Raw genomic sequence first — 576716 nt, 5'->3', positions numbered from 1 at the left:
GTCAATACGGAACATTTCAAGAACTTTGAGCTTTTCATCAAGTGCAGTCGCAAAAACCATCAAGTGCTATGATGAAACTGGCTTTCATGAGGACCGCCACAGGAATGGAAGGCCCAGAGTTTTTTAGAGAATAAGTTCATTAGTTCAATAAGTTCATTAGAGTTACCAGCCTCAGAAATTGCAGCCCAAATAAATAGTTCACAGAGTTCAAGTAACAGACACCCCTCAACAGCAACTGTTCAGAGGAGAGTGTGTGAATCAGGCCTTCATGGTCGAATTGCTGCAAAGAAACAACTACTAAAGGACACCAATAAGAAGAAGAGACTTGCTTGACCCAAGAAACACGAGCAATGGACATTAGACCGGTGGAAATTTGTCCTTTGGTCTTTCGTCTAAATTGGATATTTTTGGTTATTTTGGGACGCTGTGTGGGTGAACGGATGATCTTTCCCATCGTAAAGCACGGAGGTGGTGGTGTGTGGGTGCTTTGCTGGTGACACTGTGATTTATTTAGAATTCAAGACTCACTTAACCAGCATGACTATCACAGCATTCTGCAGCGATGATTCATTTTTCTACAGGACAATGACCCAACACACATCCAGGATGATGACCTGGCCTCCACAATCCCCCGACCTCAACCAAATTGAGATGGTTTGAGATTAATCGGATCGCAGAGTGAAGTGAAGGAAAAGCAGCCAACAAGTGCTTAGCATATGTGGGAAGACTGTTGGAAAAGCATTCCAGGTGAAGCTGGTTGAGAGATTGCCAAGATTGAGCAAAGCTGTCAAGGCAAAGGGTGGTTATTTGAATAATAATATATGCCATTTAGCTGACGCTTTTATCCAAAGCGACTTACAGTCATGTGTGCATACATTCTACGTATGGGTGGTTCCGGGAATCGAACCCACTACCCTGGCGTTACAAGCGCCATGCTCTACCAACTGAGCCACAGAAGAATCTGAAATAACACTTTTTGGTTACTACATGACTCCATATGTGTTATTTCATAGTTTTGATGTTGTCACTATTATTCTACAATGTAGAAAATAGTAAAAGTCAAGAATAACCCTTGAATGAGCAGGTGTTCTCAAATTTTGTAATCTCCCCTTAGTATTGTTTTAAGAAATCCAGAGGTTTTGGAATGGATTTCCTCCTCTTCGTCTGAGGAGGAGTAAGGATTGGACCAAAGCGCAGCATGGTAAGTGTTCATGATGATATTTAATTAAAACTCAGAACAATAAATGACAACATGAATTTACAAAACCGAAACAGTACCGTGTGGCCCAAACCCTCACACGGAAACAAACACCCACAAACCAAAAGTGAAACGCAGGCTACCTAAGTATGCTTCTCAATCAGAGACAACTAACGACACCTGCCTCTGATTGAGAACCATACTAGGCCAAACACAAAAACCTGAACCTATAGGGGAGGGTCTGGGTGGGCGTCTGTCCGCGGTGGCGGCTCTGGCGCGGGACGTGGACCCCACTTCACCATAGTTTTTTCCCGCCTCCTCAACCGCCCCCTTTGCCTCTTATGAGCGGCGACCTCTGACTGGGGACCCTAGCCATGGGTCCCGAATGGACAGGAAATTCCGGCAGCGCCGGACAGGCGGGAGACTCCGGCGGCTCCTGGCAGACTGGCGGCTCCGACGGCTCATGGCAGACTGGCGGCCCCGGCGGCTCCTGGCTGACTGGCTTTTCCGGCGGCTTCTGGCAGACTGGCGGCTCAGGACAGACGGGAGACTGGCGGCTCAGGACAGACGGGAGACTGGCGGCTCAGGACAGACGGGAGACTCTGGCGGCTCAGGACAGACGGGAGACTCTGGCGGCTCAGGACAGATGGGAGACTCTGGCGGCTCAGGACAGACGGGAGACTCTGGCGGCTCAGGACAGACGGGAGACGGAGATACAGCCTGGTGCGGGGGGGGCTGCCACCGGAGGGCTGGTGCGTGGAGGTGGCACCGGATAGACCGGACCGTGCAGGCGCACTGGAGCTCTTGAGCACCAAGCCTGCCCAACCTTACCTGGTTGAATGCTCCCCGTAGCCAGGCCAGTGCGGCGAGGTGGAATAGCCCGCACTGGGCTGTGCTGGCGAACCGGGGACACCATGCGTAAGGCTGGTGCCATGTATGCCGGCCCGAGGAGACGCACTGGAGACCAGATGCGTAGAGCCGGCTTCCTGGCACCTGGCTCGATGCCCACTCTATCCCGGCCATACGAGGAGCTGGAATGTACCGCACTGGGCTATGCACACGCACCGGGGACACCGTGCGCTCCACCGCATAACACGGTGCCTGCCCGGTCCCTCTCGCTCTCCGGTAACCACGGGGAGTTGGCTCAGGTCTCCTACCTGACTTAGCCACACTAGACCGTGCCGTGACCCCCCCCCAAGACATTTTTGGGGCTGCCTCTTGGGCTTCCAGCCGCGCTGCCTCCTCATACCTGCCTGTGCCCATGTTCCCTTGCCGTCCAGAATCTCTTCCCAAGTCCATGAGTCCTGCGATCGCTGCTGCTGCCCGTTACCACATTGCTTGGTCCTTTTGTGGTGGGTGTTTCTGTAACAGATTTCCTCCTCTTCGTCTGAGGAGGAGTAAGGATCAGACCAAAGCGCAGCGTCGTAAGTGTTCATGATGATATTTAATTAAAACTCAGAACACTAAACAATAAATGACAATGTGAATTTACAAAACCGAAACAGTACCGTGTGGCCCAAACACTCACACGGAAACAACCACCCACAAACCAAAAGTGAAACACAGGCTACCTAAGTATGATTCTCAATCAGAGACAACTAACGACACCTGCCTCTGATTGAGAACCATACTAGGCTGAACACATAAACCAACAGAAAAACAGACTGCCCACCCCAAATCACGCCCTGACCATACTAAAACAAAGAATAAAATAATAGAACTATGGTCAGAACGTGACAGGTTTATTCATTGCGTCTTGCAACACAAACCATTTAACGTTTAAGAAGCAAACGGAAAGAAATGGGACGGGACCGACCTGAATTTGTCCAATAGTAACACGTTTTCGTTGCAAAATGGTTTCTGTTTGGAGTAAACGGTTTCTGTTGTGCAATGTTTTGCTCTGGAATTGTACACAATGATTACACCCCTGCACTGACATGCATTAAGTTCTGCCTCACAGTGTTTATATAACAAAACTGAAATCACCATGCCATGAATCCATCTTACATTTAATACATGACGGCCGTCAATTTGAATATTTATGATCATTGTGAAACATTTAATATAATTTCAACTGTATTAAATTATATAAAATCTTTTTTGAGAAATCCATCTTTCAAATGATGCTACTGGATGAAGGTGACGTGGAGAAAATGTAGACAAATGACCTTTGTCAATTCTTGTCCTAATCCATAGCCTTATATAGCAAATAAATGTGTAACTTGTTACCAATTAAAGATTATGGTTGATTTACGACACTTCATACTTTCGTACAAACATTTTATAAATCATGCATACTCACATTTTGAGAACTGATCTTATGCACATATTTAGTATGAAATCGAAGCATTTATGAGGCCCCTGATTCCACGTGGTCTTTTGTTGCTGACCTTTTGGGAAAAGGATCAGGTCTGTATCGGATAAGCCAAATGATTGGAATTGGGTTGGCTAGGTAAACATGCCTATGTTCTATACATATCTAAAATTAAAAGAGTTGTATTTGGTACAAATAATTTCCTATGTTCTAGATCTCTGCTGAATCTGGTAATGAATGATGGGATTGTTTAGTAAATTGAGACTTAACTTCTTGGTGTCACCTTAGACTAAATTGTCACGGTCAAGGCATGTTGATTAAATTGTTGTAAAGATGGGGAGAGGTCTGTCTGTGATGAAAAGATGCGCAGCATTTTTAACATCACGGTCGACCAAACAAGTACCGGTTATACTGGTCAAGGGCTGCAAAGAAGGACCTAGAAAAGCTGCAGCTGGCCCAGAGCAGAGCAGCATGTCTTGCCCTTCAATGTACCCAGAGTGTCAACAGTCTAATGTCAATAGTGTGCATGTCCATCTCTCTTGGCTCAAAGTAGAGAAATTGACTGCATCAAGTCTTGTTTTTGTGAGAAATGTTGTTGAAAATTCCAAATTGGCTGTATAATCAATATACATATCATTCTGACAGACATAAGCCTCGAGGGGTCTCTTCACAGAACGAATTCAAGGCAAGAACCGTATATAGCGTTCTATCTCAGATTATTCAAGCAAACAGCAAAATGAGCATTAAAACACAAAACAACACCGCACAGTACAATGCCTCTCTGACCTGGATAGCTCTTGGACATACAGTGCCTTCAGAAAGTATTTACACCCCTTGAGTTTTTCCACATTTTGTTGCGTTACAGCCTGAATTTAAAATGTATTAAATTGTGATTTTGTGTCACTGGCCTACTCACTATACCCCATAATGTCAAAGTGGAATTATATATATTTTTTGTAACAGTATTTTTATTGGAATTTCACAATTTTCACCCATATTAAGAGATACAACAACAGAGACAAAGCACACAGAACAAAAACAAGAAAAACAGCCCCCACTTACACATATCTGCGTGCATATATATACACATACATACATACACATACATACACACATATACATATACCCATGCATATACACACACATATGCATACATACACGACGCACACACACACATATACACACCCATACATACGTACACCATTTTCCTCTTCCCGCTCGGTGCTTCTCTCACCCCATCACCATTATTGCATCTCTCAATACATACATTTTAAACACACTTACAAACAGAAATTAAACAAAAAAGCTCAGTTTAAACCAAGAGGTTAGGTTCCACACATGGAACGTACAGTGTAGTTCTGAAATACATAGATCCCCGCCATTCTAAGAGAATCCTTGCAGCATAATAGCTGATACCTCAGGTTCTAGGTAATTTAGATAAGGTTCCCATACTTTGTAGGACTGGTCTGTTTTAGAATGCAATGTACATGTCAGATATTCCAGAGGCACCCATTCAAATAGTATCTTATGCCAATCTTTAATAGAAGGAACCTTATCACTAATCCACTGTAAAAGGATGTTTTTCCTCGCTGCGAAGGTAAGGATGTTGTAAAGCCTCCTTTTACAGACAGAAGTAACATGCCTACTAGGGAGACCTAACAGTAAAGAAACTGGGTCCAATTCTAGATCAACCCCTAGGATCTTTTCAATTTCTTGCAGGACACCAGACCAGTATCTTTGTATTTTGGTACATGACCATAAACAATGTGTTCGGGTGCCTGTATCAGTTTTGCATTCAAGACACTGAGGGGAAGAGGAAGTGGGGCTGAAAGCATGTCTGCGATTTGGGGATATATGCGATCTGTGTATTATTCTTAATTGGATTGCTCTAGTACGGTTACATATAGATATTGTTTTTGCATATCTCCAAATGTCCTCCCACATCTCTTCGTCAATAGTAACAGACAATTCTTTCTCCCACACTTGTTTCACCCTCTGTGTGTTGACAGCAGAAAAGGACCTTAAAGTATCATAAAACAGACTTACAGACATTTTCCTTTGTGGGAAAAAAAGCATTCTTTCAATGACAGACACATCAGGGTTACCAATTAAGGTGGTGCTCTCCAGAATATAATGTCTTACTTGTAGGAAGCGGAAAAGGTCCTGCTTTGGGAGTCGATATTTCTCGACCATCTGCTCAAATGACAACAAAATCTTATCAGCAAATAAGTCGTTTAGCCTGCGTATGCCCTTATTAAGCCATAAGTTAAAGCCAGCATCCAGCAATCCTGGACTGAAATCTGGGTTGTTAAGAATTGGGGTAAGAGCAGAGGTTAGTTTGGACCTTCCCAGGAAGCGTTGAACTGACCTCCATACTTTGAGTGTGTTAAGTGTAACGGGATTATTGCAGTGATCTTCTACAGACTTGAAACTTCTGAAAAATAAAAGATCCTGTAAGGGGTATTTTGAAAGAGAAGTCTCAATGTCTAACCAAATTGAGGAGTCATCATTTGTGATCCAGTCAGAAATATAACAAAGGTGGGCACACCATTGATAGAACCTGATATTGGGCAGGTCCAAGCCGCCCATAGAACTTGGCAGCTGCAATATTGCCATCTTAAGTCTTGGCTTGCATTTACTCCATATAAAGGAACTTAGCCATCCATTTACATCCTTTATTACCTTATTGGAGAGTAATACTGGGATCATTTGGATTGGGTAAAGTAGTCTAGGTAAAACGTTCATTTTCAAGAGGGATATTCTACCCAACCAAGAAATCGGGAGAGAGTTCCAGCGCTCCAGATCCTGTCTTATTGTATCAAACAAGGGAACAAAATTGGGTTTGTACATTAGCTGGAATTTAGGAGTTACAAATATACCCAGATACATGAAACCTGAGGGAGACCATTTAAAAGGGAAGGGGGAGAAGTATTAGGTACAGAGTGTAGGCTACCAAGTGGCATAGCCTCTGACTTAGTAAGGTTAATCTTGTAGCCTGAGAATCCGCTGAATAATTCAATAATATTAATAAGAGATGTAATTGAAGTCTCGGGACTAGAGATGAATATCAGGACAGCATCAGCATACAAGCTTATTTTATGGTGAACATCACCAATGAGCAGCCCCTGTATAGCAGGCGTTACCCTGATGGCCTCGGCCAGTGGTTCCATAACGAGTGCAAAGAGGAGGGGGGATAAAGGACAGCCCTGTCTGGTACCTCTGTGTATCGAGAAGCTATTTGACCGTAGCCCATTAGTAAGGACAGCAGCCTGAGGATCATCATATAAAACTTTCACCCATTTTATAAAGTTGTCCCGTAGACCAAAATTATTTAGAGCAAATAATAGGTAAGACCACTCCACACGATCAAATGCTTTCTCAGCATCTAGGGAGAGCACAAGAACATCCACAGCACTTTGTTGGTAGGCTTGAATTATATTAAGAAGCCGCCTGACGTTGTTGCATGACTTACGGCCCCTAATGAAGCCAGTTTGGTCTCCTTTCACAATTAGTGGCAGTGAGTCCTCTAATCTTGTGGCTAGAATTTTAGAAAGCAATTTTCTATCCACATTCAGAAGGGAAATTGGTCTGTACGAGGAACAAGACAAGGAACAAGGACATTTTCCCTTTTTGAGAATAAGTGAAATGTTGGCTTCTCTCAGCGTTTGGAATTATATATTTTTTAATGTTTTCAAATTAATAAAAAATGTCAAGCTGAAATGTCTTGAGTCAAGTATTCAACCCCTTTATTATGAAAAGACTAAATAACTTCAGGAGTACAAATGTGCTTAACAAGTCATTCAAAAATCATGTTAAACACTATTATTGCACACAGAGTGAGTCCATGCAACTTATTGTTGCATGGACTTAAGTTGCATGGACTCACTCTGTGTGCAGTAAGTGTTTAACATGATTTTTGAATGACTACCTCACCCCCACACACAACATTATCTGTAAGGTCCCTCAGTAGAGCAGTGAATTTCAAACACAGATTCAACCAGATTCAGCTGGTCCATATGGACTCCAATGCTTCCCTCGGTTGTGTCAGGTTGGCTGGATGTCCTTTGGGAGAAGGACCATTCTTGATACATACGGGAAACTGTTTGTATCAAGCAGCGTTGCAGTTCTTGACACACTCAAACTGAAGTGCCTGTCACATACCCCGTTCAAAGGCACTTAAATATGATGTGTTTGCCAATTTATCCTCTGAATGGCACACATACACAATCCCTGTCTCAGTTGTCTCAAGGCTTAAAAATCTTTCTTTAACCCATCTCCAAACCTTCATCAACACTGATTGAAGAGGATTTAACAGGTTACATCATTAATAAGGGATCATAGCTTTCACCTGGTCAGTGTATGTCATGGAAAGAGCAGGTGTTCCTAAATGTTTTTGTTGCTCACCAAGATTATATTGAATGTTCCTGAGTGGGCTGGTTACAGTTTTGACTTAAATCATGTTGAGAATCTATGGCAAGACTTGTAAATGGCTGTATAGCAATGATCAACAACCAACTTGACAGAGCTTGAATAATTTTTTAAAGATGAACTTAAATATATAATCCAGGTGACTTACCCAGAAAGACTTCCAGTAGTTGTAATCGCTGCCCAAGGCGATTCTAACATGTATTGACTCAGGGGTGTAAGTACTTATATAAATGAGATATTTCTGTATTTCATTTTCAATACATTTGCGAAAATGTCTAAAAACATGTTTTCACTTTGTCATTTTGGGGTATTGTGTGTAGATCGGTGAGAGAAAGCAATTTAATTTGAATTCAGGCTGTAACAAAATGTGGAATAATTCAAGGGGTATGAATACCTTCTGAAGGTATTGTATGTACTGTATGTGTGCTGATGTGTGGATAACTCAGGAATCTGTGCAGCTGTCAGTGGGACCTTTTCTTGGTTCTACAGTTATTTTAAATGTGTGTAGTTCAGTCCTTGAGCTGTTCTTGTCTATTGATGTTCTGTATTATGTCATGTTTTGTTGTTGACCACAGGAAGGGTAGCTGCTGCTTCAGCAAAGGCTAATGGGGATCCTAATAAAATACTAAATACTATACCATCAGTCAGAGAGAGTTAATTAAACAATCACCTCAAAGCTTCCCTATCATAAATGTTATATAAATTGAAAACCATGTTAGAGGCTCCATATGTAGAAATCACTCTGCTGTGTTGGCCTAATTTCAGTTTGTATCAAAGCGAGCAATGTTGCGTAGAGCAGTGGTTTTCTAACCCCCAGACGTTTCTCAATTTTGTTGTAGCCCTGAATTAGCTCACCTGATTCACCTATTCAAGGGCTTGATGATTAGTTGACAAGTTGAATCAGGTGTGCTTGCTGTGGAATAGTTCAAATACATGGAACAGCTGGGGGGCCCAGAGGAGAGGTTTGAATCTCTCCGGTGTAGCTAATCATTGTACAATCTAAACCATTGTGAAATATATTTTCAGTAACCAATCTTTTTATTTTCAGCTGTTTGAAGCTAGAGTACAAAACCGAAAGTAAAAAGACACAAAAGCTAAACTTAAGGATGGGAAGCATAGACGATACCAGTATTGCAATACTCGTTACTATCGTGGCAAGGTAACAAAACACAAAGCAGATTTAATTTATTTAACAAAACACTAATGTTGAGAATAAACATGATGTCATCCAGTCACATTTATTTTGCAAGCTATAGCATGCAATATTTTACATACAGCAGGTTTTTAAAAGACCAAATAGTTTGGAAATAATATTGCGATAATGGAATTGTCACAGCCCTAGAAATAGTGCACAAAGCATGGATCTACCATTTGTCAGACTTTCTTTCACTGAGGATGACAGATCTATATCTCAAAATTCTACATGAATTTGGTCAGGCCACATACAGTGCTGAGTGAAAGTTTACACCCCCCTTGCAAAGTTTCCATTATGATGCCTTAAAATGAAATCTAAAAATGTATTCAATTGAATTGTTATCCTGTTGATCTACACAACCTGATAAACGAAGTAAAAGGCAAAAAATGAAAAGATTCTACATTTTATTGATTTCGGAAAGCAAGTCTTCACACCCCAGAGTTAACCCTGAATTGAACTGTGAGAATTCTCATGCTGTGATGATTTTTACAACCATAGCGTAAAAATCCTCACACAATTGAATTGTGGGTATCTTTAGGCTGTGATGAAGTGTTTTTGAGGAAGTTTTGCTAACATCGGTTCGGCTGTTTCCATTCATGAAATCTGTAGCCAGAAGTAAATAATGGATTATTGTGGCTTCTGTCACAATGGGCATTCAGCCACAATTTAAGGTAAGAGGAATTTGACCCAAATATAGATTTAGCATTTAAGTCTAACAAATCAAATCAACGTTTTTGTTACGTGCGCCGAATACAACAGGTAAAACCTTACAGTAAAATGCTTACTTACAGGCTCTAACCAATAGTGCAAAAAATGTATTAGGTGAACAACAGGTAAGTTAAAGAAATAAAACAACAGTAAAAAGACAGGCTATATACAGTAGCGAGGCTATAAAAGTAGCGAGGCTACATACAGACACCGGTTAGTCAGGCTAATTGAGGTAGTAATGTACATGTAGATATGGTTAAAGTGACTATGCAAATATGATGAACAGAGAGTAGCAGTAGCGTAAAAGAGGGGGTGGCGGGACAAAATGCAGATAGCCCAGTTAGCCAATGTGTGGGAGCACTGGTTGGTCAGCCCAATTGAGTTAGTATCTACATGAATGTATAGTTAAAATGACTGCATATTTGATAAACAGAGAGTAGCAGCAGTGTGAAAGAGGGGTTGGGGGGGCACACAATGCAAATAGTCCAGGTAGCCATTTGATTAGGAGTCTTATGGCTTGGGGGTGAAAACTGTTGAGAAGCCTTTTTGTCCTAGACTTGGCACTCCGGTACCGCTTGCCATGCGGTAGTAGAGAGAACAGTCTATGACTGGGGTGGCTGGAATCCTTGACAATTTTTAGTGCCTTCCTCTGACACCGCCTAATGTAGAGGTCCTGGATGGCAGGCAGCTTAGCCCCAGTGATGTACTGGGCCGTACGTCATGCCCTCTTCACGACTGTCTTGGTGTGTTTGGACCATTCTAGTTTGTTGTTGATGTGGACACCAAGGAACTTGAAGCTCTCAACCTGCTCCACTAAAGCCCAGTTGATGAGAATGGGGGCGTGCTCGGTCCTCCTTTTCCTGTAGTCCACAATCATCTCCTTCGTCTTGGTTACGTTGAGGGATAGGTTGTTATTCTGGCACCACCCGGCCAGGTCTCTGACCTCCTCCCTATAGGCTGTCTCGTCATTGTCGGTGATCAGGGGTAGCACTGTTGTGTCGTCTGCAAACTTAATGATGGTGTTGGAGTCGTGCCTGGCCATGCATTCATGGGTGAACAGGGAGTACAGGAGGGGACTGAGCACACACTCCTGGGAGCTCCACTGTTGAGGTTCAGCGTGGCAGGTGTGTTGCTACCTACCCTCATCACCTGGGGGCGGCCCGTCAAGAAGTCCAGGATCCAGTTGCAGAGGGAGGTGTTTAGTCCCAGTCCCTTAGCTTAGTGATGGACTTTGAGGGTACTATGGTGTTGAATGCTGAGCTGTAGTCAATGAATAGCATTCTCACATAAGTGTTCCTATTGTCTAGGTGGGAAAGGGCAGTGTTGAGTGCAATAGAGATTGCATCATCTGTGGATCTGTTTAGGCGGAATGCAAATTGGAGTGGGTCTAGGGTTTCTGGGATAATGGTGTTGATGTGAGCCATTACCAACCTTTCAAAGCACTTCATGGCTTCCGACGTGAGTGCTACAGGTCTGTAATCATTTAGGCAGGTTGCCTTTGTGTTCTTGGGCAAACGGACTATGATGGTCTGCTTGAAACATGTTGGTATTACAGATAACAGATGTTGTTATTACAGGAATCACATACCCAGCACCATCACACTGGGGAACAACAGGGACTCTGTCCACTATTACGGCATGCCCAAGCTGTGCAGGAACTCTGGCCAACTGAGCCATCTGGCCGCAGCCTGTACAGCCATAATCTGTAAAATCAGCAAAGGCTTCAGAATGCAAATCAACATGACCCTGCAACCTGTGATGGAGGTAGGGGCACTACTACCGAACCTGCCCCTTTTCTACGCTGAACGGGCCAATGCCACAAACCCCCCACCCCCTCTGCCAGACAACAACAACATGAAGACCCAGACCACCCGACCACCTGTCCCCCTCCACACACTCCTTAACGCCCCTTACCCCTCTCCCATACCCCACAGCCCCTACCTCAGTCTCCTTGAGTACCACAACCTTCTAAATCAAATCAAATGGTATTGGTCACATACACATGGTTAGCAGATGTTAATGTGAGTGTAGCGAAATGCTTGTGCTGCTAGTTCCAACAGTCCAGTAATATCTAACAAGTAATCTAACAATTCCCCAACTACCTAATACACACAAATATAAAAGGGGTGAATGAGAATATGTTCATATACAGTGGGGCAAAAAAGTATTTAGTCAGCCACCAATTGTGCAAGTTCTCCCACTTAAAAGATGAGAGGCCTGTAATTTTCATCATAGGTACACTTCAACTATGTCAGACAAAATGACAAAAAAAATCCAGAAAATCACATTGTAGGATTTTTTAATTAATTTATTTGCAAATTATGGTGCACTATGGGCACAAACCCACTGTCGCTGGACCAGACAGGACTGGCAAAAAGTGCTCTTCACTGACGAGTCGCGGTTTTGTCTCACCAGGGATGATGGTTGGATTCGCCTTTATCATCGAAGGAATGAGCGTGACAACGAGGGCTGTACTCGAGCGGGATCGATTTGGAGGTGGAGGGTCCATCATGGTCTGGGGCGGTGTGTCACAGCATCATCGGACTGAGCTTGTTGTCATTGCAGGCAGTCTCAACCCTGTGGAAGTCATCCTCATTCTTCATGTGGTACCCTTCCTGCAGGCTCATTCTGACATGACGCTCCAGCATGACAATGCCACCAGCCATACTGCTCGTTCTGTGCATGATTTCCTGCAAGATAGGAATGTCAGTGTTCTGCCATGTCCAGCGAAGAGCCCGGATCTCCCATTGAGCACGTCTGGAACCTGTTGGATTGGAACCTGTTGGAACCTGTTGTGCAGTCCATGAGGCGGAGATGCACTGCAGTACTTAATGCAGCTGGTGGCCACACCAGATACTGACTGTTACTTTTGAGTTCTTTCAAACCATTAGTATTGGTGATTCAAATAAATTCCTAAACCAGCCATGACTGAATGAAAATTAATTGGTAGCCAGCTGCATTATCCACAGGTCTCCTGGAGATGCATTATTAGGGTCTTTTGACTTGGTGAGCAGTGTGATTAGGTTAGGTTTAAAATCACATTTTAAGAAGATAATTTGTAGACATAGGAGGGGTTTATGACGACCAGGTAACTGCTAATGACTATCAGGCACAACTACAATATAAAGTGTTTTTTCTCAAAGTTACCGAGATGTCACGTATCCTACTTATATCAGTACACTCGTAACAACCTAATTATTACGAAACATATTAGATCAAATAAACCACACGTAGCAAATAATCCATAAAAAAATGGTTAACCAAAGTCGACACATTGACCTCCATTCAAAACCTCCTCGCTTGTTGAGCAAAGAAAATACTAAAATAACGCCACCTGCTAGAGAAGACAGATTTTGGGCCCTCTCAATTCGCCTCTTCCTCTCGGGAATAAAGCATTTAGTCCCCTCAGTAACAGGAGACAGGTTTCCATTTACCGAAGTTTATTTGACAAAAGCAATGTCACAGCAACAACAACAAAAACATTGCCACATGTGTAATGGAAATGACCGATATAAGGAGAAATTTTCCAAAGATCAAAAACATTGTTATCCGTTCGACAGGGGTGGATCGTTCGGTTGTCTTACTTTCTTTATTGCATCACTATGATGGAAACTGTTTTTCAAATAAATGATTGACAAATAATTTTGAAGGTACGCGGGGCACGTGATGTCATCACATAACTATAAAGTTCCACCCCACATCCACCCCCTCTATGGCCTATTTATTGCCTACCTCCCTACTCTTCTACATTTACACACACTGTACATAGATTTTTCAATTTTTCTTCTCTATTGTGTTATTGACTGTACGTTTGTTTGTGTAACTCTGTGTTGTTGTTTTTGTTGCACTGCTTTGCTTTATCTTGTCCACAAATCTTCATTGTCCTCAACTGGCCTACCTGGTTAAATAAAGGTTAAATAAAAAATGTATAAACATTTAATTTCAAATGTCTACTGCTTGCTAAATTTAAAAAATGACAACTATAAAAAATAATGTAAGGATTGGCCTGACTTTCAAGAATGCCGGAATTGCTTTGCCTTGCTTTTCTGGTTTGCAGAATGCAAGTTTCACCATCCAATTATTTCAGATCTACAGGAGTGCAAATTTCACCATGGCACGGACTGTGGTAATACATTATTAGAATATGGAAAATAATTGTTCAGTTAATTTTGCATTATAAACATGCTGTCTTCCTCGGGCTACCTGAGACATGAAACAGATAGGTGGGAGGGCACACAGGCTACCTGAGACATGAAACAGATAGGTGGGAGGGCACACAGGCTACCTGAGACATGAAACAGATAGGTGGGAGGGCACACAGGCTACCTGAGACATGAAACAGATAGGTGGGAGGGCACACAGGCTACCTGAGACATGAAACAGATAGGTGGGAGGGCACACAGGCTACCTGAGACATGAAACAGATAGGTGGGAGGGCATACAGGCTACCTGAGACATGAAACAGATAGGTGGGAGGGCACACAGGCTACCTGAGACATGAAACAGATAGGTGGGAGGGCACATAGTCTACCTGAGACATGAAACAGATAGGTGGGAGGGCATACAGGCTACCTGAGACATGAAACAGATAGGTGGGAGGGCACACAGACTGTCTCAATTTATTAATGCGCAATTAGCCTCTATGCATAATGGGAACACTTCAACCACCTAATTTTTATTTGACACTGTGGGTTTTTACAAATCAATCCTTTTTTTAGGTCTTGTGAAACAATTACCTCTAGTTGTCTTTATCGAGACAATATAGTTAAATGGAAAGGCAACTGTCACGTCTATTTCCTATGCAAACTTTCTAAATGTCACTGGACAAGTTAATGAAACAGCAGATTTTCTATGTTATATCGGTGGGTCGAGTGCTTTTGCTGGATGATAAATCGTGGCTACCACGGGGAGGCGATGTGGCTAAATCTGTATGTGCATTCTACTATCTCTCTGCTTGCTGCAAAAGAAGAAAACTGGTATCCCAGCACACTCTGCGACACACCATAAATTGTTTTCGTTGGAAAGTGACCTTCTTCGCACCGGGCATCACATACTGAAGGTAAGGCCCTACAAAGATATTTTATTATGTCTGCAAACCAATACCTAGTGCAAAAATATAAATTAAATATGTCAGATAATCTTATTTAAAAAATATATATATATCAGTTTTACCTACGCGTGCCAGCCATGACTACAACCTCTGCATGAGGCCCAACGTTAGCGAGCAAACTGGCTAACATTTAGTTGCAGGAATTTAGCAAGCTAACCTTGCGTGATTGTGTAAATGTAGCTAGCTAGTTTTTTTCTGTTACTTTTGACATAGACATACATACTAACTAGTGTGCTTTGATAACGTAAGTTGACACTTGTAACAGCCATATATCAGGACAACTGGGTAACGTTAGCTAAGGAGGCGGATATGGTTGAAAGTCAATGCGACGTCCTCTGCTTCAACGGTAGTTCTGTTCGGTGGGCATATACCATATTGCTTCCTCGGCTATACAGCTAAAGCTAGCTAACAATCTTTCACCTATGCGTCTCTCACCCCCCATGTACTACAAGCTAGCCAGCTGTAGTGTTACTGCTAAGGTACACTTGTTCCAAGTTAATTTCCTTCCATTGCTGGACCGACCCTGTTTTTTGCCTGGAAAATAAATCTATTTGACAGAATTCTGTTATTTTTCACACAGATGGCAGGGCGTGTATTTTCAAGCTGGTGGGCCAAGATGAGCCCTTACTACACTGGGGCGTACCAGGAGATGTGGGTCGGCCTGGGTGTCATGACATACCTGTACTACAAAGTCTCTTATGGGGGTGAGTTGTCTACTGCTAAATTGAATAAAAGTTTGACACAAAAACTTCGGAAATCGTAGTACTGTACTATGTCTTCATTCATTTGAATAGTTGGTGTCTGTGGGCAATAATGCGTGAAGCATTATCTTTCATTCTTGGTAAGGCACACCAGACTTGAAGAGGATCAACTTTAGTAACTGAACAAGATCTTTACATCAGTGATTGGAGAAACTGTATCATGCAGCAGCAGAACACTACTGCAATTTCAGAATGGGCTTTTTAATGGCGTGTATTAACTTTGTACTAGGCTAGTACACCTGTATTTGGATAATTTATGTGTTTGCTTTTTAACATCTATTGTGTCCTTCTCCCTTTTCTAACTTTAGGAAAGAAAGCAGTTAAAGGAAGTAAGTGCAACATGTTTTCTATTTGGCATTTCATGTTATTCAAGTTTACTGGGATACCTACATGGCAGATTTGCATGTTAAAACAGCTGAGCATGTTCATGGAATCAATAAAAACAAAACGTTTATACTTTATGATCTATTAACCAACGTTTCATGAGATGACATTGCGGCTATCTTACTGCCTATGTTGCTGCAGTAGGTAGTGTAACACCTGACATTAATAAGCTAACTTGAACAGCATCATACGTTTTAAGTATTTTGCAATAGTCTGTATGCATTGACTTTTTTTTTTTTTTTCAGAGCCTGCACATTGATTTCATCACTATGCTGAGCGGTCACCCCCTTTCCCCATGTGAAATAGCACCCCATGTGAAGCAGCTCAATTTACACCATAATGTCTGTCCATATTGTCTGTTTCTATGGAACAATAAAATGGTCTACTGAGATCACTAGAAGGATGATACATTTTTGCCATTGTATTCAGTGATCATTTTAATCTCATCAACGGGTTCAAAAAGATGGGTATATGTTAAGTTTGTCAACACATTTTTCTATTAAACCATTGACTTTATTTTAAGGTATACATATTAGCAATATTTGTAGTTATTTAAGGTCTAAGGTTTATTAGGATTTAAGTTATTTGTTATGCAAATGTAAGTAATGTAGTTCTGGCCAATCCTTAATATCCTCTTTTATCTATAATGAAGGCATATTTATAGTTTAAAGGGCAAGTTAAACTGAAAACACTATGCTGTGTTTACACAGGCAGACAAATAAAATAAAAAATCCCACTAATTGGTTTTCAGATCAGCTCTGATTTGGTCAAAGGACTAATTAGTGGAGACTCATTCTGTGTATGCTGTCTCAATGGACATAGTAACTCTTCCCTATTCTGAAGTGTGACCATATTTTTAATTGTAAACATGGGGCAGACCTATTTTTCAACTGTGGCTGACATTGTAGTTGATTCTAGACCACAGTCACGTGCGACTACCTCTTAATCACCCACTTCTACAGTTGGAAAATGGGACACCCTGGATAAAAATAAGTTTTAAATGCTTATTTGTTAGCGAAGGACACATTCAACCCAACTAATCGAGTGGTATAGATTTTGTTGATCAAGGAAGCTTGTGCAGCATGCCATCTGTCTAACGAGGGGTCATCAACTATATTCAGCCAGGGGCAGATTTTTTTTTTTTGTCTTGAGCGGATGGTCAGGGGCCAGAACATGAGCTGATTTGCTGGTGTCTTCACAGTCATGTCTAACAATTTTTTTGAACGCTTCACTGCGGGACTAAACAAGCAGATACAATGCGGGTAGGTAACCTTCACAATGAGATTATTATGGATAAAAATTAGATTATTTAACAAATGGCAGCTGAACATGTCACCAGAATAAGAACCTCTTATTGGAAAGGAGCATCAAGCTCATAACGTGCACTTACACCACCCTATGAATTTCATCATTTATCTGTAGCCCATTAAACTGCATGCTTTCCCAAGCCTTAGTGGGAGGACCACAGAATGTTTACTTTGTTATGGTGGGTTCCACCATTTCTCGCATAATTATTTTACTGAGATAAATATCCCACCTTGTCTAGTGTATTTTAACTTGTCGACATCTGTAAAGTTTAGCTACCAATTTGATGTTTCCATGGGGCCTGTCATGCTGTGGTGATTTTAGCATGTAAATCTTGTGGTTGATGCATGCCAGCAAAGCCACTAAACAATACATTAATTGTGCTGTAATGGTGACAAACGGTGCTGTTAGGGCCTACACAAAATATGTGGATGTCGATTATGGCAGCCCCCACACCTCTGATTCAGAGAAGTTAAATGCGGAAGACATGTTTCAGTTTAATGCATTCAGTTGTACAACTGACTAGGTATCCCTTTCCCTTTAAAGCTGTCCCAACAGCAGAGCTTACTTTTCAGCACCGTGGAGTGAATCCTTACCACCGCTATCAGCGGAGTGTTGTCTGGCAGCGGAACAGTTCATTCAGTCTCATTTATTGCCTTTTTGAAAACATCTTATATCGCTGACTTGCTTAAACAAATCTGGTTTCTACTGATAATTGAGATGTACAAACTATGGCATACGGGAACGTCGAGCAGATAAGAGGCAATCCGTAATTACGATTAAGACATTAATGAGCGAGCTAGGACGGACGTAGTCGTAGTCAATATAATTATTTGTTCAGCACTTTTGAAATGCACAGCAACAGAATTAAGAACATGGGCTGTTTTTACAGTATTCAGCTGGCACACCAAGTAGGAACTGTAAGATAAAGAGGGCATATAAGCAGACAATGAAAGCGCTTACACTTGTATTTTTATTGAACTAGGCAAGTCAGTTAAGAACAAATTCTTATTTACAATGACGGCCTAACCCGGACGACGCTGGGACAGTTTTGTGCCGCCCTATGGGACTCCTAATCACAGCCGGGGGACAGCACACAATTGGCACAGCGTCGTCAGGGTTTGGCAGGCCGTCATTGTAAATAAGAATTTGTTCATGAGGTGACTAACTCATGAAGCTGGTTGAGAGAATGCCAAGTGTGTGCAAAGCTGTCATCAAGGCAAACGGTGGCTACTTTGAAGAAACTCAAATCTAAAATATATTTTGATTTGTTAAACACTTTTTTGGTTACTATGTGATTCTATATGTGTTATTTCCTAGTTTTGATGTCTTCAGTATTATTCTACAAGTAAAACTAGTACTAGTTTTAGTACTAAAACTATGAGTAGGTGTCCAAACTTTTGACTGGTACTGTACAAATAAACTAAAAATTAATGGCTATGTGTAGGCCTACCTTAAAATAAAGTGTTACCTATATTACAATAATGTTTTTAAATATATGAAATGAAATCACATTTATCTTGAATTGAAAGTGAATTGATGGTTACTGATTCAATTGCATTAATGACTGTTATTTATAGTTATGACAATGAATTATGTAGATTTAGGGGTGTACAGTTAGGGTATGGCTGAAGTGCATAAAGTGTAGGGAGACATGTGGTTTGAGTGTCTATCTGTGGAGACTTGAATTTATACATTGTCTAGAAGAATATATCACTGACATTGCCAAGCTAGTTTTTCCAATCAAGAATATCTTGAGTATGTTCTACGAGTTGGATACCAGCTGTATCCATTACATTCTAGAGGTAATTTTAAAAAATGACAAAGAACTTTTTATTTGATATATTTCAACATATTAACTGAATTGATAGCAGTCCGCCCATAGTAGGCATGGATCAGCAAGTCGCAGCAACCTAAAAATTATGCTTAAATGAGGACATGCTACCTAAAGAAGGCAATAGGCTAGCTAGACTACCGTTTGGCAGTAAAGGCTGCTCTTCGTTATTGATGATGGCGTAGCAGTCAGACGTGTGTTTGTCTTGTAAATAATAATTTTCCTCATTTTTTTGTATATATTTCGTATAGATTTTAATCTCACTTTCCATCCACGGACTGAGTATACTCTCCTGCAACCCGCATCACCCAATGTGGTACGGATCTGCTATTTTTATACTTAAGAACCAGAACCCCCAACAGAAGCTAGCCAGCTAACTAGCTACTAGCTAGTGGTCAGCCACTGCTAGCGGTCTTCAAGCTGCAAGCTCTGGACCATTACACCTGATCATCGCAGCTAGCTAGCTGCAATCTGAGTGGCTACTCCTGGCTAACGCCTCTGCCCCGAAGCAAGCACCAGTTAGCCTTGAGCTAGCCTCGTGCTAGGTACCTCTTTTGCCAATTGGCCTGGACCCTTTATTGCTGACGTGGACCCCGCTGATCCATCTGCTGGCCCCAGCCCGCTAGCTTTCTGAATCGCCATGTCTCCAGCTCGCCTAGCATAGTAGCGACTACCTATTGCTGCTCATTGGACCCAATGATCACTTAGCTACACATGCCTCTCCCTAATGTCAATATGCCTTGGCTACTGCTGTTTAGGTTAGTTATTGTTTTATTTCACTGTAGAGCCCGCAGCCCTGCCCTAAATGCCTTAGATAACTGTTTTGTCCCACAATGCACACATGCAGAGACCTCACCTGGCTTAACTTGGGCCTCCAGAGATGCAACCGCTCTCATCATCACTCAATGCCTAGGTTTACCTCCACTGTACTCACATCCTACCATATACTTGTCTGTACATTATGCCCTGAATCTATTCTACTACGCCCATAAATCTGCTCCTTTTATTCTCTGTTCCCAATGCACTAGACGACCAGTTCTTATAGCTTTTGGCCGGACCATTATCCTACTCTTCCCCTGTTCCTCAGGTGATGTAGAGGTTAACCCAGGCCCTGTAGCCCCCAGCACCACACCTATTCCCCAGGCGTCTCATTTGTTGACTTCTGTAACCTTAAAAGCCTTGTTTTCGTGCATGCTAACATCAGAAGCCTCCTCCCTAAGTTTGTTTTATTCACTGCTTCGGCACACTCCGCCAACCTTGATATCTTAGCTGTGTCTGAATCCTGGCTTAGGAAAGCCACCAAAAATTCAGAAATTTCCATCCCCAACTGCAACATTTTCCGACAAGATAGAACTGCCAAAGGGGGCAGAGTTGCAATCTACTGCAGAGATAGCCTGCAGAGTTCAGTCATACTATCCATGTCTGTGCCCAAACAATTCGAGCTTCTACTTTTAAAAATCCACCATTCCAAAAGTCTCTCGCCGTTGCCGCTTGTTATAGACCCCCCTCAGCCATCAGCTGTGCCCTGAACACCATATGTGAATTGATTGCCCCCCCATCCATCTTCAGAGTTCGTACTGTTAGGTGACCTAAACTGGGGATGTGCTTAACAATTATCAAGGAACCTCCCAGGTACAACCCTAAATCTGTAACCATGGGCACCCTCATAGATGTCATCCTGACCAACTTGCCCTCTAAATACACCTCTGCTGTCTTCAACCAGGATCTCAGCGATCACTGCCTCATTGCCTGCATCCGTAATGGGTCCGCGGTCAAACGACCACCCCTCATCACTGTCAAACGCTACCTTAAACACTTCAGGGAGCAGGCCTTTTTAATCAACCTGGCCCGGGTATCTTGGAAGGATATTGACCTCATCCCTTCTTTAGAGGATGACTGGTTGCTCTTTAAAAGTGCTTTCCTCACCATCTTAAATAAGCATGCCCCATTCAAAAAATGTTGAACTAAGAACAGATATAGCCCTTGGTTCACCCCAGACTTGACTCCCCTTGACCAGCACAAAAACATCCTGTGGCTAAGACTAGCTTTTTCAAACAGAAATTTGCATCCTGTAGCACTAATTCCAAAAAGTATTGGGACACTGTAAAGTCCATGGAGAATAAGAGCACGTGCTCCCAGGTGCCCACTGCACTGAGGCTAGGAAACACTGTCACCGCCGATAAAAAAATAAAAAAGTAATTTTCTACAGCTAGCCATGCTTTCCACCTGGCTACCCCTACCCCTGGCCAACAGCTCTGCACCCCCCGCAGAAACCCAAGCCCCCCCCCCCCGCTTTTCCTTCATCCCAATCCACATAACTGATATTCTGAAAGAGCTGCAAAATCTGGATCTTAACAAATCAGCTGGGCTAGACAATCTGGACCCTGTCTTTCTAAAATTATCCGCCAAAATTGTTGCAACCCCTATTACTAGCCTGTTCAACCTTTCTTTCATATCATCTGAGATCCCCAAAGATTGGAAAGCTGCCGTGGTCATCCCCCTCTTCAAAGGGGGTTACACTCTAGACCCAAGCTGTTATAGACCTATATCCATCCTGCCCTGCCTTTCTGAAATCTTCGAAAGCCAAGCTAACAAACAGATAACCGACCATTTCAAATCCTACCGTACCTTCTCCACTATGCAATCTGGTTTCCGAGCTGGTCATGGGTGCACCTCAGCCACGCTCAAGGTCCTAAACGGTATCATAACCGCCATTGATAAAAGACAGTACTGTGCAGCTGTCTTCATCGACCTGGCCAAGGCTTTTGACTGTCAATCATCACATTCTTATCGGCAGACTCAATAGCCTTGGTTTCTCAAATGACTGCCTCGTCTGGTTCTACTTCTCAGATAGAGGTCAGTGTGTCAAATCGGAGGGCCTGTTCTCCGGGCGTCAGGCAGTCTCTATGGGGGTGCCATAGGGTTCAATTCTCGGGCCGACTCTTTCTCTGTATACATCAATGATGTCGCTCTTGCTGCTGGTGATTCTCTGATCCATCTCTACGCAGACAACACCATTTTGTATACATCTGGCCCTTCTTTGGACACTGTGTTAACAAATCTCCAAATGAGCTTCAATGCCATACATCACTCCTTCCGTGGCCTCCAACTGCTGTTAACTGCTAGTAAAACTAAATGCATGCTCTTCAACTGATTGCTGCCCGCCCGCCCGAGAAGAATCGCTACGGTTCTGACTTAGAATATGTGGACAACTACCAATGCCTAGGTGTCTGGTTAGACTGTAAACTCTCCTTCCAGACTCACATTAAGCATCTCCAATCCAAAACTAAATCTAGAATTGGCTTCCTATTTCGCAACAAAGACTCCTTCACTCATGCTGCCAAACATAACCTTCTAAAACTGACTATCCTACCGATCCTTGACTTCGGCGATGTCATTTACAAAATAGACTCCAACACTCTACTCAGCAAATTGGATGCAGGCTATCACAGTGCCATCCGTTTTGTCACCAAAGCCCCATATACTACTGTTAAGAGAATTATGTTCTCATGTTCATTAACCAATTCAATTAAAATACTCTGTCTGTTATTAAGAATTTGTAATGTTCTTATTAAAATGAAACAGACAGAGACCAGTCTACTTAGTCAGCAGGTTTATTTACGAGAACTCTGCTTATCATTTCCAGTAGTTTGGTCTATATTGTAACGCTTGTCGTCTGGGGAAGGAGAGGAGGTCCAAAGTGCAGCGTGGTAAGTGTTTATATTTTAAACATGTTAATGAACACTGAAAACAAAACAATAAATAACCAACGATCAGTCTTGTAAGGTACAACACTAAACAGAAAATAACCACCCACAAAAAACAATGGAAAACAGGCTACCTAAATATGGTTCTCAATCAGGGACAACGATTGACAGCTGTCTCTGATTGAGAACCATACCAGGCCAAACACAGAAATAGAAAAACATAGACAACCCACCCAACTCACGCCCTGACCATACTAAAACGAAAGACATAACAAAGGAACTAAGGTCAGAACGTGACATACAGTGGGGCAAAAAAGTATTTAGTCAGCCACCAATTTTGCAAGTTCTCCCACTTAAAAAGAGAGAGGCCTGTAATTTGCTTAAAAAGAGAGAGGCCTGTAATTTTCATCATAGGTACACTTCAACTATGACAGACAAAATGAGAAAAAAATCCAGAAAATCACATTGTAGGATTTTTTATTTATTTATTTGCAAATTATGGTGGAAATAAGTATTTGGTCACCTACAAACAAGCAAGATTTCTGGCTCTCACAGACCTGTAACTTCTTCTTTAAGAGGCTCCTCTGTCCTCCACTCGTTACCTGTATTAATGGCAATGGTATTAATATTATACACACAATCCCACATCTATTTTTATTTGAAATATCAATTATACCCCAAAAATCAACCACACAAAAACCAATATACGTATTTACAATGACTGTTCTAGGCCTACATCAGAACTCTTCTTATCAGGATTTTTGTTACAATCTTCGTCAAAAAACAGTCTGAACATCAACACAAGAAGAAACCTAAACTTTAAAAATGGTCTCATGTAACATAGCCTCCTCGTAAGGGTCCATCTACTAGATCTGGAGTCATGTATTCATCATTCCACTGGTCAGAACTCGGAATCGGTCGATGTAGTCATTATGGGGTATTGCACGCCCAATTTTTCAGTTTTTGATTTGTTAAAAAAGTTTGAAATATCCAATAATTCATATCCATGATTGTGTCCCACTTGTTGTTGATTCTTCACAAAAAAATACAGTTTTATATCTTTATGTTTGAAGCCTGAAATGTGGCAAAAGGTCGCAAAGTTCAAGGGGGCCGAATACTTTCGCAAGGCACTGTATATAACAAGACTAACCAAGTGATTGTGCCTTCAGAAAGTATTCACACCCCCTTTTCCACATATTGTTGTCTTATAGCCTGAATTTAAAATAGATACAATTTAGATTTTTTTCGTCACTAGCCTACATACAATACCCCATAATGACAAAAAGTAATTATATTTTTTAAAATGGTTACAAATTAATAAAAACATGTAAAGCTGTCTATCGTTGTCTCTGATTGGGAATCATACTTAGGCAGCCTGTTTTGCCACCTTAGGTTGTGGGATGTTGTTTCTTGTTAGCTCTGTAAAGCCTACAGAACGTGACATTCATTATTCTTTTGTTGTTTTGTTTAGTGTTCAGAGAAAATAAAGAATCATGAACACGTACCAAGCTGCACCTTGGTCTACTTCTTACGACGAATGTTACACCATGATGGGAAAATGCTTAACAAGACGGAAACACGGCCGAGATTCACAAAATACTTCTTAAGAAAAAAAAATTTCAGAGAATTGTTTGTAAGTGCAATTTCTCAACAATTTTCATAGGATTTAATGATTTTCTTACGAACTTCTAAAATATCTTCATAAGATAGTTGTTGCTAGGCAACCATTTTAGCTAGCTATTTAGTTACTAATGGCAATCATGTTAGCATATTTCGTACTGATATTACTGTTCTAAAACCTGTTATTGGGTTTAAAATCAATACTGAAACTTCAGATGAAGTTTGTGTGAATATTATTTTTTTTAAATTGCTTTCATGAGCTTTCTCTCTGACTGTCCTGAGAGGCAAGGGTTTAGCTGTCTTGGAATTAAGAACATTTTCAACAACTTTATTTTCAAGAATCACATTTCTTTTTAACTTTTTGAAATAGCGCAAGAACATTTCCAATAACCTTTTTGAGGTATAGCAATTTTGCTTAACTTCTTATAGTTAAGGACAAAATGCTAGTTAAGAAATGTCTTCTTAAAAAGGTTTTGTGAATCTCAGCCCAGACATCTGTTGTAAATTTCTATTCTGACTCGTAATGTTAATAAGGGGAGAAAAAGACACCCCCTGTTTATCTGAATTAGCTAGGCTACTCACTATACCACTGATAGGCTACATATTTGAGTCACTGCAATTCAAATTGTTTTCCCAATGTATTCTTCCGTTAAATTACATTTTGTTCTTACTATGCATTGCATGTTCGAGGACATTATATACTGTTATAAATGTTTCAGTCTGGCTTTAAAATAAGGTATAATTTGAGCAGTTATACATGTGGGTAAATCATTTAAAGATTATTTGAGAGGTCACTTAGAGCTTAGATATACTTACAGAATAGGCAGTATTGGGTACTCATCACTACATGAGAGAAGATTCAACACTTGGTTAAACATGTTCAGTCAATGAATGGTGCTTATGAAGACCAAAACATTCAACATTGAGAGGATACACCCTCCACTTTTTCACCAACCGAAGGTATTATGGTTACCATTTCACACCAAGAACGTTCACCATACTTGGACTACAGAACGTGACATTCGTTATTCTTTTGTTGTTTTGTTTAGTGTTCAGAGAAAATCAAGAATCATGAACACACAGAGAAGTATTAAGTGTGTTGATATAATCTAGTAAAGGGTAATATGTTGGGAATGATCATTGAATACATTTGGTCAGGACATCAGGGTTTCAAAGGTGGGTTAAGACACATCATGAAAACCAACCTCTTATTTTCCTGGGACAGAGCACCAATGCGCCACACCCAAAAGTGAGAAAATAACTATTGTTTCACTGTGCAACTATTGAAAATAAGGTTGCGTGATGAATCATAAGGGTTGATCGTATAAGCATTTGTATGTGCATTTATAAATGGTTAATAACTGGAGGTAAATATTGGTTGGCTATTTGGCAAACACTGACCATTTATTGCTCTATTTTGACCAATGCGATATAACTGTGTATTAATGGTTTGTAATGCACATACAAATGATGACATAATAATTAATGTAATTACAACCTCTTTATAAACCCTTTACAAATGGAACCTTTTGTAAAGTGTTACACTACTACCTATTGATAATAGTATCTTCAGACCAACGCCCCGACGCTTGTTCTTAACATTAACACACATCGCTTGCAGTCAGTGGCGACCCGTCATTCAGGGCACCAACTGTTTAGCTTTAAAAAAACAATGTTTTGCCTGTTATTTTGGCATTAATTTGTGTCACATATCAGTTTGCAAATAATTAAAAAAATATATTGAGTTCATAAAGCCGCATACCAACATGGTCTCTTTTTTGCTTTCTTGAGCAAGGCAGCTCCAAAATGCATGTGTTTCAGCCTAGCGCAGTGCTTTCTGTGGTGGTGGTGGGGCAGCCAGGGGAAAATACCTAGAGTAGGGGATTGGTAATGTTCTCTAGTTGCGCCGTGATTGGCTCAGTTTTCTGTCACTCATGGGGTCACTACGTCACCGCAATATCTATGGGGAGAGCTCGAAAATTCAAGCTCCTTGGGTGCTGTAATAGAGTTACATTGTAAGTGCCCATCCAAGAAGACTGTAGGTCATTGGCCACAGATAAAATGAGTCAAATCACATTATATCAACCATAGATTTGACTGGACTGATCATCATACTTTCAAAATGTTAGCTAGAAAGCTAGCAGTCATCGTGAATCTACTGGCAAATATTTTTCAATCCATGACATATCAAGATAAATTATGAAGAGAAATTATAGATAGAACCTATTGGTGCTCATCGGCCATTACACATCAAATTGGAAAATGCAAATTCAACAATGAATGGTTTGGAAGGATTCAGGGGCTAACTGCAAGCATTGAAAAGCAGTCACTGCCTGCTATTCATTTGAGACGGTGTGTGGTCCAAGTCTTCGTTTAAGGGCCTCTTTTCCAAGCTTAAAAGGATAAACATTCAACATTGGCCATAATGTCAATCCAGCATGACTTCTGCCATGTTCAAAACAAGTGGAAATTCAGAACTGGGAAATATCAGATTTCAGTGAGTTCAAGACATCTGGGAACTCTGGGGAAAAAGGAGCTCTGACTGGGGAAAATATGTTTTGAACGGTCATCAAACTCGGAATTCCCAGTGGGGAACTTGGAACTCTTTCTAGAGCTCCGACCAGAAGAACACTGACGTCATGATTTGACTGGGTTTTTCAGTGTTCCCAGTTGTCTTGAAAGCACCATAAATCCAAAGAATGCCAGATTTATGACTAAATGTAATGCCAAAATGTGATATATTATAGTGCTTGTATTCTGAGAAAAACGAAACCTTTGTGGTTTCCAGAAAATATGGTGTTGTACAACGTGACATTGGAGGATTTACCTTCATTAGACAACTTTGTTTCAATATTTCTGTAAATCAGTGATATTTATTCCCATAGTAATTCGTTATGGCTCTATAACTAAATCAGCATCTGCATTTTGAAAGAGTATTTTTATCATTCTTTTATTAACGAAAGCATAAAGATGCTGGTGAAGAAATACAGTACATCCAGAGGGAGTAGGCGCTTCGTACCAAACGCCGAGGGACAAGTACTGTGACTTGCTTTGCTCTCCGGAGCAGGATGCCATTGAAAGGAATAATAACTGAGGTGGCGTTAAGTGTTGAAGAGGAGCAATTGAAATGAAAATGCCCAGTGTCTGTGATGTCCACCATTTTGTGCAACGTAGACCTGCTATAGAGCGTGGTGAAACAGAGAAGCCATTGTCTGTTCTACTGAGTTTTCATGCAGAGTCTTTAGCTTTTATCCCTAACCCATTACTGTGTTTTAGGTGTCAAGCTTATGGTCATGTGGCAGCTGTGTGCAGGAGGGAGATTCGTAGATGTGAGAAGTCTGTAGGTGGGATTATGTAGTACAGGTGGAAGAGGTTGTGTATGTTAACTGTATGGGTACCCATGGTGCTGAAGATCATAAGTGTCCGATGAGAGAAGGCAGGTTGTTGGCAGGATCAGAGTAGTATAGAAGTTGTTGTATGCTGAGGCAGTGAAGAGAGTAGTAGAGGCAGATGGGTCCAGGGCGAGGGAGCCTAAGAGAATCCCTGTGAGTAGGCAATTGAGAGTGATATGAATAACATGTACTTCAGTAAGGTTGAATTCTTAGCATTCATAGCCTTGGTTATCAACTGTACTGCAGAAATGGAACGAAAATCACAGAAAATACCTGTGGTGGTGGCAGCTGGAGAGAAGTATGTGGGTGTACGAGATTTACTGCAGAAGAGTTACAAACTGTGTTAAGAGATAGTGTCCCATCCATTTTTTTAATGGATGTAGAGTCAGTTGGTAGGGCAATTTTTCTACCAAGTGTAATGAACTCACACGGCAGAACATTAGGTGGAAACAGAGCTAGATAAGAGGAATAGATGAATAGGGAGCCTGTGAGGTCAACCGATCCTATATCCCAAATCCTTAAGGCTGAATTCCAGCTAAACTTGGTACCGGTGAGATGGCGATGGGATAGCTCACTGAGTCAGGTGCGCAATAGACTGCATGCACAGTAGCATGTTGGTAGTGAACAGAGCTGTTGGGGGTAAGATGGCGGAAAGGGAAAAAAATGAGAAAAGTGGAACATACTGTTTTATATGTAAATATAGAGTGGGGGATTGCACAAGCCTTCTGGAAGATCTGATGAAGGAGAATATAGCAGACAGGAAAAAAAGGAAAAGTGGAACATGTTTTGAGTAAATACGGAAAGATGGATTTACAAATAACTTTTGGAAGAGCTACAGAAGGAAATTGAACGTGATGAGAGTCAGGATTAATTAACTGCCGTGGCAGATGCGGTGAAGACCGCCGAGTTTGATGATGAAAAAGATGATTGTGGTCCAGTGGGAGTGAGCGTTTTGGAGAGAATGGAACCTTGCCTTCTGGCTTATCCATGTTGTGTCAGATTTGGTTGAGAAGAGATTGGGGAATGTTGGGTTGGTGAAAGTGACTTGGAGTGGAATCGTGCAGATTTTTTGAGTTATAGTTACTGCCGTCTAGAGGGAGCTGCATGCACCACGCAAATGGGGTCAAGTACTGTGACTTGCTTTCCTCTCCGGAGCAAGGTGCTGTTGAAAAGAGTGATAACTGGAGTGGTGTTAAGGGGTGGTCAACTGGAGTGGTCAACTGAAGTTGAAGATTCTCGGTGTTTGTGACGCCTGCCTTTTTGGTGCGACACAGACCCATTGGAGAGCGTGGTGAAACAGAGTTTTGATGCAGTCTTTACCAGATAAAGTCAAGTTAGGATCAGTTATCCTGCGAGAGCTTATGTCCCAAATCCATTACGGCGTTTTAGGTGTCAAGCTTATTGCCATGTGTCAGCAGTGTAGGAGTGAGATTTCCAGATGTGAGAAGTGTGCAGGAGGACATGAGACAAAGGAATGTGTAGTATTGCTGGAAAAAGTTTTGTGTGTTAACTGTAGAGGTACCCATGGTGCTGGAGATCAAAGCTGTCCGGTGAGAGAAAAGCAGTCGTGGTCTAAGGCACTGCATCTCAGTGCAAGAGGCGTAACTACAGTCCCTGGTTTGAATCCAGGCTGTATCACATCCGGCCATGATTGGCACAGCGGTGTTTGGGTTTGGCCGGGGTAGGCCGTCATTGTAAATAAGAATTTGTTCTTAACTGACTTGCCTAGGTAAAAGAGGAAGATAGGTAAAAGAAACAGTAAAAGAGGAAGATAGGTCCAGGGTGAAGGATACTAGATGGATCCCTGTGAGTAGGCCGAGGACAATAGAGAGTGGTAGGAATAACATGGGCTTCAGTAAGGTTGGTTTTTTGGAGTTCATGGTTGTCAACTGTACTGGAGGAATGGAACATAAATCACAGAGGATAAATGTTGTGGTGGTGGCAGCTACAGAGAAGTACTTGGGTGTATGAGATTTTATTGCAGGTCTTTTGAACAATATTGTCCCTTCCACCCAGCTACTGGTCTGGTGTGGGATCAAATATGGTGGTGAGAGGAAGCCGAGTGGCCGGCAGTGAGAGATGGATTTTGGCAGACACTCAGCAAATGTTCTCATCAATGGAACATTTGATCTCAATACAGTTTTCTTTTTCCAAAACTACAATTGGTTACGAACGGAGTGGACAAAGTTTTGTAGAGTAACTTTTGCCAAAGTTTCTAAAAATGGTGTTGTTTAGAAGGAGTGCAAGGGCAAATTGAGTTATTGCACACACGCAAATACACACACCAGTGGAGGCTATTGGCGGGCGTGCTCTGTAACTGCTGGAAATGAATAAATGGAACTGTAGTTTCCATATGTTTGAAGTGTTTGGCAGGCCAGATTCCGTATTTATTCCAGAGCTCATCCTCCTTTAGCTCCTCCCACCAGCCTCCACACACACACACACACACACACACACACACACACACACACACACACACACACACACACACACACACACACACACAGAGTTCCCTTATGGAAATATGCAAATACATGCTAAAACGCACAAATAGCTTCTTGATAGCTTGTGCTTGGCTCTGCCCACCTTCTTGCTGTATCTGGCTGCCGGGCACTTCAATCCGGCCCCCGATACATTGAACATTTGTTTTAAAAAAATGTACCCCCAATTTCATGGTATCCAATTGCTGCAACTCCCGTACAGACTCAGGAGAGGTGAAGGTCGAGAGCTGTGTGTCCTCCGAAACACAACCGAGCCAAGCCGCACCACCCGCTTAACCTGGAAGCCAGCCACACCAATATGTCAGAGGAAACACCATACACCTGTGTCAGCATGCATGTGCCCTGCCCGCCAAACCCTCTCCTGACCTAGAGGATGCTAGGCCAATTGTGCACTGCCTCATGGGTCTCCCAATCAAGACCAGCTGTGACACAGCCTGGGATCGAACCCAGGTCTGTAGTGACATCTCAAGCACTGCAATGCAGTCTCTTAGACCGCTGCGCCACTCGGGAGGCCCCCAGAAATTTTAACAAACAATTTGTCCTCCCAAAACTGATTTCCCGTTGAATTTCTAAATCCTGATGTTGCCCCTGAGCCAAAAAGTTTGCCCACTCCTGTGTTAGATGGTTGGGTATTTGTTAATCATTTTTTTCAAGCAAAGTATAAGGAATTGTACTCCAGGCTAGTATGTGGCGATAATGCAACATTTATTGGATACCAACCGCCGTTAATCCTCATCGAAGAAGAGTTTGGCTCTGCCCACCTCCTTGCTTGTTCTGCCCACTAGGATTCAGGCTCGGGTCTATCTTGGGTTAGTTGTAAAGATCTTTGACCGCATCTTATGGTGCTAGTACGTTAGGTTACTTGGTATGAGTAGCTTCATTAGGCCTGAATCACTCGCGATAGGCTCCGACGATCAAGAATGAACAGGAATTGTCTCTGACATCTGTAAGTAACGCTTTTGTTGTTTATTTCAGTAGCTAGCTAACGTTACTAGCTAGCTATCGTTTCATCAGCTGATTAGCTAGCTAGTTAACGTTATCTCGCGACCTAAATTAGACTAGCTATTCACTAACGTTAGCTAGTAAATTATCCACCCGAACAAGCCAAACGTTAATCATGTTTTACGTTCAAAAAATAGGTGCTAACGTTAGCTAAGCGCTACACAACGCTCTTAAAATTGTAGTTAAAACTACGATACAAACAATTGGCAACGAACGTTACGTTAGCTAGCATGGCAGAACTAGCAGCAGCTAGGTAATGTTAGCTAGATAGTTAGGTCTTGCCGATGGCCTAACTTTAGCTAACTGTCTAATTGGCTCGCTAGCGAAGTTCCACACTGACCAAATTATACGGATGGTATGACACTACTAACTAGCTAACGTTAGCTAGCTACCTAGCCTATAAATAGTTAACTACTTACAGTACAATGTTAAAGTAACAATCGAAACATTAACGTGGATAACTCTCTAGTTATATAGTAAGGGAAACCGTAGTGTCAATGTTTGGTATTCATCATCAATATAAGGTTCGCTCCAGGCCCAAGTGTTGATGAGTTGATGTCAGTGTTTACCGTAACGTTAGACTACCTGAGCTCTGACCCACTCGGCCTAACTAGGTAGTTAGGCCAACGTTACTTCTCACTGCCTGCCACATAGTCTGTATGCAGTTAGTTGGCTTGGTATCTAGTTACTGTAACAGTTAATTAGCTCATATCCGTTTTTATATTGCATTGCATAGGACGAGGCCTGGGCTGGCTCTCATCACTGAACTGTTGGCGCTACTGGGCAGAATCTCCAGCCATAACTTTGGATATCGTTAGCAGATAGCTAGAAGACACCGAATTCAACCTTTCCAAGTTCGACATTGTTGATTTGATGCCCCCGTCGTTCTGACAGACAGAGCCGCCAATATGATGCCGGTGAGTGTTGGTGAATGTACATGTTATGCTGGTCGTTCGACACTTCACAAAGGGAACATGGAGGCATTAAAGCTGGGATCCTTAATGGTGAATCTGCCACTAACGATTGGAATATTACATTACGGGACATCATTGCATGCGTTCGATAGAACAGCAGAATATGTATTGCAATGTTTTTTTACTAGACATTTTCATCCGCAAAACAATAACAAAGGTGGTTCTGTTTCCCTTAATGCGGATTCCATCTTTAACTGGTGCCTCAGTCAAACTCTGTGAGAAGTGTATGTTACCAGGAAGATGGTACGTGCTTGAAACAGTGGGTTTTGATAACGTTTGAATGTGCAAAGAGTAGAGCTCAACTTCTTCTACCACTCTGCTAGCAGGGTTCTCACCGCTCACCTTCCCACAATCTCACTATATTTCTCCACGTGCCCTCCTTTCGTTGAAAATGAATGGGGGCAGAACTTCTCCTGCCAAATGTGTTGTTGTTGAAAACCCACTAAGTTCTTGTGTCCCTTCTCCAATATTTGAAGCATTGTTCCAACTAGACCACTGGCTCATGAAACCCCAGCTCTAGTTAGATCCTTGTACGGCTACTTCTTCCATATGGGGTTCTAGTGTAGGATGGATTATAGATAGGTGAACATTTTTCTACCTACCTTGGCAATAGTTCCATATTTCTTGATTTTTGAATTGCACCAATGTCCAGTTGCAGGTGGAACCCCGATAACCAGGGAATATTCAGAAATAATTAAACCACGTTGCTTAGAAGTGACTCGTTCCAGCAATGATATTAGGAAATGCGAATGTATGTCAGCGAAGATGGTGAGAAATCTCTTCACGCGGTGCAAAAAGTAGATTTCATATTTTTGTGAACATTCTCTGGTTTTTGGAGTTCCACCTGCAACTGTAAACAGTTGTTAATAAGACACTGGTGCCTTCAAAATTTAGAATAAATGAAGTATCACCAATTTTTTAAAAGTTGGTTGAACATTGTTTTACCATATTGTCAATGAACTATCAACTCGACCATAAGCTTTTAGCTATGCTGCTTGTTCGAATGCCTTGGCTTGTGAAACCCCAAAGCAACAATTGCAGTTGGAAAGTAATATTATGTCTAATGGCAAGTGCATGTACGCACCAGTCAATTAAATGATCACCTCTGCAAGTGTCTGGGAATACCATTTAAGAATGTGATTACAGTAAAGAAAGTTGGGATAATCCTAGTGATTAATGTGGGAGGGGCAGCGCCCTGACAATATTCCGCCAAGCCTGCTGCCCATTTGGGGATCTAGTGAGATTAGTAGATTTTCAGACAATCCACAGGGGTTTAAGTGCTGTGTGGCACTGTTCACTTTCTTTTAAGAAAGATTACATTAGTGCATGAGGCTGGTTGAGCATTTAGGGTTAAAGGCGCTGCCCTCTGCACTCAAACAATCCCCTCTCTGCATGTGTTCAAATCCGAGCCCCACCGGTCTTCACGAGAGGTCGACCGATTATGATTTTTCAACGCCGATACTGATTATTGGAGAACCAAAAAAAGCCCATACCAATTAATCGGACGATTTAAAAATAATTAAAAAATAACATGTATTTGTAATAATGAAAATTACAACAATACTGAATGAACACTTATTTTGACTTAATAAAATACATCAATAAAATCAATTTAGCCTCGAATAAATAATGAAACATGTTCAATTTGGTTTAAATAATGCAAAAACATAGTGATGGAGAAGAAAGTAAAAGTGCAATATGTGTCATGTAAGAAAGCTAATGTTTAAGTTCCTTGCTCAGAACATGAGAACATATGAAAGCTGGTCGTTTCTTTTAACATGAATCTTCAATATTCCCAGGTAGGAAGTATTAGGTTGTAGTTATTATAGGAATTATAGGACTATTTCTCTATACCATTTATATTTCATTAACCTTTGACTATTGGATGTTCTTATAGGCACTTTAGTATTGCCAGTGTAACAGTATAGCTTCCGTTACCCATGCAGAGCAAGGGGAACAACTACTCCCAAGTCTCAGAGCGAGTGATGTTTGAAGTGCTATTAGTGCGCACCCCGCTAACTAGCTAGCCATTTCACATCGGTTACACCAGCCTAATCTCGGGAGTTGATAGGCTTGAAGTCATAAACAGCTCAATGCTTGAAGCATTGTGAAGAGCTGCTGGCAAAATGCACAAAAGTGCTGTTTGAATGAATGCTTACGAGCCTGCTGCTGCCTACCATCGCTCAGTCAGACTGCTCTATCAAATCCTAGACTTAGTTATAACATAATAACACACAGAAATACGAGCCTTAGGTCATTAACATGGTTGAATCTGGAAACTATCATCTCGAAAAAAAGACGTTTATTCTTTCAATAAAATATGGAACCGTTCTATATTTTATCTAAGGTGTGGCATCAATTTAGTCTAAATATTACTGTTACATTGCACAACCTTCAATGTTATGTCATAATTATGTAAAATTCTGGCAAATTAGGTTGCCCAAACTGTTGCATATACCCTGACTCTGCGTGCAATGACCGCAAGAGAAGTGACACAATTTCACCTGGTTAATATTGCCTGCTAATCTGGATTTCTTTTAGCTCAATATGCAGGTTTAAAAAATATATACTTCTGTGTATTGATTTTAAGAAAGGCATTGATGTTCATGGTTAGGTACACATTGGGGAAACGATACGCACCCCATCAACGCAGGACACACTAGATAAACTAGTAATATCATCAACCATGTGTAGTTAACTAGTTGTTATGATTTATTGATTGTTTTTTATAAGATAAGTTTAATTCTAGCTAGCAACTTATCTTGGCTTACTGCATTCTCGTAACAGGCAGTCTCCTCGTGGAGTGCAATGAGAGACAGGTGGTTAGAGCGTTGGACTAGTTAACTGTAAGGTTGCAAGATTGAATACCCCGAGCTGACAAGGTGAAAATCTGTCGTTCTGCCCCTGAACAAGGCAGTTAACCCAACGCTCCTAGGCCGTCATTGAAAATAAGAATGTGTTCTTAACTGACTTGCCTAGTTAAATAAAGATTAAATAAAGGTGTAAAAAAAATAGGCAAAATCGGTGCCCAAAAATACCAATTTCCGATTGTTATGAAAACTTGAAATCGGCCTTAATTAATCGGCCATTCCGATTAATCGGTCGACTTCTAGTCTTCACACTATGTTCCCTCATATCTGCCCCAGCTCATTTTTCTATCCCTTTTTAAAAAACTTTCTAGTGAGCTCATTGTCACCCTGCACTGGTTTGCAATTGTGACAATTAGCCTAGTTATGCATCATGGCTATTAATTGGAATAGGTGTTAGGCTACCCTTTTTAAGAGTTTTTGAATAGCCTAGCTTTTGTGAAGGCTTCACTGACTGAAAAGGCAATGGATTATACAGTACCAGTCAAACTTTTGGAAACACCTAATCATTCCAGGGTTTTTCTTTATTTAAAAAAAACGATTTTCTACATTGTAGAATAATAGTGAAGACACCAAAACTATGAAATAACAGATATGGAGTCATGTAGTAACCAAAAAAGTGTTAAACAAATCTAAATATATTTCATATTTGAGATTCTTCAAAGTAGCCACCCTTTGCTTTGATGACAGCATTGTACACTCTTGGCATTCTCTCAACCAGCTTAATAAGGTAGTCACCTGGAATGCTTTCCAATTAACAGGTGTGCCTTGTTAAAAGTACATTTGTGGAATTACTTTCCTTAATGAGTTTGAGTTAGTTGCGTTGTGACAAGGTAGGGTTAGCATACAAAAGATGACAAGAACAGCTCAAATTAGCAGAGAAACGACAGTCCATCATTACTTTAAGACATGAAGGTCAGTCAATCCAGAAAATGTCAAGAACTTTTACTTTTTCTTCAAGTGCAGTCGCAAAAACCATCAAGCGCTATGATGAAACTGGCTCTCATGAAGACCGCCACAGGAAAGGAAGACCCAGAGTTACCTCTGCTGCAGAGGATAAGTTCATTAGAGTTAACTGCACCTCAGATTGCAGCCCAAATTAATGCTTCACAGAGTTCAAGTAACAGACATCTCAACATCAGCTGTTCAGTGGAGACTGCATAAATCAGGCCTTCCTGGTCAAATTGCTGCAAAGGACCCACTACTTAAGACAACAATAAAAAGAAGAGACTTGCTTGGGCCAAGAAACTCGAGCAATGGACATTTAACCGGTGTAAATTTGTCTGGTCCGAATGAGATATTTTTGGTTCCAACTGCCGTGTCCTTGTGAACGGATGATCTCTGCATGTTTGGTTCCCACCGGGAAGCATGGAGGAGGAGGTGTGGGGGTGCTTTGCTGGTAACACTGTCTGTGATTTGTTTAGATTTCAAGGCACACTTAACCAGCATGGCTATCACAGAATTCTGCAGCCAAAAGCCATCCCATCTGGTCTGCGCTTAGTGGGACTAACATTTGTTTTTCAAAAGGACAATGACCCAACAATGACCCAACATACCTCCAGGCTGTGTAAGGGCTATTTGACCAAGAAGGTTTGGGATGAGTTGGACCGCAGAGTGAAGGAAAAGCAGTCACCAAGTGCTCAGCATTTGTGGGAACTCCTTCAAGACTGTTGGAAAAGCATTCCAGGTGAAGCTGGTTGAGAGAATACCAAGGGTGTGCAAAGCTGTCAAGGCAACGGGTGGCTACTTTGAAGCATCTCAAATATATTTTGATTTGTTCAACACTTTTGGTTACCTCATGATTCCATATGTGGTATTTCATAGTTGATGTCTTCACTATTATTCTACAATGTAGAAAATTGTACAAATAAAGAAAAACCCTTGAATGAGTAGGTGTCTAAACGCTTGACTCGTACTGTATGTAAAATTAATGCACTACAAAACAAACTCAATGCAAAACCTTTGAACCCAGGCCCACACTGATATAATTGACTGTACTTTAAAAGCTGAGGAAAGAGGTGAGAGTGGAGTAGATAAATATTGGGCAGATGAACTTCTAACCCCTTCTAAAGGTGTGGCTTTGGGTTCAGCATGAGGTTAGGCTCTCATTGGGTAGGCTGCTTTACCCATTCTGTGTTTCATGTACCTCCCCTCTCTCCACTGTCACTAGCACCCGACCCTATAGAGACATTCCATAACTTTGAAGAGAACAGAAAACCTGCTCTGCTCTTCATGTTTTTTTCCCCCAGCCGTAGTAGCATGTTTTGCATCCAATTGGCGACAGATTTTCATGCAAATATTAAGAAATCTGCATATAGAAAACATGAGTATTTTCCCACCAGTGGTGTCTTTCCACCAAACTGACTTGTTGCAGATTAAAATCAGTGCGTGTTGACAGTGCACACAAAATGTACTTTTTCACTGAAGTTTTTATGTACCAAATAAACATTGAAATTTCAATGCGTTTCCATTGCATTTTCAACCCTACCGTTTATTTTTTGTCACAAACTGTTGCGTTAAATAGCAAATATGCCTACTCTGGTCTTTTCACGTGCGCTCTAGCCAAAAGCTTGCAGATGATGTGCGGTGGACTAGTCTACATGATGTGATTATTATGGATAAAAGGGAGAGTATTTTTATTTGTCAAACGCAACTCAAGCATCGATCATCATAAGACCCTCAATATTTATTGGAAAGGAGCATCAAGATCACCGTGCACTTGTGAAGTTCATCATGACTATTTCATCTGTAGCCTAAAACTGCGTTTCCCAAGTTGTAGTGGGATGACAACACACACCAAATAATGACGTGAATCCAAGTTTACTTCAATATGGTGGTTGTTAAATCATTATTTGCGTATTAAGGCGTTTCCAACTCCATTTCTTGCTTAATTCATTTTACAGGCACGAAAGGATCCCACCATGTCGACTAATACATTCTATAACAGCACTTATAATATTGTACCAAAATGTCCTGTTTCCATCACACTTTAAACATTTTTTTTACGATGTGACTTTACTCGCATAACTGTGGATGGAAACGTGGTTTGTTATGGCTGTTCGATTGTGGTATCGCCGTGCTTGGGAGTTGGGACATTCTAAGGTCAACATACTGCTGCCGCAAGTGGGGGTGATATGACAAATGTAGCCTACATTGTATCAAACTTTTGACGTTATCGAAGGTAAGCTAGTTAGCGAAGCACATTTACAAACCCTGTGTTTTGACATGGTTGATATATTTCCATGAACTTCTGAAGAACGTAGGGTGGAAAGAGATTTGGATTTCCCTATCACACAGGAGATTGTGTGACCTACCAATTTTTCCTACACCTGCAAGCTACAGACACACCTTTTAGAGTTGTGTGGGAGAGAGACTCGCATGGCAGGACTATCAGAGGGGTAATGTGACCTAGAATGTTGTCTCGTGCTAGGACTCCAATGATGAATGGTGGAAAATAACTAAACTGTCCATGGGCTACTGGCAATCTGCCAAGACAGTGACATGCATGCATGCATGACAGGACTGTAGGGTGTGAGAGGACCTAGTGCCCTCACTGTACAGCAGGTGGTCAAAGGTCAGGTTTATGGTTTCTCCTGCATTTGCACAAATGCTTTGCGCTGTGTGCAATATTTAGGAAATGGCTTTCAATCTGCATTTCATCTCTCTCATGAGCACTGATGATAAGCTTAATGATTGGATAGGTTTACCCACCCACTGTTGCCATCTAACATTGTAGGCCTATTTAGTCAGACCCTGCATTGTATAATGGCAGCACAGACTCCCAAATGCTCAGGTTATTGAGGAGGAGAAAATGCTGCCAGAGAGAAATCGGCAATCTGCTAACGGGATGGATGAAGGTTTTGCTGGCCAGCACAGCCTTGGCAGTGGATAAATGTTTTAACTCTCTGTGCCTGTCATGCCCCCTGGGGGTAAATTTAGCAGGTCAGACGAATTGCTCCCCGGTGGAACAGCACAGGGAGCTCTCAGGGAGCCTCAGCCTCCCTTCCAGTCCATCACACTGTGCTCGCAAACAAACAAACAATACACCCACACTCAGTCTCACACTTGTACACCTATTGAATGGGGCAGGCTGTCCTGGAGTAATAGACTTGAGTGATTTAGGTGAGAGAAAAGGAGACTGTGGACTTTGTTGGTGTTTATGTATCTATCTGAGATGGGGGGGAGTAGTAGCTTATTTAATTTTGTTGGTGTGTTTCGAACGGCACGATGTGTTCGAGAGGGCTGTCCTGTTTTTGTACTGAACTTCATCTGTGCTTTTTGGAGTTTGGAAGGGAGCATTTCCAACCTAGCCTACGATGTCTGCTGTGTGGATCGAGCCGTCAACAAGTCGAGCAGTCATTTAAAAGAGTAAGACCATTTCGATGAGACAACTCAAAAGGTGAAATCCATAAAAGCCAAGATAATGGATTTCATTGCCCTTGACAATCAACCGTTCTGTCATGGGCGATGTTTGCATTCGCCGACTGGTCGAGCACCGGTACACATGTTGCCCTACCGGAGTTGCACAGTAATAGTGTCACTGCTATTAGCTTCACGACATACCATGGAACGCCATTTGGGTCTTTGCATGTTCAAAAAATATACGTTAAATAAGCTTTTAATTTGACACGTCAAATAACGCACGTGCAAGCGATGCGCCACCACTACTATCAGTAGCACTGTCAAAGCTGCACAATAAAGTCCGCAAACAAATAAACACCGGCCACGAACGATGCGTTTACAATAACGCGTTGGAAATAAAGCATCATTTGTTCGACCGCAATTTCCGGGGTAGCTAGCTTTAACTTGGTACCTAGCTAGCACCAATACAACCAGCCTGAAAACAATGACTAGTAGAAACTGCAGTCATTTTCATTCTTAGCTATGATTTAGGAATCCTTGTGAGTAAGTATTAACTAGGTAGCCACATGTTGTTCGCCTATTGAAATTTAACTTCAGTTCATGAAAATAAAAAGTTAGCCAGCTACTTAACCCTGTTGCCCAAAGCTGAAGTTATAAGCAGCCAGCTAGCTTCATATGGCTAGTGAGACTCCACCAGACCAGGTTATGTGTTGTGAAATTAGGCACAATAGTGGAATGTGAAGTTCGGCTTTAAATAAAAGTATGTCATTGACCGTGATGCAAATAGTAGAATTATCCCACACTACTTTTTTGAAGGCTAACTGCAAATTCCACTGTTGTGGCTAGCTTCACATAGATTGGTCTAACCACCATTAATCAAATATGAACTGTATTATAAATTAGGGTTATTTAGATGACACCTAGCTATATAGTTAGCTATCTAATTATTGCTACTGAAACAGATGTCGTTTTGCTATGTTTTTGGGGAATATATATTTTTTCCCTCCATGATCTAGCTAGGATTTTTGTTATGACCATCACTGTAGGTGTGCGAGACAACTTTACCATCATAGCATACGTGTTGTTGTGACATATGAGTGATTGTGTAATATCGATGTAAAAATGAATGAATGCGTTAAATTTATCTGATGTTGATGAATAACAATATGAGAAACGAGACCAAGTTGAGACTCTGGACAAGGCGGATAAGGTATAATACAAGGCCGTTTTATTATAGCGTAATAATATATGGTAAAGCGTGCTGCACGGCTCCTTTTCGTCTAGTTCTTATGGAACCGTCGGAGAAAAAAGAGGCCTGAAACATGATGGGCAGTCCATTTTATATATTGAAATGACGTAGGTAGATTCTTGTAGTCCTGGCTTCTGGTAGGTTGCTTGTAGGTGATAGACAGTCCCCTCCAGCCTGGTGTCCGTATCCCATTGGCTCTCGACAGAGTTCTTTGTCTTTGGAGTCCTTCCCGAAGGGTGTGTGTTTTAGGAATGTGCTTTAGGAATTTCAGTGTATATGTTCAATGTATATGTTATCTCAGTCAGCCCCCCCCTACGGGTTGTACCAGTGCGATTAGTATCTACAGGAAGGAAGGGGAAGGTTATACCACAGTGTGCAAGCTATAATATCATGGTTAGGCCGCATGCAGACAACAGTGAATGCATTATTACATGTGTTTAATATGTTTATTACACTGACGTGCAATCATATTCAGGTCCTAATCGGTCAGCAAGCTTATTTGACACATCAAATAGTGTTCGTTTATTTTTTGACTCACAAAAAATAAATCCTGGTTGAGAATGAAACGCCAACAAATGAACAACAAAACATCACAGCAATTAAGTGAAATCGGTTTTGATTATGTTTTACTGGTAATGGGGACATACGTAAATGCCAACAAAATAACTTTTTGTTCAGGTGTGTGTAACCTTTTATTTAACTAGGCAAGTCAGTTAAGAACAAATTCTTATTTGCATTGACGGCCTACCCCGGCCAAAGCCGGACGATGCTGGGCCAATTGTGCGCCGCCCTATGGAACTCCCAATCACGGCCGGATGATATACAGCCTGGATTCGAACTAGGGACTGTAGTGACGATTCTTGCACGGAGATGCGGTGCCTTCGACCGCTGTATGTGTGTTAACTATTTAACTGTACTAGAATGCTTAAAAGGCCGCTCAAATTTGTAAAAGAAAAAGACTGTATTGTCTTTTCTTGGCAAGGGAAATAGTGGATATTGGTATCGGCCAAAAATGGCATAGCGGTGCATCACTACAAAAAAAAAGTGGAATAAAGTTTTTAGCATAGTCCATCGTTTGTAAGAAAAGTTGTCCTCTTAAATTTCAAGCGCCGCTATCCTTAGTGATCACATTTACAGGTACTATATGAGACAGTTAAGCAGGATATGAGCCACATCTTATTCTAGCTAAGCTGTGGACATGCACCTTTTGATATCCCGCTCACGAGTATCCCTGTATCAGGGATAAAAATGTAATATTCCTCATTTAAATTCATATGGGTTAAATGGAATAGTAACTGTAGGACTATAACCACTCACCTGTAGCATTATATAATATAAACTCCTGCAGAATTATGCAGTTCTTGCAGTGAAACTATACATCAAATGTAAATGCACATATAACCTGATATCTTTTGACACTGTTATGCAATCAGATAGTATTTCAACCACAAATTATGCACACAAGACAAACTGAAGTCTTATCAGAAATGTGATTTAATCATTTTCTCAGCTTTTAATTTCCTTAAATCCGGTCAAACTGATGACATTTCGACATTTTGCACAGGAACAATCTTTCCAATGTTTTGGAGTTATTGCGTTTACTCCCCTGCCCATTCCTTAAACATTCTCTCTCTGCGATAGCTGAAGTGAAACAGACAACTTTACCGGTGTTAACTAGATTACTAATGCATGCATTAAGTCCATTTAAGACCTTATTCTGCTGAGCACTGCTTTATTTAGTCTTCTTGGCAGTGTTTCCCAACCTTGGTTCCTCGTCCCCCCCAACAGTACACATTTTTATTGTAACTCTGGACAAGCACACCAGATTCAACTCGGCAACTCATCATCACCCCTTCAATGAAGTTGAATGAGTTGTGTTTGTCAAGGGCTACAACAAAACGGTGTACTGTTGGGGGTACTCGAGGACCAGCGTTTGGGGAAACACTGTTCTTGGGCAAAAAGTATATATTTTTTTTACCAACTTTTTATTTAGTTGTCTTTTTATTTTTGAGTGGGTTAGAGGTAAAAAATAAATTTAAAAAATACGTATAAAGATCACCCCGACTCAGTCCCCATCCTCCCTCCCCACCCGCAAACCATGCTTCCCACCTTACTTAACCTAAAGACAGCATACCTCCCACCCTTTCCTATCCCACCCAGCAACTGAGGTTGTTTGTCAGTCCCCGTCCCACCCATCCATCTCCTGAGTCTCCCCTTAGATTCCCCTTAGATTCCCCCCTGCTGTAGGGCAACAAGTTATGACGAGAAGATGTATCTAACTATAGTTGACAACAAAAAAATGCCTACCAAATGTCAGAAATTATAAGCAGACATTTATTTAAATTAGGGGTGCAAGTAGCCTAAGCCAGTAGGCTATATGGTCCAGTACGGAGTATCTGCTAAAATATTATTATTATGTTGGTTTGAACAACGCAGGTAGCCTACTTTTTTAAATTATGCAAAACTGAGCCAGCGCAGATCACAAAAAAACGACAGTAAACGGGTAAGCTGTACACGCCACAGTATCCCGTCTAAGATCAGCATATCCCAGGCATCTTATCTGGGTTTCTCAAACAGGATACAAGTAATTTCGTGTTATTGTAAATGGGATATGTTTATACATCAACTTAAAAACAGAATTTTTGAGTATCTCGAATAAAAACGGATATTGGTGTGCATGTAAACATGGTCAATGTGAAAGAGGGTGATGGCCAGTGGCGTTGCACCGAGCAGAGGTTACAAAAAGCCTAGTGTGTAAAAAAAGCCTAGTGAATAAGAACATATAGTGGTCTACAGAGGGTGCAGCAGGATGGACATGCAGGCAGTGCTGGGAGGTTCCTCCCCCCAGTGTCCTCAATGGGGGAGTTGAGTGACTGCGGCGCTGGCCCAGGCAGACGTTTGTGCCCCACGGCGCCACCGGACCATCAGTGTCAAACAGCCAGTCGACCGGAGAGCAGCCCAGTGCCTTTCCTCGCCTCATCTCGCGTGACTCCCTTAGCCAATAACACACGGGCAGGAATGGCTAATGTACTGTTGTCAGGGGGACTCCGGAGGAGATAGTCAAGCGCCATCTACCGTTTCTCACAAGCACAACCCAATCTTACATATAAATATGTTACATAACATCCTCTTCCTGGATGGGCCTATGGCTGTTATAGGAGCATCAATTAGCTCTTTCAGAGCTGCACTGACTCAAGGTCTGGAATGAAACGAACTTGATGGCAGCCCAGCACTTTCTTTCCCCTGAGTTGACCCTGAAAGGATGAAATGAGTCAGCTAGCTGTTGATTTATTCAAAAGACCTCGTATACCTGTACGCGCTCTGTTTTTCTCTCTCTTTTTGCGTAGTTCATTACATATTCATTTTTCTTTCCTTAATGCACTCTTCTAAATTGTCATGTTTGATATGGAGAAGCTTTTCAAATGTGGCCCTGTCATTACAGCTTTGAATCATGGTGGAGAGATGCCCTCCTGTGAGTGTACATTCATTTTTGGACTTATACATTTATGACACAACCATTGATTCTTGAACATTATAACTTCTCAGATCTCAGACTGCCACTTTTAAAATTAGATTCAGCAACATGACATCATCATAGACATACAGAATATCTTTCCACTTAGTCAGTTCCATGTCATGATAAAGTCCATTATTACTATGCTTCCTTTCTTTTTTTTGTAGAATTTACCCCTTTTTCTCCCCAATTTCATGGTATCCAATTGTTAGTAGCTACTATCTTTTTTTCATCGCTACAACTCCCGTACGGGCTCGGGAGAGACGAAGGTTGAAGTCATGCATCCTCTGATACACAACCCAAACAAGCCGCACTGCTTCTTAATACAGCGCGCATCCAACCCAAAAGCCAGCCGCACCAATGTGTCAGAGGAAACACCGTGCACCTAGCAACCTTGGTTAGCGTGCACTGCGCCTGGCCCGCCACAGGAGTCGCTGGTGCGCGATGAGACAAGGATATCCCTACCGGCCAAACCCTCCCTAACCCGGACGACGCTAGGCCAATTGTGCGTCGCCCCACAGACCTGCCGTTCGCGGCCGGATACGACAGAGCCTGGGCGCGAACCCAGAGTCTCTGGTTGCAGAGCTGGTGCTTCAGTACAGCACCCTTAACCACTGCGCCACCCGGGAGTGACTTTTTTGGCCAATTACGATCTTTTCCTTGCCAAAAAAACTGTACCGATATTTATTTTAAATTTTGGTGGCCTTTTAAGCATTCTAGTCCAGTTAAATAGTTAGACCGCTGCGTCAAGGCACTGCATCTAAGTGCAAGGGGCATCAGTACAGTCCCTGGTTCGAATCCAGGCTGTATCACATCCGGCCGTGATTGGGAGTCCCATAGGGCGAAGCACAATTGGCCCAGCATCGTCCGGGCCGTCATTTTAAATAAGAATTTGTTCTTAATTAACTGACTTGCCTAGTTAAATAAAGGTTACAAACACACCATTGACCAAAAAGTAATTTTGTTGGCATTTACGTATGTCCCCATTACCGGTAAAACATAATCAAAACCTACTTCTTCACTTACTTACTATGCTGTTTTTTTGTTCAGTCGTTTCATTCTCAACCAGAAATTCTATTGTACGCCATTTGGATCTTTGGTGTTTTTAAATGACGCTATTTGATGTGTCAAATAATCTTGTTGACCGATCAGAACATGACTGCACGTCACATAATTTAATTCAGCTACCTCATGGATGCAACCAATGTTCTTCCCCAAAAACATAGCAAAACGACATCTGTTTCAGAAGCTATAGTTAGCTAGCTTACAATATAGCAATATAGGTATCACCTAAATAACCCTAATTTATAATACAGTTAATATTTGATTAATGGTGGTCGGACCGATCTATGTGAAGCTGTTGCTTCACAACACAACCTGGTCCGGTCGAGCCTCACTAGCCAGATGAAGCTAGCTGGCTGCTTATTACTTTAGCTTTAGGCAACAGGGTTAAGTAGCTGGCTAGCTATTTGACATAAACTGAAGTTCAATTTCAATAGGCGAATAACAAGTGGCTACCTAGTTAATACTTCCTCACAAGGATTCCTAAATCATTGCTAAGAATAATGAAAGTTACTTCAGTTTCTACTAGTCATTGTTTTCAGGCTGGTTGTATTGGTGCTAGCTCGGTACCAAGCTTTTGCTAGCTACCCCGGAAGTTGCGGTCGAACAAATGATGCTTTATTACCAACGGGGTATTGTAAACACATCATTCGTGGCCGGTGTTTATTTGTTTGCAGACTTTATTGTGCAGCTTTGACAGTGCTACTGTATCTTTTTTGACACGCAAAGTCCCAAACGGCGTTAAATAGTATGTATGTCGTGAAGCTAATAGCACTGACTCTACTACTGTGTAACTCCGGTAGGGCAACATCTGAAAAATAGTGCACTTGGTAGTGTGTACCGGTGCTCGACCAGTCGAGGTAAGCCATCATCACCCACGACAGAGAACAGTTGATTGTCAAGGGCAATGAATTCCGTTATCTTGGCTTTAATACATTTCGATAATGAGCTGAAATGTTGTTACTCTTTCAAATGACTGCTCGACTTGTTGACCGCTTCGTTCCACACAGCAGACATTGTGGGCTAGGTTAGGAATGCTGTGTTGCTCAATTTTACGTGGCGTCATTACGTCATGTTCCTACGTTATATAGGTATGCACGGTATCTTTGACATCGGTCTTTAACATCTGCGTTAATCTAGACATCGGGCCGACACCGATTTTGGTATTTGTAGCTAATTCTGGCCGATTCCGATATGTTCACTGATATATTGTGCATCCCTACTTCTATTACTTGTTATATTTGACTTGACTCTTTATTGTTATTGTCTGATGTACTGCATTGTGGTAGTGTTGTTGTCTTAGGTCTCGTGTGTTTTGTCCTACATCTGTATTTTTCATCTCAGGCCTTCATTGTAAATAAGAATTTGTTCTTAATTGACTTGCCTAGTAAAATAAAATAAAAATATAATTTTTGTGTGTGTGTATATATTAGTTTTAAAGCACATAAGCAATTAGCTGTACCTTTTATACCTGCTGTAAAATGTATGTGATAAATACAGTTTGATCTAATGGTAACCAAATCTTCCAAGGCTGCCTTTGTTGTCTCTATCAAATGTGGCAGTGGACAAATCGGTTGGAGCCAATAATGACCGGTCTTGGCAGATTTGGCTGCTGTTAACGTACAGTGCCTTCGGAAAGTATTCAGACTCGTTGACTTTTTCCACATTTTTTTTACAGCCTTATTCTAATTTAAAAAACTTTTTAACTCAACAATCTACACACAATACCCATAATGACAAAACGAAAACAGGCTTTTAAAAAACTAATAATTAAAAAAAAAAAAGCTTTTTTGCACAAGTATTCAAACCCTTTTCTATGAGATTTGAAATTGAGCTCGGGTGCATCCTGTTTCCATTGATCATCCTTGATGTTTCTACAACTTGATTGGTTGGAGTCCATCTGCAGTAAATGAAATTGATTGCACCTGATTTGGAAAGGCAAACACCTGTCTATATAAAGGTCCCACAGTTGACAGTGCATGTCAGAGCAAAAACCAAGCCAATGAGGTAGAAGGAATTGTTCGTAGAGCTCTGAGACGACAGGATTATGTCGAGGCACAGATTTGGGGAAGGTTACCAAAAAATGTCTGCAGCATTGAAGGTCCCCAAGAACACAGTGGCCTCCATCATTCTTCAATGGAAGAAGGTTGGAACCACCAAGACTCTTCCTAAGAGCTGGCCGCCTGGCCAAACTGGGCAATCTGGGAGAAGGGCCTTGGTCAGGGAGTTGAACAAGAATCCGATTGTCACTGACAGAGCTCTAAAGTTCCTCTGTGGAGATGGGAGAACCGTGTCCAGAAGGACAGTCATCTCTGCAGCACTCCACCATTCAGGCCTTTATGGTAGAGTGACCAGACGTAAATCCACTCAGCCCGCTTGGATTTTGCCAAAAGGCACCTAAAGACTCTGGCCATGAGAAACGAGATTCTCTGGTCTGATGAAACCAAGATTGAACTCGTTGGCCTGACTGCCAAGTGTCAAGTCTGGAGGAATGGCTCTCTTTACGGTGAATCCCATGCTGTGGGGATGTTTTCGGTGGCAGGGACTGGCAAAGTCGGATACCTAGTCATTTGTACAACTGAATGCAGTCAACTGAAATGTGTCTTCCTCATTTAACCCAACCCCTCTGAATCCAAGAGGTGTGGGGGACTGCCTTAATCGACATCCACGTCTTTGGTGCCCGGGAGCAGTTGGTTAATTGCCTTGCTTAGGGACAGACGACAGATGTTTTAACTTGTCAGCTCGGGGATTCAATCCAGCAACCTTTTGGTTACTGGCACAACGCTCTAATCACTAGGCTACCTGCCACCCTACTAGTCAGTATCAACGCAAAGATGAATGTTAAAGTACAGAGAGATCCTTGATGAATACTTGCTCCAGAGTGCTCAGGACCTCAGATTGGGGGCGAACGACCCTAAGCACACAGCCAAGACCACGCAGGAGTGGCTTCAGGACAAGTCTCTGAATGTCCTTGAGTGGCCCAGCCAGAGCCCAGACTAGAACATTTCTGGAGAGACCTGAAAATAGCTCTGCAGCAACGCTCCCTATCCAACCTGACAGAGCTTGAGTGGATGTGCAGAGAAGAATGGGAGAAACTCCTCAAATACAGGTGTGCCAAGCTTGTAGTGTCATACCCAAGAAGACTTGATGCTGTAATCACTGCCAAAGGTGCTTCAACAAAGTACTGAGTAAAGGATCTGAATACTTATGTAAAAGTGATATTTCAGTTAATTTTTTATAAATAAGCAAGAATTATATATTTTTTTAAATAATAAAGTTTTTGCTTTGTCATTATGGGGTATTGTGTGTGTGATTGATTTATTAGAAGAACAATTTAATCAATTTTAGAATAAGGCTGTAACAAAATGTGGGAAAGTAGTCAAGGGGCCTGAATAATTTCCGTAGGTGCTGTCAATAATGATTTCTGTCGGAGTCTAGTTTTTACAGTGAAGTATAGGTCCTATCCTAAATGAGCAGAACAGTTGTTGCAGTTAACATTTTTTTAAACTTCCGTGTGATAGGTGGGTGATTCCTAATGAAACTCGAATAAAAACACCGTAACTGTTGATCTGTATGTGGGGCAAACTTAATCTTGATGTTATTTGAAACCTTATCGTGTGCTCTTAAATGAGTAATACATTTAATTATGCACAATGTAAATGTAAATCAGTAGACAAGTGGCCACACCACAAAATGTTTGTGAAATCTGGGACGAACCAGTGGAATTGAAGCAGCAGCCACAGAGCATCCTTGCGACTTAATTGTGGCCATTTTGAATGAAAACTTCATACATATTTAACACTAACCCAGTACCTGAAACTAATTTTAAGTTATGTCTGGTTAATCCCTCTTATTTCTAACTTTTCACTCAACAGTCAGTCTTTGTGACATAGGTATATGGAATCCAAGGCCATACCCCATGCACTTTAGGCTTTGTCCCATAGGGGCGCACAATTGGGCATTACCACAGTGCATGGAGGGAGGGATCCTTTTGCCCATTCACATCGCTAACACACATCTTGTGACAAACCCATCCTAAGGACATTGAAGTAAAATATTTGAAAAACTTTAAATTGTATACCTTTTCCTTTTTCTGACATTTTGACCAATATTTGAAATCTGTAATATACAAACATGTATCTGCTTGTACAGAGCATGGTAGTGAAAACATGAAGGTTCAAAGGGAGCAGTCAAACCTACTTTCCAACGTAACCCATCTCTCTTCTACCTCTCCTCCAGTGCTTTGCCATTTTGGATAGCTTGAAAGTCACATCGTACAGTTCTACATCTGGGATTCTTAACCCTCTTTCTTTAGGGGCATGTATTTTCTGCATACTGATGCATGGTCTTTTCCAATCCCATATAAAATATTTAATAATACTATTGTACTGCTTAAAAATGTATGGAATGCATGTCAATAGTATCATTGAAATATACAGTTGAAATCTGAAGTTTACATACATCTTAGCCAAATACATTTAAACTCAGTTTTTCACTATTCCTGACATTTTATCCTTGTAAAGATTCCCTGTCTTATGTCAGTTAGGACCACTTTATTTTAACAATGTGACATGTCAGAATAATAATAAGAGTGATTTATTTCAGCTTTTATTTATTTCATCACATTCCCAGTGGGTCAGAGGTTTACATACACACAATTAGTATTTGGTAGCATTGGTTTTAAATTGTTTAACTCGAGTCAAACGTTTCGGGGAGCCTTCCACAAGCTTCCCACAATAAGTTGGGTGAATTTTTGCCCATTCCTCCTGACAGAGGAACTGAGTCAGGTTTGTAGGCCTTGCTCTCATATGCCTTTCCAGTTTGGCCCAAAGACTTTCTGTAGGATTGAGGGGCTTTGTGATGGCCACTCCAATAACTTGACTTTGTTGTCCTTAAGCCATTTTGCCACAACTTTGGAAGTATGCTTGGGGTCATTGTCCATTTGGAACCCATTTGCGACCAAGCTTTAACTTCCTGACTGTCTTTGGGATGTTGCTCCAATATATCCACATAATTTTCCTTTTTCATGATTCCATCTATTTTATGAAGTGCACCAGTCCCTCCTGCAGCAAAGCACCCCCACAACATGACACTGCCACCCCCGTGCTTCACGGTTGGGATGGTGTTCTTTGGCTTGCAAGCTTCCCCCCTTTTCATCCAAAGATAACGATGGTCATTATGGCCAAACAGTTCTACTTTTGTTTCATCAGATCAGAGGACATTTCTCCAGAGAGTATGATCTTTGTCCCCATGTGCAGTTGCAAACCGTAATCTGTTTTTTATGCCAGTTTTGGATCAGTGGCTTCTTCCTTGCTGAGCAGCCTTTCAGGTTATGTCGATATAGGATTCGTTTTACTGTGGATATAGATACTTTTATACCTGTTTCCTCCAGCATCTTCACAAGGTCCTTTGCTGTTCTGGGATTGATTTGCACTTTTCAAAGAAAATTACGTTCATCTCTAGGAGACAGAACACGTCTCATTCCTGAGTGGTATGATGTCTGCGTGGTACCAATGTGTGTTTACTTGCATACTATTGTTTGTACAGATGAATGTGGTACCTTCATGCGTTTGGAAATTGCTCCCAAGGATGAACCAGAGGTCTACAATTCTTTTCGAGGTCTTGGCTGATTTCTTTTGCTTTTCCTGTGATGTCAAGCAAGAGGCACCTCCATTTGACTCAAATTATGTCAATTAGCCTATCAGAAGCTTCTAAAGCCATGACATCATTTTCTGGAATGTTCCAAGCTGTTTAAAGGCACAGTCAACTTAGTGTATATAAACTTCTGACCCACTTGAATTGTGATACAGTGAATTATAAGTGAAATAATCTGTCTGTAAACCGTTGTTGGAAAAATACTTGTGTCATGCACAAAGTAGATGTCCTACCGACTTGGCAAAACTATAGTTTGTTAACAAGAAATTTGTGGAGTGGTTGAAAAATGAGTTTTAATGACTCCAACCTAAGTGTATGTAAACTTCGGACTTCAACTGTAGTTAAACTTAGAAACAAGCACCATTTTAATTGTATACATATTTCCCCGTAAACTAAGATTTAACAACTTCTGTTTTTTGGTGCCCAGATAATTCATAGCACATTGTTTCTACTTGAAATTAAAAGGGGCAACCATGGCTGATGGATTTAATTGTAGAGACTGGCATAGCATCAGGTTTATGCCAATTAACCTTGAATCCAGAAATATATATATCTTGATCTCTATCAACTAAATATTGCGGTTTACTTTATAAGCACTAAATGGATGAGGAATGATGCAACTAATGTTTAACATTGCATGGTGATACAGTAAGTAGTAGGTGTCTTTTTTATTGGGCAATTCATCATATGTAGAACCTGGCTGGTTGGCAGACGAAAAGAAAATGACCCTTTTTCGAAAGTCTTTTCATTAAAGTGGGAGCTTATTTGGGAGCTAGAACTAACTTCCTTGGTGATTTATTATTTAAGGTTGCGCTTGGATATTTCAAGGGCTATATATCACTTGAAATATTGTGGTAGTGTTTAATCTAAAAATACAATGTTTGGGAGCTTGACCATATAAGCCTAGTGGTGGAAAGGGTTTTTCCTAAATAATGATGCCGGTCACCCTATCTATACAAGTGATAATGGCTATTGTGGGAATGTTGCAAGTTTTTGCTTAAGTCAATTGAGGTGGGCCCAAGGCCACAATTTGAAAAGCACGTCTGTTATATAGCCTATTGAATGTATTCCCCATACAATTTCACGGAATCTATCCTCTAAGGATTTATTTCAGGTTCATTAATCAGATATCCAACTCGCTCACAGAATTGACTTAGGCCTATTTACAATTAAATGTTTCCAACCCTGGAGCTGACATACTCCAGGCTCCAAGTTCTGAAAAATAAATTACTATTTACACATGCACACTAAAGTGACCATTGTCCTAGATTGTGCTGTAACTGTTGAAAAATACAGTACCATAACTGGTTAAATCCATTGTAGCAATAAATGGCTTTCTAAATCTTTCTTTGTTTTGTTTTTCTCATGTTGTTTTGAGGCGTCCACACTCCTCGCTCGGGTTATGAATGTGATTAGAGTGGTCAGAATTGATGACCATGTGAATCCTTCAACCAAGGAGCAGGCATGGCCTGAATCTCCCTCCCTCTCTCTCTCTCCTTCGCTCTCTCGCTCTTTCTCCCTCTCTCTCCACTTCCACTGCCCATTCATTCGCAAATCGCGATACATCTATGCTCTCCAGAGACGGGGGATTGCTTGCTGGAAGCAGTGGTTGAAACAATCCCAGAGAGGGACTTACTTCAGCCGTCACCGACTTGAAGCGATGCCAGGGTTGGATCCTCTTTCTGTCAGTCACAGCAAGGCCCGCCCACACATTGGCAGTGTGTCATCGGTGCTCGACTCACCAGTGTGCCCCAGGGAGCCTTGCTCAGGAGGGGGGCTTGCGGATGCACCCCTCCCTCTCTCGCTCTCTCTCTCTCTTTCTCTCTCTCTCTTTCTGTCTCTGTCTCTTTCTCCCTCTTTTGCTTCCCTTTTCCATCCCTTGGTGCTCACACAACAAGCAAGGCTCACTCCTCCTAAGACTCCTCTGCAGGGCTCCCTTCGCTACTGCGTACCTTGACGCTTGCCTAGCGTTTATTATTCATACCGTTTACTTGAGTGTATTTTGTAGTCTACAGTGGCAGGGCGATAAGACGCGGCGGGGGGGTGCATAATGAAGAAGTTTGTGACCATAGTGCTCCGCGGCCTGGTCAGCCTCTCGAAGGACCGTACCTGGGTGAAGGAGCGCCACCGGCCGGGGAAGAAGGAAGGCCGGAGGAGAAGGACAGCAGTTAAAGGGGGAAGTGCCACGGGCAGAAACGGCAACTATGGGAGGGTGGTTAGTATTCCTCTTCAGGTGAGATTTGTCTTGCTCAAGTTTCAATTCAAGGGTGGTTTACTCTCATTGTCTCACGCCAGTGTTGGTCATTTACGAGGTGAAATTGTCTCAGCTAAATCTTTACAACAGCCTTTGCTGTTTTCAGTTTTGCTTGCCCGTGCCAGGTCCTTGTCGATATGCTTGTTGTTTTCTCTATATTGCCCAGTGAGAAGTCTTTTTGTCATCCATCTAACCTTTGTTTTGCAGCAACGCTATTGGTGACCCATGTCAATGCTGGGGCAGAGGCCATTTGATTGGTCTAACTAGCACTTCCGTGGTTCCTGTGTTTTGGCAGAAGTGTCAGCGGTTTGGCATTTTTTTGGAAGACGGTCATACATTTGCATAAAAATCCCATGGCATGACAGAAATGCTGACCTTTTGTGAATTTCATATTTTGGAATATAATAATAATATGCCATTTAGCGGACACATTTTTCCAAAGCGACTTAGTCATGCGTGCATACATTTTACGTTCGGGTGTCCTCGGGAATCGAACCCACAACCCTGGCGACGCAAGCACCATGCTCTACCAACTGAGCCAGACGGGACGATTATTATTTTATTTTTAAAACTTTTTTTTGTCAAAACAATATTTGTGTGTGAGCATGCTGCGTTGGGGATGAGCCTCCCCTATCTTGGAATGATGTGATTGAGTGGATAGTCGGTAATTCTTGATTGTGTTGACTGCTGAGCCTGAGTGTGCTGCTGGCCATTGCCACCATTTGCCATAGAGCTTGTTTATTACCATATGCACATACTTAGATCTGAAATGTAGGCTACTGGTTGCAGTATACTATAATAAGTCAGATCCTATTCATTTTAGGAAGAACGTTCAATACCAACAGATCATTTGACCAGTTTTTTTCCCCTGGTAGGTTTTGGCAAGAACATTTGTTTCTTGCATTATCCGTCATGGTCCAATAGGCTTTGTTTTAGTGCACTTAAAAGAATTGCTTGGTATTGTGATTATGATTTCATCTGATATATTGATGTTGAGGTGGATCTTAATGGAGGGATTCTGCTGGGAGAGAAGGGGCTTAGAAGCTCTGCGCTCTGAATTTTCTTATGTCCAGTGTTGGCAGTGGTAATCTTTGTTCATCCCTGTTTTCCCGATTTTAATCTCATCAGAAGAGGGCGAACACTGCCTACCACTTTCCTGGCGCCCGCTCCCCTGAATAATGCATTTACTCAGAAAATGATGTTATCCTTTCTTGTTTCATTTTGAAAATAAGAAAGCGGAGGACAAAGATAAGTTCATTGGTATGGGATTGCCTGTTGGCACTAGTTGTGGAAACTGGTCTTGGTTGGTGTGATTGGCGCTCTACATTTGCATCATGTTTGGGTTTGTCTACCCCCCTTCTGTGGAAAAGAAGGCCAATGATTTCTCTCTTACCCCCTGCTGCTCTCTTGGTGGAATCTATTGCTCTATCCCAAATCGACCCATAGCAAGACCCCCTATGGACTTTTGAGATATGAAAGGATTGAATGGATATAATCAATCGGGTAAATGGCTCCACGTTTCCCCCAGATTGGCCATGTGGAATTTTCACCCATATTTCTTTAATTTATAAAGTCTTGTCTGACTGCCCAAAACTGCAGTGGGGTTAGGGGTCAGTGTGGGATTGGATGTAATGTGTGCTACAGTGTTAGCTGCAATCAGAAGGGAATGCCACTCATTCTAATGTCATAGAGATTTTGGTTCATTGTTGCTGAGGCAAGATCAGCCGTGGGAAGTGTGAAGGACTGCCCATTGTGACTGATGCAGGCTATGCTGTGAGGCTAGAATTGGCGGTATCTTGAACATGTTATTAATTATGTTCTCAACCTTGGCTCTATCAGTAATTAGATTTCTCCATCTATGCTTTGAGCGTTGGACTGAATCAAGTGTGTGTATTGAGTTCTGGGGGGACTCTTGTGGCAAACACTGACAGTCTTTGATGGGTAACACTTGATGGCACATTAAAACCTGTGAGTGCTACGTTAAGAAGGAAAGAAGGGAGGGAGGAATAGTGAAGAAAATATGTTTGGGGCCCTGAACATTTTCAGAAATGGATCCATAGAAAAAGTATTTCTGGCAGCTGTTTTTCTGTGTCTTTATGAATGAAAGTTATAATGATCATCACCAGACCATTGAGTTAACCCATGTAGGCTGCTGATTCAGTAGGGGTAGTGTTATCAGATGTCAATGCACCTATGAGGAACTGATGTCAGTCTGTGGTATTCCACAAACCTCTGTGACGTTTACCATAAAGAGCTCCACCAAACCTTTTCACACACATTCCACAGCAGTGTGTGCTGAGGATACACGCAACTCAAGCTACAGCCAGGACACAGGGTTGGTCGTGGCTTGATTGTCCAATGCTCAAAGCAGAGAGCGAGAGAGCTTATTACTGATAGATGGCTCAAAACATAATTGAAAATCCACGTCAATCGCTTTTGGTAGCTATTTATCATTGCTAGCAAACTGAAGGCACTGAAACCATTGAGCAAATGAAGCACGTGTAGTTTGGATTGGCAAAGGGTAGCTACCGTTTAGCCTAAATATTTATGCTAAATTTTGACCCTAGATCTAGATCTGTTTTAGGTGTTGGCGGAGCAAAACCTGTCCCGTGACTTAAATGTACTAATGCTTACTCAATGTAACCAATAGCAGGGGATATAACTGCCTCCCTCCCTCTCTCCCGCTCAGATGATCCTGACAGTGTACCTAAGTGATGGGGAACAGGCACTGACCGAGGTGCCCATCACCCCTGAGACATCGTGCCGCGACGTGGTCGAGTTCTGCAAGGAGCCTGGCGAGAGCGGCTGTCACCTTGCCGAAGTGTGGCGAGGCAACGGTAAGAGAGTGACGGCGTCTCGAATCTCCTCCTCAAGCGCCTTCTTACCCTAGCCTCTAGTGCAGGTATACTTCAATCTTGACCTAGAGTCCAGTTCCACTGCTCATTTTCATTCTTGCTATTTAGTCGGGTACTGGCTGGAGTAACAGCCTGCTCATATGTTGGCTCTTCAGGACTTGAAGTGCACTTCCAACTAGACTAGGTCAGTGTTGAAATGGAGACTTTTTGATCAACCACTTTACCTGAACTACATGTTGACGACTCTTATTACCACACAAATTGTGAAGGAGTTGTGTGCTTTGAGACCCTAACAATGCTCTGTGTGCATCCCAAATAGTTATCTTCCCTGCACTGCTTTTACTAAGGCCCAAAGAGCTCTGTTAGTGGACTAAATAGGGAATAGGGTGTTGTTTGGGATACATGCTTTCTTTACTTAGGCTGCATTCAGACTTGAGCATGAATAAGCATGTAGCACACAGTCAGCTCCAATTGGAAATAAGCTTTGTGAAAGGAAACACTTTTGTGTCTACACATAGTAACAACGAAAGTGTTGTCTTCTGCGTCGGAGAGCTTTTCTGAGCCGTACATACCAGTCAAACTACAGTAACTAGTTATCGTGTGAGAAACAACTGTGAAACTACTGCTGGAGACAAGTGGATATTTGAGTAGTTAGATGTGCACTATAAGGGATAACTACATTTTTGAGGGAATTGTGAATTGTATGTGGCCTATGCCAATTGCAGGAGTAATGACCAGTTTATTTTACTTGTTATTAGGCAAAATGCCTGAATTATGGAAACAAAATAAATTCTAGTTGATTCCAAGCCCATTCATGCAAAGCTTGAAGCTACTGTGCACTTGACCTATACCGGCCTCACTAAATAAGTAGACACCACAAATGGGCATCCACACAGTAATATAAAGCATACATAATATTATTAGATATGTGAAAAGAAGATTTATTTTTGAAAATGATCTAAAAATGTATGTTTGACAAATAATCAAATTCCACATGGTTTTGAAAACGTATTATTGTATGTGTGTGCCATAAAACTATCCGTAGCCTCCACTGTACTGGGTAATCACATACACAAATACTGGTTTGCCACAGATTTCTCCACAAAGGAGAACAGTTTACACACACAGAGGAGTTGTATTGTCAGGAGCTAGCCAAATGGGATTACGCAACAGGGCTAATAAACACGCTGGCTGGATGTCATGTTTATCTCGAGGAGTGGTCCCTCTCAGCAAAACACTGATGACACGGGTGTGTCAGCTAGAACTCTGGTGAGGGAAGCAATCATGGTGTGTGTGTGTGCACACTGACAGCGGGGTGTGGCCACTGTCTGCATTTAATGTCTGAAGAGAAAGTCTGCATCCCGAATGGCACCCTGTCCCCTATATACTACACTGCTTTTGCCATTTGGTACGCAACCATAGACTCATGAAAAGCACAGCCGGAACTATCTAGTCTTCATCAGAGCTCAAGTTTTTGTAGGGGAGGGGGGAGCGGCCACGCTGCCCTTCTTCCTTTCTGCCTGTGTGAGGCGTCTGGCTCAGCTGTAATGGGAACGAATGGGGCCAGCAGTCGGCATGAGTCTGCCTCAAGCGGAGAAGCTCACTTAAGTGCTTTTAAAGCTCCTGCTTTGGTCCAGTCACTCTGTTCAACCAGGAGAACACTGCTTTATACTGGTTATAGTGCCATCACTGCTGTGGTAAAGAATGTTATGGGGTGGGTTAAGATCCCCCCCGCCTCTCACTCTCTCTCTCTCTGAATCGCTCTCTTTCACTCTTTGTTCCTTTCATTCTCGCTGTCCCTCACTAGCCCAGGGACTGTATGTGTCAAGCATCTCAGAGTAGGAATGCTGATTATGGGTAACTTTTGCCTTTCAGATCACAATAAATATTACATGGACAGGGGGGGACCTGATCCGATATCAGCACTCCTACTCTGAGACGCTGGATAAGCAGATTATAGACTAGTCATTCAGACAGCTACGAGCCACCTGATTCTGCCTTTTCCTGTTTTTCAATTCTCTCTCATATTCAGAAGGCTTTATTGCCATGGAAAATTCTACCACACACATTGCATACAAGCAAACATATAGGCATTAAATAAATCAATGATGGCTGAAGTAAACAATTCTCTCTGTCCCTCCCATACCCCTAGAACGAGCAATCCCCTTTGAGCACATGATGTTCGAGCACCTGCAGAAGTGGGGACCCCGAAAACAAGAGGTCAAGTTCTTTCTCCGGCACGAGGACTCACCCACAGAAAGCAGTGATCAAGGTGGGTGCAATAGTAACCCCTTTGCTATCTGTAACTGACACACACACACAGGCAAACAAAGGCAAGCGCGAACACAGTGCCTTCAGAAGATATTCACACCCTTGGACTTGTTCCAAATGTTGTGTTACAGCCTGAATTTAAAATGGATTAAATTGAGATTGTGTCACTAGCCTACTCACAATACCTAATGTCAGTGGACATTTTTACAAAAATAAATACATGAAAAGCTGAAATGCCTTGAGTCAATAAGTATTCAAGCCCTAAATAGACTAAGTTAGTGGAGTATAAATATGCTTAACAAGTCACATAAGTTGCATTGACTCTGTGCAATAGTATTGTTTGAACATGATCTTTGAATGACTGACACATCTCTGTACCCCACACATACAATTATATGTTAGGTCCCTCCATCAGTGAATTTCAAACTCAGATTCAACCAGAAAGACCAGGAAGGTTTTCCAATGCCTCGCAAATAAGGGCAGCTATTGGTAGATGGGTATAAAAAAGCAGACATTGAATATCCTTTTGAGCATGGTATAGTTATTAATTACGCTTTGGATGGTATATCAATACACCCAGTCACTACAAAGATACAGGCATCCTTCCGAACTCAGTTGACAGAGAGGAAGGAAACCGCTCAGCAATGGTGACTTTAAAACAGAGTTTAATAGTTGTGATAGTAGAAAACGGAGGGTGGATCAACAACATTGTATTTATTCCACAACAGTAACCTTATTGACAGTGAAAAGAAGGAAGCCTGTACAGAATAAAAATATTCCAAAATATGCATCATGTTTGCAACAAGGCACTAAAGTTCTCATTCACTCTGACGGATTTCCGTCACATTGATTCTGGAGAGGTTGGGTGGTGGTGAATGGTTTGGAGATGACACGACCTAATACAGAAGCATGTCTATTCTACACAATATATTCCCGAATAAATGTGTTCTCAAATATCACATTTTCTCTGTTATGCAGGGTGCACTGAACTGACATTAATGATTGTTGCTGACACTTCGATGTTTAGATGAAGTGAATTAAATAGTCTATAATGCACACCACTGCGGTGCTCGACTCAAATAGCTGTGTGTAGCCTACTGTAGCTTCAAGCAAAGTATCACTCCGGATGCGACTTTCTGTGCTAAAACTATTTTTTTGCCATATAATGTTAATAAAACAGACAACCCTATAGTAGAATAGTTTACCTATTTACCTAATTGACTGGTTGTGTGTTCTATGTGAGAGAAATATTCCTCTCCAGGCTCTTTCAAGTTGCAAGAGCCATAGTGAGGGAAACGTATTCTGACAAGCAGTCAATGCACAATAAATCTTAATACAAACTCGGAAAACAATTTTGAAAGCAGTTTGGTCTTTTCATATTTATTTGTTATTGTTTTTTGTTTGTTGCTAATAGCACATCCTGATAATATAGACCATGGGCATACAAGTCTTACCCAATAAGGTCCGGACCCTGCTGGTTTTCTGTTCTACCTGGTAATTAATTTCACCTACCTAGTGTCCCAGGTTGAAATCAGTCCCTGGTTAGAGGGGAATGATGAAAAAACGCAGTGGAGCTGATTTTGAGGTCCAGTCGACCAGGGATGTAGACCAGGCTATAAGCATGGTCCAATATGTAAAAATAAGTGTACCATAAGTTTTACCAATATGTTATTTGGCTCATTTCTGGTGGTGGAAATGATATTTTAGATGGTGTCACCATTTTAAAAATGTATTTTGCGTTATAATGTCCTTTAAAAAAAAGCCACCATAAATTTAGTTTCGCAGTCCTTTGAAATAAAAATTCTCCCAGGGTGGACCCAGGCCCCCTAATCAAGGGGACTGGAATTGGCTGAACTCGCAGTTTAATACAAGATGATCCTCTTTCCCTAAAAAGGATGATGGTCATGACCTTCTCATTGGAAAAGGGAGATTAACTTGGCCCCAGACAATCGATCAGAGATCGACTTAAGTTTCAGTCACAGGATTTCTTTGTTACTTTTACCCCTGTGTACTCACTTGTCTTCTCTCATCACTCTTTCTCGGCCTGGGCTCAGTGAGGTGGAATATGATGGTGTCTTCAGTGGAGAGAGTCAACCCTCCACTGGGCGGGAACACAAAGGCACAGAGCCCCCCACACACACACACACACACAGAGAAGTGGCCCCAGTCCATCACATGCCAGCTCTTACTTACTCACACTTATTATTTATCATCTGCATACTTTATAAGACCCATTTCAGCAGAAGAGGGTTCTCTGTTTATTAGTATTTACTCATAAATTAAGAGTTGTCCCTGAGGGGTTCCTGTCTGACAAAACCAGTTAGTAGCAATGGAAAATTGTAAAAACACATACAATGACAGCGACATTGAGACCTCACCGCACACCCAAAACCCATCTACCCGTGTGTGTTTGCAGATATACTGTAGTGCAGGGGTGTCAAACTTATTTTCCCCGTGGGCTGCATTTGTTCTTCACTGAGGTCTGCACTTAATATTGATAATTTCCTCACCGTAAAAATAATAAGTAAAATAGTTCTCTATCCATCGCTTTTAGAATTTTAGGCTTCCTGACTGTCTAGCTTTCGTTTCAATGACTGTTAGCCAGCTGTACAGAGTGAAGAGACTGGAAATGTAGGTCCATTATCATTTCTACAGTTTGTTTGTTTTTACTCATTTCCATGTCTATTGAGATCTACACGAATTAGTATTTTTTTACAACAAAAAATAAATGACACTGGCCCGCCGCCGGTGGTTAAATTATTTTTTTTGTGGCCAGATTGAATGATTAGTTTGACACGTGGTCTAGAGTGTACTCAGTGTTTGTGCTTTCCCCCTGCAGGGAGCCAGCAATCTCAAGAGCAGGCCAACCGTAGAAGTGGAGATAAGCACAATGAGAATGGGGTAAGAACACACTGTATCACACACATCATTTTTTTAAATTTTTATTACCTTTATTTAACTAGGCAAGTCAGTTAAGAACAAATTCTTATTTTCAATGACGGCCTAGTAACAGTGGGTTATCTGCCTGTTCAGGGGCAGAACGACAGATTTGTACCGTGTCAGCTCGGGGGTTTGATGTTCTAATGCTCTAACCACTAGGCTACCCTGCCGCTCCATTATGTACCCAAATGATACACACTCATATTTCGATATGTTTGGGGTTGTGCCATAGTGAGGCTGCTCTGCTCTTTTAATATATATATATTTTTATACTTGCGGTGTATTATTTCAATACCTCAAAAATGGCCTTTGTTAACCCAATAGGGAGAATGTGGAAAAGTCCTTGTCCAATAGAAAATGTCCCTACCCATATCCATTGGCTTTATCCCTAATCAGTCAATCTCCCTCCGAACCTCCCTGGGGCGGCAGGGTAGCCTAGTGGTTAGAGTGTTGGACTAGTAACCGGAAGGTTGCAAGTTCAAACCCCCGAGCTGACAAGGTACAAAATCTGTCGTTCTGCCCCTGAACAGGCAGTTAACCCACTAGGCCGTCATTGAAAATAAGAATTTGTTCTTAACTGACTTGCCTAGTAAAATAAAGGTAAAATAAAAAAATAAAAATAAAAGGACCTTCGAACACAGTGGCACACAATATGTCTCTGATTCGGAGCCACGCCTCGCAGTCATGTGATTTGCTAACAACAAATACTTCAGTTCATTCCCTACCTCTGTTCACTCCCACAGAGGCCAGCTTTGATTCATTGATATGCCAGGATTATATGTGTTATGCTCAATTAACCTGGGGACAAGGTTAGGCCCTCACTGTGCCAGTGATTCACAAAATCAGTGAGTCAATGACATTTTTGGTGCTCCAGTTATTCAAATGACTACTCTAGCCTGGACAAAATATTTCACCCCAGTCATCACAATCAATACATCATAGCATGTTTTTGAGCTCATTCAGTAGTTTTTGCCTGAGTAAAATCATGTTGAAAAATAATATTTAAAGTACTTTTTTATATTCCTAAAACATACAGGTCATTCGGAAAGTATTCAGACCCCTTCCCCTTTTCCACATTTTGTTACTTTACAGTCTTATTCTAAAATGGATTATATAAAATATTGCTCAACAATCTCCACACAATACCCCATATTGACATGGCAAAAACAGGTAAAAAAAAAAAAAGTATTTACATAGAGACCTTATTTACTTAAGTATTCAGTCCTTTTGCTATGAGACTCAACATTTTGGTCAGGTGCATCCTGTTTCCATTGATCATCCTTGAGCTGTTTCTTCAACTTGATTGGAGGCCACCTGTGGTAATTCAATTGTTTAGATATGATTTGGAAAGGCACACACCTGGCCCACAGTTGACATTGCATGTCAGAGCATAAACCAAGCAATGAGGTCAAAGAATTGTCTGTATAGCTCCGAGACGACAGGATTGTGTTGAGGCACAGATCTGGGGAAGGGTACCAAAATATGTCTTCAGCATTGAAGGTCCCCAAGAACACAGTGGCCTCCATTCTTAAATGGAAGAAGTTTGGATCCACCAAGAGTCACCAAGCAATCATGGAGCTGACCAAGAATCCGATGGCCACTCTGACAGAGCTCCAAAGTTCCTCTGTAGAGATGGGAGAAGGGTGGGTTAAATAAAGAAAACAATACCTTTTGTGGATTTATCATTCTTATGCAATTTATATCTATAGGGCTACATTGAGTTTATTTTATTTCGGTATTTAATGCCATCTGGCATTAGTGCCTAAGTCTACACTTTAGGGCCGAGCTGTTTGCTCGCCAAATAGCCTACCCGCCAATCAGCAAATACTTTTGGGAACAGGCAGAAAAAGTGAATATGCAACTCAATGTTAGGAAGGTGTCCATGATGTTTGGTATACTCTATGTATGTCAATCAGCCCCTGAAAAATCCTGCACCCCCTGTAAAATGTTTTTTATTTAAAAAAAATCTGCCATCTCTGACTGTAGCCTACAGCGCACTTTCTATATTATCGGGTTAAAGTTTGGTGAGGGCCTCAAATGATCACTAAAACATGTAGTCGGCACTTGCAGATGGTTTATTAGCAATTGGGTGCGGGTGATCAAACAGCTGACCCGCGCACCACTAGTGTGCATGCATGCATTTGTTAGAGAATGGCTCCATGATAACAGCAGCCTCTGGCATGCCCCCTCACTCCCTAACCATCTGTCCCAGATTCCAGAATGGGGAGAGCTGTGCTTGAGGAAGCGGAACTAATTTAACCTTAAGGGGGGGCGAGAAAAAACCATTGCGGCACAAGATGGAGTTATTTATTTATTTGTTTGTATACTCTTGTGATGACCGCATCGCGACACACCACATTGCCTCATCTGGTCCCTTTGGCATACGTTCTCCTACTATTCATGATCCAGATGTGTTTTTGCGTGTGCACATGCATGTGGATGTTCATGGATGTGCGAGCATGTCGGTGTGTTGTCGGCTGCTCGCCGGCAGAGCGCGTCTCCTTCTCAGGTGGGTGTCCCCTGGGTTGTATTTATTAGTGCAAACCATGGCAAAACGTTTTACAAGTGTTTCTTCAGGTAGTTCAGTTAGGTCCCTCCCTGTTTCAGTCCATTTGCTTCCGTTTGGTCCCTAGTGAAAACAACCCTAGAGGGGGCTGCCAGAACACAATCCACTAAGTCTGACTCTCGCTCAAACTACATGTTTCCTGTAGACCTAGTACAGATCTAGGATCAGTTCCCCCTACCCCCTCAAAGTGTGTGTGTGTGTGAATATCCACACACATTATACAGAATAATATTGTGTGCGCACATTCTCCTACTTTAGGCAGAGAAGGGGGTGTCCTGTCCACAAATGCTTCTATAGCCTATTTGTTTGGCCATATAATCGCATCCCATTGTTGGGCAACTCTTCAAATCTCCATGCACTCAGTAAACCCCATCCATCTTGCCCTCCTGTTCCCCCCCACCCCACTGACCACCCCAAACAAACATTACCCCTGATCCATAGCATGTTGCCCACTAGCCTGTGTGTGTTAACCTTGATTGTATAAGGAAGCGCAGTACTCTCCTGTGTAGTTTGGAGGATTAGGGCAGTATGATGACATAACGGTCCTAAGAGGATCAGTGTTGTGGTTATCCGCGGGGCTCTGGTCGAGCAAGGGGCTTTTCGCCGCTCAGCCCACATGTGGGATGCTCTCTGAAAAAGTGTAACACAAACACGCGTGCACACACAGTTGCTCCCTCTCTCACAAACACACATGCAAGCGCACACTTTCTCACACTCGACACTTACACAAGCACTCCTACACACACACACACACACACACACACACAGACACGGGTGACTCGGCCCAGGGAGAGAGAGGAGCTCTATAATCCCCAGGGGACACATGCCCTTTAGAGAATGGGAGGGTAAGACATGGCTTTCCCTCTCTCTCTCTCCTGTCCTCTATACTCATGGTGGTCCCCTTCTCTTTCTCTCAGCCCCCCTCCCTCTCGCTCTCTCTTCCTTTCTCTCAATTTCACCCAGACATTCTCTCACTCTCCTTTTCGGCGGTCTGTGTGTGTGTGTTTATTTTTCCCGTGGGCCTCATCAGTGAGGCTGTCGCCCGGATGCACTGGAGCGTGGTTCTGCGTGCCAGTGGCTTTCTGTGTGTGTGGGGCACATCCTGCCTGAGTTGAGTCAGTCTCATCACCCTCTACTATCGTCCACTCCATCCCTCCTGTCTGTGAGGCAGAGCCCACACATACACGCACCCGGGATTCACTCACTGAAGCTGGGGAAATACTTGGGAGGTAAGGTGATCTCAACCTTCCATCTGAACCACGCAGCCAACTCGGGACTGTTTGCATTTGTAGTATATTTACAGACACTACAGCTAATCTGCAGAAATAAAGCTGTTGATAGTCTAGTGATAGTTTGTAGATGGAGTACAGACACGTTCTGGTTGAAAGACAACCGACGTAGAGTTGACATGTTACAGACTTTGAGCATCTACAGATGTGTACCGTTTCAACATTGAATAATAGCCCAATATCTCAACGAGAGCTTTTCTAACTGGTTGAACTTGTTCTACCTGTCTCTCAAAGCGAAAGCGAGTCTGCACTCAAAAAAGAGATTAAAAGTATAATGTGGCGATTGATGTGATTTATTCCGTAATTGGAATGCAATAGGAGAACAAACATAGTCGGTAGAAGTGGCACTGTGATGACAAGGAAATTGTCAAAAGTTTGAATCGCACTAGCAGGTCGTTTTGGATTGCTGTGTCAAACTGTTGTGTGGATCTTGGTCGCTCTGTGAAACCTGGTGCTGAATTCCAAATGTGGACAGGGAATCATATATGCGTGTGTGTGTGTGGGACAGAGACGGGGACTTTTGGCAGCTGGCTAGCATATCCCGAAACATCAACCCCCCATCTCTTTTCCCGCCTTGCTAACTCGTTACTAGTCCTTGATTTCAGCTCTTCCCTGCTCCCTTGCCTTGCCCCACTCTCTTCAGGCAACGACGGACAGCACAATGAGCAATGGCACAACAGTGGATGCATCACAATAGTATCTATTTTCTCCTGAAATGTATACTCGTTCACTATTTAGCACAAATCTAAAATCATTGGATTGGTGGTGTGGGCTCGGGGGGAGTTTCCACCATATTTCTTATACCAGTCATTTCCTCTTAAATCAGTTAAGAGAAGTGAACAAGTGCAAACTTTGGGAGGAAGGAGGGATAATCGAGATGTAGCCAGTGTGTTGAGTCTGCTTGGGATTTGAAATGGGCAATTCCACAGTAACGGAATTACGCAGAGACTGATGTTTTACTTAAATGTATGCCAAACAAAAAAACATTGATTTCAAAGTTTAACAGGCTATACGTTCCTATGCACAATGACTACTTTGAATAATTTACACAGTAAATCCATTTTTAAAAATGTATTTACTGGAAAAATTGGACAGATGCAAAGTTCGGTAACAGAATAAAAGGTCAAATGTTCCTCAGTTTAATTCTGTTACCTAACTTTGTATCTGCACAGTACTTCCTGAAATATATGAAAGTAGTCCTTGAGGAATGGTTTGTTAAACTAAACTTTGAAATCAATGGTTTTTGTTTGGTATACATTTTAAAGTGCAATATTTGATTCTCAGCATTAATTCTGTTACCATGGGATTACCCAAATGTAGCTTTCTCTAGTCCGGCTTTTTCAGAAGGATTTCCAGTGGGTGGACCCTCCATTTTAATCTAATAAAGCAATTGGTAACCGTCCAGTGACATTGTGGTCTCTGAGCCATTCCCAATTTTTTACTGGGTAATCCCAGAGTGTTAACGGGACACAGGGACACACACAAACATTTTGTTATGTGTAACTTTGAAGTTAAGTTCTACATTGGTCAGTCCAAAATGTTGTTTAACATTTTTTTTGTCATGGATTTTTTTTAACATTTCCTATTAAATTTATTTATGGTTTCTATGCCTTTAGTTTTCCATGTGGACTAATTTATCAGTGAATTCTGAAAGGAGCATAGTGAACAGACCTGGATTGGTTTTTACCTCTTGTAGTTCACAGCAACACATCAGCCAGAGCTTGTACTTATTATGATGCCTTATATAGATTGTCAAATTCTTTTTCCAGTCCTACCACTTAAGAAAGTGGCAGAATTACATTTTCTTTTGTAGGATCTGTCTTTCCCCTCCTGACGTTCTGGCCCCCCCCTTCTAATCTGTGTAGCCAAACGGAACTCAACATTGTCCTTGGTCACTGTAACCCTTTTTATGATGTCTATTTATTTTTTTCGAAGGACCTGTGGCCTTTTGTATCAAGAGTCTCAGAGTAGGAGCGCGAAGATGTGTTTTGCCAACAAATAAGATTATATGGGCAGAGGTCGACCTGATCCTAGGTCAGCAATCCTATTCTGAAAAGCTTGATACACACGGCCCCAGATTTGGTAAGGGTCTGTGAAGACCAGAACAAAGTAGACAATGACACACAGTTGTCTTGATTTCCACGATTTCCACATTTTCCTTCATATCTGTGCTGTTTGATGTGTGTAAGACAACCATGACATTTAGTCTCCCCTTTTTCAATACACTTTCCATAGGCCCTGGCTAGGGGTTCTTTGCCATTTCAATATTGCTTATGACTCTGAGGCTCTACCGAAGCCAGGCAACACCTTTGGAGGTAGATATGCTCTTTCAATAAAGTTTTCCCTAGTTCAACTATGTGCTTTGAAGAGGATGCATTACTGTCTAAACACAGTTTACATCATCCTTGTGTATGCAGCTTTAGGTGTGTTTGTGTTACCCACCTATGGCCATTGGACTTCAAGAAAGGTATTTGTTTCCACAACACGGCTGGTTTGAAGTCGGGACTCGAGGGATGAGAAGAAGGTTTGACTTGACCTCTGAACCCGATAGAGGCTCTGTTCCACCAGGACACAGTCGGAGAACACAGGAATCATTTTTTCCCCAGAGTTCCGGCCTTTGGGAACATGTGCTTAATCCAATTATCCTTGTCCGTGCCCCTCCCATTGCTCCATTGCCATAACGACCCTGCCGCCGCCCTTCGTGATGTGATAGGAACTGAGAGGCGCCTGTGTAAAGAGACTGATACTGTTGCTATCACAGCTGCGATTCACCCGGCTGATAAATTGAGTCAAGTCGTTTGCGGCGGTCCGTATTGACCCCGGTCAAGATCCGGACCGCGCCGCGGTGCTCCTGTTGAGTATGGCTGCATTAGACTAAAATAAGGAATACTTTTTTTTTCATGAGTGGATGGTTAGGGGGCTGGAACATAATTAGTTGATTGCAAATTGACCCCAAGAGGCCCAAACAGATGTAATATTTGACTGGTACCCCGTGTATATAGCCAAGTTATTGTAACTCATTGTGTATTTATTATTAGACGTTTTACTTATTATTTCCCTATTTTCTTGCTCTCTGTATTGTTGGGAAGGGCCGTAAGTAAGCATTTCACTCTTAGTCTACACTTGTTGTTTGCAAAGCATGTGACAAATAAAATTAGACCCCTTCAAATTTAGTGGATTTGGCTATTTCAAGAATACCCGTTGGTGACAGGTATATCAATTCGAGCAAACAGCCATGCAATCTCCATAGACAAACATTGCCAGTAGAATGGCTTTACTGAAGTGCTCTTTCAATGCGGCACCGTCATAGGATGCCACCTGTCCAACAAGTCAGGTCGTCAAATTTTTGTTCGTCGGGAGCTTCATGAAATGCTTTCCAAGGCCGAGCAGCTGCACACAAGCCTAAGATCACCATGCACAATGCGAATCATTGTAAAGCTTGCCGCCTTTGGACTCTGGAGCAGTGGAAACATTCTCTGAAGTGATGAATCACGGTTCTCCATCTGGCAGTTTGGGGGATGTCAGGAGAACGCTACATGCCCCAATGCATAGTGGCAACTGTAAAGTTTGGTGGAGGAATAATTGTCTGTGGCTGTTTTTCATGATTAAGGCCCCTTAGTTTAATTGAAGGGAAATTTTAACGAGACATCATACAATTACTTTTTAGACGATTCTGTGCTTCCAACTTTGTCAACAGTTTGGGGCAGGCCCTTTCCTGTTTCAACATGACAATGCTCATGTACAAAAAGCAAGATCCATACAGAAATGGTTTGTCGAGATCAGTGTGGAAGACCTTGACCGGCCTGCACAGAGCCTCGACCTCAACCCCATCAAACACCTTTGGGATGAATTGGAACGCAGACTACCAGCCAGGCCTACCTACCTACCCAACATCAGTGCCTGGCCTCATTAATGCTCTTGTGGCTGAATGGTAGCAAGTCCCCGCAGCAATGTTCCAACATCTAGTGGAAAGCCTTCACAAAAGAGTGGAGGCTATTATAGCAGCAAAGGGGGGAGGACCAACTCTATATTAATGCCCATGATTTTGGAATTAAATGTTCGACGAGCAGGTGTCCACATACTTTTCGTAATGTAGTGTATATATCGCTCTAATATGTGTGGAAATACTTTGGAACAGATTTCCAAAATCAAAATAACTTGGAGCTGATTTGCTGGTGTTTTTAGTCTTTAATGTCCAACAATTTAAATATAATCATCCGCAGGCCAAATTTGGCCCACGGGCTGCCAGTTGGGGAACCCCGATCTACAACATGCCATTTAGCAATATATATACTTACAGTAGTTTGTGCATACATTTTCATATGGATGGCGCCAGTGGGAACCAAACTCGCAATCATGGAGTTGCAAGCGCCATTCTCTACTAACTGAGCCACACAGGACCACATCTATTATATAAACTGCATTGAACTGTAAAAAATGTTAAATGAGTAAATAGATTAATGAATGGATAGATAGATGTAAATAAATATAATTAATAAATAGATAGATATACCCACAGGCAACATTTTGCAGTGTCCCAAAACAAACTTCTGTGCAAAAGCTGCCCTGGGCTAATTGTTTGTAGGCTATACTGTGGACACCCACTACTGAAGTAATGACCATCCCAGCACTGGGTGATCTCTGCTTTGATTGTCCTCCCCTCAGTTAGTGTGGGGGGTTTTCTATCTAGATTATGGGTCTGCTGCTGACCGCTGTAGCTCATTTTCTTTTTCTGGCTGAGCCAATGTGCTCTGGCTCTTCGGCTTCATTCCAAATGACACCCTAATCCCTATAGTACACTACTTTTGACTAGATCCCTGGGCTATAGGGGAAAGGGTGCAAATTTGGGATGCCGAATTCCTCTTCAGGGCTGAGGAGATAAACAAATGGATAACACATCCCTTTTTTTCTTCTTTCCCTTCTCTCTCTCTCTCCCATCACTCCTTTTCTCTCCCTCTCTCGTTCTCTACCACTCCCTTCTGCTCTCTCTCCACCTATCCCTTCTTTCTCTCTCTACCACTCCCTTCTCTCTTTCTCACCCTCTTTTTTTTTTTCTTTCCCTCTCTTCCTTTCTCAATCGCTCTCTCTCTCTCCCCCTCTCACTTTCTATGGTCTCTTTTTCCCTCTCACTCTCTGTGTGTAGGTGGGGAACCCCCGCGTGGAGCTCACGCTCTCGGAGCTGCAGGAGATGGCCACACGGCAACAGCAGCAGATCGAGGCCCAGCAACAGATGCTTGTTGCCAAGGTAACCTATTGTGTGTTTGTGTAGACATAATTTTCTTTACTGGAAGAAAAGCCTTATAAGAGGGTCAGAGCTACTGTATTCCAGGGATATTCATATCCCAGTCTGGAGATCCAGAGTGCTGCTGGTTCTTCCTGATAATTAATTGCACCCACCTGGTGTCCCAGGTCTAAATCTGTCCTTGATTAGAGATTTGTCCACTTTGGGGTGGTTTGATGGTAATAAATTGTTCCCCACAAGACCCTGATCAAATAGATATGATACCCATCTTCAGAAAATGTGCTTTCTATGGTTTTTTACACGTTTATGTATCTTGTTCTATGGGAGTTTATGCAATAAAATGTTTGCAGACTGATTTAAGGAATGTTGAGACAAGTTGTAATGTTCACATGCTAATTGAAAATGACTATTAAACAACAATGGAACATTCTATTGGGTGGATCTCATCTTCAACATTTTGCCATCCATAGCTAATGATTTACGTAGACTCATCATTGAAACAACAATGTTACAAATGGTAGAACTACATAGGCTACTTGTTTTAGGGAAATTGGTCATACTGGGAAATGATATAAGTTCAAGAGATTCAAATCTAGTAGTGTATTGGTTTTATAGTTGTCACTTGTAGTCTGTTGCATAGCAATATTTAGCTGGCAGCCATATTGGAAAATGTGTACCTTATGTTATAGAGGACGCTTGTGCCCAAAAGCCTGTTTTAGCATGGGTTGCGCCATTGATGACTTTAACCATTTTGAAGTAGTCAACCGGGTGGGACTACCTATGGGTTAAGGAAGATTCACAAAATTCTCTGCAGGTCATTAGGAGGGATTAGTCAATCATACTTGTGATCGAATATTCCATAACTGTAGGTGGCAGTAAATCGCCAACCTTGACTTTTTCTGGTTCAAATAACACACTCCAGGTGGCAGTATGTACCCTCGTAGAAGAAGGAAATTGACCACTTCAAAATGGTGGTGCCTGTGAAGTCAGACTCTATAATGGGACAGATACAACGTTGTGATCTCTATAAATTTCTATGACCCTATGGTTAAATCAGCAATTGCGAAGCATTATTTTTTAGACTTTTTCTAGCTTTGGTGCACTCATTATGAAGGCATTTTGTGAAAATGGGTTACCTGTACCTCTTTTCTGGACGTGATGCATTCCTAAGGGATTTTCATACAGAGTGCAATGTACGGGGCAGGTTTCACATCAGATTTCCTGATGTTAACACAATTTATAGAATCCAATTGCATATCATTTTAATTAATAGATATCAGTGAATGATCTAGAACATGCGACCTCAGTGCGTTCGGCACTGTAAATCTGAATGAATACCGGTATTTTTAAAAACACACAAAACACTGTGCCGATGCTGCGTTGTATGCCTCTTTAGAAAATCAGCTGAAAAAACCTTTCAGGCTATTCCATTAAAAATAACTAGAACCTGTCCGCATGTAATCAATTCTAATCTTAATTGGCTAATTTCAAACGGTCCTTTTGTGAGGTGCAGCCGGGAAGTAGTTCTGTACAATGGTGAGTGGTGGGATCGATAAACCAGGAGGATTCTCCATCTTTTAAATGTTTACTTCCCAGTAGATTACAACGGCGATAGACCTTAGAGTATGTCGCTACTGCTCAACGAGAATAGCCTATGCAGCTGCCAACACTTCAAACATGTTTTCACATTTACACCGACATCACCTAAGTATTCCTACCACCGGAGCAAGACGGAAACGCAAAAAAAACCAATAACGACTTCGTCTCCCCTCTCCATTCAAGCGGCAGCCCTTCACAGAGGATTCTGACCGGACCAAAGAAATTGCATCAGCGATAGGTATGTCTATATCTACAGATATGTCCCTATTCTCAGTGGTTGAGAAGAATAGGGGGTTTCAGCACCTCGTGAAAGGTGCTTGAGCCATGTTACAAACTTCGTCCTCTGGCACTCATTTAAGCAAACAGGTAGTACACAAAGTTGTCAATGAATTGGCCATCTACTACAGATGGATGGACCTCCAGGGCTTCAGAGAGCTTCTACACAGTGACAGCCCATCACATTACCCCGGAATGGGAAATGAGAAGCACTGTGTTACAGAGAGTTAACACAAGTGCACATATATTTCTCAATGTAAGAAAACATTGTAGCATAGGCCTATAATGTCTGAGTCACATTGATTTCACATGCATATTGCACTTTATTTGAGTGTTATAATAATTTGGTGGGTGCTTATTTGATCTATGTCACACGTACAAGTGTGTATTAATACATGTGGGCATTGAAAATGTGTTTTTTGCATATTCCGCTCTCCCTGAGACCGCCTCGGTGAGTGAGGTCAAGGCCAGGGTCTGCCATTATTAACGGCAACTCTGGAACAATTAGGGTTAAGTGCCTTTCTCAAGGGCACATCAATTAGGCCTGGCTCGCAGTCAGCGTTCCAATTCATCCCAAAGTTGTTCTATAGTTGTTCTGAGGTCGGCTCTGTGCAGGCCATTCAAGTTCTTCCACACCAATCTCGACCAACCATTTCTCTATGGACCTCACTTTATGCACGGGGGCATTGTCATGCTGAAACAGGAAAGGTTCTTCCCCAAACTGTTGCCACGAAGTTGGAGCACAGAATCGTCTAGAATGTCATTGTATGCTGTAGCGTATAATTTCCCCTCACTGGAACTAAGGGGCCCAGCACGAACCATGAAAAACAGCCCAAGACCATTATTCCTTCTCCACCCAACGTTACAGTTGGACCTACGCATTGGGGTAGGTTGCATTCTCCTGGCATCCGCCAAACTCAATTTGTCCATTGAACTGCTAGATGGTGAAGTGTGATTCATCACTCCAGAAAACACGTTTTAACTGCTCCAGAGTCCAAAGGCAGTGAGCTTCAAACCACTCCAGCCGACGCTTGGCATTGCGCATGGTGATCTTCAGCTCGTGTGTGGCTGTTCTGCCATGCAAACTGATATCATGAACAGTTCTTGTGTTGAAGTTGCTTCCAGAGGCAGTTTGGAACTCAGTAGTGAGTGTTGCAATCGAGGACAGATGTGCTACGCACTTCAGCACACTGCGGTACTGCTCTGTGAGCTTGTGAGGCTTACCACTTTGCGGCTGAGCCTCTGTTGCTCCTAGATGTTTCCACTTCACAATAAGAGCACTTACAGTTGACCGGGGCCGCTTTAGCAGGGCAGAAATTTGACGAACTGACTTGTTGGAAAGGTGGCATCCTATGACTGTGCTACGTTGAAAGTCACTGAGCTATTCAGAAGGCCATTCTACTGCCAATGTTTGTGTATGGAGATTGCATGGCGGTGTGCTCGGTTTTATACACCTGTCAGCTACCGGTGTGGCTGAAATAGCTGAATCCACTAATTTGAAGGGGTGTCCTCATAATTTTCTGTATATAGTGTATGACTTGTGATCATACACTGAGTATAGCAAACATTAGAAACTCCTTCCTAATATTGAGTTGTACACCCCTCTTTTGCCCTCGGAACAGCCTCAATTCGTCGCCGCATGGACTCTACAAGGTGTCGGAAGCGTTCCACAGGGATGCTGGCCCATGTTGACTCCAATGCTTCCCACAGTGGTCAAGTTGGCTGGATGTCCTTTGGGTAGTGGACCGTTCTTGATACACATGGGAAACTGTTTAGCGTGAAAAATCCAGCAGCATTGTAGTTCTTGACACGCTCAAATTGGTGCGCCTGGCACCTACTTCCATACCCTGTTCAAAGGCACTTAAATATGTTGTCTTGCCAATTCACACTCTGAGTGGCATGCATACACAATCCATGTCTCCAGGCTTAAAAATCATTCTTTAACCTGACTTCTCCCCATCTACACTGATTGAAGTGGATTTAACTAGTGACATCAATAAGGGAACAGCTTTCACCAGGATTCACCTGGTCAGACTGTCATGGAAAGAGCACTGTATACAGTGCATTCGGAAAGTATTCAAACCCCTTGGCTTTTCCCACATTTTGTTAGGTTATAGCTTTGTTCTAAAATCGATTCAATAGTTTTTTCCCCCCTCAATCTACACACAATACCCCATAATGACAAGGAAAAAATAGGTTTTTAGACATTTTGATAAATGTATTAGTGTTTAAACATACCTTATTTACGTAAGTATTCGGACCCTTTGCTATGACACTCCAAATTGAGCTCAGGTGCATCCTGTTTCCATTGATCATCCTCACGATGTTTCTCCAACTTGATTGGAGTCCACCTGTGGTAAATTCAATTGATTGGACATGATTTGGAAAGGCACACACCTGCCTATATAAGTCCCACAGTTGACAGTGCATGTCAGAGCATAAACCAAGCCATGAGGTGGAATGAATTGTCTGTAGAACGCCAAGACAGGATTTTGTCGATGCACAGGTCTGGGGAAAGGTACCAAAACATTTCTGCAGTATTTCACTGTTCTTGTGCAAGTGACATTTAAAACATTCCTAACTCAGTTGTCAGAGAGAAAGGAAACGGCACAGTGATTTCACAATGAGGCCAATGGTGACTTTAAAACAGTTACAAAGTTGAATGACTGAGGATGGATCAAGAATATTGTAGTTACTCCATAATAGTAACCTTATTGACAGTGAAAATAAGGAATCCTGTTGGCAAAATGGCACTAAAGTAACACTGCAAAAAAATATGGCAACGCAATTCACTTTTTGTCCTGAATACAAAGTGTTATATTTAGGGAAAATTCAATACAACACATTACTGGGTATCACTCTCCATATTTTCAAGCATAGTGGTGGCTTCATCATGTTATGGGTATGCTTTTAATCGTTGAGGACCGGAGTTTTTCAGGATAAAAAAAAGAAACGTATTGGAGCTAAGCACAGGCAAAATCCTAGAGGAAAACCTGGTTTAGTCTGCTTTCCGCCAAACACTGGGAGTTAAATTCACCTTTCAGCAGGACCGTAACTAAAATACAAAGCCAAATCTACACTGGCGTTGCTTTCCAAGAAGAATGTGTGAATGTGAATGTGAATGTTCGAGTTAGATTTAAGTAGATTTAAGTCAAAACTATGGCAAGACTTGAAAATGGTTGTCTAGCAATGATCAGCAACAAAATCGATAGAGCTTTAAGTATTTTGAAAATAGTAATTTGTCAAATGTTGCACAATCCAGGTGTGGAAAGCTCTTAAAGACTTACAGCTCTAATAGCTGTCTAAGGTCCTCCTACAAAGTATTGACTCAGGGATGTGAATTCTTATGTAAATTATATTTTTGTATTTCATTTCCAATAAATTAGCAAACATTTCTAAAAACGTTTTTTTCAATTTGTCATTATGGGTAGTGTGTGTGTGTGTGTAGTGGGGGAGAAATTAATTTAATACATTTTTTTATTCAGGCTGGTACAACATTTTTGAGGGAATAAGTCAAGTGAATACTTTCTAAATGCACTGTCAATCACTTTATTTCCCGCTTCTGTTCCTCAACTGTTATTTTTTGTTTTTCGGTTCTGTTCCCTCAACCATGTCCAACCCATGCTTTGAGGTCCAGACTTGAATTTGATGGTGCCCATTTTCCATCCATAAGAAAACGTCAGGCTTTCAGGGAAGCAAAGGGTCACATGCTTTTGTTATAGCCCAGCATTTAAACTCCTGATTCAACAAATATCAACGTCAATGTAGAATCTCTTCAGTTTTTAGGTATTATTTCAGTGTTTTTGGCAGTAGTCTGTTTTCCTGCAAAATGTTGCACAACACAGAAAAATTACATTCATTTCGAATTTTCAATGGCACTTTTTATGACCGTGGAAATACAATTTTTTTATGCCGATATTTAAATGTCATGACCTCGATAATCACATGTTTAGTTAAGCCTATATCTTGTGAAATGTCATTGGGAAGACGTTAGAAATGTTAGTTGCAACAGTTGTTAAAACTGTTCAGTCATGGGGCTGAGTAGTTGGGTGTCAGTGAGGCCACTGCAGCTCTGGCCATTTTATAGCTTCTATTCACTTAGCCAGTCAAGGGCTGCATCCTAAATGGACCCCTATTCCCTATGTAGGGCAACATGTAGTCTAGCAGTTAGTGTTGGGTATGTGAGAACATTTATTCATTTTTTGCCCTTTTTAGAAAAAGTAGTGCTCTATAAGGAATACGGGGTCATTTGGAACACATCCAAACACTTCTGGATTCAGTAGGGACTAGGGAGCATGCGTTCTGCCATGCCATGCTGCTCGTGTGTGTGTGTGTGTGTGTGTGTGTGTGTGTGTGTGCGCGCATGATTAATGCTGTCCATTGCAGAGACATGGTGCTGAATCCCATTATGTGGAGAGTGAGGCAGGCATGGTTTTGTGTGTGCATTCTTGCGGTTGTCATTTTCTTTTAAGCATTTTATCCATTTGCATTTGTGGTCCAGCCAGCCAAATTCACCCTACCTCCACTGAAGGGCATTCGAGGCATTTCTCTGTTGGTCTTGAGTGGGTCCACATTCGCTATAATTCACCAGCTATTTGGCTAGCTGTAGTGCTCGCGTCGGCGGCTTGCTAGCCAGCGTTATGGAATAGCTTCAAGCTAGCTTAGCCAATGCTATAACATCTGTAAAGAGTCTTTACCTTGTTAGTAGATTTGGCTTCTTATTAGAGGAACGCATTGACGAAGAGATAATATGTAGGCACCCATAATAATAAAAAGGTTTCCCAGGTGCTGCATCTGAAAGGGTAACGTAGAACAAAACTATAAATCCTCACACTGGTATGATGTTCCCAAGGTCTTTAAGACAAGGACAATGTTTCGACTACAAACTAGGTCGTCATCATGATTGACCGATTTGGCCGTGCAGGGAACCTCTGTGTGCCAAATGGCAGAGAAGTGATTTTATTTTAAAAAGTAGGTCTACTTGAAACCCTGCAGTCATTTGGAAACATCGGCCTGTCATCTCCTCTCTTGGAACTTGAATTAGAGCAACACACAGTTGAGAAACTCAGAGAGAGATGAAGTCATCCCTCCTCCTTTTCCTTTCCTCCTTCAGAGTTCAGACCCAGTCGCTAATGTATTTCTTATATGGACAGCAGTTTATATTATTAATGCTGAATAGATGTGCACTTTTAGCTATTAGATGGAAGCTCATCTGTATATCAGGGTCTTGTGAGGACTGTCGTGTGTGTGTGTGCTTTCCTGCCAGCAATGTGTGATCAAAGTGTGCAACACAGGTGTGTGCGTTTGTGACCTGAGGAGTGTATGTATGAAGTGAAACATGGGCTTAAACCACGAATGTCACATGCTGTTACAGATTGCTCTGTTGTCCATGCACACATGCAGATGATGTTCAGACCTTCAAATGTGTTCGCTATGCATCAGATTGAAGATCGTTGACATTTCTAATCACTCTCTCCCTGCTCTCCATCCCTTTCCATCTCCCCCTCTTGCTTCCTTTTCTCCTTCCCTGTCCCCTTTTTTCCTTCCCTGTCCCCTTTTTTCCTTCCCTGTCCCCTTTTTTCCTTCCCTGTCCCTCTTTTTCCTTCCCTGTCCCTCTTTTTCCTTCCCTGTCCCTCTTTTTCCTTCCCTGTCCCTCTTTTCTCCTTCCCTGTCCCTCTTTTCTCCTTCCCTGTCCCTCTTTTCTCCTTCCCTGTCCCTCTTTTCTCCTTCCCTGTCCCTCTTTTCTCCTTCCCTGTCCCTCTTTTCTCCTTCCCTGTCCCTCTTTTCTCCTTCCCTGTCCCTCTTTTTCCTTCCCTGTCCCTTTTTTCCTTCCCTGTCCCTTTTTTCCTTCCCTGTCCCTTTTTTTCCTTCCCTGTCCCTTTTTTTTCCTTCCCTGTCCCTTTTTTTCTCCTTCCCCGTCCTTTTTTTTCTCCTTCCCTGTCCTTTTTTTTCTCCTTCCCTGTCCCTTTTTTTTCTCCTTCCCTCCCCCTTTTTTTTCTCCTTCCCTGCCCCTTTTTTTCTCCTTCCCTGTCCCTTTTTTTTCTCCTTCCCTGTCCCTTTTTTTTCTCCTTCCCTGTCCCTTTTTTTTCTCCTTCCCTGTCCCTTTTTTTTCTCCTTCCCTGTCCCTTTTTTTTCTCCTTCCCTGTCCCTTTTTTTTTTTCTCCTTCCCTGTCCCTTTTTTTTCTCCTTCCCTGTCCCTTTTTTTCTCCTTCCCTGTCCCTTTTTTTTCTCCTTCCCTGTCCCTTTTTTTTCTCCTTCCCTGTCCCTTTTTTTTCTCCTTCCCTGTCCCTTTTTTTTTCTCCTTCCCTGTCCCTTTTTTTTTCTCCTTCCCTGTCCCTTTTTTTTCTCCTTCCCTGTCCCTTTTTTTTCTCCTTCCCTGTCTCTCTCTCATTTTCTTTTCTCTCCCTTGATCTGACTGTAGGAGCAACGTCTGCGCTACCTGAAGCAGCAGGAGCGGCGGCAGCAGCAGTCTGTGTCTGAGAGCGAGAAGCTGCAGAGGCTCAAGGAGCGCGTGGAGAGCCAGGAGGCCAAGCTTAAGAAGATCCGCGCCATGAGGGGCCAGGTGGACTACAGCAAAGTCATCAACGGCAACCTGTGTAAGTTTACACATGTATAAACGCACTCGCCCAACTCAGCCACGTGTACGCTGTGACCTTCCATCTCACCCCAACTCACCTCTACACTGTGTGTCCACGTGTGTGTATGTGCGTCCCATGGTATCCACAATGTATACTATGGACCACAATGAAAATAAGTCATTCAACTTTTTTTTGTCATCCTCAATTATTTTTTTAAAATAAACTGGGTGGTTCGAGCCCTGAATGCTGATTGGCTGACAGACGTGGTATATCAGACCGTATACCACGGGTATGACAAAACATTACATTTGTACTACTCTAATTACATTGGTAACCAGTTTATAATAGCAATAAGGCACCTCAGAGATTTGTGATATATGGCTGATATGCCACGGCTAAGGGCTGTATCCATGCGCTCCTTGTTGCGTTGTGCATAAGAACAGCCCTTAACCGTGGTATATTAGACATATACCACACCTCAGGCCTTATTGCTTAAATATATCAGGTTGTCTTTTGATGGGGTGGTTCCCCAGACACAGTTTAAGTCTAGTCCTGGATTTTAAAGTTCATTGAAAAACGCTGTTAAGTCAAGGATTAGACTTAAAATGTGTGGGAAACCGCCCCTATATGTGTGCTGAACTCTAAGGAACTCAACTAAATCCTAAATCCTCCTCCCTCCACCCCTAAAGCGGCAGAGATTGAGCAGGTGAGTGGGCTGTTCCAGGAAAAGCAGGTGGAGCTGCAGTCAGCTGTGTTGCGGGTGGAGCAGCTGAGTCTGCAGCTAGAGGACCTGCGGCGGGGAAAGCTCAACGGCCTGCAGTCCGCACTGGGAGGACAGGTCACCAGCACTGCAGCCCTGGAGCTGCGCAAACTCTACCAGGAGCTGCAGGTAGAGTTTAATGTTCTGAACTAAAGTGCCATCACAAACCCTCTACTCCAGTGCCCAATGTTTGATCCCGATCAAAATGATCCTGTATTGTGTCAGTTCTGTTCCCCCATTCAATGTTGTTTGCCTTTATTTTACCCAAATGTCAATGGTTCACTGTTCAGCCTTCAACACTATAGTGCCCTCCAAGCGCATCACTAAGCTCGGGACCCTGGGTCTGAACCCCGCCCTATGCAACTTGGTCCTGGACTTCCTGACGGGCCGACCCCAAGTGGTGAAGGGAGGCTGCAATACCACCACTATGCTGATCCTCATCACGGGGGCCCTACAAGGTTGCGTGCTTGCGCCCATTCCTGTTCTCCCTGTTCACCCATGACTGCGTGGCCACGCGACACAAGTGGTAGGCCTGATTACCAACAACGACGACGAGGCCACCTATAAGGAGGCGTTGAGGGCCCAGGTGGAGTGGTGCCAGGAAAATAACCTCTCAAGTGGAGAGGGTGAAAAGCTTCAAATTTCTTGGTGTACACATCACTGACAACCTGAAATGGTCTATCCACACAGACAGTCTGGATAATGCACAACAGTGCCTCTTCAAGCTCAGGGGGCTAAAGAAATGTGGCTTGGCCACTAAAACCCTCACAGATTTCTATCGATGCACCATTGAGAGCATCCTGTCGGGCTGTGTCACCGCCTGGTACGGCAACTGCACCATCCGTAAACGAGGGCTCTCCAAAGGTGGTGCTGTTAGCCCAAAGCATCACCGGGGGCACACTGACTGCCCTCCAGGACATCTACAGCACCCGGAGTCACAGGAAAGACAAGATCATCAAGGACCTCAGCCGCCCGAGCCACTGCCTGTTCACCCTGCTACTATCTAGAATGCGGACTGTTAAATGGTCACCACTCGCCGGCCTCTGCCCTATACATTGTCCTGAACTTCAGTCACTGTTACTAGCCAGCTACTTGCTCATTCTAATATATTTTTTTATTTCTTAATTACCTTTCTTTTGATTTTTGGGATTTGCATGTATTGTTAGGTATTACTGTACTGTGGGAGCTAGGAACATAAGCATTTTGTTACATCCGCAATAACATCTGTAAAATATGTGCACGCGATTTGATTCGTTGTATTGTATGTGCTATGTTAGAGATTTGGTCCAGTGTTATAATTGCATCCAAAAAAAGAGGGACCACATCTGAAGGGGAGCAGAATTTAACGCAACACAGAATAATTTTGATATGGATTAAATGTTTTGAAAAACTGGGCCCAGGGGCCTCAGTGGGGTGGTCCAGAAATCTAACCCGCTGCCTCTGGATCACATGTACTGTTTACTACCGCTGCGAGCATGGCTCTCGCTCCTATCTACTTCTCTCTCTCAATCCTGTCGAATGAACAAAACAATAGCGAAGGAGTAGGACTGCCCCAAAAATAAACCCTGCCTCATACTAAAACGCTACCCTTCGAATCTTTCCCTGTGTCCGAATAATCTCTGTTCTCCAAAAGTTTGCACTCCTTCCTGTGTGTTAAAAGCATTGGATTGGTAGGCAAAACAAATGCAAAGGACTATCCTTAGCTGTTTCTTCTGTGTGAACTGATGCGCTTTTCAGAAAAGTGCAACTTAAAAACTTCACAATGGGGAAACAACTCTGCGGCCTGCTGCTTGTGGACAGCAAACGAGATGGAAATAGATGCTAAATATACTTTTGGATTATTAGGGTTATGTTTGGGCACACATGCGTGTGGGCCTATTTTTACTTCCCATATTCATACCTGTGTGCTAACTCTTTGTCTTCCTATTCTGTGTGTGTGTGTGTGTGTCACCCTCAGATCCGGAACAAGCTGAACCAGGATCAGAACAGCAAGCTGCAGCAGCAAAAGGATCTGCTCAACAAACGCAACATGGAGGTGACCCTCATGGACAAGCGCATCGGCGAGCTGCGGGAGCGCCTCTATAAGAAAAAAGCTGAGGCACGTCAAAAAGAGAACTTACCTGTAAGGCTAGGAACGGACAATGCACAAACACACTGACACTAAGGAAAACACACACACACACGGCAAATATGCATTAATATAGCCTCTTACAATAAAAACCTGGGTTAGGAGTGCACAACATGGACACAAACAATCTCCTACCCACCTGTAATATGTATGGGTAAGCTCACTTCTGTTGGCTCTTTTGGGACATTCAAAAGCTGGTGAAGTGCCAATCTGTTTGCTATCAGCATCATGCCAACTCCCTGTCTATCATTGCCGATGCCTAAGCAGTTGGCAAGAGAGCAGAAACAGATTAGAACCCAGGATAGTGTATTCCCTTGAACAGGACCGAATACAAGAAAAGAATAACAAGACTCAATACACATCAATACACACACTTACGATGGGATCCATTACTTCATATTGATACTAACCCTAATCTCTCCTTCCATCTTCCCTTTCTCTGTGGTCCCCCCTCGCTTTCCCCATCCCTTTTTATCTGTGGTCCCCTCTCGCTCTCCTCCCTCCACAACGCTTTCTCTCCGTGGTCCCCTCTTTCTCCCTAAAGCTAAACAAGACCAACGGGCCTCCCTCTCCCCAGCCGGCCCCAGGGACTCTGGGCCGGGTGGCAGCCGTGGGCCCCTACATTCAGGTCCCTCTGCCGGGTAGACAAGAGGGAGGCTACACTGGACCCCCCGAACCTATGAAACCCCAGACGCTGGGTGTCAACGCCCCAGCCAATCATGCCCGCTCCAAATCAGGTTGGTCTATCTTGCCATCATGGACACTTCACCCGGTATGGTATAGGGTGTAGTTGCCCCTAGATGCTGATCTTGGGTCAGTTTTGCATTATTCCCACTAATGCTTAAGGTTAGGATTGGGGCACTGGAAGCTGATCCTAGATCTGTACTTAAATCAAACTTATCCTCGGAGCACACTGTGTGGTTGGTTTTCTAATAACCTGACATATTACTCACCTGTCTTTGTTGCTCTGTCATGCTTTCTCCTATGACTCAACTTTTATCTAAGAGAAAAGGAGATGATCTCTTTACATTTGTACTCTTTCTGTCTTTGGCTCTACTTCAAGACAGCCATAATGACTTGACAATGGATGTATGGTAGTGGTTGGGACAGACACATGAAGACAGACTAATTACTGAGCTTCCTAGCCATCCGTGAACAACTGTAGTCCTTGTGTTTTCCCCCAGGAACTCAATTGATGAATTCACATCACCAATTGTCCCAGGCATGCATGGTTTAGAACAGGTACTGATTTTAAAATACCAAAAACCAGCAAACACAAGAGTGCTGCATCCCTGGTCCAAGTCATTATCAGACAGTTAGGACTACACATTTGCATGGTAATTTCCCCTGTAAATCTGATACAATATTTCTACCAAATGTCATGGATATCTGTTAAATATTTTCTTTTGTTTTACCATTAAACTGCATCCACAAATCTGATGGGGGAGCATAATTTAACACTACAAAGGACAATTTTCATCTGGCTTAAATATTTAAACTGCCCAGAGCAGGCAGTATCCATCAGGAGGCTGAAGAGCAGCCTCCCAGTCTCAAATCCTCTGGTCCCCCATGATCACCATCTCCAGTGATCCTGAAGCCCATGTCTCTCTCCTTACAGGCTTTACAGTTGATACTCCTTCATTACTTTTTTCTTTCTATCTCTCTCCTCCTCTAACCTTCTTCTCTCCCCTTTTTTACTCTGTGGTGTATCCTGTGTTTCCCTCCCTCTGTTATTTCCTTCTTTCCCTCTCCCGTGCTGTGGTGTCCTGTGATTGTCTTTGTTCCACTGGGGGGGGTGACACCCCTACTCCTATCCCTATCTACCACGTTCGTCCAGGGGCGGACACAGTGCGAAAGCCCCTCGGCCCTTGGAAGGTGTCTGATTTAGACATCGTGGTGGACCCACTGCCCCCTTCCCCTCCAGAGGCGCGCTCGGGTGGCTCGGACGGCATGTCCCGTGAGTGTGGCAGGTTGCGTAGGTGTAGTCCCTAGACACTGATCCTGGATAGGATGCTGGTCCTAGATCTGTACCAAGGGGAAACTTCACCCTGGAGCGGTTGCCTAGTGGGAGGGATGGACGGCCCTTTGAACCTTACCTCTGCAGTAGTGGGCAGGATCTTCAGCATGCGACTTAGACACTGGCCTTTACACATTCGGAAACTCTAGCTCATAATGTCAACGTTTTTTTGTTTGTTTTAAGGCTAATACAACAGATACAAAGTCTGATAATACGATATGCTAATACAACAGAGTTGAAGTCTGAAGTTTACATACAGTTAGGTTGGAGTCATTAACTCGTTGTTTCAACCACTCCACACATTTCTTGTTATCAAACTATAGTTTTGGAAAGTCTGTTAGGACATCTACTTTGTGCACGACACAAGTAATTTTTCCAACAATTGTTTACAGACAGATTATTTCACTTATAATTCACTGTATCACAATTCCAGTGGGTCAGAAGTTTACATACACTATGTTGACTGTGCCTTTAAACAGCTTGGAAAATTCCAGAAAATGATGTCATGGTTTTAGAAGCTTCTGATAGCTTCTGACATAATTTGAGTCAATTGGAGGTGTACCTGTGGATGTATTTCAAGGCCTATCTTCAAACTCAGTGCCTCTTTGCTTGACATCATGGGGAAATCAGCCAAGACAGAAAAAAAGTGGTAGGCCTCCAAGTCTGTTTCATCCTTGGGAGCAATTTCCAAACACCTGACGGTACCACATTCATCTGTACAAACAATAGTACGCAAGTATAAACACCATGGGACCACGCAGCCGTCATACCGCTCAGGAAGGAGACGTGTTCTGTCTCCTAGAGAGGACCGTACTTTGGTGAGAAAAGTGCAAATCAATTCCAGAACAGCAAAGGACCTTGTGAAGATGCTGGAGGAAACCAGTACAAAAGTATCTATATCCACAGAAACGAGTCCTATATTGACATAACCTGAAACCGCTCAGCAATGAAGAACCCACTGCTCCAAAACCGCAATTAAAAAGCCAGACCACGGTTTGCAACTGCACATGGGGACAAAGATTGTACTTTTTGGAGAAATGTCTTCTGGTCTGATGAAACAAAAATAGAACAATTTAGCCATAATGACCATCGTTATGTTTGGAGGAGAAAGGGGGAGGCTTGCAATCAAGCCGAAGAACACCATCCCAACCGTGAAGCACGGGGGTTGCAGCATCATGTTGTGGGGGTGCTTTACTGCAGAAGGGACTGGTGCACTTCACAAAATAGATGGCTACATGAGGCAGGAGAATTGTAGATATATTGAAGCAACAGCTCAAGACATCCATCAGGAAGTTAAAGCTTGGTTGCAAATGGGTCTTCCAAATGGACAATGACCCCAAGCGTACTTCCAAAGTTGTGGCAGAATGGCTTAAGGACATCAAAGTCAAGGTATTGGAGTGGCTATCACAAAGCCCTGACCTCAAACCTGACTCCGTTACACCAGCTCTATCAGGAGGAATGGTCCAAAATTCACCCAACTTATTGTGAGAGGCTACCCAAAACATTTGACTCAAGTTAAACAATTTTAAAGGCAATGGTACCAAATACTAATTGAGTGTATGTAAACTTCTGACCCACTGGGAATGTGATGAAAGTAATAAAAGCTGAAATATATATTTCTCTCTACAATTATTCTGACATTTCACATTCTTAAAATAAAGTGGTGATCCAAACTGACCTAAGACAGGGATTCTTTACTATGATTAAATGTCAGGAATTGTGAAAAACTGAGTTTAAATGTACTTGGCTATGGTGTATGTAAACTTCTGACTTCAACTGTAAAATAAACTAGTCAAAACTTAATAATAATAAAATTATGCAGCTCTCCATGGTGCTGGCTAGCAGGTGTATTTTATTTTTGATGAGGCGGCAAGTCGGATATATTGAGACAACTTATCTTCTACTAAACATAATACTGTTTTTTTATGTATTTGTTGTTAAGTGATCATATTACAGTCACAGCTCACAAACGTGGCGCACACTCAGACACATGGACATCTAGAACCATTCCTATTACAGCAATCAATATTACCCTACAAGGGCTGTTGTCTGTGTAGGCTTTTATCCAACAGTAATACCTGACTCTACCTCGTGCTCCTATTAAGTTAACAACAGAAATAAGATCATGTTTAATTAAGCAATTATGGAATCACTATTAAAATAACTAAAAAGTCATCCTATCACATTAGACACGGGTGTGGATTGTTCAAGAACACCACCATTTGGTGCTAATGCAAACAAAAAAATAACCTTGAAAAAGGTTTGGTGTGGGTGCTTTCAAGATGTTAGACAGCAAAGCACTGCTGATCCTGAGCGTGCGCGCGCGACTAGCTACTCTGAGGAAGTTCACTGCGCTCCTCCGCTCTTGATACCTGGATCAATGGCGTCAAATTTACCTCTAAAGCCAGCTCAGTAAAGTTGTGCTCGGATCTTTGACCTTTCCATAACCCACCTAACCATTCCCCTCACGAGTAGCAGTGATAGAGCATTTAAATAGTTATTAAGCTTTAATCTGTCAATTTTGCACTGCGATAGACCAGTGTCCTTTCCAGGGGGTGTACTTGTACATCAAGCTGCCTCACATTACAGAAACAGGAGATATGAGCCATTCTGCTTAAGGCTTGTGCAAGGCTACTTACTTTACTTACTATCTGTTTAGAGAAATGTTAAACCAGAATAACAAATTTGCCATTTTTATTTTTGACTTCATGAACTAGACTTACTGAGTCTGACTTTAAGTCATGTATGTTTAAAATGGTCACAATTGGACTGGCCGATAAGGATGTGTATATTCAACTATCTTTAGCGCTTCCTAAAATTTATGGTTTAAGAATTTGGATAAATGAATACTGCTGTTCTCCAGCTTTTAGAATTACAAAATGTAATTTGATTACTTTTATAACAACAACAAAGTTTGTTGACTAAATTAGCATTTTCAGCTTCGAAGTTGAGCATATGAAGGACAAGTTCCTACTTAATTGAATGGCACCAGTTGTGTTGAAGGAGCCACATTTGAAAACTTGGTGGAAATTGGGGGATGACAGGAGAGACAAAACGGCTCAACATCATGGTCGTAATTATTAGTGCACACCAAAGCGAAATGTTTTGAGACGGAAAACCAAAACAGGCTTTTCTTATTGGACAAATTTGAATACGACGCAGGGAACTGGTGGGGGAGCCATTGAATCCCACTCTACAGGGGGATTTTCAAATCATGATACAGTGCATTCGGAAAGTATTCAGACCCCTTGACTTTTTCCACATTTTATGCTACAGCCTTATTCTAAAATGAATTTAAATTCATTTTTTTCCCCCATAATGACTAACATAAACAGGTTTTTAGATTTTTTTGCAGATGTATAAAACATGTAAATAGGTTTTCAGACCATTGGCTATGAGACTTGAAATTGAGCTCAGGTGCATCCTGTTACCATTGATCACCCTTGAGATGTTTCTACAACTTGATTGGATTCCATCGTGGTAAATTCAGTTGATTGGACATGATTTGAAAAGGCATATATACCTGTCTATATATGGTCCCAGAGTTTGTAGAGCAAAAACCAAGCCATGAGTGCGAAGGAATTGTCTGTAGAGCTCCGAGACAGGGTTGTGTCGAGGCACAGATCTGGGGAAGGGTACCACAAAAAGTCTGCAGCATTGACGGTCACCAAGAATGCAGTGGCCTCCATTCTTAAATGAAAGGAGTTTGAAACCACCAAGACTCTTCCTAGAGCTGGCCACCCAGCTAAACTGAGCAATCAGACAGAGTTCCAGAGTTCCTCTGTGGAGATGGGAGAACCTTCCAGAAGTACAGCCATCTCTGCAGCTCTCCACCAATCAGGCCTTTACGGTAGAGTGGCCAGACGGAAGACACTCCTCAGCAAAAGGCACGACATCCCGCTTAGAGTTTTCTAAAAGGCACCTAAAAGACTCTGACCATGAGAAACAAGATTCTCTGGTCAGACAAAACCAAGATTGAACTCGTCCTGAATGCCAAGTGTCACGTCTGGAGGAAACCTGGCACCATCCCTACGATGAAGCATGGTGGTGGCAGCATCATGCTGTGGGGATCCTTGATGAAAACCTGCTCAGGACTTCAGACTGGGGCAAAGGTTTACCTTTCAACAGGACAACGACCCTAAGTACACAACCAAGACAACACAGTTGTGACTTCTGAACAAGTCAGAGCCCAGACTTGAACCCAATCAAACATATCTGTAGAGACCTGAAAATAGCCTTGCAGAGAAGAATGGGAGAAACTTTGCAGCTGTGCCAAGCTTGTAGCGTCATACCCAAGAAGACTCGAGGCAGTAATCACTGCCAATGGTGCTTCAACAAAGTACTGAGTAAAGGGTCTGAATACTAATGTAAATTGGATATCACTTTTTTCCCCCCTAAAAACCTGTTTTTGCTTTGTCATGGAGTATTGTGTGTCAATTGAGGGAAACTATTTAATCCATTTTGGATTAAGGCTATAATGTAACAAAGTGTGAAGAAATCCAGGTCTGAATACATTCTGAATGCACTGTATTTCAGAAATGATAAATTGTTCTATATTTTTTTACATTTATTTGTCTCTTTCCCCCTCTCCCGTTTCCCTTTCCTAATCTTTGCTGACAGAATGATAGAGCTACTATACTTGTGGCAAAATTTTCATAGTGCAAAAATGACTAAACGTCATAATCTGGCAGCATGATTTAATTTAAAACTTTTTCATTTAACAATGTATAGGGAGGCAATTATTTGAATAAACTGCATAATACATTAATAGTCACCTCTTTATAACATTGTTGAAGAAAATGTTCTAATTAAATTACGCTGCATCATAATGAGGTTTATGGTATGTTTTAAACTTTGCACAGTAATTTGGCACTATGAAATTGTCACCATTAGTAAGTACACTACATAACCAAAAGTATGTGGACACCTTCTCATCGAACTTCTCATTCCAAAATTATCGGCATTAATATGGAATTGGACCCCTTTGCTGTAATAACAGCCTCCACTCTTCTGGGAAGGCTTTCCACTAGATGCGGGGACTTGCTTCCATTCAGCCACCAGCATTAGTGAGGTTGGGTGCTGATGTTGGGTGATTAGGCCTGGCTCGCAGTCGGTATTCCAATTCATCCCGAAGGTGTTCGATGGGGTTGAGGTCAGGGCTCTGTGCAGGCCAGTCAAGTTCTTCCAAACAGATCTCGACAAACCATTTCTGTATGGACCTCGCTTTGTGCACAGGGGCATTGTCATGTTGAAACAGGAAAGGGCCTGCCACAAACTGTTGCCACAAAGATGAAAGCACAGAATCGCCTATAATGTCATTGTATGCTTTAGCGCTAACATTTCGCTTCATTGGAACTAAGTGGCCTTGCCCGAAACATGGAAAATGGCCCCAGACCATTATTCCTCCTCCAGCACACTGTACAGTTGGAACTATGCATTGGGGCAGGTACTGTTCTGATGGAATTCGCCAAATCTAGATTCGTCCGTAAGTCTGCCAGATGGTGAAGCGTGTTGCCACTGCTCCAGACAGAGAGCTTTACACCACTCCAGCCAAAAAGTGGCATGGTGATCTTAGGCTTGTGTGCGGCTGTTCGGTCATGGAAACCCATTTCATGATGCTCCCGAGGAGCACTTATTGTTGCTTCCAGAGGCAGTTTGGAACTCGATAGTGAGTGTTGCAACTGAGGACTTTTTTTTATGCGCTTCAGCACTCTGCAGTGCTGTTCTGTGAGCTTGTGTGGCCTACCACTTCGCGGCTGAGCCATTGTTGCTCCTAGACGTTTCCACTTCACAATAACAGCACTTACTGTTGATCGGGGCAGCTTTAGCAGAACAGAAATTTGACAAACTGACTTGTTGGAAAGGTGGCATCCTATGGCTGTGCCACATTGAAAGTCACTGAGCTCTTCAGTAAGGCCATTCTACTGCCAATGTTTGTGTATGGGGATTGTATGGCTGTGTGCTTGATTTTATACACGGATGTGGCTGAAATACACAAATCCACTCATTTGAAAGGGTGTCCACATACTTTTGTGTGTGTGTGTATATAGTGTATGTGCATTTGAATCCATGTCAGCAGTGTCAAACCATGCTTACTGTGTGAAACGACAAAGTATTTTGTTCCTTGCCCCACCAACTAGTAACTGGTTTCCATTGAACAGGACCCTAAGTACGTCTCCTTTCACCCAGCAACAGTGTCTGTACTCTGTAGCGTACCAGCTAGCTCTTTTGTTAAACGAACACTCTCAACACTACTGCATTTGCCTGCCCAGTGTAGCAGTATCATCTTTTACACTCACCCCACCATGGCAAACATTCATACCAGTCAGTATACTCCTTCCCAATCCTGGTCCGTGCAAAGTGTGCGTTTGGCTTCTCGGGACAAGGATTGGGAAACACTGGTCTATACAGATGTGCTGTATCCCTATCTAGAGAGTTCTAAAGCAGTCTCTGCTTTAACAACATTCTCACAGGTAACTCTCTTAGACCACACTCAGTGTGCCCCATTCTCCCCTCTCCACCCTTAGCAAATGATGCTGGCTGGCCCACCCTTGGCAAGGGCAATGCCTCTCTCAAGCCCCCCGACTGGCCAGAGTCTGGGCCAGACACACAGGGAAAGATTCCCCCTCCGGGCTCCCCTGCTGCTACCACAGCAGACAAGGTCAGTCATTACTTTGACATTGTTTGTTGTTCGTAAAGCTTTAATAAAAATCATGATTTGACGCACACCCAAAAATATTGGAGGGGTGCTGACTAACAGAATAGTAAGTATCTTAACTAAAAAAGTTTTCTCCTCAAAACAACGCCTCACAGCATGCAACATTTCCCCAAATAACTATAACAGTTCAAATAGTTGGGACAGCGCTTCATCCAAAATTAGTTTGGAGATGTATTTGATGATATTGAATAATTGTTTGCCTCGACCAAGGTGCTGGACTCCAACAAGATGACTATCTCCTCCCCGGTGGCCCCTTCCAAGCCCCAGCCCCCTCCCTACGGCTCCCATCTAACTTCTGCCGGCTCCACCAGTTCTCTGGACCGCCGGCCAGGCCAGCTCCCCAACCCCCCCGGCCCTGTCTGGCCCCGTGTTCCCCCCTCCACCGGCTCCTCCTCCCAGCAGATCCAGCAGCGCATATCGGTGCCCCCCAGCCCAACCTTCCAGCCCAACTCACCTCTCTTCCCACCGGGTCTTCCCGGGATCGGCCTGACCCTGTCCTGGCCATTGCGGTGCGCCCTTTCGTCCCAGACAGAGGCTCCCGGCCCCAGTCGCCACGCAAGGGCCCGGCCACCATGAACTCCAGCTCCATCTACCACATGTACCTCCAGCAGGCGGCGCCCAAGAGCTACCCGCTCAAGCCTGCGCTCAAAGCAGGTACGAGCAGGGGCCATGTGGGAGTGAATGAGTGTTCCTTATCCAATTATCTTTCTTTAGACCAGTGTGCACTTATTCACTTCCCTTCACTGATTTGGTATACAAATGATGGCGGAAACTCACTAGCCTATGCCTCCACCAATCCAATGCTATTAGATTTGTGGGAAATAGGGAACGAGTGCACACTTCAGGAGAAACAAGGTATTATTGGGACGCACCCTTTGATGTTGTACCTGTACTATGCATCTTTTCATCCTAGAGGAACTGATTTGTCAAGGTTGGTTAAGTGAAAGCAATATGGTGAACACCATCCTTTAACTTACCCAATCACTTACAGATCATTGACAGGAAAGAAAGGTGTGTTTTGGAATTATTGGATCAGGTTGGTGTCTGGGTAAAATGAAGGAAGGACATGGGTGCAGGGGCTTAACTCAAAATCAAATGAGACTAAAGTCTGTTTAAATATTTTGCAGTGCTGTGAATATTCTTGCTTTTGATTATTAATGCATTAACTGTTGAGGTTTGAGTATCCAGTAATTCCTTATCGTTAATTTATGAAAGCGAGTCTGCGAGCAAGTACGTTATTTGTATTTTCCAGGGAAGTACATCATTGTTTGTTTTTCCCTCGCGTGTGTGTGTGTGTCCAGTGTACGGGAAGCCCGTTCTCCCCTCCGGCTCCACGCCGCCCTCCCCCCTGCCCTTTATGCTGACAGGGGGGCCCTTCCCCGGTCTCCAGGGGCCGGCCGGTGAGGACACTGGGGACAGAGAGGGCCCTGACATAGACGGGGCCCCGGATACCCCCCCGCCCAATGTGGAGAATATCCCGCGACCCCTCAGCCCCACCAAGCTCACCCCCATGGCCCACTCACCCCTTCGCTACCAAAGCGACGCCGACCTGGAAATACTTCGCAAGAAGCTGGCGAACGCCCCACGGCCCCTCAAGAAGCGAAGCTCCATCACTGAGCCAGAGGGCCCAGCCGGGCCCAACATCCAGAAGCTGCTCTACCAGCGCTTCAATACCCTGGCTGGCGGCATGGAGGGTGGTGGTGCTGGAGCAGGCGGCACGCCATTTTACCAGCCCGCCAACCCACCCGACTACCCCGGTGACTCGTTGGCAGACGCCGACAACGGGAACCCGCCATGTGAGGACTCACTCCCTCCCCCACCACCAGCCGTGGCAGAGGGGTCGTCCTCAGAGCCCCTGCCGCCGCCTGACGCCAATGACAACAAGCTGCTGCCCCCACCACCGGCCCCCGAGGTGATCAGCCCCCCTGCCCCGGAGGCCTCGGAGGATACCAACAACAATAACCTAGGGGGAGTCTCGGTGGCCACCCTGCCTAGCCCTGTGCCTGAGGTCAGCTCTCCAGAGGAGATTGCCACCACCCCCTCACAGCAAGTGGTGAGGCTTTCACAAAACACACACACAGCGACAGTATGCATGTTCATGTAGCAGCGGTGAGTTGGACTCTTGGTTTATTGGTTAAGATGTTGGTTTCCGGAGCATGGGGTTCAGACCCACCTGTGACATACATACGCATGTCTGTCTGTGTTTGCACATACTCTTTCCTAATGGTCTCTTCCCATCCTTCCCCTACAGGAGAAGCGAACTAACCTGAAGAAGCCGAACTCGGAGCGGACGGGTCACGGCCTGAGGGTGAAGTTCAACCCCCTGGCGCTGCTGCTGGATGCCTCACTGGAGGGCGAGTTTGACCTGGTGCAGAGGATTATCTACGAGGTCTGACTCTGTCGCTCGCATACACAATTTGTTTATTTGAGTAATTTAGCAGACGCTCTTATCCAGAGCAACTTACAGTCGTGAGTGTATACATTTTCATACTGGTCCCCCGTGGGGTCTTGGCGTGTCACTCGACTTCTGAACTCTTAGAAATGCTCTTAGAAAATAAATGGAACTCAATCCACTTCTGTGTAGGGATCAAATTGGGACCAGCTCACCCCTGTGTTCTTCCCCAGGTGAAGAACCCCAGCACGGCCAACGACGAGGGCATAACCCCGCTACACAACGCAGTGTGCGCCGGACACCACCACATTGTCAAGTTCCTGCTCGACTTCGGAGTAAACGTCAACGCTGCCGACAGCGACGGCTGGTGAGCAGCCACACACCACCTGCACACAAGGGACCTTAAAGAGGTCGCTCATGCGTCACCGTTTTTCTTCTATACTTAAAGTGCAGTACTTGAAAACTTGACTGCTGACATGGACACTTTTTGAGGATTGTATTAACACAGTGAACAAATGTACATAATACTACAATAGAGTTTGAGTGAACTATCCCTTTAACTTCTCTAGGTTAGGGGGCAGCATTTGGAATTTTGGATGAAAAGCATGCCCAAATTAAACTGCCTTCTTCTCAGGCCCAGAAGATAGGATTTGGATAAAAGAAAGTTTCCAAAACTGTTAAAATAATGTCTGAGAGTATAACAGAACTGATTTTGCAGGCGAAAACTAGAGAAAAATCCATTCAGGAAGTAGGATATATATTTTTTTTCTTTCTATTCAATGCCATTACAGTATCCATCGACTTTGGACTCAAATTGCAGTTCCTATGCCTTCCACTAGATGTCAACAGTCTTTAGAAATGGTTTCAGGTTTGTATTCTGAAAAATGAGGGAGTAAGAGCAGCCTGAATGAGTGGACACTACCGTGTCACAGAGCTTTTTCATGCGTGCGACTGAGTGCCTTTCTTGTTTACCTTTTATATTGATGACTTTATTGTCCGGTTGAAATATTATCAATTATTTAGGCTAAACACAACCTGAGGATTGAATATAAACATAATTTGACATGTTTCTATGAACTTTACGGATACAATTTGGATTTTCTGTCTGCCTGTTGTGACTGCGTTTGAGCCTGTGAATTACGGAAGAAAACGCGCAAACAAAACAGAGGTTTTCGGATATAAAGAGAGACTTTATTGAACAAAGGAACATTTATTGAATAAATGTATGTTTTCTGTGTGCAAACATATGAAGATCATCAAAGGTAAGGGGTTAATTTGATCTCTATTTCTGACCTGTGTAACTCTTCTACTTGGCTGGTTACTGTTTGTAATGATTTGCCTCTCGGGCTATGTTCTCAAATAATTGTACGGTATGCTTTCGCCGTAAAGCATTTTTTAAATATGACACCGTGCTTGGATTCAAAAGAAGTTCATCTTTAAACCTATGTAAAATAGTTGTATCTTTTCTGAATTTTTATAGAGTATTTCTGTGTTTGAATTTGGCGCTCTGCAATCTCAGGTTAAGACAGAATTCCCTTATTTGCGTCTGTTTAGCTTCAGTCACGACTCCAAAAACAAGGCTTCAGTTATGTTGAGATTTTGCTTTTTGTGACATACTTGCTTTCATCGTGTTGTATTTACATAAACAATTCATCCACTCGCCTGCACCAAGGAACCCCCTATTTATTACCAGAGCACAGCTCTTTTCATACATTGTCACTGCAGAATAGATAAACGCATGAATGTCCTCAATGAGACAGCATACAATGTCCTTCATTTTGTAGCATACACAATGTACATACAGACAAAAGCTCCAATTCTGAAGAAGCCTCAGTCACGGTTGTGTTTTTTATTGCCTAGGATTAACTTCCCTAGAGGTGATTGGTCTCCATGGAACTATTGTAACCCCTCCATTTTGTGTGTGTCTCTCTACAGGACACCCCTGCACTGTGCAGCCTCCTGTAACAGCGTTCACCTGTGCAAGTTGCTGGTGGAGTCAGGGGCGGCTATCTTCGCCAGCACCATCAGCGACGTGGAGACTGCGGCAGACAAGTGTGAAGAGATGGAGGAGGGCTACATCCAGTGCTCTCAGTTTCTGTACGGTGAGAATACTAGAGGTTCATTGTTGCAGGGAATTACATTGACCGGGTCTCCCACTGCATCCAAAATGGTACCCTATTCCCTATCTAGTGCACTACTTTTGAGCAGGGCCCATAGGGTGACTAGACGACTAGAATATATTTGTGTATATATATTCTTAAAGGTAGACTCAGCAATAGGATGTAGATGCAGAAAGTAAACAGCATAGTGGGGCAATTTCCACAACTAAGAGTGTTGAAGAGGAGGTTCAACTTCTCTTCTGTTTTGGTACCCTGGCTACCATGCTCTCCAACAGCGTGAAACAAATTAGAATGTCGCTGGATTGGATAGCTTCCTGACCAATTCTGCTATTTTGGGGTTTTTCGCGCTGATCGTAACTTTTTTTTGGAGCTGTTTCTGCCCTTGTTTCCTAAGACCGAAAATAGCATTTAAACATCAGAATAGCCATCACTAACCTCGATTTGGATGAAGAGTTCTACTTCAATGAGTCGGTGGCGCAGGACATAATGCTTACCCCAAACCAGGCTCTAATTACCGAGACTCTGAGAAGAAAGAGACAGCGTAAGTGAGGCGGAAATGCGGGCACCCTGATAAAACTACACTGAACAAAAATATAAACGCAGTACGTAAAGTGTTGGTCCCATGTTTCTTGAGCTGAAATAAAAGATCCCAGAAATGTTCCATACACACAAAGCGCATTTCTCTCAAATTTTGGGCGCAAATTTGTTTACATCTCTGTTAGTGAGCTTTTCTCCTTTGCAAAGATAATCCATGGCATATAAAGAAGCTGATTAAAGAGCATGATCATTACACAGGTGCATCTTGTGCTGGGGACAATAAAAGGCCACTCTAAAATGTGCAATTTTGTTACACAACACAATGCCACAGATGTCTCAAGTTGAGGGAGCGTGCAATTGTCATGCTGACTGCAGGAATGTCCACCAGAACTGTTGCCAGAGAATTGAATGTTAATTTCTCTACCATAAGCCACCACATACATGTATGGTGTCTTGTGGGCTAGTAGATTGCAGATGTCAGTGTTGTGAACAGAGTGCCCCGTGGTGGCAGTGGGGCTATGGTATGGGCAGGCATAAGTTACGGACAATGTAGAAAATTGCATTTTATCGATGGCAATTTGAATGCACAGATGTCATGGCGAGATCCTGAGGCCCATTTTCGTGGCATTCATCTGCCGCCATCACCTCATGTTTCACCATAATATTGCACTGCCCCATGTCGCAAGGATCTGTACACATTTCCTGGAAGCTGAAGATGTCCCAGTTCTTGCATATTCGCCAGAGATGTCACGCATTGAGCATGTTTGGGATGCTCTCGTTCGACATGTACGACATCGTGTTCCAGTTCCCGACAATATCCAGCAACTTCGCACAGTCATAGAAAAGGTGTGGGACAACATTCCACAGGCCACAATCAACAGCCTGATCACCTCTATGCTGTAGAATCCCCTCCCTTTTTTAAATACAGTGGGGGGCTCATCTTTTTAAGCAGGAGAACTTGCACAATTGCTGGCTGACTAAATACTTTTTTGCCCCACTGTATATACCTGTATATATTTTTTTATCTGTGACCAACAGATGCGTATCTGTATTCCCAGTAATGCGAAATCAATACATTAGAGCCCAATGAATTTATTTCAATTGACTGATTTCCCTTTATGAACTTTAACTCAGTAAAATATTTGAAATGGTTGCATATTGTTTTTTTGTTCAGTATATGTCGGCGAGTGAATAAACCACCTCTACCCTCCATTCTATTGGCGAACGTATAATCTCAAGAACAAAGTGGACAAGATCCTTTCGAGACTATCCTATCAATAGGACCTGAAGAGCTGTAATATCCTACGTTTCTTGGAGTTGTGGCTGAACAAGGACACGCCCCCAGGTGGTGAAGATAGGAAACATCTCGACTTCGTTGACCCACTACACTGGGACCCCACAAGGATGCGTGCTCAGCCCCCTCTTGTACTCCATGTTCACCCACGACTGCGTGGCCATGCACGCTTCCAACTCAATCATCAAGTTTGCAGACGACACAACAGTAGTGGGCTTGATTACCAACAACGATGAGACAGCCTACAGGAAGGAGGTGAGGACACTTGAGTGTGGTGTCAGGAAAACAACTGCTCACTCAACATCAGCAAAACAAAGGAGATGATCATGGACTTCAAGATACAGCAGAGGGAGCACCCCCCTATCCACATCGAAGGGACAGCAGTGGAGAACGTACACATCGCAGACAAACTGAAATGGTCCACCCACACAGACAGTGTGGTGAAGAAGGCACAACAGCGCCTCTTCAACCTCAGGAGGCTGAAGAAATTTGGCTTGTCACCCAAAACCCTGACAAATCTTTTTAGATGTACAATCGAGAGCATCCTGTTGGGCTGTATGACAGCCTGGTACGGCAACTGCACTGTCCTCAACCGCAAGGCTCTCCAGAGGGTGGTGCGGTCTGCACAACGCATCACCAGGGGCAAACTACCTGCCCTCCATGGCACCTATAGCACCCGATGTCACAGGAAGGCCAAAAAGATCATTAAGGACATCAACCACCCGAGCCCCTGCCTGTTCACAACGCAACCATCCAGAAGGCAAAGTCAGTACAGGTGCATTAAAGCTGGGACCGAGAGACTGAAAAACAGCTTCTATATCAAGGCCATCAGACTGCTAAAGAGCAATCACCAACTCAGAGAGGCTGCTGCCTAAATTGAGACCAAATCACTGGCCACTTAAATGGATCACTAGTCACTTTATACAATTCCACTCTAATAATGTTTACATATCTTACGTTACTCATATCACATGTATATTCTGTATTTTATACCATCCTATTGCACCTTGCCTATGCTGCTTGGCCATCGCTCATCCATATACTTATATGTACATATTCTCATTCACCCCTTTAGATTTGTGTGTATTAGGTAGTTGGGGAATTGTTAGATTACTTGTTAGATATTACTGCGACGTCGGAACTAGAAGCACAAGCATTTCTCTACACTCGCATTAACATCTGCTAACCCTGTGTATGTGACAAATAAAATTTGATTTGATAATATACATTTAGCTGTTTTTTCTATGTATCGACAGAACAGCAGCTTCGGGTAAACTCGAGGGGGGGAGGTGTGTGTTTTTGTTAACAGTTGGTGCGTGATCTCTAATATAATGAAAGTCTCAAGGTTCTGCTCGCCTGAGTTAGAATACTTCATCATAAACTATAGACGGTACTATTTACCAAGAGTTTTAATCTACGTTTTCCATAGCGGTCTATTTACCACCACAAATCAATGCTGACATGAAAACGACACTCAGCGAGCTGTATAGGGCCATAAGCAAACAAGAAAATGCTTATTCAGAGGCGCTGCTCCTAATGGCCGGTGATTTTAACTGAAATTCATCTCACCTAATTTCTACCAGCATGTCACCTGTGCAACTAGAGACTAAAACACTCTTGATCGCCTTTACTCCACACACAGAAACGCATACAAAGCTCTCTCGCCCACCATTTGGCAAATCTGACTATAACGCTATTCTCTTGATTTCCTGCTTACAAGCAAAGACCAGGGAGGTTTTCCAATGCCTCGCAAAGAATGGCACCTGTTGGTAGATTTTTCTTTTTAAAGCAGACATTGAATATCCCTTTGAGCATGGTGAAGTTATTAATGGCACTTTGGAAGTCACTGACTGGTTATAATAAAGCATGTTTCTGGTTTATTCATCAAACTAGCTTACAGAGCAGTTATAGCTAAGTATCCAGCTAACTTTGTAGCCATGGATTGTGCAACTTCTGTTGTTTAGCTAAGTAGCTAGCTGGTTGATGTTTTCTTTTTGTAACCAGAGCAGATGAAAGCAACATTCACCTCCACAAATGTTGTTTACATTGATTACCATACTGAATGAAACAGTTAAGGGCAGCCATAACTTTTTCACTTAATTTAACAGGGAAATTCACCTTAAGAAGTTTTGCGCAACTTACTTAAAGTTAAAGAAACTATAGGGCAAAATATAAGAGAAAAATTAAAAGGTATTTTATGCAACCGGGCCCAGGACCCTGAACAGCTTCAACCCCCAAGCTATAAGACTGCTAAATAGTTAGTCCGGCAGCTATTTGGTTAACTATTTAACGACCTGCGGGATCGTCTGAGGGGGGCTGCTGAGTATTTCTGGCTGTAATAAAGCCCCTTTATGTGGAAAAACTCATTCTGATTGGCTGGGCCTGGATCCCCAGTAGGAGGGCCTGGCTCCCAAGTGGGTGGGCCTCAGTGGCGATCAGTGCCGTCTCAGATGAGGAAGGACAATTTTGAGCATGGCCTTATGTCTATTACATCATATTGGATGACTGTCATTCATATTCCATTCACCCAGTTAAATGTAACAACGATAGGTTTAGGCTACTACATGATACTCCATTTTTTCCCAAACCCATCATGTGGTTGCTACAACCTAGCCTATGAATGAAAGTTTACAACGTAGTTGCAGAGGTCGAGAGACACATTTGATGTGACAGACTGTGCCACATGGAGAGACAGTGACATTCAATACGGTCTTGCACACTCTTGCCTACATCTAGCTGATATTGGGTGTAATCATTAGCAAACGAGAGTTTCTATTGGACAAATCCCCGTTTTTCCGTTTGCTTCTGTATCAGAAACGTTTTAATAGAATAGCCAGAATGAATACACCCCTGATCACGCATAAACACAGTTCAGTTTCATAGCAGCCACATTGTATTCCTTCTCGCATCTACGTTATGCGCTCTCCTCCTTTCACCTCTTCCCTTCACTAGTAGATTTCAAAACGCAAAACGTCAGCTGTATGTGGGGGGGGGAAAAACTTTCCAAGCCAAACCGCTATACACAGCCTACATCGTTGTCACCATATTAGCTAAAATAACGTCAGTCAGCATAGCTAATAGAACTAATGCCTTAGGAAACCCGCTAAGTTATGCAGTAACGTTAGTATACAGTCAGTAAGCAGTTACACCGGTGGGCAACGTGGCAATAAATTTGTAAAACCAAAAGCTTACCTTAACTTGGAAGAGTTCCAGTGTTGGATAGTCATAGCCAGCTAGCTAACATTACTCAAACAGATGCTGTGTGTTTCAGTAGGCTAAACTAGCAGGCCGTATTTGCTAGCTAACTTAAAGTGAGAAAATATAATCTCTTTCTCTTGCTTCTCCTTTTACGAAGAAATGAAATTGTTCAAAACTGTTCAACTAATGTCTTTCTCTGAGTAAACTACTCACCACATTTTATGCACTACAGTGCTAGCTAGCGGTAGCTTATGCTTTCAGTACTAGATTAATTTTCTGATCCTTTGATTGGGTGGACTACGTGTCAGTTCATGCTGCAAGAGCTCTGATAGGTTTGAGGATGTCCTCTGCAAGTTGTCATAATTGCTGTGTAAGACTATGGAAGTGGGTGAGAACAATGAGCCTCTTACGTTTTGTATTGAAGTCAATGTACTCTGAGGAGGATAGAATGTAGCTGTCCTCCAGAGTGCTGTTAAGGCTACTGTGGACCTTTTGCAAAATAGTGTGTTATAATGAATTATTTGGTGATGTGATTATATTTTGTATAGTTTTATCTAAACATTTTTTTTATGAAATTCACTGAAGATGGTCCTCCCCTAGGCTAAAATGAAGGCAGTTCAACAATTTTAAAAACATTACAATACATTATTTCCTGCACTGTGTTATTTACACACTTGTCACATTTATTGTCTTAGTATGCCTCCATTTTTTTGTTTCCTTAACAGAAAAATGTATCTCTGCATTTTCAGCAGTTCTTACTATTGCCACTAGAGGGCGATCAGCAGATGTGTTTGCCACTTCGCTAACCGGTCTCACCTGTTAGCCACCAATGCGTCTATTAAAAAATGTAAATAAAAGTTTCCTTGGCAGACAATTTTTTTCTCCTCTTTGACTGTTAATTTTTGGCAGATTTGTTGGTGTCTTTTCCCAAAGCTAATAGCTGAGGTCTAGCAGTTTCTTTCTGCCAATAAAAACAGATTGCAATTTTTTCAAGTCATTACGGAATTATTTAATGTAACAAATCAAACATTAAACCTTGTAAACAATTCAGGGTAATTCATGGTAACCTCGTGAACAATTAATTTAGATCTGCCGTTTATTTGAAGCAGTTAATTAGATGACCGTTGCCTGGTTATTAAGAGACAGGCAGTGTTTAACTGAAGTTTTACGGTAAGGATAACTATAGTACCTGTGTGTGTTCTACCAGGTGTCCAGGAAAAGCTGGGCGTGATGAACAAGGGGGCGGTGTATGCGCTGTGGGAGTACGAGGCCCAGAGCCCAGATGAGCTTTCTTTCGGCGAGGGCGACGCCATTACCATCCTGCGGCGGCAAGACGACAGTGAGACCGAGTGGTGGTGGGGCCGCCTGGACCACAGGGAGGGTTATGTACCCCGCAACCTGCTGGGGGTGAGGCCTGTCAAACGCACACATTCTCACACACACCTGTTGGGATGATGCCTGCTCACTGCTTACCCCTGGGCCCATGCGTTGTTCCCAGTTTTCAACTCCATTGTGACTGTGTTTGGCAGTACTGGCCCTCTCTGATGTATAACCAATCTTTGTCTCTCTACCGCTCTCGCTCTCTCTCTACCTTTTCTCTTCCTTGCAGCTCTACCCCAGGATAAAACCTCGTCAGCGCTCCCTGGCTTAGCCCCTCTGCCTCTTCCTTGGGTGAAAAACTGGACTATACAGGCAGGTGTGGCCGAAGACTGGCGGAGTGGGGAGGCCTGGTGCTCCCCTACTGCCACAGTTTCCCCCTCCTCCCTGTAACCCTGGCTATGGGACACCGGACAGTGTTCAACACTGACACACACACACACACACACACACACACACACACAGACCCCAGAAAAGACAGGATCCCTCTGCTACCCCTTTTCGGTCGACCAAACCCCACTCTGCTCTCTCACTATCTCCTTTCAGCTTTATTTAAATCTGTGTGTGTGTGTGTGTGAGAGAGAAAAGCTGGTGCACAAGGCTCAGTGGAGAATCGAGCACTAACCAGTAGTGTTTTTTTTGGACACCGCTCAGTTATACAGCGGACAGGACATTCACCCCTAGTGCTTACCTCTGACGGTTGATGATGTGTGTGTGTGTTTGGAGAGGGTAATGTGTGCGTGTGTTTTGTGGTTTCTGTGTGTGTGTGAATAGTTTAGAGGGCCTTGTGTGTTTGGAAAGTGTGTGGGTTTAAGGACTAGAGAGAGGGTGCTTGTATGTGTACAATAGGTGTGTGTGACATGTGGATGGTGTATGTGTACCAGTGTTAATTTAGTCAATAACTATGACAAAATAATAGTCTAGCTATTTTTCCTGACGAAAACTAATGATGATGGCGAGATGCCATGAAAAAACAATAACTAACAATTTAGTTTTCTTTTTAGTTGACGAAAACGTGACTAATGAACGTGTGACTAATGAACATTCAATTTGACATGAAGCTCCCTTTAGTCTGTTTTGTCCAATCATAAGCATGCATGCCTTTGCAGAATATTGAATGCAATCCTCTCATTGGCTAAATTAACGTCTTTCAGTTGCAGGGTTTGATTGAGCTGATCTGCCCGGCTCTCCCTCACAGCTCCCGGCGGTCACTTCAGTCACTTGTGTATCTTTTGAACTGATGCTCAGGACACTTCAAATCTAACTAACCTAAACTAGAAACAATGTAGGCTATTTTTGCTTTGATCAGATCAGAAACGATTTTCCCATGTGTGCTACTATTCATCTGTGTTGCTGCTCTCGTGGCCCACTAATACGAGTGCAGTTTTTTAAATTGAAAATATTAATGCCATTTGCTTAATATTAGGAGTACAGTAATATTTCTGGCATTGTTGGACTTCTCAGATTCTCCCCCTTCAAGGGAGTCAATGTTATTTATCCCCATCCCAAGTTTATGATGGGAGAAAGAGCTGAATACCTAAATTGTTTCATCTGTAGTCAAGGCTTTATAGCCTGTATGGTAAATCATGGCTGGATTTGGTTACAATCTGCCAGCTATATGAGGTGATAACCTTGTCCAACTAGGCCTACTATCCGAATGTGCACATGATGACTGAAAGGTTATGTATGATGAGGAGTTTAACAGGTCAAGAATTTGTGTTTGCTGTGAAGAGGGGTGACAGTTTGAGGTCTGTACAATGGTGTGCCAGATATTCTGAATGTTATGTACAATCATAACAGGGATTTTGAATTTCCCTCTATCGATATGAAGATATATCAATTCTGTAGGTCGCTTGCTAAGTAGCTTCCAAATAAGCTGGAATTTTAACTGTCCTAACTTTTCCATCATAGCTTCTTTCCCTTCTCAAATGATAGGGATTATTTAGGGATTTGACACTGCCCTTCCGCATGACAAAACAAAAAGGCCTTATTTTTATTTATTTATGGAAAATAACCTATTTCTCAACATATATTCCTGGATTTTAGTCCCAGGTAAAGCACTCTTCGTTAGTAAAGTGTATTGGATTATTGAAATTTCCCAAACAAGATAAAACTTTTTTAATCTTCTCACGGAATGAAGCACTCATCCCCTAATTTTCTTGCGCCGTCAGGGCCATGCTATCATAACATACCCTTTTTAACTATTTACAATTTGTCACATTAAGTGCCCTGCTTTAGTCATAGAAGTTATCAGCAAAAACACACTTTATTTTACAAAAAAGCTTCACTCAACTTGTCAGCTCCTCCAAAGAGATGTGTCCAACCGTTGCCAATATAGATTGAGATTTGAGATAGAAAGTGGCGTATGTGATGAACAGGGATGCAGTGTCCTATGCGTTTGCTTTCGTCGAGTGAAGGAACTCTCCTTCGGGCAAACGTGTGTGTGTGTGTGTGTGTGTGTGTGTGAGAGAGAGATACATCAGGCCTCACTCACCATAGAGCCATGATCAGGGGGGTCCTCACCACTTCACTTCAGGCGCGTGTGAAAGTGTTATAATTGAGCACTTGATCAAACCCACGCTCTTACAAATCCGATGGGTGTGGCCATTCAAGCAGAATGACATTTACATAACACTAAAGTATTCTTTTGTTGTATTACCCCTACTTTCCCTGCCTGACCTTGTTTCCAGTTCTGTGAGATGAGATGAGATTTGTACCTTGCCCGGCAAGGCCGGAAAAAAGCTTTACCCTAATAATCTCTGTAAATACTGAGATGAGTATGTTTGACTGTCTGCTGTATGAAGACTCATTGACTCGTGGGGGTTCTGTAAGCGTTAAGGATGCAGTACTTACACATCCTGTTCTGTAAATGTGCACAATAAAAACAATTCCCCGCATGACAAATGGTGTAGTCAGTTTCCTTTTTTTGTCTTCCCATGGTTTGCTTGCAAATAGCACTTTTGCAAGGGCTGAACTCAATCCACTGCATCCGCCTATGTCGCCCTTCCCATCTGCGGTGGAAAGTGGCAGAGTTACAGCTTTCCAGAAAATATAAAAACATAATGTAAAGTATTAGTCCCATGTGCTGAAATAAAATATCCCATACATTTTCCATATGCACAAAAAGCTTATTTCCCTCGAATTGTGCAGATATTTGTTTACATCCCTGTTGAACATTTCTCCTTCGCCAAGATAATCCATCCACCTAACAGGTGTGGCATATCAAGAATCTGATTAAACGGCACGATCATTACACAGGTGCACCTTGTGCTGGGGACAATAAAAGGTCACTATAATGTGAAGTTTTGTCACACAACAAAATATCAGATGTCTCAAGTTGAGGGAGCGTGCAATTGACATGCTGAATGCAGGAATGTCCACCAGAGCTATTGCCAGAGAATGTAATGATAATTTATCCACCATAAGCTGCCTCCTATGTCATTTTAGAGAATTTGACAATCCGTCCGAACGGCCTCACAACCGCAGACCACGTGCATGGCGTTGTGTGGGTTAGCGGTTTGCTTATGTCAACATTGTGAACAGAGTGCCCCGTGGTGGTGGTAGGGTTATGGTATGGGCAGGCATACAGTACTGACAACAAACACAATAGCATTGCACTGCCCCCATGTTGCAAGGATCTGTACACAATTCCTGGGAGCTAAAGATGTCAGTTCTTCCGTTGGCTGGCATAGTCACTAGACATGTCACCCATTGAGCACGGCCGGAGAGGTTCACAAAAAACAAGTTTAATGAAAACTCTGACAAGGGCATTCCCTTTCAGTCCATATATACTGCTACACAAACAAGTCAAAAGCATGATTTACATTATTCGTTATTAATGTTGGTTCATGCATGTGACTGAATTGATACCTTATGAGGTTTCTTCTCTCAAAGCTGGGACCTTGAAACTGAGATACTCCTTTTGGTTCACAGAGCAATGTTCTGGGCGTACTGCCAATTTGTCTGAGGTGGTCACCGTCACCTGCACGAACCAAGATCGAGAGGAGATGCTGTGTACAATTCAAGGTTCTCTCTTCAGACAATGAAATGTTCCCTCAAACTCTCAAGACTTTCTGTGCTTGCGAGGAGTGTTTGGCTGTGCCAATAACTTACCTTTTTAGAACCCATTCCCTTGTCACTTCCGCAAAGATTTTCCAAACCCATAATCTGTTCTACCCCAGCTACCATAAAGAATAACTGGACCTATTGTAAACAGCATTGGTAGTAATTGCATCGCTTTAGATTATGTCCCTGTTACTCTACTGAACATTTTTCGTTGTAAATTTAGCCCATTTGATGACCACACAGAGGCCAAATTATCCCTATGCGTTCTCCCAACTCTGTCCACTTTCAGGAGTGTTTTGATGTTGCTCACTAGTCAGTAAAAAAAGTCTGCACAGCCACGCTTACCCCGGAATGAGCGGGCACAGAGGGCTCAGGCAACACTGAACAGTCCCTCACCCAATGGTCAAAAGTGCCACATTGACGACAATGTTCGGTATCTTTTTGCTGGTGCAAGTTTTTGCTGTTAGATTTACCTCTGCTTGCTTTTATTTTCCTTACTCCTGAAACTATTACCGGTGCTTGAGGTATGGATAACCGCGACTACACGCACCGCATGGTTAGTGGAATTAGATTCCACTCTCAATGCGACTTGAACTACCTCTGTGTCACACCCTGATCAGTTTCACCTGTCCTCGTTATTGTCTCGAACCCCTCCAGGTGTCGCTTGTTATCCCTGGTGTATAGATCCCTGTATTTCCTGTCTCTCTCTCCCAGTTCGTCTTGTATGTTCCAAGTCAACCAGCGTGTTTTTCCTGTGCGCCTGCCTTTTCTATTCTCTTTTACTAGTCCTCCTGGTTTTGACCCTTGCCTGTTTTCTGGACTCTGTACCCGCCTGCTTGACCATTCTGCCTGCCCTGACCTCGAGCCTGCCTGCCACACTGTACCGCCTGGACTCTGAACTGGTTTTGGACCTTTTGCCTGTCCACGACCATTCTCTTGCCTACCCCTTTTGGATGTAATAAATATCAAAGACTCAAACCATCTGCCTGCATCTGGGTCTTGCCTTGTGCCTTTATACTCTTTCCCTGTGGAGTGTTGGTCCACCACCCCTGCAATAGCCATTTTGACGGTGGGTTTCAACCCTGCCCCCCAAGCGGAGGTAATAATTTCCCTATCTTCATTAAAATGATCTGCTAGTGCCAGATTAGTGCACGATACATCTTCCATCCTATCACGTACTCACCTACCCAGTCCCTTTGATGCTGGGTACATCAACTCATTTTGGTTCTATAGGTTTTGTTTTTCTGTTGATAGAAGGCTGACATCAAAACGCAGGTTTGTATTGAGCTTTTGATTTATTTTTTTGTGTCAACTCACACTAGCATCTGTGGTGGAATTATTGTAATCAAAAATAGAGACTTTTACATTTCTTCAAAACAATCAAACTTTATTATTTAATAACTGCAGTAATGGTGCTGGTCGGTTATCACCCCTGGAGGTGATCACCGAGAACCCAATGAGCAGATTTGAGCCACAGCATTTTATAGCATCCATCCTCCTGGATGTATATGACAAACGACAGATGTATGGAATGAGTCACAAGGTTAAGATTTGTATGAAAGATTCTTATAATTCACAGCAGACAGTATATCATTGCGAGAGATCAGGGTCTGGCCCTGGAGTCCTCTCTCCCTCGTACCATATAAAACAAACATTAAATCATGCTCTGGAATGCGGTATCCCCAAAGACATCGTAAATCTCCTGCCAGTGTTATCTCCCAGGGGAACACTTTCAGTTCATACAAACACAATGGAGTTATAAGAACCCTCTAATCTAAAACAACCATTTGATGCAATAAAAGTATAACAATCTTGCTCTCACACATCTCTGAGTTCTTCATTAGATTGAAATTTTCCATCAGCAGGGAAGTGCTGACCAATCTTATCCAATTTGCAAATGTTTTCCTATATTCGAGCCAAATTGGTGTAATGCTCATGCGCCTCTTTCAGCTCCTCTATTGCTTTGTTAAACTTTTCTTCCTCCAGCCCTCCTTTACAGGGTGGATCAGGGCTGCCAGTCTCCATTTCAATAGTTACTATTCCGACGCTGTCCATGGTCTTTAGATTTCCTCACCTATGGTTCTAATACATGCCAATATTAACTTTTTTTTTAGGTAGTGATACCCACTTCCCGGAGAAAGGTTACTTAATAATTTGGTCACGGGACCTGACACCTTGTATTAGAAACAATACTGAAGCGTCTGCCAATTTACTACTGGAGAATATTGGTGACCTAATGTCTTATACCAGTTTTATGCCTCTAATTCAACACACGTTACCAAAATTATTCACAGTTGTCTTCCTATTTCCACGTAATCTGTCACGGTTCCCCGCCCCAATAGGAAATAAACCAACGTCTCTCCTTATCGCTACTGCTAATACACACATCACTTCCAAACAATGTTCTTGTAAGAACCAACGCTGGAGATGAGATGCAGGTATGGGGAGTCAACATTTAATAAGGCACAGACATTAAACAGGACAGGAACAGCGTCAGCACCCGGTAACATAACGACATACGAACATTAATCCTGAAGCAGGGAACAAAGTTTGGGAACAGACAGATATAGGGGAGGTAATGACACAGGTAATTGAGTCCAGGTGAGTCCCAATAATTGCTGATGAGCATGACGGGGGAAGGCAGGTGTGCGTAATGCTGGGAAGCCTGGCGCTGGGAGGGCGAGCAGGAGCAGGCTTGACAGTTCTAATATCCTTTCAGTTTTCCAACCATGGATGAGGCTCTACTCCAGAACTTCTATCGCCATCCATTTTCCCCACTCACTGACAAGGTTTAATCTGAAAGCACAGATATTCTCGGATATCTTCTATTCTCCACCGGATGCATTTCATTCCTTTGTCCTTCTACATGGACTACTTCTCTACAACCTACCCTACTAGAACACAAGCATTACAATTGATCCATTAACACACACACACACACACTCTATGACCTCATTGCCACCCCCCCTTTACAGGTCTAGCAGGGAACCAACCCACTCGGGTTGTGCCTCCTAGGATTTAACCTCCACAGGGACCAGTCTGATCAGGCTTACTTTCCAGGACTCACCCAATGTTACAATACAATGGGAGTACTGAATAAGCTCAGGCTAGGTCTGTATCCTACAATTTGTATTCAGTCTACGACTCTCTCTATCTTGTTTTTGGTGCCAGCTTCTGTTTCACTGATTCGGACTCTCCAGTTCGACTGTAAATTGTGGTGAATCCTGCCGACAATGCAACTGTTAGGTTCTGGACACAGAGTAAAAACTCATCTCGCTTCATCTGTTGACCTCAGGCTGAATTCCTCGCTCCTCCCTAAATTCACGGCTGTCCAAACTTATCAGTGACTGAAACCAGATTGGTTTCCTATGCCTCTCTCCTTAGAAGGCTTGATATCCAACAATAACATGTTTGACAGAATGTAAACTTGCATTTCCATGAGCCACATTCCTACGCACCCTTCATTGACCCCAGCCTATACCTAACTTATACATGTAAAGTAATCAATAAGACATGGTAACATGAATAAGTATATTTTCAGCTAGAATCCAGTGGGGGAAAGCCCCTAGGAATAGAACCCGCAGTGTTGAATGTGCAAGACCAGTAAGCACCAAAGCAGTTTTTTGAGATTCACAGTCACTTCCTCCAAGAAACTTGCCCAGACTTGGTATATTCTCAGTTATCAATTACGCAGTTCTACAAAACTTAAAACACATTTCTCTACATTATGCTCCAGGTTGCAAAGTCTACCTGACACAATGTCTGTTTAAGTCATGGGTTCAAGTCCCATCCCTGTCAATACTTTTCAATGTGTCTTCATGGAGGAGATCCACCCTACCTTTTAAACTTTTTTTTAGGCTCCAATCGAAATAACTACCTTGCAATTAGACCAAGACACAGCAAACTTTCAAGAACATTGGTTCTACGTAATCCATTTTATTCCAGTGTCAATCCAAAAGTATTTGGATATCTAATCAACATGGTGAAACTTTGTCGGGCACGGTGGCACGTGTCTGTAAGCGTCTGGGAGACGTAGGCTGAAGGGCTGCTTGAGCTCGGTGCTGCAGTGCGCTATGTTGAATAGGGGTCCTTCACACGGCCAACATGATGAGTTCCAGGGAGCAGTAGGTCACCAGGTCGTCTGATGGGTGAACCAACCCAGGCTGGTAAAAGAGCAGGTTAAACACTGTGTTGGAAGGTGTGGGGACAGCCCCTGTGAATAGTACCTGCAGTGTTCCCTGTGCAAGACAGCAGAATGCAGCCTTTAACAGGCCAGTGAGCACTTAAGCATTTATTACCTTTGAAGTTTTTCGAGATTCACTGTCACTGTGGGTGTTACGTCCTCCTCTGCCTTGGAGGCGGGTGTCAAGATTCACAGCATCGTTAGAGATCGTAACCTGTCCATCCAGAAGTTCCTGAGGGAAGAGATGCCTGACATTCTATACTTCACAAAAATATAAACGCGACATACAACAATTTCAACGTTTTTGATTGACCCAGCCAATCATTTTTATTTTTTATTTAACCTTTATTTAACTAGGCAAGTCAGTTAAGACCATTCTTATTTACAATGACAGCCTACCCTGGCCAAACCCGGATGACGCCCAGCCAATTGTGCAAGATTTTGTTTAAATGGGATTTTCTCCATAACGGGCTTTTTTACAGACAGAAATAATCCTCAGCAACCCCCCCAAAAAATAAATGCAACATTCACCAATTTCAAAGATTTTACTGAGTTACAGTTCATAAGGAAATCAGTCAATTGAAATAAATGATTTAAATCTTCATCTATGTTGAACATGAACATTTGCCCAGTGAACTGCAGATGAAGACCCTGTTGAGGACGACAAGCACGCAGATGAGACGGTTTCTGACAGTTTGTGCAGAAATTATTCAGTTGTGCAAACCCACAGTTCCAGCCAAAGTCTGGGTGGCTGGTCTCAGATAATCCCGCAGGTGAAGAAACTGGATGTGGAGGGCCTGGGCTGGCGTGGATACACGTGGTCTGCGGTTGTGAGGCCGGTTGGACATACTGCAAAATTCCCTAAAAAGAAGTTGGAGGTGGCTTATGGTAGAGAAATGAACATTAAATTCTCTGGCAACAGCTCCAGTAGACATTCCTGCAGTCAGCTTGCGAATGACACGCTCCCTCAAAATCTGTGGCATTGTGTTGTGTGACAAAACCTAACATCTTAGAGTGGCCTTTATTTTCCCCAGGACAAGATGCACCTGTGTAATGATCATGCTCTTTAATCAGCTTCTTTATATGCCATGGATTATCTTTGCAAAGGAGAAAAGCTCACTAACAGAGATGTAAACAAATATGCACCCAAAATTGGAGAGAAGTAAGCTTTTGTGTGTATGGAACATTTCTGGGATCTTTTATTTCAGCTCATAAAACATGGTACCAACACTTTATATTTTGTCTTTATATTTTTTTGTTCAGTGTCTGATTCTACAATACATGGCATGTTGCTAAAGGTGTGTAGTTAGTTGGTAATGTTGTCTTCACATTTTAGTAATTGTTTTGATATTCTCCAGTTTTGTACAATATGTTATTTGTACATTTTCCCAATGTCATGTCATCTTATTAGGGGATTGAAATAAAATAGATGCCCTGGCTAAATCAAGGACCTTCAAGCATGTTGGACTCTGGAGGAGGAGTATAGTGAACCACTTGTACTGGGTAGCCTCAATCTCAATCCCAACCTGCCAGTTGGTCAGCACATGCCCGGAGCACACGTCCTGGTAATCCGTCTGGCCCCACAGCCTTGTGTATGTTGACCTGTTTAAAGGTCTTACTCACGTCGGCTATGGAGAGCGTGATCACACAGTCGTCCGGAACAGCTGATGCTCTCATACATGCCTCAATGTTGCTTGCTTCGAAGCGAGCATAGAAGTGATTTAGCTTGTCTGGTAGGCTCGTGTCACTGGGCAGTTCGCAGCTGTGCTTCTCTTTGTAGTCTGTAATAGTTTGCAAGCCCTGCCACATAAGACGAGCGTCGGAGCCAGTGTTGTATGATTGTCTTAGTCCTGTATTGACGCTTTGCATGTTTGATGGTTCGTCGTAGGGCATAGCAGGATTTCTTGTAAGCTTCCGGGTTAGAGTCCCGGAAGATGACAACACCACCCCAACGGGTGTTGCTGTGCAGCTTCAATGTTGCTTCAGCTTATTCTTCTTACGCTTGGTGAGGTAGATTGCTGCAATAACTTGATGACCCTTCACATACCTAACCATTTCCTTGGCTCTCTTGTAGAGTGTATCCATTATTTTCAGTGCCATGATGTCCTTGAGAAGCGGACTCAATGCATGAGCAGCACAGCCAATGGGTGTGATGTGAGGGTAGGACCCCTCCACTTTAGGCCAAGCAGCCTTAATGTTCGCAGCATTGTTTGTCACCAGTGCTGTCACGTGTGCTCCCTCTTCGGCCTCTAGGTCACCAGGCTGCTCGTTATGGTGCACACCTGTCACCATCATTACGCGCATCAGCGAATTATGACAATCACCTGGACTCCATCACCTCCTTGATTACCTTCCCTATATATATCACTGCCTTTGGTTCCTTCCCCAGGCGTCATTGTTTCTGTTTCAGTTTCCTGTCTGTGCGTTGTTCGTGTTTCTTGTTTGTTCATTTGTTTATTAAATGATGCATTGAACTTGCTTCCCGACTCCCAGCGCAAACGTTGCAAGTGCAAATACCTTCTGTGGTCCAACATATGATTTGGCACAGTATTTGCAAATGTACACAGCTTTTCCTTCTACATTAGCTGCAGTGAAATGTCTCCACACATCAGATCGTGCCCGTGGCATTTTCCTGTGAAGATTAGAAAGAAATGTGTAAAAAAACAAATACAATTCCATGTACAGATAAATAGTTATCCGTTAGATTAAACAACTCCTTTGTAAGATAAATGTTTTAAAATTAAACATGTATGGAAACAGGTGAATTAACACTCCTCCATAGCAGGCTCAAGCAAGCTAAAACCCACATGGTAGCAAAAACTAACTAGCAGAAATTGTTAACAAGTTAGAAACTATGTAAACCCACTTTGCTGTAGGCTACTATTTACTAGTTAACAAAAAATCATGCATGTCGTAAAAAATATATTCACCACACCCAGTATTGTAACCAAAAATTACAAGAAAGCATGTAGTCCTTGGCTGAGACAGTGTTGTAGTGTGGGCTCAATATCATCTCATTAGTGTGCAAGAACTTGAGAATCAGCTGGACATGTGATGGAAGAGTGCACTGTGCATGCAGAGAGGGTTGCAATTCCATTGAATTGGGGATAGTTTTACCAATATACAATTGAAGTCGGAAGTTTACATACACCTTAGCCAAATACATTTTACCTCAGTTTTTCACAATCCCTGACATTTAATCCTAATCTTAGGTCAGTTAGGCTCACCACTTTATTTTAAGAATGTGAAATGTCAGAATAATAGTAGAGTGATTTATTTCAGCTTTTATTTCTTGCATCACGTTCCCAGTGGGTCAGAAGTCTACATACACTCAATTCGTTTTTGTTAGAATTGCCTTTAAATTGTTTAACTTGGGTCAAACGGTTTGGGTAGCCTTCCACAAGCTTCCCACAATAAGTTGGGTGAATTATGGCCCATTCCCCCTGACAGAGCTGGTGTAACTGAGTCAGGTTTGTAGGCCTCCTTGCTCGCACACGCTTTTTCAGTTCTACCCACAAATTTTCTATAAGTTGAGGTCAGGGCTTTGTGCCTGGCCACTCCAATACCTTGACTTTGTTGTCCTTAAGCCATTTTGCTACAACTTTGGAAGTATGCTTGGGGTCATTGTCCATTTGGAAGACCAATTTGCAACCAAGTGTCAACTTCCTGACTGATGTCTTGAGATGTTGCTTCAATATATCCACATAATTTTCCATCCTCATAATGCCATGTATTTTGTGCACCAGTTCATCCTGCAACAAAGCACTCCCACAACATGATGCTGCCACCACTGTGCTTCACGGTTGGGATGGTGTTCTTTGGCTTGCAAGCCTCCCCCTTTTCCTCCAAACATAACGACGATCATTATGGCCAAAAAGTTAGTTTTATTTATCAGACCAGAGGACATTTATGTACGATCTTTGTCCCCATGTGCAGTTGCAAACCGTGGTCTGGCTTTTTATGGCGGTTTTGGATCAGTGGCTTCTTCATTGCTGAGCGGCCTTACAGGTTATGTCGATATAGGACTCGCTTTTACTGTGGATATAGATACTTTTGTACCTGTTTCCTCCAGCATCTTCACAGGGTCCTTTGCTGTTCTGTAATTGATTTGCACTTTTCACACCAAATTACCTTCATCTCTAGGAGACAATGCTTCTCCTTCATGAGCTCTATGACAGCTGCGTAGTTCCATGGTGTTTATACTTACGTGCTATTTTTTGTACAGATCAACGTGGTACCTTCAGGTGTTTGGAAATTGCTCCCAAGAAGGAACCAGACTTGTGGAGGTCTACAATTTGTTTTCTGAGGTACACCACAGGTACACCTCCAATTGACTCAAGTGATGTCAATTAGCCTTTCAGAAGCTTCTAAAGCCATGACATTAAACAACTTGGAAAATTCCAGAAAATAAAGGGACAGTCAACTTAGTGTATGTACACTTCTCACCCACTGGAATTGTGATACAGTGAATTATAAGTGAAACCATCTGTCTGTAAGCAATTGTTGGAAAAATACTTACGTCATACACAAAGTAGATGTCCTATCCGACTTGCCAAAACTATAGTTTGTTAACAAGAAATTTGTGGAGTGGTTGAAAAACTAGTTTTAATGACTCCAAACTAAGTGTATGTAAGCTTCCGACTTCAACTGTATGCCACAAGACCTAGAATTGCCTTATGTGTATCCCACAAAAAAAGGTTCACTGTTATAAGCTAACTTTTTCCTTTCTATCCAAATCTATTAATAATATGCATATCTTATATTCTTGGCATGAGTAGCAGGAAGTTGAAATGGGGCACGCTATTTATCCAAAAGTGAAAATTCTGCCCCCTAGATCCAAGAGGTTATAAGCTAATTTATTTACTTAATTTAAGCAAAATTCTCAAACCTCCCAGGCTTAACTTCCCATGGAAGATACCTGGAAAAATTCTGGAAATTTACCAAAAAGTTTCCATCCCTTTGCAACCCTACTACTGACCGATTCAAAGCTTCCTCCAACATCTCACCATACATCTAGTACAGTAGTTATTGAACTCAACCTGCAGGAGGTTTGTTTGTTGTGATTGAGTGGGGAGGAGCAGCTGCAGGCAAGGTTCTGACAGATGGGTGTGTCTTGGTGGTGACACATCCAAGAAACACCCACATCAAACCACACCCCCATGACAATTCAAGTTTGGCTTCAGTCATGGCCACTAGAACTTCTAAATAAGCATCCCAAAAAGCCTGGCAAAAGTTCAGCCCCCCCTTTGAGGACACTAGTATTAGTGGATTGAATACATCTCTTTGTTTAGCTTAACTTTCTAAAAATGTTTCCGTTCCTCTTTAAAATGTATTTCTCACATTTTAAAGGTGGATTTTGAATAATAATAATCACAGTTCATCACAATTTGCACAATTTCAAATGTTTGACACATTTTTTACAAAAAACTATGCTTTTTATTTTTTTTTATTTAACTAGGCAAGTCAGTTAAGAACAAATTCTTATTTTCAATGACGGCCGAGGAACAGTGGGTGAACTGCCTGTTCAGGGGCAGAACCACAGATTTTTACCTTTGACAGCTCAGGATTTGAACTTGCAACCTTCCGGTTATGAGTCCAACGCTCTAACCACTAGGCTACCCTGCCGCCCCAAATCGTTTTATTTTCTTTGAAGAAAATAAAGGCAAAGAAATTGGGAATAGCAGTACAAATAAATTATTGAGATGGACAGGCCATCAGGATTTTCATGCATCTTTCAGATAAAGTTAGCAGCAAACACATTGTTGGTGCACTTGTCATCCTGTACGCACTACTGCGGAATCACATTGGTACATGGTCATTTTTATGCAATTGTCGCAATCCATGCACCGCATTACCGCAATCAGAATCACGAAACATGGAGGAGAGCTTTATTTTGGCTGTTTCTGGGCACCTCGCTATTTTTGCCACAAGTTATGATGTATACCGTGATCTGAATGCAAAAAAAATGCCACTGAAAGGTGTTTCAGCATAAGTTATGATGAAGTCTAGCAAGCCAGGTTGTATTAATTATTTGCTTGCCACTTGTGCTGCCTTAATAATGATAATGAATTGTAAAAAATATATATTTTTAAAGCAGTGCCACCTCTAGCCAAGATTTGGTATTTTATTGCTTCCTCCTCTTAGCAGCATTTTCTTTGCAGTGTTAATGAACATGTGCAGTTTCAAAGGTGAATTCTACACATTTTGCCATGAGGTGGAGGAACACTTTTGCAGATTAAAGCTAATTTCCTGCAAATGTACACATTTTGCCATGTTCATATGATATCTGAGTTAGAGTGACAAAAAAATATATATGGGTACCCCCTGAATGTCAGGGCCTCTGGGCACATGCTTTACATGCCCGCGTGGTAATTTGATGATTACTACAAGGTTTAGATAGCTGGCTAGACTACCTTCATCAACCATTTTTGGAGTGACTGTCATTGGAAACTGCTGATGCCCTACCAATTTTCAAAAGTCCACCTTGTGTAATTCTACTTTTTAAAAAACTGTTAATAGTAAGTTGAGACCCTGGCAGCGGAGGCTGTAGTCTCCATATAGGCAGAGGCACCACTGGTAAAAAGTATAATAGACCTACTAATAATAACAGGCCCACAACTGTATTATGAATAAAATGAGTAATAGCAATGACATACAATACATCAAAAACTTAATTGCACAGCATTATAAACTCCATTAACTTTGATCTTGTGCTTTTCAAGTAAATCTATTGAATATAACATAGTTGAAAGCTACACATTTGCTACACATCTTCCGTGTTATACACTGACTATACCAAACATTAAGAACACCTACTCTTTTCATGTCATGGGGGAGGGTGGACGACGATGAGAACGCAATATTAGGAAGGTGTTCCTAATGTTTGTATACTCAGTGTACATCCGTTTCTGAGACCGCATGGCAAAGCGAGCCACAAATTGGAAAAATCCTAAACATGCGACACACTGCACGCATCGCAGCCTTGTCTGGCAGATGAGTCACAGCGGTGCGGATTGCCTCCCACTGAAATGAATTAACTTCCTCCAGACCGCATACAAAGAAACCACAGTTGGCTTGCTTGCAGTCGGCCTGCCCTGTTCTGGTAATGACAGCAGAGCACTGCTCAACGTTCAACCTGTCTTCCAGCTCACTTTCCATATAGTGTATTCTTTTCTTCTGACCTTCAAGAGACTACAGAAGTGCTTTCTTCGATCTTTTTGTAAGTAATGGCACTTTTTTTTCAATTTTATTGGCCACATGGCAAATTGGGAAAAGTTGTACAACTTTTAGTAATGCTTTGAATAAGTGTGTATAATCGTGGATGTCTGAAATACAGGTGATATTTATGTGTAGGCCTCTCCATCACTTCTAATTACAGCATTAGGTCATCTAGCTTCTGTAAAGTATGCTGCATGTTTTTAGAAATGTTTCCATTTTCTTTGCTGTATTTAAATCGACAATCAGTAGTTGAAACAATAACAAAGCGTCATCCATACCCGTGTTTCTGGTTAAAAAAAAATCTGAGGATAGGGCTGGAGAAATGTAACCACTCTCAAATTCATAGACAGAGCTATGGATATAAGGACTGACCATTCATGAAATCAACATTATAGTTTTAACCATGTTTTGAGGCTATATAGTGTTTGTTTACAAACGTTGGAATGAAAGAAGTGTATATTTTGGGTTCTGATGGGGTATGACAGTTAAACTAAGCTCATTTATACTAAGCTCATTTCATTTATTCAGAAGTCCAAACTTGGATGAAGCAACCGCAATTTTTTTTAATTGAATGTACTATTTAGGCGACTGTGATAAACAAAGTATGCACTGCAAACACAAAGTCTGCAAACGGGGACTACACTGTTCAAGGTGAGATGGGGAAGCATGTGTGTGCTGGGGAGTATTTTGAGCCATGGCAGGCTTACTACATGAGTCCCTCGTGTCATCCAGCATGGAGTTCCGAGTGTCAGTCGGAATGGAATTTATTAGACTGTCAGTGTCTGTGTGTGACTTCGAGCTTCACGTGGAAACTATTTAGGCTTTACCAGATTGTCATTGGAAGTCCTTGCTGCTCTGGACACATGCTTTACTGGGTCGTTCGACCAATGAAGTGCCTTTTGAGTAGTGTAACATAGTGACCTAATTTTAACATTCTGTCATAAAGAGAACATGTGCAACTTAATAAATAAAAAACATTTTCCCATCTTTATAAATAAAAATATTATAGTAAGTGCCTATTAGGCAAGGGATAAACACCGAGGTTCTGTACATTACCTTGGAAATAATGGATGACGCAGCGGGACAAGCGAGTCCCTTTGCGTTGTTCATTTTGAAAGCACACAATTACCGTTAGATAAACACTACCGTTCAGAAGTTTTGGGTGACTTAGAAATGTCCTTGTTTTTGAGAAAAAAAGGTTAATTAAAATAACATCATTGATCAAAAATACAGTAGACATTGTTAATGTTGTAAATGACTATTGCTGGAAAAAGTAGATTTATTTTAATGGAATATATAAATAGGCATACAGAGGCTCATTTGTCAGCAACCATCACTCCTGTGTTCCAATGACACGTTGTATTAGCTAATCTAAGTTTATAATTTTGAAAGGCTAATTGATCATTAGAAAACACTTTTGCAATTATGTTAGCACAGCTGAAAACTGTTGTCCTGATTAAACAAGCAATAAAACTGGCCTTCTTTCGACTAGTTTAATATCTGGAGCATCAGAATTTGTGGGTTCGATTACAGGCTGTAACGGTTTTCTAGGTGTGGTGAAGGAGAGTCGGACCAAAACGCAGCGTGTAGATTGCGATCCATGTTTAATGAACAAAAACGTAACACGAATCTAAAATACAAACACTACAAAACAAAGAACGTAACGAAAACCGAAACAGCCTATACTAGTGAAAACTAACACAGACAGGAACAAGGACACTAAGGACAATCACCCACGACCAACTCAAAGAATATGGCTGCCTAAATATGGTTCCCAATCAGAGACAACGATAAACACCTGCCTCTGATTGAGAACCACTCCAGACAGCCATAGACTTTGCTAGATCACCCCACTAGCTACAATCCCAATATATACACACAAAACCCCAAGACAAAACACACCACAATACAAAAACCCCATGCCACACCCTGGCCTGACCCAATACATAAAGATAAACACAAAATACTTCGACCAGGGAGTGACAGAAACCCCCCTAAGGTGCAGACTCCCGAACGCACCTCAAAACAATAGGGAGGGTCCGGGTGGGCGTCTGTCCATGGTGGCGGCTCCGGCGCGGGACGTGGACCCCACTTAGTCAATGTCTTAGTCCCCTCTCCTCGCGTCCCTGGATAGTCCACCCTCGCCGCCGACCATGGCCTAGTAGTCCTCACCCAGAACCCCCACTGGACTGAGGAGCAGATCAGGACTGAAGGACAGCTCGGGACTGAGACAGCTCGGGAGTGAGAGAAAGCTCGGGAGTGAGAGAAAGCTCGGGAGTGAGAGAAAGCTCAGGAGTGAGAGGAAGCTCAGGAGTGAGAGGAAGCTCAGGAGTGAGAGGAAGCTCAGGAGTGAGAGGACGCTCAGGAGTGAGAGGACGCTCAGGAGTGAGAGGAAGCTCAGGCAGGTAGATAGATCTACCAGATCCTGGTTGGCTGGTGGTCTCAGCAGATCCTGGCGGATCTGGCGGATCCTGGCCGACTGGCAGTTCTGGCAGATCTGGAAGAATCTGGTTGACTGGCAGATCTGGAAGAGTCTGGTTGACTGGCAGATCTGGAAGATTCTGGTTGACTGGCAGATCTGGAAGATTCTGGTTAACTGGCAGATCTGGAAGAGTCTGGTTGACTGTCAGATCTGGAAGAGTCTGGTTGACTGTCAGATCTGGAAGAGTCTGGTTGACTGTCAGATCTGGAAGAGTCTGGTTGACTGTCAGATCTGGAAGAGTCTGGTTGACTGTCAGATCTGGAAGAGTCTGGTTGACTGTCAGATCTGGAAGAGTCTGGTTGACTGGCAGATCTGGAAGAGTCTGGTTGACTGGCAGATCTGGAAGAGTCTGGTTGACTGGCAGATCTGGAAGAGTCTGGCTGACTGGCAGATCTGGAAGATTCTGGCTGACTGGCAGATCTGGAAGATTCTGGTTGACTGGCAGATCTGGAAGAATCTGGCTGACTGGCAGATCTGGAAGAATTTGGCTGACTGGCAGATCTGGAAGAGTCTGGCTGACTGGTGGATCCTGGCAGACTGAAAGATCTGGCTGCTCCATGCTGACTGGCGGCTCTGACTGCTCCATGCTGACTGACGGCTCTGGCTGCTCCATGTAGGCTGACAGCTCTGGCGGCTTCTTACAGACTAGCAGCTCTGGCGGCTCCGTGCAGACTGGCAGCTCCTTGCAGACTGGCAGCTCCTTGCAGACTGGCAGCTCCTTGCACACTGACAGCTCTGGCTGCTTCATGCAGACTGACAGCTCTGGCTGCTTGATGCAGACTGACAGCTCTGACTGCCTCATGCAGACTGACAGCTCTGACTGCTCCATGCAGGCTGGCAGCTCTGGCTGCTCCATGCAGGCTGGCAGCACCTTGCAGACTGACAGCTCTGGCTGCTCCATGTAGGCTGACAGCTCTGGCGGCTTCTTACAGACTAGCAGCTCTGGCGGCTCCGTGCAGACTGGCAGCTCCTTGCAGACTGGCAGCTCCTTGCAGACTGGCAGCTCCTTGCAGAATGACAGCTCTGGCTGCTCCATGCAGACTGACAGCTCTGGCTGCTCCATGTAGACTGGCAGCTCTGGCTGCTCTATGCAGACTGACAGCTCTGGCTGCGCTGACCAGGCGGGAGACTCCAGCAGCGCTGTAGAGGAGGAAGGCTCTGGCTGCGCTGAACAGGCGGGAGACTCCGACAGCGCTGGAGAGGCGAGGCGCACTGTAGGCCTGATGCGTGGTGCTGGCACTGGTGGTACTGAACCGAGGACACGCACAGGAAGCCTGGTGCGGGGAGCTGCTACCGGAGGGCTGGGGTGTTGAGGTGGTACTGGATAGACCGGACCGTGCAGGCGCACTGGAGATCTTGAGCACCAAGCCTGCCCAACCTTACCTGGTTGAATACTCTCGGTCGCCCTGCCAGTGCGGCGAGGTGGAATAGCCCGCACTGGGCTATGCAGGCGAACCGGAGACACCGAGCGCAAGGCTGGTGCCATGTAAGCCGGCCCAATGAGACACACTGGGGACCAGATGCGTAGAGCCGGCTTCATGGCATTTGGCTCGATGCTCAATCTAGCCCGGCCGATACGCGGAGCTGGAATATACCGCACCGGGCTATGCACCCGCACTGGGGACACCGTGCACACCACTGCATAACACGGTGCCTGCCCGGTCTCTCTCGCCCCCCGGTAACCACAGGAAGTTAGCGTAGGTCTCCTACCTAGCGTAGCCCTACTTCCTGTGAGCCACCCCCAAGAAATATTTGGGGCTGACTCTCGGGCTTCCATCCGCTACGCCGTGCTGCCTCCTCATACCTGCGCCTCTCAGCTTTCGGCGCCTCCAGTTCTTCCTTGGGGCGGCGATATTCTCTAGGCTGAGCCCAGGGTCCTTTACCGTCCAGTTCGTCCTCCCATGTCCATTTCTCCAGGTGGTGCAGCCTCGCCCACTGCAGCTGCTGCTGCTCCTGCTGCTGCTGCCTCTGTTGCCTCTAACTGTGGCTCCTGCCTGTTGACACGCTGCTTGGTCCGTTTGTGGTGGGTGATTCTGTAACGGTTTTCTAGGTGTGGTGAAGGAGAGTTGGACCAAAACGCAGCGTGTAGATTGCGATCCATGTTTAATGAACAAAAACGTAACACGAATCTAAAATACAAACACTACAAAACAAAGAACGTAACGAAAACTGAAACAGCCTATACTAGTGAAAACTAACACAGACAGGAACAAGGACACTAAGGACAATCACCCACGACCAACTCAAAGAATATGGCTGCCTAAATATGGTTCCCAATCAGAGACAAAGATAAACACCTGCCTCTGATTGAGAACCTGGTAACTTCCGGCGCCGACAGAGATGGCCGCCTCGCTTCGCGTTCCTAGGAAACTATGCAGTTTTTTGTTTTTTTTACGTGTTAATTCTTACATTAGTACCCCAGGTCATCTTAGGTTTCATTACATATAGTCGAGAAGAATTACTGAATATAAGATCAGCGTCTACTCACCATCAGTACGACCAATAATATGTTTTCCGCGACGCGGATCCTGTGTTCTGCCTTACAAACAGGTCAACGGAATTGATTCCATGCAGCGACCCCAAAAAACTACTTCGTAAAAGAGGGAAACGTAGCGGTCTTCTGGTCAGACTCCGGACACGGGCACATCGTGCACCACTCCCTAGCATTCTTCTTGCCAATGTCCAGTCTCTTGACAACAAGGTTGATGAAATCCGAGCAAGGGTAGCATTCCAGAGGGACATCAGAGACTGTAACGTTCTCTGCTTCACGGAAACATGGCTCACTGGAGAGACGCTATCCGGGGCGGTGTAGCCAACAGGTTTCTCCACGCATCGCGCCGACAGAAACAAACATCTTTCTGGTAAGAAGAGTGGCGGGGGCGTATGCCTCATGACTAACGAGACATGGTGTGATGAAAGAAACATACAGGAACTCAAATCCTTCTGTTCACCTGATTTAGAATTCCTCACAATCAAATGTAGACCGCATTATCTACCGAGAGAATTCTCTTCGATTATAATCACAGCCGTCTATATCCCCCCCAAGCAGACACATCGATGGCTCTGAACGAACTTTATTTAACTCTTTGCAAACTGGAAACCATTTATCCGGAGGCTGCATTCATTGTAGCTGGGGATTTTAACAAAGCTAATCTGAAAACAAGACTCCCTAAATTTTATCAGCATATCGATTGCGCAACCAGGGGTGGTAAAACCTTGGATCATTGTTACTCTAACTTCCGCGACGCATATAAGGCCCTGCCCCGCCCCCCTTTCGGAAAAGCTGACCACGACTCCATTTTGTTGATCCCTGCCTACAGACAGAAACTTAAACAAGAGGCTCCCACGCAGAGGTCTGTCCAACGCTGGTCCGACCAAGCTGACTCCACACTCCAAGACTGCTTCCATCACGTGGACTGGGACATGTTTTGTATTGCGTCAGATAAAAATATTGACGAATACGCTGATTCGGTGTGCGAGTTCATTAGAACGTGCGTTGAAGATGTCGTTCCCATAGCAACGATAAAAACATTCCCTAACCAGAAACCGTGGATTGATGGCAGCATTCGCATGAAACTGAAAGCGCGAACCACTGCTTTTAATCAGGGCAAGGTGTCTGGTAACATGACCGAATACAAACAGTGCAGCTATTCCCTCCGCAAGGCTATTAAACAAGCTAAGCGTCAGTACAGAGACAAAGTATAATCTCAATTCAACGGCTCAGACACAAGAGGCATGTGGCAGGGTCTACAGTCAATCACGGACTACAAGAAGAAACCCAGCCCAGTCACGGACCAGGATGTCTTGCTCCCAGGCAGACTAAATAACTTTTTTTGCCCGCTTTGAGGACAATACAGTGCCACTGACACGGCCTGCAACGAAAACATGCGGTCTCTCCTTCACTGCAGCCGAGGTGAGTAAGACATTTAAACGTGTTAACCCTCGCAAGGCTGCAGGCCCAGACGGCATCCCCAGCCGCGCCCTCAGAGCATGCGCAGACCAGCTGGCCGGTGTGTTTACGGACATATTCAATCAATCCCTATACCAGTCTGGTGTTCCCACATGCTTCAAGAGGGCCACCATTGTTCCTGTTCCCAAGAAAGCTAAGGTAACTGAGCTAAACGACTACCGCCCGTAGCACTCACTTCCGTCATCATGAAGTGCTTTGAGAGACTAGTCAAGGACCATATCACCTCCACCCTACCTGACACCCCAGACCCACTCCAATTTGCTTACCGCCCAAATAGGTCCACAGACGATGCAATCTCAACCACACTGCACACTGCCCTAACCCACCTGGACAAGAGGAATACCTATGTGAGAATGCTGTTCATCGACTACAGCTCGGCATTCAACACCATAGTACCCTCCAAGCTCGTCATCAAGCTCGAGACCCTGGGTCTCGACCCCGCCCTGTGCAACTGGGTACTGGACTTCCTGACGGGCCGCCCCCAGGTGGTGAGGGTAGGCAACAACATCTCCCCGCTGATCCTCAACACGGGGGCCCCCAAGGGTGCGTTCTGAGCCCTCTCCTGTACTCCCTGTTCACCCACGACTGCGTGGCCACGCACGCCTCCAACTCAATCATCAAGTTTGCGGATGACACAACAGTGGTAGGCGTGATTACCAACAACGACGAGACGGCCTACAGGGAGGAGGTGAGGGCCCTCGGAGTGTGGTGTCAGGAAAATAACCTCACATTCAACGTCAACAAAACTAAGGAGATGATTGTGGACTTCAGGAAACAGCAGAGGGAACACCCCCCTATCCACATCGATGGAACAGTAGTGGAGAGGGTAGCAAGTTTTAAGTTCCTCGGCATACACATCACAGACAAACTGAATTGGCCCACTCACACTGACAGCATCGTGAAGAAGGCGCAGGAGCGCCTCTTCAACCTCAGGAGGCTGAAGAAATTCGGCTTGTCACCAAAAGCACTCACAAACTTCTACAGATGCACAATCGAGAGCATCCTGGCGGGCTGTATCACCGCCTGGTACGGCAACTGCTTCGCCCTCAACCGTAAGGCTCTCCAGAGGGTAGTGAGGTCTGCACAACGCATCACCGGGGGCAAACTACCTGCCCTCCAGGACACCTACACCACCCGATGTTACAGGAAGGCCATAAAGATCATCAAGGACATCAACCACCCGAGCCACTGCCTGTTCACCCCGCTATCATCCAGAAGGCGAGGTCAGTACAGGTGCATCAAAGCTGGGACCGAGAGACTGAAAAACAGCTTCTATCTCAAGGCCATCAGACTGTTAAACAGCCACCACTAACATTGAGTGGCTGCTGCCAACACACTGACATTGACACTGACCCAACTCCAGCCACTTTAATAATGGGAATTGATGGGAAATGATGTAAATATATCACTAGCCACTTTAAACAATGCTACCTTATATAATGTTACTTACCCTACATTATTCATCTCATATGCATACGTATATACTGTACTCTATATCATCGACTGCATCCTTATGTAATACATGTTTCACTAGCCACTTTAACTATGCCACTTTGTTTACTTTGTCTACATACTCATCTCATATGTATATACTGTACTCGATACCATCTACTGTATGCTGTCCTGTACCATCACTCATTCATATATCCTTATGTACATATTCTTTATCCCCTTACACTGTGTATAAGACAGTAGTTTTGGAATTGTTAGTTAGATTACTTGTTGGTTATCACTGCATTGTCGGAACTAGAAGCACAAGCATTTCGCTACACTCGCATTAACATCTGCTAACCATGTGTATGTGACAAATAAAATTTGGTTTGATTTGATTTGAACCACTCCAGACAGCCATAGACTTTGCTAGATCACCCCACTAGCTACAATCCCAATATATACACACCAAAACCCCAAGACAAAACACACCACAATACAAAAACCCCATGCCACACCCTGGCATGACCCAATGCATAAAGATAAACACAAAATACTTCGACCAGGGCGTGACACAGGCTCAAAATGTCCAGAAACAAAGAACTGTCTTCTGAAACTCGTCCGTCTATTCTTGTTCTAAGAAATGAAGGCTATTCCATGCGAGAAATTGCCAAGAAACTGAAGATCTTTTACAATGCTGTGTACTACTCCCTTCACAGAACAGCGCAAAATGTCTCTAACCTGAATAGAAAGAGGAGTGGGAGGCCCCGGTGCACAACTAAGCAAGAGAGTAAGTACATCAGAGTGTCAAGTTTGAGAAACAGACGCCTCACATGTCCTCAACTGGCAGTTTCATTAAATAGTACCCGCAAGACACCAGTCTCAACATCAACAGTGGAGAGGCGACTCCGGGATGCTGGCCTTCTAGGTATAGTTGCAAAGAAAAAGCCATATGTCAAAAAAATAAAAGATTAAGATTGGCAAAAGAACACCGATACTGGACATAGGACCTCTCCCTTGAAGGCCAGCATCCCGGAGTCGTCTCTTCAATGTTGACGTTGAGACTGGTGTTTTGCGCTGTTCTTCAGCCACAAAACAACCGAAAATGTCTAAAAAGAGTAAAGCCAGCTCACCTGCTTTTACACTATGATTTGACTATTAATGTTCAATATTTATTTTGAAAAAAATATGGAAACAGGAAACAAAGGGCTGTGAGACAGAGGTTTAATCAAAAATCAAATCCAACTTTGTCACGTACTGAAAACAATAAGTGTAGACCTTAAAGTGAAATGTTTACTTACAAGCCCTTAACTAACAGTGCAGTTCAAGAATAGTTAAGAAAATATTTACCAAATAAACGAAAGTAAAAAAGAATAAAAAGTAACACAATAACATGACAATAACTAGGCTATATACAGGGGGTACCAGTACTGAGTTCGTGTCCGGGAGTACAAGTTGAGATCATTTGTACTTGTAGGTAGGGGTGAAGTGACTATGCATAGATAATAAACAACAAGTAGCAGCAGTGTACAAAACAAATGGGGGGGGTCAATGTAATAGTCCGGTGGCCATTTGATTAATTGTTCCGCAGTCTTATGGCTTGGGGGTAGAAGCTGTTAAGGAGCCTTTTGGTCCTAGACTTGACGCTCCAGTATTGCTTGCCTTGCGGTAGCAGAGAAAACAGTGTATGACTTGGGTGACTGGAGTCTCTGACAATTTTATGGGCTTTCCTCTGACACCATCTATTATATAGCTGTAGAACCTTTTGAGGATCTGGGAAACCATGCCAATTCTTTTCAGTCTCCTGAGGGTAAAAAGGTTTTGTCGTGCCCTCTTCATGACTGTCTTGGTGTGTAAGGACCATGATAGATCGTTGGTGATGTGGACACCAAGAAACTTGACTCTCAACCCGCTCCACTACAGCCCCGTCGATGTTAATGGGGGCCTGTTTGACCCGCCTTTTCCTGAAGTCCACGATCAGCTCCTTTGTCTTGCTCACATTGAGGGAGAGGTTGTTGTCCTGGCACCACACTGCCAGGTCTCTGACCTCCTCCCTATAGGCTGTCTCATCATTGTCGGTGATCAGGCCTACCACTGTTGTGTCGTCAGCAAACTTAATGATGGTGTTGGAGTTGTGTTTGGCCACACAGTTGTGGGTGAACAGGGGGTACAGGATGGGACTAAGTATACACCCCTGAGGGGCCCCTGTGTTGAGGATCAGCTTGGCTGACGTGTTGTTGCCTACCCTTGCAACCTGGGGGCAGTCCAACAGGAAGTCCAGGATCCAGTTGAAGACGGAGGTGTTTAGTCCTAGGGCCCTTAGCTTTGTGATGAGCTTTGTGGGCACTATGGTGTTGAACGCTGAGCTGTAGTCAAAGAACAGCATTCTAATATGTGTTCCTTTTGTCCAGGTGGGAAAGGGCAGTGTAGAGTGCGATTGAGATTGCGTCATCTGTGGATCTGTTGGGGCGGAATGCAAATTGGAGTGGGTCTAGGTTATCTGGGAGGATGCTGTTAATGTGAGCCATGACAAGCCTTTCAAAGCACTTCATGGCTATTGACGTGAGTGCTACGGGGCGGTAATTACTTAGGCAGGTTACCTTCGCTTCCTTGGGCACAGGGACTATGGTAGTCTGCTTGAAACATATAGGTATTACAGACTCAGTCAGGGAGAGGTTAAAAATATCAGTGAAGACACCAGGTGGTCCACGCATGCTTTGAGTACACGTCCTGGTAATCCATCTGGCCCCGCGGCTTTGTGAATGTTGACCTGTTTAAAGGTCTAGCTCACATCGGCTACCAAGAGCGTTATCTCAGTAATCCAGAACAGCTGGTGCTCTCGTGCATGCTTCAGTGTTGCTTGACTCGAAGCGAGCATGAAAGGCATTTAGCTCATCTGGTAGGCTCACGTGATTGGGCAGCTCGCGTCTGGGTTTCCCTTTGTATTCCTTAATCGTTTTCAAACCCTGCCACATCCGACGAGCATCAGAGCCTGTGTAGTAGGATTCAATCTTAATCCTGTATTGGCACTTTGATGTTTGATGGTTCGTCTGAGGGCATAGCAGGATTTCTTATAGGCGTCTGGATTAGTGTCCAACTCCTTGAAACCAGCAGCTCTATCCTTTAAGCTCGATGCTGATGTTGCCTGTAATCCATGGCTTCTGGTTGGGATATGTACATATGGTCACTGTGGGGACGATGTTGTCGATGCACTTATTGATGAAGCCGATGACTGAGATGGTATACTCCTCAATGATATTGGATGAATCCCAGAACATATTCCAGCCTGTGCTAGCAAAACAGTCCAGTAGCGTAGCATCCACGTCATCTGACCACTTCCTTATTGAGCGAGTCATTGGTACTTTCTGCTTTAGTTTTTGCTTGTAAGCAGGAATCAGGAGGATAGAATAATGGTCAGATTTATCAAATGTAGGGTGGGGGAGAGCTTTGTATGCATCTCTGTGTGTGGAGTATAGTTGGTGGTCCAGAATTGTTTTCCCTCTGGTTGCACATTTTTGTAACAGTGATTTAAGTTTTCCCCCTTTAAAGTCCCTGGCCACTAGGACCGCCGCTTCTGGGTGAGCATTTTCTTGTTTGCTTATGGCTTTATAGAGTTGGTTGACTGTGGTCTTAGTGCCTTCATCGTTCTTTGGTGGTAAATAGACGGCTACGAATAATATAGATGAGAGCTCTCTTGGTAAGCAGTGTGGTCTACAGCTTATCATAAGGTATTCTACCTCAGGCGAGCAATACTTCGAGACTTCTTTAATATTAGACATTGCGCACAAGCTGTTATTGACAAAAAGGCACACACCCCCACCCCTCGTCTTACCAGACTTCTCTGTTCTTACCAGACTTCTCAGTAGCTTCTCTGTTCTGCCGTGTGCCGGTGCATTGAAAATCCCTCCAGCTCTATATTATCCGTGTCTTCGTTCAGCCACGACTTGGTGAAACATAAGATGTTACAGATCTTAATGTCCCGTTGAGATGAGATGAGAGTGCAGGACGCCTTCCAGAACCGGGACGAGAACTGAGGACTGTGATCAAAGCCATGTCCACCGGAAGTCCATGGATTCGGAAGATGTGCTGCACCATGAGCTGAGCTGTCTCCTTGGCTGAGGGTAGCTTGGGAAGGGGAATGAAATGGGCGGCTTTGGAAAACCTATCCACTACCGTAAGGATAGTGGTGTTGCCATCTGAGGGAGGGAGACCAGTGACGAAGTCCAGGGATATATGAGACCAGGGGCAGTGAGGAACAGGGAGTGGTTGAATGAGGCCAGCCTGAGCTTGCCGCGAAGTCTAATTCGGTGACGAACGGGGAGACTTCAGGAACCATGGTGGGCCACAAAAAAACGTTGTCGTGCAAATGCCAGGGTCTGACTGGAGCCAGGATGGCAGGCAAGTCTTGAGGAATGAGCACATTCCAGGACCTGGAAGTCCGGGAAAAACATCCAGTTAGCCCCTGCTGAAGGACCTGTCGGACGTGGACGAAGTGTTCTTGAGCTGACCGGGAAAAAATGAGGATGTCGTCAAGGTAGACAAACACGAACCAGTTCAACATATCACGTAGCACATCGTTGACCAGGGCCTGGAACACTGCAAGAGCATTGTTCAGTCCGAATGGCATAACAAGGTACTCATCGTGCCCGCTAGCCGTGTTAAAAGCTGTCTTATCATTCGTCTCCTTCCTCTATCCGAACCAGATGGTAGGCGTTCCAAAGGTCCAACTTCGAGATCGTCGCTCCCTGGAGAGGCTTGAAAGGAGATGAGTGGTAGAGGGTAGCGTTTTTTAACTGTGATGTCATTAAGGCCCCGGTAGTTGATACACTGGGAGACTGATGGACGAACATTCCCTGCAGCAAGAGAGTCCTCAATGTACCTGTCCATGGTCTTGGTCTCCAGACCCGATAGGGATTAAAGACGCCCCCGAGGAGATGTTGTTCCCGGGATATGGTCGATAGCGCGGTCGTAGTGTCGATGCGGGGGGAGAGATGTAGTGCGGGCCTAATTGAAAACCCCCTGGAGTTCCTGGCACTCCGCGGGAGAGATCCGAGACTTCTCCTAAGCCTGCAGGAAGACGTCCCGGGGCAGGCTGCGCGGACTTCTGAAAATGCGCGTGGCAGAACGGGCTCCAACCCATGATAGAACTAGTAGCCCAGTCGATCAGAGGATTGTGCCTCTAGAGCCATGGAAACCCCAAAACCACAGGTGTATGAAGGGATTCAATGAGCAGGAACTGCATAGACTCACTGTGATTACCTGACACTCTCAGGTTAATGGGAAAAGTAGTGTGGCTGACTCTGCCAATAGAGTGCGCTCTGATGTCCATCGGAATGGAGAAGAGTTGTGTGGGGATTCCCAGCTCCGACACCAGGGTAGCATCCATAAAGCTCTCGTTGGCCCCAGAGTCAATCAGTACCCGGAGAGATTTGGACTGGTCACCCCACGACAGGATAGAATGGAGATGGGGTACGAGAAATGGAAGACGAACTGGCAACAGACAAACACAGGGGATAATGGGGAAAGTAGGAGAAACCCCGTGGGTGGTTGAGACGAGCACAATACAGGTGAAACAGATCAGGGTGTGACAGGATACAGGAAGGGAGGTGTCAAAATGCTGAATTAAGTCTAATTTTCCATGTTGTCACTTCATTTAATATAACAGACTTTTAAAATGGAATGTTTGTGCATAATGTCTACTTAAAATATAAAAGAGATACAAAAGGCACTCTTTTCGTTAGACAACCCTACTGTGTGCACCACATGGACAGACAGTAACCATTTGTTTACATTACAAAGCATGTTTCGGTGGATATATTCTGTTTGTCTTAAAGCGTGTGCGCGAGACTAGTATGTAGAATGAAATCTTTCCCCAAGACCCACCCAGCATTGTACTGTCGAGTGCAATAGGAGGAAAAGTCAAGAGAAAACAAAATCAGTGTCACACAAAAGTTTCACCACTTGCTAATTTCTCAGTTAAATACAAAAAAATAATTAGGCCTTATTTTACTCCACAAATCCCCTCTCAATTCCCCACAGTGCTATTATTACTATTTTGTTATTACTTTATTTTGATACTTTTTTCTCTCTAAGCTGTCTTTCCCAAACTTGTATGGATACCAACACCATCTTTGCCTGTTTTGCATGGTCAGTTTTAAAACCAAATATTCCAAGCATTCAGAAGATTTTTTGTTGTTGCTAAAGCCCATTGAATCTTTGTAACGAATGATCCCATCCAACAGATTTGTTTCTGCATGCCCGCGTTGCGTGTGTGTGTGTGTGTGTGTGTGTGTGTGTGTGTGTGTGTGTGTGTGTGTGTGTGTGTGTGTGTGTGTGTGTGTGTGTGTGTGTGTGTGTGTGTGTGTGTGTGTGTGTGTGTGTGTGTGTGTGCGGTTATGGTGACTCATACAGTCATTATATTCCAGCTTGCCTAATCCACCACACCTATCAGGTCTGAGAGAGAGAACAGGATTTAATCTTGTCCCTGGAGCAGTCTGGTCTTGCTGTGATATGTTAGCTGCTCAACCCAGTAGGTGAAATAAACAGTGTTCCTGAATCCTGACCTTTACCTATTATGATTGTGTGTGTTGAAACATTGATGCAGGGTTGCAGCAATCAGTAGGGTCACATACAATAAAAACAACTTTAAAATACTGGAGGTGCATTTGTTCTAGTTTCACTGGGATAAAGGGTGGACAAAGATGGCACTTTTCTGAATATTCAATTGGTTCCATTTAATGGGGCAAGCTAAATCGAGCAGACCATGTGTATTGTAAAAGTATTTGACATTTGCATTTGCCCCACTCAGTGCACCGGACAGGATAAAGAACACAGTAGGTGCAGTGCAGGCATACAACTCCTCACTGGGTAAATGGAATTGTGCCAGGTGGTGATACATGTTCAGTGACCACCAATATAAATATCATGTATGTTTTATGGGCATATTAAATCACGCAAACCCAAGGTGTGTGTGCACTGTTCATAAAATGATGTGTAAAATTAAACCACTGGGGTAAAATGATCATATTACACTACCAATAATAATAGCACACTCCCCCATCATCTAAGCCAGTGGCTCATTGACGAGGGACAGTGCGTTTGAAAGAGGCGCTTTGCCTGTGCCATCCGACTAGGCACACACTGGTTGAATCAACATTGTTTCCACGTCATCTCAATTAAATTATGTTGAACCAACGTGGACTAGACGTTGAATTGATGTCATGCTGCATGTTTTTATATTACTGGCTGTGCTGTTTGTTTTTTTAATGAGCAGAATATTGGATGACTGTCCTTCATATTCCATTCACCCAGCTCAATGTAACATTGATAGGTTCAGGCTACTACATTTTCCCTATACCCATCATGAGGTTGCTACAACCTAGCCTATGAATGAAAGTTTACAATAAAGATGCACATGTTGAGAGAAATCTGAGTAATCAAGTTGACAGACATTGTGCAGAGCGGTTTTGAATGTGTCAAACGTCCTGCAGCTAGCTGATCTAGGGTGTAATCATTAGTCCAACGGTTGCAAACTAGAGATTCTATTGGACAAATTCAGGTATGTCTATCCCTGTTTTGTTCCGTTTAAGAAAAGTTTTTCAACAGAATTGGTTTGAATGAATACAGTCCCTGATCACATGCAAACACATTCATTCATAGCAGCCATAAACAAACAGCATGAGCCCTTTGATAATTCAATAACACTTTCTCGCATCTACGCGCTCTCCTCCTCTCAGCTTTTCCCTTTGCTTGTGGACTTCAGTGCCCAACACATCATCTGTCTGTGACCAGGAGAAAAAACGTTCATATCATAACCGTTAACCACTACACACAGCCTAAGTCATTGTCACATTAGCTAACGTCATGTCAACATTGCTACTAGAACTAACGCGTTAGTAAGCCCGCTACAATCGTGCAGTACAGTTTAAAGTTAGCAAGCAGTTTAGCAGTTAAACTGGCGGGCCCCGTGGCCTTGACTTGGGAGAGTTCCAGTGTTGGATAGCGAGCAGGCTAGGTAACATAGGTGTTTGAGTAGGTTCAACTAGCTAGCTGCATTTGCTAGCTAAGTAAGTGGAAGTGAAAAAAAATACTAAATATAGCTAGCTCTCTCTCTCTTTCTTTGCCTTCATTTATGAAGAAATTAATTTGTTCAAAACTTTTCAACCATTGTCTTCCTCTCTCTTTGAGTCAACTACTCACCACATTTTATGCACTGCAGTGCTGGCTAGCTGTAGCTTTCAGTACTAGATTCAGTCTGTAGAAGTGGGTGAGAACCAAGAGCCTCCTAGGGTTTGTATTGAAGTCGATGTGCCCAGAGGAGGACGGAAACCATGGTGCTACATACCATTCAGAGCGTGGTTGAGGCTACTGTAGGCCTTCATTGAAGTGTGTTTTAATAAATGATTGGTGACATGAATATATTTAGTGTAGTTTATCTAAAAAGGATAACTGTTTTAAATGTTTCACTATTTTTATTTTCACTGAGGAGGTGGGCCCTCCTCTTCCTCTGAGGAGCCTCCACTGTTTGATATATTATTGCTTAGCAAGGGCCTGTGAGATTTACAGAGAGGCTACAGAGGCGCGTGGGCTGCAGTGCTAAATACTCAAAGGGCTGCCACTCGGACATCTGGTCCACTAGTCCGGATTCTGTCACCTGGCAGTATGTTTTTGACTTGGTAGGAGGACATGACTGGTACAAGGAAATGACTGGTATAAGAAATGTGGTGGAAACTCAATAGCCCATGCTTCCACCAAGCCAATGTTTATAGATTTTTGGGAAGTAGGGAACTAGTGCATTGGGATGCACCCCTGGTTGTCACGTTGCCATGACCTAATAAAATAAATAAATCAGCATAAACGACAGACCTCTATCTGCCATTGATTAAAGGTACCCTCGGCCTGCATGCAGAGTGGAGCAGGAGCTCGGCTGGAGATCAACCATATTATGTTCTATTTCTGGGCGCCACCACAGATTCCTGGCACATCGCTGTTTGTGGGTGTGTGCCCTGACATGCTTCACAGGATCAGACCATTGGGCAGAGACAGTTTTTCCACTTCTGATGTTAGCTTGACAAATCAATGTTTGTGTGTGTGTGTGTGTCTGTTTGTGTGCGTGTTCAAAGCACATGAATAGGACAGCTGCATGCAAGGCTACCTGATTCCAGTCACATTGACAGGCAGGCAGCTGACCATACAACTTTTTCTCATCACCATAGTGACACAAGAACACACTGGCACCACACACCACAAGGGCACACATTCCAACATGCCAATATGTCACTTCATGTGGGTAACTCTGTATGTCACCTACTCGCTCGGATCTGTGATTGAGCAGTGAGCACCGGTTGTGGGTGTAGTAGTTGTATGCTTTATGCTTGTAGCGCATGTCATTGTCTAAACTGACGTTGATTATGGCAACATGACTGAAACGTGTCTTATTTTATTTCATAACCCTCACTTTTTTATTTGTGCATATGTCATTTAATATTACTCCCCATTTCTCACTGTTTGTTTCTGAGGGTCTTTTATCACTTTTCTCCTTTAGGATGCATACATCCCTCTTTGCACACAGTGGATTTTCTGTATAATAATAATTCAACATTTTAGAAAAGTTTTAGAAACTCCAACTGGTAAAAGTTTTACATGGTGCAAGATTTTTTCAAATGTATGTCATTTTCATAAGAACAAATGTATGAATTTCACACATGTATTAAGTTAACTATGTGCTTTTGCCCAGTGGTTTGTAGGCATGGACTGTTTGAAAAGTTGCTTACATGTTTGCATAATCAGTATGTACATGTACTCAACACTTCTTACACAAGTATTTGGATTGCTGCACACACACACTCTTATTGTTGGATCCTCTGGTATAGAATGCACCAAGCCTTTGTGGAGAATTGTGTCCGGTCTTTAAACAGTTGCTCAAACCCTATGTTGTGCCCCATATTCTGGGCATTTCACATTTACATACATTCTACTACAGTAATCCAATCCAGATTTACTATGAGCTCTAATACTCCTCAAACTCTATAAGGAGGTTCCTTCCAACGTGCTGGGGGATGGGGGGTAAAACTAGGGTAATACACTTGTCTGTTCCACCTTCAGGGCCAGTCCCAATTTACCCCCTAGTCCCTATACCCCCTAGGCAATTGTGTGTGTGTGTGTGTGTGTGTGTGTGTGTGTGTGTGTGTGTGTGTGTGTGTGTGTGTGTGTGTGTGTGTGTGTGTGTGTGTGTGTGTGTGTGTATATATATATGAGTGTATACCTACACCCATACCCACTGTATATCTCATTGGATAGGCATAATCAATGAATCAATCAAAAAATATATAAAATGCACAATGGCAGGAACCTAGGAAGAAACCAAGAGAGGAACCATGTTCAGAGGGGTGGCCAGTGGTCTTCTGGCTGAGCCGGGTGGAGATTATAAAAATACATGTTCAAATGTTCATAGATGACCAGGAGAGGGGGGACAGAGAGAGAGAAGATAAGAGGGAGCATACCTAAGATCAAACAGGACACCAGATTAAGACAGGAGAATTACACCAGATAGGACATACTGAACCTATGTACCCCCCCTTGACTATTGTAGCATAGATACTAAGGACTGAGACAGTGGGGAGGGGGGGTCAGGGGACACTATGGCCCCGTTCAAAGTTACCCCTGGACAGGGACAACCAGGCAGGATATAACCCCACCCACTTTGCCAAAGCACGGCCCCCACACCACCAAAGGGATATCAACAAACCACTACCCTGAGACAAGGCTGAGTATAGCCCATGAAGGTCTCCCCCACCACATGAGCCCAAGGGGTTGCAAAACCAGACAGGAAGATCACGTCAGTGACTCAATCCACTGAATTCAAGTATAGCAAAAAAAAGCCTGGCATGAAATGACGTGATGCACCCTTCTAGGGACCGCATGGGAGAGTGCGAGTAAGCCAGTGACTCAGCCCTCGTAATAGGGTCAGAGGCAGAGAATCCTACTGGAGAAAGGGGAGCCTGCCAGACAGAGACAGCAAGGGTGGTTTGTCACTCCAGTGCCTTGCCGTTGACCTTCGCAACCGAGGGCCAGACTACACTCAATCATAGTACCTATTGAACAGATTAGTCGTCTGTAAAGACTTAAAGGTTGAGACCAAGTATGCCTCTCTCACATGGATCGGCATTCCATAAGAATGGAGCTCGTAAGGAGAAAGCCCTGCCTCGTCCTTTTTTCTTAGAAATTCTAGGAACAATAAGGATGCCTGCGTCTTGTGACCATAGTTTACGTGTAGGTATGTACACCAGGACCAAATTGGAGAGATAAGTAGGAGAAAGTTAAAGTAATGCTTTATAGGTTAGCAGTAAAACCTTGAATTCAATCCTACCCTTAATAGGAAGCCAAGTGTAGCGATGTTATCACTGGAGCAATATGATCAAATGTTTGGATCTCGTCAAGATTCTAGCAGCCATATTTTGCACTGGTTTTATTTCACCTTATCCATGTAGTCACAGAGTAGAGCATTGAAGTAGTCTAATCTTTTAAAAATATTTTTAGGGGGTATATCAGCTTTAATATTGCAGATAGATTGTAAACTAATGTAAATACCTTTACATAAGTATGCAATCAGACACTATGCAATCAGGTGCATCCTGTTTCCATTGATCATCCTTGAGGTATTTCTACAACTTGATTGGAGTCCATCTGTGGTAAATTCAATTGATTGGACATGATTTGGAAAGGCGCACACCCGTCTACATAAGGTCCCACAGTTGACAGTGCAATCTAAGGTAATGGTCGTGAGTGATGTCCAGAGCAAGGTGGTTGGTGGTGAGATGTGGAACAGGAGCCAGAGACAGAGACAGAGACAGAGCGGTAAACTGCAAGGAGAGGACAAAAATGGTATAAGGCAGGAAACCGAGCAAAGCAGAGCAACAGGATCTTGAGAATAGACAAAAGGCTAGAGTGATAACTGACTGAGCAGAGATTACGATCTGGCAGGGATTAGTATATGTAGAGGTCTTGATTTATGGGATGATTTGCAGCTGGTAGGGTTTAGCTCTGACTCCAGCACACTTGTGTCCAACCACACAATCACACCAAGGGAGAAAGAGAGTGTTTTCAGGGGGAGAACTGAAGGTTAGGAAGACACCGGATGAACACCAGAGGGCGTAGTTGGCGCAGATGTGACACACAGATCTGGGGAAGGGTACCAAAAAATGTCTGCAGCATTGAAGGTCCCCAAGAACACAGTGGCCTTCATCATTCTTAAATGGAAGATGTTTGGAACCACCAAGACTCTTCCTAGAGCTGGCCGCCTGGCCGCCTTTCTATGCATATCTAACTTCATCTGCATTTATCTGAGTAGGTACTCCCAGCCATGTGGACAATTGAAAACAGGTTAGCAAAATTTGTCACCAGAGTGGTTTAGAGCATATTACTATTTGCCTGTGAATAACCAGACCTTCATACAAACTTGCTATGCTGAATTCTTGACGCACAACCAAGGTGGTGCCCATATCCTAGCAGCACGCTCACGAGCCACTCAGGCAGAGAATGACACGTAGAAGAGGGCAAGGAATGAGATGGGAGTACACATCCAGGCTTAATAATGTAATGAAACAAGCAGGGAGCAGTTTTCGAACCCTCAACATTCTAGCCTGAAGTCCAGCACGCTATCGACTGTGCCCAAATGTATTATTTGGGGTTGGGGCCGATTGTGGCTCAAAACACTTAATCAATTGGAATCTTAAACAAGTGGAAAGGGGAAAAAGTATTTTTAGTTTTTCACAGGCGTAGCAGGCTGTGAATTCTGCTAACGTTTCTAGGATGGGCTATTAGCTGAACAATAGACTATTCAACCTTTACGAAAGAATTGTCTAATAGCAGAACTAGTTGTGAACCCCCCCCACCCCAACTTACAACAAATCATTTGAATCTATCTTTCCACATCTACCTACACACGTATCTACCTACACATGGTTAATGTTCTGGGAAATATATGTGTGTGTATGTATGTGTGTGTGTGTGTGTATATATATATATATATATATATATATATATATATTTGTGTACAGAGCGCGGTATGGGGGTCATGTTTCGGAGGTCGTATGACTCCACAATTGCCTCTCCAGAGCCTGTTAGGGAGTTGAGACAAGATGGTAATTGAAAAAGAAGCATCTGAAATATTTTTGTATATGTTTGTCAAAAGAGAGATCAGGGTCCAGAGTAACGCTGAGTTCCTTCACAGTTTTATTTGAGACGATTGTACAACCAACGAGATTCATGTCAGATCCGACTGCAGAAATCTTTTGTTTCTTGGGACCTAGAACTAGCATCTCTGTTTTGTGCGAGTTTAAACGTTTTTAAAAATGTCCGCCATCCACTTTCTTATGTCTGAAACACAAGCTTCCAGGGTGGGCAATTTTTGGGTCTTCACCATGTTTCATTGTTACATTTGCATAAGCAAACTTAACACATCAAATAGCAAATGACCACCTTGGAGCTTTAAATTACATTTACGTTTCAATATGGTCATCTGTTATTAGATGCAATCAGTTTTCAAGATTCGTTGTGGTCGTTTCTATTGCTGAATTTTTGCACAAATCGGCTCCCATATGAGGTCCAGCATCAGGGTGAGAATTACAGGGGCGCCAGAAGGGCTCAGTTCCCCTGTATGAGACGTTAACTCCCCTCAGAAAAAAAGGGCAAATTCAGCCAGAGAGGTTAGGGAAGTTCCCCTTACCTCTGGTGTTCACACATCTGAAAGGACTGGAAAGGTGTAAGCAATAGATGGCACCACCTAGTCCTCCAATTGGCAAAGTGGAGCTTTGTGGACCGTGTACATGGAGCGGGAGGTCCTACAAGCAGGGTTTAGGAGCTGAAATGGAATACGATTATTTTTTTTACCAGAACACATTTCTGAATGACCAGATCCATGATTCATGGTTAATGATATCAGTGCATGTCACTGTAGCTTATATAGGCTGTTGCTCTTTCTTTTGGACAAACATTTATAGCCAGGTACGTGTTTTCAGTGTTGAACCCATGTGTATATGTTTTTTTGTGTACTTAAGCTATGTTAGTATGTACCTGTATGTTGGTGAATGTTTTGTAATCTTTCTTCTCAGACGTGGATTGTTGTTCAGCTTGCTGCAACTCATATTGTATTACATTTCTTTATTTGACCTGCTTGTTGCTACTGTATATTCACAGTGGTGACACCATGTCTATTTAAATGTTCTAGTGGTATACAGTATGCGTACACAGTACTCTCCTCGGAGCCCACTAGGTTGATGTGTGTGTGATTAATGAAAGTGTGTTATATACAGAAAATATATTTCAGATTCTTTATTGTCCTGTGTGCCTTGCTATCTCCACAGAGCACCAGCATGCTGCCAGGACTCACCGGGTGATCGGTTCCCCTTTCAGGAGATATGGCGTCAGGGCTAAACCCAGAGGAAGCCCCTCTGGACGATGGAGCCATCCCCTTGGATATTGATAACGTCCACATGCTACTGCAAGGTCAGTCCACAGACAGAAGGGGTAACATAGACACGTCACAGGGGCAATAAAGATTAAGCATTTCGTTCAGAATGTTTTCTCACCACCAAATATGGTAGTGAGAGGAAGTCCAGTCGCGGGTAGTGGGAGAGGATGGAACTTGGTGAAATTGGGCCGACATTCTTCGAATTTTCTCATCGATGAAACATCTGATCTCAATACATTTTTCTGTTCCCCAAACTAGAATATGTTATGAAGAATTGCGTTGTTTAGGAGTGCAAGTTCGAATTGAGATGTTCCCTAATGGAAATATACAAATGCAGTTGAAGTCAGAAGTTTCCATACACCTTAGCCAAATACATTTAAACTCAGTTTTACACAATTCCTGACATTTAATCTCAGTAAAAATTCCCTGTCTTAGGTCAGTTAGGATAACCACTTTATTTTAAAAATGTACAATGTTAGAATAATAGTAGAGAGAAGGATTTATTTCAGCTATTATTTATTTCATCACATTCCCAGTGGGTCAGAAGTTTACATACACTCAATTAGTATTTGGTAGCATTGCCTTTAAATTGTTTAACTTGGGTCAAAAAGTTTCAGGTAGCCTTCCACAAGCTTCCCACAATAAGTTGGGTGAATTCTGTCCCCTTCCTCCTGGCAGAGCTGGTGTAACTAAGCCAGGTTTGTAGGCCTCCTTGCTCCCACATGCTTTTTCATTTCTGCCCACACATTTTCTATAGGATTGACGCCAGGGCTTTGTGATGACCACTCCAATACCTTGACTTTGTTGGCCATTTTGCCACAACTTTGGAAGTATGCTTGGGGCCGTTGTCCATTTGGAATACCAATTGCAACCAAGCTTTAACTTCCTGACTGATGTCTTGAGATGTTGCTTCAATATATCCACATAATATCCACATAATCTATTTTGTGAAGTGCACCAGTCCCTGCTGCAGCAGAGCACCCCCACAACATGATGCTGCCACCCCCGTGCTTCACGGTTGGGATGGTGTTCTTCGGCTTGCAAGCCTCCCCCTTTTTCCTCCAAACATAACATGGTCATTATGGCCAACAGTTACATTTTTGTTTCATCAGACCAGAGGACATTTCTCCAAAAAGTATGTTCTTTGTCTCCATGTGCTATTGCAAACTGTAGTCTGGCTTTTATATGGCGGTTTTGAAAGATTGGCTTCTTCCTTGCTGAGCGGCCTTTCAGGTTATGTCGATATAGGACTCGTTTTACTGTAGATATAGATACTTTTGTACCTGTTTCCTCCAGCATCTTCACAAGGTCATTTGCTGTTGTTCTGGGATTGATTTGCACTTTTCGCACCAAAGTACATTCATCTCCAGGAGACGGAACGCTGCGTGGTCCAATGGTGTTTATACTTGAATACTATTGTTTGTACAGATGAACATAGTACCTTCAGGCGTTTGGAAATTGATGAACCAGGTCTTGTCTGATTTCTTTTGATTTTCCCATGATGTTAAGCAAAGAGGAATTTAATTTGAATGTAGGCCTTGAAATACATCCACAGGTACACCTCCAATTGACTCAAATTATGTCAATTAACCTATTAGCAACTTCTAAAGCCATGACATCATTTTTTGGGATTTTGAATTTTCCAAGCTATTTTCCAGATATTGAGAAAAGGACAGTTTTGAGGGTTGTGGGTGCCTCAGAACCATGGTTCTGAGCCCCCGAAAGTGACCATCCCTTCGGCGACCGATTTGGTGGGTTTTCAGCCCCGGGGAGGTCCTGGCTTTTGATCCCAGTCCCCCAAGGCATCGTCAACTTATTGTATGCAAACCTCTGACCCACTGGAATTGTGATACAGTGAATTATAAGTGAAATAATCTGTCTGTAAACAATTGTTGGAGAAATTACTTGTGTCATGCACGAAGTAGATGTCCTAACCGACTTGCCAAAACTATAGTTTGTTAACAAGTAATTTGTGGAGTGGTTGAAAAATGAGTTTTAATGACTCCAACCTAAGTGTATGTAAACTTCCGACATCAACTGTACATGCTAAATACAATGCACCAATAAGATCTCGCTTGTTTGGGTTTGCCCACCTCCTTTCTTGTTCTGCCCACCTCCTTGCTTGTTCTGCCCACCTCCTTTCTTGTTCTGCCCACCTCCTTGCTTGTTCTGCCCACCTCCTTGCTTTCTCTGCCCAATATGCTTTATTTCTCCTACAGTTAACAGCACAGATGAACTATCTTTGTTTAGTTATACATAGTAATGTGAGACTCAAATTAGTGAAATGATATTTAGTGCACTGCACTAAAATATGAACGCAATATGTACAGTGTTGGTTCCATGTTTCATGAGCTGAAATAAAACACAAATTTGTTTACATCCCTGTTGGAGAGCATTTCCCTAAGTCAAGATAATCCTCTCACCTGACAGCTGTACCATGTACAAAAAGCTAATTAAAAAGCACGATCATTACACAGGTGCACCTTGTGTTCGGGGCAATAAAACACAAATCTAAAATGTGCAGTTTTGTCATACAACACAATGCCACAGATGCCATAGTTTCAAGTTTTGAGGTAGCGTGGAATTCGCATGCTGACTGCAGGAATGTCCCCGGAGATGTTGCCAGAGACTTTAATGAAAATCTCTCTACCATAAGCCACCTCCAACTTTTTACACAGTTTGGCAGTACATCCAACCAGCCTCACAACTATAGACCACGTGTAACCACACCAGCCCAGGACCTCCACATCCGTCTTTTTCACCTGCGGGATCATCTGAGATCAGCCACAGCTGACGGATGGAACAGCTGATGGAACTGTGGGTCTGCACAACTGAAGCATTTCTGCACAAACTGTCAGAAACCGTCTCAGGGAAGCTCATCTGCGTGCTCGTCGTCCTCACCAGGGTCTTGACCTGACTGCAGTTCGGTGTTGTAATCGACTTGACTGGGAAAATGCTCCCCTTCCCTGGCCACTGGCACGTTGAAAAAGTGAGCTCTTCATGGATGAATCCCGGTTTCAACCGTACCGGGCAGATGGCAGACAGCATGTATGGCATTGGGGGGCGAGCAGTTTGCTGATGTCAAGGTGTTGAACAGTGTGCCCCATGGTGGAGTTATGGTATGGGCAGGCATAAGCTATGTACAACAAACACAATTGCACTTTAACGATGGTAATTTGAGCAAACAGAGATCCTAAGACCCATTGTCGTGCCATTCATCTGCAGCCATCACCTCATATTTCAGCACCATGTCGCAAGGATCTGTACACAATTCCTGAAAGTTGAAATTGACCCAGTTATTCCATGGTCTGTATACTCACCAGACATGTCACCCATTGAGCATGTTTGGGATGCTCTGGATTGATGTGTACGACAGCATTTTCCAGTTCCCACAAATATCCAGCAAATTTGCAGCCATTGAAGAGGAGTGAGACAACATCCCACAGGCCACAATAAATAGCCTGACACTGACTGGTTTTCTTATCTACGCTCCTACTTTAAAAAAAGATATCTGTGACCAACAGATGCATATCTCTATTCCCAATCATGTGAAATCCAGAGTATGGCCTAATGAGTTTATTTCAATTGACTAATGTCCTTATATGAACTGTAACAGTAAAATCTTTGAAATTGTTGCATCTGCATTCAGAAATATTCAGACCCCCTTCACTTTTTACACATTTTGTTATGTGTTATCTGTTATTATAAAATTGTTCACCCCCCCTCATCAATCTACACACAATACCCCATAAGGACAAAGCAAAAACAGTTTTTTAGAAATGTTTGCAAATGTATTAAAAATAAAAAATGAAATAATTTTAACCCTTTACTCAGTACTTTGTTGAAGAGCCTTTGGCAGTGATTACAGTCTCGATTCTTCTTCGGCATGAAGCTTGGCACGCCTGCATTTGGGGAGTTTCTCTCATTCTTCTCTGCAGATCCCCTCAAGCTCTGTCAGGTTGGATGGGGAATGTTGCTGCACAGCTATTTTCAGGTCTCTCCAGAGATGTTTGATTAGGTTCAGGGTTCAGTCTGAGGTCCTGAGTACTCTGGATTAGGTTTTCATCAAGCATCTCTCTGTACTTTGATCCGTTCATCTTTCCCTCGATCCTGACTAGTCTCCCATGAGGCTGCTACCACCATGCTTCACCGTAGGGATGGTGCCAGGTTTCCTCCAGATGTGATGCTTGGCATTGAGTCCAAAGAGTTCAATCTTGTTTCTCATGGTCTAAGAGTCCTTTCGGTGCCTTTTGGCAAACTCCAAGCAGGCTGACATGTACCTTTTACTGAGGAGGGGAATCTGTCTGGCCACTCTACCATAAATGACTGATTGGTGGAGTGCTTCAGAGATTTCTATCCTTCTGGAAAGTTCTCTCATCTCTACAGATGAATGCTGGAGCTCTGTCAGTGACTATCGGGTCCTTGGCTAAGACCCTTCTCCCCGGATTGCTCAGTTTGGCTGGGCGGCCAGCACTAGGAAGAATCTTGGTGGTTCCAAACTTCTTCCATTTAAGAATGATGGAGGCCACTGTGTTCTTGGTACCCTTCCCCAGATCTGTCCTTCGACACAATCCTGTTTCGGAGTTCTACGGACAATTTCTTCAACCTCTTGGCTTGGTTTTTGCTCTGACATGCACTGTCAACTGTGGGACCTTTTATATAGACAGGTGTGTGTGCCTTTCCAAATCATGTCCATCAATAATTGAATTTACCACAGGTAAACTTCAATCAGGTTGTAGAAATATCTCAAGAATGATCAATGGAAACAAGAGCACGTGAGCTCATTTTTTAATCTCATATCAAAGGGATATGAATACTGAATACTTACGTAAATACGTTCTAATTTCACATTTTTAATAAATTTGCAAAAATGTCTAAACCTGTTTTTGCTTTGTCATTATGTAGACTTTGTGTGTAGATTGATGAGGACATGTTTTCATTTTAATACATTTTTGAATAAGGCTGTAACATAAAATGTGGAAAAAGTTAAGGGGTCTAAATACTTTCTGAATGCAATGTATATTTTTGTTCATTGTAAATGTGCATAATTTGCTTGGGATTGGATTAACTTCTTATTTTGTATAGATTGACCTACATCAGGGAAGGCCCTCGAATCAACCCCCCCCCCCCCCCCTCCCCAAAAAAAACCTCAGTCAGGGACTCAACCTACTGTTGCGAGATAGAATAGTAGAATACACAAGGTGCAATTTCGAAATTTGGTTGTGCATCAGCAGTTCTCTCTGGTTATGTCAGTCACTGATAGTCAGTCAATTAGCCCATGTCAGCTAACATTTTTTAGATTGCTAAGTTAGTTTAGCGACCAGCTATCTAAACTTGTTATCCTGGTATGGATGTGGGTACGCAGACCCGATAGCAACTGCGGCCCCTCATGATGATTTCAGTTTTTGTTGTGGCCTTCACCCCCATCAAAGTTGCCCTTACCTGACAAACATGATTTAATTCCCCCTTGGCACTTGTGTAAATCTGAGAGGATTGGATAATATGGAGAATATTACACCTCAGTGAGAAAAGTGGAGCTACTACCATATTACTAATACCTATCCAATTAGTTCAGTGCCTAGGGATGATGGGTTGGCTCAGTTGAACTCTTCTGTGTGGTCTGGACTCGGCCAAAGCAGACACTACTCCCTGGCACATGGTTGCCAGGCTATGAGGTATTTGCTATGACCACAAGGTGGTCGGTGTGTGGGGATAGTCATTCTGAGTCACAGTTGTGTCTAAGATAATCTTTGTGTCTAAGGTGATGCCACTTAATATTCATTTCATTTTTTTTATACAGGTAAGTCAATTAACAACAAATTCTTATTTCAAATGATGACCTGTCAAACAGCAATAAACACATCAATAAACAACAATTACATAATACAACAATGACACAATGCATATCTATATACACAATACATGAAAAGCAAAACACATTCTTCAGTAAAATGGCCCTCTAACATCCGACTGAATTTCCCTATCGGCACCAAATCCACCAACTTGAAGGACTTTTGGAGATCATTCCACATGATGCAACACTTCATTCTGCATATTGAATTTCAATATCTCAGGGCTTCCGTGAAGATGTATACCTTGTGAATACACCCCAGGTTCAGGCACTGCAAATTAGGCCCTTTCCCGATCTGGGTAGAAGTTGCCCTTAAGGACCTACACAGAGCTAGGATCAGATTACACTCCTCCAGGGGGTAAAAACGTGAAAATGACCGTAGGTCAGTATCTAGCAGCAACTTCAACTGATTTAACATCAAACCTGTAAAACAGGCAAAACACTGGAGTATCTGCCATAACCGGCTTTATACAAACAAGCAAGAGTGCCATTGTAATACTTCGCTTTCTTAGACAAACACTCTGACTGAGAAATAACTTGTCTCTTTACAAGCTATATTTACAGATCTGCACTATGAGTTATACACTCTTGAGTTTCCCATGCAATGTTGTGCCAGGGTCAAACAACTGAACGTTTGCTAATAATGGTTGGATGGCTCGAAAGGTTAATGGCTGTTGTTGACGCAATTAAAGCTCAAAGTGTTGAGTTGCTGGGTCTGAAAAATGTCTGGTTGTTAATGGAGTGGAACTGAAGTTAAAGGTTAGACTCGGTCTCATTGCCATGAGCAGCACAGCAGGTATTGAGATGAGCGAGATGGAAGACTTCACTCTGACACGGGCACACACATTATCTGCGCATGTGCACAGGTTCGCTTCACCATGTTCACAGTGTGGTAGCCAGGGCACCATAGCAGCTGAAAAGTTGTACCCACTATGCTATTTACATACTGCATCTACATCATATCGCGGAGTCTAGGATGAGTGAGGAAACTAATAAATTAAAGAGAAATTGCAGAAAGGCAGAGCGGAAGTGGGAAAAGTCAAAGGTCCATAATGATATTCTGAGAGAGCAACTTGACATATACAGTACCAGTCAAAGGTTTGGACATACCTACTCATTCAAGGGGTTTTCTTAATTTTTTTTACATTGTAGAAAAATAGTGAAGACATCAACACTATTAAATAACACATATGGAATCATGTAGTTAACAAAAACAGTGTTAAACAAATCAAATAATATTTGAGATTCTTCAAAGTAGCCACCTTCTGCCTTGATGACAGCTTTGCACGCTCTTGGCATTCTTTCAACCAGCTTCATGAGGTAGTCACCTGGAATGCATTTCAATTAACAGGTGTGCCTCACAAAAAGTAAAACATTTTATGCATTTGAGTCAAGCAGTTGCGTTGTGACAAGGTAGGGGTGGTATACCAAAAAACATCAAGCGCTATGATGAAACTAGCTCTCATGAGGATCGCCACAGGAAAGGAAGATCCAGAGTTACCTCTGCTGCAGATGGTAAGTTCATTACAGTTACCAGCCTCGGAAATTGCAGCACAAATAAATGCTTCACAGAGTTCAAGTAACAGACACATCTCAACATCAATTGTTCAGAGGAGACTGAGTGAATCAGGCCTCCATGGTCGAATTGCTGCAAAGAAACCACTACTAAAGGACACCAATAAGAACAAGAGACTTGCTTGGGCCAAGAAACACGAGAAATTGACATTAGACCTGTGGAAATCTGTCCTTTGGTCTGATGAGTGCAAATTTCAGATTTTTGGTTCCAACAGCTGTGTCTATGTGAGACGCAAAGTAGGTGAACAGATTATCTCTGTTTGTGTGGTTCCCACTGGGAAGCATGGAAGAGGAGGAGTGTGGGTGTGCTTTGCTGGTGACACTGTCTGCGATTTATTTAGAATTCAAGACACACTTGACCAGTATGGGTACCACAACATTTTGCAGCGATCCAATGTGGTTTGCGCTTAGTGGGACTATCATTTGTTTTTCTATAGGACAATGACCCAAAACACACCTCCAGGCTGTGTAAGGGCTGTTTGACAAAGAAGGAGAGTGATGGAATATGTTGCATCAGAAAACCTGGCATCCACAATCACCCAACCTCAACCCAATTGAGATGATTTGGGATTAGTTGGACTGCAGACTGATGGAAAAGCATCTAACAAGTGCTCAGCATATGTGGGAACTCCTGAAGCTGATTGAGAGAATGCCAAGAGTGTGCAAGCTGTCATCACGGCAAAGGGTGACTACTTTGAAGAATATAAAATCTAAAATGTATTTAGATTTGTTTAACACTTTTTTGGTTACTACATCAAATAAAATGTTATGTGTTACATGCACCAAATACAACAGGTTACAGTTAAATGCTTACAAGCCCTAACCAATAATGCAGTTTAAAAGTTTCAAAAAATAAAGAGCATGATTCCGTATGAGTTATTTCATAGTTTTGATGTGTTCTATTATTTTACAATGTAGAAAATAGTAAAAATAAAGAAAATCCCTTGAAATAGGTGTGTCTAAACTTTCACTGGTACTGCATAACAAGGCAATTTGAAATGCCAGACGGTGTACCGATCGTCGTAGGTGGAAGAAGGAGAGGACCAAGGTGCAGCATGGTAAGTGTTCATGTTGTAAATTTAATCAAAACTGAACTCGAAACAAAATAACAACGAGGAATAACGAGACCGAAACAGTTCTGTCAGGTGATACAGAAAACAACTACCCACAACTCAAGGGCGAAACAAGGCTGCCTAAGTATGGTTCTCAATCAGAGACAATGATTGCCAGCTGCCTCTGATTGGGAACCATACCAGGCCAAACACATAGAAATACAAACATAGAACAAAACAGAATACCCACCCACATCATATCCTGACCAAACTAAAAATAGAAACATACAAAGCAATCTACAGTCAGGGCGTGACAGACAGGCTCATTTGTCTAACTTGATCAGTATAACTTGACAGCACTCTTCTCGGCCATTGGTGGCCTGATAAATCCTACCCCCGCAAATGTATGTGAACTTTCCTCCACATCTAAATGGGATGAGTTTGCGACATATTTCAGAGATAAAAGAACACACGTTAGGCTGGGTATCAGTCAAGTAAGACCTGATGAGAAGTTTGATATGTGTCCTAGCCTACCACGCAAAGGCACTATGGATCTACTATGGATTTTCCCTGGTTGATACAGACGTGCTCAGGAAAGTGATATCACAACTTAAGCATTCTACCTGCCTTCTTGAACATATTCCCTCCACCTTCTACAAAACAGTTTTTAATTGCATTTCTGAAGAATTGCGAGCTATTGTTAATCACTCCCTGTTCACAGGCACTTTCCCCACTGCACTAAGAAAACTGCTATGGTGAAACCCTTTCTGAAGAAAAGTGTTCTAGATTCTTCAGCTCTTAGATATTTTCAGCCAATCTCCAACCTTCCATTCTTAAGCAAAATGTACATTTCTGTGTCACCAGAGGATTTTAGCTCTACGGATAAATTATTAGACCGTATTAGTGATTTAAATACTTGGATGGCTCACAACTTCCTCCAGCGAAATCAAGACAAGACCGAGGTACTTATTGTTGGAGCCAAACCACAGAGAGAGAATCTGGCCGCACATTTTAATTCACGGGCAATAAAGGTGTTATTTTAGATTCTGAACTTAATTTCAAATTGCACGTTAGGAATGTGACCAAAATAGCTTTTACCACCTGAGGAACATTGCCAAGGTGCGGCCGTTTCTCTCTCAGACTGCTACAGAGAGGCTTGACTACTGTAATGCTCTCCTGTCTGGTCTACCCAAGAAAGCCATTGGCAAAACATACTGGTTTGAAGTTTTCTGCACTGACTGCCTGTGAGTTTAAGAATTCATTTTAAGATTCTTCTATTGGTTTTTAAATCAATCCGTGATTGTACACCCCAATACATGTCAGACATGCTTTTCATTTATATACCCAGTGGGTCCTCAGGTCCCCTGGTACTGGCCTTTTAACTATCCCAAAGCCTAGGACCAAGAGGTATGGAGAGGCAGCCTTTAGTTACTTTGCTCCCTGACTCTGGAATAGCCTGCTAGAGAACCTGAGGGGTGCCGAAACTGTGGATATATTTAGTATTTCAGTTTTTATTCTTATTATTTTGTTTTTTATCCTCATATGTTTGTTGTGTAGTAATATTAGTTTTTCCCGTGAAGCACATTGCATTGCATTCCAAGTCTGAAATGTGCTGTATAAATGAATCTTGATTTGATTTGTGTGTCTGCGTCTGCGTGAGAGAGCGAGAGAAAGCTGTCTTGGAGCCTGTCCTGTCATGTAGCACTAAGTGGTGCAGTCTTTTGGCCCTGTCAACCCTTTTTGCCGATGTGGGTGTGGGTGTGCGTGTGGGTGGTGTGTGTGTCTTTACATTTTTTTGGATCCTGTCCCGTCATGTATCATGAACACCTTGGCCAGATCCCAGACCCAAAGCTGTCTCTAGCTATCCTTAATTAGCACAGGAAGAAACCTTGCTCCACTGTAAGGAATGGTCTGAAGATAACCTGTCGGCAACCACAGAGAAAGAGAGGGAGGGAGAGAGAGAGAGAGGGAGAGAGAGCAGGAGTGAGAGAGAGAGAGAGAGAGATATTTTGAGTTGTAAGTGGAGTTTCGTGTCTGGTCATCATACTCTGATACTCAAGGAGCGAGGCAGAGAAGAGAGAGACAGACAGACCGAGTGCAGTTTTGTATCTGGTCATGATCCACTGGGTGGCTTAAGAATGGAGGGTCAACAATCTGAAATGGAGATAGAGGTCCCTGAATACTCTGACTTTGGTAAGTGTAGCCTGAATGGTCGCATACCAATTTGGGTAGCAGTTGTCTAAAGAGCTTTCATGTGTGTTTTTCAGTCTATTTCTGTGAAAGTTATATGGATATTGCATGCATCATATGCATTGGAGAATTTCTGACTGATTCATTCATGTTCATAGTGATTTCACTGATGTACGCATCACACTCGAAGTGTGAACAAGACATACTGTAACACAGTAAATTTATGCTATTTATTAATATATTTCTGCAATATTGACCCTTTTCTTCTATGTTGGAACAAATAACTAATTTCAAATGATTCTTGACTCTTGGGCCAATGTATTCTCTAGCCACCAATTGTACCACCCATTGTATGTATCCCAAATGGCACCCTATTCCCTACATACCGCACTACTTTTGACCAGAGTCTTATGGGTCTTGTAAAAAGTACTGCACTATAAATAGGGTGCCATTTGTGATGCAGGTTATGTAATGTAGCACCTTTCTTTTCCCAATAGTGGAGCAAGAACAGATTCAGAAGAGAACCTTCACCAACTGGATCAATGCTCAACTATCTAAGGTGAGTCTAAAGATGGAAAGTCCAATGTGTGTGTGTGTGTGTGTGTGTGTGTGTGTGTGTGTGTGTCTGTGCATGCGTGCTTGTGTCAGGCAACATCAGTCTAAACTGTATAGCAACATTACATCACATGCAATTGAAGTCTGAACTTTACATACACCTTAGCCAAATACATTTAAACTTAGTTTTTCACAATTCCTGACATTTAATCCTTGTAAAAAAAATCCCTGTTTTAGGTCAGTTAGGATCACCACTTTATTTTAAGAATGTGAAATGTCAGAATAATAGCAGAGAGAATTATTTATTTCAGCTATTTCTTTCATCACATTCCCAGTGGGTCCGAAGTGTACATTCACTCAATTAGTATTTGGTAGCATTGCCTTTGAATTGTTTAACTTGAGTCAAATGTTTCGGGTGGCCTTCCACAATAAGTTGGTTGACTTTTGGCCCATTCCTCCTGACAGAGCTGGTATAACTCAGTCAGGTTTGTAGGCATTTATACAGAGACTTGATTACACACAGGTGGATTGTATTTATCATCATTAGTCATTTAGGTCAACATTGGATCATTCAGAGATCCTCACTGAACTTCTGTTCTGAGTTTGCTGCACTGAAAGTAAAGGGGCTGAATAATTTTGCACGCCCAATTGTTCAGTTTTTGATTTGTTAAAAACGTTTGAAATATCCAATAAATGTCGTTCCACTTCATGATTGTGTCCCACTTGTTGTTGATTCTTCACAAAAAAATACAGTTTTCTATCTTTATGTTTGAAGCCTGAAATGTGGCAAAAGGTCGCAAAGTTCAAGGGGGCCAAATACTTTCGCAAGGCACTGTATATATATATAACTTCTCCCCAGAGGCGCAACTCCTTAAAATATATATATATATATTTTGAACGAGTCGCGCCTCTGGGGAGAAGTTGTTAAATCTCTCACTGCACGGAGCTCTGTGACTTGCCTTCACTGTTGTGACGGGCTCATTAGGACATTAGCACTACTAGACAAATGCTGACTCATTGCACAGTGAAGTGAAGGGGGAGGTTGTACGACAGGGGGCTAAAGTATTAATAGAGCCTGGGCAGTGGAGCAGGCTAGCAGGTTGTAAGGTGAGCCGACCCCGCTTCCCACCGCCCCTCCCACATTCACGTTGCTCAGCACCAGATTCCAACTACTTCAGTCTCTCATTATAAAAGTGATAACCTGTGGTCTATTATATCTTATTACCTCTGTAACAAGACCTATATACTCAAGGCATCTTCACTGATTTAAACTTTTCTGTAGCTTGTATAGAATTATAAACGGGGTGGTTCTAGCCCTGAATGCTGATTGGCTGAAAGTCATGGTATCAGACTGTATACCACTAGTATGACAAAATATTTAGTTTTACTGCTCTAAATACGTTGGTAACCAGTTTCTAATACAACCCCCCCCTTCACTTCACTGTGCAATAAATATCATTTGCTCCAATATGATATCATGTAGGTTCATTGATGTGTTTATAAAAAGTTTGAATAGCATGAAGAGGTAGTGGGTTTTCAGCATCTCTTGTAATATTTCGAATCAGCCAATCTGAGCCTAGCTAACAATGATCATGAAGTTGTCTATCCACCCAAGTCATCATATGAGTTACAGTACCTCATGGATTATAATAGAGATGTTGTTCTTTGTGTTGTCCCAGAGGAGCCCTCCCACAACAGTGCTGGACCTGTTCTCTGACCTTAGAGATGGCGCTCGCCTCCTTGACCTGCTCGAGGTGATGAGCGGCCAGCGCATGGTGAGTGACCCCCCATGAAAGGGTTAAGTTTAGGTTTAGGATAGGGGTCAGGCTTAGGGTTAAGGTTGGGGTTAGTGGTAGGGATGTAACGATTCACCAATACCCATCGGTGCTCGTTTCAAATGTTTAAGATACAAGTGCATCTCTCTGCGGGACCCCAAACCGATCCAAATGTAGCATGCATCAATCAGAAAATAGATTCAAACATTATAAATGGCTGGTTCAGTAACATTCTTTGCTAAAATTACTTTCTTTCTACCCTCCGAAAATACCTTTCTTCTTTTGTGACAACTGTGTCCTCTTCTTCAGTGTCGAACTAAGCGTGTAATTATGTTGACACTCATTGATTGACATGTTATTTTGCAGATCAAACAACCCTAGGCAATATCAGTAGCCTAGTAAAATTGCTTGCGCTGACCAATGAGAGGTAGGCCTATTCCTGATCTGGCACATCTACACGTCACCTTCAGCATTCAAATGTTTGTTAAATGGCTTGTGCAATATGAGGCTTTATTAGTGAGTGACAACCAATGTAATTTGCTAGGTAATTCTTTCTTCACATTTTCAAACAGTACATTTTTTTTCACAACAATACATTTGGGTGAGGTTATTTTCTCGCATGAGTAGCCTTGTTTCACTACCATTTAACCAACGTTCAGTGAAATAACAACACATGTCAAATACAGGTAGCCTAGTCAAATGATTAACATCCAATCATATTAACCGTTTTTCTCGCGCAGGAAACCTTCACTCTTGCGCAGACATTTAGAAACGAAACATGACAATTTGAAAAATGAGCCACGGGAGTTTTTTGAGCGAGAATAAAGACGTCTTTTGAATATTAAGACGTATAAAACCATCAGATGCCATTAATAAGAAAGGTCTAGAACCGTCTTTATATGGTGAGCTACCGAGTGGCGAGGACAGGCAAACCCCATACTATTGTGGAGGACTTAATTCTTCCTGCTGCCGTGGATATGGCTGGGACAATGCTGGGGGAAAAGGCCCAAAAAATACACAGACAATGCCTTCATCAAACAACGCTGTTTCACGACGCATCAGTGACATGGCAGGAGATGTTTTGAAACAATTACTGCTTCACATACAAGCTAGTGATTTATATGCGTTACAGCGGATGAGTCAACAGACCTGGTGGGCCTGGCACAGCTCCTGGTATATGTCCGTTACGTTTATGGGGGGTCAATGGAAACCAGGACAACATGAGAGGATATTTTTAAATTATTGGACAGCTTTGTGACATCAAATGGACTTTGGCGGTCAAGATGTGTTGGTATCTGTACTGATAGCGCAAAAGCCATGACAGGGAGACATAGTGGAGTGGTAGGCGTGTGCAAGCAGTTGCTCCCGATGCCACTTGGGTACACTGCAGCATCCACGGAGAGGCTCTTGCTGTCAAGGGAATGTCTGACAGCTTGAAAGACGTTTTGGACACTACAGTGAAAATAGTAACTTTCTTAAAGCAAGGCTCCTGAACTCTCGTGTAATTTCTGCATTATGCAACAATATGGGCAGCGACCATATCGCATCAAATCCTTTCAAACTGAAATGTATCATTCCTGTATCGTGTCGGAGCCCATGGAACTAGATATATATCAAATCATCTTGAAAGGGAAAGAAGCACATTCCTAGTTAGTGGATAGTTAGTTGAAATGACAGTTGAACATCTACAAACCATTGACAGTATTTGGACTATCCAAAATACAGTGATAGCAAATTTGTATTATTTTATTTATACATTTTATAAATGTAACCTTGAAATAAGGGATCCCTTTTTTTGAGGGAGACCTGGCAGCTTACAGTACAATTCATGAAGTCATCTTACATGGTAAAGTGGACAAGAAGGTAGCCCTTACACCACAAGGGACATCTAGTAACAGTCCTGAGAGGCTGTAGCACTACTGACTTTCACTGGCCCTGTATGGCTCAGTTGGTAGAGCATAGCAATTGCAACACCATGATTGTGGGTTTGATTCCCACTGGGGCCAGCCATAGGGAAATGTATTCACTCATGACTAAGTTGCTTTGGATGAAAGTGTCTGCTAAATTGAATATATTATTGTCTGAGTTCCAGGCTGGCTATGTTGCAGTCGCCTGCCAGATCTCACCCTTACTAAAAAAGGCAGTTTTAAAAGTGCACTAACTGCAGTCGACTGTGGTATTTTGGACGCAGTAATTTCAGAATAACTGCAGTGTACTGTAGTTGAACTGCAGTTATACTGCACTCTAATAACAGCAGTTACACTGCAAAATTACAGCAGTAAAATGTCATTTTGGACTTAGTATCTGAAACATACTGCAGTTATACTGCACTTACCCTTCCGGGATAGGTGATATCAGCTAACCATATCATATAATATAACAATCGGTGCCTGACTGTGTAGTAGATGAACTGGTATGCAATCATTTGTTGATCCACGTTGCACGACTGCAATGTATTCGGCCTGGAGCGCAACCGATCTTTCCCTCTAATTCGGGACTGATTCACTCAGGGTCGCGGCTACAGGTTGTTTTGGGATTCAGGGAACATGTTGATTTTTTGTTTCCCCCACAGAAACGGGAGAAGGGCCACGGGTTTTTCCAGCACAGGGGTAACATTCAGACGGCCTTGGACTTCCTCAAGAAGAAATCGGTAAGAGCGGATGTATGAGTGTGAGAAGAATCTGATTAGGCAGAACAATTATGCCAAATGAATGATACATTTTATAAATACAATAATACATTAGATGTTTTTTTACCCCAATTTCTTGGTATCCAATTGTTAGTAGCTACTATCTTGTCTCATCGCTACAACTCCCGTACGGGCTCGGGAGAGACGAAGGTTGAAAGTCATGCGTCCTCCGATACACAACACAACCAAGCCGCGCTGCTTCTTAACACAGCGCGCATCCAACCCGTAAGCCAGCTGCACCAATGTGTCGGAGGAAACACCGTGCACCTGGCAACCTTGGTTAGCGTGCACTGCGCCCGGCCCGCCACAGGAGTCGCTAACGGCCAACGGTCGCCCCACGGACCTCCCGGTCACGGCCGGTTACGGCAGAGCCCGGGCACGAACCCAGAGTCTCTGGTGGCACAGCTGGCGCTGCAGTACAGAGCCCTTAACCACTGCGCCACCCGGGAGGCCCCATTTTATATTTTCTTCGTTTTTTGATCGGAGAAAGCATAAAAGCAATCGTAACAAGAAACAATCATTCATATTTAAGCAAAATAATGTAAGTGCCTTTCGTGAATTAACACTTGCACTTGACTCTTTTCCCGCTTACTAGCTCTGACTTTGCTCTGATAAATGACTCAAATGTACATGTAAAATGGTGTGTCAGGGGTTGGCTTGTTCTAATAACATACCTCTGTTAACCCAAACCCAGGTTAAACTGGTGAACATCAACATCCCAGACATCATCGACGGACGCCCCTCCATCATCCTGGGCCTTATATGGACCATCATCCTCCACTGTCACGTGGGTGTCTGCACAGTTTAGCCCATGACACACTCTTTTCACACTTATCAGGCTGAAGCCAAACAGAGATGTAGAAAAAACATGCATTCATCATATTCAGTTTCTGTCTGTCAAAAACTCATGTCAACTTTTTTTGGACTAGTTGCATACACACAAAAGCGGACAGACAATAATCTCTGTTGTCCATTATCTGTCAACGGATGACCCCCTTTGAAAAACTATTTGCTCAATTTGCAATTTGTAATTTGTTGGACAGCGCACAGGTCAGCTTGATTTGGCTCAGCTCAGTATTGTGAAAAGGCCTTTGTTGAAGAATTCTCACATTCAAAGATAACCAATATAATGTTGCACACGAGCAATGTTTTGCACTGTGCATTCAATAGTTAGTTTAAATGTGGATGCAATGATATTATACATCTTATTGCTCAACATAATATGACAGTGGACTGAGTACTGTACATTGACATGGCTATTCATGCTATATTGTCTAGCATTTCAACTATATATAATAATATAATAATAATATATGCCATTTAGCAGACGCTTTTATCCAAAGCGACTTACAGTCATATCGTTTATAGATGACTTAAGAAATGTCCAGAGACTAGTGATTGTACTGTGTGGTGATCAGCACAAAAGCTTCATTCACATGAAAAAAGTGAACATTTAGTTTGGCATTTTTATAAATATTTCAAAAATTAAACATCCTGTAACATCCTGTAACGTGAGTTCCCGCAAAACCCTTATTTTCTGACCATGTTGTTTTTGATATCAGGGATATAATGGCTAGATAATACGGTATTACATTACAGAACACACCCTTTGTCATTGATGTGTTCTGTCTCTTTAACCACACCTATGGCTTCAATGGCCTCAAAGTACAAGAGACGCTCCATTCATGTAGTGTAGATGAACCCTGGGAAATAGACTTTGCATTGAATTTCTGCTCAGGAACAATGCTGAATATAACAGCTTACAGGAGTGTTCTCAGTCAGTTTGGTTCTATAGAGAAGGACAGAAGAGGGAGGATTTTTTGTTTAGAGACTCCAGGGAGGTAGTGTGGGATGGCTATATGTCATTTTGAAATTGAAATGCGACAGTACATTCAAGGTGGTCTGATTAGTAGGGCCAGATGAATGACCCTGGTTTATAAAATGTGTTTATAAAGCCCTTTTTTACATCCGGCACAAGTGTGTTCACATTAACCTGACCTAGATCCCAAAGAGCAAGGAGAAGCAGAAGCACAGTGGCCTGGAATAAAAACCTAGAAAAAAAATAAACACTGTTAGAGATTGGCTATAAAAATACAATGTAAACTACTTTATTTTGAGGAAAAGTACTCTCTTCCAATGCAAATCAGTGTTCCGCAATATTCAGTCTCTATCTTCTTTGTGTCCCAGATTGAGGAGCTGGCCAGCACACTGTCTTTCAGCTCACGCCACTCTTCCCTGGACTCCCTGGCCAGTCTGGACTCTCGCTCCAGTAGCCCTGCCCTGGGAAGCCCAACCCCGGGTAGTCCTGCCCCTCGCGGGCGAGCTTCGCCCCTCCACACCCGCTTCCGCGTCTCGGCAAAGAAGGCCCTGCTGATGTGGGTTCGAGACCAGTGCCAAAGGTGGGTTCCACTTGCATGCATTTGTACAACAGACACTGACATAAACAGACACACACAAACACCACCATGCATGATTTATTTGTTTTTTTTCTCTTTATTTATTTATTTATTATTGCCTCCCTCTCTCTCTCTCTCTCTCTCTCTCTCTCTCTCTCTCTCTCTCTCTCTAATCCTACTTCTGTTCTGCCAGAGCTGACTGCTCCCTCAGTGTCAAGGACTTTAAATGCAGCTGGCGCAGTGGGATGGCATTCCTGGGCATCCTGTGTTCTCTGAGACCAGACCTGGTGGACTTAACTCAGGCCCAGTCTAGAAGCAACCAGCAGAACTTGGAGGAGGCCTTCCGTCTGGCTGAGCAGGAGCTACACATCCCCCGTCTGCTGGAGCCCCAGGGTGAGGACCAGTCCATATGAAATAAAACAAGAAAACTTGGTATAGTGCCGGAGTCTGGTTGAACTGTAATACTACTGATACCGGACGATGCATACCCCCTGGCGACGGGGGTTCGAGTCTCAAATCAACCAACCCTGTCGGTGCCCTTCTTCTCTGTGCCCGGTATAGATATTTTTTTCCCGATCTCGGAAGTCCTTTAAAAAAATGTTTTAAAGGAGAGGAGATAGTCGGTCTTCATAAGGTGATACCATGATGTTGACAAAGGAACAAGACAATATACTGTACGTTACATGCTATACATTACATAAACATTACTCTGTGAGTTTCATTGAATGTGGCTCTGTCTCTTTTAATTTTAGATGTTGACGTAAAAAACCCGGACGAAAAGTCCATCATGACCTACGTGGCCCAATTCCTGCAGTATTCCAATGACCTCCCCACACCACCCGACGATGATGACCTGCAGGTCAGTGGTCACGTTCCCATTTTCCCACTCTGTGCAACCCACTTGCAGTATACTGTAGGCTAGGGGTATGCAAATATGAGCCTGAAGGTCCGGAGTGGTGCTGTTTTTCTGTTTTACCTGATGATTAATTGCACTCACCTGGTGTCCCAGGTCGAAATCAGTCCTTGATTAGAGGGAAATAATGAAAATCAGCCAGTTGAACTGCCTTCGAGGTCCAGTTTTGAATGTGCCTGCTGTAAGCAATATCCTATTATATGCTTCAGTCATAGTGCATTGTGCTTTTCACCTATGTTATGTTTAGTTGTTAAATTAGCATAGCTGAAGCAGAGGATGTTAGACTATTGAGATGTACCCATTCTCCTGCTTTCCTGTCAATCTATCTTCCTTTGGTTCATAATTGTCTGTCTGTCTGTCTGTTTGTATGTCCATCTGTCCTTCCTTCCGTCCGTCTGTTCCAATGACTGTATACAGTATAGTGGTCGACCGACTATGATTTTTCAATACCGATACCAATTATTGGAGGACCAAAAATCCGATCCAATTTTTTACAGTTCTTTGTAATAATGATAATTACAACAATACTGAATGAACACTTATTTTAACTTAATGTAATACATCAATCAAATACATTTGGCCTCAAATAAATAATGAAACAATTTGGTTTAAATAATGAAAAAACAAAGTATTGGAGAAGAAAGTAAAAATGCAATAAGTGCCATGTAAGAAAGCTAACGTTTAAGTTCCTTGCTCAGAACATGAGAACATATGAAAGCTGGTGGTTCCTTTTAACATGAGTCTTTAATATTCCCAGGTAAGAAGTTTTAGGTTGTAGTTATTATAGGAATTATAGGACTATTTCTCTCTATACGATTTGTATTTCATTAATCTTTTACTATTGGATGTTCTTATAGGCACTTTAGTATTGCCAGTGTAACAGTATAGCTTCCGTCCCTCTCCTCGCTCCAACCTGGGCTCGAACCAGGAACACATCGACAACAGCCACCCTCGAAGCAGCGTTACCCATGCAGAGCAAGGGGAACAACCACTCCAAGTCTCAGAGCGCACAAAAGCACTTTTGTGCTGCAAAATGCACAAAAGTGCTGTTTGAATGAATGCTTACGAGCCTGCTGGTGCCTACCATCGCTCAGTCAGACTGCTCTATCAAATCCTAGACTTAATTATAACATAATAACACACAGAAATACGAGCTTTAGGTCATTAATATGGTCGAATCCGGAAACTATCATCTCGAAAACAAAACGTTTATTCTTTCAGTGAAATACGGAACCGTTCCGTATTGTATCAAAGGTGTGGCATCCATTAGTCTAAATATTCCTGTTACATTGCACAACCTTCAATGTTATGTCATAATTATGTAAAATTCTGGCAAATTAGTTCGCAACGAGCCATGCTGCCCAAACTGTTGCATATACCCTGACTCTGTGTGCAATGAACGCAAGACAAGTGACACAATTTCACCTGGTTAATATTGCCTGCTAACCTGGATTTCTTTTAGCTAAATATGCAGGTTTAAAAATATATACTTCTGTGTATTGATTTTAAGAAAGGCATTGATGTTTATGGTTAGATACAGTCGTGCAACTATTGTGCTTTTTTCACAAATGCACTTTTGTTAAATCATCCCCCGTTTGGCGAAGTTGGATGCCTTTGTTAGGAAGAAATAATCTTCACACTTGCAACGAGCCAGGCGGCCCAAACTGCTGCATATACACTGACTCTGTTGCAAGAGAAGTGACACATTTTCCTGAGTTAAAAGAAATTAATGTTAGCAGGCAATATTAACTAAATATGCAGGTTTAAAAATATATACTTGTGTATTGATTTTAAGAAAGGCATTGATGTTTATGGTTAGGTACACGTTGGAGCAACGACAGTCCTTTTTCGCGAATGCGCACTGCATCGATTATATGCAACGCAGGACACGCTAGATAAACTAGTAATATCATCAACCATGTGTAGTTAACTAGTGATTGATTGATTGTTTTTTTTAAGTTAAGTTTAATGCTAGTTAGCAACTTACCTTGGCTACTTACTGCATTTGTGTAACAAGCAGGCTCCTCGTGTAGTGCAATGTAAAGCAGGTGGTTAGAGCGTTGGACTAGTTAACCATAAGGTTGCAAGATTGAATCCCCGAGCTGACAAGGTAAAAATCTGTCGTTCTGCCCCTGAACAAGGCCGTTAACCCACCGTTCCTAGGCCGTCATTGAAAATAAGAATGTGTTCTTAACTGACTTGCCTAGTTAAATAAAATCTACGATGACTCTACATGGATGGACCTTCATCATAGATTTAGGATCAAGGATATCCCTACCGGCCAAACTCTCCCTAACCCGGACGATGCTAAGCCAATTGTGCGTCGCCCCATGGACCTCCCGGTCGTGGCCGGTTGGGTCTCTGGTGGCACAGCTTGCACTGCGATGTAGTGCCTTGGACCACTGCGCCACCCAGGAGGCCACAGCAGCCTATTTTCAAGTTGGCCACCATTCATTTTAATGTGGAGGAACTAAATAGATTTTTCAAAAGGAGGCGAGAGAGGGCAGAGAAGAGATACTCAAGTGACGGTGCTGGCTAGCTCAGTGCTGCCCCCTCTCATTGGGTAACTCAAGTTGAAGGTCGACCAGGCTACTAAAGCTGCCATTACCAACTATATTATTAACTATTTTTTCTGTAGGTTGATTTTTAAATTAATGAGTTCAAGGACATACATCTGGTGTATTGGGGGCAATTATTGGTGCCATGATTGTCGTCCAATTTTTATTTATTTCCATGAATATTGCCAACAAAGATTTTTTTCGGTCACTACAATGGGGTATCCTGTTTTCTAAAAACAATGCCTGCAGTACCACAGTCGGCCTTCAACTTCCGTGGCTTCAATGAGAGGGGGCTGTCGTTCTCCCCTGGTCCATCCCTTCCGTCTGTCCATCCCTTCTGCCCATCCATCTATCCATCCATCCATCCAGATTCCTGCACTGTAATGTTTCTCTCATTTCTTCTTCCTCCTCCTCCTTTTCATTTTCCTCCTCTTCTTCTCTCCTCTTGTTGGCGGGGTGGTGCAGCTGTTCACCCAGGCCCAGCCCCCCTGCCTTTCTCCTATCAATCTGCCCTCTCACTTCACCCCTGCCATCGCTGTCTCTCCCCTGCACCAGGTACACTGTGCATGCACTTATTTGGCAGCACAAAAACTACCTAAACATTATTATAGCAGGTTTGATAGGATTTACCCCTTATGTTGGAATTCAAACTTCCACCTATCACATTGCAATGATGTCAATGGGAGACTAAGTAAAAATTAGTGAAAGAGTGAATTGTGCATGAATGAGTGGTTGATATTGCCTTCTTTTGTAACGTTATGATCCCAGGCCTCACCCAATCGAAGGGCCCGGGAGGTGACCTGCTGGCTACAACGGGCCTATCAGGAGCTGCTGGAGGTGTGGGCCTCCACGGAGAAAAAAGCCTATGCAGAGCGGTATCAGGTTAGACCTTTTTCACACTATCATGCTGTCCCAAACTTTAAGCGATAGTTCACTCAATTAGTCTTTTGTCGATTAATCCACTGTTATTGCAGTCCCAATTTTTTAGCAGTCAAGTTTTCAAGATGGAGCACTTTCACTACAAAATGCATCATCCCAGTTTATGCTCTTCTGAAAGTGCTCCATCTTGAAAACTTGACTGAAATGTCAGGCCAGCTCAGCTCACTTTTATTAACCTGAGCTGTGCTGAAACTGCTGAAATAGACAACGTGAAAGCCAGCACAGTACGGTTCACGTCTGTATGACCATTGTGTGGCCAACCAAATGTTGAATCCGAGTCCTTCACGTGACTGCATTAGCCAACTGAGCTAAAGCCGATCTGCTAGACTCTGTCTCATATATTGTACATAATATGTTTTCCTATGGGATGTCTATGTGGACTCCAGGCATTCCAGGCATTTGCGGTCTCCTTCAGTGAGCAGCGACGGCCAGTGATGCCCCTGTTGGGAGCCATGCGACGCTGCCCGGAGCCCAGCGAGGAGCAACGTGCCCTAAGAGCAGCCTGGGACTGCCTGGAAGAGAAGGTGAGAGAAATTCAGGAAGTAAACTGAAATTCCAAGTCAATATAATTAAAAAGGGCAACAATTTTCAAGGATTTCTCAATAAATTGAAAAGGAGAAGCTATTTATTGTAAAATTGCCTCACCACAGTCACCAGTGGGAGTGTGTAGAAGTTGCCCCTGTAATACCATTAGATATTCTATTTATATTTTGTGCCTTCAGAAAGTATTCACACCCGTTACAGCCTGAATTTTAAATGGATTAAATTGAGATTTAGTGTCACTGTGTCACACAATACCCCATAATGTCAAAGTGGAATTATGTTTTTATAAATTTGTACAAATTAATAAAAAATGAACATTTAATGAGTCAATAAGTATTCAACCCCTTTGTTATGGTAAACATGTACTTAACAAGTCACATAACAAGTTGGTTGCATGGACTCATTCTGTGTGCAATAATAGTGTTTAACATGATTTTTAAATGACTACCTTATCTCTGTACCCCACACATACAATTATCTATAAGGTCCCTCAGTCGAACAGTGAATTTAAAACACAGATTCAACCACAAAGATCAGAGAGGTTTTCCAATGCCTCGCAAAAAGAACTGTACCTATTGATAGATGGGTAAACATTTAAAGAGCAGACCTTGAATATCCCTTTGAGCATGTTGAAGTTCTTAATTACACTTTGGATGGTGTTTCAATACACCTAGTCACTACAAATATACAGTACAGGTGTCCTTCCTAACTCAGTTGCCGGAGAGGAAAGAAACCGCTCAGGGATTTCACTATGAGGTCAATTATGAATTTAAAACAGTTACAGAGTTTAATGGCTGTGATAGGAGAAAACTTAGGATGGATCAACAACATTGTAGTTACTCACAATACTAATCTAAATGACAGAATGAAAAGAAGAAAACCTGTACAGAAGATAAACATTCCAAAACATCCTATTTGCAATAAGTAACTAAAGTAAAACTGCAAAAAAATGTGGCAAAAATAAGAACTTAATGTCCTGAATACATGGCGTTATATTTGTGGTCAAATCCAACACAACACATTACTGAGTACCACTCTTCATACTTTCAAGCATGGTGGCGGCTCCATCATGTTATGGATATGCTTGTCATCGGCAAGGACTAAGGAGTTTTTTAGGATAAAAGAAACAGAATAGAGCCAAGCAAAATCCTAGAGGAAAACCTGGTTCAGTCTGCTTTCCAACAGATACTGGGAGACAAATGTACCTTCCAGCAGGTCAATAACCTAAAACACAAGGCAAAATATACACTTGACTTGCTTACCAAGATGACAAAAAAGCTGTCAAGCAATGATAAACAACCAATTTGACTGAGCAATAATTGAAGAAGAATAATGTGCAAATATTGTACAATTCAGGTGTGCAAAGCTCTTAGAGACATACCCAGAAAGACTCACAGCTGTAATCGCTGCCAAAGATGATTCTAACTCTATTCCGAGGTCTGAATACTTGAGATATTGTAAATTCTATATTTCTGTATTTCATTTTCAATACATTTGCTACCATTTCTAAAAACATGTTTTCACATTGTCATTATGGGGTATATTGTGTTTAGATGGTTGAGACATTTTTCAATTTAATACATTTTGAATTCAGGCTGTAACACAACATAATGTGGAATAAGTCAAGAGGTATGAATACTTTCTGCAGGCACTGCATATTTTTTTGTACACATGCTCTTCTAATTCCTGTGTGTGTTTGTTTGTGTTTGTGTTTGTGTATTTGTGCTCTCCTATAGCTGCGACAGTGTAAGGCTGAGCTGGATACGTATCTCCCTGCGCCAATGGACTTTGTCGGGGCATGGCTTCACCGTATGGAGGCAGTACTATCTGAAGAGGGAGGAAATGCTCAGGACCACGCCTGTGCTGCCAAAGAAGCTCGAGCCAAACAGGAAAAACTCAAGGTCTCTTTCCTTTTCCTTCTCTCTCATAGAGATATCATAGAGATAGATAGAGGTCTTTCTACAAAGCTTGTTTCAGCATGGGCAGCGCAATTGGAGGCTTTCACCATTTTAATGTAGCCAACTGGGTGGGACTTCCTATGGGTTAAGGGAGTGATCCCAGAATTATATCCAGGTCAGGAGGAGGGATCAGCCAATAAATGATACTCCTGATCGAACATTTCAGCACAGTAGGGGGCAGTAAATCATCAAATGTAGCTTTGTCTGTTCAGACTTTTCACACTCCAGCACAATGGTATGCAGCTTTTCTGGTAGTTTACAAACTGCCAAGAAATTATAGAAGTTGGAGAAGAAAGAATTGACTACTTTCAAATTGAGATAGGGTAGCCCTCAATGGCACTTCCCACGCTGTCACAGAAGTGATAATGGCAAAGATGGGCTCTCTTTGCTCTATCTCTTCAAAACTGTCTAAAGACTGTTGTTCCCGGTAAATTAAACTATACTTGTTTGAAATTGACTACATTGACTACATTGAAGATCAGTGCAGCATCTAAGACGCTTGATACATACAGCCCCTGCATGTAAATTTGTATAATTTTATGATCATAAATTCTCCCCCAGAATTCAATGGTTGAGTTGAGCAGCCACCTCAACATCCTTCACACGTTCTGCAACCAGGCTGAGACCGGTGCTGTACTCGTGCCTGTGGAGAAGTTAGACGAAATCAAGAGACGGTGGGTATAGCGGGCACAACTTCCCTTGGAACAGAGATCACTTCCTGTCTGAAACAACCTGATTGGCCCAGATGGAAAAGTTGTATTATAGCCAATAAAAATACTAAGTCAGTTGGTATGATGATGAAAATATTGCTAGTTTTGGGACCTGTAAAATAGCAGATAGACTTCCATCAAAACTAGATGCATATTTTTTTTATAGAATACGACACCTTTTTAGTGAGCTGACAGTAGTTTGTAATCAAACATAGTGAATACAGAGTGCAAAAGCAGGGCTGATTGAAGTTATTTACAATGAAGGGCAGTGTGGCCTGAGTGGTCTAGAGTAGGAGTTTCCAACCATGGGGGGGTTGGGACCTTCCTTGATTTGATGTTTTTTTACAGAAACATGCCTGAGGAAGACACGACTCTGATGCACATGGGAATATACAGTGTCTTCGGAAAGTATTCCGACCACTTGACTTTTTCCCACATTTTGTTACGTTACAGCTTAATCTAAACTGGATTAAAACAAAAGCAAATCCTCCGCAATCTACACACAAAAGCCCATAATGACAAAGCGAAAACAGGTTTTTAGAAATGTTTTATTTATATAAGTATTCAGACCCTTTCCTATGAGACTCGAAGTTGAGCACAGGTGCATCCTGTTTCCATTGATCATCCTTCAGATGTTTCTACAACTTGATTGGAGTTCATCTGTGGTAAATTCAATTGATTGGACATAATTTGGAGATGTCCGAGCAAAAGAGGTCGAAGGGATTGTCCGTAGAGCTCCGAGACAGGATTGTGTCGAGCCACAGATCTGAGGAAGGGTACCAAAACATGTTTGCAGCATTGAAGGTGCCCAAGAACACAGTGGCCTCCATCATTCTTAAATGGAAGAAGATTGGAACCACCTAGAATCTTCTGGAGCTGGCCGCCCGGTCAAACTGAGCAGTCGGGGGAGAAAGGCCTTTGTCAGGGAAGTGACCAAGAACCCAAATGGTCACTCTGACAGAGCTCTAGAGTTCCTCTGTGGAGATGGGAGAACCTTTCAGAAGGACAACCATCTCTGCAGCACTCTACCAATCAGACCTTTATGGTAGAGTAGCCAGACGGAAGCCACTCCTCAGTAAAAGGCACATGACAGCCCACTTGGGGTTTGCCAAAAGCCTAAAGACTTTCAGACCATGAGAAACAAGATTCCCTGGTCTGATGAAACCAAGGATGAACTCTTTGGCAATTGAATGGCAATTGTCATGTCTGGAGGTAACCTGGCACCATCCCTATGGTGAAGCATGGTGGTGGCAGCATCATGCTGTGGGGATGTTTTTCAGCAGCAGGGATTGGGAGACTAGTCAGGATTGAGGCAAAGATGAACGAAGCAAAGTACAGAGAGATCCTTGATGAAAACCTGCTCCAGAGCGCTCTACCTCAGACTGGGGCAAAGGTTCACCTTCCAACAGGACAATGACCCTAAGCACACAGTCAAGACAACGCAGTAATGTCTTTTAATGGCCCAGCCTGAACCCGATCGAACATCTCTGGAGAAACCTTAAAATAGCTGTGTAGCAACGCTCCCCATCCAACCTGACAGAGCTCAAGAGAATCTGTAGAGAAGAATAGTGGTGTGCCAAGCTTGTAGCGTCATACCTAAGAAGACTCAAGGCTGTAATCCCTGCCAAAGGTGCTTCAACATAGTACTGAGTAAGGTACTTGTGTAAATGTGATATATATTTTTTTTTAGCAAACATTTCTAAAAACTTGTTTTTGCTTTGTCATTATGGAGTATTATGTTTAGATTGATGAGGGAAATCAACTATTTAATACGTTTTAGAATAAGGCTGTACCCTAACAAAATGTGGAAACAGTCAAGGAGTCTGAATACTTTCCGAAAGCACTGTAATTTGGTTTGGCTCTATGACATTCAGAAGCTGAGCTATAATCTTCTAAAGTCAAGAAGTCAAAGAAATGGGACTAATACAATATGTGACTCTGTCGCTATCAATTGATCTATTCACTTTCTGTAAAAGAGATTAGCATTAATCATTTATATGAGCTGGCACAGCCAGAAGAGGACTGGCCACCCCACATAGCCTGGTTCCTCTCTAGGTTTCTTCCTAGGTTTTGGCCTTTCTAGGGAGTTTTTCCTATCCACCGTGCTTCTACACCTGCATTGCTTGCTGTTTGGGGTTTTAGGCTGGGTTTCTGTACAGCACTTTGAGATATCAGCTGATGTACGAAGGGCTATATAAATCAATTTGATTTGATTTGATTAAATAGCCTACCTGAAAGATGTCGAGTCTTGTTTAACCATGCAGAATTGCAGGGGGTGGCGTGATATTTTTGACGTGAAAAAGGGGACCTTGGGGGAAAGAAAGTTGGGAATGCCTGGCCCAGAGGTTAGTTCTGCCTCAGCAAACACATGTACTGTAGGTGTAGGTACTGGGTACAAGTCTCTCCCACTGCCTGTTTAACACACACTCTCCTGCCGTCTTTTCTGTCCCCTCTGCTGACTGTCCTATTAATGAACTGTCCTATTAATGAACTGTCCTATTAATGAAAACATCAAATACAAAATGAGTGGGTGGAAAAAAATAGGCAGTTCACTAAATTATCTGGCATTTCCATTACATTTCCCAAACCTGCAATGTATGTTGTACTAAACTCACAGGTAATGAACTGTATCACTCTGCACCATGTCAATCCTGACACCTGGGTCGTGGGCACACAACAGAAACATTTAAAATGTTTTGCAACAAAAATGAGCATTTCCTGTTGGATAAGTCCAGGTTGTCCCTCCATGTTTCTGTCTTTTCCCTTATGTTTGTTATGCTTTCTTACCACAGTTTCACCAACGCCCGTGTCACGGCTAAGTACCACGGGATCAAACTGGAATACCGGGAGCACCGGCACACCGTCCTGGATCTATTGGCTCGAATTGGTGCCAAGTTACGCTCCTGGAAAGGGCCCTACAGCTCTCAGGATGCAGTGCGTCTGCTCCTACAGGACTGGCATGTGAGTTGGCTGGGCCTCTGTCCAAAAATGTGCTCAATACTCTGCCCCTGGCTGTGCATCATGGCACTGCAGTGATGGGTAGTGGATTCACTGTTTGTGATCGATGTGCATGTATCGATGTGCATGTTTGAGATCAGTGATTCTGATCTACAAGTCACTACTCATTATGTGATCAAGATTAGCAATTGTCTTACATCAGATCCCAGTGTGGTCCCACTCGGCGAACTCTCTAGATAAACATCCAGTTTCAGTTTAAATTAGACTTGTACATTTAAAAAAAAACTTTAATCAAAGTTAACCAGTTAATACATTTGTCTAACTATCCACATTGATACAACGCAATTATTTTGATGAAGTTGAAACAACAAGGAAGCACATTTTTACTCGTAAGGCTTTTTACTCAATGGTTTTGTATGAATCATATTATTTTATCTCAGGACACAGTGGATCGCCAATGCCTAGTTTCTCATCTGGTGGATGCCCTCCAAAAATTGAAACAGACAGCCAGCACTTACACAAGCAAGGCAGCTCTGGGTAAGGTGTGTGTGTGTGCGTGTGCTCTTCTATAGCTGCGACAGTGTAAGGCTGAGCTGGATACGTGTGCGAAAGAAAATACTGTTATTTGTGTACTCACTGTATATGTGTGTGAGTGACTGTGTGAGAATAAACATGTCTGTACGAGAGAAATAGCCTTATGAGTTTTCAATGTGTACGATGGAATTCATCCTGAATACATTTCGTAACGGTTTGTACTGAACAGCACGTTTCCCCTAAACAGTGCTCACCATTCTTCAAGACTCATCGAAGTGGGTTTTCTCCTGTAGGGTGTGTGTAGCGGGCTGTGACCTATCGAAATCGCAAAACTCATGCAGCACACTGTACACAATCTCACTTTGGACCACCATAATCACAACATTCTTCAAATGGTTGTTCAGAGCAGCATTGTTGCTATTGAATTAAACGATGCACATCGTTGTGTCCCGCTGAGCGAGGCCCACAGTAGGATTCTAGCCTCCAATGACACCACCCTGATAAACCTTGACCCTAAACCTTTTGTATTCCACTCCCCAGGTGAGGATGCCCAGCTTGTCAGTAGGCAGGTGAAGGAGGCAGAGAGTGACACGGCCACGAGCACAGAGGAAGTGGCGTTAGTGAAAGGCACCATGGGACGTGTGTTGAGTACCTGGGAGGCCTACAGCAAGAATCTCCCCCCCCTACAGACGTGGCTGGCTCAGGAGTCCTCTGGGACAGAGGTACAGGTCCCACTCTAGTTGGCCCCCATACCCTACATCAGGGGAAAGAAACTCAGGTCCCTGAAGAGCTGCAGTGTGCGCAAGCTTTTGTTTTAGCCCAGCTCTAACACACCAGAGTCATCTTCAGTTGGGATCACTAGGAAACAAAGGTCCCTTATTGGGCAAGTTTTAGGGGAGACCAGGAACCAAAGTAACAGTTTTGGGCCTTTGCTTCGTATAAAAATAATATGAGGTAGATTCATAATATTTTATACAAACATACATATCTTAGCTACCATTACACACTGTAACAAAGTTTGTAGGACATTCCAGCTGTTTACAATTCAACCCGAAAGTGGTGGAAGTGAAATGTTGCTCTTATATGTTTCACAAGGTTAATTGTTACAGGCTGCGGGGTTATTGTTACACTGTCTTCAATGGTAAAAATTAGGGGTAATTGAAACATTTTCTGATTTGAAACTGATATTTGGATGGAAATACACTGAATTGACAAACAAGTTTTATTTGATCTTTCAGGCATTGACCAAAAACTGAATAGCCAAAATTAATACATTTGACATAAGCTACTTTTAGCATGAATACATATTATTTGGACATCTTTACATGGTGTCATCTTAGTTGTTGTCACGTTGGTATAAAGGGATTGGGAGACAGGCACAGGAATGCGTATTAAGGGTTTTTTATTTCCCAAATTACAGCGTGCCGTGTAAAGGCACAGAGACGAAGACCAAACAAACACGTATACAAAACACAGGGTTGAAACCCAAACAAAAGAGCAAGGAGTACTTCGAATGAATAACACAAGCGCATAATGATACCACACGGGACGAGACCCATAATAATCTGCGCAATACACGCAGCACGAAAGCCAAAACAACACAGCACAGGTACTCACACGACCAACGGACATTGTAACAATAATCGACCGGACAAAGGACACACTTATACAATTACTAATCAATGGGAATAGGGACCAGGTGTGCGTAATGACAGATCCGGAGGGATCCGTGACAGCTGTACTGCCAAACTTCATGTAAAGAAGTGACATTTTATATCATTTTGTGAATGTGTCTAAATACCATAAAAGGGCATTGAATTTTAGGACTGTGGTTAATTGTAACAAATGTTACAAATGTTACAAATGTTACAATTAACCCCCATTACAAATCTGAGCCTAATCTGAGTCTTGTGAGAAAATACAACAATAATTATTGTCATCGATTATATCAATCAAAAAATGACATATGATTAGATACATGGAGACTGCTCCACAAGTCAATAATTAAGAGAGACCGCAAGAATATTTAGAATTAATAAAACAATACAACAAAATAATTTATGGATTTCAGTAAAACTTCCTGGGCATGTAAATCCACTAACCAAACATTAGCACATTGAATAACAGCTTTCTAAGTGATTTCTAATTTGAGTTATGGAGTTGTTACTTTGTCTCCCCTACCTCTTCATTTAAAAATAGTTTTCCTCTTTCTCGTCTACATGACACAGGACCGATTCAACTAATCATGGGGCTGATGATTAGTTGATGAGTTGAATCAGATGTGTTAGTACTGGGATAGCAAATACAACATATTAATCTTGTGTGAAATGTTCTGTTGGAAAGCTTGACCCTACAGTCTCTCCAACCCTTTAGGGGACATCCCAGCAGGTGTCCCAGTGGAGCACCCTGCAGGCCTACCTGAACGAGGTGGGTAACTTCCTCATCGAGGTCACAGACCCATCTACCAGCAAAGCCCTGGTAGCTGAACTTAGTAAGCTGAACATGCAGTGGGCCGCCTACATGAAGAGGACTATGTTTGTGAGTGCAATTGTCCCCTATACAAACCTTTCTGATCTTTTCACCATCCATTTGCTGGTTGTTATTTGTGTATGTTAGTGGAAGTTGTTCAGCGTAACCTTGCTTGAGACCGGGGTTGTGTTACATTAAAGGTTTTAGAAGATTTTGCAACGGAACACGAAAATAAGCATTTCCTATTGGTCAAGTCCAGGGTAGTCCCTCCCTGTTTCAGTTTTCTTTCTTCAGGCCTAATGAATATGACCCTGAGGACTAGCTCCCAGAAATAATGGCCAGGCTTTACCACAGCGACCTAAAGATGTGTGTGGTCTGAATCCTCTTGTGTTAACTAGGGGGTATCGAACCAGCCCAGTGCTGGTCCTCTGAGCATCCAGGCAGTACAGGCTCTGGCCCAAGAGGCAGGCTGGGTGCTGAGGGAGCGCCTAGAGGTGGAGTCTGTCCCACTGAAAGCCTACAAGAAGAGGGTGCAGGTACAGTACTCTCCTGGGTGAAATTTCCCCTAGATACAGATCTAGGATCAGCTTCCCTTCCCCCAATCCTAACCGTAACCATTAGTGGGGAAAATGCTGACCCAAGATCAGCATCAAAGGGCAAGTTCACCCTACACTGGTATGCAACATTTTACATTTTAGTCATTTAGCAGACACGCTTATCCGTAGTGTCTTACAGTTAGCATATTCATCTTAAGATAGCTAGGTGGGACATCCACATATCACAGGCATACAAAGTACATTTTTCCTCAATAAAGTAGAGTCAGTGTCAGTGGACTCAGTGCTAGAAGGGAAGGGGGGGGGGCGTCAAGTGCTGATTCCTTTTTATATATTTTTTTAATTGGGGGTGGGCGGTGAGGAGGAGGGTCGGTAAGAAATTAATTGAAGGTTAATTGGGAGGTTGAAGTCGGCAAGTACGAAGAGCAGTGAGCCATCATCAGGATAAGAGATTATCAAGGTGTCAAGCTGATTGAGGAACTCTCCAAGGGTCCCTGGTGGGCGATAGATGACAAAAATGTTAAGCTTGAGTGGACAAGTGACAGTGACAGCATGGAATTCAAAGGAGGAGGTGGACAGGTGAGAGAGGGAGAAAAGAGAAAATCTCCACTTGAAATGATAGACCTATGCCACCACCGCGACGACGAGATGCTCTCGGACTATGAGAGAAAACGTAGTCAGATGAAGAAAGAGCAGCTGGAGTAGCAGTGTTCTCTGGGGTGATACATGTCTCAGTCAGGGCCAAAAAGTTAAGGGACTAAGAACTCTACGTTCTTGACCGCAGATCGGCAGTTCCAAACGCTGCGAGAAACCCAGAATTCCACATGAGTTATGTGTGCAGTGTACACTAAATTAGAAGTGTTCCAGCCAAGGGGCGGGGAGTGTCTGTAAAGCCTACAGGGAGAGGTGCAAACAGGTATAGAAAACACACACATAAACTCAGCAAAAAAAGAAACGTCCCCTTTTCAGGACCTTGTCTTTCAAAGATAATTCGTAAAAATCCAAAAAACGTCACATATCCTCATTGTAAAGGGTTTAAACACTGTTTCCCATGCTTGTTCAATGAACCATAAACAATTAATGAATATGCACCTGTGGAATGGTCGTTAAGACACTAACAGCTTACAGACACTAAAGAGGCCTTTCTACTGACTCTGAAAAACACCAAAAGAAAGATGCCCAGGGTCCCTGCTCATCTGCATGAATGTGCCTTAGGCATGCTGCAAGGAGGCATGAGGACTGCAGATAAATTGAGGCATGAGAACTGCAATATATTGCAATGTCCGTACTGTGGGACGTCTAAGACGGCGCTACAGGGAGACAGGAAGGACAGCTGATCGTCCTCGCAGTGGCAAACCACGTGTAACAACACCTGCACAGGATCGGTACATCCGAACATCACACCTGCGGGACAGGTACAGGATGGCAACAACAACTTCCCGAGTTACACCAGGAACCCACAATACCTCCATCGGTGCTCAGACTGTCCGCAATAGGCTGAGAGAGGCTGGACTGAGGGCTTGTAGGCCTGTTGTAAAGCAGGTTCTCACCAGACATCACCGGCAACAACGTCGCCTATGGGCACAAACCAACCGTCGCTGGACCAGACAGGACTGGCAAAAAGTTATCTTCACTGATGAGTCGCAGTTTTGTCTCAACAGGGGTGATGGTCGGATCCACGTTTATCGTAGAAGGAATGAGCGTGACACCGAGGCCTGTACTCTGGAGCAGGATTGATTTGGAGGTGGAGGGTCCGGCATGGTCTGGGGCGGTGTGTCACAGCATCATCGGACTGAGCTTGTTGTCATTGTAGGCAATCTCAACGCTGTCTGTGCGTTACAGGGAATACCTCCTCCTCTCTCATGTGGTACCCTTCCTGCAGGCTCACCCTGACATGACCTTCCAGCATGACAATGCCACCAGCCATACTGCTCGTTCTGTGCGTGATTTCCTGCAAGACAGGAATGTCAGTGTTCTGCCATGGCCAGCGAAGAGCCCGGATCTCAATCCCATTGAGCACGTTTGGGACCTGTTCGATCGGAGGGTGAGGGCTAGGGCCATTCCCCCCAGAAATGTCCGGGAACTTGCAGGTGCCTTGGTGGAAGAGTGGGGTAACATCTCATAGCAAGACTGGTAAATCTCATGCAGTCCATGAGGAAGAGATGCACTGCAGTACTTAATGCAGCTTGTGGCCACACCAGATACCGACTGTTACTTTTTCAGTTTTTGATTTGTTAAAAAAGTTTGAAATATCCAATAAATGTCGTTCCACTTCATGATTGTGTCCAACTTGTTGTTGATTCTTCACAAAAAAATACAGTTTCATATCTTTATGTTTGAAGCCTGAAATGTGGCAAAAGGTCGCAAAGTTCAAGGGGGCCGAATACTTTCGCAAGGCACTGTAACTATTAGCCTTTCTTGTATTGTCAATCAAAGCATATATCCTGCCTAGTGGTCTGCTCTGTTGGGTCTGGCGCATTATATATATTTTTTTAAGATTCAGCTTCAGATAACCATCTTAAAATCTCTTTAGAAATGTGGAGGTGTTTTTGGTGTGACATTCACTTTATATGCCTACAAGCAATGCGTTCATATTTGGTTCTGTTATGTAAAATGCAAAAGAATCATTATGTGATCTTGCGAGACATTTATTCAGTTTTGATCTAACTTTACGAAACGACCAGCACTGTGAGAAGTGATACTCCTCTATGTGTAATGACGATAATAATAAATGATGACTGGACTATTATGTGTATGCAACAGATATTGATGAGTGTTATTTTAAGTGATTGGAACGCTCTTCGTGGTGCTGAAAGGACAGCGCCAGGATTGCGCAATGATGTTAAAGAAGTTCAACCAACTTGTGGTGCTGAAGGATAGCTGAAGGATACCTCTGCCATTCAGCCAGTTCAGAAACAAAAATAATTTTCTGTGTAGTCCAATAGGCCTACGAATACATGGTATAGCTATTTGTAGGCTATAGCCTAATGTTTAACATAAAGCTTAACATCCTTATCATTTATCGCCCTCCAGGTCCCCTCGGAGAGTTCATCAATGAGCTTGATGTCTTGATAAGCTCCTTTCCTGAGGACGGCTCACCTCTCACAGTTCTGGGCGACTTTAACCTCCCCACGTCTACCTTTGACTCATTCCTCTCTGCCTCCTTCTTTCCACTCCTTTCCTCTTTTGACCTCACCCTCTCACCTTCCCCCCCTACTCACAAGGCAGGCAATACGCTCGACCTCATCTTTACTAGATGCTGTTCTTCCACTAACCTCATTGCAACTCCCCTCCAAGTCTCCGACCACTACCTTGTATCCTTTTCCCTCTCGCTCTCATCCAACACTTCCCACACTGCCCCTACTCGGATGGTATCGCGCCGTCCCAACCTTCGCTCTCTCTCCCCCGCTACTCTCTCCTCTTCCATCCTATCATCTCTTCCCTCTGCTCAAACCTTCTCCAACCTATCTCCTGATTCTGCCTCCTCAACCCTCCTCTCCTCCCTTTCTGCATCCTTTGACTCTCTATGTCCCCTATCTTCCAGGCCGGCTCGGTCCTCCCCTCCCGCTCCGTGGCTCGACGACTCATTGCGAGCTCACAGAACAGGGCTCCGGGCAGCCGAGCGGAAATGGAGGAAAACTCGCCTCCCTGCGGACCTGGCATCCTTTCGCTCCCTCCTCTCTACATTTTCCTCCTCTGTCTCTGCTGCTAAAGCCACTTTCTACCACTCTAAATTCCAAGCATCTGCCTCTAACCCTAGGAAGCTCTTTGCCACCTTCTCCTCCCTCCTGAATCCTCCTCCCCCTCCCCCCTCCTCCCTCTCTGCAGATGACTTCGTCAACCATTTTGAAAAGAAGGTCGACGACATCCGATCCTCGTTTGCTAAGTCAAACGACACCGCTGGTTCTGCTCACACTGCCCTACCCGGTGCTCTGACCTCTTTCTCCCCTCTCTCTCCAGATGAAATCTCGCGTCTTGTGACGGCCGGCCGCCCAACAACCTGCCCGCTCGACCCTATCCCCTCCTCTCTTCTCCAGACCATTTCCGGAGACCTTCTCCCTTACCTCACCTCGCTCATCAACTCATCCCTGACCGCTGGCTACGTCCCTTCCGTCTTCAAGAGAGCGAGAGTTGCACCCTTCTGAAAAAACCTACACTCGATCCCTCCGATGTCAACAACTACAGACCAGTATCCCTTCTTTCTTTTCTCTCCAAAACTCTTGAACGTGCCGTCCTTGGCCAGCTCTCCCGCTATCTCTCTCAGAATGACCTTCTTGATCCAAATCAGTCAGGTTTCAAGACTAGTCATTCAACTGAGACTGCTCTTCTCTGTATCACGGAGGCGCTCCGCACTGCTAAAGCTAATTCTCTCTCCTCTGCTCTCATCCTTCTAGACCTATCGGCTGCCTTCGATACTGTGAACCATCAGATCCTCCTCTCCACCCTCTCCGAGTTGGGCATCTCCGGCGCGGCCCACGCTTGGATTGCGTCCTACCTGACAGGTCGCTCCTACCAGGTGGCGTGGCGAGAATCTGTCTCCTCACCACGCGCTCTCACCACTGGTGTCCCCCAGGGCTCTGTTCTAGGCCCTCTCCTATTCTCGCTATACACCAAGTCACTTGGCTCTGTCATAACCTCACATGGTCTCTCCTATCATTGCTATGCAGACGACACACAATTAATCTTCTCCTTTCCTCCTTCTGATGACCAGGTGGTGAATCGCATCTCTGCATGTCTGGCAGACATATCAGTGTGGATGACGGATCACCACCTCAAGCTGAACCTCGGCAAGACGGAGCTGCTCTTCCTCCCGGGGAAGGACTGCCCGTTCCATGATCTCGCCATCACGGTTGACAACTCCATTGTGCCTCCTCCCAGAGCGCTAAGAACCTTGGCGTGATCCTGGACAACACCCTGTCGTTCTCAACTAACATCAAGGCGGTAGCCCGTTCCTGTAGGTTCATGCTCTACAACATCCGCAGAGTACGACCCTGCCTCACACAGGAAGCGGCGCAGGTCCTAATCCAGGCACTTGTCATCTCCCGTCTGGATTACTGCAACTCGCTGTTGGCTGGGCTCCCTGCCTGTGCCATTAAACCCCTACAACTCATCCAGAACGCCGCAGCCCGTCTGGTGTTCAACCTTCCCAAGTTCTCTCACGTCACCCCGCTCCTCCGCTCTCTCCACTGGCTTCCAGTTGAAGCTCGCATCCGCTACAAGACCATGGTGCTTGCCTACGGAGCTGTGAGGGGAACGGCACCTCAGTACCTCCAGGCTCTGATCAGTCCCTACACCCAAACAAGGGCACTGCGTTCATCCACCTCTGGCCTGCTCGCCTCCCTACCACTGAGGAAGTACAGTTCCCGCTCAGCCCAGTCAAAACTGTTCGCTGCTCTGGCTCCCCAATGGTGGAACACACTCCCTCACGACGCCAGGACAGCAGAGTCAATCACCACCTTCCGGAGACACCTGAAACCCCACCTCTTTAAGGAATACCTAGGATAGGATAAAGTAATCCCCCCTTAAAAGATTTAGATGCACTATTGTAAAGTGGCTGTTCCACTGGATGTCATAAGGTGAATGCACCAATTTGTAAGTCGCTCTGGATAAGAGCGTCTGCTAAATGACTTAAATGTAAATGTAAATGTAATGTAAATACACATACTGTTTGTGAGGAGAGCTTTAGTTGAGACTAGGCATTTGATTGTATTGTGTAGCTTAGCTTACTATGCTGTATCATATATACACTTTGATTTGATTAGCGTGAACAAATGGTTACAATGTAGGCCTACCCTATTAAAGAACAAAATAAAACAGAACTATCAATTCATATAATTGATTTGCGTAGATTAAACATGCTATCAAATCAATTGACCAAGTACACTCTTAGAAAAAAACAGTGCTATCTAGAACCTAAAACCTTTTTTTTTAGCTTTAAAGAACCCTTTTGGGTTCCATGTAAAAGCCTTTCCACAGAGGGTTCTAAATGGAACCCAAAATAGTTCTACCTGGAACCAAAAAGGGTTCCACCTGGAACCTAAAAGGGTTTTCTTATGGGGACAACCGAAGCACCCTTTTGGAAGCCTTGTGTGTCTCAACCAATAACCAATATCGGCTAAATATCCCAAGCAGGGCTACAGCAACTTCCAGAGAGGGTCAGGCTCCTTGGGCTTTGAGGTGACCACTCTGGTTTGGGTATCCACTGTGCAGTGCAAGAGGGGGTCAGTGGAGTTTTCTGAACATCAAGGCAGACACACAGTGAATTTGGATCCTCAATCTCATTGGTGTGATGATAAGGTTCATGTGGCTCAACAGCAGATTTTATTTTCAAAGTTCTGATTGGCCATAGTGGTGAAGCCTCTGACGGGCGTCCGCAGTGCACACACGTAGCCTATAGTTCTTCATCACTCTCTCCACCACCAGAGAAAAGACAGGGATGAAACCACCATTTACCTACCTGTAGGCTGCTATATATATTTATTTGGTTTGTCATTCTGATGTTTTACATGGAATTCTAGAGGTATTTAAATTATAATTTATCAGAACACATTTTCCAGAAATACCAGCTTCATGTATTCTCAAATTGAAAAAAGGTTAGGGGGCGCCACTCCCCTGCTCTCCGGCAGCACTACAACCCTAGTTTACACATGGTGCAAAGCACTGTCTTTCATGCCCTTATTTTCTTTCCTATTTTTGTCCCCGCAGCTTTTGAGTAAGAAGATAATGGAGGTGGATTTGGATTCTCTCAGCCCATCCCCAGACTTCCCTGTGGACAAAGTGGAAAAACTCAAACATACACTCCCGGAGGTAGCCCCAATCCCAGTGCCTTTCTGCTGGCCTTTCAAACACAGAGACAGTGCTGTGGATGTGACCGATTTTAGACTAGCGGTTTTAAGATGTTTTTCTAGTGCGCTGGCAGCTGTTATGACAAGAATGTGACTATAAGAAGATTATACAAGAAACAGCATTATGTTTTGATACAAGTGGGTATAATTTGTGAAATAGGCTTACATTCAAATTGAAGTCAGTCAATTCAGGAATCAAACTAATTACAGTCTAATAATTGAAAAAATGGAACCTATTTTCAATTACTTTTCAATAAACTGAAAATGAAAAAACTATTTACATCAAAACAGATTTTAGATTTTAACATTTTAAATTGACTGACTTCAATTCAGATTGAGACCAACTCTAACCCCAACCCTAATCTGCACGTGTGTGTGTTTGTGTGTGTGTATGTGCAGGTTTGGCAGGCGCTGGCCAGAGCGGAAAGGACATGCAGTGATCTACAGAGGGCCACGTCCATGTTAGAGGGCCGTTTGGCCGAGCTGAGTCACTGGGGGACCGAAGCCCTGGAGGTTCACCAGCACCTGGAAGAGAGGAAACCTGGAAGAGAGGCCAAAGTGAGCACCCATAATATCCTCTCTACTATGATCGTTAGCATACACTACTCGGTGCCGTTACACTTCTTGTTTTTACATGTCGCTGCTTAAGTGGACATGTATCACTATTTACAGTATCAATGTCTTTTTGCTGTCTTCTAGTACTGGCAGATCATGTATTCTAGTACTGGCAGATCATGTATTCTAGTACTGGCAGATCATTATTCTAGTACTGGCAGATCATTAATTCTAGTACTGGCAGATCATTATTCTAGTACTGGCAGATCATGTATTCTAGTACTGGCAGATCATGTATTCTAGTACAGGCAGATCATGTATTCTAGTACGGGCAGATCATGTATTCTAGTACGGGCAGATCATGTATTCTAGTAGTGGCAGACCATGTATTCTAGTACTGGCAGATCATGTATTCTAGTACTGGCAGATCATGTACTAGAGTAGTGGCAGATCATGTATTCTAGTACTGGCAGATCATGCATTCTAGTACTGGCAGATCAAGTATTCTAGTACTGGCAGATCAAGTATTCTAGTACTGGCAGATCATGTATTCTAGTACTGGCAGATCATGTATTCTGGTACTGGCAGATCATGTATTCCAGTAGTGACAGATCATATAGGCTACAGGTATTAACTTTACCCCTACCAGCAAACTAAAAACATTCCTAGGACATTAGCTACCATTCCCATTACGTTCTAATAAGACTTTGATTTAACATTTGTGATGGAACATTTTATGTTTGTGCGTTTCTAATTACACATTTCTGTGTTCATGCAAGTGACTGATTGAACGAATTCTCACTATCAGTATCTGCAATTTGGCAGGACGCCCAGAACCTTGTTTTAGGAACATTATCTCAGTTTCAAGGTCTCAGCTTGGAGAGAAGAAGCCTTGTGAGGTATTGGTCTGTTACATGCACGAACCAGTATTGGTCAGTCACATGCATGAACCAAACGTTGATGATTAATGAATTATGATGAATAATGAATAACCTAAATCATGCAAATATTACTTGTCTGTGTAAGTATATAAGATAACTGTAACGTCGTTCTTCGTTTGTCGAAAGAGAGTCGCACCGAAATGCAGCGTGGTTGTTACTCATGATCTTTAATGAAGGAAAACGGAACGATACATGAAATAACTATTACAAAATACAAAACAACAAACGGAACGTGAACTCTAATTACAGCATATCTGGTGAAACTACACAGAGACAGGAACAATCACCCACGAAATACACAGAGAAACCCCGGCTACCTAAATACGGTTCCCAATCAGAGACAACGAGAATCACCTGACTCTGATTGAGAACCGCCTCAGGCAGCCAAGCCTATACAACACCCCTACTCAGCGACAATCCCAAATACTACAAACCCCAATACGAAAATACAATATAACATAAACCCATGTCACACCCTGGCCTGACCAAATAATATAACGAAAACACAAAAAACTAAGACCAAGGCGTGACAATAACTAAAGGGACTGCCCAGTTAGAGCTCCTGACAGATGTTCACTATGGTGCATCAAGTTTGTTGGAACCTCTCCAGTTAACTGTTAATAAACAATGATTGATTTAGATTGAGTGTCTCTGCTGGTATTTTCCACAACATGTGTAGAATTTCCACGACACATTACTTCAAAACATTCCAGAAACGTAATAATAATGTTTTTGCAACTTTGTTTGTTTCTCTCATTCCGCACAGGCACTGATCTCTCGTGGCCTGCAGCTTGAGGGCCAAGTGGTGACAGAGGGGCAGGACCTGCAAGTCCTGGTGAAGAAAGCACAGACGAACTCCCCTATTCAGCACCTCAATGCAGCTGCTTTGGAAGACAGAGTCACAGAAGCGGTTGCTCAGGCTCAGGTACTTACAGGAATGGACAATGGATTCACACAGCAGCCATGATTATCTGACATTTCAGGCTAGCTGGGAAGGAAACGGAAGTGCTCCATTTCAGATTATGGAAAACAGTGTGGGTCGTCATGTTCGACCATTAAACTAGCAGATTATCAATAAATCCAGTTGGTGGCTGTTACATTCCCAAAGACCCAACCCTTAGTTTATGAACATGTTAAGACCTGACTGTAGGCAGATATAGAAATTGAGGAGTGCTCTTTGAAGTTTGTATGTCTCAGTTTCAGAGGTGTTTGCTTTGGGTGTCTTTCCTTTTCCAGGAAATGGTGGAGATGCTTAGCTCCCTGGGGTCAAGGCGAGCTCGGGTCCCGGCGGGGGATGAGCCACCACCCAAGCTGGTAGTCCGCTGGTACTCACTGCCAGAGACCCAGAGGGGTTCATTTGCAGCGGCCACAGCCAAGAGCAAGAGTGACGCCAAGCTTGCAACTCAGACACCCCCACATCGGCGGCACACAGAGCCCCATAGCCCACTGCAAGGGGACTGTCTACCCCAGGACATCAGCCAGCAGACAGCCATCATCAAGGCCCTACCACAAAGTCAATCTCACACTCAGGCCCCAACACAGCCTCAAGTTGAAGCATACGCCAAACCCAGTGAAACTCAACCTTTGAAGCAAAGTCACGAAGAGCAAGAGCAGCAGCCTGTGGGTCAATCTTTGTGCCACATCCCCAAATTCAAAGTTAAAGGCCAGCTGAGGACCCAGAACCCTCCTCATCAGTGTAGCGACCAAGCCTCTCCACACCCACCGTTCATGGTCCATAGCGAGATCTACTCGAAAGCCAAGGCGATGGCTAGGAGCAGGCTGGAGAAGGCCAAGTTTCGCTTGCAAGAGAACATCCAGGAAGCCATCGTACTCTTCAGTGACCGAGAGATGTCTGACTGGCAAGCCAAGAGAAAAGAGGTATGAAATCAAAGAGTTTTTTTCCTTGTCAAAGGTTGCCATTTCCATCTCCATTATTATCATGTGTGTAACTTTGTAATATGTCTGAATAAAGTGTATCTTTATTTAATACCTGTCAAATTTTGTGCAATATAGTAAAAGTTTCCTTTGTCAGAAGTTGTCGTTTGTAATCTCAGAGTTTGGCAATGGTGCAACACCTCATATTTATGGAATTCAATGTCTGTTTGGAGTGTTGATCAATGGTCGATGTTGGTCAATGGTCAGTATGTGGTCGTGTTGTTCATGATCAACATGTCCGAGTGGTGATGATTTTTGTCTGCATGATCTCTCGTCCTCCAGAGGGCGCTGGGTGCTTTGAGGCCCGCCATTCTGGAGGAGTTCCTGGGGGCCGCTGAAGGTTTGGGGGCCCTCTGCTCTGGGGCCCAGCTCCAAGCCGTGAAGCTACTGTCTCTTTCAGTCAGGAGCCAGTGGGAGGTAAGAATGGGAAATTGAGCTGGTTCAAAGAAGACATCACATTTACATAAAATGTAATATTTTCGTCATTTATAAGATCTTATCCAGAGTAACTTACAGGAAGGGCCACTATAAAAAATGTTTGTTCACTGTTTTCTGCCTTTGATAAATACAAAATTCAAAAGGCACTCGCACATCTGAGCAATCTTATTTGCAGGTGCATGGCAACAATAAAATGTATTTATTTTTTAAGGAGTGGGGCAGACCCACCCCTTACATATTTGATTGTTTATTGGATAGGACAGGAAGAGGTATAGACAAAAAAATAGGAGAGTTGTGGCTGAAAGAGCAATGGGCTGGATTCAAACCCATGCTGGTAGCAGTACATTTATTCTAGAGGCAGCAGCCTAGACAGCTAGACCACCCCAAGCTACAATAAATAACCTTTTAATAAAACATAATGGTTTAGGGTTGGCAGAAAAGTGATGATTGAACTCATACCTAACAGGGCTTTGAGCTCCATTGGGAAATGTATAGGTTATGTGCAGATCTGTGGTTACATTTTTTTTTGTCAACCTATCACAATCCAATTGCAGGGAGCTGTATGGTGTCCATATTAGGATTGCGCACACCAGCTGTAGTTGTGTCAGTCACTAGGAGTCCTAATATGAACACTGTACCAATGCATTGCATGAGCAGCTTATCATTCTATGCTCATTTAATTTGATTTAATGCCTCGTCTGACTAACAGTGGTTTTGTGTCTTGTGACGCCCAGGCTGTGCATTCAGAGATGACTGCCTTTTTGCCACTCTTGTGGTCTGAGATCAACGGGGTGCGGTCCCTTAACCCCACTGTTATGAGATGTGACATATACACTACTAACACTGAGCGAGATGCCACTGACCCTGAACCTGTGTACAGACAACAGGTACCACGAAATCTTTTGAATCGATATTTCACAGCATTGTTGCACGGTAACATGATAGCATGAAATGAGGCCTAATTTCCATTAGTGGTGGCTGGGGGAATAAATGGAATGATATCAAAATGATATGCTTTCTATGTGTTTGATACCACTCCGTTCACGCCATTCAAGCCATTATTATGAGCTGTCCTCGACTCACCAGCCACCTGTGATTGCCATGCAATGGAGGCTTTGAAGCAGAAGGGTCGGGAGGAGACGTGTTTTTTTACAGGTTGATCCTGATTGTACATCAGTCTCATTTAGTCTAAAGGGGTTCTCATTCTCCTAACCACTTGACTTCACTGTACTCCAAACATGGCTCTGAAACTTGGTCTACATCAGGGATGGGAAACTTTGATGGGGGTGGGGGCCACAAAAAATCTGAACTCATCATGAGGGGCCGCAGTTGCTTGTGGGTCTGTGTACCCACATATGCGTACCTGTGTACCAGGATTCATTCTATTCTATTTTATTTATATTGTTCTAGGCATGTCTACCCTCAGAGGGCAGTGCGACGCTGAGGGGTGCCGAGTGCCTGGAGGCCCTCAGGGAACTCTGTGAGACCCTGGCCCCGGAAAGTTCCCCCATCACAGCTGCAGTCCAGCGAAGGGAGTCAGGGGGAGGGCAAGGGAGCATACTGCCGCAACTGCAGCACGGTGCCACAGTGCCCCCGCAGGACAGGTGAAACATAGCGCTACAGTTACAAAGTTTCAATGGTGCTCTGCAGCAATAAACTGGCCATTGGGAAGTTTTGGCAAATGCCAGATGGGCTGGTCCATCTTTAGCCCAGTGGTCTAGTATAAATTTAGGGTTTTGTGCTAAATGATCATCATTTGGCTAGTAATTGGGGTCTCAAGGGAAAAAAATGGGCCGGTGTACTAGAAATGCCCGGGCCAATTTCTGGTCTGCCCATGATGATCTATGCAACAATTATAATTGCAAATAACCCGTAGTGTCTTTAATATCTTAGTAGTAATACAATTATTAAATTCGATTAGATGATTGTTTGATGCTATAAAGTTAAATTATTGATGGGCTAGTTAAACATCAGCCACTTGTTTTGTCTGTAAAACCTCAAAATATTAATTATCTGTACTTGTATTTATATTTCCTGAGGCCAGCCAATTTGATTAGCTAAGTAATTGTCCTGGGTTTACCCCCTGTTGTTGTTCTTGTGTTACTTTAGTAGGGGGTGCGAGCCTGGAGATCACTCCCTGCTGAGCGAGACTGGCCAGCAGGCTGGCCCACAAAAGCAAAGCCAGGAGCTCCCACAAAAGCAAGCTGGACACCGCTCTCAGGCTCTGGAAGACCAGAACCAAACCCAACTAAGACAGGACCGCCCACTGCAAGTCCAGGGTCTGCCACTGCAGACCCCGGGACACCCACTCCCAGTCCAAGATCGCCCATTGCATGTCCAGGGCCGCCTACTGCAAGTCCAAGGGGGTCGTTTAATGCATGTCCAGAAAAGCCACCAACAAGGGCCAAATCACACTCAGGTACTGGAAGTGGTAGGATGGTAGGATGTTAGTCTCGGGTATCCTGAATCTGGTGTTTCACTCTTACTAATGGCTGGGAAAGTATATTCTCAGAGAGTGGGCTTGGGCTCAATGAAGGGTGTGGATAGCTGTGTATATATATATTCTCAGATGGCTCTGGTTAAATCTGAACGGCAATTGACATTTCAAGGACTAGGCCAACTAGCTAGCTAGTTAGTTAGCAGAAAGGAAAACCGACATTATGGCTTCATTCAAAATATTTATGCTGTATAAGAGGATACATTAGTTAGTGGTAAATGAGTTAATAGACCAATAAGAAAGAGTTCCACACCTCTCTGCCTATAATGGCTAGATTTCCCTTCCCCACTCAGACCACTCCCAGACAGTCCTTGCAAAATTCTTGCTTGAGAAATTGCTCTTTGCTAAGAAGTAATATTTGTACTTTTTTAAAAACAATTTTTATTGAAAACAATCACAGTAAGGTACTTAATTGTTACCCAGAAATGATTTGATATTAATATATAAACGGATGCATTGGACCTTTTAAACTGGCCTTTGTGAAGAGCCACGGTGTTGTGGTAACTGGCACGTGTCATCATTTACAACTCCCCACCGGAGACTGGGGTTTAGCCCCTGCATTTACCCTTCCCATTGTTTCTTCTCATCTCAGTTACTTGCCGTCTGAATAAAGTGTTAAAACATCTTCAGAAAAACTGCCATTTGCCCTTTTCCTAAGAACCTCATACTAGAGGCCGAGTCTTGGTTGGCTGCTCCAGGCACCTCTTATGACAGCGGCAGCTGTAGGAGTTAATCCCCAGTAATTGGATTAAGCCGTGCTAGAGGGTGTAGGGTGAAGTTGCCTCTAGATACTGATCCTGTGTCAGTACCTAGGGGGAAACTTCATGCCGGAGTGTGCTAGAGCCACTGTTTGACTTTACTGCCTCCCCTGACCCCGCTGTTACAGTGTGCTTGTTTGCCTGTCTCCTAGGTGATTGTCAGGGGCGATAGTGTGGAGACCGAGCAGCAGGCACCTGAACGGACAGTCATCCCGGCCGCCGACACCACCCCCCCACAGGAAGAGGGGTTGTCGACGCAGGAAGTGGTGGAGAGGTAAGGGATCTATCTCTACTATATGTTGGCTAGTGTAAACATAAGTTAAAAAAAGACAGTCAAGACGCATGCTGATAATTCTCTTCAATTAAATCCTCTTTTCAACTTGTTCAAGGCGAGCTCAAATCGTTGCATTAGCCTACACAGTTTGTAAGACTGGATAGGATGAGCTGAGAAAAACAAATGGTTGGATCATGTGTTGATGCTGAGATATGGATAGAGAAACAGATTGGAATGACTGTAAAATGTTTAGTTAAATATACACTTTCATATACAAATATAGAATGGTATAAGAAAGCTGTTAACTGTAGCCAACCAGTAGCCAGGGCCAATCGACCACATTACCAAACCAATCGACCACATTACCAAACCAATCGACCACATTACCAAACCAATCGACCACATTACCAAACCCTTTCAACCAACGCTCCATTATAGGTTTGTTTAATGCAGGAGAAAGTCGCTAATCTGTCTGATGCTTTATTCTCACCTCTGGTTTTCAGGGACAGTATCCCTGGTTGTTTTGAAAGATGCTCCTAGATCAAATGTGTTGTTGTTAAATGACTGCACTGAATCAATTGAACAACTTTTTATATTTGACATATTTTTGCTGGTTGTTTTTAATTCCAGTCTTAATTTGTTTGTACTGCATCAACAAATGACACATTTGTTTACATTTATATAAAAAAATAATAATAACCAAGTTGAACCTTGGCTATTTAGGTACAGAGCTTCCCGTTCAGCCTTCCATTCACAGCTCCAGAGAAACAGACAGAGTCTGGAGAGAGAGTTTCAGCCTGAGCCAGTCACCACCTCTGCCCTGCACAGCCACATCAAGGAGCTACAGGTAAGGTTCAGCCGTATAATGGTTTATTTCACACAAAAATAAATACCTGTGCCACAATGATGCACTTTGGCAGTTTACTATGCAGAAGCATTGAATAGCTTTGCAACTTACACAATATATTTTTTAAATACATGAAATAGACAAAGAACTACTGGAAGGGACAAAGCCCAGGCTCACACCGATTGGACTGGAACACTCATGGGTGACACGGATCATTTCTGTGGTCTCAGCTGCCTCCCTGTCAGATTTGTGTTTAGTAGGACACGCTGTTTGAAAATTAGAATATCTTATTGTGCAAGTTCAGGTAGTACCTCCCCATTTCAGTCCGTTTCAAAACGTGTGTGTGTGTGTGTGTGTGTGTACATAAAAAAAAAGAAATGTGTGCATGTGTTTAAAAAAAAATATGTGTGTGTGTGTCGACAGGCTCTTAAGCAGGAGACTGAGGTGCTGTGGTTTGAGTTTGAGCTGCAGTCCTCCCAGGTGTCCCAGCAGCAGAGTGCAGAGGGAGGTGGACTGGAGGGGGACAGTGAAAGGGCCAAGCTCCTTCAGCAGTGGAGAGGCCAGCAGATCTGCCTGCAGACCAGGTCTAGTCACACTTTCAAGTTAATTTGATTTATTTGAAAAAGTACATTTGGGGTGTCAGGGAAATTGCAAGATCATGTTATAATGCTTGTATTGCATTATAATGGTTGTTTCATTCGACATAATAGAGTATTCTGTTAACTATTGACGGTTCCAGTTTGGAGTAGGAGTGCCAGACACTGGTTTATACAATGAAAACTGTTGACACAACAGTTGCTGTCTGCTATGTATTATAGATATCTTTCATACAAATCTTAACCTTGTACCATTCTATGCATCTGGTGTTTGTCATGTAGGTTGAAAGGGGTGTATCTTGGCTATAAAATATCTTTGTACTTTTGTTTTATCACTCTCAACGGTTCATTAGAAATGGTGAATCGTTGAAAGTCATTGCCATTGCAAAGCTCTTATTATTAAAGATGTAGTTTAAGTATAACTCTAACTGGTGTGATAAGTTTGTATCTCCTCATTTGATAGTAAAGTAACTAACCACCACAGGGGAGACGTATGACAGAAGATACTAACGAGACTAGGGAAGTCTCCACACGGGAATTCTCAGCCAAGGCATGGGGTGAAAATGTCCACTTCCCTTTTAGATTTTCTAAAGATGCGAACACATGTAGGGGCCAATTGTGTCAACATTTTGGGGGGTTCAGAGAACCCATTGTTACCACATCCTTTCCTTTTAAGTACTTGGTAGTTATTCCTGCGTTTGTGTGTGCATACATGTGTGTGAAATGAAATGGTTTGTGTTTCTCTCAGAATGGCTTCTCTGGAAACCACCGTGGAGCTGATGGAATCAGCAGACTCTCAGATATCACTGATCTCAGACCAGCTTGACCGCATCACCAGGCAGCCCATAGCTATCTCAGCCTATGGGATGACTGATCCCTGGACTGTGGCTGACTTTAAGGTATACTGTACACGTCAGTGTTGACTCATCAGTTGACTTGACTCACAACAGTTGATGAGTTGTATGTATTTTGTTCAACACACACACACACACACACACACACACACACACACACACACACACACACACACACACACACACACACACACACACACACACACACACACACACACACACACACACACACACACACACACACACACACACACACACTAAGCTCATGAGCCGTTAATAAGTAATATTCTTCAATAATCAATGGGTAATTTAATCAAGTTCAAAGACTGTGTCTTTAAGTGTCTACTGTTTTCCTGTCCCCAGGAAATGGACCAGCGGCTCCACGCGGAGCTGAAGTGCGTGTCGGGGCAGACCTCCGGGGGGGAGGCCCTAGACCCCTCTATGCCCCCACCCCAGTGGCACCGCCTCCACCAGCTCAGACAGACACTAAAGAGGGTACGCTCTGCCGCCGGGGCCCTTGATTGCTTTCTAGCCCAGATACGAGAGGCCGACGCTGGCATACAGGCTGCGCTGGTTCCCTTGGACCACTGGCAACATGGAGATGGTGCGACCCGGGCCCGAGGCAGGCATTCCGGGCTGCTGTCTATCCGGCAGAGTATGAGGAAGTATGGAGAAGAAGCCGGGAGCGTGGATGGTCTACTGGAGGCAGCCGGAATGGAGTTGACGATGGAAGGAGCTGCTGTGACTTGTCGTGACACAGTGGCAGCGTTGTCACGGCGATTGGATGAGGCAGACCTCGTGTTGGGCAGAAGCGGAATTGGGAGGGGACAGAAGCAGAAGGAGGAGGAGCTAAGCCTTAAAGGGAGGGGGAAAGGGGCAGGGCCTGACATGCAGAGGAGGGGATTGGAACAAAAGGAGGAGGATGCGTTCCAAAGAAAGAGGGGGCAGGAACAGGGGGTAGGGCCTAAGGCCCAAAGAAGGAGGGAAGACGAGGAATTGTCGGGCCTTAGGAGGAAGGGCCAGGTGGAAGGGAAAGAGGGGGAGGAGAAGAGGAGTTCAGGCCAGAGGAGGATGGCCCTACTGGTGGTCCTGAGGGAGATTCAGAGGGCAGTGGAGCAGCAGGGACTGAAGGAGCCAACACTCCCTGCAGTGCAGCACAGGTGAGTGACAAACATGCACACAAACACACACACTTTTTCTGTAGCACTTGTGGATGAGCAAACACACTCTTTCTCCCTGTCCTCCTATTCCTCAGGATGCGTGCATTGGCAGACCTGGAGGGGCGTCTGGCTGCGCTGCGCTCTGAGCTGCAGAGTCTAGAGGTTGCAGACCGTGGTGCTGCGCAAACGACCTCCAACCCCGAGAGGGGCGGAGCCACACAGGAGCTGGAGACATTGTGGGAGGAGACCCATAGAGCCATTACAGAGAGGTAAGACAGAAAGAAGAGAGGAAGACTTGAAATAAAGGAGTGGAGGAGTGAAAAGATAGGAGGGTGGTATCCAACAGAACCATTACTGGGAGGTAAGAGAGGAAGAGGAGAGGTGAAGGAGAGGTGGAGTGACAGGGTCAATGGGGAGGAGGATACTGCCCAAAATAATAGGAGACACCATAGAGGCGAGGTAGATGCACTCCAAAAAAATAAGGTACAGGAACAGGGGGAAGTGCTTAAGGCCCAAAGAAAGAGGGAAGAGGAGCAGACCAACAGAGGCATTACTGAGGTAAGAAGACAGATGAGGGAGAGGAGCAAAAAATAAGAGACAAATGGAGGAGAGGAGGGAAAGATGGAGTGAGGTTAAAATGGAGGTAAAGAGGACGTGCGGTTAAAATGGAGGTAAAGAGGGCGTGAGGTTAAAATGGAGGTAAAGAGGGCGTGAGGTTAAAATGGAGGTAAAGAGGGCGTGAGGTTAAAATGGAGGTAAAGAGGGAGTGAGGTTAAAATGGAGGTAAAGAGGGAGTGAGGTTAAAATGGAGGTAAAGAGGGAGTGAGGTTAAAATGGAGGTAAAGAGGGCGTGAGGTTAAAATTAAGGTAAAGAGGGAGTGAGGTTAAAATGGAGGTAAAGAGGGAGTGAGGTTAAAATGAAGGAAAAGAGGGAGGTAGGTTAAGATGGAGGGAGTGAGGTTAAAATGGAGATAAAGAGGGAGTGAGGTTAAAATGGAGGTAAAGAGGGAGTGAGGTTAAAATGGAGGTAAAGAGGGCGTGAGGTTAAAATGGAGGTAAAGAGGGTGTGAGGTTAAAATGGAGATAAAGAGGGAGTGAGGTTAAAATGGAGGTAAAGAGGGAGTGAGGTTAAAATGGAGGTAAAGAGGGCGTGAGGTTAAAATGGAGGTAAAGAGGGCGTGAGGTTAAAATGGAGGTAAAGATGGAGTGGGTTTAAAATGGAGGTAAAGAGTAGACAGACAAGTATCGAAGGGATGGGAAAGGGAACTTTTCAGAAAACAGTCAACACCTGATAAGGACACTTCAAATAAGAACTAACTGTATGTGTGAACATGCTGTGTGTTTGACCGAGTGTGTGACTGTGCTGTGTGTGACTGTGCTGTTTGTGATCAAGCTGTGTGTGTGCATTGCACAGGCTGGATCGTTGTGGAGGTCTAACAGAATTACTGAAGAGGTTCCAAATGGTACACAGTCGTCTAAGCAGCACCTTACAGAGGGCCGAGCGCACCATCAGTGAACAGGCCTCGTACATGGGCAAAGACAACCTACAGAGACTCCTCACTAAGGTAGAGAGCTTCAACTTATAGTAATGACAACAAAAACAATAACTGCAACAAGAACAACAGCCACGAGCACAAGAACTATGCACCAGATAACACAACCACAAGAACTATGCACCAGATAACACAACCACAAGAACTATGCACCAGATAACACAACCACAAGAACTATGCACCAGATAACACAACCACAACAACTATGCACCAGATAACACAACCACAAGAACTATGCAACAGATAACACAACCACAAGAACTATGCACCAGATAACACAACCACAACAACTATGCACCAGATAACACAACCACAAGAACTATGCAACAGATAACACAACCACAAGAACTATGCAACAGATAACACAACCACAAGAACTATGCACCAGATAACACAACCACAAGAACTATGCACCAGATAACACAACCACAAGAACAATGCAACAGATAACACAACCACAAGAACTATGCACCAGATAACACAACCACAAGAACTATGCACCAGATAACACAACCACAAGAACAATGCAACAGATAACACAACCACAAGAACTATGCACCAGATAACACAACCACAAGAACTATGCACCAGATAACACAACCACAAGAACAATGCAACAGATAACACAACCACAAGAACTATGCACCAGATAACACAACCACAAGAACTATGCACCAGATAACACAACCACAAGAACAATGCAACAGATAACACAACCACAAGAACAATGCAACAGATAACACAACCACAAGAACTATGCACCAGATAACACAACCACAAGAACTATGCACCAGATAACACAACCACAAGAACTATGCAACAGATAACACAACCACAAGAACTATGCACCAGATAACACAACCACAAGAACTATGCACCAGATAACACAACCACAACAACTATGCACCAGATAACACAACCACAAGAACAATGCAACAGATAACACAACCACAAGAACTATGCAACAGATAACACAACCACAAGAACTATGCAACAGATAACACAACCACAAGAACTATGCAACAGATAACACAACCACAACAACTATGCAACAGATAACACAACCATAATTATCTATTTTTTCCCACCACACGATTGCAGCATAAGATCCTAATAACATTTTCGCTCAAATGTGCTTTGTTGTGTATTTATTTTTCATACTTTTCTTTTTCTGTGTGCCTTTTGTTTGTATGTATGTGTGTGTGGGTGTCTGTTTGTGTGTGCATGTGCATTGCGTGTGTGTATTTGCGTGTGTGTGTGTATGCGTGCATACGTGCGTACATGTGCGTGTGTATATACCAGGTCCACAGCACCAAGGCAGAGTTGAGTGGTCTCGGGGAGGGAGTGGAGGAGATGCGAGGCATCTGCAAGCAGCTGCAGTCTCAGCTGCGCCAAATCCTTGACTGCCCTGAAACTCCATTTGAGGGCGAGGCTGACACCCTGATGGACCGCTGGCTAGATGTGAGTTCTCACCCCATTCCCAGAGACCAAGTACAAGTCGTTACACTACAGGGGGCCCTATATTTCCTCAGCAGAAAGACACGTTTTCAATTTGCGTCAAATTTCTCACGTGACTTTGGCTCTCCTATTTTGTCATTTTAGGGTAGTGTAATAACAGTGTTTACCCAAGTGAACTAGTACTAACCCGTCGGGTCAAAATGTTTGCTCTGGTCTACCGAACGCAAGCCAAGTCTCGTAGGGTAGGTACTCAGATAAATGTGTGCCCTGAATGGATTATTGCCTAGAACGTCAAACCTAACAGCTGTGATTTTCCCAGGTGACAGAGAGGACGGACTCTCACCTGGACAACCTACGCATGGGGCTGGATCTGTGGGATGGGCTGCTACAGCTGGGCGGAGAGGTGGAGAGCTGGACCAGCCACAAAATGGCCCACTTGGTGCAGTCACACCCCTTCCACAGCGAACAAGAAGTCACAGCCATGCAGGTAACATAACGCCCTCTGGAAACTCAAGTCCTTTCACTTTGAAAGGGGAATTGTGATGGTCTGTCTGTCTGCCTGTGGATTCCAGTTAAAGATTCCAAGAGTACCATGTATTTCCGAATCTCAATTCAGACTTTTTTCTCTGTCGTTTTGTTTCATTGGGATTTCAACTAATTCCCTGAATATATTGAAATTGAAATGGATTGTGTCCCAACCTTGATCATGGACCCATGTTGTGTTCTTACTGTAGGAGGAGATCCGGGTCCAGGAGGAGAGTGTGGGGCGCTTCCACAGGAGAGCTTCAGAGATCCAGGTCTTGTTGCAGAGCAAGGAGCCCCCACTGGAGCTTCAGGTGAGTGGGCCTGAGAGGTGGGCCTGGTGGGAGTGGGACTTGAGTGGATCTGGAAATATGGAGTGATATTAGTTATATTAAATTCAATTTTTGGATACAAATGCTAAATTCTTTCCTTCAAATTCAATTTCTCTTGGCACTAACTCCATATTGGATAAACAGGTTTGTGTGGGCCAGGGTAGGTCTTGGGGATCCAAAGGACCTGGAAAAGCCTTAATGGGCATTGGTGGGTCTGGGATAGCCTGTGTGAGTGGTATAACCTGGGTGGGTCTTGGTTAACCTCTGTTGTTCTGGGATAACCTGAATGGGCCTGGGGTAGCCTGTATACTCCTAGGACAGCTTGAATGGGCCTGGGATATGCTGTGTGGGTCTGAGATTGCCGTAGTTAGTCTGAATAAGTCTATATGGCACTGGGTTGGTTTGAACAGGTCTTTGCGCTTCTTCTTATGAAGTTCTTTATCACTACTTTAGAGAGGGTCCTCGTAATACTCTCTCAGAGACACAATTTAGAGACGTTTATTTTGTTCAATTTTCAAAATGATGCTCAGCAGTGACCGACTCTTCCACTTCCTCTTTCTCACCCAGGTGATCGAGACCCAGATGAGGAAGAAGATGGAGCAGGTGAAGGAGCTCTTCTCCGACCTCGAGGATGTCTACAGGCACCTGGTGGTGGCCAAGGGACAAGTGGCAGCCAAGATGGCCGAGTGTCACTCCTCTCTTCAGGGCATCCAGGACTCACTGGACACGCTCAGTGCTGCCGACGGCCCAAAGCTCCTCACACAGATTCAGGTGAGTGCCAATACTTTCCCATATGGTATCTCTTATGTTTGACCCATATCCCCATTTCAGAGGGTACCCATGGTTTCTTTGGTTTATGTGAGGGATGATTAAGAACTATGCTTTTCAGAGTCATTGATTGATTGAGTCATTGATTGTTTTACTATAAAGACACAAAAATGTATTATAATGATCAGCAGATTTCCTTGAACCTTTTATATTTTCTTATTAGTGTCTAAATCTACCCAGTGTTAAAAAAAACACTGCCTTCCATAATATTATTCTCCTCCTGCCACTAGTCTTGGTACTCATTGCTCAAACAACTGCTTTCATGTGCAGGAGCTGTCTGCACAGCTTCAGACACAGGAAAAGCAGGCGGAGGGCCTCCTGGAGGAGCTGCACCTCATGACCTCCGTGGCCAGCCCACAGAGCTTGCAGAGCCTAGCTGCGGATGGTGTCCGGCTGCACGAGCTTGTCTGCGCAGCCCGTCAGCACATTAGTGAAATGAGGGTGCAGGCCCAGAAGGATATCAAGGCCTTGCACAGGTACTGGCTGTCACAAGCATACCTATTGATAGTTACAAGTGTATCTATTCAGATATTAGTCCGTCTTGGGTGTATAATGTGTGACATACTATCAGATTCCATGTTCCCCCAAATGTACTCCAAAATCCAGCATCTGTGATTTTTAGAGTGGTTTTGGTTGCACTTTATTTTATGGTACGCAAATAACGTATTAGTTAGGATTTACTTGCAGTAGTGTTTTTCTAACGTGTGTGTGTGTTTGTGTGGTAGTCTGCAGGAGGAGTTTGCCCGTCTGCAAGAGTGGTTGCAAGCCGCAGTGCTGAAGGTGGACAAAGGGGAGGAGCTTAGCCGCGTGCAGGAAGAAGTAGTCGAACACAGGTCACATAATCTAAAATTGCATTAACTACAATGATGACATTTGCAATAATGATCAAAGCAATAATTATGATGGCAAGATGATGGTCATAAAGGTCATAATGATGGTAGTGTTGGTTTTAACTCATCTGTCTCTCCTCCCCCAAATTTAGTAAGCACACAGAGGCCCTCAGTGGACACATAGCCACCTTGCATGGGAGCACCCTAAAGCATTCCCCACTACTAAAAGAGAGTGAGCAACTTCTAGAGCGCTGCTGCAGTCTCCACACCCATCTGCTTTCCTCCAAGGAGAACCAGAGCTCTCTGACCAGCCACACCCAGGCCTTCCAGACTCTGGCCCAGGACACCCAAGCCTGGGTTAGAGTCTTGCAACAGCAGGCTGACTCTCTGGCCACTGGAGCCCCATGCATCCACAGCCAGGCTGAGCAAAGACTACAAGCTGCAGAGGCAAGAACCTGTCTTTGGGCTTACTCCAAACTCCGCCTGCAGATTATTTGGTGGTGGTGCAGATATCCTCTAATAGCGCACAAAAAAAAAGGAAATGACCTGAAATGAAAGTCACATATTGTACCTTTAAACATGAAACCTTTGTCTCTTGCTGCCTCTGTTGTGTCTGGCAGACTGTGTTGAGTGCCAAGGCAGAGGGAGAGTCTCGTATGGAGAAGCTGAAGGAAGCAGGCCACAGGCTGGCCCACAGACCGGGCCTGGGAGAGAGTCTGAAACTGGACGTCATGCAGACCGTCAGTTACACAGAGGTGCACTGGGGAGCCGTTCTGCAGTCTGCAGACCAACACCGCAGGTAGGTGACTGAATGAGACCCAAGACACTAATCACTTTTCATGATTTTTTTATGTTTCTGTCAGAAAGGCATGACCTCTGTGTAATTGGTTGATAGTAGGAGAATATTGATGGAATGATTGTGAATAGTTCAAGATGTACTCCTCGGTCTCCGTTTCTATCAACAGTGTAAACTGTAAACTTAGAGTGAGTCTTGGCAAATGTAACTGCCACTGAGTCATTTAAAGTTGAATTGTACATGCAGTTTTGCTCTCTCTCTATATCTATCTCTCGCGCTCTCTCTCTCTATCGCTCTTTCTTTCTCACTCTCTTAATAAGCAAAAACACACTCCAGATCCATGCCACAAATCGTCATATTGTATTCCACAATAGCACTGTAAAATGACTACAATATAGACTCAAGTATGATGCTGAATGTGTTTATTGTTCAACAATAGAAGATAAGACGGGGGGGGGTGGGGTGAGGAGGATGCTATGCGTCAGAGTCTTTGTCCTCAGGGGCTGTTGTCCTTTTCACTTTCTCTTCTTCTGTTTTGTCGGTCTCTGACTCTGCTGGGGGATTCAGTGTTGCCCTCATCATTCCACTTCTGTTCCTTGTGAGTGAGGGACCCTGTTGGCCCAGGGCATGGCTAGAACAGCTAATCTTAGCACTATCCTCAAGAGTAGGACTTAGTCTGCCAGGGGTTGGAAGGAAATTTGGCATATAAGAAGGTACAGCCTCACCTGAATATAGAATCATTAGAGTGGGGTTGTTAAGCCGTTGGCTCTTAGAACTCTGGCTACAGCAGTGGTCATCCTCTTCACCATAATCACTTTGGTGTCTTGACACAGTGCTACAAGGCTTAGGTGTCTGAGAGTGGGAAAAAATTGTACTGGTGCGGCGGGCCACAGTGCTCCTTCTCAGAGACATTTCTATCTTGTCATTGATCTCCTCCTGATGGCTTGATTTTCTGGAACGCTTTCTACCATGAGCAACCGTAGGCTTGTGGTCATAAGAGGTCTGGGTGGTTGACTTGACAAGCTTGCTGTGAATTTGGACATTTCTGAAAAAAACTTGCTTTGACTTAGTTGTGTTTGCATGTTGAGGACCTGGTGCCTGGTGCCTGGGTGATCTTGCATTCCCAGAGGTGCCAGCCAATGGACTTGCTAGTTGGGGGCTCTGAGTTCTGCCATTACAGCAGAAGCCCTCTTCCTTGTTATCAGAGTCATAATCTGCATCTTCAGCTTCTAACTCTAAAATCTCGGGCAGGTTTCTACTTCCTCCAGATGTGTCAGGTAGGTCTGCCGGGTTGACTGTATATAGACTCCTGTCTCTATCTTCATTCTCATGGTGCTCAATAGCTCTTGGTATAGTGTATGGGTATGGGGTCAATCTCTTCACCCTTTGCATTGGCCCATGACTCTGAATGGAGATATGGGAATCTTCTTCTGCCAGCTCAGGTTGTTCACTTGCCATAAACTCTGGACTCCATGTGGTGCCAAGAGATTCTGCTTCATCAAACTCTTCATCGTGCGAAGGGCTGGATGGTGTGAGTCTTAAATCGTTATATGGTTTTACATCACAGAAGAACATAGGTGGTGGAGGAGAGGAAGAAAAGTCAAAAGAAGGGGGTGGGGAGTGGAGGGGTCGCTCTGAGACAGTGTTGTCACTTGTTTTTTCGAACTCAAGAGAGGACCCAATTCCTTGCAAGGGCTCATTGGCTGGATCAATTCCTTGACTTCTGTCAGATGATAATTCATTCCTCTGCAGGGAATCAGGAGTGGGTTCGGTAGAGTGCTCAGGGAACACCTCCAACACTGTAGATGGCCCGGTCTGTAGCAAGGATTCCGTAGATGGTTCTGAATCACACTTTAAACTATGATACATTTCAGTTATTTCCTGTAGCTCAAGACCTATCTCAATCTGTTGTTGGGTTTCAAAAAGCTCAGTATCTTGCTTAGAATCAGAAGTCACTTCAAACCCTTTCATGGGCTCAGAAGAACTCCCAGTCTTTTGCCTGAGTGTGGATAGCAGCTTAAACTCTCCCAGAGTTAGTTTTTGTGGCTCGGTGGACACGTCAAGCTTTTCTGGGACGTTAGATGTTTGAGGCTCAATAGGAATCTCAGTCCCATGCCTGAACTCAAGAGATCGCTGAATCCTTTCCTCATGCTCAGTTTCTTGCCTGGGTTTAGGGGACAATTTGGTGCCTTGGTGGGGCTGGGAAGACACCTCAATCTGCTGTTGGGGCTCAGCAGAGCCCATAAACACTTGGCCGGAGGGAACAATTCCTTGCATGCACTTTTGAGATTGCGCAACCTTTTTTCTTGGTGGCAGAGGCATCTTGAACACTCCTTGAATCTCTTTGGCTGGCTCAAGCCATTGGGGCTCATTGGAAACTTGCAGAGAGTCAGTTGTCAATTCATATCCTTGCTTGTGCTTAGAAGACAGCTCAGTGTTTTGATTGAGTTCAGGAGGCAGCGTAAACTCTTCCTCAGTCTCTGTGGAGGATTTAGTCATTTGTTGACATTCATTGGACATTTCAAATATTTGGCAGCAGTTAGGAGAACACTCAATCCAATCATATGGCTCAGGGGAGCTCTCAGTCCCTTGGTTGAGTCTAGTGGACACCTCAGTTTGGTGTTTGGGTTCAATGGACATATTCCATATTTGCCCAGAGTTTGCAAAGGAATCAATTCTTTGCATGGACTCATGAGACAGCTCACTCCCTTGAATGTACCCTGAAAACCTCCTAACCAGTCGTTTTGGTGGCAGGGGAACCTTGAACACCCCATGAGACTCAGTGGTTGATTCAGTCATTTTCATGGGTTCATTGGACACCTCAAATACCTGCAAGGAGTCAGGGGTCAGTTCTACTTCTTGGTTGAGCTCAGGACACTTTTCATTAATTAGCTTTAGTCCAGGAAGCAGCGTAGACTTTTCCTCTGTTGACTGTTTGGTTTGTTGGGATTCGTCTGTCATTGCATTTATTTGCCAGGAATTTGGAGATTGTTCCGTCCATTCTTGAGATTCAATAGAAAGCTTAGTCCCAAAAGATGTCTCAATGCCTTGCTCATGTTCAGATGACTCAGTTTCTTGCCTGTATTTTGGGGACAACTTGTTCCCTTGGTGGGGTTTCGAAGAAAATGGGTTGATCGTGTGTGTGGATTCAGAGGACAGTTCAAACCCTTGCATGCATCCATATGACTGCTCAGTCCTCTGCCTGGGTTTGGTATGTCGCTTGAACACTTCTTGAAGGTCTTTGGCTGTCTCAATCTCTTGGTTGAGCTCATTGGACGCTGTAAACACTTGCCAGGAGTCTGTATTCAATTCAGCTTCTTGGCACAACTCATTCTTCAGCATGGATTCAGGAGGTAGCCTGAACACTATTTGAGGATCTGTGGATGATCCAGTTGGTTGCTGGAATTCACTGGACATGTCAAATACGGTCATGAAGTTAGAGGACCACTTGGTACATTCCTGAGGTCCAATTGGGAGTTCAGTCTCTTGTCCTGGCTCGATGCAATGCTCGTGCTCAGGAGATAAGTAAATCCCTTGCCTGTGATCGTGGGTCAACTGGGATTTAGAAGAAACCTCAATGTTTTGTTTGGGCCCAGAAAATGCTTCAAACATTTGCACATCATTTGTAGGAAGATCAATACCTTCGATGGGCTCATGAGACAGTTGGATCAGTTGCATGCACCCAGAAGACCACTTAGCCCTTTGTCTTGGTGGCAGAGGTACCTTAAACACTCCCTGAGTCTCCATTGATGGTTTGTTTTGTTGCTTGGAGTCGGTAGAGATCGCAAACCCTTGCCAGGAGTCAGGGTTTAATTCAACCCCTAGCCTCTGCTCAGTACACACCTCATTCCTTTTCATAGGTTCAGAAGGAAGCTTAAACTCTCCTTGTGTGTCTGTGGACAATTCAGTCAGTTGTTGGGGCTGAGATACTTCAGATACTTTAAATATTTGCCAGGAGGTTGGTGACACCTCAGTCCCTTGATTGTACTCAGAAAATGGTTCAATGTCTTGCCATGGACCAAAGGATGATTCCGTCTCTGGCCAGGGCTCAGTAGGAGCCTTTGACACTGTGCCAGGTTCTGGGGAAGGCATAGTTATTTGCTGGAGATCATTCTGCTGTGTTTCAGTAGAAGATATTCTAGATTCAAGTGGTGCTTCAACAGCTGGGCTTTGCTCAGGAGATAAGTCAATCATAGGTTCAGATGACATTTCAATTATTTGGTGGGTTTTAAAATAAAACTCAATCTGTTGTTCGGGCTCAGTTGACATGGATTCATGAGGCAGCTCAATGTCTTGAAGGCACTGCTCAACTGTTTGTTTTGGTGGCAGAGGCAACTGGAGCACTTTCTGAGGCTCTTTGCTTTGCTCAGTCCATTGCAGGGGCTCCTCAAACACTTGACAGGAGTCTGAATTAAACTCTACCTCTTGTTTGTGATCAGGAGACTGCTCAATCATTTGTGATGGTTCACAAGCCGACGCAATCTCTCGCCAGAGGTAAGATGGCCCTTTTAGGGTCTCATGCTCCCGGGACAATTCAATTTGTGGTTCTGGCTCAGGGGAAACGTCAAATGTTTGCCCAGAGTTTGGAGACAACTCAATATTTTTCTTAAACTCTGGAACTTTCTTGATCTCTTGCCATTTTTCAGAAGAGGATTTAATTTTGCCCCCATGTTCTGGAGATGTCTCAATCCTTTCTCCTAAAGGAGAACAGCAATAGTTGTTGCACTGCTCACACTCAAGGAACACTGGAAATGGAGAGAGACGGAGTTCCGAGAACTGCTCCCCCTCATCACTTTCTTGAGGGGATCCTGCTGAGGGAGATGGGCTGAGCTCCTCAAGGCAGTCCATGTACACTGAAGCAGGAGATAAACTGTCCTCTTCTTCATGACCCTCGAAGACCTCTGCAAGGGAGGATACATTGTTGTCATATTCTGGGGATGGAGGAGGAGAAGGACTGTCTTCCCTCCTTGGGTGCTCCAAATACCATGGATCATTAGTGGGCTGGTTATCGTGGTAGGTCAGCCCAGTAGATTCGGCCGCAAGCCCTGGAAGTGTTCTCATCACAGGGGCATCATTCGTTGGCTGCCCCTGTGGTGTTAGGTCAATTGATGCACTGCACCCTGGCGTGATTGATAAAGGTCCAGTAGAATGATTGCAGCAGGGACCATGTTTTCTATTACACTGATCACAGAATGGAGCTGAACCAAGGTTCTGTGATGTAACTTCTTGAAGCCATGTTAGATCAGGCCTGCATCCTGCAAACATAAAACAGAATGAACTATCGTTAGGATACGTTTATTTTGCCCTAGCTAGTTTTTGCTTTAAAAAATGCACAATGTTGTGAATGCATGCAATATTTTACAAAAAAAGTAGTATGTTCATACAAGGACAGTCAACCTGATGTAAAATGATACTGGTTTATAGTGAAAGATTTGAAAAGCTTTGATAACATGGCGGCAAATGTGGACAAAATGCTTTTGAAAGACAAAATAATATTATCAACTGATGGATTAGATTGCATGTTGCAGAAGAAAGTTACTGATATGTTACAACCATTACTTATTTTTCACATTATACTTTTTAAAATTAGGCATAGATTTAATGCTGGCATGGTAACAGTCTCCACTCACTGTTTATGACATCTTTCCATGAAAACTACGAATGAGATCATAATTAATGGCCTAGAAAAACTGTATCTACCATTTACAAATTGTGTTGAATACGTGAACGTTACAAAGCAAAGCAAAAAATGTAAAGGCAAAGCAAAAAAACAACAAGACCTATACAAAGAGATCAACGCTTTAAAAAAATAAAAACCATACTCTTCTTGCTTTTAGTTTAACACAATAGTTTACGTGAATCACAGAATGGTCTGGGGTACTACTCCAACTACTGATACTACACTGTAAAAGCCTACTACTGCTACTACACTGTAAAAGCCTACTACTGCTACTACACTGTAAAAGCCTACTACTACCACTACACTGTAAAAGCCTACTACTACCACTACACTGTAAAAGCCTACTACTACTACTACACTGTAAAAGCCTACTACTACACTGTAAAAGCCTACTACTACTACTACACTGTAAAAGCCTACTACTGCTACTACTACACTGTAAAAGCCTACTACTACTACTACTACACTGTAAAAGCCTACTACTACTACTACTACACTGTAAAAGCCTACTACTACTACTACACTGTAAAAGCCTACTACTGCTACTACACTGTAAAAGGCTACTACTACTACTACACTGTAAAAGCCTACTGCTACTACTACACTGTAAAAGCCTACTACTACTACTACTACACTGTATAAGCCTACTGCTACTACTACACTGTAAAAGCCTACTACTGCTACTACACTGTAAAAGCCTACTACTACTACACTGTAAAAGCCTACTACTACACTGTAAAAGCCTACTACTGCTACTACTACTAGTACTAGGCCAACACTACTGCTACTATTACTACTACTAATACTACTAACTAACTACCACACTACTGCTGCTGCTACTACTAATTATTACTAGCCTATTACTGCTGGGCCACCACTAATACCTGGCATACTCCACCTCGCAGGTAGTCACTTCCACTTTTCTAGATTCAAATCCAGTCATAGTTTAATTTAAAGTTAACAAAATACTACCCAATTGAAAATAGGGAAATAACCTTACCTGGGCAATCCACCTTATGCAAATGAATGACAGGAATCATTCTTGTGAAGAATTCTCAGGAGTTGAGTACATCCATTTTGTTTTCGTTTGACTTTTCTTTTCTTTTGAGTCTCACCAAGCAGGCAAGCTTTTTTGATCTTTGACAAAAGTTCTAAAAACCTACCGGTGACATCACAATATTACTCTGTGACATCATCCTTACTGCAGAGTGCTGCCTTTCCAAGCAATCTGACCTGAAATAAATTACAGAATTACACAGTAAATAATGATCAAAAACAACACAAACCTTTTTTTGCTCATCATTGAAGTTTAGAATGTTGTGGAATATTGTGTGGCATTATGTAACACTAGATGGCAGTGTCATTTCATCCATTGGATGCTTTCTCATTTCAAAACAATATACAATAGTCACAGAATAAAGATATGTAACCTGATGCAGGACAAAACATTTGATTTCCATTAGATCTCCCAAACGTGGGTGATTCCAACAAAGTTCTGAGTAAAAATTATCACCCCTGTTTTTAAGCTTCCGATTTACATTTGATATTTTCTCCACTATAATTTCTCCACAGATATAGCACACATTCCAATGAGGTTACACACATCTAGTACTTCGAAGGCTCTCGGAAAACTGTTCCTTTTTCACAGTTTTTATAACAAAGAATTGACAATGATGCAGTACGCATCTTTGCCTAAAAATAACTGAAACTCTACGTACAATTTTGTTGACAATTGTGTTTCCACAATAATGTTATCGTCAAAGTTAGATACCAACTCTGGCCTTATGGTTTCTGCCCTGAGATTGGAAGGTTGGGGGTTTGATCCCCTGTCTAATCATACCAAAGAATGGAATCTGATGCCTCTCTGCTTGGCTCTCAACATTAAGGACATAGATTGGGGAGATTAATGTATTATTATTAGCTACTGCACATGCAGCAGCTACTCTTCCTGGGGTCCACATACAGAACAGAACAGTTATAGACAAGAAGGTTACACTACATTTTAAAAATTAGGTTTATATAGGAAAGACAAAAATACTATGTACATACTAATTTGCACCAATTTGTAAGTCGCTCTGGATAAGAGCGTCTGCTAAATGACTTAAATGTAAAATGTAAATGTACTAATATATATATATACAGTGCCTTGCGAAAGTATTCGGGCCCCCTTGAACTTTGCGACCTTTTGCCACATTTCAGGCTTCAAACATAAACATATAAAACTGTATTTTTTTGTGAAGAATCAACAACAAGTGGGACACAATCATGAAGTGGAACAACATTTATTGGATATTTCAAACTTTTTTAACAAATCAAAAACTGAAAAATTGGGCGTGCAAAATTATTCAGCCCCCTTAAGTTAATACTTTGAAGCGCCACCTTTTGCTGTGATTACAGCTGTAAGTCGCTATGGGTATGTCTCTATCAGTTTTGCACATTGAGAGACTGACATTTTTTCCCATTCCTCCTTGCAAAACAGCTCGCGCTCAGTGAGGTTGGATGGAGAGCATTTGTGAACAGCAGTTTTCAGTTCTTTCCACAGATTCTCGATTGGATTCAGGTCTGGACTTTGACTTGGCCATTCTAACACCTGGATATGTTTATTTTTGAACCATTCCATTGTAGATTTTGCTTTATGTTTTGGATCATTGTCTTGTTGGAAGACAAATCTCCGTCCCAGTCTCAGGTCTTTTGAAGACTCCATCAGGTTTTCTTCCAGAATGGTCCTGTATTTGGCTCCATCCATCTTCCCATCAATTTTAACCATCTTCCCTGTCCCTGCTGAAGAAAAGCAGGCCCAAACCATGATGCTGCCACCACAATGTTTGACAGTGGGGATGATGTGTTCAGGGTGATGAGCTGTGTTGCTTTTACGCCAAACATAACGTTTTGCATTGTTGCCAAAAAATTCAATTTTGGTTTCATCTGACCAGAGCACCTTCTTCCACATGTTTGGTGTGTCTCCCAGGTGGCTTGTGGCAAACTTTAAACAACACTTTTTATGGATATCTTTAAGAAATTGCTTTCTTCTTGCCACTCTTCCATAAAGGCCAGATTTGTGCAATATACGACTGATTGTTGTCCTATGGACAGAGTCTCCCACCTCAGCTGTAGATCTCTGCAGTTCATCCAGAGTGATCATGGGCCCCTTGGCTGCATCTCTGATCAGTCTTCTCCTTGTATGAGCTGAAAGTTTAGAGGGACGGCCAGGTCTTGGTAGATTTGCAGTGGTCCGATACTCCTTCGGCTTTAAACTTCTTCACAACAGTATCTCGGACCTGCCTGGTGTGTTCCTTGTTCTTCATGATGCTCTCTGCGCTTTTAACGGACCTCTGAGACTATCACAGTGCAGGTGCATTTATACGGAGACTTGATTACACACAAGTGGATTGTATTTATCATCATTAGTCATTTAGGTCAACATTGGATCATTCAGAGATCCTCACTGAACTTCTGGAGAGAGTTTGCTGCACTGAAAGTAAAGGGGCTGAATAATTTTGCACACCCAATTTTTCAGTTTTTGATTTGTTAAAAAAGTTTGAAATATCCAATAAATGTCGTTCCACTTCATGATTGTGTCCCACTTGTTGTTGATTCTTCACAAAAAAATACAGTTTTATATCTTTAGGTTTGAAGCCTGAAATGTGGCAAAAGGTCGCAAAGTTCAAGGGGGCCGAATACTTTCGCAAGGCACTGTATGTATGTATGTGTGTGATATATATATATATATATATATATATATATATATATATATATATATATATATATTCATATTGTTATATACAGTACAGTTAAATTAGATATTTGGAAAGAAGAGAGGCGCTGTGATACAATATGTTTATCTGTTTTTAAAGCTAAACATGCCTTTTGGAAGTAAGGTCCTGTTACAGACTAGCTTCCTGTCCAGGGGGTATAATTCTACATCAAGCTGCCTCATGCTCCTGCACCTATGGGCTGTTCTGGCTCGGACAACGCTTAATTGTCCAAGTTTGTTTACTTAGTACAAATTTAGATAAAGATACAAAGCAGTGCAACAAGGTGGAATAAAGTAAGTATGTTGTAGGTACCATAGTTCCTAACTAGACAAATTTCCTATTGACATCGATGCAATATAGGTTTTTATTTTTTACCCTGTCTAATCCCTGCCTTTTCTCCCCAATTTCGGGGTTATCCAATTGTTAGTATTTATGTCATCGCTACAACTCCCGCTCGGGAGAGACGAAGGTTGAAAGCCATGCGTCCTCCAAAACACAACCCAACCAAGCCACACTACTTCTTAACACAGCGTGCATCCAACCCGGAAGCCAGCCGCACCAATGTGTCAGAGGAAACACCATGCACCTGGCGACGTGGTTAGCGTGCACTGAGCCCGGCCCACCACAGGAGTCGTTAGTGCACGATGAGACAAGTATATCCCTACCGGCCAAACCCTCCCTAACCCGGACGACGCGAGGCCAATTGTACGTCGCCCCACGGACATCCCTGTCACGGCCGGCTGCGACAGAGCCTGGGCGCGAACCCAGAGTCTCTGGTGGCCTAGACCACTGAGCCACCCGGGGGCCCGATGCAATATTTTTTTACGCCCAGCACTCTCAAGACTCGGCCCATTGTTAAAAAAGCATCTGCACTCAAGCACAATAATCAACATAGAGATGAAGTTCATACACACAGTCTACTTGATTTGGATTTGTTAGTGTCCATGAAAGGCATCTCTTTAACTCTAATTGTCTCTATCTTTTTTCACTCTCAGTCTGCTGCATGGTGAGCCTGAGCTCTCCTCCTCTCTTCTGGTCCAGAGGCAGCAGGCCTGGTCCAGAGTGAACCAGCTCCAGCACCAGACTACCCAGCTCTCCCTGTTCTTTCCCTGGCCCGGCCTGGCCCAACACAGGCAGGCTGCCCAACAGGCCCGGGCACTACTGGACCAGGCCACAGCCTTGGGGCCGGCCTTCTCTGCCTTGGGGGCCCAGAGAAAGGAGCTAGCCCAGCGCACCAAGGAACCCAATTGGGAGGACCCTTCCTGGGCTACACTAGAGGATTGCCAACCCGCCTTGGTCAAAAAGCTCCATGTGAGTAGGCTATGTTTAAAATAAAAAAAATAAAAAAAGGAGATTTCTGAAGTCAGTTGGATTGGTTGGATTAAAAATATGTTTTTCTGTTGATTCATGTAAGGGAGTTACAGTGCACAGTTGAAGTAAATGTCTAATTCAATTACAAAAACTGTATATATTTTATTGCTCGTTTGAATTTTCAGGGTATGTGTGTGAGTCTTGAGGGAGGCGTCCGTAACGAGGATCGCTGTGGCCAGCTGATGCAGGAGTGCCGGCACACCTTGAACTCACTGCAGGAACGGATGCTGGGTATTGAGTCCCAGCCCAGAGACTCTAGTTTCCTGGAGACTGATACAGGGGCTGTGGAGGTGAGATGTATTAGTGTGATCACACTACACTACATACACACATATGCATACAACGCACGGACACACACAGCCTTATGTAAACTCATCCTTTCAGAAATACGTTTTCATTGCATTTTCCACTGTAAGAGCACTGCTGTTTGGTGAGATGTTTTGAAGAAACAACAGATCTGCCTGTCCCAGTAGGCTTTGCAGGAGGCCGTGGGCCACATGGAGAAAGACTTTGTGGAGCTCGAGACCCTTAAGGACATCCTGCTTGCCAGCTGCACCGCCAAGGGTCAGGCCACTCTGTCTCAAGAGGTCAAAGATCTCCAGGACCAGAAGGAGGAGTTAGAGAGGGGCGTCAGCTGGCTGGCTCAACTACAGGCTGAGGAGCAGGTAGCCCGACGAGACCAGCGAATCAGGGAGGAGGTTGACAACCTTCAGAGGGCCCTACAAGGCTCGGCTGACCGTTTGGGGGACGACCCAGAAACGACTGAAGGATTCACTGATATTAGGCAGCTCCAGCAGCGCTGGCACGTCCTACAGGTATATCCTCCGGGATTAAGTTTCCCATAGGTACAGATCTAGGTTCATCTTCCCCAATCCTAATCTTAACCTTTAGTGGGAAATTGTTTGTCACTGACCCAGGATCAGCTTCTAGGGGCAGTTTCACCCTACTTTTAGCGCTCTCATGGTAGAAACATTGATAGAAAAATAAGGAATGGGCAAAGCCATCTATAGATTGTTTGAATCGTTTCCTATGAGTGGCGTATAACTATACTGAACATCTATTTAAATCATTCATTAGGCCCTATGGATTTCACATGACTGGGCAGGGGTGCAGCCATGGGTGAGCCTTGGAGGTATAGACCCACCCACTTGGCATCCAGGCCCACCCACTGGAGAGTCAGGCCCAGCCAATCAGAATGAGTTTTTTCGCACAGAAGGGCCTTATTACAGACATAAATAATCCTCAGCACCTGCAGGTGAAGAAGCCAGATGTGGATGTCCTGGGCTGGTGTGGTTACAAGTGGTTTATGGTCATGAGGCCGGTTGGACATACTCCCAAATTCTCTAAAACAACATTGGAGGCAGCTTATGGTGGAGAAATGAACATTTAATTATCAGGCAACAGCTCTGGCGGACATTCCTGTAGTCAACAGGCCAATTGCACACTCAAAACTTGAGACATCTGTGTCATTGTGTTGTGTGACAAAACGGTTCATTTTAAAATGGCCTTTTATTGTCCCCAGCACAAAGTGCACTTGTGTAATGATCATGCCATTTAATCAGCTTCTTGATATGTCACACCTATCAGGTGGATGGGTTATCTTGGCAATGTAGAAATGCTCACAAACAAATTTGTGCACCACATTTGAGAGAAATAAGCTTTCTGTGCGTATGGAACATTTCAGGCATTTTTTATTTCAACTCATGTTGCGTTTATATTTTTGTTCAGTGTACTTATAACTACATCTGATAAATATAGGCTTAAAATTGACATGGTATAAGCTGGATAACTTAATTGTGCAGCATTTTGGAATACCCCACTGTTCTCCCGTCCATCACATACTTAGACAAACACACTAACTATCTCATGACTTGTTCAGGACTGTGACCAAAGCCTGAGGAAGCTTGCGGCACAGCTTCATCACCTGGAGAAAGCAGTAGGGTCAGAGGACACATATGGAGAATTTCAAAACAATGTGACTTTGGCTGTGGATTCAGTGGCCAAAGACTTAGACAGGTACCTATTAATATCTGTTCTGTAGCATTTTTTGAAAAATATGTTTTGGTACATGTGAGTTAATGTATTCTCTCTCTTTCTAAACCATTCTCCTTTTCTCTCTCCACTCTTTCATTCCTCTCACTCTTATTCACCCCGCTCCCCCTCTCTCTCTCCCCCCCCTCTCCCTTCCTTCTTTCTCCCTCTCTCAATCTATTCTCTCTGTCTTCGTAGCCTGTGTTTCTCTCTACATGAACGAATGCAGCTTTTTTCAGGCGGCACAGCACTTAGAATGTCTGGGGCGATCTGTGAACTGCAGCAGTGGAACCAGGCAGCACAGTCAAATCCCCGGAAGTCTGTACAGGTACTGTAGTACCTCTCTCCACCCACATCCATCCACCATCCCATTTTATTTGTGTCGAACCTTTTACAAATATATTTGTCACAATTAAAGTACTTACCAGGAACCTGGACCTAAATCCTAAAAGAGTTTTGCAGGGACATTAAATATTTGTATATTGTTTTCAACTTCTGCGAACAAGACAAACTTTCGGCGAATCAGAAAGTCACTGCTGTTGTTACTGAACCAACCACATTGAGAGTAAAAAGCAATGTCTGTATGACATATGTTGTTGTCTCAATCATTAAAACGATTTAGGAATGAAAGTTTAAGATGTTATGCTGTACTCCCATCCATTTAAAATGTTCTGAAATTGCTGTTTTTTAAAAACCTTTTCCCACAAATGCATTTGGCATGTTGAACACAGCACAGAGTTTACTGAGGTTGTTCAGAAATCACTAGTTGTTTTTTTAGATGTTTTTCCACTAACATAATTGTCATGTTGAACACAGAGGCCCGACTACCATGTAATATTAGCAAAGGGCACTTAAAGCACACTTATACTCCATATGCCGGCCATCACAACAACACAGGTAGGAACCCCTGAGTGAGTTTTCTCCAATAGAGTTTCCACTTTGCTCTAATATCAGGGCCATTAGTGATTCTAGATGAGGCATCTCAGAGGGGTTATTTTTTAAATGCCAAAGCACAGCCATCAGTCTCTGATTCAGAAGAGTTTGGTTAAATGCATTCAGTTGTGCGACTGACTAGGAATCCCCCTTTCCCTAACATTAAGGGCATTTTCATCATAATCAACTTGGGTAGACTAGCAGTTTTCAAAGGTTTGAATTTGGTGTCCAAAGCCATTTCTGATCAGGCATAGATGTTAGTGCGACACATAGGCTTAGAGGACACTTTGAAGATGTATTAGTATATAGCCCCAAAATTGTATTTTTGCAATTATTTCATTACGAGTTTCAGTTAGATCCATGGTGACATTGTAATGCAGCAAAAGATTTTGAAACCAATGAGCACCCATTGCGGGGGAATTCCTCGTTCAGTCAAAACCAGTAATTAGTCTGCTTTCGTCACGCAGGAAGCAGCACCATACCAGTGTCTACATATGTGAAAATGGCACATTTCTATGATTTGTAGTAAAAATAATAATAAATAAATAAAAGTTTGATGTCATCAAGAGTAGAAAATATTTTTAAAACAGGGATTTTGAAACACTGAGATTCGCGGTGACTCAGGGAGCAGAAAAATGCCCCACTGTGACTAAACTTTTTGCATATTTTGAAAAACAAAATCAGTTCTTTGTTTTAATTCTACTCAATGATGTTATCGAGTAGGCCATATTTAGGACCTTTCTTCTTATCTTTTTAACTACATCATGTAGAAATGGGCCATTTTCAAATATGTATACACTGGTAGGTGCTAGAGATAATGAATGAGGATGAAAAGTTGTGGAATTTGGTGATGGCAGAGGGTAAGAGGAATAGAGAGGTCCAACTCGGTGGAAAATCTGTCTCCCCAGCAGGGTTAGTTTTTTTTCTCGCTTTTCACCAACCACGCAAGGAATTTTTGTATGGAGGTCAATGAGATGTGTCAAATTTTGTCAACAAAAACATTTATGGCATGTTTTCTATTTAATTGATATTATAGAAGTTTCGTAATGCTTATGTTGTTACGAGTGTACTGATATAAGTAGGACTCATGAAATCCTGGCAACTTTAAGAAAAAAATACTTTACATCAGTGTTGTCTCAAGATGGCTATGCATATTCATGGTTGAGCCTAGTAGCATAGCATCTCTCTCTATTGAATACAGGCAGTTGACGTCAACAACCCTCATCAAATATTCAAAAAAGGATTATAATAATGAGATGTATCCACCAATCCCAAGAAAGTATAGACTGGAGCTAGACAGCCTGCCGTGCCACTTTGTGGATAACAACTCCCATTGTTAGGGCGGACATCTTGTCAGTATATCCATAATCTTTGGTGATGGGCATGCCAATTATTTTCAGTGAGTTGGTTCCGTTCAGCTAAAAGAGCTGTTCATTTGGCACCTAAACAGGACTTAGTTCAGTAGCGCTTAAATATGTACCAAAAATCATGAACAAAAATTGCAAATCTATAATGTTAAGCTTACAAAGTTGCCTGACAGTATGTCAGATCGTGATTAGTTTAAGTACATTTTTACCTTAAAGTTAATGGTCTGAAAAGAAAAGAAATTAATGCACTGCAAAAATGTGTGGACCAGAAAAAGTCTCTCTCCTCACGTTCTATTGTTCCTGCAGTGAGGATTTACAAATAAAATACATCTTCAGATTTTTTTAAATGAATTTATCTGCAGATGTTCGTTGTCTGGAGCTCAAAAAGCAGTAGTAATAGTATGCAAATCAGGGAGCCAAATTAAAAACTCTCTCAGATGTGATTCGGTTCTCGCCATTCACCAAAGAGCAGTTCAAAAAGAGCTGTTTGTTCGAGAATGACCCATCACTAGTGTAATTTCCCTTAAACCCGTGCCTGTTTGAGTCGACTTCAGATCTAATTGATCACTCATTAAGATTTGTAGATCAGTCAAACTGCAGTGTAGCTGATCTGAAACAGGCACGTTGAGACACCAAACTTAGTTTGACATGTTTTTGTGGATGTTTCTGCATGTAGTGAAGTTATCAGGGAAATGTTAACAGATGGGAAATCAAATGCTAAATAATGCTAGTTACTGCCTGTAGCAAATGTAAACAGTGTAACATGAGTTGCTTTCAGTTTGGATCTAGTATCTAGGTTTGTGGCAGTATTAGACTATAAATAATGTAGTGCAGTGCCTCCACCTAATAAGTAATGTACCCACAGTGAAACTACACAAATATACATCTCTTGAACTATGATAAAGAATAATTACAACAAGTCAAGTTATGAGTTATTATTAAATGACCAACATTATCAACTCATTTCAATGGCATCTATGCACACTCACTGTGTACCTAAGAGCACTCATATAAACAGTGGAAATCCAGGTCACCTGCGCGTGGCCAATGAGAAGTGTGCGAGTGCAACAGTCCATTCACACTCTCACATTCAAACACGTAGATAAAAACACAGTACTCCTCGACGAAACTGGACCGGTCCAAATGTTGCTAATTACAGTGCCAATAGAAAGTATTTACACTCCTGACTTTTTCCAAATTTGTATGTGTTACAGTCTGAATTTAATATGGATTCAATTGGAGTACTACACACAATAATACACCGGAGATGCTTAGCATGACCTCATTGAATGTTCCCGAGTTCCTAGTTACAGTTTCAATTTAAATTGGCTTGAAAAACTATGGCAAGACTTGAAAATGTCTGTCTAGCAAGGAACAACCACCAACTAGACAGTGCTTAAAGAATTTCAAAAATAATAAATGTGCAAAGGTGTGCAAAGCTCTTAGACCTAAAAAGACTCACAGCTGTAAAAGGTTCACAGCTGTAATCACCACCACAGGTGCCTCAACAAAGTATTGACTCAGGGGTGTGAATACTTATGTAAATGAGATATTTCTGTATTTAATTTTCACTACATTTCTAAAAGCATGTTTTCACTTTGTCATTATGGGGTATTGTGTGCAGGTGGGTGAATTTAAAAAATATTTAATCCATTTTGAATTCAGGCTTTATCACAACAAAATGTGGAATAAGTCAAGTGGTATGAATCGTTTCTGAAAGTAATGTATATACAGATCATCTCTCTCAGATCACATCAAGTGGCTACTCGCATCACCCAGAGTTCAGTCTCTCACAGCATCTAACGGTCGAGCCTCCAAGCAGGGGGAAAGAAAATTCTTCTTCTGATGACAGTTGAACCAGAACAAATCCAACGCAGTCCTAATGGTGGTCGGGGATGAGGGACTAACAGTTGATCAAATTGGTTTACTCAGACCGTTAAACTAACTTTTAAAAACAATAAAACAATTAAATAGCCATCTTGCTAGCTCACGTAGTGTTTGCAGTGTTGCCCTCTCCTCACATGTCGGGCTGTTCTCTAACAACTGTCCGTCTCCAAAATATGTCCAACATGCAACGCAATAACTACATCAGTCCGTGCTAGAAAAGCTAAAAGCAACTAGGGGGTTACATGCAGTTTTGCTAACATCAGGGAAATGTTAACAAATGGGAAATCAAGGGACAATGCTAAATCATGCTAGTTACTTCCTGTAGCAAAAGTCAATAGAGTAATGTGGATGCTCTCTATGCATAGACAACTCAAGGTAAGATGAATTTGACCCAAACATCAAGATTAGATTGATTAACCCTATAATCCCTCACAGGCTACACTAAACAATGGGAAGCAACTCCAAGGGACGCTACGTGAGGCGCTGTCACAGCTAGACTTCCTATTGGACTGTGTCGGAAGGGAGCGCGTGGAGCAGTTCGAGAGAAGGGCTGGACAGGCCCTTAGCAACAGTGCAGCTCTCCTCACAGCCCTAGCCCAATCCCAGGTGAGCTATCTAATCAATGTATAATCAAACAACAAAACTCAAAAAAGTAAGTAGATTGAACGAATACACAATTATCGAATACAGAAATCTTACTTTTGCAATATGAGTTGGCTTGTTGAAAGGCGTTTTAGGCCTAGTTTCAGAATGTATGAAACCCTATGATGATAGAAAATATGACTATCAGTAGGTGAAACTGGAGCATTTCAACCAGGTGTAAAAGTTAACTTATATTTTGATTGGAACATCCCTTTAACGTTAATATGATCCCTTTATGGAATCTTATATGTATCTTCAAACCATTTCTAATGAATGTATGCATCTTTAGGTGTCCCTAGTGAGCACAGAGGTGGATGGAGACAATAAGATACCAAGCAACACACCTGGCAAAGCGCCATCTTGCAGCGAGGCATCCCTTTTGTCACAACCTGTAGAGGAAGTGACTCCAGGAGGGATCAAACCTCTTCAGGCTAATATTGACTCAACAAAAGATCCGGAAAAAGAGCAGGCTGAAAGCAGAGTGATGAGCGACACTGAACAAAGAGCAGAGGACAAAGAATACGGCAGAGACTCATTGAAGGACTGGAGCATCCAGCCAGCAGAGAGAATGGTCACAGGCATGGAGGATGGGGAGAGTCAAATACATTCTCCCATGGGAGAAACCTTAACCCAAACTCCCATCACCAGCGTTGATATCTCCGCCACTGTGGTGGTGCCAGAGACCCCGGGCACTAGCCAATGTGGGGCTACTGTAACAGAGATAACACCTCACCATATAGAACCAATGGATCAAGAGGGAACCTCATCTCCGACTCCGCACAAAGTGTTCACCATCGTCCTGGACACAGACCTCGAACGACAACAACTTGATGGCATGTCTATGGCCAACGCTCTCCAAAGCAGACCAGGTTACGATGGCAACAATGATATTGTACATACAGACTCGCCTCAACATGGCGACAGTGAGATTCCGGCTACTGAGTCACATGACTATGCAAACACTGCGGTTGTATGCTCTGGATCGGTCGGAGGAGGTCAAGAGTCTTCAGTACCAGATAAAGGCGCTCAACTCACTTACACTTTTGCTGTTGTCAAACAGAGTGACCAGGCCAAACAAGATTTGACTGAGCCTCCCCAAAAAGTGGCCACCATTTTCCTGAACACAGCTGTTGCACCTGCTGGGAAAGTTCTTGTTCAGGAAGCTGAGACTCTACATCGTGAAGTCACTTCCTTGAACAAAGCTGAATTGGGCATTAAAAGCAGTGTGGGGCGAGGGACAGATCCACAGACGGACCCTGCAACACATCTCATGCTGCATCCAGAAAGAAAGCAGCTAGAGACGCATGCAAGACCCACAGACAAATCACAGTCAGATAACAAAACACAACGCACAGAGTCTAGAGACTGCACTGAGACAAAGAAAGTGTTTACAATTGTTTTGGACATGGAGCAACCTCCGTCTCAGTCCAAGGACATTCAAACCAGGGAACCTCCTTGTGGTAATGGCTCAGATACATTTAGCTCTGGTGACTTTCCTTCAAAACTGACTGATAGTTCTGTCACTGGGAACACCAAGAATACAGATGGCGGGCGGCGCGTCAAGTCAAAGCACAGGGGGCGGAGGAGGGCTGATTTTAGGAACTCAGCGTCCAAGGGCCCCAAAGTGAAGAGTTCCAAGGGCCCCTCTGCTTCAAAGAACACGGAATCAGAGTGGGAGCAATCGCAGGGCCCAAAAACAAAAGGTCTGAAATCAAAAGGCCCCGAATCAGGGCTCACAGAGTCTAAGTCCGCTGAATTGGCGCACACCGAATCCGAGTCACAGAGACACACTGATAACTCTGAGAAGACTGAACCAGGAAGTGTTGATGATGACGTAGACACAGACACTAAAGATGCCAGACAGACAGAAATGACAGCCAGCCAAATAGCTGTAAACACAGGAGCCTCAGACATCACCTGTACTGCAGACAGCAAAGATAACAGACAGACTGTGAGCAAAGACACTGGAAACATAGACACTGACATGCTACAGGTGAATGATCTCACACAGACAGATGTAAGTCAGACAGATGCCACAAGAGACAATACACAGTTGTCATGCGCACCTTCACCAGCATATGTAGCCACAGAGATGGAGCCCAGAGAGGGGACAGAAAGGACAGCTCCACAGGAACAGGTAAGGGAAATGTCTCTCACCCACATATGTTCTCCTCAGGGACAAGTTTTTTTAAAGCATTTGGAGTAGTAAGAGTATGACAGCCCAGAGGTTACACGTTAAATTTGATGAAATTTAAGCCTGTAGATTCAGGTGGAGAGGGGGTTGTACACTCAAGTCAAACACGGGTACATGTAGTTAATGGCTGTCTTTCCCTGAGGGGATTTGACCTTTCAAGGCTCTTTGTTTCGCCCAAGATCCAACAATGATAAGTGATGTTATTACGAGTGAATTGGAATGGTCAGGCCAGGAGTAGCCTGTTCGTGTGGCATTTAAAGGTCACACCTTGGCTCAAATTAAAATTGGAGGAATTTGACTCATCATACAGTGGCCCCTCCACTTCCAGAGTAGGAATTTACTCCCCTACTGCCTGATGACTGAGGCTTTACTGAGGGCTATATGAAGGGAGAGTAATCAGGGTATGGCCTTCCAGAGGACACCGTCTCCGACCATGCCCCCCAATTTACATCCCAGGTATGGAGAGCCTACATGGAGAAGTTGGGGGTCACGGTCAGCCTCACTTCCGGGTACCGGTCTCAGTCTAAAGGGCCAGTAGAGAGGACCAACCAGGAGCTGGGGAGGTTCCTAAGGAGTCACTGCCAGGACCGGCATGGGGAGTGGGCCCGGGTTCCTTCTATGGATGGGATATGCCCAGAATTCACGTTGCATAGATGGATTTTATAGTGCGATTGATATCTGGGTGTCCAGTGGCGAGGGATGTGTGTACCCAGGTAAACAGATGATTCCTCGCCTCCGTGGGGACGTAGATGCACTCAGGAGGGCAGGTAGCAGGTTCCCTCTCCAGAGCCTGGCAGATGTCCACATCTATGTTCCAAAACACAGGGTCAACAATATGGGAGGACGGAATGATGGGCAGGAGGGCACTCACAGGACTCTCAACCGACAGGAACCACAGGTTAAGGGAAAGCATGTCTTCCGACACCCGGGTGCCCAAGTGGTGATTTTCATCATTGACCAGGAGATGGTGAGGTCATGACTTTCGAGCCACAGAAAGCCGAGAATGACTTTGTGTACAGGAGCAGCGATGAGGAAGGGAAAGCTTTCTTGGTGCATGGGTCCGACGGTGAGGGTGAGGGGTGCGTGATAGTGCTGGATTCTAATGGTTGTTGATCCAGGGCTTGGACCAGAATAGGAGAGGAGAACGGGGACGCAGTGATGTTCAGGGAGGAGACAAGGACCTAGTCAATAAAATGCCCTACGTCACTAGAGCTGTAGAAACAACACCTGAGAGACAGCCAGCCAGTGAAATGGAACACAGGAAAGCTTTGGCAGAAAACAATGAAGGAATACTCACGCCTACCCTGGGAGCCAGATGATCATGAGCCCCAGAGGACTTCGGGTTGAGAAGCACCGGACACCGTTGGAGCTGGTGCCTCTCCTGGCCACAATAGGGACACAGCCCCAGCTACCTCTGGCGATGTTGCTCTGCTGTGGGGAGGTGTTTGACCCCTATTTCCATGGGTTCAGGCTCTGCCTCAAGACGGCCAAAAGAGTAGAGCAAGGTGCGAGGGGCGCTCCGGCGTTCCCAAAGAAGGTTGTCCAGACGGGTGGCCATGAGCGCAACCAGGGAAAGGTTGTCGTCTCGCCACGCCAAATCCATCTGAACCTCCTCTCGCATTCTTCTTTGTTGGAGGCTGCCATGGTCCGAAAGGTGAGGGCGTATTCCGCAGCTGTCTGGGCACCCTGCCACAGTTGGAGAAGTCACTCACCTCCCTCTCTGCCCTCTGGTGGATGGTTGAAGACTGCCCTGAACAGAGCCATGAACCCCTCCTCTCCTCTCTCCCAGAAGGCCGTAGCCCACTCGGTGGTGGAGGCTCCCATCTGAGGGGCGAAATAGAGGGAGCACTGGAGTAGGAAGCCACTGCATTTGGATCGAGTTCCGTCATATTTGTCAGGGAGGGACAGTTGGGCATCGCTGACCTGGGCGGACTGCTGGGTAGGCTAGGGGACTGGCTTTCTGGGATGGCTAGTGGTAGGAGGCCCTCCGCTAGTTGGAGGTGAATCCTCTCGGGTGGTGTCGAGACGGTGGAGGACTTGGAGGACCTTATCCATAGCCGCACCCAGTTGCGTCAGCTGATCGTGGCATTTGGGAATTAGGTGTCCTTGTTCGTCGACTGTCTGGGAGATGTCCTTATTTTCTACTGCGGCAGTATTCTGTGACTTATACGCAGGAAGTCAGGTGCAGAAGGCAAGTTTAATAATAATCATCATCATCATCATCATGGTAATACAAAACATGAGACGCGTGCTGAACATACCCAAAACCAATACTGCCTTATGACTAAGGCTTACTAAGGGCTTTATGAAGGGAGAGTAATCAGGGTGGTGATGAAGTCCAGGTGTGCTTAATGGTGGGGAGCAGTTGTGCGCAGTGATGGTTGCCAGGTGCGCACAACATGGGTTGCCAGGACCAATGGTTAGTAGACCTGCGATGTCTAGAGCCAGAGTGGGGGAGCAGGAATAGATGTGACAATACAGCTTTTCATGCTTTTATTTTACATGTAGCATAACAGAAAATCGAATTAAGTAGTTTTCTACCTAAAATGTTTGTGTTGTAAATATGCTTTCATTACAGAAGCTGAATTTCGAGCTTCTGACAATTTTAAGTAAATCTAGACTTTATGTTGATCCATCTACCTCAATGCTTGTTCGAAGTCCACAAAGATTAAAATAAATGTATAATCAGGGACCCGCAATGCTGCCATTAGTCCGCTGTTAAAGCTGCTATCCTTAATTTGAAAAACAACACAACAACAACACCGGCACTTGGTTTGCTAGCTATAATGCAGAAGGATGGGCCTTTAGAAATGTAACCACTCTCAAAATCATAGATGGAGCTATAGATGCAAGGACCGATCCTCCATGAAATAGTTTTAAACATATTTTAAGGCTTTACATTGTTTGTTTGCAAAGATATTACTTTCAAGCAGTGCAGTAAAAAAAACTCCTTATAGTTAGAGCGTTGAACTAAGCTCATGAGGCATTTCTAAGTGATATTACTTGTGAAAATAAATGGTATATGTCATTAATCTAAATGATCAGAAATGGCTGCAAATATCACAGATTGGGGCTTTAATGTGTATCCAAGTCAAGAGCCCTGCTGACTCAGAGTGTAGGGCAGTATAGTGGTGATACATCATTGGTTGCTTTACCTGGAGCCCTGGGCTTGTGTTTATAAAGAGTGCTGAGCTAACACCAGGTCCCTCCTGTGGACATAATCATATTTATTTTGATCTAAAAGGCTAAAGTGGGTCCTAGATAAGTACTCCTAAACAGAGGAATATGGCCCCTGCACTCCTAATCTGAGGAATATGGTCCCTGCACTCCTACTCTGTCACTTTATGAATACGCTACCCTGGGTGGGATAACCTTAGTACCTATAACCTGCAATATAAAGCACATCCTCCCCTATATTACTGCTTAATAGTGTTCCTGCTCTACTGTTGTTTTGAAATGTTGAGAGAGAGAGATTTTATGCAAGTATCAGCTTGCGCTGTCACCTGTCGGTTTGACCACTCCCTTTAAGCATAGCCTAGCACTTCACTTTGTGAGGAATAAGTTATTTACACCACTCAGTGATGACTTCACCTCACGCTAGCCCTGTAGCTCTCGATATATCAACCACACTCCTACTCCCTGACTAGTTCCTGCTGTATCATGTTTCCCCCGTGCTAAGCCCAATGACACTGATCTAACAGGATTAGCTGGAGTCTACACCAAATATTTTTCACCAATTGTGTTGTCAGATACGCGATTCCTTCAAGAAAGGAAGTAAAGAGAGACGCGGTGTTAAACTATTGGAACAGAGCCCTGGTTTCCCTCGGGGCAAGGCCTAGCTCCTTACTCAGTCACATTCCTGCTCTAATAGATGCGCTGACTCGGTGGGGCAGAGAGGAACAGAGTTGTTGTCAGAAATACCCGACAGGAGAGCAGGAGAATCCACCGTCCCATTGCCGTCATGTTCCCACAGATGCAGGGGGGGAGTGAAGTCAAGAGGAGGACCTCGGTTCAGACTGGGGGGCTGCTATCCGATGCCATGGCGAAGGAGGAGAGAGTTGGGGGAGCAGTGTGCCCGGAGGTCCCGTGCCACAGGTCCACTATGCAAGGCATCCTCTCTAAGGTCCAAGGGTTGGTGGAGAGGAAGGACATCATCACGGTGAGTGTTCGAGAGTTTCATTGCACGGCCGACCATGAGATTCGAACTTGTGTTCATAACAATAATACTCACCCGACCACAATCAGTAATTCTCAACAGCAATACTCAGCCAAGCCAACAGTGTGTGAACTGAGACAGTAGGCTATTAGAGCTTAGGGAAGGTAAGGTGGCGTCAACATGGGATATGGTTTACTGTGCATTGCAGGAATTTGTTTCCAAGGAACCCAACTTGTTTTTCAAGAGGATAATGACATTCAAAATAGGAACCTGAGAAAACCTCTTTAAGAATACAAGCAATAAAAACATCTACAATTTAGTTAGTATCTTATGTGCGTATCAATATGAGACATAAAAATAGCTAAAATGATATTTCAACATTTTCTCAACCACAGATAAAATAAGTTGTGGCTCTATCCACACAATAATTGCAGTTCAGTCAACTGCATGGATCAGTGAACAGATAAACAAACATGTGGCATGGGCCTTGATGATGCTGTATTCCCAAGGCTTTTGGGGTGAAGTTTCCTAATCCTAATCTTAACCATTAGTGGAAAAAATGCTAAACTGACCCAAGATCAGCGTCTAGGGGAAACTTCATACTACTCCATTCCCAAGATGCTTGTGGCAGGAAGCTTTACAGGAAGGAGCCAATGATATTTCCTGTGCAGCCATGGTGATTTCTCAGTAACGGAACATCTCGCTTTAGAATCAGCAAACGATTATGTCCCCCCAGCACCACACCCGTCCCATACCAGACCTGGGTCAAATATGTGTGTCAAATACTTGGAGCTTGGTATTTTCACTTTTGGGATTATTCCATTGTTTCCATTGTACCAGGTAAACTGAATTGAGTATAGCTCAAGTATTTGACATCCAACCCAGGTCTGGTTGTACACACCAGGGTTGTGTTCATTAGGACATGCAGCAAAAAATGCCTTCAAAAGTTTTGCAGTGGAAAATGTGCATTTCTTATTAAACAAATCAAGATTGTCCTTCCCTGTTTCAGTCTGTTTTCTTCTGTTTGGTCCATGAACATGAACCCATTACTGTATTTACTCTGTGCTGTTGTGTTGAAGGGAGGCCAGTGGATGGATGCGGCTTGGTACCTGCAGCCTTCGCCCAGAAAGCCAGAGATCCAAATAGGGCGCACTGTCCTCAGGGTTCTAGGATGCCGCTACCAGCCAGCCCAGCTCAACCTTGCCAACATGGCCCGGCAACTGGCGGAGGCCGAGGTGGGAGACTGTTCTTTTTTAATGAACAATTTTCCCTTTCAAAAACGTAGACATTTGAAAATACACATTTACAAGTGTCAGATTGGCCATCATATATACAAACAGAGGACAAAACTGTCATTTAATGGGCTTCACACCCCGAACTGATATCACTGTGTTAAATGCTTTTACAGAAGGAAAGCTTTATTTGGGATTCCACTGAAGACATTTCCTTTATAATGATACTTCAACAATCCTCTCATTTATTTAACCTTTACAGTTCTTTCATATCAATGTCAACGAGAATGTATAATGAGACAAGGAGAGGAAGCTAATTCTAACTTTGATTTGCTATGTCTAACTTTTCAAGTACATTATCACCCTTCTTGGCTTTTGTGTAAGTGTAGAGTGTTTGATAAATACACATGCTATGTGCCGAGTCCATGGTCTAGTGGAACCCCCCTCAGCTACACACACATGCTCTCCTTACTGAAGATCAGGGTTCAATCCCCACTCTAACCATTCATACCGTTTCTTACACCTGCCTGTCTTCCCTCTGTGATTTCAATACTGTAAAAAATTGCTTCTTTTTTTAACAGATTGTATTTTTTATGGGTCCCAGCCCCCTGGATACCAGACTGAGTGTGTCCCCGTGATCCCCTTTTTTTCAGGACTGCAGACGCTACGTGCTTGAGCAGGTGGCTGCGATAAACCATGTGGTCAGTGACCCAGAGGACGCAACAAATCTGGAGGGGCGATGGAGTGCAGCCCTGTTGGATGCCTCGGCCACAGTTCAGGTCAAAGAGGCTCAGCTCCACCTGGTCACACAGTACCACAGGCAGACTCAGGCCATCCGGAGCATTCTGGAGAGATGGACAAGCGATATGGATGAGCTACAATTGTGAGTCCATGCACTTGCATTGTCCGGGCTACTATTCTTGTGCATAATATTGTATTTATGCATCTTTAGGCCTCTGTGTTCCTTTAAAGTGTACAGTTGATTTAGAATATCATTGATCAGAAGTTTTGTATTTGACCAAGATATGCACTAACACTTATTCACTCTTTGTCTATTCCTGGGGATCTAACAGGGACACCCGAAGCAGTGCGCTTCAGGCTGAAAAACTACATACTCTGTTATGTAACATTGAACAGCAGAAGGGCATGATGGGGGAGCTGCTCGAGGTGTGTTTCCAGGTGTCTGCCCACCTGAGTGAAGTCGAGGGGTCAGGGGCACTCCTCGCTCAGCTAGGGGATCTGCAGGAGGAGTGGAGGCTTTTGGAGGGGACCGGGAATAGAGGCCTGAGGTATGCCTCAATTGGTTCTTCTCAGTCCTCTATCCTTCTACAAAAGGCTGAGCAGCTGCATTGCAAGCTTGAGACTCTTCAGAAGTCCATCACCCTCTTACAGTCCTCTCAATTGCAGCATGACACTCACAAAGCTTTAGAGCTGACCTTTATTACTGCTGACTTGAAAGCCTTCAACCAGCAGTACCTACACCTGCTTGGGCTATCAGAGGATTTTACCCAATTTTCTCTTGGGCAGAAGGAGAAGGAGGATGTGGAGTGTACTCTTCAGAGCTTGAGCTCCTTACTTACCTCCACTCAGAGGTTGCTCTCTGCTCAGTCATACTCTATAGCAAAACCCTCCTTGGCTAAAATCATTAAGCAAATGCAGGACTTGATTATCTGGGCCAAGCAGGCGGAAAACCACATCTCAGCAGGTGAAAATGTAGCCCTCTTCCCTGAAGAGGCTCGTCTCCAAATTGCCAGCATGAGGAAGCTTCAATCTGAGATTTTGGCAAGGCGTTCCAGGGTGCACTACAAAGTTGAGGACCTGAAAGAACTGATGTCGGATGAGGGGGAAATTGACAAAGTGCTGTCATCAATGAAGACCTTGAAGGACCTCTACGAAACAGTCTCAGATAACTCTGCTCGTATTCTGAAGGAAATGGAGGCTGTTTTGGAGGAAAGAGAGAAGATGCTGGTCCAGATCTCAAAAGTGAACACCTGGCTAGCAGTGGCACACCATGAGAGAGAGGTCACCACAGATGTAGAGAATGTGTCCAAAGACACCATCCCAGATCTGGAAAGCAAGCTGCAGTTTCACATGGGTGCCATCAAGGAAGCAGAAAGACAGCTGGCTGTCACGGATGCCCTTTTGGAGATCTGCATGGAGGTCTCTTCGGGGTTGAGTCCAGCAGAGAGCCACTTTCTTGTCAACAGGCTTACAGGCCTCCGGACCGAGGTGGACAGAATGGTGGCCCACGAGAAAGCAGCTCAATGGGAGTTGGAGGAACTGCTTCACACCCGGACTTCTTCGGCCGAGGAACTGGCGGCTGTCCAGGTGAGCGTGCAACAGATATGGGCCGACCTGGAGAGGCAGAGGTTCCCAGTGACAAAGGACTCCCTATCTGCCATAGAGCCCTTGACGCACATGCTCCTGGAGCACCAATGTCAGATCCAGGAACTCCAGTACTGCCAAGAGGACCAGAAAAGTGCCCTCTTGCGTACCATTGGCGAACTGCAGGAGAAGGTGAAAACTCTCCACCACCACGCCCTGGAACACGAGAAGTACCTGACCTACCGGCAGCGCATGGAAGACTCCAGGGAGGTGGCAAAGGAGCGTGCTCAGTGCTCCAAAGACAAGAGAGTCAGCGTGGGGGAAAGGTTCAGTCTTTGCCAGGCTCTTCTGGTGGAACTTCCGCTGGTGAAGACCCAGTGCCAGGATGCTTCCGACCAGCTTGAGGCCATCGCCCAAGACCTGCACCTATCGGATAGAATGTTGCTCCTGTCGGAGAGGCAGAGGATCCGGCGAACTGTTGAAAACCTAGCCTCCTGGGAGCTTGCCATCACTGACGATGTCAAAAACCTAGAGGGAAAGCTTCTGGAGGGTCTCAAATTCTGCACTGAGCTTCCTGCCATGATGGACCTTCTTCAACAGGTCAGGCAGGAGCTGACGGAATTTGACCCGGTGAAGCCAGATGTGAGGGCCGTCAACATAGCGCTGCGGAGGTGCTGGGTAATCTGGAGGAACGTAGAGTCTGTCATGCGGGTGTTGGAAGCTTTGAGGCAGAGAGAGCAAGTGGAGATGAGCCAGTGTGGGGAGCTGCACACCCTGAGGAATGACATTGTGCAGAAGTGCCACGCATATATGGTAAGTTCAGTGGGCTCATTACATTACAATTGTTATAAATTCGCAATTTCAGCTACGGTGTGTATTACATTTCATAAAATATGCATGAAATTTGAGTTGGTTGACGTGATAAACACTATCAAACGGATTGTTTGCATCCTAGATGCTTATTGGACAAGCAGCGTTCCAAGCCTGCTAACAGTTCCATCTGAATTATCACTGCACCTCCATAAGAATATCATCATGTTCATGTTGCTGTTCAAATCATTGCTTGAATTCATCTCAACTCATACATTATTTCCCCTTGCTTCTAGAGTACTATTTCGTTTCTAACAGTGGGGTTTAATATAAGCCTTGCTGTCTGCCTGTCCGGCCATGGAAACAATGTTTCACTTTTGAAATGCTATCTCCCCTGTACCATAGAGAGTGAACGGTGCCCAGACGAGACAATAAACTGAATTGGTGTATTACAACAATTTATCCCTCAAACATTTTCCTTAACTTCTATTGGAACTGACTTTAATGTTGTTTGTGTAATAAGATTCAACCACACAGGTTGTATTGTATTGTGGTAGACTTCAAATGAAATTCTTGCCTGAATTCATAATAATCTTGTATATGTCCTGTAGGAGAATTTGTCCCATGCTCGGGAAGCCCTGAAGGATTACCACTGGGCTGCCCAAGGAGTGGTAACCTTCCTCCTCGAAGCCGAGGCCATGTTCCTGGCACCTCCAGGCGGATTTGTGGACTGCACAGAGGAGCAATGGCACACCCAAGAGCCCCAAGCCTCCCTGTGGGAGAGCCTCCAGGCGCAAATCAGCCATCTCCTGGAGCTGGCACCCCAGCAGGCCTGTCTCTCTTTCCCCCAGAGCGAACAGCTCCACATCCAGGTCCTGAGCCACCTTTTGGTGGAGAGGGCCACACTCGAGGCCCAGGTTGAGCTCAGGACAGAGGCCTTGCAGAGGTAGGCCAAAGGTTACACACTCATTCACCAAAGGTTACACATGGCTTTTGGTCCTTACTGTTTTGGTCACATTCTAAAAACACATTAACACTAAATGTTATCGTACAAAGAAGCTTGATGAACATTAGATGCTGAACATTGGTCACCAAATCGGCATACATTGTCAACCTTTCTTAAGCCATTACATTTTGGGGGGAATGTGAGATGCTGTGTGCCACTGATGTATTTATTTATTTACCAGGTTAGTCTCATTGAGATGAATAATCTATTTTACAAGAGAGACCTGGCCAAAATAGCAGCACCCAAAGTTGCAGACACATTTACAACAAAAAACACAAAGCATTACAGTTTAGAAAACATCAACTTACACATTGAACAGCGCTGGGACCACTTATATCAGGGGTAATCAACTAAATTAGGCAGGTTGCTGAGCGGGTTTCTGAGCGGATGGCAACAGAATAGTTAGAATTCGTACACTGCACGTTGACCAGAGTTTAGCACTCCGAGAACCATGTCTCTAGTCTCTGCTGGAATGGAATGTTGGTGTAATTGAGACAAATAGGTTCAGCAGTCTAATAAATATAATTTTAGTGACTTGTTACTTTTCCCTCTGTTCCCCCTTGTTTGATGAGAACTAAATGAATGCCTGGATGAGAATGCAGCTCATGTCTATGAATTTTATGTTGCATTGAATCAAATAAGATTAGAGAGTTACAGATCCGGGAACTTTGTATGTAAATTAGCTTCGAACACTGGCATATTTACATTGATGTAAAACAGACATGTTGATTTATGTGCATGTAAAAGAGTACAGTAGAATCAAACCAAATCCGAATTGTCCACCCAGAGTACAAATGACCCTTTAGCTTCACAATTGCTTAAAAAACATGAAAATGTAAACAACATTATAACCAGGCAATTTTCAGTTACCGTGTTTGTTTTGTATCTATTCCATAGGTGTGCAGACAGACAAAGCCGCCACAAGAAGTGTCATGAGGACGTATGGCATATCCTGAAGAAAAACGAATCAAGGCTCTCCGATTGTGCCACCCAGGAAGTGACATCCTACGCCAACTGTGCTGACCAACAGGATAGAGCCAAGGTGTGTTAAGTGCTGTGCATCGGTGGTTCTTCTCAGAGTTTGTTCCTACGAGGGGGAATTTTTCCTTGCCTCTGTTCTCCTGCTTACGTTTCGGGTGTACAGTCCAGGTTACTGTAAAGCACTTGTTTTTTTTTTAAAAGCATGCTATTCAAGCTTCATTTAGACAGTTTAGATATCAAGGGGATACTGAGGTGGAGACTGGGAAAAAGGTAGAGGGGAGGATTTAACCCCAGTATCTGGCAGTGAGCTACATGTGTGTTGCCACTACACCACTGCTCTGCCACACCACAGCTTTGCTGCACTACAAAGCACTTTGTGACACATGTTGTAAAAGAAAGGGATATATTCTGTATACAATACATTTGATTGATTCATCTCTTCATGTGAAGACCCTGTCGGAGGAGGTGCTGTCTATAGCTGGCAAGCTGGAGGAGCTGAGGGTGGTGTGCCCACTGTGGGGGTGCTGTGTGGGCTCCGAGGGGGCACAGGGTGCCCTCTGGAGGCGCTGGGCGGCACTGCGGTGCGGCATCAGCCTCCTCCGGTCACGCTTGGAGCAGAGAGGGGCGGAGTGGAGGGACATCACCAAGAGCGTGAGTCATGTGACTGAACTATCTTCAGTGAACTGCTCCTTTAATGGTCATAATGTAATATAGTATATGGTATATTACATAAAAATACATACATTTTTGGGCGATGCCATCACCTTTCTTTGCTGCACTACATGATTCACCCGGATGACCACTCCATTAAATAGAAGCCTTTTAGTAGACCTGGCGCATGAGTAGCATATGTAGTATACAAGTATACACACGTGTATTATAAAGGTGATCATTCTTACCATCATAACAGCACATGGCTCAAAACTGTTTTTTGTATAAGCAAATGATATATTCATAATACATTGTTGATCCACAAAGTGTAGGGCTTTGGAAATACCTTGTTTGTTTTTGTACGGAAGTATGTGTAGTAGTATTGTACACCCATGTGTAAATATACAGTGTCTTCGGAAATTTTTCAGACCCCTTGACTTTTTCCACATTTTGTTATGTTACAGCCTTTTTCGAAAATGTATTAAATAAATAAAAATCATTAGCAATCTACACACAATACCCCATAATGACAAAGCAAAACAGGTTTTTAGAAATGTTTGCAAATTGATTCAAAATGAAAAACAGAAATACCTTATTAACATAAGAATTCAGACCCTTTTCTATGAGAATTGAGCTTAGGTGCATCCTGTTTCCATTGATCATCCTTGAGATATTTCTACAACTGGATTGGAGTCTATCTGTGGTAAATTCAATTGATTGTACCTGATTTGTAAAGTCACACACCTGTCTATATAAGGTCCTTCAGTTGACAATGCATGTCAGAGCAAAAACCAAGCCATGAAGTCGAAGGAATTATCCGTAGAGTGCAGAGACAGGATTGTGTCGAGGCACAGATCTGGGGAAGGGTACCAAAACATTTCTACAGCATTGAAGGTTCCAATGAACACAGTGGCCTCCATCATTCTTAAATGGAATAAGTTTGGAAAAGCCAAGACTCTTCCTAGAGCTGGCTGCCCGGCCAAACTGAGTAGTCGGGGGAGAAGGGCCTTGTTCAGGGAGGTGACCAAGAACCTGATGGTCACTCTGACAGAGCTCTAGAATTCCTCTATGGAGATGGGAGAACCTTCCAGAAGGACCACCATCTCTGCAGCACTCCACCAATCAGGCCTTTATGGCAGAGTGGCCAGACAGCCCACTTGGAGTGTCCTTGACAGCCCACTTGGAGTTTTCCAAAAGGCTGCGAAAGACTCTCAGACCATGAGAAACAAGATTCTCTGGTCTGATGAAACCAAGATTTAACTCTTTGGCCTGAATGCCAAATGTCATGTCTGGAGGAAACCTGGCACCATCCCTACAGTGAATCATGGTGGTGGCAGCATCATGCTGTGAGGTTTTTCAGCTGCAGGGACTGGGAGACTAGTCAGGATCGAGGCAAAGATGAACGGAGCAAAGTACGCTCAGGTTCTCCGACTGGGGCAAAGGTTCAACTTCCAACAGGACAACGACCCTAAGCACACATCCAAGACAACGCAGGAGTAGTTTCGGGACAAGCCTCTGAATGTCCTTGAGGGGCCCAGCCAGAGCCCGGACTTGAACCCGATCTAACATCTCTGGAGAGACCTGAAAATAACTCTGCAGCGACGCTCCCCATCCAACTTGACAGAATTTGAGAGGATCTACAGAGAAGAATGGGAGAAACTCCCCAAATAAGGTGTGCCAATCTTGTAGCGTCATACTCAAGAAGAATCAAGGCTGTAATTGCTGCCAAATGTGCTTCAACAAAGTACTGAGTAAAGGGCCTGAATATTTATGTAAATGTGATATTTTATTTTTTATTTTTAATGCAATTTTATAAAAATTCTAAATAACTGTTTTTTCTTTGTCTTTATGGAGTCTTGTATGTAGGTTGAAGTAACAATTTTAGAATACGGCTGTAATGTAACAAAATGTGGAAAAATTCAAGGGGTCTGAATATTTTCCGAAGGCACTGTATGTGTTTGTGGTTGTGTGTCCTTTGGGTGTCACAGATGGCTCGATGCAGCAGTGCTCTGGACAAGCTGCAGGGTGAGCTGTCGGACCCCACTGCAGTATGCTCCGGTCAGGGGGCCCCGATGGTTCTGTTAGAGCAGATGGAGCAGCACCAGGCTGGAATAGAGCGGGAGCAGCGAATCCTGGCCTCCCTGGAGCTCCGGCTCTCCCAGATCCTGGGTGTGTCCAGCCCCCAGGAGGCAGCTAGCCCTGTCCCAGTCTGCCAACGGTTGAGGGACATGCAGGAGCGCTTTAGGAGGTAAGGATGATACAGTACAATCTTTGAAAGACAAATACTCTGAAATTAGGTGCCCTTTCCATTTCCCTCACTTTCTCTCTATCGCTCTCTTTCTCTCTCTTGTCTTCCCAAACTCACCCACACAGTTCACATGGCACACATCCTTGCATACACGCACACACACCTCAGGAACAAAAAATCACAATGCAGAAAAAGCTTAATTTTTTTTACTTTTTACATAAACATTACATGTCAGCACAAGAACCCTGGAGCCTTTGTCAAAGGTGTGCAAACAATCACATTGACACTGCTTATTAACACTGTTTATTGACAAATGTTGACAGTAGATGTACTGTTACACACCATGAGTGGCAATATGATTCTTGGAAACATTTAAGCACATACACGTAGTTTGATATTAATATTTAAACCAGTTGAGCTGACAGCCATTTTATACTGGTTTGCTATGGCTGTTGTCATCAATCTAGCAAGAGGGCAATATTTTATTAATTTAGTAGTGTGTGTGTGTTGTCCCCCCCATCCCCCATAGAAAGCTATGACCTTTAGCTTTCACCTAGAATTGTTTATTTATGTCTGAGATAAAGGCACTTTTCAACCCAAATGATCAAGTACACAATACAAGTATATTAAAACATATTCAAATATGAAGATATGATCACCTTTTTATACTTTATAATATGCCTATATATAGTTCTACCCATAATATTTCACCTTCTTTTACTTTACCAAACATATTGGTGATAGTCAAAATCTGTTAAATTTGTGAATGTCTAAATCAACATTTGGGCCATTTAAACAGTGTGTGAAGGGCTATGTAAAGGGAAGGGCTATGTAAAGGGCTAGATTTTTTTGATCTGTGAATACGGGTCTGTCTCTGACGTAAAGAAAAAAGTTTGACTGCCCACACAAAATTACTTCTTTGCCTATTTTATGTTTAAGGAAGAGTGTTGGTCGCATTCTTTATCCTGGAGATGTAAAGTTATTTACTATTTAGATTCGCCTGCTCGAGACAAATTCAGCAATTGCTTTGCCATGTCTGCGCTGTGAAGCAGTCGAGCTGGATAAATGTTTTTCGTAGGACCTCCCCTTTGACGTGACGTCACAGTGAAGTGAGACAAATTGATGTGATGATGCAGCCGACCACCAGAGAGAGGGAAATACAAGTTTATTCGACAAAGGACCTTTACGTGGTCCTAGGAAGGTCTGGATTTCTGTCTTCTGACTTATAAAACGGTGGGAAATCAATACATTCAGTCATAAATGTATTTTTAATTAATTATAATGCCCGATTTCGGGGGGACTGTCGGGTTATTAAAGGTATGCTGAGCTTAATGACATCATCTTACACAGTGTGGCGACTTCCTGCTGAAATCTACAACGACAAAATTCAAAATCTACCAAAACTCATCCGTGGGCATGCTGAAAGGAATGTTGTCTGTGAAGCTAAAATGGTTGTATATACTGACAAGATATTGGAGTCTCCACTCTAACAATGTGAATCAGTGTCCGTAAAGGCGAAAGGCAGGCTGGAGGTGGCGGGAGCAAGCGGAAACATTCTAGTCAATTAGATGGCAGATTTGCATGTGAATAACAGGCACACCTCTGATGTAACATTGGTTTTCTTTAGGTTGGAGGGATATCAAGCGTGTACATTCATAACAACCTAAGCATTACGAAAAACGTATATTCAATCAAATAGGTCTCATATAGCAAATTAGCAATACATTTTTATGTTGACCAAAATCTACGCTCTCCCATTGCCCTCCGTCGTGACGTTGCTATCATTAATGTGTTTGATTATTTTATCAAATCAATTAACTACGTTTATTTATTACGATGATTAAATTAATCATGTAACAATTAACTCATTAGTAATCTTGGGGCACCACGGGAAAAGTTATTTAACGAGTCACTATCTCCCGACTAAACTCTAAAGATATGAATTTGTCTTACATCAGTCAATTCATTAATTCTTATTAACCTCATCAGTCTCATTCTGAATGTTGCATAGTCCATTAAATCTGCACGAACCGTAGTCTACATGATGACTCAGCGATACACAAATTGGCTTAATTATTTATTTACTAACTAACTAAATAATCACACAGAATTACATAAACGCACACACAGGATAGGTTACTACATAATGCAATGAAAAGTCCCTAGTGGACTAACCCGATATGACGCTTGGTACACAATGAATAGGGGTGGGGAAAGAAAGAGCGCGAGAAGAAGAGACAAAGGAATTCAACTATCGTACATACAGTTGAATAATACGCTCATCGTAAATATCGATATTTAGCACCCTAACAACCGCTCATTTGGATTTAGAAATGCAACACATATTTACGCTTGTATGTCTTTGTCGTCTCGCTCTGTTGAAAACGCCCGATCAGTCTGTGGAGTCAGTCGACAGACAGTCTCTGATAGTGTAAGTCTCTGGTTATCCACCAGAGTTTACCATGTCCTTTGTAGTTGGTGTAGGTTGGTCTATGAGTGTCTGTTAGAATGGATCTTCCAGAGGTGTACAACGCCGTGTTCAGCGGTCCTTGACCTTCACTCTGTTTATTTGGAATAGATACCCTAGAGATACCTACAGTTGAAGTCGGAAGTTTACATACACTTAGGTTGTGGTCCTTAACTTGTTTTTCAACTACTCCACAAATTTCTTGTTAACAAATTATAGTTTTGGCAAGTCGGTTAGAACATCTACTTTGTGCATGACACAAGTAATATTTTCAACAATTGTTTACAGTTGGATTATTTAACTTATAATTCACTGTATCACAATTCCAGTGGGTCAGAAATTAACATACACTAAGTTGACTGTGCTTTTAAACAGCTTGTAAAATTCCATAAAATGTCATCATGGCTTTAGAAGCTTCTGATAGGATAATTGACATCATCTGAGTCAATTGGAGGTGTACCTATGGATGTATTTCAAGGCCTTCCTTCAAACTCAGTGTCTCTTTGCTTGACATCATGGGAAAATTCAAAGAAATCAGCCAAGTCCTCAGAAAATAAATTGTAGACCTCCACAAGTCTGGTTCATCCCTAAGTAAGGAGACGCGTTCTGTCTCCTGCGAAAAGTACAAATCAATCCCAGAACAACAGCAAACGACCAAAGCGAGTCCTATATCGACATAACCTGAAAGGCTGCTCAGCAAGGAAGAAGCCACTGCTTCAAAACCGCAATAAAAAAAACAGATTTCAGTTTGCAACTGCACATGGGGACAAAGATCATACTTTTTAGAGAAATGTCCTCTGGTCTGATGAAACCAAAAAACCTTTTTGGCTTTAATGACCATCGTTATGTTTGGAGGAAAAAGGGGGAGGCTTGCAACCCGAAGAACACCATCCCAACCATGAAGCATGGGGGTGGCAGCATCATGTTGTGGGGGTGCTTTGCTGCAGGAGGGACTGCTGCACTTCACAAAATAGATGCCATCATTAGCGAGGAAAATTATTTTGCCATATCCAGTTCACGCTGTACTTCGGCTGGTCTTTAGTTTTCTCTTGGGAGGGCGGTTCCATCATGTTGCCACAAGGTCTGTGCTCATGTGGCGTGGTTACTGACTGGGTAAAACTTCACATGAAAAACTATTCTCTCATTTAGAAGGGTAAAATCATACTTCATCTTCTCACAAATAGTTTCATATTTAATCATATAAATTCTACAACATTTAGATGTCAATCTGATAACTGGGACGTATACATTTGTAGAGTTACCGTTATTTGGTTATTCCGACCTTAATGGTATCGCAAACAACGACTCATTTGACGTGATTATTGTTTCAAGCCCCACCAACCGTTTCCCACATTATTTGTGTTTGGAATATTGTGTCATTATCCACTTTTGGATGTTATATTTATGGCGGGAGGAATCTCCTTCTACTAAAAAGGTTATTTCCCCTCCATCCTGCAGAGCCCAAACGCAGAGTTTCTGCAAAGTATTTACGACTGTCATACGACTGGCCAACTCCATCCCAACTCCATTCCTCTCCCCTGCTGCGGGAGAGAGAGGGCGCTGTAGAGCTGACTCAATGTAACCTGATCTTTTGGATCCTCACAGGAGAGTCATAACCTCCTATACAAAATAAACCCCATTTCCATTTTCACACTGACAGAAATAGAATGCCCAACCCACATTGTGTAAAGTCTAGAAAGTTTCCCTACGACAGTGTATGATGATGTCATATTGCTGAGCCTACCTTTAACATTGTGAGGGTGACATTGTGCCCACACAGCCTGAGAGAGCAGAGCATGCTGGTCCGGAGCGCGGCGCTTTCAGAGGAGCAGGAGCGGGAGCGCTTGCAAGAGCAGATCGGAGAGGTGGAGCAGCGAATGGCTACCCTGCTCTCCATTCTGGTGTCCCACCCCAGCACACGCCAACTCAAGGTGAGCTACTGGGGGATTCAATTTTTAAAAATGTTATTTATTTAACAAGGCAAGTCAGTTAAGAACAAGTTCTTATTTTCAATGACGGCCTAGGAACAGTGGGTTAACTGCCTTTTCAGGGGCAGAACGACAGATTTGTACCTTGTCAGCTCTGGGATTTGAACTTGCAATCTTCCAACGCTCTAACCACTAGGCTACCCTGCCGCCCCATAAATACACTGTATTCTTTATTTAGAGGCTCGAGAGAGAGTAATTTATTGTATGGGCCAGAAGAAACTATAAAACGTGGTTATGTTTTCTTGTAACAGCTACTACAAATCTCAGCTAACTTTAGCCATTGTTAGCAATAAGTTGAAAGCCTTGGTATCTTTCAACGACGGCTGTGACAGAACTACCCACCACAAAAGGACCAAGCAGCGTGGCCAGGAGTATGAGACAACCTGGGAGGAGGTAGAGAGGTGGTCGAGTGACCCAGGGAGAGTGCCAGAGCCCGCCTGGGATTCAATTGAGCAGTGCGAGGAGGGATACTGGTGAATGGAGTTGGTGACACGTATACGGCTAGCGAGGAAGCCCGAGAGGCAGCCCCACAAATTTTGGGGTGGGGGGGGGGGCACACGGGGAGTTTGGCTGAGTCAGGTTGGAGACCTGAGCCAACTCCCCATGCTTACCGTGGCGAGCGCCGTACTGGTCAGGCACCGTGTTATGCGGTGGAGCGCACAGTGTCTCCAGTGTGCGTTCACAGCCCGATGCGCTACATCCCAGTGATGATCCATGGCAAGAAGCCTCCAGTGGTGATCCATGGCACGAAGCCTCCAGTGAGGAGTCATGGCACGAAGCATTCAACGACTGTCTCCAGTCCGGCACCTCCAGCGATGGTCTCCAGTCCGGAGCCACAAGCGACTGACTCCAGTCCGGAGCCCCCAGCGACGGACACTAGTCCGGAGCCCCCAGTCCGGGGCCCGCAACGAGGGTCCCCCAGTCCGGGGCCGGCGGCGAGGGTCCCCACACCAGAGGCGCCACCAATGCGGGGTGAGCCAAAGGTGGAGCGGGGTCTACGTCTCGTACCAGAGCCGCCACCTTGGTCTCTTTCCAATGACGGCCGTGACGATATTCCCATAGAGGGGTATAATAGTTTGTAGGCTAAACCACTCGGACACTAAAGACGATTTTGTGAGAAGACCAATTTTTGGGATGTCTCATAGATGTGGTGGATTGAAACACATCCAATGCAAAGAAACATATATCTCTAGCTTAAACTCACAGATTGTTATGGGCATTCTTTTATTACGCTAATTAGATTTCCGTGGGGGTGTGGACATCGACCTTAAGGCACATTTACATTGTTCTCTCTCTCTTTCCCTTTCTCTCCCCTCTCTGTCTCTCTCTCTCTCTACAGGAGGTCAGAGTGGAGTTGGGTTCCCTGAGGGCCAGGTTACAGTCTATCATGGAGTGTGTTGGGACAAAGTATGCCACTGTTACACCTCCGGAGGTGGAGAGACAGCTGCAGGAAGTCACTGGCTCTCTGCAGGACATGGAGGAGAAGGTAATGGGGATAAAGGGTGGTGGTGGTGGCTCCAGGGTGAAGTTACTGATAGGTACAGATCTAGGATCAGCGTCCCTTCCCCCAATCCTAACCTTAACTGTTAGTGGAGAAAATGCAACACTGATGTAAGATCAGCATCTAGGGGCAACTTCAACCTTGGTAGACCTTGGTAGAGCAGTTTTGGGGTCAATTCCATCTCAGTTCAGTCAATTGTGGAAGGGAATTGAAACTCAGCGAATTAATCAAAAAGTTGGGCAAGTTTCATGGATATGGGATTGAGCCCAACACAATCCCAACACTGGTTTCTGAGTAAAAACCTGGCTAGTTGGGACTTTAAGGGTGATTTGTGTGTTTGTGTGCGCGCACGTGTGTGCATATGCTTGTGTGTATTTACCAGGTTGGCCAAGCCCTGGAGAAGAGCAGCCCACTCAATAGGCTGAGTAGCAGAATGGGGGAGATCCGTGTCGGGCTAGAAGAGGTCCAGACATTGCTGCAGCGGAAGAGCTCCTCTGTGTCCGAGGCTGAACATGTGCTAAAGGTGTGTGATTGTGTGTGTGTGTGTCTCCGTGTTTGTATGCATACGTGTGTTCTTCCCCTGAAACAATCAAACTAGTGTGTGTGTGTCCTTCCCTTACCCCAGTCAATCGTGCAAGATTGTTCCTAACCTGGCTCTAGGCCGAGTCATTGAAAAGCATTTTGTGACAACTGTTGTAAAAACAAAAGGACTTATAAGTACATGGGATTGATTGTTACTTGATTGATATCATGACAACATTATATTTTTGTCCAGTTCGTATGGGACCAGCTGGACCAGTGGCACGGCCGGCTGGCCCTCCTGGAGGGCGAGGTGCAGGAGGCAGCCGAGGAGGAGCCGGAGCAGGCCCAACTCCTCATGGACCAGATCACCCAGCCACTTCAGCTCTACCAGGACACGGCCCAGAAGGCTGAGCAGCGCACTGCCTTCCTCCGCAAGGTGAGAGAGGAGTAGCTCAACCTTACCCTCTGATCGGCTTGGTAGGCCTTTCACCATGTTCACCATGTGGTTGTATCTTATAATTACAGCATTCCTCAACTGGTTCTTCCAAAACAGCACAATTTCAGTTGACTGTTTTTTTCCTCCATTTATTTCGGTTCCTATGCCCAATGCCAGGGGTTCCATAATTACATATTGCCGTGGGATGATTTTTCCTTGAGCGGATGGTCGTGGGCCAGAACATAGTTATAAATAATTTGTACACTGCAAATTGACCGCAAGAATCCCAAACAGTTATATAATATTTGACAAAAACAGGATCGTTTATAACCTTGATTACATTGGGATACGATCACATTTGCCTCTCTATTCATTCAAGCGAACACTTGGGAGCAGATTTCCTAAATTAAATTAATCACAGAGCTAATTTCCTGGTGATTTTAGTCTTATGTCCATGAATGAAAATTAGTACCAGTCAAAATTTTGGACAGCTACTCATTCCAGGGTTTTTCTTTATTTTTACTATTTTATATATTGTACAATAATAGTGAAGACATCAACCCTATGAAATAACACATGGAATCATGTAGTAACCAAAAAAGAGTTAAACAAATCAAAATATATTTTATATTTGAGATTCTTCAAAGTAGCCACCATTTGCCTTGATGACAGCTTTGCACACTCTTGGCATTCTCTCAACCAGCTTCATGAGGTAGTCACCTGGAATGCATTTCAATTAACAGGTGTACCTTGTTAAAAGTTAATTTGTGGAATTTCACTGTCCCATCCCCTGTCAGATCCCTGCCTGCCTCCAGGAGTATAACGATATAATCCACCGTGCTGGCTGCTGGCTAGAAGAATCCCAGTCCTGGCTAGACGCTCCCGGCACCTACACCACAGCCAGGAGCCTCCAGAGCCAGACCAACACACTGCAGGCCAGTCCACTGCACACACACAGACATGTACATACACGCAATCCCCTGGATTGTAGAACACTGCTGGTAGTTCTGAATTGATATACAGTGCATTCGTAAAACAAAATGTGGAAAAAAATCAAGGGGGCTGAATACTTTCCCTACCTGCTGTGTAGTAGATCTGTCCGTGTTCGAGTGTGTTTCTATGTTTGTTTTTTAGTCATATGTACGGGATACACATGGCATACTGTCCAACTAAATGCTTACCTACTTTTTAAACAATGCAACAACAATAAGAAATAATATAATATAAGTATACGAACATAAAGTAAATGGTAGAAGTAGAATAGAATACATAAGTATTATACAGGCAGGCACAATTTATAGTCCAATATTTACACTTATTTTGGGGAAGAGGGGATTGGGGGCAAAACTTTAAATTGTGCAGTATTTTGCAATCATTACAAGAGTCTGGTAGCAGCATTTGGTGTGTGTGTGTGTGTGTGTGTGTGTGTGTGTGTGTGTGTGTGTGTGTGTGTGTGTGTGTGTGTGTGTGTGTGTGTGTGTGTGTGTGTGTGTGTGTTAATTCCAGTTTAAGTGTTCAGGAGTCTTATGGCTTGTAGATAGTGTATGTGTGCTCATGTAGGTATGTAAGTCTGTGTTTCTAGGTATGTGTTTGTATGTACATGTATGTGTGCATCCGGGTGTGCACTCATGTGTCCATGTTCTGTAACCCCACATCACAGATGGTGCTGGATGACTCTGAGCGTATCCGGGCCACTCTGGTGGGCTTTGGACCTGTGTTGGTGGAGATCTCTGCTGTGTGTCACACCACTGCTATGGAGGATAAGCTAGTCCAGACCGAACGCCAAGTCACCGCCATGCAGCATAACATCATGGGGCCATTGGACCAGCTGCTGCACGTCACTCCGGTAAGACCCTCCATTGCAGTGGTTCTCAATAGGGGGTACTAGTAGCTCCAGGGACAAATTTCCCCTAGGTACAGATATAGGATCAGACTCCACTGCTAATGGTTAAGGTTAGGATTGGGGCAAGGGAGTCTTAGTGAGTGTAACAGTGAGTGTGATGCTTCAAACTGGGTGTTTGTGGAAAGAGAGTAAGGTTGTCTATCAACAGCCTCAAAAGAGGAGTTTCACTCTCCCTCAGAATGCATTGTGTCTCCTCCCCGTATTACAGTTAATAAGAACTGCTGTGGCTAATGCTAGTGAGTTTCAATGGAACATTCCACTGCGTGTCTAGGCTAAATTTGATCGAGCACACTTGGTCTTGGGCTGACCCAGAAAAACAACTCACACACAAACTTTTGATGCTAATAAATTAATTTCTATTGATCATTTTGTATTTATTTTATTTAACCTTTATTTATAACATTTATTTAACTAGGCAAATCAGTTAAGAACAAAATCTTATTTACAACGACGGCTTACTAAAAGGCAAAAGGCCTCCTACCGGGAGGGAGGCTGGAATTTAAAATAAATAAATTGGGGGACAAAACACACATCACGACAGACGATACACCACATGAAGAGAGACCGAAGACAACATAGCATGGAAGCAACATGGCAGCAACACAAAATGTGGTACAAACATTATTCTGACACAGACGACAGCACAAAGGGCAAAAATTGAAAATTAAAAAAGCCAAAAGAAATTAATAAATAGTACAGAAAATATTTACTAAAGTATGAAAATAAAGGAAAGAAGACCGCCTCTCTCTTCATGGCATGTCTTTTCCTTTGGTTTGTCTAGAAGAATTTAGGATACATTTTTCATCCCCTTTCTCTTTTGTCTTCTTTTTGTTTTAAAGCAACAGTTCATCCTAATGTCATACTTGTTTAATGTTCTTCTTGCCCTAGAAGTAGTTTATGCCAGGAGTAACTGCAATGTACTGAGTGTAATTTGCAGCCACCCCTGGCCTATAGATTACTTCCTTTGTAGAAACATTTTCAAGGAAGAAATCATGTTGGACTAACCCTTTAAAAGTAAATTCAATTCCATTAAATGCAATACAGTGGTAAAGTATACAAATGCTTTGGGAAGATTTATAAGAACATAGTCCTAAGTTGCATTCGGAAAGTTTTCAGACCCATTCCCTTTTTCCACATTGTATTTAAAAATAGATGAAATAAAAACATTTCCTCATTCCATCTAAACACAATACCCCATAATGACAAAGTAAAAACAGGTTATTAGACATTTTTGCAACTTTATTAAAAATAAACTGATACCTTATTTACATAGGTATTCAGACCCTTTGCTACGAGTCTCGAAATTAAGCTCAGGTGCATCCTGTTTCCATTGATCGTCCTTGAGATGTTTCTATAACTTGATTGGAGTCCACCTGTGGTAAATTCAATTGATTGGACATGATTTGGAAAGGCACACCTGTCTATATAAGCTCCCACAGTTGACAGTGCACGTCAGAACAAAAACCAAGACATGAATTCAAAGGAATTGTCCGTAGAGCTTCGACAGGATTGTGGCTTGGCACAGATCTGGGCAAGGGTACCTAAACATTTTAATACATTTGCAAACATTTCAAAAATCTTGTTTTAGGTTTGTCATAATGGAGTATTGTGTGTAGATAGATTTTATTTAAAGTTAGCCATTTTAGTACAAGGCTGTAACGTAAAAAAATTTGGAAAAACTCAAGGGGTCTGAATACTTTCTGAATGCGCTGTATGGTTGGCTGCACGAGGGGGAACTTTGAGCAGAGCAAAGTGATTGGGGTTACAGTAGCCAAAAACGTTGAACACCACTGTGCTGTTCTATCCCTTCAATAGAAGTTACTATGTGAAGTGAAAATGTCTGACACCTGTTAATGGTATTGGTGGACAATGATATCGTCTCGAGGGCCACATCGGGGCAGCAGGGTAGCCTAGTGGTTAGAGCGTTAGACTAGTAATCGAAAGGTTGCAATTTCAAATCCCCGAGCTGACAAGGTACAAATCTGTAGTTCTGCCCCTGAACAGGCAGTTAACCCACTGTTCCTAGGCCGTCATTGAAAATAAGAATTTGTTCTTAACTGACTTGCCTTGTTAAATAAAGGTAAAAAATGAAAATAAGAAAAAAATCAGGATATCAGAATTCACCATAGGACCGCACAGATTTTTTAGTTAGTCAAAAGCAATTTTTAGGGCCCGAAAAAGGGCAGCTATTTCAAAAGGTATTGGTCCATTACAATTTCGACATCATTTCTATCTCATTTTAGACGTCCAAGAGTGGCCTGGAGTACGTACGATACCCTTATAATGTCCTAGTATCATCCCATAGCGATCCTACGTTATTACCAGAAGCTTTCAGACTGGTATGTCAGGGGGTTTGGAATAACAAAAGACAGCAAAAGACAATGGACGATAAAGCAGTATTCTATCATTTCTATTCCATTTATGAAACTGACTTGTGGTGCTTTTCATTTTTGAGTTTGGTTTTTGCTTTCGAGCTTTTGCTTTTCTCTGGTACATTCACAGCATTGTTGCTATTTTCAGGAAGTGGATGCCATTGAAGCAGAGGTGAAGACGATGGAGAAAAATGTGACCAAGATCAGAGCTATTTTATCCTCCACTGACACATTGGACATCTCACTTGAAGAACACCTCCACAACCGACAGGTGGGACAAGAGTGTGTTAAGTGTGTATAAGAGGATGTGTACATAGCCATTCATGTAAGTTTGTCATTATATGATTTAGAAATGTTTTTGTTTCACACGAGCACACATCTTGTGTATGTGCTTACTGTATTGGCCTCTCCCTTCTTGTTCTGTCTAGGTAATCCTGGCCAACATCCAGTCTATGCAGAGGACAGTGGGGGAGATCGAGGGCTGTAAGGCTGAACTTGGACTACCTCAGGGGGCAGAAGAGACACTGAGTGCCTTCCCCAGAGCTGTGCTACTCCTACAGCCCCTCCAAGAGTTGGAACAGCTGACACAGGAGCAGAGTAGAGCGTTGGAGGTAGGAAATGTTCTCACAACGTCTCCACAACATCTCCACGTTTCAACAACATTACTAGACCGTGTCTCCAATGTCCACACAACGTTACGGCAATGTAACAAATGTGCCCCCAATGTTGCCAATATTGTCCCCAAAGCCAGGCCCCTCTCCATTCAAGAAGGGTTCAGTAAAGTTCAATGATAAAAAATAGAAAATGGGTAACATTCATTTTGGTTCAATGAAGTTCCACACACAAGTGTTCCGTGCCTTAGCTCCTCCACCATAAAGGAACATTTGAAAATATTTGCCTGCACTTAGCCTCTGCCCAAGCTTTCAAAAACATTATCTTTTGTCATGATTTTGGTTGCCCAATAGGGGGCGATAGCATCGTATGATCTTCAGTTTAGAATGCAATTTGATTAATCAGCTGTGTTTGCTAGGGATCAGGCCCTCGGGGACTGGACTTGCCCACCCCTCGTATATCACAATGTTTGATGTGTACATAATCACAATAGGACAACGGTTGACATCGCCCAACCCTAATTGATGCTTTGAAATTAGCTAAATGTGATCGATCCCCAATAAAAGACAGATGATGCCAGTCACAAAGCTCACATCCTTATCACCTATGACTGCCAAGTACTTTTGAACTATGTATCGACAGCTACTGACTTTGACCTTGATTTCGGCTCCTACTTCAACTGCGACTCAGCTGTTCCCTTGTCAACACCGGACCCTACTCCATTGTTCGAGCTATCGAACAAGAAAAGTCGCGGGAGGAGGACTGAACTCCTTGTTACATTCTTAGAAAAAAGTTTTCCAAAAGGGGTTTTCGGCTGTCCCCATAGGAGAAGCCTATTTTGTTCCAGGTAGAACCATTTTGGGGTCAAGGTAGAACTCTTTTGGGTTCCATGTAGAACCCTCTGTGTAAAAGGTTTTACATGGAACTCAAAAGGGTTTTTCAAAGGGTTCTCCTATGGGGACAGCCAAAGAACCCTTTTAAGTTCAAAATAGCATCTTTATTTCTAAGAGTACAGACTCAGATGCAGAGAAAATTATCTGGCACTTCCTTCCGTTTTATTGGCAAATCTCCAGTCACTGGAGAACAAGATGGATGAGCTCTGTTCGAGAGTTTCCTACCAACTGGGCGATATGGTAATGAAACTCAAATGTTTCTCCGTGCTTCGTCGTAACCGGACAGCGGACTCAGGCAAAACTAAAGAGGGAGGGATGTGCCTCTTTGTAAACAACAACTGGTGCGCTGCTTCAAGTTTGAAGGAATTCTCAACCTTTTGCTCACCAGACCTAGAAAACCTCATGGTAAATTGCAGACCTTTTTAGCTACCATGAGTTTTCATATATAATCATCACTGCTGTCTACATCCCACCACAAAACGAGAATGGCTCAAAGCAGACACTCAGCAAGCTGCACAGGGCCATTAACAAACAAGAAAATGCACACCCAGAAGCAGCTTTTATATTGGGCAGAGACTTTAATGCGGGAAAACTGAAATGCTTTTAACCCCACTTTTGCCAACACGTCTCCTTTTACCAACACAAGAGGCGCTAACACTCTGGACCACTTACTCTATCCACAGAAACGCATACAAGGCCCTCCCTTCGGCAAATTACTCCATCCTTCTGCTTCCTGTTTACAAGCAAAAACTCAAACAGGAAGTACCAGGGATGCGCTCAGTACCGAAGTGGTCCGACGAAGCGGACGTTAAGCTAGAAGAATGCTTCGCTAGCACAGACTGGAATATGTTCAGGGAATCATCCAATATCATGAAGGAGTTTACCATCAATGACTTCTTCCCCACAGTGACCCAACATATGTACCCTAACAAAAAGCCATGGAGCTACCAATTTCAAGGAACGGGAAACGGACATGAATCCTTACAAGAAAGACCGCTACGACCTCAGATGAGCCATCAAACATGGAAAACGTCAATATAGGACTAAGATACAATCCTACGACATCCACTCCACACTCGTCGGATGTGGCAAAGTTTGCAGGCTATTACGGATTACAAAGAGAAAGCCAGCCGTGAGTTGCCCAGTGACGCAAACCTCCCAGACAACCTCTCAGACTATGCTCACTTCAAACACTGAGCCAGGCATGAGAGCCCCTGCTGTCTCGGATGACCGTGTGATGTTGCTCTCTGTGGCCGATGTGAGTACGACTTTTTAAATAGGTCAACACTTGCAAGGCCCCTGGGCCAGATGGAATTCCAGAGCACGTTCTCAGGGGGCATGCGCGAACCAGCTGGCAAGCGTCTTCACTAGGGTTGCAAAGGGTCGGAAAGTTTCTAGTAAATTTCCGTAAATATCCTGTAAATGGAAGTTAAGCCCAGGAATTTTGCTTAAATTCATCAAAATGTTAGCTTGTAATAGTGAACCTTTTTTGTGGGATACACATGGCAATTTTAGGTCTTGTGGCATATCTTGGTTAAACTATCCCCAGTTCAATGGAATTTCAACCCTCTGCATGCACAGTGCATTCTTCCATCACGTGTGCAGTGCACTCTTCCATAACATGTACAGCTGATTCTCAAGATCTTGCACACTATTGAGATGCTATTGAGCCCACACTACTACACTGTCCGAGCCAAGGACTACATGCTTTCTGGTTACAACACTGGGTGTTGTGAATATATTTTAAATTACATACTTTATTTTTTGTTAACTAGTAAATAATAGCCGACAGCAAAGTGTGTTTAAATAATTTATAACTTGTTAACAATTTCTGGTAGTTAGTTTTTGCTACCAATTGGGTTTTAGTTTGCTAGAGCTTGCTAACTGAGGAGTGTTAATTCACCTGTTTCCATACATGTTTCATTTTAAAAAATTTCTCTTACAAAGGAGTTGTTTAATCTAACGGATAACTATTTATCTGTACATGGAAATGTATGTGTTGTTTTTCATCATTTCTTTTCAAATCTTTACAGGAAAATGCCACGGGCACGATCTGATGTGTGGAGACATTTCACTGCAGCTAATGTAGAAGGAAAAGCTATGTACATTTGAAAATACTGTGCCAAATCATATGTGAAGAATGCAACAAAGATGCAGAATCATCTTGCCAAGTGTATAAAGTTCCCTCAGCGCTCACAACAAACAACCTCTGACAAAAGTCCCTCTACTTCTATTCGATGTAAAAATGATGAATCAGACACCTTATCAATAGCAACAGCTCATGATCCTCCTAGAATCAGAAGGTTTTTTAAATCAATGGAGGAACGTAGTCAGAGCAATGCTGATGAATGTCTTGTTCGTGTTTTCTATGCAACTGGTTCACCTCAGATGCTCACCGGCCATGTGTATTGGAAGAGATTTCTGAATGTTCTTCGCCCAGCATAAACCCCTCCTACCAGACATGCTTTATCTACTCATTTGCTGGATGCGGAGTTCAACAGAGTTCAAGTGAAGGTCAAGCAAATCATAGAGAAAGCAGACTGTATTGCAATCATCTCTGATGGGTGGTCAAATGTTCATGGGCAAGGAATAATTAAATTCATATTATCCACCCCTCAACCAGTATTCTACAAGAGCACAGACACAAGGGACAACAGACACACCGGTCTCTACATTGCAGATGAGCTGAAGGCAGTATTTGCACTGGTGACAGACAATGCTGCGAACATGAAAGCTGTTTGGTCTAAAGTGGAGGAGCTCTACCCTCACATCACACCCATTGGCCGTGCTTCTCATGCATTGAATCTGCTCCTCAAGGACATCATTGCACTGGAAACAATGGATACACTTTACAAGAGCGCCAATGAAATTGTTAGGTATGTGAAGGCTCATCAAGTATATCAGCAATCTACCTCACCAAGCAAAGTGAGAAGAATAAGAGCACCACATCGAAACTGCCCAGTAACACCCATTGGGGTGATGTTGTCATTATGCTTGACAGTCTCCTGGAGGGGAAGGAGTTTCTCCAAGAAATGGCCATATCACAGTCTGCCGATATGGACAGCCCCATCAAGAGGATTTTCCTGGATGATGTATTTTGTGAGAGAGTGGTAAGCAACCTGAAACTTCTGAAACCTAGAGCAGTAGCCATTGTACGGATTGAGGGAGACAATGCCATCCTGTCTGATCTTCAGACTCTGCTTGCAGATGTAAGATAACAAATCCATACTGCCCTGCCCACTTCACTGTTGCTCCAAACAGAGGAAACTGCAGTTCTGAAATATATCAAAAAGTGTGGAGACCTCTGCCTGTAGTCCATACACACCGCAGTGTACATGGTGGACCCCAAGTATGCTGGCAAGAGCATCCTGTCTGGTGCAGAGATCAACCAGGCCTGTGGTGTCATCACTACCATGTCTCGCCACCTTGGCCTGGATGAGGGCAAGGTTATTGGCAGTCTGGCGAAGTACACTTCCAAGCAAGGGCTTAGGGATGGAGATGCAATATGGCAGTCGTGCCAACATATCTCATCAGCCACCTGGTGAATGGAACTTTGTGGATGTAGGCTCTTTCCCCTGTTGCCTACATCATTCTCCAAATCCCACCAACATCAGCCACCTCAGAGCGCAACTGGTTATTGTTTGGGACCACACACACCAAAGCACTCAACAGGCTGACCAATACAGGGGTTGAAAAACTGGTGGCCATCTGGGCAAATTTGAGGCATTTTGAGCCTGACAACGAGCCATCCTCAACAAGGTTGGAAAGTGACAGTGAAGATGAGGCCTCAGTCTGATGTTCAAGAGGTGGACATTGAGGATGTCCAGGGAGAAGACATGGAAGTCTGAGTGGAAGAGAACCAAAGCTTTAGTTTCTAGACTATCATTTTACAGATGTATGTTGAAAACATTTTTGGGAGATGCGATGGACTTAAATGGTATTAATATTAATTTGCATATATTTACGTTAATTCCCATATTTTCCCATGGAAAGTTTCCACTATTAAATTGAACCTGTTTTGCACTGACTCCCTTACAGTGACTCTATGCACACTCACTGGACTATACTCACACACTCACAACTACTTACACTCCAACACACACACACCATATACGCTAACAAAACACACATGCATATTGACGCCACACACACAGACACTCTTCACATGTGCTGCTGCTATTCTGGTTATTATCTATCCTGATAGCCTAGTCACTTTTACCCCTACCTACATATTACCTCAACTACCTCGTACCCCTTCACATTGACTCAGTACTGTTTCCGTTTTCTATTTTTATTTTACTTTTGAACTCGGCATTATTGGAAAAGGGCTTGTAAGTAAGCATTACACAGTGAAGTCAACACCTGTTGTATTCGGCGCATGTGACAAATGCCATTTGATTTTCTGATCGAACTTTATCCATGTACCAGCAACAGTCATTTTTCAAACTTTGGTCATCCTACTTTGATTTGGTTTCATCCAAATACCATCTAATTTGATGAAAAGCATGATTTCGACCTTTAACCTCTCTAATCACCTCCTCTGTATCCACAGGGCAACATGCGTGAAGTGAGGGAGGCTGAGGGGGTCATCCCATCATGCAATGTGTGTGTGACAACAGAACCCAGTGCCCTTATCTTAATAAGTTCACATCAACGGAATACGGGTCCACCGCGAATCACCGGACATCAGGTACAAGCTTGCATGATCAACCAACATTTGTATTTTACGTACACAATGTTACCCTAGTGCACTATGTAGGGAATACTATGCCATTTCGGACTCACCCTGACATTAGAAGTGACATGAGTTTGAATAACAATTTGCGGGCACTCTTAACACAGTGTTTCTCATGGTCTTGGAGAGCTACAGGGCGTGCAGTCTTTTTATCCAGTCCAGCATTTCAACATACCTAAATGAAGTAATCAACTAACTATGAAGTATGTGGTGTTTCAGTGCTGAGTTGGAACAAAGGACCCGACTTGATGACCACTTCTCTAACATGTAACTAACAGCCAATGTTAACCCTTTCCTAACCCTGTTGTGAAGGAGGATGCCTCAGAAGCATGCCTCTCTGAGGAAGAGGAGGAATACGAGGATGAAGATCATCACTCATCATCCTCTGACACACTCACATGCAGTTTTCCTGAGGTAAAGATAAAATAAAACAAAAACCTAAAACACAAGATATATCTTTGGCCCATTCTAGTTTGTTGGCTACAGCCACAAATTATTATTTTAATCCCACCTCTGCTCCAATTTAATTGACTCCTCATTTATTTGCCAGCTCCATTTTGGGACTTGATCAAAATATTACAGCAAAGAGTGGGGTTAGGGCTAACATTTAAAGTTAGTGGTCGTAATGTGGTTGTTGCACATAGAGTGGGATTGTTCTATGTGTCCAGAAAACAGGAAGTACACTACTACAATACAATTTCTGACTTATTCCTTTCATCATGTCACTATTGTACGGTGTTCATAGCAACACATGTCCTTCGAAGTTACGTCAAGAGTCTCCTGCAGAGGTCACCTACAGTTCCCTCTTTTCTTTGAATGCTATTCCGTGTGGGCATGCAACCGTATTTACCCTTTCCCTTTCCTCTTTAACTGTGTCACAGTTTCGTTTCATGATCAGTCTTACTTTGCAGTATTTCATGTTTTTTGAAGTTATTGAATGTTTTCCTCTGATGTCATTGTAATGATAGTTTAAAACACTTCAGCGAGCAGGCCTTACTAATCAACCGGACCCAGGTATCCTGGAAATATATTGACCTCATTCCATCAGTAGAGGATGCCTGGTTATTCTTTAAAAGTGCTTTCCTCACCATCTTAAATAAGCATGCCCCATTCAAAAATTTAGAACCAGAACAGATATAGCCCTTGGTTCACTCCAGACCTGATTGCCCTGTGGCGTACTGCATTAGCACTGAATAGCCTCCGCGATATGCAACATTTCAGGGAAGTTAGGAACCAGCTTTTTCAAACAGATATTTGCATCCTGTAGCACAAACTCCAAGAAGTTCTCGGGAACTGTAAAGTCCATTGAGAATAAGAGCACCTCCTCCCAGCTGCACTGAGGCTAGGAAACACTGTCACCACTGATAAATCTACGATTAGCTAGAATTTCAATAAGCATTTTTCTGCGGCTGGCCTTTTTATTTTACCCTTATTTAACTAGGCAAATCAGTTAAGAATTCTTTTTTTCAATGACAGCCTAGGAACAGTGTGTTAACTGCCTGTTCAGGGGCAGAATGACAGATTTGTACCTTGTCAGCTCGGGGGTTTGAACTTCCAACGTTCCGGTTACTAGTCCAACGCTTTAACCACTAGGCTACCCTGCCGCCCCTTGCTTTCCACCTTGCTACCACCCCGGGCCAACTCTGCACCCCACACAGCACCTTGCCCAAGCCTCCCCCATTTTCCTTCACCCAAATCCAGATAGCTGATGTCCTGAAAGAGCTGCAAAATCTGGACCAATCTGGACAAATCAGCTGGGCTAGACAATTTGGACCCTCTCTTTCTAAAAATTAGCCGCCGCAATTGTTGCAACCCCTATTACTAGCCTGTTCAACCTCTCTTTCCTATCATCTGAGATCCCCAAAGATTGGAACGCTGCCACGGTCATCCCCCTCTTCAAAGGGGGAGACACTCTAGACCCAAACTGTTACAGACCTAAATCTATCCTACCCTGCCTTTCTAAGGTCTTCGAAAGCCAAGTTAACAAACAGATCAGCGACCATTTAGAATCCCACCGTACATTCTCCGCTATGCAATCTGGTTTCCGAGCTGGTCATGGGTGTACCTCAGCCACGCTCAAGGTCCTAAACGGTATCATAATCGCCATCAACAAAAGACAGTTCTGTGCAGACGTATTCATCAACCTGGCCAAGGCTTTCGACTCCGTCAATCACCGCATTCCTATCGGCAGACTCAACAGCCTTGGTTTCTCAAATGACTGCCTCGCCTGGTTCACCAACTACTTCTCTGATAGAGTTCAGTGTGTCAAATCAGAGGGCCTGCTGTCCGGACCTCTGGCAGTCTCTATGGGGGTGCCACAGGGTTCAATTCTCGGGCCGACTCTTTTCTCTGTATACATCAATGATGTCGCTCTTGCGGCTGGTGATTCTCTGATCCACCTCTACGCTGACGACACCATTCTGTATACGTCTGGTCCTTCTTTGGACACCGTGTTAACTTCTTGATGCACCCATCTCCTTAGCTGGATCGTCAACCATCGCTGAATTGCAGAGCGCCAAATTCTAATTAAATTACTAAAAATATTTAATTTTCCTGAAGTCACAAATGCAATATAGCAAAACACAGCTTAACTTGTTGTTAATCCACCTGGTGTGTCAGATTTCAATAAAGCTTTTTGGCGAAAGCATATATTTATGTAAGCACATCTCTCTCAGTAGACAAAATATTACAAACAGCTAGCAGCCAAGTAGATTGGTCACGAAAGTCAGAAAAGCAATAAATTAAATCGCTTACTTTTGATCTTTGGATGTTTGCACTCACGAGACTCCCAGTTACACAAATCTTCCTTTTGTTCCATAAAGATTATTTTTATATCCAAAATACCTCCATTTGGTTGGCACGTTATGTTCAGAAATCCACAGGCGTGAGCAGTCACGACATCGCAGACGAAAATTCCAAATAGTATCCGTAATGTTCGTAGAAACATTTCAAACATTTTTTATAATCAATCCTCAGGTTGTTTTTACAATATGTAATTGATAATATATCAACCGGGAATGTAGCTTCTTCAATAGGAGAGAAAGAGAAAATGGCTGCTCCAAGCTGTTAAGCATACAAAACGCTGCTGGCACCCAGCCATACAATGACGCTTTGTGATCTTTCTCACTCATTTTTCAAAATAAAAGCCTGAAACTGTCTAAAGACTGTTCACACCATGGGGAAGCCATAGGAAAAGGAATCTGGTTGATATCCCTTTAAATGGAGCTTTCAAAATAGAGGCCACTTACTGGTTTGATTTTCCTCAGGTTTTTGCCTGCAATATCAGTTCTGTTATACTCACAGACAATATTTTGACAGTTTTGGAAACTTTAGAGTTTTCTATCCTAATCTGACAATTATATGCATATTCTAGATTCAGGGCCTGAGAAATAGGCAGTTTCATTTGGGTACGTTTTTCATCCAAACATCAAAATACTGCCCCCTACACTCAAGAGGTTAACTAACCTCCAGACGAGCTTCAATGCCATACAACTCTCCTTCCGTGGCCTCCAACTGCTCTTAAATGAAAACAAAACTAAATGCATGCTCTTCAACTGATCTCTGCCCACCCGCCTAGCATCACTACTCTGGACGGTTCTGACTTAAAATATGTGGACAACTACAAATACCTAGGTGTCTGGTTAGACTGTAAAAACTCCTTCCAGACTCATATTAAGCATCTTCAATCCTAAATTAAATCTAGAATCAGCTTCCTATTTCGCAACAAGCATCCTTCACTCATGCTGCCAAACATACCCTCGTAAAACTGACTATCCTACTGATCCTTGACTTTGGCGATGTCATTTACAAAATAGCCTCTAACACTCTACTCAGAAAATTGGATGCAGTCTATCACAGTGCCATCCGTTTCATCACCAAAGCCCCATATTTTACCCACCACTGCAACCTGTATGCTCTTGTTGGCTGGCCCTCACTTCATATTTGTCGCCAAACCCACTGGCTCCAGGTCATCTAAGTCCTTATAGCCCCGCCTTAACTCCGCTCACTGGTCACCATAGCAGCACCCAACCGTAGCATGGGCTCCAGCAGGTATATCTCACTGGTCACCCCCAAAGCCAATTCCTGCTTTGGCCGCCTTTCCTTCCAGTTCTCTGCTACCAATGACTGGAACGAATTGCAAAAATCACTGAAGCTGGAGACTCATATCTCCTTCACTAGCTTTAAGCATCAGCTATCAGAGCAGCTTACAGATAATTGCACCAGTACATAGCCCATCTGTAAATAGCCCATCCAACTACCCCATCCCCATATTGTTATTTATTTATATATATTATTTTTTTTCTCCTTTGCACCCCAGTATCTCCACTTGCACATTCATCTTCTGCACTTCTATCACTCCAAGGTTTATTTGCGAAATTTTAATTATTTCGCCACTACGGCCTATTTATTACCTTACCTCCCTAATCTTACTTCATTTGCACACACTGTATATATACTTTTCTATTGTGTTAACTGGCTTACCTTGTTAAATAAAGATTAAATAAAAGTATATCATTTTTAAAATGTGGGACTTATAACAGGGTTTAAGTTTAACATGTTATACTTTTACTGATTGTCCTACCTCGACATCCCTTGGACACTGTCAGAGGCAGCTGCCATTCAAGAGCCCTGTCTGCCACACACACCCATAACACGTGTGTGTGTACTGTGTGTGTGTACATGTACTGTGTGTGTTAGGACCCAGACGAGACTCTTAGCCACCAGGAGCTGGCAGAATCAGTGGCTACAACCACACACTGGCTCCAGGATAGTGACGCTATGTCTGAAGCCCACATCGGCGCTTTCACTAAGGTAAGCAGACGTTTATAGGAAGTCCTCTACATGTGGTCGTTTTTCCTTATTAGCAGTCACTAAAGGTTTAACAGTTGCTCTCGCTCTCGCTCTGGTCTGGTCTGGTCTGGTCTGGTCTGGTCTGGTCTGGTCTGTCTGTCTGTCTGTCTGTCTGTCTGTCTGTCTGTCTGTCTGTCTGTCTGTCTGTCTGTCTGTCTGTCTGTCGAGTTCAGACAGACAGAGGGTAACACTTTATAATAATGTTAATTTGAAAGCCATTAATATATAATTACAAGGCATGTGTTAATGATGTACTGCACATGAATGTAAATCATTATAATTATACTGAACAAAAATATAAACGCAACATGTAAAGTGTTGGTCCCATGTTTCATGAGCTGAAATAAAAGATCCCAGAAATGTTCCATAAGCACAAAAACATATTTCTCTCAAATTCTGTGGACACATCTGTATACTTCCCTGTTAGTGGGCATTTATCCTCCGTCAAAATAATTCATCCACTTGACAGGTGTGGCATATCAAGAAGCTGATTAAACAGCATGATCATTACACAGGTGCACATTGTGCTGGGGACAATAAAAGGCCACTCTGGGGCATTGTGTCACACAACACAATGCCTCAGATGTCTCAAGTTTTCAGGCATGCTGACATGCAATTGGCCTGCTGACTGCAAGAATGTCCACCAGAACTTTTGCTAGTGAATGTAATGTTAATTTATCCTCCATAAGCCATCTCCAAAGTCGTTTTAGAGAATTTGGCATTACGTCAAACCGCAGACCACGTGTAACCACGCCAGCCCAGGACCTCCATATCCGGCTTCCTCACCTGCTGGATCATCTGAGACCAGACACCCGGACAGCTGATGAAACTGAGGAGTATTTTTGTCTGTAATAAAGCCCCTTTGTGCGGACAAACTCATTCTGATTGGCTGGGCCTGGCTCCCCAGTGGTTGGGCCAATGCCCTCCATGGCTGCGCTCCTACCGAGGTCTTGTGAAATCCATAGATGAGGACTAATAACTTATTTTCAATTGACTGATTTCCTTATATTAACTGTAACTCGGTAAAATATTTGAAATTGTTGAATGTTGCATTTAAATTTGTGTTCAGTATACTTTATTAGACATAGTAAACTATTCATAAACATGCCTATAAAGAAGTTGTAAATTATCTGCCAATGACATTTTATTTGTCACATGCGTCAAATACAATACAGTAAAATGCTTACTTTACAAGCCCTTATCCAACAATGCAGTTTTAAGAAAAATAAGTGTTAAAATAAACAAAGTAAAAATGCAAGTAGTCCGGGTAGTCATTTGATTAGCTGTTCAGGAGTCTTATGGCTTGATGGTAGAAGTTGTTAAGAAGCCTTTTGGACCTAGACTTGGTGCTCCGGTACCGCTTGCCGTGTTGTAGCAGAGAGAAGTCTATGACTCGGGTGGCTGGAGTCTTTGGCAATTTTTAGGGCCATCCTCTGACACTGCCTGGTATAGAGGTCCAGGATGGCAGGAAGCTTGGCTCCAGTGATGTACGGAGCCGTACGCACTACCCTCTGTAGTGCCTTGTGTTCGGAGGCCGAGCTGTTGCCATACCAAGCAGTGATGCAAACAGTCAGGATGCTCTGGATGGTGCAGCTGTAGAACTGTTTGAGGATCTGAAGACCCATGCCGAATCTTCGTTTGGATCATGATAGTTCATTGGTGATGTGGACATCAAGGAACTTGAAGCCTGTTCCACTACAGCCCTGTAGATGGGAATGTGATCGGCCCTCCTTTTCCTATAGTCCACAATCATCTCCTTTGTCTTGATCACATTGAGGGAGAGGTTGTTATCCTGGCACCACACTGCCAGGTCTCTGTTACTGTAATTTAATTATGCCAATGTGCTTTCATCAATTGAAAGCCCTTAATCTATTTTATGAGAATTTGTAAGATTTCTTGTTTGCATAAAATAGACGCAGACCAGTCTTTCAATAATAGGTCATGGAATTTATTCTCGGAGCACGCTCCCACTTAATCACGTGCAGCAGTTTATATACAGATCATGACATCATTTCATTTCTTTAACAGAATCCCCTCTCGACCGGGACAAAGTAAGGTGAAAAGTTAATTCTAACTTACTAACACACTCCCAGATAACTTTTGACCCCTCAACATTATCGATCACCACTGAACTGACAGTTTTAATGAACAGAACCTAGGAATGCACTCACTGCCTTATCTACAAACCCCAGAGCTAAGTTTCTGTAGGGTCAACCATAAGCTAACGACCTTATCTGTTTTCACAGTCCACAACCCATTCGTTCCATTCCTAGTTGGAATGGTGTTAATTAACGTTTTAGTGCTCCTTGTCCGTGTCACACAATCCCTTCTTATGAACTCATATTGTTAATCACTTATAAAACAGAGTATAAGTTGACTTAGTTACAATTCTATTTAAAATGGGGATAATGTTTATTCATTTATCCATAATAAATCCAACAGTCTCTGACCTCCTCCCTATAGGCTGTCTCATTGTTGTCGGTGATCAGGCCTACCACTGTTGTGTAGTCGGGAAAGACTTGCTGATGGTGTTGGAGTCGTGCTTTGCCATGCAGTCATGGGTGAACAGGGAGTGCAGGAGGGACTAAGCACATACCCCTGATGGGCCCCCATGTTGAGGATCAGCGTGGCAGATGTGTTGTTACCTACCCTTAGGCCACCCCCAGGTTTTATCAGGAAGTCCAGGATCCAGTTGCAGAGGGAGGTGTTAGTCCCAGGGTCCTTAGCTTAGTGATGAGCTTTGAGGGCACTATGGTGTTGAACGCTGAGCTTTAGTCAATGAATAGCATTCTCACATAGGTGTTCCTTTTGTCCAGGTGGGAAAGGGCAGTGTGGAGTGCACAAAGGTTGAGTCCTCTGTGGATCTGTTTGGGAGGTATGCAAATTGGAGTGGGTCTAGGGTTTCTGGGATAATGGTGTTGATGTGAGCCATGATCAGCCTTTCAAAGCTCTTCATGGCTACAGACGTGAGCGCTATGGGTCGTTTAGGCAGGTTGCGTTGGTGTTCTTGGGCACAGGGACTAGGGTGGTCTGCTTGAAACATGTTGGTATTACGGACTTAGTCAGGGACAGGTTGAAAATGTCAGTGAAGACACTTGCCAGTTGGTCAGTTGACGCTCGGAGTATATGTCCTGGTAATTCGTCTGGCCCTGCAGCCTTGTGAATGTTGACCTGTTAAAGGTCTTGCTCACATCGGCTACCGAGAGTGTTATCTCACAGTCATCCAGAACAGCTGGTGATCTCATGCATGCTTCAGTGTTGCTTGCCTCGACGCGAGCATAGAAGTCATTTATCTCGTCTGGTTGGCTCGTGTCATTGGGCAGCTCGCGGCTGTGCTTCCCTTTTTAGTCTGTAATAGTTTGCAAGCCCTTCCACATCCGATGAGCATTAGAGCTGGTGTCGTAGGATGCAATCTTAGTCCTGTATTGACACTTTGCCTGTTTGATGCTTCATCGGAGGGCATAGCAGCATTTCTTATAAGCGTCCGGGTTAGAGTCCCGCTCCTTGAAAGCGGCAGTTCTACCCTTTAGCTCAGTACCGTGTTGCCTGTAATCCATGGCTTCTGGTTGAGGTATGTACGTACAGTCACTGTGGGGACGACGTCATCGATACACTTATTGATGAAGCCAATGACTGTGGATGATTCCTCAATGCCATTGGAAGAATCCTGGAACATATTCTAGTCTTCCCTGCATGACTCATATTATTAACAAAGGGGCATTTCACGCATAAATGAAAGTTTGTCAAATGTTTTCTGATCTCAAAAGTGTACTAATGTCAAGATGAAACCATGTCCCACAACATTTGTTGTGTAGATACCAATCTGGAAAAGTCTGTCAAACTTTGATTTGAAAGTGCAATGTCCCTTTAACAACCCATTTTATAAATTATTAGTAAACACATTTGCAGTACAGAATCTAAAGTGGCCACTATATCTTCACAATAGGTATATAAATAATGTATAGTTTTATAAACAATGTGTTGCTCTTTTTTTTGTCCAGGTGGCAAAGGGCAGTGTGGAGTGGGAAGTCAACTAAATAAAATAAACATTTGTAATGATTTGATCTTAGCAAATCACATTTCTGGAAGGTGTGGCTCCGAATCAGAGGTACACAAGACAGTGGTGTTTGCAGGGAAGTTCAGAGGGAGGTGATTTATTATAAATAAGGCCAGGGCTATGGGTTGGTACTTTTTCTATTGGACAAGGACTTTTCCCCTATCTCTCTATTAGGTTAATGAATGCCACTTTTGACGCATTGATCCACCAGACCCTATTGAACATTGGGCGAAATTTTTCAGTATCTAATCTAAAGTGTGACACTTTTCACCAAGTCTTAAATTGGTCAGATACCGTTTAATTACATAACACACATGAGGTTGGAGAAAAGTTACCAATTTATTGACATACAGCTAGCTTGCATATTACAAATTAGCAAAAAGCTACAGTGTGGCTAACTAATGTTGTAAGTTATTGAGGTCGCTGGCAGATTCAAAGGTAGCGGTGAAGTGAAAAATTAAGACAGAAAATTATGCACCGGTGTCATTGTACATTACTGTGATGGAATACCCTCCCATTTGACTGTTCTGTGACTCACTGAAAAGGAATTATCAACCTCACCGAGAGTTAACACGCACAGGAAACTTCATTGCCAAGCAGAGTATGGAAATGATCTGCAAGTACAGAGAAAGACAAATACTGAATTAACTATACATGGAACAACATGAATATGAACGGTGCAAAGTAGTGAATAGGGTAATGACCACAATAGCTCAAGGGGAGAGAATGCTAAGTATAACAAAGGACCATATCGAAAAGGAAACATAAACATTTTACATGAACATGCAGCATAAATAACTCAGTAATAACATTACAGGGAATAATAATAGCAACTACGACTAACAGTAATAGTAAACACACACACACATCTCAGCCATAACAACAACAACCATTACTCACTTTTACCCATGCATTCCATGAACACACTGCCGTAAATTCACCTCTAGCGACCCTGAAGGCAATGGCCATCGGGACATAGGGATGCGTCGGGCCTGATTTTGCCAGTGCTGGACCAGCTACATCCTCCTAGCCAATCAGAGAGTGCCATTGTTACTGTTCAGAGAGTGCGGTCATGGTTGCTATGGTTATTATGTTTAGGTTGACACTATATGCTACAATGTATTGCTATGCTACAATGCAAGGGTGTACATGAAAATAAGAATTTGTTCTTAACTGACTTGCCTAGTTAAATAAAGGTAAAATAAACAAAATAAAAAATATCGTAGAAAAAGGGCATTAAAATAGAAAACATGGTGCGGACGTCTGCTTTCATCTGAGCGTACCGATCAGATGCGGATGTGGATCAGCTAATGACGGATAGCTAGCCCGCAGCTAGGCAGCTAGCTTCAGTACCATCTAGCGAGTCAACAATGCAAATCTTGTACAGGTGTGATCTATTGGACATTCTGATTGTATGTCAAGAAAATATTAACTTTTCTTAAACCCCCTGTCTGCTGTGTACTTATTTATGTTTTAAACTTATCTGAGCCATAGCCTGGAATCACAACTAATATTCCCCATTACTATCCAATCAGCATCCTCTCAAAAATAATAATAATAATAATAATATATGCCATTTAGCAGACGCTTTTATCCAAAGCGACTTACAGTCATGTGTGCATACATTCTACGTATGGGTGGTCCCGGGAATCGAACCCACTACCCTGGCGTTACAAGCACCATGCTCTACCAACTGAGCTACAGATGATGGGTGGGTAAAAATCCACAGGGCCAAACGCCGCATTTTGGATTAGGTCATCTTCTGATTGGTTGAAGGTGATCTAATCGCTCACAAATTAGTTTTAATAATGCCCCTCGTGACATTGTCAGATAGAGTTTTTTAATGATGGGATGGCCAGGCTGATATTATGAAGGGGAAATTCATGAAAAGATTTATAATCATTTCAACCTTCTTGAATAATTTTGGATAAATGGCTGCAACTTTAGATTGGGTACGGCAAACAAGTTGACTAATAATTTGTACATTATGTGGTTCTTAAAACCTCTTATGGATAGGGGAGACGCTCGAGTCTCAACTGGCCAATTGCTGGGGGAATTGCAGAGCGCCAGATTCAAATAAAATGCTATAAAATTCATTAAATCACACATGTAAGATACTCAATTAAAGCTACACTCGTTGTGAATCCAGCCAACATGTCAGATTTTAAAAATGCATTTCGGTGAAAGCATAAGAAGCTATTATCTGATAGCCTGCACCATCTGCACCAGCAGTAAACAAAGGAGCTAGCATAGCAGGCGCTACACAAAACGCTGAAATAAAATATAAAATATGCATGACCTTCTTTTGTTTGCATTCCAATATGTCCCATAAACATCACAATTGGTCCTTTTGTTCGATTAATTCCATCCATATATATCGAAAATGTCCGTTTATAAAGCGCGTTTGATCCAGAAAAAAACAGCTTACAAAATCGCAACGTCACTAAAAAATATTTCAAAAGTTGCCTATAAACTTTGCCAAAATATTTCAAACTACTTTTGTAATACAACGTTAGGTATTTTTAAACGTTAATAATCGATCAAATTGTAGACGGGGCAATCTGTATTGAATACAGGAAAGAAAAGAAACCAGCACTGCTTTTGACGTCTTGAGCAACTCACAAAAGTGTCCTCAGTTCCGAGCTGGCCTACTTCTTCATAGCATAAAGGAATAATCTCAACCATATTCCAAAGACTGGTGACATCCAGTGGAAGCGGTAGGAACTGAAAATGGGTTCCTATTAAATATCCAATGGCAAAGACAATATAGGGAACAGTGAGGGGGGAAAAATCTGTTAGTCCTCTGGGTTTTGCCTGCTACATAAGTTCTGTTATACTCACAGACATGATTCAAACAGTTTTAGAAACTTCAGAGTGTTTTCTATCCAAATCTATGTATAATATGCATATCTTATATTCTTGGCATGAGTAGCAGGAAGTTGAAATTGGGCACGCTATTTATCCAAAAGTGAAAATTCTGCCCCCTATCTTTAAGAGGTTTTAAGACAATAACATATCGATCATGAATAAAGGCAGAAGTAATAAGTGATAGTTTATGACTTCATAGTATGTAAATTGCTCACTGACATAAACATACTGTGGTTTTTTATACATTTTATAATCATGGTTTAGAAATCATTTACAGATCATTAACAAATTCATTATCCATGATGTATTAATGAGCATTGTTAAACAGTGTTAACCGTTTACAAATACCTTAATTACTAGTGGTAAATGAAGTCGTAATAATGATTTACAAGTGTTCAGCAAATCATTAATACATGCCTTAATAATGATCTATTAATGGATTATAAAGTGTAAAGTGTAAAGATTTAAAGTGTTGCCAGATCATTGAGTAAAGAAGTAATTGCATGTCAGATTCCATACCACTCTATTGTGGTTGGGTTTGATTCATTCCAACCATCTTCGTTCAGGAGTTGGACACCCCGGAGTCTTGTGTAGACCCAGAAGACACTAATTCTGGTTTAATATCTGAGAAGATCCAACCAACACCTGAAAAAACAGACCGAGCACCTGCAGACACCCTGTCATTACCGGCTCAGAGGAAACCCATCTCCAAGACCACTATATCAGAAAACAAGCCGACAGAATCAGTCAGTAAAGACATTAACAAGGAGACTTTGTCAGTAACCGAGAAGTCTGAATTAGTAACCAAGGCAACTGTCTCATTACCTGAAACTAGTTCAGTGACCATGGAGACTGGACCAGCATCTGTAAAAAGTGTCTTGGCAACCAAAGAAACTGGAGAAGTACCTTTGAAGATTGGATCAGTAACCAAAGAGATACAATCAGTACCTGAGACTACTTCTATAACAAAGATGACTGGGTCAGTAGCCAAGGTGACTGGGTCAGTAACCAAGATGACTGGGTCAGTAACCAAGATGACTGGGTCAGTAACCAAGGAAATTGGGACAGTTGCCAATGGTCAGTTGCCAAATACACCCAGCGACCCCCAGGAAGACCTGGTAAGAGTACCATACCCGTGCACCACATATGTACACACACACACTCACACACACAATTACCTGCCCGCACGTTTTACGTTTATTTTTCATAGGATGGGAGATGGGACCTCCTTCACACTCGACTGTCTGAGAAACTCAACATCTTGAGGAATATTCAGGAGGAGGATCTACATGCGGTCAGTTCACACTGTCACACCTCCCTGATTCAAGTACTCATCAGACCTGGGTCAAAATTTAGCAGAGGTACAGGATTTTAAGGGCGGCTGTCCTTAAGCCATTATATTGTGTTGATGGTGCTCTCCATGTGGTTGTGTAGGCTACAGGGTCAAGGGCAGAGGGGACCGGCGGTGGCTTTGGTGGTCTGAGAGAGATAGAGGTGTGTGCTGCAAGCCTTAGACAACTCAGGCACAGAGCAAGTGGCCTTTCCTCTGCCAATTCAAAGGAAGGCGGCTATCCCATGTTGGATAGAGAGCTCTACACAGCTCTGTGTGGAGTGGAGCATTCTCTGGAAACACTCACTGGCCTGTTGCCCAGTCCCTCTATTACCACAGTGGAGGACAGTCAACTAAGATTGCTACAGATGGAGGTACAGTACCTACAAACTGCTGATTTACATTTATAGATCTCTGGAAATAGGTAGCATATATTGCACACTGGCGGTGACATTTTTGTGGTGCAAAAAAGCACCGATCTGTGATTGAACTTTTTTTCAACAATGTGAGAAATAAGGAGGTGATTATTCATATTATTACGTTGATGTATAAATAGTTGCCGCCTAATAACACACATTGTTGAACAAGTAAACTTTGCCAGATGAAAAATTGTGCCAGGTTTAATCTGTGCTCTTTTGCAGTATGGAAATGTCACCCTGGGGTTTTTTAATCACTCACTATCAAATTAGCTAAACTGCAATAACAATATTTTCCGATGACAAAATCTCTGAACCTGTGCAAATGAACTGTGCGTGTGTGCGTGTGTGTGTGTGTGTGTGTGTGTGTGTGTGTGTGTGTGTGTGTGTGTGTGTGTGTGTGTGTGTGTGTGTGTGTGTGTGTGTGTGTGTGTGTGTGTGTGTGTGTGTGTGTGTGTATGCGTACCTGTGTGTGTGTGTGTGCGTGCGTGCATGTGTGCATACCTGTGTGTCTATGTGCCTCACAGTGCCTCTCAGTGGAGCTGCCAGCCTTGAGTGAGGAGCTGAACCATTTAAGGTCAGGCATCAACCCAGACCAGTTGTCTGAAGCACCAGAGACCACAGCCCAGTGTGTGACCTGTCTTCAGGGTTGTTTTCAAACAGCCCAGTCAGCCCTCACCTCCTCACTGAGCCGGCTACACACAGAACTGGGCCACTATCAGGTCAGTGGCTCCACACAAACCACCTCACAACAACTTCATAATAACACACAACCAACCCACAACCACTTTACAATCACCTAAGGTTTGGGATACGGTTCGAACAGAAAAAACTTGAGAGTTAAGTATAGGAATCCATTCGGAGTGGTTAAGGTACGGGTTAAGGTCTGGGTTAAAACAGAACAATTAAAAATGAGTGCCTAGCAATGGGATTGAACCTGCGATGCACCGAGCCGTAGTTCATGGTTTAAGCCCTTCTTCAATCCCCATCCACAACACCCTAGCAAGCCATGAGACTGCTAGATTGTAATAGGCACTTGTGTTGCCCCTTGTGGACAGTATTAAAATTGCATGCATACATCCTGGACAAATGTCTAATACCGCAGTGGAACTGGTGTGACCTGGCTGCCCTACAAGCACATTATTATCGAGACTTACAGGAGCAATTAGGATTAAGTGCTTTGCTCAAGGGCACATAGAAAGATTTTTCAGCTAGTCGGCTCAGGGATTCAAACCAGCTACCTTTCAGTTACTGTCCCAACTCTAACCGCTGGTTTACCTGCCACCCAGCACTTCTTAATCCCCTCACAAACCATCTCACAACCACAGCCATTAGCTAGAACAGATATCCTTGTGTTCTTTACGATATGCAACGGGCTCTCATGCCTTACTGCTTAACCAGGACTTGTCAATGTCTGTCTCTTTTCACTGTGCGCTGCATGCAGGCAGGGACGGAGCAACAGGAGAGCCACGTGTGCGTGTATGATGATTTTGAACGTGGACAGAGTGACCCATTCACACACATCAAGGATGTCCCCATGCTGGAGGTACAACATTTAGTTTGTTAATCATAGGGCTAGTGAATGTTTGTGTGTGTGTGTGTGTGTGTGTGTGTGTGTGTGTGTGTGTGTGTGTGTGTGTGTGTGTGTGTGTGTGTGTGTGTGTGTGTGTGTGTGTGTGTGTGTGTGTGTGTGTGTGTGTGTGTGTGTGTGCCCCTTTTGTCAGTATATTCCCACGTAATCCCGTTTTTTACTCTAGATGTCTACTGTAGGTCAGTAACGATGGTGTGTCTCTGCAGTATGTCGTTGGTCGGTGTCCCGAGGATGCAGTGGAGCTGCAGAGGGTGTCCCAGGCCCTGCTGCAGGGTTTGGCCAGTCTGGTGGAGCTAGGCAGAGAGCGTCTGGCAGGCAGTCAGGACCACCCACCGCACAGCCGCACCCAGCTGCAGACTCTGCTCAGCAGGCACAAGGTAAGCATATGCTGGGGAAAAGAGAGTGTTATGTCAAGTCATTTTATGCACATTCGACTTGGCATGGGAGCTGATGGAAAGGAAGAACAACTGTAGAGGACAGTGTCTTCCCACTCGGAAAGCAGTTGAATCCAAGTTTAAATGAACGTTTGGGATCATCTCCATGTAAACCTCTGACCAATTGCCATGTGATTTTGTCAATTTAGAAACTGGGTTTCAATTGATTATTTTGTGTCTGTCTGTGTGTGTCTGTCTGTGTGTGTCTGTGTTTGGCGCTGGCTGAACAGAAATTGTACCAGGTTATGGAATCCCAGCTGGCATTGGTTCAGCGGCTGTTCCAGTGTGAGCCACAGGGGGGGCTGGTTGGTCAGGAGGATGAACAGGTCCGGCTGGAGCAACAGGTCACCACTCTGCAGCAACATGCTCTGGAGCAGGGAGCCACCATGCACAGAAGGCTGCAGGTACACGCACACACATGAAAGACCCACATAAGTAAACACATACACACATACACTCACACTGTGTATGCGTGTGTGTGTGTAGGTCTGGACACAGTGGGAGGAGGGCTGTGTTCAGCTGGGCCGGCAGCTGGAGGAGTTGGAAGCCCTCATCCCCTGCGAGGATCTGGTGAAGGAAGAAGAGGGGCTACTACAGGAAAGACTGGACACCTGTCAGGTATCCAAACCTCCCTCCCTCTCCTCCTCCTCTTCTCTCTACTACTCTTCCTTCCTTCCTTCCTTCCTTATCTTGCTCTCTTTGTGTCTGTCTCTCTGCTCTCTTTGTGTCTGTCTCTCTGCTCTCTTTGTGTCTGTCTCTGCTATCTTTGTCTGGCTCTCTGCTCTCTTTGTGTCTGACTCTCTGCATGCTCTTTTCTGTCTTCTTTTTCTCATTGCATTGACCATCTCAGTATTTCTTGACGTCCCTATCATCTCCTCATCCCTCTCTCGTTCACTGTCCCATATCTCCTTCTGTCCACCCCCTTTCTTCTCCTCACATACCCAATTGAACAACATTTGCCCACTAAGAATTAGTTTGCACTACGTAACCAGTGTAGCCCTTATTCTTAATTTGTATCATTGGAAGATACTGTATATCATGAGCATAAGTCTTAAGCAACAGGTGTCTTATGTCCACATGAACGATGCATCCTTCGTGTACTGGGATGAAACCACCTGTTGTCTAATTCCAGTAACCAACAACAATGTAGGACGTGCCACAGACTGACTCCCAAATGGCACCCTATTCCCCTCATAGGACTCTTGTCAAAAGCAGTCCACTATGTAGGGAATAGGGGGCCATTCGGGACACAGCCATACAGAGAGAGCTGGATGTAAACCAGGCCCTTCAGTGAATGACGGATTCATGGGCACCTGGCACAAGAAAGATGGAGAGAAAGAGAGATGGAAAGATAGAAGGAGAGAGAGAGGTGGACAGAGAGTAATGGGTGAAAAAAAGGAGAGTTATTTGTTGTGGCATCGCTTCATTCCAAAATCAAATTACTTGGAGGAATACGGATGGCCATTATCGTAGAGTAGAACACGGTGTTCCATTTCGGATTCCCTCCCCATAACTAGCTGACTTCCCCCCTCCCTTTTACAATTACAGAATCCTATTTCTCATCTCTCGGACGGACCGTCTTGAGTGGAATGTGTGTGTGTGCGCACATGTGTGTGTGTAGGGGTAGAGTACACATGCTTCTTTTCATCAAATCTCCTTAATAGATTTATGCCTTCCCCTATCTGGCCATAATAACTGAATGAGATGCTGTTTACGATCAAAATGGTCCCCTATTCCCTGTATAGTGCATTACTTTTAAACAAGCCCATAGGGCTCAAGTCAAAAGTAGTGTACTATGTAGGGAATAGGAGGCCATTTGGGACTCATAGACACTGGTGTGGGGGTGGGCATGGGTTCAGGTGAGGATTCGGGTGGTGCATTTCTCTATGCATTTCTTTTGCTCCTTTTGCCTTGTTGCCTATCGCACTTTTTTGTTGCATTTTCCCCTTTTCACGTTTCTCTCCCCATTATCCCTCTCATTATTTCTCTCTTTCTGTAACCCTTGCAAACATCCCCTTCCTCCACCTCCTCCCTCTTGTCTCCTCTCACTTTCATTCTCTGTTCCTGTCTTCCCCTCCTCTCCCTTTTCCTTCCCCTCCTCTCCCTTTTCTGTTCCCGCTTCATTCTCTTTTCCTCACCCCACATCCCACAATAATTATTTGATTCCTACATTTCTTTTCATCCCCCTTCTGGCCCTACCTCTTCTTTTTTCTCTCTTATTCAAAACACATTCCCTTCTCAATTTTTATTCTTTCACATTTCAACCTATCCCTATTCACCCCCTTCTCTCTCTCTCTCTCCTTCCCCTTTTTCCCCCCATTAGCGAGTGCTGGCCCTGTTGGAGGAGTGCAGGCCTGCCCTGGGCTCGGTCCTGAACCAGGGGAAGGCTCTGCAGGCCTGGGGATGCAGTACCGGGGTCGGTGGCACAGGAGGCGTACTGGAGCTGCGCTGGCGGGCTGTCCGCAGCAAGGCAGAGCAGGAGAGCCAACGCAGCCGCGACATAAGGGACAACTGGACCAGGTGGGCGCACACAGACAGGGTTTTCAGAAAATGGACAGGGACATACACACAACATAGCTGTGGGAACATGTACAGTGCCTTCAGAAAGTATTCACACCCCTTGACTTTTTCCAAATGTTGTTGTGTTACAGCCTGAATTAAAAATGGATTCGATTGAGATGTTGGGTCATTAGCTGACACACAATATACCATAATGTCAAAGTGAAATTGTTTTTAGAAATGTTTACAAATTAATAAAAAATTAAAAGCTGAAAAGTCTTCAGTTAAAATGTACTTAACAATTATAAGTTGCATGGACTCTGTGTGCAATAATAGTGTTTAACATGACTGTATATGCCTACCCCATCTCTGTACCCAACACATACAGTCGTGGCCAAAAGTTTTGAGAATGACACAAATATTAATTTTCAAAATGTTTACTCCTTCATTGTCTTTAGATATTATTTGTCAGATGTTACTATGGAATACTGAAGTATAATTACAAGCATTTCATAAGTGTCAAAGGCTTTTATTGACAATTACATGAAGTTGATGCAAAGAGTCAATATTTGCAGTGTTGACCCTTCTTTTTCAAGACCTCTGCAATCCGCCCTGCTGTCAATTAACTTCTGGGCCACATCCTGACTGATGGCAGCCCATTGTTGCATAATCAATGCTTGGAGTTCGTCAGAATTTGTGGGTTTTTGTTTGTCCATTCGCCTCCTGAGGATTGACCACAAGTTCTCAATGGGGTTAAGGTCTGGGGAATTTCCTGGCCATGGACCCAAAATATTTATGTTTTGTTCCCCGAGCCACTTAGTTATCACTTTTGCCTTATGGCAAGGTGCTCCATCATGCTGGAAAAGGCATTGTTCGTCACCAAACTGTTCCTGAATGGTTGGGAGAAGTTGCTCTCAGAGGATGTGTTGGTACCATTCTTTATTCATGGCTGTGTTCTTAGGCAAAATTGTGAGTGAGCCCACACCCTTGGCTGAGAAGCAACCCCACACATGAATGGTCTCAGGATGCTTTACTGTTGGCATGACACAGGACTGATGGTAGCGCTCACCTTGTCTTCTCCGGACAAGCTTTTTTTCCGGATGCCCCAAACAATCGGAAAGGGGATTCATCAGAGAAAATGACTTTACCCCCAGTCCTTAGCAGTCCAATCCCTGTACCTTTTGCAGAATATCAGTCTGTCCCTGATGTTTTTCCTGGAGAGAAGTGGCTTCTTTGCTGCCCTTCTTGACACCAGGCCATCCTCCAAAAGTCTTCGCCTCACAGTGCGTGCAGATGCAGAAAGAACAATGATTCCAAGCACCACCCTCCTTATGAAGCTTCCAGTCTGTTATTCGAACTGAATCAGCATGACAGAGTGATCTCAAGTCTTATCCTTGTCAACACTCACACCTGTGTTAACAAGAGAATCACTGACATGATGTCAGCTGGTTCTCTTGTGGCAAGGCTGATATGCAGTGGAAATGTTTTTTTATGCGATTCAGTTCATTTGCATGGCAAAGAGGGACTTTGCACTTAATTTCAATTCTTCTGTTCATTTTTCATAACATTCTGGAGTATATGCAAATTGCCATCATACAAACTGAAGCAGCAGACTTTGTGAAAATTAGTATTTGTGTCATTCTCAAAACTTTTGGCCACGACTGTACACTTTTCTGTAAGGTCCCTCAGTCGAGCATTGAATTTCAAGCACATATTCAACCACAAGGACCAGGGAGTTTTTCCTATGGTTCGCAAAGAATTGGTAGATGGGTAAAAAAAAGCAGACATTGAATATCACTTTGAGCATGGTACAGTTATTAATTACACATTGAGAGGTGTATCAATACACCCACTCACTACAAATATACAGGTGTCCTTCCTAAATCAGTTGCCAGAGAGGAAGGAAACCGCTCAGGGATTTCACAATGAGGCCAATGGTGAGTTGAATGGCTGTGATAGGAGAAAACTGAGGATGGATAAACAATATTGTAGATACTCCACAATATTAACCTTTTATGACAGAGAGTAAAGAAGGAAACCTGTACAGAAGAAAAATATTCCAAAACAATCCTAGAGGATAAACTGTTTCAGTCTGCTTTCCAACAGACACTGGGAAACAAATTCACCTGTCAGTCGGACAATAACCAATGCCAAATATACACTGCAGTTTATTACCAAGGTGACATTGAATGTTCCTGAGTGGCTTAGTTACAGTTTTGACTTAAATAATCTTGAAAATCTTTGGCAAGACTTGAGAATGACTGTTTAGCAATGATCAACAGCCAACTTGACAGATTTTTTAAAAGCTTCATGGGAAAATATTGTACAATCCAGGTGTATTTGGTATTTTATTAGCTGTTGCAAAAGCAGCAACTACTCTTCCTGGGGTCCACACAACATGAAACATAATACAGAACATCAATAGAACAGCTCAAGGACAGAACTACATACTTAAAAAAAAAAGGCACACGTAGCCTAGATATCAATGCATACACACAACTATCAAGGTCAAATAGGAGAGAGGCTTTGTGCCGTGAGGTGTTACTTTATTTAATTTTTTTAAACCAGGTTTATTTGAGAAATATGAGATGGAAGGAAGTTCCATGCAATAAGGGCTCTATATACTGTACACTTTCTTGAATTTGTTCTGGATTTGGGGACTGTGAAAAGACACCCGGTGGCATGTCTGGTGGCATGTCTGGTGGCATGTCTGGTGGCATGTCTGGTGGCATGTCTGGTGGCATGTCTGGTGGCATGTCTGGTGGCATGTCTGGTGGCATGTCTGGTGGGATACGTGTGTGTGTCAGAGCAGTGTGTAAGTTGACTATGCAAACAATTTGGGATTTTCAACACATTAATGTTTCTTATGTAAAGAAGAAGTGATGCAGTCAGTCTCTCCTAAACTCTTAGCCAAGAGAGATTGGCATGCATATTATTTATATCTACCCTCTACAGGTTGTAGTGTAGTAGAACCAATTAAGAGCAAAACGTGCCGCTCTGTCCTGGGCCAGTTGCAGCTTAACTAGGTCTTTCCTTGCAGCACTCGTCCACACGACTGGACAATAATCAAGATTAGACTAAACTAGAGCCTGCAGAACTTGTTTTTTGGAGTGTGGTGTCAAAAAAGCAGAGCATCTCTTTATTACGACCAAACGTCTCCCCATTTTTACAACCATTGAATCTATATGTTTTGACCATGACACTTTACAATAAGGTAACGCCAAGTAATTTAGTCTCCTCAACTTGTTCAACAGCCACACCATTCATTACCAGATTCAGCTGAGGTCTAGAACTTAAGGAATGATTAGTACCAAATACAATGCTCTTAGTTCCACAGATGGTTAGGACCAGTTTATTACTTGCCACCCATTCCAAAACAGACTGCAACTCTTTAAGGGTTTCAGTGACTTCATTAGCTGTGGTTGTTAATGTGTATATGGTTGAATCATCAGCATACATGGACACACACGCTTTGTTTAATGCCAGTGGCAGGTCATTGATAAAAATAGAAAAGAGTAGAGGGCCTAGACAGCTGCCCTACGGTACACCACATTTGACATATTTGACATTAGAGAAGCTTCCATTAAATAAAACCCTTTGAGTTCTATTAGATAGATGGCTCTGAATCCACAATATGGAAGAAGTTGAAAAGCCATAACACATACGTTTTTTTCAACAACAGGTTATGGTAAATAATATCAAAGGCTGCACTGCACAGTACAGCTCCCACTATCTTATTGTCAATTTCTTTCAACCAATCATCAGTCATTTGTGTCAGTATAGTACATGTTGAGTGCCCTTCTCTGTAAGCATGCTAAAAGTCTGTTGTTAATTTGTTTACAGAGAAATAGCATTGTATTTGGTCAAACATAATTGTTTCCAACAGTTTGCTACGAGCTGGCAGCAAGCTTATAGGTCTGCTGTTAGAACCAGTAAAGGCCGCTTTACCACTCTTGGTTAGCGTAATTACTTTGGCTTCCCTCCAGACCTGAGGTAAAGAATATAGAGTCAGCTACCATCCTCAGTAGCTTTCCATCTAAGTTGTCAATTCCAATTGTCATTATTGATCGATAACAATAATTTTTCCACCTCTCCCACACTAACTTTACAAAATTCAAACTTGCAATGCTTTTCTTTCACTATTAATTTTTTTTATGCATGAATACATTTGCTCACTGTTCATTGTTGGCATTTCTTGCCTAAGTTTGCCCACTTTGCCAATGAAATAATCATTAAAATAATTGGCAACATAAAATGGTTTTGTGATAAATAAGCCATCTGAGTCGATGAAAGATGGAGTTGAATTTGTCTTTCTGCCCATAATTTAATTTAAAGTACTCAAGTTTTTTTCTATCATTCTTTATATCATTGACCTTGGCTTCATAATACAGTTTAATCTTTTTTTGTTGAGTTTAGTCACATAATTTTTTTGCAGTAAGTAAGCCAGTCAGATGTGTAGCCAACACTTATTAGCCACTCCTTTTGCCCCATCTCTTTCAACAATACAGTTTTTCATTTCCTCATCAAGCCATGAATCCTCAACAATTCTAACAGTCAGCTTCTTAACAGGTGCATGTTTATCAATAATTGGAAGAAGCAATTTCATAAATGCATTAAGTGCAGCGTCTGGATGCTCCTCATTAATCACATCAGATCAACTAATATTTCTAACATCATCCACATAAGAGTCACAGCAAAATATTTTGTATGATCTCTTATACACTATTTTAGGACCAGCTGTCGGAACTTTGGCTTTCCTGGATATTGACGCTATATTGTGATCACTGCATTCAATGGGTACGGATACAGCTTTAGAGCAAAGTTCTACAGTATTAGTAGAAATCTGATCGATACATGTGGATGATCTTGTTCCTGTAGTGTTTGTAAACACCCTGGTAGGTTGATTAATTACCTGAACCAGATTACAGGCAGTGGTTACAGTAAGAAGCTTCCTCTTGAGCGGACAGCTTGATGAAAACCAATCAATATTCAGGTCCCCAAGAAAGTAGAACTCTCTGTTTACATCACATACACGATCAAGCATTTCACACATATTATTTAGCTACTGACTGTTAGCACTTGGTGGTCTATAGCAACACCCCAAAAGAAAAGGCTTTAGATGTGTCAAGTGAACCTGCAACCACAACACTTCAATAACACTTGACATAAGATCTTCTCTAAGCATTACAGGGATATGGCTCTGAATATGTATATACAGCAACCCCTCCCAAATAAGCATTTCTGTATCGTATATAGATGTTATATACTTGTATTGCTACTGCTGTATCATCAAATGAATTATCTAAGTGAGTCTCAGAAATGGCAAATATATGAGTGTTATCTGATGTTAGCAAGTTATTGATTTCATTAACCTTATTTCGAAGGCTGCATATATTAATATGGGCTATTTTCAGCCCTTTTCTGGGTAGCTTATCAGAGATTGACATAATACTGAAAAGAGCAAACAAAGCAAGAAAAAAATATATACATTCAGCAGTCCATTAATAAATTGGGGTGTGTGTGTGATGCGGTGTGCAAACCTCTTGTAGACTTCCCCAGAAAGACGCACAGCTGTAAGTGCTGCCAAAGGTGATTCTAACATGTATTGACTCGGGGTTGAATACTTATCTAATGAAGATATATTAGTGATTTATTTTCCATTCATTAAAACAAAAGGAGTATTTTGTGTGGATATTTGACAAAAAAATGACAATTATATCCATTTGAATCCCACTTTGTAACACAACAAATGGGGAGAAAGTCAAGGGTGTGTGATTACTTTCTGAAGGCACTATAAATGTGGACTGCTTTGCATAAGGACACATCGAACGATGTTTGAACCCTGTTTTCTCTCTTGTAGGTTCCACAACGTCTCTGTTTCGCTCACTGGATGGATAGGCAGTGTTAAAGAACGCCTGAAGACATGGAGAAGTCTGCCCGACGCCACACCTCAAAACGAGGAGCTCACCCGTACTTACCTCATCCAGCTACTGGTAAAATTCTTAGGGGAAAAAACTTTAGATGACATGATTTGTAGCTCAATGTAGTAAATAATCGGAATTCATGTTACATGACTGACAGTGTCACCCAGACCCTACCGGAAATGTATGGATACACAGAAAAACAACTTTTATTGTATAACACGTTTAATTGTAACATGTTAAAAATGCAGTCCATCTGTATTTTCTTTCACAACACCTGAAAGCTAGTTTGGAGTGAGTTTTTGGTTCCTAAATACATTACAAATGTGTTGGAAACATCAAGTCAGTTCACATGCCATGGGAAATGTTAGAATTGCAAACTGAATGTGTGAATTTTGTTTGAAATTTCCGGTATGGGAGCTGTTCGATTTGACGTTTGGTTCTTTGATAGGAGTTTTCAGTGGAGCTGGAAACCAGGTCCGCTGAAAAGGCCTCTGCGCTCAGGGCGGGCACATTGCTACTGCAGCTGAAGGAGGCTGATGCACCGGGGCTGCGCAGACAGCTAGCGCAGCTGGAGCAAACTTGGACCGAAGTCACGTCTGCACTTCCCATAGCCCAGGAGAGACTGCACCAGGTGGGGATATGATTGGTTGGTTGATTGGTTGGTTGATTGTTTGGTTGTGCTCTTGATGAGCATCTGAGTAGAAGAATCAGGTGTCTTGTAGTAGAACCAGGCAGTAGTGTAGTAGAACCAGGTTGTAATGTAGTAGAACCAGCTTGTAATGTAGTAGAACCAGCTTGTAGTGTAGTAGAACCAAGTTGTAGTATAGTAGAACCAGGTTGTAGTGTAGTAGAACCAGGCTGTAGTGTAGTAGAACCAGGCTGTAGTGTAGTAGAACCAGGTTGTAGTGTAGTAGAACCAGGTTGTAGTGTAGTAGAACCAGGTTGTAGTGTAGTAGAACCAGGTTGTAGTGTAGTAGAACCAGGTTGTAGTGTAGTAGAACCAGGTTGTAGTGTAGTAGAACCAGGTTGTAGTGTAGTAGAACCAGGTTGTAGTGTAGTAGAACCAGGTTGTAGTGTAGTAGAACCAGGTTGTAGTGTAGTAGAACCGTGTTGTAGTGTAGTAGAACCAGGCTGTAGTATAAGCAGCTGAGTAGTAGAACCAGGCTATAGTGTCGTAGAACCAGGCTATAGTGTAGTAGAACCAGGTTGTATTGTACTAGAACCAGGCTGTAGTAGAAGCAGCTGAGAAGTAGAACCAGGCTGTAGTGTAGTAGAACCAGGCTGTAGTGTAGTAGAACCAGGCTGTAGTGTAGTAGAACCAGGCTGTAGTGCCCCCTCAACATTGCGATGCAGTGCCTTAGACTCCTGTGCCACTTGGGAGGCCCAAGATAACTTCAACATATTTTGGGGGGGTAAAATTTTTCCCAATATTTTTTTTTCACACATTAAAAAAAAATATCTTCCCACGTACCCCATGGGGACTGCCGACGTACCCGTACCCCTGGTTGGGAAACAATGCTCTACGTAACCAGCGCGGAAAGGAAAGAGCTGGGAAACCAAGTGTGATGGAAAAGAGAGGAGTGAAAAGGAAAGGAGACTAAGCCTCGCTGGGCTATTGAGACACACCCATTATCTTTCAAATAATCTCCTAACAACACACACAGATGGGATGAACAAAGAGAAGAGGCAAAGACTAGTTTTTCCATTTGGCCCCTCGTCTATCACCACTGAATCCGAGCAGGTTCTCAGAACAAACGGCCGATCGTTGTGCCAAACTGAACAGTGAGGGTGCATCTAAAATGGCACCCTGTTCCCTATTTAGTGCACTACTTTTGAGCTGGTAGTGCACTATATAAGGAATATGGTGTCATTTGGGATTCACACTGTGAACTCTTTCATGTACAATATGACCTGTTGTGGGTTCACTGACTTGATGAAGATAGGGGAGAGGAGGAGATGAAAGAAGAAGCTTATCTTCAGACAACGGGGGTTGGACGTCATTGGCACTGACTCCCACAGTGCATGCAAATAAGAATATGTTCTTGACTGACTTGCCTGGTTAAATAAAGGTTAAAAAAAAAATAATAATAAAAAATATCACCGGAGCATCAAAACCCATTACCTATACTCGCACACAAACACACACAGAACATGCACAGAGACAGACACGCAGTCACGCGCACACACAGACATGCACACACACTGGCATTGCCCCCTCTCCTCCCCCTTGCAGCTGTGGTCTCAGTGAAGGCCAGTTCACTGAAGGCCAGTTCACAGCGCTGCATACGACTCTCTTTCTTTCTTCCTTTTTAACTCTCCTTTTTCCCCCCTGTGTTTTGTCAAATGAAGGATATAAGTCAGCTACTGGGAAACTCCTCGATAAGAGCAGAAAGGGATAGTTTGTCTGTGGTCAAATTCACAGCTTTAGGATATTCTAAAACGGCATACGAATATGGTATATTTACACTGGTATGCCTTTCTAAAGCAATGCTCTACATTATATTGTTGACTATACAGTGCATTCAGAAAGTATTCATACCCCTTGACTTATACCACTTTTTGCTGTGTTACAGCCTGAATTCAAAATGGATCAAATAGATTTTTTTCTCACTCATCAACATACCACATAATGACAAATTGAAAATTAAATACAGAAATATCGAGTATTCACACCCATGAGTCAATACATGTTAGAATCACCTTTGGCAGCAATTACAGTCTTTCTGGGTAAGTCTCTAAGAGCTTTGCACACGTGGATTGTACAATATTTGCACCAAATAATTCTTCAAGCTCTGTTAAGTTGGTTGTTGATCATTGCTAGACAGCCATTTTTAAGTCTTGCCAAAGATGTTCAAGCTGATTTAAGTAAAAACTGTAACTAGGTCACTCAGGAACATTCAATGTCGTCTTCGTAAGCAACTCCAGTATATATTTGGCCTTGTGTTTTAGCTTATTGTCGTGCTGAAAGGTGAATTTGTCTCCCAGTGTCTGTTGGAAAGCACACTGAACCATGTTTTCCGATAGTATTTTGCCTGTGGTTAGCTCTATTCCATTTATTAATATTATTATTATTTTAAACTCCCTAGTCCTTGCCAATGACAAGCATACCCATGACATGATGCAGCCAGCACTATGCTTAATTTGTTGTGTTAGATTTTCTCCAAACATAATGCTTTGTATTCAGGTCATAAAGTTAATTTCTTTGCCACATTTTTTGCAGTTTTACTTTAGTACCTTATTGCAAACAGGATGTATGTTTTGGAATATGTTTTACTCTGTACAGGCTTCCTTTTTTTCCACTCACTGTCATTTATGTTAGTATTATGGAGTAACTATAATGTTGTTGATCCATCCTCAGTTTTCTCCTATCACAGCCATTCAACTCTGCAACTGTTTTAAAGTCACCATTGGCCTTATGGTGAAATCCTTGAGCGGGTTCATTCCTCTCCGACAACTGAGTTAGGAAGGACGCCTATATCTTTGTAGTGACTGGGTATATTAATACACCATCCAAAGTGTAATTGATAACTTCACCATACTCAAAGGGATATTCAAACCTTCCTGGTCTTTGTGGTTGAATCTGTGTTTGAAATCCACTGCTCAGCCTAGGTACCTTACAGATAATTGTATGTGTGGGGTACAGAGATGTAGTAGTCATTCAAAAATCATGTAAACACTATTAATGCACACAGAGGGAGTCCATGCAACTTATTCTATGACTTGTAAGTACATTTTTACTCCTGAACTTATTTAGGTTTGCCATAACAAAGGGGCTGAATACTTATTGACTCAAGACATTTCAGCTTTTCATTGTTTATTCATTTGTAAAAAAATCCACTTTGACAGTATTTTGTCTTGTGTGAAAGCCAGTGACACAACATCTTAATTTAATCCAGGCTGTAACACAACAAAATGTGGAAAAAATAAAGGGGTGTGAAAACATTCTGAAGATACTGTACTGTATATACAGTATATGCCATTACATATGCCATTATATACACACACATACACTATAGAGTTCCTTCATCACTTTTGAATGCTGGAGTTTTGATGTCCCTTTTCTGTCCTTCTGTGTTCCTCAGCTCCTGCTGGAGAAGTGGCCACCATGCCAGGTATTGTCAGGCCTGGAGGCGTGGGTGAAGGACAAAGAAGCCAGGCTGGAAGATCAGGGACAGGCCACCATCAAGGCCTGCCATGACGCAGATCAGCTCAGACACATAATCCAATACTACCAGGTACATTAACACACACCCACGAACACACACACACACACACAAATGTATTGAGAATCACAGGACTAGTTCCACATTATTATATATTTTTTTACATGATTGTCATTGCACAATAGAGTAATATGGATAAATAAATGCTGTTATTTACAAAGTTATCATAGTAAACATGCCTACTATAGTACATACCGCAGTATACTATGGTAAACTATAGTACGTACTATAGTACACTATGGTAAAATGTTTTATGGGACAGTCTATTGCAATGTAGTACACAATTCTATAGTAAGTGCAATTACGGTTTTTCTCAATCGCATACAAGCGTTTTTTAAGGAACAATGTTGTCGATTTTCAGAGAGTCCACAAGACACAGAACTGTGGCCTTTTGCAAAACACTAAATGTTTTTTTCAATATGTAGTTCCCTTCTCAAAACATAAATACATTTATCAAAACTATTATACCATCAAAATTGCAAATACATTAATCAAAGAACATGACTGCCTGCAAAACGAAACCATACATATCTCTTGAGTCTCAGCAGATCAGACAAAGTTAGTCTGTGTTTAAAAAATCCCAATCGATCGATATATTTTCTTTGCAGTCACTAAATCAGTGTTCCCCAATTTGAGGCCCTCTTGGGATTTTATTTGGCCCCCCCAAGTTTTCTGAGCAAAAAAAATCATAAATCATATTTGTTTATTATTTAAAAGAATTGGGGGGACATAAAATACTATAAACACACATGCAAACCAGCTCCAAGTGATTTTAATTTTGGAAATTGTTTTAATCAAATATAGTTATTGCGGTCAATTTGCAGTCTACACATAATTTGTAATTATGTTCCGGTCCACTGACCATCAGCTCAAGAAAAAATTGGCCCTCGTCTGAATGTAGTTGAAAATCCCTAAATTATGACGATCAAAATTGGAAGTACAACTATCCAGAAGTGCAGAATTATGGATAATTACTCTTCTTGCATATTTCACCAAACCATTTCATACACATCAAATCAAATATTATTTGTGATTTAAAAAAAGCACATTGTGTGTAGGATTCATTCATCTGTATCACACAATCAAATCAAATTTTATTTGTCACATACACATGGTTAGCAGATGTTAATGTGAGTGTAGCGAAATGCTTGTGCTTCTAGTTCCAACAATTCAGTAATAACCAACAAGTAATCTAGCTAACAATTCCAAAACTACTACCTTATAGACACAAGTGTAAGGGGATATAGAATATGTACATAAAGATATATGAATGAGTGATGGTACAGAGCAGCATAGGCAAGATACAGTAGATGGTATTGAGTGCAGTATATACATATGAGATGAGTATGTAAACAAAAAAGTGGCATAGTTAAAGTGGCTAGTGATACATGTATTACATAAAGATGCAGTAGATGATATAGAGTACAGTATATACATATACATATGTGATGAATAATGTAGGGTATGTAAACATTATATTAGGTAGCATTGTTTAAAGTGGCTAGTGATATATTTTACATTTCCCATCAATTCCCATTATTAAAGTGGCTGGAGTTGAGTCAGTGTGTTGGTAGCAGCCACTCAATGTTAGTGGTGACTGTTTAACAGTCTGATGGTCTTGAGATAGAAACTGTTTTTCAGTCTCTCGGTCCCAGCTTTGATGCACCTGTACTGACCTCGCCTTCTGGATGATAGCGGGGTGAACAGGCAGTGGCTCGGGTGGTTGTTGTCCTTGATCTTTATGGCCTTCCTGTAACATCGGGTGGTGTAGGTGTCCTGGAGGGCAGGTAGTTTGCCCCCGGTGATGCGTTGTGCAGACCTCACTACCCTCTGGAGAGCCTTACGGTTGTGGGCGGAGCAGTTGCCGTACCAGGCGGTGATACAGCCCGACAGGATGCTCTCGATTGTGCATCTGTAGAAGTTTGTGAGTGCTTTAGGTGACAAGCCAAATTTCTTCAGCCTCCTGAGGTTGAAGAGGCGCTGCTGCGCCTTCTTCACGATGCTGTCTGTGTGGGTGGACCAATTCCGTTTGTGAACGCCGAGGAACTTAAAACTTACTACCCTCTCCAGTACTGTTCCATCGATGTGGATAGGGGGGTGTTCCCTCTGCTGTTTCTTGAAGTCCACAATCATCTCCTTAGTTTTTTTTTTATGTTGAGTGTGAGGTTATTTTCCTGACACCACACTCCGAGGGACCTCACCTCCTCCCTGTAGGCCGTCTCGTCGTTGTTGGTAATGAAGCCTACCACTGTTGTGTCGTCCACAAACTTGATGATTGAGTTGGAGGCGTGCGTGGCCACGCAGTCGTGGGTGAACAGGGAGTACAGGAGAGGGCTCAGAACGCACCGTTGTGTTGAGGATCAGCGGGGTGGAAATGTTGTTGCCTACCCTCACCACCTGGGGGCGGCCCGTCAGGAAGTCCAGTACCCAGTTGCACAGGGCGTGGTCAAGACCCAGGGTCTCGAGCTTGATGACGAGCTTGGAGGGCACTATGGTGTTAAATGCCGAGCTGTAGTAGATGAACAGCATTCTCACATAGGCATTCCTCTTGTCGAGATGGGTTAGGGCAGTGTGCAGTGTGGTTGAGATTGCATTGTCTGTGGACCTATTTGGGCAGTAAGCAAATTGGAGTGGGTCTGGGGTGTCAGGTAGGGTGGAGGTGATATGGTCCTTGACTAGTCTCTCAAAGCACTTCATGATGACGGAAGTGAGTGCTACGGGGCGGTAGTCATTTAGCTCAGTTACCTTCGTTTTCTTGGGAACAGGAACAATGGTGGCCCTCTTGAAGCATGTGGGAACAACAGACTGGGATAGGGATTGATTGAATATGTCCGTAAACACACCAGCCAGCTGGTCTGCGCATGCTCTGAGGGCATGGCTGGGGATGCCGTCTGGGCCTGCAGCCTTGCGAGGGTTGACACGTTTAAATGTTTTCATCACGTCGGCTGCAGTGAAGGAGAGTCTGCATGTTTTAGTTGCGGGCCGTGTCAGTGGCACTGTATTGTCCTCAAAGTGGGCAAAAAAGTTATTTAGTCTGCCTGGGAGCAAGACATCCTGGTCCGTGACGGTGCTGGTTCTCTTTTTGTAATCCGTGATTGACTGTAGACCCTGCCACATACCTCTTGTGTCTGAGCCGTTGAATTGAGATTCTACTTTCTCTTTACTGACGCTTAGCTTGTTTGATTGCCTTGCGGAGGAAATAGTTACACTGTTTGTATTCGGTCATGTTTCCGGTCACCTTGCCCTGATTAAAAGCAGTGGTTCGCGCTTTCAGTTTCACGCGAATGCTGCCATCAATCCACGGTTTCTGGTTTGGGAATGTTTTAATCGTTGCTATGGGAACGACATCTTCAACGCACGTTCTAATGAACTCGCACACCGAATCAGCGTATTCGTCAATGTTGTTGTCTGACGCAATACGAAACATATCCCAGTCCACGTGATGGAAGCAGTCTTGGAGTGTGGAATCAGATTGGTCGGACCAGCGTTGAACAGTTGAAAATCCCACAATCCAATTCCATGTATATACAAAGGTTGGTTTGCTCATAGTTTTGTAGACTTTCCATTTTTGCACAGAAACCCAATCCACAATAGAATAAGGAAAGGTGAATACAATGGAGGAACACAAATTAATTTCTTGGCCTTAATTCACACAAAAACAAGTCTCTGTAATGGAAGGTCACAATGTTGGAGATGATGACTTAAGAGTCAGTGATTGTATGATTTAGAAACAGTGAACACAATTGCACACATTTATTTTCTGATGAAAATAATGTGTTATATTCTGTGAAAAAAACACTTAAGTGTATTTTGTTTTCAATGATGACATTTGTATTTAATGTTTTGCAAAAGGTGGTCGAAGATATGCAAGTCAGATACTAAGATGAAGAAAATTATCATAAGTTCTGTGAATGTACAGTATTTGAGCATTTGATAATTTCTGTTCTGCTATAGATACGTTTCAACACAGACGCAACAATTGCTTGTTTGCGATTGAGAAAAACGAATGACCGAAAGGTACTAAAGTGTGTAGTGTATTACAAAATTCTATGGTAAATGCTACACGATTGAGGGATACTGCAGTGCGTATTATAGTATTCTACAGTATACTACAGTTCACTACAGACTGTATAAATCTATAGTACAAGTGCTATAGTATTCTATAGTAAACTGTAGTATTTTTTTATGTGGGGTAGTAGAGTAGAGTAGTATAGATTCCTGTGTGTTAACGCCAGTGTGTGTTGAATCATTTAATTCCTCAGGGGTGCCAGGCAGGCAATGCCAGCGGGCAACTCACCCTGGATTTCCTGTGCCAGTCCGAACCGCAGTCAGTGGCAGCATCGGATAACTCTGTCAGCTGCTCTGAGGAGCGCACACTCTTTGCCGAGCGAATGGGTGCCCTCAACTTAAGCTGGCTCCTCCTAGAAGGGAAGCTGGGCAGTCAAGTGAGTATGACAGCGAGCCAAATAAAGCCAGGCTCAATATTGTGACAGCCAATCAAATGAAGGCTTTTTACCATCTACACAAGATTAAAAAAAACAAGGATTCAGTACTTTACTAAATAAAGGTGGAAAGCTGCCAACTGCAAATTCCAAGAGCAAAAATATACAGTGCCTATGGAAAGTATTCAGACCCCTTGACTTTTTCCACATTTTGTTACCTTACAACCTTATTCTGAAATTGAGTAAATCGTTTTTTTCCCTCATCAATCGACACACAATACCCCATAATGACAAAACCAAAACAGTTTTTTTAATTTTTATAAATATGACATTTACATAAGTATTCAGACCCTTTACTTAGTACTTTGTTGAATCACCTTTGGCAGTGATTACAGCATTGAGTCTTCTTGGGTATAACGCCACAAGCTTGCCACACCTGTGTTTGGGTAGTTTCTCCCATTTTTCTCTGCAGATCCTCTCAAACTCTTTCAGGTTGTATGGCGAGCGTTGCTACACAGCTATTTTCAGGTCTCTCCAGAGATGTTCGATTGGGTTCAAGTCCAGGCTCTGGTTGGGCCCCTCAAGGACATTCAGAGACTTGTCCCGAAACCACTCCTGCATTGTCTTGGCTTAGGGTCGTTATCTTGTTGGAAGGTGAACCTTCACCACAGTCTGAGGTCCTGAGCGCTCTGAAGTAAGTTTTCATCAAGGATCTCTCCATACTTCTGCTCTGTTCATCTTTGCCTCGATCCTGACTAGTCTCCCAGTCCCTGCCGCTGAAAAACCCCACAGCATGATGATTCCACCACCATGCTTCACTGTAGGGATGGTGCCAGGTTTCCTCCAGACGTGATGCTTGGCAATCAGGCCAAAAACTCCAAGCCGCCTGTCATGTGCCTTTTACTGAAGAGTGGCCTCCATCTGGCCAGAATACCATAAAGGCCTGATTGGTGCAGTGCTGCAGAGATGGTTGTCCTTCTGGAAGGTTCTCCCATCTCCACAGAGGAACTCTCGAGCTCATCAGAGTGACCATTGGGTTGTTGGTCACCTAACCAAGGCCCTTCTCCCCCGATTGTTCAGTTTGGCCAGGCGGCCAGCTCTAGGAAGAGTCTTGGTGTTTCCATACTTCTTCCATTTAAGAATGATGGAGGCCACTGTGTTTTTGGAAACAGTCAATCCTGCAGAAATGTTTTCGTACCATTCCGCAGATCTGTGCCTTGACACAATCATGTCTTTGAGCTCTACGGACTATACCTTTGACCTCATGGCTTGGTTTTTGCTCTGACATGCACTGTCAGCTGTGGGACCTTATATAGGGAGGCTCTGTAAAGACAGGTGTGTGCCTTTACAAATCATGTCCATCAATTGAATTTACCACGGGTGGACTTTAATCAAGTTGTAGATACATATCTAGGATGATCAATGGAAACAGAATGCACCCGAGCACAACTTCACGTTTCATAGCAGGGTCTGAACTTATGTAAATAAGGTATTTCTGTTTTAAAAAATAGATACATTTGAAAAATTAGACATTTTAGAATAAGGCTTTAACTTAACAACATGTGGGAAAAAATCAAGGGGTCTGAATACTTTCCGAAGGCACTGTATATTAAAAAAATGTTGGCCAGGAGTGTCAATTGAAGCAGTTTGCTTTTCTTAGAGTGGCATGTGTCTGGATCGTCGAGAGAAACAAAGGTCCAACGTTGACCACGTAACTCAACCCCTGACAGGGCTGGTATCAATACCATTTCAATTCAGTCGATTCAGGAAGTGACCTGACATTTCCAATTAAAATTTTCCATCATGAGTTTACCGAATTGAAATGGAATTGTCCCCAACCCTCGTGTCTGTATCATACCTATGGTTTGCAGGTGCACCAGGCTGAGGAGCTGTTCCGCATCTGCGCAGAAAGAGAGAAGCGACTGCGACGGGTGCTCAGCTGGGCTGCGGGGCTGAGAGAGAGGCTGAGGGAGTGGCAGAGACCTGTCAGTCAGACGCAGACGTACAAGGCCCTGCAGGAGTGGGAGGTATGGAGAGTTTTAACAAGCCAGAACATGGGACATGGATACTCCACTGCATGCACTGTATGTAGATGGGGACTTTATTGAGTAAATAGTGTGTGTGTGCGTGCGTGCGTGTTTGCGTGCGTGCGCACGGGTGTGTGTGCGCATGCCTGAGTGTGTTCATTTCTTTATAGAACAGTTGACAAAAGGTGACTTCCTCTCTCTGTTCAGGCTGTGGAGGAGAAACTGAAAGACGTGTGTGTGGAGGTCGAGGATCTGGTCCGCGACACCTGGTCTGCAGACACAGTCACCCAGGTCTGCACAGACTTAAACCAACAGGTGACTAACACACACATCGACACAGGCCACAAGTTTACTAGTTAACTATGTTTTTTTGTTAGTCAAATATGGTTTTGTTTGTTAATTAACTATGGTTTAATTTGTTAAACTGAGACTCCGCGATATGACGTTGCCACTTGCAGCACCACAGATACAGTGCCTACCATTACTATTTAGTGCCCTTGGATTTTTTCACATTTTGTTGGTTTACAAAGTGGGGTTGAAATGGATTTCTTTTGAGATCAGAAAATTATATACATTTCAGTAGTATTGCACTCTAAACATGATTTTTGAATGACTGCCCCATCTCTTTATCCCCCACACCCAATTATCTGTATGGTTTATCTGTATGGTCCTTCAGACGAATAGTATATTTCAAGTACAGATTCAACTACAACGACCAGGGAGCTTTTCCAATGCCTCGCAAGAAGGGCACTGATTGGTAGATAAAAACGCAGACACTGAATATCCCTTTGAGCATTAGTTATTATTTAGGCTTTGAATGGTGTATCAATACACTCTATCACTACAAATATACATGCGTCCTTCCTAGCTGAGTTTCCGAAGAGGAAGTAACCGCTCAGGGATTTCACAATAAGGCCAATGGTGATTTTAAAACTGTTACCGAGTTTAATGGCTGTGATAGGAGAAAACGAGGATGGATCAGCAACATTGTAGTTACTTTACAATACTAATCCAAATGACAGAGTGAAAAGGAGGAAATCTGTACATAATAAAAATATTCAAAAAATGCATCCTGTTTGCAACAAGACACTAAAGTAATACTGCAAAAAATGTGGCAAAGGAATACACTTTCCTGAATACAAAGCCATGTTTGGGGCAAATCCAACACAACAGATCACTGAGTACCACTCTCCATATGTTCAATCATGGTGGTGGCTGCATCATGGATATGCTTGTCATCGACAAGGACTGGGGAGTTTTTCAGGATAAAAAGAAACGGAATAGAGCTAAGTACATTCAAAATCCTAGAGGAAAACCTGGTTCAGTCTGCTTTTCACCGGAGACTAATTAACCTTTCAGCAAGACAATAACCTTAAACATAAGGCCAAATCGACACTGGAGTTGCTTACCAAGAAAACAGTAAATGTTCTGAGTAGCCAAGTTACAGTTTTGACTTAAACCATCTTGAAAACCTATGGTGAGACTTGAAAATGGCTCTGGCAATGATCAACAACTAAATTGACAGAGCTTGAAGAATTTTGAAAATAATAATGGGCAAATATTGCACAAGCCAGCTGTGCAAAGCTCTTAGAGACTTACCCAATAAGACTCGCAGCTGGGGGGCGCTAGAGAGTGTGCTATGGAGTAGACGTGCTTTGCTAGAGCTCTGCTCCATTTTGAAACAAATTAGTATTTATCTTAACCTCTCACGAACTATAACGTCAAACAAATATGACAAAGGGAAAAGGCACCAGAAAAGGGAGCGCTAAACCAAGATCATTTGAATGAGATAGACAACGAACCAATGTCAACGTCGCCAACCCACGAGGAGTTCGCTGAAGAGGCTAGCTTCCAAGAGTTCCCCACAGAGCCTACGCAAAGTGACATACTGGCTGCCATAAACTCTCTAAGCAAGAAGGTGGACACAAGGTTGGCTGATATCTCAAAGAGTATTGGAACTTCGGCCGAAACTGTGAAGGCAACTCAGAGAAGGGTGCATGAGGTTGAGCAGACGACAGTCGATCACGAGGCCAGGCTACAGGACATAGAGAAACAGTGCACAACGTTCAAAAATGACAAAACCCTGAAAGCCCGACTGGAAATGCTTGAATCGCATTCAAGACGCCAGAACATCCGAATATGTGGCATCCAGGAGGACACTGAGAAAGGGAAACCCACTGAATTTGTCTCGGAGCTGATACCGGCCCTGCTGGGGAGTGAACACTTCAAAACGGCCATCCTGATTGACCGCGCACACAGATCTCAGGCAAAAGTTCCCCCTTAACTTCAACGGAGCCAGGGTGTCTTTCTACCCAGATCTTACCTTGGAGGTGAGGAACAAACGGAAAGAGTATGATGAGGTACGTAACAAATGCAGGGCGGCCAACATCCGATATGGATTCCTCTTCCCAGCCCGGTTTAAGGTGACAGTCGAAGGATCAACACGTACGTTTGACAACCCAAAAGAGGCCGATCTGTTCTTGACAAGCAGGCTCCCTGGCTGAGGATACAGAACGGCTGTGTCAGCCGGCTAAATGACCAAATACAGGCCAGGAATGTGTTTGGATTTCCGGCCTATGTCTTTTCGATTAGAAGATCAGAATTTGGGACTTATGATTGGTGAGATGTTGTGGCTAATATAGCATTGTTTGGTACATCATGTTTTAGCGCCACTCACCTCCTAACGTGAGAGTTAAGTGTTATTTAATATTAGCGTATATGTGGAGCATCTATAGACGACGAGTTAGTTCAAGCTGTATGTCTAGACACCCTAAGGTCTGTGTGTTAGCCAAGGAGTGCTTCGTTTGGGGAAGTGACTCAGTAAAGGGACGGGAGGGGGGATGGGGTATGTGTTTTATGTTCACGCGTATTATTAGTACAGGTGGTGTGACAAGCTCCCGCACGGCGGGACGTTTTTCTTCTGAGTTTTGTATGACAGCAACAATTTTCTCTAAAATAAGAAATGCCACATAGTGCACAGAGTAGACCAGGTGGAATAAAGATTGTCAGCTGGAACTGTAATGGCTTTGGGCATGTGGTGAAACGAGCTAAGGTTTTTTCTCATCTTAAATCACTGGGTGCTGACATAGTGTTTCTTCAAGACACTCATATTAAACGCTCCGCTCAGGCCAAGCTACGAGTCGGCTGGATCGGTCAGATATACCAGTCTAACTTTGATGCAAAAGCGAGAGGGGTAGCATTCCTGATAAGGAAAAACATTCCGTTTGTTTACTCATCCTCGATTTCAGATCCTAATGGTCGGTGTGGCTGGTACACTGAATTCGAAACCAGTTACCTTGGTCAATTTATATGGACCCAACTTCGATGATCCATTTATTTTTTCAAAGGGTATTTAAGGACATACCAAATATCTCGGATACAAGTGTTATTGTTGGAGGGGACTTTAACTCTACGTTAGATCCTATTTTAAATAAACAACTATCAAGGTCACTTCAACAATCAAATGCCAGTGTCTGTCTAAATACATTGATGACAAACCTTAACATTGTCGATATTTGGAGACTGACGCACCCAACAGACAGGGATTACTCTTTCTTTTCATCAGTTCATAAATCATATTCCAGAATTGACTATTTTTTGTTGGACTCCAAACTAATTTCAGCAGCTGAGTCGGTTACCTATCACCCTATTCTAATTACGGACCACTCTCCTCTGTCCATGGTGCTGAAACTCGACAATATGTCGACAGGTCGGCGACCGTGGCACTTAGACGCGTACCTGCTGAAAGATGGGGCTTTTTGTCAGTATTTGAAGGAGCAGATTGCCTTTTTCCTCGGAACTAACGACACGGGGGATGTTGACGACTCCACCCTTTGGGAATCTCTAAAGGCTGTGATTACAGGGTACAGTATTTATTATACATCAGAGAGGAGGAAATGCGCCAATACTAGGCTGAGAGAAATTGAAAGAGAGTTAGGGGAACAGGAGAACGTTTTTAGGACGAATTCCTCGTATACAGTCCTTGAGAAGATCACAAAGTTAAAATATGAATACAATACCATCCTTTCGAAACGGGTGGACTCTTTACTTGCTAGAACGCAACAAAGTTATTTTGAACTGGGTGACAAACCACATAAATTATTAGCAAGACGGCTAAGGCATGTACAGGCATCGAGAGCTATTCACAAAATAAAAGACAAGAAGGGTAAAATAGTAACAGATCCGCAGGATATTAATAAATACTTTGCTCAGTTTTACTCAGAGCTATACCAATCAAAATGCGATGCTACTGATCTACAAACTATGGAACGCTTTCTCGCTGAATGTGAACTTCCTAAACTAGACAGGGGGGCAGTTTCTGCACTCGATGCAGGGATAACTTTGGAGGAAATGAACACAGTGATAGCACAATTTCCAAACAGCAAGGCCCCTGGGCCCGATGGATGTGTAATAGACTGGCATAGTACTTCTTATAGAATTCTATCTCCACTTATGTTGCGAATGTTTAAACAATCCAAAGAAAATGCCAAACTCCTGCAAACACTGTATGAGGCTACAATAGCACTGATCTTGAAAAAAGATAGAGATTTCATGGAGATGTCGTCTTATCGCCCCGTGCCGTTACTCCCCATAGAAAACAAGGTGTTGACAAAGATATTGGCAAACCGATTGAAAACATGCATTTCCGACATCATACACCCTGACCAGACAGGTTTTATCCCGGGCCGACATATATACTACAATTTGAGACGCCTTTTCAACGTAATGTATCATGATCATAAGGTTGAGGCAGTGATAATAGCTCAATGCAGAGAAGGTTGAGGCAGTGGTAATAGCTGATGCAGAGAAGGTTGAGGCAGTGGTAATAGCTCTTGATGCAGAGAAGGTTGAGGCAGTGGTAATAGCTCAATGCAGAGAAGGTTGAGGCAGTGGTAATAGCTGATGCAGAGAAGGTTGAGGCAGTGGTAATAGCTCTTGATGCAGAGAAGGTTGAGGCAGTGGTAATAGCTGAAGCAGAGAAGGTTGAGGCAGTGATAATAGCTCAATGCAGAGAAGGTTGAGGCAGTGGTAATAGCTGATGCAGAGAAGGTTGAGGCAGTGGTAATAGCTCTTGATGCAGAGAAGGTTGAGGCAGTGGTAATAGCTGATGCAGAGAAGGTTGAGGCAGTGATAATAGCTCAATGCAGAGAAGGTTGAGGCAGTGGTAATAGCTGATGCAGAGAAGGTTGAGGCAGTGATAATAGCTCTTGATGCAGAGAAGGTTGAGGCAGTGGTAATAGCTGATGCAGAGAAGGTTGAGGCAGTGGTAATAGCTGATGCAGAGAAGGTTGAGGCAGTGGTAATAGCTCTTGATGCAGAGAAGGCGTTTGATCGGATTGAGTGGAAGTATATGATGTCGGTTCTGGAGCACTTCGGGTTCGGAAAGGAATTTATTCATTGGAAAATAATTATTTATGCATACCCAAATGGCGTCCGTGGCAACCAATCAAGAAATGTCGCAGTCATTCCGCTTGTTCAAGGGGTGCCGACAGGGGTGCCCTATTTCGCCTGCTCTCTTCGCTATAGCCATGGAACCCCTTGCTACTCTCATTCGGACATGTGCCGATATAGCTTCTGTTAAAATAAAGGACACACAGCACAACATTTCCCTATATGCAGACGATGTTCTTTTGTTTTTGTCCAAGCCTAAAACTTCTATTCCTCCCTTACTTAACTTGATAAACACATTTGGCTCCTTCTCTGGCTACAAGATAAACTGGCAAAAAAGTGAGCTGATGCCAATATCACGGCCTGTGGATATGCAATTTCTGCAATCTACCCTGTTTAGAACCGTGATGGACAAGTTCACAAGCCTTGGCATTGTAGTGACAAGAGACCTTGATCAGCTATTGAAAGCGAATTGGGACATGAAAATATATCAGCTTAAACTAAATTCCAATGTCTACCCAATTTCATACCACAAAGCTATTTTAAGAAACTGGATTCAATGGTAACTCCATTTTTATGGGATAACAAGGCAGCCAGAATTTTAAAGAAGCATTTATGCAAGTACAAAATAGAGGGGGGCTTTGGCCTTCCTCACTTTAAACTGTATTATTGGGCTGCTAATCTGAACATTGCGTATTTCTGGAGGGAAAGTTTACCTACGATGAGACAGAAGGATATGCCTGCATGGCTTTTGACTGAGCAGGCCTCCTGTCAACGTTCCTCACTCCCTGCACTTGTTAATAGCCCATCATATGTAAAAAAAAATCCACTTTTGACTCTAACCCAGTCATTTGTCATACGCTTAGGATCTGGAAACAGATGAGGTATTTTCTTAACATACCCACTGTATACATTGACAGCCCGACTTGCCTGAATCATGCTTTCCACCCCGCATTGGATGATGTGGTGTTTTCACAGTGGAGGGAGAAGTGGCTCACAACAATTGGTCAGTTAGCTTCATTTCAACAATTACAGGGAAAGTTCAACATGCCAACAACACATTTTTTCAGATACCTCCAAATCAGGAATTTCGTAAGGACACATATCCCACAGTGTGGCATGAAGCCAAATAGTCCTACAATAGATAGCTTGATCCTTGTCAAACCCCATTCAAAAGGGTCGGTCTCTAGACTGTATGATGTGCTACAGGCCCACATAGAGGTATCCACAGACACCATTAAAAGGGCTTGGGAACAAGAACTTGGGTCAGAAATCTCAGATGAGGACTGGGTAGAAGCTCTCAGGAATATAAACCACAGTTCAGTGAATGCCAGACACAAACTTGTACAGTTTAAGGTGATACACAGGTTACACTACTCAAAAGTAAAACTGCATAAAATATTCCCGGACACCTCACCACTGTGTGAGAGGTGCAAGCAGGATGAGGGGACATTGACCCACTTATTCTGGACATGTCCTAAGTTACATGTTTACTGGGCTCTCATTTTTGATTACTTATCTAGAGCCTTTGATAGAGTTCTAGCCCCAGACCCATTGACCGCTCTGTTTGGTACAGTTGATGGGAATAACCACGAAGGGAAAGCTGTCTCTCTTTGTACTCTATTAGCCAAAAGGCTCATATTGCAATTTTGGAAACTGGAGACTGTACCCACCTTTGAAATGTGGTTACGGGATTTAGGGAATGTAATACATATGGAAAAGATTCGATAGAATACCTCCAATAGAAGTCCAATGTTTTACAAAATATGTCAGCCGATAAATGGTCTAGTCCCGCTTCATAACTGGGTTGACGATCTGCTGCTACTCTGTGCTGTACTCCACTCAATATTTATTTTTGGCTTAACTACACTGCTTGTAATGACTATATGATGTCTTCTTATACATGTACCACCTAATAGGATTTTATTTTATTTTGTGTATGTGTGAGTTAAGTTTTGTTTTGTCCTCTAAATTGGCCATCCCATTCAACAGTACAATGAATGTCATTGTTAGTATTGCTGTCTTTTTTATTAGATTTTTTTATTGTAAAATAATAAACATATTATTTTTTAAAAAGACTCGCAGCTGTAATTGCTGCCAAAAGTGTTTCTAACATGTATTGACTCAAAGGGGGGTGAATACTTATCTGATCATGATAAAAAATAAAAAAAACTGTTTCTCCATTTGAATCCCCACTTTGTAACACAATAAAATGTGAAGAAATCCAAGAGGGGTGAATACTAATGATAGGCCCTGTATTCAGCATGATGAGCATGATGCAATTCTTTGCTCTCACACAGTCAGACAGACTATCTCCGCATCTGCACCGGTACATTTCACGCTGCTGCAAAGTGATAGCTATGGGGTCAAAACAGAGGAGAAGTTTAGCCTCATACTTCAATGCTCTTAGTTGTTGTGGAAATCGACTCAATATTGCTGTTTACTTCATGCATGATTATATCTTTACTCATGGTTTTATTTGTTATATGTGCCCATATAAAAAAACTAGGGGAAAAAAATAAAATGGTGTTTTCATGCTGGGTTGAAAGAGAAGCCTGCAAACACTTGAGTCCTCCAGGACCCCATTGCTGCCGCATTTCCACTGCTCTGGCATGTGTCATACAATATGATATATAAGGGTTTTACACACTACTGAGCTAAACTGAGTCGAGCAAAACCAAGCTGTACTCAGCAGACCTTGCTACACATCTACCATAGTTTCTGGAACCATACAGAACAAGTCATTGTGAAAATTAAATATCCAAGCCAACACAGCTTGTTTTGGGTCAGCAAGTGTGAAAAGGGCATTATCAGTATTTTCTCCCAACCCTACAGGTTGGGAGCCTGAGGCCTGTTCTCCAGCGGGTTCTGGTTCAGTGGGGCCAGTTTGAGAAGGAGCTGGGTGATGTTTCATTCTACACCACTAAGCTGCGCTGTGGTCTGGAACACAGCAGTGGTCCCTTCCTCTCCTACCACCAGGTCAAAAGGCATGTGGAGCAGCTACAGGTGAGTGTGATGAAGTTGTCAACCATATAAGAAGAGACATATCAAGGGGTGGTTCCCATAGAAATGCCTGAGCACGCTATCTTAGCATGTCATGACCGCCAAGCTAGCTATGTTATCCACATATAGTGCACACAGTGCGGTACAGGACTCCTTTGAAAGGAAGTCATTTTTGACAAATATGGAAATGTGTCATTCTGTCACTTTCCCAGCTATTTGTTGAAGACATATTCAGCTACTTAAGAAACTGACTCAAAGCTAGCTAATGTATTGCGATTCAGAGAAAACCTACCAGCAAGGGACAAGTTTGTCATTGGCAACCAGCTAGTTAAAATCCTGCCCTCGTCTGCTAAACAGCCGATACAAGAAGTGCTCGTCAGTTCCGACTCTCTGTTTTGAAACCTCTCTGTCTCAAACATTAACCACTGATACAGTGCCCCGATTTTTTACAATCCACTGTAATGGTAGATGAATATGAATTAAAAGATGATTGAAAGAGATACCACAACTCTAACCTTGAGCTACTGTAGACAACCCAAAATTGTGGGTATAGGACATGTGACATAAACACATTGTGTGCCAGATGTATTGGAAAGCCTATATCTTCCTAACATGTAAAGCTACCAAACCTAAATCTCCCATATACAGCGTGCCTCAATACTGTAGGAGATTTTGTCATTAAATGCTCTTTGGTTTGATGAGTTGGAAAGGGAGTGTTTGTTTACACTATGACGTTTCTCTGTCCATAGTGCCTCCAGGAGGAGGCTGGGATGGTGGCGGAGATGTGGACTGCTCTGGACCAGTCGTACGCAGGCTTGTCGGACACGATCAGCCCTGGAGCGGCCCAACTCCTTATTGAGAGACTTGAGGAGGAGAGAACACAGTCAGTACCACCGCTAACTGGACCTTTAAAGGGGCAATCAGCAGTTGAAACAATAACAAAGCGTCATCCCTGCTCCTGTTCCAGTAAAAAGCTTAGGGATAAGGCTGGAGAAATGTGACCAGACTCAAATTCATAGACAGAGCTATAGATGCAAGGACTGACCATCCATAATATCAAAATTATAGTTTTAACCATGTTTTGTTTACATTTATTTTGTTTACAAACATTGGAATAAAACAAACTTAGATTTGGGGATCTGATGGGGTAAAACAGTTTAACTAAGCTCATAAGGCATTTACAAGTTATATTCGTCAATAATCAATACATTCAAAAATGGATGTAGAAAATGCAGATTGTCCTTTTAAGGTGGACTTGGCAATTTGACATAATCAAACAGCAGGGTCGTGTTTAGTAAGCACGAAATGGAAGAAAAGATATTTAACAATGTATATATGTATATAACAATAAGAAACACTTGCTTTTGTTTTCCATTGAGAAATCAAACATGGGTTTCAAACACTTAACTTGATTCAAGTACTTTATCCGTGCATGTTTGAGCTTGCCCAGCTTTAACTAAAAACAGAAAAACCCCCAAACTGCAAACCTCGCCCATCTGGCACTCCAAGCAGACTCAAACAACGCTCCAAGTACTTGACTCGATTTTTCAAGTATTTCCAACCAAAGTCTGACAGAAAACTGCCAAGACTACCACTTTAATAGGGAAATTAATGTTTTTTTTGTTGAACTGTGGTAAACACAGGCTTAGGATATCTTATACATATTGTTCTATGAGATCATCTGCATCAGCTAACAACACTTTTTGTGAATTTTGAAACATTTTTGTAATCAAAACAAATAAGTATTTTGTTCGAGCTGGTAAGCCGAAAGCTAACTAGCTTTTTGGTGGACTCGTGTAGAGTAGACTAGTTTGTGTGGTCGGCATAAACTAGTGACTTGAAACATTTTGCGACTAATGTTGTAGTTTCATTTCTCTCACAGTTAGCAACTGACTTATTTTAAGCACATGAAGGCTTCATAATTCATAAAGCATGTCATATTGCTTTGTAAATGGCTAGTGAAAAACTCTAAAACAAGATGCCTCAGTTTATTTAAAAAAAATATTGGCGGGCAGCCCACTTTGTTGTTGTTTGAAACGCAGATTGCCCCTTTATTATGTTTAAAACACTGTCGCCCCCCGTCAGGTGGAAGGCGCTAGTGCAGGAGGTGGATGAGGAGCTGCTGAGAACTGGGGATCTGCTGTCGTTCTGGGGGGAGTACAACCGTCTGTACGAACAATGCTCCGTCCGCCTGCAACACCACCAGGAACAGTGGGGGGCGCTGCTCAGCTTTCTGTCAACACCATGCCACTCCACACAGGACCTGGTCGATGCCATCAAGGTGAGTGCCACTGTCACTCGGGTTGGGGTTAATTCTAATTTAAGTTTACTGAGTGTACAGTGTATTAGAAACACCTGCTCTTTCCATGACATAGACTGACCAGGTGAATCCAGGTGAAAGCTATGATCCCTTATTGATCCACTTCAGTCAGTGTAGATGAAGGGGAGGAGACAGTTTAAAGAAGGATTTTTAAGCCTTGAGGCAATTGAGACATGGATTATGCATGTGTGCCATTCAGAGGGTGAGTGATCAAGACAAAATATTTAAGTACCTTTGAGCGGGGTATGGTAGTAGGTGCCAGGCTCACCGGTTTGAGTGTGTCAAGAACTGTAACGCTGCTAGGTTTTTCACGCTCAACAGTTTCGTGTGTGAATCAAGAATGGTCCACCACCCAAATGATATCCAGCCAACTTGACACAATTGTAGAAAGCACTGGAGTCAACATGGGCCAGCATCCCTGTGGAACGCTTTTGACACCTTGTAGAGTCCATGCCACAACAAATTGAGGCTGTTCTGAGGGCAAAAGCGGGTGCAACTCAATATTAGGGAGGTGTCCGTAATGTTTTGTACACTCAGTGTGTATATAGCTTCTTATTTTCAGTTTATTGAGTTGAGTTTTATTTTATTACACATGGCAGCTGAATTGAGTATACATCAAGAAAAAAAACAAGTAAATGTCTATAAGTGTGTGCGCTAATCTAGAAAGTTCAGAAGTCCGATGTTATTCAGTTCAAACACTTTGGATGGTGAGTGGAGTAGAGAAAATATTTATGGTCAGGAGGAGGCAGCATCTCAGTCACAGCCAGGGAGTCAGAAACAGACAGGTCCATAGCCTCATCATCGCCGACCCCAACGTCCACTCCGTGCCTTGGGTTTCGTAGATCATTTTCTATTCCTCCAGCACTACCATTTGTGCAGCACCCACTTGGGTGATGCCACTGCTGCCACACATTTGGTAACAGTCAGAGTAGTTGACAATCTTCACTACTGCAAGCCCTTTCCAGTAATGTAGTCCTCTCCCGTCTCGAGTCACTTGCTTTTGCGATGTTGAGGCATTCAAGCAACAACAGTCCCATTCAAAGCTAATGTTAGCTAGCCAAGCCAAACTGCCAACAGTCTTCAAACTCATTCAGATACATACATTCGAAATAAAAAATGGGTCAAAACACGACTCAGTAACCGATCAGAAACAAAAAGCAGATCAAAAATGAATAAAAAACACTTATAAACAAAAACATTATTATAGAGGTTGCCTTATGGCCAGTGTTGGGGTTGTTACTCAAAACAAATAAAAAATATGACCTATTACTCGTTACTACTTTCAACAATAATACTCTATTTATTACTCCCTGTGAACAGTTATTAGTATTTACCGCATCCTCACTAAATGTAAACAATGTCACCAACACAAGTAAATATTATTATGTTTTAAGTAGGCTATGTGCATTAGGCCTGCAGATATCAAATCCCAGGGCATTGAGGGCAAGGATATGAACACTATCTAAGCCTACCTGGACTATGGCATCAGGCAGGCCAGCTGTCATCCGAGAGAGACAGTCCTTCAGTGCCACTGTCTTGGACATCAACATTTCCCAGGTTAGTAGTAGAGTGTCGTAGAAACAGTTATCCTCTCCTTGCAAGATGTCCAATGACACAGTCAGTGGCTTCATGACTGCAATATTCCCTCAGGAATGTATACTCAGTGACATCCCAACTATGAAATAACACATATAGAATCATGTAGTAACCAAAAAATTGTTGAACAAATCAAAATATATTTTACATGTTATATTCTTCAAAGTTGTCACCCTTTGCCTTGATAGCTTTGTGCACTCTTGGCATTCTCTCAACCAGCGTCACCTGGAATGCTTTGTCAACAGTCTTGAAGAAGTTCCCACATATGCTGAGCACTTGTTGGCTGCTTTTCCTTCACTCTGCGGTCCAACTCATCCCAAACCATCTCAATTGAGTTGAGGTTGGGTGATTGTGGACGCCAGGTCATCTGATGCAGCACTCCATCACTCTCCTTGTTAGCCAAATAGCCCTTACACAGCCTGGAGGTGTGTTGAAAAACAAATGAGAGTGATGGAGTGCGCAAACCAGATGGGATGGCGTATTGCTGCAGAATGCTGTGGTAGCCATGCTGGTTACGTGTGCCTTGAATTCTAAATAAATCACTGACAGTGTCACCAGCGTAGTACCATCACACCTCCTCCTCCAGACTTCATGGTGGGAACCACACATGGTGAGATCATCTGTTCATCTACACTCTGTCTCACAAAGACACGACGGTTGGAACCAAAAATCTCAAATGTGGACTCATTAGACCAAAGGATAGATTTCCACTGGTCTAATGTCCATTGCTCGTTTTTCTTGGCCCAAGCAAGTCTCTTCTTGTTATTGGTGTCCTTTAGTAGTGTTTTCTATGCAGCAATTCGACCATGAAGACTTAGTCCATGCAGTCTCCTCTGAACAGTTTATGTTGAGATGTGTCTATTACTTGAACTCTGTGAAGCATTTATTTGGACTGCAATTTCTGAGGCTGGTAACTCTAATGAACTTATCCTCTGCAGCAGAGGTAACACTGGGTCTTCCTTTCCTGTGGCAGTCCTCATGAGAGCCAGTTTCATCATAGCGCTTGATGTTTTCTGTAACTGCACTTCAAGAAACTTTCAACGTTTTTGAAATTTTCCAGATTGATTGACCTTCATGTCTTGAAGTAATGATGGACTGTCATTTCTGTCTGATTATTTCAGCTGTTCTTGCCATAATATGGACTTGGCCTTTTATCAAATAGGGCTATCTTCTGTATACCACCCCTACCTTGTCACAACACAACTAATTGGCTCAAATGCATTAAGACAGAAAGAAATTCCACAAATTAACTGTTAGTAAGGCACACCTGTAAATTGAAATGCATTCCAGGTGACTACCTCATGAAGCTGGTTGAGAGAATGCCAAGAGTGTGGAAAGCTGTCATCAAGGCAAAGGGTGGCTACTTTGAAGAATCTCAAATAAAAAATATATTTTGACTTGTTTAACACTTTCTTGGTTACTACATGCTTCCATATGTGTTATTTCATAGTTTTGATGTCTTCACTATTATTCTGTAGAAAATAGTCAAAATTAAGAAAAACCCTTACATGAGTAGGTGTGTCCAAACCTTTGACTGGTACTGTATATTTAGAATTATTAAGTTGCCATTTCAGTTTACTTCCTGAATTGACTGACTTCAATTCAAATTGGACCCCTACAGTGTCACAATTACCATATAATTACATGTAGAACACTACAACTGCAACTGAATCCTAGCAACCGATGTCTTATGTCAGATAGCTCAACAATTCCCTGGAGGTCGGTGGGTTCCCCAGATAGCGTATGATAGCAAAATGTGTATAATTGCAAGACATTTACTTCAAAGCTGCAAAATGTTCTCTCATCTTCATGCAAAAATGTGAATAAAAGCATGACATTTTAGCTATAAAACAGCAAATGGCAAAAAGTGTTGCAGGAAATTAGCTTTACAACTGCAGAAAAATTCTTAGCCTCATGACAAAATGCGTAGAATAGCATTAGAAAACGGCATGTTTTTCTATTTGCACCATGGATACGTGTTGAAATGCAGGAAGTTAGCTGATTTTCCTGCAAAAAAAATTATGAGAAACGAATTAATGACTGTTACTGTCACTCATGCTTTCACATTACTGTCTCCTTCCCTATGCGCTTGTGTAGGCTGGATCTAATCTATATACAAATAAAGTGCCTTCAGAAAGTATTCACACCCCGTGACTTTTTCCAAATGTTGTTGTGTTACTTCTTAGGGCTAAGAGTCCCGCTAGCGGGACAACTTCCAGTGAAACTGGAGGGTGCTCAATTCAAATAAATAATCTTAAAGAATATCGATTTTAAACATTTAGGTACTGTCGCGGTAGGGGATTTTGCTATAGGACTGTTAAGGTACCCCCGTTGAGAGTGATACATGTCGTCTCACTGAAGTTCTTATGTCACCCGGCTAACAGGTGACTCACAGGTCCGCCGGACTGAGCTGGTTATGTATCCTGCCCTTTATTCAGAGATTAGCCTTGTGTGATGCCGTTAGGCTTGTTTCAGGATCTTAGATAATATCAATCAGACTTAGAGTACCTTGTGTTTTACTTTCACTTTCCCTTTGTATGCTCTTATATCTAGACTCACGCAATCTATAACTTGGTTACGATTTACAGTCTATGTCCGTCGACTAATACTACTTGAATATTAATATAGAGGATATCTGTTACAATAAAATGATTATTCTGTCCAAACCGTTATATTGTCTTTAGTGTAGAAACTAGTCTTGTTCCCCTAGAACGGGAGTGTCAGAGGTGTTCTCTCCCCTAGGGTTTTGGGGCTAGTTTATACTTTTTATTCCATGTTTGCAATTCACACAGTAGTACACGTTATTACAGTTTCTTTTTGGTCCTTAATCTATTACATCAACAATCATCAAAACACTTGAACTCTTAATGCCTCATACATGTATTACAACAAGCGGTTCATTACCTTAGCTGACCTGGTTGGTTCCCAAAGAGTATGTTCTTCAACTCACAATTTCTCTAGAGGTTTTATCCAATCACTCAGTTGTACTATGATTCGCTGAATCTTGTTAAAAGGCTGTGTCGAGATCAAGACCCTTCGTAACACCACTGATGCTGTGTATCTACTCCAGTTACGGAGTGGATTTATTAAGCAATGGGAGTGGACAGGGTAGTTGTCTCTGTTCGTCTCTTTACAAAATCCAGAAATCACAAGTTACAATTGTTCTAGAGTATGAGAGTCAGATATTACCTTTTGGGGTGATGATAGGTTGAAATATCACGAGCTGCCTGTCAGTGATAAGTCAAGTAGATCTATCATGCCCTCTTAATGAAGGCATTCTTCTTATATACTATTTTCGGGACCCTGTCAGCCTTAGCGCTGACTCACATTCTAATCTTGCGGCGAGCTATTCCTGTAAAGGGTCAGTGTGATATGTCAGTGTGATAGGATCAGTGTGATATGTCACTGTGAATATATTTCTAATGACAGTGCCTATGTATCCTCTAAGTATCGTCTTGCATCAAATTAACCCAGTCACATTCTACTGTTGGTTTAGCTTTCTCTTGTTTTGTCGATGACTCGCCTTCTTCCTCATCTGGGGGCGGTACTTGAACGTGAGGTATCTCATCGAACCAGTTATTTGGCTCCTACTTAAGAGGCGGAACCAGTGGTGAAGGTGTGGGCGGATCCAGTAAAGGAGGTGTCATCAGAGCCCTTTTTTGTGCTACCGCATCAGTACATATAAGTGTCTTATATCGGCTGAAATATTAAATTCTTGTTCATTTAACTGTCTGATTTACAGCAGCTATTACAGCGAAAACATGCCATGCGATTGTTTGAGGACAGCGCCCCACATCAAAACATTTTTCCACCGGCACAGGTTTCATACATTCACAAATAACGATTAAATATTCCACTTACTTTTTGAATATCTTCCTCTGATTTGTCATTCAAAGTGTCCCAGCTATAGCATGTAGTGTCAGGGCCTGAGCTACAGGCCGTTTACTTTTGGCACGTCATTCAGACAGGAAGACAAGAAAAAAAGGAGCCCTAAGAAGTTTAAACATTTATGAAAAAATGTTGGTCACTGGCCTACACACAATACCCCTCAAAGTAGAATCATTATTATTATTATTATTTTTTTTTCAAATTAAAAGCTTAAATGTTTTTTGTCAGTAAGAATTCAAACCCTTTGTTACGCTTAACAACTCACATAATAAGTTTCATGGACTCTGTGTGCAGTAGTGTTTAACATGATTTTTGAATGACTGCCTCATCTCTGTAACCCACATATACAATTATCTGTAAGGTCCCTTAGTCGAGCAGTGAATTTCAAACACAGATTCGTTATGGACTGGGGAGTTGGACCAGGACATTAATTCACCTTTCAGCAAGAAAATAAACCTAAAACACAAGGCCAAATCTACACTGGAGTGGCCGAGTTTCAGATTTGAAAATTACCTAAAAAATTATTGTCTAGCAATGATCAACAACTAATTTGACAGAGCTTGAATAATAAAAACTAAAAAAGAATAATGGACAAATATTGCACAATCCAAGTGTGGAAAGAGAGACCCAGAAAGACTTACAGCTGTAATCACTGCCGAAGGTGCTTCTACAAAGTATTGACTTATGTAATTGTTATTTATTTCATTTTCAATAAATGTGCAAAAAATTCTAAAAACATGTTTTCACTTTGACATTATGGGGCATTGTGTGTAGATGGGTGAGAAAAACAAAAATATAAACGCAAGATGAAAAGTGTTGGTCCCATGTTTCATGAGCTGACATAAAACATCCCAGATATGTTCCATACGCACAGAAAGTTTATTTCTCTCAAATGTTGTGCACAAATTGCTTTGCATCCCTGTTAGTGAGCATTTCTCCTTTGCTTAGATAATCCATCCACCTGGCAGGTGTGATGCCAACGTTGTGAACGTCCCAATGCCATTGTGGCGTTGGGGTTATGGTATGGGCAGGCATAAGCTATGGACAACCAACAGAATTGCATTTTATTGATGGCAATTTCATGATGAGATCCTGAGGTCCATTGTGATTCCCACTGTTTTAAGGTATCTGTGACCAACAGATGCATATCTGTATTCCCAGTCATGTGAAATCCATAGATTATGACCTAATGAATTTATTTCAATTGCCTGATTTCATCATTTGAACTGTAACTCAGTAATATCAATGAAATTGTTTCATGTTGCGTTTTATTTTACTTCTGTATATTTAATACAAATTGTATTCAGGCTTTAACACAACAAAATGTGGAATAATTCAAGGGTACGAATACTTTCTGAAGGCACTTTAGCAGACATTTGTATCTATAGCAATTTACAGTAGTTTATGCATACATTTTCATATGGGTAGCCCCAGCGGGAAACAAGCCCAAGATTTTGAGAGGCACGCAGGATCTGAGAGGAATAGTTTTCTAATTTTACAATCAGGAAAAATGAATGTGTCAAGGGTAGTCCTGGGTAGTCAAGGTGTAATTTTGGACTTGTGAACACCTACACCTTATTTTAACACACTCCTGTTCACACCTATCCAATCCTCTCAGATCTCCACAAGTGGCTACTGGTTATGGGCTAGTTTTGGATTGGGCATAATATGTGGTAGCAGGGTTTCATTACCATTCTAACCCCAGAAATACCAACTCTCCCCTTTGCTCTTCCCTCTGCATTGCCCTATAATAAAAAATAAAAAGTTGGGTCTACACTGTAGACTCCTCTTGTCTTGTCTCCTCTTTAAAGAAGGCAGGGAGCATTCTGTCCCGGAAGTGGGGATGCGGTGCTGTGAATGGGCTCTCAAAATTGGGCTATTCCGTGTACGGTGCACAGATTATAGGGTCTTACAGAGGCATGTATAGGTAAAAAAATTGCCTAAAATAACCACTTTCATCATGACCTTCTAAAAAAAAAATGGTCTGTGATACAAATGTAAAAAGCATTTCAAACATCCTTCCTCCCAATGAAGTTACTATGTCAGAATTGCCAAAACAATCGGAGATACCAAAAATATTTTCGACCTACGCTGGTGTGGAATTATCCAATAGCAACAATGGGCCGTGCTGTGCCTTGCGTGTGTGAGTGCATGTATGTGTGTTCTCCTCTACCACATACCTGATCCTGCAGACCAAGGAAAATAATATTCAATATTATTATTTTGTAATCAGTGAGCAACCTATCTTCCACTCGCTCCATTAGAGCACAACCCATTCGTCATCCGTGCCTACTTGAAAAACCACTCATATACTTTTAATTAAAATACTCAGCTGTTTTGCTGTGTGAATTCAAGACAAGGAGGATGTTTCCCTCTGAATTTGAGACCCAATAAACACAAGAATATGCAGAGAAAAACAAAGCAAATACTGTAGTAGCGTTGTCCCTAAGCTGATCCTAGAACTGTACCTAAGGGCGACCTCTACCCGTATCATGTATGTCTTACCCAAGCCAGTGATTTTCTATTGGGGACCCCACAGGGGTGCATTTTTTTTCAAGCAATAACAAACATGAACCAACTAATCAAGGGCTTGGTGATTAAGTTCACTAGTGGCAGGTTAGTCATGCAAGTGGTAGAACAAAAATCTGCAGCTTTAGTGAATTGGCAATGTCTCACACATTTATGACAGTAGCATCTCACTTGTGTGTGTGTGTGTGTGTGTGTGTGTGTGTGTGTGTGTGTGTGTGTGTGTGTGTGTGTGTGTGTGTGTGTGTGTGTGTGTGTGTGTGTGTGTGTGTGTGTGTGTGTGTGTGTGTGTGTGAATTTTCCAGCATCAGCAGGTTGGCTTTGAGGATGTTCAAGGCAGTCTGGGCGAAGTCCTGGAAGCCTCCAAGCCTCTGATTGGACAGGCGGAGCCACTTGTCGCCGCCATCGTTCAATCAAAGTCCATGTTGTTGTCACGTGACCTGGTGCTGCTGGGCCAGGCGTTGTCAGGGAAACGTGCACGGCTTCAGGTGAGAGGTGAAAGCTAGGGTAGGGTAGCCTAGTGGTTAGAGCGTTGGACTAGTAACCGGAAGGTTGCAAGTTCAAACCCCCAAGCTGACAAGGTACAAATCTGTCGCTCTGCACCTGAACAGGCAGTTAACCCACTGTTCCTAGGCCGTCATTGAAAATAAGAATTTGTTCTTAACTGACTTGCCTAGTTAAATAAAGGTAAAATAAATAAAAAATAAATGTATAATATATATAAAATAGAACAAACAGATTTTATTGTAAATATTGTGGAAAAACGTTAACATCAACATTGATGGATTTATACAACAAAATTAATGTATAGACATTTTATGAATGTATGTTCCAAAAATATATTGTATGCTGAACAAAATTGGGAAATGTAATTATTTCATACTTATACAATTTCTCAGAGAAAACGATTTAGTTTAAACAAGTAATAATAATAAAATAAAACAAGATAGGTGTCAAAGTTATTGGCTCCCCTGTTTTCAATATTTTGTGTACCCTCTCCTTGCGAGGATAACGGCACTCAGCCTTTTTCTATAATTCTTTATGAGATTGGAGAACACATTGGGAGGGATATTATACCATTCCTCCAAACAGAATCTTTGCAGATCTTTGATATCCTTCAATCGGCGCTTATTGACAACCCTCTTCAATACAAACCAAAGGGGTTCAAGTATGGACACTGCAAAATGTTGCTTTTGTGTTCAATGAACCATTTCTTTGAGATTGTAATGTGTGCTTGGAGTCATTGTCTTGTTGGAAGATTCACTTGTGCCAAGTTTCAGACTCCTGGTGGAGGCAACTAGGTTTTTGGCTAAAATGTCCTGGTACTTGTTAAGGTCAACAGCATCATGAACTCTACCAAGGCCCCAGGACCAGTCAAAGCAAAACAGCCCCATAACATCAAAAATCCACCACCATATTTTACAGTAGAAATTAGGTTATTTTCTGCATATGTATACTTCTTTCGACGCCAAACCCACCAGCTCTATTTAAGTCTCATCTGACCATACCACTCATTTCCAATTCAAGTACCAATGCCATTTAGCAAACTCCAGGCTTTTTTTATGGCAGCCATTCCAAATAGCCTATTGGCATGAAGGTGGCTTCCAATAGTAGATTTGGAGGCTGAGGGACCCCAAAATGCTGTAATTCTCCAACTATGGCCCTTGGATTTTTCTTTCCCTCCCAAACGATCTTCCTCACTATTTGTGGGGACAAGATATACAGCGTGCATTTCAGAAAATATTTAACTTTTTCCACATTTTGTTACATTACAGCCTTATTCTAAAATGGATTAAAAAAAATTCCCCCCCATCTATCGACACACATTACCCCATAATGACAAAGCAAAAACAGGTTTTTAGATTTTTTGAAAACGTATTCAAAATAAAAAACGGAAATATCACATTTACATAAGTATCATACCCTTTACTCAGTACTTTGTTGAAGCACCTTTGGCAATGATTACAGCCTCAAGTCTTCTTGGATATGACTCTACAAGCTTGACACACCTGTATTTGGGGAGTTTATCCCATTCTTCTCTGCACATCCTCCCTAGCTCTGTCAGGTTGGATGGGGAGCATCTCTGCAAAGCTATTTTCAGGTCTCTCCAGAGATGTTCGATCGGGTCTACGGTCCTGAGCACTCTGGTGCAGGTTTTCATCAAGGATCTCTCTGTACTTTGCGCCTTTAATCTTTCCCTTAATCCTGACTAGTCTTTCAGTCCCTGCCACTGAAAATCATCCCCACAGCATGATGGTGCCACCAGCATGCTTCACTGTAGTGATGGTGCCAGGTTTCCTCCAGATGAGGCACTGGTTTCATTAGAATAGAGAATCTTGTTTCTCATGGTCTGAGAGTCCTGTTGGTGCCTTTTGGCACACTCCAAGCGGGCTGTCATGTGCCTTTTACTGAGGGGTGGATTTCGTCTGGCCACTCTACCATAAATTACCTGATTGGTGGAGTGCTGCAGAGATGGTTGTCCTTCTGGAAGGTTCTCCCATCTCCACAGAGGAACTCGGGAGCTCTGTATGAGTGACCATCGGGTTCTTAATCACCTCCCTGACCAAGGCCCTTCACCCACCATTGATCAGTTTGGCTGGGTGGCCAGCTCTAGAAAGTGTCTTGGTGGTTCCAAACTTCTTCCATTTAAGAATGATGGAGGCCACTGTGTTCTTGGGGACTTTCAATGCTGCAGAAATGTTTTGTGACCCTTCCTCAGATCTGTTCCTCGACACAATCCTGTCTCAGAGCTCTACGGAATAATTCCTTCGACCTCATGGCTTGATTTTTGCTCTGATATGCACTGTCAACTGAGGGACATTATATAGACAGGTGCCTGTCTTTACAAATCATGTCCAATCAATTGAATTTACCACAGGTGGACTCCAATCATCTCAAGGATGATCAATGGAAACAGGATGGACCTGAGCTCAATTTTGAGTCTTATAGTAAAGGGTCTGAATACTTATGTAAAAAATAAGGTATGTTTTTTAATACATGTGTAAAATATCTTAACGCCTGCTCTCACATTGTCATTATGGGGTATTGTGTGTAGATGAAACAAATAAACAATTTTAGAATAAGGCTGTAACGTGACAAAATGTGTAAAAAGTCAAGGGGTCTGAATACTTTCCGAATGCACTGTACATGCAAATTTACCAGTGGTTTTAAACGTGGCAATTGTTGCTCTAACTGTGGTAAGTGGTATATTTGTTTTTTCTGTTGTTTTTTTATACCCATTGCCTGATTTTTTTTTGAAAGTCAACTATCATTTGTCTCTTTTCATTGGTGAGTTATTTTCCTTTCCCCATGCTGATGGATGAGAAAGGGATTTTACATGCGTGTTACCACAATTTTATACCCCAGTGAAACAGGAAGCCATGGAAGCCACAATACAGTTCCTTAAAATGAGATTAATTTAAATATAGTAGAATGTTAATGCAGATGTAATTTAGTTTGATTTTATTTATAATAATCTTTAAGTTAGGGTTAGCCAATTTTTTGTTGTTGCATACAATATAGCTCAGTGTTTGTTTCTTTTATCGTATTTTTTGCTCATCAAGGGTGGCAATTATTTTGGACTTCACTGTATGTGTTTGTGTGTTTGCTTACAGGAGGATTTGGATCAGCGCCACACAATTAGCACTAGTATGGATTCACTGGAGCTGCAGACCGAGGCTTTGCGTCACATGCTCACTTCTGACGTCTGCAGCATGGACAGTGTGAAGGTGAGTCAGACAACACACGCATGGACACACACACACACACATACTCTTATTTATTCATTGCTCCTTCAGACTGCTCTGATGGCGCTGAGCCATCTGCATCCTGCCCTGGATGACCTCACTGAGGCAAGCCTTTCTGTGACCCTGGATGGCCTGGAAGCAGATAGACTGAAGTCCCTGACCAGGAAGTGGGCGCAGGCCCTCTACTGCGCCTCCCATATGAACAGGTAAGTGGGCCAATTGTTTACAGATATACAGTAGGATCAGCCTCCTCTCCCCCAATCCTTACCTTAACCATTAGCGAGGAAAGTGCAAAACTGACCCAATATCAGCTGGGGGGTACAATTAACATTAATTCCCAAGAATAAACGTAAGGGATTTTACTGAATAATTGGACATGTATTGTGTGTGATTTGGTCTGTTTGTGTGTTTGTGTACTTACACGTGTGTGTGTGCTCAACAGAAAATTGCAAGCTGAGGCCCAGCACTCCCAGAGCCTTCAACAGAAGTGGGACAGCTGGGAGGGCTTCCAGGAGAAGATGGAGGAGGACTTGGCCCCAGACGTTTCTGGAAACTACTCCGGCCTCCGTGAGCAACTGGCAATCCATCAGGTTCATTACCCTTTAAAAAATATATATATATTCTCCCATTGTTCTAATCTTCAGATAATCTTCTCAATCATTATGGCTGGCATTGTATCACCACCCATCTCTTAGAGGTCCTGAATAAGATAGATATATTTCAGATTGTATTGAACAGACAGCGAGAGAGGATGAAAGTGGGGAAAGATAGTGAAAGGATGTGTCGAAGGCCAGTAGGCCAGATTCAAACGCATGGCGGCACTGTAGACATACATGTCTGCTAGAGGCTGCAGCATTACCGATAGACCAGCCAGGAGACTAAGATATATTTTTTATAAAAATTAAACAATATAAAGAAAATCAAATGAAAATGAACTACTATATTTTAGGTTATGGCAAACTATGGGCATATAGGGCATCTGCAATATCACACAGACCACTGTGTATTTCAGGCTAAGCTGCATATTGGAATTGATTCCACGTAAACCTTGGAAATATCCACTTTAAAAAAACAACAGTAGGCCTTCCGAGTGGCGCAGCGGTCAAAGGCACTGCATCAATACAGACCCGGGTTTGATCCCGGGCTGTGTCACAAACGGCCGTGACCGGGAGTCCCATACGCCAGCGCACAATTTACCCAGTGTCGTCCGGGGGGTTAAGGGAGCATTTGGCCCGGGGGGGCTTTACTTGGCTCATCGGGCTCTAGTGTCTCCTTGTGCCTGCAGGCTGACTTTGGTCATCAGTTGAATGTGTTTTCTCCGACACATTGGTGCTGGCGGGTGTTGAGGAGCGCGGTTTGGAGGGTCGTCTATCGTCCTCTCCTGATCCCGTTGGGGAGTTGCCGCCATGAGACAAGATCGTAATTGGATATGATGAAATTGGGGAGAAAAAGGGGTAACAAAAAAAAACAACAGTACGGTTGTTCATGGCAACGCTCAATAGTCTTGATTTAACTCTAGCATATTATTCACACATTCATGTTGATTTCAATATAAGTCCATTAGGACTGATAAGTCCATTATCAGTCCTAAGCCACTGCTCTGATATTTAATGTATTCTATGCTCAGAAGAGGACTGGCCACTCCTCTGAACCTGGTTGCTTTCTAGGTTTCTTCCTTGGTTTGTGCCTTCTAGGTTGTTTTTCCTGGCCACTGTGCTTCTGCTTCTGCATTGCTTGGTTTGGGGTTCAGGCCAGGTAAAAGTAAAGCACTTTGTGACAGCCGATGATGTAAAAAGGGCTGTATTCAATGAATTTGGTTAATTGATATTCCTTGTTATTAAACAGAGACTCCGGATTGAAGTATTGGCTGGGCACCAACTCTTGAGAGGGATGATGGTCATCTCAATGAGGTCAATTGAAGACACGCCAGAGGAGAAAAGGTAAAGGAGTGCAGTAGGCTTCATTTCTAGCAGGGTTGGGGTCAATTTGAATTGAAGTCAATCAATAGAAAAAACATTATATGAATGAAATTGCTTCTCCTTCTTAGTTTATTGAAAGGTCATTGAAGATATATACTTTTTTCAATTATTGAATTGGAATCTAAGTTTATTTCCTGAATTAACCTTGAATTGAACCTGACCTTGATTTTCAGAATGCATAATTCAAAGCTAATAACTCAAAGTAGTATCATTAAACAAAACTGAAATATGTGTGAATTGAAAGATAAATAACTCTCAATTGAAGATAATATATTTGATGTCTTACAAAAAAAAACTAAATATTGCATCTCAGTGCGCTAATTATGGCAACTTAAACCTGGAATCCTTAATTGTGAAACTGCCATGTCCGTTTGGGATATTACAACAACAAAGGAGTCTCAGACATCATTGCACGCACAGTAGAACAGCAGAATATACACCATTTTATTTTACCACGCTGCTCGACACACCTCACCCATTTCGTCCACAAAACAAAGACGATAACAAAGGTGCGTGGGCGGGCATGTGGTGCTGTTTCCACTAATGTGGATTCCATCTTTAAGGTTATATTATAAGAGTGTGGGTGGGTGTTTTCCATCTTCATTTTAACACTATAAATTTCAACAGGGCCAACTATGTGGTTACGCTGGGTTTATCATTCCATCACACACTGGACTTACTGTGGGCGTTCTGGCCTCCAGTGGTTAGGAAATCAAAGCTTGCAGTCTTCTATTTCTTCTGAGGATCTGCCATCGCGTAAAGTAATAAAAAATGTGGGTTTCCTGCCGCGTTCTTTCTAGCTTGGGTAATGGCGTCCCAGCTGTGACCATAAAACACACACTCACACACACACACAAATAGGCATACATGTGAACACATGCACGTGCACACACACAAACGCATGCACGCATGTGCATACAAAACACACACACACACACACACTCACACACACACACACACACACACACACACACACACACACACACACACACACACACACACACACACACACACACACACACACACACACTGGGGAGCTGTACTATTCTCTGGAACAGCAAGATGGCTGACACTAAGGACCGCCACATAATTTGGTCGTTGTGCATCTAGCGTGGAAACTTCCAAGCTTTATTAAAAAAAACTCTCTGGTTACGTCCCAATAATCTCTCTTTTCTCCCGAAGGAAATGACTGATATATGGAAACTCCCTCTAGCTCATTTTGAATTTGTGTAGGGAGGTGAATGAGTGCACACTTCAGGAGGAAGGGGAGATTATTGGTCACAACAACTGCTCCAAGCCTCATCTCCTCCAACTTCATCTTCGTATCAGCCTAAGAGTTACAGTTTGCGTCCCACATGGCACCCTATTCCCTATAGAGTGCACTACTTTTGACTAGTCATACGGATGTGCCATTTGGGGCACATCCATAGAGGCCTGCTAGTTAGACAGTGCTTTATCAGTAGAAATGGGAGGAGATTGATTTAAGTGGATGTTTGCCAAGAACTGCAGATTAAATTAGCAGGCTAAATCTGGAACATTTACTGAAATGTTGTTGATCTATATGCATTCATCCCTGTCAAATAAGTTGAATGAAATAAAAAATAATGAAGTTGGATCACCGAACCTATGTTTTGTTATTATCGTAGGTGAATTAAACGCGTTTCTATGGGGACCAGGTTCAGGTCATATTTTATATTTTTATTTATTTTGTTCAAAATAGTAGAATATAAAAACTTTGTTTAAATTTTCCAAAAACAATCTATGCATTCACCTGCAAGTAGGGATTCTAAAAAGCTGTCTAAATCATTATTCCTGTAATAGTTTACCGTGTATCCCGGAAAGTTATAGAAAATGTGTGTGATACCTATCTGTGTATATTACTAGTTGGTAGCCCCACTAGTTGGTTTATTGGAGTAGGCTATATTTCTCAAATTCCCCCTAAGCTGTCGGCCAAGTGTGGAGTAATGAGAGACCCTGAATACCCAGGCTGTTCAATAGCATGAACACAATGGGGACAATTAAAACCTTTTACTGCAGTGGGCTAAATCAGGGTCACACAGAGTGTTTCTTGCTAGTCTTAAACAAATTTACTTTGATATAGAAGTATTCAACTCACACATGGATATGACCTTTAAAAAAAAGACACCTGTACCATGTCAGATATAGAGTTGAAATGTATTCAATTTTGAGTTTGCATCCCAATATAACATTTTATATACAGTATATCAAAGAAGCCTGAACTATAACAAAATCGTTTGACTGGGAAACACATTCTCAAATTTGTTTTATTTTTATATACAGTTGAAGTCAGACGTTTACATACACCTTAGCCAAATACAATTCCTGACATTTAATCCAGTAAAAATTCCCTGTTTTAGTTCAGTTAGGATCACCACTCTATTTTAAGAATGTGAAATGTCAGAATAATAGTAGAGACAATAATTTATTTCAGCTTTTATTTCTTTCATCACATTCCCAGTGGGTCAGAAGTTAACATACACTCAATTAGTATTTTGTAGCATTGCCTTTAAATTGTTTAACTTGGTTCAAACATTTTGGGTAGCCTTCAATAAGCTTTCCACTAAGTTGGGTGGATTTTGGCCCATTACTCCTAACAGAGCTGGTGTAACTGAGTCAGGTTTGTAAGCCTCCTTGCTCGCACATGCCTTTTCAGTTTTGCCCACACATTTTCAATAGGATTGAGGTCAGGGCTTTGTGATGGCCACTCCAATACCTTCACTTTGTTGTCTTTAAGCCATTTTGCCACAACTTTGGAAGTACACTTGGGGTCATTGTCCATTTGGAAGACTCATTTGTGACCAAGCTTTAACTTCCTGACTGATGTCCTGAGATGTTGCATCAATATATCCATGTACTTTTCCTACCTCATGATGCCATCTATTTTGTGAAGTGCACCAGTTCCTGCTGCAGCAAAGCACCCCCACAACATCTTGCTGCCACCCCCGTGCTTCACATTTGGGATGGTGGTCTTCAGCTTGCAAACCTACCCATTTTTCCTCCAAACATAACAATAGTTATTATGGCCAAACAGTTCTATTGTTGTTTCATCAAACCAGAGGACATTTCTCCAAAAAATGTGATCTTTGTCCCCATGTGCATTTGCAAACCGTAATCTATCTTTTTTATGGCGGTTTTGAAGCAGTGGCTTCTTCCTTGCTGAGCGGCATTTCAGGTTATGTCGATATAGGACTCGTTTTTCTGTGGATATAGATACTTTTGTACCTGTTTCCTCCAGCATCTTCACAAGGTCCTTTGCTGTTGTTCTGGGATTGATTTGCACTTTTCGCACCAAAGTACTTTCATCTCTAGGAGACAACGCATCTCCTTCCTGAGCGGTATGACGGCTGCGTGGTCCCATGGTGTTTATACTTGCGTACTATTGTTTGTACAGATGAACGTGGTACCTTCAGGCGTTTGGAAATTGCTCCCAAGGATGAATCAGACTTGCAGAGGTCTACAATTTTTTTCCTGAGTTCTTGGCTGATTTCTTTGGATTTTCCCATGATGTCAAGCAAAGGGGCACTGAGTTTGAAGGTGGGCCTTGAAATACATCCACAGGTACACCTCCGATTGACTCAAATGATGTCAATTAATCAGAAGCTTCTAAAGCCAAGACATAATTTTCTGGAATATTCCAAGTTGTTTAAAGGCACACTCAACTTAGTGTATGTAAACTTCTGACCCACAGGATTGTGATGCGGTGAATTATAAGTGAAATGTTCTGTCTGTAAACAATTGTTTGGAAAAATTACTTGTGTCATACACAAAGTAGATGTCCTAACAGACTTGCGAAAACTAGTTTGTTCAGAAAGATTTGTGGAGTGGTTGAAAAATGAGTTTTAATGACTCCAACATACAGTGCCTTGCAAAAGTATTCGGCCCCCTTGAACTTTGCGACCTTTTGCCACATTTCAGGCTTCAAACATAAAGATATAAAACTGTATTTTTTGTGAACGACATTTATTGAATAATTCAAAAAATGTTACCAAATCAAAAACTGAAAAATTGGGCGTGCAAAATTATTCAGCCCCCTTAAGTTAATACTTTGTAGCGCCACCTTTTGCTGCGATTACAGCTGTAAGTCGCTTGGGGTATGTCTCTATCAGTTTTGCACATCGAGAGACTGAAATGTTTTCCCATTCCTCCTTGCAAAACAGCTCGAGCTCAGTGAGGTTGGATGGAGAGCGTTTGTGAACAGCAGTTTTCAGTTCTTTCCACAGATTCTCGATTGGATTCAGGTCTGCATTTTGACTTGGCCATTCTAACACCTGGATATGTTTATTTTTGAATCATTCCATTGTAGATTTTGCTTTATGTTTTGGATCATTGTCTTGTTGGAAGACAAATCTCCGTCCCAGTCTCAGGTCTTTTGCAGACTCCATCAGGTTTTCTTCCAGAATGGTCCTGTATTTGGCTCCATCCATCTTCCCATCAATTTTAACCATCTTCCCTGTCCCTGCTGAAGAAAAGCAGGCCCAAACCATGATGCTGCCACCACCATGTTTGACAGTGGGGATGGTGTGTTCAGGGTGATGGCTGTGTTGCTTTTACGCCAAACATAACGTTTTGCATTGTTGCCAAAAAGTTAAATTTTGGTTTCATCTGACCAGAGCACCTTCTTCCACATGTTTGGTATGTCTCCCCGGTGGCTTGTGGCAAACTTTAAACAACACTTTTTATGGATGTCTTTAAGAAATGGCTTTCTTCTTGCCACTCTTCCATAAACGCCAGATTTGTGCAATATAAGACTGATTGTTGTCCTATGGACAGAGTCTCCCACCTCAGCTGTAGATCTCTGCAGTTCATCCAGAGTGATCATGGGCCTCTTGGCTGCATCTCTGATCAGTCTTCTCCTTGTATGAGCTGAACGTTTAGAGGGACGGCCAGGTCTTGGTAGATTTGCAGTGGTCTGATACTCCTTCCATTTCAATATTATCACTTGCACAGTGCTCCTTGGGATGTTTAAAGCTTGGAAAATATTTTTGTATCCAAATCCGGCTTTAAACTTCTTCACAACAGTATCTCGGACCTGCCTGGTGTGTTCCTTGTTCTTCATGATGCTCTCTGCGCTTTTAACGGACCTCTGAGACTATCACAGTGCAGGTGCATTTATACGGAGACTTGATTACACACAGGTGGATTGTATTTATCATCATTAGTCATTTAGGTCAACATTGGATCATTCAGAGATCCTCACTGAACTTCTGGAGAGAGTTTGCTGCACTGAAAGTAAAGGGGCTGAATAATTTTGCACGCCCAATCTTTCAGTTTTTTTTTCAGTTTGAAATATCCAATAAATGTTGTTCCACTTCATGATTGTGTCCCACTTGTTGTTGATTCTTCACAAGAAAATACAGTTTTATATCTTTATGTTTGAAGCCTGAAATGTGGCAAAAGGTCGCAAAGTTCAAGGGGGCCGAATACTTTCGCAAGGCACTGTAAGTGTATGTGAACTTGCGACTTCAACTGTATATATGAACTTATGATAAATATTATTAACAATCCACACGAGATAACTAGAGGCCGATTTGGTCATTTGACTGCAAGACTTCTATTCATTAATTTGATATGGCTGTCAGCTGCGATGGGCTATATTTTCAACTCATTATGCACAATGTATTGGCAGCCTGATTGGTTGTTATCTATTAACCATAACCAATACAATTTTACATTGGGCTCTACACTTAACAGCCTAAATGGAACAGAAGAATGGGACAGAGAAACAATACAGAGGAACGTGAGCCGATATGCGTCGGAACAGTAGGTCTCCAATTTTGGCGTTCATATAGGTCCTAGCCTAATAGCCATGCCTTCATGAAAAATATCCAACTGTTAGTTAGCTAACTAACTAGTTGCTGGGAGGATGAGACGTCATTGGACGAGTGGGCAAGTGACTGAGTTTTTTCCCCCATAATCACTTTCCTTGCTCGCTATGCTGAACTTGAATGACTATCCACAGTTAGCACATCTCTTAGTTATCAATCAAATGTATCTGGCATCCATCAAATTGGCGGGTAGGCAGGCAAGTTCCCTTTGTTGTCAAAACGTGGATTGGAACAAGCATGAATTGGCAGGCAAACTGCTGCAGGGTGAGCAAGCTACTGTACTACTCCCCATCATTTTTCAGTTCAATTTTGACGGCCAACTACAAGCTGAAAAAGTTTGAGAGGGTTTATCTACTGTTCCCTCGTTAGATTTGAGCTCGTCTCTCTCTGGCTAACATTACTTGTTGATCTTGTTGTTGTGCATCGGCAACTGAGGATGTCTGATCAATAGGTTCCCAAATGTAAGAGGACTCCCGTGGTACAGTGGGGCACAAAGGTATTTAGTCAGCCACCAATTGTGCAAGTTCTCCCACTTAAAAAGATGAGAGGCCTGTAATTTTCATCATAGGTACACTTCAACTATGACAGACAAAATGAGGGGTAAAAAATCCAGAAAAACACATTGTATAATTTTTTAATGAATTTATTTGCAAATTATGGTGGAAAATAAGTATTTGGTCACCTACAAACAAGCACGATTTCTGGCTCTCACAGACCTGTAACTTCTTCTTTAAGAGGCTCCTTTGTCCTCCACTCGTTACCTGTATTAATGGCACCTGTTTGAACTTGTTATCAGTATAAAAGACACCTGTCCACAACCTCAAACAGTCATACTCCAAACTCCACTATGGCCACGGCCAAAGAGCTATCAAAGGACACCAGAAACAAAATTGTAGACCTGCACCAGGCTGGGAAGACTGAATCTACAATAGGTAAGCAGCTTGGTTTGAAGAAATCAACTGTAGGAGCAATTATTAGGAAATGGAAGACATACAAGACCACTGATAATCTCCCTCGATCTGGGGCTCCACGCAAGATCTCACCCCGTGGGGTCAAAATGATCACAAGAACGGTGAGCAAAAATCCCAGAACCACACGGAGGGACCTAGTGAATGACCTGCAGAGAGCTGGGACCAAAGTAACAAAGCCTACCATCAGTAACACACTACGCCGCCAGGGGCTCAAATCCTGCAGTGCCAGACGTGTCCCCCTGCTTAAGCCAGTACATGTCCAGGCCCGTCTGAATTTTGCTAGAGAGTATTTGGATGATCCAGAAGAAGATTGGGAGAATGTCATATGGTCAGATGAAACCAAAATATAACTTTTTGGTAAAAACTCAACTCGTCGTGTTTGGAGGACAAAGAATGCTGAGTTGCATCCAAAGAACACCAAACCTACTGTGAAGCATGGGGGTGGAAACATCATGCTTTGGGGCTGTTTTTCTGCAAAGGGACCAGGACAACTGATCAGTGTAAAGGAACTCTATATTGTTATAACATTTTCATAAATGCCTTACTCTACGTCACCCTACACATTCTATAAAGGTACTTGAAAATGACCATAACTAAGTGCTCTCGTCTCAGGAAATGTACTAAAAAAAAAATCATATTCTTCCTGGGGGTGTACATGAACAGATTTGAATAATATTTAATGTTGGTAAAACACTGCAATATACAATTGTTGCTGTATCGGCACCGCATCGATAGCCTGCCACCTTGCCCTGCTAATATACTTCTTAATGGAAAGGCATTCAGTCTGATATAATTTTAGTGCATTTCCATCCAGACATGATGGGGGGGGACTGTTCGCGAGAACACAAAGGTAGGCCTATAGAGAGTGAGAGAGAGAGATTGTAAAATAAATATGTAGACTTGTGTATGCCTAATTGGGAATTACTGGCTCAGTACGGCAGGATTATACTTTCTGGCCCTGTGGTGTTTTAGAATACGGCACAGTATGCACCTCCTATCAAATGATTTCACCAGTATTTCACCAGCTCACTGATAGAGAAAAGTGTTCCCTTCAGTTCCTTTCCTCTTTCCAGAACTGCCACTTTCATATTTTAGTGGGTTAGTTTCAGTTTGTTGAGAACCTTCCTACCAAACCGATGTGCCCTTTGGTAGTCCACGTTTGCCACCTCTTCCTCCATCATTTTTCCAGGTAGTCTTCTTTTTCCTCCTCTTCCACCCCCATGATGACAATGTTTCTGCATTTTAAGTCTTGTATTGCCGCCTTCATTTATTTATTGTCATCCTGGAGTGTATTTGTTGTAGTTTGGAGGGTCGCTACTGTGGCTCGAAGGGTTACATTTTCTGCCCTTACCTCCGGGATTCATTTCTTGTGGAACTCCATAGATCATCTTAGGGCCTACATTTCTGCCAATACCCCAGAGATCAAATTGAGCTTCTTCAGTTGCTCATTCATGGTGGCCAACAGAGCACTGTTGTCCCTGGAGAATGAAGTGGGGTATTCTCCCTCGGTTTCTCCGCCCATAGTGTTAGAATGTTTGGACTGCAGCTTCTCTTCAGTTTTGCTGGATGACAGTACTGATCTTGTTTTGTTTTGCTTGTTGACTAAGCATATGATGAGATAGATCAATATACCCTCCAGTTGGATCGTTTTTTATGGATAAATGCATAAATTACCAATTTTAAACAATAAAAATGGGGCACTTTGGGGTAATGTATTTCAGTGATGTGCTCGCTAGTTATCCTTATATGGTGTAAATGACCGGAAAATACTGTTGCCATCAACCATGGTTGATTATCTCTTCTCTCCTCACCTCTGCCCTCATTTTCTCTCTTTTCCTCCCCCTTTCCTCTCCTTCCCCTCTCCTCTTCTCTCCTCTGCCCTCCTATCTTATTCTTTCATCCCCCTTCCTTCTCTCCCCCTCTACTCTCCTCTACTCCCCTCCAAGCAGGCCTGACCTCACCCTAAAGCTCGCCCAGATGAGAGAGCGATGGCAGCGGATTGTTAGTGTGGCACAGCAGCGAAGTAGCCTGGTGCAGGAACGGCTGGGCCAGTGGCGGTTCTACACCCGGGGTGTGAGGAGGCTAGGGGGGCTGCTGAGAGATGTGGAGACCTTACTTCCTTCTGCTGCTCAGGCCCTCTGCACTCTGCAGCAGCTACCATGTTCCCTGGAGGACTTGGGGGTGAGAACATCATTTAAATATAATTCAATAAATGATCTGTGATGAATGGTCATTCCATTTTAATGGAGACCGTGCTAATTCAGAGCTATCAGGGCAATATTTGCTGTTTCTAAACATGTATGTGATTTTGGAGTACCGCAGTGCACAACACATTTTAGGTGCTGTTTATTTTCATTCCACAACTTGATACACTAAAAGAGAGGTTTTTGATATATGCTGTTGAACATAGTGTTAAATCATTTTTAGATTTTTTTGTTGTTGTATTGAGTCACTATCAGTACAATCAATTACTGAACCATTTCACCTCCCACCCTTCCCGCCCCCCATCCCCAACAAACCTCTGGCGGCTCCAAATCATCCCCAAACTTGGTCTAAACACAATACTGGGATGAAGAACAACAACATACAAATCGAATAATATGAAACAATAAAATAAAAAGTAACACCTTCTACTAATAAATAGGCTAACAGATGCTAACCCATCATAGGTGAAACTATACAGTAACTCACCGCTTTGTCTCCCCTCTGTTAAATAGGCTAACAGATGCTAACCCATCATAGGTGAAACTATACAGTAACTCAGACCGCTTTGTCTCCCCTCTGTTAAATAGGCTAACAGATGCTAACCCATCATAGGTGAAACTATACAGTAACTCAGAACGCTTTGTCTCCCCTCTGTTAAATAGGCTAACAGATGCTAACCCATCATAGGTGAAACTATACAGTAACTCAGAACGCTTTGTCTCCCTCTGTTAAATAGGCTAACAGATGCTAACCCATCATAGGTGAAACTATACAGTAACTCAGACCGCTTTGTCTCCCCTCTGTTAAATAGGCTAACAGATGCTAACCCATCATAGGTGAAACTATACAGTAACTCAGACCGCTTTATCTCCCTCTGTTAAATAGGCTAACAGATGCTAACCCATCATAGGTGAAACTATACAGTAACTCAGAACGCTTTGTCTCCCCTCTGTTAAATAGGCTAACAGATGCTAACCCATCATAGGTGAAACTATACAGTAACTCAGAACGCTTTGTCTCCCTCTGTTAAATAGGCTAACAGATGCTAACCCATCATAGGTGAAACTATACAGTAACTCAGACCGCTTTATCTCCCTCTGTTAAATAGGCTAACAGATGCTAACCCATCATAGGTGAAACTATACAGTAACTCAGAACGCTTTGTCTCCCTCTGTTAAATAGGCTAACAGATGCTAACCCATCATAGGTGAAACTATACAGTAACTCAGAACGCTTTGTCTCCCCTCTGTTAAATAGGCTAACAGATGCTAACCCATCATAGGTGAAACTATACAGTAACTCAGACCGCTTTGTCTCCCCTCTGTTAAATAGGCTAACAGATGCTAACCCATCATAGGTGAAACTATACAGTAACTCAGAACGCTTTGTCTCCCCTCTGTTAAATAGGCTAACAGATGCTAACCCATCATAGGTGAAACTATACAGTAACTCAGACCGCTTTATCTCCCCTCTGTTAAATAGGCTAACAGATGCTAACCCATCATAGGTGAAACTATACAGTAACTCAGAACGCTTTGTCTCCCCTCTGTTAAATAGGCTAACAGATGCTAACCCATCATAGGTGAAACTATACAGTAACTCAGAACGCTTTGTCTCCCTCTGTTAAATAGGCTAACAGATGCTAACCCATCATAGGTGAAACTATACAGTAACTCAGACCGCTTTGTCTCCCTCTGTTAAATAGGCTAACAGATGCTAACCCATCATAGGTGAAACTATACAGTAACTCAGACCGCTTTGTCTCCCCTCTGTTAAATAGGCTAACAGATGCTAACCCATCATAGGTGAAACTATACAGTAACTCAGACCGCTTTATCTCCCCTCTGTTAAATAGGCTAACAGATGCTAACCCATCATAGGTGAAACTATACAGTAACTCAGAACGCTTTGTCTCCCCTCTGTTAAATAGGCTAACAGATGCTAACCCATCATAGGTGAAACTATACAGTAACTCAGACCGCTTTGTCTCCCCTCTTCAGCGTGCTGAAGAGACTCTCGCCCAACACAACGGCTTCTACAGACACACCCTAGAGACAGGCAGGCTGCTATCCTCCATGGCAGAGCTACAGACACAGGCCCAGCTACAGACAGAGTTACAGACCTTGCAGGAGTCCTGGGACCACGCCAGGGAGCTACTGGGAGAAAGGAGAATCCTGCTGGAAACTGTTGTTCAGGTATATCAGTCAATCTATTAACCAATCAATCTCTTGGAAGCACTTGAACGTGAGCGCTAATTTTACATTGTAGTCACTTTTTACTTTTTTGACATTTTGCAGTGCAATCAGTGCATTTTACGAAGCAAATGAGCTAAACAAATATCATCGTCATAAACTTCAAAATCAGTGCAAGAAGAAAATATAAAATAGACTGTTAAAGAGGATACACAGAACTTTTGCCTCTGAGCTTGCTATTGACCCAAAAGTGTTCCACTAACTGGACAGAAATATTGTTCAGAAATTATCCTTACTATTGGACAGAAAGGAGCACACCTCCCTACACATTAACATTTGGGTCGACCAATAATAGATTATTTTGAAACAAAAAGACAGAATGCAAAAAGAATGCAAAAAAGAGCAGACCTTTTTTTCTTTCACGATAGACAGGGATTCCAATTTATCTGATAGGGAAAATTATGATTAAGGCGGAGGATCTCTAAAATGATATGTAATTATGACACATCTCTTATTCTCTCTCTCACATCTCTCCTCTCCTCTCCTCTCTCTCTCTCTCTCTCTCTCTCTCTCTCTCTCTCTCTCTCTCTCTCTCTCTCTCTCTCTCTCTCTCTCTCTCTCTCTCTCTCTCTCTCTCTCTCTCTCTCTCTCTCTCTCTCTCTCTCTCTCTCTCTCTCTCTCTCTCTCTCTCTCTCTCTCTCTCTCTCTCTCTCTCTCTCTCTCTCTCTCTCTCTCTCTCTCTCTCTCCACCCGCTCTCTCTTTTTACCCCATGTTCTTTAGTACAAGCACCAAAACCCCCTTCTTTATGAGTCGGGCTGGGGGTTGGCTGTCTGTGTGTTTTGAATGTCTGATAGCTGCAGTTGACCCACATACCATGTACTGTATCTGTGCACTGCCCAGTGAAAGCCCCCTAACAGCCAAGGCCATCAAAGAGCAACCCTAATCTAAACATAATCCATGCAGGGGCCAGCTGCCAGCTACGGTTAAGGCCACACAGCGACGCAATAACACGGATGAAATTGTATATAATGCATTCACAATTGTCTGTGTATTTCCATCAAAACTCAACTTCAACTCAAATATTTTTCGGCAGCAAGTTGCCTACTTGAAAAAATGGTTTATGTCTGGCCATCTTCTCCGTTGTCCATCATCCATCATCCATCAACGGATAACTGAATCCTACTGGCACAATAGATCATTTTCGGACGCAAAATCTCTAACTGACTGCCACCTAACACTACCCACTACCACCATCATCAAATCAAAGTAAATTTTACAGTTGCCAGCTAACCCTAAGAAACACAGAATATTGGGCACGGTATGGTCCATCACTACTGCTACCACCATCTGGGTTGGCCTCAATTCCATCCATTTCAATTCAGTCATTTCAGGAAGTAAACTGACATTTCCAATTCTAATTTTACAAAACATTTGATAGAGAGAAAATTAGGGCTGATTTTCCAGACACAGATTAAGCCTAGTTCTGGACTAAGAAGAGGAGATTCTCATTGAAAGCACTTTTCAGTCCAGTTCTAGGCCTAACCTGTGTCTAGGAAACCAGCCCTTAAAGTTGTCACTATGGTTTAGGATGACATTTCCCCGTGTTGATTATGTAAAGTCAGTTTTGCAGTTTTCACTGTAAAGTCTGTTGCTAGGATTTGGGAGATGGCAAGCTGATCCTAGATTTGAACCTGAAGTCAATTTAGGAGCGGTTCCTTTACCTCTGTCTTAAAGGATGGATGAAACCACACCCCTCAGGCTGCTGAATCTGATTGGTTGTTGCTGTGACACAGAGGCAAGTTGTGAGCCTCGAAAGGTGCTAGCTTTGAGTTTTTGCTATCCGGACATGCTAGAAAGGGTACAAGTATCGCACCTCATAACCACAAACACGATTTCAACCACCATAAACACAAACTTTTACCCTAACCATAATCCCATCCCTTTGAAAACCCCATGCAAACCAAATTATACCCTTCTAAGTGGCCATCTAGTGACTACTCACACTTGTTGCTGTCTGTTGGAACCATTATGACCTCATCTGTGAGTGTTGTTTACGACCCCCTGGGGGGTCAGGTTAGTTGTGTGAACCCCTTCCATAGGATCTGCGTGAAAGCAGAAGCCACGGAGGCCAAGTTAAGTGTTGTGTCCAAAATGACATCCAATTCCCTATATAGTACACTACAATGCCTTCAGAAAGTATTCACACACCTAGACTTTTTTCCACATTAAATTGAGATGTTGTGTTACTGGCTTACAAACAATAGCCCATAATGTCAAAGTGGAATTATGTTTTTAGAAATATATATATGTTTTTAAATGAAAAGCTGAAATGCCTTCAGTCAATAAGTATTCAACCCCTTTGTTATTGCAAGCCTAACAACTTGCTTTACAAGTCACATAATAAGCTGCATGTACTCACTCTGTGTCCAATAATAAAGTTTTACAATGCCTTGCAAAGAAGGGCACCTTTATAGGGGATGGTTGTTTAGCAACAGAACCGACTCATGCGCAACTATGTAGCGACATGGTTGGCAACATGTAAGCCATATTTCGTCTCCAATGTTTATTGAAACATAAATATATTTGCACAATGAGCACTTCTCTCAAATACATCGTTACAGTTGTTGGATAGTTATCTAGGTAATTTTAGCCACATTAACATTGACATGAAATCAGTGAAAACACCTACAAACAAGACATGGTATCAAGAACAAGATTAAATAAGCTAAAACGAGCCACTTACAATCCCCTACATGTCAGTTTCCTGTCATTCTTGTTAGCAGTCTGACCATCCAGAATCACAACAACATGTTGACTTCTGCCCCATGGAAGCATGCACATCATTTTTGAGACGTTGTCAGCTAACCCATCTATTGAAGATGGTGAAGTTATGAATTACACTTTGGATTGGTTATCAATACACCCAATCACTACAAAGATACAGGGGTCCTTCCTAACCCCATTGCCAGAGAGGAAGGAACCCGCTCAGGGATTTCCCCATGAGGCCAATGGTGACTTTAAAGCAGTTCGAGTTTTGGCTGTGACAATGTTTTTGATCCAACTGAGGAGATTTTTTTTGTACTTTTACCCCTTTTTTTCTCACCAATATCATAATATCCAATTGGTAGTTACAGTCTTGTCTCATCGCTGCAACTCCCATACGGACTCTGGAGAGGCGAAGGTCGAGAGCCATGTGTCACCGAAAACACAACCCTGCCAAACCGCACTGCTTCTTGACACACTGCTTGATTAACCCGGAAGCCAGCCGCACCAATGTGTCGGAGGAAACACCGTACAACTGACGTTCCAAGTCAGCTTGCAGGTGTCCTGCCCGCCACAAGGGGTTGCTAGAGCGCGGTAGGACAAGGAAATCCCGGGCCGGCCAAACCATCCCCTAACCCGGACGAACCTGGGACAATTGTGCGCCGCCTCATGGGACTCCCGGTCACGGACTGCTGTGACATTTTCATTTTCCACAAATTAGCAAACATTTCTAAAAACATGTTTACACTTTGCATGTGTAATTGATTTCAGGCTGTAACACAACAAAATATGGAATAAGTCAAGGGGTATGAATACTTTTTGACGGCATTATACTTTTTACCAGAGCCCTATGGGTCCTGGTCAAAAGTAGTGCACTAAATAGGTATTCAGAAGGCCAAGTCAAAGAGTTTATTTCAGCCCCGGTGAATGGGAAATCCCCAAGCTATATAGGCAAATCCCAGATACAGACACAGGAGGCAGATTTAGGAGGCCAAGTCAAAGAGTTTATGTCAGCCCCGGTGAATGGGAAATCCCCAAGCTATCAAGGCGAGACCCAGATGCAGACACAGGAGGCAGATGGTTGGAGTCTTACAATGTTTATTAATCCAAAAAGGGGTAGGCAAGAGTGGCCGTGTACATGCAAAAGGTCAAAACCAGATCAGAGTCCAATAGGTACAGGGGTCAGAACCGAGAAGACTATAAAAATGAATAGAAAAGGAGTACAGGAAAAACACGCTGGTTGACTTGACTAAGCATACAAGATGAACTGACACAGAGAGACAGGAAACACAGGGATAAATACACTGGGGAAAATAAGCGACACCTGGAGGGGGGGAGACAATCACAGGAACAGGTGAAACCGACCAGGCCGTGACACGAGCACAATAGTGGAATCAGGCTAAGACAATGTCTGAAATAGAGATAGGTAATTGTCATTATAGAAAGAGAAATCTCCCACTCAAATGTGTGACTGAATATTTGATTAGAGTTGGGGTAACATTTGTGTCTTAGTGGTATATTCAGAAAATGCATTTGAAACTTTTGATTGTGGATGTGGAGAGGTGTGACCTGTCTATTTCTGGGAACCCTTTTTGCCCATAGAATAATATAATTTACCTAAGTCACGCTATTCAATTTGTTTTTTGCTGAACTGGACTGTACACTAATACTGTCAATGAGATTGTTGAATTTACCTTCTCTATATCTTGTAGAATTGGGGCCACTTTCAAGTCAGACTAGTCGACAGCGCACACAAACTGGACGAGCTCAGGGACAGGCTGAAGCAACCGCTGCCAGAGAGGCTGGAGGAGCTACAGGGTGAAGAGAAGCTCACAGAGGTGACTACCTTCTGGATCTGGATCTGGATCTGTGTGTGTGTGTGTGTGTGTGTGTGTGTGTGTGTGTGTGTGTGTGTGTGTGTGTGTGTGTGTGTGTGTGTGTGTGTGTGTGTGTGTGTGTGTGTGTGCCGTGTGTGCCGTGCGTGCGTGTTGCGTGGAGACACACATGCCAGTGAGCGTACATACGTGCAAGTGTGTGTCTGTGTGTGCTTACGTGCAACTGCGTGCGTGTGTGTGCATCCCACTTTGTGATATTGAGCTGTGTATATTAGTATCTCTCTGTGTGGGTGGATTTTAACCTCTCTGTGCTGTTAGCTTAGAAGGTAACACTTGAGGTAAGTCATTAGGTGAGTAACACTAGCTAGGTTTCCAACCAATTCGCGACCAATTTTTATGCAAATAATCTAAAATCAGCATAAAGAAAATATGCATATTTACCCACCAGAGGTGTGTTTACACCAAACGGACTTGGTGCGATCAGGGTGTGATGAGGTAGTGCACACAAACAAAATGTATTTTTCATGTAACTTTCATAGAGTGATAGTTTTGTCACCAAAACTGTTGCGTTAAATAGCAAATGTATGTGCCTACTTTGGTCATGACATGTGTGCTCTAGCCAACAACAGATACTGTGCGGGTAGGCTATACATGATGAGATTAGCCTATTATGTACAAGAGCGATAATATATTTATTTGTCATCGATCATCATTTTTCCATAATAAGACCCTCAATATTTATTTGAAAGGAGCATCAAGCTCATCACCTTGCGCTTTCACCACCCTGTGAAGTTCATCATAATTTATGTCATCTGTAGCCTAATAAACTGCATGGTTTCTAAGTTGTCGTGGTTGGACCACACACCATATCATCGGGTGACTCATAAAGGCGTTTCCACCGACATTTCTTGCATAATACATTTTATCGATACAAAAAGATCCCACTGATCGCAAATGATCTGTCGACATTCATAAAATTGTATTCTGTTTACATCACAGCTGTCATAATTTTTTTATACGGTATGACTTTACTCGTATAAAAACTGTGAATGGAAATGTGCTTACTGACATAGAAATTGCCAAGACATTGATAATGATCAAATCAAACATCTAGATATAATGTAATACTGTTTTATTTCAATTCTGCGGAATAGCAGCACCTCAGACCTGACATAAAAGGATAGTTCACTCAAAAATATATTTCATATTTTGCTCATTCGTCCACTGTTAATACAATCTACAAAAATGTGCATGTCTGCAGTCAAATTTTCAAGGTAGAGTACTTTCAGAACAGAGTTTTTCTCATCATATGAAACCTGCACAACGTTTTGGGATTATATTAACAGTGCACTAATGAATAAAACACTAAAATGTAGTTTTTGAGTGAACTAACCCGTCTCTTGCGACAAGCAATCCCGGATCCGGGATCGTAATCTTAGCCTCAAACGAATTAGCATAACGCAGCGGACATAAATACCCCTAGAAACTTTTCCTATTCATGAAAATCGCAAATGAAATGAAATAAATATATTCAAACATAAGCTTAGCCTTTTGTTAACAACACTGTCATCTCAGATTTTCAAAATATGCGTTACAGCCAACGCTAGACAAGCATTTGTGTAAGTTTATCATGGCATAATGCTATGCTAGGCTCTTACCAGCAGGCAACATTTTCACGAAAATAAGAAAAGCAACCAAATTAAATAATTTACCTTTGAAGAACTTCGGATGCTTTCACTCAGGAGACTCCCAGTTAGATAGCAAATGTTCATTTTTTTCAAAAAGTATTATTTTTGTAGGAGAAATAGCTCCCATTTGTTCATCATGCTTAGCTGAGAAATCGACCGGAAAATGCTACCTATACAACACCAAACTTTTTTAAAAATTAACTCTATCATATCGACAGAAACACGGCAAAAGTTGTTTTGGATCCATCCTCAAGGTGTTTTTAACATATATATTCGATAATATATCCGTCGAGGCAATTGGTTTCTCAGTATTTTATGCAAGATTTTCTGCGGGAGACACCATGTGACCACTTGCTATATATGGTCCCTTACGGCTATTCTTCAATGGAAATGCGTAAAAAGACGTCACAATGCTGTAGACACTGTAAGGCTCTCCAGAGGGTAGTGAGGTCTGCACAACACATCACCGGGAGCAAACTACCTGCCCTCCAGGACACCTACACCACCCGATGTCACAGGAAGGCCATAAAGATCATCAAGGACAACAACCACCCGAGCCACTGCCTGTTCACCCCGCTATCATCCAGAAGGCGAGGTCAGTACAGGTGCATCAAAGCTGGGACCGAGAGACTGAAAAACAGCTTCTATCTCAAGGCCATCCGACTGTTAAACAGCCACCACTAACATTGAGTGGCTGCTGCCAACACACTGACTCAACTCCAGCCACTTTAATAATGGGAATTGATGGGAAATTATGTCAAATATATCACTAGCCACTTTAAACAATGCTACCTAATATAATGTTTACATACCCTACATTATTCATCTCATATGTATATGTATATACTGTACTCTATATCATCTACTGCATCTTTATGTAATACATGTATCACTAGCCACTTTAACTATGCCACTGTTTACATACTCATCTCATATGTATATACTGCACTCAATACCATCTACTGTATCTTTCCTATGCCACTCTGTACCATCACTCACTCATATATCTTTATGTACATATTCTTATCCCCTTACACTTGTGTCTATAAGGTAGTAGTTTTGGAATTGTTAGCTAGATTACTTGTTGGTTATTACTGCATTGTCGGAACTAGAAGCACAAGCATTTCGCAACACTCGCATTAACATCTGCTAACCATATGTATGTGACAAATAAAATTTTATTTGATTTGACACCTTGGGGAATACGTGGAAAACATAAGCTCATTCGTAGCTCATTCACAGCCATATAAGGAGTCATTGGCATGAGGCGGTTTTAAAAAATGCGGCACTTCCTGGTTGGATTTTTATCTGGGTTTCGCCTGTAACATCAGTTCTGTGGCACTCACAGACAATATCTTTGCAGTTTTGGAAACGTCAGTGTTTTCTTTCCAAAGCTGTCAATTATATGCATAGTCAAGCATCTTTTCGTGACAAAATATCTTGTTTAAAACGGGAACGTTTTTCATCCAAAAAATGTAATAGCGCCCCCTAATGCATAATTGGTTTTAATCTCATTTTGTGGGCGGCTGTTAATCAAGGTCTCATTGGAGAGGTACTTCTATTGTGAAGAATGAGGATAACAGTGGCAAAGATAGTCAAATCAAGTGCAATCAGGTTTATTTAAAGTGCATTGTCCATGGGTCTCAACACACTTTACATAATAAGGCAAGGGAAAAAAAGAAAGAAAAAACGATGTAGGAAAAAAAGGGTAAATAAGTGTTTAGTCACATCCCAAATGGCACACTATACCCTATAATGTATTACTTTTGACCAGGGTCCATAAGGCTCTGGTCAAAAGTACTGCATTATATAAGGAGATGGGCCCCATTTGGGACACGCACTAAGATACGAGGAGAGACATGGTATTTTTTTCTTGTCTCTAATACACCTTCTTCGGCTTTCTTAGCACACACATTTGCTTGTTTGGGTTTGTAATTTCATCACTGCAGCTATGGAAAATCATTGCTGTGTTGGGTATCACTCTTGTCATGCCAGTAAAAGTTGTTTGAGTTTGAATTTGACTGGGGGGAAGTGAATTGATTGAGGGTTTTTTTTCCAGGCACTCACAGAGGGGCCAGAGTTACCAGGGTTTTGGGGGCTCCCATTATCCTGCCACCCACTGAGTCCCACTATTATGAGTTTCCTACACTCCTCCCTGTTTCCCCCTTTCCCCCCTCTCCCTTCCCCCCTTCACTTCCCTCTTCTCCCCTCCCAGTTATCCCCTTGCTCCCCTCCCCCCTTCCATAATCCTTGAGAGAAAGAGAGAGAGACACACATACAGAGACAGAGAGAGAGAAACACACACGTACCCGACTAGTATGCACTTAATACAGCACCGGGGTGCCTGACCGGTCAGTGGTGTGTGTGTTGTGTACGTGTGTGTGTTATGCAGGAGAACGAGGCCTCTCTGGAGTTGTGGGCTGGTGGAGTGAAGGAGTTGTCCACCATGAAGACGGATCTGTCCCAGTACATCTTGGCCGGGGATGCTACCCTACTACAAGGACAGGTGGAGCAGCTGCACTGCCAGTGGGAGGAACTCTGTCTAAAGGTGAGAGCGGCATGGATGGAGAGAGGGAGAGAGATGTAGGGAAAGAGAAGTAAGATGTCGGTCTGGAGTGTGTGTGTTAGAGAGAGAGGAAGACTGATTTTATTTGAGAGAGTGAAAGTGGATGAGAGGGAGGGAAGGTAGAGATATAAAATAGAGTAGTCACTAGCTATGTTCTGGCCACACAAAAGGCTCCTCCACTACTGGGGCTTTGACCGGTGAATGTGTGTCCAGCGAGTGGAGACACACACAAAACACACTCATTCATGGCAGTGCAACAAGAGAATAGGAGCAGCATGGAATGGAGGGAAAAACTGACAAGTGGCTGAATGGGATGCCACTACTGGCCAGCAAAAATACATTTGATACTTGCATTTCCCCAAAATATTATTTGAAAATGTAGTGTTTCTATTTCTGCTTAAGATTTAAGAGTTTGACATTAGATAGTGTTGAACATTTGACATTTCCAGTGTGCCTTTTAATATCTCCTCAATAGTTATTTGCACATACTGTGTTTCAGGGGTTGAGGTTCTGAATCCCTCTGTAAGAGACATTAGTATTTGTGCTCTCATGTGGTATAATATTTTACTAATGATGTACAGTACATCTTTGTCAGTGAGAGAAAGATTTACAGTTTTTTTGTGGGGGGGCAGGATTTAGTTTGATTGTTTTGAGACCTGATTGGGTCCTGATACAAGCACATGGGCGTTTTGAACGCTGTGGTCAAACGGTCATTCATAGTTCTGTTGGGGTTTGTAACTGAATTTGTCTATTACTGACTGTAAGACGAAATGATCGCAGCACGTGAGTGATTTGAATGCCTCTGTTGGAGTTTGTAACTGAATTTGTTACTGTTACTAACTAAGTTAAATTCCCATGCAGACTAGTTTTAATAATGGTGAATGGAGGTGTTTAGCTCTTTAGCTGAGCAGAGGTCAGTATTCCAAGCTACAGTTACATCTCCCTTTAAATTAAAAACAAACAGAGCAATTTTGTATAAATGCCTGTTAGTCATCAGAAAAAAAACTAACTTGTTGTTGCACGTTCGTCCTTGTTGTTGGAGCAACCTGTTAGGGAAATTGTTGAAACTGGTGCACTTGTGGGGACACAGAGCTGGCAGCAACCATTAGTTGTCCTTAAAAGATAGTGTTGCATTGCTATTATAAATAGGCTCAAGTGGTAATTCATTCATTTGACATATTTAGACATTTGTTTCCTTACCTTGAAAGCAGTCTATGGGCAAGGAGTGACTTCAATCCACACTTTGGTTTTGTTTTACAATCCACGACAGTAAGCATTTTGAGATCAATTTCCGTGTCTCCACTTTAGCATGTATTACATACATGCTTGTATGCTTCATAGAACCACAATGGAGCCCTTATATGACAGTGTCCCCACAACACATGGCTCCGTCCCCAGAAGGCTAACAGGTTGCAGGTGGAGCCAGTCACTGGAATGGCTGAGGGACAGATGGCCAGCCAGGGCTGTGGCCTGCCTGTGTTTCAGGAGACAGCCCCTGTCCCCTATTGTTGTGGTGGCAACGCAATTCCTCACAGGGTATGACAGGTCACAATAGAAATCGCTCCTAATGGAATATTAAGAATTTTAAGCCTCAATGGTAAGTTAAGTGAGAGAAAGAGCCACGCTTGTGAAAAACAAAACAATGAACAGACAATGAAATATTGGCAACCCAATGAACCAATATCTGCCAGTTAAGCTCTTTGACCTCAAACAATCAGCATCCCCTCCTTTGTGGAGTAATGGGAATATAATTATCACATTAAGCTCACATTAGGAAAATGGACCATATTAATTTTAGGTTTAAAAAAAGCTTGACTGTCTTGAGGCCTCACTCAATTTACTTGATTATGGGGAGTCCACCAGGGTTCTTGCATTTGCATTGCCTTATAGTGAACTGGTACACACAACGGTTGGGATCAATTCCATTTCAACTCAGTCAATTCACAAAGTACACTGAAATTCATTTTCCTTGTTGCTTTTCAATGTACAATGAAATGTGTCAGAGGTCCACACTTCTGGAACAAGCCAACTTTATATAACTGGGTCAAACTTGCATTCGGCTGCTTTAATGGGAATAAGACTATGTACTGTAGGATATTTATACCATGCCTTTCCACTTGTGATATCTTCTGGTAGAACTAGATTATTCACGGAATGGAATAGACAGCAGGGAGGTTTTATCACAAGTACTTTTGGGCCTGTACAATTTTGCATTAGTAGCCAAAAGCACTCTTGAAGTAGCCCCCTTACTGATAGGCATCGATAGCATGGGAGCTGGAGAATACAACTGAAAACCTTGCTCGCATAGTGATACAAAACCAATCCAGTTGGATTGGCATTTTCAAAGTCCTTTGGCACGTCAGGGTATTATTTATGGGCTACTTTCAACAAACCTGCATTGTATGCTGTTATCTTTTCAATTTAGACTCAACCTCACTCACAGTTTAACGGAGATGCAGGTATTCAGCTTAATAATAATGAACATGGAGTGATACAAAACAAGAGAAGCACCTGGACATGAAAACATAACCAATACTGCCTGATGAGTGAGGGTACAGAGTGCTAAATAAAGGGGAAGTAATCAAGGTGGTGAAAAAGGCTCTGCGTTCATGATGATGGGGTGCAGGTGTCCGTAATGATGGGTTGCTAGGACCGGTGGTTAGAAAACCGGGGGCGTCACGCACCAGAGTGGGAGTAGGTGTGACAGTACCCCCTGACACACTTCTCCAGCCGCTGGACGTCGCCGGGCCAGGAGGGTGGCTCCGAGGGCTCTGAGTGGGCCAGTCCGGATGGAGAAGGTGGAAATCTCGATGATGTTGGGATCTAGAATGTCGTCCACCGGGACCCAACACCGCTCCTCTGGACCGTACCCCTCCCAGTCCACCAAGTACTGGAGCTGACCCCCACAACGTTGGGAGTCAGGAGGGGTGTCGTGGGGGGTGGCATCCACCAAGGGACCAGAAATCACCGGCCTGAGGGAAACATGAAAAGAGGGTGAGATCCGGTAGTTAGGGGAGCTGTAATCTATATGTCACCTCGTTAATCCTCCAGAGGACCTTGAATGGCCCCACAAACCGGGGGCTCAGACTTCTTACAGGGCAGGCAGAGTGAGAGGTTCCTGGTGGAGAGCCAGATGGAACACAGGACCCTAACTGTGGTGGCGATCCACATGCTCCTTCTGACCGTGCGCTGGAGCCTCACGAGGGCATCATTCCAAAACTTTTCTGCGTGCCTGAACCACTCATCCACTGCAGGAGCTTCGGTCTGGCTCGGGGTCCATGGCGCCAGGGCTGGCTGATATCCCAGAACACACTGTAAGGGAGTCAGCCCAATGGAGGAGTGATGCAATGGAGGAATTCTCAAACCTGTTAGACTGAGGCCAGTACCCGGAAGTGAGGCTTACTTTGACCCCCAGCTTCTCCAAAAAGGCTTTCCATACCCATGACGTGAATTGGGGGCCACAGTCGGAGACGATGTCCTCAGGAAGGCCATCGTGCCCTGAAGACCTGCTGGAATAGTGCCTCAGCGGGGTATGAAGACCAGAGGGATAAAAATGGCAGGATTTAGAGAATCTGTCCACAACAACCGTAATAGTGGTGAAACCATTAGACAGAGGGAGATCAGTAACAAAATCTATGGATAGATGGGACCAAGGCCGCTGAGGAATGGGAAGGGGAAGGAGTTTCCCTGCTGGAGTGTGCCGGGAGATTGTAGGGGCACATATGGAGCATGAATTGACCTAACGGTTGACGTCCTGTGCTGACGTAGGTCACCAGTACTTTGCGAAGATGGATGAAATAGTGTGGGTAATACCTTCATGTCCAGCGGCGAAGGATGTGTATTCCCAGGTCAAGAACTGACCCCACACCTCCGTGAGGACGTAGATGCACTCAGGAGGGCAGGTAGCAGGCGCGGGTTCCCACTCCAGAGCATGGCGGCTGTCTACATTTACATCACAAAACACGGGGCCAATGACATGGGAGGATGGAATGGTGGCGTGGAGGGCATTCACAGGACTCTCACCCGACGTGGAACCACAAGGTATGGGTAAGCAGGTCTTCTGATATCCGGGTGCCCATGCAGTGATTTTAATCCTCGACCAGGAGATGGTGGGGTAATACTGTTGGAGCCACGGGAGGCTGAGGATGATTTTGTGTACAGGAGCTGTGGTGATGAGGAAGGGAAGGCTTTCCCGGTGCAAGGGTCCCACAGTGAGGGCGAGTGGTGCTGTGATGTGTGTGATAGTGCTGGATCCCAATGGTAGTTTATCCAAGGCTTGGACTGGAAAAGGAGAGGAGAGCAGATACAAGGTAATGTTCAGGGAGGAGACAAGGGCCTGGTCAATAAATTTCCTTGAGGCACCGGTGTTCACTAGAGCCGTAGGGACAGCCCACCCGTGAAATGGAAACCAGGAAGTGCTTGGCGGAAAATGCTGAAGAAATACTCACACCTACCCCGGGAGACAAATTATCACCGGGCCGGCCCTCTGCCCCAGTGGACTTTGGGTTGGGACGCCCCGGACACTCCAGGAGCTGGTGCCCGAAGAAGGTTGTACAGGCTGATGGCCATTGATGTGTGCGTCCAAGGAAAGGTTATCATCCCGGCATGCCAACTCCGTCTGGACCTCCTTGCGCAGTCCTCTTTGGAATAGGGTGCCACAGTCCGGAAGATGAGTGTGTACTCCGCAGCGGTCTGGGCACCAACCCCCGGGCAGCAGGGAAATTACCGTGGCAACCTTGGACCTCTCGTTGGGCGAAATAGAGGGAGAACTGTAGGAAGTCACAGCATTTGGATGGAGTCCAGTCATATTTGTCCGGGAGGAACAGTTGGACATCGCTGACCAGGGTGGACAGCTGTGTAGGATGGGGGACTGGCTCGCTGGGACGATTCTTGGTAGAAGGCCCTTCGCTAGTTGGAGGTGAACCCTCTCGGGTGGTGTCGAGGCAGTGGAGGACGCGGAGGACCTCGTCTATAGCCGCACCCAGTTGCGCCAGCTGATTGTGGAGTTGGAGTAGATGTCCCTGTTCGTCGATCATCTGGTAGATGTCTTCCTCTTCTGTTGCTTCTATATTTTGAAGCAGTATTCTGTAACAGAGATGCAGGGAGTCAGGAAGCAGGTGCAGTTGTTGAGTTTAATAATAACGAACATGGAGCATTACTCCCGTGTAGGATGAAATAAAGGGGAAGTATCAAAGTGGTGATGAAGTCCAGGTGTGCATGATGATGGGGTGCAGGTGTGCATAATGATGGTTTCCAAGACCGGTTGTTAGTAAACCGACGACATGAGTAGCAGGAGCAGGAGTAGTTAGTTGACAGTGCCTGTTTTTGTGTTAAATGTGGCCAACTTCTCAGGTTTTTCTGTTATGGCCTGGGTGTTGAAGGAACTTGACAAAATATAGCATTTTGGACCTGAGATCTGTTTTTTGTTGATCAGAATAACATTACTGAGGGTATTATTTAACTTAACTTTCAGTTAATGCTGTTAAAGTGGCTAAAATGATTCATTAAAATTGAGGTGGCCATATAGTTCCAGACTGGAGGGGCTAGCTTGAGTGTCAGTCTGTTTGTGCTATCATGTCAACTCCCTCAATGTCATGCCATGTTTGCAAATGATTAGGCGAAAGCACAAACAGATCTGGGACCAGGCTAGGAAAGACCCCCATCACAATGTTTTTTTCCGTATCTGATTGTCAATCCCTTCCCCTGTTAGTCTATCAAGCAAAATCCAGTCCTCGAGGATCGCACTTAACATAGGTTTCTGTTGCTCCCTTGAACTCAATTGCAAAGTGCAGAATCCAGCAGGCACTGGGAATTGAGTTTGACACCCTGTCAAGAAACCTAATACATGAATGCATGGTACATTCCAGTGTTTCACATGGGGCAACATATACTCACCCTCCCCCTCCTCTTCTCAGGTATCCCTACGCAGGCAGGAGATCGCCGACCGGCTCAGTGCCTGGACCATCTTCAACGACAAGAACAAGGAGCTGTGCGACTGGCTGACCCAGATGGAGAACAAGGTGTCGCACAGCGGAGACCTCAGCCTCGAGGAGATGGTGGAGAAACTGAAGAAGGTAGGAGGAAACTGGGGTATGGTGCACATTTTTGGAAACAACCTCAGGTGTGGTGAAACTGAATGAGGTAAGAGGTAACTGGGGTACAGTGCACATTTTAGGACATATCCTCCGATGTAAACCGCATATAAAATTGTCACTTACAATTGGCGACAGTGGCAAACATTTTTGGGACAACGTAAAAAACAAATGCCAACATTGCCAATTTAGTTTTGTGTAATTGCTTTTGACAATGTAAAAAGGCACATAGAGGGTGTTTTTGCTCCACTACAATCCTGGTCACAACCCATTCTTTCAAGAAAAAAATAACTGTCTTCTCAAACTGAAACAAAGCATGTTTGGAATGGATACACAGTTTACCTTACCTTGCAGACCATGCTGGGTCCATAGAATTATACACAGATGTAGGATCTTAATTCGATGACCCTGTTGCTGAAGAACTTTCCTGTAATGCAGGAAATGTAAAACTTGTAGTGCATTTGAGGTCTAAAAAGTCTTCTGAAGTTCGTAATTTCCACTTTGAAATTTCAGACTTGATTTTCCCTTCTGAAAAATGTATCAACCTCTACAAAATGTTAAATTAAAGGACCATTCCGCCAATTTATAAACAGTTATCATGCTTAGTATATATGTACTATTGTAAGATTTGATACACATTTTGATGTTTTATCATTTTTGTTAGTCATACTGCACGATTCATTGTTTTTGTCATTTTGAAGCTTCTGTATTGCGCTCGTCTACAGCATACTACAATTCCCAGGGTGCATTTAATCTCCCATGATGCAATTCTAAGCATGCAGTTACTGTAGCTTAGCCAGCTGGCTATATCATGCCCAGACGAAGCTTAGTCTAAATATGTAGAGAGGTTGATAGCTAAGCCCAAAACCGAGGCATGCTCAAATATGTGGTAAAACAGATAGGGTTGGCTTAGATTGTTGATAACATGTTAACTACAGTATATTTCATTCCCAATGTATATTGAAAACATAAAGTTGCACAATGATCACTTGTATCTCAAATACGTCATTAACGTTGTTGATTAGCTAACAAATTTTAGACATGTTATCATAGACATCAGTCAAAACACCTCAAAACAAGACACGTTAAGAACAAGATCAAACAAGTTGAAACGAGCCACTTACGATTTACCATGTGGCAGTTTCTTGTCATTGTTGCTATCTGGCCATCCAGAACAAAAACAACACACAGCCATCTGCCCCTTTTGAAGCGTGCACATCATTTTCGTGACGTTGTCAGCTAACCCTTTTATTGCTTATGGCACAGGTTATGAGTGCATTTCATATTCATTTTGGGTTGGAAATATATTTTAATGCTTGCATGAATGTCATGCGAGTAAAATGCATGTTGGATGTTGGATAAAACATTTTTATGACGGGCCTGATGTAAACAGAAAATTGATGGACTCTTCTCCCACTCTGTCACGGATGCCATGGTTGCCCTTAGTTTGAAGATGTAATCCAGAGACCGGTGTTTATACAACAGCCTTCTGTGTGTTATCTTGCCGACTCCCTCTGCATATTTGCAATAAAACAGCAGAATTTTCTCCATCTCCTTAGCCATCGTACTCTAATTCCACTGAGCATTCCACTGATTTCTAAAACTTGGTAGTACAGAAAGAGCAACACTTTTGTAGTTCCACTACGTGATATCTTTTTTTAAAGTCTCGTTAGAGAAGACTACCTACACATACTGACCAGCTCATGTTATAGACAGAAGCGTGCTACAGTACATGGCAGACCAATCCATTATCTCCTGGCTTTTTCCGTGGCTAAACAAACTATGTTCATAATTTAACAAGTTTATTCATATTTACAGATGGCATACACGTTTGTTATTAAGACACATGAAAGTTCACATTTTCCAGAATGCATTTCTGACCAAAATGTTTACTTTCAATTGCCTCTCCTGTGAAGTAGTGACGCGACACAAGCCTAGTTTCCTGAAATGAGTCACATATAGCAGGGAGTTTCAATATAATCGTAAAACTACAGACGGGTTATATAGATTGCTGAAAATGACTATCCAACATTTATTGTATTAGTCATCTCAGTGAACATATTTGAAAACATGACAGAGGTGCAATTTCTTGTTTTGCTCATCAATAGACAGTCAACAGACATGAAATCATAAAATTACTCTAAAACTGTGTAGGACATCACTAAATACTTCATAATAACAACTCAAATGTTAAGTGGGGGAGTTGTCCTTTTATTATAATCCACATTAACAGTTGCTATTGCTGCAGGATTATTTTCCCACTGTAGCAAATGGGCTCAAATTAAGATCCTACATCTGTCTGGCTGTGTCTTTAGTGGCTATTGATCTGAATAGTCTTGATTGGTATGGTAAGCAGTGCAGTGAAAATCTCTGTAGATTCAGACCCAATTCTGGTTAGATAGATTAACCTTTTAATCCCTGGTGGTTGCATAACCACTAGAGCCCCAGCTCACACACACAGTGTAGCCCAGACGATAGAGGTAATGTGGGTGTTCATCTGAGGGAGTCTGCCAGGTGTCCTCAGGCCAGTTGACTGGACTGGGGAAATTAGTCCCTGTGGACCTCCCTCATCTTGGTACAATCCACTCCTCTTATGAGAATCACACCCAGTCACTCTCCCACTTTTTTTAACCTGTATTTTGCATTTTTGTGATATTATATATCACATGCTTGGTTCCATAATTAGAGCGGTAATCCTACAAAGTGTACCATTTCTGACAGAAACGTGAACAGACAAAGTAAACAGGTTTACATACCATATTTTACTGTATGTAAGGCAGAATGGGTACATGAGGATTTGGCCAACCCCTTTCGTCCTGTACAGTAAAACAATGTCCCTTTCTATTGAATTTAGCCTAGATAACGCCTCATTTTCTTTCTCATCGACGGTAGTCATTTAGTACACAGGGTGTGTTCATGTTTTTGATGTGGTGTGAGAAAAAAAAAATCAATTCTACGCTTGAAATAGAAAGTGATCTTTGTTTAGCAGCCCTTTCTCTTGTGGGCACCCCTTGATCAAAGCTTAAAGCAGAAGTTCATGATTTTAGAACTTGATGTTAGCCAAATAAAATTCTAATAATAATAATTTATTAGGATCTCAATGGTTAGCCACTATAAACTACAGCTAATTTTAGCCACCTCTAGCTAACAATCAATGGAAGCGATAGGGGCAGTCTTTTTTTTATGGCCTAATCACCTTTAAGTAACATCACACATATGGAGTTGATTTCAGCTGATTTAAGTTTGGCCATCACATTAAAAAAACTTGCACTATGGCCACAATTGTTTGAAAGCCCCCCAAAAATGATTTGGAGATACCTGAGTGAGTGGGTAGCCGAAAGAGCGGGGGGTGGGCTGTGAGAAGAAGTTGTTAGCTAGGTCATTGACCCCCCATTCTATCTGTTGTAAATACATATTTGAAATGCACTTGATGTAGCTGAAAGTACATGATTTGAAATATATAGTTGACCCAGGTTTGGTAGTCTGCTCCCTCTCCTTGAAAGCAAAAGACAGATGTCGGTGATCTGAAAAGAAAAGTATTTTTCTTCAACTTCTTCTTCTTCATAGGACTGTATGGAGGAGATCAACCTGTTCAGTGAGAACAAAAGCCACCTCAAGAAGCTGGGGGAGCAGCTGATGCTTGCCAGCGACCAGGCCAAGCAGGCCCAGCTCCACGGCACCCTGAAGGACGCCAGGGACCGTTGGCAGCACCTCTTCCACCACATAGAGGCCAGGTGAGGCTAGCATATTTAAAAACTGGGCTCACTTTTTTAAAAATGTATTTCTAATGACAGAGACCATATGAAATGAAGGGGAGACAGAGGGAAGAGCCGGGATTCATACCCACACAGGCTACTGCTACTAGCAGCAGATAACCTAAGCGGTTAGAGTGTTGGTCCCGGAATGGAAAGGTCTCTAGTTTGAATAACTCACTAACTCAAAAAAGTTATGGAACACTGTAAAGTCCATGGAGAATAAGAACACCTCCTCCCAGCTGCCCACTGCACTGAAGATAGGAAACACTGTCACCACTGATAAATCCACCATAATTGAGAATTTCAATAAGCATTTTTCTACGGCTGGCCATGCTTTCCACCTGGCTACTCCTACCCCGGTCAACAGCACTGCACCCCCAACAGCAACTCGCCCAAGCCTTCCCCATTTCTCCTTCTCCCAAATCCATTCAGCTGATGTTCTGAAAGAGCTGAAAAAATCTGGACCCCTACAAATCAGCCGGGCTAGACAATCTGGACCCTTTCTTTCTAAAATTATCTGCCGAAATTGTTGCCACCCCTATTACTAGCCTGTTCAACCTCTCTTTCGTGTCATCTGAGATTCCCAAAGATTGTAAAGCAGCTGCGGTCATCCCCCTCTTCAAAAGGGGGGGACACTCTTGACCCAAACTGCTACAGACCTATATCTATCCTACCATGCCTTTCTAAGGTCTTCGAAAGCCAAGTCAACAAACAGATTACCGACCATTTCGAATCTCACCATACCTTCTCTGCTATGCAATCTGGTTTCAGAGCTGGTCATGGGTGAAACCTCAGCCACGCTCAAGGTCCTAAACGACATCTTAACCGCCATCGATAAGAAACATTACTGTGCAGCCGTATTCATTGATCTGGCCAAGGCTTTCGACACTGTCAATCACCACATCCTCATCGGCAGACTCGACAGCCTTGGTTTCTCAAATGATTGCCTCGCCTGGTTCACCAACTACTTCTCTGATAGAGTTCAGTGTGTCAAATCGGAGGGCCTGCTGTCCGGACCACTGGCAGTCTCTATGGGGGTGCCACAGGGTTCAATTCTTGGACCGACTCTCTTCTCTGTATACATCAATGAGGTCCCTCTTGCTGCTGGTGAGTCTCTGATCCACCTCTACGCAGACGACACCATTCTGTATACTTCCGGCCCTTCTTTGGACACTGTGTTAACAACCCTCCAGGCAAGCTTCAATGCCGTACAACTCTCCTTCTGTGGCCTCCAATTGCTCTTAAATACAAGTAAAACTAAATGCATTGCTCTTCAACCGATCGCTACCTGCACCTACCCGCCTGTCCAACATCACTACTCTGGACGGCTCTGACTTAGAATATGTGGACAACTACAAATACTTAGGTGTCTGGTTAGACTGTAAACTGTCCTTCCAGACCCATATCAAACATCTCCAATCCAAAGTTAAATCTAGAATTGGCTTCCTATTTCGCAACAAAGCATCCTTCACTCATGCTGCCAAACATACCCTTGTAAAACTGACCATCCTACCAATCCTCGACTTTGGAGATGTCATTTACAAAATAGCCTCCAATACCCTACTCAACAAATTGGATGCAGTCTATCACAGTGCAATCCGTTTTGTCCCCAAAGCCCCATATACTACCCACCATTGCGACCTGTACGGTCTCGTTGGCTGGCCCTCGCTTCATACTCGTCGCCAAACCCACTGGCTCCATGCTCCTGCTAGGTAAAGTCCCCCCTTATCTCAGCTCGCTGGTCACCATAGCATCTCCCACCTGTAGCACACGCTCCAGCAGGTATATCTCTCTAGTCACCCCCAAAACCAATTCTTTCTTTGGCCGCCTCTCCTTCCAGTTCTCTGCTGCCAATGACTGGAACGAACTACAAAAATCTCTGAAACTGGAAACACTTATCTCCCTCACTAGCTTTAAGCACCAACTGTCAGAGCATCTTACAGATTACTGCACCTGTACATAGCCCACCTATAATTTAGCCCAAACAACTACCTCTTTCCCAACTGTATTTAATTAATTTATTTACTTTGCTCCTTTGCACCCCATTATTTTTATTTCTACTTTGCACATTCTTCCATTGCAAAACTACCATTCCAGTGTTTTACTTGCTATATTGTATTTACTTTGCCACCATGGCCTTTTTTGCCTTTACCTCCCTTCTCACCTCATTTGCTCACATTGTATATAGACTTGTTTATACTGTATTATTGACTGTATATTGACTGTGTAACTCTGTGTCGTTGTATCTGTCGAACTGCTTTGCTTTATCTTGGCCAGGTCGCAATTGTAAATGAGAACTTGTTCTCAACTTGCCTACCTGGTTAAATAAAGGTGAAATAAATAAATCAAAAATCCCCTAGCCAACAAGGTGAAAGATCTGTCTATGTGCCCTTGAGCAACGATCCAGGTTTGCCGTTGATAATGACTCACCCTGGCTGTGATCCCACTCTCAGGGAGAGTTGGTATATGCAAGAAACATATTTAGGACAAATGTAAGCACCCACCAAATGATTGCTTCTATAACTAGGCCTACTACTACTGCTTCTACTACAATACTACCACTACTAGCACTACTACTACTTCTACGACTACCACAATCGTAAGGGTTACAGAAGCTGCAACAAGACAACAAGCGACTTCATATCCTTCCTTGTCTCAGTTTGGTGGCTGAACCTTTCTTTTATTCAATCTCCCGTCTGTCTGCCAGGTCAGGTGCCACCGTGGCCAAATGTTGACAGTTGCTTTGTGCTCTTCAGGAGACCAATTTCTTTTAAACAAAATTGTATTTGTCACGTACACAGTTTACAGCATTTATGAATGGTGCAGTGAAATACTTGCGTGCTAGCTCCCTCAATATTGCAGTACAATATTCAATATCAATAATAAAAGGCCAAATGCAAAATAAAAAAGATCAAGTAATTAGAAGAAGGTAGTATGCAAAGTAGTAACTGATATGTAAGATTAGGAATGTGCTATGTCAAGTATGATTGTATTTACAAACATAAATTGAATAGTGACTAGGTCGCGCAGTTAAATAAATAGTATAAATAGAGCAACAGTATTGACAGTATGTGTGGTTGTGTCTGTGTGCGCGCTTGTGTGTAAGGTTTTCATGTATGGAGATTCAGTGTTGCAAATAGTTTCTAGCAGCAGATAGAGACTATTTACATGTTAAAGACTAAGCCTGTTGGTCTGAGACCCGATGCTCCGATACCACAGCGCTCAGCTTGTCTGGGTGACAGACACCACAGACACAAAGGATGGCACATTGTTCATAGTGAGTGCTGCGAGTGTTGTTCACAGTGGCAACATCGTTTAGCACTACGGCTAGTCAGCTTTTATGCTAACCGGATAACAGATGCTGACGGGGTCCAGGCTATCATTAGCGCCAGTAGGCTATAGTGCTGTTTCCTATTGTTTAGCCCCCACCACGTCACTGCTAATGCAGGGTGACAGAACCCCCCATCCCCTTCTCCTCCCACTCCAACTTGCTTGGGTCCCCTCCACTCTTGGGCTGACCAAGGGGGACTCGGAAGGCAGACGTAAGGCCATATGGTACAGTCCTAGACTTTTGAGGGGGGCCATACACACTAAATCCCCTCTGATTCCAAGACTGTCCATCTGTCTGTGGATACGCACGGTGGCTGGCTATGTAGACAGTAGATGATAATGACTATAATAAAAGTGATTGTACAGCAGCTGCAAAGCTGAAGGAACATTGGTGAACTACAGGGTACAGTGTGAGTTACTTTAAAGTTTGTGCCGTAGTGGGTCCTTGACTATTCTTTGGGGGTGGGCCATCACCACTCCTGACACCTATATGGGAAACAAAGGCTGAGTGTTGCTAGGTTGAAACAGGTATGACACGTGCCCAGGGGCACTGACCTTCAGGGGTCCACCATTTGATTTTGTTAGTCACTTACTCAGATATCCTATTAACATGCCATAAATCAATGCAAAATGAGTAGAATTGCAGGAAATTTGCTGTAAAACTGCAAAACAAATTGTTCTGTAACGCGGACTTATTTCTTTATCTTATGTAAATACAATATTTTTCCGCTAACAGATCCCTCTGTAAGTATTAAATTATAGTTTTTAATAATATATGCCATTTAGCTGACGCTTTTATCCAAAGCGACTTACAGTCATGTGTGCATACATTCTACGTATGGGTGGTCCCGGGAATTGAACCCACTGCCCTGGCGTTACAAGCGCCATGCTCTACCAACTGAGCCACAGAAGGACCACAATCCGGGTGCTGAGTTCATGTGAGTTAATGTGTAGCGGCTAATTTATTGTTAATAGGCTATGTGTTTGTAGATTGACTGAGGTGAATTAAGCTAAAGCTGGGGTCATTTTTGCTTGTTTTTGCTGTTCTCCAAACACAATTTTAGAGTTTTTAAATTGTATAGAAATGCAGCAAATGAGCTTCAACTTTCTTAAAATGTCTTGACCTCCAGACCTCAATAAAACTCAGACCCTCGCTACGGCCCTGAGAGCATTGTTTGCTAAACTAAAGGTTAAGCTTAGAGTAGCATGACATTGTTCTTGCTACTAGTCTATGGACAGGTTTGCGTGTTGTTGTGTTTTTACTTTAATGATTAGGGTTTGGGGAGGGTGAGGTGATCGTACATCTGTTCTTAATACATCTTGTACCCAGACCATTATAAGTTCAGGAAGTCACTCCTACACTCTCTAAAAGTCTCAGGCGAGACGTGTGTTGGGACCATTGTTACTATATAACTGTAACCTCTATAGAGCCTTGTCTCCAAGCGACTTGACCCCCCGTAGCACGGTCACTTTGTTTGCCTTGCTTTTTTCTCCCTTTCCCTTAATGTTCTCTCTCTCTCCATACCTCTTCACACATTCTTTGTCCTTCTGTCCATCCTTCTCTTCCTATTCACTGGCTCAGCATGGAAGCTTGCCCTGGGGCTCAGTGTCTTTTGTGTGGCCCAGTGTCACTACTCTTTGTTGGGCTGTCAGATTTTGCGAGAGGTGTGGGAGGGAATGTGGGTCTCATGGTTAGTTTAGTTTGGTTTGGTATAGTTTGGTTTACTTTAGTTTTTGTTAGGTTTTGTTTGGGCTCAGTTTGGTTTACTTTAGTGCTTGGTTAAGTTTAATTTGGTTTAGTTTTGTTTCATGTATACTGTATATTAACAGTTTAATGCTGAATTGCAATACAATACATACAAGCAATACAATACATATAAGTTGCACTGCTGCGAGCTGCACATTCTTCTGGTCACCTCAATCAAAACCTCCTATTTTTTGGTCAGATATAACCTATTAAACAGTATAATGCATTATCCTCATGATTCCTGTAATAAAAGTGTCTGCCCTGATGCTGTGCCTGCCTGTTTCACAGAGGCCAGCTGCTGTAATGAGTGAGCCTCTCATGCCCCCCCCCCCTCGTGTGCCCCTCGTGTGCCCCTCGTGATTGTATAACATTTCAAAATGCAATGCAGGACAAAAAATACTTTGGAAGCAACTAGTTGTCCATATCAAAGAGAGGAGAGTCTCAGCTTTCTATAGGTATAATTTTATTTCTCAACGATCATTATTGCGCTCAAGGCACACTGTTTTACAAACAACATATCTGATGTCTTTGAAATACGAAGGGTACGAAATTGTGCATCAGCCATCGTAAGTGCACTGATAGCAACGTTTTGTTAGGACATTACATTTACTATTATATTAATACATTAGCAGAATATATTATATTTAGTTAGCTATCTAGCTAATGTGTTTTGAGGTGGTTCCTCAGGTGGTGAATTAGGTCTATATTTAAGTGATAATGCCTGAGAAGCCGGTGTTTAGAGGATATATTGGCATGGGCCGGTAAACCGTGCCAATATATCCTCCAAACACCGGCTTCATACAATGGGTTACCAACATATTCGAATAATGATTGACATATTTTCATTCAAAATGTTATTTTTAATAATTTATTCATACTATTTCATTCTTCCACAAGATCTAGTCCCGACACAAATCTAGGGTTGCTACCCAAGCCTGCTGATCATTCGTTCTATCGGTTTGGTTCCCAGAGACGCGACCCAGTCGTTCAGTCTTTTGTTCGTTCTAAATGTTCCATTGCCATACTGGCTGGCAACATTCTTATCTCTTGCTTGCTTGCTAGCCAACTACGTCAAACTTACAGTCATGTCAAACAGTGCAGCCAGAATAACAGATCAAAGTGATCTAAGGCACTGCATCGCAGTGCAAGCTGTGCCACCAGAGATTCAGGGTTCGAGCCCAGGCTCTGTCGCAGCCGGCCGTGACCGGGAGGCCCATGGGGTGGCGCACAATTGGCCCAGTGTTGTCCGGGTTGGGGAGGGTTTGGCCTGTAGGGATATCCTTGTCTCATCGCGGACTACCTGTGTCGAGCCGGGCGCAGTGCACACTGACCAGGTCGCCAGGTGTACGGTGTTTCCTCTGACACATTGGTGTGGCTGGCATCCGGGTTGGATGTGCATTGTGTCAAGAAGCAGTACAGCTTGGTTGGGTTGTGTTTTGGAGGATGCATGGCTCTCGACCTTCGCCTCTCCCGAGTCCGTACGGGAGTTCCAGCGATGAGACAAGACTGTATCTACTACCAATTGGATACCATGAAATTGGGGAGAAAAAAGGGGTAAAATATATATATATTTTTTTAAACAATGAGCTAATGATACGAGATTTTGCCTGGCATAGATAATGTGCTCTTTTGTTATGTCCCTGTTGTACAGAGGAGCTATTAGCACAGCTAACACAATCACTTCAAACTGAAGCTGGAAAGATGGCAAACTAGCTGTACTTTGTTTCGTTGTACCTGTTTTCTGATAGTTTTTTGTATATATCCATAAAAATGATGCTGATTCATGATTTTGACTGGCTGAGAAAAGCTGCCTGCCTGTCTGTCTCATCCCGTCTCCCAACACGTTCATTACTATGGGACAGCTGGAGATAAAATTTGAACAATAAACAAAGTTGCAAATGCCAGAAAGACAGAGAGTAAGGTTTATACAAATCTCCGCTGTTGAAAACAAATGTTAGTCTAAAAGAAATTTGAGGTAATGTCTAAATACTTTTTATAGTGGAGCTCAAGTTCATAAATTGCCTGGCTGGGCTGATGAGTGGATTGTGCAGTCAGATGGAACAGAGTAAATAGGCATTTTAACTTCATAGATTTAGCCGGTGGTAACTTGTGGAATTGACATCGGCTGGAATGCGGTTTTAACCAATCAGCATTCAGGATTAGACCCACCCGTTGTATAAATAATATTAGTGCACATAAAGATGAAGGCATTTATCTCTGTTGAACAAAGAAATCTGAAAATTCTGGTGCCCTATTTTACCAGTAAAATGGAACAAAAGTAGCCTAATTGTCAACACAAAATTAAGTTGCATATCAAAATATTTTGAATCATGCATTCCTGCTTGGACATGTTAGATGTAACAACGTATTTATTGAATACCATCTCAGTAGTGTATTACACCTCTTAATAAAGCATTGTGAATGTCTTTCTAAAATGATGACTAAAATGTATTCTATTGTGTGACGCTGCAACAAAAACAATTGGGGGTTGCCACCAAATCATTGCCTGGTGCCACCAGGGTGAAAATGTTTGTCTGGAGCCCTAATTTAGTGTATATGTAGCATTTAGAAGTATTATCTGCTATATATGGAATGAGAAAGCCACATTATATACTTTTTTCGTTAGCTAATTTATGAGATACTGAATATGGACTTTCTCTTAAAGCAAAGATATGTGGCACACATGATGCACGTACACACAAACACTTAAACGCACAGACAGACAGACAGACAGACAGACAGACAGACAGACAGACAGACTCATTTTCACTATTAACGAAAACTCTCCCTCAAGTAGAAGACAGTACTGAGTGCTACCAGGGGGTTAGCAGAAGGATCCAACCTGCACACACTTAGGCTTATTTTTCTATAAAGAGCAGCTTTTTGTAATCAAATGTAGTCATGGCAACATTTTCTGTGTTCTGTGTTGCCATGGTGACCAGGGGACACCTGGGGGAAAAAGTGGGTGGTGCAGGGTAATAGTCGCCTGGGTACCAGTCTCTTTAGCTAATCCACTCCCTGTACTTCATATCATGTGCCAAAGAGACTGGCCTTTCTGCTGTCTTCAATTATGAACATTCTATCATTAATGATCTTGATGAGAATGGAGGATTTGATCCTGATTCGCTCACCCTCACAGCTATCCTCCAATCACATTTATTATGCAAATATTGGAACTATCATTTTTTTCTCCACAGATCTCTTGGCATCCCTTTGATAAGTAACTGTTTGTCTGTCCAGACAAAACCAGTCTGTCAAAAGTTGTTAGCTCAGGTCCAAACTAACTAGCTACATACTGCAATTCCAACCACACAAAGTCTTAGTTTTGATTTTAAGCCTCAAAACAACTTGCCGAGCTAACAGCGGAATGTTTCCAATTCTGTTTTCGAGGCTCAAAATGTTTTCATGGAAAATATTTGTTATTTCCAACAACCATTGAGCAACTCTGCCTTAAATCCAGCGCATATTGAACATTGAGATTGAAGAGACTGGCCTTTCGACAATGACAAGGAGTGGAAAGGAGTGGAATGTAAAGAGACTGGTACTCAGACTATGGTAGTAGTGGCTATAGGAGTTTATAGTATACAATGCTATTAAAAAATAAATCATTTAAGAACAAGTTAACTACTGACTTTCAGCATGGATATAAGGAAGGACAGTCAACTTGTACTGCACTGACTTAAATGACTGATGATTGGCTAAAATAAATGTATAATAAGATGATAGTTGGAGCTGTATTGTTAGTTTTCAGTGCAGCCTTTGATGTTATTGATCATAATTTGTTATTGAAAAAACCTGCTTGTTATGACTTTGAATCACCTGTCATCACATGGTTGGAGAGTTACATATCAAATAGAACTCAGAGGCTATTCTTCAATGGAAGCTTCTCTAACATCAGATATGTACACAGCAGTATCCCACAGGGCAGTTGCCTTTTTTTCACACTTAACAGTTTCCTGTGTGCATTAAGAATGGTCCATCACCCAAAGGCATTATGTGCCAATATAGAATTCAACCAATATCAGATTGATGATCTAAGGAAAGAGAACACGGTGCTGAAAGGTACTGTTGGACTCTTTAAATAATGGCGCCGGAGAGGATTGCTCCTGTTTTATTGGCTCTTAACCTCTCTGGGATATGGTCCCACCTGGCCAACATCCAGTGAAAATGCAGAGCGCCAAATTCAAATAAATTACTATAAAAATTAAACTTTCATGAAATCACACATGCAATACACCAAATTAAAGCTACAGTTGTTGTGAATCCAGCCAATGTGTCAGATTTCAAAAAGGCTTTACGGCGAAAGCAAACGATGCTATTATCTGAGGACAGCACCCCATCAAACAAACACAGACGATCATTTTTCAACCCTCCATGCGTGACACAAACGTGGAAATAAAGATATACAGTGCCTTGCAAAAGTATTCGCCCCCTTGAACTTTGCGACCTTTTGCCACATTTCAGGCTTCAAACATAAAGATATAAAACTGTCCCCTTAAGCCCCCTTAAGTTAATACTTTGTAGCGCCACCTTTTGCTGCGATTACAGCTGTAAGTCGCTTGGGGTATGTCTCTATCAGTTTTGCACATCTAGAGACTGAAAATTTTTTCCCATTCCTCCTTGCAAAACAGCTCGAGCTCAGTGAGGTTGGATGGAGAGCATTTGTGAACAGCATTTTTCAGTTCATTCCACAGATTCTCGATTGGATTCAGGTCTGGACTTTGACTTGGCCATTCTAACACCTGGATATGTTTATTTTTGAACCATTGTAGATTTTGCTTTATGTTTTGGATCATTGTCTTGTTGGAAGACAAATCTCCGTCCCAGTCTCAGGTCTTTTGTGGGGATGGTGTGTTCAGGGTGATGAGCTGTGTTGCTTTTACGCCAAACATAACGTTTTACATTGTTGCCAAAAAAAATCAATTTTGGTTTCATCTGACCAGGGCACCTTCTTCCACATGTTTGGTGTGTCTCCCAGGTGGCTTGTGGCAAACTTTAAACTACACTTTTTATGGATATCTTTAAGAAATGGCTTTCTTCTTGTCACTCTTCCATAAAGGCCAGATTTGTGCAATATACGACTGATTGTTGTCCTATGGACAGAGTGTCCCACCACAGCTGTAGATCTCTGCAGTTCATCCAGAGTGATCATGGGCCTCTTGGCTGCATCTCTGATCAGTCTTCTCCTTGTATGAGCTGAAAGTTTAGAGGGACGGCCAGGTCTTGGTAGATTTGCAGTGGTCTGATACTCCTTCCATTTCAATATTATCGCTTGCACAGTGCTCCTTGGGATGTTTAAAGCTTGGGAAATCTTTTTGTATCCAAATCCGGCTTTAAGCTTCTTCACAACAGTATCTCGGACCTGCCTGGTGTGTTCCTTGTTCTTCATGATGCTCTCTGCGCTTTTAACGGACCTCTGAGACTATCACAGTGCAGGTGCATTTATACGGAGACTTGATTACACACAGGTGGATTGTATTTATCATCATTAGTCATTTAGGTCAACATTGGATCATTCAGAGATCCTCACTGAACTTCTGGAGAGAGTTTGCTGCACTGAAAGTAAAGGGGCTGAATAATTTTGCACGGCCAATTTTTCAGTTTTTGATTTGTTAAACAAGTATCCATTAAACGTTGTTCCACTTCATGATTGTGTCCCACTTGTTATTGATTCTTCACAAAAAATACAGTTTTATATCTTTATGTTTGAAGCCTGAAATGTGGCAAAAGGTCGCAAAGTTCAAGGGGGCCGAATACTTTCGCAAGGCACTGTAACTTATGCCTTACCTTTGACGAGCTTCTTCTGTTGGCACTCTAATGTGTCCCATAAACATCACAAATGGTCCTTTTGTTCGATGAATTCCGTCGATATTTATCCAAAATGTAAATTTATTAGGCGCGTTTGATCCAGAAAAACACTGGTTCCAACTCGCGCAACATGACTACAAAATATCTCATAAGTTACCTGTAAGCTTTGTTCAAACATTTCAAACTACTTTCCGATTACAACTTTATGTATTTCTTTTAACGTAAATAATCGATAAAATTTAAGACAGGATAAACAGCGTTCAAAACCGGAGGAAAACAATGTGGAGCGTGCTTTTTGGTCACGCGCCTCTATCAAACAGTATACTTCTCTCGACCCTCGTTCTGAACAGTGCTACTTCTTCATTTCTTAAAGGAAAAACCTCTATGTATATTTATAAACAATAGCTGGTGCACGATATCTAAGCATCTCGAGGTTTTGCTCACCTGAGGTAGAGTATCTCATGATAAGCTGTAGTTTACGCTATCTACCTAAGAAGTTTTCATCTGTATTTTGCGTTGCTGTCTACATACCACCACAGACCGATGCTGGCACTAAGACCGCACTGAATGAGCTGTATACCACCATAAGCAAACAGGAAAATGCTCATACAGAGGTGGTGCTCCTAGTGGCCGGGGACTTTAATGCAGGGAAACTTAAATCAGTTTTACCTCATTTCTATCAACATGTTAAATGTGCAAGCAGAGGGGAAAAAACTGTAGACCGCCTTTACTCCACACACAGAGACGCGTACAAAGCTCCCCTTCGCCTTTCATTTGGCAAATCTAACCATAATTCTATCCTCCTGATTCCCGCTTACAAGCAAAAATTAAAGCAGGAAGCACCAGTGACTCGGTCAATAAAAAAGTGGTCAGATGAAGCAGATGCTAAACTACAGGACTGTTTTGCTAGCACAGACTGGAATATGTTCCGGGATTCTTCCGATGGCATTGAGGAGTACACCACATCAGTCACTGACCTCATCAATAAGTGCATCAATGACGTCGTTCCCACAGTGACTTGTATGTACATAGCCCAACCAGAAGCCATGGATTACAGGCAATATCCACTAAAGGGTAGAGCTGCCGATTTCAAGAAGTGGGACTCTAATCCCACTATACCCTCTGACAAACCATCAAACAGAAAAAACGTCAATACAGGACTAAGATCAAATTGTACTATACCAGCTCCGATGCTCGTCGGATGTGGCAGGGCTTGCAAACTATTACAGACTACAAAGGGAAGCACATCCGAAAGCTGCCCAGTGACACAAGCCTACCAGACGACCTAAATAACTTCTATGCTCGCTTCGAGGCAAGTAACACTGAAACATGCATGAGGGCATCAGCTGTTCTGGACAACTGTATGATCATGCTCTCCACAGCCGATGTGAGTAAGACCTTTAAACAGGACAACATTAACAAGGCTGCAGGGCCAGACGGTTATCAGGATGTGTACTCCGAGCATGCGCTGACCAACTGGCAAGTGTCTTCACTGACATTCCCAACCTCTCCCAGTCTGAGTCTGTAATACCAACATGTTTCAAGAAGACCACCATAGTCCCTGTGCCCAAGAACACTAAGGCCTAAGTGACTACCGAACATTAGCAATCACGTCTGTAGCCATGAAGTGCTTTGAAAGGCGGGTCATGGCTCACATCAACACCATTATCCCGGAAACCCTAGACCCACTCCAATTTGCATACCGCCCCAACAGATCCACAGATGATTCCTTTCACACCTGGACAAAATAAACACCTATGTGAGAATGCTATTCGTTGACTTCAGCTCAGCGTTCAGCACCATAGTGCCCTCAAAGCTCATCACTAAGCTAAGGACCCTGGGACTTAACACCTCCCTCTGCATTTGGATTCTGGACTTCCTGATGGGCCACCCCAGGTGGTAAGTGTAGGTAACAACACATCTGCCACGTTGATCCTCAACACGGGGGCCCCTCAGGGGTGCGTGCTCAGTCCCCTCCTATACTTCCTGTTCACTCCTGACTGCACGGCCAGGCACGACTCCAACACCATCAATACGTTTGCCGATGACACAACAGTGGTAGGCCTGATCATTCCAGGTGAAGCTGGTTGAGAGAATGCAAAGCGTGTGCAAAGCTGTCATCAAGGAAAATGGTGTCAACTTTGAAGATTCTCAAATATATATATTTTGATTTGTTCAACACTTTTTTGGTTACATGATTCCATATGTGTTATTTAATAGTTTTGATGTCTTGACTATTATTCTACAATGTAGAAATTAGTACAAAATAAAGAAAAACCCTTGAATGAGTAGGTGTTCTAAAACTTTTGACCGGTAGTGTATACCAATGACCTTCCTTATGCCTTATCTGAAAACCAAGCTACTTTAGATTATACTACAATTTATACAGCAAGACTATAGGTTAAACAGGTACAGCAAGCTCTACATGTAGATCTGGGAAATATTTGCCTGAACAAACTTGTTTTGAAAACCAAGGTTATGTTGGTCTGTTCCAACAGGAAAAGGCATGGGATACAATTAAGTATGGGGGGAGTACAAATTGAGAAAGATTCTTAAGCAAACAACCCAAGCATTAATTGGGAGTCAGGTGAACTACTGTTCTGTGGACTGGGGAAATGCAACAGCAAGTGAAATTAGAGGCTGCAGATTGCACTGACAAAGCAGCAAGGATTGTTTTAAGGTGGCAATATGGTTATTCTGTTGTAGTCATGGTCAATGCTCATGGTTGGTCATCAATCAACAAGATAATTGAAAAAAACATGCTTATTTTATTTCACAATCTACACCATTTAAAACAGCCAAACATTCAGTAAATACTATAAATAGATTGTCCACCATCTACAGTGGGGAGAACAAGTATTTGATACTCTGCCGATTTTACAGGTTTTCCTACTTACAAAGCATGTAGAGGTCTGTAATTGTTATCATAGGTACACTTCAACTGTGAGAGACGGAATCTAAAACAAAAATCCAGAAAATCACATTGTATGATTTGTAAGTAATTAATTTGCATTTTATTGCATGACATAAGTATTTCATACATCAGAAAAGCAGAACTTAATATTTGGTACAGAAACCTTTGTTTGTAATTACAGAGATCATACGTTTCCTGTAGTTCTTGACCAGGTTTGAACACACTGCAGCAGGAATTTTGGCCCACTCCTCCATACAGACCTTCTCCAGATCCTTCAGGTTTCGGGGCTGTCGCTGGGCAATACGGACTTTCAGCTCCCTCCAAAGATTTTCTATTGGGTCCAGGTCTGGAGACTGGCTATGCCACTCCAGGACCTTGAGATGCTTCTTACGGAGCCACTCCTTAGTTGCCCTGGCTGTGTGTTTCAGGTCGTTGTCATTCTGGAAGACTCAGCCACGACCCATCTTCAATGCTCTTACTGAGGGAAGGAGGTTGTTGGACAAGATCTTGCGATACATGGCCCCATCAATCCTCCTCTCAATACGGTGCAGTCCTCCTGTCCCCTTTGCAGAAAAGCATCCCCAAAGAATGTTTCCACCTCCATGCTTCACGGTTGGGATGGTGTTCTTGGGGTTGGACTCATCCTTCTTCTTCCTTGGAGTCTGTTTGATTGAGTGTGTGGACAGGTGTCTTTTATACAGGTAACGAGTTCAGAGGTGCAGTTAATACAGGTAATGAGTGGAGAACAGGAGGGCTTCTTAAAGAAAAACTAACAGGTCTGTGAGAGCCGGAACTCTTACTGGTTGGTAGGTGATCAAATACTTATGTCATGCAATAAAATGCAAATGAATTACTAAAAAATCATACAATGTGATTTTCTGGATTTCTTCTTTTAGATTCCGTCTCTCACAGTTGAAGTGTACCTATGATAAAAATTACAGACCTCTCTCTACATGCTTTGTAAGTAGGGAAAACCTGCAAAATCGGCAGTGTATCAAATACTTGTTCTCCCCACTGTAAGTGTTAACCAGACACAAAAGAGAAACGAGCAAAATAACATTTTTATTTAGAGCAATAAAGAAATATAATAATTTATCAGGGCAAACCAGAAACCTTTCAATATTTAATTTCAAACAATACTTTAGAACCATTTAAATATAATAAATTGAAAGTGTCATGTGTACTCCCTCTCCGGCCTCTAGGTCTTCAGGCTGCTGATTATCCCGCACAGCTGTCACCATTGTCAAGCTCATCAGTGGACTCCATCACCTCCTTGATTGGCTTCTCTATATCTGTCACTCCCCTTATTTCATCAGGTGTTATTGTTCCTGTTTCATGTTGGTGCTCTGTTTGTGGTTCTTGTTTTGTTTATTTATTAACACTCACTCCCTGTACTTGCTTCCCTGACTCTCAGCGCACTCGTTACAGGAAGGTTGTGCGTGACTATGGTAGATGAAGGAATCAATCTATCTTTTCAGACTGTTCGGGTATTTATCTGGTCAATATGTCAGTGTATTATGCCTGTTTGTAACAGTGTGTTATATATGAAAATGTGATCGTATTATAAATTGTATTTTAATGTTTAAGGACTCTTGGACTATTAGTCCAAATGAAGACTTAAAGAGATCCTAATAAAATCATGTATTTGTATGTTTTATGTGGATCCCGGGATGAGTAGCTGTTGCATGTGCAGCAGCTAGTGAGGGTCCTAATAAACTTAACTAAACTGTGGGCACTTGTGAAGAATAAACACTTCATGAACTTGAATAAACACTTCAACTTGGTAGTTGAATGGTTCCAAAAGTACAAACCCTGTCCACCTGCCACTCCAGAAAGACTCAATCAAACAATCGAAAGTAGACATGTTGGGTGAAGTTAATTATCAGATATGTAGTATTGCTCTGACTCTCTTCCCTGTGTGTGTATGGGTGGGCGGGCATGTGTGTGTGTGCAGGGTGAGGAAGCTGAAGGAGACCCTGGGTATGGTGCAGCAGCTGGACAAGAACATGAGCAACCTGCGATCATGGCTGTCCCGCATCGAGACCCAGCTGGCCAGGCCCGTCACCTACAACGTGTGTCACCATGAGGAGATCCAGAGACGGCTTGCCCAACAGCAGGTGGGTGGTAGTAGGGTGAAGTTGCCCCTAGACACTGATCTTGGGTCAGTTTAGCATGTGGGTGCCAGGGTCCTCTTTATTAGGCACCAAATGAACAGGGAGGGAGTACCTGTTTAACGCTTTCAAATGTTTTCCATTGAACACAACCCAGGTTGTCATAGCGAATATTATGAAGTGATTTACCTGTATAAATACAGATTCAAAAAGGTGTTTTTGTGTAATATGCACATCACAAATGTCTCACCGGTGCTGGGCCAAAAACATTCTATTACTCAGATATAGATTGTAATGACCATATCTGTAATATCTGTATTGATTTCATTTTATTTGAGTTATTTGAATAGATGGCGATAGATACAAACATATTACCCCATTGAACAAACAACCATCCAATGCATAGCCTTGTCAATAGCCGTGTCCAACGTTGTCCATCTGTCTGTCCACATTACGCTAAGTTTGTCCTTGTTTCCATCCACAGGAGCTGCAGAGGGACATCGAGCAGCACACGGAGGGCGTGGCGTCCGTCTTGAGGCTGTGCGACATCCTGCTGCACGACCAGGATGCGTGTGGTGACGGCGAGAATGACTCCATCCAGCAGACCACCTGCAGCCTAGACCAGCGCTGGAAGGCCATCTGTGCCATGTCCCTGGAGAGGAGGCTCAGGTAGGACACACACACACACTCACTCACATGTGTGTATACACACACACAATCAATCAATCCCCACAAAATATATAATGTATTTATAATGTATTACCAAACAGGTGGCTTATACAAAGTGTTACTAAAAGTGATGAATGAAGTTTGTGGGTTCATTTGGATGGTGATGTTTCGCAGTCCAGAGTGAAGTTTCATCTGGGATAAGATCACCCCTCCCTTATCCTAACCTTAAAGGAAATATCCACCCAAAACCACTAATTCCTATCATTTAAAGTGTTAAATAACACTAATATGTGAGAACAATATATGTTGTTAACAAATGTTTAATTTTGTCGTTATAATAAGGTTGGTAGCAACATGCGAAACTTGTTGTGGAAATCTCACCATGTTCAACCTGCAGATCGATGTGTCTCGCAGCGGCACCATGCAATGCACCCTGGACTGAAGAGGCAGACAAATAGGAGAAATGTGGTGGACCCTAAATTATACATTTCTCAAAGTAGGAATGTCGCTAAAATAAAATAAATTGCTAATTCGAAAGAAGACAACCTGGTATGGCATCAGCTAGTATTTAAATCTGACATGTATGATAGATGTTTTTGAGATCTTAAAGTCATATTCCTTTTAACTTCCAGTGTAGTGAGAGCGGTTTAATCGCAGTGCTAGTCATACCTGACAAATGTCCGCCTGCTCGAACGGCAATAGCTCCGATACACATGAAAACATAAAATCACTCAGAGAATTGATAGAACATCGCTCAGAGATGCACGCAAACAATAGAACATTCAACATGGGTGAATCTTTCCTTTGCCTATTAGTGGGAGGATTGCGAAACATGACCCAAGATTAGCGTCTCAGGGCAACTTTATCCTACACTGATGTTTCCCTATGATAGGATCGAGGAGACCTGGAGGCTGTGGTGTAAGTTCCTGGATGACTACTCGTGCTTTGAGGACTGGCTGAAGTTGGCCGAACGCACGGCAGCCAACCCCAACTCTGACAACGTTCCGTACACAGTCGCCAAAGAGGAGCTCAAGAAGTTTGAGGTCAGTTTTGGGGGTCAGGACCCTATAGGAACTGACAGTGAAGTTCACTTCTGCCTCCCAAATGGCACCCTATTCCCTACATACAGCATTTTCATACAGCATTTTACCCAATGCTCTGATGAAAAGTAGTGCAAATTGCAGGGAATAGGTTGCCATTGCAGACACAGACACTGTCTGAGATTTTCATTGTATTCTATTAACTAACCAATGGCTCGGTTACTGGATGGTTGGTTTAATCATATCCTTTCCCCAATATTCATCAATCAATGTTTTTCACAACCCTCTCTCCCTCCTCCTTCCCTCCATCCTTCCTTTTATCTTCCCTCATAATCCTCCTCCCTCGCTTCCTTTCATCCTCCCTCCCTCACTCTCGGAATACCCTCTACACCTCCCCTATCCACCATACATCCCCTCCCTCCCCACCCTACGCAGGGCTTCCAGAGGCAGGTGCAGGAGCGTGTGACCCAGCTGGAGCTGGTCAACAACCAGTACCGCAGGCTGGCCCGGGAGAACCGCACAGACGGCGCCAGCCGCATCAAGGTTATGGTCCATGAGGGCAACTGCCGCTGGGATACACTGCACAGGAGGACGGCGGCCATCTTACGCAGGCTAAAGGTGATAAGGAAGGAATGCTTTTTTAAAAAAAATAATAATAAAAAATATGCACACTGCGCGTGTCAGTGTTACTTTAGTTAGCTTACACATCGGCCTTACTGTCTATCAGAGCTTAAGAAATCATTGGTGTATTGCTTTTCCTATTTTTAAGGGACTTATAAAAAAAATGAAATTCCAAGACGGCCAATTTTATTTTATTTTTTACATCATTTCCACCCCCCATGTGAATCTTGAATTTTATCTGCTCCTTGACTCTAGGTGTGCACACTATCAAGCACTATTTTCTTACAGACAAAAACTCACGGTCTCTTTTCCTCTTCCCCACTGCAGCATTTTACGGGCCAGAGAGAGGAGTTTGAGGGGACCAGGGAGAGCCTGCTGGTGTGGCTGACTGAGATGGACCTGCAGCTCACCAACGTGGAGCACTTTTCTGAGACAGACACGCAGCACAAGATGAAGCAGCTCAACGTAAGGGGAATGGGTGGGATTAGGGGAAGGTGGGGCAGACAGAGGAATTACACACACACGCACAAGCTCAGGAACGCATATTCACTAGTGGACACACACACACATGGAGGAATGTGCATTCACACAGTTACTGTCTTGCACATGTGAACTCAGATTCCCACAGTAACTCACTCAGATGCAGGAGAGCACACATGTCACACACACATCCCATGGCCAGCTTTAACACAGTCACTCATGCACACAGTCAACCAAACACTCTCACATTCGCCTCTCCTTTCTAGCTCCGGGGTGAAGTTTCCCAGCCATGGGTACAGATTTAGGATCAGTTTCCCCTCCCCCAATCCCAACCACAACTATTAGTGGGGAATATGCCAAACTGACCTTCTCCCCTCCAGTCCTTCCAGAGGGAGATCACCCTCAACACGGAGCGCATCGACGGGCTGATTGTGTTCGGCGAGGGCCTGATCCAGAGGAGCTCTCCGCTGGACGCCGCTCTCATCGAGGACGAGCTAGAGGAGCTACACTCCTACTGTCAGGAGGTGTTTGGCAGGGTGGTCCGCTTCCACCAGCGCCTCACGCAGCCACCGGTTAGTATGTGTGGACACAGATGTACAGGCACGCACACGCAAAAGAGAAACACACCTCAACAAAGAGAGAGAGAGAGAGAGAGACACACACACACAGAAGAGTTGTACTCCTATTGCCAGGAAGTGTATGGCAAGGTGATCTGCTTCCACTAGCTCCTGACACAATCTCCTCTCTTCCTCTCCAGGTGTTGAAGGAGGAACCGGAGCTCTTCAGTGGGGACAAGCCCCTGGTGGGGAGCTGTGAGCTGATTGGCCGTTCCTGGCTGGGGCGGAGCCAGAGTCAGGGGAGTGCCCCTGCCACACCCACCCACCTGTTGGCCCCTCCCCTGGAGTGTTCGGGCCGGGAGACACCTGTGAGCGTGTGCGACTCCATCCCTCTGGAATGGGACCACACGGGAGACGTAGGAGGATCTTCGTCCCACGAGGAGGAGGAGGTTGAGAAGAAAGACGGGACCTACTACAGTACTCTGTCAGGTAAAATACAGTGTTCATGTTTCCTCTCTGGTGACAACTAAGTGTGTATGTGTGTGTGTCTTACAATCAGAAATGAGTATTCAACAATGCTGTGGTATTTATGAATACAGTATATTCATGTACACACACAGCCACAGTGACAGTCACACACACACACAGACACACACAGACACACTCACACTCAACTTGGCCCTCTTCTACTCTTCTCCAGAGGTGGAGGTTACAGAGAGTCCAGAGGACTTTGTGAAAGCCACGGCTCTCTCACTGGGAGCTGATCCCTCTGGTAGGCACCACTATGGTCTTCCTCTTCCATGCCGATGCCATTGGGTGGCTATATACAAGCGGGTTCTGCTAGGCTTGGGGCATGCCTCACGCAACCCCACAGTAACCTCACGCAAAACTGCTAAAGTACACTATCTTATAGGAGTCCTCACAATAAAGTGTGATCACCGCTCACAAAAGAGCTAAAGCTCACTAACAATTTCACTAGGCTACATCTCAGCTCAGTGTAATTTTTTAAAATGTATATTTTCTGATTTCATTTAACATATACATAGAGGATGACAGGGAGTTGTGTCAAAGAGCAGTAGGCCAAATTCAAATGTATGCGGACAAGTGTGCCAGAGGCTGCAGCATTACAGCTATACCAGCCACGCCACAGCGTTGTTGTTTTTTTCTCGATTTGAAGGTTGGGGGTTCAATCCCTGACCGAAGACTCAAAAAATGGAACCCGATGTGTCTCTGCAGGACACTCAGCATTAAGGCCAGGCACCACATGCTGAAATGAAATGTTTTCATCTACCTGTCTATTTTTGGGGTATTTGGTCCATTAACATTAGTCTTTTTAAAGAGTAAACATAAACGTTTAAAAAAACTTGATGAAAATGTATATTTTCTTTAGTTTATCATATTACCATCAAAATGTTTCTGAATTTGAACAACTTTAAAATGAACATACATCAATCATGTCAAAGCTCACTACATAGGATTACACATCATTTCAATGTCCATTTCATAGAAAATGTTACAAACTGGACTACATTTAGTAACTTACTTTGAAGAGATGGTGATTGGGTCTAAATAGGCTTTTGGCATTTGGTAGTGTACTTGTCTTTAACTGCCATTTCCCAAAAGTCAGACTCTTCCCACACACCAACTAATTTTCTCAGCGTCAGAAGGATCTGCTTGACCATATCAAAATTGTGTGTGGTTATCCTTAGATATATTCTCGGGACTTGCCCAGAGGGAATTGTTGATATGCCGTAAATGTTTTATTCGAGTTAACATTTTATTTGGAAAAATGTCTTTAGTGTTTTACAGATAGAAAGATTGAAGTATTTATCCAAGTCCGGTCCTGGAGTGTCTTAACAAAATGAAACAAAAATATTTAGGCTGACTTAATCCAGTGTCTAGAAAAAACAATATTTGCATTGTATGCAAATATGCACTATTTAATAATAAATCACCTCATTTGCATATTATAGTAATATGTTTCAGAAAATAGTAATTCAAAAAAATATTTTATTCAACTGATAAAAGTTGTGATATGATTAAAATAATTAGCGTGTGGTGCCTGGCCTTAAGGAGAACAGATTGGGGGTAAGGCCCTGTGACAGACAAGCGTCCTGTCCAGGGGATGTATTTGAAGTAGAGAGGTGATTCAGCAACACCTGGAGGACAATGGCATTAAATAAAAAAACATTTTTATTTCTACATGTAGAAGCAATGTGTTATGGCTTTTGGCCTTCGTCAGGGTTTTTACACAAGTAAAACAGAATGAGTCTTTTTATACATTTCAAGGGAACAATCACAGTTAGTATACCAATCAAAACATGTGAATCAGGGGATGTACATCAAACTACCTCATGCTAAGGAAACAGAAGATAGGTTCCTGCCCCATGGGTCATTCTGGCTCAGGCAAGGCTACTTGCCTTTACTTACACCTCAGTTAGAGACTTGTCTGCATAGTAAATAGGCTTTTAGCGTAAAATCCACTTAGGGTTGCCAGATACAGTGAAACCACTCCCATCTGTGTTGCCAGATCCAACTACACTAATTCACCCCACTGCTGTGCCATAACCTCCCTTTGCTACTGTCTACTACCTAAATACTGCATGGGAATAAAGATGCACACACATGGATTCTTTCACTGCTTGATTTATACTTGTATGGCATTATTATTTGGGTGGCAGAAAATCTCCTTTATAACCAGAGCAAGCCCACTGGGCAAAAACTGGTTGAATCATTTTTTAAATGTCATTTCAACAACAAACAATCAATGTGATAACGTTGAATCAACATGGGAAACTGATTGGATTTTCAATAAAAATAAATAAATATAATGACGTGACATTTTTTGTTGATTTCACATAGAATTCACATTCATTGACAACTCATGTAAATCAAAACTAGTTGTTGAAATTACGTCTATGCCCATTGGAAGTAGAATGGTCTGCAGGGAAAATGTGGTTATTATTGTGTTTTCAATGTAAACTCAGGCTCTAACGGGGTGTGTGTCTGTCTGTCTGCATGTGCGTGTACATGCATGTCTGTGTGTGTTTGTGTGTGTGGTCCTCTCAGTTCCACTCAGATCCATGGCCATACCCGAATCTCCAAGTTGGCGCTCACCAGGCGACCCGGACAGGGAGTCCCTCCACCTGGACTCTCCTGACGGCCTGGACCCCTCACCAACACACACTAGCACTCCCTTCAAACAAGGCTACGTAAGTCGCTCCGGGCTGAAATGTATCCTAGGATCAGCTTCCCCTCCCCAATCTTAACCATGCCCAATAGTAGGGAAAATGCTAATCCATTTAGGGGCAACTTCCCCTTACTCCTACATAAATCTGCTCTGCTGCCCCCCTCTGGCTACACCTAGTGTTTGTGTGTGTGATTAGATTAAATTATATATTTTTATTTAGTCACCAGCACAGGGTCAGAGATGTATTTGCAGTATACAGTGAAATGATTAAGCACCGAGTGAATGAATGAAACAATAAAACATGTCATATTAATAATACACAGTTTAGAACTGCGACAATTATAAATATAAATGTCTATTGTGGTGTGGGAAATTTTCTGTTGAGAGGGGGAGGCAGTGTGCACCCAATGATGGGTTGGGCTGAGCGTACCACCCTCTGTCGTGCCTTGCGGTCAGCGGCGGTGGAGTCACCAAGCTGTGATGCAGCCCGACGGTATGCTCTCGATGGTGCTCCTGTCGAACAAGGGCCCTCGGGAACAGACCTTTCTTCAGCCTCCCGAGGTTGAAGAGTCACTGTCATGCCTTCTTCACCATGGCTTGACCATTTCAGCTCATCGGAGATGTGTAACACAGAGAAACTGGAAGTTATTGACCATCTCCACTGCGGCCCCGTTGATGAGGATGGGGGCGTGCCGAGCCTGGTTCCTCCTGAAGTCCACAATCAGCTCCTTTGCTTTGCTGACATTGAGGGAGAGGTTGTTTACCTGGCACCACACTGTCAGAGTGCCTACCTCCTCTATGTATGCCGTCTCGTCCTTGTGTGCATGCATGCGCATTGGTGTGTGTTACAGTGTGTGTCTGCGTTACAGGTGCGTCTGATGTCAGAGTGCAGTGGTAGCATCAAAAGTGTCAAAAGGGTCTCCCTGATCCTGGATGATGAGGAGCAGCCCGAGGAACAGGGCCTCACTGGCCTGACGACCGCTGACAAACAATCAGGTACCGCACTCACATTGGGGGAGGAAACATGTGAACATTCTTACCTGCCGTCATGCATTATTTGCGATACACAAATAAATGTATGTCACAAATGTGTGTGTGTGTGTGCCTGTGGGCGTATTTGTGTTCTCAGGGGTGATCGAGCGCTGGGAGCTGCTGCAGGCTCAGGCCAGGAGCAACCTGCTGTCTGGCCTGCGGGAGCCTTGCCAGTTGACCTCTGACCTGCGTGACATCACTTCCTGGCTGGGGTGGGTAACGCCAGAGCTGGAGAGAGTGCAGGTTCCTGAGACCCCCACCAGCATCCAAGACATGGAGGCTAGGGTCAAACAACTCAAGGTAAGGCTTCAGAATATTATACTGTACTACAGTGTCCATTTCAGGACAGCTGAGACTAAGGCTTTTTAAATATGGAAACCATACATTGCTCCATTCAAGGTAAGGAAATGAACTACATACAGTGCTCATCTTTTCCATTAATTTTGGTTTGAGGCATAATAGGGTAATAGCTGGATCTACACAACAGATAGCTGACCTGGGACGTGGACTTATCTCTAGAGAGCCACTTTTGAGGTTTAAAAACATTGGACAAATGTACATTTTGAAGTCAACTATCCCTTTAATCGTCTCTTTAAAGGGGCAATCTGCTTTGTTGTTGTTTAAGTCAGATTGCCCCTCTACCTGTCCCTTTAAAGGCCCAGTATGTAGCTTTGTGCGTGGCCAGACCAAATGTGAGTTATAGATTTGTAATTCTTATTGAAAGCAAGTCTGATAGATCCATACCATGTGCTCTATTTCTATGCTTCCCCTTCTTAAGTTTAGATTTTGCTTCTTTTACTTTCAGCTTCAAAGCTGAAAATACTATATTTTTGGTAACTGAAAAGATTTTTCTCAGCGGTTTAGATGGTACAATAATTATCGACACTATACATTTCTCGCTATCTCTCACTCTCGCTCTCTCTCACTCCAGGAGATGCAGAAGGTATTTGCTCACTACAAGGCCGTCATGCTGTCGCTTAACCTGGGCGGTCACGAGTTGGGGGGGTGTGACGGTCCGGAGGCCCGGGAGCTAGGGGAGGGCCTGGCTAGTATGAACCAGGGCTGGATGCTGGCCTGCGCTGGCCTGGAGGAGTGGCAGGACAGTCTGCGTACCACTGTCATGCGCTGTCAGGTCAGTTACTGTACAGTTATAGGACAGTGGGTAAAACGGTTTGAAATGACATATTGTCAACCAGTTTTGCCTAGAAAATACGTAATTCAATCGGTTTTGCACACTGGGAGTAAATTGTTTCTCAACTTTGGTTCCTGGGGTATAGCTCCTCAAGGTTGCACATATTTGTTATTGCCCAGCAAAAGCACACCTGATTCAACAACCCTTGCCCTTCATCAGGCGTGCTTTTGCTGGGCCAGAAGAAAAATGTCCAACCTGTCCAGATGGTAAAAACTGGTAGCAATTAAGTCATTCTGATGTCTTCTGTGATGTCATGGTCTGGTTGTATGCTGATCGGAAAATTGTTATTTTTAGCGACCAGAAAAATAGATCCTTAACTGGTTGTAAGGTCATCTGACGTCTCTTGAGTGTCTGCAGAAAATACAATTATTATTATTATGACGTCCAATGCGGCGACCTACCGTCCTATCCATGGGGTGTACTTGTAGTTCAAGCTGCCTCACAATACAGAATCAATAGATGGGTTCATGCCCCTATGGACGGTTTTGGTTTGGACAGGATTAGTTGTCCAATGCTTACTTAATATGCACCGACCTGAGGTCCCTGACCTTTGCCCTTTCTCCTCTAACCCACGGCAGGAGTTCCACGAGACGCTGCACTCCCTGCTGCTGTGGCTGGCCCATGCCGAGAGCAGGCGCTACGCCGTCGACATCCACCACCCGGACACGCCGCCAGGCATGCTGTTGGAGCACCGCAACACACTCACTGTGAGAGAGGGGAGTGGGAGGAGACATAGGGGAAGGGGGAGAGGGAGGGAGAATGCTGGAGGAGGGAGAATGGGGAGGGTGGATAAGGGGGGAGGAGGGAGAGGGAAGAGAAAGGGGTGTTTGGGGTGGTAGAGGCGATGGGAGTGGGCAGGGTTGTGGTTTAGGAGAGAAAAGGGGTGATGATGTTTTGGGTGGTTAGAGTAAGGGAACTTGAGGGGAAAATTATGGAGATAGAGGGATAAAAATGGAGGGAGTACACATGACTTGACAGAGAGAAGGGGGAAACGGAAAGTTCTGACGGATAGTGCAATATACACTGAGTAAGCTGAGCAGATGGGTGGCAGGTAGCCTAGTGGTTAGAGCGTTAGACCAGTAACAGAAAGGTTTCTGGTTTGAATCCCAGAGCCGATAAGGCTCTGTTGCTGTGCCCTTGAGCAAGGCACTTAACCCTAATTACTCTTGTAAGTTGCTCTGGATAAGAGTGTCTGCTAAATGACTAAACAATAAATTAAAAAATGAATCCAGGTCAAAGCTATGATCCCTTATTAATGTCACTTGTTAAATCCACTTCAATCAGTGTAGATGGAGGAGGGGAGGAGACGGGTTAAAGAAGGATTTTTAAGCCTTGAGACATGGATTGGGTATGTGTCCCATTCAGACGGTGAATGGGCAGGACAAAACATTTCAGGGCCTTTGAATGGGATATGGTAGTAGGTGCCAGGCGATTTGTGTCAGGAATTGCAATGCTACTGGGTTATTCACGCTCAACAGTTTCCCATGTGTTTCAAGAATGGTCCACCACCCAAAAGAAATCCAGCCAACATGACACAACTGTGGGAAGCATTGGAGTCAACATGGGCTAGCATCCCCGTGGAACGCTTTCAACACCTTGTAGAATCCATTCCCATGAATTGAGGCTGTTCTGAGTTGGGGGGTTGCAACTCAATATTAATGTTTAGTATACTCATTGTAAATGTTGCACACTCCCTTATCAATGGTTTGGCCAATTAGTATTTACATTGATAATTTTCCACGGGATCGGAAGCTCCCCTTTGACTGATGTCTGTGTCCTTTTTTCCAGGGCCTGCAGAATGAGTTGCGGGCGAGACAGAGCCAGGTGGGCTCGCTCCAGGGGCTGTGGGGCCAGCTGCAGCCAGCGGAGGAAGAGGGGGGGGAGGAGAGCGTAGAGGCTCGGGAGAAGCTCCACGTGACAGCCAACAAACTGTGGACGCTGCTCCGCCAGGTGGCCCACGACCTCAGCGTCGTGCAGGAGCGCCTGGTAAGGAGACCCCACACCAAGTGATTTGAATTTAACATTTTAAAAAATTGCTTCTCCTTTTTCGTTTATTGAGATAATTTAAAATAAAAGTAATTTTTTTCAATGATTGAATTTGACTTTGAGTTTACTTCCTCAATTGACTAACTTCAATCGAATTGAATTTAAACCTGCTCCACAAACTTTGCTAGGGTTTGTGGTTGATTCCATTCCAATATAGACAGCTCAGGAAGTAAACTAAAACCTTTGTTGGTTTACATTCCTGATTTGAATGACTTGAAATTGAATTGACCCCAACACTGCACTCCACGGTTTATGGATTATGCAATCCCAATCACCAGGGACCTCCACAAGGTGGTGCACATTTTTTATCTCGCCCAACAATCACCAAGCCATTGATTCGTTGGACCGGGTGTATTAGTTCTTGGCTCGAACAAAACTATGCCCCTTCTGGAGGTGCCCCAGGAATGGATTCAGAAATGACACATTGACAATGTTCTAGAAATGCACAAAGAACATTGTTTACCAGACAGAATTAGAAACACATTTAGAAGAAACATAAGAAAACAGACTGAAACGGGGAGTCTATGTGGACTTAAAGATACAGCAAGAAACGCAAGTTTTCGGGTTTACACTGCAAAGATGTCTGTAAAACAAATTTGACACAACCCACATTCCTGAGTCGTGTTCATTAGGGCACGCAATGGAAATGGATTTAAGACATTTTGCAATGGAACACCAACATGAGCGTTTCCTAATAGACAAATACAGGTAGTCCCTTCTTGTTTCAGTCTGTTTTCTTACATTTGGTGCCTAATGAACACGACCGTGTTGCTGGCACCATGCTCCATCCAAATGAGCCCATTGAAACCCTGATTAAAGCAGTTAAGCTGTCAAAACATTGGTATTTATTAACTGTATTGCATCAGAACCAGGAGTGTGAGACTTTTATTTAATTTTCTAACCATTCAAATGAACAACCTGACGTGTTTACTGCCCTTGCTGCAGGACTGTGGGACTCTATCTGCAGGTCTGGCTGCAAGTGAGGGCAGAGGGCAGGCGGAGGGCAGTCAGTCCCCGTCTAATGCCAGTCAAGAGGAGAGCACCGATACCACACCAACCTCAGCTGGCAGAAGGTACGGACCAGATAGTTTACATTTCTTCAGTTCAAAAATGCTGTATTACAATGGGTAATAACGCAGTGCAAATAGAATATACAGTATATAACAGAAAATATAAAACATAGAAATGATTATTGTCAATGTTGAGATGATTATAGACACTTGGGCTGGAATCCAATTGAAAGTGCACTGCAGTGCTGCACTACCGACAATGTGCCTTTAAAAAGCTCTTTCCCCCCCATGTTCAGAGATCCCATTCATGAATGTCAGCTCAAGTGTTAATTGCCTTTAAAAGGCGCTTTCTCTGTAATGTAGTGGGCAGCGCGCCTTTGAATGAATTCCTGCTTTGATGTAATGATAAAAGGTTAGTGGTCTCTCACGACTTTTTACGTGGAGGCTGAAGACACTGATCTTTGGTGAGATTTTCATTTCCCCCACTAATAGTTAGGATTGGGTGAGGGGAAACTAATCCTAGATACGTACCTGGGGAAAACTTCATCCCGAAACAGTTGTTATGGTCTATTCCTGTATGTTTTAACTGATGATTTGCCTTAGTACTGTTCTTTGTCCCTTGTCTTGGACCACCAGGGGGGAGAAGAGGGACCCAACCCCACCTCGGTCCTTCTTCTACCGCGTGCTGCGAGCCGCCTTTCCCCTACACCTCCTCCTCCTCCTGGTCCTAGTGCTGGCCTGCCTGGTGCCCCTGGCTGAGAACGACCACAGCTGCACACTGTCCAACAACTTTGCCCGCTCCTTCTACCCCATGTTGCGCTACACCAATGGCCCACCACCCACCTGATACAAACACACACACTGACATGCGTGGCCTGCTTCCAAAGCTAACCCATCGATACTCTCTGCTTAAGAGCTGGAGAGAGGACATTGTTACGGTCCCAAAATTGTATTTTAAATATCTATATTTATAGATTTGAATTTATAATTAATTTATTCCCTTAAAAGCCATACCGATGTTCAATTTCTATCAAACAATTGATGTCATCCACCCATTTGGAACTCTTGCCGCTAACGTCACTAGCAAGTACTTTATTTCAAAGGTGACTTGTTTTTGTGAGGTTGTATTCTGCTTGTAAAGATTTCTATCATAATGATTTGCCCTTCAAGCCATGTATTGAAGTAGCAGTCTGTTGTAGGACCTATCCAGTCCACAACAACTTTATATTGATGTTCTTTCAGAATAATGTCACATGCACTCATTCAAAAATGCCTTCTGTAAGCGTCTACTATTCAAATGGTCACATTTTGCGATTCTTTGACTTGGCTGTGCGAGTGAAATGTTTAGTTGGTCGCACTGGTGTGAGCTGCACATTCTACCTGGTCGCCTCAATCAAAACGTGCGATTTTTTGGAGGTGGATAAATCCAATGAATTTGTTAAAGAGTAAAGTGCATTATCCTCATGATTCCTGTAATAAATGTGTCTGCCCTGCCGCTGTGCCTGCCTGTTTCGCTGGGACCGGCTGCAATAATGAGTCTCTCACATTCTTCTCCCCCCTCGTGATTGTATAACATTTAAAAAAACAACACTTTGGAAGTAACTAGTCTCAGCTTTCTGTAGGTATCATTTTTTTCCTCAACGATCATTATTGAGCTCAAAGCACACTGTTTCATAATTATCTGATATGGCTTTGAAATACAGAGAGTGTGAAATGTTGCATCAGCCATTGCAAGTGCAGTAAACCTCATTGCAGTTTTTTTTAGGACATTACATTTACTGTTATAGATTAATACATGGCTACTAGCAGTCGGTGTTATGTTTGGCGTTAGCGATCTAGCTAATGTGTTTTGGAGTTTCCACTTCCTCCGGTAGTGAAATAGCACCAATTAAACTAGGCCTATATATAATATTAGTGCACATAACGATAAAGCCAAATTCATCTCTATTTCACACAAAAAAAAAACAATTCGGGAAAATCTCAAGCCCTATTTTGACAGTAAAATACAACAAAAAAAATTGCCTAATTGTCAACCCACTGGATTAGGTTACATACCAAAATATTTTTAATCATGCAATCCTGCTTGGACATGTTAGAAGTAATAACTTGTTTATTGAAAACAATTTCAGTAGTCCCTTACACTTAATGATTGTGAATGACATAAGAGGATGACTGAAATGTATTTTATTGTGTGACCCTGCTAATTGTATTGGAGGGGGCGTTATCACCAGATCATGGGCTGGTGTCACCAGCTGAAGAAGTTAGTGGCACCAGTGAAACACCTAGGAAACATTTTAGTCTGGAGACCTGGGTCAGTGTGTATGAAGTATGTGCACTGTATTATTTCCAAATAATATAATTTTGATGTTCTTCACCTCTGAACCTGCACAAGCATTCGTAGCAGTTAAATCATATCAGAAAGTGTATATTGAGGTAGCCAACATGAATGGGTGCCATTTTGACACCAGATTGTTTAATTTTATTTTATGGAAGACATGTTGTTCAACTGTACGTTTTTGTTATTGTCCTCTCCTATACTGCAGTCCCTGGAAATATGGAGCCACTTTTCCACACATCGATACTGTGTAACCAATCAAGAGCACATCTGTCAAACTGAATATTTTGTAAGGGGGAGAATTTGAAGAGCGGAAGAGTATATCTTTCACGATAATGAGACATTGGCACACTAGGGTAGATACCAGTAGTAACCATGACACTGTTATAAATTGGTGCAGAAATAAATAATAGCAGTTTCCATTTCAATTTCTAAAAGTAGAAATCTACTCTTTAAATTAGAAAATAATGAATTCAGTAATCATTGTTGCAAAAAAGACATTTCCATGGCTGCATAATGTACAGTTGAGTAGGACACTTAAGCCCTAAAGATGGTGGTGTGCTAAATGATTTAGGCTCTCAAACAATGAACTGTATATGTATGCCCATTTTCTCTGGCAATAAACATTGTTTGTCTTACTGAACAAAAACTCCAAGGGCGTATTCTGTGGAGACTGTTGAAGATGGTAATTGTCTAGCTTGATGCTAAGGATGCACACACACCATCTCTGAATTTGTTTCCTAGATCACTTTAGAACAATACACAAAAACTACTGATCCCCTGGTGCTACATACTAAATATAAATAACAGTATAGAATGGAGACTGTTAAAAGGAATACACTACACAAAAAAACTATATTTTTGTATTTTGTTAATTTGTTACATGCAAAATACTGACACGCACAATCTAACAAAATGTTTAATATAGTTTGAGTGTTTTTGAGTGTACTATTCCTTGAGCGCAAGGACACTGTTCTTGAGAAAGGACGCCACTGGCACAAAAAGTTCATAATTTAATTTTTATTCTTCAAAGAAACATACTCCTGTGCGACAAAATCCACATAAAAATTCACATTGGGAAACCTTGACATTTAAAGCACTCACGTTACAGTTGAAAAAGCATGTGTATCCTTATCCTGCTGGCAGTGTACAGCATTCTCAAAGATCGTTCAAAGCAGAATGCACAGCTGGGCTACAAATGGCTCAGTCATCGGGAAAGTGAAAGGACTTGTGCACAGCTGACTAGTTGAATTAAAAAGAGTTAACTCAAAAACATTTCTTGCCTTGAGAGGAGTCTCCTGTTGGTGTTGACAAAATCAATGGTGTTTGTCTTATAGTATTAAACAGCTGATGTGAGCTATGGCCCTAGACTCAGATCAGATCTGCATTAACCCACGATAAACGACAACTGTATAGCATATTGCTTTTGTTTGGTCTGGGGTAACTGCGTTGGAGCTGTCAAATCGGTGAGCACCCACTCTTGTGGTCATTGTCACGAAACCAAACCCATCCTTAAATCCCACCCGTGTTAGAAGTTCAGAATGAGAACGTGTAGGCTATTTAGAAATGACACCGCGCAAACAAAAGAAATGATATAAAATGCAGTTGTCGGTTATCACGGGTTAACTCTGAACTGATTGAATCTAGGCCTTAGTTAACCATTTTTCTAAATGACAGACGAAATGGACCCAGAGATAGCAATTAGCATCCGCATACTATTTTAGATCTCATGTTAAAGAGTAGAACCTCGAGTTACGGACTGACCGATCAAACGGGAAATATGGAACCGGGAAATGTATTATTAATTGCAAAGAAAACGTAAATGTTGCTCATGCGCCTGAGTCTGTAGATTACAGAAACGTAAATGTTTTTTTACTAAATGGTTAGAAAATGCATATTAATAAGTAAATCATATTGTTTACAAAGGTTTGATGCGTTAAATCCATTTCAAAGTAAAGAATACGTCAGCATTCTGAACAACCTCCATTCCCGAAGAGTTCATATCTCATGAGGTCCTATACTGTACTTTGTTATTGACGCTAGAAATCCCCCCAAAATGAGAGATTACAAATTAAAAGTGTGGGATGCAGCTATGGCTGTCTGGTCATCAAAAGTAAATAATATGCTTCCTCGACCTGAGTAAATATAGCCTAGGTAGGTAATATAGCGCTACTGACAGGGAATTGGCTAAATTAGCACAGGAAATAAAGCTAGCACTCTGCTTTTCTATTACTACAAGCTTGGCAAAAGCAGACTGCGACATAGTTTATTATTAAGGCTTTGAAAAGGCTTTAATTCCCCACAAAAACTATGTGAGAACTAGGCGTTCGTCTGAAGCCGAAAATATATCATTAGGCCATATGTGTTTTTGGATATAGGCCTAATTTAAATGTGCATTATTGCAAAATGAAATAAACACAATTTTAAGCTACATATTCATTTGACAGAGGTAATGAACTGTCCATTGATCAGCACAGCAATATATAAAACAGGACCATGTTTGCAAAACAAGTGGTTCTGAGCTTAAGTCAATATTATGCAGATAAACTAACGTTAACAGAAATCAGGAATGCAGACAGGCTCTATATACACTGAGTATACCAAACATTAGGAACACATTCCTAATATTCAGTTGTTTTGATTGTGATCCTATTGTGTGTATCTTTAGGACCTCACATTAGTTGAATGTATCATTGGCATTCTAAGGCCTGGATTCAATCCAATGCATGTTGTAGAGTGTTTACCGTGAACATAAATGTAGGAATATTGCCTTTAAAAGCTGCATTGTCGACAGAGCTAACATGACTCGGGTTGAATCCTGGCCTAAATATTGTGAGGTGTGAGGACAACACAAAGCTGATGAATGGATGGAAAGGCCCAGTTAGCAGGTGGGTTATGTTATAGGCAACACCTTACTTGAACCAGTCATAGTCGCCGCTACATAATACTGTTATCACAAAGACATAACAGATATAATAAACAGTCAGGACAGCTGATGTGTGCGTTTAAGACAAGCTGGTCGCTATGTAGAAGGCACAATCTAAACACTTTCTTGGTCGCCAGTAGCAACTACACAAAGTACAACAGGTCTAAAACAAAACACACAAATAAATGTATTTTCTACTTCGGGTTCGCACGCCTAAGACCCTCCCTCCAAAACTGTCAAGATGACACCGTTTTTTAAAACCGGGAATTGAACTTGTACTGGGCCTTATTGGGCCAGTCATAAATAAAGTGGTACATAAACATAACAGCGTTGCACTGTGCTCTTTGAAAGGCGTGAGTCTTATTACAATATTACAATTATTGTATCTCTTCATTTCACCATGCTTTTTTCCCGGGAGGAATAAACACAGAAACAACATTGTGGTCAGAATTCGTTCACATTGCCCAAGTATGAAGGGCTGAATTTTAGCTAGAGACATGCGGATGTAAAACTGACATTCAAGTAAGTCCCAAATGAATTTGTATGAATGTTTGAGTCACACTCCCATTACTGAAGATGGGATTGAACCAATAGGCACTTTTTGCGAAGGAATTAAAAAAATCTTCCGTCTTAATTTGCATCTTTATTTGAGGAGACAAAATAGTGTCATTTAGATTTTATTGTTGATTCAAACAGGACTTTGTCCCACTGTGTATGATGATATTATTATTGTGGAGTCCACCTTTAAGGGAATGTGTTCTAGAGTGGAATGACAGTAGAGTGACCCTTCACCTCCACCTTTTCAGCTGGAAATATATTTGTTTATTAGGACATGTGCCTAATTTGCGTACTGTATGCAAAGTTTGAAGCTATACAGATGGTGGAACAAAAACCTAAGGGTAAAGCAAAGGAATAAGATCTTGAGGTGAAGTATATACTTTTAAAATGTGTTTTTCTTTCTTCCATGACTTTGATTGTCACTCAAAGTTATATTTATTTATATTGATGCTTTATTTATACAGATTATCCCATTGACAGTAAACAAATAAACAACACGTCACACACCAGATAGGTGCAGTGAATAGGAGTTGTTTTACAGGGTCAGCCATTGTAGTATGGAGCCCCTGGAGCAAATTAGGGTTAAGGGCACATCGACAGATTTTGCACGTTGTCGGCTCAGGTTATTGGCTCAACGCTGTAACGACTAGGCTACCTGTCGCCCTCAGACAGTACAAAAGAAGAGGGGAGAGTCCATGATGACTGTTGAAAGTGCCTTTTCTTGGGCTTTTCTGTGTCCCAGTAGGTTACTCCTAACTGCCTTCCTCTCATCTCCTTCCTTTCCTTCATTGCCACTCATCCACTGATGTTTAATTTCAGACTTTCTCATAGATTCTACTTTCAAACTAGTATGGCTGATACCGAACTTGAAGTCTCCTGACTTCAGAGTCTGGAAAGGCTGTTTTGATGTTGTCAGCACGATGCGTTGTTAATGAAGGGCTGTGCTTTTTCTGGTTGGTTCTCACTCAAAACACAGGAGCGCCACTCCCTTCCATTACAACTGTTGGATTTTCAAATCCAAACGATGAGAGGTCTCAAGCCCCTGGGGGGGAAAAAAAACATTTCATAAAACTAAATTGATGAGTCTGCTCAATTTCTGAGCAAATGTTGCATTAACAAACTGCCTCCTTTCCAGACCAGTCAGTCACAACTTGTCCTCGCTGGGTGGTCACGTGGGTCGCCCCAGCTAGGCTACATTCAAACCTGATCATAAACCAAAAGGCAGCTTTAGCAGGGACATTAAATATTGTTATATTTTTTATGTTTGCGACCTCCGAGAAAACAGTCAAGAACAGTGCTAATGCCTGAAAGGAGATTTCATTGGACAGCATTGGGATGCAGCCCCTCCCAGGCACGATCTGAAAAACCCTTATACTCGTTCCAGTTCCTCTGTTTCAGAGTGGTGTTAAAAGCCGTTCCAAGAAGTAGCCGTCCACAAGGGTCCCAGTCACATTCTCTCCATTGTCCTTTTTGCTGCTAGAGATCCCTTTTCACCACTAATAAAGTGACAAAGAGGAAAGGACAGAAAAAGGGAGGGGATAATAGCAGGTTGGCGTCAGAAAATAAGAGTTCTTTGTCTTTTTGAGATCTCTGAAATTAAGGATCTATTTTATTTGAACCCATCCCTTCGACAGAGAGACAGAGAGACAGACAGAGAGACAGAGAGAGAGACAGAGACCACGGTGCGGCACCCTTGAAGTTGTTTGAGGGGTTTAAGTGCCTTGCTCAAGGGCAAAACGGCAGGAGAAGGAATGACATGAGACAGGAGAGTGCATACCTGTCTTTCTACCGGGGTCCCTGCAGTCCAATTGCTCCTGCTGTTGAGGCTCGCTTCTGCTGCTGGGGGTCCAAGTCTGGCCGGGGCAGCTGCTGAGGTGGTGGGCTGCGGGGGGCTCACCTCTGGACAGGGGCCCGCTGAGTTGGCTTGATGGGGCAGCCGTGGGCTGTGCATGATGTGGGCATCCAGCATCTCCAGCAGCAGGTCGTACAGGGGCACCACGTTCTTCATCTTCATGCAGTGCAGGTGGTCCATGCCCTTGTTACTGCACAATGAGCAAAGACAGAGGTCATGTACACTCACTGCTTTTCGTGATTTTTTAAATATATATTTTTTTATTTATTTCACCTTTATTTAACCAGGTAGGCAAGTTGAGAACAAGTTCTCATTTACAATTGCGACCTGGCCAAGATAAAGCAAAGCAGTTCGACAGATACAACGACACAGAGTTACACATGGAGTAAAACAAACATACAGTCAATAATACAGTATAAACATTGATCGCAAGATATTAGCTCCTTGTCCCTTAGCCTCTTAATAATTGCATAATGGTAAACCTAGACACATGCATTTTATAGTATTCTGAGTGGTGACCTTGGTTAGATTCATTTTATGAGCCTATAGCATTCAAAGGATAATGGAGTCAGATGATATATCATATTAGGGTCGTAGACCCCTACACTCTGTCATCCTCAGACAAAGTCAATTTTCACTTATCTACATAGTTCCGACACCACCAAAACACCCGTGATGTGGATGTCAGCTAAAGCGGATCTGATTGAGTAGAGCCCATGGTCTTCATCAGATTACCTTGTAAACACCATGTTGGTTGAAAAGCTTTTTCTGTATAACGCAAGCTTAATTAAAAGATCACTCGTGGTAGCAGCAAACAGTCGTGACGGTAGTGACAATGTGGTGGCTCAATCTTGACGGCGGTGACCGTATTGAAAATTTGACTATACCGTAGTGGCAAAATGATAACTGGCCATATTGTGGCTACTGTACCTGACGTGGCGGATGTGTGACAGCAGCATCAGCAGGTGGGCGAGGCGCGCAGACTGCTGCTGAAAGCTGAGGCCTGTCTTTGCGATGGCCCACACCAGTGCGTCTGTTACGGCATCCAGCAAGCGCAGGAGTTTCGAGCGACTCTGCAGCTCTTCGCTCCCCTCCGAGGAGCTCAGGCACATGTCTGCGACCACAAAACGCACACAGTTGAGAAAATAAAGAAAAAACGTAATTGTAGTTGTCGCAATGACTCAAAACCACATTAGCCCTCTACGCTAAAGCCAAGCCTTTATCTCTGGGAGCTAGCACAAATATTCAGGTCTCAGGAAAGGTGACTTATTGTGTAAGCACATTTCACCAAACCACCTTTGCTACACTTCATAAATAATTTCCAACATGTAGCATTATTAAATGCGATTACTTTGGTTACAGTTAAGTGAAACAAAATGTTATTTTTTGTGATCCACTGACCTTGAAACAGGTTCTGACTGTTAGGTCTTTAAGTGTTAAACAGTAACTATGATGGGAGTAGAGAGAGACAGTGTTCTCATTAGGCCTTGTCAGAGTGAGTTATTCCTCTGGTTGTCCTTGCCAACCCTCCCGAGACTCCCAAACAGATAGGATTACACTGGATAAATGGTCCAACAGACTTGTGGTTAATCTTGATATGCATGATATAAATAAATCAAATAGGAAGTAAAAAATACTTATAAAGATGCAGTACCGACAGACAAAAGTACAGACAGAAGGCCAGACAAACAGATGCATAACACACAAACATGCACAAACACAAACGCACACATTAACACCCACGTACTGGAGTTGAGGAGGATCATGGCCTTGAGGCAGACGTACTCCTCCCTCTGCAGCTTGAGCTCTCTGAACCTGGAGGTGGCAGCTAGCAGCATGTCAAAGATATCCACGAAACCCTGCACACAGCTCCCCTCTTCCCTGAAAACACAGACACACAGTCACACCGCATTTGAATACTTCTTTTGGATCCACTGTGAAAATATTTTAGAAATCATACAAATGCTTAATCCAGGAGTAGAGAGAGGGTGGTCACCTGTTCAGGCTGAGGTCGGGGGAAAAAATGAGCCTACCAGGGTGGTCCACAGACCTCCACATGAGCCCTAGCATCAGCACCTCCAACCAGCAGCACTCCAACAGGTGCACCTGGTCGAACAGGCACAGGTCCACAAATCCTGTAAAGACATAGCAGGGCCCGTATTCATAAAGCATCTCAGAGCGCTGATCTAGGGTCAGACTCAATCCATAGTGCTGAAGAGCTGCGCTACAGCACGTTTCAAATTTAAAGGCAATGTTCCCGCATACTGCTCACGGTAGACGCGGTTTTGTTGTTCGCAATGTAATAATGACACTTGGGGATACTTAAAAAAGTCATATTTATGAACAGCAAAAAGTGAGTAGATTATGGCCCCGTACACACTCAGGTAGAACTGATATACAACACATCTGACACAATGATTGTGACACCATTTATGTTTGTGATACATTGGAGTGTTTGTCAGAACAAAAATGTTTACACTACCATTGTGCACAACCTATTACTTCAATGCAGAATATCTCTCCACTGTATCACAACCGTTGTGTCCAATGCGTTGTACATCAGCTGCACAACTTAAGTGTGTACACGGCCATTTACATATTACCTTTTACTTTACTTCAACCCGAGCAGACAATGGGGTTCCACGGAATAAAGCAGGGGCAATGCTTCTCTAGCACAGAAAACTAGACATCCCAAACTACCCTATACTTTTTGCAGTGTCCCTTAGGAGTGTAGACTATAGTACATCGATGCTTGTTGCACAGTATTTGTATTTATTATTGATCCTCAATTAGCTGCTGCCAATGTTTGTGTTGCTTCACAGTCCCTGCTGTTCCATAAGGTGTATTTTTATCTGTTTTATTTATTATTATTATTTTAAAATCAACCAGGAGAGATTGACATGCAAAATTCATGTTTGCTCTCTGAGCCCCCCGAACCACATATACCCCAGGAGACATGGGTACAAATCCCGTTTCAGACCTTCCGTTGTCTTCTAAATCGGTCTTCCTTTTTACATTCTGACTACCTGAATATCACTGTTGAGAATAAGAGACAACAGTTGTTGAAAACAGGAAATTAGAACATTATTACACTGTTATGCCGGAAAATGTTAAGAAAAATGTATTCAATTGATTCAGGTTACTCAACAGTAGACTGTACTTAATGCTCTGTCACTCTGTTATTGTCACACCCATTGACAGAGGATACACATATAGGCTTTACATGGACACAGGAACACAAGACTTTTCGGCCTCCTGTTCATTGTGTCAATGTTTTATACAGTTTTTCTGCTGTACTCAACTTGTGCACAAAGAATGGAATAGAATTGAACATATGATGCTAAGAAAGTATTGTTTTTTAATTGTGGATAAAAAAACAGACAATAAATCAATCAACACCAACCTGGGATCTTCTTGGCCCAGCTGATCATGTGGACCAGCTCCTTGTCGGCCAGGTTGGTGAGTGACATCATGACGTTGGCCTCCGTCAGGGGCCTCCTCATGTCCTTCTGGAGGAAGATCTCCGGTGGCTCTGCCTCCATGATCCGGCCAATCAGCTGCTCCGGGGTTAATACTGTGGGGCAGAGTTCCTTGATTGGCTCGCCCCCCTCAGCGAGGACCCGCTTGGGCCCGCTAGCAGTGCCCCGGGTGAAGAAGCGACCCACGCGCCTCGGTTGATGACCCCGGTAGCTGCTGCGGTCGCGACGCATGCCTGAGGGAAAAAGGAGGTGTTGAAAAACAAATTATAGTCCCACTAAGCGCAAATCAGATGGGATGGTGTATCACTGCAGAATGCTGGTTAAGTGTGCCTTGAATTCTAAATAAAATCACTGACAATCTCACCAGCAAAGCAACCCACACCATCACACCTCCTCCTCCATGCAGAGATCATCCGTTCATCTACTCTGCATTTCACAAAGACATGGCGGTTGGAACCAAAAATCTCAAATTTGGACAGACCAAAGGAAACATTTCCACCGGTCTAATGTCCATTGCTCGTGTCTCTTCTTATTATTTGTGTACTTTAGTAGTGGTTTCTTTGCAGCAATTTTTTTGTGACGGCACTTGAAGAAACTTTCAAAGTTCTTGAACTGTTCTGGATTGACTGACCTTCGTGTCTTAAATTAATGACGGACTGTCATTTCTCTTTGCTTATTTGAGCTGCTCTTGCCATAATTTGGAATAGGGCTATATTTTGTATACCACCTCTTAAGAAGGAAAGAAATTCCCCAAATTAACAAGACACAACTGTTAATGGAAATCCATTCCATACTTCGTGAAGCTGGTTGAGATAATTCCAAGAGTTTGCAAAGCTGTCATCAAGGCAAAGGTTTGCCTACTTTGAAGAATCTCAAATATAAAATATATTTAGATTTGTTTAACACTTTTTTGGTTACTACATGATTCCGTATGTTTTATTTCATAGTGTTGATGTCTTCACGATTATTCTACATTGTAGAAAATAGTAAAAATGAAGAAAAACCCTGGAATGAATCGATCGGTGTGTCCAAACTTTTGACAAGTACTGTAGGTATTCAGACCCTTTGCTATGAGACCCGAAATTGGGCTCAGGTGAATTCTCTTTCCATTGATCATCCTTGAGATGTTTCTACACCTTAATTGGAGTCCACCTGTGGTAAATGCAATTTATTGGACATGATTTGGAAAGGCACACACCTGTCTAAATTAGGTCACACAGTAGACAGTGCATGCCAGCGCAAAAACCAAGCCATGTGGTCGAAGGAATTGTCCGTAGAGCTTCAAGATAGGATTGTGTCGAGGCACAGATCTGGATAAGGGTACTAAAACATTTCTGCAGCATTGAAGGTCCCCAAGAACACAGTGACCTCCATCATTCTTAAATGGAAGAAGTTTGGAACCACCAAGACCCTTCTAGAGCTGGCCGCCCGGTAAAACTGCGAAATCGGGGGAGAATGGCCTTGGTCAGGGAGGTGACCAAGAACCCGATGGACACTTTGATGGCGCTCCAGAGTTCATCTGTGGAGATGGGAGAACCTTCCAGAAGGACAATCATCTCTGCAGCACTCCACCAATCAGGCCTTTATGTTAGGGTGGCCAGACAGAGGCCACTCCTCAATAAAAGGCACATGACAGCCCCATGACAGAGTTTGCCAAAAGGCACCTAAAGGACCCCCAGATGAGCAACAAGATGATCTGGTCTGATGAAACCAAGATTGAACTCTTTGGCCTGAATGCCAAATGTCAAGTTTGAAGGAAACCTGGCACCATCCCTATGGTGAAGCATGGTGGTGGCAGCATCATGCTGTGGGGATGTTTTTCAGCAGCAGGGACTGGGAGACTAGTCAGGATCGATGAAAAGATGAACAGAGTAAAGTAGAGGGATCCTTAATGAAAACCTGCTCCAAAGTGCTCAGGACCTCAGACTGGGGCGAAGGTTCAACCTTCCAACAGGACAATGACCCTTAGCACACAGCCAAGACAACGCAGGAGTGACTTCGGGACAAGTCTCTGAATGTTCTTGAGTGGCCCAGCCAGAGCCCCGACTTGGACGCGATCGAACATCTCTGGAGAGACCTGAAAATAGCTGTGCAGTGACGGTCCCCATCGAACCTGACAGAGCTTGAAAGGATCTGCAGAGAAGAATGGTAGGAATTCCCCAAATACTGGTGTGCCAAGCTTGTAGTGTCCTACCCAAGAAGACTTGAGGCTGTAATCACTGCCAAAGGTGCTTCAACAAAGTACTGAGTAAAGGGTCTGAATACATATGTGAATGTGATATTTCCGTATTTTTTCTCTCGATAAATTTGCAAACATTTCTAAAAACCTGTTTTTGCTTTGTCATTATGGGGTATTGTGTGTGTGTATATAAAACGATTTAATCCATTTCAGAATAAGGCTTTACCGTAACAAAATGTGGAAAAAGTCAAGCGTTCTGAACACTTTCCGAATGCACTGTACTGCAGGATTTTGTTCCAACTAGGCACCACACGTGACCAACTGAGCCAATTGATCAGTTCAGGGATAAATTCGCCGAACTGATCAATAAATTCAACACACCTGGTGTTCCAGGTCAATTAAATCAAAAACATGACGTGCCTGCAGCACTCCAGGGCGAGGATTGCCTATGCCTATTTTAGAGAGTCTGTTGATAAATTCAAATGAAAGGTACACTAAATTTAAAGGGATGGCTTTAGATACATGTATGGAAAACCCTAGTGAATGAAAACTCCATGAGAACATCTATTGGCCAGCCAGTGGGAGTGTTTTCAGCTCTATTTCTGTATTTTATTTATTTATACATTTGTAAAACCCTTATGGGGCATTGAGTGTAGATTGACGAGGGGGAAAAAAACGACTTAATCAATTTTAGAATAATGCTGTAACAGAACATAAATGTGGAAAAAGTCAAGGGGTCTGAATACTTTCCGAATGCACTCTATATCTCACAGATAGAAAGATAGGGAATATCACCACAACGATTAATGGGCAAGTGTCTCTGACAACAATAGCGGCTGTCTTTTTCCAGTTTACGATTCTACGTGTTGAATCGTCACAAAGAGCCACAGTTCGCCGGCACCCAGCAGGTGGTCACTATGACACACCACTGCGACGGCAAGCGAAAGGACGGCCACCCTATGCTTTCTAGACTTCAGTCGTCTTGCATGAAGTAGCCTTGTACTTTGCTATCTAGGTTTGGATTTCAAATCAAAATGTTCATCTTGACGAGGAAATGTGTGATCAACAAACAATGAAATGACAACCGTACCAACCTGTGTCTCTATAGCAACTGAACCGTAATTTATCTTGGTACAAACAGATCATTACATTGAAGGGAGCAAAACATCCTAGACATCCACCTGATGCACAAGGCTCACAGAGTAGAGAAAGCAAATAGCAACTATATTTCTTGTCCACTTGCAAACGTGTGTGAATGTGTGGGTCCCCGGGCGAGCATGTGTGTGAGTATGTAACTATATCGTAGATTCAGTTTTTTTGTGAGAGCAAAGTCTAGCCAGTGGGGAATATTCACATATCAAAAATGAACTATTTCTAAGGCACTGGACACAAACATTGGCCACACACTGGACTATATAGAAGCTGTATGTATTTAACGTCTCAGAGTAGGAGTACTGATCAGGATCATTTTTGTCGTAGGTCATAATAAATATGATTATATGTTAGGGCGGGGGGGGCTTGATCTGAGATGCTTTGTGAATAACACCACTGGCAAGATTAGGGTGAGGATGTGAGGATTAGGGTGTGAAGGAGGTAGAAGACAAGGAGGATAAAGGGAGGGAGGGGTAGTAAGGAAAGCGAGAGAGACACGTACCACACTTTGTCATGCCCACTTCGTAGCACTTGCGGAGGCGGCACGCCTGGCAGCTCTTGCGGCGGTTCTTATCGATAGTGCACTGGTTGGTCGCCGGGCAGATGTAGTCATTGTGACCTGAGAGAGAGAGAGAGAGAGAGAGAGAGAGAGAGAGAGAGAGAGAGGGGGTTTACAAAGGGTAGATAGGGAGAGAAGAGATAAAAGGAATATAAACATTTGTTTAGTTTTATTCCATGTGTACATTGGCAGCTAAATACAAGAAAACAAATGTAAAAGGTCAGAGTGAGAGAGAGAGAGGAAAAGTTCCTCTACTTCAGGGATGGGCAACTTAAAACAATCTGAACTCATGAGGGAAGGCAGTTGCTCGTGGGTCTGTGTACCCACATGTGCAACATCCCCCCTCCCCCCACCACCACATTGGGAACAAAACATTTTTACAGACCCCTCTTGACAGTGGAGAGAAAGAATGTACGTTTAGAGTTCATTTCGTGCAATTCTACATATTTTGCCATGGGGTGGAGAGAAATGAGAGAGGACTTTGGCAGAGCATTTCCTGGCTTGTCTCCTTTTAATCCCTTTAAGATGTGAGATTCACACACAAACACACATGCACACGCGCACACACACACACACACACACATTTTCAACCACTCCACAAATGTCTTCTTAACAAACTATAGTTTTGGCAAGTCGGTTAGGACATCTACTTTGTGCATGACACAAGTAATTGTTTACAGACAGATTATTTCACTTATGACTCACTGCATCACAATTCCAGTGGGTCAGAAGTTTACAATACACTAAGTTGACTGTACCTTTAAACAGCTTGGAAAATTCCAGAAAATTATTTCATGGCTTTAGAAGCTTCTGATAAATGATGTCAATTAGCCTGAGTCAATTGGAGGTCTACCTGTGGATTAATTTCAAGGCCTACCTTCAAACTCAGTGCCTCTTTGCTTGACATCATGGGAAAATCAAAAGAAATGAGCCAAGACCTCACAAAAAAAAAATGGTAGACCTTCGCAAGTCTGGTTCATCCTTGGGAGCAATTTCCAAACGCATGAAGGTACCACGTTCATCTGTACAAACAATAGTATGCAAGTATAAACACCATGGGACCACGCAGCCGTCATACCGTTCAGGAAGTAGACGCGTTCTGTCTCCAAGAGATGAACGTACTTTGGTGTGAAAAGTGCAAATCAATCCCAGCACAACAGCAAAGGACCTTGTGAAGATTCTGGAAGAAACAGGTACAAAAGTATCTATATCCACAGAAAAACGAGTCCTATATCGACATAACCTAAAATTCCGCTCAGCAAGGAAGAACCCACTGCTCCAAAACCACCATAAAAAAGCCAGACCACGGTTTGCAACTGCACATGGGGACAAAGATCGTATTTTTTTGGAGAAATGTCCTCTGGTCTGATTAAACAAAAATAGAACTGTTTGGCCATAATGACCATCATTATGTTTGGAGGAAAAAGTGGGAGGCTTGCAAGACGAAGACCACCATCCTAACCATGAAGCACGGGGGTGGCAGCATCATATTGTGGGGGTGCTTTGCCTCAGGAGGAACTGAGGCATTTCACAAAATAGATGGCTTCATGAGGAAGGAAAATGATGTGGATATATTAGAGCAACATCTCAAGACATCAGTCAGGAGGTTAAAGCTTGGTTGCAAATGGGTCTTCCAAATGGACAATAACCCCAAGCATACTTCCAAAGTTGTGACAAAATGGCTTAAGGACAACAAAGTTAAGATATTGGAGTGGCCATCACAAAGCCCTGACCTCAATCCTATAGAAAATTTGTGTGCAGAACTGAAAAAGAGTGTGCGAGAAAGGAGGCCTACAAACCTGACTCAGTTACACCAGCTCTGTCAGGAGGAATGGGCCAAAATTCACCCAACTTATTGTGGGAAGCTTGTGGTAGGCTACCTGAAACATTTGACCGAAGTTAAACAATTTAAAGGCAATGCTACTAAAACCTAATTGAGTGGATGTAAACTTCTGACCCCCTGAGAATGTGATGAAAGAAATAAAAGCTGAAATAAATCATTCTCTACTATTATTCTGACATTTCACATTCTTAAAATAAAGTGGTGATCCTAACTGAACTAAGACAGGGAATTTTTACTCGGATGAAATGTCAGGAATTGTGAAAAACTGAGTTTAAATGTATTTAGCTAAGGTGTAAGTAAACTTCCAACTTCAACTGTATGTAGATTGTCCCAGTTGAGAACTTTTGACTGACAAAAACTGACAATTGATGAACAATTTCATCCGTGGTCATGCATCTCAATGTGGCCGTATCCTTACCCTTTTGTTCTATCCTCAATATTTAATTTCTTTTTCAGCATATAGTGGTGCTAAATGCTTAGGCCGGGATTCAATCCGATCACGTTTTGTCGTTAACGTGCCATTTAATGGTCATTTCCAACATGCAGCGTTTACAGTGAATGTGGTTTCTGGGAACGCAGAAACATTGTCTTTAAAATACATATCGTTGACAAAGCACGATTGGATTGAATCCTGGCCTTGGTAAATCTGGCCCAAAGATAGCAGAAGAAAGACACCCAATAGGATTGACAACACAAGCTATCTGTGAGGACTGTCACTGATGACCTTATATGATTAGTGGTAAATAAGTTGTAAAAGCAGAAGGTGTTTCTGATGTGAAATTATCTATTGAAGAACCTCACTATTTCCCTCTTTCCCCCTCTTCATCTCGAGTAGGTGTGGGCAATGTTACCCTATGAGGACCACTGTGGGTGCAGGTTTTTGTTCCAGCCAACCAGTCATATGTCCAACTCTACTCATTACTCACACACTTTGACTAGTTGAATCAGGTATGTTGACACTTCACTAAAGCTGCAGAGTTGTGTTTGTGTGTGTCCTATTCATGAATTTATTTAAACTGCTGAAAACACTCCCACTTGCTGGCCTATAGATTTTCTTATAGAGTTCTCATTCAATATAGTTTTCCATACATTTATTGAAAACCATCCCTTTAAATACCTTTCATTTGAATTTATCGACAGACCAGCTCTCCAGGACAGGCAACCCTCGTCCTGGAGTGCAGGCACTTAATGTTTTTGATTTAATCGACCTGGAAGACCAGGTGTGTTGAATTTATCCCTGAACTGATCAATTAAATCAGTTGGTCACGTGTGGTGCCTAGTTGGATCAAAATCCTGCGGTACAATTCCTACGGAACTCCAGGAACAGGGTTGCATAAACATGCACTAGAATATATGAAGAGAGCGGTTCAAAATATTTCAGCGGTTGTGTCACACTTCAGAATCTAAATCCAGAAGTGGAAAGAAAGCCATCGAAATATACAAATACTTGTTTGTTATTTGGGAAAAAATACTCTGATCTTGTGTATTATTTAGGATTAGGAAAGTTCTGCATTTTTGGGGGGAGAGCCTTTCGGCACAAAATATATTGGTGAATCAATAATACAGTGGTTTGATTAATCTTGAAAGTTGCCATATTCAGTTGTTCCATCCCTGAAACAATAGGTTTCATATGACTGGTGTCACATGTCTCCAGCGATCATGAAGGTAAAATAGATCTAAAACAATTGTCATTGATATTCACAATCCCCTTGTCCAAACGACGTACTCATTTACATTGGGGCAAAAAAGTATTTAGTTAGCCACCAATTGTGCAAGTTCTCCCACTTAAAAAGATGAGAGAGGCCTGTAATTTGCATCATAGGTACACTTCAACTATGACAGACAAAATTAGAAAAAAAATCCAGAAAAACACATTGTAGAATTTTTTATGAATTTATTTGCAAATTATGGTGGAAAATAAGTATTTGGTCACCTACAAACAAGCAAGATTTCTGGCTCTCACAGACCTGTAACTTCTTCTTTAAGAGGCTCCTCTGTCCTCCACTCGTTACCTGTATTAATGGCACCTGTTTGAAGTTGTTATCAGTATAAAAGACACCTGTCCACAACCTCAAACAGTCACACTCCAAACTCCACTATGACCAAGACCAAAGAGCTGTCAAAGGACACCAGAAACAAAATTGTAGACCTGCACCAGGCTGGGAAGACTAAATCTGCAATAGGTAAGCAGCTTGGTTTGAAGAAATTAACTGTGGGAGCAATTATTAGGAAATGGAAGGCATACAAGACCACTGATAATCTCCCTCGATCTGGGGCTCCACGCAAGATCCCACCCCGTGGGGTCAAAATGATCACAAGAACAGTCAGCAAAAATTCCAGAACCACACGGGGGGACCTAGTGAATGACTTGCAGAGAGCTGAGACCAAAGTAACAAAGCCTACCATCAGCAAGGGCATTGAAGATGAAATGTGGCTGGGTCTTTCAGCATGATCCCAAACACATCGCCCGGGCAACGAAGGAGTGGCTTCGTAAGAAGCATTTCAAGATCGTGGAGTGGCCTAGCCAGTCTCCAGATCTCAACTCCATAGAAAATCTTTGGCGGGAGTTGAAAGTCTGTGTTGCCCAGCAACAGCACCAAAACATCACTGCTCTAGAGGAGATCTGCATGGAGGAATGGGCCAAAATACCAGCAACAGTGTGTGAAAACCTTGTGAAGACTTACAGAAAACGTTTGACCTCTGTCATTGCCAACAAAGGGTATATAACAAAGTATTGAGATAAACTTTTGTTATTGACCAAATACTTATTACTTATTTTCCACCATAATTTGCAAATAAATTCATAAAAAATCCTATAATGTGATTTTCTGGATTTTTTTCTCATTTTGTCTGTCATAGTTGAAGTGTACCTATGATGAAAATTACAGGCCTCTCTCATCTTTTTAAGTTGGAGAACTTGCACAATTGGTGGCTGACTAAATACTTTTTTGCCCCACTGTACCTAGCTCTTATCAATTTGTAAATTACATTGCATGGAGAATGGGGTTATTTCTATCTAAAAAAAAAATTCGGTTGATGTTGTTCCGGACAGGTTGCTCAAGCTTATTCATCGTAAGGTGGTGGAATTATGAGGGAATTAAATCAAGGTCAGAACACAGACTATGTGTAGACACACCTCCTCCACACCTTCATGTCTTTGATCTCCACCCCAAACGGATAACGTGTGACGAGCATGCTATTCTCCTGCTTAAATTCAAGGTCAGAAAACGGGTTGAGAGAAAAGTGCATAAAAATAGAATTGTGTTCCATTTACGCATGTTTAACTCGATACAGAATTCCACCCTGCAATACCTTCAGAAAGTATTCATACCCCTTGACTTATTCCACATTTTGTTGTTACAACCCAAATTCAAAATTGATTGAATTACAATTTCTCACCCATCTGCACACAATACCTCATAATGACAAAGTGAAAACATGTTTTTACATTTTGTAGCAATTTCTTTGTAAACGAAATACAGAAGTATTTCATTTACATAAGTATTCACACCCAAGTCAATACTTGCGATTACTGCTTTGAGTCAACTTGGGTATGTCTGTATCAGCTTTGTACATCTGGAGTTAGGGATTTTCACCCCTTCTTCCTTGCAGATTTTCTCAAGCTCTGTTGAGCGGCGATGAAAAGTCATAGTCAAGTCTTTCCACAGATTTTCAATGGGATTCACGTCTGGGCTTTGGCTCGGCCACTCAAGGACTTTTACATTCTTGTTCAGAAGCCATTCCAGCTTGCTTTGGCTGTATGCTTGGGGTCATTGTTCTCTTGGAAAGTAAATCTTTGCCCCCAGTCTGAGGTCATTTGCACTCTGAAGCAGGTTTAAGGTTTTCACTTTATTTGGCTCCATTCATTTCCCCCTTTATCCTTACCATATTTTGCCTTGTGATCTCAAGAGTCTTTCACATGTCATTTTGCAAACTCCAGGCGTGCTGTCATGTGTCTTTTTCTCAGGAGTGGCTTCCATCTGGCCACTCCCATAAAGCCCAGACTAGTGAAGTGCTGTAGAGAATATTGTCCTTCTGGCAGGTTGTCTCATCTCAGCTAAGGAACTCTGTAGTTCTGTCAGAGTGGTCATTGGGCTCTTGGTTACCACCCTGACCAAGGTCGTTCTTTCCTGGTTGCTCAGTTTGTTTGGACAGCCAGCATTAGGCAGAGTCTGGGTCGTTCCATATTTTTTGGAGGCAACTGTGCTCTTAAACTTTCAACACTTGAGAAATAGTTTTATACCCTTCCCCAGATCTATGCTTCATCACAATTAAATCTTGGAGATCTACAGACAGTTCTTTGGACTTCATGGTGTAGTTTCTGCTCTGACATGCACTGTCAACTGTAGGACCTTGTATAGACAGGTGTGTTTCTTTCTAAATCATGTCCAAGCAATCACAGGTGGACTCCAATCAAGCTGTAGTGACATCTCAAGGATGATCAAAGGAAATTGGATGCCCCTGAGCTCAATTTGGAGTATCATAGCAAAGAGGTATGAATACTTACTTACTTAATGTAGATATTTCTGTATCTAATTTTTAATACATTTGCAACAAATTCTAAAAACATGTTTTTACTTTGTCATTATGAGATTTGGAATTCAGGTTGTAACACAACAAAATGAGGGGTCAAGGGATATGAATACTTTGAAGGCACTGTATGTGCATGATCTGGAACACTGAGCCCTTACTACCTTGGATGCTCCTCTTGAAGAAAGCCTTGCAGCCCTCGCAGGACCACACCCCATAGTGGTAGCCCGACGCGTAGTCGTGACACACGGCACAGAAGTGCAGTTCAGCCTTCCCTTCCAGCGAGATGACCGTCTCCTCACCCTCCTGCGAGCGCTTCCTCAGAGGCTTGCTGTCCGTCACACAGAGAGAATACAGACAGCAAAGACAACATGACTGATGATGTTTTGAAAACCATACAAAACAAGGGTAAAACTTTATAATGACATTCATGAATAAACCTTTCAAAGTTCCCCCCTCCCTTCTGACCTTACTGACTCACCATCACAGATCTAACAGGACTGGATAGGTGAAAGCAATATGAAGAAAACACTGTAAATATAATCAAATTCTTGTTCTGTGGCGGAAACCAGATAGAGAAATGACTCACACCTATCTAGTCCCTTCGCAAAGAATAGGCTCTGAATTTTCTAATGAAATGCAGCAGTTGGAGGTCTGCAATGTGTGGGGGCTTTTGCCCAATTTATAAGTAGAATCAGGTTTGTTAGTGCTTGGCTAGGGCAAAAGCCTGCAAGGAGTGAAGAAACTCAGTTTCCTTCCTACCTGCTCTCAGATAGGGCGTGGGGCTCCGCCCAGGACACTCGGGTTGGCTGGCCTTGCTGTGGGCGAGATTGGGGCCGATGGTGCAGAGACAATGGAGGCCCCATGTGAGCTTGGGGGGGCCAGAAGAGGGAGGGACTGAGGGACTGGTGGGTGGATGGGCAGTCAGAGAGCGCGGGCCCAGCGTAGCTCAGCAGAGTGGGGCTGTAGAAGGACAAGGGGTTGAAGTCGTGCCCGATGTCAGTGTATGGCGAGGGGATGCAGATGGGGTGGGCCTCCATGGGCAGCGCCGGGGACGGGGCGCTGAAGATGGGCGAGAGGATGCGGCCACCGCGGCCAACATGGCTGGGATCCACTTCCTGCAGCTTCAGAAGGGTCGCAGAGTCACGCTCTGGGAGTGGAGACGCAGCCATTGGCGACTGCGGGAGCTCTGAAGGCACGCCAGGGAGTCTTCTATATTGTGACATCAATGAGACACACCACTCCCAGTAGGAGGATGACAGTGTCCCTTGAAGCTGATTTAAGGTCAGTTGTGAATTTTTCCTTCATTAATGATTGAGATTATAATTGGGGGAGGAAAAGCTGATCCTAGACATGTGCTTATGGTCCCAACTGTAGGAGATCTCAAAGCAGGCTTTAGCAGAGGTCTATGAGAATTTTAGCAAGACTCGACTATAGGAAGTCTACAAGAGGATCTGGCTGTAATGCATCATCAGCATGGAACACGGTTTCAGGGGTTGTGTCACCAGACATGGACGTGGCTTTTTCCCAGAATCGATAAGTGGAGTAGCAATCCATCCGTGTATGGATCTCTGACATCAAAAAATGACACAATGGCAGGGTCTCCGATATCAGGGGATTCCAACTGAAGGGAAAGAGAGAAAAGGATTGTGTCAAACAGAGCACTTCACTAAAACATCATACATTAAACTCAAACAAATTATTAAGAGCCAAGAACATTCTATGCACAAAACCGAAGATGTTCCATAACTTTTTTTTTGTATTTTTAAAAAAGGGGACTGCACTATCCAATCTCCTTTAATTTTTTAAAATTCATTTTATGACAGGACAGTTTTTCTGCCTACTGAATACGACCCAGGTTTTCAACACTACTCAGATAACCTCCACAGCTCCACTCACTATAGCACTCTTTGTAAATGAGACCTTATTCAAGTACTGACAGTGGCTACAGACATAGTTAACATCTCATCAAACCATGAAGAATATTGTCGAGTATTGAAAAATGAAAACGATCAAAGGTCAAAGACTAAACACCTCCCTCTACAACTGGATCCTGGACTTCCTGACAGGCCGCCCACCAGGTGGTAAGAGTAGGTAACAACACATCCGCCACGCTGATCTTCAACACGGGGGCCCCTCAGGGGTGCGTGCTCAGTCCCCTCCTGTACTCCCTCTTCACTCATGTCTGCATGGCAAGGCACGACTCCAACACCATCATCAAGTTTGCTGATGACACAACAGTGGTAGGCCTGATCACCGACAACAATGAGACAGCCTACCAGGTGATGTCAGAGGAAGGCCCTCAACATGGTCAAAGACTCCAGCCACCCTAGTCATAAACTGTTATCTCTGCTACTGCACGGCAAGAGGTACCAGAGCGCGTCCAAAACGGCAGGTTGACAATGTCAATGAAAACACTTCCAGTTGGTCAGTGCATGCTCTGAGTACATATCCAGCAGCATACCACCCTGCATACCACTGCTGGCTTGCTTCTGAAGCTAAGCAGGGTTGGTCCTAGTCAGTTCCTGGATGGGAGACCAGATGTTGCTGGAAATGGTGTTGGAGGGCCAGTAGGAGGCACTCTTTCATCTGGTCTAAAAAAATATCCCAATGCCCCAGGGCAGTGATTGGGGACACTGCCTTGTGTAGGGTGCCGTCTTTCCGATGGGAATTTAAACAGGTGTCCTGACTCTCTGAGGTCATTAAAGATCCCATGGCACTTATTATAAGAGTAGGGGTGTTAACCCTGGTGTCCTGGCTAAATTCCCAATCTGGCCCTCAAACCATCACGGTCACTGAATAATCTCCAGTTTACAATTGGCTCATTCATCCCCCTCCTCTCACCTGTATGTCTGGCCTTGTGAATGTTGACCTGTTTAAAGGTCTTTCTCACATCGGCTACGGACAGCGTGACCACACAGTCTTCCAAAACAGCTGGTGCTCTCATGCATACTTTAGTGTGTGTGTGTGTGTGTCTCGAAGCTGTCTTGGAGCCTGTTGGTCAGACACTCGATGCTCCAATACCACTTGCCAGATGATAACAGAGTGGCTCAGGTGACTGGATCATTGACGATCTTCCGGGCCTTCCTCAGAGACCGTCTGGTGTAAATGCCCGCACACACCCTCTGTAGAGCCTTGCGGTTGACGGCGGTGCAATTGCCATACCAGGCGGTGATATAGCTGGTCAAGATGCTCTCGATGGTGCAGCTATTAAACTTCTTGAGGATCTGAGGGCCCATGCCAAATTTCTTCAGTCGTCTGAGGTTGAAGAGGCACTGATGCGCCTACAGTGTCGGTGTGATTTGACTATGTCAGACCCTCTGTGACGTGCACGCCGAGGAGCTTTTGACCCTCTCCACTGCAGCCTCGTAGATGCAGATGGGGGCGTGTTCACCCCTGTTTCCTGTAGTCCGCGATGGTTTTGCTGATGTTGAGGGAGAGGTTGTTTTCCTAAAAATGTGCACTTTCCCTTTAATACCCTTGACACCATTCACACAAAGTTAGCTCAAGGCTCGAGCAAAGATGTGAGAGATGAGAGGCATGGGAGACTAACTGAACTCCTAATTTTTGAAAATCAGCAATATTTTGCGTAATGTTATCACAAACAATGTACTCGGGTAGAGAATAGATGTTGGCTTCAGCTGTAAGCTAGCAAGGAAAGTTTGCCTACAAAGCTGGAAGCTACTGATATCTTCCAGCCTTGCAGTGTTCTAGCCTGTACTGGACATTGTTTTGGGAACAGTAATTAACAGTTTCAACATTTATACATGGTGTTTTGCATTATTCAAGTGTGATAACTTCTGCGCTGCATAAGTGGTAATGCAGCCCAGACACCCATGAGGAATTACTGAACTCACTGGAAGGCTAGCAATAAGTAAGTGGAGCAGGCACGGTGCTCTCGCGCTGTACGGGGACATCAGCTGTGCTAATAGACAGACTTGATCCTCTCTCAATCAGTAGACGACGTGAGATACTTGACAGAATAAATTATATTACAGAGACATTTCTCATGTTCTAGTATCGAAAATGTACTGTTTCGGTATACCATGCAACCCTAAGCTGATATGGTCCTTAACCCGCCTCTCAAATCACCTAATGATGACAGAGTGCTACAGGGCAATATACATTTATGCAGGTTACCTTTGGTTGCTTGGGTACAGGGACAATGGTGGACATCTTGAAGCAAGAGGGGATTACAGACTGGTTAAATATGTCCTAAGAAACACACCAGCCAGCTGGTCTGCGCATATCGGATACCATCTGGAGAGTATTCACACGGGTGAAAGTCTTACCCACGCTGGCCACACCGATCTCATAGTCCTCTTGAGCAGCGGGGGCCCTCGTAGGAGGATCGGGGTTAATTCGACAGGAGAATTAAAAAAAACATTTAGCTCCTCTCTGAGAGAGGCATCGTTGTTCGCCACACAGCTGGTTTTCCCTTTATAATCCATGATCATTTGTAGCCCTTGTCACATGAGTTTGGCGTCAGAGCCTTTACGGAACCAACAGAGCGCACACGCATACACAAAAACATAGACAGGGTTGGGGACTAATTACAACAAAAAACAACAACAAAAAACTTACATTACCACCAAAAATATTGTTGATCAGATTACAGATACTTTTGAACAAATTTATGATTACTTCTCGGATTACTTTTCAATTCAGAAATTATTTGACACCTTTCTGATCTCAATGACATTCAAATCAGCATAGGAAAAAGGCGCAAGTTTATGTTTTTCAGCCCGAGAAAGTCACGAGACCACTATGATGACACATCAAATGTGCTTGATGGATTGTGGGGAAAAAAGCAGGAATGGACCTTTTTTAGGCTATAGTCCAATCTGTCTTCCAATGGTGCGACTGCTGTCGGCATCCAAAGATTATCCAACTTGATTAAACGCTTGGAGATAAGAATGACAGCAGTATAGCCTACGGGCGATACGGATCACTTATTATTAATATCTACATACAGCATTGTTATGAATCACACTGCTCCACTGTAATTTAGCTATTTACAGATGTTAGTTGTTGTGCATGGCTGATCACAAATGTAGGCTATATGTGTATTTTAACCCAATAATGGTTGAATATAAGAACTATAAACTGCCTATAAAGAATTGTTTTTGATAGGTAAAGATATAGCATAATCGTATTATTGTCTGTAGTAGAAAGAGGTGGGTTAGAAAAAGCCTACATAACCATCCCTTAAAGTCAAATGCAACATCCATGTATGGCCAACTATGTTAATCTCCAACATTGATTTATCCTGCAATAGATCGGTAATATTTATTTTGTCATCTTCTAATGCCTCTTACTGAGTTTGGGTAATCCAAAAGTTACATTACTGATTACAAACTGTTAATTGTGCAATTGATAAATACTGGGTCTTCTCCGTGTATTGATTGATTGTGACACTGCAGGACGTCTGACTTGGTGCAGGTCTCACATTACGACAGTCCAGTGCTCTGAGTGCAGTTTTTATGGGAAGCCAGCCAAAATAAACGTACCTTAACCCCAATGGGTAGACATATATAGAAACAAAAAACAGACAGACACATGCAGGGTCATCTCTAGCTACTAAGCGTGGCTGGTAGGGGGCCCACTTTTTTAGTAGGAAAATCTGGTGGGTGAACCAGATAATTACTGATCTTACTGACTAGGTGGGTTCAAGCCCGGGTCTCATGCACACTGCAAAATTGTATTAGCCTGCTGAGATAACGGCTAGGCATTTGTTTATGGAGCTAATGTAAGTGTTCAGGTCTCAGTTAAGAATTACTACTACCACCTTACAATGGCAAACCAGGCAAGCACAGCTAGATTATGTAGTTGAAATATACTATACCCAGGGCTGGTGCCATCCCCTAGTGCCATTGCGGCCTTGAGCAAGACATTTAACCCCTAAACTGCTGTAAGGGTGATTGATGCTGTAAGGCTGACCCTGTGCTGCTACCAGCCTTTTGTGTAAATAGTGTGTCAGAAATGTATGCACTGTGACAGAAGACATACCCACATTGGTGTGTACACACAGACACACACATGTTTCAGACGAGCTCAGGTAGCAGGCGTCTGTCACCTTTTATGACCCATGTGTTGCTGGGAAACACAGTTCCAAGGAGAGGTTAATCATTCTTAAATGTAAATCATTGTTTAGTGTTTCCCCTTAGCAAAGGCTATATGGCACACTTTCACTGCTACTTCAACAGGCTAGGAATATGCACACATCCCAATGCCCAAAATGTAAACATAGCTGAAACCATCCCATCACGTTTTGGACGCATGACAGGCTGACTACACCACTCGCGTCGCGTGTGCGTGAATTTTGCAAAATACATTTTGAAATCTATATTATTAAATTGAACCCACACTGCTCGTGCGCGCCAACGAGCGTCTGCATTGCCATGGGCTAAAATATAAGTCAGTTCTATTTCTGATGCAGTTCGCGCTGCAAGTCCTGCCTCTCCCATCTCCTCATTGGTTTATAGAAGCAGGTACACACGTGCCATCTCTTCATTGGTTATACCCACGTGGGTGACTGAAAGACGAACGAGGTCGGTGTTGCACCTAATTTATGAAAGTTGCCAATCGCAATATAAAGTCAAGAAAAGAAAAAGCCTAGGAGGAAGAGAGATGACTAGAAATGATTCGGTTGCCCGTTTTATGTGTGGATTAATTGTCAGAGTAGAGGACCTTGTCCATTTCAGGTAAAATAACAACTCAATGTTTATATCCCAGGACAAATTAGCTAGCAACAGCAAGCTAGCTAAATTGAACAAATCAGCTAGCAAGTGCAAGCTAGCTAGCTAAATTGCCATAAAGGTTTAATGCTTTTCGACCTGTCCCCAAATTAATGTAATTGGTTCAGAGTTTGTTTTGATATTTTAACCTGCGTGTCGTGATCGCGATTGGTGTGGTGGGACAAAATACATTTATGCACGATGGCGCACGTGCGCAGCCGGTTTGGGTTCCATGTGAGGCAGTTATGACAGCTAGCAAAATAGGACAGGAGCAGTAGAGCAGAAATGTAAACCAATTTAATAACTCTATTAGCTGGTTAGCTAGCTACTTTAATTATCTGTGGTGTAAAACAAATCACTTACTGACAACAAGCGCTCCTAGGGCTTTATTTTAACTAACCTAATGCAATGGTAAATCTTAGTGTTGGAGGTAGCGCTATACTGTAGGTCCAGGGGTTTGTCAGAAATATATCCCACTCTACCCAGTGTGAAGCCTTCCACGGTAAATCCATGTCCTCTACAAATGTAACAAGAGATTAGCGACAAGGAGGAGCCATGAGGTCGTGTTGGTTCGTTTATACACCGATTCATGCTGCCGCTACCACTGTTGCTGTGCAGTCGGACTCGCAAGTCACCAATTCCCGCCAAACAGTGTATGCTCGCTGCCCTCTGTCTCAGGGTGTTCAACAGCGATTTCTCATTTAGTCTTGTCCGTCCCAGCTTGAGTACAGACGAGCCAGTGTATTGTCTAGCTGTGCTATTTCAACACTGAGAACTCTGTCTAGAATAATACATCGGTCTTGAATAAATCCACATGTAGTCTAGAACTGGGAAGATAAATCGGAAATTTTCAACATCGACCATATGATCACTTGTCGCAGGCATTTTTCTGATAGCGTTCATTACGATAAGTAGACTATTCTAGAGAAATGTGAAGTTTGAAATGAAATACGTTGGGTGATTAGGTGATATATGGGTGATTTGTTAATGGGACAATTGATGGCAACAACCATCAAACTAGTAGCAGTAGTTTAAAGGATACATTCTTTTTTAAAGTATCATTCTATTTATCGTTATCGCATCAATTCAGGACATTTTTCGCCATATGGATTTTTGGCCCTATCGCCCAGCTCTAATGTAGTCCAAGACTTATTCTTGTTTTTTGGAAATTATCAGATTGCAGTGAACAATATATTTTGAGCACAGTTCGGCACCAGTTCTGCATTTTAAATGTAAATTTTGATCTAGATTTCTCTGGTCTAGATTATCAAAATCATACACTTGAACTTGGCCCTTGCAAAACACAGGCAATAGAGGACAAACATATAGCAAAATCATACAGTCATACAAATATTCATTTTTTTAAAATGTTATAAATCCAAGTTGATTGAAGTTTGGGATATTAATGGCCTTGGTGTTTTTTGTTGCCAATTTTAAGTATTTTTTATACATAAAGCACAATTACTAGAGCATTCTGCATCCTTAATTATTATTTCAGGGCGAAAGCACATGAAGGGGGACTTTTGGTGTTTCGTTTGAAGCAGTGACCTTGCCTTGAAAGCAGCCTCCCCACTACTCAGTCCTGAAAACAGCTGGCAATGAAGCGTGAGAGAGCAACTCCCACCTACTAAGCCTACTGAGTATGGATAAGATACAGGGCCAACACCATCTATAGAAGACCAACCAACACATTTACTTTCCCTATTTGGAGAGCTTTGCTGCACATTAGCCCAATCTAAAGTGCTCGGCAGAAGATTCCTAATGGACAGACTTGTGCACACTGGCTATTCAACCCCAAAAAACGGCACCTCATCCCACATGCCTGATGTTATAACACCCACACTAATCCAACATCACCTTATACCATCATGCCACTACTTGGCCAATTCAGAGATACAAGAAACCCCAGCCTCGTGCCCCTACACATTACAGCACAACTACAAAACCCAAATGTTTGTGTTGGCTTTCTCAGCAAATGCCTAGGCTTTAGCTCAGCAGGCTAGCACAGACCCAGCAACTCCGAGCCAAATTGAACCCGGGAATAGATAGGATATATAGATAAAAACATCAAATGTCATAGCAGAGCTGGCAAAAAGCACATGTGCCTTCACACCGGAGATCAGGGTTCAATCTCCCCTTTAAGAATCAACTATATGTTTGCATTTGTTGCACATCCATACACCAAATTACTTTCATCTAACCGTACCCAAAAATGAAAGAGGTGAGCCAATAGCCAGCTAGACGGTTACTTGCCTGAGCATTTTCTACATTGAATCCATGCTTCTGAGGCTCTCATCTGCCTCACTGAGCTTACGTGTGTAAAACTACTGGGGAGGGGTGCAAGGACCCTTATCCCTGAGATACTTAGAGGAAGTCGAAAAGTGTACAGTACTTAATTTCACTCAGCAAAATGACTTAAGAGGTACTTTGGACTACTGCCCTGAATATCCCTAAGCCCACTAACTCCAATCCCAAACCATATTCACCTCCCAGTTTAAGTATCCACACTCCACTAGCTGAAAGCACACAGCTTCTAGAGAAAATCTGCTCAAACCAGTCATGCACAGGCGTTGCCGTTTGAAGATTTGTACAGCGCGTTTCTCAATTACAACCAAAACCTCATCCTTGTTGTACTGTACCAGGCATTCGCTGACCCAAAAAGACTGAAAAGTAATGGTTGGAGATTTGACCTTGGGGTTTTTTTTTTTTTTACAAAAACAGGACACCCCCACATATAGGTGTCACACCCTGACCATAGTTTGCTTTGTATGTTTCTATGTTTTGGTTGGTCAGGGTGTGAGCTGAGCGGGCATTCTATGTTACATGTCTAGTTTGTCTAGTTCTATGTTTGGCCTGATATGGTTCTCAATCAGAGGCAGGTGTTCGTCATTGTCTCTGATTGGGAACCATATTTAGGTAGCCTGTTTGGTGTTGGGTTTTGTGGATGATTGTCCTTGTTACCGTCTCTGTGTTACTTTGCACCAGTATTAGGCTGTTTCGGTTTTCGTGGTACGTTTTTGTATTTGATTCGTGTTTACTTTGTTTCATTAAACATGGATCGCAATAGCCACGCCGCATTTTGGTCTGACTCTCCTTCACCTAAAGACAACCGTTACAATAGGCCAACATGCTTCCTAGAGCAAAGGCATTTGTCTAATTTACAACTACATGGCATAAGGCCAATAAATCCTATGAATTTTGACTGTGTTCCAAGATCCCCAAATAGGCTTGGCTGATTCTCAATGACATGTCAAAGATGAGAAGGAAAGAACAGAACATGACAAACGATAAATGGGAGAAACAAAAAGGTTGTTGAGAATATTGATGACAGAGAGGGAGACGCCATCATCCATGTATATGGGTAAGAGTCTAGCTAGCTACATTTTCAATTATTATACATTTCAAATTTTGTCAGAAAGCTAACATTGCACCTAGTTGGTTAGCTACCTGCAGAGACTAATGTGAAGAACAACTTGACCTGCACCTAAGTCAAATTAGGATATAACGTTAGGCCAACGAGACAGTGTCCAAGTTCTAAAATTGCCCTGCTTTTATTTCATCACACTCGCAACTATAAGCTATTTTCTGCAAATAGCTCGCCATTAACTTGTAAATAATGATCTTGACAAAAGTTAAGATGCTGTCAGCTATGATATGGTCATTATTTGACCTGGCTAGCCAGCTAACAAACTAGAAACAAAAAAAAAACATTGTTTAGAAAGTTTACTTTAGTTACCTGGTTTGCTAGATTGACATATACTAAATGTATTTTAAACAGATGGGTTTGATGATAAAATACAACACTTATGATATTTTGGACCACCAGGCTGCTGATTTGATGTTGGATGACAATAGAATGATGTCACTGCGACAACTGTCTACAGACATGTCGATAGACGTAGTATAAACCAGCCTTTAGTGTCAATCTTTGGTTGTTTAGTACACTACCGTACTCACTCTGTTTAGCACATGGCTTCACAGGACTCCCGAGTGGCACAGCGGTCTATGGCACAGCAGCTCAGTGCTAGAGGCGTCACTACAGACCCTGGTTCAATTCCAGTGTCACATCCAGCCATGACTAGGAATCCAATTGGCCCAGCATCGTCCGGGTTAGGGTTTGGCCAGGGTAGGCCGTCATTGTAAATAAGAATGTGTTCTTAACTGACTTGCCTAGTTAAATAAAAAAATAAACATATGACTCCTCAAAGAGATGGGTGGGACTAACTAAGGCTTAAGAGGATGTGAATGATGCTGAATGGGTGTAGACAAAGAGCTCTCTAGTAGGTTTACCAAAACATTCATGGGCCATTTTCTCAAAAGTGGGGTTACAAGTTTATTAACTTTCAAAGCAGAATTACTTTCCCATTGTTCCTCAACTGTAGTGTATGATATACAATTTTCTAGCTCTGAGACTCTATTTTATCCAATGTAAAAAAGACCAAATCGAGCCGGTCGGTCACAGAACTTGAAAGCAACTCCTGTAGCGAATGGTTTAAAAGGGAGACCCCCCCCCCCCATAATTGGGCCTATTCATCTTATCATTTATCTTTATCTTATATTTTCACTGAAATATATATTACACAATAATCATGTAATAAAAAATGTAATAAAAATATGCAAACCTTTGTCAAACGCACACATTGGCTTGTTCAGGCTTCCATTTCTTTGGAACCAATTGCTTTTTGAAAAAATATATAGATGGTGGGGCGAATGATAAGGTAACCTAGGCAAGTCAGTTAAGAACAAATTCTTATTTACAATGACTGCCTACACCGGTCAAACCCGGATGACACTAGGCCAATTGTGCGCCGCCCTATGGGACTCCCAATCACGGCCGGTTGTGATTCAGCCTGGATGAAACTCCAGAGCCTGTACTGTATGACAAAGGGATTAATCAGTTGTAAAATGACTGTTCTCTCTGCAAAGGACAGGCAAGCGGTACCAGAGCACCAAGTATAGTCCCAAAAGACTTCTAAACAGCTTCTACCCCCAAGCCATAAGACTCCTGAACACCTAATCAAATGGCTACCCAGACTATTTGCATCGTCCCCCCCTTTTACACCACTGCTACTCTCTGTTGTTATCACCTATGTATAGTCACTTTAATAACTCTACCGACATGTATATATTATCTAAACTAACCGGTGCCCTGCACATTGACTCTGTACCCCCTGTATATAGTCTCGCTATTGTTATTTTACTGCTGCTCTTTAATTACTTGTTACTTTTATTTCTTATTCTTATCCATATTTTTTTTTAACTGCATTGTTGGTTAGGGGCTGTATACCTGTTGTATTCAGAGCATGTGACTAAATACAATTTTATTGGGATTTGAAATGGGCTATAATGGGACTTGCATCTTTCTAATCAGATCATATGGTTTGAAAAAAATCCTGGAAAAACTTCTGACCCTAAACTGAAAAATTAAGCTTCTTAAACGGTTCTTCCTCAGCTCTTAAAATCCGACTTCAGTCTCCTTCCACCTCATTTAACACCTGATTTACTTAACAAAAAAAGTCATCTCAATAGGGGGTCCAGGTATCCTCATGACATGGCACAAGTGGGGTTGGGCTCTTTTGTTCTCTATTGTTCCTAAAGCAAGGGGGAGGCCGATGTCATCAAAGTCACCATCAGACCAACTCCTTGAATGCGCTACTCCTTGAAGTTTGCAGTTGTGGGGGCATTTCGTGTGTGTACTTGTATATTGCTTCTCAACAGGAAAAGTACAAAATAAAATAAATTCCCTGGAGGACATCTTTCAGGTTCCTTGGAGAACTCTTGCCTGATAAAGAAACTGAGTTAAGTGGAGGGGTTATTGACGTGGCATATGCAGTTCTTCAGAATTCTACAAAGGTTCTTGAAATATATGGAAGCCTGTTTAATTGTCCCTTTTATATGACATAAATTGGCCAGTGGTAACTAGTGTTAATTTTTTGTGTAACATTTCTATTGTTGATTCGAGAGTTAAATTAACACAAAAAAACTTGTGTTAATAACCAGAGTTTAACCAAAACCATATCCATCAGTCATATTTCCCAGCATACTCTTTTGCAGGATGATTTATAGAAAAAACAAATCGATATCTGTTTTTGCATGTACATTGATTGATTAATTAATTAAAGGTACACTACGGGATTTTGGCAATAAAGCCTCTTTATCTACTTCCTCAGAGTCAGATGAACTCATGGATAAAAATGTTATGTCTCTGCATCCAGTACGAAGGAAGTTAGAGGAAGTTTTGAGAGCCAATGCTAACTAGCATTAGCGCAATGACTGGAAATCTATCTAGCATGTTAGCTGTTACCATAGACTTTCAGTCATTACGCTAATGTTAGTTAGTTACTAACTAGCGTTAGTGCAATTGCTTTCTTCATACTGCACACAGACACATAAAAATGGTATCCACAAGTTCATCAGAATTTGAGGAAGTAGAAGTAGAGCTTCATTGACAAAAATGCAAAATGTTGGATATCCCCACTCTGGCTGGATACTAATATTTATGTACACACCACTTAGCCAGCCAGCATAATGTGACTTTTAATGACACACATTCACTTAGGATCTCGCTAGGTGAAGGTCACAGAACTGAAAATTCATGAATGCAACAACCATGTCTTTCACTAGCAAACACAGTCATGGGTCGTACTGGTAGCTCTAAAATTCACTCGAAAGGCACTCTTGGAAATGTGCAAATAAGGTTCAACAGCACGTGTCAAACTCATTCCACCAAGGCCGGGTGCCTGCTGGTTTTCGTTCCTCCCTTGTACTCAATTGATGAATTAAGGTCACTAATTAAAGAACTCCCCTCACCTCATTGTCTCGGTCTTAATTGAAAGGGAAAAAAACTGCAGACACTAGGCCCTCCATGGAATGAGTTTGACACCCCTGCCCTACAGTGTTAAAATAACACCCAGAAAACGAGACCTACCAAATTTTTAAGGACCACCTGAGTCGCGCAAATAACAATAAAAGGGTTTTCGTAGAATCTTTCATGATGGTTAATTGAAACTCTTGATTTTTGTATGATTCGTCAAAGACCCATCCCATTTAAGGTTCCTCAGAAAACCTCATGGTTCACCTACGGTAGGGTTTCCCAACTGGCGGCCTGCGGTCCAAGTTTGGTCCGCGGGTGATTTTATTTGGCCCACCAAGCTTTGTGAATCCTCACAAAAAAATAGATATACTGTATGTTTTTTTTTTACTTGGTGGGCTGAAAAAACACCAGCAAATCAGCTAGAAGTGATTTTTATTTTGGAAATCTGTTCCAAAGTATCCCCACGCATAATAGAGTGTATAATATACTGAGTATACAAAACATTAAGAATATCTGCTCTTTCCATCACATAGACTGACCAGGTGAAAGATATGATCCCTTATTGATGTAACTTGTGAAATCCTCTTCAATCAGTGTAGATTAAGGGGAGGAGACAGGATAAAGAGGGATTTTTAAGATTTGAGACAATTGAGACATGGATTGTGTATGTGTGCCATTCAGAGGGTGAATGGGCAAGACAATATATTTAAGTGCCTTTTGAACAGGTATGGTAGTAGATGCTAGGCATACCGGTTTGTGTCAAGACCTGCAACACTGTTGGCTTTTTCACACATTGGAATCAGTCAACATGGGCCAGCATCCCTGTTGAACGCTTTCAACACCTTGTAGAGTCCATGCCCCGACAAGCTGTTCTGAAGGGGTGGAGGTATACTCAGTGTATGTGAGCGTATACAAAATGTAAGCAAGGTTGGAAATGATGTTATAGTCAAATATTATCTGTTTGGGTTTTCTTTTTGCAGTCAATTTGCAATCTACAAATAATGTTTTATTATGTTCCGGCCCTCTGACCATCCGCTCAAGAAAAAAAACAAATTTGTCCCGCGTCTGAATTTGGTTGATGATCCTGTCCAATGGTATTGCTCTGAAGAACCTTATTTGGTTCCAACTGGAACATGTTTTTTTTTAAAGAGTGGAATGATGAAAACCCTGTCAAACTGCAGTAACATTGTACTTGTTCATATGAATTCTAGTTTAAAACTAGACTAACAGACAGAGACAAAAACTGCAATTGGACAATATAACTAACATGGCTGAGCTTGCTTTATTTAGGGTTGCATCTGTAGAAGAATAAACTCCTCTCCATGGTGAAGGAAGTTTCTGATGAACTTCACCAACGCCGTGGATCCGAGACAAGGCTTTGTTGAATCTAGCTTCGACTACATTGATTCGGTCAATAGTTGAAATAATGGGTCAATATTTTTAAAAAAATGTACATTTTGAAACACCCACCGTGTACCTATGTTTGTCCTCTGTAGTTGCGTGCCTTTTTTTGCTGAAATCCATACTTTTGAGTTGCCATTTTTGAGCAACAGCAATGAGAAAACAGTCAACGGTTGTCTTTTATTAACGTTTAATAGAAAAAGTATGAATTTCAGCAAATAAAGAAAGGCACGCAAATACAAAGGACAAACATAGGTAAAAGATGGGCATTTCATAATACTTCAAATATATATATATATATATATCTCGACCTTGGGCGAATCAATGTAGTCAGAGCTAGATTCCACAAAACCTGGTCTCGACTCCAATGCTGTTGTTGAAGTTCATCATAAACTTCCTTCATCATGCAGTGAAATTTAGTCCGCAGATGCATCTGTAATTAAAAAGTTACACACGCAGTCTATCCATGTCATTACTATTGTGTTAGATGCATCTGTAATTAAAAAGTTACTCACACAGTTTATCCATGTCATTACTATTATGTTGATTGATTTTCCAGTTAATAATTTTGGATTGAAAATGTCTAGGTGGCTTAAGCCAGCCGAAGTTCGAATATAAACCAAATTTGAGCACATTACATTTTCTCCAGACAAAAATAAATAGGCTATAAACGCATAATGTTACTGGTTCGTTTACCTTGGCAGAGTAGTCTCTATTCAGCTGCGATTGTTATCAGTAAACCAGTTGCTGAGACCTGCCATGTTTCAGGTCTTTTTTTATGGCATACACCATGTCAGATTGGTAATGTTTTGATGTAGCTGCTGCAACGTTTCTGTTAATTGTTTTTGCTTGTGTCTGTAGGAAGTGATGTGTTATCATGTTTGCTAAATAAATACTGTTGGAAAGTGAAGAGCGAGTTTTGCATTCTTTAGTGCGTAGTGCCTAGCCGCGCAACCTCTGATTTCCGCGAATCTGATTGCGCGACAGGCACAGAACCTGCAACACTCCGATGTGAAGCATAGATTAATTGTGCACAAGGTGACAAATTGTGTAAATTATTGTAGAAAATATTACTTTGTAGCTCTTAACGCTTTTGCAACAATATTTTTTATTAAACCAAATCAAAAAGTGGTGGGGTGCTGCCCCACTTGAGTGAAAAGTGCTGTGGAAAATGCTAGTTAACCACACGTTTGCCGGTGGCTCGAAATTGACAAAATAGAATAACACATATGCACATACAATTTCAGAAGATGGACAGAAAAATGAATACCCATTGCATTAATAAATTAATTATGTACACAACAACATGATAGCATTGTGGTATATTGAAATAAAATAAACATGACGCTCAAAAGTAACAAGTCCATCTATAATTTGAACCCGTTATTAAGGATTCAGTAGATAACGTTAGACCTCAAATAGCAGTGTAGCATCTTACAATTTTACAAGTTAAACCAACCTAATTTTCGTGTTGTCACCTACCTCTCGTGCAGATTTTACCGCACAGACTGTCAGAAAAGTTCCAATGGTCAGTTAGAAAAACCAAATTCATCAGGAACATTGACATGCAGTTTCTGTCCTTCGTTCAGCAACCAACTGTCTCGGCCTTTTCGTCAAGCGCACACGACATGAAAGCAGAGGAGATTGAACAGAGTGTGTCCGAAAATACTCAGATATAACTGATATAGCTTGTACGGAATACATATTAGGAACTCCGTCATTCCTCCTCCTCCTCCTCAACGCGCACCCCTCCCCTAGCCAAATATCAACCCTGCACTAGTCAAGTGTGATGTATTGTTGTCTCTATCTTCTTGCCATTTGTGCTGTTTGTTATGCCATGTTGTGTAGCTACCATGTTGTCTTGTTGTGTTACTACCATGCTGTGTTGTCATGTATTGCCGCCATTATATGGTGTCTTACAGTAGGTCTCTCTTTATGTAGTGTTGTGTTGTCTCACTTGTGATGCGTTTTGTCCTATATTTTTATTGAATGTATTTTTTATCCCAGCCCCTGTCCCTGCAGGAGGCTTTTTGCCTTTTGGTAGGCTGTCATTGTAAGCACGAATTTGTACTTAACTGACTTGCCTAGTTAAATAAACATTAAATTAAATAAAACGTGTAACCCCTCCTTTTGTTCTTCTGCAGTAGGGTTTTATGGTGGACTACATCCCACTACTGGATTCAAAGTGAAAAGAAAACCATACTTGATTGGGATAAATAACTTACACCTCACAACTAAAATAGTCAACAACAAAGAACACTAAACAAAGCAAAACATACTCCCACTTCTTCTGTCCTTCAAAGTTCCATATCTCCCCACTCAGGCTCTGGGGCCTGAGATGGTAGTGTGGCTCGTGACAGCCTTTCATGTAGCTCTGCCGCGTCCACAACGATGTCCATCTTTCCAGACTTTTTCCACTTTGGCAGATCAACATAGCTAAAGAGTAAAAGTCCACCTTCTTAACCTGTAGAATATCTGGGTCCGTCTGAAGAGAGGCAACATGTGCCTCATGACGTGAATGCCTATTCTCCACCATAGGCTCTCAGGACCATTCGCTCCCTCAACCCTCTTGACAGCTGCCGCATATGAGATGTTCTGTTTGGCCCGGACTTTAGCCAACTCATTTTCCTTCACCCCTCATAGGGCATATTAAAGATGAAGCAACATGGTTCCCACCACAATTGCAACATTTCACACAATCAAAATTCAAACCACAGTCAACGTAATCTTCTCCACAACTTTCACACCTTGGCTTCTTTCTTCTACAGACACTTTCCATGTGTCCAAAGGCACTTCAGCGATCACACTGCTGCAATCTTGGGACAAACGGTCTTACACAGTAATTCATATACCCCAACTTCATCTGGGTAGGGATGGACTCAAAAAACAGAAGAACAGATACTCTTCACTTTCTCTTCAATAACTACACTATTCATTAGACGTGCATCATTCACTCCAGGGATATTTTTCATTTTCATCACATTGACTTCCCACAAAATGCCAGATATCACCTGTTGCGCACACCTCTATGAAGAGGGAACGCGACACCCTGCTACAACTAAACTCTCCGTGAAGTGAAAAAGGTATGGACTGTAGGTGCGAGTAAGTAAATCTCAAAGCACCCCCTCTCCTATCTTACCTGCCTAACCAATACTTACCTAATTTAGCACCACCTGGTGCCCTAACCAAAATACAGGGGGTGGTCCGCCCAGGTCTTACCTAGTGTGCCTAGACAGCGAATATGCTACGGGTATATGTATGCCCGCGGGCCTCTTGCCTAAGCACTCCCTAGGTGCCTTCCCCTTCCCCCCTGGGAACAAATGAAACAGAATATTAAACAATTTCACAAACAAAGGACATCAAATAAGCTCTATCTGAGCAACAAACTCACAAAATATACCAACTCTTAGCAATGAACTCCCAGCAAAATCTCTAGCAAAAACTCTAGCAAAAACTCTTTCCTACAAAATTCTCTAGCAAATCTACCTCCAGCAAAATCTCTCTAGCAAATCTACTTCCAGCAAATCTACTTCCAGCAAAAATTCTCTAGCAAATCTACCTCCAGCAAAATCTCTCTAGCAAATCTACTTCCAGCAAAAAAAAAATCTCTCTCCTGAACAGAACACTGGCATTTATATATCTTCAGATGGAATGGGTAATTGGAGACAGCTGTCTTGACGAGGGGGCGGGGTCAGCTCTCCAATTAGCCATGGAGTCGACCAATCAGCTGCTTGATGGATTTCAGGAAGCCATTTCCTGAAATAAACACATGCACAAACACAAACTACAACACATAAACTGGGGAACGTAACATCACTCCATTGAGGGGTGCCCTGCTCCAGAGAGCCACGCACGACATGGCAACCTTCTAGAATCAGGTGCGAAGCAACACCTGCTCTTTCTGTTCCTCAGAAGTACACAAAATCGTAAAAAGTAAATTTCTCGTAATCCTCACTGCATTTACTTTACCCATCACTCTTTCCAACAGTCTGGATATTTCAAATGGATTCTTCAGATTTGGCAACTCAAACCACTCCTCCTCAAAAAACTCCTACAAGATAAGAGGGGACATTCACAGAACTATGTGTTATGTTTCCCAATACTACTTTGCTCCATTTCTTTGGACCGTAGTCCAATCTTCCTCGCTTTCACCACCGTTATTTCTAAGATCCACGCCTGCTCCTGCTTCCTCCATCTTCCCTCAATTGTCACCCCTCCTCCTCAACCCCCCACCCCTCCCCTAGACATGTATTAGCACTAGTCAAGCATCATCCCTTCTCCTCATCCCTCACCCCTGCATTGGTCAGTTATCACCCCGGCTCTAGCCAAGACTCAGTTCATCATTTTATCCCTTACCCTTGGACTCTTTTATTCACAATTGGGCAAAATACATTCTTAGAGCAGATTATTTAATTTCTCTGTGGATCCCAAAAAAACAGTGGGAAAGGCATTGGGAAAACCTATTCATGCATCTAAGAACATAAGTAAAAAATAAAAAAAAACACACAAAAAACATTGTATAGCCTCCCGAGTGGTCGCAGCGGTCTAAGACACTGCATTGCAGTTCTAGAGGCATCACTACAGATCCAGATTCGATCCTGGTTTATGTCGCAGCCAGCCGTGACCGGGAGACCCATGAGGTGCTGCACAATTGGCCCCGCATCGTCTGGGTTAGGGGAGGGTTTGACCTGCAGGGATGTCCTTGTCCCATCGCGCTCTAGTGACTCCTGTGGTGTCGCCAGTTTGACGGTGTTTCCTCCAACTCATTGGTGTGGCTGGCTTCCGGGTTAACCAAGCAGTGTGTTAATAAGCAGTGCAGCTTGTCAGGGTCACATGGCTCTCAACCTTCGCCTCTCCCGAGTCCATACCGGAGTTGCAGCGATGGGACAAGACTGTAACTACCAAAAAGATTTCATAGGTAAAATGGGTGAAAAATTGAGAAATAAATAAAAACATTGTATTATCTAGCTAGCTATCTACCTACAGTAGACCACTGTGTATACGCTGCTAGCTAGCTAGATAACTTTACTCTACAGATAAGTGAATTAAATATAATCAGCTAGCTAACTTCCAGTTAGCTAGCTATCTTGACGTATTTATTAAAACACAAGCTCCAAATTCAATGTTTCAGCAAATCATTTGTTTATTTTTTTTTATACCTACATGGGTCCTGAAATTTTTAATCAAATGGCTAAATTACACGTTTTATGATCATCTTAAAATAATTCCATATGTTAGTTTAGTAGATGTTGCTATTTAAGGACTTATACCAACAGGAGTTAAGGTCTTAATGTCCCCTAGAACAGTGGTTCCCAACCAGGGGGTACTTTAGAAGAATCATGAGATCATAGGCTGACTGGTAAAATGCACATGAGGCGGTACTCAAGGCAGAGCAAAATTCAGTTGCTGGTACAGTAACCGAATAAGTTTGAGAACCACTGCCCTAGAACATAGTGTATGAATGGTTAAACAATAAGCACACAATACAGAAGATGTTTAAGAAAATATATTGACAATTTTATTACAAAAGTGCCAGACTGTTGTAAAAGTGTTACACAACTTTAGACATACTATGCTGAGTTAAGTAATGTATTTCTACCGAAAATGCTAACATTAGCGTTTATTGGCAGTGACTTATCTACCGAAACCAAACTGTTTAACAACACAGGGTGAGACCCAGATGCAGACACAGGAGGCAGATAGTTATAGTCTCTGATATTTATTAGAATACAAGGGGCAGGCAATAGTCAGGTCGAGAACAGGCAGAAGTCCATTAACCAGGTCAGAGTCCAAGAGGTACAGGGGGCAGGCAGGCTAGAGGTCAGGGCAGGCTGAATGGTCAGGAAGGCGTGCTCAGTGTCAGGGCAGGCAGAACCGGTCAGAACCGGGAGGGCTAGAAAACAGAGACTAGGAAAAACAGGAGCACAGAAAAACACGTTGACAAGACAAATTGGCAACCGACAAACAGAGAGCACAGTTTTAAATACACTGGGGATAATGGGGAAGAGGGGCGACACCTGGAGCTGGGTGGAGACAAGCACAAAGAGGTGAAACAGATCATGGTGTGACAACTGTGGATTGCAGTCACTCCTTAGAGCAGTCCATAGACTGCTTAAGACGTAAGGAAACAAATTAATAATTTATTTCCAAAATATCCCACCATTTTTCACATGTTTTTTCATAAAATATGATTGCTTATGGGTACCTGTATATGTTTGTCAAATATTACTGTTCTCAGATGTATTAATAGATTTTAGATGTGTATGAACATTTGTTTTTTTGCCAAACACTATATTTGTTGTTTAGCTGGAATAGAATGTTTGTGTTTGTATCCTGTATATTTGACTGTGTGCAGTGTTTGATATTATTGCTTTAAACATCCTCTGTTTTGTTCTCATTCATTTACCATTTTGAGACCTTAAAAAGCATCACATACTGCTGAAATGTCAACGAATGGTATGTCCATCTTTCTGTGAGAAATTACACTGGTCACTCAAAACATTTACTGTATAAAGTATTTACAAAGTATAAATAGCCTTCACTTTAGATGAGGCCATGCAAAAATACTTTACTAATGATTGGTAAATGGTTTATAAGGACCTATATTAAACATCTTCATTATTACATACTTTAAAAGTTGTTTATAAATGTGTGAACTAGCTTACTTACATTAATAAATGTGGGAGTACTGATTAAAACAATTATAAATTAACGATTTATTTATTCCTTATAAATTCTTTATTAAGTGGAGTTATTATTAATGCTACCTCATTTTTCGATAACACTTTATTTGAATAGTCCATTTGTAGATGTTCTAGTACAGACTATCTACTAACCATAACATTAACCCTAACCGTAGCAAGCAGTTTCACCCTCCCGACCACCACTTTCAGAACCACTGGGACTCATTGCAGGACATCATTAGCAGGACGTAATTGAGGGCCATGTAAGGACATTTTTAAGATGTTCTGAAGACTTGTTTTACCAGTCGTCAGGATGTCAAGTGATGGTCCCAGTTGTCCCAAACCATTATAAGTAAAGTAATGACATGGTATGGGATTTTTTTGAGGTAAGTGGTAGGCTGTTCAGTTAAAATAGTGTCAAAAACTTTTTTTATGTACTTTTGCACTTTTCAATATGACCCCAACTTGTATTTGAACTTACAACTTCTGAATTTTGAGTACACTGATCTTTCCGCAACATCAGTCTTTGAGGCATTATCAGAAGTCCCCTACACATTCAATACTTATAATACATCTCTGCACTTAGCAAAAGAGTGCCATCTGCATTGCTATTTTAATGATCAGTTCATTGGACTGTTCTCTCATTATTGATTTCATTAACTTTTTTTCTGTATAGTTGTCTAATGTTGGTGGGGCTAGACTGTAAACTCTCCTTCCAGACTCATATTAAGCATCTCCAATCCAAAATTAAATCTAGAATCGGCTTCCTACTTCGCAACAAAGCCTCCTTCACTCACGCTGCCAAACATAACCTCGTAAACCTGACTATCCTGCCGATCCTCGACTTCGGTGATGTCATTTACAAAATAGCCTCCAACACTCTACTCAGCAAATTGGAAGCAGCCTATCACCGTGCCATCCGTTTTGTCACCAAAGCCCCATATACTACCCACCATTGCGACCTGTATGCTCTCGTTGGCTGGTCCTCGCTACATATTCGGCGCCAAATCCACTGGCCCAAAGTCTTTGCCCCGTAGCACGCGCTCCAGGAGGTATATTTCACTGGTCATCCCCAAAGCCAACACCTCCTTTGGCTGCCTTTCCTTTCAGTTCTCTGCTGCAAATGACTGGAATGAATTGCAAAAATCACTGAAGTTGGAGACTTATATCTCCCTAACTTCAAGCATCAGAGCAGCTTACCGATCGCTGCAGCTGTACACAGTCCATCTGTAAATAGCCCATCCAACCAACTACCTACCTCATCCTCATATTTGTTTTTTTCCCCATATTTTGCTTTTTTGCACACCAGTATTTCAACTTGCACATCCTCATCTGCACATCTATCACTACAGTGTTAATTGCTAAAATGTAATTACTTTGCCACTATGGACAATTTATTGCCTTACCTCCTTTCTTCAATTGCACACACTTTAATAAAGATTTTATATTGTGTTATTGACTGTACGTTTGTTTATCCCATGTGTAACTCTGTGTTGTTGTTTTTGTCACACTGCTTTGCTTTATCCTGGCCAGGTTGCAGTTGTAAATGAGAAGTTATTCTCAACTGGCCTACCTGGTTAAATAAAGGTGTAAAAAAATAAATATATATATATTATTCTGTTTAAATGTTACTCCTGAATAACTACAACAAATATATTTTAAACTATAAAAAATAAAGAGAGTCGCATACTCCATATATAAACTACGTTTCGGCAATGTCATGAATACTTGAACCAGGTTATGTTGACAAACAGTGCAATTAGTGCAACCAATGACAATACTGAGGGGTGTGTCATACTGATTAAGTTAATTAAAATGACTTTTGTGAAACTGTTAAAAAACAATAGTTTATGGAATATGAAATATTAGGTTATTGTTTTCATATGCAAACATAATTTAATATTGTACATACTATTAGCATCAACATACATTATTGTTTAATTCAATTTCACATATTTAATTGTTTCCTATTTCATTTATATTTGTTACATGTCATATTTTGGTTAAACTTTAATGCAAAATAAGCATCAATCAACAGGGGGAATATATTAGGTGTACGCTATGTAGAAAGAATATATCAATTTATAAGACTTTTTCATAAAAGTTCATTGTTCATAAGGGCCTGAGATCAAAGTCAATATTCAATGTTTTCCAATAGGATATCCAGTAAGCCTCACGTTGTAGTAGTTGGATCTCGATGTTACCTCCTCTCCTTAGTAGAGTAACATGCTCAATGCCTGTGTATTTGAGGGAGGACATTGGATGGTTAGCTTCAACAAAGTGAGCTGCTACTGGATAGTCAATGTTCTTACACCTGATTTAGTTGCAGTGTTCAGCTAAGCGTTTTTTTAGTTGTCTTTTAATTTGTCCTACGTAGGCTTTTCCACATGAACAGGTGATAGATTACTTCCTTGGTCTTGCATGAGATGATACCCCTAACAGGGATTTTTCGACCAGCATGTTGGTGTCTGAAAAATGATGTTTTTAAAGTGCTATTGCACTGTGCGCTTGATCCACATTTGTAGTTCCCATTTGGAATGGGTGTCAAGAGTGTCTGAGAGACCCAGGGGGGTCATGTCAGATCTCACCAAGCTATCCTCCAATATTGCGACCACGCTTATAGACTACCAGTGGGGGTTCCTTGAAGAGGTGTGTGATTTTTTTGTCTGATTGCAGAATATGCCAGTTCTTTTTCAGGATTGCTTTCATTTTCTCCAAACACTTGGTGGACTGAGTGCAAAAGACAGTTGCGTTGTTTTTCTTCTTTGGTTGAGTTTTTAGTAATTTCTCTCTTGGTTTTTGAGATATTTTCATAATTGCAGCATCAAGAGTTGTCCTTGTAGCCTCTCATTTTTAATTGATCTGTAATTTTTCTTAGCATTGCTGTCAAAATCTTTGTTTTGTTTAACCCTGCATACCTGGCTATATGTTAGACCATTCATGAGTGGAAGGGGATGCATACTATCCACACATAGCAAGGTATTGTGGTCTGTTGGCTTTGTGCATAAGTCTCTGTGTAATGCATCATTTTCTTTTGATGACCCGTAAGTCCAGGTAGTTATTTTTCTCTCATCAGCTTTTGTTACTTCTCGGTTAGACTACTGCAATGCTCTACTTTCCGGCTACTCGGATAAAGCACTAAATAAACTTCAGTTGGTGCTAAATACGGCTGCTAGAATCCTGACTTGATCATATTGCTCCAGTGCTAGCCTCCCTACACTGGTTTCCTGTTAAGGCAAGGGCAGATTTCAAGGTTGTACTGCTAACCTACAAAGCATTACATGGGCTTGCTCCTACCTATCTTTCTGATTTGGTCCTGCCGTACATACCTACACGTACGCTACAGTCACAAGACGCAGGCCTCCTAATTGTCCCTAGAATTTCTAAGCAAACAGCTGGAGGCAGGGCTTTCTCCTATAGAGCTCCATTTTTATTGAATCGTCTGCCTACCCATTTGAGAGACGCAGCCTCGGTCTCAACCTTTAAGTCTTTACTGAAGACTCATCTCTTCAGTGGGTCATATGATTAAGTGTAGTCTGGCCCAGGAGTGTGAAGGTGAATGGAAAGGCTCTGGAGCAACAAACCGCCCTTGCTGTCTCTGCCTGGCCGGTTCCCCTCTCTCCACTGGGATTCTCTGCCTCTAACCCTATTACAGGGGCTGAGTGACTGGCTTACTGGTGCTCTTTCATGCCATCCCTAGGAGGGGTGCGTCACTTGAGTGGCTTGAGTCACTGATGTGATCTTCCTGTCTGAGTTGGCGCCCCCCTTGGGTTGTGCCGTGGCGGAGATCTTTGTGGGCTATACTCGGCCTTGTCTCAGGATGGTAAGTTGGTGGTTGAAGATATCCCTTTAGTGGTGTGGGGGCTGTGCTTTGGCAAAGTGGGTGGGGTTATATCCTTCCTGTTTGGCCCTGTCCAGGGGTATCATTGGATGGGGACACAGTGTCTCCTGACCCCTCCTGTGTCAGCCTCCAGTATTTATGCTGCAGTAGTTTATGTGTCGGGGGCTAGGGTCAGTTTGTTATATCTGGAGTACTTCTCCTGTCTTATCCGGTGTCCTGTGTGAATTTAAGTATGCTCTCTCTAATTCTCTCTTTCTTTCTTTCTCTCTCAGAGGACCTGAGCCCTAGGACAATGCCTCAGTACTACCTGGCATGAAGACTCCTTGCTGTCCCCAGTCCACCTGGCCGTGCTACTGCTCTAGTATCAACTGTTCTCCCTGCGGCTATGGAATCCTGACCTGTTCACCGGACGTACTACCTGTCCCAGACCTGCTGTTTTAAACTCTCTAGAGACAGCAGGAGCGGTAGAGATACTCTTAATGATCGGCTATGAAAAGCCAACTGACATTTACTCCTGAGGTGCTGACTTGCTGCACCCTCGACAACTACTGTGATTATTATTATTTGACCATGCTGGTCATTTATGAACATTTGAACAACTTGGCCATGTTCTGTTATAATCTCCACCCGTCACAGCCAGAAGTGGACAGGCCACCCCTCATAGCCTGGTTCCTCTCTAGGTTTCTTCCTAGGTTTTGGCCTTTCTAGGGAGTTTTTTCTAGCCACCGTGCTTCTACATCTGCATTGCTTGCCGTTTGGGGTTTTAGGCTGGGTTTCTGTACAGCACTTTGAGATATCAGCTGATGTACGAAGGGCTATATAAATACATTCGATTTGAATTAATGTCACAGTTATGAAAACTTAGGACACTAAAGAGGCCTTTCTACTGACTCTGAAAAACACCAAAAGAAAGATGGCCAGGGTCCCTGCTCATCTGCGTGAATGTGCCTTAGGCATGCTGCAAGGAGGCATGCGGACGGCAACACATTGCAATGCCTGTACTGTGAGATGCCTAAGACACCGCTACAGGGAGACAGGACGGACAGCTGATTGTCCTTGCAGTGGCAGACCATGTGTAACAACACCTGCACAGGATCGATACATCCGAACATCACACCTGCGGGACAGGTACAGGATGGTAACAACAACTGCCCGAGTTACAGCAGGAATGCACACTCTCTCCATCAGTGCTCAGACTGTCCGCAATAGGCTGAGAGAGGCTGGACTGAGGGCCTGTTGTAAGCCTGTTGTAAGGCCTGTTGTAAGGCAGGTCCTCACCAGACATCACCGGCAACAACGTCGCCTATGGACACAAACACACCGTTGCTGGACCAAACAGGACTGGCAAAAAGTACTCTTCACTGACGAATCGTGGTTTTGTCTCACCAGGGGTGATGGTCGGGTTCGCGTTTATTGTCAAAGGAATTAGCGTTACACTGAGGCATGTACTCTGGAGCGTGATCGATTTGGAGGTGGAGGGTCCGTCATGGTCTGGGGCGGTGTGTCACAGCATCATCGGACTGAGCTTGTTGTCATTGCAGTCAATCTCAACGCGTTACAGACATCCTCCTCCCTCATGTGGTACCCTTCCTGCAGGCTCATCCTGACATGACCCTCCAGCATGACAATGCCACCAGCCATACTGCTCATTCTGTGTGTGATTTCCTGCAAGACAGGAATGTCAGTGTTTTGCCATGATCAGCGAAGAGCCCGGATCTCAATCCCATTGAGCACGTCTGGGACATGTTGGATCGGAGGGTGAGGGCTAGGGCCATTTCCCCCAGAAATGTCCGGGAACTTGCAGGTGCCTTGGTGGAAGAGTGGGGTAACATCTCACAGCAAGAACTGACAAATCTGGTGCAGTCCATGAGGAGGAGATGCAATGCAGTACTTAATGCAGCTGGTGGCCACACCAGATACTGACTGTTACTTTTGATTTTGACCCCCCCTTTGTTCATGGACACATTCCATTTCTGTTAGTCACATGTCTGTGGAACTTGTTCAGTTTATGTCTCAGTTGTTGAATCTTATGTTCTTACAAATATTTACACATGTTAAGTTTGCTGAAAATACTCGCTGTTGACAGTGAGAGGACGTTTATTTTTTTGCTGAGTTTATGCATCTCTTCCATAGGAGGGTTTTAGAAAGTAGGAGGTGTGTCTCTGTTTTGTAAAGGAGTGCTTCCTCAAATTGTCCCACATACAGGTTTGCATAGTTGGGGGAAAAGACCATGGCTACACCCCGAATTCGAAGGAAAAAGTCTGACTCAAAGATTAAGTAGTTATTGGATATTACCAGTTCAGTAAGTTGTAAGATGCAATCATTGGATGGAGCAAGGGTAGAGTCTCTCCACAACAAGTGGCCAGCATGGTGCCCTCTGGTATCCTTCCTAAGCCCTTTATCAATGTGACTGGTGTCTTTGACATAAGATGGGAGATTCTCAACCATCGGTTTAATGTGGTAATCCAAAAACTTAAAAATGTTGGATATCAGAGTCAATTGCTGCTACAATGGGTCTACCTAGAGGAGGAGACACTTGTTTGAGTTACAGTTCAACTAAGGAAATTAGTACATTGAAAATAATTAATCAGGCCCTAATCTATGCATTTCACATGACTGTTGGTCACAGATACCTTAAAAAAAGGTAGGGCCGAGGATCAGAAAACCAGTCAGTATCTGTTGTGACCATCATTTGCCTTGTGCATTGTGAAGTTCTCCTTCGCATACTGTAGAGTTGATCAGGCTGTTGATTGTGGCCTGTGAAATGTTGCAGGTCCCACACTTCCAGGCCACAAACTGTTATGTGATGCTCCTGGTTCCTACCTTTGACTCCTTACTAGAAGATCATCATAGCCAGTATGACCGCAATGCATCCTTACGGCCCTGCTACAGAGGTTAAACTCTCAATGGCTGACGCGCGCATTCATTCCATCTTGTGAATTGAAATAATGCGAAATTAAGTTGATTTGGTTGGTTTCTGTTGTAGCAGGTAGAATGTCACATTGATACAATGCTGATAGAACACATGTAGTGTAGATGATTAGGATGGGTTAGGGTGCTTTTCATCTACGGCTGACTTTGTTTCCTCCATCCAACAGGTCAAAGCTATCCTTGGCATTAGTTTGACTGACACACTGTTACTTCAATAGCCTACAGTACAATGCAATGTCATATTCCCATATACACCTCACTGTATCCGGTGCATATGCCAAATAAATGTGGATTTTGATTTCATAACATCATTTTGATGGAATATGAGTAGATTATCGTGAGACCGTATGCAACGTTTATGAATTCAACCATATCTTTTTCAATGTTATGCAGGATTGTGAATCACCATAAAAGCTCTGTTGACTACAGTTAAATGGGGGGTGGAAAGACATTACTACCAAATAAGTCAGTGTCACAGCAAGTGTCCTTTACATACATATGATGTGGTGTTGTGCTGTAACTAGTTCAGCATGTGTCCGGCTAATGTACCATCCTATTACTTAGTCTACCAATGTCATGCAGATGAGCCATTGTTTATTTGACTGACCACATTGGATATTCATTCAGTCAATCAAGTTGGGCAGTTCACAGTACGAATCAATGCTACAGTACAAACCAAACATACTATCATGTCAACAATCTGCATATCTAGCTTTACCTAGCTAGTTAAAATAAATGCATTGGGCATGTTGTAGGGTTTATGCAGTGTAGCTAAATGATGCTATCCTTAGATTCATTTGAGTACAAAACAGTCTGAATACAGATGATGTTCGCTAGCTAGCAAAGTAGCCGTGCTAGCTTGCTTGAACATTGACCACACTAAGGCAGGGCTCTCCAACTCTGTTCCTGGAGAGCTATTGTCCTGTAGGTTTTGTTCCAACCCTAATCTAGGGAACCCGATTCAAATAATTAGCTGGTTGATAAACTGAATCAGGTTAGTTACAAGTGGGGTTGGATTGAAAACCTACAGGAGGGTAGCTCTTCAGAAACAGGATAGGCGCTAACGTAACTAGCAGGCTAAAAACGCAACCCAATACCTACCTACAAGTCCATGAGAACGATGACCATTTTGGATTAACTCTACCACCTTTCAAAATTAATTCCAATGTTTATCCGGTTTATGGATTGGTCATGAGCAGTCTTTTGGGGTTGAGTTGATTCAGATTCAAGAATGATTATTGCTTCTGTTTTCCCTGCTACAAGGACAGTTTATTGGTAAACAAGTTAGCTAGCTTGTTGGCTTCATCTGCTCTGTGTTTGTTTCTGGCAGCTGTAACATTAGCTTGCAAGTTACTTTCACTTCCTCTCCAGCTCCTGGACCATGGCAGCAGGGTAATTCGAGTAGGCAGGATTTAACGCAAAAGACACACCTTTCCCAGAAGGCCAGCCCAAGGTGGCTCAGGATTTAATCCCCTTGTTTTTTTTCCGAATTGAAAACATTACACAAGACGTGGGGCGGCATAGGGTCACCCACGATCTGTCGATTCCTGCTTTAAGCTTGAGGACAGTGTGGGTGGGTGTGTGTGTTTGCCAGTACTCCTACATTAGTTGTGCACAACTACTTGTGTGTGTGTGTGTGTGTGTGTGTGCGCGCACGCGCACGCGCGTGTGTTTTTGCTCCGCAATGGCTCTGTAAATATAGCCCGGCAGGTTATGCACTCTGGGGGCCAACAGCATTAGTGTACAAAATGACACACACTGTCATCTCACTGGAGGAGATGACACACACTACACTCTCCCCTCTTCTTTGTGCCCAGATCCTTTGACTCCATCCTCCAATTCACCCCCCACCCCGCTCTGTTGGGGGGTGAATTGGAGTCGATTATTCTAACTCTCTGCACAATGGTTAATGTGGTGTATCATAATAACAATATTCATTGAGCTTTGTTGATGCGGCTTTATTGTTGTACAGTGAGAGGACCATATCTGTCTGGGCTTGGTGGAAATGATGTATCACCCAATTATGTGTGGATTATTACCGAGAGGCACTAAATCATCGAGTTTGTGAGGGAGATAGATATAGGATAGAGAAAGACTATGATGCTTGACAAATTGGAACTATTTGCAGCTGTGACAATGTAAATCGTGAGCAATAGATTGTGTGTTCAGAGATCTTACAGGACATTTCCTCTGTGCAACCCGGAGGTGGAACCAAGTCACCATTATTCGAGTCATAAGCAAGTATCATGTCACAAGATCCAAGTCTCAATTTGAGTCCCAAGTAGACAGGGTCGAATCTTGAGTCGAGTTCAAGTCGTGCATTCTAAGAGCAAGTCAAGTCAAATCTAAAGTGAAGTTAAAAAAAATACATCTATACATACAATGACTTGTTTAAATATTTGTCTATTTATTGAGGCTTACCAGACAGCAGTTTTCATTATTTTGTCTACAGCACATTTTGATTATGAAATTGTAAAAGGGACCTTTAGTAGAACTCGCTCAGAGTGTAGATGTATTTACAGGTCTTGGTGCTCCAAAGGTAAAAGCAACATATTATACAGAAAATACACGGCCCAAAATAGCTTATGTATCAGGCTTTAACCTTTCTTATCTGAATGGGCAGAGGGCAAGACGGCAAAGCCTCCCCTCGAGAAACCAAATCGAATCTGTCTAACAGGAGCTCAAACAGGTACAGTATGTATACTGGTGAACACTTGGCACCTTCCAGGACCATGCAATTACCCAATTGGAAATTACAAACAATAAATTGGTTCTACAATGTTCGAAGCAATTTCCACACCCATTGTTATATTGGTCTTAAACAGATATAATGATTATTGATTTTATTTCCTCACCATTCATACATGGAACAATCATTTTGTTTTATTCAACAAAAGTGTGGCGCGCTGGCCATGTAGCCGATATGCGCACTGAGGCATGTGTGCTCCTATTATGCACAACCAGAATGACAGAGACATAGGACACATGCTGTGTTGAAACCAACTGGGAATTGGGAACTCGGGAAAACTCAGACTTCCGAGCGTTCAAGACAACTAGGAACTCTGAAACAAAAACGAGCTCCGACTGGGAAAAATCTTTTGAATGGTCATCCAACCTTGGAATTCCAAGTCGGGATATTGGGCATCTTTTTAGAGCTCCAACTTTCTGACATGAAGATCACTGAAATTATGATTTGGCCTAGTTTTTCCCCCAAGTTCCCAGTTGTCTTGAAAGCACAAACAGACAAACGGAAATCCAACATAACCCAGGAAATATGAACAAGGGAAACTATTAAAAAAAACAGAACTTCTACAAATGTTCATGTGCACAATACATATCTTGTCCACTCAGAGTGTAAGAAATGGTAGACTAAATGAAAATGTTCTAAGGGTTGCAATCAACTGTATGGGGAGGAAATTATGAAACTCTAGCAATTATTGTAGGATTAGATGCAATATATATACCACATATGCATTTAAATGTGTGAAAGCAACAGCAAACATATCAACAAGAAAACAAATCGCTCTCCACTGGCAGGAGTTTTGAGAGCGCAAGTGGAGAACTGTGACTATGTCCACAGTAATAAATGCAAGCTTCATAAGTATATTATATATTTCAAGCAATTTTGACATACCAAAAGACCTGTACGTTTATGCTAGTAGACTTAATTGTTTCTTGATGCCCCGTTGCTGGTGAGCTTGCACAGTAAATAGTTAATCTTCTTGATTACCAAACTATTTTTGGAGCTGCATATTTACTTATTATGGCAATCCTCTCTCCCTACAATTTAATGTTTTCTGCACCTGCTCCTATAGATGTACAGCAAATCAGCAATCTGTTTGCTAGCTCACCTGACCTGTGTTGACTGACAGTTTGCTGTTCCAATCAGAGGGCCAAGTGTGCGTTTTACTATCCAATCTGTTGCACGTATTTTTGCAAGGGCGATGCTGCGGCTACTGTCTCTGGCTTCGTGGAGAGTAATCCACAAAGACTCTTTGCCACAAAATGTGTGACAAAACGTTACAAAACGTGACCAGCAATGAGGCTCCAAGTCCAAGTCAAGTCTCAAGTTATTTTATTTTCTATCAAGTCAAGTCTCAAGTCATCAAATTTATGACTCGAGTCAGACTCAAGTCCAAGACATGTGACTCGAGTCTACAACTCTTAACACAACTCAATCTTGCAACTGAGCAGAAGGCAGCCCTTTGTACGAGCTACTTCATTGTGTGCCTGGCTGCGATAATCATTTCAAAATTACGGCTCCTCGCTTCTTTCTTCTTGTCCAATTTCGGTAATTGCTCAAAACCAGGAACGACAGCTCCATCCAGGTGCATCTAAAGCTACTGTCCTATTACAGCGATAATGTACAGTGGTAAATTCGTTACACTCTGCCTAGGCTCATAGAGAGGGACACTGCAGGCAACCAAGGTACATGGTCTAATGCGCTGGGAAGACTTGATTGAGCTTTCACTTACAGTATAGGCCCATCTTCTCTAGAGAAGCCATTGCCCAGATTTGATTTGTGAAGTTTGAAAGGCAATTTGTGCTCACCTTTTACCTGTTCCTGATCATGTCAGACTTGTTCTCGAAATTTTGCCTTTGGAGGATGATGGAAACAAAATGTCTGACGCTGTGGGTGGATGACGATGATTGACTGGTAAATCAAATTACATAATGTGTTCTTTCCCCCTTTGTTTTTTGTGTGAGGGAACAGGGACTGGCGGAAAGTCATGCATAGGAGTTATATGAAATAAGGAGGGGTGAGTGCTGTCCAGGTCAAAGGAGGAATGGTTCACCAATGTACAAAAGTACAGTATATGAGCTTTTTTCATTTACCTATAGGCTGTTGTTGATCGATCAAGAGTTTTTAAGTGCATATTCAGGTTAGTACTTTCAGATTGATAATCCTAAATTCCCTATTCGATCTTCGCTTGCCCCTTGATCTGAGTTGGAAAACTATTTACAATGGATTTTAAATCATGTTAATTTAGGTGCGATGAAATATGATTATATAATTTATTGAATAAGTCTTTGTTATAAGTAAATCGTAATAAATTCATTGTTACTCCTGGGAAACCAGGTGTGTGCACTTTCTGGGCAATATATAGTAGCAACCAACACCTAGCATCCTAATAAAGAGGTTCAGATCTCTTGGCGTAACGGCTAAGATGTTGGGTTACCAGGGCCCTGGTTCAAGAAACTGTTGGGGCTACCCCTGCATTTGCTGCAATTTATATTGTTTGCTGCCTCAGCTATGTTCATCAAACTAATTCCTCCCACCTTTTAATTCACAAGGAAAGTTGTCAACACAATTCTACATCTTGGGAACCCCCCACACGTGCCAGGTCAACACAATAGCAAAAACAACTTCCCTCTCTCACTTCTACAAAGTTATCCCACATGATGCTTGCCCTTCTCGTGCCCCAGAGGTCAGCTTGAACTATTGACCTTGACTTGACCTTGCCACCCTGGGGTCACACAGTTTTGATTCCTTGTTCTGTGCTTCTCCGCTCTACCCATACCAGGGCACAGGGTGTTGTGCCATTCATGGGGGCTGCGTTTGGGGGCTGAATTCTGAGATGGGGGCATCTCTGGTGTTCCTCTTCTTGATGGGTCCATCTCTCCCCGGGACCTAGGACTTCTCCTTTCTTTCTGCCAGCTGTTTCCGCTTTGAGGACACTTGTGATAGCGAGAGGGGGGAGAAAAGGGAGTCAGAGAGAGAAAGTGTTTATGGTTATGGAGACGTGTACTAAGGACACGTGTGTGTGTGTGTGTGTGTGTGTGTGTGTGTGTGTGTGTGTGTGTGTGTGTGTGTGTGTGTGTGTGTGTGTGTGTGTGTGTGTGTGTGTGTGTGTGTGTGTGTGTGTGTGTGTGTGTGTGTGTGTGCATGCGTGCGTGCGTGTGAGACAGAGACAGAGATACATTTATCGGAAAAGGGAGACAGAGAAAGAGAAATATGGTGGTTATTATAGGAATGGGTACTTAGAACAGAGAGAGTTGGATTTATGAAGGGGCTTATGAGTTAGAAATATGCTAAATGACATAAAGTCAGGTCCAAAATTATTGCCACCCTTGATAAAGATGAGCAAAATAGATAAATACTGAGCTATGCTCAATTGAATTTTAAAAAATATATATATATGTTATTCTAACACAATTGCTCAGAGAAATACATTTTGTAAACTCAAAAAGATAAGGGTCAAAGTTATTGACTCCCCTGTTTTCAATAGAACCCCCCTTTGGCCAACCACACCAGAGGAAGGTTTGGTGTCGTAATTAAGAAGCAGATGCAGAAAAGTCAAATATAATGGTGGATCTTTGATTTTATGGGTCTGTTTGCTTCCACTGGTCCTGGGGCCTTTAAGGTCAACGGGATCATGAACTCTACCAAGAACCATGACATTTTAGCTAAAAACCTTGTTGCCTATTTCAGGAGCCTGAAACGTGGCTGCAAGTAGATTTTCCAGCAAGACAATAACCCTAAGCACAAATCAAAATCCACAAATAAATGGTTAATTGACCACAAAATAAACATTTGGCAATGACCAACTCAGTCTCCAGAACCCATTTAAAACCTGTGGTTTGAATTGAAGAGGCGATGGATATCAAGGATCTGGAAAAATTCTGTACGGGGGAATGGTCCAAGATCTTTCCCAATGTGTTCTCCAATCTCATAAAACATTTTAGAAAATGGCTCAGTGTCATTATCCTTCCAAGGAGAGGAGTATTGAAAAAAAGGGTGGCAATAATTTTGACCCCTATCTTTTTTGGATTTGTTTTATTACTTTATCTGAGCAGTTATATTAGTATAAAATAATATGATTTTCTCATTTTTTTTAGCATACACATTTGCTCACCTTAATCAAGGGTGCCAATAATTTTAGCCTGGACTATATATATACTGAACAAAAATATATACGCAACATGCAACAATTTCAAAGATTTGACTGTATATATACAGTCAAAAGTTTGGACACGCCTACTCATTCAAGGGTTTTTCTTTACTTTTACTTTAGTGAAGACATCAAAACTATGAAATAACACATATGGAATCATGTCTTAACCAAAAAAGTGCTAAACAAATCTCCATCACTGTCCTTCTTGGTCAAATAGCCCTTACACAGTCTGGAGGTGTGTTGGGTCATTGTCCTGTTGAAAAACAAATGACAGTCCCACTAAGCACAAACTAGATGGGATGTCATATTGCTGCAGAATACTGTGAAAGCCATGCTGGTTAAGTGTGCCTAAAATTCTAAATAAATCACTGACTGTCACCAACAAAGCACCCCCACACCATAACACCTCCTCTTCCATGCTTTACAGTGGGAACCACACATGCGGAGATCATCGGTTCACCTACTCTGCATCTCACAAAGACACGGCTGTTGGAACCAAAAATCTCACATTTGGACATCAGACCAAAGGACAGATTTCCACGGGTCTAATGTCCATTGCTCATGTTTTTTGGCACAAGCAAGTCTCTTCTTCTGATTGGTGTCCTTTAGTAGTGGTTTCTTTGCAGAAATTTGACCATGAAGGCCTGATTCAGAGTCTCCTCTGAACAGTTGATTTTGAGATGTGTCTGTTACTAACTCTGTGAATCATTTATTTGGGCTGTAATCTGAGGTGCAGTTAAGTGTAATGAACTTATCTTCTGCAGCAGAGGTAACTCTGGGTCTTCCTTTCCTGTGGCGGTCCTCATGAGAGCCAGTTTCATCATCACCCTTGATGGTTTTTGCGACTGCACTTGAAGAGACTTTGAAAGTACTTGAAATGTTCCGCATTGACTGAACTTCATATCTTAAAGTAATGATGGATTGTCATTTTCTTTGCATATGTGAAATGTTTTTGCCATAATATGGACTTCGTGTTTTACCAAATAGGGCTTCTGTATACCACCCCTACCTTGTCACAACACAACTGATTGGCTCACGTGTTTTAAGATGGAAAGAAACTTAACTGTTAACTGAACTGAACTGAACTGAAACTGAACTGAAAATGAACAGTTAACAAAGCACACCTGTTAAAATAAATGCATTCCAGGTGACTACCTCATGAAGCTGGTTGAGAGAATGCCAAGAGTGTGCAAAGCTGTCATCAAGGCAAAGGGTGGCTACTTTGAGTCTCAAATATAAAATATATTTTAATTTGTTTAACACTTTTCCTACATAATTCCATATGTGTTATTTCATAGTTTTGATGTTTTCACTATTATTCTACAATGTAGAAAATAGTAAAACATGAAGAAAAACCCTTGTATGAGTAGGTGTGTCCAAACTTTTGACTGATACTGCATAAATACAATTAAAAAGATCAGAATTGAACCTCTCCTATCACAAAAAGGTTCCTGTTTGAACCTTTATACAAGGGTTCCTCAAATAACATTTTCAGAGGGGATCCTCAAGGAACCTTTTTGATCTGAAAAGGTTCCCCCACAGTGGCAATCTTTTGAACCCCAAAAGGTTATTTGAGGCTGTTAATCAAGGAAAATGAGAATAAGGTAAAGATGAAGTGGGGATGAGAGTGAGTAAGGGAAAAAAGAAAAAGGAAAGAAGACGTATGAAATAGAGTTTGTGGAGGAGAGAATAAGAGGAGAAATTAGAGCAGGAGAATGACAGACGGAGAGGGAGAGTAGGAACAAGGAAATGGGAGTTGAAGAGGTACAGAGGAAAAAGTGAGATAAAGATTAAGGAGAGTATGGAAGGAGAGTAAGGGAGAAAAATAATTGAGAGAGTGAGAAATAAAATGGAAGGAGATTTGAAGAGGACGAGAACGGGAGAGAGAGAAGTAGTCTGGTGATATATGGCGAGCTCTGGTCCCTGGGAGATTTCTGTTTTTTTTTTTTTTGTATAGTTGGAAGAGGTTATTTATCGCTAGTGCGCTGTGCACTGCATTCTCTGCCGGTACACGATGTGACGTGGGAGTAGCTTTCCTTCTGAAAAGCAATTAAAAACATCCCCAAAAGAACAAGCACAAAAAACCAAGCCCGCTGCAACCCCACCAACCGCCAGCCTGTATCCATCAGTCACTTTTGAATTGATGAAAAAATACATGTTTTCTTTTTCCTATTTTTCCTCTTTCTCTCCACCAATGTGGGTCATGGTTGTTTTTTTCATCAGCAGGTTTTTGGCGAGATTCTCTGAGAATTGACACCGTTATGTGCATTCAATTCTCAGTACCTGCTAATAACTTCACCTATTTTCTCGAAGAGCAATATCCTTGTTGGTTTGTCTCTGGTGATCTATTTTCATCGTTATCTGATTATGTCATTATTTATCAATCTAGAGACCGGAATGAAGAGGGAGAGGTTGAAGTGTCCCCCGAGTTGAAGCCTCATAGAAAAGCAGAAAGCACATTAAGGTCCACGTCTCACATGTCGCTCTTCTCAAATATATATAAAATGTATCAGCTTTGTTACGGTAAACACTGCACATGTCAGCTCAGTCTGAAATTACCTTTAAATGTCAACCGCACTCGAACGCAATCTTCTTCGCTACGGATTGATTCAAGCCTTAGTCTTTGCAGCTCCCTTCAACCAAAGTTTCTCTCTGCACTCAACGATCCAGTGATAAAACAAATGTGTGTGTGTGTGTGTGTGTGTGTGTGTGTGTGTGTGTGTGTGTGTGTGTGTGTGTGTGTGTGTGTGTGTGTGTGTGTGTGTGTGTGTGTGTGTGTGTGTGTGTGTGTGTGTGTGTGTGTGTGTGTGTGTGTGTGTGTGTGTGTGTGTGTGTGTGTGCGCGCATGTGTGCTTGTACATCTTGTCCAGATGGTTAAATAGAACCTCTAACTCCAAGCCAAATAGTTATTGTCCAAAGCTACAACATAAACCACCTCCATTAAAAAATTCAAGAACTTAAAATCTGAATTTAGTTGTCTGTAAATTCAGTCGTGATAAAAACCATGATACCTTAACTTCTTATTGTACAGTACAGTACAGGGTCAACAATAAGCTCACATGGTTTCACAGGTTCACACAAACAAGGTAAGCCTTGGAAACTCTTGTACAATTACAGGATTCCTAAAACAGTAGTAGTGGGACGATAAGGTTCCACACAATTTTTTGGGAAAGGACATCTTAACTAAAAAAACGAAAGTATCACTTTTCTTCCCGGGTTCTGATAAAAACCATTTAATGGGGTGACATGGTCTGGGGTTTTAGGGGGTTTGGGATATTTGGTATTGAGTTGGGGTTGGGAGTTGAGCTGTTAGACAGTTAATTGTATCATCTTCTCTCTTGTTTTATTACGTTTGACAGATAGAGTGCTTATAAAATGGCTGCCAGACAAGAGGTTTTGGCTTGGCTACCATCCCTTTGATGTGCTGTGTCCCATCTGTTGCCCGTCCTCCTTACGTGCTCCTCACTGCAGTAAGAGCATGGGATTCGCACATCATCCTGATACAAAATGAGAAATGCATTTTATAATCCTCCACTGGTTAGCCAGTTGACCCTTAAGGAAAACCACATGAATTTTACATGTGATCATACGTGATCTTATGTGAAGTTAATTTGATAACATGTGACATGTAAAGCAACATGTGATAACATGAAACTTTCACATGATTCCACATGTTGTACTATAAGAGGAGTAAAGCCTAGATAAAACCAGTATCTTAAGCATAGGCCAGACTACTCCTTTACTTTGGACATGAACAAAGTTGACTTCGACTTTACAGGCAGCTTAATTTCAGCAACATGACTTTTCACAATGATCTGCTCATGTGCAATACATGTCTATCGAACACATTAAAACACCATATGGAAGATCTGTATGTGACTTCAAGGTCTTTGCACAGACCAATGAAATGCATTTTTGTTTTATTCACTCAATGTGCTGGCTTGGGTCTAGAGATTCTACCAAACAAGTCTCAGTAATATTTTATGCAGTGCTTTTTCTTACACAACTCCATGGAGTATCTGATATTTTTACTGCCCATTGTCTGACACAGTCTGAAAACCCATCTCTTCAAACAGCACCTTGGCTTCCCTTTAACACTGACTCCCACCTTCATTTCCATTGCTGATAAAAACATATGTTAGAGTCAAGGTTGATGTTTTGGAGGATTAACACTGCCATCTACTGGTATACTGTAGGTAAGTTTCAATAGCTCATGAGGGTAGAATTTCAATTGATTTTGCTGGACTCCTATCGCCTCTCTCCTCCATCCTCTCTGTCTCCTTTTGAAAAATGTCAAAGGTAATCGAGGAGAGGCAGCAAGGAGAGGGAACGTGGAAACCAATGCGCTTGTATGAATTTACTCTACTTCACTCGCACGTTATCAGGCAAATGGTGTTTACAAGGGGAATACCAAAATACATGTGTAAAGTGATAAAAATAAATGTTGCTAGTTGTGCAAGACATTGTATAGATAAAAGGACAAGTAGCCTATAATTGTTTTGTGTGTGCATGCTTTTCTGCTTCGAGAAAACAACAGCTTTGACACTCTCCTCAACCACTGACAACTGGAGAGGAGGATGGAAGAGTCGAGGGGAGGACAGACATTTTGCCCAATTGAAAATCTCCCAAGATGTTCCTAATAGTCCAATTCTCCTCCCTGTGTGTGTGCACTCGTCTACTCTCCCTCAGTTATTTAAAAGTTTAGATTGGTTTAAGAAATATGGTAGATATGTAATTGTACTCAGTCTACACCCTTCCAGTGCTTTGAAATCCCCGAAGGTGAGTAACTCAAAATCTTAAAATAATAACATCTGATATACAACCAAAACAAACAGCAAAAGCATAGTGTGTCACAAGCTTGATGTAATCTTTGGGTGCCAGGAATATGGGACCAAATATTAAACTTTTGACTATTTTAATACACATAACTGAATTTGAATAAACGGTCATGTGGAATTTGATTGCCTGACATGACTTGAGACCGCTGGTTTGCCGTAATACGGTCACCGTAATAGCCCAAGTTACACGTGGCCTGCGGTTATGAGGCCAGTTGGACGTACTGCCAAATTCTCTGAAACGGCATTGGAAGCAGCTTATGGTAGAGAAATGAACATTCAATTCTCTGGCAACAGATCTGGTGGACATTTCTGCTGTCAGCATGCCAATTGCCTGCTCCCTCAAAACTTGAGACATCTGTGGAATTGAGTTGTATGACAAAACGGCACATTTTAGAGTGGCCTTATATTGTCCCCATGCACAAGGTGCACCTGTGTAATGATCATGCTGTTTAATCAGCTTCTTCATATGCCACACCTGTCAGGTGGATGGATCATCTTGGCAAGGAGAAACACTCGCTAATAGGGATGTAAACAAATTTGTGCACAGCATTTGAGAGAAATAAACTTTTTGTAAATAAAGAACATTTATGGGATCTTTTATTTCAGCTCATGAAACCAACACTTGTTGGTTAAATGTTAAATGTTTGATCAGTGTACATAAATAAATAAATAAAATGAGGCTGTAATGTAACAAAATGTGGAAAAATTCAAGAGGTCTGAATACTTTCTGAACGCACTGTATTTTTAAATATACAAACATATACCGTTGAAGTAGGAAGTTAACATACACCTTAGCTAAATACATTTAAACTCAGTTTTTCACAATTGCTGATTTAATCCTAGTAACAATTCCCTGTCTTATGTCACACCCTGACCATAATTTGCTTTGTATGTTTCCATGTTTTGGTTGGTCAGGGTGTGATCTGAGTGGGCATTCTATGTTGGATGTCTTGTTTGTCTATTTCTATGTCTGGCCTGATATGGTTCTCAATCAGAGGCAGGTGTTAGTCATTTTCTCTGATTAGGAACCATATTTAGGTAGCCTGGGTTTCACTGTGTGTTTGTGGGTGATTGTTCCTGTCTCTGTGTTTGCACCAGATAGGACTGTTTAGGTTTTCACTTTTCTTGTTTTGTTTAGTCTGTTCATGTATAGTTGTCTTTATTAAAAACATGAATAACCACCACCCTGCATTTTGGTCCGCCTCTCTTTCACCAGAAGAAAACCGTTACATCTTAGGTCAGTTAGGATCACCACTTTATTTTCCAAGCTGTTTAAAGGTACAGTCAACTTAGTGTATGTAAACTTCTGACCAAATGGAATTGTGACACAGTGAATTATGTGAAGTGTGAAGTGAAATAATCTGTCTGTAAACAATTGTTGGAAAAATTACACAAAGTAGATGTCTGAACCGACTTTCCAAAACTAAAGGTTATTTAGTAGTTGAAAAACTAGTTTTAATGACTCCAACCTAAGTTTATGTATAGGTCCAACTTTAACTGTATACAATTGTGATATTTTAGATGTTTTTTTAATTTTCAGAAATTTGCAAAAATTGCTAAACCTGTTTTTGCTTTGTCATTACGGGGTATTGTGTGTAGATTGATGAGGGAAAAAACAATTTAATACAGTCTAGGCTGTAACGTAACAACTGCTCTTAAATGCAAGTAAAACTACATGCATGCTCTTCAACCGATCGCTGCCCACACCTGCCCGCCCGCCCGTCCAGCATCACTACTCTGGACGGTTCTGACTTAGAATATGTGGACAACTACAAATACCTAGGTGTCTGGTTAGACTAAACTCTCCTTCCAGACTCACATTAAGCATCTCCAATCCAAAATTAAATCTAGAATCGGCTTCCTATTTCGCAACAAAGCATTCTTCACTCATGCTGCCAAACATACCCTCGTCAAACTGACCATCCTACCGATCCTCAACTTCAGCTCAATGTAATTTACAAAATAGCTCCCAACACTCTACTCAACAAATTGGATGCAGTCTATGACAGTGCCATCCGTTTTGTCACCAAAGCCCCATATACTATCCACCACTGCGACCTGTACGCTCTCGTTGGCTGGCCCTCGCTTCATACTCGTCGCCAAACCCAATGGCTTCAGGTCATCTACAAGTCTCTGATAGGTAAGGCCCTGTCTTATCTCAGCTCACTGGTCACCATAGCAGCACCCACCCGTAGCACGCGCTCCAGCAGGTATATCTCTCCAGTCACCCCCAAAGCCAATTCCGCCTTTCTTTCCAGTTCTCTGCTGCCAATGACTGGAATGAATTGCAAAAATCACTGAAGCTGGAGACTCATATCTCCCTCACAAGCTTTAAGCACAAGCTGTCTGAGCAGCTCACAGGTCACTGCACCTGTACATAGCCCATCTGTAAATAGCCCAGCCAACTACCTCATCCCCATACTGTATTTGTTTATTTATCTTGCTCCTTTGCACCCCAGTATCTCTACTTGCACATTCATCTTCTGCACATCAATCACTCTAGTGTCTAATTTGTATATTGTAATTACTTCGCCACCATGGCCTATTTATTGCCTTACCTCCCTTTTCTTACCTCATTTGCACACACTGTATATAGATTTTCTTCAACTGTATTATTGACTGTATGTTTTGTTTATTCCATGTTTAACTCTCTTTTGATGTATGTGTCGAACAGCTTTGCTTTATTCTTGGCCAGGTCACAGTTGTAAATGAGAACTTGTTCTCAACTTGCCTACCGGGCTAAATAAAGGTGGGAAAAAAAGGTTTTTATAAAAATATCTTGATGCCATACTTTCCTGGCTTGCTGGCCATATACCGACGGATAAGAGGCAACTCCGGGATGCTGGCATTCTAGGCAGAGTTTCAAAGAAAAAGCCATATCTCAGACTGGCCAATAAAATGAAAAGATGAAGATGGGCAAAATTACACAGACACTGGACAGAGGTACTCTGCCTAGAAGGCCAGCATCCCGGAGTCGCCTCTTCACTGTTGACGCTGAAACTAGTGTGTTGCGGGTACTATTTAATGAAGCTGCCAGTTGAGGACTTGTGAGGCGTCTGTTTCTCAAACTAGACACTCTAATGTACTTGTCCTCTTGCTCAGTTGTGCACCGGGGCCTCCCAATCCTCTTTCTATTCTGGTTAGAGTCAGTTTGGGTAGTTCTGTGAAGGAAGTAGTACACAGTGTTGTACAAGATGTTCAGTTTCTTGGCAATTTCTAGCATGGAATATCCTTCATTTCTCAGAACAAGAATAGACTGACGAGATTCAGAAGAAAGTGCTTGTTTCTGGCCATTTTGAGACAGTGATCGAAACCATAAATTGCTTCTTTAATTAGGACAACAGTTTTCAGCTGTGCTAACATAATTTCAAAGGGGTTTTCTAATGATCAACTTGGATTAGCTAACACAACGTGCCATTGGAACACAGGAGGGATGGTTGCTGATAATGGGCCTCTGTACGCATATGTAGATATTCCATAAAAAATCTGCCATTTCCAGCTACAATAGTAATTTACAACATTAACAATGTGTACACTGTATTTTTGATCAATTTGATGTTATTTTAATGGAAAAAAAAAAATAGATTTTCTTTCAAAAACAAGGACATTTCTAAGTAACCCCAAACCTCTGAACAGTAGTGTACGTCTCATGTCTGAGCCATTGAACTGGGACTCAACTTTGTCCATGTACCGACGTTTAGCCTGCTTGATTGGTATGAGGAAGGAATAGCTATTCTGTTTGTATTCTTCCATATTCCCAGTCTTCTTGCCCTGGTTAAATGCAGTGGTTTGGTCTGCTAATGTGAAGTGCAAAAATGTATGAAAACCGTAGACAATGTAAGTAATTTACAATCTTTAGAAACTATGAGAATAAATATGTTCAGAACTTTTGTGAAACATCACAGCACGTTGAAAAATATATGGCAAATAGAAATCAAAACTGGATGGTGTTCAGAGATAGATGGGAAGGGTTGAGTGGAGCTGAAGGGTGGAACTAAAAATAACAAGATAACTCATGTAAAATATTCTTTGTCCGTAAAATGTATGTAGGTTCAGAACTTTTGTGAAACAACACAGTTGAAAAAATATATGGCAAATATAAATCTTTAATGCTTCAGCAATAAAGATGGAATAGAGCCCTAATACTTTCTTTATATGTATACTAAATAGTTAAAGTTAAAGTCAGAGAGAGCAAGAGAGATAGTGAGAGAGATGGGGTAAGTGGGTGGTGTGTTGGGGGGGTCTGAACAACAGGATCTGAACAAGTACATCCAGTCCTCCAACATAACCTGGCTGTAGGATCACCTATGAATGGGGGGGGGGGTAAGTTAATGCTAAGAACATGAATACACATTTGCCTATTCCTGTGTGCATGCGCGCGTGAGTGTGTGCATGTGGTAGACTGGACTTACTCAGCAGAGTCCTCCAGCCGTTTAACGACCTTGACGGTACTCTGCCTCTGCATGGGTGCTCTCCAAGCGTTGGTCGGTGTCTTCTGTCCTGCTCTGCTCCATCTACTGGCTTTAGTGTAGCTGCGTGAGGCCTCCTCCAGGCCTCTCCTAAATCTGCTGAAGAACAGATCCACCTGCTGGCGGCCTAGAAACTGCAGCAGCATCTCCCACAGCGCCTTAGAAAGCTCACCGGCCGCAAGCTTGACCACATTCCCGCGGAATTATCTCAGCTGCTCTTCGGAGGATGCTCTTCTACTTCTCTGGGTCCCCTGGGCCCGTCTGTGATCCGTGAGGAGACGGCAGAGGTCCTTGATGAAGTCATCAGCGGTGGCCATGAGTACGTTGGGAGCGTTGCACTGGAATGCCTCTTCATACTCCTGCTTCATGATCGCAGTGATGCCCTTTCCTTCTCCCTCCTGCAGCTGTTCAACCACCTTGTGACCCACTGACCCCATCAGCTCCAGCAGCATCTTTGGCTGTTTCCTCCCTGTAATCTGGCTCTCCAGAGCCCGTGTAACCAGCTCCATGAATCTGTCTATCAGGTAGGCATTGTACTCTGGTAGAACACTGTAACAGCTGGTGACTCTGTTATCCTCAATTGGCTCATAGTGTCTCACCATGTCTCATGAGATTGCTCAGGGGCTCACTTTAAATAATCCTCTCCATGATGCAGAGTGAGTTTTCCTGGATTGACTTGATCACAAAGTCACAGATCTCCTTCAAGTCTATCTGCTCTTCATTTTTCAGTCCATATTCACCAATTAGTTCGGAGACATCGTCAACTGTGCATCTCAGGGAAACCTCCAGATTCTTTTTCATCATAGATTTCAGGAAGCTTGCAGTGTTCTGCAACTTCTCAAACCACCCAACCTTTCTCTCCTTTGGGAGCTGGAGTAATTTTCTGACTTCATTCTGGACCGCCTCGAAAACCACAAAGTTGTTGATGAAAGATGCAGTCTTGTCTCTCATCCAGGTATTCCAGTTCAACTCTCCCGTCTTCATGACCCTGATTCCAGTCATGATGTCGCGGAGGCCCTGCTTCCCCAGGACTCCCAGGCTGTTCTCGCTGACTCCTAACCCCAGTAAAGCAACTATGCCCATATCCACATCACCAAGGATCAGGCCACCAATGAGCTCCACCACACCCAGGGATATCACCACCAGACCCTTCCAGCAGAAGCACACCATGTCCCTTGTGCTGAACACCCTCTCCAGGCCCATCTGATGGAGCTGGAACATCTCTCTTTGGTCCACTGGGCTGGGGTTCTTCATCAGAGAGAAGACAGTGTACAGCTCCATCTTCTTGCTGTTCGCTCTGATCACCGCCTCAATGTTCTGTCGGAAGAATAACAACATCTGCAACTTGGCTGTGATCTGCTTTTGCAAAGAGTTGACTGCCCCTCTAGTGCACCTGGTGGTTCCTACCTTCTCTTGTTTCTGCTCTTCCTTAGCCTCCTCCTCAGCCCCCTTCTCCCTGTTTTCTGTTTGCCTGTCCACACCAGGTAACTCCAACCCCACACTGATATCTGGCTGTGACTCCTCGCTTCCTCTATCAGACAGCAGGAATAAGATGGTCTTTTATTTATTTTTTATTTCACCTTTATTTAACCAGGTAGGCTAATTGAGAAGGATAGTCAGTTGGTAGGATAGTCAGTTTTACTAGGGTAAGGGCAAGTTTGGCGGCGTGAGTGAAGGAGGCTTTGTTGCGAAATAGAAAGCTGACTCTAGATTTAATTTTAGATTGGAGATGTTTGATATGAGTCTGGAAGGAGAGTTTACAGTCTAGCCAGACACCTAGGTACTTATAAATGTCCACATATTCTAGGTCGGAACCATCCAGGGTGGTGATGCTAGTCGGGCGTGCGGGTGCAGGCAGCGAACGGTTGAAAAGCATGCATTTGGTTTTACTAGCGTTTAAGAGCAGTTGGAGGCCACGGAAGGAGTGTTGTATGGCATTGAAGCTAGTTTGGAGGTTAGATAGCACAGTGTCCAAGTAAGGGCCAGAAGTATACAGAATGGTGTCGTCTGCGTAGAGGTGGATCAGGGAATCGCCCACAGCAAGAGCAACATCATTGATATATACAGAGAAAAAAGTAGGCCTGAGAATAGAACCCTGTGGCACCCCCATAGAGACTGCCAGAGGACCGGACAACATGCCCTCCGATTTAACACACTGAACTCAAAAGTAGTTGGTGAACCAGGCAAGGCAGTCATTAGAAAAACCGAGGCTACTGAGTCTGCCGATAAGAATATGGTGATTGACAGAGTCGAAAGACTTGGCCAGGTCGATGAAGACGGCTGCACAGTACTGTGTTTTATCGATGGCGGTTATGATATCGTTTAGTACCTTGAGCGTGGCTGAGGTGCACCCATGACCGGCTTGGAAACCAGATTGCACAGCGGAGAAGGTACGGTGGGATTCGAGATGGTCAGTGATCTGTTTGTTGGCTTTCGAAGACCTTAGATAGGCAGGGCAGGATGGATATAGGTCTGTAACAGTTTGGGTCCAGGGGGTCTCCCCCTTTGAAGACGGGGATGACCGCGGAAGCTTTCCAATCCTTGGGGGATCTCAGACGATATGAAAGAGAGGTTGAACAGGCTGGTAATAGGGGTTGCGACAAAGGCGGCGGATAGTTTCAAAAATAGAGGGTCCAGATTGTCAAGCCCAGCTGATTTGTATGGGTCCAGGTTTTGCAGCTCTTCAGAACATCTGCTATCTGGATTTGGGTAAAGGAGAAGCTGGGGAGGCTTGGGCGAGTAGCTGCGGGGGGAGGGTTACCTAGCCTCAGTGCAGTGGGAAGCTGGGAGGAGGTGCTCTTGTTCTTCATGGACTTTACAGTGTCCCAGAACTTTTTGGAGTTAGAGCTACAGGATGCAAATTTCTGCTTGAAAAAGCTGGCCTTCGCTTTCCTGACTAACTGCGTGTATTAGTTCCTGACTTCCCTGAACAGTTGCATATCGCGGGGACTATTCGATGCTATTGCAGTCCGCGACAGGATGTTTTTGTGCTGGTCGAGGGCAGTCAGGTCTGGAGTGAACCAAGGGCTATATCTGTTCTTAGTTCTGCATTTTTTGAACGGAGCATGCTTATCTAAGATGGTGAGGAGGTTTCTTTTAAAGAATGACCAGGCATCCTCAACTGACGGGATGAGGTCAATATCCTTCCAGGATACCTGGGCCAGGTCGATTAGAAAGGCCTGCTCGCAGAAGTGTTTTAGGGAGCGTTTGACAGTGATGAGGGGTGGTTTAGGTCACCTAACAGAACAAACTCTGAAGCTAGATGGGGGGCGATCAATTCACAAATGGTGTCCAGGGCACAGCTGGGAGCTGAGGGGGGTCGGTAGCAGGTGGCAACAGTGAGAGATTTATTTCTGGAGAGATTAATTTTTTTAATTAGAAGTTCGAACTGTTTGTGTATGGACCTGGAAAGTTTGACATTACTTTGCAGGCTATCTCTGCAGTAGACTGTAACTCCTCCCCCTTTGGCAGTTCTATCTTGACGGAAAATGTTATAGTTGGGTATGGAAATCTCAGAATTTTTGGTGGCCTTCCTAAGCCAGGATTCAGACACGGCAAGGACATCAGGGTTGGCAGAGTGTGCTAAAGCAGTGAGTAAAACAAACTTAGGGAGGAGGCTTCTGATGTTGACATGCATGAACCCAAGGCTTTTTCGATCAGAGAAGTCAACAAATGAGGATGCCTGGGGACATGCAGGGCCTAGGGACATGCAGGGCCTAGGTATACCTCCACATCACCCGCGGAACAGAGGAGGAGTAGGATGAGGGTGCGGCTAAAGGCTATCAACTGGTCGCCTAGAGCGTTGGGGACAAAGAATAAAAGGAGCAGATTTCTGGGCGTGGTAGAATATATTCAGGGCATAATGCGCAGACAGGGGTATGGTGGGGTGCGGGTACAGCGGAGGTAAGCCCAGGCACTGGGTGATGATAAGAGAGGTTGTATCTCTGGACATGCTGGTTGTAATGGGTGAGGTCACTGCATGTGTGGGAGATGGGACAAAGGTGGTATCAGAGGTATGAAGAGTGGAACTAGGGGCTCCATTGTAAACTAAAATAATGATAACTAATCTGAACAACAGTATACAAGGCATATTGACATTTGAGAGAGACATACAGCGAGGCATTAAGTAATCGCAGGTGTTGATTGGGAGAGCTAGCTAAAACAACAGGTGAGACAACAATAGCTAATCAGCTAACACAACAACAGCAGGTAAAATGGCGATGACTAGGCAGAGAGGGTCGGATTAACTACACACAGAGCGGCTGGGGCCGACAGATAAAAAATAAATAAACAGAATGGAGTACCGTGATTAATGGACAGTCCAGCCGGTATCAGCTATGTAGCCAAGTGATCATAGTGTCCCGGTGCAGCAGTAGATGGAACAGGGAAGCCGCCACTACGCTAGCACGCGGGCGACACAGCGTTTAAAGTTAGTAACACGGGGCTAGTAGGAGCGTCTGCTCCGACGGAGGCCGGTTGAAGGCACAGCGCATGGGGTATGTGTCGACAGAGAATCCAAGCCAGACGGCGAAAGAGGTATTGTAGAATTTAGTTTGCTAGCCGGAAGATGCGCCTGGCTCACGGCTAACTGGTGCTAGCTTCGTGGAAGTGGAGTTAGCCACTATAGCCAATCGGTAGCAGCGGTAATCCGGTGCCAAGGTCCAGAGTTTACAGCAAGGATCCGGTGGAGTATTGGGCTCTAGCCGTGTATGAGTGGGGTTCGGGTGAACAGCTGAGTAGGAGGGGAGGTGGGCCTCAGGGATAGCTTCGGTACTGGGTGCCACGGTGAGTGCTAATTAGCTGGTTTGCTTCTGGAGGTTCTTGAATGTGTTCTAAAATGAAAAATAATAGCGATTCCGTATCACATTAGGTGAGGCAGGTTACCGGAAGGTATAATCGAATTAAAAATCGAAAGGAGATTGAAAATCAAATTGAAATATATACAAAAAAATACGAAAAATACAAAAGTACACGGGAGGACGAACAAAACGCGTCTTCACTGCTACACCATCTTGGAAGGTCTGAGACCGGCTGATGAAAAGATCCACTGACTTACAGGCCTTATTCAAGTCCTCTATGACACCTTCAGTTTGCCCAAGTTGATTGTCTGTTTTATGTTTAACATAAGCACGGTAGTAGTAAGCAATGGCTGCCCAGTCACTGTCTAACTCAATTGCTTTGGTGTAGAGCTCCATACTATGTTTGTAGTCCTTCTTGAAGAGCATTTTGTTTCCAATTTTGATGTAGTGATATATATTGGAGCATTGAGTGTTTCTTTTTTTTAGTTGCCCATAGGTTTTCTTCATGTCGGTCCTCAATTTCTCCTTCAGTTGTTCTGTTTTTTTTTTTTATCTCTTCAGACATCCGCAGGTACCAGAGGCCCCAGTACTCATTCAATATGGCCACTTCCACCTTCTGCTCTGCTTTATCTTTGGTTTTATTGTAAACTTCCTCTTGTATAATACTGCAGTATTCTGAGAAAAGCTCCTCTGTCTGTAAGATTCTAGGGATGTCATTCTTCAGAACCCGTGACACTCTCTTCGCTGACACGTGGTCCCGCGTCCGCCTGGCATCCAGCAGCTGTAGAGGGCCAGGGTTCGGAGATGTCTGCAGACGGTCGTACACTCACCTGGGGAGGTGGGTGGAGCAGGCCAGCAGTTGAGCGGACTCAGGCCTTCCCTGACGGCTCAACACTGCTCAACACGGTCATTGCTAGGAAGGAAGGTCAAAACCACAAACAAGCCCCTGGCACTCAGCACCTTCTTAGACACCCGCAGGTCTGTGTCACGCCCTGCCAGGTTGGTGGCTACTATGACATCACCGGGTTGGAGTTCTTGCCCTGTGATGTTGGTGTTGTCCTCGCTGTCATCTGTGTAGATCTTCAGGCCCCTGATTTCACTGGGTCGTTGCTGTTTCCTCTTGTCCAGAGCTGTATGGATGTTCTGGGCCTGTTAAATTGTCTCACAGATGACTAACGCAGCCCTGTATCGAGTCCTTTACATCACCTGCAATACCACAACACATATCTTTTCTGTCCACTGATCCTCATCACCCAACATTTCACCCTCCTCTTCAAACAGCTTGGAGTTCAAGAATGTGGGATCTTGACTGTTGAGAGGCCATCATAGAGCTCATTCAGTGAATTAATCTCACACTGGTTCCCGAGAGTTCCGGTGATTCCAAAGATCTTGCCCCGGTACTTCTTGAAAAAGAAAACATTGGACAGGAAATTGGTGATGACTGTCATGCTGCTCAGCTTGGTCCAGTGTTTCATTTCAAGGAACTGCTGCAAACCATCTCCCCATTTCTTGTTGCAAGATCTTACAAAAAGCCAGGGATGTGTGTTCTGGTATCTATGCATCTGTTTCCTGTAGCGTTAGGTTCTGTAGATTCTTTGGTCAACAATTCACTGAATGGAAATTTCCCCTTCACTTTCTCCATAGCATCCTTCATTACATCCTGGAGGATGGCCTTTTTTGGTGATACAATTGTTCCTCCGTGACTTGTATTAGATTCAGCGTTTTGGGATGGAGTGGTAAAGTGAAGATTACTCCTCACTGCCTGCTCCACAGTCTGACACAACATGTCAACATCATCATACAGAGCGCTGCAATGTCCCTTGTTAAGGAGTAGGAAGGACAGCTTATCCACATCGCTTCTTTCACAGAGTTTCAGTTGGCCATTACTGTCTTGTGTGTAATATGACAATGTGCCAGACATGAAGTCCGTAGCCACAGAGAAGAACTTAATCAATGACTCTTGTGTAAAATCCTCACATTTATCAGCCATGCTATCTGGTGAGTCACAGAAGCCAGGGTAAAGAACTGTCTCTGTCTCTGCCTTCTTTAATCGCTCCTGGAGCAGGGCATCGTCGAGGTCAGTGTTGTCATACAATACTTTGTAGAAACGCAGAGAAGGACCTTGGATGGTTGGGCGGTCTGAGTTAGTGATGCATCTGTACTTGCAGACTATGCTCCATATGGTGGCCAGGATTATGTTGAGGTGTTCCATGCCTGGCATGTCACCGGAAAGATAGCTGGTCTGCATGCCATAGTCTAACAGCAGAGAATCCACCTCATCCACAAGAAGACAGAGGGTAGTGCGAACAACCCAGTGTCCCACTGGGGCCAAGCTTCCTGCCATCCAGGACCTTTATACCAGGCGGTGTCAGAGGAAGGCTAAAAATTATCAAAGACTCCAGCTACCCGAGTCATAGACTCTTCTCTCTGCTACCACATGGTACCGGGGTACCAAGTCTAGGTCCAAGAGGCTTCTAAACAGTTTCTACCCCATAAGCCATAAGACTCCTGAATACCTAATCAAATGGCTACCAAGACTATTTGCATTGCCCCCCTCTTTTACACCACTGCTACTCTCTGTTGTTATCATCCATGCATAGTCACTTTAATAACTCTACCTACATGTACATATTACCTCAACTAACCGGTGCCCACGCGCATTGACTCTGTACCAGTACCCCCCTGTACTTAGTCACGCTATTGTTATTTTACTGCTGCTGTTTAAATACTTGTTACTTTTCTTTCTTATTCTTTTATTTTTTTAACTGCATTTTTGGTTAGGGGTTCATAAGTAAGCATTTCACTGTAAGTGAATAAAATGTGATTTGATTTGATTGATTTTGGATCAGACCTTCATGGTCAAAATGCTGGAAAGAAACCACTACTAAAGGACATCAATAAGAAGAAGTGACTTGTTTGGGCCAAAAGACACGGGCCATGGACATTAGACCAGTCGAAATCTGTCCTTTGGTCTATTGAGTCCAAATTGGAGGTTTTTGGTTCAAACCGCTGTGTCTTTATGAGATTCGGAGTAGGTGAACGGATGATTTCCGCATGTGTGGTTCCCACCGTGAAGCATGGAGGAGGAAGTGTAATGGTGTGGGGGGGGCTTTGTTGGTGACACTGTCAGTGTTTTGTTTAGAATTCAAGGCACATGGCTTCTGGTTTAGCATGTGAATGGAGAAGAAGCTCGTGGATGAGGCTCCTACGCATTAGTTCATTTTTGCCAAATTTGTACTTTGCATTCGACTTTCTTACATATCATATTTGATTGGTAAGTTCCTAAGTTACCTTTTCGATTCAGATGTCACATGACCTGAGGAGCAGGAGACCTGTAACTAACGTTTCAACAGCGATGGAAAATGTGAATGGTAATGGCGCCAACTCCAGTCCAACCATTACAGAACCTCATGATATCACACTCCCCACAGATCTTCAGAACCTCAGTACGGTTCTGGTCTCGTAAATTACAACTACTATTGCCACTCAGCTCAAAACTGCCATCGATGCTTCTCTGCCTTCCTGGATGGTGTCCGAGCCGCTGCGGATGAACAAGGCCGCCGACTTGACGGCTTTGAACATGACCTGTGTGACTACAGTGACCGCATAGTAGCCCTTGAGAAAACGGTCGCCCGTCTGAGCTCCGGAAACCAAAAGCTGATTGACAAGACCGGTAGACCAATGACCTGGAATCCCGTTCTCGCCGGGGACTCAGTAAAGTTCATGTCAGAATTTTTCATGGAGGTGCTGGGTCTGGCCATGGTTCGATCACCACCAAAGCTGGATAGAGCCCAACGCATTGGCCCCTCCCCAGCGGGCAGAGACGACAACTTCAAGCCTAGAGTGTTTATCGTCCGTTTTCACTACTACCATGACAAGGAGCGCATCCTCCAGAGGCAGGGCAGATACCAGCTACACTTCTGCGGAAGCAAGGTGTTCATCTTTCCTGACCTCAGATCGAATGTCGCCAAGAAAAGAGCTAAATTCCTCGATGTGAAACGCAACCTTCACGAGAAGAAAGTTAAATTCTCACTCCGCTTCCCCGCTCATCGCCACATTGAACATGCCGGGGGAAGCTACAGTTCGACTCCCACTAGGACGCCCAGCGTTGGTTCGTCACTTCTGAGCAGTATCTTGGATCTATGACCTACTCTTTTGCCAGGTAGCATGTATAGCCTAGCCTAGGTATGTTTTGACTTTTACGGCAGGGCCTTTTTCCCCCCTGTTGCCATTCCTTTTCTACCCGGCAGAAACAACGTTATTGAACTCTGATAAAAAATGACTAATACTGTCTTGTGTGGTTGTTATTTAAGCTACAAGGTTATTTTTATTTTGCTAGGCTTTTGCAGAGCTTTCCTTTTTTGTTTTTTTCATCAAGATACTTACTGAAGGACTTTTCACCACTTTATTACACTCTATTGATCATTCGTACATCTACAGACACTCGGCCCCTTTTCTTTTTTGTAACAGGGAAACATACTGAGAGACAATTATTTGGCCATCCTTAAGACACATTGTACGTGTTGCATTGATTGAAGACTCCCTGAGTCAGGACAGTTACGTTTTACTGTTATGGGGTTTTCTGTCTTTGTTTTGGTTATCTGTAGACATACTTTACTGTTTTGTGAATGCCTTTTCAAATGTATTTTATTACTCGTGTAATGAAGCCTCTCCGTGTTAGGATAGGAAGGTTTTCTGTTAATATGCACCGAAGCTGCTCAAACTTCAACCTGCTGTCTCCATTCGCTGGGGAGGGAGACTTTGGGTTTGGGTGGGAGGGGAGGGTGAGTAACCTTTTTTGGTCCTATTTTTTTTATTTTTTTTGTTAGCTTTTTTTAATCATTTTTCTCTGTTATCTTTGCAAACGCTTGGTCTGTTTCCGCACCTTTTTCCTTTCAATATTTTAGGTAGCTAACAACGCTAATAATAGTAATATTGCAATAGGTAGGCCTAATCCTATAAAGTTTTTATCTTGGAATACTCAGGCAATGAACAATCCTGTCAAGGGGTCTAGGATCTTCTCCCATTTGAAAAAGCTAAAAGCAGATGTGGTATTTTTACAAGAGACCCATTTATGCATTAAAGATCACTCAAGGCTACAAAACTCCAGGTTTAGCCAGGTTTTCCATTCAGACTTCAGACTAACTCCAAAGCGAGACTAACTACAAAGCCAGAGGGGTTCCAATTTGAGTTAGTAAATGAATACATTTCTTTTGTACTGATGTTATTTCAGACAGTAATGGGAGATATTTCATCATAACTGGCACCATTTGGCACACACCTGTAGTATTGGTCAGTTTATATAAACCCAATTTTGATGATGTTGAATTTGCCAATGGGTTGCTGGGGAAAATCCCTTCTCTGAACATCCATCTTTTGATGTTTGGCAGGGATCTGAATTGTGTTATTAGCCCAGCTTTAGACCGCTCCAACCTCAGAACTATGTCTCCCTCTGCTATGTCATGACGTTGGCCTGGGGGTAGGTTTATGACAGTCATAGATACCTCTTCCCCCCTTTTTCCTCTCTCTACCCTACTGATGTGAAATTTGAAAACCCCTTGGTTAACATAGAGATTCTGGGAACATCAGAAGGTAAGGGGGAAATTAACTATATTCTGGTAATCCGACCAATTGAACATATGTGGTGGTACTGCAGCATAAATACTGGAGGCTGAGACGGGAGGGGTCAGGAGACACTGTGGCCCTGTCCGACAATACCCTCGGACAGGGCCAGCCAGGCAGGATATAACCCCACCCACTTTGCCAAAGCCCACAAAGATCTCCCCCATGGCACGAACCCGAGGGGGGCGCCAAACCTGGACAGGAAGATCACGTCAGTGACTCAATCCACTTAAGTGATGCACCCCTCCTAGGGACGGCATGGAAGAGCACCAGTAAGCCAGTGACTCAGCCCCCATAATAGGGTTAGAGGCAGAGAATCCCGGTGGAGAAAGGGGAATCGGCCCTGTCAGAGACTGCAAGGGTGGTTCGTTGCTCCAGTGCCTTTCCGTTCACCTTCACATTCCTGGGCCAGACTACACTCAATCATCGGACCTACTGAAGAGATGAGTCTTCAATAAAGACTTAAAGGTTGAGACCGAGTTTGCGTCTCTCACATGGGTAGGCAGACCATTCCATAAAAATGAAGCTCTATAGGAGAAAGCCCTGCCTCCAGCTGTTTGCTTAGAAATTCTAGGGACAATAAGGAGGCCTGCATCTTGTGACCGTAGCGTGTGTGTATGGCAGGACCAAATGGGAGAGATAGGTAGGAGCGAGCCCATGTAATGCTTTGTAGGTTAGCAGTAAAACCTTGAAATCAGCCCTAGCCTTAACAGGAAGCCAGTGTAGAGAGGCTAGCACTGGAGTAATATGATCACATTTTTTGGTTCTAGTCAAGATTATAGCAGCCGTGTTTAGCACTGACTGAGATTTATTTAATGCTTTATCCCGTTAGCCGGAAAGTAGAGTATTGCAGTGGTCTAATCTAGAAGTGACAAAAGTATGGATTAACTTTTTTGCATCATTTTTGGACAGAAAATTTCAGATTTTTGCAATGTTACAAAGATAGAAAAAAAGCTGTCCTTGAAATAGTCTTGATATGTTTGTCATAAGAGAGATCATGGTCCAGAGTAACGCCAAGGTCCTTCACTGTTTTATTTGAGACAACCATCAATATCAAACAGAATATCTCTTTGTTTCTTGGAACCTAGAACTAGCATCTCTGTTTTGTCCGATTTTAAAAGTAAAACATTTGCTGCCATCCACTTCCTTATGTCTGAAACACATGATTCCATGGAGGGCAATTTTGGGGCTTCACCATGTTTTCATTGAAATGTACAGCTGTGTATCATCCACATAGCAGTGAAAGTTAACATTATGTGTCCGAATGACATCACCAAGAGGTAAAATATATAGTGAAAACAATAATGGTCCTAAAAACAGAACCTTGAGGAACACTGAAACGTACAGTTGATTTGTCAGAGGACAAAACATCCACAGAGACAAACTAATATCTTTCTGACAGATAAGATCTAAACGAAGCCAGAACTTGTCCGTATAGACCAATTTGGGTTTCCAATCTCTCCAAAAGAATGTGGTGATTGTCACGTTCTGACCTTTATTTCCTTTGTTTTGTATTCATTATTTAGTATGGTCAGGGTGTGAGTTGGGGTGGGCAGTCTATGTTTGATTTTCTATGATTTGGGGATTTCTATGTTTCGGCCTAGTATGGTTCTCAATCAGAGGCAGGTGTCATTAGTTGTCTCTGATTGAGAATCATACTTAGGTAGCCTGGGTTGCACTGTTTGTTTGTGGGTGATTGTCTATGTTAGTGGCTTGTGTCAGCACAGGTCTCATTTAGCTTCACGATTGTTTTGTATTCAGTGCTTTCTTTTATTAAATACTCATCATGAACACATATCACGCCGCATTTTGGTCCTCCGATCCTTCTCGCCTCTCCTCTTCAGACGAAGAAGAGGATGACCGTGACAGTGATCGACGGTGTCAAAAGCAGCACTAAGGTCTAGGAGCACGAGGACAGATGCAGAGCCTTCGTCTGACGCCATTAAAAGGTAATTTACCACCTTCACGAGTGTGGTCTCAGTGCTATGATGGGGTCTAAAACCAGACTGAAGCATTTTGTGTATATAGTGTGTGTCTTCAGGAACAGCTTTTTTTTAATTGAGAGGAATGGGAGATTTGATGTAGGCTGTTTTTTTTATATTTTCTGGGTCAAGGTTTGGCTTTTTCAAGAGGCTTAATTACTGTCATTTTTAGTGAGTTTGGTACACATCTGGTGGATAGGGAGCCATTTATGTTCAACATAGGAGGGCTAAGCACAGGAAGCAGCTTTTTTAGTAGTTTAGTTGGAATAGGGTCCAGTATGAAGCTTGAAGGTTTAGAGGCCATTGCTATTTTCATGAATGTGTCAAGAGACACAGGATTAAAAAAATCTGGTCCTGGCACTGTTGTGCAGACTCGGGACAACTGAGCTTTGGAGAAATACTCAGATTTAAAGAGGAGTCTGTAATTTGCTTTCTAATGATCTTTTTGTCAAAGTTCATGAATTCATCACTGCTGAAGTGAAAGCCATCCTTTCTTGGGGAATGCTGCTTTTTAATTAGCATTGCGACAGTATCAAAAATACATTTTGGATTGTTCTTACCCTATTGGAAAAATAGGGTGATCGAGCAGCAGAGAGGGCTCTTCGCTACTGCACGGTACTGTCTTTCCATGCTCGTCGGAATACTTACAGTTTGGTGTAGCATCATTTCCATTTAAATTTTCTGAAAGCTTGCTTCAGGGCTCGGGTATTTTCTATATACCAGGGAGCTAGTTTCTTATGACAAATGTGTTTTGTTTTTAGGTGTGCGACTGCTTCTATGGTATAACGCAAGGTTACATTTAGTTTTTGTATTCTGATGTCCTTCGGTAGGTGGAGGGAGTCTTGAAGGGCATCTAGGAATCTTTGGTTTGTCAGAACTTATAGCACGGCTTTTGATGATCCTTGGTTGGGGTCTGAGCAGATAAATCTGTTGCGATTGCAAATGTAATAAAATGGTGTTAGTCCAGGATTATGAGTAAAACATTAAAATCCACAATATTTATTCCACGGGACAAAACTAGGTCCAGCGTATGACTGTGGCAGTGAGTAGGTCCGGAGACATGTTGGACAAAACCCGTTGAGTCGATGATGGCTCCAAAAGCCCTTTGGAGTGGGTCTGTGGACTTTTCCATGTAAATATTAAAGTCACCAACAATTAGAATATTATCTGCTATGACTAGAAGGTCCGAAAGGAAGTCAGGAAACTCCATGAGGAACTCTGTATATAGCTCAGGAGTCTTGTTAACAGTAGTTATAAAAAGTAATTGAGTTGACTAGAAGCTCAAAAGACAAACACAGTAATTTGTTTTTGTAAATGGAAATTTGCTATCTCTGCCTTTGCGGGATGCGCGGGGGATATGGTCACTAGTGTAACCAGGAGGAGAGGCCTCATTTAACAAAGTAAATGCATCAGGCTTAAGCCATGTTTCAGTCAGGCCAATCACATCAAGATTATGATCAGTGAGTGATTAGTTAATTAACTATAACTGCCTTGGAAGTGAGGGATCTAACATTAAGTAGCCCTATTTTGAGATGTGAGATCACAATCTCTTTCAATAATGACAGGAATGGAGGAAGTCTTTATTCCAGTGAGATTGCTAAGGCGAACACCGCCATGTTTAGTTTTTCCCAACCTAGATTGAGGCACAGACACGGTCTCAATGGGGATAGCTGAGCTGACGACACTGACTGTGGTAGTGCCAGACTCTAGTAAGCTGTCAGGCTGGCTAACAGGGTGCAGGCCAGGCAGCAGGCTATCTCATAGTGGTGCTAGAGTTAGAGACCTGTTTACATTCATAGATAAGATGAGAGCATCCCTCCAGCTAGGGTGGACTCCGTCACTCCTCAGCAGGCCTGGCTTGGTCCTGTTTGTGAGTCCCAGAAAGAGGGCCAATTATCTACAAATTCTATATTTTGGGAGGGGCAGTTTTCAACCAGCGATTGAGTTGTGAGACTCTGCTGTAGAGCTCATCACTCTCCCTAACTGGGAGGGGGCCAGAGACAATTACTCGACGCGACTCATCTTTCTAGCTGATTTACACGCTGAAGCTATGTTTCTCTTAGTGACCTCTGTTTGTTTTATCCTTAACCAGCACCATCTTCAGATTAGCCTTAATGACTGTAGTCCTGCCCCCTGCTAAACAGGGTATGATCACTGGATGATTATTTCCAGACACCGTGACAGGCGGAGGAGAGACCAGAGAAGGCTTAGCCTCTGACTCCGACTCGTTGCTTAATGGGGAGAACCGGTTGAATGAGCGACATCAAGTGAGCATTCCCACATTTCCTTCCAGAAGCCATAAGAAAATTGTCCTGCTGTGGGATTGTGCCAGGGGATTTATACTACTATCTGTATTATTGGTGGCACAGACGCTGTTTCATCCTTTCCTACACTTAAAGTACCCTTGCCCAAAAGATTGCGTCTGAAGCATGGCTATCCTCACCGTAAGGCTGCCGTTCTCCTGTATATTATGAGTACAGCGACTGCAATTAGAAGGCATAATGTTAATGTTACTACTTAGCTTCAGTTGGTGAATGTCATGTAGAAGCATGTCCAGTTAAAGCGTCCGGGGTAAAAAAGTTGATAAATAAAAATAAAACTGTAAAATTGTCAGTATGATTACATTTTTGGGTGAACTGGAGACTCCCACAGTTGAGGCTGTAAATGACCATGATTCCCCTCTCTGCCTTGAAGAAGTGATTCAGTCTATCAAGTGAATGCAGAGCAGCAAGGCTCCAGGGCCTGATGGGTTTTCAACTGAGTGATGAGAAGCACTTATTCCCTGTTTCCCTAATAGATCATGCTTTCTCTCACTGGACAAGGTAAGATATTAAAGTCCTTCCAAGACTTGTATGTAAATGGCATATTCTATTTTTTTCCCAACCTGGCCTCTAAATACTCTTTGCCTCCATCTCACTTTTTTCAACTACCTTCAAACTAAGCATTGTGTCCTCCCAATTTTTGGGTTCCCTGCTTCAACCCCTTGCCAACCCTGTGATGGCATATTGACTCTATTACCTTGCCAGAAAGCAGTAATTTCTCAGATCTATCTGAGAAACAAAACTAAAACTGCTCGGGAACGGGAAATGGGTGTTGAATTTACACAGGAGTGGTGGGATGAGGCGATTAATAGAGTACGCGCCACTACATCTTGTGCTCGTCTTGGTCTCATACAATTGAAGGTTTTACGTAAAGTGCATTTTTCCAAATCCAGTCTAAAATATATCCAAATGTAAATGATCGAGTGTGATAGATGTCATGTCTCATGTGACGTTAGTCACACGTTCATTCAAAGCTCTAAACTATAAAATTACGGGGACTCTATTTTTTTTATTTGTTATCTGAGGTGCTTGAAATGAACCTGCAGCCATGTCCCCCTGATAGTGGTTTTTGGTATTCCAGAAGACTTGTTCTCCCTGGACCCCAAACATGCCGATATTGTTGCTTTTACATCCTTATTAGCTCGATGTAGAAGTCTGCTCCGCCCCCCTATACTTCTAAATGGCTCAACCATGTAATGTTCTTCCTAAAGCTGGAGAAAATTAAGTATTCTCCTAGGAGTTCCAATAATACATTTTTTAGAAAAAAAACATTTATATCATACTTCAATGGCTTGCAGAGACTCCCCTCTGAGATGCTTTAAGGTTTCCCAGTAGGTATTCCCAGTAGTCATTACATAATAGATAGTCATCAATATAATGCTATCCAGTCCAAGGAAATGTATTTTCTGATCATTTATTTCTGTTTTTGTATTTTTAATATGTATTGAGATGTTTGTGTATGTGTGTTTCTCTGTATTCTTTTTGGATTTGTTGTGATATCTCTGTAGAATTGTTTTCTAGGGTGGAATTGAGGGGGTGGTTGGGAGGGAATTGGGGTGGGTGGACTGAGGTAGCCCAGAGAAGTAGGAAAGGGTCTGGGGGGGTTGGGTGGATGTGTTGTGTGGAGGGAGGGATATGGTAAAAATCGTTGTACTTTACATTGATGTACATTTTTGTAAAACTTTAATAAAATATATACAATAGAATTCAAGGCACACTTAACCAGCATTGCTACCACATTCTGCAGCGATGCGCCATCCCATCTGGTTCGCACTTAGTTTGACAATAATTTGTTTTTCAACAGGACAATGACCCAACACACCGCCAGGCTGTGTAAGGGCTATTTGACCAAGAAGGAGAGTGATGGAGTGCTGCATCAGATGACCTGGCCTCCACAATCACCTGACCTCAACCAAATTGAGATGGTTTGGGATGAGTTGGACCACAGAGTGACGGAAAAGCAGCCAACAAATGCTCAGCATATGTGAACTCCTTCAAGACTGTTGGAAAAGCTGTCACCAAGGCAAAGGGTTGCTACTTTGAAGAATATAAAATATATTTGGACTTGTTTAACACTTTTGTTACTACGTGATTCCATATGTTATTTAATATTTTGGATCTCTTCACTTCTCTTCTGCAATGTAGAAAATAGTAAAAATAAAGAAATCCTTGAATGAGTAGGTGTGTCAACATTTGCCTGGTACTGTCTATATACATTTCTTTATTTTGCTACAGCAAGATAAACCCACATGGGCTGGGCATCCTGAAGATGCACAACACTGTAGTAATTAAGTCAATCAATCTGTAATAAATGATTTGCAGTGGGTTTTTCATCGTATTTTGAATAACTTGTAGAAAATCATCTTTCCGACACTCATGAAGTATTATAACTATACCGTGTCACTTTACTTGAACTAAGAAAATAAAACATTATGATACTGTCAAGAAGCATTATTATCATTCTGTCACTTTAATTGGACTATGGAAATCCACTTTACAACACTGTGAAGAAGCATTATGACATTCAAAATCATATAAGACAGGTATGCCTGTCATGTACATGCCCTTATGTCAGTCATCAGTCTAAAAGAGTGTCTTGTCCTGCTCCTCAAATCTGCTCCGGCATTCATCCCAGTCACCAGCAACAGAGCGTTGAGTTGGGTACATGTCTGACATTTCCCATCAGCTAAAAACAAGTGGAAGCGGCTCCAGTGGACACGCAATCACCAACACTGGCCAATTGAGGAGTGGAAAAACATTGCATGGTCCGACGAATCCCGATTACTTTTGCAGACAGTCAGGATTTGGCGTAAGCAGCTTGAGTCCATATAGGTCCCTTGATACCGATAGAGCAATGTTTTTAATGCTGCAAAGAATTCAGGCTGTTCTGGAGGCAAATGGGTGTCAGACCCGGTACTGGATGGGTGTACTTAATAAACTGGTCACTGAGTATTTTGTCAACTGGTCTAAATATGTGTCATGACAGTGTTATGACATATTTTGACAGTTATGCCTGCGTCATAACAGGTTATGATGCTTGGCCTCAAATAAAGTGTTACCAGAATAGCCTGTTTCTTATTGGTTGTATGTTCCATGCTTGTTGAATTGTATTGTGCATAGTAGCTGTGTGAAGCTCCTTGGCCAAGGGTATACCAGTTAATTCCCACTGGGCACAGACATCAATCAGTTCAACATATAGTTTTGATTTACACTTGGTTGAGTTTTCAACTAACGTGAAATCAACAAAGTGTCACTCATTGTATTTAAGTAAAACATTGGGTGAAAAAAATACGAAATGCCCTGACATTGTGTTCCCTTTTTGGCCAGCAGGTGACAGTGTTTGACAACAAATGCAAACAAAGAGACTGACTGAGACAAACTGACCGTGTCAGAAAGCTTGAGCTGTAAATTGTCACTGACCAAAGAAAAAACACCTGACCCTGGATCAGCATTTTAAGACACCTTGAAGTATCCCCCCCAAAAATGTATAAATTGTTTGAAACATTTTATTTGGCCTTACTGCTATTGGCCCATACAAATGCACTGAGTAACAGATTCACTACATGGAAGAACAGTCCCTAAAAACAAAGTTTGTTCTGAAGTGACTGTCCCATATCTGAGAGATAAAAAAGATCAGGAATCATTTGTACTCTTTTAAAATCTTTTTTTTGCACTAAATGGTCTCCATATACGGTACCAGTCAAATGTTTGGACACACCGACTCATTCAAGGGTTTTTCTTTATTTTGACTATTTTCTACATTGTAGAATAATAGTGAAGACATCAAAACTATGAAATAACACACATGGAATCATGTAACTTAACACTAAAAAAGTTTAACAAATCAAAATATATTTTATATTTGAGATTATTCAAAGTAGCCACCCTTTGCCTTGATGGCAGCTTTGCACACTCTTGGCATTCTCTCAACCAGCTTCATGAGGTAGTCACCTGGAATGCATTTCAATTAACAGGAATTTCTGTCCTTTTTAATGTTTTGAGCCAATCAGTTGTGTTGTGACAAGGTAGGGTTGGTATACAGAAGACAGCCATGTTTGGTAAAATACCAAGTTCATATTATGACAAGAACAGCTCAAATAAGCAAAGAAAAATGACAGTCCATCTTTACTTTAAGACATGAAGGTCAGTCAATCCGGAATATTTCAAGAACTTTGAAAGTTTCTTCAAGTTCAGTTACAGAAAACATCAAGCACTATGATGAAACTGGCTCCTATGAGGACAGCCAAAGGAAGACCCAGAGTTACCTCTGCTGCAGAGGATAAGTTCATTAGAGTTACCAGCCTCAGAAATTGCAGCCCAAATAAATGCTTCACAGAGTTCAAGTAACAGACACATCTCAACATGGACTACAGGAAAAGGAGGACCGAGCACGCCACCCATTCTCATCGACGGGGCTGTAGTGGAGCAGGTTGAGAGCTTCAAGTTCCAAGTTCTTCAAGTTCCAATCACCAACAAACTACCATGATCCAAACACACTAAGACAGTCGTGAAGAGGGCACAACAAATATTTTACATGGGTCCTCAGATCCTCAAAAGGATCTACAGCTGCACTATCGAGAGCATTCTGACTGGTAGCATCACTGCCTGGTATGGCAACTGCACTACAGAGGGTAATGCGTACAAGCTTCCTGCCATCCAGGGCCTCTATACCAGGCGGTCAGAGGAAGGCCCTAAAAATTGCCAAAGACTCCAGTCACGCTGGTCATAGACTGTTCTCTCTGCTACCGCACGGCAAACGGTACCGGTGCGCCAAGTCTAGGTCCAAAAGGCTTCTTAATAGCTTCTAGCACCGAGCCATAAGGCTCCTGAACAGCTTATCAAAGGGCTACCCAGACCCCTCTTTTACTCTGCTGCTACTCTCTGTGTGTTATCAATGCACAATCACTTTAACTCTGCCTACAATGATGGCTTAGGAACAGTGGGTTAACTGCCTTGATCAGGGGCAGAACGACAGATTTTTACCTTGTCAGCTAAGGGATTCGATCTAACAACCTTTCAGTTATTTGGCCAACACTCTAACCACAAGGCCACCTGCCGCCCTGTATAACCGGTGCCCCCTGTATATAGCCTCGCTATTGTTATTTTACTGCTGCTGTTTAATTATTTGTAACTTTATAAAAAATCTTCTATATTTTACTTAACACTTATTTTTCTTAAAATGTCTTAAAGCATTGTTGGTTAAGGGCTTGTAAGTAAGCATTTCACTGTAAGGTCTACCTACACCTGTTGTATTCGGACAAATAAAATGTGATTTGACCTTGTTCGTGCTTAGTGGGTCTATCATTTGTTTTTCAACAGGACAATGACCCAACACACCTCCAGGCTGTGTAAGGGCTATTTGACCAAGCAGGAGAGTGATGGAGTGCTGCATCAGATGACCTGGCCACCACAATCACCCGACCATAACCCAATTGAGATGTTTTGGGATGAGTTGGACCACAGAGTGAAGGAAAAGCAGCCGACAAGTGCTCAACATACGTGGAAACTTCTTCAAGACTTTTGGAAAAGCATTCCAGGTGAAGCGAAGACATCAAATCTATGAAGAATGCTTTTTTAGATTTTAGACCAACAGTCTTGACAGCTTTAAAGGAGTTCCCACATATGCTGAACGCTTGTTGGCTGTTGTATGTGAATTAGAGGTAGTAGCAGTCTGACCAAAAGTCAGGTGCCTTTTTATCAGATTTCCCCTGTGAATCTTGAATCGCAATCTGCCCACAAGGGCATCCATTTTAGTGCAGAATCAATTGATACGATAAAACTGCCTTACAACCTAACCAGGGTCTATGTTTATCAAGTGTATCAGAATAGGAGGGCTGATTTCGGATCAGGTCCCCCCTGTCTACAATAATCTCATTCATTATGATCCTAGATCAGCACTCCTACTCTTGAGACGATTGATAAATAAGGACCCTGACCTTTCCCAAGGTTTTAAGCTCGCCTGCCCAAAAATCTGTCTTCATCACTACTTTTTTGTTGTTGTTGTCCAGGGCCCACAGGGCCTTTTGGGTTGATTGACATCAACAGTGCCTGGGGGTCACCAGCAGTTAAATGGCCAGAGACTAAGACGCGGACAGGGACGGGGAGGATGGAGCAAACTCCCACACTGGAGTGTCCCAGGGGTCACACCGTACTTTCCACCCTGTCATCCTTAAACGGGTCCCTAGAAAGCACTTCGAACTCAGGAGGGAAATAGCCTGATGGCAGAACATCAGGATGGTCACTATATTGCAGGGCTCCAGCTTACTCAGAAATTCCTAAATGACCCCTTTCCCATCCCTCTAGACTTTCTATGTGAATTTAAAAAGATCAGAAAGGAACAAGAGATCCGGAACAAGGTATTACCCTGTCCTTTGTGTGTGTGTGTGTGTGTGTGTGTGTGTGTGTGTGTGTGTGTGTGTGTGTGTGTGTGTGTGTGTGTGTGTGTGTGTGTGTGTGTGTGTGTGTGAGTGTGCAAGCATACACTATGAGGGGCTTAAAACTGAGGGACACATTACAAGACATTATTCACTATTCATTTCATATTGGACAAACCATAATCAGAAACACAGCCAAAACAAGGTGTAAATGCATCCAACAAGTCACAAGCTTGATGTAGTGATTGTGTGCAAGGAATATGGGACCAAATACTAAACTTTAGACTACTTTAATACACTATAAGTGATATATAAAGTGCTTTTGATTTCTAAACAATAAATCAGATATGTGAAAATAATAAAATATGACATTCTGTACTTTCACCTCATATGAAACATTTGATCGGAAATCCAAAATACTGGAGTATAGAGCCAGATTGAAAAACAATGTGCATCACTGTCCAAATACAGTGAGTTACAAAAGTATTGAGACATTGACAAATGTTTTGTTGTTTTGGATCTGTACTTCAGCACTTTGAAAGAATACAATGACTATGAGGTTCAAGTGCAGAGTGCCAGCTTTAGTTTGAGGGTATTTTCATCCATATCAGGTGAACCATTTAGAAATTACATACTCCCCCCATTTTTAGGGACCAAAAGTATTGGGGCAAATTCACTTATATATGTATTAAAGTCGGAAGTGTATTATTTTGTCCCATATTCCTAGCACACAATGATTACATCAATCTTGTGACTCTACAAACTTGTAGGATGCATTCGCTGTTGGTTTTGGTTGCGTTTCAGATTATTTTGTGCCCAATAGAAATGAATGGTAAATGTGACCCACCACCTTGATTCAGTCTTAATTAAGTAGCGACATTTGAAATGGTGTTTTTTACATTTGATAAAAGTAGAGACTCAGAGTTGGAAAATTCTATATCATACACTGCAGTTGAGGAACAATGGGAAAGTAATTGTGCTTTGAAAGTTGATAAACTTGTAACCCCACTTTTGATAAAATGGCCCTTGATTGTTTTGGTACACCTACTGGAGATGGAAACTCTGTCAAATCCTTTTGTGACAACAACACTGTGGATCGCCGTTTCTTCACCATCACTGTCATGAGAAGACTCTACAATGTCTGGTTCAATGAAAATGTTTTTACCTAAATCAGGCATTTCCTCATTAAGTCAGAGAAAGTCAGCATGGCACAATCATCCTACAGAAAGTAGTCCATCACAACTTTTTCCCACTGTTCTTTGTCCCTAGTGCCTCTTAAATTCAAGGCAGCAATGTTGAGAGCAGTAGCAACACTTTTGCCGTTTTCTATGATATCTTTCAAAAAAGCCACATTAGCAAGAATTATCTACACATACTGAGCAGCTCATGTTATAGACAGAAGCCTGCTACATGGCAGACCAATCCAAACTCTTCTCTCGGCATGTCCGGGAAGGTTCCTGACTTTTTCCTTGGCTAAGCCAACTAGGCTCGTAATTTAACAATTGTATTCATATTTACAGATGGCATAGAGGTTTGTTATTAAGGCACGTGGAAGTTCTCATGTTCTAGAAGGCATTTCTTCCCCAAAACACATTTTAATAAAAAAACATTTTTATTTTATTTCAAATGCCTCTCCTGTGAAGTAGTGACGTGCAACATATGCCTAGCTTCTTGAAACGGGTCACAAATAATAATAGTCATTGGTTCCAAGAAAATGGGGAGACTATGTACAAAAAATACAGTTCACCCTATATGGATAGAAATACCCTCAAATTGATCCCAGATAGACATGGTCCAAGAACTGGCTTGTGAGGGGTAGTTACTAGATGGTATCATATCCTTGCTTTTTCCAGTGTGATGTAGGTGACCTCAGACAAAGAATGAACTCTATGATGTCATTGACATACCTCAGCACATTCATGTACTACTGCAACAACACACCGCAAACACAAAACAAGTGGATCCATACCCACTAACACTTTCCACTGACTAAAAATACCTCGATATCTTGCATGAAAACTCCCCAATGAGAGATGCCGGCTGGGGCAGAACAATCAAATCAAATGACAGTGTTACTGACAAGGCCTTGGGACTTCTGGCACAGAGTGATGGAAGTCTGTTATGCTTGTGGGTGGTGCTATGGAGTTATTGAGTGTTTTATTCCCTGTGGGGCCCCTAAGAAAGCAACGGATTACTGTAAATAAAGCAAATGTTTCGGGTAACTCCCTTGCAAGCTGTGTTTGCATGTGTGTGTGAGATAGAAAGTTTGTATTTGTGTATGCTCGTGCTTATTGTGTGTGTATGTATGTGTGCACTGACAGGGGTTTTCTCAAAGTTATTTTTCCTGTGCCACCCGCCCACTAGAGGATCAATGTTATTGTGCCCCCTGGTCCTGATGAATTAGTCCATTGTACTGGGGCTACAATGCGTCCCTTCCTCCGGGTCCACTTTACAGCAACTGCCGCTTTATTTATACAGCGCCTACTTTATCTTGGTCCTACTGTACTCGCAGTGTTGTACAAGTTGGGCCCTGCCAATACTGTCAGATACAGTAGAAAATGAAAAGAGGGGTAGGCCAGGCAGTTCTCTCAAAGGAGAGGGAAGCCAGGGGAAGTGGAGTCTACAATGGAAAGGTATTAAAAAAGGCAGGCCGCTTTGGCAGTTTTTCCTTGTGACAGTCACAGAAACTGTCACTTGGCCAAAAATGTCCGACGTCCAAGCTTCCTCCATTACTAACCCTCTAATCTCAAATCAACACCTAGTCCCTGAGCCCCAAGGTAGTTCTGAGAGGATTGGATACCTGAAGTAAGATAGAGCTACCCCAAATCCACACACACACACACACACACACGCACGCACGCACGCACGCACGCACGCACGCACGCACGCACACACATCATAGGTTCAATAGGTTCATTTACTCTTTAGTAGAGCCTACCAGTCAGCTACACTCTGTATGACCTTCTGCTTGTATGTTGTTTTAGTTCGCTATAACGGTAGCATTGGCCTGGGAACGAAGCAGGGCTAGTTCTTGTACTCCAACACACCTGTGTGCAGTGGTGAAAAAGTACTCAATTGTCATATTTGATGGAAAATGACTCAAGTAAAAGTAACCCAGTAGAATACTACTTGAGTAAAAGTCTAAATCTCTAAAATGTCTTAAACGTTAGTCACCTTTTTAGGGGACTTTGAGCAGTTCTGGACCTGTTCCGACCAACCTTTTTGTGTACAGAGCACTCTGTGAACAGCGCAATTGTTGTGCAGTCTGCAACAGCTCTGGTTGTCCCGCTTCACATTCCGTTCTCTGCTCTCATATGAGATGTTGCATAGGGAGCGACAAAGCATTGAACTCCCCTGTCTGTGAACCTCGCAGCTCCGCTTACAATATGGCGTATAGAACGCCATTGCAGCAAACTCAGTCTCATCTCTCTGTGACGTTCACAAAAATACAAAATAATTTCTTAGAATTGAAATAACACCATTTTCTCTTGGTCAGAGGGACGACATCAACTTGTGCTTAAAGCTGAAGTTCTATGTCATCAGTTATATGAAATGGTGCCCATGTTACAAAGTGTGATCATATTTATTTTACGGTTATAATAAAGGTGAAATATTATATTAAGTCATTGTAGTAAGCCATTTATAATTTGCTTCTTACTATATTTAGAAAGCATTTCAATCATTTCAAGCCTAACATGCAAAAGTCACTTGCCATGTTGTGTGCGTGAGCTTTGCAAAATAAATGTACACATACATGTTATTCAGTCTTTTCATCCACACCGCTCACGCGAGTGAACAAGCATCTGCGTAGCCAAGTGCTAAAATAGCACTTGGTTCAAGAAGATACAAATCCACGTGGATTCTTGAAAGACAAATAAGGAGAGATTAATTAAAGTTAACTAACTAAAAACTAACTAGGTTTCCCTTTTTCTGTGGATTCATCGTCAGAGTAGAGAAACACACAATTCTACAAAGAACCAGCTGAAAAGAGGACCATCTCCCAGGACAAACTAGCTACCCACTGGGCAAGAACTGGTTAAATCAACATTGTTTTCACGTCATTTCAACAAAACAAAAAATATCAATGTGATGATGTTGAATCTATGTGGAAAACTGATTGGATTTGTAAAAAGTCACCAACATAAGGGAAGTTTGTCTTTTTTCCACCCAACTTTTAACATAAATCCAATGACATGGTGACATTTTTGTTGATTTTACGTTGAATTCACGTTAGTTGACAACTCAACCAAATGTAAATCAAAACTAGAGGTTGAACTGAGGTCTGTTCCCAGTGGATAGCAGCAGCAAGCTAAACGTTCATGAATCTTTTGTGTGTTTCAACCTGCCCCCAAATTAATGTTGTTGGTTCACAGTTGGTTTTGATATTTCAACCTGCGTGTCATGAACACGTCTGGTGTGGATGGACAAAATCAACATGAGCACGAATGCGAGCAAATGGCATACTTGAGTAAAGGTAGAAAGTAAATGCTAAGCATTAAATTCCTTATATAAAGCAAACCCAATGGGGCGATTTTATTGTTACGGACAGACAGGGGAAAACTTCAACACTTAGACATAATTTAGAAATGCAGTAATCTTGTTTAGTCAGTCCACCAGATCAGAGGAAAATGAAATACTATTTTATTTGTCACATGCGCTGAATACAGGTGGTGACTTTACAGTGAAATGCTCACTTACGAGCCCTTTCACAACAACGCAGATGTCACGCCCTGACCATAGAGAGCCATTGTTTCTCTATGGTGTAGTAGGTCAAGGCGTGACTAGGGGGTATTCTAGTTTATTGTTTCTATGTTGTGTTCTAGTTTATTTTTTCTATGTTGGTGTTTTGTATGATTCCCAATTAGAGGCAGCTGGTAATTGTTGTCTCTAATTGGGGATCATATTTAAGTAGCTAATTTTCCCACCTGTGTTTGTGGGATATCTTTTCTGTGTTTGTGCATGTGCACCACTTAGTCACGTTTAGTTGTTCGTTTATTGTTTTGCTTAAGATTCACTTCGTCCAGTTCTTACAACAACCGTGAGTTAAAAAGTAAGAAATATTTGCCAAAAATAAAAAAGGAAATAGTAACAATAAATGAACAATAACGAGACTATATACAAGGAGTACCGGTACAGAATCAATATGCAGGGGTACGAGGTAGTTGCAGTAATTGAGGTAATATGTGTGAGTATGTGTGTGTGTGTGGCATCAATATGCATGTATGTGTGTTTTGTGTGTGTGTGTGTGTGTGTGTGTGTGTGTGTGTGTGTGTGTGTGTGTGTGTGTGTGTGTGTGTGTGTGTGTGTGTGTGTGTGTGTGTGTGTGTGTGTGTGTGTGTGTGTGTGTGTGTGTGCACATGTAGTGTATGTGTGTGTTTGAGTGTCAGTGTAGTATGTCTGAGTGTGTGGGTGAGCATAGAGCCAGTGCAAGAGAGTCATTGCAAATATAAAGGGGATCAATAATAATAGTCAGGGTAGCCATTTGATTAACTGTTCAGCAGTCTTATGGCTTGGGGGTAGAAACTGTTCAGCAGTCTTTTGTTTCCAGACTTGTTGGCTGGAGTCTTTGACCATTTTTAAAGCCTTCCTCTGACACCGCCTGGTATAGAGATCCTGAATGGCAGGAAGCTCGGCCCCAGTGATGTACACTACCCTTTATAGCGCCTTATGGTCAGATGCCAAGCAGTTGCCATACCAAGCGGTGATGCAGCCAGTCAAGATGCTCGCAATGGGGCCTCCAGAGTGGCGCAGCAGTCTAAGGCACTGTATCGCAGTGCTGGAGGCGTTACTACAGACCCATGTTCATTCCCGGAGTTGTGCCACAACCGGCCATGGCCGGGAGTCCCATAGGACAGCCAGTGTCGTTAGGGGAGGGTTTGGCCAGGGGGGCTTTACTTGGCTCATCGCGCTCTAGAGACTCCTTTTGATGGGCTGGGTGCCTGCAGGCTGACCCCGGTCGCCAGTTGAACCTTGTTTCCTCTGACACTTTGGTGAGTCTGGCTTCCGGGTTAAGCTGGAGGGTGTTAATAACTTCTTAAGGATGTCGCAGAATACACTTCCCATGCAGGAACATCACTCAGCGGAATTTCAGAGCGCCACCTATAGTTTTTGATAAAACTCAAACTTTCATTAAACTTTCATTAAAATACACATTCAAGGTAGTGAATTAAAGCTACACTCGTTGTGAATCTATCCACCAAGTCAGATTTGTAAAATGCTTTTCGGCGAAAGCATGAGAAGCTATTATCTGATAGCATGTACCCACAAAATACTGCAACGTCACCGAACACGACAGATTTTGCGTTAGCCGGCGCTACCCAAAACGCAGAAATAAAATATAAAACATTCATTACCTTTGACGAGCTTCTTTCTTGGCACTCCTAGATGTCCCATAAACATTTATTTGGGTCTTTTTTTCGATTAAATCGGTCCATTTATAGCCTAGATATCGACCTATGAAGACTGTGTAATCAAGGAAAAAACTGCGTTTGATAACACAACGTCATTTTTAAAAATGTAACTTTCACAAAACACTTCGAAATACTTTTGTAATGCAACTTTAGGTATTAGTAAACGTTAATAATCTATCAAAATGATCACGGGGCGATGTTTATTCTTTAGCTCCACGTCTTGAAATCATGTCCGGATATTTCTCAACCAAAACATCCTGTCGGAGACCAGAAGAAATCGGCTTCCTTGTGTCCGTTTGACCAAGAAACAAATCCGAGACAAATGACAAGACTGTTGACATCGTGTGGAAGCTGTAGGTATTGTAACCTCGGCCCCATTTAATGTGGGTCACTTTTAACAATTGTTTGAAGTTGCGCATGGATATATTTTCCCATTTTCAGTGATCAGATTTTCCTGCACTTTTCGATGAAACGTACGTTCTGTTATAGTCACAGCCGTGATTTAACCAGTTTTAGAAACGTCTGAGTGTTTTCTATCCACACATACTAATCATATGCATATACTATATTCCTGGCATGAATAGCAGGGCGCTGAAATGTTGCGCGATTTTTAACAAAAAAAAAAATAAAAAAGAACATTCACAGCTTCCTTAAGAGGTTTTAAGGAGCGAGTTAGGCGGGTAATGTTTCGGAGGACTTACCTTTGCCTCCCCATAGCCCGTTGCGGAGTTGCAGCGATGAGACAAGATCAAAATTGGGGAGAAAATACAAAATAATAATGCTCTCAATGGAGCAGCTGTAGAACATTTTCAGGATCTCAGGGCCAAATCTTTTCAGCCTCCTAAGGGGAAAAAGGCATTGTTGTGCCCTCTTCATGAATGTGTTGGTGTGTTTGGACTATGATAGGTCCTTAGTGATGTGGACACCGAGGAACTTGAAGCTCTCGACCCGCTAAACTACAGCCCCGTCGATGTGAATGGGGGTGTGCTCGGCCCTGCGTTTCCTGTTGTCCTAGTACCCCTCTGTCAGTTTTCTGACCTGCTCCCTATAGGCTGTCTCATCACCATCGGTGATCAGGCCTACCAACATCGTGTCGGCAGCAAACTTAATGATGGTGTTGGAGACAAGCGCAGTTGTGGGTGAACATGTAGTACAGGAGGGGACGAAGATCTTAGTGCAAGCATCAGTTTTTGGTGGTAAGTAGAGAGCTATGAAAAATATACTAAATAATATGGTCTACAGTTTATCATGTGGTATTCTAACTCAGGTGAGCAGAACCTCGAGGGATAACAACATGTTATATTGATAGATCTGTGAATTAGACCATAATTCTGTTCTACCTAAGCATTCAAAATGTAAGAAATACTTTTTGGCATCAGGGAAAAATGAACGGCAGTAAAAAGTACATATTTTATTAAAAGTATAAAAGTTAGTAACGTAGTAAAGTACAGATACCCCAACTTTAAAGTATTTTTATTGAAGAACTTTACACCACTGTGTGTGTTTGTGTTAATGTGTGTGTGTGTGCATGTGTTACAGTGCCTGCGCCTACAGGAGTCAGTGGGAGGTCAAAGAGCCAGTCCATGCCTGCCCAGCATTCTTAAGCTAATCAACCCACAGCACATGATACAACCACAACCAGAATAAAGAAAGGCATTTTTTTGTGTTTCCTAGGTGTTACAGGCATACACATGCACGCACGCACGCACGCACGCACGCACGCACGCACACGCACGCACACGCACACACACACACACACACACACACACACACACACACACACACACACACACACACACACACACACACACACACACACACACACACAAACAGACACTTACTGTAACCACAGGGCCTGTTAATGATCTCCCCCAAGCCATCTGTAAAATATCCCATCGTACAAATTCATAAACTGGTAAGGGGTTCTTGAAACCACAACTCAAGTAAAGATGCTGACTTTCAGGAAAAGATTCACACAAACCAATACAGATGAAATACACGAATAATGAATAAAAGACCAGGGTGAATGAAGGCTGTAGATTTTTTACAGTGTGAAAAGATGTCTAAACAACAACAGCTTTTTAAAACTGCTTTACAACCCTTTTGGTCAAGTTGATCTGTGAAGTAAGCAACAAGTATAGCCTTGTCCGAGCCAGAACGGCCCATGGGGCAGGAGCCTATATCCTGTTTCTGTAGCGTGAGGCAGCTTGATATACATGTACACCCCCTGGACAGGAAGCTAGTCGGTCACTTATCCCCAATCAATCTCCTTAATGCTAAGTATCAAGCAGAGAGGCATGACTGTCAATCTGTGTAATCCTTTTCCCAAAAGAAACATAAGACCCAACATGTCATTTTCAGATCATATATCCTGTGCAAGGGCTATGTTTCTTGATCTTTGGGTCTTGCTGTCGCACAATACAGACGACCATGTGAATTGGTGCTGAGGTTGTGCTGTGTCATTGTTGCTGGACTGAGTATAATCACATTCTACTCCTGGCAGAGGACCTCATGGAATGGAAATGGCAGTGAACAGAATCAAAAAGTTTTCTGGTCTAATTTGCAGTAAATGCCAGGAACGTTCCACAGATATGCTGGCCCATGTTGATTCCCACAGTTGTGTTAAGTCTGGATGTCCTTTGGGTGGTGGACCATTCTGAATACGTTTCTTTGTTGTCATATAAACATATATACATATACCCCTCTTAAAGGGATAGTTGACCCAAATTACAAAATGACTTACAGCATATGATTCCTAATCCTTCATTATCCATAGACTACTTTCAGGGCAAGGAAACAAATAAGTCATACAAAAGTGAATGATTCATTATCTCTTTAATTTATTTCGTAACAAGTGTGATTCTGGTTTATACTTGTGAGAAGTGTTAGCGCAAAGTGCTGGCACTGTTTGTTCACAGGGTCATATTTGCCGTTACTCAAGCAGATGCACACACACAGTGCCAGTCTGATGTGAGGGTCAAAGTTCAGGGTCAACTGGCCCAACATTTTGTGACCTCCCAGCCAATAAACTGACCACAATTGGATCTGATAACTGCTAACTGCTTACGTTTTCATAAAAAAAGTATGTTGAGTGTACAAAACATATTCTCATGACATAGACTGACAAGGTGAATCCAGGTGAAAGCTATGATCCCTTATAGGTGTCACTAGTTAAATCCACATCAGTCAGTGTAGATGAAGGAGAGGAAACAGGTTAAAGAAGGGTTTTTAAGCCTTGAGTCAATTTGAGAAATTGATTGTGTGTGCTGAATGCATTCAGTTGTACAACTGACTATCCCGCTTTCCCTTTCCTTTCCCATTCAAATGGTGATTTAAGTGCCTATGGTAGTAGGTGCCAGGCGCACCAGTTTGAGTCTAGAACTGCAACAATGCTGGGTTTTTCAAGCTCAACAGTTTCCCGTGTGTTTCAAGAATGGTCCGCCACCCGAAGGACTCCCAGCCAACTTGGTATAACTGTGGGAAGCATTGGAGTCAACATGGGCAAGCATCCCTGTGGAACACAACTCAATATTAGGAAGGTGTTCTTAATGTTTTGTATACTCAGTGTATATAGCCCAAAATATAAGCTTGTTTTACTTCATGGTTTGTAAACGATGTAATTGTAAACAAATATTGTATAGCTTCAAAACACGGTTACAAATATCATTTTGATCTCATTTCAGTGGTTACAATACATTTTCTCCAGGCCCATCCCTCAGCCGTTTACGAAAAAAGTGTTTGTGTGTCGGCTTTGTTGTTGTTTTGAATCCCAGGAATTGTTAACACCTGCGGTTGATGGACGCCGCTGTCCTGGCGGCCGTCGTCAGAGGGTCCGCTGATGTCATTACTGCTGTAAAATACAGCACCTCGAACCACCGGTAAACACATTTGTGCCTGACACATTCAAACATGGCTTCCAATGCTCATCTATCAAACAGAGATGTGGGACATTAGGTTTTTATTGCCCAATGTCCTTCTTGACAATGTTAGACTTTTAGAACAATGGCAATGTATTGTCTTGATTCAATAAGCAAAAGGTGCAGTGTCTTCTTCATGGCAGCAACAATCTGCCTTTCAGCAATACTTGATATTTGTTGATGCCTACTTATTGGAAACCAAAATAATCACTGAGTTCATAGTAGATTGTTATTAGGTTTTCAGTATTCAACAATGTACTGTACCACATTGAGCGTGGAGGCCAGTATCTGCCTTGAAAACATGAAAAACCAGCTCATATTTTCAATCAAAACAAATAGTATTTTCATCAAGAATATCAAATAAACAATTGCATCACAACCAAGCATTACTAAATATAATGCATCAATTTAGTTCTGCCTTCTTCGGCTTAGTCAAAGAGCAATGCTTTCTGAAGATATGTTTCATAGTGTGGTATTATTTATTAGCTAAAGCCTGGGTTTTAACTCTGTAGACTATTACTAATTGCCGATGGCGTGAGAGAAAACAGTGGTCCTATGTGTGTGTGTGCAGTAGCTTGATGTGTCAGTGTGAACACGTGCATTAGTGTGTGTGTGTTTGTATGTGTGAGAGAGAGAGAGCGAGAGAGCGAGTTAGCGAGCAAGAGCGAGAGAGAGATTACAGTTTTTTTGTATCGCCTTGGTGCAATTTTCACAAGTATTTGGTACATTTCACAACGCTTAGTACAAAACTCAAAGCAGATCATCAAAAGGCAGTTGTTTCAAAACTCTAAGCACATTTTCAATTGACTAAGTATAATACACAAAATCATAGTCACTTTTTTCACCAAAAGTGTTTGTTCTAGACACACATTGCAATACTTCATATAAAGTAATTGCTTTTCACAATGTAATGCTCACATTACTTTTGATATGATTATCTTTTCATTTAAAAAATACATTTTATTAAAATATACATTACTTAATCAGACTGCTCATAATTGATAGTCACTGAAACGTTTGGTAAACCTATGGATTTTAAATGGGTTTGTCTTCTACAGATTTTGAGAACTACATGACAATGTACAGTTGAAGTCGGAAGTTTACATACACTTTCGGTTGTTAAGAACTTGTTAAAATGAAAACTCATTTTTCAACCACTCCACAAATGTGTTGTTAACAAACTATAGTTTTGGCAAGTCGGTTAGGACATCTACTTTGTGCATGACACAAGTCATTTTTCCAACAATTGTTTACAGACAGATTATTCACTTATAATTACAGTTTTTTCCAACTGCTTACACACGTTTTCAAAACTCCCCTTTTTTCAAAACTCTACACACAATTCCCAAAACTGCACACACAAAATGCAAAATGCCTCACATCTTCAAAATGTAACACTGCATTCAAAATGCCATAAACACATGTCAGAATGAAGCATTTGTATCAAATGGCAAACACTGCTTACATAATAGTACATTTTTGGATATACCATGTAAACACTGTTGTTCTAAATCTAAAGCTCTTTGGTCTTTCATAGGCTTATATCTACATTTCAATACAATGTTCTACAGTGAAAGTAATCTACTGAGAGGGGTAACAAGTACACTGTAAACTCCAATGCAATGTAGAAACAGAAAATATTTATTAGGCCAAACATTAGTTGTATACAGTAGCATACAACAAAACCATAAACATATGTAAACCAAAAGTATATTCTTTAGAATACAGTAAAGAACAAAACTGTGTGTGTGGGATTGGTAGGGGCAGTCACCAGTGCTAAACTATGCTTCATCTCTTCTCCGGCCTGGGTCTGGCCACAATACTTCGTCCACATCACAAGATACGTTTTCTCTTGCTAAACATCGAGGGAAGTATCTCCTAGCATGTCGTATCCAACCTTGGACAGAGGCAACCTCTATGTCCCCACATGCATCCTCCATTGCCTGGAGAAGCGGCATGTGGGCATAGGGTTGGTGATCATACACTTTCCAGCACCAGGCTGAGAAGAATTCCTCTATGGGATTTAGAAAAGGTGAATATGGGGGTAGGTACAAAACTAAATTGTGGATGGGTGGCAAACCAAATTTGGACCAGAACAGCCGGTGAAAACTAACATTGTTCCATAAAACCACAAACCAAGCAGGCTCCTGATCAAGGACAAGCATTGTGTAAATTGCATCCAGAAAAGTGAGCATATGGCCAGTGTTGTACAGACCCAGTGTGGCATTGTGATGGAGGACCCCGTTTTGAATGATGGTAGCACACATAGTTATATTACCCCCATTGGTAATTGCCCTCTGTCCTATTACATTTCTTCTGTGGCGCCTGGTTTTGGCGAGGTTGAAGCCAACCTCATCCACATTGTTACAGTTCTCTTCTGGTGAAAGAGAGGAGGACCAAAACGCAGCGTGGTTATCTTTAATGAAAGATGAACAATATACAAAACCGTGAAAAACCGAAACAGCCCTATCTGGTGCAACAAACACAGAGACAGGAACCATCACCCACAAAACACTCAAAGAATATGGCTGCCTAAATATGGTTCCCAATCAGACACAACGATAAACACCTGCCTCTGATTGAGAACCACTCTAGGCAACCATAGACTTACCTAGACTACTCTACTAAACACAACCCCATTAATCTACAAAAACCCCTAGACAAGACAAACACATAATCACCCATGTCACACCCTGGCCTGACCAAAATAATAAAGAAAACACAAAATACTAAGACCAGGGTGTGACACACATAAATAAATTAATGGCGAATTACATGGGCATCCAGCTCCAATACTCTCTGTAACTGACAAAAGGATATACAGATGAGTAAATATGGTATGTCTGAAGTACTGGAAGTAGTGTGGCATACATACATCCACAAAGTCATGTCGCATATTCTTGACTCTGTCAGAGTTTCTCTCAAATGGCACCTTATAAAGTTGTTTCATCGTCACTCGGTTGGAGGATGCGTTGTATGGTCGACAGGCTTGTATGGTCGACAGGCTTACAGCATTGATGTTGTTAAATATGGTGTCATTATTCAATATATGCTCTCTTATCTCTCGAAACCTAATTGCATTGTTGGGCAAAACCATATTTATAATTGCAGTCTCTTGTACATCTGTAACCAAGCGTCCTCGTCCTCCATGATGTCTTTGCCTTTCCACTCTGTACAGAATTCAAACACAGTATGTGTTCAGCATAGGAACTGTAAACAATGTACAAAAAAATGTAGTACAGCATGATAACCAACCTCATTCATTCAATGCAGTGCAGTAAATGGATGTCTTAGAGATACAAATGTTTATGCAATACTATGCAGTCATAAATATTTTACAGTACATTACTGTAATACTAAAAGAGTCATTAGATAGTTGCATACCTGTTCTCATTTCTGAAGGTTCGAATTATGGACGCCACTGTAAATCGACTCAAGTTGGGCAGTCCAGCCTCTCTCATGGTCAAACCATGGTTGATCACATGATCAACAAGTGTTGCTCTAATCTCATCAGATATGGCTCTCCTTCCTTCTCTTCTTTGCCCTTGTCCTCTTCTTCCTCTTCCTCTCCTTCCTACTCCTCTTGCTCTCTGTCCATTGTTGGCATCCATTGTTCAAAACAGGTAATCTGACCTATTTATAGGCCTATACTACAGTAAAGCAATGATTGGTTAGTGATCAGTTAAGCTATTAGTGTTTGCACATGTGAGGAGTGTGTGACCTGGTGAATAAGTGTAGCATTTTGCATGTTTGGAAAGGGAAAGCAAGTCACTTCCTGTTAAATTTTAGTGTTTTCGGTAGAGAATTGTGTGTAGTGTTTTGAAAAAAGTGTTTTATGCAATTGACAACTGAGTCAAATGCTGAGAAATAGCTTATGGTTTTGGATATTTGGTGTGTAGTTTTGCACTTTGAGTGAGAGGTTTCAAAAATCATGCGACATGAAAAGATTTTGTGTGTAAGCAGTTGGAAAAAACTGTAATACACTAAGTTGACTGTGACTCTAAACAGCGTGGATAATTCCAGAATATGATGTCATGGCTTTAGAAGCTTCTGATAGGCTAATTGACATAATTTGAGTCATTGGAGGTGTACCTGTGGATGTATTTCAAGGCCTACCTTCAAACTCAGTGCCTCTTTGCTTGACATCATGGGAAAATCAAAATAAATCTGCCAAGACATCAGAAAATAAATTGTAGACCTCCACAAGTCTGGTTCATCCTTGGGAGCAATTTCCAAACGCCTGATGGTACTGTGTTCATCTGTACAAACAGTAGTATGCAAGTATAAACACATTGGACGACGCAGCCGTCATACCGCTCAGGAGGGAGACGTGTTCTCTCTCCTAGAGATGAACGTACTTGGTGCTAAAAGTGCAAATCAATCTCAGAACAGCAAAGGAACTTGTGAAGATTCTGGAGGAATCAGGTACAAAAGTATCTTTATCCACAGTAAAACGGATCCTATATTGACATAACCTGAAAGGCTGCTCAGCAAGGAAGAAGCCACTGCTCCAAAACCGCCACAAAAAACCCAGACAACGGTTTACAATTGCACATGGGGACAAAGATAGTACTTTTTGGAGAAATGTCCTCTGGTCTGATGAACTGTTTGGCCATAATGACCATCATTATGGTTGGAGGATAAAGGGGGAGGCTTGCAAGCCAAAGAACACCATCCCAACCGTGAAGCACGGGGGTAGCAGTATCATGTTGTGGGGGTGCTTTGATGCAGGAGGGACTGGTGCACTTCACAAAATAGATGGCATCATGAGGTAGGAAAATGATGTGGATATATTGAAGCAACATCTCCAGACATCAGTTCAGGAAGTTAAAGCTTGGTCGCAAATGGGTCTTCCAAATGGACAATGACCCCAAGCATACTCCAAAGTTGTGGCAAAATGGCTCAAGGACAACAAAGTCAAGGTATTGGAGTGGCCATCACAAAGCCCTGACCTCAATCCCATAGAAAATGTGTGGGCAGCACTGAAAATGCGAGGTCTACAAACCTGACTCAGTTACACCAGCTCTGTCAGGAGGAATGGGTCAAAATTCACTCAACTTATTGTGGGAAGCTTGTGGAAGGCTACCCGAAACGTTTGACCGAAGTTAAACAATTTAAAGGTAATGCTACCTAATACTAATTGAGTGTATGTAAACTTCTGACCCACTGGGAATGTGATGAAATAAATAAAAGCTGAAATAAATCATTCTCTCTACTATTATCCTGACATTTAACATTCTTAAAATAAAGTGGTGATCCTAACTGACCTAAGACAGTGAAAAACGGAGTTTAAAAGTATTTGGCTAAGGTGTATGTAAACTTCCGACTTCAACTGTATGTTTGTAAAGTATAAACATATAAAGTATGATATATACTGTAATGTACTATTATGATTTTACTTCACAGTAAGTAAAAAGAAAAGTACTATAAAAAATGCATCCCCTACACAGTAAACATGCATCCAGTTGCTGGGGTCATTTTGATGGGCCAATGCAGTGCTGTAATACCACAGGTGTTACATTATTGTTAAGTTGCAACAATGAGTCCACACATTTTCATATGTGACCCAGTGGGAATAGAACCCACAACTCTGGTGTTTCAAGTGCCATGATTTTACTAACTAAGCCACGCACGACCACAACAATACATGTTTACAATACAGGTGAAAAGTGTATTACCTAATGTAAAAATTGACAGTACTTTAGCATATTACAATAAATGGGGAATTTTGAAACACTTATTTTGCATTTATTTGCCGTTGGATTCATCTAGATTCTAAAATAAATAAATTGTGTATCATTATGTTGTGTTTTAGTGTTTAAATCATTGTTCTCGTGGTATTTCACAGTAAATGTATATTTTGGATCAATGGTTGTGTGGTGAAAGATTTCTCCAAACAAAATGAATGCTCAATAAAGTGTTTTGAATACAATACTTTCTGCGTTACAAGTGTTACCAGTTTGTAATTTGGTACAAAGACTTTTGATAACACACCATATGATTGTGAAAATAACACAAAAGCGATTGAAAAAAAAGTGTAACATAGATGTTAGTCACCACTACGACACATGAAATCACTCTCACCCTATGTTTTGGGAACATGCAAGTAATGTCACTGGGATTACAGAGTCTCACGCAGTTCTGTGGAAACACACAGGCCTAGGACTTGCACTGTCGTGACACCAAGCCAGCCTGGAGCAAGAGGGAGAAGAGGTGGAGTTGGTAGCACAATGTGGGGGCAGGCGACTCTGTTTTAGTAAGAGAGAGTCTATTTTTGAATTGGGTTCCCATTAGAAATAATCACACTTGAATCACGCATTCATAGCCTCTTCACTTTAGCAGCAAAAGGATTTAATTGCGCCTGCTGTTTGCAGTCCCCATATTGTGTGTGTGTGTGTGCATCAGAGGAGGCTGATGGGCAGAGATATAGGAGGACGTGCTCATTGTAATGGCTGGAATGGATAGAAGGGTATCCAACGCATGGCATCAAACATGTGATTTTCATGTGTTTGATACCGTTCCATTTATTACACTCATTCTAGCCGCACACCAGCCTCCTACTGTGTGTGTGTGTGTGTGTGTGTGTGTGTGTGTGTGTGTGTGTGTGTGTGTGTGTGTGTGTGTGTGTGTGTGTGTGTGTGTGTGTGTGTGTGTGTGTGTGTGTGTGTGTGTGTGTGTGTGTGTGTGTGTGGTAGCAGCTTCACATTCAGTGTGCATGTCGGTGTGTGTGATGAGTGATGAGGACTGCAATTACTCAAGAGGATTGGGCTGTAATGTTTGATTTGTTCCAATTGAAAGGTGCGTCCCATAGGCCAGACGCATCTGCTTCAGCCATGACAAAATATATAATTGCACAAATAATTGTTTAATTGTATAATTTCTCAAGGCCAGTAAAAGGATTGAGAATGTGGTTGCCATTTATTTCTCGACGACATGAAAATGCAAAAAATGTGTTGGCAGACGGGAATAGTCTAACTCCTTCACACAATAAGTACTGTATAATAAGAATACAAAAATCGTACATTTTAGTCTACACACCCCAAATGAGCGACAAACCAAGAAACAGGGATATAATAGCCCACAATATTTTCAAACACTATAATTGGCTTATGGATGTATGGATGTCTCATCAGAACAGCTAAGGGTAGTCTTCCAAAGGATCTGGTTTCCTTCAAATATCATCCAATTTCATGAAAAACATGATTTTGGCTGTTCATGACCTTTAAACGCACTGGAAACAAATGATCCATCCTCTTCTTCTCTTTCTCCCCCCCTCTCTCCCTCTTACTGAAGAAGTGCGAAGGCCCACCAGCTGCTCATGGTTCTATTTTCTTTTCCTCTTTTTAGTGTCAGCTCATATACTGTTGAGAGGGTAGACAAAAAAGAGGAGGCTGTGAGTGTGTGTGTGTGTGTGTGTGTGTGTGTGTGTGTGTGTGTGTGTGTGTGTGTGTGTGTGTGTGTGTGTGTGTGTGTGTGTGTGTGTGTGTGTGTGTGTGTGTGTGTGTGTGTGTGTGTGTGTGTGTGTGTGTGTGTGCATGCCATGGATGATATACTTAAGCAATAAGGCACGAGGGGGTGTGGTATATGGCCAATATACCACGGCTAAAGGCTGTTCTTATCCACGACGCAATGCGGAGTGCCTGTCCAGCCCTTAGCCGTGTATTGGCGATAGACCACAAACCCCAGAGGTGCCTTATTGCTATTATGCAATGGTTATCACTGTAATTAGAGCAGTACAAATAAATGTTTTGCCATACCCGTGGTATACGGTATGATATACCACGACTGTCAGCCAATCATCAGGGCTCGAACCACCCAGTTTATAATTTACTGTAGATGGGGCAATACAGTGACTTCTACCCAATCCCCAATGTAATAAGCATGAACTCTCGTTCTCCCTATATCTCACATGGGCCTATATGCACACCCACACACACACACACACACACTGAACAGGCAACCTTAGCTGGGTATGTTATTAACGTACTTCTGTGGTGACAAGACAAAGCACTAATTATTATTCTACAGCTAGGGTTAAAGACCCCAGCTGCAGCTAGGCCCCTATGTCATTACACCTCAACCCACACACACACACACACACACACACACACACACACACACACACACACACACACACACACACACACACACACACACACACACACACACACACACACACACACACACACACACACACACACACACACACACACACACACACACTTCCTCAGTCCCAACACTAGCCAAATCAGCTTGCAGTTTCAAAACAAAGAATTTTAGGAGCTCCAAGTGCCTATTCACCCAGTGGATCTCAGAGATACACTAGGGGCTGGGTTTTGGGTGGTGTGTGTGCATGCATGCGTTCGTGCGTGTGGCTGTGTGGCCTCTTGAATTGGAGTTGTAGGGGACATTCATCCATAGAGCCATCTCGTTTGCTCAGTTGGTTACGCGTGTCTCACTTAACTTTCCCATCCGTCACCTTTTCCGCACCACCCCAACCCACCCCCAAGCCACGCCCCCACTGTGCACCCAGTTCAGAGATTGAGTTACGTGACATTGCAGAGAGAGCTTTCAATTTGACTTTTCAAGCAGGCATGCGTTCCCATAACGATGAGGGGCGACATGGGTTCCGATTACGATGAACAGACACGCATGTACACACACACACAGTCACGGATACGCACTCACACACAGGCACATAGAGATACATAGTCACGCATGTGCACTCATATACACACACCCACACACAAATGAAGACCTCCAACCCTAGAGAGGCGGAATGTGTGTGGTACTACCTAACATTCCTTAACCAGCTCAGGGTAAAGACAATAGGACTGGGGTGGGTTAGGGGGTGGGGACAGATAAAATAGCCATTCTCTCTCCGCAGGGGGGACTGGACGTGGGCAGCTGTCCTCCAGTAAATTGATAGAGACATCAAGGATCATTCATCCCGTCAGCCTTAGGGCTTAGTCATCCCCACAAGCCTCTGTAGGGTCCTTGCTCCTCCCACCCAGAACCCGGGGGGGGCAAAAGGGTTGTGGGTGTGGCGGCCATTCTCCAGCATAATAAAGACGACAAAACAAGAATTCCGAACTTTCCGGCTAACACATCCTGGCTTAGGCTATAGGGAGAACAATAGTAGCCTTGACTAAAAATAAAAATGAAATAACAGTGGAGGTTTTCCATTACAAAGGCCTCTGGTGGAAAGTGGGGAGTGGGGATGGTGGCTGGCTCTTTGGGGGCCTCTATCCATGAAACACGAGTTACACACACGGATCGGGTTCCCTTTATTTTAAGCCCTACCTGGAAACGGACAAGAAGAGAGAGGGAAAGGCATGTTTGAAGTGCGAGGTGGCGGCAGACTGCTTGGTACAACCACACAATCTATTCTGCCACTGACCACTTCCGCTCAAAATAAACTGGGAATATTCACCATGGTTCCTCTACAGTGCCATCAATCATAAAATATATTACATAATTTTTTGTATCCTATATCACGTAGAGGCATCTAGTCAGGTGTCATTTTGGGATTTGGACAATGGTGGACCTGTCCTCAAACATTCCTTGCCTTTAAGTGATCACATTTGCACACACAAAAATAGTCAGATATGATTTCAGTCCAGTCTTTCTTCAAATACCTTACACACCACAGAAGGTGAACATGGGGATTCGATGATATGTTATCGCAACTGATGACACACAGTGCTATTTGGGATTCTGGAGCATCTCCTGTACCGGTGGTGGCGACTGGCGACCAAGTGTCCAGACTATAGGTTGAAGCGATTCGGACTGTCCAGCCCCACACCCCGAGCCTCTTAACAAGAGGTGCAGCAGGCACCTCTACTAAGTGCATTCCCAGGGGCCCTGGCTCTCTCATCCAGGGCCCAGCTCAAATCCCCCTGCTTGACCCCTTACTGATAAACTACGCTACCAACTACACTTGGCCCTTTATAACGAGAGACAGAACAAAGGGAGAAAAACAGGATAGAAGAAAAAGGAATAGGGTGTGAGTTTATGGGATGTGGGCAGGCTCCATGTCTGGCATGCTGGCTAAGCCTGTTGGGACCTGGCTTGTGTCAGGCGGCCGCAGGCCCTAATTTGGGGTGATGGAAAGGGCCCTGAAAAGGGTCTCAAACCAGGATGCTCGCTTGAGGGATTAGCACATTGAGGGGTGTCCCAGGGTCGAACCAGCAAGAAGATAAGGCGTTGGGCCCCTGTGGGGACTGTCCAAATGGGGCCCTTTTAAGATCAGTGCATTGCATGGTAAACGAGTCCACTCTAACCATGCTATAAAATGTTGCAGAACCACTAGTCACTACTACTAAATATGCCTTCCAGTAGCAGTAAAGTATGCTCCGCACAGAATTGCATCCTTCCTTGCATCCTTCCTTGAAGTAAGCACTGTAAGTAAGTAATTGGATAGGTGAAAGCAAGTTTACCACCCTGTTACTTTCAGGAGTTATTCACTTTGCTCTGTTCCAGCACTATACTTAAGCAATAAGGCACCAGGGGGTGTGGTACAGTGCCTTGCAAAAGTCCCCCTTGGTGTTTTTTCTATTTTGTTGCATTACAACCTGTAATTTAAATGGATTTTTATTTGGATTTCATGCAATGCAACATACACAAAATAGTCCAAATTGGTGAAGTGAAATGAAAAATTTATATTTCATGTTTCAAAAAATTATACAAAATAAAAACGGAAAATTGGTGCGTCCATATGTATTCACCCCCTTTGCTATGAAGCCCCTAAATAAGATCTGGTGCAACCAATTACCTTCAGAAGTCACATAATTAGTTAAATAAAGTCCACCCATGTGCAATCTAAGTGTCACATGATCTGTCACATGTTCTCAGTATATATACATCTGTTCTGAAAGGCCCCAGAGTCTGCAACACCACTAAGCAAGTGGCACCAAGCAAGTGGCACCAAGCAAGTGGCACCAAGGAGCTCTCCAAATAGGTCAGGGATAAAGTTGTGGAGAAGTACAGATCAGGGTTGGGTTATAAAAAAATATCCGAAACTTTGAACATCCCACGGAGCACCATTAAATCCACTATTAAAAAGTGGAAAGAATATGGCACCACAACAAACCTGACAAGAGAGGGCCGCCCACCAAAACTCACAGACCAGGCAAGGAGGGCATTAATCAGAGAGGCAACAAAGAGTAAACATGATAAATAAAAACAGTCAAAAAAAATGTTTTGTCATACCTGTGGTATACGGTCTGATATACCATTCTCACCTTCTGACCTTCGCAGCTAACGTCCCCTGAATGCTAGCTGTCTAGAGCACAACGGACTGTGGCTTACGAGGCCCATCGAATACATTCCGAAGCCTCTAGCTAGCAGTCAGCTATCATTTGCTAGTGGTCATCAGCTACCTTTATCCAGGACAACTCTCGCCAGTCTGTACAGCGTGACTCAAACCAGAGCTAGTCTATCTTATTCTTCTCCATATCTCCGGGTTCCTACCGCAAGCTCTGAACCTATTTCTTTAATTAAAAAAAAAACATTTTTATTATGTTAAAACAAAAAAATCCACCTGGTATTATAGCAGCTAACAACCCCTGAACGCACAGCCGCTAATCTGCGGCCTGCTAGCTATCTAAAGCCCATTAGACTGCTGGCTTAAGAGGCCCTTCGGACATATTTCTTCAGCCACTATACATATTTTGCCAATTGGCCTGGTTTACCACACGGAGCCCTACTGATCCGTCCGCTGATGTAACTGCACGAGGGGGCCACAACAGACTTTCCTCTGTCGCGTCATCCCTCTATGGCCTTTCTGTTAGCCTGCTAGCCCCGTGCCGCTAGCTGCCTGAAGCCACGCACTGGACTTGTATGATCACCTGGCTACGCATGCCTTTCCCTAACGTCACCATGCCGTGTCGATTGCTGTTCTGGTTTGTAACTATTGTTTTATTTTACTGTAGAGCCTCTGGCACTGCTCAACATGCCTCGGCTAACAATTTAGTTCCACCTCCCACACACGCAGTGACATCACCTGGTTTAAATGCTATTTCGAGAGACAATATCTCTTTCATTATCACTATATGCACAGGTTTACACCCACTGTAATCACATCCTACTATATCTTTGTCTGTACATTATGCCTTGAATATATTCTACCGTGCCCAGAAATCTGCTCCTCCAGAGAGTCTGTTCTGAACGTACTAGGCGTCCAGTTCTGTTAGCCTTTAGCCGTACCTTTATCCTACTCCTCCTCTGTTCCTCTGCTGATGTAGAGGTTAATACAGGCCCTGCAGTGTCTACCTCCACTCCCATCCCCCAGGCTCTGTCATTTGTTGACTTCTGCAACCGTAAAAGCCTTGGTTTCATGCATGTTAACATTTGAAGCCTCCTCCCTAAGTTTGTTTTATTCACTGCCCTAGCACACTCCACCAATCCAGATGTCCTAGCCGTGTCTGAATCCTGGCTTAGGAAGACCACCAAAAACCTTGACATTTCCATTCCTAACTATAACATTTTCCGACAAGATAGAACTGCCAAAGGGGGCGGTGTTGCAATTTACTGCAAAGATAACCTGCAGAGTTCTGTCTTACTATCCAGGTCTGGACCCAAACAATTTGAGCTTCTACTTCTAAAAATTAACCTTTCCAGAAACAAGTCTCTCACCGTTGCCGCTTGCTATAGACCACCCTCTGCCCCCAGCTGTGCTCTCGACACCATATGTGGTTTGATTGCCCCCCCATCTGTCTTCTGAACTCGAGCTGCTAGGTGACTTAAACTGGGGCATGCTTAACACCCCGGCCATCCTACAATCTAAGCTTGATGCCCTCAATCTCACACAATTTATCAATGCACCTACCAGATGTAGGCACCCTCATAGATATCATCCTAACTAACTCACCCTCCAAATACACCCCTGATCTCAGCGATCACTGCCTCATTGCCTGCATCCGTACTGGGTCTGCGAGCAAATGACCACCCCTCATCACTGTCAAATGCTCCCTAAAACACTTCTGCGAGCAGGCCTTTCTAATCGACCTGTCTGCCCTTGACCAGCACAAAAACATCCTGTGGCGTTCTGCTTTAGCTTCGAATAGCCCCCGTGATATGCAACTATTCAGGGAAATTAGGAACCAATATACACAGGCAGTTAGGAAAGCTAAGGCTAGCTTTTTTATACAGAAATTTGCATCCTGCAGTACAAACTCAAAACAGTTCTGGGACACTGTAAAGCCCATGGAGAATAAGAGCACCTCCTCCCAGCTACCCACTGCTCTGAGGCTAGGAAACACTGTTACAACCGCCAAATCGACTATAATTGAGAATTTCACTAAGAATTTCTCTACGACTGGCCATGCTTTCCACCTGGCTACCCTTACCCCAGTCAACTGCCTGGCACCCTCCACAGCAACCCGCCCAAGCCCCCACAATTTCTCCTTCACCCATATCCAGATAGCCGATGTTCTGAAAGAGCTGAAAAATCTGGACCCCTAAAAATCAGCCGGGCTAGACAATCTGGACCCTCTATTTCTAAAATGATCTGCCGAAATTGTTGCAACCCCTATTACTAGCCTGTTCAACCTCTCTTTCGTATCGTCTGAGATTCCCAAAGATTGGAAAGCTGCCGCGGTCATCCCCCTCTTCAAAGGGGGAGACACTCTCGACCCAAACTGCTACAGACCTATATCTATCCTACCCTGCATCTCTAAGGTCTTCGGAAGCCAAGTTAACAAACAGATTAATGATCATTTTGAATCACATCAAACCTTCTTCGCTATGCAATCTAGTTTCCGAGCTGGTCATGGGTGCACCTCAGCCACGCTCAAGGTCCTTAATGATATCATAACCACCATTGACAAGAGACATTACTGTGCAGCTGTATTCATTGACCTGCCAAGGCTTTCGACTCTGTCAATCACCACATTCTTATTGGCAGACTCAACAGCCTTGGTTTCCCAAATGATTGCCTCGCCTGGTTCACCAACTACTTCTCTGATAGAGCTCAGTGTGTCAAATCGGAGGGCCTGTTGTCCGGACATCTGGCAGTCTCTATGGGGGTGCCACAAGGTTCAATTCTTGGGCTGACTCTATTCTCTGTATACATCAATGATGTCGCTCTTGCTGCTGGTGACGACACCATTCTGTATACTTCTGGCCCTTCTTTGGAACGAGCTTCAATGCCATACAACTCTCCTTCCGTGGCCTCCAACTGCTCTTAAACGCAAATAAAACTAAATGCATGCTATTCAACCGATCATTGCCCGCACCCACCCGCCCATCCAGCATCACTACTCTGGACGGCTCTGACTTAGAATACATGGATAACTACAAATACCTAGGTGTCTGGCTAGACTTTAAACTCTCCTTCCAGACTCACATTAAGCATCTCCAATCAAAAATTAAATCTAGAATCGGCTTCCTTTTTCGCAAACAAAGCTTCCTTCACTCATGCTGCCAAACATACTCTCGTAAAACTGACCATCCTACCGATCCTTGATTTTGGCAATGTCATCTATAAAATAGCCTCCAACACTCTACTCAAACTGGATGTAGTCTATCACAGTGCCATCCGTTTGGCCACCAAAGCCCCATACACTACTCACCACTGCGACCTGTACTCTCTCGTTGGCTGGCCCTCGCTTCATACTCGTCGCCAAACCCACTGGCTACAAGTTATCTACAAGTCTCTGCTAGGTAAAGCCCCGCCCTATCTCAGCTTGCTGGTCACCATAGCAGCACCCACTCGTAGCACGCGCTCCAGCATGTATATCTCACTGGTCACCCCCAAAGCCAATTCCTCCTTTGGTCGCCTTTCCTTACAGTTCTCTGCTGCCACTGACTGGAACGAACTGCAAAAATCACTGAAGCTGGAGATTCCCATCTCCCTCACTAGCTTTAAGAACCAGCTGTCAGAGCAGCTCACAGATCACTGCACCTGTTCATAGCCCATCTGTATACAGCCCATCTATCTACCTCATCCCCATACTGTATTTATTTATTTTGCAACTTTTGCACCACAGTATCTCTACTTGCACATCCATCTTTTGCACATCTACCATTCCAGTGTTTAATTGCCATATTGTCATTACTTCGCCACCATGGCCTATTTATTGCCTTAACTCCCTTATTTAACCTAATTTGCACTCACTCTATATAGACCTCATTTTCTTTTTTTTTACTGTATTATTTACTGTATGTTTTGTTCATTCCATGTGTAACTCTGTGTTGTTGTATGTGTTGAACTGCTATGCTTTATCTTGACCAGGTCGCAGTTGCAAATGAGAACTTGTTCTCAACTAGCTTACCTGGTTAAATAAAGGTGAAATATTTTTTTAATTTTTTAAATCAGCATTCAGGGCTCAAACCACCCAGTTTATAAATCTCAACCCCTCACACCCACCAATGAGTGCCAAGCTCAGGGTCACTCCAGGTATCACGAGTATGTCTGGGTGCGTCAATCAACTGCTACCCTGAAATAGCAAACATCTCGACACACGGAGACACATACCATAAAACTATAACATAGAACACACACCCTCTCACATGCTCCTAATATCAACGCTTAAACACATTTACACTGCACATGAAGTAGACTGCTTCTCTCTATGCTCTTTGCTCATTCAGTCCTGTCAATAAAGGCTATACTGCACTGACTGTCACTCTGGAGAAATGTTTTGTCTAAAATGATTAAATTGTACATGTAAATAAATATGGAATTAGGTTTTGTAAATAAATGTACATAAACATTCTGCACATATTCTTTATAACAGAAAAATTATAGTGTAAGACAGGCATATTAACAAGTCAATGCATATCTTTTTGTATGTTTCGATTGTGAAACTATGTAACATCCTCAAAATTATTGCGCAAGGCATATTCAAAGGCCAATTCAGGGGACTGCGTCAGACAGTGAATAACTCTCTCCTCCTAACATCTTCTGAAGATCTGAAAAAAGATACTTGATTGCCCCATATTCCTTTTCAGAGAACTGCCACGTTGTCACACCCCTGGAGCAGAACAGGAGGAGACGGCATCTACGATATCCGGGGCGGCAGGTGGGGTAGCCTAGTAGTTAGAGTATTGGGCCAGTAACCGAAAGGTTGCTGGATTGAATCCCAGAGCTGATAAGGTTAAAATATGTTGTTCTGTCCCTGAACAAGGCAGTTAACTGTTCCCCAGTAGGCTGTCATTGTAAATAAGAATTTGTTCTTAACTGAATTGCCTAGTGAAATAAGGATTAAATAAAAAAATATCCACCAGATTCTTCCTGCAGGACTTGGGACTCAAACTGGCAAACCTCTCAGATTGCTTGCCACTTCTACCCTCCATCCTTATGTGAATACTCCTTGAACTTGAAGGGTCCTCTTTTCACACTACGTTGGCCCAGTGCGGCTCCAGGACAATGCTATCCTTTTGGGCCAGCGGTCCCCTCCCATCCCGCTTATCAGCCTTCCCAGCTGGGCCCTATATGCCAATATCAAATGGCCCGGGCCGAGGAGAAAGGCATGCGTACCCTTTCAGTCGGAACATTGTTTGGTCTGCCTGTGTTTGTTTAGATGTAAATCAGCCAGCAAAAGTGTTACATCCTGTCCCCATATGGAGGGTGGGAGTCCCGGGCTCCGCCAGAGGAGGAGGAAACCGGCCTAGCCGAGATTGGGACCAAACAGAATGTTCAGACAGGTGACATCATCCATCCACGTCCCAAGGTTGGGTTGGCCACCTCTCCTGCCTCGTTACTCAACACGTTCGGAACGGCTCACCTTAACACTGTTGTGATTACGCTGATTAGTGTTATTGTTAGCACGAACACCGAGCTGGCCACGCTATATGGTGTCAGCCCTGGAAAAACGGTGGGAAAGGCCAAATTGAGGCTAAATTAAGATCATGTATGATAGAGAGTTTTTAGAATAATTTGTTATTGTCCAAATGTCATTAAAACTGTATTACCTGAACACTTGTGGCTTGAGTTGAGATAAGGGAACGCAACTCAGACTTTTGCGTATGTCACTCATTGTGGAAGACATTATCATTAATACTGCCCGTTTACTACGCAATATCCATGGTGGAAAAAGTACCCTATTGTCATTCTTGAGTAAAAGTAAAATAAAGTAAAATGACTCAAGAAAAAGTGAAAGTCACCCAGTAAAATGCTACTTGAGTAAAAGTCAAAGTATTTGGTTTTAAATATGCTTAAGTAGTGAAGTAAAAGTAAACGTTGTCAAAAATATAAATAGTACAGTACAGATACCACAAAAAACAACTTAAGTAGTACTTTAAAGTAATATTTACTTAAGTACTTTACACCACTGCGCAATACTACAACCTTGCCATCTCTGAGTAAACCAACACTGTATCTTACTACAGTAAGCTAGATCAGTTAGTGCAGGAATCATCAACTAGATTGCGTGGATGTCGGGAGGCCAGAACATAATTACAAATCATTTGTAGACTGCAAATAGACCACAAGAAGCCCAAACAGATATAACATTTGACTAAGACAGATATAACATTTGACTAAGACAATAATTTCAAATCTTGCTTACATTTGCATACCACCACGTGTATCTCTATTATGCGTGGGAATACTTGGGAACAGAGGGAGGGGACCACCTGTGGGTTAAATTCAGCCGGCGGGCTGCCAGTTGGGGAACACTGAGTTAGTCCATAAAGATAGATCTCTCTTGCCATATTCAACCCAAGCCAGTAGACATGTTTTTGAAACATCACTGTTTTCTCTCGGCATGTTTGGTTTCATGTGCGAACCCTTTACGATTGTGGGAATTAGCCTATATGGACAGGGCTATATTGGAAATGTCTCTTACAGAAGAAATATGAAATGCATAAGCATGGTATCAATTGCAAGTGAAAAGTTTGGAGATTGAAATAGTGAGGAGAGGGAACATAGACATAATGCGCTTGTAATTAATGAGACTTCCTTCTCCACTCGAGTGTAATCAGGTATATTACGTTTACAGGTGTGGTACCCAACATAAATGTGCAAACTGATCAAATGAATTAAGTTAGTTGTGCAAGACATTTTATAGATTAAACCAATATGATACTTATAATTTTAAATGTGTGCATGCTTTTCTCCTTTGACAAAACAAAAGCTAATTCAAATGGGGTGTGGCAGATTTCAAAATTCTTCCACAAAGGACTCAGGTAGGATACACATTACTAGCCTCGGTGAAAGGTGGCTATCAAGTAGGGGAGGACACTGTTCCATTCGTCTACTAACGAATTGAAATCTCCTCGACCACTTATCGGTTTCCGGGTCACGGAGGAGAGAAGACAGAGGAGAGAGGACGGAGGACAGACTTTTGCCCAAATGAGAAAAGGCCGGAGTCTGCCCTACCCCTGCTTCAGGGGGGGAGGGGATATCCGATTTCTCACAATGCTCTAGGGATCAGGGGGCAATTACATACTCTCTGTATGTGACCTTGACCTGAGAAAAAAACTGTCTCTTAACAGCAGTGTCTTCACCGAGCAATTTAGCTTGACGCTCTACTTCTGAATCTTAAATCTGAAAATATGTCAATCTCAATCAAACACCCAAGAGATTTAGACCATTGACGCAGATGATGTCAATAACAGTGATAGTTTACATCACGGTATAACTTACAATGTTTGACTTCCCATTGTAGGGAAGTAATACTTCCCAAAAAATAATACTTTTCCTGATGGTATTTCAAAATATTTTAGGTTGGATAAGTACAAGAAGACAACAGACAAACTAAGTGCCCTTCAGCATACCATGCATTTGAGCCAATCACATTCTCATTTTTAGCTTTAATTTTCCCAAAGATAAACTGGGACATTTACTGCCTATTTCTGTCGCTCCCTCTGAGAGGTGGTCCACAGAGTACCTAAGCACGCAGTGACAGTCAAATTAATTTAGGCACCTATTAGAGTGCATCGCAATGCTGCAAAGCTTCAAATGCCGAGACTGAGCACACAAAAAAATGTAGTTTAACAATGAGAGATGGTTTTCACCTTTGACCTTGGTGTAGATTGAAGGACATACTGAACCTCACGATCTACAGAAGTCATTCACTGTTCTGAAGAAAAAGACCAACAGAGAGACAGAGGGAAAGAGAGAGACAGAGAGAGAAAGAGTAAGAGTAATAGAAAGATAGTGAAAGTCAGTAAGCTTCTTCAGCTGGTTTGAATATATTATAAGCTGAGGCGCATGGCCAGATAAGAAGCTGGAGGTCACCATTAAACACCCAACTTACCCCCAAAGTCAGATAAAACACACAACTTAATGGCTTCCTTCCTCTCAAATCGATTTAAACCAGATGTTTTGCCTTTGACCTGGACATCACAGAAATATGTTATTTGAACGGTAACACAAGCATCAGATCTGTTATTTTATTCTATTTTGAGAGAGAGTGAGAGAGAGAGCTGAAACGAGAGAGCACAGTTGATGCTATTGGGTCTTGAAGTGAAGAGAACAAGTGTGGCGATAAAATGTAAAGATATTCCCCTATTTTAATTAACAGCATTTGGGATAACATCTTCATCTATCGCAGGGCAGGGACGGTTTCATGCAGCAGTAATCTCTTTAGTGGCCTCAGACAGTATTGTTGTTATCGTTCTAAATTTTTAAAATCAGAGATATCTCAGACTGCCCGGCTGCAAATTACATGCTCGGATCAGCTGGAAATGGAGAGACTTTATTTTGGTTGCATGATTCAAAAGTGCTGCAGGATAGTGTGACTCATGTAGGATAGGCCTACTAGTGTGCCTGTGTGGTGCTGTAAATATCAGAATGTTTTTTTTTTTTTTCAGTCAGGCAGAGGCATGAGGCACATTCTGATCTAGCCTACACTTTACAATAAGGTATACTATAGGATTTATAAAGGGGTAGTAAATGAAGCGACACCAGATTGTACAATATTCGGAAAGTATTCAGACCCCTTGACTTTTTCCACATTTTCATAAATTACAGCCTTATTCTAACATTAAATTAAATATGTTTTTCCCCTCATCAATCTACAAAGCAAACACAGGTTTTTTGAATTTTTTTGAAAATGTAAAATAAAAAAAACAATAAAAAAGATGACATTTACATAAGTATTCAGACCCTTTACTCAGTACTGTGTTGAAGCACCTTTGGCAGCGATTACAGCATCAAGTCTTCTTGGGTATGATGCTACAAGCTTGGCACACTTGTATTTGGGGATTTTCTCCCATTGTTCTCTGCAGATCCTCTCAAGCTCTGTCAGGTTGGATGGGGAGCGTTGCCACGCAGCTATTTTCAGCTCTCTCCAGAGATGTTCGATCGGGTTCGAGTCCGGGCTCCTGCTGGGCCACTCAAGGACATTGAGAGGCTTGTCTCAAAGCCACTCCTGCGTGGTCTTGACTGTGTGCTTAGGGTCGTAGTCCTGTTGGAAGGTAAATCTTCGCCCCCAGTCTGAGGTCCTGAGTAATCTGGAGCAGGTTTTCATCAAGGATCTCTCTGCACTTTGCTCCATTCATCTTTCCCTCAATCCTGACTAGTCTCCCAGTCCCTGCAGCTGAAAAACATCCCGACAGTATGGTGCTGCCACCACCACCAAGCTTCACCGTAGGGCATGACACTTGGCATTCAGGTAAAAGAGTTCGATCTAGGTTGCTTCAGAGCAGCGAATCTTGTTTCTCATGATCTGAGAGTCTTTAGGTGCCTTTTGGCAAACACCAAGCGGGCTATCATGTGCCTTTTACTGAGGAGTGACTTCCGTCTAGCCACTCTACCATAAAGGCCTGATTGGTGTAGTGCTGACAAGATGGTTGTCCTTCTGGAAGGTTCTCCCATCTCCACAGAGGAACTATAGCTCGGTCAGAGTGACCATCGGGTTCTTGGTCACCTCCCTGATCAAGGCCCTTCACACCCGGTTGCTCAGTTTGGCCGAGCGGCCAGCTCTAGGAAGAGTCTTTGTGATTCCAAACTTCTTCCATTTAAGAATGATGAAGGCTACTGTGTTCTTGGGGACCTTCAATGATGCATAAATGTTTTGTTACCCTTCTTCAGATCTGTGACTCGACACAATCCTTGCTCTGACATACAATGTCAACTGTGGGACCTTATATAGACAGGTGTGTGCCTTTCCAAATCATGTCCAATCAATTGAATTTACCACAAGTAGACTCCAATCAAGTTGTAGAAATATCTCAAGGATGATCAATGGACAGGATGCACCGAGGTCAATTTCGAATCTCATAGCAAAGTATCTGAATACTTATGTAAATAACATATTTCTGTTTTTATTTTTTTTATATATAAAATAAAAACTCTACACACCTGTTTTAATTTTGTCACTATGGGGTATTGTGTGTAGATTGCTGAGGATTATTTGAATTGTTTCATCCATTTTAGAATAAGGCTGTAATGTAACAAAATGTGGAAAAAGTCAAAGGGTCTGAATACTTTCCGAAGGCACAGTACCAGTCAAAAGTTTGGACACACCGACTCATTCAAGGATTTTTCTTTATTTTTTTACAATTTTCTACATTGTAAAACCATAGTGAATATGTCAAAACTATGAAATTACACATATGGAATCAAGAAGTAACCAAAAAAGTATTTTATAATTGAGATTCTTACAAGTAGCCACCCTTTGCCTTGATGATAGCTTTGAACACTCTTGGTATTCTCTCAACCAGCTTCATGAAGTAGTCACTTGGAATGCATTTCAATTAACAGGTGTGCCTTGTTAAAAGTTCATTTGTGGAATTTCTTTCCTTCATGTGTTTCAGCCAATCAGTTGTGTTGTGACAAGGTGGAGTGGTTTACAGAAGATAGCCCTATAGACCAAGTCCATATTATGGCAGGAATAGCTCAAATAAGCAAAGAGAAAAGACAGTCCATCATTACTTACGACATGAAGTTCAGTCAAACTGGAAAATGTCAAGTGCAGTCGTTAAAACCACCAAGAGGACCGCCACAGGAAAATAAGACCCATAGTTACCTCTGCTGCAGAGAATAAGTTAATTAGAGTTACCAGCCTCATAAATTGCAGCACAAATAAATGCTTCACAGAGTTCAAGTAACAGACACATCTCAATATCATCTGTTCAGAGGAGAATGCGTGAATCAGGCCTTCCTGGTCAAATTGCTGCAAAGAAACCACTACAAAGGACACAAATATGAAGAAGAGACTTGCTTGGGCCAAGAAACACGAGCAATGGACATCAGACCAGTGAAAATCTGTCTTTTGGTCTGATGAGTCCAAATTTGGTTTGCGCTTATTGGGACAATCATTTGTTTTTCAACAGGACAATAACTCAACACACCTCCAGGCTGTGTAAGGGCTATTTGACAAAGAAGGAGAGTAATATAGTGATGCATCAGAAGACCTGGCCTCCACAATCACCCGCCCTCAACCCAATTGTGATGGTTTGGGATGAGTTGGACTGCAGAGTTAAGGAAAAACATCAAACAAGTGCTCAGCATATATGAGAACTCCTTCAAGACTGTTGGAAAAGCATTCCAGGTGAAGCTGGTTGAGAGAATGCCAAGAGTATGCAAAGCTGTCATCAAGGCATTGGGTGGCTATTTGAAGAATCTAAAACCTAAAATGTTGATTTGTTTAACACTTGTTTTGGTTACAACATGAATCCATATGTGTTATTTAATAGTTGTGATGCCTTCACTATTATTCTACAATGTAGAAAATAGTCAAAATAAAGAAAAGCCCTTGCTACAGTAGACTACTAAATAACATTTCCAGTGACATATTGACACACTGAAGAAAACGGCTATAGGCTACTCACGGTGATGGCAAAACAGTGCTGAATTTCAATACAAATAGGGAGTTGTTGAGAACAAAAAATAGTTCTACAGACAGATTAATCTTCTCTTTTCAGCATTAGGCATTTGACTTCCAAACTGTGCGTTTTTCCCACAATTTCATTTTGACATTTCCAAAAGGCAAACCGACAGCAGCAACCAACATTATAAATATAATCCATAGATAACAGTTCCCATTCAAGTCAGGACTGTCATCCATTGATAGTGTACCAATGAGTTTATCTGTCAATTGCTAGGGTAAGAGGTTACAAAACCTTTCTATGTATTATATCCCTATGGCCACAATGCAACAAGCTCTGGCCATATTTAGCACAAATTCTGCCCAAAGTGAGGCCTTCCCAACTGTAGTCATACCAGTAACTGCCAACATAAAGGAAATACTTGAGTAAACAAGGGATACAAAGTATATGTTATGGTGGGGGTGCATTTTCCTGGCATGGTTTAGGTCCACTTGAATAATCTATTCCAAGACGTATTGGACCTGTTCCGACAGCTCGTGGGGGCGAAACACCCTTTTAAATCAAAATAAATCTAATTGTATTTGTCACATGTGCCCGAATACAACAGGTGTAGTAGACCTTACAGTGAAATGCTAATTTACAAGCCCTTATAACCAACAATGCAGTTTCAAGAAAAATAAGTGTTTAGTCAAAAATAGATAAATCTTAAATAAAAACACTTTATGTTGGTGCTGACTTAATTTTGACAGTTACCTGTATGCGCTTGTGATAAAACTCAATCCACAGAACTTGTTTATACACTTTTATCCTCTGTGGCTAAACTATTGCCTCTGGTGTATTTTGAACATTGAGAGCAGATTCATAAAGTCGGGTGAAAAAAAAAATGCCTCTTGGGCCACTACGGGCTTGGGCCTAGCCCCTGACTCACACAATTGACCACACACAAATGTTTTATTAATCAGTTACCCAATTAAGGCAAGGCCCTCCAATTACCCATGTGAGCCCCTTACCTCCCATCTGAAGATTAGCAGAGCTGCAGCAGCAGGCTGTCTACACTCTTCCTGTGGTTGACGGGTGCAGTGAAAAAAGAAACAATATATACTACATATATAATATATACTGTATATATAGTTCCCTAAAATATACTCTTTTGTACTGTCTGTTGGGCCCCCCACGGGCCTGGGCCCAGGGGCTTCAGCCCTGGTAAGCCCCTCCATTAAGTCACTAACTTAATTCTGTTTGGATGGGACTTTGTGCATCAGTCTGATTTGTTTCTATCACTTGTTAGGCTACTTTAGCAATTGAATAAAAAATCCCCTGGGCAAAACGTCTCTATGGTGAAACAAAGCCTCCTGCACTTTAGTCCATGACAAAGAACATAACCATTGATAGCTGCCACAGCCAAGAGGTTATCAAGCAGCGGTAGCCTGGTGTGCTACCCGTGACTTAAATTGAACAGCTTTCGATGTTCTCTACAAATTCCTATGAGATGATTTCAGACATAAAGCGGAGGTGGAGGTGAGTCAAGTGAAATTAATCTATAATCCTTCGGTCACGGCGGGAAAGTTACTGTATAGCTGCACGCCTTGAGGACACTTGCACTTGCCAGGCGCGCGCGGCAAACATCCTGCATGCAAAGTGCGCGAAGAACTTCTGTCGGCGGGAAAGGGACACCAGCCAACAATAGGTAGAGGCACCACTGTGCTAGTGAGTTTAATTTCTATTATACTCTATGAAGCACTGCATATCGTTTTAATCCCACTCACTTGTCATTCAGTTGTCATGAAAATTATTATCTTTATTTTTATTACTTCGGTTTATGCAATATTCATCATCATCCATTGAGTTTTCATTAACCTGTTTTAATTTTGTGACTTAAAAAAAAAGAAAAAGTATTTTATTTTTTATTTTGTCCTTACAAGGCATCCGTAGGCATTTGTCTTGTTCTCCACTACGACCTGCGGTTTGTGCTTTCTGTTGTGGTGAGAAACACCGGTGGGCAGCTAGCAGTCTGAACTATGGAGCAGATCAATGATATCCAGGTCGTTCCGTGCACCAGCTCCAATTATCTAAAACCATTCAGGGTGCACTATAGCCAGGTGAGTCCAAATAGCCCACTCGCGTTATATCATCCAGCATGAATTGCGGACACCATGTATTTTTATTGCTAGTTGCCCAACCCCCATTCATTTTGCAATTGCCTTATTGTGCAGCATCAACGTCGTAACCTTCATAAAAAGATGGCACACCATATTTAAATGACCATACTTATCGACTTAACGTATTTATTAACTCTGCATCACCACTGCCACCAAATATTTACTAAAATCAATTGCATGAAATGTAAATATTCAAGCAAGTATAGTAGTTCGCTAACATATCAGTTGCTGTCTCATGTCGAGCACATGCTTTACATTAGGCTAGTTAGCTAGCTGGCTAACTTGCTGGAAATTGACAACCTGACCACTATAATATCGGAATTTCCCCTGTTGTTGATGGTTGTTATAGGTTGAGTGGCACAGTAGCGCTGGTGCAAGTTGGGCAAGACCTTGAGATGTGTCAAACGGAGAGCTGGCTAGCCTGGCTCGTCAACTAGCTAGCTTGTTGTGGGACTGAGGTCGGATGTTGATGCAGCATTTGGGTGCTATGCTGAACATGCAAACCTATTCGACTTCCAGTGATTGATTTGGATATAACCAGGAAACCCACAAGTCCACTTTTATGAATCGAACCCACCAGTATTTTATGGCCCACAAATTTTGTTAAAATGTTGATCTCCCTAAATATTAAATCTAAAGGGCAGCTACCTAATGTAGCTACTGTAGTTAGCTAAATTCCCTCAGGTATTAAAATGAATGTGTGGGTATATTGATTCCACTAGTACCTGCTCTATTTGGGTAGCTAGCTACATCGTTTGGAAGATGGATTGGCTACACTTAAACGACCATGTGATGTTCAAGATGACTATCTTTGTGGTTGAGTGTGTGTTTATTGATTGGGCTATAGTAATGGTCACACGCAATTATGCATATTTAGTTACTTATAATAACCCTATTGGAACCAGATTTTGCATGGTTGCCGTTCTTTACACTAGGCAGTTTCCACTCTGAATTGAAAGCTATACTCAGGTCAATGATATGTAGGCTTACAGTGTCTGGCCTCTAGCCTCTACTTTGACCTTTCTAAGAATGCTACATTTTTCTGCTGTGATTTCTTTAGCAGTGATTCCCTTTGGGGTGGGCAATGTTTCATCACATTCACTCAACCTTTTCTGAGATCAGAATCACCTTCATTTGCCAAGTACATTTACACATACCCTGAATTTTCTCTTGTGAGAGTGTGCTGCTTGCATGCAATAGACAAAAGGTTTTGTAAAAAAAGAAACGTCCTCTCACTGTCAACTGTGTTTATTTTCAGCAAACTTGTGTAAATATTTGTATGAACATAAGATTCAACAACTGAGACATAAACTGAACAAGTTCCACAGACATGTGACTAACAGAAATTGAATAGAGTCCCTGAACAATGGGGGGTCAACATCAAAACTAACAGTTAGTATCTGGTGTGGCCACCAGCTGCATTAAGTACTGCAGTGCATCTCCTCATGGACTGCACTAGATTTGCCAGTTCTTGCTGTGAGATGTTACCCCACTCTTCCACCAAGGCACCTGCGAGTTCCCATACTTTTCTGGGGGGAATGGCCCTCACCCTCCGATCCAACAGGTCCCAGACGTGCTCAATGGGATTGAGATCCGAGCTCTTCGCTGGCCATGGCAGGACACTGACATTCCTGTCTTGCAGAAAATCACGCACAGAACGAGCAGTATGGCTGGTGGTATTGTCATGTTGGAGGGTCATGTCAGGATGAGCCTGCAGGAAGGGTACCACATGAGGGAGGAGGATGTCTTCCCAGTAACGCACAGCATTGAGATTGCCTGCAATGACAACAAGCTCAGTCCGATGATGCTGTGACACACCGCCCCAGACCATGACGGACCCTCCGCCTCCAAATCGATCCCGCTCCAGAGTACAGGCCTCGGTGTAACGCTCATTCCTTTGACGATAAATGCAAATCCGACCATCACCCCTGGTGAGACAAAACCTCGACTCGTCTGTGAAGAGCACTTTTTGCCAGTCCTGTTTGGTCCAGCGACGGTGGGTTTGTGCCCATAGGCGACGTTGTTGCCGGTGATGTCTGGTGAGGACCTACATTACAACAGGTCTACAAGCCCTCAGTCCAGCCTCTCTCAGCCTATTGCGGACAGTCTGAGCACTGATTGAGGGATTGTGCATTCCTCGTGTAACTCAGGCAGTTGTTGTTGTCATCCTGTATCTGTCCCACAGGTGTGATGTTCGATGTACCGATCCTGTGCAGGTGTTGTTACACGTGGTCTGCCACTGCGAGTACGATCATTACGATCAGCTGTCCATCCTTACGATCAGCTGTCCATCCTGTCTCCCTGTAGTGCTGTCTTGGGCATCTCACTGTACGGACATTGCAATTTATTGCCCTGGCCACATCTACAGTCCTCATACCTCCTTGCAGCATGCCTGAGGCACATTCATGCAGATGAGCAGGGACCCTGGGCATCTTTCTTTTGGTGTTTTTCAGAGTCAGTAGAAAGGCCTCTTTTGTGTCCTAAGTTTTCATAACTATGACCTTAATTGCCTACCGTCTGTGTCTTAACGACCATTCCACAGGCACATTGTTCATTAATTTTTTATGGTTCATTGAACAAGCATGGGAAACAGTGTTTAAACCCTTTACAATGAAGACTGTGAAATTATTTGAATTTTTACAAATTCTCTTTGAAAGACAGGGTCCTGAAAATGGGATGTTTCTTTTTTGCTGAGTTTACAAACAAAATACAGACATCATACTGAATTACAATATCTGAAGAGTATATGCTGATTAAAGTAGGAATATAGGGGGAACACTGAATATTGTGCAGATTAGTATTTGAGGTCATTGACAATAAATTTCACATGCTGTTGTGCAAATGGAATAGACAACAGGGGGAAATTATAGGCAATTAGCAAGACACCCCCAATAAAGGAGTGGTTCTGCAGGTGATAACCACAGACCACTTCTCAGTTCCTATGCTTCCTGGTTGATGTTTTGGTCACTTTTGAATGCTGGCGGTGCTTTCACTCTAGTGGTCGCATGAGACTGAGTCTACAACCCACACAAGTGGCTCAGGTAGTGCAGCTCGTCCAGGATGGTTCATCAATGCGAGCTGTGGCAAGAAGGTTTGCTGTGTCTGTCAGCGTAGTGTCCAGAGCATGGAGGCGCTACCAGGAGACAGGCCAGTACATCAGGAGACGTGGAGGAGGCCGTAGGAGGGCAACAACCCAGCAGCAGGACCGCTACCTCCGCCTTTGTGCAAGGAGTAGCAGGAGGAGCACTGCCAGAGCCCTGCAAAATGACCTCCAGCAGGCCACAAATGTGCATGTCTGCTCAAACGGTCAGAAACAGACTCCATGAGGGTAGTATGAGGGCCCGACTTCCCACAGGTGGGGGTTGTGTTAACAGCCCAACACCGTGCAGGACGTTTGGCATTTGCCAGAGAACACCAAGATTGGCAAATTCGCCACTGGCGCCCTGTGCTCTTCACAGATGAAAGCAGGTTCACACTGAGCACGTGACAGAGTCTGGAGACGCCGTGGAGAACGTTCTGCTGCCTGCAACATCCTCCAGCATGACCGGTTTGGCGGTGGGTCAGTCATGGTGTGGGGTGGCATTTCTTTGGGGGGCCGCACAGCCCTCCATGTGCTCGCCAGAGGTAGCCTGACTGCCATTAGGAGATCCCTCAGGAGACCATCCGCCACCTCATCAGGAGCATGCCCAGGCGTTGTAGGGAGGTCATACAGGCACGTGGAGGCCACACACACTACTGAGCCTCATTTTGACTTGTTTTAAGGACATTACATCAAAGTTGGATCAGCCTGTAGTGTGTTTTCCACTTTAATTTTGAGTGTGACTCCAAATCCAGAGCTCCATGGGTTGATAAATTTGATTTCCATTGATATTTTTTGCGTGATTTTGTTGTCAAGCACATTCAACTATGTAAAGAAAAAAGTATTTAATACGAATATTTCATTCATTCAGATCTAGGATGTGTTATTTAGTGTTCCCTTTATTTTTTTTGAGCAGTGTATTACTGGGCTGATGGTGCCTACATCTGATGGTCAGTCTCAGCGAAGGGAGAGAGCACTGTCCCGCTCCCTTTCCTCTGCTGACACTGAACAAAAAGGGAAACAGTCTTCCAGCTGATTTTGAAACTGAAGTCGCACTGCATTATTCTTGCCTCATAAACAAATTCATGGTGTTACTCCTATGAACAAAGGAAGTTAAATATTTCTCGATATTAAAAAAGACCCAAGCTGCTAATAATAACGCAAGCCTATTGATACGCTTTCCTGCTCATTCATTACAGCTGCAGGATTGATTGTAGAGCGAGTGGAATTAGGAAAAACACATTTTTAATTGCATATAAAATGGTTGAATAAGGTATTGACCGTGCCGAATAAGAACTTATACACAAACTCATAAAAACAGCAGCTCTTTGCTGTGTTTGTTGACAGTCTCTCTCTAGTCATGGTTTTGAAATCTCGCAGTATCAACTTTGCTGTAGGTTTCTTTTATACCTGCTAAATTACTGCAGACACATTAATCTGAGCCATCCGATTATCCAGTGGTAGGCCTATAGTGCACTTGGTTTGCTCTCCGAGAAGGCAGAGTTTCTACCTTTTGTGGCGGCAGGTAGCCTAGTAGTTAGGTTGCTAGATCAAATCCCCGAGGTGACAAGGTAAAAATCTGTTGTTCTGCCACTGAGCAAGGCAGTTATCTGTGGATGGAATTTATGTTTAAATTAATGATTAGAATATTCCACCCTGAAACTATATGATTGTATGTAATTGATGAGAATCATCAATGAAATACATTAGAAGCATCAAATTATTGTTAATGATGTGTGTAGTTTTAGTCAGAATTAGGGTAAAACAATATAACAATATGTCTCTAAAGTGTCTTAAACACAGACTGTCTGAGCAAGATTCGGTGCCGACCTTGGCTGGGGGCCACTGAGAGATTTGGGAAAGGACAGGGAGTGCTTCTCACGGTCCCTAATCTTTGTCGGCTGGGTAGGACAGTGTGTGCGTAGGATACCTAATGTTTGTGTGTGAAAGTATATGTGTAAGAAGCCAGTATAAAATGAATGGTTTTGTACAACAGACCAGCGCTCTCGTGAATAAACCTTTTTGACTATTTTAGCTGGGCCTCTGTCTGTTTTATTCGACCAGTATCTTACAAATTCTGGTTTGCAGACTGAGTAATGATAATTAAATTGGGTTATGAACCTTGAGAACATAATTCTCGTAACATTAAACCACTGTTCCTAGGCCGTCATTGTAAATAAGAATTTGTTCTTAACTGACTTGCCTAGTTAAATAAATAAATAAAAACTTCAGACACCTGAAAGGGTTCAAAATGGGAAACTATCACGATCGACCGGTTGATGACCACTGCTATAGAACGATATTTATAGACGGCTTACTACAATATGTTCAAACTCCCATGATTCTATTCAGCAAAACCACTCCCACTAGCTATTGAGCCTTTTCCAAATAGCCTATATTTCCATATTGAATTACTTGTAAACATCATACTACTTTTTTTGTTCCAAATACCTCTAGTGTTGGGTGGTTACATGGACAGTCGCTGAGGCTTTATATTTCTGTTATCGGGGAACACTTTATTTCAGATGCAGCAGGTTTAGCTACTTAGCTAGCAAGCATTGCTAAAGTTGTACCAAAGATACAGGCTGAGAGACCAGGATTCTGTAATGATTTGCCTGTAAATTTCATAATAAATGTTGTTCTTATAACAGGACTACATGTTGTTTGGACTGTAACACAGTCAATAAGATGGAACTCGGCTGTTATTGTTACAAGCACTATTATTTTGGATGTAGCAGACGGGCTAGTTAGCATACTAACTAAATACAGTAACTCTGTTATGGTTACCGTAGCTAGTTAGCATCTAAATTCATTGTTTTTGTATATTGCAGTTGATTGGTGATAATGACATGAATACATATTCAGCATGACATTTTTTGCAAGCATTATAATATATTTACTAGGGCTGACCCCATTTAGTTGACTGGTCAATTATTTGGGCTATTGTTTGGGCTTTTGGTCGACCCAAGATTTCTTTAGTTGATCAGTCGCATTTAAAATATATATGTTTTTATGGTGCACAAGACACCTGTCTGATTTCCCCCTGTCTCAGTGGACGAATCCATTGCGGATAGCACAGTCCACTCAGACGTGAAACTGAAATTTGTATATGGTTATATTATGTAATACAATGGTGCAACACGAATACATCTAGTGTTATTTTATAACATGTGCTTTCTCCCGGGTTGGATACGGTCAAAGTCCGCAGTTCTGAAACCTGATCTAAAGTGCGCCATAGAATTGGCACCTTCCCCTATTTTTATTATTTAAAAAAAAATACAATTGTGTGTGATTTTGACCTCTTTTTCTCCCCAATTTCGTGGTATCAATTGTTAGTAACTACTATCTTGTCTCACGGGCTCGGGTGAGATGAAGGTTGAAAGTCATGCGTCCTCCGATACACAACCCAACCAAGCCCCACTGCTTCTTAACACAGTGCGCATCCAACCCGGAAGCCAGCCGCACCAATGTGTCGGAGGAAACACCGTGCACCTGGCAACCTTGGTTAGCGTGCACTGCGCCAGGCCCGCCACAGGAGTCGCTGCTGCGAGATGAGACAAGGACATCCCTACCGGCCAAGCCCTCCCTAACCTGGACGACGCTTGGCCAATTGTACGTCGCCCCGTGGACCTCCCGATCGCGACCGGTTACGACAGAGCCTGGGCGCGAACCCAGAGTCTGATGGCACAGCTGGCGCTGCAGTAGCCTTTCCCTATGTTGTTATGTGAATAATAGCAAAGTTAACCAGCATATTGGTATTGAGAACGATGCGGCGTTTCAACTCAGTTTTTCACATTTCCTGACATTTAATCAGAGGAAAAAAAACCTGTTTTTAGGTCAGTTAGAATCACCACTTTATTTTAAGAATTTGAGTTGTCGGGAGCACGAGATGCCTCTTGCGAGCCTGCCGACATGCTGGCTACTCTCCTCCGGGAAATTCAGGATGGTAACAAAGGTCTTACTATGAAAATTGATAAATCGGCTGAATTCCATTCTTCCATTGACGACCTGAAATCCTCCATGGATGATCTCCTTTTGAGAACGACTGAGGCAGAGTTGCGCATTAGCACAGTTGAAGATACCATCGCTCGACATGACCAGGTCTTGATACAACTGCAAAAGGACAATGCCTACCTCAAAAACAAGGTAGATCAGATGGAGAACCAGAGTAGACGTAGTAATATCCGTGTGGTGAGATTGAAAGAGGACAGTGCGGGCCGTGACCCGGTCCGTTTCTTCACTCAATGGATCCCGGAGGTCCTAGGCATAATCAACTTCATCAAGCCGCTGGAAATCGAACGCGCCCACAGAACATCTGCGCCGAAACCCCGGCCAGATGAGTCCCCACGGGCCGTCCTGATCAGGTTCCTCCGTTTCCAAGACCGAGAGAAGATACTGCAACTCGCAAAAGAGCCAAAGGGGACATCACCATCGATGGAAAGAGGGTCAGCCTTTTCCCGGATATGAGCGCGTATCTCGCCAGACGTCGCAAGCAGTTCAGACCTGCCGCCAAAGCACTGAAGGAGAAGAACATCACAGGCTATCTCATCCACCCTGCGCGGATGAAAGTTCAGTACAAAGGCCGAAGCCATCTCTTCAACACACCGGGAGAAGTGCACACTTTTCTCAAAGAACTGAACGTCTGAGCCAGGACGGTCTCTCTGTGGGATAAAATGCAGTTTGTTTGTTTTCTCTTATCCGGACTGAACTGCTGATATCTTCCGGTCACTATAATTGATTTGTACATTTTCAACTAACCATATCTTTCCGGGGTGAGTTCTATTACATTTACAGGAGAGTATATTTTGGTTGAGTCCATATCCACTGGGCGAAGCAAAGAAGTGGGCTGAGGCCCACTGCTTTCCCCCTCATTTATGTTAATCTTTCGGAAAAGAGACTCAAGCAGCCCTTACCGTGGGCAGTAAATATTCAGCCATAAATATCTATTCACAACGTTTGTTTTTAACTTAGAGAGCTCGCAGGTTTTAGTTTACGCCAAGGTTTAGCTAGTAAAAGCAAGATGGAAAGCGAGCAGCAACGTATCTCTACAAGTGTATTCATGTTTGTTTGTTGTTTTAGTCTGACAATCGGGGTGGGTGGGATTTCTTTTTTTCTATGTTTGTTTCCTTCCTAAAGAGACACACAGGTCACTTATGTGTTTAAACATTTCCTAATTATCTACATATGATAGATTTCTATTCAGTTAAATATTTTTTCAACCCAACCTATGCTTAGTCCACTAAAATATGTCACATTCAATGTAAAAGGTCTTGGACCCTATTGAATATTCATGCTCCTAACTGCTCTTCGATGACCATATGTTTATTCAGAATGTCTTCCTTCAGGTTGCTCAAGCACCACCAGGATGGCTACTGGTTGGAGATTTTAATTTTTGTTTAGATACAGTTCTTGATAGGTCCTCTGATAAACCTTCACTTCTTACCAAAGCCGGCAAGCTCACCATGTCATTCATGAAAGATCTAAATTTACTAGAGATCTGGAGACAGTTGCACCCACAGGATAGGGACTACTCTTTTTATTCACACCCACACAAGACACACACACGCATAGGTAACTTTTTACTTTCGACACAACTGTTTCATAGAGTGTTAGATGTCGAGTATCTCCCCAGATTGCTTAGTGACCATTCTCCTCTGGTATTGTCAATCTCCATTCCTACCAAGGTAAATGTAGCATATAGATGGAGACTAAATTCTACACTCCTAAAGCAACCTGAATTTTGTGCATTCATCAAAGAGCAGATCGATATTTTTACTTTGACAAACAAACCCTCCGCTCCTGACAGTTTCATTCTTTGGGACACATTGAAGGCCTATCTGAGGGGACAGACAATTTCCTATACTAAATAAAGGGCTGAAGAGAGAACACGGTGCGGAACTGAGTGCCCTTGAATCTGAAATCTCTGAGCTTGAGAGAAACTACCAAAGAGGCCCGACTAAGATCTATACAGGCTTTTGGTAAATAAAAAACTTAAATACAATATTCTGAACACATATCAAGCTGAGAGGGCCATCACTAAATCAAAACAGCGTTATTACGAGCTTGGAGAGAAAGCTCAAAGTATTGGCATGGCAATTGAAAGTAAGAGGACAATTCATGCTTTAGAAACTCTTACTAATGAGATCTTTTGACCCTACTAAAATTAATAATACTTTAAAGAAATACTATGAAGACCTCTACACTTCCCAATCAAGCGATGATCTATCAGAGATCGACTACTTTCTCTCCTGTCTCAACCTCCCATGCCTGTCAGGGGAAGACAGCGAGCGCCTGAGTGAACACTTCTCAGTTCCTGAATTGTTGGAGGCCATTAAATCCTTACCTTTTAATAAATCTCCTGGGGAGGATGGCTTCCCTCCAGAGTTCTATAAAGAATTTAGGGAGCTGTTGGTCCCCTACCTTTATGGAGGTACTTAAAAAAGCCAGGGAAGACAACTGCTTTCCAGAGTCTTTCTCTCAAGCAGTGATTACTGTAATCCACAAGAAAGGGAAAACACAGCTAAATTGTGCCTCGTATAGACCAATCTCTCTCCTTAACACAGATCGTAAACTGGTCACCAAGATGCTATCTAAGAGACTGGAGTCATGTCTTCCCCTGTTGGTCAACCCAGATCAGACTGGCTTCATAATTAATAGATTGTCCTCCAATAATCTCAGAAGGTTCTTTGATATAATTCACCTTGCTAACAAAAACAAAATACCTAGTGTCGCAGTCTCCCTCGACGCTGAAAAGGCCTTTTGATAGGGTTGAATGGCCATACCTCTTTTGCATCTTGGAATAGTTCATTTTAGGTACCGTGTTTGTAAATTTGATAAAATCACTCTACAAATCTCCTAAAGCTAGGATTACTACCAATGGGATTACTTCCTCCTCTTTCCCTCTTTATAGGGGGAACAGACAAGGTTGTCCAATTAGCCCCCACCTCTTTGCCCTCGCCATCGACCCGTTGGCTGAGACTATTGCCCTGACATGCATGGCTTTGAGGTGGGCCCCCATACCCATAAATTATCACCCTTTGTGGACGACCTTATCTTATTTCTAACAAACCCAGAACACTCCCCCTCTCACTTGCAGATCCTACTACAGTGTTATAGTTCTTTCTCTGGATATAAGGTCAATTTTGATAAAAGCTAAATCTTACCGTTGTCTGTCTTTGACCATCATACCATCAAGCACAGGTTTCCTTTTAGATGGTCGCCTATGCGCTTCACATATTTGGGTATAATGGTGGATGGTAATCTGAACAACCTCTATAAACTCAATCTGGTCAGTTTGTTTCAAAAGGTGGAGGGTGACCTTTGTAAATGGATGGACTTACCTCTCACTCTACTGGGTAGAATCAATGTAATTAAAATTAATGTCCTGCCCAGATTTCTATATCTGTTTCAATCTCTCCCTATCCCTGTTCCCGCAGCATTTTTTTTCCTCTCTCGACAAGTTGACCAGACGGTTTATCTGGCACGGCAAAACCCCTAGGGTTGGCCTAGATAAACTGACCCTTGATTACAGTCAAGGGGGCTTAAACCTCCCCAATTCTAGAATGTACTACTGGGCTGCACAGTCTAGGTTTCTGGCTCAGAGGTTTGACAATGGTCCATCTCCCTCATGGTTGAACATTGAAAAGCTTTAGGTAAATGATGACACTGGGGCAGAATTGTTTTACAAATGGGACAGAAAATCTATAAAAACCATCACCGACAACCCTTTAATCATACATTCTGTCCTGGCATGGTGCAAACTGCATGAGCTGTTCAGACTAGGGGGATTCCTTTCCCCTAAAACCCCTTTATGGAACAATCGATTGAGTCCTATGTTTTTCCAGAATACTTACTTTAGACCATGGTCTGATAAGGGGATCACTCTTCTGGAACATTGTTACGAGGAGGGAGTTCTTACGTCTTTTGATCAGCTGAAATAGAAATACCACTTGCCTAACTGGGACTTCTTTAGCTACCTACAACTACGAAACTTTATTAGGGTGACTCTCAAGGGACAATGGAACCTACCTAAGATATCACCTTTTGAACTCTGCCACGCAGACCAACCAACCACTGTTCAAGACCATTTCCCGTGTATACGATGCTCTTATGTCAGGACTAACACTGCCTGGGCTAGATAAACTCAGACTTGGATGGGAAAAAGATCTGGGTATTGATCTTGATGAGGATCTATGGCGTGACCTATGCAGGGATGGTGTTACATCCACATTGAACTCCAGATAGACTGATCCAGTTTAATTTCCTCCATCAGCTCTATATCACCCCATCTAAATTGCACAAGTTCAACCCAGATATCTCCTCCCTATGTTTTAGATGTGGCTCAGATGAAGAAACATTCCTCCATTCCACTTGGCAGTGTTGAAAACTGCATGGTTTCTGGCAGGTGGTATGCGATACCATATCCTCAATTCACAGGGTTGCATTCACTTTAGACCCGGAGGTCTGTCTACTGGGTAACTATACTAACACCAACCTTAGGCAAAGCCATACTATAAAGCTAACAGAAATATTGCTAGCGATTGCCAAGAAATGTATTGCCTTGAAATGGAAATTGGATTCCTCCCTGCCATTTGCAATGTGGTTATCAGAAGTTATCGTTGTCTAATATCTTTTCACTTTTGTTTTGAATGTTCTTAATATGCAAAAATAAAATGTATAAAAAAAATAGAATGTGAAATGTCAGAATAATAGAGTGCTTTTATTTATTTCATCACATTCCCAGTGAGTCAGAAGTTTACATACTAATTGAGTGTATTTGGTAACATTGCATTTGAATGGTTTAACTTGGGTCAAATGATTCGGGTAGCCTTCCACAAACTTCACACTATAAGTTTGGTGAATTGTGGCCCATTCCTCCTGACAGCGCTGATGTAACTGAGTCAGGGTTGTAGGCCTCCTTGCTCGCTCAAGCTTTTTCAGTTCTGCCCACAACTGTTCTATGAGATTGAGGTCAGGGCTTTGTGATGGTCATTCCAATACCTCGACTTTGTTCTTAAGCCATTTTGCCACAACTTTGGAAGTATGCTTGGGGTCATTGTCCATTTGGAAGACCCATTTGCAACCAAGCATTAACTTCCTGACTGATGTCTTGAGATGTTGCTTCAATATATCCACATCATTTTCCTACCTCATCATGTCATCTATTTTGTGAAGTGCACCAGTCCCTCCTGCAGCAAAGCACCCCCACAACATGATGCTGCCACCCCCTTGCTTCATGGTTGGGATAGTGTTCTTCGGCTTGCAAGCCTCCCCCTTTTCCCTCCAAACATGATGATGGTCATTATGTCTAAACAGTTCTATTTTTCTTTCATCAGTCATTTCTCAAAAAGTATGATTCCCCCATGCAGTTGCAAACCGTAGTCTGTCTGTTTTTATGGTGGTTTTGGAGCAGTGGCTTCTTCATTGCTGAGCGGCCTTTCAGGTTAGGACTCGTTTTAGGACTCGTTTTACTGTGAATATAGATGCTTCTGTACCTGTTCCCTCCAGGATCTTCAAAAGGTCCTTTGCTGCTGTTCTGGGATTGATTTGCACTTTTCGCACAAAAGTATGTTCATCTCTAGGAGACAGAAAGCATCTCCTTCCTGAGCGGTATGATGGCTATGTGGTCCCATGGTGTTTATACTTGCGTACTGTTGTTTGTACAGATGAATGTGGTACCTTCAGGCATTTTGAAATTGCTCCCAAGGATGAGCCAGACTTGTGGAGGTCTACAATTTATTTTCTGAGGTTTTGGCAGATCTTTTGATTTTCCCATGATGTCAAGCAAAGAGGCACTGGGTTTGAAGGTAGGCTTTGAAAGACATCCACAGGTAGACCTTCAATTTACTCAAATTACGTCAATTAGCTTATCAGAAACTTTTAAATCTGACATAATTTTCTGGAATTTCAGGCTGTTTAAAGGCACAGTCAACATAGTGTATGTAAACTTCTGACCCACTGGAATTGTGATACAGTGAAATAATCAGTCTGTAAACAATTGTTGGAAATATTACTTGTGTCATGATTAGAGGTCGACCGATTTTATGATTTTTCAACACCGATACCGATTTATTGGAATACCAACAAAAAAAAGCCACTACCGATTAATCGGCCGATTTAAAAAAAAAAAAAAAAAAAGTGTTTTTTACATTTTAAATTTATTTGTAATAATGACACTTACAACAATACTGAATGAACACTTATTTTAACTTAATATAATACACAGTGCTTTTCCTTGTTCTTCACATGGGCTTTAGACTTTGGTCATCACACGTATTGTTACGAGTCCAATCAATAGTATGTTGACAATTTGCAAAAGAGCTTATCGCCTGATAGTCCTTTCGGTATCGCTCTGCTCTGAATTTATGGGTTCGTCAAATTTTGTCGCTTTTTTGAGAACGTTGCTGTCTCAGAAGGCCTCTTCAACATGTTTCTCAGTGATGGCCAAGTTGTGAGGTGACGTAAGGGTCACACACGACCGACCTCTCCTCTCAAAAAACCCCAGTCGAAAACGGAATGATTTCCCTAGGCCTATTCGTCTGTAATTTTACAATTTCTAAAATCATTTAGGTTACTGCAAGAATTATGCCTACTTTAGATTTTTTTTTACAATTCTGCAATATTAGATGTTCTACAGTTGACTCTATTTTGTTAGCAAATTCCGCAGTTCCGTCCGCGTACTCCGCATCGTGGAAATCCATAGGGCCCAATGTACAGTACCAGTCAAAAGTGTGGACACACCTACTCATTAAAGGGTTTTTCTTTATTCTTACTATTTTCTACATTGTAGAATAATAGTGAAGATATCAACACTATGAAATAATACATATGGAATTGTGTAGTACCCAAAAAAGTTAAAACAAATCAAAATAGATTTTAGATTCTTCAAAGTAACCACCCGTTGCCTTGATAACCGCTTTGCACACTCTTTGCATTCTCTCAACCAGCTTCATGAGTTAGTCACCTGGAATGCATTTTCAACAATCTTGAAGGAGTTCTCACATATGCTGAGCACTTGTTGGCTGTCACGCCGCTGTCCCACTCGTCCCAAACCATCTCAATTGGGTTGAGGTCGGGTAATTGTGGAGGCCAGGTCATCCGATGCGGCACTCCATCACTCTCCTTCTTGATCAAATAGCCCTTACACAGCCTGGATGTATGTTTTTGGTCATTGTCCTGTTGGAAAACAATTGATAGTCCCACTAAGTGCAAACCAGTTGGGATGGTGTAATGCTGTGGTAGCCATGCTGGTTAAGTGTGCCTTGAATTCTAAATAAATCACCAACAGTGTCAACAGCAAAGCACCATCACACCACCTCCTCCATACTTCACGGTGGGAACCACACATGCGGAGATCATCCCTTCACCTACTCTGCATTTCACAAAGACACAGCGGTTGGAACCAAAAATCAAACATTTGTACTCATCAGACCAAAGGACAGATTTCTACCAGTCTAATGTCCATTGCTAGTGTTTCTTGGTCAAAGCAAGTCTTAGTGTCCTTTTAGTAGTGGTTTCTTTGCAGCAATTCAACCATGAAGGCCTGGTTCACGCAGTCTCTTCTGAAAAGTTGATGTTGAGATGTGTCTGTTACTTGAACGCTGAAGCATTTTTTTGGGGGGCTGCAATCTGAGGTGCAGTTAATTGCCGATTTCTGATGCTGGAAACTTTAATAAACTTATCCTCTGCAGCAGAGGTATCTCTGGGCCTTTCTTTCCTGTGTCAGTCCCCATTTAGAGCCAGTTTCATCATAGTGCTTGATGGTTTTTGCAACTGCACTTGAAGAAACTTTAGTAGTTCTTGAACTGTTCCGGATTGACTGACCTTCATTTCATGAGGTAAAGATGGACTGTCGTTTCTCTTTTTTTTTGCTGTTCTTGCCATAATGTGGACTTAGCCCTATTTGGTAAAAGAACAACTTCTATATACAACCCCTACCATGTCACAACACAACTGGTTGGCTGAAATGCATTAAGAAGGAAAGAAATTCCACAAATTAACTGTTAACAAGGCACACCTGTTAATTGAAATGCATTCCAGATGACTACCTTATGAAGCTGGTTTAGAGAATGCCAAGAGTGTGCAAAGCTGTCAAGGCAAAGGGTGGCTACTTTGGAGAATCAAATATACATTAATTTGGATTTAACACGTTTTTGGCAACATAATGTTGACGGTAAAATCTCCCTCAGTTTTTTGTGACCACATTTTCCAAAAAACTCAATTTAAGATTCAAAGATGTCTGCAGAAAGAACTAGGTGTCAGCTAGGATACATTTAATGTCAAATATTACACCTAGAGTTTGAAGAAAATCTATTTTGGTTATTGAACTACAGTAAATTAAGTGGATTAACACCAGGTAATAGAATGACATCATGGGTTCCTGATCTCTACTATACAGAAATGCATAATTATTGTCATTCTCTTCATGGTGATGCATGGTGATCCTTACTAGGTACGCAAAGGTAGAAAAATGCATGTTTGATTATTATTCTACACACTGGCTATTATTCTAATGAGCTCCGCCCCCAAACAATACCACATTTTGTTGAACCGGACCAAATCTGTACCAATCATGGACTTCTATGTTTCACAAATTTGGACAGTATAGTCTTGTAAAGTACAGTATTTTCAGTACAATACATTCAACGCTGTACTCTAGTCTGCTGTTCTAAACTCTACAGTGTTGTACGGACATATCTCTACTTTTCTATACTGTGCTCCACTGTCATGTCCTAACTTGTGAAAGAGACGCATGATTGGTAAACATTTAGACTGACCAAATTTCAACTAGGCCTACTTTTCAACATCCATGGACGTCCCGTGTTGGTCGACGGTGAGGGGGCTGGCTACAGTAAATGGAAAAGGGGGGCTCATGGGAGAGAACGTTTGCCACCACACAGCCGAAAGCAAATGAGCTGAACATAACAGTATTCCAGTGGAAGGGAGGACAGCAGCTGGTGACCCAAACCAATTTATCAGTGAAAACACAAGACCTATAACTGATTGGTAGGTCTAACTTGTTACTTCTGTGAACAACATTTAGAAAATATAGTGTCTTAAAGATATGTGGGTTTTTGGTAACAATGACGACACTAGGCTATATTTCTTCAACGTACGCAAAGCTAAATATGAATATTCATATTAGTTGGCAGGGATCTTTACTTGAAGTGTTTCTAATTCCTTAACTTTTTCTGCAAGATGTTTTGTAAGACCCCTTTTCCATCCATTTGACCAGAAATCAAAGGCTTTGTTTGTTGCTCATTTTTAGCATGTAAAATGGTTGAAACAGTTCTATACACTCAGTGGCCAGTTTTAGGTACACCAATCTAGTTCCCGGGTCGGTACCTCCAGAACAGCCTGAATTCTTCAGGGCGTGGATTTTACAAGGTGTGGCGTTCAAACATTGCTGAATTGGTATCCAAGAACCTAACGTGTGCCAGGAAAACATTCCACAAACCATTACTCCGCCGCCGCCAGCATGTACTTTTGACATCAGGCAGGATGGGGCCATGAACTTATGCTGCTTACGCCAAATCCTGACTGCCATTAGCATGACGCAACAGGAACCGGGATTTGTTGGAGCAGGCAATGTTTTTCCACTCCTTAATTGTCCAGTGTTGGTGATCGCGTGCCCACTGGCGCTGCTTCTTCTTGTTTTTAGCTGATATGAGTGGAACCTGTTATGGTCATCTGCTGCAATAGCCCATCTGTGACAAGGACAAGTTGTGTGTTCTGAGATGCCGTTCTGCACATCACTGTTGGGCTGCTGCTGACTGGATGTTTTTTGTTTGTCGCACCATTCTCGGTGCGTGAAAAGCACAGGAGGCCGGCCATTTCTGAGATGCTGGAACCGGTGTAACTGGCACAGACGATCATAACACCCTCAAAGTCACTTAGGTCACTCGCTTTGCCCACTCGTTTTGCCCAATGTTCAATCGAATAGTAAATGAATGCCTTGATGCCTGTCTGCCTGCTTTATATAGAAAACCACTGCCATGTGATTCACTTTCTGTAGGAGTGAACCATTTTTGTGAACTGGCCACAAATTTCCTAAAGATTAATTTAACACCAAATTTGATGTGCTCCTATAAACTTCATGTTAGTGATCATGGGGATTTTTACATGGAAATGAGCCTTGGCTACAACTGCAAAGTTTGTTTTACATTGAATTTAACTACACATGGTTGATATTACTAGGTTAACTAGCTTGTGCCGCATAGCATATAATCAATGCGGTGCCTGTTAATTTATCATCGAATCACAGCCTACTTCAACCAAACGGGTGATTGTTCAATGGCACATTCGTGAAAAATGTACCTAACCATAAACATCAATGACTTTTCTTAATCTATACACAAGTATATATTTTTAAACCTGCATATTTAGTTAAAATAAATTCATGTTAGCAGGCAATATTAACTAGGGAAATTGTGTCACTTCTCTTGCGTTCAGTGCAAGTAGAGTCTGGGTATATGCAACAGTTTGGACCGCCTGGCTCGTTGCGAACTGTGAGCTAATTTGCCAGAATGTTACTTAAGACATAACATCGAAGGTTGTGCAATGTAACAGCAATATTTAGACTTAAGGTTGCCACCTGTTCTATAAAATACGGAACGGTTCTGTATTTCACTGAAAGATTGAAACGTTTTTTCGAAATGATAGTTTCTGGATTTGACCATATTGACGACCAAAGGCTCGTATTTCTGTGTTTATTATAATTGAGTTAGATTTGATAGAGCAGTCTGACTGAGCGGTGGTAGGCAGCAGCAGACTCATAGCATTCATTCAAACAGCACTTTGCTGCGTTTTGCCAGCAGCTCTTAGCAATGCTTGACACAGCACTGTTTATGACTTCAAGCCTATCAACTCCCGAGATTAGGCTGGCAATACTAAAGTGCCTATAAGAACATCCAATAGTCAAATAGTCGCTGCGTCATAATTCCTATAATAACTACAACCTAAAACTTCTTAACTGGGAATTGTCACGAACCGGCTCAAAACCCGTAACAAAAGGGAGACAACATGGAGATAAGGAGTAATAAAATATATATTTATTAAATAAGTAACTAAGTATAATATACAATGGTGTCTGTAATCAGTAGTGTAAGTGAGTGTTTTGCATGAATGTGATAATGCAGGGTGTTGAAAGGTTCCAAAACAAACAACCAAAAAACCACCAAGAAAAACAACCAAATCTATAAAGGTGTCTGCATGGAGAGAGTCTCCTCCATGAATGGGGAAGTGGTGTATTTATCCTGGGAGACACCGGGCCCAGGTGTTTCCCATGTAGCTGACGACCCTCCCAACTCCGCCCACCAGCATCCTAATAAGGAAATAACAGAGAGAATACGGCAGAGAGTGGGAGGGTCGTCACAGAATATTGAACCACCAGCTTTCATATGTTCTAATCAAAACGTTAGGTTTTTTTACATGGCACATATTGCACTTTTACTTAATTCTCCAACACGGTTTTGCATTATTTAAACCAAATTGAACATGTTTCATTATTTATTTGAGACTAAATAGATTTATGTACTATTTTAAAATAACTGTTCATTGTGCAGTTATTATTGTTGCAATTGTCATTATTACAAATGTGTGTGTGAAATCGGTATCGGCTTTTTTTGGTCCTCCAATAATTGGTATCGGTGTTGGAAAATCATATTCGGTCGACCTCTAATTACAATTACACCACGAGTCGTTAATAATGAAACATACACCCCCGCCCTTCTTCCCGGAGACATGTTTATTCCTGTTGGTACGATGAATTGAGAATCCAGATGGCTGGACCGACTCCGACAGTATATTCCGAGTGAGCCATATTTCCGTGAAACAGTATGTAACAATCCCTGATGTCTCTGTAAAGAAACCATTGCCCTGATCTCGTCAACTTTGTTATTCAGGGACTGAACATTTAGCAAGTAATATATTTGGAAGCGGTGGGTGGTGTGCGCGCCACCTAAGTATGACCAGAAGACCGCTCCGAATCCCTCTTCTCCGCCGGTGTTGTTTTGGGTCTGCCTCTGGAATCAGTTCAATTGCCCTGGGTGGTGCGAACAAAGCATCCACTTCGGGAATGTCGTATTCCTGGTCGTAATGCTGTTATGTTGGCAGATTATGCAATAGTCATGTAAACACCTTAGTCTGCTTATCTTAATCATGTAAGATTAAAGTAAGCATACACTGATTTAAAACCCCAGCTGAGCAAGCTTCCCTCTTTAGTGTGAGTGATGTGATAGTTCGGAAACAACTGAATCTATGACTCTTAGAAATAGTTTTCACATACAAACTGTATATGTCCAAATAAATATGCTTCCCAAAAATAACATGGTTGCTGTGGCATAACATTTATTTTGATTCCTGATTTTCTGCAATTATCAGTGCCATCAGGTAGCCTGATTTTCAGATGTGTGCATGTATACAGGATTATTAGGCCTGAAGTGTTATATTAATCTTACTATTCACAATAATCGCATTAGTGTGTGCATGTAACCATACTCATTGTCCTGTTGGAATGTAAAATCAGTCGTTTGCACTCTGAAGGAGGTTCTCATCAAGGATTTGCCTGCATTTGGCTCCATTAATTTCCCCCTCTATCTATACCAGTCTCCCCCTCTATCTATACCAGTCTCCCAGTCCCTGCCACTGAAAAGCATCCCCATAGCATAATGTTGCCACCACCATTCTTTATGGTAGGGATGGTGTTAACCAGGCACAGCTCACCACCACCTGTCTGTCTCCAGACAAAAGTGCTTTGCATTCAGGCCAAAGAGTGAAATCAGTTGAGTTGGACAGTATCCAGATTTTAATACGGTCATACAGTTTCTGTACCATACCAGGGTATATTGTATTGACGAATGTGTGCACAAGGGGTGTTATTAAATATTTGTATTTTTTTTTTACGCACAAAGCAATTTAGACAACAGGGATCTTGATCCAGGAGGGGTTTAATGTCTTTGCTGTAACCAAAAAGCTTGATCTTGCCATCTAGCCCCTTAGCCAACAAGTTAGCTAACCAAATGCATAGCTGGAGCCCTAAACTGGATAATCATTTATTTGACATCTTAGATTTCTTAGTTTTTTTTCAATTTCCCAATTATGGAAACCACTGTGCTCTTGGAGAAACACTGTAAAAATAGTTTTTTTTACCCTTCCCAAGAATGTATACCTCATCTCTACCTCTGAGATCTACGGACAGTTCCTTGGACTTAATAGTATAGTTTCAGCTTTGACACGCACTGTCAACCATGGGACCTTTATATTGACAGGTGTTTCTTTCTAAATCATTTCCAAACAACTGAATTGGACACAGGTGGACTTCAATCAAGTTGTAGTGTTATCTCTGACCTCCAGGTCACAAGACTCCTGAACACCTAATCAAATGGCTACCTGGATTATTTTAATGGTTGTGGTCCCCCCCCCCCCAACCCCTCTTACGCTGCTGTTAATCTCTGTTTATTATACACTGCTCCAAAAAATAAAGGGAACACTAAAATAACACATCCTAGATATGAATGAATGAAATATTCTTATTAAATACTTTTTTCTTTACATAGTTGAATGTGCTGACAATAGTCACACAAATTATCAATGGAAATCAAATTTATCAGCCCATGGAGGTCTGGATTTGGAGTCACACTCAAAATTAAAGTGGAAAACCACACTACAGGCTGATCCAACTTTGATGTAATGTCCTTTAAAACAAGTCAAAATGAGGCCCAGTAGTGCGTGTGGCCTCCACGTGCCTGTATGACATCCCTACAACGCCTGGGCATGCTCCTGATGAGGTGGCGGATGGTCTCCTGAGGGATCTCCTCCCAGACCTGGACTAAAGCATCCGCCAACTCCTGGACAGTCTGTGGTGCAATGTGGCATTGGTGGATGGCGCGAGACATGATGTCCCAGATGTGCTCAATTGGATTCAGGTCTGGGGAAGGGCGGGCCAGTCCATAGCATCAATGCCTTCCTCTTGCAGGAACTGCTGACACACTCTAGCCACATGAGGTCCAGCATTGTCTTGCATTAGGAGGAACCCAGGGCCTACCGTACCAGCGTATAGTCTCACAAGTGGTCTGAGGATCTCATCTCGGTACCTAATGGCAGTCAGGCTACCTCTGGCGAGCACATGGAGGGCTGTGCGGCCCCCCAAAGAAATGCCACCCCACACCATGACTGACCCACCGCCATGCTGGAGGATGTTGCAGGCAGCAGAACGTTCTCCACGGCGTCTCCAGACTCTGTCACGTGCTCAGTGTGAACCTGCTTTCATCTGTGAAGAGCACAGGGCACCAGTGGCGAATTTGCCAATCTTGGTGTTCTCTGGCAAATGCCAAATGTCCTGCACGGTTTTGGGCTGTAAGCACAACCCCCACCTGTGGACGTCGGGCCCTCACCACCCTCATGGAGTCTGTTTCTGACCATTTGAGCAGACACATGCACATTTGTGGCCTGCTTTAGGTCATTTTGCAGGGCTCTGGCAGTGCTCCTCCTGCTCCTCCTTGCACAAAGGCGGAGGTAGCGGTCCTGCTGCTGGGTTGTTGCCCTCCTACTGCCTCTTCCACATCTCCTGATGTACTGGCCTGTCTCCTGGTAGTGCCTCCATGCTCTGGACACTGCTTACAGACACAGCTCGCATTGATGTTCCATCCTGGATGAGCTGCACTACCTGAGCCACTTGTGTGGGTTGTAGACTCTGTCTCATGCTACCACTAGCACCGCCAGCATTCAAAAGTGACCAAAACATCAGCCAGGAAGCATAGGAACTGAGAAGTGGTCTGTGGTCACTACCTGCAGAACCACTCCTTTATTGGGGGTGTCTTGCTAATTGCCTATAATTTCCACCTGTTGTCTATTACATTTGCACAACAGCATGTGAAATTTGTTGCTTCCTAAGTGGACAGTTTGATTTCACAGAAGTGTGATTGACTTGGAGTTACATTGTGTTTAAGTGTTCCCTTTATTTTTTTTAGCAGTGTATATGCATAGTCACTTTAACTATACATTCATGTACATACTACCTCAATTAGCCCTACTTACCGGGGCCTGTATTATAGCCTCGCTACTGTATATAGCCTTGCTAAGGAGTATTGGTGTCTTTGATGGGTCTTTGGCCTCGTTTGCTAACTACCTCTAAGAGTGTAGTGTATAATGTCAGAAAATCTGCTGTCTCAGCCACTGCCTGTCACATAGGGAGTACCCCAAGGCTCGATCCTAGGCCTGTTGCTCTTCTCAATTTACATCAACAACATAGCTCAACCAGTAGGAAGCTCTCATCCATTTTTATGCAGATGATAGCGGGCCCCTTCCCGGATTTTGTGTTCAACGCTCTAGAACAAAGCTTTGTTAGTGTCCAACAAGCTTTCTCTGCCCTTAACCTTGTTTCGAACACCTTCAAAAGAAAGGTCATGTGGTTTGGTAAGAAGAATGCCCCTCTTCCCACAGGTGTGATTACCATCTCTGAGGGTTTAGAGCTTGAGGTAGTCACCTCATACAAGTTCTTGGGAGTGTGGTTAGACGGAACACTGTCCTTCTCATCACATATCAAAGCTGCAGGGTAAAGTTAAATCTATACTTGGTTTCCTCTATCGTAATCACACCTCTCCTCCCAGCTGCCAAACTAACCCTGATTTAGATGACCATCCTACCCATGCTAGATTATGGAGACGTGATTTATAGATCGGCAGGTGAGGGTGCTCTCGAGCGGCTCTATGGTTTTTGCCATTCGGCCATCCAGATTTGCCAGACACATCAGTGCACTCTATATTCCTCTGTAAATTGGTCATCTCTGTATACCCGTCGCAAGACCCTCTGGATGATGCATATTTCTAAAACTCTTAGGCCTCACTTCCCCCCCTATCTGCGATATCTACGGCAGCCCTCATCCTCCACATGCAACACCCGTTCTGCCAATCACATTCTGTTAAAGGTCCCCAAAGCACACACACCCTTGGGTCACTCGTCTTCAGTTCGCTGCAGCTAGCGACTGGAACGAGCTACAACAAACACTCAAACTGGACAATATTATCTCAATCTCTTCATTCAAAGACTCAATCATGGAAACATTTACTGACAGTTGTGGCTGCTTTGTGTGATGTATCTACCTTGTACTTTGCGCTGTTGTCTGTCCCCAATAATGTTTGTACCATGTTGTGCTGCTACCATGCTGTGTTATGTGTTTCTTCCTTGCTATGTTGTTTTAGGTCTCTCTTTATGTAGCGTTGTCACTGTTGTTGTGGTGTGCGTTTTGTCCTATATTTATATTGTATTTATTTTTAATCCCAGGCCCCTGTCCCCACAGGAGGCCTTTTCCATTTTGGCAGGCTGTCATTGTTAATAAGAATTTGTTCTTAACTGACTTGCCTAGTTAAATAAATATTTTAAGTGTTTCTAAAATCCCTTATGGGAAAAATGGTGGAAAGAATTTCCTTGTTGCATCGCTAGGTTTCAAGGGCATTATGACTAATGCTGTGGTATTCTTTATTATGGCGTCTGAGGGCATGGGCAGCGCCATTGAGGCCATCTCCATTTTGAAGTAGTACATTTTGTTTTCTTCTACTTTGTGTTGGTAAACAAACTGAAAGGGTGCATATTGCCAGTGCCAACTGAGCTTGTGGAATGTTGGCGCACGAGTATAATTCATTGGCTGATCCCTCTTGATGACCTGGAAGGCATTGTGTGAGCTTTCCTTAACCCATAGGATGTCCTACCCAGTTGACTACTTTGCCATTGAGAACTCCCACTATTTAATGTCCCTCCAAAAACAGGTTATTTCCAAGTAGTGATCAATCGCTATGATCTGTTTTCCCTATTCACTGATAACACATGTCGTCATAACTTTGGAACTAGCACATATTATGTTCAACAATATTTTTTTCCTTTTTTTTAAAAATAAAAAACTAAATAGGCCTGCTACTCATATTATAGAGCAAGCTGTAAAGCTTCATATGACAATTTATTTTGCTTTTCATCTACAGATAAAACATGATGGAGGCCTTGGTAAGGCCAAAATATTTTTCTATATTTTTCTCTCAATTTTGCTTTGAGAGACATATGTCAATAATCCTCCTTCCATTGATCACATTTTGAGAGTACCAAAAATCATGTTTTTTTGTCTTGTGAGTGTATGCACGGATGTGGTGTGCTTCACACTGCTGCTTGCCGTGAGCGAGGCTTACCAAGAGAGTGGTCATGTAGGCCTATGGCGTTTTACTCCTTTTGTTGGCAGTGGGCACCAAGGCTTCAAGGGGGCCCTTATCAATTTCTCTCCAGCTTCCTTCCTTCCAAGGAGTGTAAGTCTCAATAGCAGCAGCCGCAGCACTGAGTCACAGCGCTCTAACACCCACTCTTTGCTGCCACTGCCACTGAGAAGCCTCCCCCACCCCGCCTTCCTGCCCACACTCCTCACCACCTGTAGGCACCCTCTCTTCAGGAGCCTGCCTAGATAGGTCCTCTGCCCCCTTGTGTGTCCCCCATCAGGTATCATCATCATCATCATCAGGTGCTTTCCGTGAGCCAATTCCGCACTCTTAAGATTTTTGTTGAATTTCGTAGTGAGGAAGCGTTACAATGCTGTACAGATGCTGGAATCCAAGATGACTTGCTAGTTTCCTTGTGAGAGTAAACCAACATCCACTCCTGCTATTTCTGTGTGCCATTTAGGCAGTTGAGAAACATGTGGAAAGCATGTAGAACTTAGTCCTCACTGACTTGGTCCATGAGACTTTAGAAGGTTTGTGCTGAAACTCTTGGATAGAAATATTGAAAGGGTATATTTATATCAATGTGATGGAGTACAAAACTTATTCTATGTCTACATAATGGACAATGTGAAATGGAAAGTGCTACATTGTTGATATGGTGAAATTGTATAGATTCTGACCCATTTTAGGAATTCTGTGTCTCTTTGTATGACATTTTTTTGGAGTAAGGATGCGGCAATCTTGGATCAATGTTTAGTTTAGCAACGAAAATAGGCTTAAATGCTTGTTTAGAATAGCCTACAGTAGCAAGTTGAAAGACGTGTCTAAATTTAAGCTCCCTTTGCGACATCCTGAATTCTAAACATATTAATGGTGACACCCTCTCCCTATTTCTTTTCCTATTTCCTTCTCTACCTCACTCTCTCACACACGCAGTGTGCCCTGCCCATCTCGGCACAGATAGCCTGATCATCAGTTGCTGGCACTTTTGGGCCTGACGGATTAAGACTCCATTAATTAGGCAACCAGTGGAATAATGAAACCCAGGCCACCGCTCTGAGGCTCGGCACGTGGATTAGCTCGTTCGGAGCTGTTAGACACTACCTACGTCTCGTGAGGCGACATATCCCAGCGATTTAGGCTGCTTCAGCAGTGGGGTTCTAGGGGGGAGTGGGTGGGGTGTTATCAAAGCTGAGCAAGGGTGTGTGTTGTGGAGTGGGGTTATCAAAGGGGTTTAAGCTCTCAAGATTGTGTGTTGGAATTTAGGATGTCAAGTGTGTGTGTGTGTGTGGAAAATAGGGTGGGGGGCTGGATTAAGGCAAGGCCGGTGAGCGGACCGCAGTGTGCATCCATCGGTGTATGGGGAAGCACAACCGTTGAGGCACTGACAATGGTGAGTGGGGGTAGTTTTTTTTTTTTCATCTGGGGGAGGGCTGGGGCGGTAGGCACAGGGGTGAGAAGGCCATGGGAAAACGTGTGGCGACCCTCACCACTGAGCACGCTCAATAGACGCCCAGGAAATGGGATTTGCGGGGAGGGGAGGCAGATGTGGCAGGCGGGAGGTGATGAATGCATGGGGGCTCAATGAGTGAGATAAGGTGGCGCTTCCCATGAAACACGTTCTTTCCCACACCGTCCGTCTGCCAATGAGCTCATTAGAGGTAGCTTATGGTTAAAGGCCAGTGCAGTCAACAGATGAAACCAAAAAATGTGATCAGTGTTATTTTCTAGTAGTTGCTGGTTGAAAATACAAACTACACAGGACCTTCTAATTAGTAGGTTTGCATGTTTTCTTTCCATGGTTACATCCCCTTGCGGTAAATTCGCTAATAGACCAATAAGAGTTCCAAACCTTCAGTTTTCCCCTCCCCACTTTTTGCCCATTTTACTGAAAGTCTATTGCAGTAATGCACTTAATTGTTATCCAGAAATTATTTGATATTGATATAAAAACCAGCTGCATTGAGCCTTTAAGACCATGTGGAGACTGGAGAAGTTGGAGGAAATGGGGTGAGAGTAAGCCCCAGTGCAGTCCTGTGGTGCTACTACCAGACTGCTTCGTGGCTGGCAGTGGGCCTCGTTAAATTTGCTCAGGAGGGTTCCTCTCTTATAGACAGGTGGTCCGGTCCGTAGGGTTGACCTCTGACCCCGGCCTGGTGGCAATATGCGTGCATTGATCCCCTTGGGTCACTGATAATTATATATAGATATAGAGATAGATGGGATGGGATGGAACTCTTTGTTATGGGATGGCATATCGCTGCAGAATTCTGTGGTAGCCATGCCGGTTAAGTGTGCCTTGAATTCTAAATAAATCACTGACAGTGTGTCACCAGCAAAGCATCATCACATCACCACCTCCATGCTTCACGGTGGGAACTACACATGCAGAGACCATCCGTTTACCTAATCTGCCTCTCAAAAAGACACGGCAGTTGGAACCAAAAATTCAGACCAAAGGACAGATTTCCACCGGTCTGTTCATTGCTCATGTTTCTTGGACAAAGCACTTTTCTTCTTATTGGTGTCCTTTAGTAGTGGTTTCTTTGCAGAAATTCAACCATGAAGGCCTGATTTACCCAGATGTTGATGTGTATGTTATTTCAACTCTCCTAGGCTGGTAACTCTAATGAACTTATCCTCTGCATCAGAGGTGGTCTTCCTTTCCTGTGGCGGTCCTCGTGAGACCCAGTTTCGTCATAGCGCTTGATAGTTTTTGTGACTGCACTTGAAGAAACTTTCAAAGTTCTTGAAATGTTCCGGATTTACTGACTGATGATTGATCGACTGTCTTAAAGTGATGGATTGTCATTTCTCTTTGCTTATTTGAGCTGCTCTTATTTGAGCTGCTCTTGACTTGGTCTTTTACCAAATAGGGCTGTCTTCTGTATACCACCACTGCCTTATCACAACACAACTGATTGCCTCAAATGCATAAGAAGGAAAGAAATTCCAAAATGTAACTTTTAACAAGGCACACCTGTTAACCTGTTAAGTCGACCCTCTACTTTTTCGAACATTCTGTTAAAAATCGTGCAACATTTCAGCGCCCTGCTACTCAGGCCAGGAATATAGTATTTGCATATGATTAGTATGTGTGGATAGAAAACACTCAGACGTTTATAAAACTGGTTAAATCACGGCTGTGACTATAACAGAACGTGCGTTTCATTGAAAAGTGCAGGAAAACCTGATCACTGAAAATGGAAATAAATATCCTTGCGCTACTTCCAGGAATTGTTCAAAGTGAACCGAATTAAATGAGGCAGAGGTTGCAGTGCCTACAGCTTCCACACGATGTCTAGAGTCTTGTCATTTGATTCAGCTTTGATTCTTGGTCAAACCGAATCAAGGGAACCGATTCCCTCCGGTCTCCGACCGGATGTTTTGGTCGAGCTCTCTCCAGACATTTTTTCGAGACGGACAACCTATAGAATTTACATTGCCTCCTGATGAATTTTATCGCTTATTAACGTGTACCTAAAGTTGCATTACAAAAGTATTTCGAAGTGTTTTGTGAAAGTTTATCGTCGACTTTTTGAATTTTAAAAAATGACGTTACGTTATGAAACGCTATTTTTTCCCCGTTTATCACAGTCTTCATAGATCGATATTTAGGCTATATATGGACCAATTTAATAGAAAAAAAGACCCAATATTGATTATGGGACATCTAGGAGTGCCAACAAAGAAGATGGTCAAAGGTAATGAATGTTTTATATTTTATGCGGTTTGTGTAGTACCGAATATGCTAATTATTTTGTTTACGTCCCCTGCGGGTCTTTTGGGGTGTTACATGCCATCAGATAATAGCTTCTCATGCTTTCGCCGAAAAGCATTTTAAAAATCTGACTTGTTGCCTGGATTCACAACGAGTGTAGCTTTAATTCAATACCCTGCATGTGTATTTTAATGAACGTTTGAGTTTTAACTAATACTATTAGCATTTAGCGTAGTGCATTTGCATTTCCAGAGCTCTAGATGGGACGCCTGCGTGCCAGGTAGGAGCAAGAGGTTAATGGAAATGCATTCCAGGTGAAGCTGGTTGAGAGAATGCCAAGAGTGTGCAAAGCTGTCAAAGCAAAGGGTGGCTACTTGTAAGAAGACTCTCAAATATAAAGTATGTTTTTATTTGTTAACACTTTTTTTGGTTACTACATGATTCCATATGTGTTATTTCATAGTTTTGATGTCTTCTATCATTCTACAATGTAGAAAATGGTAAAATAAAGAGAAACCCTTGATTGAGTACATGTGTCCCTCAACTTGTGGCATTATGTTGAGTGACACAACTGCACATTTTAGTGGCCTTTTATTGTCCCCAGCAGAAGGTTCACTTGTGTAATGATCATACTGTTTAATCAGCTTATTGATATGCCATGTCTGTCAGGTGGATGGATTGTTTTGGCAAAGGAGAAATGCTCACTAACAGGGATGTAAACAAAATAGAGCGCAACATTTGAGAGAAATAAGCTTTTTGTGCGCGTGGAGCATTTCTAGGATCATTTATTTCCGCTCATGAAACATGGGACCATGTTGCGTTTTAATGTTTTTGTTCAGCATGAATGTTTCCCAACATTGTGAAGCACTGTTGCACCCATTCACACACGCACCCACACACACTCAGGCCAGCTCTCGCCGCCTCCCATACTGTAAGACGAGGCTGCAGTGCAGGAACATTTTCCCACTTTACGACGGAGACACGTTGCTGACGATGGGCCATTTTTCCTCCTGCGCCCGCCATTTGGAGGCATTGTGTCTACGTCCTGTGTAGCACTTCCCCGTGAGACTGGATTGTTCCAGTAAACAATGCTGTATACCGTATTTGACTATATACTGGTTTTGATGCACGGGTTGGGTTTTTACTGTAGCTTCTATATTAGTCTTTCAATGTTTGGTTTCTTAAATGTGATTACGCCCCTCTGTTTTTATAGTCGACTTGAGTCGTCTCTCTCCCTCTCTTCTCACCAAACCCCGGCCCTGTCACTCAATGAGCGCAGCGCAGTTGTTATTGCTCGACCACAAGATAATTTGCAGACAGTTCACTCTTCACTCTGCAACAATATGTTCATGTCAACGATGTTGCTTTCCACTTTCCGCTTCTTAATATAAATCCACACGCTATATTAACACTTAGATTTTGTATCGTACTGTCCGCAAACAGCTAGTTTCTTTTCTTATCAAGTTGTGGCTAAAATAAATTGTGTAAGCTGCTAATGTTAATCGCTAGCTAGCTAATAAATGTACTGAGTTAGCGTAAACGTAGCTAGCTAATACAGCTTGATACCAGTTCCTGGTGTAGGCTTAAATCAGCATGTTTTTAGTACAACTGTGTCTTCTAAATCCGAGATGAATAGGCAAAGCATGAATATATTCGATACATGAAGAGAACATTTATAATGTAGCCAAAGACTATAGGGTCCCACTCCCCTGGGAAATGCTGACCAACACTTTGATTACTACCCTGTCACAATAACGCCTCCATAGAAGTCCTATTAGTGTTCTAATTCTATGAAAGCCTTCCTGGCCTTTTCATTAGTTGTCATGTCAAACAACACTAACTATAGAATTAGAATAATCGGTCTATTTCCATGATTCCAACAGTTCACCCACGTGTTTAGAACTTAATGATAAATAATTTACAATATTTGGTTAAAATAAGGTCTAGATTTTTTTTATCCATATTGTCCAGCCCTATGTGACAGTGTGGAATTGATCGCAAATGAGATGAACGTTTGGTTGAAGTTTGAATGTACAGTATAAAACAATCGGAATGGAGAAAGCCCCATTGAAGAAAAAAAAGAAGAAAAAAAAGTATAATTTGTGTTGCAATCCTAAGGTCATGCACAACTCGTAAAGCAAATGTAGAACTTGTATTATTAAATAACACCAAATATGTAATACTGTCAAATGTGAAAAATATTGTGATATTTTGCCCAAATCGCCAAGCCCTACTGAGAAGTTCAATAAATCACTTGCATTGTCGTAAATACAGGTAAACCACTGCCTCAACACTCTCCGATAGAAGGTTGACACGCTAGAGAACGCAAAACAGTTTTAGGATCAACTCCCATTCAGGTAAAACAAATATGTTTGAGTGAAAGAATGGGACCGCGAAGGGCTATGTGCAAAAGCACAGTTATTAGACCCCATTATGTGTTGAACATAGTTTACAGAAAAAGAACTAGTCACTAGTTAGATGGTTATTTGTCACATCCATGACCATGGTGTTAATCATAGCTAGCTAACCAGCTGCATACTGGTGAGCTCCGAGTACAGCTAGCTATACGCAAACTATTTCGCTAGCTGAGTTTTTAAAAATATTTTTTATATGGCTGAGAACTCCAATCCTGTTGCTGGCTAGCAATGCCACCTCGGCACAATGTTATTTTGGGGGGGTGAGGTGGGACGTTAGATTTGAATTATTTTTAAGATAACCTTCGTTGACGTTTTGTAGTTACTACTGGTTACAGATCTGAGGCGATTTTTATTTTATTTTTTTAAATTTTTTTTAAGGCTTGGAGTTGGTGTATTGATACTTTGACGTAACTTACTAATTCTGCGAGTCATTAGGCTACTTCAGACAAAGGTTTAGGACCCAATTCCATCCAATCAGATTGCAGATTTCTCAGAACCTGTTTTATAAAGCATCACATTGTTCCATTGGGAAAGGAGATAAGCTTTTGTGCTGACTGTCCCCATCAAGCAGCTGTGTAATTGAGTACCCTGTTGGGTGAGTAATTGAAGGTTTGAAGGTAGGCCAAGCAGTGGTGGTGTGAGGTTGAACTCTCCTGGGGTAGCCTTATCCTCAGGTCCCCTTAAGAGGCTGAAGTGGGGCATAGAGAATGACCAGGGGGGTAATTTTGGGGAGCTAGGCCTACTGTTGCGAAAGACAGCAGATGGAAGACAAAAGAGGATGGAAGGCTCCCTCTGTGTTCTTGTTTCTTTCATCCTAGCTCTGTCTTCTGGAGCGCGAGGGGGGGGACCCCTTTCAATTGAAAGGAGCTGGCATCTCTTCCAGGCTTCCCTCTTCTCTCCACAGTACATCTGCATGCCTCCCCCTGTAACATACAAACACTTATTCTGTTTTACTCCCTTCCCTCTTCCCCCTTTCCCTCACAAAAAAGGAAGCTAATGACAAATCTAAGAGGCTCTCTCCTTAATTAGTGTTTATGGCTTGTTTTGTCGCCTCCTTAGTTCTTCGTCACAAAGCAGCCGATTGTCTCCGTGGACTATTTGAGAAACCCCCTCTCGTCTCTTGTCAGGTGGTGCTACTGTGCTTAATTGTTAATTGTGTTCCAATTAACCATGGCAATCTGAATTCCTTAATATAATCGTGCCATTAGAACGAAAGGGACTGGCTGGAGCGATTTTTATATTTAAGCAAGAAGGCACGAGGACATGTGTTATATGGCCAATATACCACAAACTCCAGAGGTGCCTTATTGCTATTATAAACTGGTTACCAACATAATTATAACAGTAAAAATAAATGTTTTGTCATACCCTCTGGTATACGGTCTAATATTCCATGCCCGTCAGCTAATCAACAATCAGTCCTCGAACCACCCAGTTTATAATGTGTATTATCATTATCGCAAAATTCCCAATATTGCAATGCACACAGAGGGATTTTGACAATCCACAGAGTTTATATTCTCAGCAGGCCCAGAACTGCAGTGTAGGCTGTATTTCCAGAACCTATTAAAATATTTTACTTGGGTAGCCTAATCTTTGGTTATTTCATATAGCCTAGGCTTAATGTACACTCCCCTATGTATTTATTTGGGCAGTAAAGCTAGAACTTTAAATTTAGCTCTGTACTACAGCATTTTGGATTTGAGTTGAAATGTTTTATGAGGCGAAAGTACAGAATGTCACCTTATTTTATTTGAGAGTAATTTTCATACATCTGTTTTTTTACTGTTGATTAACTTCTTGTATTTGAAGGTGTCAGAAGTATTTTGACAAATTCACTTAGAGTATTACATTTAGTCAAAAGTTTGGTATTTGATCCCATGTCCATAGCATGCAATCAATGACTACATAATGCTAGTGACTCTACAAAATTGTTGGATGCATTTGTGGTCTTATTTTGGTTGTTTTGGATAATATTGTGCCCAATTTGATACATTTATGGTAAATAATATGTCACCTTTTTTATCATGGAATCGAGTAGAATATGTTTCTGAACACAATGTGGTGGCTACCGTGATTACAGATAATCATAAATTAATCTTAAATAATGATGAGAAAGTTACAGATGCATGGAGATCATGCTAACCTCTCACCATTACCAATAACAGGGGAGGTGAGCATTGTTGGGGGGTATGATATTTGTGCGTCTCACTTTCTCACTCATTATTATTCACGATGCATTCATGATTATCCGTAATCATGGTATCATCCACATTAATGCACAACTGTTCAGAAACATTCTATTCGTATTTACGATAAAGGTGACAATATATTGGGGAGATCTCGCCTGGCTTAACTGGTGTCTCCAGAAATGCAAGTTCTCACATTCACTCAATGCATATGTTTATCCCCACTGTACTCACTCACATCCCTTGTCTGTACATTATGCCCTGAATCTATTCTACCACGCCCAGAAATCTGCTCCTTTTATTCTCGGTTCCCAACGCACTAGACGACCAGTTCTTATAGCCTTTAGCTGTACCCTTATCCTACTCCTCCCCTGTTCCTCTGGTGATGTAGAGGTTAACCCAGGCCCTGTAGCCCCACAGCATTACACCTGTTCCCCAGTTGCTCTCATTTGTTGAATTCTGTAACTAAAAGCCTTGGTTTCATGCATGTTAACATCAGAAGCCTCCTCCCTAAATGTTTTATTCACTGCTTTGGCACACTCCGCCAACCCTGATGTCCTAGCCGTGTCTGAATCCTGGCTTAGGAAGGCCACCAAACATTCTGAAATTTCCATCCCCAACTACATTTTCTGTCAGGATAGAACTGCCAAAGGGGGCGGAGTTGTAATCTACTGCAGAGTTCTGTCATACTATCCAGGTCTGTGCCCAAACAGTTCAAGCTTCTACTTTAAAAAAAATCCACCTTTCCAGAAAAAGTCTCTCACTGTTGCCACTTGTTATAGACCCCCTTCAGCCCCCATCTGTGCCCTGGACACCATATGTGAATTAATTTCCCCACATCTAGCTTCAGAGTTTGTACTGTTAGGTGACCTAAACTGGGATATGCTTAGCACCCTGGTCATCCTACAATATATGCTAGCCACCCTCAATTTCACACAAATTATCAAGGAACCTACCAGGTACAACCCTAAATCCGTAAACATGGGCACCCTTTTAGATATCATCCTGACCAACTTGCCCTCTAAATACACCTCTGCTGTATTCAACCAGGATCTCAGCGATCATTGCCTGTGTCTGTAATGGGCCCGCGGTCAAACAACCACCCCTCATCACTGTCAAACGCTCCCTAAAACACTTCAGCGAGCAGGCCTTTCTAATCTATCTGGCCCGGATATCCTGGAAGGATATTGACCTCATCCCATCAGTAGAGAATGCCTGGTTGTTCTACAACAGTGCTTTCCTCCTCTTAAATAAGCATGCCCCATTCAAAATAAAAAAACTAAGAACATATCTAGCCCTTGGTTCACTCCAGATTTCACTGCCCTTGACCAGCACAAAAACATCCTGTGGCTTACTGCATTAGCATCAAAGAGCCCCTGCAATATGCAACTTTTCAGGGACGTCAAGAACCAATATACACAGTCAGTTTGGAAAAGCAAAGGCTAGCTTTTTCAAACAGAAATTTGCCTCCTGTAGCACTAATTCCAAAATGTTTTGGGACACCGTAAAGTCCATGGAGAATAAGAGCACCTCCTCCCAGCTGCCCACTGCTCTGAGGCTAGGAAACACGGTCACCACTGATAAATAGAATTTCAATATCCATTTTTCTATGGCTGGCCATGCTTTCCACCTGGCTACCACTACCCTGGCCAACGGCTCTGCATCCCCCGCAGCAACTTGCCCAGCCCCCCCATGTCTCCTTCACAAAAATCGAGATAGCTGATGTTCTGAAAGAGTTGCAAAATCTGGATCCCTACAAATCAGCTGGGCTAGACAATCTGGACCCTATCTTTCTAAAATTATTAGCTGAAATTATTGCAACCCCTATTGCTAGCCTGTTCAACCTCTGTTTCGTATCGTCTGATATCCCCAAAGATTGGAAAGCTGCCACGGTCATCCCCATTTTCAAAGGAAGAGACACTCTGACCCAAACTGTTACAGACCTTTAGCCAAGTTAACAAACAGATCACCTACGATTTCGAATCCTACCGTACCGTCTCCGCTATGCAATCTGGTTTCCGAGCTGGCCGTGGGTGCACCTCAGCCACGCTCAAGGTCCTAAACGATATCATAATTGCCATAGATGAAAGACTGTACTGTGCAGCCATTTTTATCGACCTGGCCAAGGCTTTCGACTCTGTCAATCACAGCATTCTTATCGGCAGACTCAATAGCCTTGGTTTTTCAAGTGACTGCCTCGCCTGGTTCACCAACTACTTTTCAGCGAGTTCAGTTTGTCAAATCGGGGGGCATGTTATCTGGACGGAGGGCCTTTTACCTGGACCTCTGGCCGTCTCAATGGGAGTGCCACAGGGTTCAGTTCTCGGCTCGACTCTTTTCTCTGAATATATCAATGATGTCGCTCTTGCTGCTGGTGACTCTAATCCACCTCTATGCAGATTTCACCATTTTGTATACATCTGGCCCTTCCTTGGACACTGTGTTAACAAACCTCAAAACGAGCTTTAATGCTTACAACACTTTGTGGCCTCCAACTGCTCTTAAATGCTAGTAAAACTAAATGCATGCTCTTCAACTGATTGCTGGCCGCCCGCCTAGCATCACTACTCTGGACGGTTCTGACATAGAATATGTGAACAACTGCAAATACCTAGGTGTCTGGTTAGACTGTAAACTCTCCAGACTCGCATTAAGTATCTCCAATACAAAATTAAATCTAGAATTGGCTTCCTATTTCTCAAAGCATCCTTCACTCATGCTGCCAAAAATACCCTCGTAAAACTGATTATCCTACCGATCCTCGACTTCGGCGATGTTATTTACAAAATAGCATCCAACACTCTACTCAACAACTTGGATGCAGTCTATCACAGTGCGATCCATTTAGTCACAATCCCCATATACTATCCACCACTGTAACCTGTATGCTCACGTTTGCTGGCCCTCGCTACATATACGTCGCCAAACCCACTGGCTCCAGGTCATCTATAAGTCATTGCTAGGTAAAGCCCCGCCTTATCTCAGCTCACTGGTCACCATAGCAGCACCCACCCGTAGCACGCACTCCAGCAGGTGGTCATCACAAAGCTAACACCTCCTTTTGCCGCCTTTCCTTCCAGTTCTCTGCTGCCAATGACTGGAACGAATGGCAAAAATCACTGAAGCTGGAGTCTTGTATCTCGCTCTCTAACTTTAAGCATCAGCTGTCGGAGCAGCTTACCGATCACTGTACCTGTACACAGCCATCTGTAAATAGCACACCCAACTGCCTCATCACCATATTATTTTTGTTCTTTTGCACCCCATTACTGTCGCCTCCATAAAACATTTGATCTCAAATCCAAAAGAGAATAGAGCGAAATTAAAAAGTTTGGGCTTCACTGTACAAATGAATACGGAGGGGAGTGTATGTTTTTTTCCTTTTTAAGGTAGTCACTCCAAAGTGACAACCTCTTTCAGGTCGTCATCTCTAATTTTGCTGGACTTTTATAAGAAGCAGGGAGTTTTTATGTAGATGGTTACTAAGGCTGTTACCCATATTAGGCTACTTGTGATTGAGTGCCACAAGGGGCTGCGGTGTCCTCTTGCTTGAATCCCCAATTAAGTTGTGAGGAACCATGCCACTCTTTTCCAGTGTGAAACTTGATGCACACTATGAGAATACACATGAATGGTGTCAGAAGCTCTTCAAAACATGACACACCCACTGTCACTCGCAGGGAGCCCGGCAAGGAGCAGGGCCTAAATCCTGGGAAATTGAATGGCACATGGTTGGAATTAAAGACTGCCATTGTACCCGGCAGCGTGACAGCAATTGAAATTTTCGGCAGCTGCCGGGGTCAAAGCACTATAAACTAGGGGAACGATGGTAATTAGACTTTAAGCACCTAAAAGAACAAGGCTCACCCCCCCTTCAATACCCATTCACACGAAGATCTGTCTTTATTGTGCCCTGAGTCAGGGGGACCACATTAACTTCAAGGTTCCTGCAGCTTCCCCGCGCTCCCCTCTTCCCTGTGATCTGTATTGCAATCTGTGTCACCGGTGATTCTCGGGGTCCCCAAGGGCTATTCAAGCTGCCCCAGTAAGTGGCCCCTGTTAATGAGGGACCGCCACCATCTGGGAGTAGTGACAGGGTACCAGAGGAGGGGGGTGACAGGCAGGCGGGTCCCAAACAGGTTGTCCCTCATAGGGGAAGATCAGTTCCTCCCCTTGAGACCGGTCATAAAGAGGGAACATGTGGAGTTGATGCAGGTGAAGATTGTCTGAAAACGATGCCTGCTCTGTATTCTTTTGTTTCTGAATACAATGATAGTTTTGCTGTAGGCCAAGCTGTATTTTGTTGTCCTCAATACTGCACATTTAGAATCTGTAGTAGGGTGGGTTTCTCTGACTGCAGTATATACACAGGCTCATTGCTTTCATGCTGCTTACATATTTCAAAGGTAAGCACTTTTATTAATAGACAGTATCTAATTTCTACACTGAATCAAACACGTGTGTGTGTGTGTGTGTGTGTGTGTGTGTGTGTGTGTGTGTGTGTGTGTGTGTGTGTGTGTGTGTGTGTGTGTGTGTGTGTGTGTGTGTGTGTGTGTGTGTGGCACCCAATGGACCTGGCCTATTTGTCTTGGAGCTGACACAGGTCTCGACTCTGTCGCCTTTGATCTTCCTAGAGGCCCATTGCGCCTCTCAAAAGAGCTCATTGTGTCACCATGGCTCATTCTTTGATACCCGGATACCCTCCCCCTGCCTCCCAGCACCGTGCGACTTCCACTGGTTGCCCCATGCAGTTGAGCCAAGACCCTTCCCACAGTGCCACTTTCGCACCCCTCTCAGCTTGCCAGCTGTCCCCTCATCCCCAAAGAAAACCCTCAGAGGCACCGAAGGAGAGGAGTGGGAACAGCACGTGGCGCACCAAACACTTGGAAGTGTGTACGGTCAGGGATGATTGCTTTGGATGTGCCTTGATAGCTTTTGCTGAGGGTCGCTGAGAAAACCCACTTCTACAAGCTGCCTTACGGCATCTTGCACATCATTGCCATAGAAGGGCATTTACAGAACAATTCTAATTCCCACATTTTACATGATTGTTGAGTCTTGAAGATGCATCAGTAGGGCATTGTCATTGCAGTGTTACCCATCATCAATGGTTGAATTTCTCAAGCATAATGCCTTGTACTAAAATAGCTTCATCTGGTGTTACCTACACTTTGGCAGCTCTCTATCTTTTGAATTGACTCATTCCTTTCCTGGACTTGTGAGGCTACTAAAAGATCATAATCAAATGTATACTACAAAAATGATGCTAAAATGTTGCGTGATCACCCACCTACAATGTTTGCAAAGCCCTCAAGTGCAAAGCGTATTCAATCTTAATGGTGACAGGTGCGCTATCATTGGCTCCCTCATCAGTAGTTTGCTCTCGCCAAGGGAAAGTGAGAAGGTTGCAGTTGGCTTGGCCCCAGGGAGGAACTGCAGCAAGCGTGTCAGACACTCGCGCTGTTAGTTGACACTGCAGGATTTTGTGTCAGTAATTACATGCCTCCACTGAATCGGGAACTCGTGTCAATACCTGCGTTTCCCATAAGCATGTCAGGGCGCATGTACAGAGGCGGTGGATTTACCCTGCTTTCACTTTCAGTGCTCGTCATCACTTTTCATCCATTTGGCATGTCCGTTCTGCTTGAACTTGTAGCTTCTCTGCGGGACTCTCATTTCCCCTTGATTTTGGGTTGGGGTATTTACTGTCATTTACAGTAAAAGCTAAGTCTGACATTGATGCTCCAGAAACCCCCCTTCTTTGTAATTGGTTTGGACACGTGTATGCAAGAATTTGCTCAGTTGTATTGGGTAGAGAATCTGGAAAAGTGTGCTTTTGATGGATCATGCTTTGTACCATGACCTCTGAGGCAGGTCATTATTTTTATTTTTTTATTTTATTTCACCTTTATTTAACCAGGTAGGCTAGTTGAGAACAAGTTCTCATTTGCAACTGCGACCTGGCCAAGATAAAGCATAGCAGTGTGAACAGACAACACAGAGTTACACATGGAGTAAACAATTAGCAAGTCAATAACACAGTAGAAAAAATGGGCAGTCTATATACAATGTGTGCAAAAGGCATGAGGAGGTAGGCGAATAATACAATTTTGCAGATTAACACTGGAGTGATAAATGATCAGATGGGCATGTACAGGTAGAGATATTGGTGTGCAAAAGAGCAGAAAAGTAAATAAATAAAAACAGTATAAAAACAGTATGGGAATGAGGTAGGTGAAAAAGGGTGAGCTATTTACCTATAGACTATGTACAGCTGCAGCGATCGGTTAGCTGCTCGGATAGCTGATGTTTGAAGTTGGTGAGGAGATAAAAGTCTCAACTTCAGCGATTTTGCAATTCGTTCCAGTCACAGGCAGCAGAGTACTGGAACGAAAGGCGGCAAATGAGGTGTTGGCTTTAGGGATGATCAGTGAGATACACCTGCTGGAGCGCGTGCTACGGATGGGTGTTGCCATCGTGACCAGTGAACTGAGATAAGGCGGAGCTTTACCTAGCATGGACTTGTAAATGACCTGGAGCCAGTGGGTCTGGCGACGAATATGTAGTGAGGGCCAGCCGACTAGAGCATACAAGTCGCAGTGGTGGGTGGTATAAGGTGCTTTAGTGACAAAACGGATGGCACTGTGATAGACTGCATCCAGTTTGCTGAGTAGAGTGTTGGAAGCCATTTTGTAGATGACATCGCCGAAGTCGAGGATCGGTAGGATAGTCAGTTTTACTAGGGTAAGCTTGGCAGCGTGAGTGAAGGAGGCTTTGTTGCGGAATAGAAAGCCGACTCTGGATTTGATTTTTGATTGGAGATGTTTGATGTGAGTCTGGAAGGAGAGTTTGCAGTCTAGCCAGACACCTAGGTACTTATAGATGTCCACATATTCAAGGTTGGAACCATCCAGGGTGGTGATGCTAGTCGGGCATGCGGGTGCAGGCAGCGATCGGTTGAAAAGCATGCATTTGGTTTTACTCGCGTTTAAGAGCAGTTGGAGGCCACGGAAGGAGTGCTGTATGGCATTGAAGCTCGTTTGGAGGTTTGATAGCACAGTGTCCAATGACGGGCCGAAAGTATATAGAATGGTGTCGTCTGCGTAGAGGTGGATCAGGGAATCGCCCGCAGCAAGAGCAACATCATTGATATATACAGAGAAAAGAGTCGGCCCGAGAATTGAACCCTGTGGCACCCCCATAGAGACTGCCAGAGGACCGGACAGCATGCCCTCTGATTTGACACACTGAACTCTGTCTGCAAAGTAATTGGTGAACCAGGCAAGGCAGTCATCCGAAAAACCGAGGCTGTTGAGTCTGCCGATAAGAATTTGGTGATTGACAGAGTCGAAAGCCTTGGCGAGGTCGATGAAGACGGCTGCACAGTACTGTCTTTTATCGATGGCGGTTATGATATCATTTAGTACCTTGAGTGTGGCTGAGGTGCACCCGTGACCGGCTCGGAAACCAGATTGCACAGCGGAGAAGGTACGGTGGGATTCGAGATGGTCAGTGACCTGTTTGTTGACTTGGCTTTCGAAGACCTTAGATAGGCAGGGCAGGATGGATATAGGTCTATAGCAGTTTGGGTCCAGGGTGTCTCCCCTTTGAAGAGGGGATGACTGCGGCAGCTTTCAATCCTTGGGGATCTCAGACGATATGAAAGAGAGGTTGAACAGGCTGGTAATAGGGGTTGCGACAATGGCGGCAGATAGTTTCAGAAATAGCGGGTCCAGATTGTCAAGCCCAGCTGATTTGTACGGGTCCAGGTTTTGCAGCTCTTTCAGAACATCTGCTATCTGGATTTGGGTAAAGGAGAACCTGGAGAGGCTTGGGTGAGGAACTACGGGGCGGAGCTGTTGGCCGAGTTGGAGTAGCCAGGCGGAAGGCATGGCCAGCCGTTGAGAAGTGCTTATTGAAGTTTTCGATAATCATGGATTTATCGGTGGAGACCGTGTTTCCTAGCCTCAGTGCAGTGGGCAGCTGGGAGGAGGTGCTCTTGTTCTCCATGGACTTCACAGTGTCCCAGAACTTTTGGAGTTGGAGCTACAGGATGCAAACTTTTGCCTGAAGAAGCTGGCCTTAGCTTTCCTGACTGACTGCGTGTATTGGTTCCTGACTTCCCTGAACAGTTGCATATCACGGGGCTATTCGATGCTATTGCAGTCCGCCACAGGATGTTTTTGTGCTGGTCGAGGGCAGTCAGGTCTGGAGTGAACCAAGGGCTGTATCTGTTCTTGGTTCTGCATTTTTGAACGGAGCATGCTTATCCAAAATGGTGAGGAAGTTACTTTTAAAGAATCCTGCTCACAGAAGTGTTTTAGGGAGCGTTTGACAGTGATGAGGGGTGGTCGTTTGACTGCGGCTCCGTGGCGGATACAGGCGATGAGGCAGTGATCGCTGAGATCCTGGTTGAAGACAGCGGAGGTATATTTGGAGGGCCAGTTGGTCAGGATGACGTCTATTTTAATTTCCCAGTTTCTCACTTCCAAAGAGGCCCGCAGATCTAAACATGCCCACCTCCACAACTATGCACTCAAGCACGTGCTTGTAGTGAAACGGTGCCTCTTTAACCTTTCCCCCTTTCCAGTCTCATACAGGAGAAAATGTATTTCCACACCTATAAAAATATGTGTAGATCCCTTTTGAAGTGGGCACACACCAACTATACTGATTATACATTTCCAAAAGACTCAACTGCTTTGCTTCACTTGGCTTTTGTGTTTACTTTACTTGTCCATTGTGGGGCTTCTGAGTGGCGCAGCGGTCTATGGCACTGCATCTCCATGCAAGAGGTCTCACTGCAGTCCCTGGTTCGAATCCAGGCTGCATCACATCTGGCTGTGATTGGGAGTCCCATAGGGCGGCGCACAATTGGCCCAGCATCATCCGTGTTTGGTTGGTGTAGGCCGTTGTTGTAAATAAGAATTTGTTCTTAACTGACTTGCCTAGTTTAATTTAAGTAAACAATTAAATTGTATGATACTGAGTGTTTATTCTCGCTATCGGTCCTGTAACCTCAATTATGCCCTGTAAGAGAGCTTCAATTAATGTATTTAAAAAAAAAGGTGAATATGGGCCATCTGAGGGAAAATCATAGTCCACCCCCCACTGAGCTGTTAATCATGTACCGGTAATAATAGTAGAATAATAGTGAAGACATTACAACTATGAAATAACACACATGGAATCATGTAGTAACCAAAAAATTGTTAAACAAATCAAAATACATTTTATATTTGAGTTTTGTCAAAGTAGCTTCTCTTTGCCTTGACAGCTTTGCACACTCTTGGCATTCTCTCAACCAGCATAATGAGGTAGTCACCTGGAATGCATTTCAATTAACAGGTGTGCCTTGTTGAAAGTTAATTTTGTGGAATTTCTTTCCTTAATATGTTTGAGCCAATCAGTTGTGTTGTGACAAGGTAGGGGTAGGATACAGAACATAGTGGGACTTAGCCCCGTTTGGTAAAAGACTATCATTTGTTTTTCAACGGGACAATGACTCAAAACACACCTCCAGGCTGTGTAAGGGCTATACCACAAGCATTTCGCTACACTCGCATTAACATCTGCTAACCATGTGTATGTGACAAATAAAATGTGATTTGATTATGGCAAGAACAGCTCAAATAAGTGAAGAGAAACGACAGTCCATCATTGTGAGACAAAGGAAAGTCAGTCCAGAAGATTCCAAGAACTGAGAAAGTTTACTTCAAGTGCAGTCGCAAAAACCCTCAAGCGCTATGATGAAACTGGCTCTCATGAGGACCACCACAGGAAAAGAAGACCCAGAGTTGCCTCTGCTGTAGAGAGTAAGTTCATTAGAGTTACCAGCCTCAGAAATCGCAGCCCAAATAAATGCTTCAGAGTTGAAGTAACAGACACATCTCAACATCAGCTGTTCAGAGGAGACTGTGTGAATCAGGCCTTCATGGTCGAATTGCTGTAAAGAAACCAGTACTAAAAGACACCACACAGAGTAGGTGAACGGACGATCTCCGTATGTGGAGTTCCCCTCAGTGAAGCATAGAGGAGGAGGTGTGATGTGTGGGTGCTTTGCTCTTGACACGGTCTGATTTATTTAGAATTCAAGGCACACTTAACTAGCATTCTGCAGCGATACGCCATCCCATGTGGTTTGTGCTTAGTCCCACTATCATTTGTTTTTCGACGGGACAATGACTCAAAACACACCTCCCAGGCTGTGTAAGGGCTATTTGACCAAGGAGAGTGATGGAGTGCATCAGATGACTGGGCCTCCACAATCACCCAACCTCAACCCAATTAAGTTGGTTTGGGATGAGTTGGATTGCAGAGTGAAGGAAAAGCAGCCAACAAGTGCTCAGCATATGTGGGAACTCCTTCCTCATGAAGCTGGTTGAGAGACTGCCAAGAGTGTGCAAAGCTGTCAAGGCATAGGGGGGCTACTTTAAACAAATCTTAATATAATACAGATTCTTTAACACTTTTTTGGGGGTTACTATATGATTCCATATGTGTTTTTTCATAGTTTTGATGTCTTCACTATTATACAAGGTAGAACATAGTAAAAAATTAAGAAACCTTTGAATGAGTAGGTGTGTTCAAACTTTTGACTGGTACTGTATAATCTAAGACAGGCCTATAATGTGCTTTCTAATTTCCCTCATGAAATTGATTATGACTTTATTTTCAGAAATGTGAGGGCTGACCACTCATTGAGCACGCCTCACTAGGAACTAGTTCACCTTAACACGCTCCTGGTTTGTGAATGCGCCGCAAGGTTGTGATGGCCAGATTATTTTTGTTTGTTTGTCTTCAGCCATTTGTTGGCTCTCTGGGGTAATAACCCTTGGACGTGCTTCTCGCTGGCATGAACTGCAATTCCCGCCACATTTTGGAGCCAAAATACTCATTATCAGGGATGACGGAAGGGGCCCTAAAGCAAACATGACCCGGATGGCCTCTCTTGCTGCGCTTCGTTTGCTGGAGCAGTATGCAAACTCACTTTCCACACTCTCATTTTACGCTAGAGCCAGCAGTTAATGATGCACATTGGCCATTATGCAAGCTTCTTATTAACAGATCAAGCCTCTTATGTTGACGACCAAGGACTTGTTAGGTCTTGCCGAAGTTGTTTAACCATAACATGGGGATACGTTTCTGAAATTGCAAAGCTTCGTTTGGCTCAGTGAGTCGTTGGCCTGTCAACTGTCTCTGTCTCGAGAATTAACTTCTGTAATCATCACCTAATGACCAAACCAGCCTAGATCGACCATCCATCCAACCAACCAACCAGATCAGATTGCATGGTCAGTTACCCGACTGTCAAAATCAAAATTGTGGATATATTTTTTATAACCTGTGATGAAATGAACATCACAAGTGTTTTTAATTTTTATTTTATTTTTTTATTTAACTTTATTTAAATAGGCAAGTCAGTTAAGAACAAATTCTTATTTACAATGACGGCCTCCCAATCACAGCCGGTTGTGATACAGCCTGGACTCTAACCAGGGTCTGTAGTGACGCCTCTAGCACTGAAATGCAGCGCCTTTGACTGCTGTGCCACTCGGGAGCAGAAGAGTTGACTAGCCAGCCATAGGCTTGTTTCCTGTACAGCAGAAGAGTGTGGGTAGATTGATAATCAATAGCTAACAGAATCGTATAGATAAAACAACAATCTTGCTTAGGAAAAGCAGTGTGTCCAGTAGGTTGCCATAGCGCCATAACAGCAGGACTAGTAGCATGGAGCCCTTGGATGCTGGGTAAGTCGATGATGGTCTGTCATCTGAGTCAACATAGGGAAGGAATGTGGCCTTTAATTTTGCCTTGTGCTGGCATTGGAAAGGCCTTAAAAAAACCTGTGTGGTTCTGAATCCAGTGCCAGCATACACCCACATGAGGCATCTTTGGCATTTACTTCAGTTGTTCTAGTAAACTCCTGTCATCTGAGCTAACAAGGGTTTCTTCCTCCCTCCAACCCTCCTACTCTCTGTTGGGGCCTGTCCAGTCTGAGATGGGTGTGGCAGGATGGGCATCTGCTAAGCCCAAATATGGGGAAAATGCTTATCGTGCATCCCAACGCCTATTTATCCAGTCTACCATTCTTACACATAGGAGTTTAACTAGCATCACAATGTTTCAATGTCTTGCTATTAGTATTTTAGTTATTTGACATGACACAAGCCACTGAGCCAGTATGTCATACATTTTTCCATTGAAACAAAAAATTACATGCACAGACACTTTGTCAGTCTGCAGGTGTGATGGCCCACAGCCTTCCCTCTGCTGGGGTTTTAATTTCCCTACTCACCCACTAGTAAGCCTCTTTTGTTGGCCAGTTCACATAGTAGGCTATAGTTCATTGTGAGCCGGTGCTAGGTGACAATGTTTTGCAGTATGTTTTTAGGTGTGTGTTGCTATACAATAGCATTTATGTACATACAAGCCTCATGCCTTCCGCCTAGTATTATAGTAGTGTTCTCCTACATGCCCCCTCTTGTGCTGCTCTGCTCTGCTTAATTCCTATCCCCAGGCGTCAAAGTAATCAAACATGCCAGAGATTTACCGAAGAAGGGAGTGTGTGTATGTGTGTCGTAGAGGTTTACATAACTGTAGTGGAGAGAGGCAGGGATTGAAATCCTTAGGCCACGAAGTGTTCGTAAGTCCAAGCAGTGTAAAAAATATATACATTTTCGGGATGGGAAAAAAACAACACTTTCAGTGTAAACTTTAAATGACTAAAACCAGATATAAAGTATGTAGACTGTAACGTCGTTCTTCGTTTGTCGAAAGAGAGTCGGACCGAAATGCAGCGTGGTGGTTACTCATGTCTTTAATGAAGAAAGCGATACATGAAATAACTATTACAAAATACAACAAACGGAACATGAAATCTAATTACAGCCTATCTGGTGAAACTACACAGAGACAGGAACAATCGCCCACGAAATACAAAGCGAAACCAGGCTACCTAAATACGGTTCCCAATCAGAGACAAAGAGAATCACCTGACTCTGATTGAGAACTGCCTCAGGCAGCCGAGCCTATACAACACCCCTAATCAGCCGCAATCCCAAATACTACAAACCCCAATACGAACATACAATATAACATAAACCCATGTCACACCCTGGCCTGATCAAATATTTAAAGAAAACACAAAATACTAAGACCAAGGCGAGACATAGACTAGATAATGGACCTATTTTGTTTTATAATATACTCTTTGCGAACTATCAATCAACAAAATAAAAGCTAGATGGGGAGAATTTAAAATTCCCAAAACAATTTAATTTAGCAGTATTTATTATGTTTCAGCAAAATAACAAAGCATTAGCCATGGCAAAATGCATAGAATTGCAGGAAATTTGCTTTAAAACATTTAGATGCAATATAGATGCAACATGTAAACTGCTGGGTCCCATGTTTCATAAGCTGAAATACAATATCCCAGAAATGTTCCATACGCACAAAGTGTTTCTCTCAAATGTTGTGCACAAATTTGTAATCATCCCTGTTGGTGAGCATTTTGTCAAGATAACCCATCCACCTAAAAGGTGTGGCTTATCAAGAAGCTGATTGAACATGATCATAACACGGGGTGCACCTTCTACTAGGGACCGTAAAAGGCCACCTTAAAATGTGCCATTTTGTCAGGCAACAATGTCACTAATGTCTTGCGGGAGTGTGCAATTGGCATGCTGACTGCAGGAATGTCCACCAGAGCTGTGTTCAGAGAATTGAATGTTAATTTCTCTACCATAAGCCGCGTGCAACGTTGTTTTATAGCATTTGGCAGTATGTCCAAATGGCTTCACAACTGCAGACTGCGTGTAACCATGCCAGCCCAGGATCTCCACATCCTCCTTTTTCACTTGCGGAGGGGCTTTTTGTGGGGAAAGACCCATTCTGATTGGCTGGGCCTGGCTCTACAGTTGGTGGACCTGGCTCCCAAGTGCCAAGTGGGTGGTTGGCCTCCCCCTCCCATCGCAGGCCCACACCCCTGCCCAGTCATGTGAAATCCATGGATTAGGGCCTAATGAATTTATTTCAATTGACTGATTTCCTTATGACTCAACAAAACATTTTGAAATTGTTGCATGTTGTGTTTCTGTTTGTTCAGTGTAGAATCACACATTTTTGCATTTTAAAGCACATTTTCTATCTCCGCTCCATGGAGAAATGTGTAAAAATGCAGGAAATAGGCTTAAAAATGTAAAACATTCTCTACACATTCTCTCTAATTCAGCTGCGCTGATGGGCCAACTGTGCCCATTGCCACGCCCCCTGTCACGCCGACCACCTAAGTCCCGTTTTGATAAAAAAACAAGAGGGAGGAAGAATGATAAGTTAATATGACCATGATGCGGTTAGCAGTATGTGTTGGTGTCTCGGCTTCCTGTATGTACTGTAGCTAGATTGACATTTGTCTTCTGTGATTAACAAGCTTTAACACTCTGTCCAAGCCAGAAACTGATAGCAAGAGAGGAAATACATTCTGATTAGTCTTGGCTTAGCCAATCGCCAAAGTCGATTCATCAATAGTGCAAAGGACTTTGTAAATAGGCACTTTTTTGGTGCAGGTACTATGCTGGTTTCTGTTTGTCCGTCAAGATGTTTTCTGTGGGAGTAGGCTAGTGTGTTTATTGATGTGGTAGCTATGTTTGACCCACTGAAGAGGAGGCCGATGTCTTGTGTGAAGCCATTGTTTTTATTCGTTTAGCTCCTTTCCCTAGTCTACACCTGGATTTACAAAAGAGCCTTCTTTATATGCGGTCACGGATGATTTGATATCCATCCGAGCCCACCGCCGTGTAGGACAGCTAGTCCTAGCACAATGGTTTCAGAATGTGAATGTCATTTGTTGTTTTCTGTTTTTGTTTTGTTCGCAGAATGGGACAAAGAAATCGTGGGACTTCATGCGAACACATGACAGGTGAGCTTCTATCTGCCATTGACCTGTTTCATTGTTGGTAAGAGAAAATTCTGTGCCAAAGCTTGACACACACATTCACACTCTTCAATTGTTTCACCACCTCATCGCCCTCGCTGTCAGCTGAGAGGAGGAGTCCCTAATGGTCAGTGGTCAAGAAGTGAAAACTTAAATTCCCACATGGCTCCCCTCTGTCGCTTTTCCCAATGCCTTCCCATACCGTTCACATTGACATGTTACCTAGTAAAATCAAAAATACAATATTAATGCCATTTCAATGAGCTTGGGAAAGAGCCAACATCCTGACAATTTCTCCCTTCAGTCGTTATAAGCTCTGGGTATTTATCGTGGAGATTGAAAAACTGAGGTGTGTTGACACGATTGTAACCACTTTTTATATATCAGAGTAAAGTCACTCCAGTTCCATCACCACAGCTTTGGTCGCATGCTGTCATTCACTTATGCATATCTGAAAGGGGCTCTTTGCTTCGTTTAAGTCTTATCAGTCTGAATAAGTGGATGATGGTAAGCACATGGTAATACCGCCCACTGCAGGGTAAAAAGTCTGTGTGATCCACATTACCAGTACAGAGGAAGGTAGAAACTACTCTCCCACCGAAGAAGCTTTAATTCACCAAATAAGTATCACCTTTGAGGGTCCCGGTGTCAGACAAATCATGACTCCCTCCTTGTCTGTCATTGACCTTTCAGGAAGCAATCACTTCTCATAAAATGGCCACCCTATAAATTGCCAAAATACAGTAACATTCTGGGTGAAACAAGGTGGTCTTATTTGTGGACTAATTACACTGTTGAACCATGTCTATAAAATCCTGACGAACGACGAGTGGAAGGGTAATATCGCACCTTGGTGTCAAAGCACATCGCCAGGCTCCCACCTGCTATTCAGAGAGCAGTAGTATCGTGCCCTTGGGGTACTTCATGGGCCGTTTAAGCCCTCATTCCTGCATCTCCCCCCACCAACCCCTGAAAGATCATTCATTTTACTGGGAAAGGATGGCGTGATGGAGAAAAGAGCAGTAAACTGAAAAATGCCAGTGAAAAAGCCCCCCGGCACATCCGAATCTGGCCTTCAGTCCAAGTGCCTCCGCAGACATTTCCCGAGTGGACGATGACAGGACCATGGGGTTAACCTCTAGGAGTTGGTTTGCATAATGGTCCTTTTTGTAAAGGGTAAACGGATGTTTATCATTAGAGAAATATTGGCCTGCACCTTTAATTAGTGTTCAAAAAATGGTATGGAAATTCTTGTTGAAAGTGGAGGCAAGACTTGGGTGGGTTCCAATGGAGATGTGGAGGTTGTTTCAGATATCCTCTGAAAAAAGGTCAGGGAAACGGACGAAATTTATGAGGAGAAGGGATGGAATAGAAAGAAAGGGAGTAAAGAGAGCAGAAAATGGTAGGATCTTAAAATAGGAGGCTGATAGTGGTGGGTCTCATACTTTCATAAACCCCAAATAGCCTACACTGGATAGATATGTTTAGATTTGGAATATATCTATCTGCATGGGATAATCTATATGGGTGTGCTTTGTATTGAGCAATCAGTATCTTAATTATTTTTACACTGAGCTGAGCTGAATTGTACTGTTGTGCTGGCCTGGTTAGGCCTACTTATCTACCATAGTTGCTGGAACCATGCTAGAAAGGACAATGCACAAATAAAAAGAGCTGAGCCAGTGCAGTTTGGTTCGTCACAATATTGTGAAAAGGGTATTTAATAGTTCATTAGGGCTGGGAATTGCCAGGGATATCAGGATAGTTTCGGAAGTTTACATTTCACATAGAACTTAGCCAAATACATTTAAACTCAGTTTTTCACAATTCCTGACATTTAATCCTAGTAAAAATTCCCTGTCTTAGGTCAGTTAGGATCCCCACTTTATTTTAAGAATGTGAAATGTCAGAATAATATTAGATTTTTCTGCTTTTAATCACATTCCCAGTGGGTCAGAAGTTTACATACTAATTTAGTGAATTTGGTAGCGTTGCCTTTAAATAGTTTAACTTCGGCCAAATGTTTCGGGTAGACTTCCACAATCTTCCCACAATAAGTTGGGTGAATTTTGGCCCATTCCTCCTGACAGAGCTGGTGTAACTGAGTTAGGTTTGTAGACCTCCATGCTACACACGCCTTTCTAGTTCTGCCCACAAATTTTCTATGGGATTGAGGTCAGGCTTTGTGATGGCCATTCCAATACCTTGACTTTGTTGTCCTTAAGCCATTTTGTCACAACTTTGGAAGTATGCTTGGTGTCATTGTCCATTTGGAAGACCCATTTGGAAGACCCAGATGTCTTGATTTTGCTTCAATATAACCACAATTTTTCTCCCTCATGATGCCATCTATTTTGTGAAGTGCACCAGTCCCTCCTGCAGCAAAGCACCCCACAACATGATGCTGCCACCACCGTGCGGTTGGAATGGTGTTCTTCGGGTTGCAAGCCTCCCCCTTTTTCCTCCAAACATAACGATGGTCATTATGGCCAAACAGTTCTATTTTTGTTTCATCAGTCCAGAGGACATTTCTCCAAAAAGTGCGTTCTTTGTCCCCATGTGCAGTTGTAAACTGTAGTCTGCCATTTTTTAATGACGGTTTTGGAGCAGTGGCTTCTTCCTTGCTGAGCGGCCTTTCAGGTTATGTCGATATAGTTTTTACTGTGGATATAGATAATTTTGTACCCGTTTCCTCCAGGATCTAGCTGAAAGTCCATTTTTGCTTGATCCAACAATGCTGTCTGGAGGCTCTGTACAGAGGGTGTGACGCAATTGCGGAACCTCCGGAGGCTTGCAGAAGCTAGATTGAGCTCTGTACTGATGTGCTCCTTCCAAATTTTGCAACAATGCGGAGGGCACGGTATTTCTCCGTATAGGTCCACATTGACATAATTGGTTGACAGAAGGTCGGGGGCGGTACGTCCTGTATAAACACACTCACGTCCTTGATGTTTCCGTTTTTTAAATAAAATAATAATAAAATAAACATTTTTTTTCTAAAAAACAGTTGTTGCTTTGTCATTGTGTGTAGATTGAGGGGGGAAAACAAATCAATCCATTTTAGAATTAGGTTCTAACATAACAAATTGTGGAAAATTTTGAGGGGTCTGAACTTTCCAAATGCACTGCATTTACCTACATAACTCAGTGTTACGTTAGCACATTTGTTTATTGGAGTATTTGTGTAACAGCACGTGTTTATTGCACTGATTTTTAAAAAGTGTGTATTTGTGGGGGCTTTTGCATGCGTGTTTGGGTGTGTTTTAATGGGAGAACGGTGAAGGGTATAGCCATTAGAAGTAGCATCTGTTCATGTCATTACTACCACTACAGCAGGCCCCACTGCAGTCCTTTGTGCTGCACTAGTCCTCACCACGGGCCCTGGGAAGGTAAGAGTAGAGAGCCCAGAGTTTGTTACAATCTGAAGGGATGGGGGAGAATAGTTGTAATGGTGTGACTTGGAAAGGGAGAGAACACTCTTAAATTTTAGTTTGGAGTGGGCATCCATTCCCATCTCATTAATTGAAAGAGATTTTCTTAATTATTTTTGTTCTTTTGGTAGTTTAGGAGAGAATTTTGCATTTTATCTGAAGGGACATCCAATTAACACACATACAGTAGGATCTGTGGGTCATGTTGGATTCAAACCCACAACTACTGTTATAAGCAACCATGCGCCTTACAACTAAGCCAACTGAAGCATCACTTCATAGAGGATTGTGATCTGTCCTCATCACTCATGTATGATACTATGCCCTATACTGTTCCCTGATGGCTAGCCAGAAGCCCCACGGAGAAGGCCACAAGCCTAACTGTGCGTGAAATGTTCAGAGAGCCTGTTTAACCATTAGCATAGGTTTTGGGGGGAAGCGGTGTTGAACAGTCGACAAGCCCGGGCCTGCTTTGGGGTGAAAGCAGCAAGCTGGTTTGTCCCGCTTCAGCCCTGATCTGGCCTAGCCATACCGTACACTGCCCCTATGTCCCTTCCTCCTTTTGCTAACACTGGACTGAGAGCCTGGGGTAATTTTGATCAAATGTTTGTACAAAATAAATTCACTGAATTTAAATGGAATTGATTGCCTCAGTCTCCCGTCCTCCTACTGGAGGGCAAAGGGCTCAGCTCCTAGGAAGGGACTTCTTCTTCTTGAGCAGGGATGATGGAAAGGAGGCAGGAAGGAAGGAAGGGATAGAGGGCCCTAAAATGGAACATAGCCTTTCTTAATCAGTGCCCTGAGGCCAAAATCAATCATCATGTCTGGCGATAAAGAACTTTCCCCACCCAGGCTCCTTTTTATAATGGTTATGTGTGTACTGTATGTGCAGGGTTTCCTTCAGCTGGCTTTTGGAAAAAAAAAAAAAAAAAAAAAAACGATAAATAAAATTGCCACCGGTCAACATAAATACATTTGACTGGTCAAGCTTATCGGTATATAGGTTAATTTGCATAATTGAGTGGAATTAAATTAGTCGTTATGATTATCACACAGCATTCGATTTGAGCGGAAATTCTGTAAGAACGTGAGCTGCTGCTACAGGTCCTGTTATAAATGCACGTTTCACTCGAGCAACAATTCGAAATGCAATTGTGTGTTAATGGTTTGGACGCCACTAAAGAGCTACTATTTTCTCCCATCTCTTATGAGGCATGTCTTACATTGTTTCGAAGTAGCCGAGACAAAATTTGTTTCTATAAACGTGGAGGAAATTATTTTCTAAAGACTTCCAAATGCCATTGAAACAAGTAACATATATTTCTCTCATGTAATATTCTTTCATTGTCCAAAGGCACAATCTTAGTTATATTAGCAACCCATGCTAGTTGCATCTTTAGATCTCCCATCTTTCAACATTTCTAACGGATATTTCCATCTCTGTCACATGAGAACGCTCGCATGTGCTGTGCGTTTTCCCGCTAATTGCATTATGCAACAAACATGAACTTTAAAAAGCAGTAGGCTACACGCTATCTTGGCACACCTGTATTTAGGCATTTTCTCCCTTCTCTGCAGATCCCCTCAAGCTCTGTCAGGTTGGATGGGGAGTGTCGCTGCTCAGCTATTTTCAGGTCTCTCCAGAGATGTTTGATCAGGTTTAAGTCTGGGCTCTGGCTGGGCCACTCGAGGACATTCAGAGACTTGTCCAGAAGCCACTCCTGCGTTGTCTTGGCTGTGTGCTTAGGGGCGTAGTCCTGTTGGAAGGTGATCCTTCGCCCCAGTCTGAGGTCCTGAGCGCTCTGGAGCAGGTTTTCATCAAGGATCTCTCTGTACTTTGCTCTGTTCATCTTTCCCTCAATCCTGACTCGTCTCCCAGTCTCTGCCGCTGAAAGTCATCCCCACAGCATGATGCTGTCACCACCATGCTTCACTGTAGGAATGGTGCCAGGTTTCCTCCAGATGTGACGTTTGGCATTCACGTCAATCTTGGTTTCATTAGACCAGAAAATATTGTTTCTCATGGTCTGAGTCCCTTAGGTGCCTTTTGGCATACTCCACTATAACATAATGATTAGTGGAGTGCTGCAGAGATGCTTGTCTTTCTGGAAGGTTCACCCATCTCCACAGAGGAACTCTGGCACTCTGTCAGAGTGACCATCACATTCTTGGTCACCTCCCTGACAAAGGCCCTTCTCCCCTGATTTGCTCAGTTTGTCTGGGTGGCTAGCTCTAGAAAGAGTTGGTTGTTCCAAACTAATTCCATTTAAGAATGATGGAGGCCACTGTGTTCTTGGGGACTTTCAATGCTGCAGATACTTTTTTTGCACCTTTCCACAGAGCTGTGCCTCAACACAATCCTATCTCAGAGATTTATGGACAATTCCTTCAACCTCATGCCTTTGGTCTTTTCTCTGACATGCACTGTCAGCTGTGGGACCTTTTGTATAGACAGGTGTGTGCCTTTCCACATCATGTCAAATCAATTGAATTTACCACAGGTGGACTCCAAGTTGTAGAAACTTCTCAATAATGATCAATGGAAACAGGATGCACCTGAGCTTAATTTCGAGTTTCTTAGCAAAGGGTCTGAATACTTATCTAAATACTTAATGTCATTATGGAGTATTGTGTGTAGATTGAAAAAAAAGTGTGTTAGGGTTTGCTGATATCCAGATTTTCATACCTTCACACTACCTGTCCCATACTGGGTATACGGTATTACTGGCGGTGTACACAAAGGGGGCTATTTATTTTCCAAACATCAAAAAAATCCCCAAAAGTATCAGTTAGCAGAATGCTAACAAATACAAAGGGATTCCGTAGCGGATTCTAGGGAAATACTAACTAGGACAGACAGCCCACTTCATAAAGTTAAGCAAGTATCTCAAAATACCTCTGTTTGCTGAACACACAAAACAAATATTAGATGGCATAGATCTCGGTAGTGAATTTCATCTGAAGACTTAAGTTCCCCTGCACCGGATCACCTCACAACGCAGTCCATGGGAGAGACTGGGCAGGGCTTCCTGCCTCTACAGACACTTCCGCTTTACCAACACAAACCCCAGCCCTCAAGTCTCCACCACCAAAAACTATAATACACACAGGGCACTACTGTCGGTCTGTCTGTCACACACGGACACAGGGCCATCCATGAGTGCAGCTGAGACGATGCCCTAACCTGGAGACCCTCTACTCTGCATAGTGACACAGCAATACATCCATTACAAAACCAGCCCAGAGTCAATAAGACAAACAAAATTCAAAACACATACCTCAATTAAATCATACACCACGCTGGTATCAAAGCAACTCCATACTAAGTGGGTATTTGAATATTTCTGGGGTCAATCAGTGTGCCTTAATGCTCACCCCGACCTAGCGGCTCAGATAAAATAACAGATTAGCATGCCATCTCCTTTGTGTGACATGCCGATGACAGGCAAGTTAGCTACAGTACGTGGCTTACTGTACTGTCATACCCTCTCTGTTACAATCCCATTATTGAGGCTTTAAAGGGATAGTTTACTCAAATTACAAAATTTACATTGGTTTCCTTAGCTCAATGAAGTTAATGATTTGCATAAGATAATTTGGACATAAAGAGCCATGTTGCCTCTAAACTGCACGCCTGCGGGTCTGCCGTGCAGAAATATCAGCCCACTGAGAGAAGTACTAGATTGAACTTCACTCAACTTTCTAGAGCAGTGGTCATGTCAATCTCCAAGGCATTCCTAGTCGATCGCCAAACCTTTCTATAAGATTAGTGTCGGCAGTAACATAGCAGGCATAAAAGAAAGCTACAGCAAAGTTGATACTGTGAGATTTCATTTTTTTTTTTAAAACCACGACTAGAGAGAGACTGTCAATATAGCAAAGAGCTGCTGTTTTCATTAGTGAGTTCATGTTTAAGTTCTTACTCCGCACTGTCAACACTTTGTATTCAACACTTTTATTAACCATAAAAAGCGCGTTCTTCCTATTTCCACTCAACGCTACAACAAGCACTGCATCAATAGCCTTCATCAAATTTTGAGGGACATTTTTTTGCCTGAACAACAATGCATTGGCAGGGCATTTCATGCAAAGCTAATATACGGTGATAATGTATTGACCTTAGGGCTGGCATGCACAACTTGGAATGAATGTAAAGTGAACTCCAATGAACAGTGGATAAGACTCGTGCTGAAACTCCTACCTACAGAATGCATACGGCAGATAAACACAACAACCTCGCCACACTCCTGTCCGAGTCGCGAAAACGAAAGAAAGAAAAAGTCCAGTGAATCTCCCTTAGTGCCAGAAATATGGGGTGACCGTTTAGTCATGGTAAACCAGCTCTGATGCTGCTGATTGTCATTAGTAGCCTACCAAACTTGTTATTTGTCTGGTACTCAGCAGTCTATTGTCCCTCTAACATCAATGCAAATGTATTCAAATCTAATCAAACACTTCATGAGAGTCCGTAAGCTCATGTTGCTCAACATTTCTGTAGGCTATGCAATTGCGGGAGAAAACGGTGATGGCCACTAATAAAGAGAGGAGGATCCCGTCAGCTTTCTATAGGCTAGGCCTACTATATTTCTCAACTTCCCTAATATTAAACACATTGTTTATATTTTCAATAGGAGTATAGCTTACCTGGCTGGCATGAAAATAAAGCACGGTGAAAGTGTCCTATTCTCTAAGTGCGTAGATTACATATTTTTTCCACCGCCCCTGTTTTACAGTTGCATAATAATGCTCTATTCTAAATCAAAACAAATTTCACACATATATTATTTACTACATGTTATGACAAGATTAAATCAAGTCTGATGGGTGACAATGTTAGCCTATCACTTGTGAATTATATATTATCACTTTATTATGCTGATGTCCATCCTTACATAATTAGAAAGAGGAGATTATCATGATTAAAATGGTGTCCAATTTGAAAATCTAAATATACACATTGCGAGATATTTGGCAAAATAGACAGACATACCTATATTTCCCTATAGGAAACAGTGGGATGACCTCAAGAGTTCCATGGGTAATTTTTTACCAGCAGCGTGGGCAAGTCTCATTGCCAACAATGGCAAAGCAGGCATTGTGGCATAGAATAATAGGCTGGGAATAGAATGTTCGGAAGGCAAGTTGGTGCCACGGTGCTCAATAGAACTAATAGGAGCTGGCAGGGTGAAAAATGCCAAAATTAGGCCTGTTTTTTTAAAATCGTGATTACTTCAAAAATACGGCAAGCAGCTGGGACACAGGGTAATATTATGTAACTGGGCTTCACAGTGGATGCCATGAACTACTTTTTATCAGAAAAAAGCATTGTTAAAAATTTCTGCCTAACTATTAGAGGTGAACTGAACACCACGCCCTTTTCCTCTCACTTTTTCAATACAGTGGATAAAAAGGGTTATGCCAGGTGTAGCTGCATGAAAGAGATTAATTATGCCAACAAAGGGTAAATTACTATATATATATATATATATATATATATATATAGTGGGGCAAAAAAGTATTTAGTCAGCCACCAATTGTGCAAGTTCTCCCCATTTAAAAAGATGAGAGGCCTGTAATTTTCATCATAGGTACACTTAAACGACAGACAAAATGAGAAGAAAAACAATCCAGAAAATGACATTGTAGGATTTTTTAAATGAATTTATTTGCAAATTATGGTGGAAAATAAGTATTTGGTCATCTACAAACAAGCAAGATTTCTGGCTCTCACAGACCTGTAACTTCTTCTTTAATCCTCTGTCCTCCACTCGTTACCTGTATTAATGGCACCTGTTTGAACTTGTTATCAGTATAAAAGACACCTGTCCACACTCAACTCCACTATAGCCAAGACCAAAGAGCTGTCAACGGACACCAGAAACAAAATTGTAGGCCTGCACCAGGCTGAATCTGCAATAGGTAAGCAGCTTGGCTTGAAGAAATCAACTGTGGGAGCAATTATTAGGAAATGGAAGACAAACAAGACCACTGATAATATCCCTCGATCTGGGGCTCCACGCAAGATCTCACCCCGTGGGGTCAAAATGATCACAAGAACGGTGAGCAAAAATCCCAGAACCACACGGGGGGACCTAGTGAATGACCTGCAGAGAGCTGGGACCAAATTAACAAAGCCTACAATAAATAACGCACTACGCCGCCAGGGACTCAAATCCTGCAGTACCAGACATGTCCCCCTGCATAAGCCAGTACATGTCCAGGCCCGTCTGAAGTTTGCTAGAGAGCATTTGGATGACCCAGAAGTTTTTCTGCAAAGGGACATAGGCCGACTGATCCGTGTAAAGGAAAGAATGAATGGGGCTATGTATCGTGAGATTGAGTGAAAACCTCCATCCATCAGCAAGGGCATTGAAGATGAAACGTGGCTGGGTCTTTCAGCATGACAATGATCCCAAACACATCGCCCGGGCAATGAAGGAGTGGCTTCGTAAGAAGCATTTCAAGGTCCTGGAGTGGCCTAGCCAGTCTCCAGATCTCAACCCCATAGAAAGTCTTTGGAGGGAGTTGAAAGTCTGTGTTGCCCAGCAACAGCCCCAAAACATCACTGCTCTAGAGGAGATCTGCATGGAGGAATGGGCCAAAATACCAGCAGCAGTGTGTGAAAACCTTGTGAAGATTTACAGAAAACGTTTGACCTCTGTCATTGCCAACAAAGGGTATATAACAAAGTATTGAGAAACTTTTGTTATTGACCAAATACTTATTTTCCACCATAATTTGCAAATAAATAAATTAAAAATCCTACAATGTGATTTTCTGGATTTTTTTTCTCCTTTTGTCTGTCATAGTTGAAGTGTACCTATGATGAAAATTACAGGCCTCATCTTTAAGTGGGAGAACTTGCACAATTGGTGGCTGACTAAATACTTTTTTTTGCCCCAGTGTGTGTGTGTGTGTGTGTGTGTGTATATATATAGTTTGCTGTTTTCTTCTGTCTTCCTTTTTTTCTCTTTAGTTAATTCTCTTAGTTGTTGGTGGTGGGGAATGGAATTAATTCTATTTTATTTTTCCCGGGAGGGGTCTCGAATGGTTGAGGGACAGCTATTGGGGAACTGTGGGAGGGATCTTGGAAGGTTTGGGTTTCACAAGATTGTGATAACTATAATAATGTACACTATAATATAATACAAATAGAATGCCTGTTTGTTTCATTCTATTTATAATTTAATGTTTTTTTCCCCAAGTGCAATATTTAGATGTGTGTGTGTGTGTGTGTGGTCACAAGCATTCTATTATAAAGGCTGTCATGGCTAACTGCAATATTAGTGTATTGTTTTTTCTCAAGACTTGAGTGTCAGTTGCAGTAAAGTCTTGGCAACAAAAACATTGGATTGCTTTCTTTACATTTTTAGCTGTGTGTTAGATTCACATTAACCACTTATTTTATAAACTGATCATGTAGATCATATTCATTCCCTTTTTTTTTTTAGCCCTCACCAGTTTCCATTCCTGTTAAAGGGTAATGAAACCAATATGGATTTTGGGTGAACTATCAATTAGTAGAGAGGAGCTTCACCAACTTGGAGGACAATGGAAGGTGATAAGGAATTAATTATTGTTTAAAGTAAAACCAACATGATATAATTTATTTAAACTTACATTTAACAATGAAGATTTCTTACCAACTTCCACTGTCCTCCCAGATTTGCTGAATCTCCTCTTCAGTTTACTCCTCAGTTCATGCACCTTGGTTGAAGAGCTAGGTAGAGGCAGTGTTCCTTAGCCACAAAGCATCTCAGAGGAGGAGTGCTGATCTTAGATCAGTTTGGCCTTTTCGATAATAATGAATAAGATTATATGGACAGATCCTAGATCACCACTCCTACTCTGAGAAGCTTTGTCGATACTGGCCTAGGTGTTAATCATGCATTGACACACACACACACACACACATAGATGCACACACACCAACTAGTTTGGAATTGAGGAATTTTTACCCTGCCAAAATTTATAGATTTTTATTATTTTTATGGATTGCAATTTTGGTTTCAAATCAGTTTTCATTTTGTACAGTTAGCCTTTACACTTGTGGAAATTGGCCTATATGGATAGGGCTAAATTTGATTTGTTTCTTACAGAAATATGAAAAACGTATGCATAACCATGGTAGCAATTAAAAGAGAACAATTTGTAGATGGGGAAATTATTAGACCAAAGTTAAGTACACAACAGTTCACCTGACACAATGCTGAATCCAAACATCACACTGTTGATTTTATGAGCATTTTACATTTACTGTACTTTTTGCTGCATTTGTTGATAGAGAAATCTGAAAATATTCTGGATACATTCAGTAACATAAGACTATTCCTGGAAAATGTGGGGTGGGTGCAACAAGACCAGAAAGTTACACGGGTTTTGCGTGAGGGGACTAACTGGTGTCTCCAAGTGGACACACATCTCTCCAAAGTGTGCACAGTTCCTAAGCAATTCTAATGCACTTTTATGAATCAAAGAAGAGTCTTCAACTAGAAGGTACTTTTTTTATTTTTTTTTTAGCTCTCATAGCTGTGCCGTTGAGGAACTCTTAGCAAGCACACATGTAAACTCAGCAAAAAAAAAGAAACATCCTCTCACTGTCAACTGCATTTATTTTCAGCAAATTTAACACGTAAATATTTGTATGAACATAACATTCAACAACAGACATAAACTGAACAAGTTCCACAGACATGTGACTAACAGAAATGGTATAATGTGTCCCTGAACAAAGGGGAGGTCAACATCAAACTTAACCGTCAGTATCTGTGGCCACCAGCTGCATTAAGTACTTCAGTGCATCTCCTCCTCGTGGACTGCACCAGATTTGCCAGTTATTGCTGTGAGATGTTACCCCACTCTTCCACCAAGGCACCTGCACATCCCGGACATTTTCTGGGGGGAATGGCCCTCACCCTCCGATCCAACAGGTCCCAGACGTGCTCAATGGGGTTGAGATCTGGGTTCTTCACTGGCCATGGCAGAACACTGACATTTCTGTCTTGCAGGAAATCGCGCACAGAACGAGCAGTATGGCTGGTGGCATTGTCATGCTGGAGGGTCATGTCAGGATGAGCCTGCAGGAAGGGTACCACATGAGGGAGCAGGATGTCTTCCATGTAACGCACAGCGTTGAGATTGCCTGCAATGACAACAAGCTCAGTCCGATGATGCTGTGACACACCGCCCCAGATCATGACGGACCCTCCACCTCCAAACTGATCCCCCTCCAGAGTACAGGCCTCGGTGTAACGCTCATTCCTTCGACGATTAATTCGAATCCGACCATCACCCCTGGTGAGACAAAACCTTGACACGTCAGTGAAGACCACTTTTTGCCAGTCCTGTCTGGTCCAGAGACGGTGGGTTTGTGCCCATAGGCGACGAGGTTGTCGGTGATGTCTGGTGAAGACCTACCTTACAATAGGCATAAGAGCCCTCGGTCCAGCCTCTCTCAGCCTATTGCGGACAGGTTGAGCACCGATGGAGGGATTGTGCATTCCTGGTGTAATTCGGGCAGTTGCCGTCCTGTACCTGTCCCGCAGTTGTGATGTTCGGATGTACCGATCCTGTGCAGGTGTTGTTACACATGGTCTGCCACTGCGAGGACGATCTGTCCGTCTTGTCTCGCTGTCTTAGGCGTCTCACAGCAATTTATTGCCCTGGCCACATCTGCAGTCCTCATGCCTCCTTGCAGCATGCCTAAGACACATTCACGCAGACGAGCAGGGACCCTGGGCATCTTTCTTTTGGTGTTTTTCCAGAGTCAGTAGAAAGGCTGCTATTTTTTTTTTATGTCCTAAGTTTTCATAACTGTGACCTTAATTGCCTACCGTCTGTAAACTGTTAGTGTCTTAGCAATCATTCCACAGGTGCATGTTCATTAACTTTAAACCCTTTACAATGAAGATCTGAGAAGTTAATTTGTAAAAATCCAAATATCTTTGAAAGACAGGATCCTGAAAAGGGGAGGTTTCTTTTTTTTTTGCTGGGTTTAGTTTTGTTTGGAACACACCCTTCCATTTCTGCTATCACACAATTACTGTTGTTTACGCAATCCATAAACAGTCCATTATATAATCGCAATCTGGTTCAGGTGGGCATGATTTTACTTTCTACACAAGTTATTTTTCAGTTTCGTCCTAAAAACAGATTGTGGTGGGGGGACAAAAGTGATACATTTTTTGGTGCCATTTAGGCGAAATTGGAATTCTAAGCGTCACTACTGCCAACATGACTAGCTAAGTTTATGAAATTCGATCTTAGTGTGAGGGTTTCATAAGGAAATTTAAAGAAACAGATTGTAATTTTGATGGACATAGAAAGGAGACAGGTGCATGTGCCACTATGACATTACTTCACAATATACAAAAAGGCTAATTTTGTTCATAACAACCCAGGGTATGATGACCTTTCATTTTGTAACTGTACATCAAACATAGTGATCATAAACGTTGACGCTGTATATGACATGAGTTTTATGATATGGAATTGTGAAGTGCACATTTGGACTTACGGGTGTTTGGCTTGCTTATGACATCAAAGCGCCTCAACATCTCATATTTCAAAATACATCGAGTCCTCTTCATTTACAGCATTTCCCTGACTCGGACAACAACACATTTGCTAAAGTTGCCCAATTACCGTTAGGGATTGGGGTAAGTCTTGTTGCGCATGGTGCTCAAGTTTAGAACGGCTGTCAGTCAAAACCCTTAGAGCGCTGTGAATCGTAGAGACCGAGCTATGGTTTCATGTACAGGATGTTACTCTACAACCGCTACGTTCCAATTTTAAGTGCCATTTTCAACACGTATACAGGTACGAGTGTAAAAGGTTAACACTCAAATGTATGATCAACATAGCAGGGTGCTTACCTACTTAGAGCCTAGAACAATGTAATTCAAGTAGCGAATATTCTTCCCACTTTGTGCCCTCACATGGCTACGTTGGGAAGACTCAATCGGGGCAGTCTGGGTAGATATGTATTTATTTGTTTTCTGTAAGCAGGAAGTTGTCCCACTGCGTATGATGATGTCATGTAATATAGTTAATTTAGTTTATTAAATCAAATCAGTTGTATTTGTCACATGCGCCAAATACAACAGGTGTAGTGAAACGCTGACTTACAAGCCCTTAACCAACAATGCAGTTTTAAGAAAAATAAGTTAAAGTATTTACTAAAATAAACTGAAGTAACAAAAATAGAAAAATAACAAATTATTAGAGCAACAATAAAATAACAGGAACAATGCTATATACAGGGGCTACCTGTACAGCAACCAATATAAACCTTTGTGATTCTCACTTTTATTCATCCCCCGAAAAATAATGAATGAACCAAACTGAATAAAATCTCTTTCTCTGCTCCCTTTTCTTTCCAGTGTTTCAGTTCTGATCTTCAACACCACCTCGCACTGCTTCGTCTTGGTCAAGCAGTTCCGCCCAGGTAATACCCCCTTTTTTGCTCTAATCTTTCATCCACAAGGACAGTCTTTTACTTCTTGTAAAGGACTGTAAATTCACATCCCTTTCCATTTATTTTTTATTAGACAGTGAAGAGGGACAGGAAAGTGCAGGAAAGTAAGACAGAGAAAGTGTGTTAGAAGGGTGTGGGTCTGATTCGAACCCACCACAACCTTTCTTTATCCCTGTGGGGAAACCCTGCTATTGTCACATTCCAAGCTTCTTACCCAACACCTGTGTATTATGCTGAACTCCCACTTGAGCGTGTCAAGTGCAACAATATGCCCCCTGCCACGTGGCCTGGGATCTGTCTGGCACTGTCGAGGCTTGTCTACTACTGTGAAAAATGCTGATGGACTCTCTCCACCCGGCTGGTGCACCGCCCCATCAAGGCTTTAAAAGCCATTAGTCATCCCATGGCACGCGGCCCTGTTCCATTGCATCAGCTAACGCCTACCTTCATCTCCCTGCCACCCCTGTGGTATTCACCAGGGTTGGGGTCGATTTCTTTGTGAATTTAAATGGAATTGTAATGGAATTTAACCCAACCCTGGTGTGGACCGATGAGGGGGGAAAAACAGACGCTTAATTATATATTATTTTCTGCTGCTTGTGGTAGGCTGTGGGGCATTCGCCATATTATGTAGAAGGATTGGGTGCTTACATGTATCCCGTCCTCTTAGATCTGCAAACCCTGAATAATTTGTGTTAAAGGGTAGGGGATAGGGACCAAAATGGAATGGGGCCCATATCTCATCCGCTTAACTGATTCTAGGGAAGGTTGCTAAAGCCATGGAGGTCCCATCAGTAATGTCTTTGGTGCTGGTTACAATGGGGTGAAGTGCAGATGCAGATCTCATCCGTCTTCCATTTGATGTATCATAAGCGGAGCAGTGCACACACACACATGGAGGTCACTCTGACAGCGCTCCAGAGTTCCTCTGTGGAGATGGGAGTAACTTCCAGTAGGACAACCATCTTTGCAGCACTCCACCAATCAGGTCTTTATGGTAGATTGGCCAGACAGAAGCCACTTCTCAATAAAATGCACATGACAAACCACTTAGTTTGCCAAAAGGGACCTAAAGGACTCTGATCATGAGAAACGAGATTCTCCTGCCAAGATTGAACTCTGGCCTGAATGCCAAGTGTCACATCTGGAGGAAACTAGGCACGTCTCATCTGGCCAATACCATCCCTACGGTGAAGCATGGTGGTGACAGCATCATGCTGGGGGATGTTTTTCAGCGGCAGGGACTGGGAGACTAGTCAGGATCAAGGGAAGATGAACAGAGCAAAGTAAAAAGAGATCCTTGATGAACCTGCTAAGGACCTCAGACTGGGGCGAAGGTTCACCTTCCAACAGGACAACAACCCTAAGCACACAGACAAGACAACGCAGGATTGGCTTTGGGACAAGACAACGCAGGATTGGCTTCGGGACAAGTCTCTGCATGTCCTTGAGTGGCCAGCCAGAGCCCAGACTTAAATCCGTTCGAACATCTCTGGAGAGACCTGAAAATAGCTGTGCAGCGACACATCCAACCTGACAGAGCTTGAGAGGATCTTCTGAAAAGAATGGGAGAAACTCTCCAAATGTAGGTGTGCCAAGCTTGTAGCTTCGTACCCAAGAAGAGTCAAGGCTGTAATCGTGCTTCAATAAAGTACTGAGTAAAGAGTATGAATACTTATGTAAATGTGCTATTTTAGTTATTTACATTTTATACATTTGCAGAAATGTCTAAATCGGTTTTAGCTTTGTCATTGTGGGGTATTGTGTGTAAATTGATGAGAAAAAAAAATTTAATCAATTTAAGGCTGTAATGTAACAAGAAGTGATGGGTTCTGAATGCTTTCCGAATGCACTGTATGTATAGATTGCATTTTAATACTGCTACAGTGCAGTATTCTTGATTTTATTTTTACATTTGAATTGCTTGACATTTGACTGCATTGTTAGGAGCTTGCAAAGTAAGCATTTCGCTGCACTGGCATAACACCTGCTAAACTGTGTACGCGATCAGTGGACTTTGATTTTATTTTATCTTCCAGTTTAATTTCATACAGACAAACACACCTCGTGTCTGCACTCTATGAAAAAAAAAAAAAAAGCATTGGATGCATTTGTTTACTCCAGCTCACCTCCAAACACAATGCTTCCTTGTGTAATAGTGCGCAAAATGCCCCCGTTACTATGCGAGGCAGGGAACGTCCTTTGTTCGCCGCTAAGGCGCTGGGGACAGTGCGCTCCACAGAATGGAAGGAAGGCCTCGCATTGAATGTCTGTGTGTCCCAAATGACAACCTATTCCCTGTATTGTGCACTACTTAGGGCTCTGGTCAAAGTAGTGCACTATGAAGGGAATAGGGTGACACTTGGGATGTATTCTGTTACTTTTTTCCCATTGCTTGAGGAACAATGTGTCTAAAAAGGTCAGCCTTTGTTTGAAGGCCATTGTGAGACGACAAAATCACTCACAGGCGTTTTTGGTCGAAAGCTGATTTGTTTGAATAAAGTAAATGTGTCACCCTATTTTTATCACACTCATATTATGTTTTTTCCTTCCACCAGTGAAGTTTTTTTTAATGAGTTTAGGGGTTATGCTTTTCATGATTTTATAGGGAGGGGTAGGATTTTACTAGACATGCAGTTCACAGAAACAAAGTTTCAGACAATTATTATATCTCAATTGTGGCCTATTTGAAGGATTAAAACCTAGACTTTGATAGTACGCAGTTCATATCACACTCAATTGTCGAAGTGAAAGGAACGATACATCACTGAGAAAAAGGTATATAGGCCTCCAAGTCGATGTCACTATACTCTAACATCTGTTGCTATCTAGCTCAACCCCTCTCTCTCCACCCACTCTCCCTCTCTCCTCCTGCAGCTGTGTACATGTGCGAGTGGGAGAGGACCAAGCCCAATGCACCTGACTCTAGCGAGCAGGTGGCGGAGGAGAAAGAGGGGGCTGCTGCGGTTGGGGGCGGGGAGACGCCCCCAGGCTCAGTGGGGATGACCTACGAGCTTTGCGCTGGCCTGGTGGACAAGGCTGACCTGTCGCTGGAAGAGATCGCCAGGCAGGAGGTACTGGAGGAGTGTGGCTACGACGTGCCAGTCGCCAAGCTGCGGAGGATCACCTCATACAGGTGTGTGTGTACCTATGGCTTCGAGGTGAATTTTCCCCTAGTTACAGGTCTAGGATCAGCTTCCACTCCCCTAATCTTAAACTTAAAAACTTCTTAGGGATCAAATCCCGTTAACAGGATCGATTTGACAACATTCGGTGAAATGGCAGAGCGCCAAATTCAAATTAAATTATTAGAAATATTTCACTTTCATACTTTCATGCAATACACCAAATTAAAGCTTTACTTCTTGTTAATCCAGCCACCGTGTCAGATTTCAAAAAGGCTTTACGGCGAAAGCAAACCATACTATTATCTGAGGACGGCACCCCATCAAACAAACATAGACAAAAATATTTCATCCTGCCAGGCTTGACACAAAACTTAGAAATAACGATATAATTCATGCCTTTTTGAAGAGCTTCTTCTGTTGGTATTCCAATATGTCCCATAAACATCACAAATGGTCCTTTTGTTAGATTAATTCTGTCTTTATATTTCCAAAATGTCCAGTCATTTGGCACGTTTGATCCAGAAAAACACTGGTTCCAACTAGCGCAACATGATTACAAAATATCGAAGTTACTTGTAATCGTTATCCAAACATTTCAAACAACTTTCCTAATACAACTTTAGGTATTTTTTTACGTAAATAATCTCTCAAATTTAAGACGGGATAAACTGCATTCGATAGCGGATAAAAACAAAGTAGAGCGAGCTTTCAGGTCGCCAACCACAACACTAGACTCGACCCTCGTTCTGAACAGCCCTACTTCATTACACAAAGGAAAAAAATCAACCAATTTCTAACTACTGTTGACATCCAGTGAAGGCGATAGGAAAACACTTCTGTGAGCAGGCCTTCCTAATCGACCTGGCCCGGGTATCCTGGAAGGACATTGACCTCACCCCGTCAGTTGAGGATGCCTGGTCATTCTTTAAAAGTAACTTCCTCTCCATTTTAGATAAGCATGCTCCGTTCAAAAAATGCAGAACTAAGAACAGATACAGCCCTTGGTTCACTCCAGACCTGACTGCCCTCGACCAGCACAAAAACATCCTGTGGCGGACTGCAATAGCATCGAATAGTCCCCGCGATATGCAACTGTTCAGGGAAGTCAGGAACCAATACACGCAGTCAGTCAGGAAAGCTAAGGCCAGCTTCTTCAGGCAGAAGTTTGCATCCTGTAGCTCCAACTCCAAAACGTTCTGGGACACTGTGAAGTCCATGGAGAACAAGAGCACCTCCTCCCAACTGCCCACTGCACTGAGGCTAGGTAACACGGTCACCACCGATAAATCCATGATTATCGAAAACTTCAATAAGCATTTCTCAACGGCTGGCCATGCCTTCCGCCTGGCTACTCCAACCTCGGCCAACAGCTCCGCCCCCCCGCAGCTCCTCGCCCAAGCCTCTCCAGGTTCTCCTTTACCCAAATCCAGATAGCAGATGTTCTGAAAGAGCTCCAAAACCTGGACCCGTACAAATCAGCTGGGCTTGACAATCTGGACCCTCTATTTCTGAAACTATCCGCCGCCATTGTCGCAACCCCTATTACCAGCCTGTTCAACCTCTTTTCATATCGTCCGAGATCCCCAAGGATTGGAAAGCTGCCGCAGTCATCCCCCTCTTCAAAGGGGGAGACACCCTGGACCCAAACTGTTACAGACCTATATCCATCCTGCCCTGCCTATCTAAGGTCTTCGAAAGCCAAGTCAACAAACAGGTCACTGACCATCTCGAATCCCACCGTACCTTCTCCGCTGTGCAATCTGGTTTCCGAGCCGGTCACGGGTGCACCTCAGCCACACTCAAGGTACTAAACGATATCATAACCTCAATCGATAAAAGACAGTACTGTGCAGCTGTCTTCATCGACCTTGCCAAGGCCTTCGACTCTGTCAATCACCATATTCTTATCGGCAGACTCAGTAGCCTCGGTTTTTCGGATGACTGCCTTGCCTGGTTCACCAATGACTTTGCAGACAGAGTTCAGTGTGTCAAATCGGAGGGCATGCTGTCCGGTCCTCTGGCAGTCTCTATGGGGGTGCCACAGGGTTCAATTCTCGGGCCGACTTTTTTCTCTGTATATATCAATGATGTTGCTCTTGCTGCGGGCGATTCCCTGATCCACCTCTACGCAGACGACACCATTCTATATACTTTCGGCCCGAGCTTCAATGCCATACAACACTCCTTCCGTGGCCTCCAACTGCTCTTAAACGCTAGTAAAACCAAATGCATGCTTTTCAACCGATCGCTGCCTGCACCCGCATGCCCGACTAGCATCACCACCCTGGATGGTTCCGACCTTGAGTATGTGGACATCTATAAGTACTTAGGTGTCTGGCTAGACTGCAAACTCTCCTTCCAGACTCATATCAAATCAAGAGTCGGCTTTCTATTCCGCAACAAAGCCTCCTTCACTCACGCCGCCAAGCTGAGCCTAGTAAAATTGACTATCCTACCGATCCTCGACTTCGGCGATGTCATCTACAAAATGGCTTCCAACACTCTACTCAGCCAACTGGATGCAGTCTATCACAGTACCATCCGTTTTGTCACTAAAGCACCTTATACCACCCACCACTGCGACTTGTATGCTCTAGTCGGCTGGCCCTGGCTACATATTCGTCGCCAGACCCACTGGCTCCAGGTCATCTACAAGTCCATGCTAGGTAAAGCTCCGCCTTATCTCAGTTCACTGGTCACGATGGCAACACCCATCCGTAGCACGCGCTCCAGCAGGTGTATCTCATTGATCATCCCTAAAGCCAGCACCTCATTTGGCCGCCTTTCGTTCCAGTACTCTGCTGCCTGTGACTGCAACGAATTGCAAAAATCGCTGAAGTTGGAGACTTTTATCTCCCTCACCAACTTCAAACATCAGCTATCTGAGCAGCTAACCGATCGCTGCAGCTGTACATAGTCTATTGGTAAATAGCCCACCCATTTTCACCTACCTCATCCCCATACTGTTTTATTTATTTACTTTTCTGCTCTTTTGCACACCAATATCTCTACCTGTACATGACCATCTGATCATTTATCACTCCAGTGTTAATCTGCAAAATTGTAATTATTCGCCTACCTCATGCCTTTTGCACACATTGTATATAGACTCCCCCTTTTTTTCTACTGTGTTATTGACTTGTTAATTGTTTACTCCATGTGTAACTCTGTGTTGTCTGTTCACACTGCTATGCTTTATCTTGGCCAGGTCGCAGTTGCAAATGAGAACTTGTTCTCAACTAGCCTACCTGGTTAAATAAAGGTGAAATAAAAAAAATGTTCAACCTGCAGATTGTGTGCTTCAGAGTTGAGTCTGACATTTGCAACTGCACCATGCATTTTACACCCTGGACTGAAGACAGACAAATAGGAGAAATGTGGTAGACCCTCTGTTAAATGACAAATTTTGCGAGGTAGAAATTTTGCAAAAATATGATCGATGGTTCATTCGAGAGCCGACAACCTCCTGCGTTATGACATTGGCCAGAAATCTGACATGTACAGTATGATAGTAGTTTTCACAATCTAAAAGTAATCTTCCTATTAACTTCCAGTATAGTGAGAGTGGCTTCATCACAAATGCTATGTCAGACCGGTTGTAGTTCTTCCTGCGTGAACGGCAAGAGCTCAGATAAACATGAATTGACCCCGGGAATCTATAGAACATCTCTGAGATGCCCAAAAATGATATAACATTCAGAATCTTTATTTTACGTGAGCGAAGACACCCCTTCTGATATGACCAAAGGACCCTCAGTAACCTATGTGGCCTATGAAAAATGCATACGCATGGTACCATTGAAAAGGAACAGTTTGGTGATGGAGAAGTTATTAGACCAAAGTTGAGGACACTGCTGTTCACCTGACTTAAGACTGAATCCATTGCACTTTAGATCTTATGTGCATTTTATATTCTGTACTTTTCACTCTATTTGTTGATAACGAAATCTGAAAATACTCTTGATACATTCAGTAACATGATAAGAATATTCCTGAAAAATGCATAGTAGATGCAACATAAAACCAAGAACTAACTGATGCCTCCAATTGGCCACACACCTCTCCAAAGTGTGCACAGTTCCTTTTATGATTTCAACTATAAGATACTTTTTTGAGCATTCCTAACTGTGCTGTTGAGGGACTAGAGCAAGCACACTTGTAGTTGTTTTGTTTGAAACACAGCCCTCTATCCCCGCCATCACACCATTACTGTCAGGTGCCCATCATTTGAAAGCTTGTTCTTTTGCCAACATGACTAGCTCAGTTATAAAATTCCATCATAGTGTTTGGCTTTCACGGGGCAATTCAGAGAAACAGATTGTAATTTTGGTGCACGTAGAAAGGAGTCATGCATGCATTCAGGTGTTCCGTGGCACATTTTCTTCACAATAGACAAATATGTGACTAACTGAGAAGCTCAATCTTGGGTAAGGGCGCATTCACACTGGCGACGCAGTCGCATGCAGAGCTGGCGGAGGAGTATGTGCTATGTGTAATTTGATGCGGAGTTTGATATGCGTTTAGCGCAATCTCATGCAAGCAAGACCCTACCCCTTCACCATTCCAACACACCTTCCCATTTAAGTACATTGAGTTGGCGCTGTCATTTTACCCTACATTGCTCGTTGTGAACGCACCCTAACAATTCACTGGCGCCACCCCGGCTTAAGCACCTCGATCCAATCAACTGAGCCATGGGGCGAGGAACCTTGGTCAGTTGGTAACACTCTTGGCTCCATGCATGTGTGGCTCCCCTCTGTTCAATCCCTGTGTGCTCCCTTCGGACCCTCTCTCCTCTCCCATCTCCCACTTAGTTTCACATTTATCTGTCAATAAAGCACTTAAAATACGTAAGGAGAGTGACTCTTCACCACCCCTCCACAAAAAAAAAACAGAACGACAGGAACCTTGGTGTTCACATCGAGTTTAAAGGACAGACCAGCTTCTCCTTGTGCAAAGTGCGCTGAATTGTTGAACGATGCACAGTGACACCATCTGCAGCAAGATAAAGTTGTAGGTCTTTGGAGGTGATTTGTGAACTGTTTTTGGACCGTTCTCACCATCCTTTGCCCCTCTGATATTTTACTTGGCCTGCCACTTCTGGCCTTAACAAGAACTGTGCCTGTGGTTTCCATTTCCTCATTATGTTCCTCACAGTGGACACTGATATCTTAAATCTCAGCGATAGCTTTTTGTAGCCTTCCTCTAAACCATAATGTTGAACAATTTTGGTTTTCAGGTCATTTGAGAGTTGTTTTGAGGTCCCCATGTTGCCACTTTTCAGAGGAGATTAAAAGAGAATAACAACTTGCAATTGGCCACCTTAAATACTTTTTCTCATGATTGGATGCACTTGTCTATGACGTCCAAGGCTTAATGAGCTCACCAAAACAATTGTGTGTTCCAATTAAACAGTGCTAAGTAGTTACAGGTATTCAAATCAACAGAATGACGAGGGTGCCCACATTTTTGCATTGCCTATTTTTCACATCTGATTTAATTTCATACAACTTAATATTGCTACACTAAAAATCTTTGTCTGGACAATACCCCAGTACTCAGCTTTTATTAGAAAATGAATGGCATGCCACTGTGATCATTTTCTGTGACAACAGAGTAAATTATTATGCAGCCTCAGAGGGGTGCCCAAACTTTTTCATACGACTGTATTTCCATGAGCATTTGCTTGCATTTCCCTGTCCTCCCACGAACCTACGGCAATGTAACTTGCTGAAGTCGTATCTGCATCTGTAACATAGCTATTCTGCGTCAATGACAATGGTGTTCGTTTACACTTTTATCTCCTTCCACTTCGCCGTTGTTTATCGCGGTACAAGTGGTGACTTGCTCTATGTTGACTCATTTAAAGGAGCAGTACAGTGAAATGTGATTTTCCTGTTTTTGTATGATATTTCCACACTGAGGTTGAAATTAACAATGAAATTGTGAAAATTATGAGAATACCCTTTTAGTGTAAGCTTTAATTGTACTTTTTTTGCATGGAATTTCAGCCCCTTCAGGTGGGATGGAGTTTTTGGCCCACAGCATGACAACACAATCTGATCTGATTATTCTGAGCAATGACCAGTCATCTTTTATTTGCATGTGTCCTCTTACTTTGAAAGGGTACACATGGTACTCTCTAGAGAGCAGGGGTGTTCAATTCCAGTCCTCGAGGACCTGATGTCACAGTTTTGCCCCAGGTAATACACCTGACTCCAATAATCACCTAATCATGATCTTCAATGCAATTTGATTAATCAGCTGTATTTGCTAGGGATGGAGTAAGTGTGACACCAATCAGGCCCTCTGAGTTTGTCAGTCCTGCTCTAGAGTCTAGACCAGGGGTATTCAACTTTTACCCTACGAGGTCCGGAGCCTGCTGTTTTTTAAATTCTACCTGATAATTAATTGCACCCACCCAGTGTACCCTGTGGAACTGGCTTCATGGTCCAGAGTTGAGTTTGAGGGGTCTAGATGATCATGTCTGCCAATCAGGGCTGTGTATGTAAGTGTATAAAAATTTGTATCAACACGCCCAAATCAAATTCTATTTGTCACATGCGCCGAATACAACGAGTGTAGACCTTACAGTGAAATGCTTACTTACAAGCCCTTAACGAACAATGCAGTTTAAGAAAAATATTAACAAAAAAGTAACAAGTAATGATCAGACTGAGCATTTTAATGGCAAAAGGAGGCTCAGGGAAAAATGATAACTATATTTGGAGTTATTTTCATTAAATACACAGTGCTCTATTAGACATACGGTGAAGATTTTAAAAATACAATTAAGACTGCATTGATCCTTAATACATTTTTTTATTTGTAGCTCGCTTTTCATTAACACAGACATTTACAACACACTGTACATTAGCACCAACCTTAACCAGCTATTTGACCATAACTGCATGTTTGAGACATCACCAGCTTGTTCATAAAGTGATATAAAGCTTAGTTTATAAAAAACAATCCACTCAGTTGTATTGTTTGTATGGTAGTGTTGTAGTTTAATTTATTCATGTAGGTAAGACTAACAGGAAAAGGAGATTGTATCCAGGGCCTTTTGGAGTACCAACTATCCATCCATCAAACAATTACAAATGACAGTCTGTTCTCTGACACTGTAGAACACTGCAGCGAAAAACATACGTAACCGCACCTCCCCCCCTCCCTACCTATGTTCCCTCCACCTCTAGAGTGAAGACTTCCGTTCTTCTAACATGCCTTTTGATTTGACCCCACCAGCTCCACCACTTGTTGTGGTGTGTTTATCAGCATAGTTATGTGTAGGTTTCTTCCCGTCTTATTAGATGGGTATCGTCTTAACCTCCATGGCTAACCCCATGGCCCCCTATGAGGGAGTGCCATGACAAAAGTACTTAGCTTGAAACACTGTGCTCTGGGTGCTTCCGTGGTGACAGGCGCCCACAGGCCCCAGCCCTTTTGGGTTCACGACTGGCTAACAATGGATGTTTGAATTCTTCCATAGTGGCAAAACAAGAGCCAGACAAACGAATGGTGTCTGTGTGTGACGTCTCAGCCGTAAGCTGGGACAATTGATTCCAGAGTAGTAAAATTAACATTGTAACACTTCTTTTTGTAACACTGCTTTAATAAATATTTTACACTATTTTATTCCAAGGATGTGATTTTTCTTGCTATGGTGAAACCATTCTCTGTTTAAGTGTTATGGAGATTGAATTACCCCTAAACCAGTATAATATTTTTTCCTGTGCCATCCTGATCACATTCAGGTTGAATGTTTGTCAAGGTTAAAAGGGTTCAATGGTCTGCACACCTATATGTGAGCTTATTTAATAAAAATAATTGTAAAAAATAAAAGAGTTCCGTTCCAGAGCTTTGTAATGGTATATCTATATCATACATTACAATTGGTGTAACATTGGGAAGCTATGCTACATTGAAAGTTTATACACTTGTAAACACAGTTTTGAGGAAAAGCCCTTAAAAGATGTTTGCGATAATTTCACACTGGCTAGAGAGCTCTTCTTTGTTTACACCCATTTCGCATCATTCACACCTTTTAAGAAAACACTTTGAAGTTTGTAGAAATGTTAAAATAATGTGGGAGAATTTAACACGATATGGTAGGAGAACATCCAAAGAAAAACCAACCAGAATTTTTTTGAGAGAAAGACTATCTTCTTAGAATGGCAAGTATAAAGACCCTCGCTTGAAAAACAAGAAAAAGGCGTTAATAGTGCTGTTTGCCCATCTTGACGCCGTAGCCAGTATAGATTTCCTCAAAATCGTCAGAATTAATAAGGGAACTCAACAAATCAGTCATTATTTTTTACGTTTTTGCCGAGGTGGTCTCTGTTGCAAAATTTTAGATCAAATTAATATATTTGGTGCACTATTTCTCCAGTAAGAGAATGTGCATGAAAACAAGTTGTCTATCGTTGAATGACAACAAACACTACATTGAAAAATCCCTGCTGTTGACCAACCACCGACGAAGGGGCGTGGACTTCTGCTTCCAAATATCAGGTTTCCTCGAGGAGAAATGTTGTGTGCGTGAACAGCCAGAAAAAAAACCTTCCCGAAGACTAAAACAAACAAAAATGTGGTCATATATGCGCAAACTGTTTCGGATGGGGAAACATGCGGATGCCGTTAGTCCTCATCTTTTTAAGAATTCACATGTAAAACATGACTGTCTATGACAATATGCTAAACAGAGGAAGAGTGTGGTAGTGTAGAAAATAACCAAAATATTTCAAGATTTAAAGTAGTGGCCTACAATAAGGAATACCTCCCGTTAAAACACACTTTATATAGTCCTGAGCCTTTAACCTGACTTTGGTGCAGGTCATGTTTTTCTTCACATTATTGTCTCTGGTAAACACACTCTGTATATGAAATTAAAATGTTTATTTTTTCGCATGACCAGGATACAGCAGGTGTAAACGTTACAGTGAAATGCTTACTTCCTCAACAGTACAGTGTCAATATAAAAAAAATGTAAATGGTGTCAATATAAAGTGTCAATGCCAGTAGAGCAACAGAAGCCTGTGACATGTGGAGTTATAGACATGACCGACAACTCATGTCCATCCCCGCCATTATCTCAGCCAATCATGGCTAGCCAGGAAGGACCCTGTCTTTCTCCCTATATGACGCAGTGCTTTCTCCTTGGCTAAACTAGTCTTATAATTTAGCATTCATATTTACGGATCCCGTACAAGTTTATAATTAAGGGACATGACCGTTCACAAGTTCAAGAATGCAATGCTTACAACTTGTCTAATCGTCTCTGCTAACTGAAATGTTGATTTGTTTCTAAATCAGACCATGATCAAACTACTAGCTATCAAACTAAGACTGGGGGGAGAGAGTAGTATGCGAAGTAGGAATTAGCATAGTAGGGGTCATTTTTATACAGCCGTGGTAAGAAGAAACATTTAGTTGTAGGGTTATTGCTGTCGGAAGAGCTAGTGACCTAGCTGTGCATACTTCACTCTGTTTCGCATTTCTTTGTGAAATGCTAACCTGGCGCAAATAGACTTACGGTCCTTTGACTGTGTGTAACCTCTCTCGGCAGGTCCGGTGTTGGCGTGACGGGTGCCAAGCAGACCATGTTCTACGCCGAGGTGTCGGACGAGAATTGTGTGGGTGAGGGCGGCGGCGAGCCACAGGAGGGCGAATTGATCGAGGTGGTGAAGGTACCCCTCCACGAGGCCATGACCTTTGCCTATGATGAGAGCATCCCCAAGACCATGGGCGTCATCTTCAGTTTCATCTGGTTCCACAACAACATGTCGCCCAAGTACAAGATCTCCACCAACGTTTAACCCACCCAACACCTGTCCCCTTCCCTGCCCCCTTCAGCCTGAGGTGGAAGTTGCAGTTAACCACAGATCTGGGATCAATGACCCTAACCCCTAGGCCTAATCTATACAATTAGGGGATGGAGAAAAAAAATCTGACCCTTTGTCAGTGGTTAGAGACAACTTCAATCTACTCCCAATCCCTTCGCCTTTGTCCGTATCCATATAAGTTGGCCCCAGGGGGACTGTTTTTTTTCTCGTTACTAACTGTTATTTTTCAGAGGTTTGTCTCATTCTTTTTTTTTTTTATATATATTTTTTTTTATACGTGGTCTTTAGTACTTTTCCTCTAAAACTTGCCATATGCTGGTGGCCAGCAGCACTTTTTGTTGTTAGTTTTCACTGTAAATGTATTACCTTTTCCTCACTGAGAGGTCCAGGGTGCAATCTCACGAAGATGGCTACATGATAGCGCTCTCGTTTGGAGCTGCTTGTCTACCGTTGATTGAATCATGTTCCAGGAATGCAAAAATGTTGTTGCTTAGTCAGCGCCAGGGCTTATTACATAAGAGGGCCGTTGCTGAGTCTGTTCGATTACTGCAGCTGGTTCAGGTGCGCCTTGCTTATTTTCTCCACAATCTACTCAGCCTCGAAGCCAGTGTTTCCCAGTCTTGGAGCGGTGCCGATTTTATCCCAGCCCAGCACTAACAATCCTGATTCCACTAATTATTATGGCTTCATGGTCAGGTGAGTTGTTGCTGGGCTAAAACACAAATCTGCTCACCTTTTGGATCCACCAGGACCGGGATTGGGAAACACTTCTCTAAGCAATACTTGATAGCTGGTAGTTTGCTCATGGTCTGATTTTAAAACAAACATTTCAGTTAGCAGAGGTGATTAGATAAGTTGTAAGCATTGCATTGAGTCCAGTGGTGTCACTACAGTAGTGTGTGCTCCTATGAGGTCCCATTAAGTTGTACGTTCGAAAGAGGCTTCTTTTAACTACTACTACGGGAATATGACCTACCTCTACACTGGGGAGATTTATTACAGTAACTAATGTTGTCACTATTCTAGCACCACAATACTCAGTATCACAATACTTGAAAGTATTGTAATATCATGATACTTCTGAGTATCATGATACTGAGCATTTTGGTAACACTAGTAACCACTATATCATTAATTGGGAAATTGTGAGGACAATTTCTCTCACAATTATACCTGCATGTTAGCAGGAAGGCTTCACCGATATTGGCCGAGATCAAGAGCGTTATGTATATCTCAGACCGTGTTTTGAGCAGGGTCAATGGGAGTTTTGTTTTAGGAAACTGAAAACCTAGCTTGTAACATGTAGGAGGAAGTTTAGCATGCTACTTGACCCAGCTTCCTGGAACAGCACCCGGAGCCCTTAGTGTGTTTTGTGATCCCCCTTGTTGTTTTGAACCTGACGGCAGGGGCGGAAGAGTTTTGTTGATACCAGCACCGTCTGTGAGGCTTGAAGTAAAATGGTTGCGCTTTTTAACCTGTGAATCTGAGAGACATGGCCCAACAGTTAGACAGACCCCTCTTTTCCCTATGCCTGTTTTGGCCAGACCTCTTCAAAACACCCCCATTTCCACAGAAATCATCAACAACAGCAGCTATCCAAGTTTATGGTGGTTTGAAACTAGGGTTGCAATACAGGTTTTCACAGGTTTTTCAGATATCCCGGTTGGAGGATTCCCAGCTGGAGGATTCCCTCCTTGATGATTCCCTTCAGTTTTACTGGAAATCCTCCAACTGGGATTTCTGAAAAACCTAAGAACTCTGGGAATGGTTCTGGGATTTGCAACCCTATTTCTAACAGATGGCGCTTAAGACAACAATCAATCTCAAAAGCACTTGCTTAACATCTCAGGTCCAGACGGTTTCCCCCCCTTGACAAGGTAACATTCAGGGATCACCATTCTGCACCGTCTTAGCCATATACTTTTTAACCATTGTGTATGGTGGTGATGTAGTGACATTTCTATATAGTTTGCAAATATTATGACCTGTTAAAGTCCTAAATGGTGAATTGACACATCTTCTCATGAAAAAGCTTTCTTTTGGCAACATATTAGTGTGTGGATTCATGGCCCCTTCCTCAATAAGTTGTTAAAAATCGATGAAGCGGTGGTGATATAAGGATTAAAACCAAATAGTTAGCGGTTATAATTCAATTTCAGAACGATTGAAAATAAACTATTGGCTTAAATAAGTATCTTTGCTTCCTAACCGAAGGCTTAACAGCAAGGTCTAGTAGTTGGTAGAATAAGGAAACAGCAAGTGTCACTTTCAAATGTTCACTTGTTTTGGACTTGTACAGCTAGCTACCTAGTTCAACTTTGAACACAAGCTTAAGCTTTATCTGAATTGGCCTGTAATTGCATTCTGGGTGTCATCATTCCATAGCCAGGTAGGTCTTAACTTAGCAGTTGATGTAACATCAAAATATTATTCATGAACTTTGTTTACATTTGTGAAGACTGGCTTGGTCTCTCAGAGTTGTAAAAGAAGCCAGTTGTTACATTTGGTTGGGGGCAATTCCATGGTGACGGATAACTCAGATTTTTACTTTCAAATGTATACTTAACAAAAACCATTGATTTCAAAGTTTAACACAACTCTATGCATGAGGACTACTTTAAACAATTTCCACTGAACATTTTACAAAAACACATTTAGAGGAAGAACTGTGCAGGTACAAATTTTGGTAACCGAGTAAAACTGAGGGAGATTTTACTGTAATTATTTTACCAAACTTTAATCTGCAGTTTTTCCTTTTTTTACGTACTGTGTAATTTATTCAAAGCAGTCATTGTGCATATAGTTTTATGGTTTGTTACTTTGATATCAATAGTTTTTGTTTGGCATACATTGTAAAGTGAAAAATCTGAGACTCAGCGTAATTCTGTCACCATAGAATTGCCGTTATCTGATGTCTTCTCAGACAGAGAACCAGTTTAACACCAGAAAATAACGTATTTTTTTGCCCAGCCAGCTGGTTTGATGGTCCAACTGTTACAAGCCACAGTTTCTTTCGAATGAACAATTAATCTGTAAGGCTCTTACTGCACTGTTACATCAACCATACATTTCCTGACAGATTTGAGATGCAACTAATACACTCTAGTCCACTGCTGTTCGCCGTGTGAGTAGCACAGCTGTTGTTCGGACTCAATATTTGTGGGGAAATCAGAGTAAAGCCCAGGTATATCACGTTGAAACGAGTGACCTCTATAATAATGGTGTGTGGATAGATGGAGTATGTCAGTAATGATGATGCTGTTAGATAGCAAGGTAAACTGTTAAATCGTTTTAACCAGGCGTGTTTGCCTTACCATAACATTGAAAAGGGAGGGGGGCTTGATCAAAGTCCTATTGACCTCAAAAGGACTGGACTGCGGTCTTCCATAGCCAAGGTGGGCCCTTTCTCCTGAGCATGTAGTTTTCCCAAATTATTCTTCCTCCCTCTATTTGGAATAATTCGTCAATCAAGTATCAGGATTGCATGGTTTTTGCTGGAATGGCTAGAATTTATTTTACAGAGAATAAAAGATGACCCTATACTCATGCTAGACAGCTTGATAGTTTTACAGTTTATACAAATAGAACAGACACATTTTTCTTTACTCTTTCGCTCTTGAAGGCTTTAACATGTATGAGTTTTGTCCTTCCTTTGCGCCGCTGATTGAATCATGGTAAATATTTACAAGGTAAAATTGGGTTAGGCGTTGAAGGCTAAAAGTGTTATCAGGGAACTATTGTAACTTAGTTGTCTTAACCATTACTGTTTCTCCCGTAAAGATGGAGTCCACTGTATGGGAAACAATGTCCGCCACTGTCCCCTCCATGGACGTTGTTATTGTTTGTTGCTTAAGTGGAGGTGAGGAGCGTTGCCCCAACGTGGTTTAAAAAAAATGCAGTACATATTCTGATGTTCTACCGCGCGTGCAATGATGTCCGGAGGGGAAAACAGTGTTCGTTGTTTGCAGTGACTTCTTGTTGTTGTAATATCAAAAAACGGATATGACTGTTTAACCATTAAGCAGCCCAGCTTTAAATCTATAACCCCAGACTTGAACACACTGTCCCCTCTGCCTTTGTTCCTATGAGACAATCTTTTATTTGATGTCTGCCTTCATTCAAATCCAGATGAGTTAGATTTTGGTAGATTCATTGACCATGCATTGTCCCTGCTAAGACAAAATCTTAACTGAGAACTCCACCAAAAGTTGATGTTGGCGCTTACCTCCTACCTTTTGGATGGTCTTGATTTGTACAGCTGTAACTCATATGTGTTTTAAGGACTAATACTCTGTATAAGTTTACATAGCAGTACATTGGTGCCTTATGTCATAAGGTATCAAACCCTTTCACTGGCCCAATCTGTAATTTTAACAGCCTAGTCACTTTGTTTGGAAAAGTGAGGGATGGGGCTTCGAAGTAGCCCCTCTGAAATTCATAGACTGACCTACAGATGCAAGGAGCGACAGTCAGTGAGAGCAAGATGATCATTTAAAGGAGATATTTTGTAGCTACGCATTGTTTACGACAAAGATCATACATCATGGAGTAATACAATTGTATATTTGGGGCTATGATGGAGTCAGACAGTTGTACCAAGTTGGGTACGTATCATTAATCGAAGTTACCATTGAAAGACAGAACATACAGATTGCGCCTTTAACTGAAACCTATAAGCCATCAACAGTTTTTTGGTGAAGAGTCCAAATTTCTTAAAAACATTGCCAGCACTGATGGTCTCTCAATCATGTCAATGCTGGATACTACCATAACATCATGCGGCGATTATACCTCCATCACCGTGTGGCAAGTAGGCATGTCACACTGCATCATTGTAGCGCATACAGCATCGATGGCCTATGTGAAGAAAAAAAACAACTAAAAAAAAAATCTGCATTTCGCGCGTGCTGGCATGCCCGTAAGGCACTAACATATCAAACGTTCCATGAATATCGGAAGTGTCAATTTCAGTGGAGTTCTCTTTGGGATAGAATGCATCTTATATCTCCCTTTCAATACATAACTTGTTTGATACCACTTTTTTGGGTACTCTGTCTTGATATTGCAACTTTTTTTTTTTACGGTACCTTTCTGAGAGCATGGAATATTGTTTTGTGATAGATGAGAGCAAGACAAATACATTTATTTTACATTTTTTGACAATTCAAATGCTTGATGAGTATTTTCAGTATCCATTGCAAGCAACGAGGTTGTGACGATCAGTTATTGCTTATGTTCTCAAGAAAGGGTGTTTAAATTGTAGTTTCTATTTAACGCCCCTGATTTATTTTAGTTTATGCATTTATTGTCGGTTATACTGCAAAGCAATTTGTTCAATTGTGAATTTTTTTGTGTGTCTTACACGGATTTAGTGTTTTTTTTTTTGAATTTCTTCTCTGAGAAAGGATATCGACAAAGTTAAGTGTCAATGTTTCTTATCAGAGTTTTTCTGCTTTATTTGGAGTGAATTCATAGTGGTCTGTGTTTGAGTAATATTTCATGTTTTATATGTTTAACTTGATTTCGTAATTGTTCTTTTTCAAATATTTCACAATTTAAAAAAAACCTACTTATGGCACTTGGTGCAAATATATATATTTAAATATTATATTTTGCATGTGCACTAACTGTTTCATTGAACTGCATTAAGTGTAAATAAAAGAGGGTTGATGCCTAAATCATGTTTTTTTTCAATTGTCCTTTAATTTCTCTGGCTAACTGAGACCTTCAAGAGAACTCTTTCCCACAACTCTTTACAAAAGTAACATGCACTAGAAGCAAACTGTAAAAAAAACAATCCCACACAACATCCTTCCACCCGCATATTGCTAAACAGGGAAGCCAGCAAACGTGAATTACATGAGTGTATGTTGTAACTAGAGTATGGTAGAGGATGACATGAGTATCTCTGATATAAATAAAAAAAAATCAACCACGAGGACCAAGGCACTGCTATATTAATCGTGGTGGAATGTTCAATGGAACGGAATATTCTAAACTTAAGGGGTGCTTTTTTAAAATGTATTTGACCTTTATTTAACTAGGCAAGTCAGTTAAGAACAAATTTGTATTTTCAATGACGGCCTAGGAACAGTGGGTTAGCTGCCTTTTCAGGGGCAGAACGACAGATTTGTACCTTGTCAGCTCGGGGGTTTGAACTAGCAACCTTCCAGTTACTAGTCCAACACTCTAACCACTAGGCTACCCTGCCGCGTTGGTTGTCCTTGGTTTTTTATTTAATGATCTATAACCAGAGCACCTTAAATCTACATTTTTCAAATTTACTATTGTACCCTATAGCACATCACATCCTTCTTTTTGATAAACACAAAAAGGTGTGTTTTTTTTTTGCCCCATTTCCACACCCAAGGAGGGAGAAGTGAAAGAAGGTCCAGTAGGAGACAGGTGCTCGGATCAGGTGAATTTTCTTTCTCACTCCTTGGCTCTTGAATGCTCACATAGATTCATACAATACTGAATTGCACGCTGTGTCTTAATTCAAACAGAAGGCTAGCCGATTCCTCTTGTTGCGTGTGTGTGTGAGGGGGAGGGGAAGTGTAGTAAAGTGCCCTTGGTTGCTCAAATGTCCAATGCTAAATATTTGACACCAGTGAAGTGTAATTGTCAAGGCAATATTTGTGTTGGTATTTTCTTTTGAAGGTGGCATAGTAATCATGAGACAGTCATGCATACACTTTTGAGGAGAGTGGACTCGATTAGGGGGGGTGTAGTACAAGTGAACGCATCAGCTAACCAAGTGCAACCTTTCTGCCCTCACGGCAACTGCACGTTACAAGTCTAACAACAACCGTTGGGCCTGGGGTGAGAGGTAGAGATTAGTTATGGTGTAAATGTTGGACAGTCCTCTCCGGTTTGACAATTACATTGAACTTTATTCCAGTTCTATATTGGGGAAACTAGTGATTTTGTATTGCATACAGCAACAACAAGTTTAATGTAATTGTGAAAACGAAGAGGAATGCCCAACTCTGCTGCAGCTCCCCGTAATGACCATTTCTCAGTGGTACAAGGCGCTTCTCAGTCAGGGTTTGGATTATCGAAGTGTAGCTACATTGTCCTTCGTATTAAATCAGTGGTCTTAGTCGTCACTGGATTCTGAATGTCTTAAAAGTGCAATCTAATCTTTCTATGTTTTTGTCATTTCCATTACTAAGGGGTTATCCCAATCTCTTCTTCCTGAAGTTTGCACTTTTTCACTACTCCACAAATGTGAATGCATTGGTATAGGCACAGGCTAGAGGGAGTTTCCATATTTACTTTGACATCCATAAAGGGAAGTGAATAAGTGCAGGGAGACAATATATTATTGTGACGCAACCAAGTGTTCGATATAGAGAAGGGCTGAATGCATATCTTATAGCATCTCAAAATGCCCCTATCTGTGTGGACAATAACATATAAGCACGGTGAGTGCCTAGTGAAAGTTTTTACAATTTGCTGCCTTAAAATTAAATTCCATTTTCCCCTGCAGATCTCTTGGCACAACTTGGTTTCTTGGCATAACTTGAGTCGATGGTTAGGGGGCCGGAACATAATTACAAATCATTTGTAGACTGCAAATGGGGGTAAATTGAGCCGCCTTGGGATAAGTGGGGGGATGTTGTCCTGTGATGGTGCTGGTAAGTAAAAGTTGAATTCATGGAATGAGGGTGTGGTATATTGTATATCTTATATGTATGCCTACATTCAGATATACAGTATATTTATTTTGTTCAATATCATTCACCCTTCCATTTCATGACCAGTTGTCTGGGACAGGGAGGGATGTTGTTTTGATGTGCCAACATCGAAACAAGTGTTCTGCATTTGAGGCCAATAAATCCATAAAACTAGTCCACGAGTTTAAACTCCATGGCATCAGATAAGACCTTATGTTCCTCTGCTACTCTATCATAGCCTCTTTTAAAACCAGGTACTTTTCTTTTTTGCCAATGTACATCTTCAGTGTCATTCAGTCTATTTGTTCATCCCTTGCTGCTCCTTAAATGGACTCCTTCCCTTCACTCACTTCCTTGGCTGCTCTCTCTAGAACCTCAAGGGAGGCTAGACCCCTGCTTGTTTTATGTTCGTATACAAAGGGCATGATGTCTGCTCTGTAAAAAAAAAAGCACTTTGACTTCATATGCATGACGCTTTGCAAAAATACTATGCATAAAACTGACTATCTAACAGTGGAGTCTGCTGGGGGAATGGCTCATAAAAATGGCCTGAATGTAGCAAATGGAATGGCATCAAACACCTGGAAACCATGTATTTGATACCATTCCAGTTATGCAGCTCCAGTCATTACCACAAGCCCGTTCCCCACAATTAAGGTGCCACCAACCTCCTGTGCTATCTAATCATCGTTTGTAGACAGTCACACAAAGGAACGCCAAACCCTGGTCGAGCACTGGCCACCATCCGAGCACGTCCCAGAGGGGGGAAAGTTGAAATGCAAGTCCCACTTTTTAGCCCCCGCTAATGAATTAATAATTACCCCCCCCCAACCTCTTTCTCCCACCATGCACTTTGTGTTGCCAGTGTGGAAAGATAACTACATTGTGGTCCCGACACTTTCATGTTGAAATTGGACACCAGGCCGTAACAGGCCTCCTTACTGTGTTTGTCCCAGATGGGCCATCTGTGGTGGCGGTGGCCATAGCAGGCACGTTCCCTCCTCATTCTGGGTGAATTTCGAGGTGCAACCAAGCCAGCCTCTTTGAAGTGAAGCGCTGCTTTGTGTCCACCTCTGGAATTATGAGGCTGGGAGGACAAAAGGCATGGCATGAGCGACAACCAATATGATTCCAGCACACTACACTGTCCACCTGTATGCAAATGAGATCCTCGGCCAGTGAGAGGAGAAGCAACTGGAGAATCCTGATAAACTTAGTATGTTGGCGCCAACCCCAAGAGGAACCCGTTGGCTCAGGGGTGAAGTTTCCTCTAGGATCAGCTTCCCGCCCCTCCCCAAATCCTAACCTTAACCATGAGTGTGGGGAATGCAAAACCGATCCCAGATCAGTGTCTGGGGAAAGTTCACCCTAAACCGGGGATCATCAATTAGATTCAGGGGGACCATTTTTTTTGTGGTCAGGGGGCTGGAACATAATTACAAATAATTTGTAGACTGTAAATTGACCGCAAGAAGCCAAAACATATATATTTGACAAAAACATAATTTCAAACCTTGCTTACATTTGTATATGATCACATACACCAGACAGTTAATAACTTCCATCACCCTGTTCACAAAAGTGGATCACTCCTGCAGTTTCCATATTTCCTTTGACATCCATAAAGGGAAGTGAATAAGTGCAGGGAGACAATATATTATTGTGACGCAACCAAGTGTTCGTCATAGAGAAGGGCATGTCTTATAGCATCTCAAAATGCCCCTATCTGTGTGGACAATAACATATAAGCGCGTCTGTCGTTTAGACAGACCTATTTATCCAAGGTGTGAATAAGCATTTCACACCTTACACAGACGTGAATAAGCATTTCACACCTTACACAGACGTGAATAAGCATTTTTGTATGTCCCAAAAAAGACAAAAGTACAAAATAAAATCACCAGTTGGGGAACCCTGCCCTACATCAAAAACTCATTGGAGTGAGATGAGGCAGTTTAGGATTCAGTTCTGTTTCTGAATACATTGCAGGAAGTTAAAATGTTACCCGTCTTATTCTTTAAATCCTGATTTGGATATATTTTCATGTTCCATGTGGATTTAAAATTATATGGATTTTGTTGGATTGACACAATTCTTCACATTGGATCAAAATACCTGCTCCATGCTTTTATTATCTAGAAAATCCAACAATTTTGTATTTTTTTGTTGTTGTATTTTTCACCCCTTTTTTCCTCCCCAATTTCGTGGTATCCAATTGGTAGTAGTTACAGTCTTGTCTCATCGCTGCAACTCCCGTACGGACTCGGGAGAGGCGAAGGTCAAGAGCCATGTGTCCTCCGAAACACAACCCAACCAAGCCGCACTGCTTCTTGACACAATGCCCATCCAACCCGGAAGCCAGCTGCACCAATGTGTCAGAGGAAACACTGTACACCTGGCGACCGTGTCAGTGTGCACTGCGCCCGGCCTGCCACAGGAGTCGCTAATGTGCGATGAGACAAGGATATGTCTGCCGGCCAAACCCTCCCTAACCCGGACGATGCTGGGCCAATTATGCGCCTCCCCAATGGCCTCCCAGTCGCGGCTGGCTGCGACAGACCCTGGGCTCGAACTCAGAATCTCTAGTGGCACAAATCATTAAAATCCAGACAGAAAATATTTACACAAGAAGCAATCTAATATCACACACAGTCAAAACTCTCCGTCGTTTAGTTCGCCATTCTGCGATTCTCACTGTTAATAAACATCAGGCGTTTCAACACAACGGCTCTTTATGGCATCATTTGATCTGAACGCCAAATTGTTTTTCCCTAAAGTAATCTAGTATCACTGCCATAGACCACTGCCACACTCGGGAGGCCAAAATCCAACAAATTCTTGCTTCTTAATTTTGGTGTGCCACAAAAAGATTTGAGCAATAGTTGCACTAAAATTAGAGACTACCATGACTGCCTGTATTCCAGAGCACAGATATTATCTTCTCCGCTGCCCAGGGTTTAAATAGTGTTTGTTTACTTTTTAAATGCTTTGAGCTTTGATTCAGCCTGCCTGGAGTGCCAGACGAGCAGGGTTGCACTCTTGGCACTATTTCCCTGGTTCAATCACGCCAGCCAAGTTCAATCAAGCTCAGCTTACGTATTTAAAAGAAAACAAATACTATTTCACTACTGTCTGTCAGATACCGAACACAATATACCAGATGGATACCCACTTGTATTACAAATGCTGATATGGTGTCGGACCAGAACCAACTCTTTAACGCTGACATCATGTTTGATGACAAGGATTACCTGGCTTCTGATTTAGAATCTGGCAGAGCTTGGTTGACCTCGCAACCCCTATCTGGTACCTAGGGGTCTGTCATGCATATCCCCTGCTGTGACGGCTCGTGGGCCCAAGTAAACCATGCCTCACATGTTTCCTGTGTCCGTCCTAGTTAGGGTGATCACATTTAAAATACCCAAATGCTGGACAATAGGATGATTTTGCGGAACAGTGTAGTTTACATTTTTGGCAGAAGATCTCAACAATGATTGGAGAAGTGTTTAACATCACCAGTACCACATTCTTATGATATACTGTACATTTCCTTCAGAAAGTATTCACACCCCTTGACCTTTTACACATTTATTGCATTATAGCCTGAATTTTAAGTGAATTAAATTGAGATTGTGTCACAGGCCTACACACAATACTCCATAATGTGAAATTAGATATTTTTTTGTTATGCATTTTTACAAATTAATTAAAAATGAAAAGCTGAAATGTCTTGAGTCAATATGTATTCAACACCTTAATTATGGCAAGCGTAAATAAGTTAATGAGTAAAGATTTGCTTAAAAAGTCACATAAGTTGCATGGACTCACTCACTCTGTGTGCAATAATAGCGTTTGATATTTGAATGACTGTCTCATCTCTGTACCCCACACATACAATTATCTGTAAGGTCCCTTAGTCGAGCAGTGAATTTCAAACACCGACTCAACAACAGAGACCAGAGAGGTTTTCGAATGCCTCGCAAAGAAGGTCACCTATTGGTAGATGGGCAAATAAAAAAGCAGACATTGAGCATGGTGAAGTTATTAATTACACTTTGGAGGGTGTATCAATACACCCAGTCACTACAAAGATACAGGCGTCCTTCCTAACTCAGTTGCCAGAGAGGAAGGAAACCGCTTAGGGATTCCGCCATGAGGCAAATTTTGTATTTATTTTTATTTGACATTTATTTAACCAGGTAGGCCAATTGAGAACAAGTTCTCATTTACAACTGCGTCCTGGCCAAGATAAAGCAAAGCAGTGCGACAAAAAACAACAACACAGAGTTACACGTGGGATTTTTTTAATTTGACCTTTATTTAACTAGGCAAGTCAGTTAAGAACAAACTCTTATTTTCAATGACGGCCTAGGAACAGTGGGTTAACTGCCTGTTCAGGGGCAGAACGACAGATTTGTACCTTGTCAGCTCAGGGATTTGAACTCGCAACCTTCCGGTTACTAGTCCAACGCTCTAACCACTAGGCTACCCTGCTGCCCCAAATGTACAGTCAATAATACAATAGAAAAATCTATATACAGTGTGTGCAATGGTGACTTTAAAACGGTTGTAGAGATGAATGAGAACATTGTCATTTAGGTTAGTATTGTGGAGTAACTACAGAGTGAAAAAAGGAAGCTTGTACAGAATGAAAAATATTCCAAAACATGCATCCTGTTTGCAATAAGGCACTAAAATTTGGCAAAGAAATTAACTTTATGCCCTGACTACAAAGCGTTATGTTTGAGGCAAATCCAACACATCACGGAGTACCACTCTTCATATTTTCAAGCATGGTGGTAGCTGCATCATGTTATGTGTATGCTTGTCATCAGCAAGGACTAGGGAGTTTTTTTTAAATAAAAAGAAACGGAATAGAACGAAGCACCGGCACAATCTTAGAGGAAAACTTGGTTCAGTCTGCTTTCCAACAGACACTGGGAGCCAAATTCACATTTCAGCAGGACAATAACCTAAAACACAAAGCCAAATATACACTGGAGTTGCTTACCAAGATGACATTGAATGTTCTTCAGTGGCCTAGTTAAAGTTTTGACTTAAATTGGCAAAGAAATCTATGGCAAAACCTGAAAATGGCTGCTTAGCAATGATCAACAACCAACTTGACAGAGCTTAAAGGTTTTTGGAAAGAATAATGTGCATATATTGTACAATCCAGGTGTGCAAATCTCTTAGAGAATTACCCAGAAAGACTCTCAGGCTGTAATCACTGCGAATGGTGATTCTAACTGGTATTGACTCAGGGGCGTGAATGCTTATGTAAATGAGAGACTTCTGCGCTTAATTTTCATTAAATTTGCAAATATTTCTAAGAACATGGTTTCATGGTTTGTCATTGTGGAGTATTGTGTGCAGATGGGTAAAGAAGATAATAGATTTAATCAATTGTGAATTCAGGCTGTAACACAACAAAATGTGAAATAAGTCAAGGGGTATAAATACTTTTTGAAGGCATCGTATATCTTGTCATAAGCGCAACGTGATTGCAAAAGAGACAATTATCTTCAAATGAATTTGAAGTTTGAGTGAAATATGGGACAGATCAACTTAGTGGTGTTTTAATGTTGATAAAATGTGGGATGGTTTTGTTGGGGGACACAGGACAAAGGCCCAAAATGCGTGACTGTCCCCCACAATCTGGGACATGTGGTCACCCTAGTCCTATTATGGAGGAAGCGAGGGAAAGGAGGAGGGTGCATGGAAAAAAAGCATTCACTTATCATGGGATCCTGGGCCAAAGAGGTCTGTATGGTAACAACGTATAGGACCTGCAAACTCAGATGCTGCAACACTTCCCGCTAGGAAAAACTGGTTGAATCAACATTGTTTCCATTTCATTTCAACCCCCAAAAATCTTTGTGATGACATTGAGTCAACCTGAAAAACTGATTGGATTTGCAAAAAAGTAATCAATTTAATGGCATTTTGTGTTTTTTTTCCCACCCAACTCTTAACCTAAATTCAATGAAACTGTGAAATATTTTTTTGATTTCACATTGAATTCATGTTAGTTGAAAACTCAACCAAATGTAAATCAAAATGAATGTTGAACTGAAGTCAGTGCCCAGTGGGTTCCCTTTACCATGCATTGGTTTTTGTGAAGTCTTTATCGAGGCATTTTTATGCAAAGTGATTTTTCGATTTGTTTCCACATAGTCCAACTGTAATGTAGTCAATTTCAAACACACCCATTATTTCAGTTCTGTTCTTCTGCACGCCTCCATGAACCATTTTTGAACTTCAGAGAGGATGTGAGGGTTCGCGACCGATTCAAAACAAAGTCAAGAGGAAGACAGGAGTAGTCGCCGCTTTTAGATCGTCGCGGGATAGGATATCCTACGTGAGCAAATGTATTTTTCTGATTTCAGGGAGGCAGCCAAAACATACCTAAGCAGTTTATTTCACTCTGTTCTCAGTCCTAGGGCTTTGGTCTCGAATAATTAATTTGCAGAATGAATATTCTTGCCCTCTGGAAACCCTTTTTGGACAAAAATTAGGACCTTAGCAGTGTTAGGTTGAGAGAAACTGGGACCAAAATTATACATAGCACACATATGTTATTTGGTACCAGCCCACATACAGTATGTCATGACAACATATAATGTTGGATTTTCATTGATAGTTTTCATAATTTTCATTCACTTACTCTTCAATGTAAAATATTTTTTTCTCCCAAGCAATATTTGCCAGTATGTTCAGCCTGTTATTTAATTCCATTATTTTACGTTTAGATTTGTGTGTATTGTTATGAATTGTTAGATACTACTGCACTGTTGGAGCTAGGAACACAAGAATTCCGCTACACCCGCAATAACATCTGCTAAATATGTGTATGTGACCTATAAAACTTCATTTGATTTGATTACTTGCCGAAAAATGTATGTTGGTGGATCCGGTTGTGTGTTCCACATAATGGAGGAATCATGTACGTTCTATACATTAAGTTTATATCTAGTGAAAAGGGAAAGGGGTATGACTGACCAGCAAACCCTTGTTGAATTAACTAATGAGTTAGTGTCAGGGTTATAAATTGGCTTGACATCCCTTTAGTCACTCCCTTCTATCCGTGACATCTTACTAGATGAGCCCAAAAGTCAACCAAATCCACCTGGACCAGAAAGCCTATTCTCGCTTAGTCTGAGAATCTGACTGCTTTGCTCTATTCCATTTCAGCCCCATGCTACGCTTAACAAACATTAAATCGTCTGCTATGTAGTGCGTTGGCAACCATATTTAAAAATGCCTAAGGGGTTCTTGGGTATGAGCATTGTAAAATAGCTGAATATTTTTCTTCAACTCAGTGGCCTTGTGGTTAGTGTTTGGCCTGACATTGGAAGGTTGGGAGTTCCAACCCCAGTTGAGTTATACCAAAGACTAAAAATGGAACCTGATGCCTCTGCTCAGCACTCAGGGGATGTACTTGTACATCAAGATGCCTCATACTACAGAAACAGAATTGGAACACAGGACTTATCTGAAAAGTCTGGTAAATGGGATATAAAGAACCTTGCTTTCACCTATCCAGTCACATGTAGAACAGAAATCACTGTAAGGGAGGAAGGAAGGTAGGATGAATAATATCCAAAGTTAACTGAACTGGCCTCAATCTTAGACCCCTTTAGAGCAAAGCATGGAACAGGCCCCATCCAGCAGGAACCACTAGTCCCTGCCCCCTATATAGGCACTTGGTGTAATCTGAAAGTAATTGAATGTATACATTGGCTTAAGAATATCAGTAGCATAACGTTGGTATTCCATTGACATTGTAAAGCGCCTCAGAGTAGGAGTGCTTTAGGATCAGGTCCCCCCTGTCCATGTAATCATATACATGGGTGGGTTGACAACGTCACCAACGTGTGCCTCACCAACAATTTCACAACCGCCCTCCCCCACCCTCTTTCCTCAATGATTCAAGATAAAAGAGAGTCGAAGCAAGAGGTCATACATTCAGGCAGGGGTGCTCTCTCAAATCTCAAAGGAAGAACCCATGAAAAATGGATGAGGAGATAAATCCACTTTACCCCCCAAACCCTGGGAGGGAGGTCTACAACCCCCCTCCTCCTCCAGCCCCCACCCCAACCTCCTAATCCTATTCTTCACCACTGCCCCCCACCCACCTCATCTACACACACTTCCACCAGTGAGCCAATGCTGCTGCTGGGGCTATCTGGGCACTTATTTGCATCCCT

At 42.7% G+C, this 576716-nt stretch overlaps 6 protein-coding genes and 2 long non-coding RNA genes across 15 annotated transcripts; 6 read left to right on the top strand and 2 right to left on the bottom strand.

Annotated features, from left to right (window-relative positions):
- The first annotated feature begins 14743 nt into the window (after positions 1–14743).
- Positions 14744–16506, top strand: atp5mj (ATP synthase membrane subunit j). The gene is made up of 4 exons (XM_035794021.2): positions 14744–14902; positions 15534–15657; positions 16023–16043; positions 16344–16506. The coding sequence occupies exons 1-4, from the start codon at positions 14774–14776 to the stop codon at positions 16355–16357; spliced, it is 288 nt and encodes a 95-aa protein (XP_035649914.1). The 5' UTR covers positions 14744–14773; the 3' UTR covers positions 16358–16506.
- A 14681-nt stretch (positions 16507–31187) lies between these two features.
- On the top strand, positions 31188–104457 carry ppp1r13bb (protein phosphatase 1, regulatory subunit 13Bb). The gene is given in 20 exon segments (XM_035794017.2): positions 31188–31403; positions 32196–32376; positions 56086–56233; positions 58404–58523; positions 61362–61423; positions 70461–70562; positions 78856–79030; positions 79702–79901; positions 81730–81870; positions 82445–82637; positions 83738–83857; positions 90445–90578; positions 90846–91089; positions 91092–91289; positions 91937–92688; positions 92887–93024; positions 93261–93394; positions 94963–95129; positions 101384–101583; positions 101786–104457. Coding segments are annotated over 19 exon segments (3279 nt in total). The 5' UTR covers positions 31188–31403; positions 32196–32367; the 3' UTR covers positions 101828–104457.
- A 12202-nt stretch (positions 104458–116659) lies between these two features.
- Positions 116660–181615, top strand: syne2a (spectrin repeat containing, nuclear envelope 2a; the record flags this gene model as incomplete). The annotated part of the gene is made up of 23 exons (XM_035792725.2): positions 116660–117020; positions 139266–139407; positions 150538–150599; positions 152275–152370; positions 154943–155020; positions 155754–155846; positions 157247–157458; positions 157649–157848; positions 158208–158314; positions 161392–161481; positions 161695–161808; positions 162252–162389; positions 164145–164309; positions 164928–165040; positions 167869–168037; positions 168475–168571; positions 169109–169290; positions 170942–171106; positions 171436–171573; positions 178297–178398; positions 178836–178994; positions 180699–180857; positions 181169–181615. Coding segments are annotated over exons 2-23 (3174 nt in total), but the record flags the coding sequence as incomplete, so codon positions are not given.
- LOC118398547 (nesprin-2) lies at positions 181576–366061 on the top strand. Of its 8 annotated transcripts, none has more exons than XM_052470854.1 (91): positions 181576–181810; positions 182150–182284; positions 183040–183192; positions 183716–183909; positions 184415–184724; positions 185713–185834; positions 186558–186681; positions 187105–187265; positions 188026–188176; positions 188495–189291; positions 189387–189560; positions 190706–190856; positions 192147–192305; positions 192622–192789; positions 193037–193138; positions 193724–193927; positions 194255–194460; positions 194710–194817; positions 194967–195261; positions 195435–195613; positions 206041–206356; positions 206542–206706; positions 206890–207231; positions 208296–208432; positions 208646–208775; positions 213070–213240; positions 213566–215413; positions 219444–219629; positions 220706–220861; positions 221512–221741; positions 221932–223996; positions 224605–224939; positions 225897–226041; positions 226431–226631; positions 228620–228879; positions 233127–233277; positions 234674–234820; positions 235218–235358; positions 235611–235793; positions 236591–236728; positions 237454–237639; positions 240217–240339; positions 240497–240679; positions 246126–246263; positions 246621–246722; positions 251007–251120; positions 258651–259202; positions 259295–259378; positions 259519–259788; positions 260358–260552; positions 261275–261376; positions 261628–261798; positions 262086–262259; positions 262342–262473; positions 264179–264375; positions 270215–270347; positions 270727–270909; positions 274361–274513; positions 278764–278946; positions 280815–280970; positions 281178–281285; positions 289194–289364; positions 290111–290244; positions 291447–291642; positions 299997–300179; positions 303306–303419; positions 303489–303643; positions 303880–304027; positions 305283–305377; positions 314183–314414; positions 316439–316633; positions 321107–321232; positions 325310–325465; positions 331399–331557; positions 335143–335309; positions 351084–351246; positions 351725–351909; positions 352802–352952; positions 353385–353567; positions 353898–354035; positions 354431–354622; positions 354808–355096; positions 355308–355379; positions 357677–357819; positions 358667–358793; positions 358927–359129; positions 359761–359961; positions 360600–360728; positions 361810–362007; positions 363013–363140; positions 363714–366061. In XM_052470854.1, the coding sequence occupies exons 1-91, from the start codon at positions 181661–181663 to the stop codon at positions 363922–363924; spliced, it is 20073 nt and encodes a 6690-aa protein (XP_052326814.1). In that variant the 5' UTR covers positions 181576–181660; the 3' UTR covers positions 363925–366061. The 8 variants fall into 8 exon arrangements, with proteins under 8 accessions (XP_052326814.1, XP_052326813.1, XP_052326817.1 ...); XM_052470853.1 differs by having other exon boundaries at positions 314180–314414; XM_052470857.1 differs by lacking the exon at positions 183040–183192 and having other exon boundaries at positions 314180–314414.
- A 3283-nt stretch (positions 366062–369344) lies between these two features.
- On the bottom strand, positions 369345–401160 carry esr2a (estrogen receptor 2a). The gene is made up of 10 exons (XM_035794019.2): positions 400925–401160; positions 385253–386114; positions 384655–384821; positions 378061–378177; positions 374152–374460; positions 372745–372883; positions 372496–372629; positions 371679–371862; positions 370674–370938; positions 369345–370392 (listed from the first exon to the last, which is right to left on the bottom strand). Exons 2-10 carry the CDS (start codon positions 385714–385716, stop codon positions 370387–370389), a joined length of 1785 nt encoding a protein of 594 aa, XP_035649912.2. The 5' UTR covers positions 385717–386114; positions 400925–401160; the 3' UTR covers positions 369345–370386.
- A 3407-nt stretch (positions 401161–404567) lies between these two features.
- Positions 404568–414459, bottom strand: LOC127909430 (uncharacterized). Its single transcript, XR_008071079.1, has 2 exons — positions 413999–414459; positions 404568–405349 (listed from the first exon to the last, which is right to left on the bottom strand). It is a non-coding gene; the product is annotated as an uncharacterized LOC127909430 (long non-coding RNA).
- A 26600-nt stretch (positions 414460–441059) lies between these two features.
- LOC127909631 (uncharacterized) lies at positions 441060–446002 on the top strand. Its single transcript, XR_008072231.1, has 2 exons — positions 441060–441470; positions 445629–446002. It is a non-coding gene; the product is annotated as an uncharacterized LOC127909631 (long non-coding RNA).
- Positions 446003–485179: 39177 nt separating this feature from the next.
- nudt14 (nudix (nucleoside diphosphate linked moiety X)-type motif 14) lies at positions 485180–566510 on the top strand. Its single transcript, XM_035794007.2, has 5 exons — positions 485180–485346; positions 532889–532932; positions 547760–547824; positions 550732–550990; positions 560551–566510. The coding sequence occupies exons 1-5, from the start codon at positions 485266–485268 to the stop codon at positions 560798–560800; spliced, it is 699 nt and encodes a 232-aa protein (XP_035649900.1). The 5' UTR covers positions 485180–485265; the 3' UTR covers positions 560801–566510.
- The last annotated feature ends 10206 nt before the right edge of the window (positions 566511–576716 follow it).

Source organism: Oncorhynchus keta, chromosome 19, assembly GCF_023373465.1.
Source record: "Oncorhynchus keta strain PuntledgeMale-10-30-2019 chromosome 19, Oket_V2, whole genome shotgun sequence".
NCBI lineage: Eukaryota > Metazoa > Chordata > Actinopteri > Salmoniformes > Salmonidae > Oncorhynchus > Oncorhynchus keta.
This window is presented reverse-complemented; position numbering and strand designations above follow the sequence as displayed.

Coding starts and splice junctions, on each gene's coding strand:
- atp5mj (XM_035794021.2), top strand. CDS start 14,774: ATGTGCATTCTACTATCTCTCTGCTTGCTGCAAAAGAAGAAAACTGGT. Junction 14,903..15,533: donor CCGGGCATCACATACTGAAG/GTAAGGCCCTAC, acceptor TTTTTCACACAG/ATGGCAGGGCGTGTATTTTC. Junction 15,658..16,022: donor CTACAAAGTCTCTTATGGGG/GTGAGTTGTCTA, acceptor TTCTAACTTTAG/GAAAGAAAGCAGTTAAAGGA.
- esr2a (XM_035794019.2), bottom strand. CDS start 385,716: ATGTCACAATATAGAAGACTCCCTGGCGTGCCTTCAGAGCTCCCGCAG. Junction 384,822..385,252: donor CACGCCCTATCTGAGAGCAG/GTAGGAAGGAAA, acceptor TGTGACGGACAG/CAAGCCTCTGAGGAAGCGCT. Junction 372,630..372,744: donor CCCGACCTCAGCCTGAACAG/GTGACCACCCTC, acceptor CTGTGTTTTCAG/GGAAGAGGGGAGCTGTGTGC.
- LOC118398547 (XM_052470853.1), top strand. CDS start 181,661: ATGGTCCATAGCGAGATCTACTCGAAAGCCAAGGCGATGGCTAGGAGC. Junction 187,266..188,025: donor CAGATCTGCCTGCAGACCAG/GTCTAGTCACAC, acceptor TGTTTCTCTCAG/AATGGCTTCTCTGGAAACCA. Junction 194,461..194,709: donor GATATCAAGGCCTTGCACAG/GTACTGGCTGTC, acceptor TTTGTGTGGTAG/TCTGCAGGAGGAGTTTGCCC.
- nudt14 (XM_035794007.2), top strand. CDS start 485,266: ATGGAGCAGATCAATGATATCCAGGTCGTTCCGTGCACCAGCTCCAAT. Junction 532,933..547,759: donor TTCATGCGAACACATGACAG/GTGAGCTTCTAT, acceptor TTTTCTTTCCAG/TGTTTCAGTTCTGATCTTCA. Junction 550,991..560,550: donor CGGAGGATCACCTCATACAG/GTGTGTGTGTAC, acceptor CTCTCTCGGCAG/GTCCGGTGTTGGCGTGACGG.